The sequence below is a fragment of the Mus musculus genome, chromosome 4, assembly GCF_000001635.26.
Source record: "Mus musculus strain C57BL/6J chromosome 4, GRCm38.p6 C57BL/6J".
In the NCBI taxonomy this organism is placed as follows: Eukaryota; Metazoa; Chordata; class Mammalia; order Rodentia; family Muridae; genus Mus; species Mus musculus.
Genome location: NC_000070.6, coordinates 63,196,991 through 63,768,252, shown reverse-complemented (window position 1 = coordinate 63,768,252; position 571,262 = coordinate 63,196,991). Strand labels below are relative to the sequence as shown.

The 571,262-nt window shown below is 48.1% G+C and overlaps 11 protein-coding genes, 6 long non-coding RNA genes, 3 other non-coding genes and 2 pseudogenes across 68 annotated transcripts in view; 9 read left to right on the top strand and 13 right to left on the bottom strand.

Annotated features, from left to right (window-relative positions):
* Gm42294 overlaps positions 1-71,869 on the bottom strand; it is a 76,794-nt gene extending 4,925 nt beyond the window's left edge. Inside the window, exons 1-3 of the long non-coding RNA XR_881353.3 lie at positions 71,818-71,869; positions 33,130-33,264; positions 23,142-23,547 (exon numbers count right to left, since the gene is read on the bottom strand). This is a non-coding gene — a long non-coding RNA (predicted gene, 42294). The remainder of the gene's footprint in view (positions 1-23,141; positions 23,548-33,129; positions 33,265-71,817) is intronic.
* On the top strand, positions 23,194-43,653 carry Tnfsf15 (tumor necrosis factor (ligand) superfamily, member 15). The gene is made up of 4 exons (NM_177371.4): positions 23,194-23,444; positions 33,957-33,999; positions 34,887-34,925; positions 38,210-43,653. Exons 1-4 carry the CDS (start codon positions 23,223-23,225, stop codon positions 38,662-38,664), a joined length of 759 nt encoding a protein of 252 aa, NP_796345.4. The 5' UTR covers positions 23,194-23,222; the 3' UTR covers positions 38,665-43,653.
* Positions 104,860-106,096, top strand: Gm11214 (predicted gene 11214; annotated as a pseudogene).
* On the bottom strand, positions 128,775-133,832 carry Gm11482 (predicted gene 11482). The gene is made up of 4 exons (NR_151544.1): positions 133,774-133,832; positions 131,553-131,704; positions 131,153-131,257; positions 128,775-129,215 (listed from the first exon to the last, which is right to left on the bottom strand). It is a non-coding gene; the product is annotated as a predicted gene 11482 (long non-coding RNA).
* Positions 133,833-136,464: 2,632 nt separating this feature from the next.
* On the top strand, positions 136,465-136,571 carry Gm24234. Its single transcript, XR_003955450.1, has one exon. It is a non-coding gene; the product is annotated as a U6 spliceosomal RNA (small nuclear RNA).
* A 9,248-nt stretch (positions 136,572-145,819) lies between these two features.
* On the top strand, positions 145,820-161,164 carry Tex48 (testis expressed 48). Of its 2 annotated transcripts, none has more exons than NM_029324.3 (5): positions 145,820-145,847; positions 155,713-155,809; positions 156,277-156,390; positions 159,686-159,796; positions 160,838-161,164. In NM_029324.3, the coding sequence occupies exons 2-5, from the start codon at positions 155,806-155,808 to the stop codon at positions 160,939-160,941; spliced, it is 333 nt and encodes a 110-aa protein (NP_083600.1). In that variant the 5' UTR covers positions 145,820-145,847; positions 155,713-155,805; the 3' UTR covers positions 160,942-161,164. The 2 variants fall into 2 exon arrangements, with proteins under 2 accessions (NP_083600.1, NP_001343254.1); NM_001356325.1 differs by having other exon boundaries at positions 145,837-145,864.
* Positions 161,165-162,991: 1,827 nt separating this feature from the next.
* Gm11213 (predicted gene 11213) lies at positions 162,992-171,352 on the top strand. Of its 2 annotated transcripts, none has more exons than NR_028583.1 (2): positions 162,992-163,151; positions 171,031-171,352. NR_028583.1 is itself a non-coding variant. In NM_001354647.1 (2 exons), the coding sequence occupies exons 1-2, from the start codon at positions 167,519-167,521 to the stop codon at positions 171,123-171,125; spliced, it is 267 nt and encodes an 88-aa protein (NP_001341576.1). In that variant the 5' UTR covers positions 167,489-167,518; the 3' UTR covers positions 171,126-171,352. The 2 variants fall into 2 exon arrangements, 1 of the variants encoding a protein (NP_001341576.1); NM_001354647.1 differs by lacking the exon at positions 162,992-163,151 and adding an exon at positions 167,489-167,690.
* Positions 171,353-181,895: 10,543 nt separating this feature from the next.
* On the bottom strand, positions 181,896-213,658 carry Tmem268 (transmembrane protein 268). 10 transcript variants are annotated; one of them, NM_001356355.1, is made up of 11 exons: positions 209,296-209,490; positions 208,263-208,310; positions 207,258-207,341; positions 205,622-205,813; positions 202,487-202,596; positions 199,685-199,792; positions 198,160-198,309; positions 190,342-190,452; positions 188,240-188,320; positions 187,781-187,960; positions 181,896-184,467 (listed from the first exon to the last, which is right to left on the bottom strand). In NM_001356355.1, the coding sequence occupies exons 4-11, from the start codon at positions 205,728-205,730 to the stop codon at positions 184,288-184,290; spliced, it is 1,029 nt and encodes a 342-aa protein (NP_001343284.1). In that variant the 5' UTR covers positions 205,731-205,813; positions 207,258-207,341; positions 208,263-208,310; positions 209,296-209,490; the 3' UTR covers positions 181,896-184,287. The 10 variants fall into 10 exon arrangements, with proteins under 10 accessions (NP_001343284.1, XP_006537934.1, XP_006537931.1 ...); XM_006537871.3 differs by lacking the exons at positions 208,263-208,310; positions 209,296-209,490 and adding exons at positions 207,594-207,746; positions 207,848-208,233; XM_006537868.4 differs by lacking the exons at positions 208,263-208,310; positions 209,296-209,490 and adding an exon at positions 209,524-213,658.
* Gm24448 lies at positions 200,487-200,591 on the top strand. The gene has a single exon (XR_003955562.1). It is a non-coding gene; the product is annotated as a U6 spliceosomal RNA (small nuclear RNA).
* Positions 213,659-217,551: 3,893 nt separating the features above from the next.
* Atp6v1g1 (ATPase, H+ transporting, lysosomal V1 subunit G1) lies at positions 217,552-223,488 on the bottom strand. The gene is made up of 3 exons (NM_024173.2): positions 223,254-223,488; positions 219,568-219,668; positions 217,552-218,308 (listed from the first exon to the last, which is right to left on the bottom strand). Exons 1-3 carry the CDS (start codon positions 223,333-223,335, stop codon positions 218,135-218,137), a joined length of 357 nt encoding a protein of 118 aa, NP_077135.1. The 5' UTR covers positions 223,336-223,488; the 3' UTR covers positions 217,552-218,134.
* Positions 220,394-222,960, bottom strand: Gm38592. Its single transcript, XR_881351.1, has 2 exons — positions 222,315-222,960; positions 220,394-222,236 (listed from the first exon to the last, which is right to left on the bottom strand). It is a non-coding gene; the product is annotated as a predicted gene, 38592 (long non-coding RNA).
* Positions 223,489-272,169: 48,681 nt separating the features above from the next.
* Whrn (whirlin) lies at positions 272,170-353,345 on the top strand. 9 transcript variants are annotated; one of them, XM_006538309.4, is made up of 13 exons: positions 272,170-273,640; positions 295,385-295,603; positions 306,846-306,971; positions 332,691-332,893; positions 334,107-334,143; positions 335,376-335,588; positions 336,194-336,403; positions 339,135-339,167; positions 348,760-348,831; positions 349,631-350,165; positions 351,663-351,841; positions 352,129-352,251; positions 352,587-353,345. In XM_006538309.4, exons 1-13 carry the CDS (start codon positions 273,020-273,022, stop codon positions 352,767-352,769), a joined length of 2,754 nt encoding a protein of 917 aa, XP_006538372.1. In that variant the 5' UTR covers positions 272,170-273,019; the 3' UTR covers positions 352,770-353,345. The 9 variants fall into 9 exon arrangements, 6 of the variants coding, with proteins under 6 accessions (XP_006538372.1, NP_001008791.1, NP_001008793.1 ...); NM_001008791.2 differs by having other exon boundaries at positions 272,262-273,640; positions 351,660-351,841; positions 352,587-353,343; XR_001784212.2 differs by lacking the exon at positions 339,135-339,167 and having other exon boundaries at positions 336,194-336,428.
* A 3,813-nt stretch (positions 353,346-357,158) lies between these two features.
* On the top strand, positions 357,159-401,130 carry Akna (AT-hook transcription factor). Of its 6 annotated transcripts, none has more exons than XM_006537521.3 (22): positions 357,159-357,586; positions 370,014-370,378; positions 372,619-373,667; positions 376,047-376,121; positions 381,100-381,256; positions 381,869-382,023; positions 384,307-384,366; positions 385,783-385,910; positions 386,324-386,525; positions 387,891-388,054; positions 388,165-388,365; positions 388,879-389,098; positions 389,577-389,683; positions 390,393-390,601; positions 391,260-391,422; positions 393,723-393,896; positions 394,141-394,256; positions 394,784-394,930; positions 396,361-396,456; positions 397,242-397,361; positions 397,601-397,781; positions 399,967-401,126. In XM_006537521.3, the coding sequence occupies exons 2-22, from the start codon at positions 370,129-370,131 to the stop codon at positions 400,205-400,207; spliced, it is 4,215 nt and encodes a 1,404-aa protein (XP_006537584.1). In that variant the 5' UTR covers positions 357,159-357,586; positions 370,014-370,128; the 3' UTR covers positions 400,208-401,126. The 6 variants fall into 6 exon arrangements, 5 of the variants coding, with proteins under 5 accessions (XP_006537584.1, XP_006537585.1, NP_001038979.1 ...); XM_006537522.3 differs by lacking the exon at positions 357,159-357,586 and adding an exon at positions 358,048-358,634; NM_001045514.3 differs by lacking the exon at positions 357,159-357,586 and adding an exon at positions 364,808-365,034 and having other exon boundaries at positions 399,967-401,130.
* On the bottom strand, positions 366,127-372,939 carry Gm52742. 2 transcript variants are annotated; one of them, XR_003955424.1, is made up of 3 exons: positions 372,874-372,939; positions 369,346-372,753; positions 366,127-367,082 (listed from the first exon to the last, which is right to left on the bottom strand). It is a non-coding gene; the product is annotated as a predicted gene, 52742 (long non-coding RNA). The 2 variants fall into 2 exon arrangements; XR_003955423.1 differs by having other exon boundaries at positions 372,492-372,753.
* Aknaos lies at positions 374,234-391,147 on the bottom strand. Of its 5 annotated transcripts, none has more exons than XR_003955427.1 (5): positions 386,520-387,916; positions 382,505-382,942; positions 380,873-382,248; positions 379,818-380,062; positions 374,234-379,577 (listed from the first exon to the last, which is right to left on the bottom strand). It is a non-coding gene; the product is annotated as an AT-hook transcription factor, opposite strand (long non-coding RNA). The 5 variants fall into 5 exon arrangements; XR_003955428.1 differs by having other exon boundaries at positions 380,873-380,988; XR_003955426.1 differs by lacking the exon at positions 386,520-387,916 and adding an exon at positions 391,015-391,147 and having other exon boundaries at positions 380,873-382,942.
* Positions 401,131-402,375: 1,245 nt separating the features above from the next.
* Orm2 (orosomucoid 2) lies at positions 402,376-405,804 on the bottom strand. Its single transcript, NM_011016.2, has 6 exons — positions 405,650-405,804; positions 405,167-405,309; positions 404,889-404,959; positions 404,228-404,335; positions 403,988-404,091; positions 402,376-402,568 (listed from the first exon to the last, which is right to left on the bottom strand). The coding sequence occupies exons 1-6, from the start codon at positions 405,764-405,766 to the stop codon at positions 402,488-402,490; spliced, it is 624 nt and encodes a 207-aa protein (NP_035146.1). The 5' UTR covers positions 405,767-405,804; the 3' UTR covers positions 402,376-402,487.
* Positions 405,805-408,746: 2,942 nt separating this feature from the next.
* Orm3 (orosomucoid 3) lies at positions 408,747-412,184 on the bottom strand. 8 transcript variants are annotated; one of them, NR_166740.1, is made up of 6 exons: positions 411,940-412,095; positions 411,614-411,786; positions 411,266-411,342; positions 410,602-410,709; positions 410,361-410,464; positions 408,747-408,936 (listed from the first exon to the last, which is right to left on the bottom strand). NR_166740.1 is itself a non-coding variant. In NM_001379520.1 (6 exons), exons 1-6 carry the CDS (start codon positions 412,051-412,053, stop codon positions 408,856-408,858), a joined length of 627 nt encoding a protein of 208 aa, NP_001366449.1. In that variant the 5' UTR covers positions 412,054-412,095; the 3' UTR covers positions 408,747-408,855. The 8 variants fall into 8 exon arrangements, 6 of the variants coding, with proteins under 6 accessions (NP_001366449.1, NP_038651.2, NP_001366450.1 ...); NM_001379520.1 differs by having other exon boundaries at positions 411,540-411,682; NM_013623.3 differs by having other exon boundaries at positions 411,272-411,342; positions 411,540-411,682.
* On the bottom strand, positions 414,296-417,880 carry Gm11212 (predicted gene 11212; annotated as a pseudogene).
* On the bottom strand, positions 420,090-423,697 carry Orm1 (orosomucoid 1). The gene is made up of 6 exons (NM_008768.2): positions 423,539-423,697; positions 423,042-423,184; positions 422,762-422,832; positions 422,106-422,213; positions 421,868-421,971; positions 420,090-420,283 (listed from the first exon to the last, which is right to left on the bottom strand). Exons 1-6 carry the CDS (start codon positions 423,653-423,655, stop codon positions 420,203-420,205), a joined length of 624 nt encoding a protein of 207 aa, NP_032794.1. The 5' UTR covers positions 423,656-423,697; the 3' UTR covers positions 420,090-420,202.
* Positions 423,646-442,163, top strand: Gm52743. The gene is made up of 3 exons (XR_003955430.1): positions 423,646-423,909; positions 436,727-437,044; positions 440,322-442,163. It is a non-coding gene; the product is annotated as a predicted gene, 52743 (long non-coding RNA).
* Col27a1 (collagen, type XXVII, alpha 1) lies at positions 433,262-554,244 on the bottom strand. Of its 13 annotated transcripts, none has more exons than XR_390328.3 (61): positions 552,372-552,934; positions 547,167-547,237; positions 542,314-544,049; positions 536,408-536,461; positions 532,870-532,923; positions 524,205-524,258; positions 523,131-523,184; positions 514,565-514,609; positions 513,911-513,964; positions 513,512-513,556; positions 511,140-511,193; positions 510,057-510,101; positions 504,481-504,534; positions 502,574-502,618; positions 495,679-495,732; positions 495,142-495,186; positions 492,272-492,325; positions 491,087-491,140; positions 490,412-490,465; positions 487,139-487,192; positions 486,956-487,009; positions 485,560-485,604; positions 484,291-484,344; positions 481,603-481,647; positions 476,677-476,730; positions 474,999-475,052; positions 474,730-474,783; positions 470,389-470,442; positions 467,519-467,572; positions 467,049-467,093; positions 466,916-466,960; positions 466,642-466,695; positions 465,832-465,885; positions 465,166-465,219; positions 463,015-463,068; positions 461,514-461,567; positions 458,624-458,731; positions 454,774-454,827; positions 454,512-454,619; positions 453,527-453,580; positions 452,638-452,691; positions 450,869-450,925; positions 450,713-450,766; positions 450,216-450,269; positions 449,938-450,061; positions 449,279-449,332; positions 449,096-449,203; positions 448,696-448,803; positions 446,716-446,823; positions 444,752-444,805; positions 444,272-444,334; positions 443,769-443,822; positions 443,587-443,622; positions 443,464-443,481; positions 443,042-443,077; positions 442,103-442,129; positions 440,358-440,423; positions 439,550-439,721; positions 438,346-438,455; positions 436,753-436,971; positions 433,262-435,091 (listed from the first exon to the last, which is right to left on the bottom strand). XR_390328.3 is itself a non-coding variant. In XM_006538035.4 (61 exons), the coding sequence occupies exons 1-61, from the start codon at positions 552,425-552,427 to the stop codon at positions 434,945-434,947; spliced, it is 5,541 nt and encodes a 1,846-aa protein (XP_006538098.1). In that variant the 5' UTR covers positions 552,428-552,930; the 3' UTR covers positions 433,262-434,944. The 13 variants fall into 13 exon arrangements, 11 of the variants coding, with proteins under 11 accessions (XP_006538098.1, NP_079961.3, XP_030109489.1 ...); XM_006538035.4 differs by having other exon boundaries at positions 449,938-449,991; positions 552,372-552,930; NM_025685.3 differs by having other exon boundaries at positions 439,550-439,718; positions 449,938-449,991; positions 552,372-552,841.
* On the bottom strand, positions 511,321-511,402 carry Mir455 (microRNA 455). The gene has a single exon (NR_030477.1). It is a non-coding gene; the product is annotated as a microRNA 455 (primary transcript).
* Positions 554,245-571,262: the final 17,018 nt, after the last annotated feature.

The following is a 571,262-nucleotide window of genomic DNA, read 5'->3' as shown; positions in this document are numbered from 1 at the left end:
TCTTTACATTCTTCCTATTGTTCTTTATTTATCTATAGGATGAGAAATAAAGGTCAAATTTTGATATCCTTCATACAAATATACACTTCCCACATAAACACCATTTATTGAGAGGCTGTCTTTATTCTGTGTTCTTTTTTGTTGTTGTTGTTGTTCTGGAAATTAACTGACTATAAATATGTGGGATAATCTCTAGGTAATCTATTTCTGTTGCATTAATTTGTGTTTCTTTTTTATGATAATCTCAAGGCTATAAATCTCTTAGTATATATTTGTAGGGTATTTGATGTAAGATAATATGATGCCACCAACTTTGTTCCTTTTACCTAAGATCATTGTGGCTATACAGGGACTTCTGTGCTTCCATAGAAAGTTTAGAGTTGTTTACGAAAATAACTATAAAAAAATCAGCATTTGGATGTCAATTGTATTAAATCTAATAAGCTGCCATAGACATATCTGACATATTAACAATGTTTGTTCTTCTTGTCCATCAATATGGAAGGCTTCTCTCTGTGTGTGTGTGTGTGTTCTCCTTTAACTTCTATCATCTGTTTTGTAATTCTCATTATAGAAATATTTCACTTCTTCTGTTACTTATTCCTAGATATTTTGTTTTGTAGCTACTTGTGAATAAGATTCCATGTAACAACTTCACAATCAACGTCTAATTGTGGGACCATAAAAGGCAGTTTGGTCCCGGTTGAGCTAAAGCTTGAAGCCCCAGAAATCCTGAAGGAACAGAAGGAATGGGAGGTGCTTCACCTGAAAGCACCAGGGCCCTGTCACTAGCCACAGCCCCCCCCCATCCCCCATAGATTTGTGGCCATCAGTCATGTAAGAACAATGCCCCAATCCCTCCACCTGTAGAAGATGTGACCTGTGGTCACTTAGGCTCAAGACAGATCTCCATTTTAATGAGGTACCTAAAAGCCTGGAGGATTTAGGCAGTAAACCTTCCTTTCCAGACAGTCCTCCCTGCAAAAGGTATTTCTGAGAAGTGGGGTATGGCTTTACTCATCCACTTTTCTCTATGACAATAAATGTCTTAAAAACATGGACTGTCTCTTTCCATTGGGATCTGCCGTGGGGAGCCATGAAGAAGGCCTTCGCCTATAGAGCCGCAGTCTAATCTCCTGTAAAAAGCCTCTCTGTGCCCCCAGCCACAGCTGCCACCAAGCTGCCACCAAGCTCAAGCCAACAAACCAAGGACTATCCTGGAGAGACTAGATACCCCTTCCCCGACCCCACCCCACCCCACCCCACCCTACCTTCACCCCTGAATCCCCAGCCCCAGGCTAGATCCAACCTAACTCCATTCTCAGCTCTTCTGTGGCTTCCAGCAGCTCCTGGGTGTCCAAGAGCCTGAGAACCAGGTGGGCCCCAGCCTCCTTGTAGGCCTGGGAACCCCAAGCCAGCTCCGCTGTCCCATGCCTCAGACTGGGCTTTATCACCTCTAGAGCAGTGTCCCAGGGCTGCCCGATGGCCCAACACCCACCCACCTTGCCAAGTGGCTATGCCCTGTGGTGGAGTGGACGTGGGACCCCCAAACCCTACATCTAATCTACCCATCTAAGATGCAAAACAAAACAAAAATGTCCTCCATAACCATTTTCATTCAACACAGTACAAGTATTCTTATCTAGAGTAACTGGACAAAAGAAAGAAAAGGGGTTAAAAGGCATGGAAATGATAACTGAGAAAAACAAATTATCCCTATTTGCCAATAGTTTTATATGTAGAAAATGGACTTATGCCCATTTCTGTCCCCCAGGGAGACAGATGCAGTGCTTGGTTCTTGTTGTAGCTTCTTATTCAGTATCATATAACTCTAAGAAGTCAAGGGTTAACTAGAAACTCATTCCAAAAAAAAACAAAAAAAAAACCAGATTCGCAAACTCTCAGCCCCCATATTCTTTATCATTTGTCTTTTTCCCTTCTCACATATTGTGAACAATTAAAATTTCAAGTTGCCATCTTTCCAAAATGCCCTCCAGAGCAGCCCCACTGCCCCGGCAGCTCTGTCATAACCTGTCTCTGTACAACAGTGGTCTCCAGATGCTGCTCCCAGCATCACCTACCACACACAGAAGCACACATCACTAGTCTCGGTGCCAGGTTCTCACAAACCCTTCATCTTCACCACTGCACACATCTGTAACCCATCAGTCACCAGCCACCTGCCAATGTCCGTATTCACCATAAGGAAAAGTTGACAGCCCAGTGCTCTTGATGGATTCCATCTCAGGAAGGAGGCTTTAAATTCTTTTTCTTTTTTTTTTTTAAATGGTTGGCTACTCCTATAATACCCATGCCACTATGGTGTGGATGATTATATTTTCCCAGGAATGTCATGACTATAACTTGCAGGATTCGTAGCTAGGTGAGACTGGTGATACCTTTTCTCCTTGGGGAGCATACGCAGTACTTTCCAGCACTGTGGACACTACTGGTCATGAGGGATGGAGTCCCCAGCTGAACACCAGCTGGGTTTCTCTGTGTTCTATACTTTCGGTATGTGGTATATTCAGTCTTGATGGTTGACAGTTCACTATTATCCAGAAACAAATATCTCCAAGAAGACTGAAGAAAATATTGTCATATCCTTTGGTCTCCAACCCTCTTTAGAGTTGGTCACCCTACTCATATCATATTTTAGAAGATGCAACAATCCAGAGAGAATAGCAGCGATGGCTGTCTTCACAGTTGACCTAACTGAGTTTCAGAATGTCAACAGAATGTCTACGAGGGTACTTTAATACCCATCCTGAATGGAGAGAGCACCACCTCATATGCTGTGCTACCTGACTGAATTTTTTTTAAAAAAGCCAAATGTCTACCATACCCTGTTCTCTAATTCCTAGTCTACCCAGAGGTGTTGTGCCTTCCCATAAGCCAAAATGAACCTCTTCTTAAGTTGCTACTAAATTTTTTGTCATAACAATGTAAAAGAAAAGTGACTAATACAATTACTCCATCTGCTTACTGACCTTGCACCTTCTTCCTCTTTCACACTCAGATTTGCTCAGCCCTGAAAGTCATGAGATCGTAAGAGTGTCGAGCTGAATTCAGTCCTGATATGCCACATCCAGTCCATCTTGGTCAACCAGGAACTGTATAAGTACCAGGTTATAGATTACCTTATATGAAAAAGAAACTAAAATGCTATTGTTGGCTACTATAAAACTAGATATTTTTCCCTCCCTGAGTCTTAGTTTCTCTTTTTTATGATTGGGTAGGTGTCAGCTCAAGTGGGAGTTATTGTACTCCAGTAGGCTAAGTATGTCAGGAGTTCATTTTGGTAGTACGTATGTGTCAGCCACTGGCTCTCACCTGTCTCTGAGCCAAGTGATGATAGAGAGGCCACTGCAATTCAGACAATCACGGGCTGATTCCCACATGTTTCTCCTTGAAGCACAATAAAGTCTTCTTCCTCCCCAAGTTCTTCATGCTGTTCATTCACCGAATGGAAACTTGTCCGTCACATCATCTATGAAAAGTGTTCTGGGGATCCAGCATTTGGGTCTGCTCTGAAGCCTCTGCTTTTCAAGAGCTCAAGTTTCAGGAGAGCACAGGAGTGAATCACAGGCGAGGTAGAGGTGTCCAGTGACTTAAAGAGATGCAGTAAGACTGTCATGCAGATCAAAGAAGAGTAGCGTGTAGGCAGCCTCTGCCTGGACCTCCTGGTGCTTTTGTGGAATGGATGACCATATGCCTACAAAATCAAGTTGCTTTTCACAGTGCACCAGCACCTGAGGCTCACGGGGGTTCACTGTAATTTGTCCAAGATCACAAAGTTTGTAGATGCTGTGAGGCATATCTAGTCTGGGTCTCCAAAGTACCCAACTTTGATGTTTCATGGAGTTCCCTGATTTTTTCCTTAGGCAGCCAGCCACACCTGCTGCTTGGGCACCTCATTAAGCCAGTACAGATTTGAAGAAAAAAAATGGCTTCTGGCCTCAGACTTTTTTGACCTGTAAAATGTGACTGTTGCTGCCATTGTTCCCCACATGTACAGACACAGACTTGGAGAGGAAAATGTTTTTATCAAGTGAAGGCTGGTCTACGTGGATTTTGGAAATGCCAAACAGGGGGAGCCTGGTGGATTAAAGAAAGGGATCGGAGAGTTGGGGAGGCTGTAAATCATGATGGACTCATAGAGGGGAGGGCACAGGGGAAATGGGGTTATCTGTGTGTTCTGGGACCACACCAGGAAGAGCTTTGATAACATTTCACCCCGTTTTCACTGAAGATTAGTCTGAGGTCCTAAAGTCCTACTGGGGCATGACAATAGAGAGATGTGTAGAAACCTAAACTAAAATAGGGATTGATACTGGAGTCCTCAAAGCTTAACAGAAAGCAGATGGCCCTCCAAGAACCAGCTTCTAAAACAAGAAGAGATTAAATTCAGATAAACATTCAGCTTATTTTTATTGTAAGGGCTTAGAGCGTGTCCAGAGAATGACTTGAAGCAGCTGAACAATTCTGAACCTCAAATGAGGCTAGAATACAACTGGGAAACAGTGGCCACTTTGGAATTCAACGATTATGAAAATAAATTCTACCTCAGCCAAGTCTTTGATTTTGAACTTGAACAGATCACTGACTCTCTTCTCTCTCTCTCTCTCTCTCTCTCTCTCTCTCTCTCTCTCTCTTGCCCTTCCTCTCTCTTCCCCTCCCTCCCTCACTCCAGTTTCTTGGGGGAAATGGAGAAAATACAGTCATGGCTTAGTTTTATGCTAAATTCAATATATGTCTATATGTCTATTATGTCCACTGGTTAGTTTGCCTACACCAACAATGCATTTTTTAAAAATCACAGTTGATATTAAACTTCATGTGTTGAAGGAAGAAAAACTGAGTACATGCTGGACTCTCAAGAGTGCCAAATACTACCCAAGAACTATCTTTAGCCTTTGGGGATGGAGACATGGCTTAGTGGTTAAGAATACTGACTGCTCTTCCAGAGAACCAAAGTCCAATTCTTAGCACCCATTTGGAGACTTACAACTATCTGTAATACCAGTTCTAGAGGATCTGATGTCCTCTTCTGGCCTCCATGAGCTCCAGACATACGTGTGATACACAGACATATGAAGCTAAAATACTCATATACATGATAATTAATTTTTAAAAAATATTTTAAAGAATTATTATTATTTCTCCCCATAGGGATTCTTCCAAGGAGGTAGCAACATCCCAACTCAATAGACTAACTGAAGGTTAGAGGTATTAGGTTGTACCTAAATATTTAATGAAAAATTTCAATTTAGGCATCCACAGTCTGGAGTCGGGTGACTTGAATTCTACCCTGACTTTTTGAGTTCCAGCTCTGTTCCTTACTGTCCCCTTGTATTTGAAACTCTCTGTAATGCAGTTTTCTCTTCTAGGACGTGTGAGCCCTCTTCTTGCTATAGTTGTGAGCCTGGGAATCTAGATAACAAGATGAGCACACAGGGAACATACAAACATGGGGTTACTCGGTAGTGAGGATGTGAAATGGAGGAGCTGGGAGCTGAACCCGAATCCAAACCCCAGTTTCATTCCTCTAAATCACATGATGGAAACAACCCATGCCCAGCCCTACATGAGAGAGGGCTGCATGTCCTCCAGACCCAGGGGCGTTTCCCAAAAGAATCTAGCTTTTCCACAAATCATTTCAGACCTGGCACAGGCCTTCAGATTTTTTCCCATTTGTTTTATTTCATTGAGTCAAATTTTCAGCCAACAACTAAAGTGTCAGTTGAAAGGTGGCATTAACATATCATTTCTTTTTTAAAGTAATTTTTTTATTTTTGACATTATAATTATATTTTCCTCCTTCCACCCAAATACTTTCATATATCCCTGCTTACTCTTTTTCAAACCCATGGCCTCCCAAATTCATATACTGTTGCAGATATAGAGATAGAGATGGAGATAGAGATGGATATAGAGATAGAGATTATAGAGGTAGAGACAGAGACAGAGAGAGAGACAGAGATAGAGATTGATTCATTAACACATGAATAAAACCCACTCAGTCTCCATTACTCAGTCTGTGTGTTTTCAGGGATGACCGTTTAGTATTGAATAGCTAATTGGTGTAATCGTCCATGGGAAAGATTATTTCTCCTGTTTTCAGCATTCCCTAGTTGACTGTAATTCCCTCAGTTAGGTGAGTGGTCTCTCTTCTATCCTAGCATGTTGATTGTTGACATCCTTGGTCAGCTTGTATTTGGGTTAAACTTTATGGGTGTAGCTTCTGGCCTTCCTAGGAGATACAATCTCACAGCAAACTTCCAGGTCATCTGGCTCTTACAATCTTTCTTTCCCTTGTTCTGCAATGTTCCCTGAGCCTTAGGTGTGGGAATTTCATGGATGTTTTGGGTCAGCTACACATCAGCAAACAGAAAGCAGGGAGCAATATGTGTAACTGGGGTAAGCATCAGTGAAATAAGAGGAACAATGGCAGAAATCTACAATAGGATCCAGCCACTGCTTTGGTAGATCTGGAATGGACTGTCCTGGTGGGAGATAGAATGCCAGAAGCAAGTTAACAGGGACCCACAGACTATATGGTCTTAGCCAAATCTCTTCACTTTCTAAGCCTCAGTTTTCCCAATGTAAGGAAGGGCTCAAATAATGTTTGAGATCTAATAGTCTTAACTGCTGGGAAAGAGGGCAGATAATAAGAAATTCAGTGAGATATAGTCCTTCCAAGAAATTTGTATTAAGCCCATGGGAGACAGCAATGTCAGTCTCTAGAGAAAAGCCATGCCACGCAAGCAAGAGCCTCAGATCTATTCCCTTATCACACAACTGTGGGTGCTAAATAACTGGTCCCTGTCCCAAGGTCCAGAATTTCCTATCCTCCAGATAACTCCTAAGACTAAAGTTGAACTTGGAAGAGCCCACAAACTTCTAGACTTGAAGCATTCTCTTGCTTAAAGAAAGAAAGATACACTCCACAGGAGATCACAGAGGGGAGTGACGAGCTATTTTTCCCAAAGCCAACTTCAGATAGAACTTACAAAAAATTCTTCAGTGAATGGCAGTTCAGATTTTCCCCAGTGCTCCTACAACTCCATCAGATGGGCCCTGCTTCTAACACCTCTAAGACAGAGACTCTCAATTAGAACATCAGGGTATGGGTAAACATATACATGGTTGTTATAAGAGCAGAGAGGATACTGTTGGCATCTAACAGGTAGAAGCCAGAGATGCTGCCACACATAGACTAGCTCTGTGAGAATTATCCAACACCAAATGTCATGCTACCAACACTGTGAACGCTTGCTCTAAGGCATCCCTAACACCTGTTCTTCTAGTTATTTCATCAAGTAGATTTGCCAGGCTAACAGCTAAGCATGGTTCACAGGTCGTGTAGCTCCTGATTCTTTAGCCCTCCCAGCTTACATTTAGGCCACAGAGGGAGAACACTGACTCCTTGCCATGTAACAAATTCAGTTTCTTATCTAACGCAGTATGAAACCTGACTCACATTTCTACTGAACAGGATCACCTTCCAGTTAAGTTACTGAAGATTTCAAGGTGGGAAGAGGGAAGTCTGGGTTGTCTCTACGATTTCACTACTGATTGCTCACTTGTCAGATCCTGACAAGCTTGAAAAACAGTTGCTGCCTTTTGTACACCACCCTTCCTACAGCACCTCTTAAACCATACAACACCGGATGCCATTCATTTGTGTGGCAAATATTTGTAGTAGCAATGCCAGTATTGAATGTAAGGGATTATCTATCTATTTTTATATATCTCATTTGTTGTGTGTACATTGTGGAGACATGAAAGCCAGAGGACAATGGTCATGAATTTCTCTAGTTCCACCACATGAGACCCTAAGATGAAACTTGAGCAAGCACCTTTAACTACGGAGCAATCTCCCTGACCTGGGATTATAGATTTTAAAAAGGAATAGTAAATGTCTTTAAAACAGAGAAGTGAGGGAGACAGATAGGTCAGCAGATAGCTCAGAGCAGCATGTGGGGTAACCCCAATAGAATACTATACCCAAGCTTAAGGATCAGATAGTTTCCCCAAGGGGAAAGTACTACTAACCTAGGCCAACCCCAGGGTAGCAGAGAGGTATTCCACATGAGGCAAAGGCAAATTCAGATGACCAAAGAGAATCATGAGCACAGTGCCTTCGGGGAATTCATGAGTCAACCCATGATGCTAACGAAGAAAAGGGAAAGGATAGATGTAACGGTGCAGAAAGATTGAAGGCTGGTGAAAAGATTCCTGTACTAGTTAGGAAACTGTGCTTTATTCTAAGAACAGGAGATCAAGGCTGGGTCAGAGGCAAAGCAAGGAGGATTTTCCAGTCCAGCATTTGCTAAGGATAATTTTTCCAACAGGCTGTTGTTCTTCTGGCCTGGATCTCACAAGAAAGGCCTCAAAAATCCAAGAGAGTGTAAAACCAGGAGTGAGGTGACACAGTATGGCATGAGATTTCTGTCCACCTTATGACCCAGGTACGACTCTACCCCCAGCCCGTCCCTCCACAACCTGCATAGCCAGTATCCCCCCACCCCGATATAAAGATGGGAAAAACAGATCATTCTGGAGTTCGAGATGAGTTCATGGGCTTTTGAATCAGTTCTATCTGGCCCCAGCTCCAGGGATTTTTTAATAAACAAAGTCCATCGGCAAAAGATGACTCCTCTCTGACATTCAAAGGCGTGAAGCAACCAGGCTTGAAAGTAGTGAGCACTCAGGTTTATATCCCAGCTTAATGTTTTATTAGCAGCTCATTGCCCCCCTGTGCAAAATGGAGGCTAGTATGCTCACTTCAGAAGGATGCATTAGGACTGACTAAGACGAGAGCATGCAGAATGTTTACACAGTGGTGTCACAGTGTCGAACAAAGGCTGTTAGCATTGTGGTGTTTGGTGCACCTAAGGTATGCTTCTCATCCAAGTCAGTGATGCTCTTCAGGGGACCAGTGACAATGTCTGGAAGCACTTTGGGCAGTCACAACCTGAGAAAGAGATACTACTGATGTCTCAGGGGAAGAGACAAGGGATGCTGTTAGATAGTCTACAGGACAACAAAGACTTGCCTGTTCTGCAAAGCCAATGGGGGTGCCTTGTTATGCAAGTCTGAGGTACTGAGTTACATCCACAGAACTCACATAAGAAAACTGCCAGGTAAAGCAGTCTCAGCACTGGAGATATAGAGACAGGCCAATCCCTGGCACTTCTTGGCCAGTCAGCCTTGCTGAACCAGAAGGTTCCAAGTAAAAGTGAGAGAACCTGTACCAAAGAATCAAGGTTGACCGTGTCCTGAGGAGCAACGTGCAAGGCTTACTCTTAGCTTCCATGCATGTGTGGGTATACACATATGCACTTATATGTATGCACATGTGCATATACACATACATGTGCATATACAAAATCAATGGCAATAAGACTGAGAAGTTCTGCTTTAAAACTGAGCACAGAGCATTCAGCCTAGAAGTCAATTACCTTGAAGGTGTTCTCATCTCAATTACTTGACTTGCAGAAGAGAATATGGAAAACCAGAAAAGGAAAAGGGCCATATCTCAGAGAGAGAATAGATGAAGAAGAACAGGATGCTGCAGCCTGAGAGAGAGTTATCTGGAGGCTCAGTGGGAAGGATGCTTCCAGGACCTACTCGTCACCCTTTCTGAAACAGTGGTTGGGAGTAATTACTCTCTGACCTTATTCAAGGAGAAAGAGAGCTGTCAGGGTGAGAGCACCCAGGCTGTGCCAGCTAAGGCTAACCTCATTAAGGGAAGAGATGAGAAGTATGTATTGTACCTTGGGTGTACACTGTATGAACATGGTGCCTTGTACCTTTACAGTGTGTGGTCGTATTGTTGTTACCTTGTCACTGGCAAGGAGAACACACGGAGGCTAAAGGAGGGATGAAGAGTTAGCAGAAGGTCACATGACTGAAGGAGGTATGGAACCCAGCTAGGAACAGCGCTCCAGGTCTTAGGATCTGAATCGCTAACCAAGACTGCTACCGGCGAGATCCCAGTGTGGTTCTGCACACCCATGCTTATAGGAAACAGCCAGTTTCTAAACATCAAGCTTGGTGTCCCAAAAATCAGCCAAACTCCCCAGGAAACACATTTCCCCACAACAGCCCACTCCCTGAGTGCCCACATGAAAGCCCTTGTTTGCCTGGAGACTGCAGAAGGGGTATGGCTTGAAGTCACGCAGCAAGTTGGTGACTGGTCTCCTGACATCTTGACTCTTTCATATTTGGAAACAGGAAAGCAAAAGTAAAAACACCCACTCGGCCTGTTGCCTTCTCAGGATGGACAAAGGACTGACCTTGAGCAGTTTCCTTCTGAGACAGAGATATTTGCATGTAGTGATTCCCCCTGAACCTTACCAAGGGTGTTTTCTCATGTCCTTTCTTCCCCCAGCTAAAGCGGGTCTCTGAATTGTTACAATAGCAACTGGAAGGGGGTGAGTATAGAGTAAACTAAAGCAAACTGAAGGTACCCAACCCAGGCGATTGATTTCAGTTCTTTAAATCTTCAAGCCTGAACCTGAAGTGCCACCGCTTTCCTTTTCAGAGAAGGAGAAGGTCACTTCTCTTCCACAGCAACCATGTGCCAGTCAGAAGCTTTCCCTCATTCAAAGAACTTTGAAGCAACAGACGAACATATGAGCACAACCTCAAAACAAGGCTCCTCAAAGTGTTTCCACCCATGACCCCTTTGGGCCTGAGAAGGCAGGGGACTTTTAACCACTCTTATTTAGTTGTTGTTACTAGTCAGACACTTAACTCTGCCATCCAGCCAGACTTGGAGGGGAATTGAGGAAAAAAAAAAAAAAAAGATGATGGGAACTTGAGAACAGGCAGGCTGGGAAACTCTCTTCTGAGTGACAGACCAGAGAGAATGCTGGGTAAGATGTATGCAAGTCAAAGGCATCAGACCTGTCCAGAGTCTTGGCAACAGTCATCTTCATGGAGGTTCTGCTGCTCCTGAAATGAAAGAGATTCTGGGCTTTGATGAGTCTCACACCGTCTTCTACTTTTCCTGGGGACCATGGGTGGCCCAGTCACATCCACTACACGGTTCCAACAAAGCTGAGTGGATTGCTACAGCCACTATCCTTCTATCTTTAACTTTTGGGTACTGATCTCTGCGTGCTTCATAGTTGGGGGCTTTATGCATTATTATTCATTTTATGTCTTTTCCTGAGAAAAAGTTACAACTGAGTCTTTTTAGGAAAATCTGAAAGTTAACTTTATCTGGCCACTATTTGAACGTCTTCCTTATGCCCTGGAGATCATTACGTACAGATAAGCACGTAGCTGGATGACACCATTAATTACTCCAGAAGTCTTCTTGGGGTATCTGCCCCTGAGCAAACTCAAACAGTATAAATGATGCAGGGCAAACAGAGATAACTGACAAACTCTGACTGGCCAGGAGACTAGGTTACAGATTCAAGCTCTCTTTTTATTATAGGCTTAGAACTCTTGAAAAAATGTAGTTTAAAGATAAGGGGCCGTTCAGGGAACACTCCTGAAGGGATAAAATTCAGTAAGTAAGCTAGATTCGCTAAAATAAGCTTTTCCTACTCTATAGCATAGGTGATGAAACACGCAGACATAGAGTAAAAGAAGTTAGGCATTAGTATTTGATACTCTTAAAAAGACTGACTCAGATATTTTCTGTTTGTCAGGAATGCTTTCAAACAGCAACCACTGCCAGCTTGAAAGCAGGCTGTCATATAATATATGTGTTTGCTTTGGAGGAGGCATTCTCTAGATTCTTTGAATTGGAGTTATAGGGCTGATAAGAAGAAGAAGAAAATCTGTTCTGTTTGTGGTTTCTATTATGTCAGAACTTGTAACCCTGGACATGTAATGAAAAGTCATGCATCTATTCTGTACCACTTGGACAATCCTTAGTCTGTCTTTGTTCTGTGAAACTTGTGTAAGGGAAGAAGCAACTGGTTGATAATGAGTCAGAGCAGCAGAAATGGCTGCTACTCAGAGCCACAGGCGCACTCTGGCTGTTACTTGGAGCCACAGGTGCAGCCTGGTTGCTAGGAAGTCAGCTTAGAGATTTCCCCTGACCATGGCACCTGGCTCAAAACCTCCCCCTTGCTGACTCCTCGTCCACTCTATGGGCCACCCTGTCAGCAAACTCCCTCCAACTGCCCCCTCCATGCTGGAGAAACCCTTCCCCAAGGCCCTGGTACACAGGCTTGCCATTCAGCCACTCAGGATTATTAGTAAGATGAAAAGCTAGGAAGTATTTGTGTATGCTCCAGTGTTTTCCATGGACAAGACATTGGAACCTGAGGACCTGTATGCTTCGGGATGAAGTTCTCAGCCACAAGTTTCTCTGTAGAGCAGTGGCTCTCAACCTCCCTAATTCTGTGGCCTTTTATATAGTTCTCCATGTTGTGGTGACATAAAATTATTCTCATTGCTACTTCATAATCGTAATTTTGCTCCTGTTATGAATCATAATGTAAATATCTGTATTTTCCGATGGTCTTAGGTGAACCCTGTGAAAGGGTTAGGCAACCCCCAAAGGGTTGAGACCCATAGGTTGAGAACCTCTGCTGTAAATGGCCATTATAGTGTATGAAGTCACCAGCCTGGCACATGAATTCTGGAATGATTCTGTGAAAGGAGTAGCTCTTATGGGCAAATTTTCTCTGGTACTCAGAGACACAGCCCAAGAACTTGCCATGAGTAGGGATTTAGAAGAATATGGTAAGGTTGACCATGGTTAACAATAAGCAGCAACAGGGACAGTAGCGTCTGCACTGAGTGACTGCAAAATGTTTATAAAACTCCAAGTATTTGTGTAAGTATAGAAATCAAATATTTACTCTCAGTAAAACATTTGTGTGCTGACAAGATGGATGGGTTTGCTTATTTTTACATACATCATTAGATCTCAGCTGAATGTTTGACACTGCATGGCGGGATGCATCTCCAACACTTTTCAGTGTTGATTGACATCTTGACTTTATGACTGTCAATGCTGAGCAGGTCATTTCACCTAAATATCTAGCTCAGCCCAACAGAAGCACGTTGACGGTCACTTCAGAAGACGCCCGAAATTATATCCGAATCCTGAGCCAAATTCACTGAATGATTTTTTTTTATGAAATTCATCGGCAACTTTAACAGTGATTTTTTTTTGTTAGAGTCAAACACTCTAATACAACATAACAGATTACCAATCTGAAACGTACAAGCTGAAGACTAACAGCAGGGAGCTATTGAATGGCTGTTTCCTCTAACTAAGTCGCTTTGCTTCTGTCAGAGCAGGAAGCTTTTGTGGATGCACAAAAAGGACAACGTAACTCATCACATGCAGTAGACTCGCCTTGGAGCTGAGGTGCTACAGGCAGGGTTCACTGGAGCTCTACGTCGTGATGGTATGCACAGGGCAAAGTGCGCATGTGTTCAGAACCAAGTCTGCAGGGTTGCTAGAAAATCTGTCACGGTCCACCAAGCTCAGTTGCCTGACTCTGGATGGAGTTGCAACCAACAGTTTTAGAAGCAGTACAGCTATGCAGGTGGCTCAGTGAGAGGAGCGCCTGCTGTACCAAATGAGGACCTGCATTAGTGCCCCAGAGCCTACATAAAAGCTGGCTGTGGTGTGTATGTCTGCAACCCCAGCCCTGGCGGAGGAGAGACATGTTGACCCTTGGAGCTCAATAGCCAGCCACTCTAGCCAATTGGTGATCTCCAGATTCATTAATAGACTATCTTCTGAGAGAGACAGAGAGAGAGAGAGACAGAGAGAGAGAGAGACAGAGAGAGAGAGAGATAGAGAGAGAGAGAGAGAATAAATTTTTCCTAAAAAGAAGCTGTGCAGTAAGAGGAGGAGGGAGTGGAGAGTCAGCTAGTGAGACACACCAGAGAATATGAGTTAAAAAGGCAATGCACGGCTGCTTTAATGTGTTTTCTAATATCAAAATCAATGAGAACAATCACTTTATGGCCAGGCCTCTGAGGTCCATAATAGAAATCTACTGATCAGAAAAAAAAACAAAAAACAAAAAACAAGTGTTCCCTGACATGGTATGAAAATCAAACTTTTATCATTTAAAGCACATTGGGAGGTTGTCTACTGCGGCAATCAGCAAATGAACCCTTGCCCTTTATTTTCTCCCACATTAAACAGACTCTGGGGGTGCTCGGGGAGTGACAGCCCTGTGCTCAGAGTGCTAGATTTCCTCATAGGTTGCTCAGATGTAGGCAGGCACAGGCAGGCAGCTCAGTCCAAGGGAGGGGGTTCTGAGGATGAGGAGCCAACAGAAAACATCAGGGTCTCTCTGTTGTGGCCTTTGACCCAGAGGAATCTGCATCATGGAGTAACCTGAGTCCTCCCTCAGAAAATTAGCACAGAAAAAAAAGCCATTTTAAACACATTACTATGAAGAGGCCACCCAAATCTCTACCCTTGTGGATAGGATCAGTACCCTTAGAGAGGATTCCCTTCTATAACTGATAAGGCTGATTTTTTTTTTTTTGAGGATGCAGCATGATTGCATCTTTGAAGGAGGGAGTGAACCCTTACCAGGGATCAAATCTGCTGTTTCCTTGGTCTTGGGCTTCCCAACACCCATGACAATGACCAACACACTTACAAACTACTTAGACCATGGAATTCTGCTGTAGCAACACAAATGACTGAGAGGAGGCGAAAGCCTAGAGCTGTAAGAGTGGGCCGCATCTTAAGCCATGAGCCCATCCTGCTGAGGAGGCCAGTGTGTCATCCCTCAAGAGTTCTTACTGTGTTCTCTAGTTACCGTGACTATACAGTGACCACAGGCATCACCACCTCCTGTGTCCTGTCGCTCTCCGCCCATCTCTGTCTCTGACTTCCACGCATCCCTGAATCTCTGCTTCATTATCCTAGTTGTGTGTGCCACTGTGCTTGAATTTCTTGTCTGCTCCCTCCCCTCCCCCTCATTCCCCCTCACACACACTGCCTCCAGCAATGTGCCAGCACTTGTGGGCTTTTATGAAACCTGGCTCTGGGCGAACCAGTCCTTTGACTCTGTCGATATTAAGCTAACTGACATGTTCACTTACGTCTTAAGTTTCTGATTAGGTAGTCTGCTTAGCCTGCATTGAATCACTTCCTTTCCCTCTGATAGTGGAGCTGTTCCCTAACAGTTACTCATCCCCAGCCCCAACTGCTCATCACTTGCACTCCTCGTCGCTGCTCCGAATTCCAAAGCTGTTGAATTTGGCATGTGTTCTAACATTTCCTTCCACGAAACCCCAGTTTCATGTCCTGTTACAGAAGCATTCCACAGAAAGGCTATGATAAACTTGCGACCCTCGGGAACTTTCATGGTTATGAAGACTGAACCGCTGACAGATTCCAGACAGGCTGCCCATAAACACAATGCATCATCTACCCTTTCTACAGGAGCTGCCCACTCTCCTCTGCTGCCTCACTGCCTGCCCATCCCCCACACCCTGCCCTGCGTGGAGCCCTGTCTTGTTTCTCTAACTACTCTGACCTCTGCTGGCCGAAGCTTCCAGAAGAAACTGAGCAGAGATGCAGCACCCTGGGAGCCAGGGTCAAGCTGGAGCCTTGTACTCTGCCACTCACTTCGGTGATTCTCAGCAAGCAGCCTCACCTTTCTGGCTCTGTTTCCTGCTCCTCGATGTTGGAGTTAACCACGCCTACCTACCAAGGTTGAGATGGAATCAAGAAAGATCATGTAGATACAGATTGTTTGGGCTGAGGGAATAGCTCAGTTGGGAAAGTGCCTTAAGACCAAGAAGACCTCCCAAGTTCAATCCCTCAGAAGCTATAGGGAGAGATAAAGACAGGAGGACCCCTGGAGCTCCATGGCCAGCTAGCATAGCCTACTTGGAAAGCCCTCAGGTCACTGAGAGACTGTCCAATGAACAAGGTAAAGAACAGTGCCTGGGGGATGACATGAGAGGTTGCCTTTGGCCTCCATTCACAGGCATGCACTTGTGCACACCCATGTGCATAGTGTGCACATACACATGGTGCTGAGAACCATCCACAATATGGGCAATGATGCTGAGGCATTTCTTCTTGTCCTCTCTCTTTCCTGGGCTAACCAACATCAAGTCTCCGGCAGTGTTCTAACTAATAACTAATTACCACAAGAGTGGCATATTGACTCTCGGCAGCAAGATCCAAGTGTCATCACGCATGCCCTTCTGGATATTATTTACTTTTAACATCCCCACGCCACCACTAATAATAGCCCTCGGTTCCCTACACCATCCATGAAATCTACCAGAAAACCCAAACCCACTCCCTCCTGTTTGAACTGTCTTAAATCCTTTCGACCTGTGATAACCTGCCTCAACCGTGATGTGCACTCACTGGGCCCTGGCTACATTTAGTGTTCCCTCAAGCAGTTATATCCTGAATTTGAAACATTGATCAGTTTCAAATTCCTATCTGCTGCCTGTGGGATGTTTGCAGGCTAGCGGGCAAGATTGCTGTGCAAACACGCCATGACACTGCTGTGTGATAAGACATCTGCAATTGAAGAATGGGCTGGACGCATTCGGAAGCATGCGTGAGTTTGGAATCTTTGCAGGGCTGCCAGGGTGGATGCATGAGTGGAAGAAGGACTACAAGAAGCATGCCAATACGCTTGTGGGAAAGCCCAGGAAACCTCGACCTTACACAAAGTACTGCAAGCATCTAAGAATGCTCAGAGTGGGAGAAATAGTCTTCCGCAGGGAAGAACACGCCAACTGGTTAGCCAATAGCAAATGTCCAGCCCTGAGAACACCCACACCAGTAACAATCTACAGACTGAGCAGGTTCGATTTACATATTTATGGGTAGAAACATGGAAATATACATAACAGCAATTAATGAAGAAGAGGTCATGAATTTGAAAAAGAACAAGGAAGGTATGTGGAAGGCTTTGGAGGTAATGAAAGGGGACGGGAAATGATATAATTATATTGTAATCTCAAAAAATAAAGTAAATATTTTTTTTAATTAATCAATCCCAAATCAAGAAGCAACAGGAAACCATCTGCTGACAGTCTCATTGTTCATGGTGCACGATGGGAAACTCTCTACAGTACACTCTGGGGAAAGAGGTCCTCCCAAACTAGGATGCTAAAGGGCTAGGCAAAGATGGTGGGGAAACCAAAGTCTGAGCAGAGGAAGGACAGGGGGAGTCCCAGAAGCCCTGGACATTATGCCAAAGCACCCTTCACAGGCACAGAATTCAGGTCCCAATTCCACATGGTGGGGAAATGTGGAGCCTGGAGAGTGGAAATGATTTGGACCACTTCTGCAGTCAATGAATTTCCTCTCAAAGTCTTGCCTTTGAAGCAGCAGGCCTCTAGGAGCAGTGTGATATATTTCTAAATGAAACTGACACAGGCTTAAACTTGAGCTGCAATGTGCCTTTCGGTGGCTTCCATTGACTGACCCAGCTAACACCCACCACCAGAACCTTCATTGAGAGATGCCACCAACAATAACAGCCCTAGTTCTGTGATATGCCATCTTTATTCTCAATATAGCTTATACACTAAGAAAATCCGGGTAGCCGGGGAAGGTGGGTTGGTATTCAAATTGGTTTAAGTGAAGAGGGAACCCTGCCCTGAAACCTTTTCCTCTGTCCACCTTTGTAAGAAGAGACAGACACTCTATTCCAAAATATTTCCTAATTCCATTCTTCCCTGAGACCTTCCTGTTGTTAACACTTTATCTGAAATGCCAGCACGCTTCTCCCAGATGATCAGAAAAATGTCCCAGCTTGTCTCCCTGCCTGTCCATTCCCCTTAGGCTGTAACCAGCAAGGTTACATTAGCTAGCAAGGTCTTCTCATAATAAAATCAAAACCTGACAAGGTCTGTGCCCTGTGCCTTCAAAGACACATACCTCACTGGAAGGAAAACTAAGTCTTAGCTTTCCCAAGAGGCCCTATATGGTCAGCAGCCTCTATTGCCATCCAACCCTGCCACCTTGTTCTCACCTCTACTTCATCTAAAGACCTTGATTTTTGTCCTCTTTGCACACCCATGCCTTCTTTACAACCAGAAACTCTCTTCACCAAGCTGCCCACAGCCTTCCTGGCTCCTATAGGTTGTGGATTCTCTATCTCCTCTCAAAGAGGCTTAGGCTTTTCTCTTTTTGCAATTAATGTTGTTAGTTGGTGTACAGAACAGTAAGTTTCTTGGGGACATTTCCGCACAAACATGTCGTCGTATTTTCTCCATGTTTGCTCTCAAGATGCATGCCCCCCCCCATTCTTCCTCCTCCCCACTTCTTGGTCTCCTCCTGATGATTGGTGATCTCTCTCTCTCTCTCTCTCTCTCTCTCTCTCTCTCTCTCTCTCTCTCTCTCTCCTCTCCTCTCCTCTCCTCTCCTCTCTTCCCCTACCCTCCCTCAATTCCCTCCCCTCCCCTCTCCTCTTCCGCTCTCCCCCTCCCTCTCCCCCTGCCCCCTCTCTTCCTCCTCTCCCTCCTCCCCCCTCCTCCTCCCCTTCCTCTCTCTCTTCCCTCTCCTCTCTCTCTCTCCCCTCTCTCCTCTCTCTCCCCTCTCTCCTCTCTCTCTCCCCCTCCTCTCTCTCTCCCTCCTCCTCTCTTTCTCCCCCTCCTCTCTCTCTCCCCCTTCTCTCTCTCCCCTCCTCTCTCTCCCCCTCTCCTCTCTCTCTCCCCCCTCCTCTCTCCCCTCCTCTCCCCTCTTCTTCTTCTTCTTCTTCTTCTTCTTCTTCTTCTTCTTCTTCTTCTTCTTCTTCTTCTTCTTCTTCTTCTTCTCCTCCTTCTCCCTCTTCTCCTCCTTCTCCTCCTTCTCCTTCTCCTTCTATCTCTCTCTCTGTCTCTCTCCTCTTCTTTTTCTTCTTCTTCTTCATCTTCTTCTTCCCCTCTCTCCCCTCTCTCTCTTCCTTCTTTCTTTCCTTCCTTCCTTCCATCCTGCTTACTGCCCCCCTCCCACTCACCCCCTTCCACAATCCTCCCCTCCAGCCCTCCTCCTTTTCTCCTCTGACCAGATGCCTTTCCCAGGTATTCCCCCTCTAACCTGGCACATCAAGTCTCTTCAGGACTAGGCATGCAGTGGTGGTCTTTCTAATCACCATCTTTTACATACATACACACACACACACACACACACACACACACACACACACACACTTGTCTAGTTTAATTTCTAAACTGCTGATCAGCATTCCATGTATTCTTTTCAGAAGTGAACAATTCCCACATTTTGAACTGTTGACCATTCAGGGACAGGTGAAGTCTCCCTGCATCTTACAGCACCCTGCTCCAGACAAGCAGCCCCTCAACTGCAGCCCCCATGTTCTCCCTGCTATCTTACTGTGAATCAGTGAGCAGCCTTCTTGATTACCAGGTTACCACCACAATGTCATCACGCTTGCAATAAAGTAGCCCTCATTCTATTTGAGAGGTTTCAGAGTGAGCCAGATGTGCTGCTAGCAATCCTTATTAGACTCGATTGTTGCAATTGCTCTCTTTTATAGTCAGTTATTGCAGTGATTTGCTTACTCTATTAGTTTAAAAATTAAGATTTGCCACAGGTACCTATGGAAAGGAAAAACACTGTATTTGTAGATGTCCGCAATGTGTATAGTTTGACTTGAAATTTTCCCCTTTGTGGTGGTATAAAAGCAACACATAGCTTTTATCTTCTTGTACCTAGAAGTCCATGACAGATACTCTCTGGGGATTTCTGTCAATGGCAGCAAGCCCTAGCCACCATCAGCAACTCAATAGAAACTCTGTGGTGCCCTGTGGCACTAAACTAAGAGGTGAAATGTTAAATTTGACTTCAACGTACAGTATCTTCTCCTTCAGTGAGTTTCTCTGGCTTTCACCCTATCACAAGCTGCACCATAGGTGGAGGAGGCCCTTCATAGGATTCGGTTACTTGCAGTTTCAGGCATCTGGCAGAGAGGTATGCAAACATACTCCCTGTGGACAAGAGGGGACTGCTACATGAGCTTTGTGAAAGTGGGTTTTCTTTTTAACCTACCTTCTGCTGTTTCATTGGTGAGTGCATTTGTTCCTTCTTTAGAGACAAGCTGATTACCATGTGCCTTTGAATCCTTTGAGAATGCAGAAAATAAGAAATACTTAGACCCACTGAAATAAATGTTTATGTTACCCAAGAGGACTTTAAAGATGGCAAGCAAACACACAAAAAGATAATTACATCATCAGTCACTATATCATGATGTTACTACTTCAAACCTATCAGAATAGCTAAAACATGCTGGGCATGGAGGTACAAACTTTTAGTCCTAGCACTCGGGAGACAGAGACAAGCAGATCTCTGTGAGTACAAGGCCAGCCTGGTCTACATAGTGATTTTTAGGGTTTGAGGGCTACACAGAGAAACTGTGTCTCAACGCAGAAAAAAAAATGGTTAAACCAGAGCTAGGGAGATGGCTTAGCGAGTAAAGGATGCATCCTAAGCATGAGGAACTGACTTCAAATTCCCAGAACTCATAGATAGCCAGGTGTGGTGGTGCACATCTGTAATCCTGGGACTTCTACAGGGAAATAGGAGGCAGAGGAAGGAGAATCCCCAGATGTTCTCAGGCCAGCTAGGCTGGCCTAGAAAAACAAGGTATCACTATCTGAAACAAAGTAGACAGCAAGGACTGATATCCAAGGTTGTCCGCTGATCTATGCATACATATATCCTATACACACATGCACATACTGTGGTACATGTCACACCATATATTCACACATACCGTGGTAACATGTGTATACCTAAACATTATATGCATACACACATCGCATACATACCTGTGGCATACACACACACATGATAGAAATAAAAATGGCTAAAATAAAAACAAGTGATAATACCAAGTTCTGAAATGACTTTTGGATCTCTGTCATGTTGCTGATAAAAATAAAATGGTCTCTGAAGCAACTACAGCACGTTCTTACACAAAGAGCATGTGCTCAACAAACAGCCCAACAGTGCCGCTCTTGGTCACTGATGTCAAAGAAATAAAAGTGAGTTTGCACAAAGACCTGTACATGAATATTCATAACAGTTTCATGCATAATAGCTAGACATAATTCAAATGCCCTTCAGTGGGTAAGGTTAAACAAATTGGAACATCTGTACCCTAGTAGAGCTCTCTGTCATTAAAAGAAATGTTAAGTAACAATGGCAAAGATCTGGGAGAATCGCAAAGATCCATTTCTTAGTAGGTTTGCTACCTCAAGCATGGATAAGCAGGGGCCATAAAAGCTACCCTTTGATGGAATTCACCTCAACAGTTGTTAGTTATGAATCAAGTACCCATTGCCAAGCCAGGAGGAACATCTGCATGACTTAGCACCTTCCCTCCCAGCTTTGATGGCGGTCCAATGGAAGTGACAGAAAGAGCCAAGCCAAGTCAGAGCATTTGGTGACAGAGAAGATGGGATGCCTCGAAAGCATTGAGGATAGTATCACTCCCAGCTGGAGGGAAGGGATGCAGCAAAGGAGGAATAGGGGAATGGGGAGAGAAATCAGAAGCTTCCCCAGCAGAGAAAACACCGTGGGTGAGCATTAGACTGTAGAGGACTGGAGAATCTACATCTTGGGAACATAGGAAAGGTGAGTCTGGGCCCCGGGGAGGATTGACAGCAGGTAGTGTCCAGGCCAAGGGCTTTCCGAAATACTGAGAGGAACTGGGTTGTGTTCAAGAATAGGGGCCACCAAACAGGGACATGCCATGGGCTACTCTAGGTGCCTGGTTTCTTTATTCTTTCTCCTCACCTCTCTTTTTTTTTTATTATTTAGTCCTTCCTTCCTTCCTTCCTTCCTTCCTTCCTTCCTTCTTTTCTTCCTTCATTCTGCATGTATATGTGCCACAGTGTACATGTAGAAGCCAGAGGACAATGTGTCAGGTCTCTCTCTCTCTATGTGGATTTCCAGTATTAAAGCCAAACCATCAGGCTTGGCAAGAAGCACTTGCGCCTGCTGAGCCAGCTCACAGGCCATGGATTCCTAATTGCTGTAGACCACCTTTATACAGGGTCCTCTATGCTTCTCTGGTGTCACCCCTCCCCACCTCCAAGACTGAATTCAAGCCCCACCTCCTCTTCCAGAAGGGGATTCAGTCCTCCAAATGGAGGCAGAGAGATCTCAGTGAGTTTGACGTCAACTTGGTCTACCTATTGAGTTTCAGGACAGCCAAAACAACATAGTAAGACCTTGTATTTAAAAAAAAAAAAAAGAAGAAGAAGAAGAAGAGGAAGGAGAAGTGGGGGAGGAAGAAGGGAAATGAAAGAGAAAATAGAAAAAGAAAGAATGAGAAAAAGAAAAGCAGTTGTCTCAGGATGAAATAAGTCGATAATAAGTCAATTGATATTTGCCTCCCAGCATTGGGTTAAAAAGCAAGTGTTTAGTGAATGCTAGCACATATCAGCTGCCATGCCCTCTCCCATCCACAGCCAACATAGGCAAGGTAAACCACTGGCATTAAGTTAACTTTGGGACAAAGGAGTACAGAAGCCTATGTCATTATCTCTCTGACAGTCACTTCTAACTACAATCACAACCAGATACTCTCTGCTGGAACATAAATAACCTTATGTTTCACAGGCTATGCCCATGTCTAATTGTAACTTAAAATGGACATCTTCCTGGCTCTGCTCTCTTCCATCCAGAATGACGTAGGGCGGGTACCTTTCTGACTGTCAGTACTTCCATCTATAGAATGACAGGGAGATAAGACGGTTTGTGGCGCTTGGCAAGGGGCTGATGTGAACGTGATTTCCATTTCCTGTTGCAAGCCACACACCTCCTAGTCCCTCACTTTCACTTCCAGAAGGAACACACTTCCCAGACCAGCTCGGCTGGCTGCAGTCCAGGGCAGGAGCAGGTACATTTTAATTTGCCCCACCCATTGACTTAATGTATTCTTGATCTCCTCCTCCAGGGACTTTCCTGACTTCCTTCTGTAAATGAAGGAAAGAGCACATGAGCATACTGTACATAAATATGCTTGGGAAAGCTTTCTCCTTCTCCTTCTTCTTCTTCTTTTTTTTTTTTTTTTTCTTAAACCAAACTTGGTTTCTGTTGTAGGCGGCGCATTCCCTAGCCGGGCAGGGCAGGCTGCAGAGGGCTGTCAGAGGGAGGGGAGAGTAAAAAAGGGAGGAGAGGACAGTCATTAACTCACTCAGTGTGACAGCTGCTCTCTTATTTAATGGGGGGCTCTCTGGTCAGAAGGGATCAGAAGTCTCTCCAAGACAGCAGAAGGATGGCAGAGGAGCTGGGGTTGGGCTTCGGAGAAGGAGTCCCAGTGGAAGTGCTGCCGGAAGGCTGTAGACACAGGCCAGAGGCCAGGGCCGGGCTAGCTGCCAGGAGCAAAGCCTGCCTGGCTCTCACCTGCTGCCTGTTGTCATTTCCCATCCTCGCAGGACTTAGCACCCTCCTAATGGCTGGCCAGCTCCGGGTCCCCGGAAAAGACTGTATGCTTCGGGTAAGTAAACTTGCTCCTGCTTAGACAATCAGTGGTCTCTCTGCAGGCAGCTGTGTATTCCAGTTTGGGACAGAGCCATTCATGGATAGCGCTGGTGGCTCCCCTGTACAAAGCAAATACAGACCGGGGGGTGAGAGGTGGAAAGGTCCCATCTGGTTCTTAACTTTGCACTTCCAGGGAATTGAATTGTTTCATCTCATGTTTGTGCAAGAATAACTTCACACTCCATATACTCTTTTTTTGTTTTTGTTTTTAGATCATTATAATTACAGTGCGGCAATACTTTGGAAAACATTCCTTTTTCCTTAAACAAAAAGCTCTTAAATTTAATTACATAATGCATGATTATTGAGGGGAAAAAACATAGAGGTGTAAACTATTAGTGAACTAAAATATATAATGCCTTTCTATTTATATTGGAGGATGATTCTGAGATTTCTACATAGTATGAAATTGTTTCTATGGCAATGACCCCACGGCAGTATGATGTATGGATGACTATATTATGTTCTTATACGTGTGTGATAAAATTTACTTAACCAGCTCCTCTTCTTGGATTTAGAAATATTTTTCAGTGCTCAATTAAGAACATACTGACCCTGAGATTTTGCTGGGACTAGAAAGAAGGTTAGCCACCACAGGGGTATAGGGGTGGCACTCAGAGAATGAGGGGGGCAAATATCCAAGCGGTGACAAAGCCAAGGCTGAGGACACCCAGGAAGGATCTGAAAGGTCAATGTGTGTTATTTAAAGAATATTCCTCAGGGGGAAATATCTGACATAGTCTGTAGTGACTGATTCTACTTTAGTCCCAAAGATTAAGGACTAAAAGCAAAAATAGGCAGCCTAATTAGAAACCTGGTCTCTAGTCAATCCTGGGCAATTTCCACTCTGTGGCTAATGTGTAACTCCTGCCACTCCATCAGGGTCAACAAACTGTGATTCAGGCAGCCACGTGTCATGGTTTATACAGTGTAGACATGTGCAGATAGACTAGGAAGGCTGCTTATGTTAGAAGGGACCTGTAGGGTATTAGAAAATGGGAGGTCAGGCTATGACCCCAGAAAAGCACACACACACACATACACACACACACACACACACACACACACACACACACACACACACACACCAGACTGAGGCACTTCAGGGAATACTCAACTCATACGGAGAGAGCTGTTGTTGAACACTGTATTATTAAGTGGCCTCCAGCAATCTGTGCCTCCTTGGACTCTGGAGGGATTCCTGACATACAGTTGGATCCTATTACTCGAGATGCTGTCTACAATCCCCATGTTGGCCGAAGCCAGACAAGGTCATCTAGGTACAGTCCAGAAAAGGGAATTGGCAGGGGGAAATGACCCAACAGGGAGACTCATAAAGAAGGTGCTGGGTGCCATCACAAACCACAACACCCGAGTCCCCTCCTCACAATCCCGACTCAGATGCCTTAGGTATGAGCCACATTGATACCTAATGCTCCCATCCCACCACGAAGAAAACCATCTTGCTGGAGGGGAGACACAGAGGAGCTTGAGGTTGTTGCTTAACCAGACTACAGGACATCTCAGCTTCCAAACAGAATAGTAAAGGGGCTGAGACTGGGATGCCTGGAGAGATGCAGGTCCTGAGAAGCAGCAGCTGGCCACTCAAGGCAAGTTCTTAAGGGAGAAAAATATTTATGAAACAGCTTGTAGGGGCTTAAATGGGGGCCCTGATTGCTATGCGCAGATAGAAGGAACACAGAACAGCTGGGAACATCCAGGATCAGTGGCCTGAGAAGCTGCTACCACCAATTCCTTGGGACTGGGTAAAAGGAGTTTTAAAACAGCAGTTCCCACCCTGTGGGTCACCACCTGCACAGCGGTAGCGTATCAGATATCCTGCATATCAGATAGTAGAATAATGATTTATAACCTCAGCAAAAGTTTCAGTTATGAAGTAGCAACAGAATAATTTTATGGTTGGGGGGGGCTCACCACAAGATGAGGGGCTGTATTAAAGGGTCACAACATTAGGAATGTGGAGGGGCACTATTTTTGGAGTTTGTTTTAGAGTTCGTAGGATACTAACTCTCAGAAAGGGCCTCACTGGAGGATACAAAAGTTTGGACAGAAAAAAGTACCAGCAGAGGGGACAGTAATCACCGACCATTTTCCCCTCCAGACCTTTGATCTCAATCACCAGACTCAAGTAAAACTCATGGCTCAAGGAAGCCAGGCAGCACTCATGCTAAGAGGTTAACTTCGCCAGGAAGGAGCCATGCTGAGAAGGGCAGAGGTGGAACTGGGGGTGAGGTATCCTAAAAGAGAATTACTGACTCAGAGGAGAGGGCAGAATGTGAGATCCAAGGAGGGGCAATTGGGCTAAAATGAAGTTCTCTGGTTGGCTCAGCCATTTTTGGCCAAGTGACAAACAGGCTCCTGGTTTCATGTCTTTGAGCTGTTTCTTTTTCTGCCAAAGAGGGCGTTTCTGTCAGCATGCTGACATTATTAACGAGACACGTGCAGGAACATTTTGTATGTCTGGAATGTGGCTAAACCGCATGTCCCGGGATCCTGAGGTATGACTGGCACTCTATGCTAGGTACCAGACAACCACCAGGGAAACTTGACCCTGAGCCTCAAGGGGCTTCGAGGTTGATATACGGCACTGAAAAGGGAGCTGTGGGAAGTCCTGGTGTTCCCTCACCTAGCCATGGAGCAAGGGTGACACAGCTCTAAGAAGCTTTATGCACAAGTCCAGGAAGGCACCTGTGAAATAAAAACTGTTCCGGAGGTCCCCGTCAAAGACTACTTTTGATTTAGAAGTAAGCCATTCCTTTGTTTTGCAGATAGGAAAACTGAGTGGAGAAGGGGATGAAGGTACTTCCCTAAGCCTGTACCTCTAGTCAGAGGCAAATTCAAGCTTAAAACCAGACAGCCTGAGCCCCCTGCTCTGTCTTCTGACCACGGTGCTCATTCACACTGCAGTAGGTTCTAGATCTCTCGCTACAAGAAGAGAACTTTCAGTAGTGCCATGGAGGAAAGTCAGGGCCACTACCAGTACCCCCATGCCAGCCCAGTGAGGAGTTTCAGAGATCAAATCTACTACAGCACTCTCAGAATCACCCACCCACCTAGGACACATAGCTCATCAGGAAATTAGAGCTACTGGGGGTGCCGGGGGAATCAGAGAGGTGGCCTGGCACCCTTATGCCAAGGAAATATAATTGAAAATAAAATTGTCTCCCAACCCAGAAGACTTCTCTCTCAGGAAGACCAGAAGGGAAACAAATACTTCTATTCTATTACTGAACAATACTTAAACTAAGACGTGATGCGCATCACAGACAATCCGAGGCACAAAGAGATTGCAGTTTTATATGGGCAAGCAGATACAGCCCAGCATCTATAAATTCAATATAAAGAGCCAAGTGGCTTGAGGCATACGTATACATAATAGAACATGCTTGGCTTTTGAGAGAGCTCATCTATGTGTAGGCATTTATAAACACATGAGGTATCCCGGGAAGAGCTGAGAAATTGGTGCTTCTGTGAACGCCCAAGGAAGGGAAGTGGGAGGCTGGGAAAGAAGTGTTTGCAAACACTCCTTGAACAAAATGTAGGTGTTCCCTGTTTTAAGAAAAAGATAGAGGTAGTATAGTGTTTTAGAATCTTCAGATCTGTGGAAGGCACTAGCATGATCTGCATTTTGGAAAGGCCATGAGTCATGAGTTGAAATCTCAACCCCAGTCTGAATTCTAGACTGACCCTAGTTAGTACACCGCCTCTCTTCTCTTGGTGTCTGCTTGTCTATGTACGAAATGCAGGCAATTAGAAATGAGGTGTGTAAGGTGTCTCCCCGTGGTGGGGATTAGCCAAGAAGAGCACTTACATCATGCTGACCAGGGAAATCCCCTGCCCAGGGGGATTACTTCACAACTTCCCTGCCTACTATGGAATTTGCCATCACAGGCCATAGGGAGGTTTGGGTGCTGTGGAGCTTTTCTGTGCCCCCTTGTGCACTCCAATCTTGCGCTATCACTACAACCTCTTCCCTGAAACTACTCTTTTTATGGATAACATTTGACCATGGTTCAGGTATCCTCCAGAGTCCTGAATAGTAGTCACTGTTTCGGAACAGGTGCCCTAGCCCCTCTGGAACTGGCACCCTAAGGCCAGGTCTTCCTTTCTACCCCAACTCCATCCCACCCTGGCTCAGGACACTGACTCCTCTTAGCCACACACAAGGCACTGGTACTGAATCCTGTACAGTAAGTCTTCCTACTATGTGGTGGGGCTTCCTGCTCAGTGCAGCACTCCTGGTGCATCTGTGCACGCCTCACAGACTCTCCCCACATTCTCCTCAGGACCCTTTAATCTCACTTCTCCACCTTTCTCAGAAGTCCTGCAAGACTCCACTGTTTCCTGTACTCCCTCCCCTACCTCATTCCCTTACCCAACACCCCAGGAAAGTCTGGAATGCAGTAAATGATCAGTGGAAATGATAACCCTATTTCCACTGGGGAAGATATCTAGTGGTAGCTTGCAAAGACATTCACTTGTGTTTTCTGGATGGGAACGGGGATAAGGGGCTAGGCAGCCTATCCTGGGCCTCAGACTCTGCCATAAAGTGAAGGGATGAATATGCTTCTGGGACTAGAATGCAAGACATCCGGAAAATTATAGGCAAAATAGGGATGCCGCCCAGAGGATTTCCCTACCCACTCCACCTTGGACAGGGCCTCTTATCTTGCCCAAGTTGTCTTTCCTGTTTTGAAGGTAAACAATAACCATGATCCTCAGCACTGTCTACAAGACACAAACACCTGAGATGAGAGACCCGTGTGCACGCTGCATCCATAGTGGAGCCACCGCTGCTATAACCCTAGGAAGCTCTGCATGGAAGAGGAGCTTATCTCCAAAAGTTAGGTTGGGAGCAGCTGACAGGGAAGACGGTGGCTGTTCAAAAGCAGAACAAGAGAGCAAGCTGCAGATGTGCATCCCAGTCGGTCAGAGCCACAGCACAGATCGGTTCCTTCCTGAGCCAGGCTGTTACTCCCTCAGGCAAGCCTGCACCGCAGCAAGCACCATTCTAGCTTGGCAAACTCCTGTGTCCTCATCTAGCCAGCTCAAAGTGCCAGGCACCACAGCGCTAGCACTGTGTAAAGTTGCCTCCCAGGCGGAACCTCCTGCCAGCACGCAGCAGACAGCAGCAGCAGGCTGAGGATCAGAAGTGGACACTGGCCCATTCTGCTTCCTCTCCACATTTGTGTTCAGAAAAGGCAGGGTCCAGAAGTCAACTACAGACCTAAGAAGCCTGCACAGTGTCCATTTAGAGAAAGGAATAAAGTCACCCCAGATGCCTAAGAGATCCTAAAATCTGCTGTTTCTCATTAAAAAAAAAAAAAAAAGATCCAATAGTAACTTTTGTTTACAGCCAAAGCTACAAAACCCTGGAGTAGAAGGTACAGACACCATCCATAGTCTAGGAGGACTGCTTGGGCCAAAATATAAATAAATAAATAAAAGAGGAAAATGAAATTAATTGATATTGACTTTAAGTGCAGCTTCTCTGAGCCAGAAGGATAGGCCTTCCAGGAAAAAATCACTGAGGTCAGCAAGTGTGCCAGAATCAGGAGTCAAGAAATAACAAAGTTGGAAATTCCAAATTTGCTCGGCTGCAAACCCCTGACTCTTTGCTTTGTGTCAGATTAAATCTATACCACGGCAACCATGGTCCAGGCCAATGCAGAGGATGATGCAATGAAATGACCTCAAACGAAGCCATTTCCAGTTGTATTTATCCTTGTGAGAATACAGAGGAAAAGAAGCCTCGGATGCCCTGATTTTTCCCCTAGACGGGCGGAGGGAAGTGTCGTGGGTCATAAAACTCGAATGTTTTTACAATTGCAGCATTTATGACAGCAAGAAATGAATATAATTTCCTGTTTGCGAACAGAATAGAAGGGCAGGTGACTCCAGAAGTGGGAGGGAAGGCTATGTGGATCATTAATTAATAAACACTCACAGGGATTTTTCTGGGGGAATGCCAGGAAATCTCAAAAGCCAGCTCACTGCTAACTTGTTTCTGTTGTGTTCCCTGATAGCGCTTATCAGGATCCTGGTGTGTGTGTGTGTGTCAGAATCTGAATTTGCTCCAAAAGTTCAGCTCCCTCTCCCTACCTTTGACTGTCAGTACTTTCTTAAGGCCTGCAAACACCTGTTGTGATGTCAGCTTGCACAGACTGTTAAAACGCTCACACACCAGGGCCCAACACAGAGCCCAGCAGGCAGGCACACGTGGCAAAGTGGCCCCTCCTTCACCCCAGACTTTTTTTTCTGTCCAGTTTGAAAAAGTAGATTCAGTTGAGAAATATGTAAAGTAAAGGACACAGTCAGTCTGAGGCCAAGGGTCACTACTAGTCAACATGCCAAAAAAAAAAAAAAAATCAACCAATGAAAGAAAGAAACACAATCATAGAATGGTGTGAGTTACAACCTGCAAGAATTAAGTGGGGGAGGGGAGGGGAGCATCAGTCATATTTCAATGCTGCATGTCCTGGACATCCCACTGTCTCATTAAGACTTATGATCATAAGTGTGCACATTAGCTTTATTTGGTTTGTTGTGTTGTTGTTGTTGTTGTTGTTGTTGTTGTTTCTGACTTGGTTTCTGGCCATCCCTCTCAATTCTCAGTAAACATTTTCAGAGCTTCAGTGTTCCATGCAGACCTTTGAAGAGACTTTGGAAACCATAGTACAAACAGGCCATTGCTACTCACCTTTAAGTTGTTCAGATAGTGTCTGCTTGGCGTTGTTGTTGATAGTGACAACGGTGACGATTTGCTTATTTTATTTATGTGTACAAGTGTTTTGATGGTATGTGTGCACGTGTACCACATGAATATCTGGTGCCCATGAAGGTAAAAAAACATCAGATCCCCTAAAACTGTATCTACAAATGATTAAGTGCTACTATGTGGGTGCTGGGAACTGAACCTGGGTAGTTTGCAATACCAACAAGTGCTCTTAACTGCTGAGCAATCTCTTCAGGCTCAAAAGGTTTTAATCTAGACAAAAATACCTTCCTCCGAGATTTCTGAGTTGTGAAACCCTAGCTAAAGTCGCTGAATCCAAGCTTTGCCCCATTACTCGCTCCTCTCTGCCTCTGACTTCCTGAGGCCTGAGATTCTTCAAAGTTTGAAGACTCAAACTTCAGTAAAAACACAGGCACTTCCTTGCATACTGGAAATAAAGTGGTAAGGGCAAACCAGACACTCTGCCTAACAAATTCTCCTAGAGAGAGAAAAACATTATCCCAAGAAATAGAATTGGGCTCTGATTCTCAGCCCATGGTCATGTGAGAGGAAATGTCCAATTCTTGAGGTGTGTGTGGCCTGGGGCCAGGGTCCATTTGGATTTGGAGACCAATACAGCCGTCTTTAGGAGCTTTCATCTCCTCAGGACCCCAGAGTCCTCCAGAAGTGTTTGGAGGAACCCCGCCTAGAGAACAGGACATCTAATTGCCCTGGTGTTGCCAGCGACCATCTGGAACGTAGGCAGCAGGACAGCTTGGTTCTTGAACCTTTCTCTAGACAAGCTACTGTCCTGCCCCTTCTCGCCTCATCTACTGCTGTGTGACCTATCACAGTAGCTTCCCGTCCATGACAGTCATTATTTTAAAAAATCAGTAAAGGGAAGGAGAACAGAGTCCCGGCTCAAGATTTTCCTTCAGGAAGTGGTATGGTTCTTAATACCTTCCAGCAGGGCATTAGCTCAGCCTCCATATCTAGTGGCAGTTGGAACCACTAAAACCCATGCATCCTAACCATATACAAAAATAAATTATGTGTCTACGTAAAAAAAAAAAAAAACCCAAGAAGCCCATCAGGAACCTGTGTGCCTAGCCCAGGTACCAGCTCACAGCTCTGGAATTCTTAGTCAAAAAGGAATGCCCCAAAACTTTTGCTGAGTGTCTGTTCAGCCCAACATAAGCAGGATGAATGATGTAGTTTCTCAGCAGAGAAGTAAATGAAGCAAGAGAAATCCAAGTAGGACAGGTATAGCTTTCTTTACCATGAGGAGATTCCATCAAGACCTCCCCGATTCTCTTTGAGTACCCCACTTCCTACTTTCTGCCTCACCAAATAACCAACCAAATGATCAACTCTGTCAGGCACCAGAGAGAAACCAAGCCACTTCTAAAAATACATCTCTGCCCCTAAAGCCAGCAAAATTATTAATGTGGAACAGTTTGTCCCAGCAAATGGTTGGGCTTTTCAAAGATGCTGTGTGAATATCTATAGTGTCTTCATTCCCTAGCCTTGCCATTTTCCAGCTGTCCCCATGTGCAGTTGGCCCTCCTTCTTCTTATACATGCTGTTAGCCTTCTCCAGTGTGGCTATCCGTCCTTCATCATCTGACTAACATGTACAGGACCTATACGCCTCTGTTCAGTCTGATTTCTACAGGTCCTCACAGTTCTGGATCAGTCATCTGTTTAATGAACCTTGAGCTCGCCCCACTGTCGCCACGCTGACTCTCATGTCTTCTGCCTCAACATACCAGGAGTTTGTCCATAAGCTATAAGGGAAGAGTTTCAATCTTGAGATTTTGGAGTCACCTGATATAGGATGGAAGATACTCAGCAAGCCTCACTATTACTATGGGGATATGGATAAAATCTACTATAGAGTGTTTCATGAGCCTAAGGGATGTGCTGCCAGCACAAATAAGCAACAACTGCACTCTTTGTACTCTTAAATCTATTGATTGAGGAGCACTGTGGTTTCCTCTCACAGCTGGAAACACAAGAGGACATAGAAAAGAGCAAACAGTTGGTAACAAAAGAGGTGACCAATAGGATGTCAGGATAAGATAGATCTGTGGGTCAGTGGGCGGGCTCAGTGGGTAAAGGTGCTTGCCTTAGGACCCTTGTGGTGAAAGTAAAAAGCAGACCTAGCACACGTTGTCCTTAGACCTCCACACATGCACTGTGCATATACATATATAATAAATAAAATAAATTTTTAAAAAAATATATGAAACTATAGTGTGAAAGGCCTGCAGTGCCACCAAAGCATTATGACCACAATAGAATCTTGATCATCATAGAATCCTCTCTAGTTAGCCCTCTAGAGAAAAGCTGTAAAATAGACAAAAGGAAGAAACCAAAGGCATAAAGGTCTGCTAAGCAGCTGTAGGAAGACCCAGAGAGCAGGAGGCAGGGCCTGGACATCTTGGTGCACACTCTCCTGGGTTGAAGCCTTCTCTTTTGCACTCAGTTACAACCCCTCAGTCACAAGCACACACAGACACACACACACATACACACACGTGTGTGTGCTGTGCCCATGTAGATTTTAAGTTGTAGACAGAGATGAGATGTCCATGGTAGTAAGAAATAATCTGTTAGTGAGGCTGTGTAATTACAAGATCCAAGTCAGAGAATTCTCTTGCCAAGGCATGCAAGTGTGTGAAAAGATTGTATGATTGTAAGTTGGAAGCCTGCCTTGCTCCTGCGTCTCGTGCTCAAGCCTGTGAATGGTAGTTCTTGTATTTTCACATGTCCTTCCAACTAACTGGGCCATTTTCTTAATTGATCTTTACCTCAACTCTGCAAGTCACTTAGGTTTGGGGGTGTTAGCATCTCCAGTAGGTACACTAAACTCAGAGAAAAGGGTGTCTTTCTCAAGATCTTACCATTGACAAAGGACAGAACCACAATCCAAATTCATGTCTATCTGATACCAAGGCAGTTGCTTTTCTTCTATCATGTGAAATCTGAAGTGACTCAGGAACAGAGGGTTGTGATGGTGGAAGAATTCTTCATATGTTCTGTGGAAACAAATGAGAAGTGCAAAGCTGATGGGAAGGGAAGGAAGTCATTATTTCTTTGTCTGAATCATGTCTTAAGACTCAGAGCGCCAAATATTGTATGCCTCCTTTCGTGTGTGGATCCTCAGTTATATACAATCATTCATAGGGAGAGATGGATACAGATGATATAGATACAGCTACAGAGAGATGGGTTGCATGAAATTAAAAGCAGGACTATCTTGGGGGGGGGAGAATAGATGGGGGGTAAAGCAGAAGAGAATATAAGAGGGTGAATATGATCAGAGTATCTGATACAGTGGGGTAAGAGTGTCCTCACAAAGTCCTTCATGATGCACAGTCAGTATATGCCAATAACAAGAATAGTTTCAACCTTTGAAATAGTGTGAGAAAAATAAAGTAACTTCCAGTTTGTTTACTCCAAGCAATGACAGAATGGGGTAATCACCTCAGATACAGCAGGAAAAGCTCTCAAACTAAAAGATAAAGACAGGAGAAAGGAAGGCCATGGGGGTCTCTAGAAAAGGTGTGCAGAGCCGAGAGGCAAGATTCCCACCAACTGAGATACCCCAATGCTGTTCTCTCCCAGCGAGGACCTAGGCTCAGACAGCAGCAGAGTCTTATGGGCAGCCGTGTGGGTTTTTGAGTTAAGAAGGACTGTAAATTGACTGGCCTGTACTTTTTCTCAACAGGCCATAACAGAAGAGAGATCTGAGCCTTCACCACAGCAAGTTTGTAAGTGTTCCTCTTTGATGTCTTTTCTTGGGGATAAGGACATTGCTGACAGTTTTAGCATGCATGAATTGGAGATGGGCCTACAATTGCCAAGTTGCTGAGCCAAGGGATATAGACAGACCTAGAGAGTAGTGAGGCTCCTCCCCCACTGCTAAGAAAGCAAAACAGTGCTCTGACTACATGTATGCTCCATGGCCTGAATCTCAACTCCCAGGTCAGGGATGTGCTAGGCAATGTGGCCTTCATTCCACAGGTCATTCCAGATGTCGCTATCCCTTCTGGCAAGGTGAGTGTAGATGAAGATTTTGCTGTTTAAAGTCAACACCATCTTCATTACTATAGAACCTGTTTAACTTTAATGATAAGGTCCTTCTCAAAGACTAATGGGGGAAAAGGCGCATAAATGGAAAAGGGTCTGTCAAGGTCATGGAGCGACAGAGTGGCACCTACTCACTCCACAGCCCTTCTCAATTGAGCCATCAATACTCCTCAGTGATATGGTAAAAGAACCATAAAGAATCTGAAAGATCATCTGGCCCTCAAAGAATAGTCTAAAGGAAGAAGTAATGAGCCATGGTTTATTTGGCTCTAAGAACCAAGAACCATGTGGACACAACATTCAAGATAGAGACTGCTGTGCCCATCTTAGAGATAGGAAAACTGAGTCCAGGCTAGGCAACTTGCCCAAAGTCTTTTGCACCTAAGACTCTTACTCCTGAGTCTCCCATATCCCCAGTGGTGTATCCTACAGATACCATGTACCAATCCAAAGCCCACAAGGCATGAAACTGAACCACAATGCATAGGATTGATGTTCTTCTCTCATGGCAGGTGCTGTCTTCAGTCTGTTACCCATTACTCAAAGCATATTTTTCCTTCTGTTACAGACTCACCTCCCAGAGGCAAGCCGAGAGCACACCTGACAAGTAAGCCTTCCTCTTCTTTCTTAAACACCATAGTTCATAGATCTGTGAGATTTTTTTTTTACTATATTTGCCAAAACTCACTGTGATGGCTTTAAACTGGCAACCGAATTGACAATCAAGGATTTTGAATAACTTCTTCCCTGTGTCAGATCCAAGGGCCCATGACTTGTGGGTGCTCCCTCCTCTGCAGTCAGCATTCTACCTGTCTCTCCTGCTTTCCTCTGGCATGTTCACACTCAGCCATCCACAAGTGACTTTCCTCCATCTTGGAACCTCAAGTAATTCTGGGTCTCAGAAAAGATGACAGCTCCCTGGGCTGACTTGAAGGGGCTGGGGAGGTAGCTCAGTAAGTGAGATGCTTATTATTTAAGAACCTAAGTCCAGATCCCTAACATCCATGTAAAAAACAAAAGCCAGGCATGCCGCTCTGTGTCTGCGGAGCTGGTGCAGACTCCATCCAGTCCCAGAAGGTCACTGGACAGTCAGGCTAGCTGAAACAGTAAACCCCAGGTCCTGCAAGGTCTGTCTCAAAAAATAAGTTGGAAAGCAACAGAGTGTGTTAGTAGATGTCAACTTCTGGCTTTCATAGGGGCACACACAACTAAACACACACATACACACATACCACATACACACATGAAAAGACTTTGAGGAAACTCAGGCTCAGTCGTCGATGTGCATGTTCCAAGTCAGATGGGTAGGCAGTGGGAAAATTCAAACGAAGCAACATGCTTCCTATCCCAATTCCCAATGCTCCTGAGCTAACTCAGTTCGTGGCATTCAATGCAACAGGGCTTGCCTCTCTGCAGACATAGTGGGACTGGTTTATGCATCCGTCATCTGAGAACACTTGTCAATTACTGCATTATCCACAGATGAATACCACTAGCTGTGAGTGATAAAGATGTCTGTATGGAAGCTCCAGAGCTTCCCAAGAGCCATTTAATGCCGAGACTAGAGAATGCCACACCAATTCAGGTCATGTGCCAAGCTTGCAAAAGATACCCTAGACCAGTTAGCACTGGGAAACATACCTTAGATTACATTGGTTCTCAACCTTCCTAGTGCTGTGACCCTTTAATACAGTTCCTCATGTTGTGGGGACCCTCAAGAATAAAATTATTTTTGTTGCTATTTCATAATTGTAGTTTTGCTACTGTGCTATACCTCTATTCCTAAGATCATTGGAGATATGTGTTTTCCAATGGTCATGCCCCATAGCTTGAGAAACCACTGTATTAGAAAGTCTAGGATCTAAGTTTCTGGTTACCCATTGGATCCACAAGTTGTTAAATTATTCCTTAAAAAAGAAGCTAACCTCAAACTGTAGTGTCAGTACATAATGGTGATTTCTGTGAGTTTCCAAAGTAGTTACAGGGGATTAAGATGTTTTGTTGCCTCTAAAAATAATCATTTTATTGCAAATTATCCTATTTGACATCAGTTGTTTGAATCAAGTTTGGCTCTGTTTATTTCTTTAACCTCAAACATATTTCATAAAGCACTGGCCAATATGCTTTATATAATGTATATTTAGGAGTGATACAAGCATAAGAATATATAAAACATAAAAATGGCACAAGCTTACTCTTTCATCTATCTAAATGAAACATGCTGCTTTATTTGAACAGGAAAAATTACCCAACTGTTTATGGTAATCTATAAAATGCTCACATTTGTTCTGCCCACTTAATCTTCAGAACAAGGCTCTAAAGAACCCAATCCTCAGCGTCCAGATGAGACGCTGAGGTGCATGGGAGAAAACCTATCTGCACAGATGATTAAAGAGCTTTGCATGGTACAGAATCAGAGTTGGTACTGGGCCCAAGTGGCCCACAGCCCAGCTTCCTTGCATGCCACAAGGTGATTGCATTGACTTATATTTGGCCCTGTCATTGTGAGAGAAGAACTGCCAAAATGTTCTGAGTCTCTGGTCCCAACATGTCCCCAGGTAATATGTTATTGATTACTGCCTGTTTTGTGACATTGGACCACAACATTTTGATGTAATGCAGGGATGGTTGCTAGTGCTCTCCCTCTTGTGAGCTTGCTTTCCCGCCCCCCATCCCCCTTCTCCCTGCCACTCTCTGTCCCCCTCTCCTCTTGTCCTCTCTCTCCCCTCTCCCCCTCCCCCTTCCCCTCCCTCTCTCCCTCTCCCTCTCTCTCTCCCTCTCCCTCTCCCTCTCCCTCTCTTTCCCTCCCCCCCTCTCCCCCTCTCTGTATCCTTCCCCTTCCTTCCCACCTCTCTCCTCTCTCCCACTTTCCTTTGAAACAGAGCTTTTCTGAAACAAGAAAGCTAGTAAAATTGATGTATTTCCTAATAGCTATGGATTGTACACCTCTTTTAATTCCCCACAAGTATTATTTATCTTTTCTCAAAGGAAATACATGACAAATAAAAGCAACACAGATTTAGTAAGATGACACATTATACAAAAAGAATTTTTCTAGAGGGAGGGAAGAGAACAGAGTACAATTATCCATACTGGTAGATAATTGTTTCCAGAACCCCTGGAAGACAGTCCAATCTAATGTAAAATGCTAAACTCGTGTAAAAATGATGAAGCATTGACAAAACCTATGCATGGCTTCAGAAATGAGCACTGAGAGGTCCTGCTGTCTGGCCTTATCCTGGGTAAGCCAACTTAGCAGTAAATTATTTTCAGGTACACAGCAAACTAAGGAGATATTTTAACTTTGACTATGCCCATATAGAACATAATTTGTACATAAGGAAATCTTTCATAGTGATCCAAATATGAGTGGCCATGCCCCAGGGCACAAACTTAAATTATCAGGAGTGTCAAAGTTCTGATTATGGAAGAGACTGCTAACCTCATAGAGTCACCAAGGAAAGTGAATACAGGAGGTAGGGGCCACCTCCGTGTGTAAAGTACCGGCTATGCAAGCGTGAGGATTTAAGCTTGGATCAGCAGAAAATCTAGGCATAGTCGCTCATGCCTGAATCCCTAAGACTGGTGGGACAGACACAGGCAGATCCCCTAGAACGTCCTGGCCAGCCAGTCTCCTCAAATTGATGAACTCCAGGCTCATGAAAAGCCTTATCTCAAAATGTAGAGCTTCTATCTCTGGCCTCCATATACATGTGTTCTTACATGAGCATATGTAGATACAACATAAACACAAACACACACACACACACACAGAGAGAGAGAGAGAGAGAGAGAGAGAGAGAGAGAGTACAAGACTTTATTCTGATACCACAGGTATCAAAACCAGAGGTTCTGACCTGTGCCATTTAAACTTCTCTACTGTAATTGCAGTTAAGAAACAAACCCCAGCACCACATCTGAAAAATCAGCTCTCTGCTCTACACTGGGAACATGACCTAGGGATGGCCTTCACCAAGAACGGGATGAAGTACATCAACAAATCCCTGGTGATCCCAGAGTCAGGAGACTATTTCATCTACTCCCAGATCACATTCCGAGGGACCACATCTGTGTGTGGTGACATCAGTCGGGGGAGACGACCAAACAAGCCAGACTCCATCACCATGGTTATCACCAAGGTAGCAGACAGCTACCCTGAGCCTGCCCGCCTACTAACAGGGTCCAAGTCTGTGTGTGAAATAAGCAACAACTGGTTCCAGTCCCTCTACCTTGGGGCCACGTTCTCCTTGGAAGAAGGAGACAGACTAATGGTAAACGTCAGTGACATCTCCTTGGTGGATTACACAAAAGAAGATAAAACTTTCTTTGGAGCTTTCTTGCTATAAGGAGGAGAAAACCATCATTCCAAGGGGCTCCCCTGCCTCCTACTTTCCAATTTCCTTTTCTCATATGGATCTATAAACAGGGGCTTTAGAGGGATCAGGGAAGGGGACAGTGGTTTAGCTATATAATTTAGGAACCCAATATTGATCCGTATATGCCTTATGGACTAAAATAGTAAATGGAAAACCCAGTACAGCTCATGTTTGATAGAGACCTGCTGGGTTTTAAAAATTGAAACACGCCTCATCCAATGGCACAATCTACTGATTTCAGGACAGAACCTTTCCACAGTGCCCTCTGTCCAAGTCCTTTCTGAATTCAGCAGTTCAGTTAGAGCTGAATTCGACAATGAACTTACTCCAGATCAAGAGCTAAAGACAGAATCCAAAGAAAGACTGAGAAAATGATGTTATTTCTCCAAGAGGCAATGCATTTCCACATTCTTTTGTGCCTAACCTAAAAAATAAGAAAGAAGAAAGGAAGGAAGGAAGGAAGGAAGGAAGGAAGGAAGGAAGGAAGGAAGGAAGGAAGGAAGGAAGGAAGGAAGGGACAAGAAAAGACAAGACAAGACAAGAAAAAAGAAAAAATGGTATTTCTCGTGAATATTCCCTAAAAGGAATTGGTTTTCTGCTGTGAAGGAGAAACCTCACCTTTCTTCTGATTGCATCCTTTAGTATCCAAACATACAAGTGGGAATTCCAAATGCACATGGAACATAGAACACTTTTATTATTGTGAGAACATGTTTATTGAGTACCTACTATGCTCTGGGCACTCAGCCCACAGGACCATGAAGAGAAAGTCAAATTTTCTTAAAAACTAAATGAATCCTCAATACATACTTCCTGATCAACTACCACTCAAAATGTATAACTTCCAAAGTATAACTTCAAGTCAGCCATCTAGGTGGTTTCTTGGGTAAAGGTGCTTGTCATTAAGCCTGACACCTGGGTTTGACCTCCCAGAACCCAAAAGCTGGAAGGAGAGAATTGGTTCCCACAAATTATCCTCAAACCCCCATACAAATGATGTGGCATGCACACATGTAACTAAATAAATAAGTGTAAAACAAAAACAAAAACAAAATTTTAAAGAAAAATTTCAAGTCCTGAAAGACAGCATTCCTGAGAATGTTGTCTCCATCGTTGTCCAGTATAGGCTAACCAGCTGATAGAGACACTGAAGGAATTTAAAGACAGACATCAAGTGAAATGGAGCACTGTAGAAACACTTGATTCATGCCAGGAGTCAATGTACTATGAAGACCAACAACAAAGTGTCAGTCATCAAATCCAGAGGTGTTTATCTAGATCTGCTTTCAAGTTTGGTTTGCAGCCTTTATATAGTCTCTATTACAAATGCTCGTGTCATGGTAGATGCCACAAGGAGTCAGAGGGTAAACTTAGCCCCAAACCACTGCTGAGCCATCTTCTAGGAAACCTTCGAAGCAGAGCTGGGCAGCGTGACTCCCACACAATGACTGGGAAAGTAGTAGCTGATCAAAATTTGTTGAGTAATAATTTGTTAGAAAATTCATCTCCACTGCCTACTAAACCTAAGTTGTATACTATCTAGCTTCTGCTAAGCCAACTTACATTGGCCACTTTTTCTGTCTTCAACTTCTTGAAGTATCACAGGTCTCAGTGAGAACACAGGGAAAGGTGAGGTCGCCTTCCCCTGGTTCTTCATAGGGGAAACCACACCTGAAAGAAGATGAGCAGCCTGAGGTGACCTGGAGGAAGGGCTGTCTCAGAAGAAGGACTTATTTTTTGGCTTAGGTCTAAAACCTTGAGAGTAATGCTCACTGGTCAATTGAGGATGCTTTATCAATGACTCCAGTCTGACTCCAAGGTCAGAAAGGAGAGTGAGATGCTCTCTCTGCCTGCATATATCTTCATGGAACATGAGAATATTGAGCAACATAGACTTATAGGAAAACACTTGCCCAAAAGTAGCCAGAGTGACCTGGTCATCCCCTCTACTAAACCCAAGCTTTGTGTCAAGGGCCTTCAAAGCTGCCCAGAAGTGATCTGGATGGCTTGGGAATTTATCCAAGACAGGAATTTCCTGACAGCCAAAGATGCTTGAGTCCTTGTGCCTGACATGCATTTATTTTGCCCCTGTTTATTGAAGACTGTAACTGTTGATTTGTGGGTATACATACATACATACATACATACATACATACATACATACATATGCTGTCATGAAGGCAGCATCAAACATTACTAATTGGACTCAAACCAGCATTTCTGTTTCCAAGATACTAAGTATTCCCATGCAAACAGGAGCATGCTATTTTTCTAAAGCAAAATGAAAAAAATAGTTTTGAAAGTATATATATGATGGAGTCAAGTGTAATGGCATACATCTGTAAACCCAGCACATGGGATGCTGAGCCAGGAGGATTGCCGTGAGTTTGAGGAGAACAGGGGCTAAATAGTAATTTTCAGGAAAGCCTTGCCTATATAACAAGACCTTGTCTCAAATGAAAAAAAAAAAAAAAATAGACCCCAGGCTGGTCCTTGGAGATAAGGTAATATATTCATTGGGTGAGGGGGTGTGTGTTTTGGAAAATAGTTAATTTAGTGAGAAATGCTTTTCGGTCAAATGCATCTCAAAGGCTGCTGAATTCAAATCGGGTCTGTAAATGCTTACCTAGTGCTTGCTTGCCCTGGGGACAGAGACATAAATTACTTTAGTCTCAGATCCACTCGTTCTAACAGATTGGCATCTCCATCGTCTGTGGAGCTTTTAATCACTCTGTTTGTATTAGCTAATTAATTAGCTAACTTGAGACACACTGATATTTTCTTATTATAAACATGGGTGCCATTTGATAAAAGACAATCATTAACAAAATGGTTCGAATTTCCGCTTAAGTGATCTTCTTTTTTCCTTTTCATTTTTTTTAACTAGCTAATCAAAGGTAGTTTCCCAAAAATAAATGCAAAGGGAGTATAAAGAAAAAATTCCCTGTGGTGGGAGCTAGTATTGAAACAACAGTATCAAAGAGGCTGTTACCTACTGGCCTCAAATTTTGGCAGGAACGCCTTTGAAAATGTTAGAACTTTACGGACAGCCTAGAGGTGCTTTGAAAAGTCTCTGTTGCCAACAAAAGCCATTAATCAGCATGCGGCACAGGTTACTCAAATTTTGACCTTGACTGTTTTTTAGATCTGTTACACAGAACACAACTTCTGGGCTGTAATCTCTGATGTGGATTTGGTGATTTACTAAGGTACCGTGGGAAACAAGGAAAGTGTACTTGTACCACATCGTTTCTCAGTGCATGTCAGAGTCTACTCAACAGCAGGGCATGCCAGAGCCTTGGATACATTCCGGGACAAACTATGTCACTCCTAAGGAAATTCCAAGTGTGTGCCTGTCAAGCACTCTGGATCATAGAAGCCCACGAGTTCACTGTGCACAAGGCACAGCCATGGCCAGCACTCTCTTGCATGGTATTTCTCTTAAGCTCTTACTCAATCACGGTCCCATGATTGTGACATTGGGGATTAATTGCTTGAGCAGGTTTATTTACAGTCTGTTCCTTGCAAAATACATGCAGATATGTCTGGCCTCAAAATCCCCTGATTGTTTTAGGGCTTAGAGAATACTGGGGATGTTTTTGCTGTTTTCAGATGTACTTTATTTAAGCTTGCAGAATTACCCTGAATATTAACAGTGTTCTAAGATATTGCCTGCTAGCTTCTGGCTAATTTACTAGTGGTGACAGTATCAGATCAGAGTATCTATATTTATGTCTTGCTATTATAGTTAAAACTTCCTGATCTCTGTAACACACTCACCCCTACCTCATCTATCTACCCATCTTGTGGATGTAGCTGTGAGAAGACTCACAAGCCCGAGTTGCAGTTACTTTTCTGAAGCAACATAGTATGTTAATGGAATGGCCAGAACTCTACTCTTGGCACATGGCACTGAATTTGATGCCACTAAAAGAAAAATTGAAGGCAGAAATATTTTTTACTATGCATGGGACAACGTAGAAGAGCAAGGAGACTGCTTACACATGGTGGTCACATCTCTGGCTTCATCCCTAAACCAATTTTCTGACCCCAAGTCGATTTTTTTTCATGTAGTTATTGTTCATTTTCTGGAAAGAGTCAAGCAAAAAGAGAGTTTTATAGAAACCATTGCATCATGGAGGTCAGGGGAGGGATTAAGCCAAAGAATTCCTTCTCCAAATCTATAGCCATATGGCCACCCTTTGGTGTACTTCTATTTGATCATGACAAACCTGAGAGCCCTGCCCAGAGTTCAGTGGATCCTAATGAACTCCAAGAGTAATTCATTCCCTCACCAACTCTAGGGGCTTGGCCAGTGCAGAAAATGTCATGGGATTTTAAAGTTAACATGAGCTGCTATCCAAACTTATGTCTCTTTAAGAATGGAGAGACACAGGCCAGGAGAGGTAACATATGAAGCCTGGTATTGGGCAGTAGCTTGATGGAGTATTGAGGCTAAAAGTAGACTTCCTGCCCCTGACCATACACAACACCCTTTCAGTTTGATCCATGGTGGTCTTATTCTACTTTATTTTGAGCACCTGTCACACCTAGTTACTGTCATGCCAAGAAGGTCCATAACAGGCAAATCCTACTCTGCTGTGTGCACACAAGAGGAAGGAGGCTCACAGTAGCAAGTAAACAGATAAGCAAACGTACACGATTTTCGTCTTAAAGTCATTAAGACACACGCGTACCCCTCTTTTGTTTCAGAGGGTATACAGGCTGAACAGATGTCAGTGTTCACCTATTCTTATTGATAAGCCCCATGTGCTTTCATTGGTTGAATGTTTTATGTTAAAACGTCATATTGCCATCGTAAAATGCATATTGTATGTTGTTGGGTATATAATTAACTAATATGCATCGCATGTATGAATTCTAATCTCTGTAAATGAAAACTTATATATGTTAACATATGTAATAGTTATAATTTAATAAACTGACACTGGAGACTACAGAATTTTGATTATTTCAATTTTTTTGTCAATCAGTTTATTTGCTTTTCTTCTGTATTAGTATCCAAGGATAACCTTGGGATTCTTTTTAAAATGCATCTAGAGGTCGGGTAGATGGCGAAGCCATTAAAGTGCTTGTGAAAGAAGCAAGAGAATACAGAGTTTGAATTCCCTAAAGCTATATGAATGTCTGGTGCTGTGGATTAAAATGGTGTCCAGCATCTGGTCTGCCACAGGGTTAGGGGAGGCAGGACTCAGGGAGTTTGACTGCGCACACCCCACTCAACCCGTTGAGCTTGAGTGGGAGTAACACTGTGAGAAGCCTCAGGACCCAGTCCAGGGGTGGGCAAGCTCAGTCTGAGATCCTGGAGGAACTGCTAGAGTTCATCTCAGACTCTCAGGTGCCACAGACACCACTTGGTGCCACGGAAGAAGCTGCTCTGGGGTCCCAGGCCGCATGTAGGCCAGGACATCAGGTTCTCAATCTTGGGACACTGGAAGCTGCTGGATGTCTCAGAAGAGCTGCGAATGGAGTGTCAGACCGCGGGCTGTCTCTAGTCGGGGTGGAAGGGAAAAGGGCAGGAGGGGAGCCATTGCTGAGCTACAGAAGACTCCCAGCACAGCACATCGGGTTACAATGAGAAGAGGCAGTCCATGGTATTAAGGCATTTATTGTTATGGCAGGAAGGGGAGCTAAGAGGGTAGTAGAGGCAAAGAAAGGCAGAGAGAGGGGGAGAGTGGAGAAGTAGAGACCAGCCATGGACACACGGAGAGAGGGGAGAAGGGAATGCGGAGAGAGGGGGAGCAAGATGGCAAGAAAGAGAGGCAAGAGTAAGAGAGTGAGGGGCAAACAACCCTTTCATAGTGGGCAGGGCCTACCTGGCTGTTGCCAGGTAACTGTGGGGGTGGAGTCCAGAGAGAATACCAGGAGCTTGGGGCATTGCCCTACATGACTGATGGCCACAGAATTATGGAGCTGGGGCCTTGTGTCCTGACACGAGCCTGGCATCTGGGCGTGGCAAACTTCCTTCCATTTCTTGCAGAGGTATCTGCTGGGTCTCCAGGGTTTAAACCTAGCTCAACTAGAAAACAGGCTTCCTTTCACAGTCCCACATGGTGGGAGTACCTGTCATCAATATCTCCAGCTTTGAAAGGTGAAACAGGGATCCTTAAAGCAAGCTGGCTGCTGAGACAAGCTGTGTCAGTGAGCTCTGGGTTCAACTGAGAGATCCTGCCCCCACCGAATAAGATCAAAAACAACTGGAGAAGATTCTTGGCATCAACCATGATCCCCCCACCATGTATGCATGCACATACATATACATGCTCATACATATACATACATATACATATAAATACACATATGGTAGAGAATGATAGCAACAGACACCCAGGTGTTCTCTTCTGGCCTACACAGACGTACACTTACACAAATCTAGGCATAGACATGTATACAAACCACAATGGAATAACTCAAATAGAGCTTGCCTTAGGGGTATATGCATGTCATTGCAGAACTCAGGAGCCTAAGACAGGAGGAACATGACATCAAGGCCAGCCTGGGCTACAAAATAAGATTCTGTCAAAAATAATAAAATCAAAAGGGTTCAAGACATCCATTTCTGCCCACTTCCCAGAGCAATAGACTTCTGGTACCAGTTCACTTCTGGGGCTCAGATGTGAACTATCTTGAATTGCCAACTGTTTCTTGGAGGGATGAAGACAGCATTTCTCTATGTAACCTTGGCTGTCCTGGAACTCCCTATGTAGACCAGGCTGTCCTCTAACTCAGAGATCCACCTGCATCTTCCTCCCAAGCACAGAGGCTGAAGAAATGTACTACCATGCCAGTATTAAATTGACATTTTTAAGAGTTTAAAAAAAAATCACATATCAGAAAATGTATCTCTACCTCTACAGGTAAAATCAGACACAAAAGGTGGTGGAGTGAGGCTCTGCTCTGAAGCGTCTGCCTCAAAATCTCCTTCCTACAAGCCTGGGAAAGGCTCTTGGTCCTTCAAGAGGTCAGTTCCCTTCTCATCTCTTTGTGCCCATCCCTGGGAGTGACGGAGAACAGTTTGTTTCTTACACTTGTAGCATGAAATGAAACATTGCAAGCTAATACCGGTGAAAACTCATTTCAATTTTCCAGAGGCAAACAGTGATGAAAGTGTAATGCAGGTCCCCAAAAATGAGTTTTCCAGCAGATTCCCAAAAAGACTTTCCATCCCCAGAACCTCAAGAACAAAGAGGTGAAGTCATTTACCTTCTCTCCAGTGTCAGCTTGTCATCTATGGGGACGACCAGTGACAGATGAGAGTCCCCATTCCAAAGGTCTAATATTACCATTATGACTATGAGCTTAGCATGATCAGTCTATGTTTATCTGGCATCTATCCACCTACACATACATATCCCATCACAATAATAGTACTAATGATCCAATATGGAGTCATACAAACTGCTGTATAAGGGGCAGAAGACCTCTGTTCTAGATAGGCCCCAGGCTGCCAATTTGGCCAATACATCTCTAAGTTTCCATTTTCTTCTCTGATTAAGAACAGGGTTCAAATTTATCCCTTAATGGAATGTCTACATCAAACCCCTTCCCTAAAGGCTCTGGGATCAATCATGAAGGAGAGGCTGAAAGACTGTAAGAGTGAGAGGTGGTGGATGACTCCAAGGAAACAGCATTTGCAAACACACCAGGGCTGATGCACATATGAACTCAGAGACCACAGCAGCATGCATAAGACCTGCACAGGTTCAAGCCAGACACAATCCCAGGGGAGTACACACAAACCTCACTCCTAACCAAGAAGCTACTTGCAATTTATCCTCACTGAGGGAGACAAAATCAGTTTTCTCCCATGGAGTGACACTGGATATGTAAGTCACACTCCAGGACAGGCCCTATGCTCAGGGCTCCATGTTGGGTTTTTTTGTGTGTGTGTACTTTTTGTTGTTTTTGTTACAGTTTAGTGTGTTTAGCTTTTTTTGGTTTTGTTTTGCTTTGTTTTCCTGCTGGTTTGTTTGTTTGTTTGTTTGTTTGTTGGCTTTTCCAGGGAAGCCTTGAGAAAGAGAGAGAAAAATAAAGTTGGGTGGGTAGGAAAGTAGGGATGACCATGAAGATTTGGGGGAGGGAAATAATATGATCAAATTATATTATTATAATCAAAATATATCATATTATATTGCATTAAAAAACAATAAAAATCTAATTAAAGAAATGACAGGGCTGAATAAGTCTGTGCCCGTGGCACTTGAGTTTCAAATGTGCTTCCTTTTATCAGATTTGTAGGGAGGGAAGAGGACTTGTCCAAGAGAAAGCAGAACTCTGTGTCCCTAGGCACAGGGACTTTTCTCTTCTTTAGTGGAGGAAACAGAAAGCTAACTGCACCTGAGATAGGTATTCCAATGTGTACTCATGCTGTTCCATGTTAACCGACCTCTTCAACTCCCTCTTCCCACTGGTCCCTTTAGGCTTTCAGTAGGGCTTGGCAGTCCACTCTCCATACCACTAGTGAGTTACTATTGTATTTACAGCTGGTGTTTCCCAGGTCCTGAGATGAAATCTTCCCATAATTCACCTTATTCAACAATGCTATGAAAGTGGCCTTTTCTTACTGAATGGATGAGGGAAATGAAGCCTGAGAAATTAAGTCCACAGGTCCAAAATAACTCTGCAAAGCCAGGATCCTAATCCAGAGAGGAAGAAAGTACCCTCCTCTCAGAACCCATAGTCAGTAATCTATAATAATAGCTAACTAGGAGCTAAGCACATGGCATGCATCATCTCATTTACTCCTCAGAGCATCATTTCCTTGGGTTCATGTCAATAACCATACTTGCTCATACTGCCACTGGCAACCTCGGAAATAAGCATGAAGCCCTCAAAAGATGACTGGGTCTCCCATTCAAAGCATCATATGACCACTGCAAGCACAGCAGAGATCCCACCCAGGAATGTCCTTTCCTCTGGCATGCCAGGGCCTCACTCCTACTAACCTATAGAAGTACCAGAATCATGCAATGTTGGTCATCCCAGCCTTGCCCAAACTGGGAACCTCAATTGTGGCCACACCGAGTCCTCAGACCAGTTCCAGCTGCTAACCAGTGATGTGGGGTTCTTCTCTATTGGCTTCCAGTTCCTCTCAAATGTCACCACCCACCCTAAAAGTAAGTCCTGTCTCCTTTCTGGTCTATAGTCTCTACCTGGCCTTAGTTGATTGGACCATGTGCCCTGTGGCGAGCCTTCACCAAGCATTTTGCAAGCCCAGTTTTCCTTCACCTTCACATCAGAACTTGGAGAGCAGGAACCCCTGTCATCGTGGCTCTCCTACACATGAATAAGGTTAGGTTCACTGAGACCCAGGAACTCCATGGACTTGGGCCTTCCAGTAAGTGTGATTCCATCTCCTCACACAGTGTCTCATTCTGCTTCTAGGCTTTGCCATATCACTGTGTCTTATGTGTATCATTGGCAAAGTCACCTAACTCCTTTGGACCTCAAAGGGCACCTCTAAATTCAAGTACAGATCTAAAATTCTAGGGTTCTAGCTTAACTTTAGCACAACTGTCATTATTCTTGTATTATAAGAAGTCTGGCCTTGCTTTTGTAGAGGACATTATACCCAGAGCCCTCTCCTCTCCAGGTTACTATTCCTCCTAGGGACAGTGAAACACCACTCCAAAACTGTCTCCAGCAACTCATATCTGTAGCCATGCTAAAGGAAAGACGCCCTTACTGGCTATGTTTACCTCACTGAGTTCTCAACTTTGGCTGCATACTAGTAAAAGTAGAGTATAGGAATAGACTATCCCAGACCAATGCAATCAGAATCTCTGTCTTAGTTACTGTGCTGGCTAGTTTTACATCAACTTGACACAGGCTAAAGTCATCTGGAAGGAGGGAACCTCAATTGAGAAAATGTCTCCAAAGGTCCAACCGTATGGCATTTTCTTAATTAGTGATTGATAGGATGGGTCCAGCCTATGATTGGTAAGATCATCCATGGGCTGATGGTCCTGGGATCTATAAGAAAGCAGCCTTAGCAAGCCATGAGGAACAGAGCCAATAAGCAGCACCCTCCCTGGCCTCTGCATCAGCTCCATGTTGCTACCCTGCTTGAGTTCCTGTCCTGACTTCCTTCAATAATAAACAATGATGGGGAAGTAGAAGCCAAATAAATCATCTCCTCCCCAAGTTGCTTTTGGTCACAGTGTTTCATCACAGCATTAATAAGCCTAATGCTGTTACTATTCTAGTGCTGTGAAGAGAGACCATACCTAAGATGACTCCTATTTTTTTAAAGAAATTAAAAATCATTGCAGAGGATTAGTCCATTATCATCTTGACATAAAGGAGATAAGTGTGGTAATGGAGCAGTAGCTGAGAGGGTTAGATCCTGATCTGAAGTCAGCAGAAAGAGAAAGAGAGAGACAGAGACAGACAGAGACAGAGAGACAGAGAGAGACAGAGAGAGACAGAGAGAGACAGAGAGAGACAGAGAGAGACAGAGAGAGAGACAGAGAGAGACAGAGAGAGACAGAGAGACAGAGAGACTGGGCCTTGTGAGGGCTTTTGAATTCTCAAATCCTACCCTGAACAACATATCTCCAACAAAGACGCACCTCCTAATCCTTCCCATACAGTTCATCAACTGAGTACCAAGCATTCAAATATATGAGCCTGTGTGGGCCATTCTCATTCAAACCACCACAATCTCTTAGGTGGAACACAGAGAAAATATTTTTTTTAACTCCCAGCTAATTCGTTCTAGTTGAATTTTCCATGCACCGATACCTGAGGCTATGGAGCAAGGCTATGGAAGTAGATAGATGTATGATCTCTCCTCTGCCGTGTTCCAGCTCTGAGACTCAGATAGCTGAACCAGTCTGTCTGCACTTTACCTCCTCCATCTACAAAGCAGTAAGATTAGGGTGATACCCTTGAGAGGCAAAAGGAAACAGTACACATGACAGCAACTGATGATGGTTCTGTCGAGATCCTTGGTCCCTGCTCAGTAAGAACCAGCTGTCACACTTTCTGAACATGACCCTGATGGTCTGTGGTCTCCTTCTCTTTTCTTCTGCACATACTAAATTACAAACAGTATGAAGCCATAAGGCCACAGTGGCATGTCAGGCTCTGCCAAGTGCCATGTGTGAGACGGATAAGGCTAACAGACTCGCCAAATATTTGCACTATTGAGTTGAAATAGAGAGTACAATAAGGGAATTACTAAATAATTGCCAAGTGATTGTGATAAAGGTTATAAAGGAAACAAGAAAGGCTTTGGGGATTTAAAAACAAAGACAGGGCCTTTATCACAAGCGACTCAGAGTTTGTATCCCAGACACTTATTGCACACTTCAAAGTTTAGGTAACATTGGGTTTGTGACCTCACAATACGATCATCGGCTAATAACAAGTGTGACTCACTCTAATTCCAGACCTTTGGGGGTCAAAGACCAAGGAGGCCAAAACACTGGCCGGCTGCCAGCTGTCTCTGGGCCAAAGCAAGTAAGCTGCACCCTGGGCTTGGCCCGCATGCTCCATTCCATGCACTTAGACAGTAAGTGTTTCTCTTACAGCTGCTGCAAGAAGGTCCAAAATCCCTTCTCACACAGTTATTCAAAAGCATGCCCATCTAAGCTTTACTTGCCATGCTCCAAGGATCTCTCTTAGTCTTTACCTTTGCATAAGAAAATGTAGTCTAAAATCACAAGGGAAATAGTAAGCTATGTTCCTCTTCCCAAGAGTTTTAGGGGTGGCGGTGGTTAGGAGATGGGCCCTAGATGACAGTGTCTGTTTAATAGAACGTAAAGAGAGGTTCAAAGAGGAAGAAGCTAAAGGAGTCATAGAATACAGGGGCTAAGCATGTCTGAATAGGCATACTATGTACCTAACCCTTAGATGTTTCCCCAAGGGGAGTATGGTCCCTGAACTAAAAGGTCAGAGAAACCCCACTGTGGAGACCTCACGCTAAGACTAAATCCCTAGAAGTACCTATGGCTCTGATGCAGACAGGCAGAGGGGAGTGGAGTCCAAGGCCTTTGGGACTTGCCATTCTCTCAGGGCAATCACACCTAGTCCAGCTATTCAGGGATGCAATGTATTTTGGAGACATCTATAATTCCAATCAAGTGTCCCAAGACAGACTAAGGTCTCAGACAGGTCACATTTATCCCCACACTTAATAACTCAGTAAGACTGACTTCTGAGGCTCATAGTGTTCTTATATTAGTCAGTTCTCTCTTACTGTGGCAATACACCTAAAGGAAACCCACTTCAAGGAAAAGAGTGATTAGGGCTCATAGTGTGTCATAGTGTGTTCACAACCCTCCATAATTCCAGTTCCAGGGGATCTGAAGCCCTCTTCTGGCCTCCATCGGCACCAGTCACACCTGTGGTATACAAATGTGCATGCAGGCAAAATACCCATGCACATAAAATAGAAAATAAAATATTATTCAAAGGTGGGGGAGGGACAGGGATAGATGCTGATTTCATCAAACAGATACTCCAAGAATTCTGTGGCTTTGTTAAATGAGAGATGAAACTCAGGACTGATAAGGTGGCTTTGTGATTAAGCACTGACTTCACAGGCCTAAATCTCTGAATTTGGTCCCCAATACTCACGAAAAGGTGTAAAAAGGTAACCCCAAAAAAACTAAGTCAAAAAAGTTGAATGAGGACAAAGGCACAGTCATAAAAGAAGATATAAATTTATTTATATGATAGCATGTCAACTCTATCATAAGTTAGTTTTTTATTGTAGTAGAAAAGCATATAAAATGTGACTGTGATGGAAAAGTATATAAAATATAATAAATTATAATATATAATAGAAATATAAGACCCAAACATAATAAAAACATAAGACCCCCCAAAAAAAAGTTGTCCTCTAACTTGCAAACATGTGTCATGGTACAAACACACACACACACACACACACACACACACACACGTAATACTACTACTAATAATAATAATTTTATTTTAAAAAATGAAGAAGGAAACCAAAATAAATAAATAAAAATCATACTGAAAACTCCTGGACATTTCCCTGTGCTTCCCCCACAGTCCCTGAAAGTGAATTCCAAAAGGTTAAGTGTGGTTTCACTACAAGTGTGGGTGTCAGTTTCATCAAGAAGGGAAGAAAAAGCCACTCACGGTGAACGTTGAGTCCTCACTCAAAACCACAAGAGAAGAAAATGAAATACAGCAGAGCAAACTCTGTGCTAAGAGACTCAGGGCCGATAGTTTCTTTTGCCTGTTTGCTTGTTCAGTCCATGTATCAGACCAATTGACTGTTGATTCAGCCAAGCCTAAGCTTCTAGGTCCAGGCATTTCTCTAAGGTCTGAGAAATCAGAGATAAAGAAGAGCCTGGAACTTTTGTTTCTAGCCATAACACATTAATGGCTAAACATCACAGTTCTATGTGACCTTGTCACTGTAAAACTAGACAACATACATGCAGTATCTACTTTGCTCACTTAATAGCAGCCCACACAGAACTTTGATCCTAAAAAGAAGTAAGTATCCAGCTTCTGTTCCCCCTTTACCACCCTTTTCTACCCATCTAGTTTCCTAACGGGAACTCTAGAAAGAGGAACCCAAAAGACAGCGCAGACTGTCTACAAGGTGAGTGCTTACCCACCTTGGGTTTGGGGGCTATGGTGTTAAGCTTGTATTAGTCAACTGGACACCATCTGGAGTCACCTGGGAAGGGAGTTTCAGTGGGGTACTGTCTAGATTAGGTTGGTCTATAGGCATGTATGGGAGAGATTTTCTTAACTGGGTTAATTGAAATGGGAAGACCCACCTTGAAAGTGTGTCACACCATTTCACAGGCTGGCTCTGGACTGTAAGGAAAGGAGAGAGCTTGCCAAGAACTGGTAAACATGCACTGTTTCACCCCTCTGTGCTCTTAACTTGTGGATGTGATCCACAGTTGCTTCAACAGTCACCTTGACATTCCCTGCAGAGATGAACCGTAACCTGGAGTGTGTGTGGGGTGGGGGGGAGGCAAATGAACCTTCCTTTCTATTTTAAGTTGTTTTTGTCAAAGTATTTCCATCTTTAACCTAATGATGCCTATCCCATAAGATATCCCATCAGAGGCTGTTGAGGTATTCATGGAGAAGCACACAAAGAAGGATGCTGGAGATGGAGAAGAAGGAGCTACAGAGATATTCAGACGGGACTAGGTACATACAGAAGTGTTGTTTAAAATGACTTAATGTTAAAATGTTTAAATGTAGAATCCTAGCAGCTTACCTACTACAGGGATAAAATGAAGCTATCACAAGCCATCACATAGTCAGGTCGCTGTAACCCTAGGAACAACAGAAAGGCCACATTTAGGAGTAGCCTACACTACATTGTACTTATCCCTATAAAGCATACCGTGAGGAGAAAGTTCAGTCGTGGAATATTTGTTTGGTATGCAAAAGCTTCAGTCCCTAGCCCTGGGGTGAACAAAGAAGCCTGGCATCTGATAAATTCTGACAGAATAAAAGAAAGACAGACAAACACCAACAATACAAAGTGATGGTTTGAATGAGAGTGACCTAAAAAACTCATATATTTGAGAGCATAGATTCCAGTTGGTAGAACTATTTGGGAAGGCTAGGAGATGTGAGTGGACTTGTTGGAGGATATGGGCCACTGGAAATGGGCTTTGAGAATAAAAAGAAAAAACTCATTCCCTGTTAGCTTGTTCTATCATTATCTGTCTGTCTGCTGCCTTCTTGCCCCCGCCCCCCCCCTCTCTTCTTCCCTCTATGTCTCAAGCTTACTTGCAAACTAGGATAAATATATCCTACTATACACTACTGCTACTGCTCTAGCACCATGCCTAACTATCTGCTACCATGCTACTCTTAATGATAGTCATAGCAAACAATGGTAGAAATAACTTCTAACTGCTTAACACATCTTAACACAGTTGATGAAAGGTTACATCTTTCATCAACTGAAGGAAGTGATAAGTGAACACAAGGCCCCACCCAAATCAAGCCATTCTGCACACGGGAGGCAAAACAGAGATTAGTGTGTAGGAAGGGAAGCATTGCAGGAACTTAGGCATCTGCAGAAGAATTCAATCTTAAGAATGTCATGGGATAAGAGGGCTCACGACTTTGCCAATCTCCCATCAGAAGGATAATCACTTCCACTTGTTCTTCCAGAGATACCCCTCACCTACCAAAAAGTTTTGGAAACTTTTTTGGGGAAATTTTTTTCTTTGGAAATTTTAACAAACAAATAAACAAACAAAAAAGAAAAACATGCTAGGGGTGGTGAAAATTCCACATGCAACTGTGAATTAAATGCAGTCCTGTTCCTGTGACTAAAATATGCAGGTTATGGTATATGCATGGTAGAGTGTGTATTGAATTCCTATCTTGGTGGTAAGTTAGAGTCTCAGTCAAGGAAGAGAATTTTTCCCCACAAGAGATGCTAAAACAAATGAACCAGAAAGAGAGAGAGAATATTCTATTAAGATGTTTACTCTCAGAAGAAAAAAAACATAATCAAAATCAAAATATACAGCATGAAAAACGATCAACTGAAAGATCAACTCTATCCATGAGATACACTAACACTGTAAAATATATTTAAAATGATTCTACCTAAACCTGTTACACAAATGATTTTAAAGGAAAAAGAGAGAGACAGCTTTTCCTCCTTAGAAAAGCCCTCCTTGTAAGAGAGTCTTGAGTACATGTGAACTTCTGATAGGTTGAGAATTTCACTTCCCAGGCACTCCAATTGGTGATAGCTATAAAAAGAGTTAATGTGAGAATAGAAGTTCATGATGCTTGGGAAATCATAACAGTGACTTCATCTTTAATAAAAGTTTAGTAAAGGTCGAACAAGCAGGAAACGTTGAACCCAAAAGAGCCCATAAGGTTTTTAATGTTTTGAATTTTGCCAATGTGAAAATACAATGCATGATTGATTATAACTAATATCTTTGACTTCACCTCTTGATCTCAAAGTTTTAAACAGCTGCCGTCTAGCCCTGTATGAAGAATCACGTGTCAGCTTCTGTCCCACACTAGAAACTGTAACATGAGAGAAACTAACAATGACTTAAGGCTGCAGAAAAATAACTCCCCTCTGCTCAGATTAGAAAAGCCACTCTGGCTGAGATGTCACATCTACCTATTACTATTGATAAATACAGTATCATATGAACCCAAATCCTAGTAGGCTTTCATATAATAAATACCTTTAGGATGACTCTAAAACACATGAGTGATGGTTAAGAAATTTAAATATTGAGAAGGGAGACATTAATTGAAGGATTTCTCCCTCAATTTCCAAGACATAGAAGGATGCTATGGGAACTGAGAGTCTGGGCTACTGACACAGAAACAGATGGGCATGCCAGTATGATAAAGAAGGGAAGCCAAAGCTACTCCTTCATTAAAAACTTCCAATGTATGTGTCAGAGATGGCATAGCATTCAAAGGTTTAAAGGAAACCTTGTATACAAATGATACTAGATATATGCCTATATATGCCTATAAAACCATATATGCCTATAAAATAGTCACACGCGCATCACAATATCATTTGAGAACCATAGGCCCAAAATATAAAAGCTAAAAAAGAAAAGATCTTGTCTTTTCAACCCTAGGATAAGCAAAGAGAACTTTTAGACACTGCATAGAAAATATTCCCCATAAATGAAAAATCAGATTTCAGAAAATACCAAGGATGTCTAAAGCTTAATTTAAAAATCAGACAACCCAATAAAAAGCAGGTGAAGATTTGAACATATGTATCACCAAGAATGATATGAAAATGACCACAAAGATGTGAAAATGTGCTTAAGAATATCAGTCATTAGGAAAATGAAAAAGAAGCCACAGTATGCCCACTAGACCAGCATTCAGCAGGAGTTCTCAACCTGTGGGTCATAGCCCTTTTGGGGGTCATATATTAGACATTTTTCATATAATATATTTATATTATGATTCATAATCATAGCCAAATTACAGCTATAAGGCAGCAATGAAGTAATTTTATGGTTAGGAGTCACCACAACACAAGGAGCTGTATGAAAGGGTCACAGCATTAGGAAGAGTGAGAACCACTGGCCTACAGTAAAAGCATGGGTGTTAGCTGATGTTTGGATATGGGGCAGTTGGAACCTCCACACGTGGCTGGATGGAATGTGAAATGGTTCATCCACATTACATACCTGTTGTCTGTCAGTTTCACGTGTATAACTGCCCGTGACCCAGCTATTTTATACCTACCTGTTTATTTCATTAAAAAAAAAATTGAATCATGTTCCCAAAAGAATGACTAGAAAAGGATTATTTAAAGTAGTCAAAAATGTGGAAAGAACTCAAATGTCCAAACTTCACATTTTCCATCTAGCAGGCTAGTGCTTGGCTTGTGACCACATGGGCAGATCTTAGAAACACAGTGTAGGGCGAAACCACAGACCCCAAGGCGTGCAGGCTGCATGAGCCCACTCATGTGTACATGAAACCAAGAGCAAACCAAGGTAATCGGCAAGGGCAGAAACAGGAACAATAGTCTCCTCTGGGCAGCAGAGGGCTTAGAATGGGAACAGATACTAAGAATTTTCTAAACTAAGAACCTGTGAGAAATGTGAGTTTTACACATGCACACACACACACACGCACACACACACACACACAGGCTCGAGCACATATGCCTCTTCACCTAGCCTATTCCTCTTAATCCAAGGTCTCAAGTGAAGTGTCACTTTCAACACTCTCTACCCTTCCTTCTGCCTCTCTACAAAGCTAGGGGACTCTGAGCTTCCATAAACACCTCCCTCTGTCAATCACTTTTTCATTATATGACAAAACTCCTGAGACCAAGACCTTAAGGAAGACTTATTTTGCCTCACAGTTTCAAAAGTTTCAGTCCACAGTCTGTGACTCAGTTTGCCAAAGCACGGTGCATCATGGTGGCAGAAGTGTGTAGCTTAAGGAAATGATCTGACCCATGGCAGCTAGAAGCAAAGAAAGAGGGAAGGGCCTGGGTTTCAATAACCCCTTGAAGGACATGACCCCAGTGGCCTTGGCCTAGTTCTTTCCATACAGCCTGACACCTTAAAAGTTTCACTATATCCCAGTTCTGCCACAATTTGGTGGCCAAGGCTTCAACATATGACCTTTGGAGATGTTTAAGAACACACACACACACACACACACACACACACACACAATAAACACAGACCCATTTAGAATGTTAATTCCAGGAAAACAAGAAAGAAGTCCTATTGTTTGTGACTAAGTTGACAATGGATCAATAGCCATAGTAAGGTGACAAAATTTGAGAGCTCAGCCTTCCAACAACACCCAGGAACAGATACCAACAAAATTGGGAGCTGGTGAATGACCTAACCCTTCTCTGGAAGGGAGAGCTAGAACTCACATACTTGGAGTTCCTGAGCGTGTGGAATTTTTCAATTCCACAGAGACCAGGAAACTGTGTTACCCAGAACCTGTTGTAAAACAAAGACCAGCTTTGTATTTGGAGTCACTAGCCCAAAACTTTCCACCATGTGACCTTTGGACAAATCCCCAGCATATGAACCAGGGTGTGTCTCCAGATACAAATAATGAAGATCTCCAGTCAGCCAGAGAACTCAGGGTAGCCGATATCTCAACCCTCCTAGTAATGACTCACAGAGCACTCTGAAATCAAAGTATCAGGGAAATGTGGGTCCCTGAGAAACGGTCTTTAAGGAAAAGGACTTATTCTGGTCCATTAAAAAGCAAAGCAATTGACATCTTTCTAAATGAAACCCCACTGGGAGGGGAACGCTTAAGAAAAGCACAAGCAAAAACCTTAGAAAATCAAGGGCTAGAGTCAAGCATCCAAGGTCCTTGTCTCCATTTCCTTCTTGACAGCGGCTCAGGGCCACCACCATGCATCAGTTGCATAACCATGGGCAGTTGCTCAGGGCTTTGACCTCGTCATGGCTAATATGAAGATAAAGATCACTTTGCTTTCTCACTCTGCATGACTCGCAACAGTAATTAGTTCCACGTGTGAACTTCCTAGCACACCTCAAGGGCTCCATGGGTGGCATCCATTATTGTCTTTAACCTGGAGTTCTGTTCCCAAGCACCAAACATTATCATCAAATCAAATGCTCTTACCCCCTTCTCCTTTTTTGTTTCTAATGTGAGCACTATTCTACTTATCAAATCCATCATGTGGACTAGGAGACCATTCATGCAAGTTAAGTTCATTTCAATTTTACTGCAAGGGTAAGACAAGAGTCCTGGAGAGAGTGAAGGATGAGCTGCCAGATGCAGCTCCAGACAAAGTTGCTAGCTTTGTGAAACCAGCGTTAACCTCCCAGATTCCAGAACAAAATGGAGCCTCTGAAAATGTGTTCATGGTCGCTTTATTGGGTTTGCATCCAGCCTCCCCCTCATCCTGAGCCAACTGCAGACATACGACATGCACTTCCACATTCGTTCCCACGCGCGTCCTCTAGACAAGGTGTTCACCCGGTACATACCATGCATATTCACACATACATGTTTACCTTAGTCCATTTGGACTATAAAAGGAGCAGGTGAGACCCAAGGCTGGGGCATAGGCACTGCCTCACCTATTGTTCTTGCAGTGCTGATAGGAAGGAAGTCATCTAATCTCTAAGGCCCACCCGGGGCTCTGCTCTCATTTCTAGAGGCTCATTCCTGGCTGTGGAGCAATGGCAGGCCAGGTGTCACTAATTGCAAATAAAAACAAAGCTTAGCATCTATTTATGTCTTAGCCTCCGTCCCGTTGCAGTGAGGAGACGCCATGACTAAGGAAACTCTTATAAAGGACAGATTTGATTAGGAGACAGTAGTCAGAGGTTCAGCCCATTCTCATCATAGCAGGAAGCATGGCGGCACACGTGGAGCTTAAGCTGTAGCTGGGAGCTATATTCTGAGACACAAGCAGAGAGAGAGAGAGAGAGAGAGAGGGGGGGGGGAGGGGGAGGGGGAGGGGGAGGGGGAGGGGGAGGGGGAGGGAGAGGGGGAGGGGGAGGGAGAGGGAGAGGGGGAGGGAGAGGGAGAGGGAGAGGGAGAGGGAGAGGGAGAGGGAGAGGGAGAGGGAGAGGGAGAGGGAGAGGGAGAGGGAGAGGGAGAGGGAGAGGGAGAGGGAGAGGGAGAGGGAGAGGGAGAGGGAGAGGGAGAGGGAGAGAGACTGGTCCTAGCCTGGACTTCAGAAACTTCAAAGCCCACCCCTAGTAACATAGTTCTTACAAGGCCACACCTCCTAATCCTTCTAATCCCTTTAAAAAGTCTCCACTTCCTGGTGATTGAGCATCAAATATATGAACAAATGGGGGCCATTCTTATTCAAACAAACCGAAATTTCTTTATCCAGGTGATTGTAGATGCATATTGCACACCAGATTTTAGGGATCTGAGACCCAGTGGTACATGGGACAGCCCGGCTCCTTGCTCTCCAGAAGCTAGTAGGCTAGTTGTCTTGCTCACTATAGAGCAGGAAGAGACACTGTCCTAAAAGGACGTGCACTGCCCTGCTACTGCTTCAGTTAGGAGACCTGACTTTGACTTGCTCCACTCTTAGAAGTTCTATCTACAGTTCAGTACAGATCATGCTTGCATAGTAGAGAGATATGGCGTTCTAAACATGCACAAATTGGATTCATTTACTTATTTGATGTTTATTGTGCCCAGCTCTGCTCTAGGCACTGGAGATGTTAGCAGTCCACAAGAACGGCAACGTCTCTCCCTCCATGTCCTGTTTCAGTGAGATAGACAAGTAAGAAATTCTTTTAAAAAAAAAATGCCTTTATTGAAGAAGCCAGTGGTCTGGGGAGATGTTTATAATAAGATGACCTGAAGGGAAAGGAAGGGACCATTCCATTCACAGGGCAGGGAAGAGGGCCTGACAAGCAGACAGGACAAGTGAGGCCATGGAGCACAGAAGAGGCTTAGCCTGCCTCAAAACAGCAGAGACCTTTCTCTTCTGTGCGCTGCCTGGGACTGCAAGCTCTGGAGAGTGAGGACCCCGCCTGTGCCATCAGTGCTTGGCATGGTTCAAATGAAACTCTGCAGAGCAGAAGACAAGCACTTGATAAACACTGACTGGGTGACTGAGATGAATGCATTAACTTAAAATACCATCAAGCCGGTGGGGCCTCTCTGTGGATGACAGAAAGATTCATCTTTTACATTCACCAGAACATTCTAACAAGGGATTCGAAATCTCCGTTCCTCAGTTCAGATATGCTGAATGAATCTGCCTTTAGCTTCTTCAGGTAAGAAGCTTTTCCAAGCTGGGCAGTGGTGGCCCATACATTTAATCCCAGGACTTGGAAGGCAAAAGCAGGCCCATCTCTGAGTTCAAGGCCAACCTGATCTACAGAGAGTTCTAGGACAGCCAGGGCTAAACAGAAACATTGTTTTTTGTTTGTTTTTTTTTCTTTTTTTTTCTTTAATTAGGTATTTTTCTCATTTACATTTCCTTCCAATGCTATCCCAAAAGTCCCCCATACCCACCCCCCAATCCCCTACCCACCCACTCCCCCTTTTTGACCCTGGTGTTTCCCTGTACTGGGGCATATAAAGTTTGCAAGTCCAAAGGGCCTCTCTTTCCAGTGATGGCTGACTAGGCCATCTTTTGATACATATGCAGCTAGAGACAAGAGCTCAGGGGTACTGGTTAGTTCATATTGTTGTTCCACATATAGGGTTGCAGATCCCTTTAGCTCCTTGGGTACTTTCTCTAGCTCCTCCATTGGGGGCCGTGTGACCCATCCAATAGCTGACTGTGAGCATCCACTTCTATGTTTGCTAGGCCCCGGCATAGTCTCACAAGAGACAGCTCTATCTGGGTCCTTTCAGCAAAATCTTGCTAGTGTATGCAATGGTGTCAGCGTTTGGAAGCTGATTATGGGATGGATCCCTGGATATGGCAATCATTAGATGGTCCATCCTTTCGTCACAGATCCAAATTTTGTCTCTGTAACTCCTTCCATGGGTGTTTTGTTCCCATTTCTAGGAAGGGGCAAAGTGTCCACACTTTGGTCTTCGTTCTTGAGTTTCACGCGTTTAGCAAATTGTATCTTATATCTTGTGTATCCTAAGTTTCTGGGCTAATATCCACTTATCAGTGAGTACATATTGTGCAAGTTCCTTTGTGATTGTGTTACCTCACTCAGGATGATGCCCTCCAGGTCCATCCATTTGCCTAGGAATTTGGGCTGGAGATATGGCTCAGCGTGTAAGAGCACTGACTGCTCTTCCAAAGGTCCTGAGTTCAAATCCCAGCAACCACATGGTGGCTCACAACCATCCATAATGAGATCTGATGCCCTCTTCTGGTGTGTCTGAAGACAGCTACAGTGTACTTACATATAATAAATAAATCTTAAAAAAAAAAAAAGAAACACTGTTTTAAAAACAAAACAAGGAGAACCTATCCCTATCAAATCTTTAAATTTACTGCTTCAAGAGGCTTAAACTCTAAGAAGGTGGGATTCAAAAGTATGGGTTAGAAAAGTTGGTAAAATGCTTACTGGGTCTGCACCGTGAGGTTCTTGTGGGAACATGAGATTGAGCTCTGGAACCTACATAAAGTCAGACACCCTGTACCTAGTGCTTAGGAACCTTAGAGGATTCCTGGACTTGCTAGCCAGTCAGCTGAGCTGAAGCAGCAAATCCCACATTTAGTGAGAGGCTTTGTATGTATGTATATATACACACATACACACACACATATATACATACATATACATAATACACATAATAGAGAGCAACTGAGGACAGCATCAAATGGTCTATGCACACACACACACACACACACAGATACAAGAGGAACTTGATAACATTCTTTTTATTCAAGGCAGTTGAACTTAATTCAGGAAATCCATGTTTCTATGGAAACTGCCGTCATCAGATTTGTATTGATAGAGCAAGGTGGTGAATGCCCTGCTCCTAGAACTTCAAAAAGAAAGTAGTAATTATGCTGTGAGCCTCAGATCTTCTCTAAAACATATTACATATGCATTTTGCATAATGTTAATTCAGCAATTTGTTAACATACAGAAGACCATAGACTGCACAGCTGGAGTTTCAATATGTTACTAGCAGAGCCTTTTACTTAAATGAAATGGTAGGGTAGGGTATAGCTTAGTGGTACAGCACTTGCCTGGCAAATTTCAAGCCTTGGCTTCAGCCCCAGCACCTTGAAAAACAATGAAATGTCAGCAGCTTTTAAAATGCAGTGAGCAGTGGGCAATGGGCAGGGTGCAGAGGGCAGTGGGCAGGGGGAAGGGGATAGGGAACATTGGGCAGTGGACAGGGGACAGTGGGCAGGAGTCAAGGGCAGTGAGCAGTGGACAGTGGGCAGGGGACAGTGAGCAGTAGGCAGTGGGCAGGGGCAGTGGGCAGGGAGCAGTAGGCAGGGGGCAGTGGGCAGGGGGCAGTGGGCAGGGGCAGTGGGCAGGGGCAGGGGGCAGTGGGCAATGTACAGTGGGCAGGGGGCAGTGGGCAGGGAGCAGTGGGCAATGTGCGGTGGGCAGGAGGCAGGGGGAAAGGGGACAAGGGGAAAGGAGGCAGGGGGCAGGGGACAGGGGACAGGGGACAGGATCCCAGTCTACCATGGTACGTCCTAAGAACACAACAGGTCTTGTGGGATTCTGCAGGTGAACAGATTTAACTGTTGGGCCTCTAGAAGGTCTCAGCCCACATTTCCTTTAAGAATGTGAGCTGAAGGTGATTCCATCATTAAAAAGATACAAATGGACATTGTCCACACAGCATGCTCAGCAAATAGAAGATGTCAATTCACTAAACAACTAGCGGTCCCAGTGGAGGTATAAATGACCATGTTCATGGGTGGGTCTCCAGATTTGAGTCTTCCAAAGAAAGGCATTTTCTGAATCCAAGAGCCAATGTAGATAAAGTGAAGCTGTTCTGTTGAAGAATCCTGGGAGAAAATTCCAGGAGTTTCCCTCACCCCAGTGCAGCCTCCCCTAATTTCCTCCACTTGTCTAGAGACAGAGTGTCTTCACCCATCCCTAAGATGAATTCCAGGCATGATCCTGCCCTACCTACTGCTGAGAGGACCACCTGGAGGTCCATGTTTAAATGTGGCTAGCTTGTAATTGTAGGTAAATAAAGAGGTGTGACCATGATGAAGTAGGGCATAGGTTGGATCCTGAAGGCAAAAAACCACAAGATTGGGCTTTCCAGTCATGGGAACAGTGTGAAGTACACAGAAATAGGGAGGGGAGCTGGTTATTTAGAGGAGAGGATTTTGCTAGAGAGAGAAAAACATATAGCAGTGGTGCAGGTTAAGTCAAAACAACTTGTAGAACTAGGCTGTAGACCTCCTGAACTTGGCCTTCATGAAGAGCGGGGGTGGGGGAGAACTGCAGGCACATAACAGCAAGGCAAGCTGGAGCTTCCAGGAGACTGCTCTCTGCCAGCTTGCTTCCTGCCAGGGTGGCTCACTGTTTTCCATTTACATTCCATCTTATTTACCTCTGGGTGGAAGGGAATAGAAAAAGAATTCAGAGATGGGAATGAATACTTATTTAGATGACTACACAATGTGTGCTGCGTGCCCAGTGGTTAGAACCATCACAGTAGGCAAAACAGATAAGGTCTGTGGACTTGGGGAGATGGTATTCTAGTGGACAAAACAGAGAACGAGCCCAACTACTCCATAAAGACCAGAAATACAGTGTTGGAGTGTGACGTAGTGGTATAAGCAGAGAGGAACCAACTATAGACCAAAGGTAACAAACACATGCAGAGAACGGGAGGAATAGGAAGACTTTAACATGTGAAGCAAGAGCAAGAGCTCAAGGAGTCAACCAAAATCCAAAGACATGGGAAGGGAAGGAGTAGGCTATAAGGTAAGATGGGATGACAGGAGCCAGAGCAAAGAGATTCTGTATAAAGAAGAAGAGTTGGCTTAATGCCCACAGCCCACAAGCATTAAAGCTAAGCGAGGTACTACTGATGGAGGCGAAGCTATATTTTCAAAGATCAACATGTGGGCAGACTGGAGAGTAGATTGTAGAGCTGCAAGACTGGCAAGAAGAACGACAGTTTGGAGATTTGTTGGGATGATTTCAGGCAAGATTAGATGAGGTTTTGCCCTATATATGCAGGAAAGGGAAGTGTTTTAAGAGGTGATGCTGCTGACAGACCACATCAATTGGTACTCGAGAGGATATGAGGGTTTGGCAACATGAAGAACATCTGATAAACAGAGTCTCAAGGTGGTGGTCACTGAGTAACAAGTACAGTTTATCATCTCTCATGATTCCATAGACCTTGTTCCACGAGGTACTGGGTAGGAAGCTGGGATGGTCATCTGTAATTAACCAGGCTAAATTATCTGACATGACCCCCTCAATGGCTTGAATTTGATGCTGGCTATTGGCTGGTGCTTAGCTTGGTCCATTAACCATAGCTTTTATACATGAGCTCCCCATGAACTTTGGAGGTCTTAAGACATCTCAACTAGAGAAAACAACAAGTCCCAAGAAGGACCATAATACCTAGGCAGAAGCTGCAAGGATCCTTACAGATAGTCTCACAAGTCCAAGAGCTCTGTGCCTACTGCATCCTAATGATGTAACTAAACCCAGAATCAAGGAACGCAGACATAGACTCCACCTTGCAATAAAAGGGAGTTAGCAAAGAATGTGTGGTCAGTTTTAAGCTTCCACAGAATTGTTGTCTGGTTAGGAGTTCATTGGGAGGATTTTAAGTGATTCAGAGAGAAGAGAACTCTCAGATGATTCATAGCTACATGCATTCAAACTAAAACTTAAAAGAGAGAAAGAGAGAGAGAAAGAAAGAAGTCCCTCACTTAATAAGCTTAACTTCTAATTTATAAATCTACGAAAACTAAAAGCTGAAGTAATAATTCAGTGGTCATAAAAAGAAAACAGTAGGGGAACTATAAGAACATAGGAATTAAAAGTTACAAATGGAAGCCTAGGAAGTGGCTCAGTGGTAAGAACACTTATAGTACAAGCATTAAGGACCTGAGTTCAAATCCTCAGGGTGCATGTAAAAAGCTGGCTTGGCAATATGCTGGCCTCAGCAGTGAGGATAGGGAAGACAGGACAGTCCCTTAGGCTTGCTGGATGTCAGCCTAACTCCAGATGCAGTGAAAGACCCTGTCTCAAATGAATGAGATGGGATGTAATAAAACAGGACACCTAACCACTAGCCTCCAAAGATGTACACATGGGTGTGCTCAACAAACACCACACACACACACACACACACACACACACACACACACACACACACAAGTTTGCAAATATAAAAACTGAGCTCTCCATAAGACTGTTGATGATTGAGGTACACTATGACAAAATAAATATTTTGAGCTTACATGGAGCAAGAATGGTTGGGTTTTGGGGGTTTTTTTTAGATTCACTTTTATATTTACTTGTGTGTATGTATGTGTTCCTGTATATATCTATGAGCACACGAGTGTGACTATCTGAAAAGCCAAGAGGTGTTAGCTCCTTGGTGCTGGAGTTAGAGGTGGCTACGAGCCTCCCACACGGGTTCTGCGAACTGAACTCTAGTCCTCTGCAAGAACAGTGTAATCTCTTAACTGCTGAGAGACACCTCTCTAGCCAGAGTGCAGATTTTTCTTTCAGAAATCAAAACACTAGGAAACCTATTAACAAATTTGCCATTAAGGTATTCTGACAAACTGAGGAAAAATGCACACAGAGTAAACAGGCAAAGAAAATAGCCAAAAATACATAACAATACATTGAAACTTGATTGGCAGTCGTCCCCCACCCAAAAAAAAAATGTTGAGATGATATTTTTCCAAAACCCTGATGGGAAGTGTTTTAAGTGAGAGCACCTAGGTCAGGTAAGAGACATGGGGAGTTGGTACTGCTCTACATCACCACATCATATTACTATATCACTACATCACTACATCACTACATCATCACTACATCAGTACAGGATGTCTGCTTAGGAGCATGCCTGTCAGGAAAAAGACCACAGCAGCAGCCCTCAGAAGAGCCAGCTGCATAGGATGCAGTGTGGTTCTGTGAACACATGGTTCATTTCCCTTCTCATGAAGCCTGGGCCTGTCCCTTCTGTTCTCTCAGAAGGCTCTTAAGCCACTTGGTCCCTCCATGGGAAATTCCTGCTTGCCATTCAAACCCCAGTTCAGGTGTCAGTTCCTCCAGGATCTGTCCTCAAATTCACTGTTCTCCAGATTCCAGCAACACCACTTCTATGCCTTCTCAAGTCGGTAGCTGTCAAACTATAAGGTAACAATCCAGGCTTCTGCTGGGAGTCTTTAGCAAGCCATTTAAATGTCTTTCTGTCTCTTCACTTAGAACTGAAAACCACAGCTATTCCAAACAGCTATTAGGAAGACCACAGAACACCACATTTCAAATTATTGCTGCTTTCATCCTCAGCCCTGTCTTCTGGCGCTAGAAAACTGGGTCTCTACGATATGCCACCATCTAAGTTCTACTCCTCATACACTCAAATACTAATATCGTCCCTTGTCTGTTATTATAGCTTAGCTCTTTTTTTTTTTTAATTTCCATCTCATAAAGTAGCTCCTGTCCCTGTCCCCTCAAACTCATTGTGCAGATTAGGGTAAAGGATATTGAAAACTCGGGTGCCCATTGGTCCATTACTGTTCTTCCCATTCCTCTCTCTGCCCACTGGACCATTACTGTTATTGTCCATTCCCCTCTGTGCCCACTGGACCATTACTGTTATTGTCCATTCCCCTCTGTTCCCATTGGTCCGTTACTGTTCTTGTCCATTCCCCTCTGTGCCCATTGGTCCGTTACAGTTCTTGTCCATTCCCCTCTGTGCCCATTGGTCCGTTACTGTTCTTGTCCATTCCCCTCTGTGCCCATTGGTTCATTACTGTTCTTGTCCATTCCCCTCTGTGCCCATTGGTCCATTACCGTTCTTGTCCATTCCCCTCTGCTGCCAGAGTGAGAAGAAAACTCGCTTACTGTAGAGTGTGTGGGTTCTCCTTGTTGCTCAGAACTCATTCTCAGTTCTGTCCATGGGGGACTGTTAAAAACAAGTTGAGCTATCCAGGATCAGGGTTCTCTGACTCCCAAACCTCTTGGAGGTTTCCTTCTAGGGACCAGATACAAGTTCCTTAAAGAAGCAAGATATGATGGTTATTTGGGAACCAAACTCTCCCAGCAGCAAGTGTGGTAGGTCCTACGAAGGTTTGAGCACCCCTACCATTCTCTCAAACATCCAGTCTCTGTCTGGACGAAGGTTTGAGCACCCCTACCATTCTCTCAAACATCCAGTCTCTGTCTGAATCTATTATCACAGCACACATTCTCTCTACTACAATCCCAGCATACCTGATAACGTCTCGTGCCAAAAAATATATACTCTGACTTGAACTATTTCAATCACAAGGAGGTAATAAGGACTTATCTCAGTCTGAGTGCTTTGTGGGACATTAAACAGTGGCAAACAAAATAACACCAGAGAGAGTGACTCTCCAAAAGGAAGACTCTAGTCCAGAATTTCAAGGCATTGTGTTACCATTTATGGGTATGGGTTGGGTTCATTTTGTCTGCCAATTAAAGAATTAAAAGGCAAAGGGGAAAATCTCAAGCACAACCCGCAGCAGCAGGGAAAGTCTCAGACTTACACAGCAGGCAGAATCCGCAAGCGAAGAATGCTTTATTAAAGGTGAAGTGTGCAGACACAGCGGGGGTTGGAGGGAGGACCCTGCACAAAGCAGAAGGCCAGCTCCAAAAAGGGATATCCAGTCTCTCCTGGAAGACGGGGCTTTTAAGTGTCAAGGATGGACTGGAAAGGAGGTCTTCTTCCCCTAATTTGGGAATTGATCAGTTTCAACAAAGAAAGGGAAGCCCATGGCTTTGAGTATAAATGTTCCTTGGCCCAGCCTTGAATTTACCTGACGAGCTTGGACCGTTCCTAGGGTGGAGTGGAATGCTAGGAGGAGGAAAAAACTCCTTCCTCCTCCCCATGCCCCTGCCAGTGCTCGATTGCTGCCCTAGCCCCTCAGCTGTAGTATAGAGCATCAGTAGCGGAGAGAGTGGTGGGTGATTTCAAGGAAACAACAGAAAACCAAATTATTTTTTTAAAAAACCCAAGAAGGGTTATATAAGTTGTTGTGAAATAATTCTCCATGACTACCAGGATCAATAGTGAAGGTGGCCTGAGGACAAATGAGTAGAGGAAATGCCTGGCCAGGGATCATTATAGAATTCTCTTTGTGCAAGGTTGGAAATTCAGCGCTTTTGTGATAATCCCTGTCTTACAGACAAAGGTGCATGGGGACCCTCCCTCTGTGGCCTTCCCAGGCTAGGTTTCATCAAGGTGTGAGGCTCAACCTTGCTTGCATTCCGACCATTTTTATAATGGTTGCTGTCCTTGTCTCAAGTAGGGACCCCATTCACACAATGGAGCTGTGTATTGTTAAAGCCACTCTGATTTATTTACCTTTCTTTCCTCTTTGAGGATTTAGCACATGTGTATGCTGAAGTATAACCGTACCCACCCCCATCCCATCCTCGTTTCTCTGCAACTGCTCCTAAATCCCCCTCCAACTCATTCTGGGTCCCTCCCCACACTTCGTGTCCTCTTCCCCTTTTTCAGTAACCCACAAAGTCCAATTAGTGCTGAGGCAGAGAAAGTCTCCCTCAGTGAGAATTCACTCCACCCACTCAGGGAAAAACAACAAAGAAAAAAAACTCTTTAATAAGAGTATGTGTCCAGTTCTGGATAATGCCCTAAGAGGAACCAGCCATGAATAGAAATTTTTACTAATTTATACAGACCTTAGGTTTATACATAACATATACACTGTCATCCTTAAATCTCTTTCAGGTCTCAGCCCCAGCTCACACTTTGAACAATTTAAGTAGAGTCAGGAGACTGCACGTCTGGCCACTTAGGCAAGTGAAAGATTTACAAAGAAAAGATATTATCAGAGTTACATCTTAACTACACCAGTGCTGTTCTTTTCAAATAGTTGTTACTCGGAGACACCTGGAAGAATTATACTTTCCTGATAAGAGCATGGGAAACTTAATGGAAGGTCAGAACTGGCTGGTTGTGACGGGTGCTGCCCCAATTAGAGTCATGTTATTTGATAAGGGGATGGGCCTAATGGCTGGTTGTAAGTCAAGGTTGTCTCTTTTTTGTTATGGGAATGGAGCCTAACCAGTGGTTAATCATGGTGAACCTCTCCAAAGTGGAAGGAAGAATCCCAAAGTTAGTTTCCTTGGAGAGAGGGCACTGAGCCCCTAAGACTGAGTAGAAGTTATCCTGGGAGAGACATGGGGATACAGGAGGATGCAGTGTGTTTCACTAGAGATGAGAAGAAAAAGCAAAGGGCACAAGGCTGAAGAGGTTGGTGGCTCCAGACACAAGGTGCCTCATCAGAGCATTTGGATGAATTTAGGCTCTCTCTAGAAGGCCAGGAGAACCATAAACATTCACAAAAGAGAAGAACTCTGTATGCTTTCCAATTTGAAAAGATTACTGTGACTACACTCAGGAGCAAGGTTAGAGTTAGAGAGACCTGTAGGCTGCTTCTAATATGGGAGAAAGATAAGGTAACAATGGCCTGGACTAAAGCATTGGCAGAGTGATGGAGACATGGAAGAGCATTATCCAAAAAAAAAAAAAAAAAAAAAATATTTTTTTTCGAGACAGGGTTTCTCTGTATAGCCCTGGCTGTCCTGGAACTCACTCTGTAGACCATGCTGGCTTTGAACTCAGAAATCCGCCTGCCTCTGCCTCCCAAGTGCTGGGATTAAAGACATGCGCCACCACTGCCCAGCTATAAAAGTTTTAAATATATATTGGAGAATGATAGAAAAGAAAATGAAATGTAAGCTACAAGAAAAGAAATGTAAGCAACATGCAGATTTTTGGCTTAAGTAATTGACTGCATGGTAGAATCACTCTCAGACCTATAAAGCCCCAGGCAGGAAGGAAGTTCAGCTCAGGGGATAAAGAGACCCCATCTTCAGTATCCTACATTATGTAAGCTGAACAAGGACAATAATAGACACACTAAAGCAGAAAGGAGAAAGCCTATGAAGCCTTAACCCTACCCAAAGCACTACAGACGCTAAAGACTGCAGAGAGCACAAGGAATGGCCTTTCCCAGGGAAGAGCACACAATTGATTATTCATCTAAATGGTCAAACCTGAACACACACAGGCAACAGTATACAGACTGTAGGACGTATCAATGCGTTTAGGAATATATATGTGTATACACATGTGTAAGTAACAACAATCAGTGAAAAACAAGGGGCATGAATATGAAAGAGAACAAAGAAGGGTATGTGGAGGAGTTTGGAGAGGCGAGAGCAGAGGGAAAATATTATAAACTCAAAACGAAAGCATTTTTAAACACCCAGTGTTATTCATATGCCATTGTGCCTTCCTTGCTATACTGCGAACAATATCTAATTACGTTAATAAAGATATTGGTGGCCTGTGAGTTGAAGGGTCATAAAACCAGGAAATAGTAGTGCTAATAGAGAACTCTCCTAACAATTGTATATGTGCATTAAGTGTGTGTGTGTGTGTGTGTGTGTGTGTGTGTGTGTGTGTGTGTGTTATTGCTGCTGCTGTTGTCACTGCTATGGATGGGATCATCCACATGTATATGCACATGTATTCAGGCAGAAGTAAGATCAGCCTTGAGTATAGTTCTTCAAGAGGCATTCATTTTTTTTTTTAAACACTGTCTCTCACTTGGTCTAGAACTCACCAACTAGTGTAGGCCAACTGGCCAGTTAGCCCTGAGGATCCCCTTGTCTCCACTTCCCCAGTGCTCAAAGGTCACAAGAAGGTGCCACCATGTCTAGCCACCATGTCTAGCTTTTCATACGTGGGGACTGTATAAACTGATGACGTGATTGCGCCATGGTATGGTTAAGGGGAAGGTTTTTATTGTAGAAATAAGGGAGAGAACAGAGGAGTCCAGAACAGAGACAGAAAGTAGCAGCCTGGACGTGGCCAGCAGAGTGAACCTAACCAGGGGCAGTAGCAGAGGAGAGAGATAGTGAGAGAGAGAGAGTGGAAGGGAGAGCTAGAGAGGAAAACAGTGTGGGCAAAAGATAGAGACCAAGAGCAAATAGCCAGAGAGCAGGGTCGTAAGGATGAGGAGCTGGAGGGAGGGAACCCCATGAGATTGAGAGATTTCGGGAGTGGGGAGGTAAGAAGAGCTGAGAAGGACTAGAACTCCAGCATGAACTCCACAATGCAAAGCAAGTACTTCTGGCTTGGAGGGAGCCTGGACGCCAGCATGCGTGCACTTCGGTATGGTAGTAGGCACCAGGGATTAAATCTAGTCATTTGCCCCTTCTGCAAAAAATAAGAGAAATGGCTTTTTTTATTTTTCTTTGTGATGGAAGTGAATCAGCTTGACCAGTTCCTGAGGAATGCTGGCTTTTGTCTAACTGCCAGGACTGGGGGAAATGACGTTTCCTTTGGTCCTGACACAAGTACTAGGGATGGAACTCAGGTCCTCATGCTTGTGTAACAAGCACTTCATCAACTTAGCCATTTCCTCACCCCCTCTCTTCACAACTCTTTAAAAATAATAATTGTTTATTTTATTTTATGTATGTAATGTTATGTCTGCATTTATGCCTGTATTGTATCCAGTGCTCATTGGAGGCCAGAACAGGGTGTCAGATCTCCTGGAAGAGGGATTATAGTCAGTAATGAGTTGCCATGTAGGTGCTGGGATGGAACCCCGTCCTCTGAACGAATATCCAATGCTCTTAAATACTGAGCCATCTCCCCTGATCCCTCTTGACCATTCATGAAAACAGACCCCCATCAAATTAATGGGACAGCAACAGGTCAAACTCCCAAGACCAGCACTGAGCTAAATGTCCTTCCTTATTAGCTCTTTTGGAGTTCCCACTTCCATGGTCAAAGAAAATCTAAAGAGATAGCACCCATAGTCATCTCTGTTCACCTCAAATTCCCCAGCAGGCAGAGTTAAGACCTGAACTTCCTTTATCTTCACGACACAAATTGCCAGCCCTTCGTCCACGGTTAGTGGTTGCTGTATGTAGGAAGGTAGCATCAGGAAGAATAGCATTTCCCCACCTACTCTCTAGGCCTCACCTCATACAGTCCTGTGGCAGATGTGGTCATGGTAGCACAGCAATGTCCACTGGTCCTTGCTTCTTCAAACCTTCGTACAAAATGGAAGTAACCTGTCACCACCATTTTTATGCTCATAACTGGGCCTACTTAACCCAGTGTCTGTTACATCCCAACTTTTGGAGTCCTCATCTGATCAACCACTGGATGTGCTATGGGTCCATCATTACACCGTACACAGTGGAAAACCTGGTGCTGAAGAGGTCATATGGTAGGGTTTGTGTACAAGGCCCACATGAAAAGAACAAATAAAAAATGTGAGGAAACAGGGCTAGCATGGTGGTGGCTCGGTAACCAAAGGGCACTCACTGCCAAGCTTATGGCCCACAAGGTTGGAGAGTATTAACTCCTACAAGTTGTCCTCTGGCCTTCACATGAAGACCACAGCATAAGCATGTGTGCATACGCATACACATACATGTATAAATAAGTGTAGTCTTTTATATTAAATATGAAGAAACCAACTAACACCTTTCTGTGCTATATACTATACAGAATCTTTCCATTTGGTATCTCATCCCATCCTAACACAAACTATAAGACTGAAATTATTATCTACATTTTATGTAGAGTAGAAGAAAAACAACCTAGGTAAAACCAGCAAGGCTTGGACATACATGTGTTCTCTCCTCCATGCTCATATATAGATGACACTTCGCAAACTACCTGCCTGCTAGGTATGGCTATAAGTTTGAGTTCTACCTAAAGGAGTGTTACTTCTACAGAAAACTACATAATTGAGTATCTGTCTGTCTGTCTATCTGTCTGTTTCTATCTCCATCTCTCTATCTCTTTATATCTCTATCTCTTTCTCTGTTTCTTTCTAATTCTCTATTTCTATTTATTTCTATCTCTTTATCTATCTCTTGATCTCTATCTCTTTCTATGTCAATCTCTCTATCTCTATCTACATCTCTCTCTACCTTTCTCTATCACTATCTCTACCTCTATCTCTATCTCCCTTCCATGTCATATCATATCAGGAGAGCCCTGGAAGCAATGTATTGATCACGGCGACTTGTTTTAACCTGACTTCCTGGATCCTTGCAAAGAAGAAGAGCCTCACTCTCATCAGACCTTGGGTGAGTAAGACATAAACGTTTACTATAATAAGGCACCAAAATTTAGAGATTTGTCTACTGCTTTAGCTAGCAGCATTTAACAAATACAATGTGCTTCAAGTACATCAAATTGCCTGTACAAAGTTAATCAACTACAATCAGTAAAAACAGATCGAATGTCATCCTGCCTTATTTGAAGCTGCTCTCTCACAAATTTTACTTCTGTGCTTGTGAGGTCTGGGGAGGTTTTCTAGAGGCAAATAAGCAACTTTAAATGGCCACTTTCTTGTAGATTTATGGTGTACATTAAATGGTTTAACACATTGAAAATAACTCTGTACAGTGACTTTCAAATATTAGCTGTTGCTAACCACTGGAAAATTCTCAATGGCATATGTGTTCATTGTAGTGTCATTAATATCAGTGGGAAATGTAAACTTCTAAGACATTACATGAATGTAAAAACTATTATATATGTGGAAAAGGAATACTAATGTCTTTTAAATAAGGTAGAACATGAATGTTGATCTGTAAAGAGAGCCATAATTTATTTTAGAACTGAGAAATTGAGTCATTTCTCAATTTTTAGTGGAACAAGGCATTACTTGGTTTCTATATTATTTATATTATGTATATAGATGTAGATTATGTATATAGATGTAAGTGGATAGATTATAGGTAGGTAGATGATAGATAGATAGATAGATAGATAGATAGATAGATAGATAGATAGACAGACTTAGATGATAGAAAAAAGATGATGATAGATAAATACATAGATTATAGGTACATATACGATAGATAAGAAAGGTAGATAGATAGATAGATAGATAGATAGATAGATAGATAGATAGATAGATAGATAGAGCTTAAGGCTCTCTTTGTGTGTCCAGGATTTCTATAAGAAATAACAGTGTAGTCTGGAAAGACAATGCAGGTTCTTTAAAGGCAGAGTGAAAGTTCTCATGGATTCATATGGCATAGAATTCCCACCAGGTGGAAAGTTACACCCTAAAACACAAAATGGTACGACATTAGCCAGTTTTTGAAATCCTGAAAGATGTGATTTGAGACCACAGAAAAATCCATAAGCCAGTACTGCTTCAGGCTTCAGTAGCCAGAGCCTCAAGGCTTTAAGCACCTGGAACCTTGAGACTTTAATCGCTCTTGGCGTTCGCTGCTGGCAACACTTGGCAGCTACTGAAATCCTCTACTGCTCTGCCAGTAGCTTCAGTACTGGTGGCAGCAGACATCAGGCAGGATCTGGCAGTGGTCGTCACATTCTCAACCTTGACTACTGGGACCAAATTAGCATACATTGGACAAAAGCAACCGGGAAAGATCTCAGAATAAAGGGTGTGCGTTGGAAGTAAAGACAACCTTGAGCTAGACAATCTCAAACAAGGAGTAAAATCAGTCTTTGACAATGGTCAAGGAGATTCAACGGTCCTTTCAGAAGAAAATGTAATCCCTTTTGGAGGAAGGTAGAGTCGTGCAGCTTCTGTCACTTCCACATCCAGCACCTGATCAATACTGTCACATGAGAAGATTTTTAAATGGAAAAAAAAACAGATTCAAATACAATTCATATATTGAATTTATGGGTAAAGACTCAAAGAGACCGTTTTAGTGTGTTCATGTAAATAAAAGAATAACTGATAAAGAATTTCAGCATAGGACAATCTGTGAAGAGGAACCAAGCAAACCTAGAAGTAGAAAATCTATTAGAATTAAAATTTTTTCTGTGAGTTAACAGCAGAATGGGCAGGAGAGAAAACAGTTCAATAGAGCACATACTTGGCTAATCTGATCAGTGAGCTCCAGGCCAGTGAGTCTCATAAAAATAAAATAAAATAAAGTGGATGGAAGCTGTGGTGGTTTGAATGAGAATGGCCTCCATAGGCTCATATTCTTGAATAAGTAGTAGCCAGATGACGGAACTGTTGGGAAGGATTAGGAAGTGTGGCCTTGTTGGCGGAGGTGTGTCAACTGGGGGTAGGCTATGAGGCTTCAAAAGCTCATACTATTTCCAGTTAGCTCCCTTGCTTCATGCTTGTGGATAATGATGTAAGATCTCACCTATTGCTCCAGTGCCATACCTGCCTACCTGCTGCCATAGTCTCTGACAGGATGGTTATGGATTCACCCTCAGAAACTGTAAACTCCCATTAAATGCTTTCTTCTACAAGTTATGCTTGTCATAGGGTCTTCAGACAGTTCCCGAGGGATAACCCCTAAGGTTGCCTGAGGCTGATCTTTGCTACTTTGTGGATTCTTCTTTTTCACATCCTTTATCACCCCCACCCTGTTTCACACCCCAAATCACTAGATAGGAAAGAAAGAATAAGAGGGGGAGAGAAAGATCACTAAATTTAATTTCTTTCCTTCTGTTTACTCTTTGACCATAACTACTAGCAAACTGCAACCAACCCCCTGAATAATCAACAGCTACCAACTGTGCCTATCTGGGCTATAGCATTTATATACCCTCTGAAAAGTTCCCAGAATTCCACATGTCATGCAATCACAGAAACTATCTGTGGCTAGCAAATGCATGCCTCTGCTAGAGCACGAGGTAGATCATGGTCATCTGCTGCAGACAGTCTGAAGCAGCCCCACATCCCTACCCCTGGGGCTCAAATGAAAGCACATTCTCATTTTTCTGTTTTCTTGAAGAACCCAAAATTCCAGATGTGTCACTATAGGTGCCTTCTAGCCTACACACACACACACACACACACACACACACACACACACACACACACCAAAAGGAAGAAGAAAGAAATTACTATTCAGAGAATGAGTGAGTCCTACAGCACACACAGATCCCAGGCAAAGAAAAATACTTTCTCTTTACTCAGAGACTGAGTTGTGCCCCACCCACCTGTTGTCCCCTCAGGCCTGCAATGAAGATCCATCACACCCAACAAAACCTCTAGAAGTCCTTAGACACAGAAAAGGCAAGACTGGACCAGTAAAATTGACAGGCCACCTCCCTCTGAGATAAGTAAATGTTAGAAGTTTTAGAATATTGTGTTTAGATATCACAAAACTAAGACCAAAAACAAAACAAAAACAAAAAACAGCAAGTCCTGCAAAATCACTATCCAAGTCAAACATGGCGATGTAGATGGGGAATATCTCACAAGATCCCACTACTAGATGAAGAGCTTCGAGCAATTAATGGCTGCTGAGAGAGGAAGAGTCAATCTTCTCCAGGAATTAGCTTGCTTATTGATTATCTAATCCCAAGTGGTTAGTCCTAAGTGTGTGTGTGTGTGTGTGTGTGTGTGTGTGTGTGTGTGTGTGTGTGTGTGTGTGTGTATGTGTGTGTGTGTGTGTGTATGTGTGTGTGTGTGTGTGCACAAATGTGTGTAAAACAATAATATTCAGGGATCAAAAGGTCAACAATTCAAGACAGGGTGGTTAAGACAGGGAGGAGCTGGAGGGGCAGGGAGGCGGAAATGATGTAATTACAATACTCACTCATAAAATTCTCATGGTTCTAAATAAAAGGAATACAGCTTAACATGTTAAATTAATATGTAAAAAGTAAAATTTAAAAAGTAAAATAAAAATTAATAAGGAATAAAAGAAATGCTCTCCATGAGTAGCTGAGCTGATGAAGTAGCACATGGAAAAAGGATCACAAAGCCCTGTCTCGCATTATAATGCATTCTCCAATGAAGAAAACCAGGCTCCTTGGAACAGGTGGCTGGTTCAGAGAGCCTACAAGAGGAACCTGCAGCACACTGTGATGCAGAAAAGTAAAGAAGGGGGGGTGCAATGGGGTATGTCCAAGGGACATAGTAGTCAACTAAGAGAGCAGCCAGTGAGCAAACCTGGAGCGCTCTGGACATCAAAATAAATGCAATACGATTGAATAGTATTGACTTATATTCCAAAGTATAAGACACATATTCCTGAGTCCATCCTAATAACAATAACAGAGTGGATACATTTTTAAAAAATGGGGAGAATAGACAAATATCAACGACCTTTGCAAGTAGTTTCTGCAGACATTCTGTTGTCGAGCAACTAGGGTGTAACTCTGTAATCCTTTGAGACAGCCTGGGCACAGTGACTTCCCTCTACAGAGCAGAGTATGGATAACTGGGAAAATCCAGGGGTGGTGTCACACAAGTCGAATCCTGTTATTCAGGAGGCAGAAGTGTGGGGGTGGTGAGTTCAAGGCCAGCAAACTGTCAGTGTCCCTATGGAGCTGATGATGACGTCAGCAACTGGGTAGAAGTCCTCTCCAAGTCCACGGTTTTCACAACCAAATGGATAGGTGTATTGTCAACTTTAAATGTTAAAACCACCATCCGTTGCTGTGATATCTTTTTTCATGTACTTCATAAGAGGTCTAGGAATTAACACCTGCTGCTTTTAAACGAATAATTTCCATTTGTTTAGTTATGGAATCAAGTTTCTTTATAGAAACCTATGAACGTGGAATCAGAACTATAATGGACTGTGCTGTCTGCTGTCTCCAGCATTAACAGCCCTCACAGGTACTTACATCTGTTCTTAGAGTCCCCTCCTTCTTACTTGGGGGGGGGTCCATTTCATGTTCCATGTTTGTCAAAATGCACACTGTGGGTCTTTTGTGTTCTAACTACCCTAGTATCAATAATCATAAGTAAAAGAAAGAATAATGCCTTTTAGCCTATAACCACATGAAGTTAAATTTCCTACTTTTCTACATATTGTTGTGGCTCGCAGTGTGACAAGGTGATCAGCAAGCTTTCAAGTAGAAAGTGCACATTAGAAAAATCTTTACAGGGACCAGAATGTGAGAAAAGGAATAATGGAAATTTCCCAACTGTTTCAAAATTGGGAAGATGAAGAGGGTTAGCTACTGTAATATCAAAGTAGTCACATTCTACTGGATGTGGTTTTAACAGTGATGCTATGGCTTTATTTATATGCTGACATGTACAGTGTGCTAGAAATTATATCCTTCACATTCATATATACCTGTGATTAATGTTTTTTCAGGGGTAATTTACAAAGTACAGGGATAACAGACAAAGGAACACATAATTTTCTGAACTCCTTTTGAAGAGAACCATAGGCCTCCCCAAAGCCTTTATTCTTCTATTCCTTCTGTCACAGCTGTAGGGAGGGTGCCCAACTGAAAGCATTCTTTTGAAGCTTTCTGCAGGTGCACGTGTCGAGGCTTAAAGTGTTCTTCCTTTGTTACATAGAAGTGACCATGATGGCTGGACCTCCTCCAGCCACTGCCTTGACCATGCACTAAGAGGGCCAGTACCAAGGACTGAGGGAAGCTGGCTTTCTCCACATCGGCTCAAAGGCTACCCCAGATTTCTTTTCTACAGAGGAAAATGATGCATATATATTGACTTTTGTGTCAGAGTTTTCTGTCATGCATGGCTATCTCTAAATTTGAGTATTTACATCAAGTCAAACTGGGATCCTTACTATATATATTCAATACGCAGATATCTAAGAAGCAGATATTCAGTAGGAATGTTTTGAAACCATTGCAAATTCTCTCCTTCACAAAGGCTGGTTGATGCTCACATGACAAGCATATGATATTGAAAACTTTCATACATCTTCACCAGCACTTTTCCTTAAATGTTACAATTGATAGAAAGAAAAAAGGCTAGTCTTCACTTTTTGATAACAAAGCTAAACTTTTTCCTGTTTAGCTACCATTGTTGTTTTTTTTTAATTTAATTAAGAAAAACATCTTATACCTCTCTTTGAGCTATTAGTCAAGGATACCCCAGTGGGCTCTAAAACAGCACAAGCTATTTGGCAGTTTGCTATAACTACATGGCAAGACCCCAAATGTTGGAGATACCATATACTTTGGCTCCAAGACCTCAAGAAATCAATCTCATACTAACCTACAAACTTCCTTCCTACTGGCTAGCTTTCACAGAGCTAGAATGAGTTCTAGAAGCTGCTGGGAGAGAAAAGACATTAGTGGTCTTACCCAGCATTAGACTCTGCCTGCTATAGTACTGATCTGACAGGCAAGATGAGCCCGCTGAAGCAATAGTGGCCTGATTATTATGGAGTAACCAACAATGTTCTGAGTGGATGTGAAACCTTCTCTTCAGGAAGAAATATCATGCCTAGTTAACATAAACATGGCCAAAATTCCATGGCTGATGTCCCTGGGACAGAACCAGCTACTCTCATTTTGCTAAATCATCCTATTGTCAAAATTCCTTCTAAATGGTTATGTTCATACCCATGGACCTGGAGTGTATTCAGCCTTAAGAGAGAACCTTCTTTTTACAGGGGACAACAATGAATGCGGTCCTGGTCAATGTACTGAGAATAAGACATTGTGAGTTCTCAGCCCTAAATGGGACATCTTTATCAATCCTCCCAAACTCCCACGTATTTGCAAAGAATACCATGAAGAGGGGGCAGAAAGAACATTAAGAACCAGAGGATGGGTAAGAATGCTTGAAATGCTGTCACCTGGACACAACATGACTATTATATTCACGAACTCACAGTAGTGGTAGTTATCTGCACAATACCTACACAAAATCAACCCAGCCAAAATTCTGACAAAATAGACTAAGGTGAAGCTTGGGAGAGTCCTGTGACCCCACCTATTCCCCAGGAAGTATTGGCAATTGATAGATGCCAAGGGAGGGAGAACCATCATTCTTTGAGGGTATGGGCACTATTAAGTTACCCATTCTCCAGTGGATGGCCACACATTCATCCAAGTATGGACAGTACTAACTGGACTTAGTGGGTTGTTTAAAAACATGAAAAAAAAAAAAGACACGCATTTGGGAGATGTGTTGTGGGGATTCCAGAAGAAGCTGGAAAAGAAACATGGAATCAATCTAGTTCATGGCATACAAGGAGAAAATTCTCAAAGAATTAATTTTTAAGTTAATTTTTTTAAGAAAAGAAAACTGTCTTAAAGTATTTTTTTTCCAAATGACTTTACGGTTAGTAAATGTTCCTTTTGTTTATATGAAACTCCATGGCAACTAAGAACATCTCTGCCTTTCACCTAGTATCATGAATACAAAGACGCCGTCAACATTTGTTAAATGCAGCTCTTACTTTTTTTGTTTGACTTTGAACAACAACAACAAAAAAAATGTCTTGAGACTATTTCCTGGTTGATGACTTGAAAAGACTGAGTGAGTCTATGATACGATATCTCCAGAGTCCAGGAATATTTTGTTTTTAGATCAAGGAAATGCCCCAGAGCATCGAGTGGGAATTGCTCCCCTTCAGGGCTCACCAGAGGAGCAGAAGCTTAAGACAATAAAATAAGCGTGAAATAAGAATGCACCTGGCTCCAGTGGTCCAGGCCTGCACACCCTGCTATTTGGAGGGATGAAGCGAGAGAACAGTAGGTTGAAGGCTTAAGTTGCCCAAGCAACTTAGCAAAGCCATCTCAAACTTAAAGAAAGACAAAAAATTGTAAGAGCTGGGAACTGCTCGGTTGCAGACACTTTCCTAGCAGGAGTGACAACCTAGCCTCAGTCCCCAGCACCAACAAAATGAAACAAGAAATTAATATTCCTTCGGCTGTGTTCCTTCCAAAGTACTATATTTAAGAGGATTAAAAAGAGAAGCCAGCGGTGCTGCTCCTCTCTTAGAAAATGCCCTTTAATGACTCAGGGCAACTCCTAGCTCCAGCTGGAAGTCCTCACACTCAACCCTGGAAGTCAGCGAGGTTTAACTGAGCAAACCTTACACTCTCTCGCAGCCTGCATTCCTTCGCTGTAAAGTCGATCCACAGGGAGATTTGAATCAAGCTACGTGTCCAGCCGGACCCCTCCACACAGAAGGCCTCACTCAGTCTTAGCTTCCATGGGGTGGACAGTGTCAAAATCCCAATTACTGAGAAGTTGTGTAAGTGGTGATTTTTTTCCAGAAAAGCCCCCACAGCGTGGCTGGGCACTATTTATGGCTACACCATTTCAAATTTTCTCCTCTGGCTCCTCTGGAGATTCTGAGAGTTTCCTGATATCCTCTAAAAATTCCCATTTGCTACTTAGGTAAGTTAGAGTGGATTCCACTGTCTGCAACGTGGGGCCATTGCTGTCCTTCCTGAGGTCACATTTCACAGACCCTTCACTAAAAAAAAGGAAAGCTTTATGGGAAAGGAGATTGTATGGAGCTACACAGTGAGGCTCCCCCTGAACTCTAATAGGATTTCATGTTCTGCCCTCCTCAGTATATGTGTCAAGGATCTTCTATGGTCAACAGAAGCTCTTTACAAACAATGGCTACCTGATGCAGTCCATGGGAAAAAGGCCCAGCAGGATCCTAGGCAGGTCCTCTCAATTCCCCAAGGTGCTTCAAGGGCGAAATGAAGATATGGCTGCTCCAAGGTATGGTTGAGGAGAAGGTATTTATCGTAGATGTGAGGAAGAGTACAGCCAGAGGCACCTGCAAGAGTCCAGAGCACGGAGAGAAAGCAGTAGACAGAAAACATGGCCAGCAGATTGGACCAGGCCATGGGGTCTAGGAGGGGAGGGCAGAGAACAAGAAAAGAAGACCAAGGACAACAGAACCAATGGAACCTGTGGCTGAAATGCCAGGGTTATATAAGGGAGAAAGCTTGAGAAGGGAAGGGGAGTCTATGGGTTGGAGAGGTTCAGGGTACTAAACAGAGCAAGGAGAGCTAAGAGAAGCCACAGGTAATGGGTGATCCTGGGGGCCAGCATCTGCTTTGTGGTATGCTAACAGGCACCATGGCTAGCCAATTGACCTGAGTTGCTTTGGAACCCGACAATTCCCTGGCCTGGGAAATGGAAGGCTAATACACAACCTAGAAGATGATGTGAGGTTTAACAACAACAACAACAATATTGTGCAGAACTCTGGCCAGCTACAAATCTAAAAACCCACATGGGATCTAGCTCCACCAGGGACTAGATCATGGATTCCTCCCCCAGGGCAGTAAGTGATCTGGCTTCTCAGAGTAGGGCCCAGCCAAAATAGGAGGAATATCACCCTCTGCTGGACAAGCTCTCTAACAACTTCATTGACCTGAGACACAGAAACAGTCTAAAAGAGAGGTCCATGACCAAGGTCACACCAAGAACAAATGTTAGAGCCAGGGCCAGATCTCAGTCTCATGAACCCCTCCACATAGAACACCAAACCTTCCCCTCACTGTGGGGTCCTGCTCACATGCTCCTGACTCCTTGATACAGCTCAAGGACACTATCAGCCATAGCACTGGAGCTAAATTCCAGCCAAAACCGGGTAATTCCCCACCCAGTTGTAACTGGCAAAAAAGTAACCCTTCTTCTCAGCAGAATGTACTGTGTTAGTGTTGTGGTTTTCATACTAACAAACTGCTATAACTATGGCAACTTCTTGGAAACATGGATGCAGTCCCAAGCATAACTGGAGAGTTCTCAGAGAAAGGAATAACAGAGTGCCCAACTTCCCCAGGAACTAGAGAAAGATCCTTGAATTCACACATCGATCTCTGCCCTTGAAGATAAGTCCAAAGGGTTTCAAAGCAAATCCCCTTCATGCACAAGTGAACTACATCAATTGGAACAAAGTTTACTTAAGACATCTGACAGTCCCATTTTGCCATATTAATTAAAGTCAGAGAGATGGGAAATGTGGTGGGTCTTTACAATAGGGACAGAGTGCTCCTTTTGATTTTTTTTTTAATATCTGGTCTCTTCAAACGGAAATCATAGGAAAGAATACATCCCACATGGCAGACGGTAAGCTCTGTCCTCAGGAAAAAACATGGGGTGAGGGGGATGTAAAGTCATCTGTGTGTTTGTTCAACCTGAGTTAATATATTACAATGTTCACAGACACTGAGACATCAGGGCCACAAATATATACAAATCTGTTTTCCATAGCAACAAAGAGAGGGAGGAAGGGAAAAAAGAAGGGAGGATCTTGAGTTGGTCACCAGACGTAGCTTTCTAGATAATGGGGCATCTAGTAGACTCGGTCAGCTTTGCAGGGTTATTGTAAGAGTCTAATTGACTCCATGAGAACACCATGTTCGTGTCATTTACTCCCCTCCCCTCTGTGATGGGTCACAGAATCATTCATCCTCGACAGGAGCCTGGATGTTGGCCTGCTTCAATGATCTACTCTGTTAGCAGGCACTCAACAACACCAGTAGCTAATACTGAGTATTTACAGTAGTGCTCTTTGAAGAGGTTTGCACGGGTTAACGGTCATAAGAACCCTGTGAGGAAGGCTCTCCTCACTGTCCCCAGTTTGCAAGTGAAATAACTTGAGGCTGAGGAACTTAAGTAATCCATTCAAGGTCACACTCATGAATATTTGAACTCAAGCCCACTCAACTGCACATACCCCATTCTTTTTTTCTGTTTATGAGATTATATTATAACTAAAACATTTCTCTCTTCCCTTTCCTCCTTCCAACCCTCCCACATGCCCCTCCCTTCTCTCTTTCAAATGCCGCGTGAATACACTTCTTATAGTCCAGCCAGAGAGTTAAAAAAAAAAAAAAAAAAAAGATCACAGAGGGCTCAGTGTGAGTGTGAGTCCAGGGCTGTGTCCTCACAAATGCACATCAGTCAAAACTTTATGGTTATTGCAGCCATTGATGTCATCGCTCTGCTTCCAACAACAAAGATGTGCGTGCTCCATCAAAGTCCAGTGGAAGGCAGCACTTATCAGGGCCAGGTTTGCTGTCTCTTCACTCTGGAGTGAAGAAAACAGGCTAATTTGTGAGGAGTAGGGAAGTTAGAATAGGGTGTGACTGGACTACTGAGCTCTGCGATAGAATAGGGTGTGACTGGAGTACTGAACTCTGTGATAGAATAGGGTATGACTGGAGTACTGAGCTCTGCGATAGAATAGGGTGTGACTGGAGTACTGAGCTCTGCGATAGAATAGGGTGTAACAGGAGTACTGAGCTCTGCGATAGAATAGGGTGTGACAGGAGTACTGAGCTTTGCTTTAGAATCACTTGTTCTCAGCTTCATTCTCCTTAACTTGGGAAATACAGATAGCAAGATCCACATTGCATGGATTGATACAAAAAATAAACTCAGACTCCTAGCAGAGTGGCCCATGGTGTTTAGTGGGCTTTTAATCCCACTGTGAGGAATGTGGAAACAGGTGGAAAACTGAGGCCCACTAGCCAGATGACCTGTTGTACTTGAAAAGATCCAAGCCATTGAGATGTTGCCTCCCATATCAAGGTGGAATGCACCTGGGTAAATCCCAGGTCTGACAGACCTCCGATCTTCATAGGAACTCACAGAAACACACATACATGAGCACGCACACATGCGAAGAAATAGTAGCGATTCTTGGAGAGTCAGCCTCTTGAATGCAGATTTCCTTTCCTCCTATGCCATCCACAGCAGCAAGGGTAGGAGCAGACCAAGGAGAGGAGGGTACCAACCATGCCCTCAGCACCAGATGGGGAGACATGAGTTGGCTTTGGATCGATGCCCAGTTCTGTTGTTCAGATTTCTTAATGTTGCTGAGTCTCCATTTCTTCCCCATTAATGGAAGGGATACGTCCTTATGTTTTCTACATCCCCACATAGCTTCTTGTCTGGTTAAGAAGCCAGGATACAAACTCTCTAAGATTATGAAACCTAAATAAGAATTTTTAAAAACAGTTCAATGAAAGCTGCAGAGTTAAAGATTCCCAGGACACCTTTATTTTAAGAAATTAATTGCAGGAACTTGTTATTTTGTACAATGAAATATTAGCCTTCTGGAATGCCCTAAGGTTTAATTGTTCCGTACCAAGAAAACAATTCACTTGTTTAATTCGAAGCAAGCAGAATGTTTTCAACCACACATTACACGTGTGCACCTTCCTTACAGTTTTAAAAACGTTAGCAAGAGTCACAGCTGCTTCCCAGAGGAGTGTATGTGAGAATAGCCTAAGTAATATTGTCGAGAATACACAGAGAAACTAAGCGCCTACTACCAGACACTAAACACACACCGTGCGACATTTACACAGTGGACTACCGTTTGGCAGAGGAAATGAAATATAACTATAGCAACAGGAATAAACCCTAGGAGTGCGGGTGGAAAGGAACTTACAAAATGGTTGTGTAAGCACACCGCTGTGATGAAGGTCAAAGGCAAGCTCCATAAGTCGGAAGTTGCTTGTGGGGCGCGAAGAGAAGGAAGAACGGCTGTTTCATGTTTTTGAGACAGAGTCCTGCTGGGTATCCCTGGCTAGCCTGGAACTTGCTACATAGACCTAGCCTTGAACTTGAGCAAGAATCTTCTTAGTTCTCCCTCACATATGAAAGCTGGGATTCCAGGTGTATGCCTCCACATCTGATGTTTGTTTGTTTGTGGATTTGCTTTTAGATTTTAACACAGTGGTTTCCAGTGTAAGTGGTGAAGGCACAAAATAAGAAGTAGCACATGGATCGATACAAAGTATTGGGATCAATGTATGTACATTTACAGATACATACATACATATATATATGTTATATATTATATGTATGTATATGTATATGTATACGTATATATATACATATATTACATATAGTAGTGTTACATAATATCATTGAACTTGACATCTGATTTCCTTACTCTTGGTCCTGGACTGTTGTTTTCTTAGGCAGTTTTTCTTCCCTGTATGAATTGTAAATCAATTTCATAACTCAGTTACCAACTTTAAAATGGTATAGTAAAGGCCTAAGAGCAAAAGCTGTAAACTTAATTACAGGAAGAAAGTAATCAGGGCTTCAGGTCAGGTGACAGAGGGTGTAGACCATAACATCCCAGGACACAGGGATGCTGGGATGGCACTCAGGACAAGTGAGAGATTTGTATTTTTCCATCTTCCAAAGCGGCAGAAACTTAGTTTCTGACGTGTGATGTACTCTCCAGGGTCAAAAGCCAGCTAGATGGCAATCTCTGGAAGAGTTTGCTCCAACTAGCAAACCAACACCTGGCTGGATTTCACAACCAAACATTATTCAAGAGCATGGTGTCGGCAGGGTTGATTTTTTTTTCCTCTGGCAACCCCTCCTGTTGCCCTGTACTTGCTCCTGTTCTCCCTGCAAGTGCTCCTCGTCTCCCTACAAGTGTTCCTCTTCTCCCTGTCTATATTCACAGGGCACTCCCACCATATTAGACCTAATTGAAACCACTTTCTTAAAACACCTAACTCTACATACTGCCACATTCTGAAGAACTAAGGATTTAAATCTAACATAGTTCATTTCTAGGTGGCTGAACTCAGTTACCAAGGAAGAAAAACTAGGGCCTGATTATACTGTGCATTATTTCAGAATTACCTGTACCACCTGGATGGGGGCGGGTGGCCCTGAGTGTATATATTACCTTAATTGTGACAGTAGTGCAAATGCTTGCATATCCCAAATGGGGCATGTTGCTATGTGCAGCAATTATATACTTCAGTTGAGCTGTGTAGAGTGAAGAAATGAAGGGAGAAGGTAAAGCAGTGAGGAGGGGAAGAAGAAAGACGAAAGCGAATGAACTGATTCCATTTTCAGCCATGCCTCAGTTATCTGCAAGGGAGGATACAGGCCCCCTGTGCCCAGCAAAATCCAAAGGCTTTCAAGCACTTTCCATAAATTGCATGGTATTTGCATACATTTGCATAGAATCGTTCTATTTTCTCCTGACCACATCATCTCCCAATCTGGTGTAATGCCTAGTACAATGGAAAGGCTATGTAAGTAGCTTTTATGTTGCTGGGGTCCAGGGATTGCCTCACAAACCATATGAATACTGACCTCAGTCAGACAAGGATAGTTTGTTGAGCATACACCCCAGGACTGGCCAACCAGGGTCATGGTCCGATTTAGGACTGAACTGTGACCCAGAGTTGAGTTCCTACAGAGTTTTAAACCTAAATTCCACAAATATCTATGCCAAGTTATTCCACCAATCAGGATTTAGGGGTAGGGGACTTCCTTAGAATGTTGTTCTGCTCCCATTGTTCCACAACTTCTCTCCAAAAGTGTCACCATTGGGCACATTCAACTATGGAAGACACTTTGCATATAAATCATAATATTCTTCCCAGGGTCCCCAGTGGTTCATTGTGACTTCACAACATAAAATTCATTCAATACAATTTTTAAAACCCCATAATCATAATAGCTCTGAAGCTGTTAGAAAGTCCAAAGTCTCTTCTGAGATTCAAGGCAAGCACTCACCTTTTTGATGATGTTAATTTAATGTGAATCTTACACTTTTCCAATATACAATGATGTGGTGGTTAAAATGAGAAGTGCCCCCGCCCCCAGAGGCTCAGGTGTTTGAACACTTGTTCCCTGGTTAGTGGCACTGTTTGGGAAGGTTGTGAGGCCTTTATAAGGTAGCGCCTTTCAGGAGAAAGTACATCACTAGAGGACAGCTTTGGGAGTTTATAGCTTCACCCCGCCTCTAGTTCTCTCAGCTTTCTGTATGTGATTGGACATGTGATCTGGGCCTCCTGTCCCAGAGCCTACTCTCATGCTTCCCCAACCATTGTCTGCTCTCCCTCTGGAACCATGAACCAAAATAAACTCTTTCTTCTTTGAGCTGCTTTTGGTCACGGTGTTTCAGAGCAACAGAAAGTAACATATACAAGAAGCACAGAGTAAACATTTCTACACAAAAGGGAGGAATAGAAAAAAAAAAAAAAAGACCAGACCTATCAAAGGGAAAACATGGCCTGAAGCTTCAAAGCTTTTGACTCCTTCTCTCTCTATCCCTCACTTCTGGGTCTATTCAGTGCCTAAAGCATTCTTTGGCAGATAGTCCATGTTCTCACTCTCTTCAGCATCCTCAGGTCTGTGTTGGGTTTGAGCCTTCATCCTCTCAACTTCACATACTAACTTTTCAAGGCCTCCCTACAGAAAATGCAGCCCTGGTGCCCATGGCTGGCCTTTCCTTGGATCCTTGGAATAAATCTCCATAACGCCACAATGAAACACTTCATGGATGATGATAATCCCATCCTGCAACACCTCATGAATGATAACAATTCCTGCTGAGAGTTCAAGATGCAGCCTGACACCTTTGGACCACTATTATAGCAGCCTCTGAGTATCTATACTGATAAATGTGGGAAAACATTTTTCTACCATGGCCCTTTTCAAACAGGGACAACTATTTTTGTTTGTTTGTTTTAAATTGTCTTATTTATTTACATTCCAAATGTCTACCCCCTTCCCAGATTCCCCTCCAAGAGTTTTTCACCCCATCCCCCCCTCCTTTGCCTCTGAGAGGATGCTCCCCCACCCATCCCTCTCACCCACCCATCCACCCCCATCTAACTCCCCCCACCCCTCACCCTTCTTACCTGGGGCATCGAGTCTCTAGAGAATTGGGTGTATCCTCTTCCACTGAGACCAGACATCTCATTTCTCCACTACATATGTGTCTGGGGCCACAAACCAGCCTGTGTATGTTCTTTGGTTGGTGACTTAGTCTCTGGGAGCTCCCAGGGGTCCAGATTAGTTAACACTGTTGGTCTTCCCATGAAGTTGTCATCTCCTTGAGGACCTTCAATCCTTCCCCTAACTCTTCCACAGGGGTCCCTGACCTCAGTCCAATGGTTGAGTGTAAGTATATGTATGCATCTGTCTCAGTCAGCTGTTGGTAGAGCCTCTCAGAGGACAGTCGTGCTAGGTTCCTGTCTGCAAGCACAACATGGCATCAGTAATAGTGTCAGTGTTTGGTGCCTGCTTATGGGATGGATTCCAAGTTGGGCCAGTCACTAGATGGCCTTTCCTTCAATCTCTGCTCCATTTTTTGAGGAATAACTGTTTTAAGATGAGGGGTATATATATATATATATATATATATATATTTGCTATTTTTACATCCTGAGATCTACAAATCTAGGAAGGGAGTAGGGCACCTCCCATTGCACTGGGAAAATAGGAAATACTTTTCCTATTTTCCCAGTACAAAGCACCCATGGTTTCTTTTTATTGGCACTGATCTCTTTAACAACTCCTGCTTTTCTGTCTGCACCCACCTTGCCCACAGTTTTAAATGTGCTCAAACTCCTTCTTAAGCTATATGTTTTCTACATCTTTCCGTTCTACTTTTTTTTTCCTCAGAGTTCTCAATATAAACCTGGATAAAAGTGGTATCTTGGTTTCTTTCCCTGTTACTGTAATAAAACATCCTGACAAAAGAAACTCGAGAGCAAAAGTTTTGATTTGACTCCCAATTCCAGGCTATGTAGTCCATCATGATGGGCAAGTCTCAGCTGCAGGGACTTAAGAGAACTGGTCACATTCATCCACAGTCAAGAGCAGAGAGCAATGCATACTCTCTGCTTCCATGCTCAGGTCCCACCCACAATTAAGATGGCTCTTCCCATATCATTTGATATGGTTAAGACAAGCCCCACAAGCATGACTAGAGGCTCATCTCCCAGTGACTCTGAGTTTTGTGTAGTTGACAATTAGCACAAACAATCACAAGCAGTGAATAGGAACCATGACACGCTCTAACTACTGTGCTATCTTAGAATTTCCTCTGTCAAATAAATTAGTACATTACTTTTGAATTCAACTTCACTCATATTTGCAAGACATGCACAGAACATAGCCAGATTAGCTGACAGAGTAAATATATAATATAAATGACCTCTATTCCAACTCCCTGTATTGCCTTTGTTCTCCCACAAAAAATTTCCTGCAACTGAGACTTGTCCATCAGGATAGATTATAGAGTCTGGAATTGGGAGCCAAGTAAAAACCTTCTCTCTTGAGTTGCTTTTGTCAAGATCCCTTTACAGCATTCATTTCTTATTCACCTTTCTGATCTTCCAGACTTACACCAGAATGTCACATTTGACCTGTATTTGCAATGTTCTGTGGCTTATCTAGGCTACACCACCAAACTCCCCCACATCTTTCCTGAAAGAACAGTTCCAAGAGCCTATGTATCACATGGTAAGAGTTCATAATAGCCACAACCTCACTTCTGATATCAAATATCTGTTAGTTATTTATTCTTACCACTGGGAAAGACAGTGACAGAAGCTGTTGAAAGGGAAGAATTTAGAAGGGAAGGAGGAGATGGAAGGGACTGGGAGGATAAGAGAGAGAGGAAACTGAGGTCCGGAGATAATATATGGGAGAATACATTTTTAAAATTAAAATATAAAACAAAGAATTTACTTTAGCTTATGGTTTCAGGGGATTTCAGCCCATTAATGAAGGGGAAGGCAACGCTAGTTTAGTTCATGCCCATAAAGCAAGGAGTGGCTACTCATTTTGATTGTTGACAGGGAAACACGATTAAACTGGAAGAAGAGATATGTATGACCTTCGCAGGCCTGCACCTGGAGTCTTAGCATTCTCAATTAGACCTATATGGCTAAAGTACCACCATATCCCAGTATAATTCTACCAGCCATGGACCAAGTGTCTAAACATAAGATCTTTAGAGGTGGTTACATTAATAAACAATGCTGGTCCTTGTTTATTTGTTGTTCTTTCCATCTTCTTTACCCCCACAGAACTATAGGTTCCTTGAAAGCAAAGATCTTGACTGTTTTTCTTATTATGCCATCTCTATTTCCAAGATGAGGACTGGATCATCAATAAATATGTTATGAAAGACATGGGTGGATGAGTGGATGGGTAGATGGATGGATGGATGGATGGATGGATGGATGGATGGATGGATGAATGAATGGATGGATGAATACAATGGAAAGATGATGTGTGGGTTGATTGCTATATTACAGCTTCATATGGACAGGGTAGTATCTTACAAGTCTACCTCCCAAGTGTGGGTGACAGTTACAAACCCAATAGTACAGGGGCTCTACATGACACCAGGTACAAAATCTATAAAGTTGCTCCTGTCTTCTGCTAGCCTGACTCCATTCTAAGAAATGTGGCAAAGGAAATAATCCCAAATGAAGGCAAGATGGGTGAGGATGAACATTTCATATGACATGTCATGCTCTGCTTAATTCCAAACACAGAGCAATAAGACAACAGCCAAGTAGCCTACATGGTGCATTATATGAGCACACTGTCCCTCATTCAAAATCATAAGAGCCCAATGAGTTTTGAAAAGCGGTGTTTTCAATGTCCAAAACAGCTATTAGTTGCTTATATTCTATTGTATGTTATTCCCAATAGAGTTACAAACCATACATCACAGACACTATCATCTGCAATAAAACAGATGCCTTGGCCATGCCACATCAGAGAGCTGAGGAGGATAAACAGCTCCCAGCAGCCCAGATTAGATTAGGAAGAAGGACTTTTACACAGAAGAACATCTGTTCTGTAGAGCTTCAAAGACTTCGGAATTGCACATGAAGGATGGAAATACTCAACAATCACCAAGAACCCAATGGAAACTCAGCAAGCCTGTCTGTCATCCTGCAAGAATACTAAAGAATTAATAAATAAAAGAGTAAACTATAGCAATGGCTAGGATGAGGTCCAATAGGCTGTAAATGTATGTTAAGAAACATTGGGGAGGCTCTACCCAGCTGACTCAGACAGATATAAATACCCATCAGCCAAACAGTGCATGGAGCTTCGGGACTCTTATGGAAGAATAGGAGGAAGGATTGTGGTTCCAAAAGGGGATAGGAACTCCACAGGAAGACCAACAGAATCAGCTAACCTGGACCCTTGGCTCTCAGAACCTGAACCACCAACCAAAGAACACACATGGATGAACCTAGACCTCCCCACACATGTGTAGCTGATATGCAGCTTAGTCTCTATGTGGGTCCCAAAGAACTGGAATGGGAACTATTCCAAAATCTGTTGCCTGTACTTGGGATATGTTCTTCTAGCTGGGCTGCCTAGTCTGGCCTCAGTGAGATAGGAAGCGCCTAACCTCACAGAAACTTGAAGTGCCAGGATGGGGGAATACCCAGGGGGACCTATCCACTCAGAGGAGAAGGGGAAAGGGATGGGAGAAGGATTGTGGAAGGAGGTGAACAGGAGGGGGCAGTGAGTGAGATGTAAAATGAATAAGTAAAAAATTAAAATGAAATTTACAAAATGAAAGAGGAAGGAAGGAAGGAAGGAAGGAAGGAAGGAAGGAAGGAAGGAAGGAAGGAAGGAAGGAAGGAAGGAAGGAAGGAAGGAAGGAAGGAAAAAAAAAGATGAAATACTAGGGTAAGAGCAAGTTACAGATTCTTGGTCCACAAGGCCATAAGGATACAGGAGAAAGTATCAAAGAGGAAGGAAGGTGAGATGAAAGAAAGAAGAGTAGAAAGTAGGGTCACCAGACACTTTACCTTCTTCTGGACCTTCTTACTATCTAGATCCCACCATAGCAGAAAAAGCCAGAAGGTGTGGTAAGATCCTGCAGGGGACCAGGACGAACAGGCACTGCGTTCTGTACCTGAAGTTGCTGTGTTGGAACCCTTGCTAGGGTTCCCAAAGAAGCGTTGTCACCAGGGATCAAATCCACTCTCTAAGATTCAATCCATCTCTACTAAAGGGAAAACACAAGTAAACTCGGATCACAGGAAACAAGGTCAGAGGTCCTAGGAGACCTGATATTCCTCTAGGCACAGTGAAAGAAGCAGGGAACCCAGCTCTGCTCTGGGATATAGAAGGCAAGAGCCTCCACCCCATGTCAGCTTTCAAAATGCCTTTAAGAAATGTGTGGTCTTCTGTGGCATCTCCATATCCCAAGAAAATGGAACTCTAAAAGCTCTGTTTTCCACTATGGGAAGAACATGGGATCCACCCACTTCCATCACTATTAGGTGAATAACAGTATTAGCCATTGGCATAATGCTGTATAGTGGACTATATAAACCTCAGTGGCTATGTGAAAGTCTATCCATACATTGGTTTCCCTAACAACTGAGACACAAATAATGATGACATCTACATTACAAAGTTGTCTGAGGATTAGAAAATCTACAAACGTCAGCTTTTATTTTGACAAACTGACATGTGCAGAGGGACAGACCCTGAACCACCATCTGAACACCCTGAACGGCCCTTCTCTGTGACTCCAAGTTCTTCATACATAAAGGCACCTGCTAACTCTCAAGAGCTCAAGGATTTATGGGCCCCAAACCCAGATTAGAAAGAAGGAAACTGACAGTCATTAAAAAAGAGGAAACTGGCCCCAAATCACAGAGTCTCCAACAAGCAGAGATCTTTACATCCCTGACTGTCCCATAGAAAAATCTTGCTAATAAAAGATAAACACCCTTGAAAAGAAAGGAGCTTTGAGGACATTGTTTTCTGTTGCCCTTTTAAATCTTAACCAGTAAGATCCACCCACCCAGAGATCAGGTAACTTCCTGGAATGCTGGGAGTTGTAGTTCTAGGAAAATAACAAAGCCTCATTAGTAGCCTAGTGGGTTTGTCCTTATAAGCCCTTGCAAAACATATGTGGGACTACTTATCTGGGAATCCCAAGGAGTGATCCTGACCAAATCTTATCTTGGTTAGTATTTAATTAGAAGCTTGCTTCAAATTGGTTCAAATGGGGGAACTGACTTTTCTGACAGCTCTCAGGATTAACAGTCACCTTCCCCTTACTTCAGAGAAGGACTCCTGTTTGCTGTTACCTGGTCTTCAAGCCTCTGGATTTCACTGGTGTGAGCCTGCCATAGTCCCCTACTCTCTACCGTGCCCTGCGCTACCACCTCACACCTTTCATGGGTTCTGGGGACCCAAAGTCAGGTCCTCACATGTGTGTGACAAATACTTCACCTACCGATTAATCTTTCCTTCCCTATTGCTTTATTTTTGGAAAAGGGCAAAAGACACCTGGAGCTAAAACTGATGAGCAAGGTAGACTGTGGGTGAATTCTATACTCGTGTGACTTTGAAATGGATACCAGGCTTCAGGTTCTCTGCCCAGTGCTTTTGCTAACCTTCACTTTAACTTCCTCATCCATAAGATTCATTCTTAGACAGCCTGGCTTTAAAGGGACACTCAGACAAAGGTTGGATGATGGGGCACCCAATAGCATTACAGTCATTCCTGGATATACACACTTGGCTAAATTTTGTTTAAATCATTCTTAACTTGACCACATATATAATTCTGGAACATTGAGGGCGATCATTTTGTTTTACAGAAGAAAAGAACAAGATCCAGAGAGCAATTAAATCTTGTTAAGGAAAAACAGCCACTGGTCATCCTCAGCCTCATCTGCAGAGATGCAGGGAGTCTATCTCTTCGGGACTTAATTGACAATATCTAAAAGTATTGCTGGAGCATCCTCCCTCCCCGACTGCGATTTCAAGCGGCATTATAGATTGAAGGATTGTCTGTAATGATAATGGAATAACTCATTTTTAAAATCATGAACCGAGAAAGCAAGCTTACTGTCTTATCTTTGAATGGTATGGGCCTGAAATGAAAACCCTGTCCTCTACCAAACAAAAGGGGGAAAGTAATTATCTGAGATGAAAAGCCCCCAGCCCTTCACCAGGCCTGCAGAAGACGGCACACATTGATCAGAGTCTGGTACCAAGTCTGGGTAGGAAAAAATGAAGAGCCTGCATCATTAATTTCAATAGACTCTAAAATAATAGGATGCAGTCAGGCGAAAACACGACAAAATCTCATGTTCCTCCATCCCTAAATGAAGTGCTCCCAGAGTGAAAATGGGGTAAGGAAATACTCTGCTGCCAGGAAGCAGGGCTTTCGGAGGCACGGGCTTTCTCTTCTTTTCATTGTGATGTTTCAAACCTTCAGACAAATGAAAGGGCTCTGATAGTAAACATTTACATGCTGAATCTAATTTTAATCAATGCTGTCATTTGGTCACACATACTACAGTTGTTTTAAAGTAATAAAATGTTGCAGACAGAGATTTTCTCACTATCTGCTGAGCTGTCCAGTCCTCTTTCCCCTTCTCCAAATGCTGCTGCTACTAATGTGATCACCATACACCTATCCATATATATATATATAATATTATATGTGTGTATATATGTGTATATATATTTAGATATATTCAATATATTCATACCATTATATGTGGATATTTCCCTATGATGGTATACATCATACAATATCATAAATTTACTCAGTTTTATTATTTTATGTGTGTATGCGTGCATGTGTGTGTGTGTGTGTGTGTGTGTGTGTGTGTGTGTGTGTGTGTGTGTGTGTGTGATGAGCATTATGGATGTAGGAACACTCTTGTCATGATGAGCATGCAGAGGTCAGAGAACAATTTTGGGGAGGCAGTTCTCTTCGTTCCCATGGGATCCTAGGTTCAAGTGCCGGTAGTCAGAATCACACAAGGAGGCCCTTGAACTGGCTGAGCCACTTTGCCAGCCCAGTCGTTCTGAAGCACACAGCTCAGTGGCAGGCACTAAGCATGTTCACAATAGTGGACCCTTGTCACCAGCACCTAGTTCCAGGGGTTTTCATCACATCACGAGGAAGCCTCATACCCTTTAAGCAGCAACACCCCCCCATTCTTTCTACTCCTCGGTCTATGGCACACAAATCTCCTTTATCCCAATAGGTTAGATTTTACTGGATATTTCATATGAGCAAGTCATCCAATATATGACATTTTGTGTCTGTCTTAGTTCACTCAGCAGAATATTTACTAGGTTCATCTATGTAGAAACCCTTATTATTTGTTACATCAAATAATAGTCCATTTGCTAGCTATACCATATTTTGTTTACATATTCATCTGTTGATAGACATTTAGGATGTTTCTGTTTCCAGATGTTATAAAACCTGGCTAGAAATACCCACAGGAAATCCTTTGGTGGGTGCATGTTTCCAGTTCTTTGGGACAGGGACTTAGGAGTGGAATTGGTAGATGATCTGACGTGGTATCTCTGGGTTTAGCAATTTGAGGAGTGTATAGACTGTTTGCAAGACTGGTTATTTTTTATTCATGTCATGTGCCATTTTACCCATCCATCGTGAAATTTTACAGATGCCTCCATCTTGTATTCATCTGTGGTCAGTCATTTTAATAGTTCAGAGTACTACACATGAGCACACCACCATTCTGAACCCAGTGCCTGCAACTGAACATGGCTACGCTGCTTCTGGTTTTCTGGTACTGTGACTAGTAGCACTGTGTTAGTTCCTCACTGCTGTGACAAAACACTCAGACAAAAGGCAATGGATGGGACGAGTGCAATGGGAGCAGGGCGGGTAGATCTAGCTCAGCAGTTAAGTAGGGGTGTAGGCTGACACCGTGGGAAGGAAGAGTGGCAGATCTGAGGTGGCTGGTCACCATTGTCACAGACAAGAAGCAGAGAGCACAGAAGGCTATACGATCTGGTCACGTTGCATCTATGCTAACACACACCCATCCACTCACAGATACGCACACTAAGACTTATGGACTCACATGCTCTTGTCCACTCAGACATAGTCACAATCACTGTCAGTCTCACACTCACACTTGCACACACATGCTCACCCTCATTTACTCACTTCATTAACTCATACTTCCCTACATACACTCACATGGTTGTACACAAATTCTCACGCTCACTTTCCTACTCACATGCTGATCTATTTCTACATACTTCTCTACTCTTACACCCACATGCTCATTCACACATTCATAAGCACACACATGCACATATACACACTCATAATCAACGACAAATTTTCTCTCACAGTTCTACACACACACACACTCACTCACATCCACACACTCTGATGCTTTGATATTTGTCCACGTATTCACACCACTCATACTCACCAGCACATAGTTATCATTTCACCGTCACACTCCTCACATGCTAAAACACTCACACATTCATATACATGACCCATCAATACACATGCTAACAAATGAATTCACACATACAGTAACACGCTAACATGCATTCACAGTCTTGCACATATTCACACTAATCCTGGTACTCATGCACACTCACCACTTACTAACACAAAAACTCCCACCTACATAACTGCACACTCAAGCACACTTCAATCATGATTGCTTACACATGCACATTGATACACTCAAGAACACATTCATATGCACCACTCAAATACACACTCAAAAAATAGACACGTTTGCACTCAGATGCAGTCAAACAGTCTCATAGGTTCACACCTATGCACAGATACACTCATTCTCACACACACACTCATATAGTTTCTCACACATTCATGTAACCACAAACATACACACATTCACTAATTCACATGTACACTCACTCTCACATGGTCACACACACTCATTCACACACAGTCACACACATACTCAAGTATACACATTCACATACCCACTCAAACACACATTTGCACACTCATAGTAACACATTAACTTACATATAATCTCACACACATCAACATTCACATAGAATCATATTCACAGTCTCACAGAGGGTCACCTAGTCACACATTTGATAGCTATGTATTCTTATCTTAAAAGCTACGTAGAGTCCATGAAAATACAGTGGCAAGGCCACTACCTCTTGAAGCTCAAATTTTGATGAGCTCAGAGATGGCAGACAAGCAGATCTGCCATCTGGGTGTGCAGAGGGAAAGCATCCCAGCTAGAGCTGTACATCCCTGGAGGTTCTGAGACTGACTTCCTAGGGAAGGATGCTGGACAGGAAGGGTCAACCTGTAAGGCAGGGAGTAGTGTGTCTGGGAAGAACAGGACAAAGAATCCTCAGGAGAGGGCACTGTAAGAGGAAATACAGGAAATGAGGTGCATCTGTCTTTCTTCCTTTCTGGAAACAAAGCATCTACTCCTGGTCTCACATGCCCTGTTTGTGAAGTGATAGGTTTGGAGAGGAAGCTAAGACACTTCTCCTGGACTTCTGAGATCTGAATCCAGGTCTCAAAATCTCTCCCTGCATGCCTCAGGACTGCCACATGCAGTCTCTCTGGCTACCAGTTTCCTTGTCCATGAATAAGAGACTAGCAGTGGCTGATTTTATCACTTAGCTTCACATTGGCAAGATCCCGTGATCTGGTTTCCTAAGCCAGGGAAGAAGCATAGATGACAGCAGAAGACAAGCCCTCCTCGTGTGACCTCTTACAACACCCTATTTTCTTTAACTGAAGATCTAGAGGTCAGTACAATCCAGGCAGAAATCCCACTAGCCTGCAGAGCCCCCTAAAACACTCCTGTGCTAGATTCAGACTTCATTCCACTTAATCAGCTCTTTAAAGATTTTGGATCCAAACAGTCATACTCTGATATCTTCAAGGTTAGAACTCCAGCATATGGATTGGAGATGGAGGACATCTTCCAGACAAGAGCTTCCAGAACATATCTGGCACCATGCTTGACACACAGCAGGCACTCAGAAAGTGGTACCAAGCAACACTGATGATGGAGATCATGGCTGCCCATGTTGGAAACCCTTCATCAGGTGACAAAGCCCCCAGATCAGTGCCTAGCAAGCAGTTCCTCTGAAACAGGGAGATCCAGAGTTCAAAAGCCATAAACTCCCCCTGACCAAAAAACAACAAAAACAACAACAACAACAACAATAATAATAATAATAATAATAATAATAATAATAATATGGAGCCGTTGGCTTCAGAGTGAGAGCCACACAGTGCAGCAGTAGATACTGCTGACTTGAGCATCAACGTTGCTTGGAGAATAATATGCTTGAAAAAGCGGCCCAGTAGTGACAGGTGAGTACCATGTGATGTTATAACAGGAGTAAGCCTCAGGAGACTGTTCAGTAGTAATTTGATTGCAAGTGTGAAGACCTGAGTTCATTTTCCAAAATCCATATGAAAAAGCCAGGTGTGTTGGGGTGTGTTCATAATCCCAACAATGGAGAGGGAGAGACATGTGAATCCCAGGGAATCACCAGCCTGCAAGACTGGCCTATTTGAGAAATTCCAAGACAGTGAAAATATCACAACTCAAAGAAGAAGAAGAAGAAGAAGAAGAAGAAGAGGAAGAGGAAGAGGAAGAGGAAGAGGAAGAGGAAGAGGAAGAGGAAGAGGAAGAGGAAGAGGAAGAGGAAGAAGAAGAAGAAGAAGAAGAAGAAGAAGAAGAAGAAGAAGAAGAAGAAGAAGAAGAAGAAGAAGAAGAAGAAGAAGAAGAAGAAGAAAATGGACTCTAATTGAAGAAAAGCAACCCAAGATTGTCCTTTGCCCTCTGCACACACAGGTACTCATGAACAGGCACCCACACAGAAGTGTATGCATGCACACACATACACTTGATGTATAAGTCATAAAACCAGAGCCTCCATTTGGCCATCTGAGCAGATCACTCTGGGTCTTTCCAGTTCTTGACTATGCTGGTGCCAGGGTCTTGGACATCTATCCTTCAAGCATGGATGTGTCAAAAATAAATGACAGTAAATGTTTAAACCCTCATGCAAGAACATCACCTTCTCCTACTTGCTCTTTGCTTAATCACAATGCCTCTTCTCTCAGACCCTCTGCCTCCTTCCTCCCTGGCATCCTGAGTGGCATTGGAAGTAAAACCCAAAGCAGCACAGAAGTCCCAAGCACTGGCATCCTCTGAGGGTTTGTCTCGTATCTCCTCTCTTTCTCTTTCTGCTTTCTCCTCTCTTTCCTGCCCCCCACCCCTGATCCTTAAATCCTTACAATTCTCACCTCACGTCTGCTTACTGAGTTTCTCCTGACCTCTACCTGGCATCTCCAGCCCTTCCTTAATCTTCTCCAATCAGAAGCGGGTGTCTTCTTCTCTCCCAGACTAGAATATCTTATTCCTCACAACTTCCCCATTCACATCCTGGACACTCCACTGCCCAGTATTGGGATCATCTTGAAACACTTTTTCAGGTCCTCTCAGCTCTCCCCTGCCTTTCTTCTGGACCAGAGAAGACTTCATGCAAGTAACAGCTTGAAGCCACAGTCAGCAAACAGTTGAATAGTCAGAAAGCATGGCTCGGCTCCTCTAGCCACAAGATTTGAATACTTGGCAAGAGTAGCCAGTGTGACTCACGAAACCACAAAAGCCCCATCGCTTTACTTTTCTTGGAACTGGTGTGTGGGTGTGAACACTCAGCAAGACCTCTATAGCTCAGCAGTGCATCCTGAGGGGAGGGAACCAACTGACCTGCATGGTGCAGCTGTTGAAAAGCACTTTCCCATACCTGATACAGCATCCTGGGATGGGGATTGCCGCTGACCACCTTGCCACTGGCCTCTCAACTCAAAAGTGTGTCTTCCTGTAACACTAGCATGCTACCGATTACTTCTTTAAAGGCCTTGTCTCCCATCAGAGCCACATTTGGGAGGCTAGAGCTTCAATACAAGAATGAGGAGAGATTCAGTCCATAGAAAGAGGGTAGGGGTGGGATGGAGGAGTAGAGACGATGAAAAGAATATAGGAGAAATGAAAACTGGTGTTGCATGTAGTCTTGCAAAAAAAAAAAAAAAAAAAAAAAAAAAGACTAGCTGGAGTCTCCACCTGGAGGCAAGATTCCTGCTTTCCTGCTTTCTCCTTGCCTCCCCCTTCTCTGAAAGTAGATACAGATCTAGCCCCTCTAGGTCTCAGTCTCCCTGTCTGTAAGATCTATAGGATAATATCAGGCTCCCTAAGAGGTCAATATCCCTGAAACTCAAGACCAAGACAAGAATGTTTCAAAAGACCTTCATGGGTAGAAGAAAGCAGGACAAATAACAGTGGTGATAGAGGCTTTAACCCCTCTCTGAAGGACACCCTAGTGACTCACCAAGCTCATGAGTGAGGGAAGACATCTCCTGTAGACATCAGGAACATCATGTCCATTTGTCTCTACTTCATTCCCAAACAAGAACTTGGGAAGTGTTGAGCTAGAGACACAATCCTGAGGCTGGCTCGTTTCTTTGTATGTTTGATCAAAAGTAGGCTGTTTCCACAGTGTGGCCCACTGAAGCTCACCCACAACTCAACCACACCACAGCCACAGAAGAGCACCTACCATCAAGAGACCTAGGGTGGAAGGGCAGGAGATGCCAAGAGAAGGTGGCTTCATTGAATCTAAAGGAAGAGGGAGGCTCTGAGAAGCGTTAAGAGAAATTTCTGCCTGGCTGAACTAGGGGTGGTGGAGGACTTGGCCAAGGAACAAGTGGAGCAGCATTTCTAGCAAAATCCTAGAGGAGAGATAAATGCTAATACACTTGAACTGTTTCAGGGTTGGGGAGAAAAACATGGAAAACTGATGGTTATCAGAACCGGAACTCTGTGGTAAAGGGTGGGCTATTTCTGGAAGGTAGTAAGAAGCTACTGAAGACTCTCTTTGAACAGTGCACAAACTTGGTCCAGCTTGCTCTGTTTGCTCCTTTGTGTTTTGAGGGGCTGGAAACTGGACCCCAGGAATAAAAGATAGACCACGGTCTTGCTCATCAACTGCCTTTATGAGCTCTTCCTGCTCCATCTCTCATCTTAAATGTACTTTTGTTTGAGGTACTAGTTAGTGCTCAGTTCCACCAAGCCCCCAAGGCACACATAAAATTAGGTGGCAACCACAGTTTTGCAGAATCAAACAAGGAACAAAAATTATCTCATTCTAGGAACCTATTATAACCATGATACTTAACCATGATAGAGAAGGCAGCATGAAATAAAACAGCAAACAAAGCTAAAAGTGGACACAGGGTTTTTAAAAAATTAACTAAAATGCTGGCAATTTGAATGCAGCAATGTAGAAAATATCTGAGGATCAAGGAGTCTCTCAAGATTTCTTTTGGATAATCCCTTAATGGCACGCACCTGTCCTAACAAACTAGGTCAGCCAAAATTCAAATATTGAAGCCAGAACTCCTAGTATCTATAAACGAGACTATATTTGAGGATACAATCTTTAAAGAGGTAATTATGTTGAAATAAAGTTGTAGATCTGGGTCCTAATTCATTAGGACTGGTGTTTTATGAGACAGAGGCAACATCTGTAGAGACATCAAAAGACCACCGACCATCTCTGAACCCATCATACGGGCTTCAGGATAAACCATCCTTGCAACTCCTGGACCTCAGACTCGCAGTCTCCAAAGAAATGAGAAAATAAAGTTCTGCCATTTGAGCCTTTCAGTCTTCAGAATTTTGTTGTGGGAGCTTGAGCAAGCTAGGAGAATGTGGGATTAAAAAAACAAACAAACAAATAGGAGATGGCTTAGAAATGGCTCATTCGGTGAACTATTTGCCTCACACACAGGAGAGGGGAAGGGAAGGGAGGGGAGGGGAAAGGAGAGGAAGGAAAGGGTCATTTTATCCAAAAGGAGAAGCTAAAATCCAGCTGCTTTGAAGGCTTCTGCGGAGGGGGGTGACAGACATACAGAGAATATATAAATTCTAACTGTGCAATGAATTTTCACCAACTCACCCAGTCATCATCTAACTTTTTCACCGGGTCAGGTCAGTCTCAAAGGGTAACAACTCACCACTGTGTTCACGCTCATCTCTTCGAAGGTTAAGCCTCTGTTCATATACTGAGGAGCCAATTAGTAAGATGTCTATTTGTCTGATACTTGCCAGGACCCCTTGTCTTTCTTGTCAATTCATAAAGCCTCTCAGTGGCGTGTTAATTTGAAATGTGGCATCATGTGTGACAGCCTGTGGCATCAGGGTCTCCTAGTCTCAGCATGATTGATATTTTGCCAGATGGTCCTTTGCTACGGCGTTGTCCCTCTCACATTAGGGATGTTCACACAGCTCCGTGTGACACCCCAAAGTGTCTTCAGAAATTGGCAGATGTCCCAGGAGAAAAGGAACACATTCTTCAGCTGATAATTATTGGTCTAGGGATTATCAAGGGAGGTCCTGACTTATTGGTCTCTAAATCCATGGTTAGAAATGTATCCTTTACAATAAAATCCATCTCTTTCCCTTATAGGCCTTAGATTTGAAAGGTTTTCCTAAGGGTCATCCACACTCCTAGACTGTAAATTATGTGACTGTGTGTCTGTGTTGTCTTCTGTTGTCTTTATTGCTTCACATTAAATCAGCCTCCGCATTAGTTAAAACAGGAATGGAGTTATACTCTGATCTAGGTAGTTAACCCACCCTTCACGCTACCTGCATATAACTGAAACCTTGCTGGTTGATGTGTGATGACATGTGTCATGCATCAAGTTCTTTTTTTTTTCTTTTCCATTTTTTATTAGGTATTTAGCTCATTTACATTTCCAATGCTATACCAAAAGTCTCCCATACCCACCCACCCCCACTCCCCTACCCACCCACTCCCCCTTTTTGGCCCTGGTGTTCCCCTGTACTGGGGCATATAAAGTGTGCGTGTCCAATGGGCCTCTCTTTCCAGTGATGGCCGACTAGGCCATCTTTTGATACATATGCAGCTAGAGTCAAGAGCTCCGGGGTACTGGTTAGTTCATAATGTTGTTCCACCTGTAGGGTATGCATCAAGTTCTTATGTACTCCTGGATGTCTCTGACCCTCTGCACTGTCCCACTGAAACACAGTTCTTTTAAACTTCAGAATGTATCTTATTGTATCTTAAATGTATCACATTTCCCATGTAGCCAAAGCTGATCTTGAACTACTAACACTCCTGCCTTCACCTACTAAATGTTGGGGTCACAAATGAATGCTGAGATCACAGAAGAATTCTGGGGTCACAGGCGAAAGCTGAGGTCACAGGTGAATGCTGGGGTCACAGGTGACTGCTGGGATCACAGGTGAATGCTGGGGTCACAGGAGAATGCTGGGGTCACAGGTGAATGCTGGGGTCACAGGTGACTGCTGGGATCACAGGTGAATGTTGGGGTCATAGGAGAATGCTGGGGTCACAGGTGAATGCTGGGATCACAGGTGAATGCTGGGATCACAGGTGAATGCTGGGGTCACAGGTGAATGCTGGGATCACAGGTGAATGCTGGGATCACAGGTGAATGCTGGGGTCACAGGTGAATGCTGGGGTCACAGGTGAATGCTGGGGTCACAGGTGAATGCTGGGGTCACAGGTGAATGCTGGGGTCACAGGTGAATGCTGGGGTCACAGGTGAATGCTGGGGTCACAGGTGAATGCTGGGATCACAGGTGAATGCTGGGATCACAGGTGAATGCTGGGGTCACAGGTGAATGCTGGGGTCACAGGTGACTGCTGGGGTCACAGGTAATGCTGGGGTCACAGGTGAATGCTGGGGTCACAGGTGAATGTTGGGGTCACAGGAGAATGCTGGGATCACAGGTGAATGCTGGGATCACAGGTGACTGCTGGGGTCACAGGTGACTGCTGGGGTCACAGGTGACTGCTGGGGTCACAGGTGAATGCTGGGGTCACAGGTGAATGCTGGGATCACAGGTGACTGCTGGGGTCACAGGTGAATGCTGGGGTCACAGGTGACTGCTGGGGTCACATGTGAATGCTGGGGTCACAGGTGAATGCTGGGGTCACAGGTGAATGCTGGGGTCACAGGTGAATGCTGGGGTCACAGGCGAAAGCTGAGGTCACAGGTGAATGCTGGGGTCACAGGTGACTGCTGGGATCACAGGTGAATGCTGGGGTCACAGGAGAATGCTGGGGTCACAGGTGAATGCTGGGGTCACAGGTGACTGCTGGGATCACAGGTGAATGTTGGGGTCATAGGAGAATGCTGGGGTCACAGGTGAATGCTGGGATCACAGGTGAATGCTGGGGTCACAGGTGAATGCTGGGGTCACAGGTGAATGCTGGGATCACAGGTGAATGCTGGGGTCACAGGTGAATGCTGGGGTCACAGGTGAATGCTGGGGTCACAGGTGAATGCTGGGGTCACAGGTGAATGCTGGGGTCACAGGTGAATGCTGGGGTCACAGGTGAATGCTGGGATCACAGGTGAATGCTGGGGTCACAGGTGAATGCTGGGGTCACAGGTGAATGCTGGGGTCACAGGTGAATGCTGGGGTCACAGGCGAATGCTGGGGTCACAGGTGAATCTTGTACCACCACATACACTGGCTTTATGCTGTGATCAAGCTTGAACCTCATGTTGGTCATTGAACTATACCAAATAAGCTACATCCCCAGGTATATCTTTCTGTATAAGAGACAAATACCTTTTAAAAAGTTGGCCGGCTGCTCCCTGTCCCAGAGACAGTCTCATCGTCTTGTGCAGTGCCAGCTTTGTCCAGCAGACAACATGGTGAAGGTCAGTGTGAACTGATTTGGCCGTGTTGGACGCCTGGTTACCAGGGTTGCCTTCGTCTCTGCACTTGGCAAAGTGGAGAATTTTGCCATCAATGACCCCTTGATTGACCTCAACTCTACATGGTCTACATGTTGACTCCAGTATGACTCCCCCCATGGCAAATTCAAAGGTACAATCAAGGCCGAGAATGGGAAGCTTGTCATCAACGGGAAGCCCATCACCATCTTCCAGGAGTGAAGTCCTGCTAATATCAAATGGGGTGATGTTTGTGCTGAGTATGGCATGGAGTCTCCTGACATCTTCACCACCATGGAGAAGGCCAGGGCCCACTTGAAGGGTGGGGGCAAAAGGGTCATCATCTCCTCTCTTCTGCCAATGCCCCCATGTTTGTGATGGGTGTGAACCATAAGAAATCTTACAACTCACTCAAGATTGTCAGCAATGAACCCTGCACCACTAACTGCTTAGCCTCCCCCGCCACCTGGCCAAGGTCATTCATGACAACTTTGGCATAGTGGAAGGGCTCATGACCATGGCCCATGCCATCACTGCCACTCAGAAGACTGTGGATGGTCCCTCTGGAAAGCTGTGGTGTGATGGCTGTGGGACTGCCCAGAACATCATCCCTGCACCCACTGGTGCTGCCAAGGCTGTGGGCAAGGTCATCCCAGAGCCAAAAGGGAAACTCACTGGCATGGCCTTTCATTTTCCTACCCCAAATGTATCTGTTGTGGATCTGACATGCTACCTGGAGAAACCTGCCATGTATGATTACATCAAGAAGGTGATGAAGCAGGCATCTGAGGGCCCACTGAAGGGCATCCTGGGCTACACTGAGGACCAGGTTGTCTCCTGCAATTTCAACAGCAACTCCCACTCTTCCACCTTTGATGCTAGGGCTGGCATTGCTCTCAATGACAACTTTGTAAAGCTCATTTCCTGGTATGACAATGAATACAGCTACAGCAACAAGGTGGTGGACCTCATGGCCTACATGGCCTCCAAGGAATAAGAAAGCCTGGACCACCCACCCCAGCAAGGACAGTGAAAGCAAGAGAGAGGCTCTCTGTCGCGGAGGAGTCCCTGTCCCAACTCTGCCCCCAACACTGAGCATCTCCCTCACAATTTCCATCCCAGACCCCCATAATAACAGGAGGCACTTAGGGGGCCCTCCCTACTCTCTTAAATACCATCAGTAAAGTTCACTGCACCCAAAAAAATAAAAATAAAAAGTTGAGCCACCAGCACATGCCTTTGATCCCAGGACTTGGTGGATAGAGGCAAGTGAGTCTCCACTATATAGACTAGCCTGGTCTACATAATGAGTTCCAGACCAGACCAGCCAAAGCTGTATAGTGAGAATGCCTCAAATGAAAGACCTGTTTCATTTCAGCTGTTTATGAATCTTTATATTTATTCATCTCAGAATAATCTATCAAGCTTCTCACCTGATCCATCTGGAATGCACATTCGGTTTCACCAAATTTATAAATTACTCTGAAAGAATTTGACATCTTTACAATGTTAATGATATTCCATCATGAACATGGAATATCTCCCCATTTATTCAAAACTTCCCTTTATGTCCTTTAATTGAATTTAATTTTTTTCTTCCCCAGAGGGCTCCTTGACAAATTGATTCCTGTGAACAGTGTCTTACATTCTATTATGTTTCATGATTGGCATCTGCTGGCTAGAAGACACACAATGGGTTCCATAATTGCTTTTGTGTCTGGCCATCATGTGGAAACATCTTATTAGTGCTCACAGAGGATTTACTGGTGTGCCTGGCTCTCTCTCTGTGGTTGACCCTGGCACTGGTATGTAAGAATAACTTTATCTCTTCCTTCCAACCCTTACACCTCTGTAGGTGTCCGCAAAAGCTGCCATTATAAAGTTTCTTAGAATGATGGTTTAAAAAGAACTTTATTCTCTGGCAGTTCTGTAGACTGAGAGAGAGAGAGAGAGAGAGAGAGAGAGAGAGAGAGAGAGAGAGAGAGAGCATCGATCTGTGTCTTAATTTCTTCTTACACAGATATTTTTAAGGACAACATGTAACACAACTGTTTTTTTTTTAAGAAGCTTGTCTTCAAATCTAGTCATATTTTGAGGTTATTGTGGTTGAGACTTGCACACATAAATCAGGGACACAGTTCGTCCATTACTGCTTTTCCACAGGTAGAAAGAACTAGACTGGAAGCTGTTAATTGTATCTGAGCCTGGCTTCTCCAGCGTGATGAGATACAGAGACACTGTTCTATGTTTTGCAGTGCAGACTGGGGATCACAGCTTCTCACTTCATGCTCACAGACTCAGCTCTTCTGATGATGATGCCACTGTGTCAAGGAATGAAGACTCAAGGGACCAACTGAAATGAGCTTTGAACAACATCACTATGTTAGCCCTGGGATTAAGGGTAGCCAGAAACTGATAAGACAGAATTGGTTGAGGAAAACCAAATCAGTCCCTAAAATCATTAAGGTTGTTAGATGTGTTTGGAGTAGGGCTGGGCCTGAATGTCCTTCCTCCTGAGCTGGGGAGGGCTCCTATAATAAATTTCAAAGATGTCATGAATAACCCTAGGATCTATCAACATGAGATTGAATGAATAATAATGATGTTGCCCCACAGGGAATGACCAGACACCATGAAAAATAATTGGACAAGAGAACCCACATGTAAAATACCATGTTCAAGGAAAAGAGCAAGGAGGAGGAAAATCAGGTCATCCTCATGATTTAACAGAAGATAGTTTCAAATGCCACAAAGCAATACTTGTAGGCATATACGTGCTGGTGAGATGGTAGGTTGGGAGATGAAGAGGGATGATAAAGGCCTTCTTCAAGGATTTGCCACCTGATGATGTGGCTATGTGAAGGAGAATGAAATAGGAAAGGGAGTCACAGGAATTACTGGAACACTAGAGATGCTGAGTGTCAGGTAGATCGGGTCACCCACCTAGCACATTTTTTAGGTCTTGTTTATTTTAAAATTGTTTCCTCATAATGTTTTGTGTGTTTATATCCTAAACTAGGAAGAACAATAAAGGATTCCTCATGTGTTAATGATGTTGCGTCCCCTACTGAGATATGAGGATGTTCTAACTTGAAGCCAGCTGATACCCAGAAAGTGGACATCAGTTTTATTATAATGCTGTTTGGGGTATGTTAATTACAAGAGAATTATCTGAGTGTTGTTGAGCAAGGCAGGGAATGTGTAAGTGGTATTTCTCTGACTCTTGTGGCCTCCTATGGCCCGAAGAGCCACCTTTAGTTTCAAGCTGCAAAGCCCCAGGAGGACAGCCCAAACCAGGAAGAGCCAGGTTCTGACTTGGTAGGCAAGACTGACTGTATAATTGTCTTTCTCCTGTAGCCTAGGCAAGCCATTCCTTACCAACTCATCACCTCATTCAATTAACTCAACTTGCCTAAAGGGAACAACTCCTGGGGGGAGGGGGGCTAAGAAAATAGATTTTTAGGCTTCCCTACAAACCTCCAGAAAGCAGTCAAGAATAGAGAAAAGATGTGATATTTCATAGAAGAAGGAGGAGGAGGAAGAGGGAGAGGGGGAGGGAGAGGGGGAGGGGAGGAAGAGGGGGAGAGGGAAGAGGAGAAGAAGAAGGAGAAGGAGAAGGAGAAGAAGAAGAAGAAGAAGAAGAAGAAGAAGAAGAAGAAGAAGAAGAAGAAGAAGAAGAGAAGAAGAAGAGGAGGAGGAGGAGGAGGAGCAGGAGCAGGAGGAGGAGAAAGAAAGAAAGAAAGATAGAAAGGAAGATAGAAAGGAAGGAAGGAAGGAAGGAAGGAAGGAAGGAAGGAAGGAAGGAAGGAAGGAAGGAAGGAAGGAAGGAAGGAAGGAAGCATCTCCTCTGGGCAGCTGATAAGATGAGGGTGAAAGTGAAGTCACCAAACGTCAAAGTAGCTAGTAAGACACTGCTCCTGATTGGATATTCCATGTAAGAACCAAGTTCCTTGTGGTCACAGTGGGATCCAGATGGGAAGAGATGGACACTGGGTGAAAACAGTAGGTTCTCATAACGCAGATAGCACTCCCACCTCTCCCCACCCCAGTGCTAGTGTGTAAAGCTCTGCTGGTGCGGAATAACAGGCTTTTCCTCAAACGGGTTTTGAAATTGGTCACTCTAGGAGAGAGAGGAAGGGAATTAGTCACAGAAATAAAGACAGCCCCTTGATTGAGGAAAGTGTCTCTTCCTTCTGGATGGTTGTTAGCAGCTCAGCTCATGAATAGGGTAGGGAGACACAGGACCAGGTTAGAAGGCAATTCCCCAAAGCTCCATTTATCTTCCCAACTCCTGAGGGGTGAAGAAAAGGAGAAGATACGGCTATGCTTTCCTGTGAATCACACATTAATAACCAAGGATGTTCTCCCTGAAAAGACTGGAGAAAATTATTATTTCATTTGGGGGTATTTTTATATCTTAAAAAGCCATTTAATAGGTCACAATTTAAGAGCAAAGAGCATAAAGCACAGATGATTTTATTCTCGGGAGCTCCCCAGAGACATCCTCTCCCTGATCAGGTAGAAAAGCTGAGGTCTTGATAGGAAGTAGTGGAGTCAAAATGATAGCAAGAACATCTTTGGAGAGTAGCAAAAGCCTAGTGACACTCAGGGTTTAACATCTTGAAGGACTGAGTCTGGGTTGGCCCAGATGATCAGTGGAACAGTATGGATAAAAAGAATGATAACCTAGACATCATCCTATTTAGCACCTGGAGAAAGTGTCTGGTCACTCGAGGTAATGAGAAGAGAGTGAGATCTAGGAAACAGAAGCCAGTGGCCCCAGAGCACGCAGCCAAGACAAGCTCCTTAGTCTCTGAAACTGAGCTTTCTCAGCACTGGACCAGCATGGACTTCCCCCAGAAACTGAACCTGAGGCAAGTCAGCAAGTACTGCTTGCAAGAGAGAATGCCCAAGAAGGAATGCCAGGGCAAAGGCAACATGTGGATTGGCTCAGTGTCAGTGGCCTGATAACAAGGGAAGCTGTAGGATCCCTGGCAAACCAACATGTTTCTACATTCCACCTCTTGTTGGAAGTGAATAAATATTCACCTTTCAATCAGCTCGAAGTGTAAATATTTTTAACTCCTGAATACTGAGGAAATGGGAAACATCTTACACAAACACAGAGACAGTAACCTGCCTACAAAGACCATCCCTCCATCCTCTTTACAGCTTTAGATGTCCTAATACATATCCCTCTCCTGATGACTCCAGTCCTAGGCACACCCTTCATCCAGACCATCAAACCCACATGAAACATCCCACTACGCAGCCCCTTGCTCTCCAATGGGCAAGATAACATCTCAATAGATTTGGGTACTAAAGTGTTCTTCCTCGATTAGTGTTCTGTGGCAGTGAAGAGACCAATGACCACAGCAACTCTTCCAGAGGAAAGCATTTAACTGGGCTGGCTTGCAGCTACTGAGGTTTATTCCATTGTCATCATGGCAGGAAGCATGGTGACATGCAGGCATACACAGTGCTGGTTAAGTAGCTTGAGGGTTCTACCTCTGTATCTCTAGGCAGCAGGAAAAGAGAGAGAAAGACTAGACTTGGCTTGAGCCCCAAACCCACCCCTAGTGACATTTTTCCCGCCAAGGCCACACCTACTCCAACAAGACCAGACTTTCTAATTCCTCTCAGGTAGTCCCACTCCCTAATGACCAAATGTATTTAAATATATGAGCCTATGGGGGCCATTCCTATTCAAACTGCACACACGCACACTCCCCCTCACCTATACTTCCCCCGACCCTGGCCATTCTAATAGAAGCACAAAAACAAAACAAAACAAAAAAAAAAAAAAAACCAACAACAACAAAAACAAAAACAGTGAGCCTGGGGGTGGGTTCCGAATCAGACAGAACTGGGCTCAATCCCTGCTCTTGCCTTTAGCTGTCTGAGTGAATTCAGACAAAGAACTAAGTTGTCTCAGTCCTGCTTTGCCACAGTGAAGCTGCAGATAGTTAAGCACCTGCTTTGTAGGGTGGCTGGGGAGTTTAGGAGAAGAACACACTGCTAGGTGGATTCCACAAAGAATCAACTGGGCTGCCTGCCCAGGAGAGGGATAGGTAATGAGTCTCGGGAGCTCTAAAAATTTCAACTAATAGTACAGAAGTACAAGCAGTTGTTAAAGTCTGCCTGGGAGTTTGCAGGATGGCTCAGCAGGGAGAAGTACCTGCTTCCAGTCCTGACAACCTGAGTTTGCTATCTGGGATATCAAGCATGGTAGAAGGAGAGAAACGGTTCCTCTGGGGTACGGTGCGGAGATGCAGCATTTGCTTCACATACACAACGCCCTGTGCTCCATCTTAACTACTGCCAAGAAAAGAAAAGGTTGGCGCAGATAAGTACTATACGTTGTTTGCTTGGCTGTTTTTCTGTTTTGATAAACACCACAAACAAAGCAACTTAGGAGAGGAAAGTGTTTGTTTTAGCTTGCACTTGCAAGTCACAGTCCATCTCTGAAGGAAGTCAAGGCTGGAACTGAAGCAGAAATGACAGAAAAGTATTGTTTAATGGCTCACTTTCTCATTCACTCTGGTTCAGCTTTCTTATACATTCTGGGCCTACCTGCCTAGAGGATGGTGTTGCCCATTTTGGCTGGTCCTTCCTATGTCAATCATCAATCAAGACAGCTCCTCACATTGGTCCTAGGTCAATCTGATCTGGGGACTCCTTCAGCTAAGACTCCCTCACGGGCTCTGTACTATGTCAAGTTTACAGCTGAGGCTATATAGGACACTGGCACTCCAAATAATGTAAGGGATCACCTGAAAGCAGTAGAGGATCCAGGAAGGATCGATGAATAGAGGAAGGGAGTAAGAAGAGAGAGTCATTTATAACATGGATAGGACCAAAGCTAATACATGAAGGTCTGCAAACATCACAACTGTATACATTAGAAGGAACTAATAGTTATAATTTTAAAAGAAAATAATTAGCAAAGAACAAAAGCCTTTGTACCTAGCAGACTTATTTGGAATTCCAGTGCTGAGCTAAAGTCCTCTCATCCGTCAGTAAGGATAAGAAGATTTATGTCCAATCTTTTGCCACCAAGTGAAATTTCCAATGCCAGGAATGGGTTACAACTAATTGAGCTGTCAGCTAAGGAGGCCGCATGGAAACCCCAAAATAAATTAGGCCACTGACGAGGCTATTAGTTGTTCTCCTCAAACTGATGGTAAGGCCCCACTGCTGAAGACAACACCTACACATTTCACTGAACATGGAAAAGTTCAGCTGGTGCTGAACTAGAGCTTTCACCCACATTGACTAGCATCCATAGTCCTGGAAGGTGTCTGAACACTACCAGAGGAGAAAGGTAAACACAAACTAGATATAAACCCCTCAATCTACAATGGTGACCTATACTATATGCTGGGTAAGTGATGGCACAAATGTTTAAGAGTAACTAACCACTCTCTGATTGGATTTAAGGCCTGTTCCATAACATGTAACCCATACATGGCACTGCTCTGGTGGTCAAGAACCTGGGACTAGATAGGCCATGGAGCTGGGGTAAAACCAAATACTATTGTTTGCTTTTTAAAAAATTATAAATTAGAAATATATGACTCCCAACAACATTCTGCTATACTTGTAGATCAATGTCTTGCCCAGCCATCCTCAGTGAAGGTTTCTTCTGCTGTAATGGGAACACATACAGAGACTTGCCATTGGACAATGAGCAGAAGATAAGAAACCTTGAAACATGGAGTCCAAGATGGGAGGTCTCCATCAAACTTCTCCCCACAGGATTAGGGGAGAAAGACTGTAACAGCCAATGGGGGATGTAAGACACCAAAAAAAACAATGTCTTCCAGACACAACAGGTCTGACACATGTATAAATTCACAGGGACCATGATAGCATGTCCAGGGTCTACACAGATCCAAGCTAGCTGGGTCTCAGTGCTGAGAAAGTGGAGTGGACACCATCTCCTCATTCCTAACCAAGAAGCTAAAACTCAACTGAAAACCACTTGTAAAGGAAAAATTAGTTTTCTCCAATTAAGGCTCACGGAGTTTATGTGGTAGTTTGAACGCAATTGGCCCCCATGGGCTCATAGGCAATGGCACAATTAGGAGGTGTGGCCTTGCTGGAAGAAATGTGTCACTGCAACGAGCTTTCAAGTTTGCCAGGCCCAGTGTTGCTCTCTCTTCCTACTGCCTGTGGATCCAGATGTATAACTCTCAGCTACCTCCCCAGCACCATGTCTGCCTGCATGCCACCATGCTTCCTGTCATGATGATAATAGATTAAACCTTTGAACTACAAGCCACCCCCAGTTAAATGTTTTCCTTCATCAGTATTGCTGAGATCATGGTGTCTCACATAAACCACACTTAAAGGTAGGCTTCAGGCACAGAAATAGATGACAATCACAAAATGAACTCAGTGGCATTTCTCCAGATTTCCTGCCTAATATTGCTTTGTTTGGGGCATTAATCTTACTGGGGTTTTGTTTTTGTATATTATGGTTTCCAGCGTTACGCTTTTATGTGTTTTGTTTTTATGTATATATGTGTTTCTTGTGCTTTCGTTGTTGTTTGTTTTATTCTGGTCTTTTTGCCTGTTTGCTTTCTAAATAGAAATCATGAAGTTAGGTGGGTGGGGAGGTGGAAAGGATCTGGGAGATGAGGGAGAGGAAACCATGATCAGAATATATTGCATGAAAAAAAAATTTGTCCAAAATATGTTGGCTTAAGTGAGTGACCAAGATATTCTCCCTCAACCTTTGCCCCTTGCCACCTGCAGCAGGCAGGAGAGCTGGCCCTCTGGTGGCAGCACTTGGGAGAAAGTTTTCCACACCTTGCCTGGGCAACACAGTAGAACTGGTCCTGGTGGCATGGCTGCAGGGGAGCCTGCCCCAGAGGACATGAGAGCAGGGGAAGTGGTCTTAACCCTTGCCGATTGCAGCATTGAGTGAATTAGCTGGGGCAGGCTGGAGAGCTCACCCTGATGGTGTGGGTGCTGGAGAGCTGGCAGTCTGATCAACTCAGCTACCACCCAGACCCAAATTGACCCAAGTTCCTATTGAGAATAAACAGAAGTCTGTCTGAACCTCACACTGCCGGTCTGGCTTTCCAGGTCTCCAGCCACCCCAGCAGCAGGGCAATAGACTAAGAGGGCAGACCCCATACAAACCTGAGGCAGCATTCAAACCCAGTGCCACTCTCTTACCCTCATCTAAGCCTGGGCTTGTCTCCACACTGACCTGACTGCAGTGACAGCTCCAACCCCACCCACCCCTCACCACCCCTCACCCCACACATCTTCACACACTGCCATAAATCTTCTTTGTTTCCCTGAAGCTAGAATAGTCAGTTCTAGTTGGGCAGACCTCATGCCACAGGAAAGCCGGAATCCTCTGCCCACCATTTCTAGGATCTGCAGCGGTGGCTGCTACTCATTAGGGAGGAGATGGCTCACTGTGTGCTCAGCATTTACTGTCAACTCACAGCCTCCAGCCCTGACTAGCTGTCCCCTTCAGCAACAGGACCTCTGTCATTACCAGATCCTCACAAGGTTCTCCACTTACACAGCACATCTGGGGTTTCTAGGCAACAAGGACCAAATGTCTATACCCCGAAATTTAGAGATGGTAACCCCTCAGACTGTAATCCAGGGAAGGACAAATTTCTATAAAGAATCTGATCATAACAACGTGGGGTTTGGTGGACCACACCAAGTATCTGCCCAGTATTTTATTTTGCTTTCACAGGGTTCTTTGAAGATAGAGAAAACACTTAGCCCAGAAGCCAGACACAAACAGGCCATGGTTTGCAGCCGCCCCCCCCCCACCCCCGGGCCCACCCCATCCAACTCTCTCCCTATGCATACAGATGATAAATGTGAGCGTAAACACTCTTGCCAATGTAATTGAAACTGCCAGGTATGCTCAGAGCTGGCTGGATGTGACACCTCTCTGCCTCAAGAATTTAAAAGGCCCTATTTTGTTCCAAACCTTTGAAAATTCCTTAACCCCTGGTTCTTAATCATGTAGATATTAGATGTGATGCCCCAGAAGAAAAAATATTTAAAACCCAAAGTACCTATGGCTGTTCCTGCCTTTCAAAAACGTGACATTGTTTTAGACAGAAGGATGACAGATCTGTCCCAGCCCTTTTGTCTGGCAGAACTGAACGAGGAAAGAATGAAAGAAAATGGCCTTCCACATATTTCCTGACTCTTGGACAATGCACAGGAATGCAGTATCAGAGAAGACTGCCAGAGGTTTTGCAGGGTCCAGGTGTGCAAAGGGAAGCCCTCCATTGGCCTGCAGCTTAAGCCTACATTATGTGAAAAAGGGAGGGTGTTGAGAGGTGTGAGAGTGGGAAACTTGGGGAGATAGGAGAACCTGTTGGCAAAGCCACCCAGTACTCAGTTCAGAGATTTGTTTGAAAGGATCCGGGCTCCTCCCTGGCTCCTGGCCCTCTCCTCAAGAGCGTTGCATAGACTGGCTTGCATGAATATTTTCAGTTCTGCTTTACTTTTGGTTCTGGGGGGGGGGGTTGTTTTTCTTTTTGTCTTTGTTTGTTTGTTTGTTTGTTATTTTGATCACACAGAAAGTTGGGGAGACCAGCAGGGGCAGGGAATGCTCCTGGGGATAGCTAGAGGCAGAGTGACCCCTAAAGCACTCAGGATGGAGGGACCCATGCAATAGCATCCTCTCCCCCAATGCAGTCAGCCCCCTAAGCAGTCCCCTTCCTGCCATCCAAACATCAGTTCTGTCCAGCCATGGTCAAGATCCTGTTTTCCAATTTTCCTTGCAGCTAGGATGTGTCATGTGACTGTAGCTCAGATTGACGAGACCCTGGTAGGCATTGTAAATGAGTTCTAGAGAGAACCGGACAGCTTCTGGGACGGGCAGAAGCACAGAGCCGCTGAGGCAGCACCCTTGGCGGGCCGCAGACAGCCGGCCACCGTCCGGACCAGAGGACAGGTGTCCGCCTGGCTTGGGAGGCGGCCTCAGCCTCAGCAGCAGCGGTCGCCATCTGGGTTCCGGGACTCCGCGGGACCTAGGAAATTAGTCTGAACAGGTTAGAGGGTGTGCCAGAGAACCGGACAGCTTCTGGGACGGGCAGAAGCACAGAGCCGCTGAGGTAGCAGCCTGGGCGGGCCGCAGACAACCGGCCACCATCCGGACCAGAGGACAGGTGTCCGCCTGGATTGGGAGGCAGCCTCAGCCTCAGCAGCAGCGGTCGCCATCTTGGTTCCGGGACTCAGCAGAACTTAGGAAATTAGTCTGAACAGGTTAGAGGGTGCGCCAGAGAACCGGACAGCTTCTGGGACGGGCAGAAGCACAGAGCTGCTGAGGCAGCACTCTTGGCGGGCCGCAGACAGCCGGCCACCGTCCGGACCAGAGGACAGGTGTCTGCCTGGCTCAGGAGACGGCCTCAGCCTCAGGAGCAGCGGTCACCATCTTGGTTCCAGGACTCCCTGGAACTTAGGATTTTAGTCTGCACAGGTGAGAGTCTGCACCACAGAAGCTGACAGCTTCTGGGAACTGCCAAAGCAACACAGCTTCTGAGAGAGGCCCTGTTTTGGGCCTTCTTCTTCGACCAGGAGGAGGTCCAAAAACAAGATATCTGCGCACCTTCCCTGTAAGAGAGCTTGCCAGCAGAGAGTGCTCTGAGCACTGAAACTCAGAGGAGAGAATCTGTCTCCCAGGTCTGCTGAGAGACGGTAACAGAATCACCAGAAGAACAATCTCTAAACAGAGTCAACTATAACTACTAACTCCAGAGATTACCAGATGGTGAAAGGTAAACGTAGGAATCCTACTAACAGGAACCAAGACCACTCACCATCATCAGAACCCAGCACTCCCACTTCGCCCAGTCCAGGGCACCCCAACACACCCGAAAACCTAGACCTAGATTTAAAAGCATATCTCATGATGATGGTAGAGGACATCAAGAAGGACTTTAATAAATCACTTAAAGAAATACAGGAGAACACTGCTAAAGAGTTACAAGTCCTTAAAGAAAAACAGGAAAACACAATCAAACAGGTAGAAGTCCTTACAGAAAAAGAGGAAAAAACATACAAACAGGTGATGGAAATGAACAAAACCATACTAGACCTAAAAAGGGAAGTAGAAACAATAAAGAAAACTCAAAGTGAGGCAACACTGGAGATAGAAACCCTAGGAAAGAAATCTGGAACCATAGATTTGAGCATCAGCAACAGAATACAAGAGATGGAAGAGAGAATCTCAGGTGCAGAAGATTCCATAGAGAACATCGGCACAACAATCAAAGAAAATGGAAAATGCAAAAGGATCCTAACTCAAAATATCCAGGAAATCCAGGACACAATGAGAAGACCAAACCTACGGATAATAGGAGTGGATGAGAATGAAGATTTTCAACTCAAAGGACCAGCAAACATCTTCAACAAAATTATTGAAGAAAACTTCCCAAATATAAAGAAAGAGATACCTATGAACATACAAGAAGCCTACAGAACTCCAAATAGACTGGACCAGAAAAGAAATTCCTCCCGACACATAATAATCAGAACAACAAATGCACTAAATAAAGATATAATACTAAAAGCGGTAAGGGAAAAAGGTCAAGTAACATACAAAGGCAAGCCTATCAGAATTACACCAGATTTTTCACCAGAGACTATGAAAGCCAGAAGAGCCTGGACAAATGTTATACAGACACTAAGAGAACACAAATTCCAGCCCAGGCTACTATACCCAGCCGAACTCTCAATTACCATAGATGGAGAAACCAAAGTATTCCATGACAAAAACAAATTCAAACATTATCTCTCCACGAATCCAGCCCTTCAAAGGTTAATAACAGAAAAAAACCAATACAAGAACGGGAACAATGCCCTAGAAAAAACAAGAAGGTAATCCCTCAACAAACCTAAAAGAAGACAGCCACAAGAACAGAATGCCAACTTTAACAACAAAAATAACAGGAAGCAACAATTACTTTTCCTTAATATCTCTTAACATCAATGGTCTCAACTCCCCAATAAAAAGACATAGACTAACAAACTGGCTACACAAACAAGACCCAACATTTTGCTGTTTACAGGAGACACATCTCAGAGAAAAAGATAGACACTACCTCAGAATAAAAGGCTGGAAAACAATTTTCCAAGCAAATGGTATGAAGAAACAAGCTGGAGTAGCCATCCTAATATCTGATAAGATTGACTTCCAACCCAAAGTCATCAAAAAAGACAAGGAGGGGCACTTTGTTCTCATCAAAGGTAAAATCCTCCAAGAGGAACTCTCAATTCTGAATATCTATGCGCCAAATACAAGGGCAGCCACATTCATTAAAAAAACTTTAGTAAAGCTCAAAGCACACATTGCACCTCACACAATAATAGTGGGAGACTTCAACACACCACTTTCACCAATGGACAGATCATGGAAACAGAAACTAAACAGAGACACACTGAAACTAACAGAAGTGATGAAACAAATGGATCTGACAGATATCTACAGAACATTTTATCCTAAAACAAAAGGATATACCTTCTTCTCAGCACCTCATGGTACCTTCTCCAAAATTGACCACATAATAGGTCACAAAACAGGCCTCAACAGATTAAAAAATATTGAAATTGTCCCATGTATCCTATCAGATCACCATGCACTAAGGCTGATCTTCAATAACAAAAAAAATAACAGAAAGCCAACACTCACGTGGAAACTGAACAACACTCTTCTCAATGATACCTTGGTCAAGGAAGGAATAAAGAAAGAAATTAAAGACTTTTTAGAGTTTAATGAAAATGAAGCCACAACGTACCCAAACCTTTGGGACACAATGAAAGCATTTCTAAGAGGGAAACTCATAGCTCTGAGTGCCTCCATGAAGAAACGGGAGAGAGCACATACTAGCAGCTTGACAACACATTTAAAAGCTCTAGAAAAAAAGGAAGCAAATTCACCCAAGAGGAGTAGACGGCAGGAAATAATCAAACTCAGGGGTGAAATCAACCAAGTGGAAACAAGAAGAACTATTCAAAGAATTAACCAAACGAGGAGTTGGTTCTTTGAGAAAATCAACAAGATAGATAAACCCTTAGCTAGACTCACTAAAGGGCACAGAGACAAAATCCTAATTAACAAAATCAGAACTGAAAAGGGAGACATAACAACAGATCCTGAAGAAATCCAAAACACCATCAGATCCTTCTACAAAAGGCTATACTCAACAAAACTGGAAAACCTGGATGAAATGGACAAATTTCTGTACAGATACCAGGTACCAAAGTTGAATCAGGATCAAGTTGACCTTCTAAACAGTCCCATATCCCCTAAAGAAATAGAAGCAGTTTAAATAGTCTCCCAGCCAAAAAAAGCCCAGGACCAGACAGGTTTAGTGCAGAGTTCTATCAGACCTTCAAAGAAGATCTAATTCCAGTTCTGCACAAACTTTTTCACAAGATAGAAGTAGAAAGTACTCTACCCAACTCATTTTATGAAGCCACTATTACTCTGATACCTAAACCACAGAAAGATCCAACAAAGATAGAGAACTTCAGACCAATTTCTCTTATGAATATCGATGCAAAAATCCTCAATAAAATTCTCGCTAACCGAATCCAAGAACACATTAAAGCAATCATCCATCCTGACCAAGTAGGTTTTATTCCAGGAATGCAGGGATGGTTTAATATACGAAAATCCATCAATGTAATCCACTATATAAACAAACTCAAAGACAAAAACCACATGATCATCTCGTTGGATGCAGAAAAAGCATTTGACAAGATCCAACACCCATTCATGATAAAAGTTCTGGAAAGATCAGGAATTCAAGGCCCATACCTAAACATGATAAAAGCAATCTACAGCAAACCAGTAGCCAACATCAAAGTAAATGGAGAGAAGCTGGAAGCAATCCCACTAAAATCAGGGACTAGACAAGGCTGCCCACTTTCTCCCTACCTTTTCAACATAGTACTTGAAGTATTAGCCAGAGCAATTCGACAACAAAAGGAGATCAAGGGGACACAAATTGGAAAGGAGGAAGTCAAAATATCACTTTTTGCAGATGATATGATAGTATATATAAGTGACCCTAAAAATTTCACCAGAGAACTCCTAAACCTGATAAACAGCTTCGGTGAAGTAGCTGGATATAAAATTAACTCAAACAAGTCAATGGCCTTTCTCTACACAAAGAATAAACAGGCTGAGAAAGAAATTAGGGAAACAACACCCTTCTCAATAGTCACAAATAATATAAAATATCTCGGCGTGACTCTAACTAAGGAAGTGAAAGATCTGTATGATAAAAACTTCAAGTCTCTGAAGAAAGAAATTAAAGAAGATCTCAGAAGATGGAAAGATCTCCCATGCTCATGGATTGGCAGGATCAATATTGTAAAAATGGCTATCTTGCCAAAAGCAATCTACAGATTCAATGCAATCCCCATCAAAATTCCAACTCAATTCTTCAACGAATTAGAAGGAGCAATTTGCAAATTCATCTGGAATAACAAAAAACCTAGGATAGCAAAAACTCTTCTCAAGGATAAAAGAACCTCTGGTGGAATCACCATGCCTGACCTAAAGCTTTACTACAGAGCAATTGTGGTAAAAACTGCATGGTACTGGTATAGAGACAGACAAGTAGACGAATGGAATAGAATTGAAGACCCAGAAATGAACCCACACACCTATGGTCACTTGATCTTCGACAAGGGAGCTAAAACCATCCAGTGGAAGAAAGACAGCATTTTCAACAAATGGTGCTGGCACAACTGGTTGTTATCATGTAGAAGAATGCGAATCGATCCATACTTATCTCCTTGTACTAAGGTCAAATCTAAATGGATCAAAGAACTTCACATAAAACCAGAGACACTGAAACTTATAGAGGAGAAAGTGGGGAAAAGCCTTGAAGATATGGGCATAGGGGAAAAATTCCTGAACAGAACAGCAATGGCTTGTGCTGTAAGATCGAGAATTGACAAATGGGACCTAATGAAACTCCAAAGTTTCTGCAAGGCAAAAGACACCGTCAATAAGACAAAGAGACCACCAACAGATTGGGAAAGGATCTTTACCTATCCTAAATCAGATAGGGGACTAATATCCAACATATATAAAGAACTCAAGAAGGTGGACTTCAGAAAATCAAACAACCCCATTAAAAAATGGGGCTCAGAACTGAACAAAGAATTCTCACCTGAGGAATACCGAATGGCAGAGAAGCACCTGAAAAAATGTTCAACATCCTTAATCATCAGGGAAATGCAAATCAAAACAACCCTGAGATTCCACCTCACACCAGTCAGAATGTCTAAGATCAAAAATTCAGGTGACAGCAGATGCTGGCGAGGATGTGGAGAAAGAGGAACACTCCTCCATTGTTGGTGGGATTGCAGGCTTGTACAACCACTCTGGAAATCCGTCTGGCGGTTCCTCAGAAAATTGGACATAGTACTACCGGAGGATCCAGCAATACCTCTCCTGGGCATATATCCAGAAGATGCCCCAACTGGTAAGAAGGACACATGCTCCACTATGTTCATAGCAGCCTTATTTATAATAGCCAGAAGCTGGAAAGAACCCTGATGCCCCTCAACAGAGGAATGGATACAGAAAATGTGGTACATCTACACAATGGAGTACTACTCAGCTATTAAAAAGAATGAATTTATGAAATTCCTAGCCAAATGGATGGACCTGGAGGGCATCATCCTTAGTGAGGTAACACATTCACAAAGGAACTCACACAATATGTACTCACTGATAAGTGGATATTAGCCCAAAACCTAGGATACCCAAGTTATAAGATACAATTTCCTAAACACATGAAACTCAAGAAAAATGAAGACTGAAGTGTGGACACTATGCCCCTCCTTAGAAGTGGGAACAAAACACCCTTGGAAGGAGTTACAGAGACAAAGTTTGGAGCTGAGATGAAAGGATGGACCATGTAGAGACTGCCTTATCCAGGGATCCACCCCATAATCAGCATCCAAACGCTGACACCATTGCATACACTAGCAAGATTTTATCGAAAGGACCCAGATGTAGCTGTCTCTTGTGAGACTATGCCGGGGCCTAGCAAACACAGAAGTGGATGCCCACAGTCAGCTAATGGATGGATCACAGGGCTCCCAATGGAGGAGCTAGAGAAAGTACCCAAGGAGCTAAAGGGATCTGCAACCCTATAGGTGGATCAACATTATGAACTAACCAGTACCCCGGAGCTCTTGACTCTAGCTGCATATGTATCAAAAGATGGCCTAGTCGGCCATCACTGGAAAGAGAGGCCCATTGGACACACAAACTTTATATGCCCCAGAACAGGGGAACGCCAGGGCCAAAAAGGGGGAGTGGGCGGGTAGGGGAGTGGGGGTGGGTGGGTATGGGGGACTTTTGGTATAGCATTGGAAATGTAAATGAGCTAAATACCTAATAAAAAATGGAAAGAAAAAAATGAAAACCAACCAAAAAATAAGAAACCCAAGAATGCTAATGCCAATATGTCAAAGCTGAAATCATCCACAATAAAGTAAATGTGTTATAACTGGAAAAAAAAAATAAATGAGTTCTAGAAGACAGTTTCTTATTCGATCAAAAGGAACCAGTGTGGCTTGCTCCATCCTTCTCTCTTTGAACTGATACTACATCTTCAACTGCTGTCCCACTAGCTCTTTCTGCCATGATGGAAATGTCCCTGCACATCTTCAGTGGCTCATTAAGAAGCTACAAGTCACTCGAAAAGCAGCCAGTGCCTGAGCACTAGATTCTTTTTCTTTCGTTTCAATTCATCTAAACTTAAAACGCTGCCTGTGGCTGATGGTTACCTTACTGGGCAGCTAGGACTAAAGAATGACAGATTATCTGAGTCCAGGGTTGGTCCATCCATCTCCACTCATTGTTACAGGAATGAAATAAAGCTTCAGGTCTCAAGTCACCATCAATCAAGTTTTCTGGTCCCACAGCTTCATGTGCTGTTACTGATATTAGTAGGGAGGGAGACTGGAATGCTCCGGTGAAAGGAGGAATAGAACAGAAGCCTCCCCATTCCCCTCACACTCACATCCTCTCTGACTCAAGGCACGAATTTCTCAAACAGCCACAACACATCCTGCTATATGCCTCCCCTGCCATGCTTCTCTGATGTAGGGGTGTCTGTGTGTGTGTGTGTGTGTGTGAGAGAGAGAGAGAGAGAGAGAGAGAGAGAGAGAGAGAGAGAGAGAGAGAATTTATGCCTCGTGTGTAACACAGTAGATAAGGGAGTGTCTCCTGAAGGAGTTATTGTAGAGCTTGTCTCAAAATGGATGGAAAGACAAGTGCATGTGAGGAGAGTCCTGGAGTTCAGTCACCTACGGAAAGATGGGAGCCTTAGAATATACACCTCAACTGCTCTGGGAATCAGACACTCCCAACATCTTACTCTGATTGGGTCTCCAAGCCTGGATTTCTTCTTTTGGTCATAGAAGGTCCCACTAGCCTTGGACCACACTGAAAGATGGAACTGGGAGAGTTGAACTCCAATGAGTGGACAGGAAGCAAGCACAGCAACCAGCCCTATGAGTGGTCCTCTCTGTTAATACCTGAAGTGCCCAGGGATTGATATCCTCAAACACTACCATTGACACAGCCCTCCTCACTGCTCTGCAGAATGAAGAGTCTCACACACACACACACACACACACACACACACACACACACACCCTGGTGTGGTGAATCTGAACACACAGGGCAATGAGCAGAGCTTCTAGTATCACTCAAAAACAGAGTGCTGGCAGAATTGTTTCCTTTAGGGAAAGCAGAGAAAACCCCAGAGTCTAAAGCTATGACAACAGAAGCCACAAAGGAAATAGCTGGGACTACAACACAGCCCTTAGGCTGGAAGGATGGAGGAAGGTTGTTATGACAACCTGCTAGTCTTCATCCATTAACAATGCCAGCAGATTTGTTCTATAGTAAGCTACAGATTACTAAATGATAAGTTCTAAATATAATATGACTTTCATCAAAATCAATGTATATCAAAGAGGTGTGTGTGTGTGTGTGTGTGTGTGTGTGTGTGTGTGTGTGTGTGTGTGTTCACATGTGTGGTAACTAGGTCTCTCAGTGAATCTAGAGCTCACCATTTTGGCTAGACTATCTAACCAGCAAGCTCCAGAAAAAGGATGGGGAAGAAATGATGCCTCACTTCCTGTGTGCATCAGAGTTTCAGTAGGCCAATCCCACAGCAGAGATAGTATGTGTCACAGCAAGGGTACCTAGAAGTAATTTCCCTTCAGGCTTCCCAGAGGAAGGTGAATCATTCTGCTTTCACTCCCTCATTAGGTTATATGAGCATACATACATATGTATATGTATACACAAAGATAGCTATGGTATATGTAATATATGTGATGTGTGTACACATATAGATATGCATCTTTGTATGCATACATGTACATGTGTATGTACATGCATGCAGATAATATATGTATATATGTGGATGTACATATTATGTATTATATGTACAAATTTACAAGCCTATATGTGTGTGTGTATACACATATACATATATATGTGTATATGTGAATGGGTATATATGTGTGTGTGCATGTGTGTATTTACATACAGACATTTATGTATATATAGATGTGTGTGTGTATGTGTGTATGTATGTATATGTATATATATATGGGTGTATATATACATGTAGATATATGTACATGCAGATAGAGACATATACATACACATAGTTATTCATTTATATACCCATACATATGTATAAAATATTTGCTTCTTGCCCACAATAGGTCACAGACTTCCTTCTGACTCAAATCCACTTCATATGGAGAAAGTTCAGATTTTGAGTCCTGGAGTTCACCATTTTGGGTAGACTCAAATCTCAGGCCACAGGACCAAGGAATCATAAAGAAGACAGCCGAAATGAGATCCATGAGAGGCTAATGTAAGAGTCAACTCCACAGGAGGTACTCCAGAGCAGGGCAGAAGTGGTGGTCAGAGTGGGAAGTGCCTCATGAATTGTAACCTAAGCACAGGGAACTCAATAAGATGATGCTGAGCTGGTGTCCCAGCACCTTACATCAGGGTCACCTTCAAGAAGCCCCTGGCTAGGCTCTGTGCATCTTCTGATTCCTGATATGGCTGTGTGTCTGCTGCTGAATCATATGGGGAGGAACTCGACCCCCCCGCTCTGCCACATTCTCAGTTTGGGAGCACCCCTAGTCTCTCTCTACAGAATGTTCAGAAGAGGCACTGGGGTAGTAAGAGCTGTGGACTTTGTTGTGTTTCTTTCTTTCTTCCAATGCTCAGCCTCCAACCACCACATGGAAATGAGGAGAAAATTACAAAACAATTGGGAGTCTGACAATTGGGGAAGCCCAGAGATCCTGGGGTATAGGAATATTTTATTTAATTCATAGATTGTGAACTGGCACTATAACGTATCATTTATACTCTAGTCTTTTATGAACCTGAACAAAAAGGCTTGCTGACAAGGTAAATCACTACCCAGCATACTAGAAAACTCAAGATGTTTAAAATACAGGGGATCTAGTCAGGGGTCCACAAGCAACAATAAGAATAAATGAATATGCTTACAAAAGGAAAATAAAAGCATTGCATAAGTCCACAGCTGCAGAGTTGTACACAGTGCAGCGTCTGAGAGTTACTGTCCCTAGAACTCTTGGGAGCTAAAGTTCTCAGCTTTTATGCCTGGACCATTTCTTATAAGGCATGGGGGAGAGATGGCTTTGCAGTGGTGAGAGTTGTGTCCAGATACAATTATGGGTCTATTCTATTCAGAGTGTATGGCTAGAAGCCTGACCCAGAGACTTGCACCTTTCCCCTCCCAACCCCTTGGAGTGACACCTACTAGATATGTCACAACAGCAAGGAAATTCAAAAGAGAATCTAAAGGCAATCTTACGAGATTTGGGGACTCTCTGAAGGCTCACTCTAAACTCAGCCCTGGGGTAGCTCCCAGCTGACAGTGGAGGTTGTCATCTCCATCCCACCAGTATCAAAACGGGGTAAAGAGGAGATAGCTCAGTCAAGAAAGAAGTGCTTATCATGTAAGCATGGGGACCTGCGTTTGGACACCCAGTATCCATGTAAAGGCAAGCTCAATGGTGTGCCCTGGAACTCCAATGCTGGGTGGGACAGAGACAAGTGTACCCACGAAACCTGGTGGAAATTGGTGAGCTTCAGACTCAGTGAAAAAACTTGTCTCAAAAAATTAAGGTGGGACACGATCATCTCAACTGATAGAGAAAAGGCCTTTGACAAAATCGTTCTTGGATTTTGTTTCTTTCTTTATTTTGTTTTGTTTGTTTTTATTGTTTTTGTTTTACCATTATTTGTTTTATTTTTTTATGTCTTTTTTTTTTCTTAAGATTACAAGGGCTTTAAGTTGAAAGGGTGAGTAAGTAGGGTGGACCTGTAAAATGGAAGGGGAAACCATTAGAAGAGCATATTGTATGAAAATAACTTTATTTTCAATTAAAATTAAATTTAAAAAATCGAAGTGGGAAGCTACTGAGAAAGACATCCAATATGGAGCCCTGGCCCTCACACACATGCATATACACGTGAACACATACATGTATACCACACACATACAAAGTTGCTATGGATCTTAACACTAAGGCAAGTGGGGCAGGAACTGAGACGTTCCTCAGGCAAGAGTTTGAGAAAAGAGATTAAGAGGAGATTCCCAGCTCCAGAAAGTCTCTTCATCAGAAGTCATCACTTCACCCTGACATCCCCATCACTCAACCAACAGAAGAGCAACCTCTAGGCCAACCCTTCCAAGACCCATCTGAGCTTCTGAAAGACAAGGATTTGACCTGCTCCCAGGGACCTCTTCTATTTCACAGTGTGCCAGTGTCGAGAGGAGATGTGTTCACTCCCTTATCACTCTCAATCCACGTGCACACACAAGGGATGTTGGCGGTGTATTGATAGATCTCAGCTTAAGCCATGTGGGAACAGGGTAAAGGGATGGAAACAAGAGACCCAGACAGGGAATCTAGTTACTAAACTTATGGAAGTTAGGCCATATGACAAAATGTAAGAGCTACAGCCCCCAGACAAATACTATAGAACGTCTTTTTTTCTCTCTTCTGAAAGTGGATGTAAAAAGAGTTCTGAGCTAGTGCATCTGGGCACTGGCAAGCTTCCACTTAAAGAGACATGAGCTGTGTGTGGTGGTGGGGGTCATCACACTCTGTGTGCAGGAATGAGGGGTTATGCTCCTGGAGGCCCTCTGAGACCCCTGTGGGGTGGTCTCTTCCGACTTCTGGGCTTTGACACTCCCCAAAAACCTCATCGTAGAGGAAGGGAGTCAAATCAATGTTCCCTTCCAGTACCCATGCTCTGACATACTGGGATTGGACAATAATCTAAAAGAATCAGAAAGACCCACCTCAGGCCTCCAGAGTTCAGCCCTTGGAAATGGGTATGTTTTGGTGCCCTTCCCTGTAGCCCTGCAAATGACAAGGAACTGGATTAAGGTCTACTTGCATTTAAGCAAAGAATACTAGAAAAGCATGTGTTTGGTGTTTAAGAATCTGGACACTTGCCAGATTCACTCCTATTTCTGCCACAGAAAGAAAAAGTCCCAAGGGGCTGTGAGTGCTAACATCACCAAAACAGACACAGACTGTTTGTACGTCTTAGAAGAAATCTGGGTTGCCCTTAGCACTCACTCTTGCACTGATACACAACAGTGTGGTTCATTATCAATTTTCTCATGAAGAGTGTTAGCCTTTCATTTCCACAAGCAGCCATCATTCCAAGGTTTGACTTCTCTCAGTGCAGCCATCTTGTGATGTCTGTAGATGTTAGAGTGCTGTTGGGGGTGTGGGGGGCATTTGAAACAACTAACATTAAAGGATTTTCAATACATATAGCAGAACACTGAGTTCTTACATGTACTAACAGAAAGAAACATTATCTTCTTTAAGATATATATTATCAGGGTTGAAGCTAGATCAATGCATGAGTGAGGCTCTAGATCCAATCCTTACTACTGCAGAGAGTGGGAGGAGGCTCAAAAATCCATGCAGTCCCCAAAATATTAACTCATTTTTCATCTTTCCCTCTTACTATCAGGTTCTAGAGGACTTATGAGCTGCCTAGAAGAATCCCATATCGCTGATACTGTAATCATTTGTTTATATTACATAACAGAGGCATGCCTTTCATACATGTCTTTGGCAGCCTAGGCAGGCAACAGCATGACTGTTTACATGCTATGAACACAAAGCCTCTGAAGGGTTCTCATCTCTAAAGTACATTCTTGCCAGTCACAGGGTAAGGTGTGTGAAAGTTTTCACAATGACTCAGAAGTGAAGGCTCTTGGGAAAGAAGCAGGTCATAACCCACAGAACCCACAGCCCGGGGCTACAGCACAGCTCTAAGCTCTCTCTTGGGTGCCAAAGACAACCTCCAATCCAAGATGGGCCCAGATAAGGAGCCCTAGACACACCAGAGACCAGAAACTGCCTCTTTACCCCTTCTATTGGACACAAGGAGCAGAATTTTATCTTTCAGCTGTCTTTCTGTCTATCCCTCCATTCACTCATCCACATATAATAAATTGGACCCATTTGGATCTCCATTCCCATCCCATCATTTACCCAAGCTTTTGCCATGTAACAGGGAAGTCTCCCTAGCCTGGTCTGTCTTGGAACCTGGCCACATGACTTCGACCAATAAGATACTAGGCAACATGACATAAAGAAGTCGAGAAAAGTTAGTTGTATTGTGGGTCTCCCCACTTTGTGGACTGTCAGTAGATACAGTCCACAAGAGCAGTGGAAGTAGAGACATCACTCAGGGAGTTCCAGAAGCCCTGTCAGTACATATGGTGCATAAACTACACGGAGACCCACAGTCAATAGGCAGATCAACTTTACTTAATGTGATTGAAGGCTTATAAAGTTTTGGGGGAATAAGGGTAAGGACATCAAGGGTGAGCAAAGGTCATTGGCTCGGGGCTGAGGGTACCTAGAATGCCTCATTAGCTTTGGGAAGCATTTCAGGTACCTTAGGCGATTGCTGAATGGGTTTTATCAGGAGAAAGGGAATTGATCCTATAAACTAAGTGAGACTACATGGCATCCTTAGGGAGAAGAGTTCATGTGGGGGCTTAGAATTTCCCACGCAAGGTCAGAGAAGGAGAAAACCCATTAACAAAGGGAGTTTCCCATAAGTGCGCCAAGCCCAGAAGGTATCCGGTCACATGGACTTCGACTGTAATTAACAGAGTTTTCCCACGTTGTATGTTTCCACTTTCCACTTGTGGCCTCTTATATCATCTTATAGCATGGGCTATCCTATAGAGAAACAAGGGACAGATGAGGCACAGGAGGCCACCTTTGGTGACCTATATATACACAGCAATTTTGCATCATCCAGCAGAGAGCCAAATTCTTACACATGCCATCAAGCCCAGCTAACCACCTCAAGCACAGATACAGTGGGAAGCAAGCATGCCCATAAGACAATGGACTTTTACAGTTACATGTCATTACTGAGGCAATGAATCACCTCCACATCCCAGCCAGAAGGCAACAAGAACAAAAGATTATTTGCAGAATCTACCCAGGACACTGTTTCTAATTTGTGGTTAGCTAGAGTTCAGTCTCGTGGCTGCTTTTGCTGGAAAAAAAAAAAAAAGACTGAGTTCAATTCTTTGTTCCAGATAGCTGTATGTTTTCTAACTAAAACCTAGAGGTTCTTTTTCTGTAGGAGAAATGGAAGTAGAAGCTGGGAAGGGACAGAAATAGAAGTTTCTGCCACGTGTGCTGGGAAACTTTGAGCAAATTTGGAAAATTTGAGCAAATTCCCTTCTTGTGGCCTCAGTGTCCCTACAAGTACAAGACGGCCAAAGAAGAGAACCATCTACATGGTCTCACAAGGCCCTTCTAGAAGTCAGAGTGAAGGGTTTGAAGGAGTTGAGCATTCGCTAAATACCATCAGAACAAATACCTATTTATACATCCAGGTGACAGCCCCCTTCATCTGAAGGCAAATGTGTAGGCTTCCACAGCATCTTATAAAGGCTTTGAGGATCAAAACATTTGGGAAGGGAGTGGTTGCATCTTCAAACAACTCGCCTTAGTTTACTGCCATTAAATTATACAGTCCATACATGTGATTTATGAAGAAGGAAGAAACCTTTGCTTGCTCAGAGTCAAATTGCAGCCTTCAAAAAGGCTTTAAAGCCTCTGCACTCTGCAATGATCTGGCATGTTTCCTGAGTACTTGAACAGTATCACAGGGCTTCCCAGTGTAAGAGTGCTGGTGTCTTCCACCTAACATATGTCAAAACAAGGCAGAATCTTCCAGCAAAATCCTAGGTCTATGGCTCTCTCTTTATCTAAAAATCACAACTATTGAATCTGGGAGAGAAATTATACTTTAATTTACCACCATGAAATTACATAGCTCATAGGTAAATGGCACATGGATCAGAAACCTTTGCACAGTCTAATTGGGGCCTTTTAAACATCTTAGAAAACCTTACAGTTCTCTGAGGAAAGAGAACACCCAATATATGTATTATGCTCACTTGACTTACAGCTCAGAAATTTTTCCTTTTCAAACAAAGTATTTATCTCTCCTCTTGAATAAGAACAAATCACAGTGACTCTGAAGTCCAGGCCTCATGGAATGTCCTTCTAGCCATAGACATCATGGCTGCCCTGGATTTTACATGAAATGTGTAAGCCATAACACCAAAACTGGTGATGGTGAGAATCTAAAATGTTGGGTTCAGTAAGTCTATCAGTCCTGTAGAAATCCTTAGCATTTGGATCCCATTTACAGACATGGACACTGGAGCTCAGAAAAATAACTTGTCTAAGAATACACTGGGAACATATCTGAGCTAGGATTCCATCCCAGGTAGATGTCTCCAGAACAAGGCATTCATTATTGTCAAAGTTGCTTCTCTTATGTTCACCTCTGGAAAATAATTGTCTGCATTTGAGCAAGGGCAGGATTGTGAGATCCACCGTGTATGGTTGCTTTGGTCTAGAGCAGCAGCTCTCAACCTATGTGGGTCATGACCCCTTTGGGGGTCACAAATCAGATTGTAATGCATATCAGATATTTCTAGTACAATTCATAACAGTAGCAAAATTACAGTTATGAAGTAACAACAAAAATAATTTTATGGTTTGGGATCACCACACCATGAGGAACTGTATGAAATGGTTTCAGCATCAGGAAGTTTGAGAACCAATGGTCTAGAAGCACTCGAGCTCACCTGTAGGCTTGTCCTATCCCTGATCCAGAGAAAAGTATTGTCTCACTTTGTTGCTTTCTGAGAATGCTGATCTTGCTTGTTCAGATCAGAGAGGCAGGCAGCTGCCTGAAAGGGATTCAAAGTGATACAGGAAAAATCATGGAAGTCCTTCTAAGATACATGATGGAGTTTAAAAGCATCTCATTTGTACTGGTTATTATTCTTGCAATAGACAAGATGGGAAGTGGGGGTCAATTTAGGAATGACCAAGGGAAGTGATTTGGTTGGTCAGAAAAGGCAGAAGACTGAATCCAGCCAGAGATGGGATTTTAGGCTATGGACCAAAAATGACTTGAGGAAGGTTGAGAAAAATGTCCTGAGAAGAAACAGGAAAATTACATATGGGCTTTCGATAACATACCCTACTCCATAGCTGGTTCTTTCCTCCCAGCCATGGTTCTGGAGAGAAGAGCAGTAAAGCCAGGACCAGCAGGTGTCACTTGCCAGGTGTTCCTGAGGGGTAACGGTCCACCATAGCATAGCTCCATGGATCACCCAACAGCAGCAAGCTCTCTTGAAAGGAATCAGAACCACCTCTATGAAACAAAGGCCCTTTCAAGGCTAGTCTAGAAAGAACAGAATGCTGCATCTGACTGGATCCACGGCAAATGCCACCACCATGAGATTTTGTTAGAGATCATTCAGTCATTACTCAAAACCTCAGAAGCTCATAGTTGGCCTCCGTGACCACAGCATATTTGGGGATGTGCATTGTGCCTTCCTACTATACCCTTCACAGGTATCAGATCTGAGTGGCTTAAATGACTGTGCACCTCTTCTCTTCCCCATCCCCACCACACTCAAAAGTCAGCACATGTGGCAGCCACAACACCCTTCCACACACGGTGAAACTCTTCTCTCCATTTCCCACAAGTGTCAAACTGATACTGGAAATATTCTTCTCTGTCTTCAGTGAACATATATTTGCTAGAGCAAAAATTCAAAAGTCAAGCTGATACTTAGAATGTGCGATTACACAGGTGGCTTTTTCTATTTCCAAAAGGTTCTTGGGTATTGATTATGTAAGAGCTTCAAGAGGTTTTTATTTGTGATAGTCACCTGAGGACATTGAAGGGGCTCAAGGGTCCCAAATCCTTTAAATGAATAAAGCAAATTTCCCCTCAAAAAACATGGAATGGTGTGAGTTTATACCAACATGACTCATGGCTTCTTAGGAGGAAAACAAAACCATTTGTCCCATAACATTTGTGAGAAAGGTCATTGCTATCACGGTAAGTTAATTTTATGTATCAACTTGATTAAATCATGTGTCCAGCTATCTACTTGGACATCCTTTCCAGTTATGTCTCGAGGAAGGTAGAAATTGAGTAATGTGGGCAGGCATCATCCACTCTGGTGGTCTGAACAGAACAAATAAGTCAAGGAATGGAGGATTTAACTGCCACATGCCTGACCACTATGGCAAGGACACCAATCATTGCCCTTTGCTCTCCTAGATCTCAGGCCTACAAACTCACCCTCCAACCTAAGTTATCAGCTCCTCTGCCCTTAGAACTCTGAATTATACCACCCACTCTCACCAGCTCAACAAATCATAGCACATATCCCAGTGGACGTATGGATGGGTCAATGGACAGACAGACAAGAAGATAAAGAGATAAATAGATCTCATGTTAAAGATAGTTAACATAAGTAGTAAATGATAGGTAGGAAGGTAAGAGAGAGAGAGAGAGAGAGAGAGAGAGAGAGATGATATATGGGCCTAACAGGATGGTTCAGTTGTTTAAGAGCACTAGCTTCTCTTCTAGAATTCCAGGATTCTATTCCTGACATACACAAAATGGTACACAACTGTCTGTAATTCTAGTCCCATAGAATCCAATTACCTCCTCTGGCCTACATGGAAACTGCATACATATTGTGCACAGATATACATGTAGACAAAACACCCATACACATAAACATAAATAGATAATAGAAGATAGGTAATGGATAATAGATTATATTATGTGTGTAAATAAGTAAAAGATATTAAATAGCATATATATAAAAACAATAGATATTGATAATAGATAAATACAAGTAAGTGATAGATAATATGTAGACAATAGGTAGTAATAGATGATTTGTAAGAATGTAGACAATAAGTATGAGGGAGAGAGCAAAAGACCAAGGGACAGGCAAGAACCAATCTTCAGTTTGTTGTAGAACTCTTGGAAATGCTGACTCAAACAAGGGCATATTAGTGTTTCCTAACTATTCACACATCACTGTGACTCTGTCTACTATGATATTATCTCTTCTTATATTTTTCTTTAAAGCATCTAGTCCTCTTACATTAAAACACATAAACATATCATTGCCATAATAAAAAATTTCAGCAAAAAATCAATAAGGAAAATAAAATAATGTGCCTCAATTCTGTCCTGACACAGTTACCCTCAAAAACTTCTGTACCCACAGGCTGTTCTCTTTGAAGGGAGGCTGGTGAGTTCCTGAGTGGGTGGCACCTTAGACCCTCTCCTTTATGGATATGAAGGACTCAAAACAGAGTCACTCCTTTGTTACATGATACAATATTATAAAATGTCAAGTCTATGTTTTTGCCTTATGTAACTCACTTCCCAGCAAGCAATTGGACCCAGGTTGTGAAGAATAGTTCACTAAAGCCTCTACAGTTGCTTCTGGTAACCATGGAGATTGATTCTAGAACTCCTTGCTTAGACATCAAACTCCAGAGATGCTCAAGTCACTTACATAAAATGGCTCAATGTTGTCTTAGTCAGTGTTCTATTGCTGTGGAAAGACACCATGACCACATCAACTCTTGTAAAGGAAAACATGTAACTGGGATTGACTCACAGAGGTTTAGTCCTTTATTAGCATGACAGGACGCACAGCAGCACACAGACAGACATGATGCTGGAGCAGTAGCTGAGCGTTCTACATCTGGCTGTGCCAGCAGCAAGAAGAACAAGACACTAGGCCTGGCTTGGACATTTGAAACCTTAAGGCCCACTCCCAGAGACATACTTCCTCCAACAAAGTCATACCTAGTCCAACGAGGTCCCACCTCCTAATCTGTATCAAGTAGCACCTCTCTCTAATGACCAAGCATTCAAATATATTGAGCCTATGGAAGCCATTCCTATTCAAACCACCACAGATGTGGTGTTTGCATCTGGCTTCGCCATATCCTTCTCTATATGTCAAATCGTCTATAGATGACATAATATCTAATACTATGTATTAAATATGCTATGAAGTAAATGCTATGAAGGTAGGTAGCTTTCATACTTCACAATTTAGACAAGACAAAGTTTGGGGAGTGGGTTAACAAAAACTAAGGTAGTATGAAGAAGCCAAATAGAAATCCATTAGTTTGTAATTAAATAAGATAATGTATTTTTTAAGGAGACTATGAACCAAAATATGCTTCATATGTAGACAAGGATGGTCCCAGAAGATATGGGTTACTGAATGAAAGTCTCAAGTGTTAGTCATGGGCACCTCTTCGCAGGTTATTGGTCAAGGAGGAGCCAGAGGCTATTAATACAGGCTATTGCCACTGCTCTTGGTCACTCACCATTACTGGCGGGTAAGACCAGGTTGCTGAAGATAGCACTGGTTTACTTGCAGAAGATAGAGAAATGAGCATTGTCTGACCAGGAAACTTGCTGCCTGCTGGCTAGCCTGCAGGGTGCCAAAAGGTAGCATGCAGCTGCATGGGAGTGAAGAATGACTCATCTCAGCCAGCACTGGATGAGAGGCCTGATCCCCAGGAGTGAATGTCCTGCCTGGGACTGGAAATCTGGTCAAAAGCTCTAACGGGAGATCATGGGCTCAGAGGGAAGCTTACTGTTGTTACATTTAATGATCATGCTACCAAACTGCCTTCTAAATACTTAACTTTATAACCATAACCCATATTGTTAAAAATCTAAATGACAGCAGCAAGTTTGTCAAGGATGTGAGGTGATTACAACCTTCACACATTACAAACAACGTCATGGAATGATGTACCTACTTTGGAAACAGATTGACAATTTTTCAAAATGTTAAACATAAAATATCCATTATGACATGACATTTCCACTTCTAGGTATATATCCAAGAGGAATGAAAATGTATTCTCATGCAAAAAATGTGGATGCTGATAGAGTGTCATTCATTATTCATAAACCCTAAGGTAGAGGCAACTTCAGTTCATGAACAGAGGAATGGATAAACCAATGTGGTGCATTCATGAAGTGGTGTGTTACCTGATAGTGAAAAGGAAGGAAATGCTGGTACACATTGTGCTGGTTTGCTTTAACCTCCAAGGTGACACAATCTGTAATTACCCAAGAAGAGAGTCTTAGTGAAAAATTATCTAGATCAAGTTGGCCTGTGAGCATGTTGGTGAGGTTGTTTTGATTGTAAATTGATGGCAGGACGTCCAAAACATTAAAAATAAGAAGAAAGTAAGCTAGGAAGGATCCATGCATTTATTCTGTCTGCTCTTGACTATAAATGTGATGTTCTAAGTTCCTGCTTTGACTCCCCCCCAACAATGGAGTATATACTGGAATTGCAAGGTGAGTAAAACCTCTCTCTCTCTCCTAAATTGTTTATTGTCTGGATATTTATCACAGAATGAAACTAGAACACATGCTATACAATGGATGGACTTTGAAAACTCAAAACTAAGTAAAAAGAAACAGGATTAAATTCATAGGACATGTCAAGAATACAAATAAAGATGAACAATAGATTGTTGTTTGCCTGGAATTAGAAGGAAGAGGGAACTGGTGATGTAAAATTTCTTATCTGGGTTACAAACATATTCAGGAATTAGATGGTAGTTAAAAACTAATAAATTATATGTGCTTGTTGTTTTTTTGGCTTTTGGGTTTTGGGTTTTGGTTTTGGTTTTGATTTTGATTTTGATTTTGATTTTGATTTTGATTTTGATTTTGATTTTGATTTTGTTTTGAAAGATAGGTTTCTCACTATATAGCCCAAGCTAGCCTGACTTAGCTAGCCTAACAAAAGATAGAATTGCAAGGGTGTGCCACCATGCACACTGTTAATTCTAAACTTTTAAAGTGAGAATGTGTTGATCTGTTAACCAGATTTCAATAAAGTTGTCATTTTTAAAAACTTCAGCTCATGAAATCAGTCATTAGAAAAACACACATTATTTAAACCATGGTGAGATTTCAGAATGAGTGTGAAAAAGGGAAAGTGGCAAAAATACAGGCAGGGACACAGAGAAACCCAGGCACCCAGCCTATGTGCAGGGACACAGAGAGGCACTAACAGATTTGTTAGTGCTAGCGCTGGCAGCATATATACTAAAATTGAAACAGTGCAGAGATTATTAGCATTTCCTCTGTGCAAAAATAACATGCAATTTTGTGAAGTATCCATAATTTTAAAAAAGAAAAACAAAACAAACAAAAACAGATTTTTTGTATAGTTCAGTAATGGGGTAGTAAATTCATCCAATTTCTCTCACAAAATAAAGGCAAATTTTGATATTAAACCTAGTATGCAAATGTTTAGCTCTCTCTCTCTCTCTCTCTCTCTCTCTCTCTCTCTCTCACACACACACACACACACACACACACACACACACACACACACACACACACACAGGCAAAGAGACACCTTGTTCATGCATGGACAAAGCTATCGTATGCCTTAGGACGCATCAAAATCAAATCAAATCAAATCCAGGCAGCACAGCACAGACAGGCAGAGACCTGTGACCACCTTGCCACCCACAGACCTGTTCTCTACTGCACAGCAAGGTGGGACACAGCATGGACAGAGGATGTCATCCAGGGCCCCACCAGTCCCATGGCCAGCCTGCAGCAGGAGCCATGACAATGTGTGAGTATGTGGTGGTCAGATGGGAGAGAAAGAGGAGTGGAGCAGTTTAAGGATTAAAGAAGATGGAACTGAAGACTCACGAGTGGACAGAAGTAGCCTATTGTGAACGGTGAGCCCTGTCACCTGGGGCCTTAGTGAGGTCCCAGTCCAAGCTGCCACTGGGGGCCATGCCAGTGGCTGCGCTGTGTCGGGGGTTGGTGGTGAGGTCCGTGGCTCATATTATGACGAGGCAGCATCAGGGGAACACATGGATGTCCAGGGACTGTACATAACTGGCCACGCCCCTCACTGGATGAGGCTCTGGAGAGCTGGCCCTAGCTCTCAGTGGTGGCCACACTTCCTGCACTTTGCCTGGACAGCAGAGCAAAGCTGATCTTGGTAGCAGGGGCAAAAGTGAGCCAGCCCTGAGGGTTGAGAAAGCAGGAGAGCTGACACCCCCCCACACACACACACACACACACACACATACATATACACACACACCACCACCATTTGTCTGACATGATATGATGTGGCTTGGGTGCAAGGCTAATGACTTTGCCCATTTCCCTCCCCCACCCCCGCCCCAGCACCTGAGGCAGTTGGGAAAGCTGACCCTGGCATCATGAGAGTGGGTGAGCTGGCCCTGCCCCTTGAAGTCTGCAGCACTAGGAAGAGCAGGCCCTGCACTTTGCCTGGACAACACAATGGAGCTGGCCCTGGTGAGAAGGGTGAGCCAGCCCTGAGGGTGTGGGAGTAGGAGAGCTGGCCCAGCACCTCACAGGCTGCAGCACTTGGGAGAGTAGGGCTCACTCCTTGACAGGGCAGAACAGTGGAGCTGGCTCTGGAGGCGTGGATGTGGGTGAGCCAGCCAGAGGGCATGGGAGCAGGAGGGCTGATCCAGACTCCTGCTGATAGAGAGGATCCAGTGGCCTAGCCAGAGCTGGAGAACTCGAGCTGGTGGTGCAGATTAAGGGAGAACCGGCGGACTGACCAGCTCAGCTACCACCCAGACCCAGATCCAGGACCCTAAATTGGCCCACCCCAAAATCTATATCATCTGTGGGCCATTAAGGTGCATGAAGGGGCCCATTCTGCTTCTCCAAAGCTGCAAGATCTCCATGCCACAAGGCAACAAAAGATTAGCCAACTGGGAGGAGTCCCAGTGAGGAGCCAATATTGATGGTGTTGTAGAAACCAGAGATCTATGTCCAATTTTCTGAGGAACCACCAGACTGATTTCCACAGTGGTTGTACCAGCTTGCAATCTGACCAACAATGGAGGAGTGTTCCTCTTTCTCCACATCCTTGTCAGCATCTGCACCTCGCTGCAAAAACTCAGCACCTGAGTTTTTGATCTTATCCATTCTAACTGGTATGAGGTGAAATCTCAGGGTTGTTTTGATTTTCATTTCCCTGATGACTAAGGATGTTGAACATTTCTTTAGGTGCTCCTCAGCCATTCAGTAGTCCTCAGTTCAGAATTTTTTGTTTAGCTCTGTACTGCATTTTTAATAGGGTTCTTTAGTTCTATACCACTCCTGGGCATATACCCAAAAGATGCTCCAACATATAACAAGGACACATGCTCCACTATGTTCATAGCAGCCTTATTTATAATAGCTAGAAGCTGGAAAGGATCCAGATGTCTTTCAACAGAGGAATGGATACAGAAAATGTGGTATATTTACACAATGTAGTACTACTCGGCTATTAAAAAAATTAATTCATGAAATTCTTAGGCAAATAGATGAAACTAGAAAATATAATCGGGGCGGGAGAAGGGGGGGGGACTGGATCTGGTATGAAGCCCTGAGGGCCAGCAGAAAGAATGGAAATGGGCAACCTCAGGAAATAGGAGGTTGGGGATGCCCTCCAAAATGCACCAGAGACCTGGGAGGTGAGAGACTCTCAGAACTCAAAGGGAGGGATCTTAGATGAAATGCCAGACAGTAGGGAGAGGGAACTTATAGAGCCCACCTCCAGCAGGAAGACAGGACATCAAGTGAGGGATGGGGTTGCCATCCCACAGCCACAACTCTGGCCCATAATTGTTCCTGTCTGAAAGAATTATAGGGATGGAAATGGAGAGGAGCCTGAGGAAAAGAAGATCCAGCGACAGGCCCAAAGTGGGATCTAGCTCAAGGGTGGTTCCAAGGCCTGACACTATTACCGATGCTATAAAGCGCTCACAAAAAGGGTTCTGTCCTGACTGCCCACCAAAAGACCCAGCAAGCAGCTGAAAGAGTCAGATGCAGATGTTTGCACCCAACCAATGGACAGAAGCAGCTGACCCTGTTGTTGAATTAGGGAAGGCTGAAAGAAGCTGAGGAGAAGGGCCATCCTGTTGGAGGACTAGCAGTCTCAATTAATCTAGACCCCCGAGATCTCTCAAACACTGGACCACCAAACAGACAACATACACTACCTGTTATGAGGCTCCCAACACACATATAGTAGAGGACTTCTGGGTCTGTGTTCATTCAGAGATGATGCACCTAACTCTCAAGAGACTGGAGGCCCCAGGGAGTTTAGAGGTCAGGTGGGGAGGGAGGGGGGAATGTGGAACAGTCAAAGGGTGAATCAGGGATGGGGCAATAAAATATGGAGTGTAAAAAATAAATTAATGTTAAAAATAATTTAATATAAATAAAGAAAATATCATCCTGAGTGAGGTAACACAATCACAAAAGAACACACATGTTAGGCACTCATTGATAAGTGGATATAAGCCCAAAAGCCCAGAATACACAAGATACAATTAACAGACCACATAAAGCTCACGAAGAAGGAAGATCAAAGTGTGGATGCTTCAGTCCTTAGAAGGAGGAACAAAATACTCAAGGGAGGAAATCTGGAGACAAAGTGCTGATCCAGAGACTGCCCCACCTGGGGATCTATCCCATATATAGACACCAAACCCAGACACTACTGAGGATGCCAAGAAGTGCTTGCTGACAGGAGCCTGATATAGCTGTCTCCTGAGAAGCTCTGTCTGAGTCTGACAAATACAGAGGTGGATGCTCACAGCCAACTATTGGACTGAGCACGAGGTCCCCAATGGAGGAGAAAGCACTGAAGGAACTGAAAGGGATAGCAACCCATAGGAAGAACAACAATATCAACCAACCAGAACCCTCAGAGCTTCCAGGGACTAAACCACCAACCAAAGAGTACACGTGGAAGGACCCATGGTTCCAGACGTATATGTAGCAGAGGATTGCCTTGTTGGATATCAATGGGAGGAGAAGCCCTTGGTCCTGGGAAGGCTCAATGCCCCAGTGTAGGGGAATGTCAGAGCAGGGAGGTGGGGTTGGGTAGGTGGTTCAGGAGCTTCATAGAAGCAGGGAGAGGGAGGATGGGTTAGGGGGTTTCTGGAGGGAAAACCGAGAAATGGTATAACACTTGAAATGCAAATAAATAAAATATCCAAGAAAAAAAAAAGGAAAAAAAAAAGAAACCAGATATCTTGAATAGACCAATGACTCATTGCAGTGAACATTTGTAAGTGAAGATGTGTAGATACAGGGATATACTGTGAGACAGTGTATGATATACTACAGCTTCCACAATGAGATGTTTTCTATGCTTTTTTTTTGTTGTTGTTATTGTTTGTGTGTGTATTTTATTGGAGGGGGAGTTTGCAAGGTCAAAGGTCAGATATGAGGGGCTAGGGAGATGAAAGGGACTGTGGTGCATGGTGTGAAACTCACAAAGAATCAATAAAAAGGTTTATAAAAGAATGTTTAGGTCACAGCATCTTTATTTGTGACCGTTAAAAACTGGATTCTATGCAAATACCTTTCAGTGAGCATGGACTCCCAAAGACCTGTGGTCCATCGTTACTCAACAACGAAACAGTTAACCATCACTAAAGCAAGCTCAGACTGAAGGGGATCACGAGGAGAGCGTGCTGAGTAATAAACGCCAACCTCAAGTTTGTACAAGCACACAGCCCATTTCCGTTCATGTCACAAATATGAACTGACACAATGTGAGGATGGAAAGCAGGTTCCTAGGGAAAGAGTGAGTGTGAGAGAGCAAAGGGAGAGCACAGAGGGCCCTCCTAACTCAACATACGTTCTATGGGTGACACAGGGAATTGTACTTTTGATCAACTTGAAAGCCAATATCGCCAGCACGCGCGCACACACACACACACACACACACACACACACACACACACGAGAACATGTTAACTATGAGATTTACATAAGCTCTGTGGGTCATACCAGTGTTATTTTCCTGCTTCTGATCTTGCAGGAAGGATACAGGAAGAGCTGAGGGGGGGGAGGGTGCCATGGATCTTCTCTATACATTGCTTTGCAAGTTCCTATCGACATCATGCTGTCACAAAATCAAGGGGTTTTATCATTATTGCATTAGTCCGGGAAGGCACGCACAGAAGTCAGAAGATAACTTGTGGGCATGGGCTCTCTCCTTCCACCACGTAGAGCCTGAGAATCTAAGTCAGGTCACCAGGCTTGGAGGCTCGGGAGTCGGGAGTGGGAGGCTCGGAGCAGGAGCCTTTTCCCACTGATCCATCCCACCAAAATAAAGGTTTTCTTTTGTTGTAGTTATTGTTGTTGCTTTGTTTTATTTTTTTTCCAAACCTGAACTTATCCTCATCCAAAATTTGTTCCTCTTTCCAAATTTTCTGATTTCACAGCCACAGATATAAAAGACATGGAGGTGTCGGCTCAGGCTCTGCCTTGTCCCTCACTCACAGGACGATTAATATTATCAACTTATCTGGATTTAGAGTCACCTAAGAGACAAACCTCTAGGCAAGTCTGTGAAGATGGTTCTAAGCTGAGTTAATGAGGTGGAAAGATCCATGGAAAATATGATTGGCACCAATCCATGGGTTCAAATCCTGAACTACATAAAAAGGAGAAAATGGGTTAAGCACCAGCATCTCTCTCTCTCTCTCTCTCTCTCTCTCTCTCTCTCTCTCTCTCTCTCTGTGTGTCTCTCTCTGTCTGTCTCTCTCTCTCTTTCTCCCTCCCTCCCTCCTTCTTAACTGTGGATACCATATGAACAACTGCCTCTATCTCATAACCCATGCCTTCCCCACCATGGTGGGTCAGAGTGTCAAACCATTATAAACCAAAATAAACCTTCCTTTCACTAAATTTATTTTTTCAAGTTCTTGGTCACAGCAATGAGAAAAGTAACTAGCCCTGATCTTAGCATCAAATAATACTGATGCAGCAATGGCAACAACATTCACTGAGTGTGTCTCCTCTCCCGGGAGCTCTATTTACAGGCTTCCAGGACTGGTCTAACTTGTCCCTCAAATCAGCTCTACTAATTATTCCCGCTGTAAACATCAGGAAACTGAAGATCAGAAGGGTTTATGGTTAAGGGCAAAGTCGAACAGTAACTTAAGATAATAAACTTCCTATCCATGTGATCTGTCCCCAGACCTGACTCATCCTAACCCCAGTAACTTAGTTCAAGATTTCACTGCTCACTGCCTGAACCAGACCAATACAGGAAACTTCAGGCTAATCTTCTCACTCCAGACCCAAGGAGAGGGAAACAGCCTTATCAGACATCCTTGAACAGTAAATCACCCCAAACAGAAGGCAAAGTCTTAGTTCCCAGGCATAAAGGGATTTCCCCCCCCCCATCAGTATTTTCACCAACTTGAATATATAAAGTGTAGTGCATGAATCATGAAGTACCTGCTTACAAGGATTCAAAGACTGTCCGCATTTACAGCTCCATGTTGAATGAAACTATTTGGAAACGTGACTCTCCTTACTCTCTGTGTCCTCAAACAATCTCACTCAACTGCTTCATGAGCTCTTTAAGATCAGTGTTCACAATTTCCGCAAACAGGGATTTCCAAGAGTAAGCTATCTTCAAGTCTGACTCTTGGGGAATCCTGGTTGTAAGCTCATGTTTAATGCTGTTCATGCAAGGTTCATCTAAAGGATGCCTCCATGACAACGGGGAAATTAAGGATCCTCTGAAAACCATTTGGACAAGTGTTCAAGGTAGCAAGAGGCGATACAGGGGTTGGAGAGGGTTAAGCAATAATGAGGGCAAAGAGGTGTGGAGAAGGGGAGAGGGTGTTGGGAGAGTGGATAGCAGAAACTTGGGAAGAAAACATGGGTCCACTTTGAGAACCAACTTCTTTGTGACTGGATTTGAGAAAATTCATACCCAGTACTCTAAACATAACCAGAAGTCCATGCCTGGGGAAGTGACAAGGCTTAGGGAAGACCCTAGTGCCGTTGATTTACTCAGCAGATGTGCTGTCAAACTGCCTTCTGAATATTTATATTGATGCCTACTGACTATTGTTGCTCTGAACCTTAGCCAGGGAAACTTCTTGTTGTGTAATAATTAATGCAGAGGCTCATATTACATCAAAATGCTCAGAATACAGGAAGACTGAGTTCTGAACCCTGTATAAGACATCTGTATCACCCATCCCAAGGCTAGGGGAAGGAACATCATGGGAAGAGGAGGAAAGGTTAAGTTTCAGATAGTGGATATAGCACTATAAAATGTTGTCTGCTGGACAGGATACATTCATTCACTCATAAACTCACGGGAACTGTGGTTATCTGTACAAGGCCCTTGACATTCTGTCACGGATGAGGAAGAGGCTCCAGAGGCACTCCCTGAGCAGCCATTGGCAGTGAACGGCTACCAAGGATGGAGGAGCCATTTTCTTCAATGCAATAGCCACTTGTTAATAAATAACCCCCAATCCATGCTCATAGAAACAGCCTTAATCAAACTCAGTAAGTCACAAAAACGAAAAAGAAAGAGGTGAAGGGAAAGCCATGAAAGCAGGATGGGGACTCTGAGAGGGAAGGGGGTCCTTATGAGTAGGATGATAATGAGGGGTAGATGTGATCAAGAATCCATTATGTGCATTATCAAATAACAAGAATAAAATAAAAATATAAAACTATTCTGTAAGCCAATGGGTTTCAATACTGTCTGAAAATTTTTCAAACCTACTAGTGCCTGGATTCTACCTTCCCAACACACACACACACACACAGAGAGAGAGAGAGAGAGAGAGAGAGAGAGAGAGAGAGAGATCTTCTGAGCTGGGAGCTAGAACTGGCATTTTCTAAAGCTTCTTTGAGCATTTCAGAAGCAGCCTAGAGTTGAGAGCCATCATGTGGGTACATCATGTGATTCCCACATTGTAATTCAGCACCTTTTTTAGTGTATAAGTGTTTGCATGTAGAGTCCAGCGGACACCAGGCATCCTCAGCGTCATCTTCAGGAACAGCATCTACCTAGCTTTCATTATCATTATCGTTGCTGTTTGTTTTCATTTGATTACCTCTTTTGAGTCAGGGTCTCACTAGGTAGACCAGGCTGGCCTTGAACACAAAGATTCCCCTGCCTCTCAGAGTCCTAGGGTTAAAGGCATGTGCCATTATATTCAGTTTATCATTACATTTGAGACAAGGTCTCTACTGGCCTGGAGCACACCAATTAGGCTAGACTAATCAGCCAGCAAGCTCTTTCTTCACTTCCAGTACTGGGATTAAAAAATGCACAACCACACCCAGAATTCTTTTCAAAGTAAATCGACTTACTTTGGGTTAAAAAGTTCCAATACTAAGGGTTTTTTTCTAGGCAACAAATGACTGTTGAGGGAGAATTAGCCTCCCCTAGAGAAGAGCCCTTAACTGTTTATCCAACGCAAGATGGTCAGCCCTAAAACCATATGTACACAAACAGCAAAAAAAGAATAGACTCAGCATATAGTATGTATATATTTGTGCATGCCTACACATATAGCAACATATTGCATAAGTCCTAGGAATTGAACCCAGATCCTCATGCATGCACAGCAGGCATTTTATCAACTGAGCCATCTTACCAGCCCCAACTTAATACATCCTGATTACACAAAGAAATCACCAGGAAAGCTTTGAAACCATACTGGTACCCAGTGTCTAGAGTCCCTGAGATTCTGACTTGTTTAGGAATGGACCCCAGACAGTCCAAGTTTCAACAACAGTACAAGGGAAGATGATTGGCAGCCAGACCCGAGACTCTTCAGTGCTCCTATGAAGAAGCAGTGAGTGCTACTTGCCACTGGTACTTTTAAAGTTGCTTAACCCCCATCACCCACCAGCACATAAGTCCAGCACTGACTTCCATTTGTTTCCATCTTCTGTTATACCATGACCTCTACATGCATCCAAAGACAATGCTGATAGAGGGGTTTCACCTAACGTGACTCCCCCAAATAGCACCAAGATGTTCCAAGTGGGGAACTGAAAGCCCACCCCATAGGGTGAGGAAATTTCTAGGAATCCATCAGGAATCAATTCCTCTTTTTCTGGAAGATGGGTTGGGAAGAAATGTCACTTGTTTTTACACATTGCCACCACTCCCCTTCTGTGGAGTTGTTACTACAGCATCCAGGCACCTGCCCAGTGCTTACAACTCTGATGTCATTTCATCCTGGAAATACATGGAGGACACATAACTATTATTCCTATTTTACAGAAGGACAGCTGAGGCATAAAGTCCATCTCCCTGAGGTTAATAGCCAGATACATTAGGAGACAGACCCTGCCCCATGCTTTCTCGTGTAGTGCTGTAGCGCCCCCTTCTGGCCTGACACCCTCAAAGTATTCCACACAGACAGAAGAACTTGGATTTCTGTTGCTCTGAGGGACAGCAATGGTGGACAGCTTGGCATCACACACAGAAAGATGGATCATGATAGGAAGGGTCAGCAGGTCACAATAGCCTCTTTCCTCCCCGCCTTATGGTCTAGTCCAAAAGCCGGGTCACTAACGTTCTCTGTGACATCACAGCCTCCTTTCCTCTCTGCCAGCAACAAGTAAGTGGGGCTCAAAGGTAAGGCCTAAGGGTGGGAGGGGTGACATTCCCTGCACCAAAGGGATGGCAGTGTCCCCACACTGGTGGAGACCTATTCATTTGCTACCAGCATCAGACACAATCCTTCCTTGGCCTCTACCCTCAGTTTCTCTCTGCCTACCACATCCCCACAACAGTGATGAATGACCCTAAGTGACTCCTCCAGCTCTAGAATCCTGCCTGCTTCACCTTAGTGACCTTGCTTCACCTGGTCAGCATGTTCTGAAGTCTCCGGAGACCTGAAACTTAAATAGGACAGGACAAACCAAGAGCCTCTTCTTTGACTCTTGTCCCCATCTAGAGATGGGTCATAGTACTGCATGAAAGTCTCCGCCCTCCTCCACTTCAACACCAGCATCTCTTACATTCTGAGGCTTCACAGCATGCCAGAAAGCTGTGCAGGCCACTTTCCATTGCTCTGAGTCTTCACATGCCACTTTGCTTTGCTTTGCTTTGCTTTGCTTTGCTTTGCTTTGCTTTGCTTTGCTTTGCTTTGCTTTGCTTTGGGATTTCCAGGTTACAGATCAAAGAGCTGAGGTTTTAAGACGCTATATATTATTTTTCTATGAAATAATCATAAAGAGTTATACCCCAAGGGATTAGGGATGTAGCTCTGTTGGTAGAAGGCTTGCTTGGCCTGTATGAAGACCCAGGCTCCATCCCCAGTACCACATAAACTAGGGATGGTGGCCTCCACCTTTAATGCAAGCACTTGGGTGGTAGAAGTAGGAGGTTCAGAAATTTGGGGTCATTCTTGCAATATGGAGTCCAAGGCCAGCCTGAGCTACATAAGACCCTGCCTCAGAAAAATATTTACTTTCCAGATAATGCTCTTGTGAGTTGCCGGTTTCCCTAAAAGATTTCCCAATTCTGGAGAGTAGGCAATTTACAACTGCCTATCATCAGGATTTCCAGGTAAAGATATGAAGAGCACAGCAGCCTTCATAGAACCCCATTCCAAGTTCCTGAAGCACAGCCAGTGGCTGTGATCTCCAAGGCCTATAGCTAAAAGGGACAAGGGCACAATGCAGTGTACGTTTAAGGGAGAGGGAGTTTGAGTACTTGTGTTTTCTTGTATGTGCATAAGCTATTTGGAGGAAAGGTTCCTGTTTGACATGTGGCACAGAAATGGAGTTTGTTTCCAGTTAAATGGAGAGCTGTGTTTTCACCACAGATAGAAGAGAGCTTTATAGCCAGTGCATAAGGGTCTGGGGAGGCACTAAGGCTACCTACCAACTGCTAGGATTCCAGAGACAAGAGGCACTTGGGCATCTAGGACCTTCTAGTATGAGATGACAACAGTGTGCAACTCTTCCATCATATTGGCCAGTAGCACTTTCATTAATAGATGACTTGTGATAATCTGTTAGCATCTTCCCAGGGAAGTAGGTCTGTGCCTAGGATTTGTGGATACCCTTTTCCCCTCTCTGTGTTACCTCCCCCTGCTCCCTCAATCCTAGTTGTAGGAAGACCCTCTAAGCTTGTCCAAATCTTTACCACTGACACCAGCTATCCTTGAATCTTTCCACTCACAAAAATGAGGTTTCTGGCTGCAGCACTGTTTCTTCTCAGCTTTGATTTTCAGTCTCTTGCTGTGCCATGTGTTGGACCGGAGGTGCCTAAAAAGCACTTGACTCTAAACAAGCATATGCTGAGTGAATGACAGGGAACAAACCATGGCTTCAATATCTTAAGAACTGGAAAACCTGCAAACACAGCAATCAAGAAGCTGAGGCAAGCCGGGTGGTAATGTGATAATGGTGTACACCTTCCTTTAATCCCAGTACTCAAAGGCAGAGGCAGGCAAATTTCTGGGTTGGAGGCCAGCCTGGTCTACAGAGATTTCCAGGACAGAAACCCTATCTCAAAAATAAAAAATAATTTTAAAAAAAGGAAACAAAAAACTCAGAGATGGAGGAGGAAGAGAAGGAGGAGGAGGAGGAAAAAGAAGGAAGAAGGAAGAGAGAGAGAGAAAAGAAAGAGAGAAAGAAAGAAAGAAAGAAAGAAAGAAAGAAAGAAAGAAAGAAAGAAAGGAAGGAAGGAAGGAAGGAAGGAAGGAAGGAAGGAAGGAAGGAAGGAAGGAAGGAAGAAGCAGAAATAATCCAGGTCAGCCTAGGCTATATAAGAAGACTTGAAGAAAAAGGAGGAGGATGAAGAGGAGGAGGAGGAGGACGAGGAGGAGGAGGAGGCTACCTACTCCTTTAGCTGAGATCTAGGTTGACTTCACCTGTAAGGATACAATGTGAAGTATTGGTAATAGGCACCCTAGTTAGCCGAAACATACAAACACATTCTATAATACAACCCATAACTGCCAAGCTTACTCAGTTATACATCGGGGTGTGGGCTGTGTGATTGTGTCAGTTACAGTGAAAGAAAATGATCTAGATGGTCAAGGTCTCTAGTCCTTCAAACTGTGGAAGAGGACACAGCCTACCATAGGTACCAGGGAGTCAACCACTTAAAATCACCTAAGTATTTGTTGCACAGAACGATAAACCCCTGACGGCACTGGGAAGACTGGTGCCCAACCTAACAGCAAGCCTCCTTAAGTAATCATTTCTACTACCCCCATATGACAGACAGACACAGGCTATTAGTTTCCAGAAGAGTAGGAAAGCACAATGGTGCCATACAAATGCCTAGTCTCTAGAATCCCTAGGATTCTGACTTACCTAGGAATGAACCCCAGACAGTCTGAGTTTTGACAATGGTGCAAGATTTATTTTTTCCTGCAACTTCTATGTCTTAGTCAGTGTTCTATTGCTGTGAAAAGACACCATGACCTCAGAAATTTGCATAAAGAAAAGCATTTAATTGGGGCTGTCTTATGCTTCAGAAGTTTAGTCCATTATTTTCTTGGTGGAAAGCATGGAATGGCAGCACTCAGGCAGACAAGGGAACACAGGCAGATAAAGTGCTGGAGAGGTAGCTGAAAGGTCTACATCGGGATCCTCAGACAGCAAGAAGAGAAAGACACTGGGCCTGACTTGAGCATTTGAAGTCTCAAAGCCCACCCCTAGTGACACACTTCCTAGAACAAGGCCACACCTACTTTCACAAGACCACACCTCCTACTAGTGCCACTCCCCAATGACCAAGCATTCAAATCTATGAGCCTATGAGGCTATTCCTTTTTTTTTTTTTCAGCTTTTACACACTATGTTACATGGACAACTAGATCCAATTTTTTTTAATTTTTTATTAGATATTTTCTTCATTTACATTTCAAATGCCATCCCAAATGTCCCCCATACCCTCCCCCTGCCCTGCTTCCCTACCCACCCACTCCGACTTCTTGGCCTTGGCATTCCCCTGTACTGGGGCATATAAAGTTTGCAAGACCAAGGGGCCTCTCTTCCCAGTGATGGCCTACTAGGCCATCTTCTGCTACATATGCAGCTAGAGACACGAGCTCAGGGGGTACTGGTTAGTTCATATTGTTGTGCCACCTATAGGGTTCCAGACCTCTTCAGCTCCTTAGGTATTTTCTCTAGCTCCTCCATTGTGGGCCATGTGTTTCATCCAATAGATGACTCTGAGTATGAGGCCATTCCTATTCAAACTATCACACCCTATTTTAGGTCTGAGCCTTTTATACAAAATAAACTTCTTGGTTCTTCTTAGTTACCCAAGATTATTCCTCAAAAGTCCTTGAACTATTGACCCATTTTTCATTTTGTTTGTGACTCTGAGTCTTTGTCCTCAAGAGTGGCTTTCAAAGGGACTTCTCAAGTCTGTTTTGCTTTTTAATTATACAAATTGAAAATTATAATTATTTAGATATCCTGGTCTTCTCCACCTTGTAATTAAATACTTTTTCCCCTTTGTCGATGGTCAAGTATAAAATAAACATCTCAGCACAGATATGAAACACCGGGGCCAGAGAGTAGCTAACAGAAGCCAGAGTTAGATTCAGTCACTGTCTGCTGCTCTGAAATTTGAGAGGAATCTGAATATTTGTACTCTGCCAGCTCTATCTTAAATCTCCCTCACTGGATCCAGCATCTAACATAGGTGTTTTCAGGGTTTCTGTGTGTTAAAGTTGAGCTATTAGTGTGGGTGTGAGGGGAAAGTTGGATGGGGAAGGAAAGAGGCAAAGAAAGTGGGTTTCAGAAGGTTTGAGTGGGAGCAGGATCTCTTGCTTTCTTTTGTTATTTCTTCTTCCTTTGTTTTCCTCACTAGCTCATACAATCTTCTCTTGTTTTCAATGTCCCACTTGAAATCCCTTGTTCTTAAAATCCAAAGTTCATAATAGGCCAGGAGTATTGGCATATGGCTTTAGTCCCCGCACTTGGGAGGCTAAGGGAGGAGGATCTCTATGAGTTCAAGGTCAAGTCTGATCTACATAGCAAGTGCAAGCCAGTCAGGACTACATAGTGAGATCCTGTCTCAAAAAAAGAACAAACAAAAATCCAAATTCATCATAATAGCCTTGGTAAGTCCACATCATTTGGTGAAGTTGTTGACATTAAGTAGACGAGAATATGAGTGGCAGAGAGGAGCAGTGTTTTCAGGAAGACGTGACAAGTAATATATGGGGACTGTGACAAATGGGAACGATTATACTATAATCAATTTTAGAGAATAATGCATCAGTGCAGTGTCTTAACCTAATCAAATAGTGTCTGGAAGAGACTAAGTAATCTGTGACTCAGAAGTCACTCCAGGGCACAGGCTAAATGAAGTGACTTTGGTTCGTGATTTAACAAAGCAGAGTATATGCTAACCAAGGTTTAAGAGAACCCTAGGCAACAGTCAACAATTTCCTTTAAGTAAACAGGCCAGCAGGCTGTGGAAGTCCAAGCATGGCATCTCCAGGCTGACCTGTGATGGGAGCTGCTCAGACCTAAGGGTCCACTCTTTCCTTGGGAAGCATTTGTCTGCAGGTCACGCGTGCAAGGCAACCTCACACAAAGAGTAAGGATGAGGCCAATGCCTGGATAAACGAAGGAAACTAAATGTAAAACATGAAAACAAAGTTTGTTTTTACAAACAGTAACCAGTTCTCTTAACTCCCTGCCAGCACTCCTTTCATTTTCCAGCCCAGCCCCTTCAAATCTCCCAATCATTCCTCCCTCAGTTCCCCAACAGGCTGCTTAAACAGTCCCTTCTCCCAGTTCTCCCAATGCTAGAAGCTCCAAACTATAGCAACTATTGTAGCCTATCGGCTCAGCTCAGCTTCCCCTGACTCAACTATTTCCTAACAATATCTTCTGCGCCAACTGCCTTTTCCTCTCTGCTAGCCCAATTCTATACCAACTGCCTTCTCTTCTCTTCTCTTCTCTTCTCTTCTCTTCTCTTCTCTTCTCTTCTCTTCTCTTCTCTTCTCTTCTCTTCTCTTCTCTTCTCTTCTCTTTTCTCTTCTCTCTCTCTCCCTCAACTGGCTTTTTTATATCCTATCCTGCTCCCAGAAATCTAAGAGGAACCCACACTGAAGGCTGTCAGATCAAGCAGCTCTAATAGCTAAGAATTCTTAAAGGGTTATTTGGTTAACAACTGGGGGATACTTTAAAGGGCCAGGTGGACAAAATAAAACAATTAGCAAAAATCAGGCAGGTTAATGGCAAAGATGTTTGCTAAATGATGGATCTCCTAAACACAAGATCTAAGTGTGTTATATATTATTTCTATTGCTATGAATCCTGAAAAATAAATCCATGGAAGAGAGCTTAGTGAACTTTACCAGGGCTCAGATTTTACCAAAAACAAAAAACAAAAACCAACTCACCAGGCAGCTGATCCAAAGATTATTGGAAATGGGGTTAAGCTCATCACTCAGGCCTCCTAGTCCATGGTTCCTACATCATAGAGACATGTGTCTAATCTGCTGGATATCTCTTACCATGAGACTCACTTATGTGCAAAAAATTATTAAAGATCAGATGGGAGAAGGAAGAGAAGGTCCATGTTTGTTTGAATATTTTCTAAGTACCAGGATGGGTACTAAGGACACAGGAAATAAAGATGTGAGAGGTAAGACCTGTCACCATTGGCCTCCTGTGAGTGAGTCATCTGTCCATCTTTATTTTGTTCATCATTAAATATCCAGCACCAAAAAGAACGTGGCACATAGTAGGTTCTCAAAAATATATACTGAATAGGAAAATACTCACCAGCTACTGTCCATGTAGTTGTGACTAAACAGCCAGCTACAATACAGTGCTTTCAACACGAAGTTTTGTAGCAATGAGCTTGAGTTAAGCAATCGCTATACAGTAACAAACCATGGTCTAAGCTACATGGCAGGAGGAGTGAGGAAGGGCTAGGAACGTGCATCCTAATTTTCAGAGGCAGCTTCTGGTAACTCCCAGGCTGAGTGTTAAAATCTGAGGAGTGAAGGCACAAGGTAATGCCATCTCTGATTTCAGGGAACAGTGTATTACAGGATCCTTTGGCAGACAGATAAACAGGAGAACTGCTTATCCAGCCCTGGCTACAGTGTGACGAGCAAAAGCCAGAGATGCTTAATCAAGGATATTAACAAATCACAAAAGGAACTGGATCCATGGGTATGAGGAGCTCCTCTGAAGGCCTTAACACAGGATTGATAGTGAATGAGAGGACCATCATGCAAAATGGGGAGCATGGACATACAATGCATTTGATCTGCAGTAGCTGGGGTAGGGGTGGGGGTGGATAGCTCCCACCAGTAAACAGCACAACTAAGAGACTCACAAGGCAATCAAGATTCAGCCTGGCACATCACAAGGTTGGCCCATCAGTTATGATGTTCCTGAAACAAACATATATATATATATATATATATAACCAAATTTACTACTTTCTCGAGAATTTACAACCCCAAGACAAAGAGGTTCACTCATTCAACAATCATTTACTGACTGTCCACACTGCCCTGTGTGCTAACATTAAGAAACAAGCATTGGGCCAAGTCCATAATTCCTGTGCTGTGACCCACTGAAGGAAGGCAGATTGTAAACACAGTAAATGAATACAAGTCAGAGCATGGCAGAAAAGTGGGAGCAGGGATCAGCAGTAAAAGATACAAGTCTTCCCTGGAAAAGGGAACATAAAGAGAAAAACTTGAGAGGAAAAACAGTGTATTTCTAAAAATACCCTTCTAGTCAGAGGTTAAAGTAAGCATAAATTCCTGAGCTGGGAGCTTGGTGAGTTTTTAATCAACAAAGTAACCAGTATGCCTTGGATGGAATTGGTTAAGAAATCACTGGAATTGAAGACAGGGGACTTTTTGAGATGGTTGAGTATGGGGTGGGGGTGGGGGTTGTGACAGTTTGATTAAGAGTTGGGTAAGAAACTTGGGTTTTCTTCTGAGAACTATAAGAACCTGCCAAAGACTTGTTTAGGGAGGAGAAATTGGGGGTGAGAGGGGACCTTTGACATAAAGTTCTCATAGCAGTCATTATTCTTGTGTTTCCTGCTCATCCCCATCTTTAGGTTTGTATTTCCAAGACAATCACGTTCCTGAAAACTTTTAGAATGTTTTAGTCATAGTCTTCTGAGCACAGATTCTTGCCTTGTTTCCATGTGAGTGCCTTTACCTCACCATAAGCATTGAAAAATGTTTCCAGGAGTGTTCTGGGACTTGTATTTCAGTAGTTCAAGACGTCACTCCATTGTCTTCCAGTTCACACTGTTTCTGATGCAAAATCAGCTGTCATTCTTGATTTCCCCCTTATAAGCAAATGTATCTTTTGTTTTACTATTATTACTATTGTTATCATTATTATTACTGATTCCTACCTTTGAAAGGTTTTTTTCTTTAATTTTTCAGTATTTGACTTATGCGGAGTAACTTAATAATGTCTGTTTGGTGTACTATGGGTACTTAGGTCAGTGTTCTTCATCAAACTTGGAGGGGGTATCTGTCATTCATGCTTCAAAGGCTTCCACCGCCCCACCTCCCTCCCTCCGGCCCTGAACAAGGTAGCTATGCAGCAGCTCTCCACTCACTGCTGTTCTTCTCAGTCTTTAACAGTTTTCCACTCTCTAATTCCATGTGTGGATCTTCTATTGTCCTTTCTATCCCTTCATATACACTATAGCTTCTACTGTTACGTTTGGCATTACTCATGCTCTCTAGATCTTTCAGATGTTGTTTTTGGGGTGTGTAGAGGTGTGTGTATACTCATGTATACTCATGTGTACATGCACACACACACACGCACACACTATGTGCCATGTCATGCTTGTGGAATTCAAAGGACAGCTTGTGGGAGTTGGTTCTCTTCTTCCACGTGGGCCTTGGAGGTTGAATCCATAAGGTAGGTCTGGGAAGCAAGTTCTTTTACCTGCTGTGTCATCTCTTGGGCCCCACCTGCTGCTTTTTAGATCTAAAATGCCTATTATTTCAAGATTGTCATTTCTTTCTTCAATACTATATTTCTTCATCTATGTCCTTTTCTTTCTACCACTGCAGATATTGAGCAGAACTATTACATAATACATATTAACATGGGAATCCTAGCTTTCCCATTAATTAATTATTAATGGTAAGGAAAACAGGGAGACCAGTTAGGAAGGAAACTATTAAAATGATTCATGCAAGAGCTGTTGGTAACTGAGACCAATACAGCAGTCAAGAAAGAAACAAGTGACAGTGACAGGCGTCTCACACGATGTGCTGGGTGGGATGACAGACACCTATCTAATCAATACTATGGCAATAATTCCCTAAAAGAAAGTTTTGTCACAGCACAAGAATAGGGCATATCTAGAGGTCTAAAAAAGTTGACATATAAAAGAAGTTTGGGACTAAAACAAGATTCTATATTCTTTTACCATTGGCACAAGAAAGATCTTTGGAGGGGTCACCCAGATTAACTTCCTCTTCCCATTGAGGGGCTTACTCAAATCCATATGACAAATGTCCACACCAGGAACTAAACCTGTGGTTCTACATTAACTGCACAGGTGCTAAGCTGCATTTCTTCCTTGCCTCTGGGGTGCCAGGCTCATAGGATGCCAACATGGCACTCAGAGAAGACAGTCCAAGATAGGGGCCCCAACGGGTGAGAAACAGAGGAGGCTGGGACAGAGGCTGTGGTTCTCTAACTCCTGGACAAACAGATGCCATTGGGTACCTTGGGGAGTTAGAGGTTTCCCATCCTCCTGTGCACCCAGATGCCACTGGAGACCACAAGAAGTTGGAAACGGGCACCCATCAGCCTATGATGAGCCCAGGGCGGGTGGTGGGGAAATCCACCTTAGCTCAGAGTGAGTGCCAGAAATACAGACAGGCCTTCTACAGGAGCCTTAGGCAAGGCTCTGTATGATGAAGGCCTCCCCACCCAGCAGTCCTTGATGAAGGAGACAGTCCTTGCTTGTCCAAACTGGATGTCATGGTGGGTGAGGATGCATGCAACAGGGTGATCCAGAGATTAAATATGTTTTGCAGGAAGGGATGCCTAGAAAGGGGTGTTCATTGACTAAACACTTGGAGCCCCTAGATACCTCATTAGCATGGAGACCTCTAGGCTCTAGTCTATGTGGTAGGTTGTCATGGTCCTCCTAGTGGGGTGTCAGGTTCTAAACTTTGCTACGGTTCACTGCCCCACAAAGGACCTGGGAATTAGAGTAAGTTAGAGACAATGAGCTGGGGTTGGAGGGGAGGGAGAGACCTACCACCAGAGTCACCTTGCAAATATTTAACACTTTGCTTCTGTAAAGTAGGCACCACCAAGAATATGTACCTAGAGATGGAGTAGACCACAGAGCAACCTAAAGCCTGATTACCAGTGATCTACTTCCGCAGGAGCTAAGATCCTGCTGCAGTGGGTCCTAGCTGGAGTGTAGACACAGATGAAAAACTAGCACTTTTCAGCTATGGTCTTGTGTTCATCTAGGAAACAGACCTGCCTGGTGAACTGGGCTCAATTTCAACCCTGGTGATTCCACTGCAGACAAAGCTGGCAGAGTAAAACCTTCATTTCTTCTCTATGGGTAAGGAAATTTTGTATAGAGCAAGAAAAGTGTCTTTTAAAGGGGGCTTCTGGGTGAAGAGATGGCTCAGTCAGAAAAGTACTTGCTAGGCAAGCATAAAGACTTGAGTCTGAACCTGAGCATCCACATAAACGGTTGAGCATGGCAAGGAATGCCTATAATCCCAACACGGGGGATGCAAAGACACAAAGGTACCTGGGAGTTGCTAACGAGCCATTCTTTCCAAATTGACAAATTCCAAGACCGCTGAGGGACCTCATCTCAAAAAAACAAGGTGCAGAGTGGTTGGCAAAGATACCTGATGTTGCTTCCACATATACACATGAACACACACACACACAAAGAACAGCTTAGACAGAAAGAGCCAACCTGGACTTCCTGACCACAGAGAATCATAGACAATTTCTAACTGATATATGAAATTTAGATCCAAGAATCTCTAGTCCCCATTCTTTTACTTCCTACAGCGGCCCACCAAACCCTTGCCTCAAAGATCTTCAGTTTATGCTGCTGGGACTGTGAGGAACCTGTTATTGAGAGCGCCAAGGTTCCAAGCCAAGAGAGCCAGACACCAACCTACAGTAGGTATCAAACCAGAGCACCCTGCCTGGCCCCTCTACACCTCAGTTTATCTTCTTCCTCCTGAGAAGACCCCAGATTTCCTTCTTTTGTGTTTACTTTTTTTGAGATTATAATTACAACATCCTCACCTTCTATTCTGTCCCTCCAAACCCTCCACACAGCCCTCCTTGCTCTCTTTCATATCCATGGCTCTTTTTTATTGTTACATATAAGTATATAACATATATTCCTAAATACATAAGTAAAAACTGCTCAGTCTGTATATTACTACTTCTATGTATGTTTTCAGGGCTGATCATTTGGTATTGCATAACCAATTGTCATGTGCTCTTCCTTCAGGAAGACTATTTCTCCAGTTCTTAGCATTCCCCCAGTTGCCTATAGTTCTTGGTGCGGGGTTGAGGCTGTGGAGTTTCCCCCATCCACTTGGACACAGCTACTGGAGTCTTCCTTGTTCATGTTTGGGAGTCCTGTGACAGAGGCTTTAACATGTAGATTCTGTCATTCTTGGGAGACACAACCCCACAGCCAACTCCTTGAACCCTCTAGCTCTTAGAATCTTTTCACCCCCTCTTCCGTGACATTCCCTAGCCTTAGGTCCATGAGTGGTTTTATAACCACTTCGTTCATCTTTTGAGTGAAAGAAATTGCAAGCTAAAAGGTGGAGGATAGCCAACAGACAAGGGAGCTCAGGCTTGCTAGCTAAAGTGTGGACTGAGGTCTCGAAGCACTGGCATCACCTGAGAGCCTCTTGGAACGCATAGTTAGGGCTGGGGATGTAGATCTGTTGATTAGTTGCTTAGCATGCCCGAAATCCTAGGTCCAATGCTAGCACCACATGAAAAGCAAATAATGAGGTGGTACCTATCTGTAATCCCAGCACTTGAGAGGTGGACTAGGGAGATGGGAGCTTGGCTCCCATCTCCCTAGTCCACCTCTCAAGTGCTCCAGTACTTAGTGAGCCGCAGGTCAGCTCAGGATATATGAGACCCTGTCTTGAAATAAAATAAAGTGCATCTTCAGACCCTGTTGCTGTCCTATTGAGTCAGAAGCTGTGTTTTGGCATGGTCTCTGGGTAAATCTGGATACACTCTGTAATTTGAGGAACAAGGCTCAAGACTGGAAGACATGTGTATTAGTCAGGGTTCTCTAGAGTCACAGAACTCATGGATAGTCTCTAGATAGTAAAGGAATTTATTGATGACTTACAGTCGGCAGCCCAATTCCCAACAATTGTTCAGTCGCAGCTGTGAATGGAAGTCCAAGGATCTAGCAGTTACTCAGTCTCACGCAGCAAGTAGGTGAAGGAGCAAGAGCTAGAGCTAGAGCTAGACTCCCTTCTTCCAATGTCCTTATATTGTCTCCAGCAGAAGGTGTAGCCCAGATTAAAGGTGTGTTCCTTAAACTCGGAGATTCAATCTTCTGGAATCCATAGCCACTATGGCTCAAGATCTTCAAACCAAGATCCAGATAAGGATCTCCAAGCCTCCAGATAAGGGTCACTGGTGAGCCTTCCAATTCCGGATTGTAGTTCATTCCAAATATTGTCAAGTTGACAACCAGGAATAGCCACTACAACATGTAAGAGAAAAGTTAAGCTCTCTGCCTGTGGATCTGGCATACCCCTTTGAGAGTCTCAGTTCTGTCACAGGGGTTGAGCAAGTCACCTAATCTGTCTTTGCCTCAACTAGCCTCAACTAGCCAATCCTGTAAAATGGGAATATACACTTTATAGTACACTTGAGGAATCGTGGTGGAGAAGGTGTTGTGAAGGAATAGGAGTGGATGGGCTTGGGCAGACTAGAATAACGTCTTCTAATAAGAAGCCTTGGCATTCTGATGGCTTACAAAACGAATGAGTAGTTCTTCCTCATCAAAGTCCAGGACATACCACCATCCCTTCTTATCTTCATCTTCTGAAATAAGAGACCCCCATGGTTCTGTAATAGGGAAGGAGAGGAAAACAGAGAAGGTATCTCCATGTCCAGTTTGTATCACAGCCTTCTTTGGTGGCCTAGGACAGAACAGACAGGGATCAAAACCAGAGATGTCAGAGAGGAAAAAGTAGGAAAAGCTAAGACTGGCGGGGACACGGTAAGACAGAGTGCTGGTGGAAATCTGTCACAGCCCTACTGTCAGACGAAATGGGACAAGAGGCAGGAAAAAATCCTCATAGTAGGAACATACAGAAGCCCACAAAAGCTTTTAAAGGCTTCCGGAAATAGCTTCAGGCTAAAAATGAAGAACAAAACCTTTTAAAAATGCAAGCTTCCTTCGCTAAGACAATAACGAAGGTGCTCAGTCTCTGGTGCCGCAGCAGGTGTACAGCACCGTGCAACTCTGGTGAATCCTCCACCATGCCATGTGCAGTGGGTGCATTTAGGGCAAGCATCCCTCTGCCTGCACTGCAGCTCTAAGGTAGGCACTACCATCCAAAACAAGGGTACCACGTTGCAATCATGAGCAGAGGCGATTTACTCATTACACAGCCAGTGGCAAAGCTGTCACACCTGCTCCAGAGAGCTTAGCCTGTCTCTCATGGACTCTGTTACTTCTCCGGAAGTACACAAAGGCTTAAATATAATCCATACCAATCGTTATAGTAGTAAAACTTGAAGAAAAAAGTCTAAATACACAATTGTGGATTGGTTAAGTCTTGAATTATCCATAAAGCCAAATACTGTACAACTACTAATTTTTAATGTCCTAGCATGGGAAAGATGTATATAACGTCTATGAAGGTAATGAACCACATACATAGGACAGGCAATCTGATAAGCTATGTTAAAATATGCTTAAGAGGAAACTATCTCGGAGGAGAGGAATTGGGAACATTTTTCCTTTTTGAAATAGATGCACATTGCATTTAAAAATAAAAAATAAGAAAAAAGTTGATTCTTTTAAAACAATACATATTTTTAGGGCTGGAGAGATGGCTCAGTGGTTGTGAGCACTGGCTGCTCTTCTAGGAGACCCAGCTTCAACTCCCATTACACACATGGCAGCTTACAACTCTTTGTAATTCCAGTTCCAGGAATCTGACACCTTCACACAGACATACAGGCAGGCTAAACACCATTGCCATTCATTCATGAAGTAAATGAATAAATAAATCACTTTTGAAAATATGTATTTTTAAGTTCAGCATCTGTTCAAAGGAGAAACAGATTCAGATTTTTCCCCATCCCATAATATCCACCACTCACCTATGTGCTGCTTCAGTTGGCTCAACACTCTCACTTCTTTGACTGGCTCAGCCTTCCCACGTGACCCCCATGGGATTCTCGTTGTCAGATTCGCTGAAGACTGAGAAGAGTGAGTTATGCGAACAAAACCTCAAGAGAGCTACCGCACAGTCCGTCGTTGGCCAAGAAAAGCACTCCACTGCCAGCAGTGATTATGAAGGTGAGTCCTCAAGAGAGGTCCTGACAGTGACCTCTGGGGAAGGGAACTCTGTCCTGATGGCCAGGCCCTATGGGGATGTGAGATAGCTATGCTCACACTCCAGGGGATGCTGCAGAGGCTATAAAGTCTGAGGCTAGCCACTCTTTTCCAGGTTAGGCATTGCATTAGAAGGAGCAGGTCTGGGAGGAAAGAATATTCTACACCCAAGCACTCCCACGCTTATGGGCACCGTGCTGTGGTCTTGACTGTGTATTTTGTGTGAGTCTGCTTCATCTCTGCATTGGAGGCTACAAATTGAGTTCCAGACTGGCAGGTTTACATTGGTTCCAGAGTGACAGGTCCACACTGGTCTTGTTCTCTGTTGTTTCCCCAAAGCCAAATGAGTACACATCAAGTGAGCAATAAATAAGAATGCTCAGCTCAATTGGGGTGACATTGTCTTTGGGTCACAGAAGAACAAATGTCCAACCTAGAACAGTGGCAGAACCATAAAGAATAAAGGAAGCCATGTTGTGGGAAATTCATCCTGTGCCCTGACGCCCTCACACAGCCTCTATCCCCAAGGGGCCATTGATAGACAAGGGTAACCCACATCTCCTCACTGTAGAACCCACCTGTCAGTCAAGCCCCTGTTACAAACATGAACCCACTGCAGGGTAAGTTTTCCTACAAGAGCATACCTGTTCTATTTAAACTGAGGGTGAGGAGCTGGGGTCTTCTCTGGCTCATCCATGACCAAGTGAACTAGGTTCCACACTGGGAAAGGGACTTTGCAGCAGCCTACCAGGGAACACCATCTGTGTCTAAGCCAGGACGGGCCCAAGTTTTCTATTTCCTATGTCCCGTAATTTGCAAGACATTCTGTTGATAGTGACTCCACCATGTAGAACGGCACCAGGTCTGCTAACTAAGCTGTGGAGTGCCTGGGCTCCCATGGAACGTGTGGGATCTAGAAACCCATCTGGGATAGATACAATCACAGTAGTTCATCTGACTCTAGCTCAAAGGCTTTCACCCAACAGCCTGCTTTCCTTCTTTCAGAGCTGACTGCATACAATATACAAACAGGATACCCTAAAAGGAATCTAAACCGCTACTACCAGGAACACTGGGCCCTCCGACCGTGTCTCATCGGGAGACCCTGAGGGTTCTAGTGGCAGTTCCACACAGGCTCTGAGCTGCTCAGCTACTGGAGGGTCTCCATGAGATGAAGAAGGCAGTGGACAGGAGTCATGAAGACCAATTCAGAAACTCCACCACAAGGAGGGAAGAGGTCTGAGCCATCCCTGTGCCACTGGTGTGAGTCACCCCAGATCCTGACAGCCAGGGAGGGGGGCTGCCTGCAATTAAAGTCCTTGTTTGCATCAACGAATGTGACTCTCCTCTCTGTCCCTCCTCAGATCTTACAGTTATCAGTTCTTATATTGTCACTTCCAAATAACCTACAAAAAGTTTGACTTTGTGAGTAGCTTTTGAAATAATTTCAAACTTATAGGAAAGTTGTCTCAATGAGGGAAAAAATAGAGGAAAGGAAAGGAAAAGAAAAATTATTCTCACGTTATCATATTTATATTTTTTCCCTGAATGGTCTGAGAGCAAGCATCCTGACCCTTTGCCTAAATCCCTCATAGAGCACTTCTTACAGACAAGGACATCCTTTAACTCCAGCAAGTACCCAAAACCAAAGCACCTCCTACTAAAACAGCCCAATTCAAATTCCATCCATTGTCCCAAAATGACTCTGGGCCTTTTCTCCCAAGGCTATGGGTTCCATGAAGTCCTTTTGAGTGTCACACATTTCAAGGGTTCAGGCACAACAGTCTCTCAGTTCAAAACGATCTGATATTTCCATTGAATCAGAGTCAAGTTTCCCATTTGGAACCCTCCCCAGTAGTTGGCACCAGGAGACCCTGGGCACACAGGAGCCCACAAGACTGAAAATTCGCTTTGCTTGCTGAGAGGATTTAGTGTGGAGCTCAGTAACAGGCCACTTGTCCAGTGTATAGAGGTCTTGGAGTTGATTAAAACTAAAGTCACTTGTTTGATTCAGTTCCTGCTACCAAGTTCTTCCACTTAATTGGTCTGTAATTTTTTTTCCCCAAAAGATTTGTTTGGTTTTGTTACTTTTGTTCTCTGGTAAAATTTCTGGGTTTAATCTTAGACAGTTTTTAATACTGTTGTAGTATTTGTCTTTTAATTTTTATTATATTCAGTTGTTTGTTTAATGGGAGGGGCCATGCTAGGATCTACAAATGGAGGTCAGAGTACAACTTGAAGGAGTCAGTCCTCTCCTTCCGTGATGGATCAGGGATTGAACTCAGGTGGTCAGGCTGGGTAGTAAGTGCTCTTACCTCCTGAGCCACTTAACCTGTCATGTTCTTCTTGTTCCTTGCATTGGAGATTTTTTTATTCATCTCCTCATAAAAGCATTTAAAGTGTGTGATGGGCTAAACTGCCCATCATCCAAGGACACCTTTTCTCTGTTTCCTGGAACATGGGAGAATGTTCTTTCACATTGTAGGTGAGGATTATAGCATAGAAAGGCTGCTAATGTGCAACCTTCTGGTAGAGATGATCCATGTTATCTGGTTGACCTGGTCCAGTCAATGGGGACAGTCTTCTAGCACCTCTGAGCATGCTCCTGACCCAGCAGAGGCCAGGACGGAATGCGAAGTGTCTATTAATAGCAGGCGATACAGATATTCTCTGCCAGGCTGACAAAGAACTAGAACAAGAGATCAGACAGTGCTTAACCTGATAAAATGTTCAGCCTCTGGCTCTGTGTGCCCCAGTGTCCTAATGTGTAATGTGAGTTCAGCATTAGTGTCTACTGGAGCACAAGGCAATACTAAGCCTAAATTCCCCTTCCTGCTGTACCTGCTTGAGTGCACTCTTTTGACTGGCTCTATCAGGATGACATGTCTTTGGGTCATGGAAGGACAGATGTCCAATCTACCACAGTTGCACAGAACATGAGATGAAAGGCAGCCATGTTGAGAAGTGTCCACTTGGCCTCACACAGGAAACTGAGCAGGTTGCCAACAGCAGGGAATTATTTACACCTGTATTTACACAGTAGGTCTAGCTCTCTCAGAATACATACACAGTAGGTCTAGCTCTCTCAGAAGAATACACCCTAGCTAGCCTACTAATCCAAGGATAGGAGATACCCCTTCCAACGACCTAATACATTGTGGACAGTGGGACAAACCACTGCAGAGAAGTCAGCAGACAGCCCCCTCCTCCCTGCCTTATGGTCCAGTTCAGAACCCCTGTCACCAACATTCCCCAGTTCCCAGCTCTGTGACATCACAGTCTCCTGTCCACTCAGCCAGCAGGTGACAGAAGCTTAAAGGTAAGAGAGGGGGTGATCTCTCTACACAAAAGGAATGGCAATGTCCCCACACGCCTGTACACCAATTTATTTGCCACCAACACAGACATTACCTCCACCACTATTTCCCCTTTCCGGCTCCTGGCTTCCCACCTGTGCTACATGACTCAAAAGGGTTCCCCCCAACTCTAGAAGCCTATTGTCTTGGCCTCAACAGTGCCTTGCCTTGTTTCATCTGGTCAATGTGGTGTGGGGCCTCTAAAGACATCAAGATCACAGTCTATTGCAGACAAGACAATAGCTCTCCTCTTTGGCTTCTTCTACATCAAACTAAGAGGGACATAGGTGGTTCAAAAAAATAGGTCATATGTCCTCTCTGTCACCAATTTTTGGTGACATATGTACTTATTGTGTACAAGATGCCATGCTAAATACTTCAGAAGTGCATGCCACACAATCTTCACATCATTGGATGGGTTTTATCATTGCTCAAAGAGGTAAGCTGAGCTTCAAGGAGGGAAAAAACTGCTCTAGATCTAGGTGTTATATAAATTAAGATCCTATGTCCACTTAAGAAAAAAGTATGGATGATTAACCAGGATGTCACTCTGTGAGTCTTCAGGTGGAGCCTTGCTATGTAAGCTCCCCACCATCAGTCTCTAGAGTACCAGATGTTCCCCAGTAACGGAAAAGAGAGTGAAGCCACTGATGTCCCTGCCGTCCCTCTTGGCTGTGACACCTGGACAAGTCCCATTTCTAAGCCTCAGATCCCTCTGAAAATGGTGGAATACCATTTTGCATCACATACAGAAGAGACAAAAGAAAAATGAGCCTCAGATGTCAAAGGACCTGCCCTAGATGATCAATAAACGTCAGCACACCTGGAACTGAGACTGATTCTCTTCCCATCAACTTGAATGGCAAAGACTATTGGTAAAAGGTAAAAACCACTGGTAAAAGGGAGACTAGAAAGGACTGAGTGTCACTCAACAGTCAGAGAAGGCCCAGGCATTCAATCAACATGAAGTAATCACCTGTTCTTGCCCTGAGTTATGGTGTGACCAGGGACCCAAAGGCAATGGTGATTTATCCCTGTCTCTGGGAGCAAAAATGTCCTGTTTACTGCAGAATCCTCAGGATTTCACAGGGGATTTGACACCAGTCAATCCTCCATAAATACTTGTCTTCAAGTACCCACAGATTCTTCAACTGCTTTTGCACAGGACCAGAGCAGAACAAATCCAAGTTCATTCATCCATTCCACCAATGCCCAGGAAACGTTGGACACCACAGGAACCCCACTCAGAAGACCACAGGAAACAAAGAACTGCCTTCCCAGAGGGTCTGAACTCATACAAATTACTACATTCTGGGCAGGGTAGAATACAATAAAGCTGTGGGCAGTGGAACAGGAGTCCCGAGAGTGGGAGAAATAAGGTGAGCGGGCCAGATGGGGTTAGAGAAGGCAGCATGCAAGCAAAGGCTTGAAGCATGAGGGAGGGAGGGAGGGAGGGAGGGAGGGAAGCACTTTCCTGTCGACCTCTGCTGACAGAAGATGAAGCAGGGCAAGAAGAAGTGTTCTTGGCTGCTGGAACCGAAGGGAGGGGAAAGAGGAGGAGACAGCCCTGGTCAGACAGGTAAGGACAAGGTGAAGGAGCTTGCTTCTCCAGAAGAGGCCCAGGCAAGGCTCTTACCCTGTGTGGTACAGGAGACTTTTCTATCTTGTTTTTCTTTTGTCATGATAAACAACCACAAGCAAAAGCAATCTGGGGAGAAAAGAATTTATTTTAGTTTACAGATTCATAGTTCATCCTGGAGGGACACCAAGGTATGAACTCTTTGGAGACAACTGAAGCCAGATATATGGAGAGCTGCTGCTCTGGGTTGCTTCCCCCACTTTAGTTGGGCTTGCTTTCTTTCACAACCCAGGATCACCTGTCCAGGAGTGGAACCACACATACTGAACTGGACCCTACTACACCAACTAGCAATCAAGAAAAGACAATAGGAACGCCCAAAGGCCAGTCTGATGGGAGCAATTCCTTCATCAGTGTTCTGTGTTCCCAAGTATGTCAAATTGACAGCCATCACTAAAGTTACCAGCAGGTTGGGTGGTCAGAAGTGTCATGCTCTGACTCATTCAAGGAAGACCAACTGGAAGGAGCAAGAGTAGCCAATGCAATAAACCAGGGGGTGAGGTAAGAGGGGTAGGGAGATGGAAGGTAGGTGAGAAGCCAGAGCCCATCTGTGATGCCAGAGAGTAGACCTCATGTGCTGTGATTGACATTCAACAACTATGTTGGAAATTTCTGAAGTGGGTCCTGTGAGATCATGAGCCTGCCCCTTTAAGATTCTGGTCACTCAGAGGCCACATCCCACAGCTTGAAATCAAGTCTTACCATTCTCAATCTCTACCTTCACCTCAATCACTGTGGAGACAGAGAAATCAAGAATCAAGAAGTCCTACTGTGCTTAATATTCTCTAATTTCTAGTCTTGCCTGGTACCTGGTACCTCATTGTGTTTTGTCACAACTAGGTTGACCACAATCTCACACAGTGAGGATCTTCCTGCTACCCCCAAAAGGCTATAAAGTCATTTATTTTCAGGGGACTTTTCCCTGAATTTTCTCTGGGCCTCCCTGTATCATGTTGTCCATGGTCTGCCTCTGCCTCTGCCTCTGCCTCTGCCTCTGCCTCTGCCTCTGCCTCTGCCTCTCTGCCTCTGCCTCTGCCTCTGCCTCTGCCTCTGCCTCTGCCTCTGCCTCTGCCTCTGCCTCTGCCTCTGCCTCTGCCTCTGCCTCTGCCTCTGCCTCTGCCTCTGCCTCTGCCTCTCCCTCTGCCTCTGCCTCTGCCTCTGCCTCTGCCTCTGCCTCTGCCTCTGCCTCTGCCTCTGCCTCTCTCTGCCTCTCTCTGATTCTCTGCCTCTCTCTGATTCTCTGCCTCTCTCTGATTCTCTGACTCTCTGACTCTCTCTCTGACTCTCTGACTCTCTGACTCTCTGACTCTCTGACTCTCTGACTCTCTGCCTCTGCCTCTGCCTCTGCCTCTGCCTCTGCCTCTGCCTCTGCCTCTGCCTCTGCCTCTGCCTCTGCCTCTGCCTCTGCCTCTGCCTCTCTCTGCCTCTCTCTGATTCTCTGACTCTCTGACTCTCTCTCTGACTCTCTGACTCTCTGACTCTCTGACTCTCTGACTCTCTGCCTCTGCCTCTGCCTCTGCCTCTGCCTCTCTGCCTCTGCCTCTCTCTCCCTCCCTCCCTCCCTCCTCTCTTTAAGCTATCATTCTCAATGGAGCTCCTTCCCAGGTTTTAAAGGGAAGCCTCTCTTTCCCTTCAAAGACCTATCAAGCTGTATCTGACATAATGTCCTGTCCCTTTCGAATGTTCTCCCACATCAAGGTTCAATAATAGACCCTATGGTCTTGAAGCCATCTCTCCTAACGTCATCCACTCATGAAGGGTGTTTTCACACAAATTCTTTTCCTAAACCAATCACCCCATCTGTCATCCTTTTTTCCTACCAGTGGTTTGGTCATAGAGAAGAGGGATCTAGAGCAGAACATGGAAGAGAGAACAGAGACTGAAAATAAGATATATTTACAACCTTGGGTCATCAGAGCCTTGGGAAGATGATCTAGTTAACCAGCTATGCTGCTGATGTGATCCTTAGTCCAGAGACAGGCATGAGCTAGCCCTCAGCCACATAGCAATTAACAGTGAGGCAAGGACTTGAATGAGCAACCTAGGCCCAACTGGAATAAAATGAAACTAATGAGGGCCATGAAAAGAGGGGACAGTGGGCAGAGGGGACTGCTTGTGAGCACCCACCACCATCATCACAGCTACAATACACAAGGAAATGGATGTTCCTCCGGATTAAACTGTTTCTCTTACTTTCCTGATGAGAAATGAAGTCTCGGGTACTGCAGGCCCATCCAGTACACACCCTTCAAAAGCAAAAGTTAACTCTCCTAAAATCTGTGCACAGGCAGCATGTGCTAAAGTTTTCTGTCAGCTGACCTGGCAAAATGAATGGACATTTGTTAGCCACGGTGTCCGGCTCATTTAGAAGAGAGCCCAGCCAGTGAGCTGTAAGGAATAACCTCCATCACCTGCTGCTGACTGAGGGAGGAGCCCGGAGTACCGGCTTGTCAGCCTTCTCCAGACAGGTGACCTTTGGACAGTAAAGAAGGGCGGCTGGCCCTCAGAGTGGAGGAACTAGACAGTTGAACTTGCCTCAGGAAGTCATAGGAAGCCAAAGAGGCTTGCCAGTGGGTGTGGGTGGGCGGGGACCAGTGTGACCCCACTGCTTAAACAACAATGGGCTTCTGGGAGTTGAAGCCTCACAGCCAGGTACCCAATACCTTTTCCTCTTTCCAACACCACCAAAGCATGGCGTCCAAAATCTTCTGTTGCTGTTACAAGGCCAATGATACAACTAACAACAATGCCAGCCACCCGTCTACAACAGTGACCCAACAGAATCAACCAGTGTGGGGCAGTTGCTTCATGCCACCAAACAGAAGACCTCCTCAGGTTGAAGAAGCTCCAAAAATCCCCCGGGGTAAATCTCATAATTGAGAACAGTAGGCATTAAAACCAGCTCTCAACCAGGCTCTACCTGTCCTGGAACATGTAACCATGACACCCCACTAAGAGGACTGTGACAACCGGTCAGGTAGCAAAAAAAAACTAGAGTTCTCCATGCTAATGAGGTGTCTAGATAGGCTCCAAGTATTTAGCCAACGAGCTTCCCTTCCTAGGCATCCCTTCCTGCAAAAGGTATTTAATCTCTGGTTCACCCATGGTCACTCACATTCGACATGAGTAAAACAGTTTGGATAAGTAAGGGCTGTCTCCTTCATCAAGGACCACTGCAGGGGAGGCCTTCATTGTAGAGAGCTACACCTAAAGCTGCCAAAGGCCTCTCTTCTAGGCCCTCTGTACTTGTGGCACTCGATTGGAACCATCCTGGGCTCAGCCTTCCACCTCATCTTGGGTTCAGCCATCCCCTTCCTGCCTGGCACATAGGGGAAGGATGGGTCTGTGAACCTTGTTCCTATCTCCTCATGGTCCCCAGCAGTGTCTGGGTATACAGGAGACTGATAACTATAGCATCTGTCTTGGACCCTCTGTTTCTCACTCAGGAGAACTCGAGCTAAGATCCCTATCTTGAACTGCATTTTGCCTTCCTTAAAGGCATGCCAGTAGCACTCTGGCATCCCAGCTGCAAGGCAGACATGCAGCCTGGCAGCCAGCGGTCCTTCAGTAGTAGGTCCACATATAGGACAATAGGCACACGTCAGTTACTTCTGGGGAACTCAGTCTACCTAGACACTTCTTGCTAGGACACTTTCTTTGAGACTTTGTGGGTATAGAAGGGGATTAGTTACCCAATCCTGTAACTAAACTATCTATGGACTAACATAGATGTTTGATATTAGTTATTGGATCTTCTTAGTAAAGATCCCTGGCTACCATCCTACTGAAAAGTTTGAAATCTGATACTTTGGGAGCTTGAGTGTGATGCTAACAGCCCTCTTGCTCTACAAAATGGAAATGTCATCTACAGTACAGGCTATTGGAAGGTAAATTGAGACATACAAGCACCTAAACTATGGTCTGTAAAAGTATCTTTTACTCTCCTGATACAACTGTCATCTTGGTGGCGTACTGCCTCTGTCCACTAACCTAGGCCTAGTCCTGCATGCATCTAGCTTCCATACAGTCTTAACTAGGCCTAGAATGTTTTCAGCCTCTGAGGCTTAATGTTGAATAAGCTCACCCTTTCTACCTTTTGATGAACTCTGGCTGGATGGTCAACTCAGCTGTTCTAGCTCAAAACTCCTCTCCACGTGGACTGATTCAAACTGGCTTCTTCCAGCCTCTGACTACATTGCTCTGCTTGGCTTCATATTAACTCTGGCAGTGTGTTCTGGTCTTCTGGCTCCTTCTCATCCTCTAGCACGTTCTGTCTTCACCTGTGTCTGGCTTGTTCTTTCTCCACAACACCTGACTCTGTACAATTGTCCTGGTAAAACTACTTCCCCCATCTCTCTCTCTCTCTTTCTCTCTCTCTCTCCCTCTCTCTATCTCTCTAGTAGCCCCTCTTTTCTCTTTGTTCTCATGAGACTTGGACATATTCAATTCTGTCAAATCTTTCTCTGATTTGTCACTTAGTCTGCCACTCAATTAGACATCACTTTCAGACATGGGTGCTTCCTTCTATAAATGAACTTTGCCTTCATTGTTTGGGATTAAAGATGTACACTAAAGGTGTGCCTGTGTTCCAGACAGAGAGATAAAAGGATTAAAGATTGCTGGATTAAAATCCCTCTACAGTGGACCAAACAAAGATGGCACTCAACAAACTATTTGTGGATGTGCATACATATTAGTCAAATCAGTTAGTTTCACAATTTGGGCCATAAAGCGTGGCAGAAACAAATTCCTCAAACTGGGTGGGAAAAGGTCCTAATACTTTTAATTGTTCATAAATGGCAAAAGCAAATACATGGTAAAATGGGTCCGCGTTCATTTGTTCACACACTCTCTCACTAACTTTTCCAGTCTGGCAGGTTTATCCTCAACTCCCGACAGCAGGCAGGTAAGGTGCGACTTGTTGTTCCTGGCTTTGGATCCACTGGAGTTGAGCTGCAGCATGCAGGCTTTGCTTCCACGTGGGGTCCACGCAGACTTATTTCACAACCCGAAGTTTCTCCGCTGGGCTCTCAGGAGTTGAGTGATTTTGCCATGCCAGACCTGAGTTTTTAAGCTAAATTCAGCCAATTACAACTAGGGCATTCCACACATCATTTCATGCATTTCTTTATCACTTGGACACACACAGGTCTCCCTATGCCCTGGTTCTCATAGTCACCTAAGGCCACAGGCAGATCCATGGCATTGCCCTGCCATGGACTCAGGGCAGTGGGCGTGCATTCTTTATCATCCTTGTCCACTAATTCTACCACCCGTTATCTGCAGCTGTGGGAAGTACAGCTGTGGTGGCCCCTCTGCTGGCAATTTCCACAGCTTCAGGAAAAATGCCCTCAGACGCTACGTGTTCATTACAGTTAGGTTACACTATAGAAACAAACCATCAAATCTCAAGTGTTTCACACAATTTGGGCTCATTCTTAACTCAAACAAGCAAATTTTAGTGTTTTTGTTTGAGAAGTTGTTTTATTTGAGATAGGGTCTCATATAGCCTAGGCTGGCCTCGGATTCACTATTTAGTTGAGGCTTGACTCTATTAGTGTGCTTTCTATTATTGTGATAAAGACCATGGCAAAAGCAAGTTGGAGAGGAAAAGGTTTATCTCAGCTCCCCGCTTACAGTCCATCATTCAGGAAGGGCAGGGCAGGAACCTAGAGACAGGAACTGAAGCTGAGGCTATGGAGGAGTGCTGCTCATTGGCTTGCTCTCCATGGCTTGCTCAGCCTGCTTTCTTATACCATCCTGGACCACTTGCCCAGCAGTGGCAGTGCCTACAGTGCCACAGGTTGGGTTCTCCCATATCAATCAGTAACCAAGAAAATGTCCTACAGATTTGCTGATAGGCCAATCTTTTGGAGGCGTTTCCTCAATTAAGATTCCCTCTTTCCAAATAACTGTAGCTTGTGTCAAGTTGACAGAAGCTAACCAACAAGATCACCTTGAACTTCTGATGCCCCTGCCTTCATCTTCATGTGTTACGATTACAGATATGCACCATCACACCCATTTAATGCAGTGTTGGTGACTGAACCCAGGTCTTCCTGCACACTAGGCAAGCACTCTACTGACTAAGCTATGTCTCCAGCCCTGGTTTTTAGAGCCACGAACCATCAGGTAGGGTATGACTAGACTTTTTATCTGTAATAAAAGCCCTATCCCAGCTGTTTTCTCCTCCATTCTTTCAGATATGAACGTAAATGCTCATCAAAGGGCTATTCAAAGGAGATACTCATTCATCTCCCCAGAACACTGTTCGCTATTTAGCCTTCAGAGACCCTGAGGGTTCTAGAGGCAGCAGACCAGGATATCTGAGCTGCACAGCTGCTGGAGGGTCTCCATGAGGATGAAGAAGGCAGTGGACAGGAGTCATGAAGACCGATTCCGAAACTCCACCGCAAGGAGGGAAGAGGTCTGAGCCATCCCTGTGCCACCAAGCGTGAGTCACACCAGCTCCTGACAGCCACGGAGGGAGTGCTGCCTGCAATTAAAGTCCTTGTTTGCATCAGAGTATGTGTCTCTCCTCTTTGCCCACTTCTCAGCCTACTTCCTAGAGGCCCATAGATGTGGAATAAGTTCGACCTGTCATCTCTTGTAAGAGAGATAGTTTTACCATTCTACAACATTTAAGTTCCACTTAAGAACCCAGGAGAGCAATGTAGTTGGGCAGGGCTGTACAGATGGATACCACCGTTAACATCTCAAGCCAGAGGGCATGATTCTGCTCACATACTGTGAGACCCATCTATGCTAAAGACCACATTGAACAGTGGTGTTGATCATGGAGAGCCCTGTCATCGGCTGCCCCAGCACTTGCACAGTGCATCTGGGCTAGAACACTGTCAAATGCAGGAGACCCCCCCCCCACCTCAGTGGCTTCCATCTCAAGCAGAAGCCTAGCACTCTGACACAATAGGGTAACTCTGGAAGCACAGGAAGAAAAACCATTTCAGTCCAGACTTCGGGGCTCAGTGGAGGCTTCCCGGAGGAGTCAATACTTGAAGTCTCTGAACATTGAAAGGGAACTGGGCAATCCAAGAAGAAGGAACAAAATCAGAAAATCTGGGGAACAGACCTGGGGAAGGTACAAGGGTCACAGGCTTCAAAGTCTGTACAGACTCAAGGAAAAGTCTGCACCAGGGTGTGGTGACAGGAGAAATAGCCAGGCAACAAAAGCTTTGTGTCCAAGAATGCCCGGAAGGTGATGAGGGGCCACAGCTGCGGAGTGGCACAGCTAGGTGGATGGTTTTTACAATACTGAGTCACTCTGTGCCTTCAGTCTTTTGTGATAGTATATCATAAAGGGAGGGCGTATATGCAACAGGAACATGCGGTCTGCTCACAATCCTCAGGTTGGAAGTGTGAGATTAGGCACCACCAGACACAGTGGCTGATGGGGGTGCGCCATGTTATACTAGGCTCCTTCTTACTGTGTCACATGGTAGAAGGGGCAGGAGTCTCAAGCTTTTATAATCCTAATCCCTTCTCAAAGGGCCCCCAACTCCCATGTCACTAACAGAGTTAGGACTTCAACATGAAGCTTGGCGAATGCCCAGCAGATGACGACAAAGATGAATAGGAAGTCAGCACCCTGTATTCGCACACCCTGCGTCTGTCCCATTTTGAGAGGCAGATCAAGGGATGCGATGTTTGTGTCACAACTGTGTTCACACCTACGCTGAAAATTGTATTGAGTTTCTCAGTGCTGTAATAAAACATCTGACATGGGCAACAGAAAGAGGTTATCTTGACATAATAGCCCACATCACACCAGCACCGGGATGAGGCAGCTAGCCACACTACAGTCACAGGATGGGGATGGAGTGAAGGATGGGGCTTTCCTCACTTCCTTTTTACCTTTGTATTTAGTCTACGACCCCAGGCCCTGGAATGCTGCTGCTCGCCTTCAGGGCGGGTCTTCCCTCCTTATTTGAACAGGCCTGAGGTGTGGTTCCCTGGTGTCTCTAAATCCGCCAAATTGCGGGTAAAGATTAACAATCACAGGAAGCCGGTCTACAGTGTGAACGGTAGGTTTGAGTGACGTCATGCAAACAACATGGAAAGCCCCGCTACAGCTTCCCCTGTGCTGGGAACCCCTCTAAGTGCTCTATGAATAGCAGTTCAATCAGTACACTAAGCCAACAAGGTAAGCAAACTACCCAGGTTTTACATCCTAGAAAAATGTCCTAGAGGAGTAAATTATAGCTTAAAGTTTGCTAATAGGAAGTGCCAGGCTGAGACTCAGACTCAGGGAGCCTGACTCTAGGGTCCACGCTCTTAATCCCCTCTGGTCACACTGCCCCTCATCAATGAGAGGATAGCATCCAGACATTGTTCTTGTCCCCAGACTAACTGTTCATTGCCTGCTTTCAAAATCAGGGCTGAGGATTTTTAACAATTCTTTTGTTGGCAGCTGGTGCAATGAACTTTGCTTTGTCAACAGCTGAAGCTAAAGATAGGAAGGAACTCTGTGGGTTCTTGCAGCTTCTCTGGCTTTCAGTGCCCTTCGTCTTAGATGACATATTAGGTCAGGGTTTGGCAGCAAATGGGGACTGGAGACACTGAGCAACCATTTCTCCTTGTGTCCCTTACAAATGGAGTTCCTCCGGTAAAAAATCTTCCTGTAGTTGTAGCCAAGAAGGCATGTTTCTAAAGCATCCTGCTGATAAATTTCTCTATCACAACTCTGGCTCTGGCTCCCAATCCTAGGTTTGTGATCTGACCCTCACTCCTGGGTGGGGCCGCCCCTCCAGCTGCTGCTCATAATTCACAGAACTTTCTAGCACTACTCCCTCCTTACTGCCATCTCTTACCAGCACTGACAGTTATTAACACTACAAGACCCCACATTCAAACTACTGTGGTATTAGACCTAACTAATACAGAAATAAATCCAGAGGCTGCCCAAACAGATGGGGAAACCTCGCAGGCGTGATCTGGGATGACAGCAGCATATGAGGCTGGAGAAGTAGCCCAGGTCACAAGGTTTCTTGGGTACAGATGACCCATTCTAACTCAGACCACATGGGAAGGAAAAATAGAGAGAGGTTCACATAGTGTTGGGGGTCAAGTTGGCAAGACATTATTTAATTCTGGGATATAAGGATAGGGAAGAAAGAGAAATGGCAAAATGTGAGAGCCAGGAATGGTGGTGTGGGCTTATAATCCCAGTATTCCTGACACAGGAGGGAAGCGATTTAAAAACCAGTTTAGGGTATGTAGCAACACTTTATCCAAAACAAGCAGGGATGTAGGGGATATTTAGAAGACATACCAGGGAATGGAAGCCATGGGTGCATGGCCTGTGGGGGAACTAGCAGTTGGCTATGATATATAGTCACTCCTCTGGGCCTCAGTGAGGGCCAGCTTCCTCTTCCTCTACAGCTCTCATGATAGATGCCCTGGATTCACCAAACCAGTGGAAAGAGGCATTCTGTACCATTTTCCAGGCCAGTCTTCCTCCTTTCCCCAGCACACCACAGACTCTGTCAACTTGCTTCCTGCAACAGTCAGTGGGTGCTCTGAACATCAAAGAAACTTGTTTCTTTAATTGAGAAGCCCCTCCACAGAAGGCTTGTGAAAAGGCGCTCATGTTGTGACTCTGTCAAGGGGCCCTCAGAGTGAGTGCTATATATTTTTTGGATTTTCAGATAACAGTAAAAAGATCCATGGAAGCCGGAGAAGCCTGGTTTATCTGATTATGGGAAAGCAGCCTAAACTTGACCGAACCTCCTCACTCAGCTCTGTACAAAGCTGTTGGGGGTTTTGTACATCTGTTTAAAGAGATCAGAGAGTTGCTCCCATTGCAGCCCCTGCCAGACCCTAAGTAGAATCCACTCAACTGCAAAGCTTAGCAGAACTTTTCACACATACACACAGAGTAGGTGATGTAAATGACGATGACTGGTGGAGTTCTGGCTTTCAATACACACACACACACACACACACACACACACACACACACACACACACACATACGTTTTCATCTAAAATTCCTGAAGGGCTGGAACCCAGGTGAAATAGAGCAGTTCACATAAAAATACAAGACTAGAATCAAGCGTGATGTCCAGCTCAGTTGTCAACTTGACTATATCTGGAATGAACCACAATCCAGAAATTGGGGGGGGGGGGTAACACCTGTGAAACAGATCTTGAGGCAGAAAGACAGCATGCTTTTGGTCTGGATCTTGAGGCTGGAAGACACAGGCCTTGGTTCCAGATCCTGAGGTGGGATGATACTTTTAATGTGGATAGACACATGCCTTCAATCCAAATCCTGAGGCATGCCTTTAATCTGCTGGAGGCCTAGATACAAACAACGGGAGAAGGAGGGGGTTGTTCCTTCTTCACCTGCTTGCCCTCACTTGGCCAGCACATCCATTCCTTCACTAGCATTGGAGCCTACGTCTTTAGGATTCCAGCTTACACAGATGACCAGCTGAGACACCCAGCTTTGTGGGACTGAGCAACTACTAGAATCTTGGACTTCCCATTCACAGCTGCTCATTGTTAGACTGCAGCCCGTAAGTCATTGCAACAAATTCCATATATATGCAATTTCTCATATATATAATATATAGTGTAACATAATAATTATAATGAATATATATAACATATATGTATATACATATATAAAATGTATATACATATATATATATGCACAACTACAACAAAGAAAAGAAACATGAAATAAAAGCAAAGAATTCTTTACTTAACAAAAATATCTTCAAGAAAAAAGTTGAGACAGTTCAGCAAATACTGAAAATGTCACTGTAAGATTTGTACTGAAAGAAGGCTATTCCAGGGAATTCTCAATATGCTGCTAAACACTGCTCTGCACTAAGATAAGGTCTAAGGTTAGTCCCAGGAGGAAAAAGAGACACAGAAACAAGCATAGGAATATAAAAACAGTAACTTTCAAAGGTGATAAAAAGCAATAAAAAGAACACGGTTAAATCTAAATGAATAATACCTGCTGTGCTCTCAAATACAGAGAACTGTGCCCTGGCGAGAACAGTCTCATAGGCAGAGTGAAGGGCAGCGTGGGCTTTGGTTGCCCAGGGAACAGTGCCATGCTCACATGCCAAACCTCAGTCAACCAGGGATACTGTTGACCTCAGATGACCACTAAAAGAAATGGCTCTCAGAGGGCTCTAAAATGATAATTACCAAAATAAACAAAACTGGGGTGGGGGATGACTGACTGATCTCAGGAAAGGCAAACCAATTGAAAACTAAAAGATGGTACATTTTAACCAGGCACTGTGGAATAAGACTGGAACCCCAGTATGCAGGAAACTGAGGCAGGAGGATTGCAAGTTTGAGGCCAGCCTGGGCAATGCTACGAGATCCTGTGTGATGATTAATCTTCATTGTCAGCTTGACCAGATTCACCCAGAAGGCACACCTCTGGGTGTGTCCATCAGGCCTTTTCTAGGAACGGTTAACCAAGGAGGGAAGCTTCACCCTGAACATGGGTGCCAGCAACACAGGATCCCAAGCAGGCAAAGGGAATGAATCTGGACAAGTGTCAGTATCCCCCTCTGCTTCCTGGGATGCTAAGACATGCAGAGTCCTAGTGACACACACCAGCTTCTGAGATGTCCCCACACACTCCCAGCCAGGAAGGACTGTACCTTTAAATTGTGAGCCAAAATAAGCCCCTCCCCTCCACCATCCAGCTGTATCTGATGAGCGTCCTCTCACAGTGATAAGAAGAATGACTGAGGCAGTGTCTCAAAATTACACATAAAATGAATAAGACCAAAAGGATGCTTACACCAAATACTTCAAACGTGATGTAGTAAATCATATTTTTTTCCTTTGAAAAATTCAGCTGTTATGCTCACAGCCTGCCTGTCTCCCAGGAGGTCTGTAGTAACCAGGGACACAGACAGGAGCCTAGCATGGTTGTCCTCTGAGAGGCCCTACCAGCAGCTGATTAAGACAGATGCAGATACTTACATCCAACCAGCCATTGGACTAAAGTCAGGGACCCCTATGGAGGAATTAGAGGAAGGATTGAAGGAGATGAAGGAGAGGGTGACCCCATAGGAAGGCCGGCAATCTCAACTAACTCAGACCCCCAAAGTGATCCCAGAGCCACCAACCAGGCAGCATACACGGGCTGATCGGGCTGAACGGAGGAGACCCTCAGCACATATATAGCAGAGGACTGCCTGGTCTGGCTTCAGTGAGAGAAGCTGTGCATAATACTTGAGACCCCAGGGAAAGGGGATGGGGGAACACCCTCTCTGAGGCAAGGGGGAGGGGGAATGAGGTGAACTGGGAGGGGGGACTGGGAAGGGGGGCAATGACTGGAATATAAATAAAATTAATTTTTTTAAAAAAGGAAATGCAAAAGATCTAGAAAGTCCAGTGCAATTTTTGAAAAATAAAGTTGGAAGACCCACACTTGCTGATTTCCAAACTTATCACAAGGTCACAGTAAGCAACGCAGCATGGTGCCAGCACACTGCTGAGGATGCAGAGGTAGAAAAGAACTGAGAGGTCATAAATAAACTTGTAGTCAAGGAAAAAAACAGTCAGCTATTACATATCCACAGTGGTGACACCTGAGATGTAAGAACGCAGGTACATTGAAACTGAAACTGTACTAAACAATTGCTAATCGAAACAAAGAGGAAATTTTTCAGTAAACCGTGAGTAGAAAACCTACACCATTTGAGAAAATATAACAACACTTTATGCCATAGTTAGAAACCAGAAAGTTCCCCAACAGGAAGCAAAATGAGGACGTTCCCTCCTCTTTAGCTTCATCCTGGGAACCCTCCTAGCTAACTAGGAAATGAGAAATTGTAAGAAAAGGAAATGAGAGGGACATAGATCAGGAAGACATAAATCCTTGTTTACAGATAGCCAGAATGGTGAAGCAGAAAACCCCAAATAACCAACAAAGAAACTCCTAGAATGAAGAAATCCCTGTGGCAAGCTTGTACCATGAGGCTGTAAGAGCCACAAACTTCGGCGAGAATATTTCCAAGTACTACACTGAGTAAAAGGACCGAGGCTCAAAGTAGATAAAGAACGACTAGGATTAAACAATATGAAAACAACCCTATTTTAAGATGAGCCAATGCTCTTCACAGACGTTCCACCAAAAGACACACAAGTAGTAAATAAGCCCATGAATATATGCCTCAACATTGTGTCAGTGGAAACATGGAAGTTAAAACAAGAAGCCAGAACACCACACCTGTCAGTATGGCCAAGACTTGGAAAGCCACAACACCCAATGCTGCCAGAGAAGCGGAACAAGAACTCTAAGCCACGGCTACCAGTAATGCAGGGTGGCTTAGAAAACCCACAACTCAGCTTAACCGCTTCTTACAAAACTAAGTATACTTTTAGTACAAAACCCAACAACCAGCCGGGCAGTGATGGCCCATGCTTTTAATCCTAGCACTCAGGAGGCAGGGACAAGCAAATCTCTGAGTTTGAGGCCAGCCTGATCTACAGAGAGCGCTCCAGGACAGCCAAGGATACAAAGAGAAACCTTGTCTCAAAAAAACAGATAGATAGATAGATAGATAGATAGATAGATAGATAGATAGATAGATAGATAGATAGATAAACAGACAGACAGATAGATAGATAGATAGATAGATAGATAGATAGATAGATAGATAGATAGATAGATAGATGAACAGACAGACAGACAGACAGACAGACAGACAGACAGACAGACAGATAGATAGATAGATACATAGATACATAGATACATAGATACATAGATACATAGATGAACAGACAGATGGATGAACAGACAGACAGATACAGACAGACACATAATTCTAGCAAACTATACTTCTTGGTAGGCAAAACGTAAAAAAGCTATGTGGATATTTCTAATAGCTTTTATTCATAATTATCAAAACTCATGAGCATCTAGGGTGTCCTTTAGTAAACAAGTGGGTGGATGAGCTGTGGCACAGCCAGACAACAGAAAAGAAATCAGCCTGGGTGTGGCCTATAATCCCAGCACTTGGGAGGCAGAGACAGGTGGATCTCTGTGAGTTTGAGGCCAGCCTAGTCTATATAATGAGGCCATCCAGAATTACATGAGCCAGCCATCTCTACTCCCCTGCCACTATTTTAAAATAATAGTTTAAACTTTTGACATATAATCCACATACTGTAAGACTCACCATTTTGAAATGGCCCATTGTGTGAGCATAAAGCGGCCACTCCCCATTCTCCCTCTCAGCCTCTGACAACCACGAGTGCACTTTCTGTCTTTGGATTTCCCCATGCTGGATGTCTCCGTCTGGAATAATGCAGTGAACAGTATTTTTGTTGTGTAGCAAATTTGCAAGGTTTAGCCATGTTGCATGCTCTGTCTGGAATAATGCAGTGAACAGTATTTTTGTTGTGTAGCAAATTTGCAAGGTTTAGCCATGTTGTAATATGCATCACCTTTGTTCCTTTGATGGCACAGTAGTATTCCACGTATGCCTAATGTCACATTTTGTCTCTTTGCCTCCTGGGTTGCTTTACTCTAGCTAATAAGAGTAGTGCTGTTGTAAATAGTCTTATACACTTTTTTTTTTATAGATTGGTATTTCCTAATAGCCTATGTCTTAGACAGGGTTTCTTTTTTTTAATTAGGTATTTTCTTCATTTACATTTCAAATGCTATCCCAAAAGTCCCCCATACCCTCCCCCACCCACTCCCCTACCCACCCACTCCCACTTCTTGGCCCTGGCGTTCCCCTGTACTGAGGCAGATAAAGTTTGCAAGACCAAGGGGCCTCTCTTCCCAGTGATGGCCGACTAGGCCATCTGCTACATATGCAACTAGAGACACGAGCTCCAGGGGTATTGGTTAGTTCATATTATTGTTCCATCTATAGTGTGCAGACCCCTTTAGCTCCTTGGGTACTTTCTCTAGCTCCACCATTGGGGGCCCTGTGTTCCACCCAATAGCTGACTGTGAGCATCCATTTCTGTATTTGCCAGGTACCATGATAGCCTCACAAAAGACAGCTATATCAGGGTCCTTTCAGCAAAATCTTGCAGGCGTATGCAATGGTGTCAGCGTTTGGAGGCTGATTATGGGATGGATCCCTGGGTGTGGCAGTCTCTAGATGGTCCATCCTTTTGTTAGACAAGGTTTCTATTCCTGCACAAACATCATGACCAAAAAGCAAATTGGGGAGGAAAGGGTTTATTCAGCTTACACTTCCATACTGTTCATCACCAAGAAAGTCAGGACTGGAACACAAGCAGGTCAGGAAGCAGGAGCTGATGCAGAGGCCATGGAGGGATGTTCTTTACTGGCTTGCTTCCCCTGGCTTGCTCAGCCTGCTCTCTTATAGAATCCAAGACTACCAGCCCAGAGATGGTCCGACCCACAAGGGGCCTTTCCCCCTTGATCACTAATTGAGAAAATGCCTTACAGTTGGATCTCATGGAGGCATTTCCTCAACTGAAGCTCCTTTCTCTGTGATAACTCCAGCTGTGTCAAGTTGACACAAAACTAGCCAGTTCAGCCTATATTTGATATTTATTTCTATCAAGTTTTGCATTTTTCAAAGGCTTGATTTTTATTTACCTGTGTGTGTTTGTATATATGCCACATGTGTGCAGGGACCTGAAGTGGTCAGAAGAGGGTGCTGGATTCCTTGGGGTTAGAGTAAGAAGCAGTTAGGAGTCTTGCCAGTCACCTGCTATGGGTGCAGGAACCCTACTGGAGTGCTCTGGAAGCCAAGGGACGCTCTCAGGTTTCTCTGTCTTGCTGCTTATATAAATTTAACATTGTTGCAACTTCCCCACAAGTTGCTCCCTTTTTCCCTGTGAAATAGGACCCTTTATTTCTCCAAAGCTTTTGCCTTTATTTTGGCAGATGACATTTCCATAGCCGTTTTAGGTTCAAGGCTAACGGAGGGGACATGGGTGATTTCCTTAGCACCCTGTGCTTCCGCTGAGCAGAGTTTGAATCCCCAGCATCCAAGATGTCTTTTCTTTCTTTTTTCTTTTTGTTTGTTTTTCACGTGTATGGGTGTTTTGTCTGTATGTATTTCTGTGCCCCGCTTGCATGCCTGGTGCCCATGGAGGCCAGACAAGGCTTTCAGATGCTCTGTCTGGAACTGGGGTTACAGATAGTTGTTAGACCGGCACCCATGTTTAAAAAGCTAGGCATAGCACAATAGGGGGAACAGGATTATTGGGGCTTGCTGGATGCCTGTCAAGCTCTAAGCGCTGTGAGAGACCCAGTCTCAAGGGAATGACAAAGCAGGATACTTGATGTCCCCCTCTGACTTTGACACTCATGTGCACAGGCACATGCACCCCATCACTCACACACACACAATGTTGTCAGCAGTCAAGAGAGGTGGGATTGCAGCCCGGGTGGAAGGGTGCTTGCCTAGCGTGCAGATGACCCAGACAGAGTTCCACCCCAGCACTGCTCATCCAGATAACCTTGGCATTTGGAAGGTTGTGGCATGATTAGGAATTCAAGGTCATCCTGAGCTACACAGAGAGTGTGAGACCACCTCTCTGCTAAATGAGACCCTAACCTTTATATGTGTGTGTGTGTATACACATATATACATACACACACCACACACACAAAATAAATGCAAAATCTACAAGTCATGGCCAGAGTTTTCCGCCACTGGCAGAACAAACTAACCAAAAATCATTAATGACAGATTAAAACAACCTGTGAAAAACGTGCGTTTGTGTTCCTGTAGAAAAACCATCTGCCAGCTCCTGAGAGGAAGAGAAGCATCACTGAGGGCCAGGATGTGGCTCAGAGACAGAACATGCTCAGTGCTCTTCCATACAAGAGGCCTGACGTTGAGGCCCAACACCACAGAGATGAAATAAATCCTCTCAGGGGCTGACTCCCCAGAGGGACACACCAGGAGACAAACAGGCCTGGGACAATGCCTCCATCAGTCCCCTCATTACACAACTCTGTCCTGACTGAGGAGGAACTGAGAGGTGCAGAGAAGGCTAGCATCTGACCCAAGGTCACCAGCTTGCTCCCAGCCTCCCTTCACCACAACATGGTCCCTTACTAAGCTTGAGATTTGACAACTCTTTATTTGTATACACACCCCTGAGGTGCTGGAACAATTGAACATGAGACAAGAGTCAAACACATATGAGCACCTACTGTATACCAGACGGCAAGAATTTAGAAGAGAAACGGCAGCAGGTTATCGAGTTCCTGCTCCAGCTCGTGACTTGGTGTTGCAAGCACTGGAGGTTGTTTCCATTCAGTCTGAAACATCTTCCAGGCACGAGTTCTCCTCCCTGGTGACTGGTGGGACAGAGACAAGATGGCAGGCAGGACTTGGCCTTGAACGCTCCTATCTGCATGGCAGCAGTGTGTCCATGGCTCCTGCCTCTGATGGGTATCGAAACTTAAGACCTAGGAGCGAGCACTGGGCTGTAGAGATGGTAAGAGCATGAACCTAAGTTTAATTCCCAGAACTCACGTGCAGAGAGATATGATTAAAAATAATATTTTTTAACATAAATGCTGGATGGATCAGCCTCCTGGCAACCTTGTGAAGCAGGTGAGACATGTGGATTTTACAAAGGGAGGAAACTGAGGCACACACAAAGAAACGTCCACTGTGGGCTCACCCCATAAGTCCCATCCAGTAGGCAGGGAGAATGTCGAAGGACCACACCACGCCTCCACGAGCAAGCTGCTCCATCACTCACCAAACAGTTTTATTTCCCATCCCTACGCTCAAGAGTCCTGTGACCCAAGGACAAGCACAGGCTTCCCTGGATCAACTTCACAGTGACATTTCCCGTGGCTCAAAAGACAGTGAACGATCCCACTGAGGAAGGCTTCCCTGGCACACGGCTGGGGGACGCTTCCATTCTGGACACAGAACACAAGAGGTAGGACTTGTCTCCCCCAGAAAAATCTCCTGAGTTGCGCGGTTCCGGTCCACTGCATCACCCTATAAAGGAGTCAGTGGACACACTGAGAATCAATTTGTGCACTCAGCCATGGTCACTTACAGCCCCGGCCAGAGATGGCAGGTGGGCAGCAAGAATCCAGGTTACCAGCTCAGGCCGGTGCTCCCTCTGAAGGCTCCCACCAGGGACACCTCAGCTTGGGGTCCAGGGAGCACTTTGTGCACAGAAGTTAAGAATAACAAACAGCACAAGCAGCTGGAAATTACCAAAACCATCCAGCCCGTCGAGATGGGCAATCGGAGGGTGCACATACAAGTAAAGTGATGCAGCTCAAGGCCAGATCTCAGGTCCATGGTGACCTGGGTCTTATCACTCAACCATGTTTGCCAGAAGCATTTGCCAAAACCAGTGGAGCGGGTAAGGCAACCAATCCATGGGACTTTTCAGACCTTTTTCTTTTTTCTTAGCAAGTCCAGGTCATTCACAAAAGGAAGATGGGTACAATGTTGGGCCTTGAGGAGTTTACAGTCTTGACAGAAAAAGAGGTATGTACAGGAGAAACGTGGAATAACATAAAATATCCATAAGGGGATTTCAATGAGACAAAGAACAGCAGGAAGGATATGGAGAGCGGGGTTTTGAGGAGGAATAAGAGTCCAACAGGAATGAATACATATGCCAGTTCAAGGAAGAGTTCCAACTTATAATGATGATTTGTCGGGGACAAAAACCACAAAGGTTGGTTTTTGAGTAAGACCTTCACACCAGACCAGGGCTTTGGGCATAGGGCTGTGGACAGTCTTCAAACTTTGGGAAAGTCTCTGAGTTCTTCACACAAGCTCAGAGTGTCTGATCACATGTCATTCCAGAACAATGTTAGTGTCTGAAAACACCGCTGCTGCTCAGCAGGACAGAATCACATCTCAAGAAAGCGTGTTGCCACACAAAGACAGTCTGAGGCCAACAGGGTCTTCTTTTCCAGCGCCGTGTTGACGGGCATCGGCTTTTTGACTCCTCCTCTCCCCTGTCCTCCAACCCTGGTCCTCTATAACCTGAGTGCTAAGAGACAACAATCCCAGACAGTACTGTAGCTCACAAGCTAGCTCACCCTGCTGAGAATCTTCCCTCCCACTGGAAGCAGGTAGGACTGTGACATCGGCAGCCTGAGGCAATGCTGAGGGAGCAGCATCCTCTAAGAGCCTCAGTCTCACCTTCTGACTCCAAAAGTCAGGGACTTGCCCTGTGGAGCCTGCTGTAGTTCTCTAGGGATTTTCAGGCAACAGAAAGGACCCTCCACGCAGGCCACAAGCCCAAGTAACTCCAGCTCATCCACCAGATTCAGCAAGGCCAGGCGAGCATGTGATGCCAAGAAGGCATCTGGTGTGCGCTTGGTGACCCCAAGGCCTACATGACTGAGACTCGCTAAAGTGTTCCCAAATGCTGGCCTCATCTGAGCTCGCTGTTTCCCATGCTGGGCTCCTGACTCCTCCCCCACTTCTCAGTCTTGGAGGAAGAGGAACATCTCCATCCCTAGGTCACCTAGCCAGGAACGGGCAACATCCTGTGCCCAGAACGTGTACTTCTATGAGCTGGCAGGGGCATGGGATCCTTGCAGAGTCCATGTGTCGCGTTCCCATTGACTGAGGGAGCCGAGAGGTCACCAGGAGCCGGGTGTAGTAGCCACCAAACACTGCCAGTAGCTGCCGGGCCATCTCCTGCAAGGGGGAGAGGGTGGGATGGGGGGGCGGGGGGGGGAGAGCAGCATGAGCCCTGCAGGCAGACCTGAGGGTAACAGAGCTTAGACACATGAGAAGCCCAAGCCATCATCCTACCCTAGGCCCAGGAAGTAGGCTCAATAGAAATAACAAGCCTGGGGTTCTTAGAAGATGCAGCCTGAAACTCATTGGCTAGGAGCTGTTGTAGCCTGGGTGCCATCATCCCCAAGGGGCCTCACTAACAAGGCACACAAGGACTAAGGGTTCTGCTCAGAAGCAAAGCATGCACTTAGCATGCCCGGTGCCCTCAGTTCCATCCCAAACACCGGGAATGTTAGTATGCCCCCAGATGATCTGCAAGTGTGGGGTACTGGAGAAGTACCATTCCCACACCACCTGCACCCTCTTGGTACTTTCTGAAGGCCGTGAGTCTGTAAGGTCCATGAGGTCAGACTGACTCCCTTAGAGAAAATCACAAATTGGGGCCAGATGGGGAAAAGTGTCCCATGATGGGAGACCTTCAGTTCATACGTGGTGCCTGATATCTCTCTACCAGACATATTGAACCTGATATGTCTCTACCAGATATAAGTCTGCTTATGAAAACTGGTTTACCACAAATAAATAAATATATAAATAAATACTGCACATGAAGGAAGTGTGGTCCCAGGTTCTGGCGAAGGCAGAGGGAAGTCGGTGTGAAATGAGTGTGGGTCCAGTAGAGGAAGCATGCGGAAGACAGATGGTGATTGAAAGTCACACAACACACGACAGAGATGGCAAACCTCACGCATACGCCTTACAGAAACGGAGAATCAAAGCATCAAGAAAAAACTTGAAATTGGAGGTCATGCTTTCTCTTAACACACGTGGTTTCACTCACTGGCCGGCCAATGGGAATGCAGGGAAGAGGCTTAAATCCCTCACTGTGTCCGCCTAAATGCAATAAGACCCAGTGGGTTCCTTCCAGCGAGACTCAGTGTGAGGAGCAGGTAATTAAAAACAGGTGCTGAGCTCAAGGGCACAAAGGAATCCCAGCTCCTCCACCCCCCAGCTCACTGGGCAAGTCCCTGTCTGGCTAAGGGGCTGGATACACTGGTAACATGTACTGTGGAGAGGTGGGGGGAGGCTGCAGGAGCAAAAAAAGCACTTAGTCCCCTTCAGTAAACATCACTGGATCCATCAGCAATACTATGTACCAGAAGCCAGGCTCACTCCTACAATCTCAGCATTTGGAGGCTAAGACAGATGGGTGGCTACCAGTTCAAAGCCAGCCTGGACTTCAGACTGAGCTTAAGGCCTGCTTGGGCTACACAGTGAGACCCGGCCTCAAAACAACACAGAAACAAAAATATAAAAAGTTCCAGCCGGGCAGTGGTGGCGCACGTCTTTAATCCCAGCACTTGGAAGACAGAGGCAGGCGGATTTCTTGAGTTCAAGGCCAGCTTGGTCTACAGAGTGAGTCCCAGGACAGCCAGGGCTACACAGAGAAACCCTGTCTCGAAAAAAATGAAAACAAACAAACAAACAAACAAACAAACTTGGTCCTGAACAAGAAGCAGTTAATTCCAAATGGCTCCCAAGGACTGGCTTTTTCTTAAGTTGTCTTTTATGTTAGGCTAGAGGACATTGAAGATGCAAATAATGTACCTTTCACTAACCCAGCCTGGCTGCATCAGTTTAGTCCCAGATCAATAACCAGCCCAGCTGGTGCGCTGAGACTACACAGGAGGCTTCTACACTCAACTCCCCTACCTTCTCCTTTGTGCTGGAGCCTGGGCAAGTCTCACTCTCCCCATCCCAGAAGAAAAGGTGAAGCAGACCTCAGGGACATGCTCAAGAATGCTTTGCAAGATAAAAATCCTTAAAAATGTGAGCGGCTGTTCTGACTTTACGTCTGTCACAGACTGGGCTCTTCCAGACACAGATGACCCAGCTGCCCACACTGAGGTTGGAGTAGAGGTTATATTTTCTCTAGCTAACTGATAAGCTACTTTCAAAACATGCATGCATGTGCACACACACACTTGATGAGAAATTGTGTTTCTATGGGTTTGGGCAAATTGTAAAGAATAATGTGAAAAGCCCATATTTAACGGGTTATTGCCAGACACGTAGTTGCCTGAATAAAGCATGTGGCTTTATCAGTCTTTTCTGCTCTGAAAAGAAAACGTGAGGAGACTGATACTGCCATTATTTTTTCTCTTAAATACTCCTACTGTGAAGCCCCCGACTCCCAGCCCCAGAATGGAAGGAAAATGCAAGTGATCCTCAAAGCTCCAAATGTCACGTGAGGGCACTCCTACTGAATGGGTCTGTCCTCATAGTTTACAGGTCTGCCAGCAAGAAGCCAGACCCCACACGCAACCCAAGAGCAGATCCTGGCAGGGGCTGTGGGGCTGGTGAAGCCAGAACTGAAAGTATTCACATAGATCCAAATGGTGACTAGGATTTAAGTAGGCGGGTCTGTGGATGACGGATGGGTGATGATAGAGATGGATGGATGGATGGATGGATGGATGGGCGCTGATGAATAGATGGATGGATGGCTGCATGCATTCATGCATGCATGAACAATGTTGGATAGTCAGATGAGAACATGAACATGTAATTGGTAATTGATCAACAGGATCTTTTTTATTTTGAGACAGGGTCTCCCTGTGTAGTCCAGACTAGCCTTAGACCTGCAATTCTCCTACTTCCAGCTCATGTGTGTTGGCATTACAGACAATGTCCAGCAACAGACATTTAAAAGTTCAGTATTCATCCAAACTGATGGTATATTACAGCTCATCAACATGCAACGATCCTTACAGTGTAGCTATCAAAAAGAACAGGCAAGGTACTAAAAATGTAACCAGAAGTCCCAGTAGATACAAAAGTAATTCCCTTAACTGTGTCTTAAAGTGCTGGTGTAAAGACGAAGCCTGCCCTCCTGGCAGCTGGAAGGTTTATGGTTTTACCCTCTGGGCTACTTGGAAAACTCTGTCTCAAAAAAGAAAGTGTCAGAATTAAAAAAAAAAAAAATAGAAAGTGTTGGAGTGAACAATGGCAACAGAAGGAAGAGGAGGAAGAAGAGGAGGAGGAGAAAAAGAAAGAGGAGATAAAGAAGGAGGAGGAAGAGGAGAAGGAAGAAGATGAGGAGAGGGAGAAGAGAAGGAGAAGAAAGATAACCTTGAGCTACAAGATTTGAAAGGTCTCTAGTAACTCAGAGAAGCTATAACCCCAGAGCCTAAAACCTGAGGCATCCCTGGACCACGACCCCACGGGGGCCCACGGGGGAAGACCTCACTGACCGCCGCAGCGCCATTACCTCCGGCTCAGCCTCTGGAACAAGCTGATAGAGTTCAGTCTGTGTGAGTGGCCTCTCCTGAGGACCAGGAGTGCTGGGCAGGAGGGGAGCATCCTCCAAATCCTCGGGCCCTTCCACCACAGGGCTCACTCCAGTCTCCATGACAACGCACAGCTGGCTCAATCTGCTTCTCAGCAAGGACTAGAAAGGAAACAAAGGGGGCACAGCTGTGTTCTAAGTCTGGCAGGCTTTGACCAGCCAGAGAGCTAGACACTGACCTCAGTGAGCACACCAGTGAGATCACACTCTTCTCCCACAGGAGCAGGGTCCCCGGCAACTGCTGAAGGTCAGGGGGCAAACCCTGCCTGCAGCCACGGGCTCTGGCCTGCCAGGAGCACGGTGCTACCATAATCCTGACCTCAGGAGGTTGAGATCCCAGGGAATGGCTGGCCCTGGGAAAGGAGCTGGCGGCTGTCTTACCTCTTGGCTCCTCTTCATCTCTTGAACATGGTCGGACAAAAACTGCACACAGTTCTCCAGATCGAAGTAGACAAACCAGAGCTGTGGGGGGAAGCAGCAGAGGCCTGACCTTGAGCTTCCGACCCCAAGTCTGTCCCCAAGCTCCCCCCGTCCTCATCCACCTCTCAATAAGCACATGACACGCCTGCTGTCCGGAAGGAACGGTGTTACTACGGCTCCTATGTATGTCTGGGAGGGGGAAAAACTGATGGTGCCGGAAACCAAACCCGGGACAGAACGCCAGGTGTGTACACGACCACTGAGCCACGTGGTCAACCCAGAAAAATGGCTTTGCAAGCAAATTCAGAGTATGTCCAACCATGGACAAAAATGGCTGGGCCCCACCTCCCACAGAGCATCCCAGACAGACTCCAAACCCCCTTGGCCATCACGTGACTATTGGGGCAGAGGAATAGCACCTTCACCCTCAATAGTATAAGTACCATCCCGTCCTAAACCCAAATATCCAAAGGAGAAAAGCCCTCACAAAGGAAATCTCTACCAACCAGTGCTAGGTTTAAGGTTGTCAGTCCAAGTGTTCTCAGTGGAAGGACTCAGGTAAGAAAGGCACCCTGATCCATACCCCCAACCTCTCCCTCCACCTCAGCCCCAGCAGCCCCCAAGACAGCAGCCACCAAAACCTTCCATGACCATTGAGGCGCCTTGAGGATGCCACACACATGAGAATCAAGGTCTGCAGAAAAGTCGAATTCTGAGTCTAACAACTGCAATCACCACCTTGCTCCCCCGCTCAGGGCGACTGACCCCGAAACAGTCTCTTCCACCAGGTGACCTCCTCAAGGATCTGTTCACATGACTTTTTAAGTCTTTTATTATTAATAAAAAAAAAATCTCACATGCACAGGAGATGGGAACTCTCTGCCACCCTGCTTTAGCAACTTGCTCCATGCCCACCCCTGCTGACTGCTCCTCTTTCCTTGCCCTGCACATCACCCAGCACCCCTGGGGATTCTGAAAGACCTCCAGGCATTGCAGCATCTCACTCCAAGACGTCATTGTGAAGATGAAAAGAAACCACTGTCTGAAAAGCCATGTCCCTCCATTAGTCATCAAACAACCACAAATTCAACTACATCCCAGGGTCCCTCCTATGTGCTGAAAGAGGACACTAGGAAGGAGCCGTAGGCTCAAGAGATACAAATGTTCTATTTGAACTGCCTGGAACCCTGTGCCAGTATCTCAGGAAAGATAACTTTACAAGCCACACTAGCTATCCCAGGTGCGATCAGCTCCGCAGAGCAAAGACCTGTGTGCCATCCTCTGCCCCAGCTCTACCTGGAGAACAGTGTCTGGCATGTGGGTGCTCTCAGCAAATGTCTGCCAGATGGGCATCCCTGGGTCTCCCCTGAAGGAAAGGGTTGTGACCAATGAGGCATACACATGCCAAAGAGACATAGCCTAAGCTACAACCCAGCTCTGCTTCCTGGCTATGTAGACTGTTTTCCTTCCCTAAGCCTTGCTATCTCCAGTTGTAGGCTAAGAATAATATGTACCCATGCCACGCAAGAAGCGAGGTGAGATCTCACAGGGACTATAGATAAGACACTCAACTGCACTGAGCACTGAGTACTTAGCACTGAAGCACTGAGCAGAGGCAGCCAGGATCAAATCCAGCCTCAGCCAGGTCCCATGAATGATGTCCTACTTTAAGATCCCCCGAATGCTTTAGGGAGTGAGAAAACTACTGAGCCAGACACATGAGGCCTTAGCATCACACCAACCTCTCCAGGATCATCTCTCCTCCCACGTCATTCGGTGTGCAGCCCTGGGACACCATAAGCTCTCACTGCCCCTTTAAAGCCACTGTGTGCCTGCCATCCTATGGGTGGTGCAAGCTCGATTGCACGGGAACTTTGATTCCTACAGTGCCCAACCTCAGGATACAGCGCAGAGGAGGAATCCTCAGGGAGAGGCTGAACAGAGAAGAGAGGGAGACACTCTCAGCAGTGCAGCAGACACTGGACCCCACAGGCCAGGCCAGGAGAACACAAGGCCACCTGCAAGCAGGCCAGCAGGAGAGGTCACACTCTGAGACACGGTACCTGGATCACACTCTGGCATCCCTCCACTGTGTCTGTCACCCCCAGCAGCACACGGTGTCGCAGAAGGGCTCCATTGGCGGCCACCAGCCTCAGGTCTGTGTTAGTGTTGGCCTAAAAGACAAGTGCCAGGTCCAAGGCTGACCTCCAAGACGCCAAGGAGTTCCTCAGCCATAAACATCACAGCTGCCCCTCTCCCAGAGGCCGCAAGTCAACCTTCAAGCTCAAGACAACTCTCTTTTCCCCTATGGTAAATTCAGTGTGAGAGCACTTAAGCCCAAGCTCAGCTCTGCTGCCTCCTGGCTGTAGTGCCTGTGCCTCTCCATTGAGTCTTGCAATCTTAGGTTGCAGATTAGGGGGGGTGTGGGAAGCCGCCCCCACATTCGCCGTTACAAGATGGCGCTGACAGCTGTGTTCTAAGTGGTAAACAAATAATCTGCGCATGTGCCAAGGGTAATTCTCCACCCCATGTGCTCTGCCTTCCCCGTGACTGCAACTCGGCCATGGGCTGCAGCCAATCAGGGAGTGATACGTCCTAGGCGAAGGATAACTCTCCTTAAGAGGGACGGGGTTTCGCTTTCGCTTTGGGTTTGGGGCTTGCACGCTTGCTCCTGAAGATGTAAGCAATAAAGTTTTGCCGCAGAAGATTCTGGTTTGTTGCGTCTTTCCTGGCCGGTCGCGTGAACGCGTGTAAGAGTTGGTGACGAAAACCCGGGAAGAAAGAACCGGGGACGAAAAAAACCCGGGACAAGAAAACTCGGGACGGGAGTTAACCATCACCGGCGCAAGGAAGATTCCTCATTCCGGAACCAGAACTGCGGGTCACGGTAATGAAGTGTTCCCGTAAAACAGACTGTTGAGAAGGATCCAGCGTGGATTCAGAACTCTTCAGCTGGGGAATGGTGGTAATGAAGTGTTCCCGTAAAACAGACTGTTGAGAAGGATTCAACTGCATGAATTCAGAACTCTTCAGCTGGGGAACAGGGTACCCGTAAGTATAGCTTTACAAGGTAAGTCTGGCCTTGAACTTTCTAAGGAAATTCAAGACAGTCTATCAGAAGTAAAGTGGGAAATAGCTTTACAAGGTATGTTTGGCCTTGAACTTTTTCTAGTGTTAGGAGCCTTTTTGTTCCTTTTCACATGTTATCAAGTGGTTAAGGCAGGGCTGAAAATTCTGGATGAAATTCAGGGCAATCTATCAGAAGTAAAGCGGGGAGAGAGAGTAGGAGCAAAGAGGAAATATGGTACACAAACTAAGTATACAGGCCTTTCCAAGGGTCTTGAACCCGAGGAAAAGTTTAGGTCAGGTAAGAATACCTGGGGAGAGATTAGAAGGAAGGAAAAGAAAAAAGAAAAGAAAAAAGATCAATTAGCGGAGGTCTCTAGGAGAAGGAACCTATACTCATCACTAGATGAGCTCAAGGAGCCAGTTCTTAGTAGTTCTGAATCAGATGAAAAGGCTATTAGGGCCTGGAAGGCGCTCTCCCAAGCAGGTGAAGCCACTGGACAACTAACAAAGATCGTCCAGGGACCTCAGGAGTCCTTCTCAGATTTTGTGGCCAGAGAGACAGAGGCAGGCTCTTGCAGCCTACAAGGTCTTATTGTCCACCCTGGAGTTGTAGATCAGGATTATAAAGGGGAACTTCAGGTTCTCTGTTCTTGTCCTCAACTTGTCTTTTCTATATCACAAAGGGACAGAATAGCTCAACTAATAATTTTGCCAAGCCTACATGGCTGTTTTCCTTCCTCTGGTATTCCTTGAGCTGCCAGAGGGATTGGTTCTACTGAAAGTGATTCTGATTACTTAATAATGCCTTTAGATTGTTGTCAAATTTTATCTACTCATGCCAGGCCATTACAGGTCTGGCAAATGGATGTCACGCATATTTCCTCCTTTGGGAGAAATCAATATTTACATGTTTCTATTGACACCTGCTCTGGTGTAATGTTTGCCACACCTTTAACAGGAGAAAAAGCCTCACATGTGATTCAACATTGCCTTGAGGCATGGAGTGCTTGGGGGAAACCCAAACTCCTTAAGACTGATAATGGACCAGCTTATACATCTCAAAAATTCCAGCAGTTCTGCCGTCAGATGGACGTGACTCACCTGACTGGACTTCCATACAACCCTCAAGGACAGGGTATTGTTGAGCGTGCGCCTCGCACCCTCAAATCCTATCTATTAAAACAGAAGAGGGGAATCGAGGAGGCTCTACCCCGAGTACCAAGAGTGTCTGTGTCTATGGCACTCTTTACACTCAATTTTTTAAATATTGATGCTCATGGCCATACTGCGGCTGAACGTCATTGTTCAGAGCCAGATAGGCCCAATGAGATGGTTAAATGGAAAAATGTCCTTGATAATAAATGGTATGGCCCGGATCCTATTTTGATAAGATCCAGGGGAGCTATTTGTGTTTTCCCACAGAATGAAGACAACCCACTTTGGATACCAGAAAGACTCACCCGAAAAATCCAGACTGACCAAGGGAATACTGATGTCCCTCGTCTTGGTAATGTCCAGGGCGTCAATAATAAAGAGAGAGCAGCGTTGGGGGATAATGTCGACATTTCCACTCCCAATGCCGGTGATGTATAATGCTCAAGTATTCCCCTGCTTTTTTACCACTAACTAGGAACTGGGTTTGGCCTTGATTCAGACAGCCTTGGCTCTGTCTGGACAGGTCCAGACGACTGACACCATTAACACTTTGTCAGCCTCAGTGACTACAGTCATAGATAAACAGGCCTCAGCTAATGTCAAGATACAGGGTGGTCTCATGCTGGTTAATCAACTCATAGATCTTGTCCAGGTACAACTAGATGTATTATGGCAAATAGCTCAGCTGGGATGTGAACAAAAGTTTCCGGGATTGTGTGTTACTTCCATTCAGTATGAGAAATTTACTAGGGCAGCTAATTTGTCAAAAAGTCTTTCTCAGTATATGTTACAGAATTGGACGGCTGAATTTGAACAGATCCTTCGGGAATTGAGACTTCAGGTCAACTCCACGCGCTTGGACCTGTCCCTGACCAAAGGATTACCCAATTGGATCTCCTCAGCATTTTCCTTCTTTAAAGAATGGGTGGGATTGATATTATTTGGAGATACACTTTGCTGTGGATTAGTGTTGCTTCTTTGGTTGGTCTGTAAGCTTAAGGCCCAAACTAGGAGAGACAAGGTGGTTATTGCCCAGGCGCTTGCAGCTCTAGAACATGGTGCTTCCCCTGATATATGGTTATCTATGCTTAAGCAATAGGTCGCTGGCCACTCAGCTCTTGCACACCACGAGGCTAGTCTCATTGCACGGGACAGAGTGAGTGTGCTTCAGCAGCCCGAGAGAGTTGCACGGCTAAGCACTGCAGTAGAAGGGCTCTGCGGCATATATGAGCCTATTCTAGGGAGACATGTCATTTTTCAAGAAGGTTGAGTGTTCAAGTGTCCTTCCTCCAGGAAAAACAACACGGGACCAGACCAGGACCCCTCTAGGTGATGAGCCTAGTAGGAGGTTATGTGTACGGCTCCTTTACCTGCACACTGGGGATTTGACCTCTATCTCCACTCTCATTAATATGGGTGGCCTATTGCTTTTATTAATAGAAAAGGGGGAACTGTGGGAAGCCGCCCCCACATTCGCCGTTACAAGATGGCGCTGACAGCTGTGTTCTAAGTGGTAAACAAATAATCTGCGCATGTGCCAAGGGTAATTCTCCACCCCATGTGCTCTGCCTTCCCCGTGACTACAACTCGGCCATGGGCTGCAGCCAATCAGGGAGTGATACGTCCTAGGCGAAGGATAACTCTCCTTAAGAGGGACGGGGTTTCGCTTTCACTTTGGGTTTGGGGCTTGCACGCTTGCTCCTGAAGATGTAAGCAATAAAGTTTTGCCGCAGAAGATTCTGGTTTGTTGCGTCTTTCCTGGCCGGTCGCGTGAACGCGTGTAAGGGGGGGGGGAACACCCCTGCCTCCTGGGAATGAGGAGAGAACTCACTTAGCTGTAAAGGAAGTCTTTAGCCCTGGGCTAGGACGAAATCCTAATGACTGAGGGAAGTTAAGGGATAGTCTACTCTGTGGGGAAAGAACCAGCTCTGTTACCAGCACACCTACTTCTTTCTCCTTTCTCTGTTTAGAGACAGGAACTCAAATTTAAGATTCCCCGGCTTCGGCCTTCAGCAAGCCATGACTGAGGCATGTTCTACGAAGCCATGTGCTAGCAGGCCCACTCCTAAAGCTCCCAGCACAGCACCTGGCCCTCAGAGAAGCTGTTTCCTTCTGCTCCCACCCAGAGCAGCCAATGTCAAGTCTGCTGCAGATGCTAAGGACACCAGAGAGGGTTAAGGAGAGCTGTGACAGGACCCAGAGTGATGGCCTGAAGAAGAGACCCTCAAAGGGCCGTCAAAGGCAACTACACGACTAGTAGGAGCCAAGGGCTCCCCAAAGCAGCAGGCCCCCCAAAGGTTAACTGGAAATGTGCAGAGGTGCTTTTGTAGGGTCACATGGTGACAGACAATGGTGGCACTCACTGAAAGAGGGTCAGGGTTGCTGGCACACAATTGGCCCATGAAAAAAATTTATAGGCCAAGGGCATGTTCTCTGGTCTACCTGGGCATAGAAAAAGATCACTGGACGTGAATGAAGTAGGAAATCTATCTAGAATTCTCCAGCATGTCCTTTAAGTCCACACTGCACACAGGGGTATAGAGCTGGGGCTCACAAGGGGTCACGATGCACTGGATGGCTTCCACTGTCTATGACTAGCATTCTGGTGAGTCTTGCTCATCTGGTCAGAAAGTTACTCACTGAGAGCTCAGTTTCTGACCCTGACCCTGACCCTACTGCCCGTGTCACCCTCTCTTGACACCTGCCTCTATGTTCTCATCCTAAAGCAGAGATGGAAACTCCCCTTGACTTAGGAACCTTAATGCCAAAATGAGCCACTGCATGCGTGCCCCTCAGGAATGGACACTCCATACATGCTGGCTGGCCACGAGTGTCACTGTGACAGGAAACCTGGACTGAAATGTCATATTTTCCTCTGTGTCACCTTGGCCACACACAAGGGATGCCATGTGTTGCGCAATGTGTTGCACTCTGGATGGGCCTGAGGCAGTCTCGGCTCTTGCACCACTCTCCTTCTTGTTCCTGAGAATGGCTAGTCCCTCACCACATGAGGGTAAAAAAAATCATGGAGAGAGAGCAAGAGATCTTGAGGCTCTTCCAGGTGCTAAGTGATGCAGGGTTACTAATCCCGTGAGGGGCACTATCAGGAAGGACAGGTCTGTAGGATACTGATAAGGGATCCCTGGGACCAGGTATGTACCATGAATCCCAGCCCTAGGGAAGCAGAGGCAGGTGGATCTGAGTTTGAGGCCAGTCTGAGCTACAATAAGAGTGAAATACCCTGTAGAAAACAAAGAAAGAAATCTCAGGGGCTTGAGACTGTGAGCTGGGATCTAAAGGAAGAACTGAGGGGAGATGTGCGGCCCAGGTTAGTTCCTGAATCTCTCTGAGCTCTTCTTACTGGCCGATGACATCAACAACAGTAACAATTACAACTGACTGAGCATTTATGCTACGCCAAGTCCGAGCATGAATGCTCCCCTCCTTTAACCCTCACAACTATCCTACGATAGAGCCAGATTTATCAAGCTCTTTTCAGATGAGGAAACTGAGGTCCAGAAGGGATGAAACTGTTCGCCCTAGGCTGCAGAGCTAACAGGTATCAGGAGGCTTCAGGCCCTAAGCACAGAGCACACAATGGGTGCTCAGAGAATGGAGCTCAGTCCCAGGAAGAGAGGGTCCTGGCAGGCAGGGATTCGAGTGACCCAAGAGCCTAGAGAACCCTTTCCAGGCTCTGCACCTGAGGCCCTTACCTGTACCCATGAGCAGAGAGCAGGTCCTTCTCTGTGACTGTGTCTAGCACCTCAACCTGGCACTCCCTGGCTTCACAGTACAGCTGCATAGGAGCAGAAGGGGCGGAAAGAAGGCCATGCAGCCAGCAGACAGCCCTGGACTTGGAGAGTCATGGCAGCGTTGTAACACACCTGCCAGCAGCTCTCCTCACTTCTTCCTCTTTAGGTTGATGGCTTGCTTTCTCCTCTTCTCAAAAGAAGTATCTCCCAGCAGGAGCCAGAGGCTCAATTTATTTTTCCAGACCAAGCACAAGGGTTACAAAGGCCTGGAGAGAGCCCAGGGGTAGCATTATCTTGTCAGACTCGAAGCAAAGCCCAACAGAGATCCTTTCAGAATGATTAAGCCATAAAGTCCCAATTTGTCCCTGTGAACATAGGCATGAAATGGAGTTTGGCGACATGAAGCCAAGCCAAGCAGAAGCGGAGCACCTGCTAAGGACTTCAGAATGGCAAGCAGTGGTCCAGGGACTCAGAACAGAGGGAAAGAGGCGCTTCTGCAGGTAACCCAAAGACTGCATCCTGAGCTAGGGAAAATAATGCAAGATATCCGAACCACTTCCCAGAACCTGAGAATGCACTGTTAAACAGAGCAGACACTGCTCAGTTGACCTTAGACTAGGGAGAGAGAAAGGGCCTTGCCATACCCCAGTGAAGCCACACAAGCACGGGGGCCTTAAAGAGGAGCAAATACACCCCCAGGAGCCCTCCCAGTTCCTGGCCCAGGGACACTCACGCTGGACTCCTACCCACAGCATTCCAAGGAATTAAGTGTATATTCATAACAGCAGCGCCAGATGTCACACACTGGGCGCTAAGAAGGTTACCTGGAATCTAACCAGCCAAAGCCTGAGCTCTAGCCTGGTCACTCAGCAGCAGTGAACTGGGGGCTGCTCCCAGAGCCTTTATGAAGCCCTGCCCCTGATCTGTAAAGGCCTCTGGCCAGAGTCACAGGTGTTTCCATGGAAAGCCTTTGACGATCCACTTTCTGTGAAAAGTTTTGATACACAGCACAGGCATATTCAGGAGCTGGGAGGCAGGGATCTCCTCTCTAAAGGTGACTGGGGGTCATATGTGTGGCTCTGAACCTTGGCTCTTCCCTTACAGTGAGATCTAGGACAAGTTCCCTAACTCTCTAAGCTCACTGCCTGCATCTCAGGTGGCTACTGAGAGTGAACTGAGGCCTTGTTGTGGGTAAGGCACCTACCCTCCCCAGGAGAAACAACAGCATCTCCCCAACCCTCATCTCCAGGCAAGGTACTACAGTGAGGTGAGCTGTAACCTTCTCTCCCTGGCAATCACAAATTTTTGTGCAGCTCCAAGGAGAGGTGTGCGAGCGAGCTCGGCTAGTTAGAATCCTGGCAGGAATGCTGTCTACTGGGAACTGCTTTCAAAACAGCTGGCAGCCAGGAAGAAAAAAAAAAAACACGAACAACAAAAATCTGCAGTGACTGAGTAAGAAAATAAAGAAGAGAACAAAGAGCCTTTGCTTCTTGGCCAAGGAGCAAGTGGCTTTGTACCCCACACGCAATGGCCCCAGTGAGCAAGCCACCGAAGCCATGAGGTCATCAGATAGTGAACTGAAAGCATTAAAGGGAGACAGAGTGACCTTTCAGGGCAACAGGGGAGGAAAGAAGAAGGCAGAGGAGGGGAGAAAGAGCATGGGGGCACGAGCCAGTAAGCTTTGCATTTATGGAAAGGATGTGTGTGTGTGTGTATGTGTGTGTGTGTGTGTGTGTGTGTGTGTAAAAGAGCAAAAACTGTACAACAAAGGATTCAGCTTCACATTTCTCTTAGTTATGGATCTGCAGCCATGAGGGGAGTTGAAGGAGCTGCTGAGTTAGAACAAAGAAAGTATCAGACCACCCAGCCCTAAGGAGGGGACAGACAGGGCCCCGGACACCTCACCTTCCTCTGCTGCCTCTCAAAGACCAGCACAAGGGTCAGGGTCAGGCTGAAAGCAGCCAGGGTCGCAAGCAGCACGCCTGCCCACTGGTTGCCCAGGGCAAACATTTGGCTGGTGGAGTAGATGTTGGCCCACACCAACACGTAGAACACCTGTAGAAGACAAGGAGAGCTGTAGAAGGCATGGAGCTGCCAGGAACAGCAGCTCCACTCAGGGGCACCCTGTCAGATATCCCTGCCACCCTGGGGGTCAAACAGCCTCCCAGGGGCCTGGAGGAAACCATGCTGATCCTGGGATGGCTCCTATTCAATACTTATTGGGTGAATCTTGACAACAGGTTGTAACTGGCCTGGCAGAAATGAGGATATTCTAAAGAGACACTCGTGTCTCTCAGGCTGCTGAAACTACGGACTCCCAAGAAATGGGAACTCTGCTAGGAATCTCATGATGGGAAATGTCCCACAGCTCTAATGACTTGTTAGGCTACCATCCAGGATGAGACTGGAGCCCAGAGGATGGTGGGAAAATGGTGGGCGGGGCCACATCTTGACCTGGCTGCTTAGATGTGCTTGGCCGTGTCTGTGTGCTTAAACTCTGCTCTCCCTTCAGGACCTCTGGAGTGTTTGCTGAGTCTCTGTGTCGCTCTTTCCAGTGAGGCCACATTGACTAAATCTCCCTTTTCTGCATTCCATTCTTAACTGGTTCTTTTAGTCGGCCTATTGAAGATGGCTGGCTGAGCCGGAGCCGGGGTAAAAGTTGTGAGCCCTCAAGTTTGATAGCGAGGTCAGTCACTCCTAAGCCCTCCTCACCCCAATTTCAAATGAAACACAAAAGCGGCAGGACGCTCTGGAAAGAATTCTGTGTCTAAGCCCCACAGTGATCCTTGCCTGGGAGTATGGCTTGGGATAAGCTATGGCACCCCTCTAAACCTCAGTTTCCCCACCTGTAAACTGGGAATAACCATGCCCACCCCTCAGGGCTGTTCCAGGGCTAACAGGGTAAAGCCCGGTACTTTTTAGGGAGTTGTTAAAAACTAACTCCCTCTTCCCCTTCTTCTGAAAGGTGGGGTCAGCTAGGCCATGTGACCTTGAAGCTAGAAGCCAGAGATCAGTGTGCTTAAGGGTTCAGCAGCAGCAGCTGGATAGCCTGGTTCACACACTGTTTGGCCACAAACCGCACATGTCTCTGTATGTGGAGATGTAGGCATAGCTATATGTTTCTCAGCATGTGCACACACAGGTACATGCGTGCATTTGTGTGTATGCACACTATAAATACAGGAAACACCTAGCCGTGAACAAAGAAAAACCAAATCCCAGACGGGAAAGTTTTGGCCAAGGACAAACACTGAGTCAGGAGTCTGGTGTTCTATAGATTCCCAACCTCAACTCCCATCCTGTACTAACCCCTTCCACACCAAATCCATGGTACTAGGCCTGCCTGGGCAGCTGGGTTCCTCATCCCCTTATACGCCTCCGGACACACTGCTGAATTTGGTGTGGCTGAGGCCAAGGGGAGGCCACTTACCACAGCAAAGGCCAGCCTCATGGGCCTGGAGTTGTAGATGATGTACCTCCTCACTTGAGGTTCCAAAAGGGCACTCTCAGCCAAGTTCCTGTACTGCTCAGCAGGGACCTGGGCCATGCAGGATGAAGAGGTCATCAGTTACAGGACAACCAACTCCCTATCTCCTTCCCACGGCAAGCATGGCGTCCCCAGATCGCAGGACAGACCACGGGAGGAGGAGAAGGCATAGGTGGGGCACCTTAGAGGGCAGAAGAAGAGGCTCAGAGCACAGATTGGGAGCCCTAGGGTAGGTCTAACTGCAGGAAGGGGCAACCTGAAAGCCAGGGCAACCTGCAGAGGAACTACACAGCCTGACTCTCAGAACCTGCCAACAAGCATGGGGCAGCCTTGGGCAAGGCACAGGCCCTGAACCAAACTCTGGTCATGTCATTCAAGTACTGAGCGACTTGGGCCAAGTGACCTCTGCCCTTAACCTTGGTTCCTCTTCTCCAAAGTCAGGGGTGTGGCGGTGGGGGGGGGGGTCCTCGGCAGAGAGAGAAGCACAATGCACTCCAGGAGCTCGGCCCTCTGTCAGTGCCACTACCTGACACTCTACTCACACTTGGCCCTCTGTCAGTGCCACCATCTGACACTCTGCTCACACTCAGCCCTCTGTCAGTGCCACCATCTGACACTCTGCACAGAGTCCCAAGTGCTGAGGGCACAGACCTTCCTGTCTAAACCAGAGTGTGTTCAGAGCACACCAGCCCTATAGAACAGGAGCCAACCAAAGGGTAGGAGCCACTTAAGAATTCCATCTCACGCTCACTTCGGCAGCACATAGACTAAAATTGGAACGATACAGAGAAGATTAGCATGGCCCCTGCGCAAGGATGACATGCAAATTCGTGAAGCGTCCCATATTTTTTATTGAAGGTATTTATGCCCGAGATGAAATGGAGCTCTACTTAGGCAAGAGATGTGCTTATGTGTATAAAGCAAAAAAAACAATACAGTGACTCCTGGAGGCAAACCAAACACAACCAGAGCGATCTGGGGAAAGTAACTCGGGCCCACGGAAACAGTGGCATGGTTCGTGCCAAATTCAGAAGCAACCTTCCTGCAAAAGCCATTGGACACAGAATCCGTGTGATGCTGTATCCACCCCGGATTTAAACTAATGGAGAGTAAATAAATAAAAGTAGATTTGTGCTCTTGTAAAAAAAAAAAAAAAAAGAAGAAGAAGAAGAATTCCATCTCAACACGGAACACCTCAGTGAACTGGGGCCAAAGGGGCTGGCCAAGTTCATTCCTCAGAATCCAGAAGAAGGTAGAGGGAAAGATCAGACTCCACAAAGTTGTCTTCTGCCTTCCGTACATGAATCCTGGCACACACACACACACACACACACACACACACACACACACACACACCAACATATACATGAGAATAATCATCATCATAAGTACGATTCCCCCAAAGCAGAAAAATCCTCTAAGAACATATAACAATAGACACACAAGCTCTTCACTAATCAAGACAATAATCTAAGAAAGCTGTGGGGTTTCAGGAGATAGTTCAGTGTGTGGATCTGCTGCCCAAGCATGAGGACAGAAGTTTGGATTGCTAGCAGCTGTGTTAGCTTGGTGCTTTGGGGAAATGCCTGGCAGCCAATGTAGGTAGACCAGCAAGCTCCATGTTCAGTGATAGACCCTGTTGTCAATAAGCAAGCTGGAGAACAAACCAGCAAGACATCAACCTCCACATGCACAGGCATGCAAGTATAAATACATACACATGCACACGCCACACGAGAAAGGACGGGAAGAAAGAGAGCAGGGAGAGAGAGAAGGGAAGAGGAGGTGGAGCACAGCCAGCTTGTCTGGAGCACGGCGCTCAGTGCTGTCTGCAAAGTCTTCTTTCAATAGCAGCGTGTTAAACTCGGAGAGCTTCGGGCTGTACTGAGCTGCGTGTGACCCTGCCTGTGATTTCCTGGCTAGTCCTGTGGAAACCTCAAGGGCTCTGGGGAGAGAGCCACACCGTTGCCCTCCACACCAATAGCAAGTGCTGTGGGTCACTGAGAGGCCGTTGCATCCCAGAATATCTGCAGATGCTCCTTGGTATCACACAAGTAATCCCGATGGAAGCCCTACAGAACTGGCATGAACATCAGCCTCTCTTGCAGACAAGCACAGAGAACTTGAGCCTCCTGCCTAAAGTTGCACAGGCAGCGAGCAACAAGCCTGGATCCATCTCCACACAGTGGGTCTGTGGACTTCAGGCCTGGATTCACTCTTTGAAGGTACCACATCCATTATGTGCTAAGTTCCATGAACTTTCATAAATGTTGTTCCCTCCCTTACAATGCCTTCCTCCCACCCAGCATACTTGAATTCATCCTTCAGCAAGCCTGCCAGGGTCTAGTCTTCCGTGAAGTTTTTGTGACCACCCACCACAGGGAAGTTCAAAACTCTCTCCTATGCCACCAGTGTTGCGTGTGGTCCTCTACTGTAGCATCCACGTCTGGCTGACCCTGCTCACCTGAGCCACGTCTGGCTCCTGCTGGGCAGTGTGAGCACTGGCACTGGGTCCTGCTCACCCCTGCACAGTTCAGACAGCTCAGGGCCTAGACAGAGTGGCCACCCTCAACACATACATTCTGAGTTAACACACTAGGAAGAAAGATTAGTTCTAGTCATTTCCTATGGCCCAGGCCCCAGTCAGAGCAGGTAAAGAGTTAAGGAAATGTTTGTGAAGAGATTGATGGGTGGACAGATGGCCCGGTTGACAGAGAGAAGAACAAAGAATCAGCCAGAACTCACCTGAATGCCCCAGGCCTGCAGTTGCTCTTCTGCAGCTCCCAGGTCAAAGGAGATAGGTGCACAGGTATTGTCGATCCGGAGGACTGTGAGGACCTGGCCATTGTGTAGCTCTGCAAGCAGACCAGAGCATCAGTGGGCCACACAAGAAGACCTCTGCAGAAGTTCATAATGGAAAGCAGCTACCCCAGGCTGGAAGCACCTTCTCCTGATGAGGAACTTGGTAGCTGTTCCTAATCCCTGAGGACTTAGCTTGACTGGGGAGCCCCCAAGAAGCAAAACTGAGGTTCATATGACCTAACTAGACAATTTATAGCTTCCCAGGACAGAAAGGCATCCCACAAAGAATGGGTGGCCCTGAGTCCCATGTCACAAGGCATATGTAAACAGAGGCTGAACAACCAATTCCATTAGGGGTGAGGTAGCTGTTCAGTCAAGCTCTGAACGGGAAATTCAGCTGAATAATTTAAATCCCAGCAAAGTGCCAGATATCAGACTTAAATAGTTACCATGGAACATCAGCCCCTAGATGGCCACTCCTTCATCCCCAGACTATGCTGCTGGCCAGGATATAGAGCTGTAAGCAGGGCACAGATCAGCTGGCCTCAAGCAGGAACAGCGGCCTTCATTACCCACTTGGGCTGATGGAATCACAATGGTCCTTAAAAGGAGGAAGGGCATAGGCAGCTACACCTTGGCTAGCCTTGGCCACAAGCGAAGTACTTGAACCTAGTACTTAGTACTCAGTAGTCAGAACTACTGGGAAGGCGAAGGACACAGAGCCTTGTCTAGATGGGCTCTCAGAGAGGAGCAGGGCCCTCTATGGCCTCCACCGTGAGCTCAGAGAGAGCAAAGTTAGACTTCTGACTGTAGAATTGCAGAGATGCTACGGTGGCTTTCAAGCCTGTGTTAACTGTCAAGCATCCTCTGAATCCATGTACAGCCCTCCAGCACACTCAAACATTAACCTTGGGCCCCCAGTGCCTCATTCGCACATGTCAAGGATGAGTGTGTGTGTGTGTGCGTGCAACTGTTCAATTCTTTCATCAAGCTTGCGTTTGGGCCATACTTCCACACTGGTCTTTTCATCACAGGGTTGCCTGAGCTGGCTTAGTGCCTTGCATATGTTTGACACATAAAACAGATTAATACGATAGGGCTCTAATCCTCAACATTGATAGTCTTCCTTCTCATCCCTTGGGCCAGGAGGGGAGTGCACCTACAATCTTAAGGATTCCATCCATTCCATAAACTCTAGGTCCTGACCAAAAGAGCTTTCAATTTTGGCCTCTCCTCTCTCTTTCTGAAAGGAGTGTGGTACACAGAATAAACACAGGACAGCTCTTGAGGGATAAACTGTGACCCAGTCCTTTCCTAACAAGGTAAACTTGGAAGGTCAACTGTGTCCTTTCCTACAGAGGGTCACAGCCACCGCAGGAGACAGTGGATCATGCAGATGGCAGCCTGGCTGCCATCTTATGGCGGGTGAATTACTAGCTCCAGCGAGGTCAGAACTTGGAAGCAAGCTGGTTAGAGCTCCAAAGTCCTGATAAGACAACACTACTAAACCTTTTACCCTCCCCTACCTAGACTGAACTGAAGACTCCCCACATGAAAGGGGGTGGGCAGAAAAGAAACAAAGAGAGAGACCCTCATTCAAAGACTGGAGCCTCACTATGTGTTTGCTCTGAGAGTCCTTCTAAGAGGTGGATGCTGTTCACAAGGAAAGAGCAGCTGAGCCTCTGCAAAGCAAAAAAGTTTAGGTTGACTTGAGAGTAGGGGGATAGAGCCACAAGAGGAAGAGACGGTGCCCAAAACACAGCCATCATTCAGTGGGGTCTCCCCCTGGTGCCCTGACCCGCCACACAGGATGAACCTCCCCAGGAGAATCTGGAACCTTCAGCCAGCCACACCCTGGGCTCCACAAGCATTGGCCCAAACACTACAGAAACCTTTCACCTGATCTCTTTGCCTTTCTACCAGGAGTCCCCAGATTCTTGGCAATACGATCTCTCATTTGTTGCTTAACAGGAGAACAGCAAGCCCTGTGCTTGGAAATGCTTGTTTCTACATCTAAGCTAAGCAAAGCTGAGAGAGAGGGGATGGGGCGTATTGAGATTGAACAAAGAAATAGGAGAGGGCTTGCCAAAATTTGGCAGAGTGATGCCACTCAGGTCCTGAAGGGAAAAAAAAAATTCTGCATCCCATCCCATTCTACAGCAGCATGTATAGGTACTTAAATTGTTTTTTATTAACCTAGTCATACACCTTTTCTGAGCAGAGTGTCAGACCCTCTGTGCAATCCTCACAATCCCACAGAACACCCACAGTTTACAGTGTTATTTCTCCTTGCTGCACCCGGCTACCACCCATGCCTTCATTCCCCAGCACACCGACTCTGCGTCCCCAGTGGAGCAGGTCTCCTGCTGCTCTGCAGACATGGGAAGGCTAAGACGATACAGAGCCCTCTCCTCTCTGACCTTCCATTCTGGTAGGGAGGCTCAACAGTTACTACACAGATACCTGGTATACTAAATAAATTCTGCAGGGAGAATACATCAGAAAACACTGACGAAGGCTAAGCCAACAAATAATTTGTCATAGGAAGGATGAATGGTGGCCTGAAGGATAAATGAAAACTGAGCACCGAAAGAGCATCACTGATTAGAAACAAGGAGAGGAGAGGAGAGGAGAGGAGAGGAGAGGAGAGGAGAGGAGAGGAGAGGAGAGGAGAGGAGAGGAGAGGAGAGGAGAAAAAGATCATCATGTGCAAAGGTCCTGAGACAGAATGTCCTACAAAGAACAAACAACAAGGCAGCAGGGGGCACCAGAGCTGGCCTGGTGAATGAATGGTGGATCTTCATGCCATGCCCAGTGGGAAGCCCTGAGGCAGAATGCGCTAGCAAGCTACACATCTGGAAAAGTAGGACAGAAAACGGAGCTAGGCAGTGGCAGTCAAGCTCAAGGTGGTGTCAGGAGGTGGTGACAGTGAGAACACGGTGGAAATGATGGAGAGTGACCTACAGCTGAATACCAAAGTCACCCAGCTACACAGAGACTCCAGTTACAAAGTGTTGGAGTTCAGCACAGAAAGGCACTCAGTGAGAAGGAAAAGCTGGGAGTCAGTTATGGCCTTACCTTGCCCCCAGCCAGGAGGGTTCCCCTGAGGCAGGATGTTGCAGCCAAGGGTAGAGGTGGGCAGGGGACCAGCTGCCCCACCAGGATCTGTGGGAGGCTCACAAGCCATGGCAGACAGACAGCTGCTCTAGCTTCTACTTCCTGTTTCTGGGGGTGCAGTTCATGCTGGGGCAGCGTCTCACCTCCACTTGCCTATGAAGAACAACAAAAGAAAGAAGTTGAGTCCCTGGCTTCCTGGCCTTCCCGGAGGCCAGAGTTGCTAAAGGCCAGGGAGGACCATAAGGAGTCTAAATGCTGACCTTCCGATCTTACTGAGGAAACTTCTCGGAGGAAGAAGAAGGAACTAAAACCTTCCTCTGGCCTCTGCTGAGAATTTCCCTACTAGCTAGCATAGGGTCTTCTCCAGCTCAGCCACACCAGACACCACCCATTCCTTCCTGAGATGCCCAGGCAAACAAGCCTGGGACAGGTATTATGTTCGTTATGGGAAGGCCTGTTCACATATATACAGCTCTGTTTACATGTACAAGGCTCTGCAAGATGTACAAACCGAAACCAGGGAACAGGAAACACAGATTGCACACAAAAAGTCCTGACAAGCATGAAGAGGAGAACTAGCAGACAGTCTGACTACATTCCAGTTCTCTAAAGGGGTAAAGTCCATGTTCAGGGTTCATTCACACTGTGGCCCCACAGCCTCCTACTTGTGTAAACTTGGATACATCACTCATCCTCAGAACTTCGAATAGGCTTCTTCAAATCTATCAGACCTCTCCCCACAGAGGCCCACTACCAAGAATCAATGGACATAGGAATCAAAATCACGGGAAGGCCATGGGGAACAGATATCACACTCCATGTGTATTAGCTCTTTAAATCCTTCAAGGCCAGCACTCTAGAGGCAGAGGCAGATCTATCACCAGCCTGGTCAACATAGTGAGCTCCAGGCAAGCCAGGGCTACACAGTGAGACCCTGTCTCAAAGACAAAACAAAACACTCTCAGTCCAGCCTCATGACATATGCTGAGAGTCCCAGCTCTGAGGAGTGCACGAGGCAGGGCAACTGGATCAAACATTTAATGCCAGCCTATGATACACAGTGAGCTGCAGACAGGTGTAAGCTACCAGGTAAACCCCGCCTCCTAAAAAGAAAGATAGTTTCTCCTGGTCACAGGAGAAAGCAGTTACAGACAGCCGCTTTCACTGAAGCAAGGGTTTGCTCGCTGGGGCTTCCAGGTGGTCAGAGGTTTCCAGCAGGGAAACCTTGGCAGTTAAACGCTCTACTGAGAAGGAGAGCAAGCCCTGGCTTTGCAGTTAGCTCTGCAGGGTCCCGGAGGCGTGGCCAGTGCTGCCAGCATCCACCTTTAGCCATTATCATCAGTCAAAGTGGGAATGCTCCTTATGGGGGCTCCTTTGCTGACCTCCTGAGTCACCAATCTGCTACCACCTGTGACACGTGTCCCAAGAAAGATCATGTCCTATTAAATGCCACGAAGAGCACACCAGTCCTGAGAAAAATCCTCTAGATCATTCATGTGCTACCAAGGGAGGTTGACACTGGGGAAGGCAGGAAGCATACAGATGACACACACCTACTTGAATCCAAACTGGCCCCCAAGCCCCACTGCCCGCTGACCTTCAGGGAGGAACTGAACCTTCTGGCTTCTTCACTGTTTCTCTCCAGATTTCAACAGGCACAGCTGCACAAGGCTGGGATGCTCTGCAAAATGAAAATGGGGGGAGGGGACTCCTGTTGAGAACAGAAGGATCTGCGGTCAGGGGGATGGATCCGAGGGTAAAAAGCACTTGCTGCCCAAGCCTGGTTCCCCAAGTTCTACCCCAAGGTGCCCCTATAAAAAGCCAGATGAAGAGGCAGGAGCGTCTACAATGGCAGTGTTCCCCTTACTCTGCCCACAGCCCAGATTCCGTTCTCTCCTCAACATGGGTTTCCTGTTCCGTGGTCAAGACATACTCTCTCCAAAGCTGAGTGGCTATCAGCCAAAGAGTCGGGAGAAGGATTTTAGTGACTCCAGGGTCTCAGCCCTCAGCACCCACGCTTGGGCTGGCTTCCTTTCCAGCTAATTCATGGAATCATCTTCGAGTGGGTCAGAAGAAACCACAATTCCTAGGCAGTGATATAGAAACCAAGTCCAGTCAGCCTGAGTCTCCTTGCGGCTCATGCTCAGTCCAACTCACAACAGCGGTCTCAAACAAAGGAGTACTTACCAGCCTATCTTAGTGCGCCTGCTCTTTCTATAGACCCAAGAGGCACAATGGCCACAAGGTTGCGCCCCTCTGCTGCCTCTGAGCAACTGCTAGGTAGGCCACAAGGCAGACCCAACCCTGACATCTGTACTCCTGGCCGAGGACTCAGGCCCTCTCGGTGAAGCCTCCCAACACTGGAGTGTTGAAAAGGCTGGGAGGAGCTGACACAGACTGGAGTTGCTCAAGCCCGGGGCTGCACAGAAGGATCCACTGGTTGCAAAATGCCACAATGAAGCATTGTGTCGGGGGCAGAAATCACAGCACCCACATCAGCCCCCTCAGCTGCCCACAGAGACCCAATCAGCAGACTCCAGTCACACACCCAAGTTTGTGTGTGTTGGCTAAAAGTAACCTGCCCAGCCCAACCACTTCCCACCTGGGTAGCCTTGAGCAAGGTAACAAGACTTCTCTCTGCCTCCATTTCCTGGAAAGGAGACAAGGACAGACACTTAGGATTGCCCTATGGGTTCCACGTCCATGAGATCCACACTTGGGAAAAGGTTGATTACTGAGAGAAGGTAGCTGTCATCAACCTATGCCACAAACATTCCCTGAGAACCTTCTAGGGCCAGCCCCTGGACTGTAAAACCAGGAGTGGAACATGGAGCGTTTGCTCAGCCCTCCCCTGCAGGGATCACCATCCACTGGGGAAAACACACTCAGAACTGCCAGAGAGATGAGGAGGAGGAAACTAGGCAGCAAAGGTGGAGGACGACAGACTCCCTGGGCTGCCTAAATGGGCTGCTTCGCCAAGGAGGAGACTGAAAGGAGCCACACAGAACTGAATGGACTCGACTCAGAGGTCAGGATGGGTCCAGGGCTCCCCGTGTACATTCTCATCCAAGTACCGAGGCTACAGGGCCATGAGGGGTCAGGCAGGACCCCAATGGCAAATGCTAACCATTTACCACCTCCTCAGCTCTGCTCCAATCTTCAGCACACAAGTAAGGGAGCCCCACACCATGGTAAGCAAAGCACAGAGGGAGCAAGTGACTGCCGACCGAGTTCCTCTGGGAACCCACATTGCAACCAGATTTTCCAGTTGCGGGCTGTGCAGACTCAAGCCCCCAAGAGGTCTCATCTCTGCACAGTGCCTGCCAGCCTCACCAACATCTGAGCGCCTAACATATCCTGAAAGGAAAGAAAGAAAAAAAAAAAATGGATTTCCTTCTTCTAACTCAGCTTCATTAATTACAATGCAAGTCCAACACATCAGAGAAGCAGCAGTCCCCCAAAAGTTTAGGGCAGAAAAACCTGGCTGGACAAGGAGTTCAAACGCCCCATTTCAATGATGAGAACATTAAGCCCCGGAAGAGAAAGCCGACTATCCAAGGTCAGGGAGCAAACCCGGAGGGAGCCAAAACAGAAAGCCGGCTCGGCGCGGCCCGGCCCGGCGTCTCCCACCGTACCTGGCCTCGGGCTTGGGCAGCAGGCTCCCCGATCTCTGCCCTCTGGCCTTGGGGTTCCTTTACCCCAGAAATCACCCGCCCTGCCCTGCAGATCCCACGCCTGACGCGTGGGGCGGGAAGAGGTCACCCGAGCCTGAGCGGAGGGACGCGCACGCAGGCCCCGCGGCCCCAACCCCCGAGCGCGGGAGCGCGGACGCGCGGGCACGCGCACGGCTCGCGCACACTCACCGCCGCGCTGCCGCCCGGGCCGCTCAGGGTCAGAGGTTCCATGCCCCTTGTACGCCGCGGCGTCCCGGCGCCGCCGCCCCCGCCGTCCCCGCGCGCCCTTTTTGGGGCGCGTCGCCCCAGCCGGTCTCCGCCGAGTCGCCCTACGGCAGGAGCGTCTCTCGGGCCGAGCCCGGAGCGTTTCATCAGCCACGCTCCCCCAGGGCGCCGGTAGGGGCCCTGCGCCCGCCACGTGCATGAGATCTGAGCTCGTCCCTGCAGTGAAGGAGCGGGGCGGGGAGGCCTGTCCCGAGTGACAAAGTCATGGGATCCGATGCATGAGGCACACTCGGGACCAGAAGTTTCTTCCAGGCTTGTTTTTAATGAAAAACGGTGTTCAGTATTGAAAGCGTCGGTGTAGTCTCCACTTTGTATCTGCGTTTTCTTTAAAAATCTTTAGTTGAGACAGTGCTGTGAAATTGTGTGAGATCTTTACGAAATAATGTGTGAGGTGTTCAAACACACACTTGCACACCCCGCTCCTTGAGATTTAAAAGGATCTGTGATGGCCTGCTTCTTTTTCCAGGTAAATCACTAGTCTTGGGTTCACCTTGGTGGGTTGTTCTGACAACAGCAGACCTGGCTAACTACATGTACTTTTCTTTGGAGTACGTGTTTATATCCTATTAGCCACCAAACATTGTCTTTCAACAAAGACGGTGGGCACTTGGTTGCTGCACCAACAGCCTGGTTTCTTTTTCAGGGGATCGATGAATGCACAGGTGGTTCCCACCCTTGCTTACAGGAAGGACTAGGGCAGTACATGCCACTGCCCTTGTCTCTACAAGTGGTCTTGTACACACAGAGAGACACAAACACATTTCTTCCTTTTAACAACTCTTGAGGACTTCCAGACCACAGGACTTACATGTGCCTGCAGGATGTTTCCAGGCAGCGAGAATGAATTGAAAACCCAAATTAGCATATCCCATGGAGGTGCCCACGGGGACAAGTGAGGATCAAGGTGGCAGGCTACTGAAAATGAACTTATCTGTGAGCAAATCAGCACTGAGTACCTGCTCTGTGCCAGCCTTGCCCTGGGCAGTAGAAAACAGTTCGTGGGAGCCTCCCATGTAGTTTGATCAACTTGCTAAACAGTAATGTAGAGGCCTGGGAACAAAAGACCCAAGGGTGCTGAGACTTCTAAATGCTGACCCGGCTATTGAAAAGGAAACAGCAACAAGCTGTGGCCTAGCCCCGCCCCACCCCCAACCCTGCCTGTGAAGCAACCCTCCTCAATGTCAGAGATGCCCTACTGCCTTCCCACCAGCCTGTCTTCACTCTCCACGGGCCAGCAGTTTTAGGTCGACACACCAGCCTCCTACAGGTACACAAACGGAACTTGGGAAGCGGCGGACAGAGCTGTACTGGTGCACTATGTAGCTGCCTGTGTGCTTGGACAGCTCTGCCCACTCATTCAGGAAAGTCAGGGACTCCTGCTGATGTGAGAGGCTGCAAGGGCGAAACGTTGAGTACTTAGTGTTCTGACTAGCAAGTGCACCCTTGCAGCAACACAAGTGTTTGCATACCTGAAATCCTGGGATAGGGGCGGGGGTGGGGGCCGGAATTCAAGGACATTACAACCAGGGAAACAGACTGCAGAGCTGACTTTAGTAGTGACTGCTTGATGGGAGTCTCGGGCATTTGTGAGGATTTCGATGTGCACTACCTGCAGCCTACACCGGATGAGTCACTGCCCTCTCTCCAAACCCCAAGCTCCATAAATAGAGCACCTCTCACTTCCTCCTGCCCTCCATTCTTTCACTTCCAGGTCCCAGTGTTTGCCTCAGGTCTTCCCTGTCCATCTGGAAGATCAGTGCCAAACCCATTCTCATCACCTGACCGGCCTATTCTTGGGTCTTGGGTGACAGGGCCCTACTTCTGAGAGCCCTGTCCTGCCCTAGGCCAAGGGCTGTCCTCCTCACTGGTTCCCATTCAACCTACAGTTATCCCTATTATGACCACTGGCTCATTCTTTCCCTGACAGCACAAACTTCGAGTCCTAAGGCCATTACATAGCTACCCAGTGCCCAACGGACAGGCTTTTGTTAAACACATCTTAATACATGGATGAAGTAAAAGAATTCTCCCCAGAATGGACAGAATTTCCAGAAATGCAGCAGCAGCAGCAGCAGCAGCAGCAGCAGCAGCAGATGGGATCGGAGGGAGCTTCAGAGAGCACCTGAAGAGCTAACTGGGCTGCCAGTTACATTCACTGACTTTCTAGCTTTCTTGCCATGGGCTGAACAAACTGATCAGATCACACAGCAGCTCTGGCTCACAAGAGCTGAGAGTCACACATTCAAATGCAACTCTGCCACTAATTATCTGTCCTTGAATAAGTGAACTTCATCCCTCTAAGGCTGTCTCCTAATTTATGCAATCTAATACTACTGCAGACATGGAGTATACAGCATGTATATCAACACCTTAAATTAGTATTAATGCATTAATACACAAACTATTCAAAAACGTATTTATTATAAAAGGTACCACCGCTAGTGGCTCCCTATCTGTTCAACTCTTGGAAGTGGTGTGACCTGGTAAACTCCACTATGAGATGTGATATGACAGCAGGTGAGAGCACAGAACTAGACACAGAGCTGTTGTCCTTGCCAAGTGTTCTGGGAGGCAAACAACATATCTGTCAGAAAACTGAGTCAAACTCCTTGGTACCTGTCAGGAAAGGCAACAATCCCCCCAGGGTACTCAAGGTGCAGAAAGCTAAGTGTCAGGGACAGGTAACAGACAAATGGAGTGAGGCCACAAGACAGTAACTGTATGGCTGTGCAGAGGATTCAGCTAGTGTGTGGGTCTCTTTTCATCCTTAAAATTAGGAAGGCAGCAAGCAGCCTGTGGTGGTTTGAGTAGGTACAGCCTCCGTAGATTCACGTTTGAATGCTTGGCCCAGAGGCAGTGGCACTGTTAGGAGATGTGGCCTTGTTAAAGTAGGTGTGGCCTTGAGGAAGGTCTCCTATGCTCAGACTACACAGTGACAGTCTCTCCCTGCTGCCTGAGGATCAGGATATAGAACTTTCGCCGGGCGGTGGTGGCACACGCTTTTAATCCCAACAGAGGCAGAGGCAAGCAGATTTCTGAGTTCAAGGCCAGCCTGGTCTACAAAGTGAGTTCCAGGACAGCCAGGGCTATACAGAGAAATCATGTCTCGAAAAACCAAACCAAACCAAACCAAACCAAACAAAAAAGATAGAGAACTTTCAGTTCCTTCAATGTAAGCATGTCTGCCTACAGGCTGCTGTTTCCCTCCATGACAATAATGGACTGAACCTCTGAAACTGTAAGCCAAACCTAATTAAATGTTCTGGTTTGAGTATGTTTGGCCCAGGGAGTGGCACTATTTGGAGGTGTGGCCTTGGAGTAGGTGTAACACTGGGCATGGGCTGTGAGACACACTTCCTAGTTGCCTGGAAGCTAGGCTTCTGTTTGACTTCGAAACAAGATGTAGAACTCTCAGCTCTTCCAGTACCATACCTGCCTGGAAGCTATGCCGTGCTCCCACCTTGATAATGGACTGAACCTCTGAATCTGTAAGCCAGCCCCAGTTAAATGCTGTCTAACAGTTGCCTTAGTCATGGTGTCCACAGCAGTAAAACCCTAAGACAGTTATGGTCTCCCTTCACAGCAAAATCCTTAAAATCCTAAGACAGCCCCTTCGTGGGCACTGGACTAGCAACCCAGCTTCTTTTCTGGTGTTATCTGCAGCTGTTGCCAACTGGGCTAGAATGCTGCCACTTTTTTGTTATTTCCAAGTAGAAAAGGTTGGAGGTGGGTGACCTCTGTCAGTTATTCCTCCCAACAAAGTAAACACATCCTTAAAGTTCACACTCGATGCAGAAGCTAGCCAAAATCACTTGACATTAAGAGACAGAGAAGCAAATATTGACACAATATTCTGGCCAGCATCTTCCCCAGAAAACACTAGCCAAATCTTTTCATAAAGACGGTGCCCAGTCTGCCTGTTTGCACAGGCAGGAAACAAAGAACAAAGCGAGAATAAACTACCTGGTGGCACACAAGCTTTTACAGGAACTCCAGAGCCATTGAAGTGATAGGAGGCAAACTGACAGGAAAAAAAAAAAAAAAAAAAAAAAAAAAACTCTTGGCATCTGCCACATTGTTCCTAAACTCTGGAGAGGAGAGTAGAAATGACATATAACTCATAAAAGCTGCATTTGTGGAAGGAAGCTTCAGCTGGCTTTTGGTGCTATCAATCATCTTGAGTGGCAACAGGTCCAATGTGCCCAGAAGTGCAGAACTAAACTATTGCAGGCTTTGTTTCCCTGGCAGGTGAATGGAGACAACAGTATACAAATCACGCTTCAATTGGGAGCTTGGCAGCTTCTGGCTTGCAACACACAATACCGCTCCGAACTGACTCTTTGTTTCATGACCTCTGACATCCTGCAAGCCTCTAGGCCTGCATTTTCTCATGCATGGAGATGGGATCACATCTCTAACTTGCAGAATCTAAAAACCTCATAAAAAAAAAAAAAAAAAAAAAAAAAAAAGTGAGCCTCCAGACTAGTTGCTCGCAGAGATTAGGATGTGGAGTGTAAATTACTTCATCTCTCTTGAGTTATCACCAATCCAAAGTGAGAGTGGCCATTCAGGGAACTGTTAAGATTGCTGTTACACAACCTGACTGTAAGCTATGTTATGTCTTCCACCAGAGAAGCTCTGATTAAGGTTAAGATAGGGCATCAACAGAAGGTTCTCATGTTTGCAACAGGTGATTGGGAAATCCTTTCCAGGAAACTGCACAATTACCCAGAGGAACCAATGAACATCACTTTTGGGGGAAGGGATGTACATAGAAAAGATACAGAACAAGAGATACAGAAAGCTTGGCAAGGACTACACAAGGCACTTAAGAATCTTGGCTCTACCACACACCCTTGCCTGGTTCCTCAATGCCCACACCTCAAATCTGGTAAGAGTTGTCAAGGGGTATTCTGTTGAGGGCCTGGAAAGATGGCTCAACAGTTAAGTGTACTAGCTGCTGCTCTTCCAGAGGACCAAAGCTCGCTTTCCAACACTGATTTTGAAGATTTTAAGTCTTTAAAAAAATGTTTCACGTATCAAAAGATGGCCTAGTCGGCCATCACTGGAAAGAGAGGCCCATTGGACTTGCAAACTTTATATGCCCCAGTACAGGGGAACGCCAGGGCCAAAAAGGGGGAGTGGGTGGGTAGGGGAGTGGGGGGTGGGTATGGGGGACTTTTGGGATAGCATTGGAAATGTAAATGAGGAAAATACCTAATTAAAAGAATGTTTTACTAGTAAATTAATATAGATGCAAACATTAATGCATTGGCTGCCATGTAAAAGCTCCTAAATGAACCAGAGCAGAAACATTTCTTCACTGTCCATAGATCCCTCCTCCCCTTGCAGACATGTTGAATCAAAGAGAGGCGAGTGATCAGGTGCCATCTGAGGAGTGAAGCTAGGAAGAACTGGCTGATTTCACCTTTTCCTTCCAACCTCTACAATGGTGCAGACTGTGTGCTGAGGTAAGAATGAGCCTCATCACCCACTCACCACATGTCCAACAGCTGCCCCAAAGAAACCCAACTTGTATCAAATTCTTAAGTAGGTCTTTGTTGTATTTCAGACACAGGAAACATTTGTGGAGCACCTAGAATGTTCCAGGCACCATATGCAGTGCTCTGATGTATTTTTAATACATCTTTTCTTGTTACTGTAGAACAGAAGTTCTGATTTGGGGACACTTCTGGCACCCAGGAGCTATGGCAATGTCCAGTGACATTTTTGGTTGTCACTACTGAGGTGTTCCTAGTAGCATCTAGTGGATGAAGAGCAAGACATTGCTAAACACCCTTGTAACGAATAATGTCAAACTTCTCCCTTTGAAGCCCAGACCAGGTCTCTCTCCAGAAGTCAATCTTTTTCGAGATTTAAACACAGGTTATATGCATGTGCATCTATACATATACACCCAAATTTCATTTCCTTTTATGCTCAAATGGGAACAAATCCTACACAATGCTCAGCTGTGTGCATCTTGGGTTCACTCTGCACTCAAGGGTCTCTGGTGGCTGACCAGTCTTTCTGATGTAAATTTCTCAGTATACCACAACAGAAACCCTAGACCTAGAGCTTTCAAGCAAGCTCACTCATGGCCCAACCCTTGATTCCACTGGCCTAGGAGGAATGTGAGCACCTACAAATTGCCTGTGAACATTAATCAGGATTTCAGCCTAGAGCAACGGCACTCCCACTGACAAGACCTCCAGAACCCACATCCCTCCTCCCAGAAGAGCATGTCTCACCTTACTTTATTCCCTTCCCCAGCAGCATTTGAACAGGCCACCAACTCCCTTGAACCACCTACACCATCAACCACACATCATCTCTCTCCGCGGCACGCTTCATAGCATTTAGGTTCCTCTCCCCAAAAAATCACCAAACCCTTGCCTGCTCACATACACCTCTGCCTCTCAACTGACCATTAATTCTAATAATATGGGTTAAACAAACTGGGCAGCAAGGTTAAAAATATGAAGGCTCGGTTTACAGTGATGGCACGGGCCTTTGATCTCAGCACTGGGAAGGCAGAGCCAAGAGGTTGTGAGTTTGAGGCCACCCAAAGGTATACAGTGAAATGCTATCTGAAAACAAAACCAAGGCTGAGGATGTAGATCAGTGAATATTTGCCTAGTGATTCCCAGTACCACAGCACACAGGTCTAAACCAGTGAGTACCAGTGCTGCTGCATGCTCCTCCAGTTTCAGAGAAGCAACAGGTGACAAAAGGTGGAGGTTAGAAGCCTTACACTTAGCTGTACAGAGACTGAAGTGTCTTAAACAAAATGGTGTACTGGAACACATTAAGGAAGAGATACATCATGGCTATACAGAGAGAACAGAAGGCCAATCAACTTCATGACAACTTGAAAGAGGTAGGCTGGAGTAATGAAATGTGGGTCTCCACTGTGGATGGTGGTACTAGGATATGGTAGTGATCTCACTAAAGAAACATAGAGGACCAAGAACCAAACCTTGGGCAAAGACAGAGAACCAAGCAGCATGCCATGTGCCAGCAAGGGACTGCACCCTGATCAAGTGGTAGCCCACCTTTCTCCACCTGCACAGCTGAGCCTACCAAGCTGCTCCAGCAAGGTCTTTTAACAGGACAATAGGGAAACTGAGGCAGGAAACCTTGGGGGGCTTCAAATATTTAAAAAAGAAGAGAAGAGGGAGAGGGAGAGGGGGAGAGGGAGGAGAGAAGCGAAGCGAACTGAAGTGAAGCACAGGAACACAATAGTGACCAGATACCAGAAGTGGCCTAAAAACAAAGGACCTTATGACACAGAAAACAGTATGTGCCTACTATCTCAAACTGCTGAGGGAAAAGGAGAATCCCTAATGTTCTTTCGTTTTATACCTACCACAAATTACTCTGCAACCAAACAAAGTCTGTTAGCCTGCAGAGAGCCACCAGGTATCTATCTCATACTTAGGCAGTGAAGTTACAAATCACTCACTTTGCTCATCAGAGAGGCATGGTCATTTGCCCAAGGCTGCCTGACACTGGGTCCTCAAGGCCAATAGCTCTCAACATTCCTAATGCTGCAACCCTTTAATACAGTTCCTCATGTTGTGGCAACCCCCACCCAACCATAAAATTATTGACTGCTACTTCATAACTCTACGTTTGCTACTGTTAGGAACCATAAATATCTGATATGCAGAATATCTAATATATGACGCCCCAAAGGGCCATGAGAACCACTGCTGTAGACAAAAGGCAGACTACAGGCTCTTTAGTTGCTTGCTGCTTTCTAAACCAGAGGGTAAAATCACAAGCAACTTCATTCCCAAATGAACACCCTGAGTATTTACTATTAAGGTATACATTTACATCCAACACCGGCTGACTCCTAGATGAAATTCTGCTCAACATCTGGGTCAAGATATACTTTGTATTACCAAAAAAAAGGAGCCAGGAGGGTGAAGAGCAAGACAAATTTTTACTTTTAAATGATTATAAGCACACCAAAAACATGTAACAAGTTAAGTCCTAGCATCTAGTGATTTGGGTTAGGTTACACTAACAGCAGCCGGAACAAGCATATCGTATTGACTGTCCTAAATTATCCAGGCTAGAGTACTCTAAGGCTGGCTGCTTCTTCATAGGAGTTACTAATAGCTACTTCTACTTTTTCATAGATAACGCCCCTGACCTGTAAGAAAGGAGAAGGGAACAGTTTACTCCCCTTCTTCCTTCAAAGAATTTTTCCTACTAGACTAATTAAAAAAAAAAGTCAACATTGATATCGATTACTTGCATGAAGACACAGGAAAACAGGCGACATACACTCCTTAAAGACACACAAGATAAGAAGATGAAACTTCAGGTACATAAGAAGTCTGTACAAAAAGCTAGATTTGATACTCTCAAAAAGTGAAGGGTCCTACAACAGCATAGAGAAATAATTTAATGCCTTCCAGAACAGAACTCCAGCTCTGTGGAGGTTTTCCTATTCTATGGGGGCAGATCTCATGCCAACCCACAGAGCAGGCGCTTCCACCTCCTATCCGTTTATGCGGTAGTTTTCATGGATTTCCGGCCGGATGTCACACACAAAGGCCAAGAGGTTATCCAGGACTTCATCCCTGTTCTGCTCGAAGTAGTTCTGGAGGACGGTCATCTTCTCCCGGGTCTCCTTTTCCACCTCACTGCTGCAGCTGCCATGGGAGCCCAATGCCTGCAGGGGAAGAAACAGGATACAAGGGAACATGAGGAAGAGTCTCCAGTGGAGTCATTTAACAAGCAACCTGCTGGCCTATGGAAATGCCCCGGCTCCTTAGTAAGAGAATGCAACACATCAGCGGCAGGCACAGTAACCTGTGAGAAAAGCTGTGTGGCGGACCAGGCACACTCCATCAGCACTCACTGCAATGCACAGTGCACAGCCCTGAGTAACGACTGGAACCAACCTAAAGATTTAACAACTACGGCACCACCCACACGGGTGCACACTTGTGATCCCAGCTACTTGGGGTAAGAACAGAACTGCTTAGGCACAAGAGAAAAAATAGAAAACAAAGAAGGCAACAACTGACTTAATTCAATCCCTGGTAGCACCACTACCAGCAAGTACAAGCATGTACACACATACAATCTAACAACTGAAAGTGGTTATGAACTATGACGCATCTGTACAAGAGAATAGTTCAGCAATATGACTGTAAAATAAGCAGTTTATAGACAAACAATACAACAGTATCACTGATGTTAGCATTTACTGCAGAGGACCTAGGTTTAGTTCCCAGCACCCACATGGTGGCTCTCAACCATGTGTAACTCATGCTACAGGGGATCCAATACCCTCAACACCTAGATGTGGGCAATCTCAAACCTTTCACTTGGGTGTTCAACTAGGCAAAGAAAGTATGAACCACTTAACTGTATGGGACACCACACAGCTCTGCTCTCCCTTCCTGCTTCTACATGTTCCTCTGTGTCCTTTCTCCCCCACCAAGATCTGTCTCTGTCCATCACTTTATGAATCACAGTGGGCTACTAGGGTGATAGATCTCTATACTATACTGAGGGGCAGGTCTCCCATTTTATCACATTTAGATTGTCACAGCAGTGTTCACAGCTATAGGTTTGTAGGATTTATGGTAAGCTAAACTCTATGAAGGCATGGATGGAAACTACTACTTCTGCCAGCATCTAACATGGTACCTGCATATGTCAAGCACTTTTAAAAATGCTAAACAAATAAATGAAAATTAGAATTTGATATAAATGTGACTATCCCAAGAGATAAACAGGGATGGGGTGGGAATAGGGGCTAACTGATAGAGAACTTGTTAGCATGCAAAGGCCACCAAAAACAAACAAACAAACAAACCCCAATCTCTCAAAACTGCACTAGTGGCTCTAAGCTGTACTGACTCTTTTCAGATCTGCACAAAAAAGGAAGGCAATAGTGAAGACAAACAGAGGGAGGCCCACCGCAGCTTCCTTGGCCTTGAACTCCTTCTCCCTCTGCAGGCGGTACTGTTCAATTTCAGCCTGGGCTTCTTCTTTGGCCTGCTTCAGCCTCCGGTTCTTTCCTGTTTCAAAGAAGAGAAAGACATCAAGAAGTGTCTCAAGGCAGTATCTACAGCCAAATAGATACTGATAATGAATTTTAGCAGTCAAGAAAGAAAATAATTTAAACAACAGAAAAGTACAAAGGAAAGAGGGAATGCAGATCTAAACAACAACATAGGTTCTGCCTCGAGCCTTTAAGTGGAGACAAAAAAGGGAATGTCCTTTAGAGCCGTGAGCAGTGTATGAGCAGTCCGCAGTCCAGAACTGTACACATGGACACACACACACTCAAAAGGAAACCTGTGAAAGCAAGGAAAATACCGTGGAATGTCATGGCGTCGTCTTGGTCTCATAAATATTAAAACCGTGTTAACATAAGATAGGTGACAGCCATCTGGGGAGCTCTTCCTCACCCCAAATAGTCAACAGCTAGCTGTGCTGTGTTGCTGCAGGCTCTCTTTAGAGTTTGCTGAGAACTAATGTACTCAAAGGGTATCACCTAAGATGCAGCTAAGGAAATGATGACATAATCCTGCAAACTAGGCACCAGGGCAGTGGCAGAGGCAAAGCTGTGGGGGAGGATGCTGAATGCTGTGCCAGAGCACACACAGTTGGAAGGGAGGAGAAACGGAGGCTCTGGTCTCCCTGGTCTCTGGAAGATAGCCAGTTTAACACAGATTGGCAAAGTCTCTAGGTTGTCAAACCACAAGTTCAGCCAACATTTGCTTTGAGTTTCTGCTAAAAAAAAAAAAAAAAAAAAAAAAAAAGACAGGGTCTATGTAGCCTCAGATGTCCTAAAATTCACTATGGATAGACCAAATAGGCCTGAAACTCACAGATATCTCCCTGCCTGTCTCCCAAGTTATGAGAGTAAAGACATGTACTACTATGCCCAGTGTCACCAACAGAGTTCTAGAAGATCAACCTACATAGGTGATAGCAAAAGGCAGCATGCATCTAGAATTCAAGCTTTGTTAGACATAGTATCAACTGTCCAAAGCACACTACCCAAGTGGACTCATCAAAGTTCCTGATTAGGGCAATTCTGGACCTGTAATGACTCTGGCACCAGCGCCATCTGAAACAGTCTGTCCCTACACACCCCAAGGATTACTTCGCAAGCCTACACTTAAACACAGCACTTACTTAAGTTCACTCCTCCTGTGCTAAGCCCAATCCTTCAGAGAGAGTCCTCCCCTATCAGCTACATGGGCTACATTTAAAGCCAAAGACCTTTTCCAAACCAAGTCTATCAAAGACATCCATGGTCCAACCATTATTCAGGAACTCCAAGGTAATTTCACAATTTACTATTCCCAACACCCATAGCTCCCTGAACCAGTCCCTAACAAGACCACCAATGCCTTTTGGCAAACATCCTCACTCTACCACTCAATCACACGTCCAGTCCCCAGCCTTAATTTTTTTTTTTGGGGGGGGGGGGGTTAACACAGCCTGTGCTGGTTCGAAGTCTGGGATTCTGCTGTGTGGGATCAGTTTCCCTTAGAGTCATGTATAATTGCTCCCAGCCCCAATTTTTTTTTAATCATGTTTCTCAGACCTTACAAATGGTCTAACCTAACAAAGTAATGATTTCATGAGAAACTCAGGCTTGATTATTTTACAACATACCCTGACCCTTCCCAGTCTCTGTGTGTATGTGTTTTCTCCTGGTTTCCAGAGACAGGATTTTTCTGGCTGTCCTGGAACTTGCCCTCGAACTCAGTGATCCACAAGCCTCTGAACGCTGAGATTACAACTTTTCCTTCCCAACCCTTAACTGAGCAAGTCAAGTGTGACCACAAATCAAGGATGACAGTTCTCATATTTCAGCTCTTTTCAATGCCTCTCTTCCCAACCCCTGAAAATATTAAAATGTGAGCTGGCTGTAAGCTAACCCCTCTAAAACAAACTGCTTCAGCTATCTGATACATACAAGCTTGCAGCCAAGTAAGGTTTAAAATCTCCCGGGAACACGGTCATTCCCACCACAGTCCAAGTATTTGCTCTTGCATCTCCTCCAAACAGCCTCACATAATTCCCAACACATACACCTGCTACTGCGGCTGAGTCATCACAGGACAAACTGACAAGACAGTCTGGAAATTCTGGATCGAGAGCATGACAACACAGGCCTTTCTAGCCACCTGAGAAGAAAAGGGCTTCTCTCCACCCCCAGCATTCTACAGAAAACATCTCCTGGAAATAAAGAATCGCCTAACTCCCACCAGGGCCACACTTCAATCTACTTGGGGGGTGAGCATGGTGGCACATGCCTTTCAGGCCAGCACTGGGAAGCAGAGGCAGGCAGATCTCTGAGAGGTCTCAGCCCGTCAGCAGTATGTAACATAAGTGTACTGCAAGTTTTATACTAAGGAAAATCCCTTGCATGAGAAAGGCCTCTCAAGCCAGAGTCTGGCCAAATCACCTTCTGGGTCTCATTTTTCCCTCCTGCAAAAAAACAGGAGCAAACGCAGTGTCTTCTTACCTTGGAAAACTAGATTCATAAAGGTCCTGAGACACAGTTTCCAGTTTCCAAAAGCTTATTCTAGCGGCAAGGCCATGGAAACCAACAGCTTACTATAACACTACGTCAAAAACAAGCATTAGTGAGGGAAAGAGCCTGAATGAGGAACCGCTGCCAAATTCTGAGATCCAAAACTAACCATCAGGGCAAACGAAGTGCAAAAGCCTGGAGGGCCAGAAATGAGGATGCCTTTAGGATTCAAGCGACGCAGTACTGCGGGAAGAGAATTTCTCACAGGGACATGCTTAGGAGAGAATACAAAAGCCTGACTGATGAAAACACTTCCTCTAATCCATTATGAAATACCAGCTCCATTCTGCGGGGACAAGGAGTGCTGAGTGGAAGGCCAGGTGTGACGAGAAAGTTATGTTCGAATTTTAAGCAGGTGTCTGAAGTGGGGGGGGGGGGAATTTGTTGCAGAATATTACAGGCTTCTTCCACTCCTTGGTCCCAGTTACACACGTGGTAAACTGACTTTTCTGGCCACTTTGTCCCTCTCAATATTGGCCTTTCACTGCTACACACATCCTAACTGGTATGTGCGCCTCCGCTGGAACAAGAAATACCCTGTGATGAATATGAACTCGGCACTTCTCTAATACATTCTCAGGGGAACAAAGAAAGGAATGACTGGCCGAGTTAGGTAGCCACATGAACTCAGGGAGTTCAACTATGGTGCTGAAAAAAGAAAAAAAAAAACAAAAAAAAAAAACGATGGACGGAGATCAGGTTAGAGAGGCTGGGCGAACCGTTTAAAGTGACGAACGTGAGGGAGAGGTGGCCAGAATGACCTAGGTTCGCAGACTCGACGGCCGTGGAGGTGGCTCCCGTAGGTGGGCCGCGGCCGGAAGCAAGGGATCGGGATCGGGTGGGAGCAGTTTCTGTGGGGTGGCCCACTTCACGCCCTCCACCCCGAGAAGTGGACGAACCCACTACTGTCTCCACAGGCACCTGAGGTCCAGCCTCGAGGCTTCCAGACACCGCCGGGACAGCTTCTGGCCCCGACACTGTCCCCCGGCCTCCGCCCGCGGCCTAGTCGCCGTCCCAGCCTAGCATCCCGCCCCGTCCCGGAGCTCACGCTTGCGGGCCTCGGACACCTTCTCGGCGGCCCGCTTCTCGGCCTGCAGTAGCTGCTGGATGCCCTGCGACTGACTCGCCATTGCTGAGGGGACTTTGGGCTGAGAGAACGGCCTAAGTCAACTGCTCAAACACCCTCCGAAGCCCCTCGGATCACCTGATCCACCACCCAGACTCTGCGCCTGCGCAGCGCGCAGGAGCCCCGCCCCACCGTCAAAAGAACCGCCCGGTGTCTCAGCTGACTGACTGCCTTTGAGTCCGGTGACTCCCAGGAGATGGGGCGGGGCGGGGCGGGGCGGGGCGGGTGAGACGGGGCGGCGGGGTGGGGCGGGGTGAGACGGGACGGGGCGGGGCGGGACAAGGAGGGACGTGCCAAGCTGTTCCACTACGCCTGCGCATTGAGAGATGGCTACTCCTGCTCTTTTGCAACTGTCAAAGGCTGGTTTTTTATAGCTGGTATTATCCCTGTGGCAGTCCTGTCACGTGGTTATTTCTCTCTTCCCGAAATTAATAGTGTGCCCACGTTGAAGTTCAGAAGCAAGGATCCAAACCTGATTATTTACCCCCTCTCTTCACCCAGCTAGACTTCCTACCTTTCTGGAAATTTCTTTGGAACTTACACCCTATCAGGAAGCAATGCTGCCCTAGTGGTACAGGCTGCAAACCCAGCACACCCGTGTCAGGATGCTGAAGCAAGAGGATTGATTGAGTTCATGACCTGGCTAGTGAGACCGTGTTTGGCGGGGGAGGGGAGTGGGAACCAAAGCAGGTAGTGAGGCATAGCACATGCCTTTAATCCCAGCACTAGGTATGCAGAGGCAACTGAGTCTCTCATTCGAGGCAGGCCTGGTCTACAGAGTGAGTTCCAGGACAGCAAGAGCTACCCAGAGAAACCGTGTCTCGAAAAACCAAAAAGAAAACATCTATCATGGAGAAGTTTAGGAAGTTCTGGCCAGTTCTGGAGAGACGTCTGAAGTCCTAGGTTCAGACACTAGCAAATACTCAGACACACTCACACAAGGACTCAGCATCAAGTCAACTACTAACCCCTGTGACTTGTGGGCCAGTTGCCATCCTTTTTCATGGTGCTAGGGCTGGAACCTAGTTCCCTCAAGCATTGTAGGCGAGTCCCTTCCACCCTCTGAGCTGTATCCCTGGACCTGCCATCCCTTTCTGACCCAAGCTTAGGAATAAATAGTGCTGTTTTCCATAAGTGTTGCTGCAAGCACAGTGGGCGTGCACACCTCCTTTGATCCTGAAAACAGATTAAGGAGACAGAGTTGTAATAGCTCAGGGTATAGATATTTACCTCACGTGGAGGAAGGAGAAAAACAATTCCTGCAAGCTGTCTCCTGACCTCCACAAACACAGTGACATATGCAGTACCACCACCCACCCACATGGTTTTGAAAATTTAAGACATTAATTTAAACAAATAATTGTAGCATAATAAATGTGCCAAGTGTTTTTTTTTATTACGTATTTTCCTCAATTACATTTCCAATGCTATCCCAAAAGTCCCCCATACCCTCCCCCCCACTTCCCTACCCACCCATTCCCATTTTTTTGGCCCTGGCGTTCCCCTGTACTGGGGCATATAAAGTTTGTGTGTCCAGTGGGCCTCTCTTTCCAGTGATGGCCGACTAGGCCATCTTTTGATACATATGAAGCTAGAGTCAAGAGCTCCGGGGTACTGGTTAGTTCATAATGTTGTTGCACCTACAGGGTGTGCCAAGTGTTTTAAGACATGCTTGTTAATGAAGATAAACCATGTGACCAGTCATGAGGAGAGAATGGATCTGAAGGCTCTCCCAAGGGAGAGATCTAAAGTGAGATGCTAGGGCTGTGTCAGCAGCACAGGGCTGTTATAACCCTCAGAGCTCCTGTTCCAAAGAGAATACAAGACAGCCCAATATTCTGAGCCCAATATGATTATGGCCCAGGAAGGACATATTCAGATTCCCATGAACAGCACGTTCTGCCACCGAGGAAGAGGATAGTTACACTTATGGTCAGAGACCAAAACAAGGTTGTAAATACTTTTACCTAATGCAAACACTCAGTGTATTTACCTAATACTTGGGTGTGTACAACAGGTAGATTATGGCAGTATTGGAAAACCTTATCAATGGGTTCAGCATGCTGCTTTCTACTAGCCTTAGCATTAGGGTTGGAGGAAGCCAGTGACCTGTTAACCGTTCATTCCGAATATTACATCTAGTGGTCACAGAGCTGTCAGGACAGATGTGGAAGTTGGTAGTAAAAGGCTGTTAAGGGATCTAAAGATAGGCCAAGATGATTTTAGCACTATGTCTGAGAAATCGTGTCCCTCTTCAGTCATGAACCTCCAGTCTGTCAGTCTTCAGGACCTTCCACACTGATGTGGCTTCTTCTGAGGTCACCACTACCATGTGCCAGGCCTTCCTTCTGTCCCCAGTGGATAGGGCAGGCAAGATAGGAAGTGGAGCTTGCATGTGCACCATGCCACTCTCTGGAATGACTCCTGCCAGCAGGTTCAGAAGTGCTATGAAAGAATAGTCTCATTTGATAACGTCCAAATGGAGGCTCAGCAGGTTAAGTGATTTGTCCACAGTCACACTCCTGTTGACTGCCAAATGGGATGCCTGCCTCTTGTCAAGCTGCACACTGACATCTCTAGCCAGCTGCACTCTTCTGAGGGATTCCTGTGGGCTTTGGAAAGTATCAGATGACCTCTTAGAGTCTGTAAAATGCTGAAAACATAAAGTAATGCCAAGATATTTTTTTTCTAGAACGCTCTCTGCACTGGAGGACGAGAGCAGTTTGGTGATTCAAAGCTTTTCCACTTGATTCAGGTTGAAGACAGCCTAATAACCAGGAAATGAATAGTCTCTGAGACCTTTAAATCCAGGGCATACTTTCTTGGGAAGACTGAATGTTTGTGTTCCCAGAAAACACAATATAGTCAGGCAATCGATGGAGAACAATACGCACTGTAGAGGTGGGAGAAAAAACAAAAGAGATGATTGAGAAAACAAATGTCCACTTACAGACAAGTGGATAAATAAACGTGGCTTATTGTACCATAGAAAAGTATTCAGTCATGTGCCAGTGAGATGACACAACAAGGACAAGGACAAGCCTGAGAACCGAGTTTCATCCCCAGGTCCTCAGTGGTGGAAGCAGAGAACAGACTCCCAAAGTTGTCCTCTGACCTCTACACACATGCTGTGGCATGTGCATACCCACATATAAACACACACACACACACACACACACTAGAGAGAGAGAGAGAGAGAGAGAGAGAGAGAGAATTCACTCACCACCATGCCTAGCACTCATAAGCATTTTTATTATTACATACATTTTATTATTTAATATATTATATATTTTATTATATAATATTATATATAATATTAATTTGATGTGTGTGTGTTCCTGTAAGCGAAATAAATCTTCCCTCCCCCTGAGTTCTTTCTTGCCAGCTATTTGGTCACAGCACTGAGAAAAGTAACTAATAATTCCCAGAATCCGGGAGGAGGACGGCTGCTGTCACCTAAGGCAGCCATAGATAGACTAACAACACTCATTGCGGAAGTCCAGCTCAGGGCCTGTCACGGGTCTCTCTGAGCCACACCATGCAGTGTTCCTTCAGGTTGACCTAGGTCCACTCGCGCCTCATAGGAAGAGAATAACCTGTCTATCCTGACATGTTATTCCAGCTGGTGATGGTGATCTTGCTGTAGATTTTGGCAGAGAGATCTGAGGACACTCTTAAGCCCAGTGAGTGACACAGTGCTTGCATGCTGACACCTACCATGTTCTTCCTTCCATACTCGTGACTCTTAAATACTTCCTCTCCCCTGTGCCAGCATTCTAACTTCTAAGGAGGAGCTTTAACTTAAAGTGTAAAGTCATTCATTGCTAAATACTCTTTACAGAAACTAGAAATGTCTGGGATCCATAAAAGAAAATCAGGATGTATGATGCACCCCTTGGTCTTTAGTTCTATGTAACAGCTAATAGGGGGCATGTAAATTTCTGTAGGTTTACCTTTCAGAAAACTAGCATAAAGGTTTTAAGAAGGCACACATGGGGACTGGTCCCAGGGAGTTGAGGTCTGTGAATGATCTGACCAGGGGGAAAAAAGAAAAGAGGAGACATGCCCTTGGATAACACAAAGACCTCACTAACACATGGCTTTCCTGACCACTGTCCTCTGCTCCGTCTTTCTTTTCCCATAAAAGCCCTTCATGCTTGAGTCCTCTGGGATAGAGCTCTATGGATAGTACCTCTCCATCTTCCAGTACGCTGACCTTTAAATAAACCTGCTTCCCACCATCAATTTCCAAGTATTGGCTTTAAAGTGCTGAGCAGGCCAGGCTTGAGTCAGGTACGAGCAGCATTGTGGATTGTAGCCAATGAGTGGAATTGACCCATAAGTAAACAAAATATGGTGTGGGCTGAGAACAGAATATCAGTCAACCTTAAAAGGAAGGGAATTTTGATCCATGCTGCAATTTGGAGGAATCATGAGGACTGTGTGCTATGTGAAATAAGTCAGTCACGAAGGACAAGCTATTTCACTTGTAAAAGTGGCCAAACTCATGCAGACAGAGAATAGAATGATTGTCTCCTGAATCTGCAGGGAAAGAGAAATGGAACGTATTGTTCAGCATCTCCTTGTGCAAAATGAAAACATACTGGAGGTTAGGGGCTGGAAAGATGGCTCAGCAGTTAGGAGCGCTTGAAGCCTGTCTTAGTTAGGATTTCTATTGCTGTGATGAAACACCATGATCAAAAAGTAAGTTGAGGAGAAAAGTGTTCATTTGCATTGCTCTTCATGGCTTGCTCATCCTGCTTTCTTATAGAACCCAGAACCACCAGCCCAGGGATGGAACCACCTACAATGGACTGAGTCCTCACTCATTAATCACTAATTAAGAAAATGCCTGTAGCTGGATCTTATGGAGGCATTTTCTCAATCAAGGTTCCCTCCTTTCAGATGAGTCTAGCTTGGGTCAAGTTGACAAAAGCCCAGCCAGCACACTGTCCTTCTCCTTCTAAGATGGTGCAAGATGATACAATGCACCATGCGTTAAGATGATGTGAGGGCATGCTCTAGGCACTGTGGTGATTTGGATAGAATGGTCCCAGAGAGTCATGTGTTTGCGTGCTTTAACATAGGGTGAGGGGGTTGGGGATTGGGCTGGTGCTGCTTGTATTCATATGCTAAATTCTGTATCCCAAGGTCTGATCGCCCCAAGATGATCAAATGCCCATGTACACCAGCCTTTGTGCAAACCTTACTCCCCAATTTAAAACCTTTGGTTAAATAAATATGGCTATAACCAATTACTGGTGAGAAGAAAGAGAGAGGTAGAGCTTGAGTTACTGGGCATGGGGTTGTAGGTTAGGACCTGGAAGAAGAAGGAGAAAGGAGGAGAGAATGAGTGTGGAGGAGGAGAAGAGGATGAAAATGGGAGGGGTCTATGAGTCATAATGGACCAGCAGCATGTGTCCAAGTGAAATACCTCCCCGGGACACCAGATTGCTGGAGCAGAAATGACCCAGGATGATCCAAACAGCAAATACTTGGGGAACACAGTTGGGGAAGAAGGCAGTCTATTGTTAGAGGATTAGGTTAAGGATAATCCCCAAGTAATTGCACAGAGCCTAATAAATAAATCATAGTTTGAGTCTCATCCATTTGAAGCTAGCCTGGGATAAACAATTCATAATATTTTCTAATAGGGAGTGGCACTATTAAGAGATGTGGCCTTATTGGGGTAGGTGTGGTCCTGCTGGAGGAAGTGTTTCTCTGTGGAGACAATCTTCGACATGCTCAAGTTATGCCCAGTGTGACACATAATCTCCTGATGCTGCCCGTGGTTCAAGATGTAGAACTCTTGGCTTATCCAGCACCACATCTGTCTGGATGCTGCCATGATTCTTACCCTGAAGATAATGGACTAAACCCCTGAAACTGTACGCCAGCCCCAATTAAATGTTTTTCTTTACAAGCACTGCCACGGTCATGGTATCTCTTCACAGCAATAAAACCCTAAGACAGGCATTGTGACTTGGGGGTCAGCTACTCTCTACTGCATTTTGAATCGAGACAGTATAAGAACTCATCAAACTACACTCACTACTGTGTGATTTAAAATGTATGAATTCTTTATTTCTGGATTTTTTTCCATGTAATATTTCTAGAGTTCAGTTGACCATAGATAATTGGGAATGGGAGTAATTATGTGGGAACAGCCATGATGCAGCTCTTCTTCTTTCTGACATAAATTCTCTCCTGCCTCTCTGCTCGAACATTCCAGATTGAAGACTTGTTCTCAAACCTTTGCTTTTGATTCTGTTTCAAACAAAAAGCCTATACCAACCACCTGGCTCAACTGCTAAGGAAAAACCCTTGACCCTTGACCCAAGTCCCTTGGCCAGGACTTCTTTCTTTGCATGGTGATGGTTAGAGACCAGGTGAGCTGCATCCTGGGAATGGTGAGAATTTTAATAAGGTTATAATTCTGAGACTCTCCTTCTTGCTGTGTTTCTTTGGGGTAGTCAAAGCGTGTGCAATTTTTTTTGCACTTTTTTTAATTAGATATTTCCTTTATATACATTTCAAATTTCAAATGCTATCCCGAAAGTTCCCTATATTCTCCCCCCGCCCTGCTCTCCTACCCACTTACTCCCACTTCTTGGCCCTGGCATTCCCCTGTACTGGGGCATATAAAGTTTGCAATACCAATGGGCCTCTATTCCCAGTGATGGCCAACTTGGCCATCTACTGCTACATATGCAGCTAGAGACACAAGCTCTGGGGTACAACTTTTTAAGGCTAACACCGTTTGGGCCAGCTTCTGCTTCCTCATATCTTAAAAAGTTCAACTCACGAAAAGCTCCAGAGTCACACAGACACAAACCCTGATGAGTTTTGTGACTTGTCAGTTGGTACCTCTGAGCCTCAGTGTCCTCAACTCTAAATAAGATAGTAGGATACCAGTCACTCACCGGTATTTGTATTAAGTCAAATCAACATACGTTGAGCAATCTGGTACCTACGTAGCTTATTGTCAATAAACCTCTTCCTCCTGTCCCTTACCTGAAATCTTCCACAGTTCCTGCATCTACAAATAGCTCCTGTCTGCTGGTCACCATGGCAACCTTAAGCAAGCTATAAAATTCCTCTAATGAAGCAGAGATATTTTCACTTTTCCCTGCTGTGTCTGTCTGGGTTTTGGATAGATTAAAATACTCCCTAAGGAGTATCACTTTAGAGTGTGTAGTCTGCCCATTTATAATCTACATCACTGACTGGGACAGAGGCAAAAATTACCAAATGGGAGAGGCAGAGTCAGCCTTCCCTAGGCATGAACCTGCCTCCGATTTAGATGAGCCAGCAGCAATTGGTGGTTGGCGTTCAGGCTTTTGTTTGTATATGTATTTTGACTTGTTTTTGTGGATGCTGGGGTAGAATGGAGGACCTCATGCTTGCTAAGAAAGCACTCTCCCACTGAGTAACACCCTAACCATACTGGCTTTAGAAGAGAAGACTGGGGCCATTCAAGAGGCCACCAAGCACATCCTTCTGCCTCTTAGACCGTGGCTCCACCTCTCTTGGGTGTGATTCATTGGAGTCTATGCAGAACCAAACCCTGAGTGCAGCAAGCTCTTAGATTTTCCACTTTGAATCAGGGCCTGAATCTGCCTAGAGGTACATGGGGTCAGCAGTACCCCTTTTGGTCTTTTGAAACATGAGGTGTTGGGTCAAGTGGTTTTAAAACTTCTTTCACACTGTGAGTGTCTGTGGCTTTTATGGATGTGTAATCAATCTCTAGCAGAAGTTGTGTGGAAAACGGCATCTATGAAGATCCAGATAAGGATGGGAAAGGATCAAAAGGTCATGTGCTTCCAAGAATATTGTGAAATCCTCCCTTGCATCCTTCTTTAGAAATGTGAAAGACCTAGCATGCCTGTAATGCTGACAGTCGAGATTCTGAGCAGAAAGAGTCCCAGTTTGAGGCCAGCCTGAGCTACATTATGATCTCAAGATAGCCTAGACTACATAGGAAGGCCCTAGGTCAATAGCAACAAGAAAGAAAAAACAAACAAACAAACAAATAAAGCAACCTCAATATTGAGACCCAGCAAGTAAAGGAGTTGAGTTTATCTCTGAAGTCCAGAATTAAACATCTAAACTCAGTTCTGATTTGAATATGCAGATTTTTTCTAATGTCATTAGTATACTGGAGAACAATTTGAGCACATTGCAGATGTTGTCTTTGCCTCTGTGTGATTTCACCCACGAGACACTAGGGACAAGCAGAAAGCTGCATGCAGTCAAAGTGAGATGTGCCATGTCAAGTCAAAAATCTAGTTCATGACAACCTTTACGCCAAGCACACTTTGCAAACAGGATGGGGGAAGAAGGCAGAAGGACTGTTGCAAAGGGTGACTGTCTCAAGCATAAGGCTGTAAGCACCAGAAGCATTAGCAAACCCAGCCTTCCCTTTAGAGACAAGTAAACACAACTAAGAAGAAACAAGTGTGAGAAGGGAGGGAAGCGGTTGGTGTGGTGGTTGCTGAGTGGACCAGAGGAAGTCAGCTTACTCTGGAAAGTGTCCCTACAGAAACTGGATGCTGCCTCGGGTTGAGGGTGGCCCCCAAAGGTCAGGGCCCTGGAGGAGAGAAGAGTAACCAAAGTGTGATTAGAAGTGTTTTGATTCCGATTGATTGGGGCAGACAAAGCAACTCAGCGCATCATTTGTGTGACAACAAACAGGAGTCTGGAGTCTACAGTTCATCCTTCCAAGGGTCAAGAGTATGGGGCATTCACGAGGCTTACCTATATCACCCAGAAGACGTAGCTGTCAGCAGTGAACTGGTCTGCAATGGAGAAAGCAGAGAGAATTTCTCTCCCCATTTCTGTCTTTTGGGGTCATCAGTCTCCAGTGAAACCTGACATCATCATTTGAAGCATCTATCTCCCTCTTGGACGAACACACTGTGAAACTCTGTCCACTGCCTTGGGTCTCCATGTGTGTTATGAGCCACATCTGTCTACACATAGTGTGACAGCTACCATCCTGACTTCATCCTGACTCCACTTCTTTTTGGGACAGGCAGACTTCAAATCTTCTCCAAAACGAAGTGACATATTTCCTGTGGTGTTTATGTATTTCTTAGCCACTGGATATGTAAAATGACTACCGATTTTTTAATCCCTCTGTGATGATTTGGTTTGAATATGCTTAGCCCATGGGAAATGGCACTATTAGAGGTGTGACCAAATTGGAGGAGGGATAGCCTTGTTGAGGAAGTGAAGTGTGTCACTGCAGAAATGGGACAATTTGATTCAGACTGTCCTCCTAGCTGCCTGTGGAACACAGTCCTCTCCTGGCTGTCTTAAGACCAAGACATAGAACTCTCAGACTCCAACACCAGGTCTGTCTGCACACTGCCACGCTTCCCACCAGGATGATAATGGACTGTACCTAGTTTAAATGTTTGCCTTTGAAAGAGTTGCCTTGGTCATGGTGTCTCTTTACAGCAATACTAAAGACACCCTACCGTGTGTGTGTGTGTGTGTGTGTGTGTGTGTGTGCATGAAAGGCAATCTCTAACACATGCACACATGCACGCACATGTGTTAGGGATTGCCTTTCATGCTAAACATGTACTTTACCACTAAACTACCCACTCAACCCTCTTGCCTTTTCTTTTTAATGTGTCCCAAATCCATTTCCCCCAAAACTGTCATTTTTAATCCCACAGTTTTATGGCACACAGTAATTTTACCACATATACCATGTTACAGCAGAAGTGACTGCACCAGCAATGGAACTTAAGGAGCTTTCCAGAAAGGAAGCTGCCCAGGGATGCTGGTCCTTCCTGCACACCTGTGGGAGACAATCGGCACCCAGCATCCTCTGCAGCATATGCTCCCTAAGGCTGCAAGTACCCAGCAAACCTGCAGCACTTTCTCTCCAATCTACCCAAAGGGGCACCTGCTTCAGTCTCATCCCTTCCAGATAGAAGGGCATGTTTTTCTTGTGCTGAACTCAATGAATGAACAGAACTGTGGTAAGACTTAACCACTAAACAGGAGCAGCACTTCTAAAACTTACTGGAAAAGACTCGCCTTGGTGGAACACTGATGATCCAAGGCAACAGATCCAAAGCTCTGGATGCGGCCAAACCTTTCCTGGCTATTCTGAGGGTCAAGGGGGTCCATTCATTTCTCCATGTGTCCTCAAACTCTCACAGCCAACTATTTAAAAGCTTTGCTCAAAGGAGAAGGCAAATTAAGATATCTCACTATAGGAGACCATGATACTTCGGGGCCATGGTGGGGGCAGGAGGGTGACAGAGGGTACTGGTGTATACACCCTCCTGGATGGAACAAAACTGCTTCCACAGGGTACCGCATTCTCAGTTTGCTCAGAGAGTTGCTGGTTTGAGCTCTGGCAAGCCTGTTTGTATGCCACAAGGCTGAGTCTCCTCCATAAATATTCAGAGAAACAAGTGTGGTATAATAGGAATGTATTTGGTCTTTGTCTAGTCTCTGATTCTTGGCATGGGGCTCCTAAATCCCTTGAAATTTCCTAAGGGTCTGAGAGGCTTTGGTATGCAGAAGAGTCACTTGATGAAGCTGGAGGGACAGCTCAATCAGTAAAGGACTTGCTCTGTCAGCGAACCTGAATTGATCCCCAGAACCCAGGCAAGCATCAGGTATGGCGACCTGGGCTCCTGATACCCACGCCCCACCTGCACTTATGTGAATACAAACCCACACGCAGCATATACACACATCAGAGTTGAAGAGAAAGCTGGTGGACACGCCCACGCGTGTGTCTCCTGCAACTGGGGTGCTTGTGGCAGTAGAGACAAGAGGATCACTGGGGCTTACTGGTTGTCAGCCTAACTCCAGGATCACTAAGAGATCCTGATAGAGCAAGATGTCTGATGTCCTTCTCTGATGTTGCTTCTGTGAATGCATACACAGACATGTGCACCCACACACACAAGTGGTAAAGTGCACGCTATTCGTGCAACACACAGAGATGCACTCACACACAGAAATCCTAAACAGTGGGATCTAGACGATTTCAGGAGGGTAAATGCATCCTCGTGTTTTCGTCCCCTGATGCTATGGGGATTGAGGTTCCAGTGCCCAACACCATTCCAGACCTCATGTTATCTACCTCAACCTATTCATTTATATCTTTTATAATAAACTCTAGTAGTATATAAAAATTTCCTTAGTTGCGTGTCTCATTCCAGCATATTACTGAACCAAAAGGGGGAAGAGTTCACAGAAAAATTACCTGAATCCACAGACAACTGGGACAGACATGTAGGTAGCCTAGAGACCCAGGACTTGTGACTGACATCACATCCTAAATGAAGTGTTGTAGCACTCTGCCTTTAGTCTGTGGAGTCTCATAAGGATGAAGTCTTCAGATCCTTCCTGGTTTGTGACAGAGAACCACAGAGAGCTCTTCAAGTTTTAATCATAGGCCCCTCTAGGAGATCTAAAGCAGGCACATGGTTTGAGCCAGATCTCAGTAGCAGGTAAAATCTCCTTCCCCCCAAGGTGGGTATGGTAGTGCATTCTCAGCACTCAGGAGGCAGAGGCAGGCAGATCTCTAAGTTCAAGGCCAGCCTGATCTACAGAGTGAGTTCTAGGACAACCAGGGCTACACAGAGAAACCCTGTCTGGAAGGGGAAAAAATTCCCCTCCCCTTCTAGAAACAGAAGCATGACCTCCCCCCTCCCCCCTCCCTTCAGATGTATCAAGTCAGCCACATTAAAGGCACCATTGCTAAAAGTTTTCTTCTCTCCCACTTGGTTACTAAGTGGAAAGTTAGGCCTGACTAAACAGAAGTTCAATTGTAGAACTTTTCTAGACATGCCGGGTTGGCTCTCTAATTGTGTTTTGATCTTAGGGAGGAAACAGGTGGCCACCCTATGGAAGCATTGCACTGTCCCCAGTCCAAGTCACTCCCACACTCAGTCCTTTTCTGGGATCCCTTGGGGAAGATATGGATCAGTTCCTTCTTCTCTAGGTAAGGTGGTGGGGATAGATAGACATGCTTTGGAGGGACAGGATCAGAGCAGGGATCCCACTGGGATGTCCTGCTGCTTAGAAGGAAGGGGAGAAGACAGTCTACCACCGGCTTATGTGATAATCCCCCAGGGGCAGAAACCTTGGGTGAGTGTTCTAGCTTCTTTTCTTTTTCTGTTGTTTGTTCATTCGATACAGGATTTCTCCACATAGACCTCGATGACCTGGAACCAGCTGTGTAGATCAGGTTGACCTCAAATTCAAAGATCCACCTGCCTCCACCTCTCAAATGATGGGATGAAAGGTGTGTACCACCACACCCAGCATCCAGTTTTGTTGCTGTGATACAAAAATCCACTTAGAAGAGAAAGGGTTTACTTTAGCTCATGATTTCATGTTATAGTTCATTACTGAGGGGAAAGTCAGGATATCAGGAACTTGAGACAGTGAGTCATGTCACATCCACAATCTAGATTTAATAATTTTTTTTGTTTTGTTTTTTGTTTTTGAGACAGGGTTTCTCTGAAGAGCCCTGGCTGTCCTGGAACTCACTCTGTAGACCAGGCTGGCTTTGAACTCAGAAATCCGCCTGCCTCTGCCTCCCAAATGCTGGGATTAAAGGTGTGCGCCACCACCACCAGGCCGATTTAATACATTTAATAAATCTTTTTTAAAAAAAGAAAACTCCAAACACACACACACACACACACACACACACACACACACACACAGATAATCCCTAACAGATATGGCCACAGGTCAATGAATGTTGACAACTCCTCTAGGCTGTGTCAAGTTGACAAAACTACACATCTTGGTGAGACTTCACTATGTTCTAGAAACTAACATTAAACACTGTATTGTTCATTCACTCAAGTACATTTTATGTATCATTTAACAAATATGTACTGAGCACTGTCCCATGTTAAGCACTGGTCATTTTTATCTAATCCAGTCAAAGAAGAAGAGTAGATTTTTTTTTTTTTTTTGCCTGTCTCAAGGCTACCACCTCTTTGTGTATTCCCCAATATCTCCTTCCTTCAAGGACAATGAATTACACTTTCTTAAGATCTAATGGTGCATTGACTACATACCCCTTCCAGAAATCATTCCAACCTTCCTGTTCCTCCTTCTGCAGGGCTGGCTTTTCATTTTTTCCACTTGTCATCTCAAGGTCACAGGGTGGTCATAGTGGTTAGGTATCAACTACAGAGACAAAAGGGAAAGAATAAAAACAAAATCCCTACACTTTAACAACCAGGCCATGCTACCTGAAACAGGACACCCAGTGATGTATGATGGCATATGCAGACATCTGGAGCCATACTATGGTGCCTTACCACAATGCAGTTTTGAAAAAAAAAAATAGCAGGCTGTGAAATGTATAACTTCACAAGCCTGCAAGACAACTGCCTGCCTGCCTCCTGAATGATCTGCACAGATAGCAGAGGAGAAAAACCAAAGTACACTCCTCTTGACTGTGATAAAAGAGCTTCCACTCCTTTCGTTCATGTGGTCCCCTCTGTGAACCTGCCAGCTTCTGTCCTGCAGTGTACTTCAATAAACTTGCTCTGTGTGTCTGTGTTCTAGAAAATTCATCTACCACCTGTGTCGCCAGCCTTCTCTATGTTACTTCACAGGGTACCAACTTTCAGAACAATCTCCAGAAGAAGAAAGTCACAGCAAAATAACGTCTCCTTGGTAGGCTGTATCTTGTTTTGGAACTGAAAGTCTTAGGCTGGTTTCTGTTAGACCTCTTAGGCTAGGGACTAGAAACACCAAAGGGGTGTGGGATTGCAAGGCTTGTTTTAGACCCCCAATGACTCATGTTTAAGGCATAAAACAAGTAGTGTTAAGGGAGGGATGTAGCCCCCACAGCAAGGATGGATGGCTGTTTAATAACTATTGTGGCTATGGGGTTGGCCACGATTTACTATCCATCTTCTTTTGCTGGTGGGCTGTGCAGTATGTATGTGCCCTCTGATACCCAAACCTTTCTTGCAGACAGCCTAAATGGAGAAACCCTTTGGGATTTCTCTCTCCAAGAAGTGCATTCCACAAGGACTAAAAGCAACAACATGGAAGTTTTGGATTTTGGAGAACAAAAGGCAGAATATATATATTCTGCCATGCAAAGCAGGAGCCAGTGCCCTATAATGAACTGCATCCAGCTGGACTGAGCTCGTGACTCCGGGATCTCTCTTCCCACAGCCACAGGCTCCACTGACTCTATTTTTAAGAGACAAGTCCAAGGGGTGTTATTAGTCTCTGTCTTGAAGCACATCCTGGGGCAGAGAGGCCAGACTGGGCAAGGAGCCTCTCAACGTGACTCACCGTCACCCTCCCCTGAGTAATGGTCTGCGGGCTCCATCACTCACTCCTGCCAATCCATCAGACTGGACAGAGTTGGGCCTGAGCCAGCAGCTGAGTGAGGAAATGAAATGGAACCCTGTAGTAGGTATAGGCGATGAAAGGGTTGGGGGAGAAGAACAGGTGCCCACGAACTGGATTCACCTTACTCACCCAAGGGGAAGGAAAGATGGCTTATTGATAAAGATTGGGATCAATGAGCAATCAGTCAGTATTAAAATTCCCAACCTAGTGTGCATCTATAACTCTTGACGCCTATAAACCCCTGACAAAATTCACACTGGGTATTCATGGGTGGGGGAAAGCCCTGAGCACTGAAGACTTGCTGGTCACCTAGTCTAGCCAGTAGGTGTACTTCGGGGTCAGTAATAGACCCTGTCTCAAAAAAGTTAGGTGAGGAGCAATGCAATAAAGAAAGACACACAATCTCTAGCCTCCATATGAATGTGCATGTAGAGACACACAAATGCATAGGAGTGATATATATATCATTTATAATATATATAATATATAAATATATAATATATAAATATAATATATAAATATATAATATATAGTATATATATATAAAATATTTATAATATATATATCACTCCTCCGTAGGCAGCACATTCCTACTCATCTTCCCATTGAAGGCTAGTAACAGAAAACTCACTGGCAGTGGTGGAAGGCTGAGGAGCTACCCACAAGACAGCACCCCTGCCTAAAATCCAGAAGGTGCGAGAGATCCAGCCCAGGAGAGTCTCCAGCATTCAGCCTCCAAGGGTTGCCAAGAAAAGTGGTCTCATATAAGCCACTGCAAAAACCGGGTCCAGCAAGGGATCTTAGAAGCTTAATAGAGAGAAGCCGTGGGCAACAAACAGAAAGATCCTGAAGAGAAAGAAGGACTCTGGCTTCTGGACATTTCATGCTAGTAATTCTGCAACATGGCTGCCCTTCAGAGCTAGAGACCTCTGTAAAAACCCAAACTGCCTTTCCCAGACCTACGACTGAGTCTCACAAAGGATGAAGACTGGAATCTGGATATCCAAGAAACTCCAAAGGAAAGTCCAAAGACACAGATCTTGGAGATCCAAGTTGGAGCCAAACCAGTAAGCCCTTGATTTCCCCTTTTCCAGCAGGCCCCAGCCACAGTAAGATGCCAATTCTGGAGGCAGATTCAAATGGGAGTGAAAAACTGCTTTCCAAAATGAGAAATCTTTGGAAAACATGAGGTACAGACCGGCCCTCCCAGTGTCTCTCCTACTCCCAGATGTTTTTTGGTGCATTGGGCTCACAACATATGTTGCCAGCCTCCTCTGAAAGACGTTGTTTCTACAGTCAGGAGCCTATCAAGATCCTAAGTGAAATCATCGCATCATTAAGCTGGAGACAGACAATACCAAGAGCAGCACGCTCATCATTGTTGTGGGAAGCACTGAATGGGGGTTTGAATAAGCGCAGATTGGCTCACACTGTCATATGGATTCATTATCAGACTTGGCCAGCTCTACTCTGACATGTTGTTAGCACTCCAGCTTTCTGCAATTTACATTCCTAGATGGAGAAGGCCGGTGTCACCAGCAGGCAGAGAGAATATGGGGGAGGCAAGTGTTCAGATGAGGGCGGGGCAGTAGTTGCCTGGAAAAACAAGCATATTGGCTGGAGTTGTCTGCTGACAAAGGGAATCCCTGTGCTAGAAGATTCAAAGCAGAAAAGAAATTTACTAGAGCCATGGAAGAACCCAAATTTGTATCTGACTTATAATCAAAAGAATCTCCCAGGTTCTAGTCCTGTTTGTTTCACGGGGATGGGGCTTCTAGCCCAGACACACATCACAAGAGTAACCATCAATTACTTATAATTTTTGGTTGAGAGCCTAGCCCTAAACAGCTGAGCAATCTCTTTGGCCCACCAATTATAAAATAGGCAATGACCCAAATGTAGCCATTTAGTCACAGTTTGCCACTCCAGGTGATTGGTTCTGCTTAACCAGAGATACATGATCGGCTGATGACCCACTGGCTTAACCAATCCAGGGACAGAATTCTACTCTGCCCTGGCCGATCCTGCAAAACTCTCCTCCTGGGTGTCCCAGAACAGATATGCCGGCCATGCCTGGAGCTGAACTCTGAGCTTGGTCTGACTCCAGCCTTGAAGTTGCTGTGATGAAGGTGGCTGTCAGTGGGAGAATCCAAATGTAAGGAGAAGAAATGGTGGTAATTGTCAAGAGGTAGGGACCTCTTTCCACCTTAGCAGAGGAACAGTGCTTGCTCTCTCCCCTGCTCACCCCAATGATAGAGTTTTGTTTTTCCTAGATGGTTGTTTCTTTAATGTCTGTGTATGGGCCCTCAGGGCACCCCTGCAAGCCCTGTCATCTTCACACTTGCCGCTGTAGGCCTATGTTGCAGTGGGTATTTAGTCAGTCTTAATAGAAGGACACGGGAAGCAGAGATCTAAGTTCAAGAATCCTGAAGTTCGGTCTGGACTCTGTTCCAAACTTTCGTACAGTTTTGATTATTTTCTCTGGCACAGGCCACTTTCAAACAGGCTGTAAAGGTGGCTCCGTTGATAAAGCGTTGCCCGCACAAGTGTAACAACTTGAGTTTGATCAGGACCCATATAAAAGCCTGGTACGGTAACACTTGTGCGTATCATCCAAGAGCTGGAAAGACTAGAGCATCCCGGGGGGGTTGCTGGCCAGCCTAGATGAAAGGGTTAGCTCCAGGTACAGTGAGAGACCGTGCCTCAAAAGATAAGGTCGCTGGGTTGGGGAGATGGCTCAGTGGGTAAGAGCATTTTCTGTGAGGCTGTGAGGATCTGAGTTTGATCCCCAGCACCCATGTTAAAAAAACAAAATGCCATGCATGGCTGTGTGTGCCTGAAGCCCCAGCATCGGAGGACAGAGATAGGTAGAACATGGGAATGCATTGTGTAGCCAGCCTAGCCAAAAGATGGGGCTTTCTGTTTCAGTGACAGATCCTGTTTCAAGGAAATAAAGTAGACAGTGATAGGGATAGACACCCCGTGTCTGCCTTTGGCTTTTATGCACAAAGATACATACGACACACAGAAAATAAAATAAAGTGGAGAGTGATTGAGGCAGATAACCCATGTTGACATCTGGCTCCCCCCCCCACACACCCCACACACACACATGCACACACAAGAAGACTAGCCCATATTTCTTCGTCTGCCGGCTTTGTCTCAGATACTCTGCTCTGTCGTGCAGCACAGAAGCAGCAGGGCTGCATGAGTGGATGGGCATCATCACGTTCCAATAAAACTTTATTTATAAAACAGGTGATGCTCCAAATTGACCATGTAGCCATATCAGACCATAAGGTCTTTCCCAGCGACTGCCCCTTCAGTGTTGCGTGTCAGGGTTCAAAACACTCGGATTTCAGAACATCTCTACTGTGTAAGTGAGGGAGGTTTGTGAGTGGCGCTGCTTTCTCTTAGAGGACAGAGGCTTGGGCTTTGTCCGCTCCTGACACCAGTGCCAGGCACAGAGCCTGACATATAGTTCCAACAAGCCATCTGTAAATGTTTATCAGATGAATAGCCGCGTGCTGCTAACTTTTTAGATTATTTTGAATAACAGAATGGTAAGCCTTAGCCATCGAATATCATTCTATTATATGTATAAACAAGAGTTAATATACACTTATACCACAAAGATGTTTTATAAATCCGTAAGTAAAAATTGCATCTTGAGAGAAGAAAAGACCACCACACAACCAGAAAACAAAGAAGAATAAGTTCAGTTTGTTGATGAATTTGGGGGGAAAAATGGAAACATGGAAAATTAGACATTATGCAATTTCAGGCTTCATTTTAGCAATAACAAAGAGAAATGGTATTGCTGGGCTTTAATGAGACTGTGAGGGGACATTCTCATGCTGTGGGTGGCACGGCCCTGCTCTCTGGCACAGGGTGTTCCGAAACCTTCTCAGTGGGCCAGCTCTTCTAGCCAGCTGTACTATTTCTAGAATTTTTAATTCCCAAGAGTTAATCAGCAATGCACACACATCACACACAGCTCCCATTATATCCTCATTGTTTTCTGATTGATCTCTCTGCCTCTGAGAACAGAATAACATCACAGCCACAGGTACTATTGGCGTCTTATCACCTTCACCGGAGCAAGAGCACAAAACCAGCTAGTCTGATGATGGCTCGACTGTCGGCCATTGGCTTATGGAAGCACCACTCACGAATAAAAGTGCTTGTGATTTATAGTCACAAGTTCATCATCTGTTGTCCCATTTGGAAAAAAACAAAAAACAAAAAACCAGCGATTACTTGAAGTTCAGCCTGGGCTCAGAAGGGAGAGTATTTATTGAACATTTTCCAGGCTGGCATTAAAGGCATGCACCCCCGCTCCCCGCCCAGTGAGCATTTTCTATATGCCAAGAAGTTACAAGATCTAGTTTTCTCTCTTACCAAGTAGCTATGTTTCACTTATAGAAACACTAAGGTTTAACAGAGAAAAAACAACATGGAACACAAGTAGGTCTGCCTTGGGACAACGACCCATGAAAATTTTGACTGCAGCACATAGAAGGTTCTGAACAGCTCAGCACGCCAACGTGGTGTTGGCTGTTTAATCAAAAGAGATTTCATATGGTTATTATGCTTGCTCGTCATTAAACGGCTTTGAGTGGAAGGTTGTATGACACCCACGTTCGCTAGCCTCAGATCTTTCTCCAGGTACATAATAATAACCCATCATTCAAACAAGAAGGGAAAAAAAAACCCTGCCGCTTCCACACAAGGCAGCGTGGAACAGGCTGCTGCAAGGGCCCTTGCTCAGGGCAATGTCCTTTAAGCAAATCCTCATTCAGGGAACCTGGGCACGTGATGCCTGGCTGAGGACAGACTGCACTGTCCTAGCTTAGAAGGTCACCTTGAATGACCCCCTGTTGTGCATTATGTAAAATAAACACACAAGCCTCCTTGCCTGTGTGTTTCAAGGGAAGGGGAGGGGACGATTGATGGCAAGTGATGGTGAGTAGACATACGGAGTCTCTTCTGCCTCGCCCTCTCCTTCTCTGTATTCCCTCCCTTTCTTCTGCTTGTCTGTTGGTGGTTTGTTGTTGTTGTTGTTGTTGTTGTTGTATTTTTATGTGCAGAGTGTGGAGGTTTGGGGGGGAGTAAGAGGGATGTGTGTGTGTCATGTCTTCCTCTACCATTCTCCATCTTAGTTTGTGAGCAGGGTCTTGTCAAGATATTAGCAACATGTTAGCTTGTCATTTTGGCTCTACAGGCTGGCTATCCAGCCCCAGGGATTCACATGTCTCCATGCCCACCTCGCTTCCTGGGGCTGACTTTGCCAGCTCCCCATGCCACACACGGGTTTTACGTAGGTGCAGGGGTCTGAACGCTTGGTCAGCAATCATCTCCCTCACTGATCCGCATACCTCACCCAGTTTGTTTGTCTGCTTGGTTTTTTTGTTTGTCTCTACATAGTCCAGACTGGCCTTCAGTTTTCTACGTAGTCCACGCTTGTCTTGAACTTGGGAACCTCCCGTTTCAGCTTCCCAAGTGCAAGCATGAACCGCAGTGCCCAGCTTTCTCCTTCTAAATCTCCTGGGGCTCCACTCTGATGACTTTATCTCATCCTAATCACTTCCAAAAGGCTCGTCACTCCACACAAAGAACTTTCCACTCTCTTACTATCTCTCAATGAGAACTAAATTTTAACACAGGAAACCTTGGGGGACACACACGAGAACCCCAGCCCTCTACCCACGAAATTCAGTACTTCATTTCCCAGCAAAAAAAAAAAAAAAAAAAAAAAGGCACAGGCACAAGTCACCAGCATAAACCAAGAGCACAACTTTCCCACCTCTTTCAAAATTAAAATAATTACTTCACAATGCATCATCAATTTAGGAGACTTTAGTAATTCAAGTGTTTTTTATATACAATAAAAGCTTAACACCTTTATATGAGGGCCCAGAGGAGAGAGCTCAGAGGTTAAGAGCAATGACTGCTCTTCCAGAGGACCAGGGTTCGATCTACAGCACCCACATGGCAGCTTGCTGTTGCCAGTTCCAGAAGATCCCATACCCCTCCCTGGACTCCACTGTGTACTGAGAGCTCACGGTGCACATACATTCATTCAGGCAAAACACCAGCAAAAATTAAAATAAAAATAAATCCTTTGAAGTATAGCTTTATATGACAGCATTTATAGCTCATACAGTTCAGACTTGCAACCCTGCCTTGCCCTGCGTTTGCTAACTTCGCCACTCAGTGCAGCACATCTCATGTGTGATAGAGAGCAGCAGGTCTCCAGAACTGTGACGACCATTTGCCACAGTCGTTCAAGCTTTTGCCTGACAAGTATCAAGAGCTCAGTGCTGAGTGGCTGGATTTTCCAGGACAAGAAGACAAGACGGAAATCCCATTTCCCCTCCAACTTCTCGTATAATAGCCCAGTGTTCTCGGAGTGAGCTCGGTGGCCTGTTCACCAGAAGCTGCTGGGTGGGGAAGGGTCTCAAGTTGTCAGCTGTAGTCTTCATCCTACCTGGAGATCTTGTGGGGATCCTCTTTGCATAATTTGGACTCACAATTCTCAGGCCTCCATATCATGAGTGCTGGGATACACACCAAGTCTGGTCTCCTTTGCCATTTTTCCCCCTTCTGAAACAACATCTTGAACTCACAATCTTGTTCTCTACATATCAAATGCTAGGATAGCAGGCTTCCTTGCTCAATCACCGAAGCTTCTGGCATAACCCTCCATTTTGTTTTGTTTTGTTTTCTTTTTGTTTTCTTTTTAGACTTAGTCCAGACTGGCCTGGAACTTGTACACGCCAAGGCTGGCCTCAAACTTCCAGTGATGCTCCTGCCTCTGCCTCCCAAGTGCTGGGATTACAGGTGTGTGCCACCTCACCTAGACAAATAATTCCTTACTCTAGCCACCTGGCTCCCGTTTGGTCCTCTCATTGGGAAGAGAGCTCACTTGAAGGCTCAGCTCTTGAGTTTTTCAAGCCTCATCATCAGCTCTGGTTGCCTTTCCTGATAAGATATAAGAGATGGTGAAAATACCCAGTTGTATTGAGTTGGAACGGGGTGAGAGAAAGGAAGGGCTCAGAAACCAGGAAGATCAGGGCAAGTGTTGGTCCGCTTGTCTCCACTTGGAGTGCCTCATTTTCTCTTCTTTTTTTTTAATTGGGTATTTATTTCATTTACATTTCCAATGCCATCCCAAAAGTCCCCCTCATGCTCCCCCACCCACTCCCCTACCCACCCACTCCCACTTCTTGGCCCTGGCATTCCCCTATACTGAGGCATATAAAGTTTGCACGACCAATAGGCCTCTCTTTCCACTGATGGCGGACTAGGCCATCTTCTGATTCATATGCAGCTAGAGACACGAGCTCCAGGGGGGTATTGGTTAGTTCATATTGTTGTTCCACCTATAGGGTTGCAGACCCCTTCAGCTCCTTGGGTACTTTCTCTAGCTCCTCCATTGGGGGCTCTGTGATCCATCCAATAGCTGACTGTGAGCATCCACTTATGTGTTTGCTAGGCCCCGGCATAGTCTCACAAGAGACAGCCATATCTGGGTCCTTTCATCAAAATCTTGCTAGTGTATGCAATGGTGTCAGCATTTGGAAGCTGATTATGGGATGGATCCCCAGATATGGCAGTCTCTAGATGGTCCAGCCTTTCGTCTCAGCTCCACCCTGATTTTCTCTTCTTTTAAAGAACAGGCGGCGGTTGTGTTCCAAGAGCTCAGCAAGTTCCTGCTTTCAGAGAGAAGCGTTGGCAATCACTCAGAGTCCTGTTCTCTTGGAGACATTTACAAATTGATTCGTTCCTGTCTGCAGGTACAGAAGGAAGGCAGCTGAGTGAGTCGGGGGGGGGGGGGGGTTCTGAATGGAGGGACAGGTGTGTAGCAGGAAGGAGAGCTTCAGCAAGCAGAAGAGGTACAGATCTCCTTAGAGAGCTGAGGCAGCGGCTTCAAACAAGAGGCAGAAGTGGGTATGTTACTGCTTGTAAATGCTCTGGAGAAGGCTGTAAACTTTAGCCCCACCACCTACAGCCTTCAGCCTCCAGTCTGCAGCCTGGAAAAGCCCCCACCAGCCCTTTCATTCTCCTTCATTCATCTATATTGTTTGTTGTTTATGGAACAAGGTGTTTCTATATAGCCCAGGCTAGTTTTGAACCCACAGTCCTCCAGCCTCTACCTCCTGGATGCTAAGATTACAAGCATGTGACGCATGTCTGGTGAGTTCATTCCTTTTCATTGCTGGGTAACATTTCTCTGTGTGGAAACATCCTGAGCTTCAGCTATCTAATCATTTATTACTCAGTGATGCAAACCCACAGGAATAGGAGTCCTGAGGTTAGGTGTCAAGTGGAAAGACTGGGGATGAGAAATAAAGAAGACAATAAAGCAATAACTGGCACCAGACGTCTTGCATATGCTGATGACTTATACCAAGCAAATGGATTATGAAGTAGCACATCATATATACTCTTTGTAAGAGAGAGGATGTGGCCAAAGTCAGCAGAGAGGTGAATCAGACAATATTGGCAAAGAGAACACAGGGTACAGCTGCTTAAAAGGTTGATAACCATATCCCAAGGGAAGAGTTGGGTACCAAGAAGCCACAACTTTGACTCCCCTGGGACACTGACTGCAGCTTTAGACCAGCCATTCCTGAACAAGGACACAGAACTAAATGTTCCTTTGTCCTTTTACAAGGGCCTCTGGGAAAGCCTTACATTAGTCTGGCTCTCCACAACTCAGCACTTGGGCTCTGTCTAGCCTGAGCTATTACAAGTAATGTTTCAATGAGTCATTTTGTTTAAGTGGGTACACGGAGACACCTTTCCATTTCTTTTGCATAGATGTCTAGACTAAGAATGGTTGGTTCACATAATCTGTATTTTCTATATTGTCTAAGACCTACAAGGGCTAATAGTTCAGAGACAGAGCTTCCTTAGTGCTGCGTATAAGGCCCTGGGTTCAATCAAGTGCTGAAAAGATATCTATCAAAGTATTTTCCAAACTGGCCATTTTTACCTCATACAACCAGCTTATGAAAGGTCAGGATGCACTCTATCATCACAGCCACAGGACTGATGCCTTACACTGGGCTGTTGAAATAGAATAATGCTATAATTATGACTTAGAAACAAGACAATTGTACAATAGCGGCATGAACATCGGAGTATCCAACCCATTTTCTAATTGGATTTGTCCCATTCCATAAAATGAAATTATGTACTATCGTTGGCCAAGAATCTGTGACTAGACAGGTCATGAGCTGTATGGGAGAAACCTACAACTATAATTCTGTTAAATGGACATAGTATTAAGCTGACTGCCAACAATCAATCCATAGATCAATGCATCTCTTAATCCTCCCTCATTGGAAAAAAAAAAGCTTCTATTTGCAGTAGAGACACAGAGACTTACAACCAAAGAGGAAAAGAGACTGACACTCAGCCATAGATGGAACATCTATATGGGGCACCACCTCTTCCCAAGGCTCGGGGGTCATTGTGGAAGAGATGGCAGAAGAGTGTAAGAGCCAGAGGTGCTAGATGACTCCAAGGAGATCGTGAATTCCAGACACAACAGGGAGCTGCACATGTGAATTCACAACAGTTGTAACAGCACGCACAATACCTATGCACACTCAAGCCAGACCAAATGCCAACTCAGGAAGAGGAAGTGTGCACCGTCTAGCCCCTATCTGAGGAGCTACTGGCAACTGCTAGCCAAGGGGAGAGGGAGAGGTAGTTTCTTTAAAAGTGTAGCCCCTGATAAGTCAGCTATGCTCCAGTGAAAAGCTACACATCCAAGCATATATGGCTAGCACAAATTAGATTTCATGGGTATATGTGCAATACAAAACACGACAAAACAATAACAACAGCAAACGCAAAGTTGGGTGGGTAATGTGGGAGATGATGAGAGACTGAATATGATCAAACATGTTGTAATTCTCAAAGAACTAATATAATTTTTAAAAAGTGCTTACACATAAACACAATTTTAAAAGATTGAAAAAACAAACAAACCACCAGACCTTTATGTCTCAAAGTGTTAGGGGCTGGAAAAGCGTAGGATGATCAAGGCATCAACAGATGTAACATCTATGGCATCTCCCTTACCTCATAGCCCACACCCACACCTTCTTACTGTGTCCTCACATGCAAAGGGAGCATGAAAGCTCTCTGGGGTGTCCTTCCTAAGGGCAAGAACTCTACTCCTGAGGATTCTGCTTTCATGACCTAATCACCTAATCCTAAGACCACACCTTGGTGATTAGGTGGATCTTACGAGATGCAGACATCAGACCACAGCATCAGACCATAGCAGTGTGGTCATTATTTCACATTTAGACACTGTGATAGACGTGTAATGGTGCCTTATTGGCCTTTAATGTGCACATTCACCACCTGGGCTTATTGTTTGCTTTAAGACTGGGCTTCTCTACATTGTTCAGGATGGGTTATTTCAGAAGCACACACTGAAAATAAGAACTATCATAGAGCCCTTATAAAAAGAAGCCCAGGGATACTTGATTTTCTATTGCTGTGAAGAGACATCCTAAGCCAGGCGACTTAGAAAGAAAAGAGTTAATTGAAGTTCAGTTTCAGAAGGTTAGAGTCTAGGATCATCATTGTGGTATCAGGCAAGGGGACATGGCACTGAGGCCTTCACTGAGAGCATCCATCCTGATCCACGAGCAGCAGGCAAAGAGAGCTGACCAGCACGGGGGTGTGCTTTTCAAGTCTGGAAACTTAGCACCAGTGACACACCTCTTCGAACAAGGCCACACCTTCTAACCCTTCCCAAACAGTTCTACCAACTAGGGACCAAATATCCAAAACTGTGAGCCTTTGAGGACCATTCACATTCAAATCACCACACGCAGGAATCTCCCTCCTCCCCGGACCATATGAGGATACAGGAGGTAGGTGCCATCTACAAAACAAGAAATGGGGCCTTATTAAACACTGACAGTGTGGATGCCTTAACCTTATCAGCCCCTGTAACTATGAGAGATGCCTTCCTGGTATTTTTAAGATGACCTTAGCCTGATGAAAGTATACTCAGACCCAGGAATGATAAAATGTATAGCATTCTTTGTATACATTTATTTCATTCAAGTAAACATTGTATCTACCTGGCCATGGGATATTTATAATATGTTTTGAGCTGTTTGAGGTCAAGAGAGTATGGTTAAGTCACTTGGGAGCTCTTTGATGCCTTCAAGTCTGTCTTTGAGTTTTACTAGGTACGATTACAGCAGTGATTTTTTTTTTCCCTTTAAGACAGAGTTTTCCTGCCTAGCCTAGGCTAGCTTTGAACTTATGATCCTCCAGCCTTAGTCTCTAGAGTGCTAGGATCACGGATGCTTGTCACTATGCCAATTTCAAAGCAATGTTTAATCTAGTATTGATTTTTTTCCCTCCTCAATCAAACAATGCTTTCTTAACCTCCAGTTGATCTCTCATAGATTAGGAGTTTTCCACTGTGGCTGTTAAGAACAGTTATTTTTCCCAGTCTTATATGACCCCCTACTCCACATTCCCTCTGATTCCTTCATAGGGGTGCTTTCCTTGGTCTCTTTGTACTTATAACTGATCAGCAAGCACTCGTGGGAGACCCTCTGCAGGGTCCAGAGTTCCCACTCTGTTCAGCTCATCTCTCTGTGCTCATCCCTACTAACTCCAGCATCTCTGATTTCAGCATGTGCACGTCCCGGCCTCTCCTGTCCACAGATGGACCAGACACTCTCTTTGGGCAGCAAGCCTTGCTGTCATCAAGCTCATTTTGCTTGTTCCCATCTTCCCAGAGCTTCTGTAGATGCATGCCTGAGTCTTGAGAACTGTGGTCCCAGGAGCAAGTGCTAAGTAGTCACTGTTACTTCACGTTAGCCTTCTGGAACCAGAAAGGCTATGTGAACCCGCTGTGATAGACCCAGCTTTCTCACAAAAATACAAAATAAGAACAATAATTGTCCTTATGACACCACAGAGCTGTTCTGGAGATTGAAGGAGTTACTACTAGCTGAAGTCTTAGTATAACATAGTACCTTATCTTCTCCTCAAGCAAAAGCTATTCTTGGCATTGTCTGTGACAACTGGAGACCTATAGGTGGCCACATTTCTGGGACCCCCTCAAATGCAGACTCCTTCATGTCGCCTAGTATCACATTGCCATTATCATTTAGTCACCTCTATCTCTCACTCCTGTGTGTGATAATCACTGGCCTCTTACTTTAGAACAGGTTTAGAATGACCTTTGAGATCTTTAACAGCTATGATTTCTGTGCCCCGGAGACCTAATTGATATTCTCATCTAGCTAATTAGCATTTGCAGCAAACATATTTCACTCCAGATTTATTAAGCTCCTTAAATTAGTACATCAAGGGTATCCTGAAGAGCAAGGCTGAGCTGAAGTCCTGAGTCCAGAGATTGCTCTATAGATCAGCTGGAGGGATGCAAGGCAGAAAAGGAAGAGCTGGCCCCAGCCCTATCTCAGCCAAAGGATTCAGGGAACCATGCTCTTAGAAGAAAGGGACTATGTAGAGATACACAGTTGAAAACATATGCAGTTGAGAAGAAGGAAATAGCAACCTCGGGTTCTTAAATCTCTTCATTGATTCCTCCTGCTTTCAGATAAACTTGCTTGGGTTGATGTGGTTTGTTTCAGATTCCACGCTGACAATCCTTTGTCTTCTGGGCCTCTGACAGGACCTTCTTGGAGGTCTAGGGCAGAGCCGAAAGTTCAAGTCTTAGCTTCTTCTCCTGATGCTGTAATAAAATAGTCTGATGAAGGCTGCTGAAGGGAAGAGTTTTACTCTGGCTTACAGTTCGAGGGTGGAGTCATCTCACAGAGACAGGGATGCAGCAGGCATTTGAAGCACCTGGTCCCATTGCATCCACAAGGGCGGTGTATACTAGTGTTCAACTCACTGTCTTCATTTTATAAAGTCTAAGATTCCCCCACTCAGGGAATGAGTCCAGTCACAGTTGGGAGAGGTCTCCTCCACTCCACCCCTTTTGAATAACCACTCATCCCAACTAGTGCTGCCCATACATGCACAGATAGAGGCATCACCTGGAGCATGGGAAATCTACTAGGGGCCATGTTCTTGAAGAAGAATGATTTTTTTCCATCCCCAGGCAGTTATCCACTACCAATAGCCCCTCAGGAGGGGCAGGGCCTGGAGATGATTTCCCTTATCTCTGAGGGGTGTTGGCTGGGCTGATCTTGTCTAGGTCTTGTGTTGGTAACCACAGCTGCTCTGAGTTCATGAGTGAAAGAGACCCCATCCATTCAGAGGTGGCATTTCACAGCCTTCCTCCTATCCTCCAGCTCTTACTTCCTCCTTTCAAATGTTTCCTGAAAGAAGGGAGAGGTGTTGAGGGATTGAGGAAAGAGGGCAGCAGAAGGGGGGGATGGGGGATTTACATTATTGTATTTTGTTGTATATATGTATGAAGGCTTTAAGATGATTAATAGATGTGTCTGTCAATCTCTTACTGACGTGCCCAGAGGCCTGGGCCATGGATGATTCTAGATTCTGTCAACTTGACAACTCTAACCAACACATTGGGTCACCAAGTGTCACCTTAACAAGTGGAATGTGCTTCCCCAGTGTTAGACAAGGCCTGCAGCTCAGCCTCAAGACCTCTCTGCCTGCTGCTTCTGTCAACACACAGAACCACTTCCCTGAGGTCCATCTCTACTCAGACAGGTAGTGTAGTCCTGCATCTCAGCACCCTGTTGATGCCTCCAGACAGTCTCATTATGCATCTGCTTTTTCTTGTTTAAGAAAAGCAGTTTTGTGGTCACGGAGAACTAAAATTGCTATGCTCAGATGAACAGCAAAAACTGAATGCTCTGGTTTCTCATAAAAGGACCTGCAGTTCATCATCACACTGAAATTTGCTCTTCTTCATCTCTGAAATCAAGATAACCAAAACCAGAATTCTCCCAAATACCTATGTTCTTAAAAGAACAAAGTCTGTTCCTGATGGGTGTGCTAGGCTTAGTGGCATAAGAAAAAACCCAAAACAAAACCCTAACTTAACTGGGAGCGTTTCTGCAGTTGGACCTAGGGTTATGACTTAGGCCTGCATTAATTCTTTTATTTCAGACTTAATAAGAAAAGGTCTAAGATAATCAATTCTCCAAGAGCTTAGTTCAACAGGGCTATAACACAATGATGTCTATCACTGGAATACAGGTAACATGCTTCTGGCTAGGAAGTAGCATCTCACAGTAGTTAACATTTAGGACTTCTAAGGCTAACAACCTAGCTTTGCTTGCTGGTTTTGACCTTGAAGAGCTACACGTCCTTGTTTGTGTTCCCTGAGCCTGGATCTCCTCATTGGTAAAGTGAGAAAGGAAAGCAGAGATCTGGAAGACACTCAGACATGCCTCTGAGTTGACACGTCAGGGTTGGCTGCTTCTTCACTTTAAGGAGGAGGTGATCGAAGATGATCTTCAGGAAAGCTGAGTGGGTAGAAAAGCACTTGGTGGCTGCACGGGCCAGAACAAGGGTGGCTTTTGGGAACCTGGAGTGCCTTGTTTTCGTCTCTTCATATCAAACTTCAAGACAATTGAAAAGTACTCAAATCCATCCATCCCTCTGGAGACTTGAGCAGCCTCCGTGTGGCCCACACAGAGCTCTGCAGGCAAATGGAGCAAGGAGCTTTCCTGATCTGTGACAATCACAGCCACCCTTCCTGACATGCTCAGCTTTCACACTCATGGACAGCTTGTCCTAAGTGCTGTAGCTACAAACTCTCCCTCATTCCAAGGACTGAAGACAGACCTCAGGGGCATCTTGGTGCCTGCCTTCTCTCCTCTATCCTACATATCCCATTCCTCTTTTCTGATGTCAGTTCTCTGTGCTGGGCACTGGTGGCCTGTTTTCCTTTCCTTTTCTTTTTGTTGTTATTTTGAGTCAGGGTCTCAAAACCTGTAGCACAGGTTGGCCTTGAACTCCATATGCAGGCAAGTACAGTCTTGAACTTCTGATCTTCCTGATGTCACTTTCCAAGTCCCAGCTTACACTGTGCACCACCCAGGCTTCACTGCGATCTCTCAGGTGGCAGTGACAGTGATCCCATGGCCTTCTGTTTCTTCCCTGCCTGTGTGAGAATGGCTAGATTCTACTCATGGATTCGCTCTGCTAAAAGCTTACCACGGTTCCCTACATTAACCTTACATCCAGTCTCTCCCTTTTTTCATAGAATCCAAACCTTGCAAAATCACACATCTCTCTTCCCTGACAGCTTTGTGACCAGATTCAGATCAGTGGGAAGAGGCAGAAGCCGTGGACAGGGCTTCTTGAGAAGCTGTGGTTTCCTGACGATGACAAAACAGATTCAACTGACATAAAGCACCATTTGTAACTGACCCCTCTTTCTGCCTGATGCATAGATCTGTACCTACAGGAAGGAACGGCATCCTGACAACCAGAACACAGAAAGTCCTTCATGGGGTAGATGGAGCAGGAAGCTGGCAGGTGCCCCTGATGACTTCCTGGGACAGTCACTGCAACCCAGGACCACCAGCTCCAGATTTCTTGTTAAGTGAAGAAAAGAAATCTTAATTGGATGCAGTAACCACACCCTTATTTCTACCAGTGAGGTCAGACTTCACTCTCAAGGCATAGACTCTCCCATCTCCCACAGAGCAACTCACATACCTCAGCAGGCACACAAATCCCTGGAGCATCTGACATACACCCAGAGCCTTCATCCTACCAACACAACCCCTCCTAAGTGATCCTGCAGTAGGTGCTGTGCTTGACGGTGTGTAAAGCTCCCAAGGAGAGCACAAACGTTCCACAGAGGATAAAGAGATGAACTCTGAGCTCTGCAAACCACATTTAGACAATAATTACAGTGAATATTCTTGACTCAGAAGGGATTTTCTAAGTGGCCACCACATCACCTTCAGCCTCGTCACTGGCCACTCCCACCACCTGATTTGCCTTGGCCTTCCTGCCTTTCTGAGTAACTGTTTCTGTGTTTAGAAGTCCCTTGCTGGACTAGAGAGATGGCTCAGCAGTTAAGAGTACCGACTGCTCTTCAGAAGGTCCTGAATTCAAATCCCAGCAACTACATAGTGGCTCACAACCATCCATAATGAGATCTGATGCCCTTTTCTGGTGTGTCTGAAGAGAGCTACAGTGTACTTAAATATAATAATAAATAAATCTTAAGAAAAAAAAAGAAAGAAAGAAAGCAATCCCTTGCCCTTTGCTGTACCTGGGTCCTGCCAGCTTCAGCTCAAGTATCACCTTACCTAGGAAGTCTTCCAGACTTGTCAATCACTGAGGAGCCCTTGCAAGGCTCTTGAAGACGAGGACGAGGACATGTGTATATGCTCATATTTGTATGCCCCCTGCTCATTTTGATATAAACCAGGTGGGAAAGGTAGGCAGCGGTCTTTAGGGGAACTTTAAGTTTTAATTGGTCTCATTTCAGTTCTCTTTTAATTATAACTCCTGGACTCTGCAATCTGTAGCCAGATTTAAATGTCTGCCCCAGAAGATTGTTATTTTTAGTGGGCTGTTTTCTGCTTTTTGCTTCTCATTTACATTCCAGGGATAAGAGTCAACTCTGGGCCTAAGAGAAGCCACTAGAGGGGCCCCAGCTGGAACCAGGATCGTCTCATTGAGTCGTTTAATGTGCTGCCCTGGCGCTCTAGGAAGAAAACATTCACTAGATCGTGCAGTCATTCAATTATTCACTCCCTCACTCTAGACTGACAAGAGCCTCACTGTTTCATGTAAAAGAAACAGAGCTCAGGGGGAAAGAGATGGGATAAGTCAGAGGAAAGGGAGTTGCTGGTTTGTGTAGCTGGAAAATCGAAGGTCAACTGGTGTCCTGCACCTGGGGCTTACTCTCTATCCTCAGTGACTCTCCTCTTCTTCCCTTCTTTTTGTTTTCTTCCCCATCCCACACCCTCTTCCTCTTTCTCTTCTTCTCTTTCTTCCTTCCTTCCTTTCTTTCTTTCTTTCTTTCTTTCTTTCTTTCTTCCTTTGTTTCTAGTCCTCCCTCCCTTCCTTCCTCCCTTCCTTCCTTCCTTCCTTCCTTCCTTCCTTCCTTTCTTTCTTTCTTTCTTCCTTTCTTCCTTTCTTTCTCTCTTTCTTTCTTCCTTTGTTTCTATTCCTTCCTTCCTTCCTCCCTCCCTCCCTCCCTCCCTCCCTCCCTTCCTTCCTTCCTTCCTTCCTTCCTTTCCTCCCTGCATCCCATCTTTGGCCAGGCTCTCCTTATGGCATGTAAAAGAGTATCCAGTAGCTTTAAATAAAACTTCTAGGAGCTTAGCAAACCAGGGAAGAGTTGATGTCTACTAATCATATCAGCTAGAAAGACCAAGGGAGGACTCTCATCTGCCTTATGCTTCATGTCCTTTAGTCAACACCAGTTTTAGTGGCCAGAAGTCAGATTTACTGTGCCTGGAGCATATGCTGTGGGCGGAGAGCATAAGGGTTCAATTAAGTGTAGACCAACCTATGTAAGAAACATGTGTCCCTTACTAAAGAGAATCCTGCTCCTAGAAGATGGAGGGAAGTGACTATCTTAGCTTCGTGCTGCTAAGATAAAATGCCCTGTCAATTGCAATGTAAGGGAGAGAGGCTTTATTTTGGCTTATAGTTACAGAAGGAATCAACACATCGTGGCAGAGAGGACACGGCAGAAGGCAGGAAAGGCAGGATCAGGAGGCTAGGTAGTCATAGTGCATCCACACCAGGAAGTGCATCCACACCAGTCATAGTGCATCCACACCAGTCATAGTGCATCCACACCAGGAAGCAGAGAAGAGCAGTCGAGGAAGTGAGGCTTGGCTATAAAGGGACCCATTCCCTCTAGCAGGGCTTCACTTCCTTAATGGCTCCAGAATCTTCCCAAGCAATGCCACTAGCTGGGCATTGTTTCCCAGCATGTTTATATGTCCAAGGCATTTCTCATCCTAATCACAACAGGTATTGAATAAACAGAAAGAGCAAATCCTGTCTCTCCATTCATCCACACACCCCCTCACCTACCCATCTTCCCATTCATGGATAGATTTAATCATTGTCTATCTAATGAGTATTTCTTTGGAGAATTTTCTATGCCAGGCACCGAGAAGCACCCAAATACTCAACAGATCATCTATCAAACAGCTAAAAAGCACCACCAGATCTTATCACAAAGCCAGACCCAACATAGATACATAGAATATGTTGAATAAATTAGTAGATGATTGTGAGCGGTTACATAGGTCATTAGATCAATGGTGATACCTCCAATATAAAGAAACTGTGGACAGGGGTGGAGTCTCTAGGCTATGAGAGTCCTTCTTAGGCAAGGTGCTCGAATGCTCCTATTGCCCTATGGCAGGTGATCCTACTTCATCTCTGATGCCATCAAGGTAGTCAAGCAAGGATGAGAATTTTATTCGCTCTGCATTTCCAGCCTCAGAGGTTGGGAAGGAAATAATTATTCTAAGCTATTGAGTGAATAAATATTTTGGAAGGTAATGAGAGTCATCAGGGGGAGGAAACTTAAATGGTCACACCATGTACCAGGCTGCTTTTAGAAACCCTCATTAAAGGGCGGGATGGAAGGACGAGGAGGGCAAGAGCTCATCAGCCAAGGTCTAAGAAAACCATGACTTCATTCCCCTGTTCTTCCTGTCTAGGAGGGATTCTACAGGAGCAGAAAGGCATCCTGCCCTGTTCCCCTGTTAGCTGTGTTTATTCATGTTTAGACTGTATACTTGGGCATTCTGTGCATCCACCAGTAATGGGACGTCTCCTGGCAGGAGGAAATGGGTTGTGTTATAAGGGTATATTCTGGGATAGCTGCCTGGCAATAAGTAAACAGCTCTACGCAAGCCAGCTGCGTACAGCAGGAGCTCATATTGATCGGGATTTCCATAAGCATTCTCATGGTGCTTTCTGTCACTGTGATTAAAACCTTAGAGAAGTCCAATTAAAAGGAGGAGGATTTATTTGGGTATGGTTTTTAGAGATCTCTGACCCCCCCCCCCGCCCCATTGCTTTGAACCCAAGTCGAGACAGACTATCTCAGTGGTGGGAGCGTATGGCCAAGGAGGCTGCACACTGCTTACTTCGAGGCACTTAGACAGCAGGGAAGAAGAAAGATCTCCTACAAGGGAGCCTGCCCAGTGAGCTACTTCCAATGAGATCCCACCTCCAGCAATTTTACCAGCTCCCATAGACTCTTCATCCACACATCTGTCAGTGAATGGATTTATCCATGGATGAGCTAAGCATCCTTACGATCCAGTGAGCTTTGAATAACATTGCACTGGGGACAAAGCACATGGATTTAGGGAAGAGAGTCACTCACGTGGACATTTGTGGAATGTGAAACCATCGACATTCCATCCTGACCCCTCCTTACATATTCTTAGCTCCACAGTCCCCTCCTTAGGGGTGCTTTTCTTGCAACATCCAGAAGCTAGGACTTTTTGCATGGGCCACTAGGATCTTTATATATTATGGATGGAACTCAAGATTCTCCTGCCATGGCTTTCTAGGTACCAGGACTGCAGGTGTGTGCCACCACATCCAGTATCTGGGGGTCCTTTTAAGAGAACAATTCTTGGGGAATTAACCTCGCTACCACCTCAAGGACTGAACAGTAGAAGAATCAGACAGCCTGAGGTCCCTGTGCTCCACTAGGATACTCAGGTGTAATTTCCACTCCAGTGCCTTTGAGGGATTTGTCTGAAATTACGTCTTTTCCCAGATGAGAAGGTCTGGATTAAGAGAAGATGAAAGTTGAAGGGATGACGTGTCACTTAAGAACACTTAAAGAGGACCAGGATCGGGTTCCCAGAGCCTACATGGTAGCTCACAACCATCTGTAACTTCAGTTTCTGGAGATCTGGCACCTACTTCTGGCCTTCAAGGACACTGCACACATGTAGTACACAGATTAGATAGATAGATAGATAGATAGATAGATAGATAGATAGATAGATAGAGATAGATATGTCATAACACTCATACAATAAAAAATAGTATTTTTTTCTTTTTTTAGTACAAGAGAATAAGACCCAAAGTTTAGGAAATAGTAACTCAGGCTCATGAGTACCATATACACCATCTTAGTCACCAGGCACTAGATCTGCTTGGTGGCCTTCATTCTCTTCCCTGTCTGTGTTTCTCTGTCTCTGTGGGTTTCCTCAGCAACATTTCTATGGTAGCCATGTGACCCAAAATCTTCATTTCAGGTCCCATTTAGAGAAATCTGACGAAAGGCGACTGGGTAGTTTCTGGATTCTGGAAACTTCTGGATGTATAAAAAGGGAGATATGTGATCTTTGCCAAATACCAGCAGAACCCTGTCCTGAGTCCTCTGTAGGCAGATGACTATGACGTTCTAGGTGCATCTCTGAGGTAAAAGCAAATGGTCTTAATGCTCAAATGACCAGTCCCAGCTGCCTTGCTACCTAGGGTGGCCCAAGGCTACTGCTTGAAGGGGACTCCACAGCATATGAAATGTTAAAATCACTTTCAATAGGACCTGGAGAGATGGGTCAGAGGTTAAAAGCACTGACTGCTCTTCCAGAAGTCCTGAGTTCAATTCCCAGCAACTATATAGTGGCTCACAACCATCTGTAATGGAATCTGATGCCCTCTTCTGCTGTGTCTGGAGAGAGCAACAGTGTACTCACATAAAATAAATTTTAAAACAATGTTTCTCTACAGTCATCGATGCAGAATTGTGGATTTGAAAAGTGCAAGTCAAAAAGACTTACTCTTAATTAACTTCTTTTTTGTTATTGGGATTTGACGTGTATTGCAAGCCCAGAGCATGGGAGCCACTGACCCCATATCACCAGCATGCCATGACATAGATTTAGGATAAGAAGCCAGAGTATTCATGGTATCTCATGGAAGAGCCATGAGCCAACAAAGTGATTTTGGACTCGTAGTAAGTTACAGAATATCCCCATTTTAATATATAAAACCACTGTTTACCTATAGTGAGTTGAATAATGTCTCCTCACGAACACACAGAACTGCAGAAAGTGACCCTTTTTGAAAACAAGGCCGTCTTTACAAATATTAGTCAAAAAAATCAACAGATGAACTCGACCTAGATTTAAGGTGAGACTGTTGTCTTCGTAGGAAGAGAGGAGATACAGAGTCAGAGGGAAGAAGGCCACATGGAGTTGAGGCAGTGATGTGGGACCCCAAGAAAAGACAAACATTTCCACCAGCCACCAGAGATAGGAGTGGTCAGGAAGTATTCTTCCAGATCCTTCAGAGGAAGTGTCCCCTAACGACACCAGGATTGTGGACACTCAGCCACTGAGAATGCAAGAGAATACATTTGTATTGTAAGTCACAGAGTTTGTAGAGATTTGTTAGGACAAACCAGGTAAACACCTTGACTCTTCTGCTTTCTACAGTGCTTAGGACAGAGCCAAGGCCTTGTGCATACAGGGCAGGGCTCCACCACTCAGCTATGTCTCCATACAAGTCCATGCTTCTTACAAGGGCTATAGAAAGGCCTTGAAAGGCTATATCAAGTCAGGGACCAAGCAAGCTAGAGACATGGACTGGCAGGCAAGGAGTTGCAGCGGCTCCTTAGCCAGCTGTTCTCCTTGGTGTGGTCATGAGTTAACGTTGGTCAGGGCTGCAGGTCCGGGAGAAGGAAGACTCTTAATCAAGCCTACTTTCCCATCGGCCAGGTCAGCATGGCTACAGCAGTAGCCCTTCATCCTGGTACCCATTCTAGCTGTCATGTCCTTCAGTCTTCCAGATTCAGCCACACTGTACCTCCTATGAAGTACCTGTCCTGATGAGCAATGGCTACAATTCTGTGTGGCTGTTAGCCTTTGGGACACTAGGCTATGAGAACCCAGATTCTCCCCTTTGCTTTTTGAAGTCTTGGATGATCTTTCTTCCTTTCTTCCTTCCTTTCTTTCTTTCTTTCCTTCCTTCCTTCCTTCCTTCCTTCCTTCCTTCCTTCCTTCTTTCTTTCTTTCTTTCTTTCTTTCTTTCTTTCTTTCTTTCTTTCTTTCTTTCTTTCTTTCTTTTTTTTCTTTTTTAAAAAATCTGTATGTGTGTTGGGCCTGCGTGTATGCCTGTGCTATGCACGTAGTGCCCATGGAGACCAGAAGAGAGCAGCAGCTCCCCCTGGTGGCGGTAGTGGCTTTTCAGAGGTTGTTGGCTGCCACAGGGGTTCTGTGACTCAAACTGTAGTCCTCTGGAAGAGCAGCGAGGCTATCCCCCCCCCCCCAACCCCTCTCAGAGGGATCTTTGCTCCCTGTGGTTGACCTCTGCTACCTCACTGTTCTCTCTGGGTTTTCCAGCCTCTAGTGCAGTGGTTCTCAACCCATGGGTAGCGGCCCCTTTGCCAAGCCTCTATCTCCAAAGATATTTACATTACCATTCATAGCAATAACAACATTACAGTTATGAAGTAGCAACAAAAGTAATTTTATGGTCTGGAATCACAACAACATAAGGAACTGTATTAAAGGGTCGCACACAGCATGACCAAGATGGCATCATATGGAAAGTAGAGTAAGCCTCTAGTCCAATATGACAGGTGTCCTGACAAGACAGTCTGCCTTACACCCAAGTGAGATTGTTACTTACGGTATAGAGATGGGGGGCAGGGGACAGTGATACCACCATTGTTCATGTAGATCCAGACAAGAGTGCCGCAGACATACAGGGACAGGAAGAACTGCCCAGCTGGCTACAGAAGTGTGACCTCAGTCACCGATGTTTAATACACTGAACAGTCTGGATGATGGTTATGTGGAGGAAGCTACCTGACACGCTGAAGATACAAGCATCTTAACGTGCCTTCAGGAACCATACCAGGATACAGGGCTGCTGGGTGTCAAGCTGGAGTGTTGTCAAGTCTACTAGATGTTGCCAAGTAGCGTGGCTGTGCCAATTTAAACTCCTACTAGCCCTGTAAGTTCTTTCCCGCATCACAATCTTGCCAAAATCTGGTAATGTCAGATATTTTGATTTTGCCAATCTGTTCTGTGTGAAATGGCATCTTGTTGTTTTAACTTGAAGTTCCCTGCTGATAGGTGAGGCTATGAGTTCTGAATATATTGATTTTGAAAGAGGTTACCTGTGTCAGATGTGTGCTTTACCACTTCTTGAGCTGGCCGACTCCCATGGGTTCTTCAAAATGTGTGAGTTAAGAGCTGGGAATATGGCTCATACTAAACTCAGGAGGCATCTGAGGTTGACTTTGGGAATCCACATGCATGCTTACATGTGCATCCACACCCACACATAAAAACATGAACATGCATGCATAGGCACAGAGAGAGAGAGAGAGAGAGAGAGAGAGAGAGAGAGAGAGAGAGAGAGAGAGAGAGAGAGAGAGATTAAACAGAAAAAAAAAAAGAGAGACAGAGACAGAGAAAGATTAAACAACTTTCCTCCAGGAGGATATTTCTGACTCCAGCCTCTCTCTAGGCTCTCTGGGAATATCCACCCCATTATATTTTAATCTTCTAACTCTCCTTAGAGAATGAAAAGTCCTAAGTGTTGGTTGTTCAGAAGGATGAGACTCATGCTGTGCCTCTTGAGATTCAGCTTTCCAGCCTCAGTTCCCTTGTCTGTGAAGTGAAAACAGAAGAGAAGTCTTGAGAGCTGCTACAAGTGTTAAATAATGATGAAAAGAATGTACTGTACCTGATAAAGAGTCAAAGCACCCAATACACCCATGCACTTAGAATAAGGAAACTGTGGTGTGGCAAGATAGGCCCACAGGTGCAATAGTGCCATGACTGTCTGCGGTATCCAAGTGCTTATGATTGGATTAGAGGTCCTTCTATAGGAGGAAAGGCATGCCTGGTAGTATAAATCTGACCAAGAACCCATGGCAGGAGAGTTCCTAGGCCCCAAGGTTGAACTTACTGTCCTTAATTTGCTAAATGGACAGTTTCCGACTGCCTTCTAAATTTGTATCTCTCGAGCTAAAGATAGTCAAGCTCTCAGACCTCATTAGAGAAGTTTCCTTGGTAAGTGGGTGGCAGGTGATGCAGAAACTCACAACTGGTCAAAGTACAGATAGTGTCTTAGTTGGGGTTTTACTGCTGTGAATAGACACCATGACCAAAGCAACTCTTATAAGGATAACATGTAATTGGGGCTGGCTTACAGGTTCAGAGGTTCAGTCCATTATCATCAAGGTGGGAGTATGGCAGTGTTCAGGCAGGCCTGGTGCAGGAGTAGCTGAGAGTTCTACATCTTCATCTGAAGGCTGCTAGAATACTGACCCCCAAGTGGTTAGGAGGAGGGTCTCATTGCCCACTCCCACAGTGGCACACTTTCTCCAACAATACCACACTTACTCCGACAAGGCCACACCTCCTAATAGTGCCGCTCCCTGGGCCAAGCATATTCAAACCACCACAGTAAGTATCTGTGGAACGCTCAGATACAAGTGAGACATCTATATCAAATTCCTTCCTCACGAGATGCAGGGAACATTGTGGAAGAGGGAACAAAAAGTCTGCAAGATCCAGAAGTGAGGGAGGACTGAGGCAACAACGTCTTCTTCCAGGCATGTCAGGGCCATTGTGGTCAACTACTCATTAACAACTGTCATTGCCTACGTGAGATCTATGTAAGACCAAGTCAGTCAGCAGTTTAGCATGGGGGGTGGGGGGGCTCGTGAGATCCCAACCCTGTCTGAGGAGATATTGACAGTTGGCTTCTGGGGGAGGGAGGGTCTATTTTTTTAAGGGTCTGGCTCATAGATGGTCAACCATGTTCTAGTGAGTAGCCCTGAAGCCATGAGTGATTAAGAGAAGCACAAATTGGACTTGGTGAGTCGTAAGGAAAAATAAAAAGAATGCCAAGTTGGGAGGGGTGGGAACTTAGTGGGTAGAGTTACTGGAAGGAATAGAGAATGAATGTAATCAAAATATATTGTATCATTATGAAATTATCAATAGAAATATATTAGAAAAAAAACCCATTTGAATCCGGGGGAGAAAATAGCAGGGCTTAATCTTTTTGTGTAATGGACTATAAAATTCAGAAAAATAAAAATGCATGCATGCTGGGGGCTGGAGAGATGGCACTGACTGCTCTTCTGAAGGTCCTGAGTTCAAATCTCAGAAACCACATGGTGGCTCACAACCATCCGTAATGAGATCCGATGCCCTCTTCTGGTGTGTCTGAAGACAGCTACAGTGAACTTACATATAATAAATAAATCTTTGGGCCAGGGCAAGCAGGGCTGGAGCAAGCAGAGGTCCTGAGTTCAATTCCCAGCAACCACATGATGGCTCACAACCATCTGTATAGCTACAGTATACTCATATACATAAAATAAATAAACAAATCTTTTTTAAAAATTCATACATGCACAAAATACTGTGCCTAAGTTTTATTGAAACTTTACAGAGACTCTTTGGTCATAGTTCCCTGTAAGAATCTACAACTTAGATATATTTTTATTGCTACACTGTCCTGGTCAGCTTTAATGTCAACTTGACACAGCTAGAGTCATTTTAGAAGAAACCCACAATTAGGAAATTGCCTGGATCAAATTGGCCTGTGGGAAAGTCTGTACCGGATTGACCTGGTTGTTTGTTGGTGTAGGAGGGCTTGACTCACTAAGGGCCATTTCTAGTTGTGTGGTCCTACCTGTATAAAAAAAAATGCAGACCGCCTTTGAGTATAAGCTGAGTATTGTAGGGGGTTGGTCTGCTGCTGCTTAAATTCACCAAGACCTGGTTGCCTCAAGATGAATGAATTCTTATATATACCAGTTTTTGAGTGCAAACCTTGCTCCTCAAATTAATTGGTCAATAAAAGACAAAAGCCTGTGATTGGGCAGTAGATACAGGTAGGTGAGTTTTCAGTTACTTGCCTGGAGGTCACAGGAAGAGGAGAGGGAAAAGAAGGAAGCCACCATCATTGTATAGGCAGATCCTGAATGCATGACCATGAGGGTCAGTCTGTTGGAGTAGGAGCAGCCCAGGCAGGGCATGGCAAGTGGTATCTCCCCGTTACTGACAGGGAAGTACATAAAATAACACAGAAGGTTGATTGCTTTGAAGCTTATTATAAATATGAAGGTTTGGTAAGTACATGGTCTAAGTGGAGTAAAAATCCCCAGAATAATATTTACCACCACAGATGGAATATAAGCCATCCTTTGAGTCAGCTAGCATGCAGCATCCTTCATGTTCCTGCTGCTTCTCTTTGTCTGTGAAGTGTGTTCCGGCTCCTTGGTCAGAGGAAACTCTCTGTGGAATAGCTGGCGGGCATGCCTTCCAGTTCCTGCTTTGCCTTCCCTCCACGATGGACTGTGACTTGGAAATCCAGCTTTCTCCTCTAAGTTGCTTTGGTCAGCGTCTTATCACAGCAACAGAAGGGAAACTGGGACCTAGGTCTGCAATCCAGGAGGGTACTGCTGAAAGAGATACTTTTGAAATGAGTCAGATTTTCCCAAGAGCCCTCAGAGAATGGCCATCTCAGGCCACAGGTCAAATCTACCCAGCCCATCACCTTCAAGGAAAGTGGATTCGCAGCCAGCTAAGTGACCTTGGCTTTTGTTGAAATAGAAACAATGGCCCTAAGCCTTCTCCTACTGACCAGCAAGGACTTCCACTGTTTCCATGGGCTATCCTTCCCAGCATCCTCACACAGACAGTTGGGGGGGACGGGACTTAATACAAAGCAGTGCAACAAAACAAAACAAAACAAAACAAAACAAAACAAAACAAAATAAAACAAAGCAAAACAACACCTTGTTTCTTCTGAACTCTGAAATGGGAACAATGTGATTCTGAGGTGTATGACTGCATTCTGCTTCCTGCTACAGTGCTTTTTAATTAGCCATCCTGAAGCCTCAGAGATCAGATTGTTCTCCTGTAATGGTGTGTTTCAGAAAAATCACTGCCATTGGATTACAGTAAAGAAAGGCTATTCAGCCATTAGGCACCTTTCGACAGCGCAGGGGTGGTCGGGGCTGTTATTATTTACGGAGTGAGAACGGAGTGTGTCCTTCTCAAAGGTTACCCGTGGGGTGAGTTTAATGTGTGTTCTCACGCATCGGAGGACAGCCCTCAGTGATCACCTCCACACTGTTACCACTGTGTAAGCCAGACTAGTTACCCCCAAAAGCCTCTTAAGTATCCCCTCTCTCTGCCTCCCATCTCCCTAATGGTCTGTACTAGGATCAAACATGCTTGAGCTATTGTATCTGACTTTTACTGCTTTTACATGTGTTCGGGAGACTTGAACTCGGGTCGTCAGACCTGTGGGGTAAGCATTTTACCCAATAAGCCATCTCCATAGGCCCCATGATTACTCTCTATGTGTCAGTCAACTAAATGGGAGTCATAGGAAGAAGGGCTGCAGTTCTGCTCCTTTAGCCTCACGTAGTTTCTGATACAAAGTAAGCACTAAGTATTTAGTGAATGAAAAAGAAATATGATTTTTTTAAGGTTAAAAAAAGAACTGCAGTTTTAGAATGCTGAAACTCCATTTCTTGTGACCTTCACGGTAAGTCAATGAGAATATCAAATTTCTAAGGAATAAAGAAGTGCAAGGGAGCAAGCATTCTTCTGTAACAGCGAGAGAGTCTTTGACACAATTTGCCAAGTACTTGGGTGGGGGAGCACACTGGGCCCTGTAAATGTAATAACAGTGTCTTCTGAGTGCCTTTGAAGACGGTCAAAGGCAAAGGCAGAAATCACAGGACCAGCAGAGAGGCAGCTAGGATCATTAGCTGCTATTTGAAAGCCAGAGGGGAAGAGATATTAAGAGCCTGGAACCAGTCAGAGAAAGCCATCAGTCAGCCATGGAAGCAAGGACAGAATTCCAAATCCACAGACGCTGAGAACCCCTGGAATATATCTCCTGCCCCCTCATTCCTCATCCTTCTCTCTTCCCTACCCCTTCCTTTCTCTATCATCAAAACAAAATATAGTTCTTGGGCTGTGGAGATGGCTCAGTGAAGTAAAGGCATTTGCCACCAATGACAACCTGGGTTCGATCCTCAGTACCCTCATGGTATGAGAAGAGAACTAATCCCAGCAGGTTGTCCTCTGACCTACACACACACACACACACACACACACACACACACACACACACACAGAAAAAAATCAATTCTTGGAGCCAAGAAGGCTCACAGATCACCACCTCCAAGATCCTTTCACCATAAATGGGGAGTCTGAGGCACGGAGGAATGGAGGAATTGCCCAACAGCACAGGTTTGTCACCACACACAGCATTTACAATTGCAATCTCCTTCAGAAACAAAGTTTCCCAAAGCACTAGTGAAGGAAGGAGACAATTACACAAAAAGTCAGGTATCTCATAAGTTTTGTTTTTAATACAGGATCTCACAGATCCCAGGCTGGCCTTGAACCCATAATGTAGCTAAGGATGACCTCAAATTTATGCCTGAAGCCTGGGATTATAGGCTTATTGCTACCATACCTGGTTTGTATGGTGCTGGGGATCAAGCCTAGGGCTTTGTGCATACTAGGCAAGCATTCTACCAACGGAGCTGCATCCTCAGCCTGACTCTAGAGTTGCAAGCACAGGAATGGTCTTCTCTGTAGCCAGCCCTGTGCTAATTGCTTTACATGTGTTTGCTCTCTTAGCTTTCTAACTATCTCCTTTTCATATCCCTGATTTAGTGCTCTCTCTCTCTCTCTCTCTCTCTCTCTCTCTCTCTCTCTCTCTCTCCCTCCCTCCCTCCTTCCCTCCCTCCCTCCCTCTCTCTCTCTCTCTCTCTCTCTCTCTCTCTCTCTCTCTCTCTCTCTCTCTCTCTTTATAGGTAAAGAAGCCTAGGCTGGGAGAGATGTGGTTTCTCCAAGGTTATATAACCAGGAGCCACTTTACTAACTCTGGCTACAGTGCTGTTTGTGGTTCTGTGGTGCTGACACGAGTGGTGGAGCTGAGGCTCAGAGAAGGGGATTCTGGCTGGGAACCCTCACTTTACAAGTCCTGATGTTCCTACAGTCACATCTGATGTCCACAATTCAACACACCCTGACTTTAGTCAGTTCCAGGAAGATAGGGACCACAGTGGTGTGACATCTATTAAATTCTCAGAACACTATCAGTAGAGTAGAGGTACTTGAAGACCATGGAGGGAATGCAGGGATGGTCACCCCCATTAGCACTGTTGAGATCATGAACAAAGTGAGGATATTGGAGCTCAGAGTTTCCTTAATCTGAACCTTGCCGGGTGAGAGTAAGTGTCCCAGTGTAACCAATTCATAATCCCCTGATTAAGGGAGCTGTACAGACCTCGTGGCAGTGGGATTATAGAACAGCAAGCCTGATAAGGTCACTTACCCTGCACTGCCCACTTCCAGCTCACAAATTGGCTCCCTGGGGTTTATTTTTTGCTATCATGATAGTGTGCTATTTCCCCCAAAGCTGTGTGAGAGGAACCGGCACCAGTCCCATCTGCCATGCTACTACAAAGCACAGGGAGTAAGTCGGCAGACCTCAGAGAAATGGCTCTGTCTCAGCCCAGACGCTCATCCTTAGAGTCAGAGTAGTAATGATGGGGAAGAATAAAGAAGAATGATGCTCAGGTGGCACAGAGCCTTCTGCACCCATCCAAGATCTTGCCCATTTACCTGCTACTTAAAGAGCTTGAAGGGGCACCGCTGGCTGTGTGGGGATGGTGGGCAAGACAGCAGCCATCTCAGCCCCGTGGTTGTGTCTGTAAGACCGAGGCCAGAGGGAGGAAAGTAAGGAATTACTCACATGGAGGAGCACCTTCCATGTGCTCGTCCCCAGGCTGATAAAGGAGTTGTGTTCCCATGTGGAAAAAGCGTTAACTGAGATGAATTCCGAGCGTTGTAGGAGCTGACTTTGCATACATCAGCACAATCAGCATCAGCATCGTCCACCCAACATTACAGATAAGGAAATTCTAGTGAGGAAGTTCTCCCTGCTTTGCTCAAGGTCACAAAGGTAATAAAGAACAGAATTGTTAAGTTGGGGATCAACTCGCTGCTCTGACAGCTTTCTTACAAGCAAGTCACATGAATCTCTGTGACCATGAATCAGACTCTTTGCAGATTATACCCAAGGCAAGATAAATACCCGTCTCTCTCCTGTCGTTCGCTGGTTTTTTGGTGCTTTCTCTTTTCTCTCCTCTCTCTTATCTCCCTGTGCTTCCATCAATATTGTCGGTGCTATCTACCGGTCGTAGAGGAAACTGTTTCCCATTTCTCTGCTGATATCATCCATCCCCACTGACATTTGCAGAAGAGACAGGCTGTGGTCCTGCAGCACCAGCGATAGCTCTGGTTGTTAATGTCCTTGCTGCCAGGAGTCTTCACGCTGGAATGAGTTCCCCATGGCACCCAGCATCGGATAGCTTTGAGCCCCCGTATCTGAGCTGAGAAATCTGAAGGTCCCCAAATCCTCCCCATGAAGGATCTCTCTCAATGATATTTTCTTTACTAAGCCTCTACTCTGTCTTTATAGCACAAACTGTCAGCTTACCAGTCAGGGACTGTGAGTTATTAACCTGTGAGTTCTCATCTCAAATTCTCTAAAGAAAATATTCACATTCGTGGAAGAAATGTGGTCCTTGACTGATCCCAGCAGGAAGGATGGCCCAACTTGACATCTCTGAACCACACATCTGGGAGACTCTACACTACAGAGATTGATAATCAAACTCTGGAATGAGACTCTCCTGGTCCAAAAGCCCAACTCTCCATGTGGGTATCCCTCTCATCCTCAGGATAGTTGCCTCCTGGCATCTCTACATCCTCTCTGTTCTACCAGGAAGAGGACGACAGTGGTGATGGAATCTCTTGTACTTGCTGGTAGGAGTGAGTGAATAAAACATATAATTGCTTAAAACAGAGCTGTTCAAAAAAAAAAAAAACCACCAGCTACAGATAATTCTATATGTCCCACGGGAAATGCATCTCAAGTTAAATTAATCTCTATCACCTTCTGAGGAGACATTTCAGTGAATTAGAGGGAAGGAGAGAGGCTCCGAATAACTATGGAATGAATGGAAAAGGGCTTTTAAAGATTGCAATAAAAAGAGGGAGAAGGAAGTCACCAGTAATGTCCTGTCCTCCTGTGTGTCACATGCTTCATGTGACGCATAGGGCATGAAACGTGTAGCTTGCATTCAAAACCGTTGTGTCCTGAACCTGAAAAGGAATTCCAAGGGCTTATGGTTTGAATAGCTAGCTCCAAGCCGATGACACTGTATTGGGAGGTTTGAGAGACTTGGGAGGTGGGGCCAGGTTGCAGGAGGTGGGGCCAGGTTGCAGGAGGTGGGCCACTGGAGACAGCCTCTGGTAATCATAGGGTCCCTGGTTATTTCTTGTCCCACTCTACTTCCTAGCCAGTCATGACGTGAATTCCTGGGCTATGGTGTCATCACCATGATGGACTGAACTTTCTGGAATCATGAACACACACATAAACACACACACACACACACACACACACACACACACACTTGTTTTTGTCAGATATTTTGATCACAGTAATGCAGAAGTCACTAAGAGTCAAACAACAAACAAAAGTCCAGCTCAGCAACGAGCATATCTCAGCACTTGTAAGTTGTGCTAAGCACAAAAGGCAACACCATTCATTCTTTCTCCTGCTCTGTCTTTCCGGTTGCTCAAGTCCAGATTTCCAGAAACATCTGGACTAGAAGGGTTGGCTCAAGTTGGTTATCAACAGTGAACAATTAAAAGTGGCCTTGGTGCTGGATGTGGTGTTGCTTTGAAGGTTGAAGCGGGTGGATCATGAGTTCAAGGTTAGCCTGAGCTACATATCAAGTTCCAGGAGAGTCTGAGCTGCACAGTGAGATCTTGTCTTGGAGAACCCTGGCTTAGGGTATTGATCAGTTGTCTGAGGTCTTATTTAGCCTGTGTACCTAGTGGGGTCAGTTTCCAGCACTGGGGTGAAAGTTAGCTTTAGAAAAGGGGAGGGGTGGGGGGATGTCTGCGATTGCAGGAAAATACTATTTTAGCTCTGAAGAGGGCAGTATGCAGCCAAGGCCAAACAGGAACTCTTGATTCCTATTTCATTCAAGGGCCTGAAGGCAGTACAGCCCCCAGGAGTCCAGGCAGCTTGAATTTCTGAGAGCTTATTTCTTGACAGACAAACACATCTTCACTCATGAAATAGGATTCTTGAGGTTTGAGCACAGTTACACGTTGCCTCTCTGAGGGACACACTGCAAACTGATACGAAGGTGGTTATGCAAGATGGATGGGAAAGTTCCCATTTGTCCTTCCCTCGGTTCTCGCTCTGCTCTCTCAGATCAACCTCTATGAAGCTAAACAATAGCACAGCCTTCCCAGATGGTGCCCGATGTTTGCAGAAGAAAGTGTTTCCTTTTTCCCTAAGGCTGTTAGCACAGAGGCTTCTGCTGCCCGAAGCAAAATATTCTCGAAAACATCCTTTGCACAGAAAGGAAATATTGGGAGTGGGGAATCTTAGCTCCTGGGCTGCATTTATCAAACCAATCACAGCAATTATAATTAGAACACAAACTAACTGAACACTAAGCATGAAATACATTTGCAGAAAACCCGAACTGCATGCAATTAAGTCCCGTGTGGTGGCATTTCGAGGTATGTCATTAATACATGAGGGGAGGGGTTGGAACAGATTCTCTCCTTAAATAACTTGTTCTGGTTGCATTAAAGACTTCAACTAGGGTCGGCAAGAAGAAATAAGGATGCATAGCACGGACTGCTACACGCAGAGCTGTAAGACAGATGTCAAAGGGTCACTCAATTGGCTACTTAAGACATCACTTTGTGACGCCCTGTGAAATATGTTCACTGGGCATCAATTCAACTCAGGTCTGTGTGAAAAGAAGGGGAGAGCTTTGGGGAAAGGAGAACTTTAATTCTTTGCCTCCATTTTGGGACTGCATTAAACTACAGTGTTAGAAATCTCCCTGTGGCTTCCCATTACTCAGAAAGATTCTTCTTTTAAAATATTTTATTTACTTATTCGTTTATTATGTGCTACAGGGTTGCTACACGTGCCACAAGCACCATGAAGATTAGAGGACAGCTTGCAGGAGTTGGTTCTCCCCCTTCCACCGTGCTGGTTCCAGGCATGAAAATCAGGTGGTCAGGCTTGGTGGCAAATATCTTTACCCGCGGAAACATCTCTGCAGCCCAGAAAGTCCATTCCTGTTAGTCTCCTCGCCTCACTGTGGTCTATCTTGACACTCCTAATGCTTATCTTTTTTATGTTTGTTTGTTTTTAACCTTGACCTACACCGTCTTTCCTTTGCCAGACTATGACTCTTTGAGGTCAAAGATTTCAACTCTTTATCCTGGGTCTCCAGCATCAACCATATGCCGCTTGGTCAAGCAGCAGAACGGGTGCTTGGCAAATGTTGAATGAAGAATGACCAAGTGCACAGGTAAATAACTAGCCAGGGAACAAAACACCCTTCTGCAGCCAGCTCAAAGCCACTCCAGATAATCCTTCTCTTTTTCTATTTCTCCCATATCAGAGTCAGCCGTTTCATTCCTGTGACGGCAACCCAGGACAGTCTTAGGGGAAAAAAAACCAGCTTTTCACAGAACACCTCTGGAGAGGCAATTCAGGTTTAAAGAGATCCACATGGCATGTAGTGGTGACTAGGTCAAGCACTATAGATCTTCTTAGAACACTTCTTTGACTAGAAGCCGAGTTTTTCCTGTGATAGTGTTTAGGAGAGTGGGTATCAGATGACAGACTTTAGACTGTGTATTCTGACATCTTTCCATATAAAATATGTTTTTTTTAAAGACTGTATATAGAGTTGTCATGTAACCTTCACCCTGTTCCCTCAGTGTGGAAAAGATCACAAGCGGGACCTAACAGTTGGTACAAGTGACATTCCTACTCCAGACTTAGTTTTAAATGCATGTGTGTGTGTTTGCATACTTTACAGTTCTGATAACAGCTCCTTGCTTTCCCCCACTCCCCCCTCCCCCCCCCCCCCCCACTCCGGAGAGCACCAGAGGAAGGGGCCCAGGCTGATCTATCCCAGCACAGGACTTGGCTCCTGATGGCACCTGTGTGGCTTATATTCTTCTCATGTGCAGAGCAGGTGACCGATTATCGTCCACATACTCACTTAAACTTGCAGTCAGCACGTGTGCAAGCTGCAGGAACAACATTTTAAGGCAGAAAAGCAGAGCATGAAGCATCTATTATTTTAGAGGCCAAAAGTTGGCCATTTTCCCCAATTGTGAATTGGCAAACCGGCTAATTGCTCCAAAGCGACCCTGGAATCGAGCTGTGATCGCCGGAAAGCGCAGCTTTTAGGACCCCATCTTTCACCCCTGGGCTGAGGAAGTGGGAAGACTTCGCAGGGGCCCAGGGCTCCTCCTGCTTTCTTTCACCCCCACTTTCACCCCTTTCTTCCTTGGGGCCGGACTGTTTCACCCCGTCTCCAGGCAACAGCCAGGCGCGCCAGGCGGGACGTCATTTCCTGAAGAGCCCGCGGGGGGACGGGGCGGGGAGGGGGAGGGGCGAGGGGGCGGGGCCAAGTCCCGGCTGGCGACGGCGGCGGCGTCGGAACTCGCTGGAAGACTCAGCCCAGAGCTGCTCAACAGTTCGCAAAGTCCGGGCTCCCGGCCGCGTGGCTCCGTGTGCGCCCGGGCGGCGTTGGGGCGCGGGGGCCCGGGCTGCTGCATGGTGGGCGGCCCGGGACATGCCCCGCACCCCCCGCCGGACGCCCGCGTGGCTCCTCTGGCTGCGACTGCTCCGGACTCTGAGCCTAGATTGACCGGCGCCCTAACTTCTTTCTGACTTTGGGGTCCCCCAGCCCTAGAGGAACGGGCATCTCGGCTGGGGGAGCCCCGGACATGGTGTGACGGGGCGGGCGGCGTGGCTGCGCCCCCCACTGCGGCCACGCACGGTCCCCGCGCCTTCCGGCATGTAGCTGCTGTTCTCGCTCCCCCCGGCCTCCAGCCGCAGTCTCCACGACCTCCGGCCTCCAGGCGCCAACTCTTTGTCCCCCCAGGATCCCGCCGCGGTCCTCAGGATTGCAGCCGCCGTCTCTTCGTCCTCCGAATTCCAGTTTCACCTGCCTTCGCGCCCCTGGGACACCAGCCGCTGTCCCTGCCACCTCCCCAGGATCCAGCCAGCGCTCTAGCTCACCTGCACCTCCCCAACCCACCCTGCAGCCGTCGTCTCCGCTCTCCGGGCCAGTCTAGACTGCAGCCGGTGACTCCGCGTCTACCCCAAACCCAGACTCCAGCCGTGACCTCCGCGCCCCGGGGAATCCAGCTGTCGCGCCTCTGGCCGCAGGTGCAGCTGCCGCCCCGCGCCGCGCGCCCCGAGTGCGGCCGGGCCTCGGCGGGGAGATGAACGCACAGCTGGACGGCCTGTCGGTGAGCTCGTCCTCCACCGGCTCGCTGGGCTCGGCGGCGGCGGCGGCGGGCGGCGGCGGGGGCGCGGGGTTGCGGCTGCTGTCTGCCAACGTGCGCCAGCTGCACCAAGCGCTCACGGCGCTGCTGAGCGAGCCCGAGCGGGAGCAGTTCACTCACTGCCTCAACGCGTACCACGCGCGCCGCAACGTCTTCGACCTGGTGCGCACCCTGCGCGTCCTGCTGGACAGCCCGGTCAAGCGGCGTCTGCTGCCCATGCTGCGTCTGGTCATCCCGCGCTCCGACCAGCTGCTCTTCGACCAGTACACGGCCGAGGGCCTCTACCTGCCAGCCACCACCCCCTACAGGCAGCCCGCCTGGGCCGCTCCCGACGGCGCGGGGCCCGGGGAGGTGCGACTCGTGAGCCTGCGGCGCGCCAAGGCCCACGAGGGCTTGGGCTTCAGCATCCGCGGGGGCTCGGAACACGGCGTGGGCATCTACGTGTCTCTAGTGGAGCCGGGCTCCCTGGCAGAGAAGGAAGGGTTGCGGGTCGGGGACCAGATTCTGCGCGTCAACGATAAATCTCTAGCCCGGGTGACCCACGCGGAGGCTGTCAAGGTAGGGCTGTGGTTTATGGGAGCGTTAGAGGACAGTACAGGCAGTTTAGTGCTCCCTCTTCGGTTGCCTGTGCTGCTATCTTTTATACCAAATCGCCTGACCTTTCTGGTCTTTGTTGTTGGTTTATTTTTGCCTCCCTGACCGGATTTTAAAAGAGGAACATTTAATTTGTGGCGCAGATCGGTGTTCTGAGCACGGAGGAAATGGTTATTCTTGCCTTAGGTGACCTAAAGGCTAAGGCACATACACAGTATAACATAAGCAAATGCCTGGTCATAAAATGTGAAAAGGGCTGTGGATCCTTACAAGTGTTAGAAAAGAGCCCCTGCTTGACATTGGGTAATTGATGCTCTCCCCCCTCCAGACCCCCCCCCACCCCCCCCATCTTTATTGCTGCTGTGCTGTTTTCTGGATCCTGTAGGCTTTTTGCCGCTGAAAGTTAGTTCTGCCCCACTGCTAGTAACCCAGGAGGAGGCTGGGTAACCACAGAGCTGGGGCTGATCCTTCTATTTGTGGACTAACCAGTGTATGCTGGAACAAGCCAGACCAGAGAACTGGCGCCTAACTTTGTTGCAAACTTGGCTTCTCCCTGACCATGAACCCAGAGTCCCATGAAACTGAGCACGGTTTTTCTTGGATCTGTCAATTGAGAAAAATAACCTCACCACAACCAGCTAGTAGGAATCTAATCCATCTGTCTGGAGGAGCATTCATGCTTGCTAATCTTATCACCCAGGGTGAGTGAATGCCAGCCAGTTGGAGTATGAGCTACAGTGTTTGGTCCGTGGGTGGATCCAAGGAGCTTTCTCTCATAAGTATTTAGCCTGAGCCCTACTGCTTATTAAACAAGAAGTGAGGAGTTTGAAGGAAAGGAACGGCAGCATCCATCCTGTACGGAGAAATGCTTGCTCCAGGTTTGGGTTGACCTGTGGTGTGAGCCCCTCTCACCCCATTCTCTGGTCTCCTGGTCCACCTCATCCAGATGTACCAAACAGGGCGCACTGGCTGCTGGGAAACTCCTAGGCAGCAAAAGTCCTGGGCTGCTTGCTGTGTGGTGTTCAGTGGCTCGTGGCCAGGCGAGTTGGGCTGAGTGCTTGTGTGTGCGCCTTGGATACCACCATCTGTCTCTGACACTGGCCTGTCTAGTTTGCTTCTCTACTCAGAGACCCCTTTTGGGAGGTCCCTGAGGTTTCTGAAAAATTCTCTCCCTTTCTGGAGAAAGCCTAATGGACTTTGATTATTCTGGGGACCAGCAGAGAAAGCTCTTTGTGGGCTTCACATTCTCCCATACCCCTCTCCAAACATCTTCTCCTCTTTATCTTACATCCCATATATCTAAGAAGAAATATTCCATTAGTGTTCTCCTAAGAGGTCCAAGTTCTCAAAATGATAAATTTATACTCTAAAGAGACTCGATCCAAATGTCATTTATAAACATGGATTCAAGCTTAGTGGCAATTTACAGAGCCTGCAGTCACTTAATCATAGCTAGGTGAGAGACTTTGAAAAGGCTACCTGGACATGAGTAACACAGGCCCGTTCTTCAGTTTACACCTCAGATCTGGCTGGAACATTCAGTTTCTGGCCTCAAAGAGGACACTGTCAGGACCGTGTGCCTCAACTTCCCTGAGCTGCTCCAGGGTGCTGCTGTGCTGTGTGCTCAAGGGAGCACCTAGCACCTAGCACCAACTCCTGCATCCTGCTTGCAGAGGGACACCTCCTCTCTCCTAGCATAGTTTAGGAAGCCTGCAATGAACACTTACCCTGAGGTTGAATGGGATAGGAACAGGAGCATCCTTGAACTGTGACATCTGCAACCCAGGAGCCTGTGTGAGCAGAGCTGACTCGCAAGTGCAGTGTGTTTCTGGCCCAGTGGAGCCCCTCTTGTAACCAGTGTCAGACACATGGTCTTAGGGCCCTTCAGAAGCATCAGGCAAAATGGGTGTTGTTTCATCCAAAACCCAGGTAATGAAGAGGACAGGATTTACAGTGATAACATAGGACAGCGGACACCTCTGCAGGGCTGTGTCATGTGCACATAAACACCTGGAGAACTGTTGACATAGTTGTACAAAATGTAGAAAGTCCCTTCTCTGAGATCCAGGAGACACAAGTGGCCATCACGTGGGAATTCTGTATGTGGGGTCAGCCACAAGCTGTGGGGCTCAGAGGGCTCCAAATGGTCCTAGCTGGGCTCCAGGCTTCTTTCAGTGTCCCTGAATATTCACAAGTATCTTGCTTCTGTCCCAGAACCCCCCTGTTTTATTTAGTAGAAGACACTTTTCAGTTTTAAAAAATCTGTATTTTTCGTTTATGATGCAGAAAGGAAGTTAAAGCTCAGAAGTCTCCCAGAAGAGAGATTAATTCTATGTATACATATACGACAGAACGAGAATCCAATTAAAATAAAGTCTAAGAATAAAAGTGTTGGAGCCCCTGGGCTTCAAAGAGGAACACAGCTTTTAAGAGAAGGGTCAAGTAAACAAAGTTTACTCAGCTTCTTTCCCTGGTAGATCTTACATCTATTGACATGCAAGGGATTTGCTGAGGATTTTATCCAGTGCCCACAGGGTTCCCGTTCCTCTCTTAAAGTCCAACTATCAAATCAGCAGCGCCAGGTCCTGACTAAGCAAATCACTTACTATGTAGAATTATGTTGAAATGTTTGGTTTTTGACAGAGAGAGAGAGAGAGAGAGAGAGAGAGAGAAAGAAAGGCTATTTGGAATGAATAAGATTTAAACTAGGAATTTAAAAGAAGAAAAGTATACCTTGCAAAGGTCTCCAGCCAGGAAGTTCATAGACTGCTTGCTGTATTAAGTTCTGCTGAACGCTTGCTATGTGTGACCTTGGACAAGTCTCTGATATCATCTGCTCTAGGCTGGATGAGTCTGGGGCTGTCCAAGGTCCTTCCCAGCGCTGGAAGTTCGTGATTTGCTTGAAATGTGCTACCCAGAAGGCAGGTAGACCGTCTGATCTGCTGCGCTCTTGTTCTTTTGGAATTGCCTTCAATTAAGGCAAGAGAATTGGCTAAGGTTTGGGAGAAGAGAAGCTTGGCACTCCTGGGTAACTTTGTGCTAAATCGGGAAATCCATGTGTTACACACTGTACTGATGGGCCCGGCTGTCGTCTCTCACCCCCATCTCTCGACCCAAGAACACCAGCCCTGGTGTGAGTCCAAAGGGAGTGGGAATTGCCAGTAGGACTGGGACACAAACAGGAGCATCTTGGGACCACTGGAGATCAAGCCCACTCACCCACTGGATGTTTTAGTCCCTTGTTAATACAGGTAGTGTGTGTGTGTGTGTGTGTGTGTGTGTGTGTGTGTGCGTGCATGCTTCATAAAAATTAAACAGCCTTCATTGCAGCCCCAGCATTCCCACAGGTAAATCTGAGTGAGTAGCAAATTAGAATCTGAAATGTTCCAGACATTAAGAAGCGTTTGTGGGTCCTTCCAATTAATTAGAACGATCACTTTGCCCCTTCCTTTGCATAATGACCCAGGAAGAATCTGTCAAAATTAATACAAGTCATTATATTTGGTTCAGCAGGTTCAAAAAATGACACAGTTGTCATTTTACATGGTCTTGGTTAGTGAAGCCACTATATATATATATATATATATATATATATATATATACATATACTTTTATCACTTCCAGATTTGGATCTGAAGCCTACTTTCTTGCACCTGGTCTCTTCCTGGGCTCCAGTTGGAAACCATGGGTATACAGTCTCTCTTCTCTGGCCCTGCAACAATTCTTGGTTCTCATGAACCCTGTCAGCCGTGACTTGCAGAGTCAGAAAGCCCTTGATAGTCTCATACCCACAGTGCAGGCCCAGGAAGAGGTCTCTGTCTTTAATGCAGTCTTGTATTTTTATTTGGCTCAGGCTGACACTTGAGGCTTTAGAAAAGGATGCTTGTGGCAGGCAAATCCTCTTGCAGCCGGTTATTTGCTGTTAAATCAAAGCAACGTTTTTTTTCAGTACTGCCCTTGTATTGAAGCCTTGCCGGTCTGGTAGATTTCTTGTCTTCTGACTTGAAGCTGGACATGAAAGAGGTAGAGAATCAGCTTTGGTACTTCTGTCATCCCCATCTGCTGACAACCCCAGGGCTGTATACGACTAGCCTCAGGTGCTCATTTGATGGAGCTGCAGAGAGAAGTGTGTGGGCCCCCCACTCCCATACCCCCAGCTTTTGTGTGTGCACCTCTGCCTGCCTCCAGCCACATACATACACAGCCCCACGTGCACCTGTCAAGTGCAGGCCAGTCGTCCTGTGCTCTCCTGTCTGCTCATGCATGTCTTCTTGGATTCTTAATCTCTCCTCAGTTCTGCAAAGGGCTTTGCATAGAAGCTGGCATTTGGAGGGGATTAGGGCTCCAACTGGCTTTCTAGCAAGGCTCTTTTATGGCTTTTGGTCCCCATTGCTTAGGCACATCACTTCAGTCCCCAGCCAGGACCAGAGAATCTGATTAGAAGAAATGACATTAAATGGCTAGAAGGAGCTGGAGGCTGAAATACCAATCTTTGCACGCCCGTTCTTCTTTCTTTTTCTTTTCTTTTCTTTTTTCTTTTTCTTCATCTTTTCTCTTTAAACCCCCAAGCGAGAATGCAAGCTGGAATCTAAGCTCACACAGATGTCTAATTGTGCCACGGGATGGGGGTGCTCTCTGAAAGTTTCTGGGCTGCGACATTTCCTTTTACTTTCACAGGCGGGCAGGTGCAGAGCGGGAAGCAGGCTTTCCACCGCTCTCCCCCAGTTCCAGCTACCAGCTGCAGGCAGCAGGGCCGAGGGTCAGAGAACATGCATGCGCCTTGCTTCGATTTCCTTATCCCTCTGAGAGGCAGGCAGATGTCTTAACTTGAGCCTGGCAGTGGGGGCCATTTGAAAGTTACTCAGAGACTCTTACCTCAAAGCAAAGTTATATGTTTCTGCTCATCTCATTGTCCACTAGAGACATTTGTCCGTCCATTCTCTGAGCCACATACCTGTGTGGCTTTGGAAGTCACACAGGAGTAGGACACAACCCCTGCTCCTAGTGTGTCAAGTAGCAGGGCATAGTTCCAGTGGCATCCACAGGTCACCAAACATTTCAAGTTTGTGGCATCCTGGTGCCTTTGCATTCTTGCCTCCGTTTTGAAAGCAGTATCCTCACCCTGTGCTGTCTTTGTAGCCCTTGATCCTCTTTTGGTTCCTTTTATCACATCTTTCACCACAGATGGGCAGTGCCTTATGTTTGCCAACCATCCACCTCCTTACCACATAAAGCCAATACTGACAGCCTTGTTTGTTTCTGTAGGCCCACCATGCCTCCAGGAGCTCCCTGTAGGCACTTCAATAAATGATGTCCTGACCCTAGCTAGTAAGGGTTCCTTCATTCCTGAGTGTGATATCTAAGGAAGTCCTTGTGTACACACTGAGTGGAAACCCAAGGGCAGTCCTAAGCTCTTGTGTGTGCTTTGCACACTGTTGACTGAACCTCGGTCACGGAACGGTGAAATGGGCATAGAACTGCCACCTGCCTCCTTCCGAGATGGTTCTGGCTAGCTGACGAAGGACCAGTGAAAATGCATTTGAAACTCTCTACATCTATTTTATTTAAAGACTTTAAAAAGCCATAGTATATGTCTGGGGAGGCAACAGCTTTTCTCACCTTCTGTGGCCTACATCCACTCTGTGAGACCCTGTTGGCAAGTAAATTTATCACTTTGCTCTTCATTTTCATTCACGTTCCCAGAAGTGAGTTATTTCAGCAGTGTGATTGTGTCTGTGGTTCCAAAATAGAATTGTTTATGCATTCCCATGCAATCAATGAGCCAATTTGGGGTGAGGTTCATCTGGCTTTGGGGCTCTTATTAAAGCAATTTTAACCTTCAGGAAGCCCCAGCATGCACCAGGCTAGGCCTCCAGTAACCACACCTGCCCTTCAAACGCAGCATCCTTCAGGACTGTAGAAGTGAATCCGTTTCTTTTCTTTCCCAGTCCCAGCACCTTTGCCTCCTTCTCCGCTGAGAATCCCTCTTCCTTCTGCTAAGTTGGCTGTGGCCCGGCTTCAGCTGGCAGCCAGCTTCGTGGTTCTTCTTCCCTCCCCACCTGACTTTGCTAATATCAGCATCCTCTTGACTCAGAATGCAAAACGAATGTATCAGCCTTACCCAAGTAGTAGTCCCAAGATGGCCTTGTTCCTGGGTTCTAAAGCTGCAGGCTGCAAGAAGGGACATAGAAAAGTGAGGTTAGAAAGGGCATTTGCAACCAGGTATGATGGCACATGCCTAGAACCAATTCTCCAAGAGGGCAAGGCAGGACCATGTATTTGAGGCCAACCTAAGTTTCACAGATAGAGCCAGGCCAGCCTGGACTGTATAGAAAGATTCTAAATAAACAAATAATAGATAAATAAATAAGCAAACTAACTAGTAGGAAACAGGGGTATTTATAATTATCTAGAGTGTGCTGCCAAGTTGTTAATTCACACATGTTAATCTTTAAGCCAGAGTTAGAATTGTTAACCACGCCTCCAGTCAAGCTCAAGTCCCACCCACACTGAAGTTTGGGAAGTTCTGCTTGTGTTAGGATTCCCCACCTCTAACAACATTTATCCACACACATACTTACCCAGAGGTGCTGGGGATGGATTCACTGGGTAGAGGGCTTGCCCCATATACGTGAAGTCCTGGCTTCAATCTGTAGGACCACATAAACTGTGCGTGGTGGGGTACACACCTATAGGTCCAGCACTGGAGAAATTGAGGCAGGAGAATCAGAAATTCAAGGTCATCTTGGTTACATGTGGAGTTCTCTAATTCCTGGGCTATAGGAGACCCTATCTCGAAATAGAATTAACAAGTTGGGCCCACCTGGCCACCCTCAAACCCCACGCAACCCCATCCACCCTTTGAGCATCGTCCTCGTGTGTAAGGTCAGCTGATACATGGTTTCCTAAGGGAAAGTGGTCTGTAGATGGAGTTTGGAGATGGGTCTGGATTCACCTCTTAGCTGTGATCTTGGGCAGGCCTCCTCATCTCTCTGTGACTCAGACATCCCCAGTGCTGAATATAACTCACGATCCTCACAAGCACGCCATTGTTCATTATCTCATTGCCTAGTCAAGGTTGGAAAAATCTGGCCATGGATCCCACTTGCAAGCACCACAGTGGAAAATATCAGTGGCTCTAATGTGGTTTTGAAAACCTTTTAGTGTGCCAGCTTAATTACTTGGGTTCTGTTGCTTGTTTGTTTTGCTTTGCTTTTAAGTATTATTGGAAGAAACATAGCGGGACTTGGGGCCTGTGCTGTCGCCTGTAGCTGCTTGAATTGCAGAGTCATGTGCACAGTGTAGTCGGCGTCTCCATGTTTCTCTTAAAATGCAATGACTCCTATCTGGCTTCTGGTATCTACAGTTTTGCTTTATAGCCACAGGAAAGCTCGGTGGATAAATGGAACTGGGAGTTCCCACCTGCCTTCTGAATATTTTCCTGTGAGGCCTTAAATAATGGGAGGCTGATGGGACAGTTGCATGGCCTAGCAGCCCAGAGAGGCCAGCCTTGTTTGTCCCTGGTCTTCTCAGCATCCTTCCTTGATGGGCTCCCCAGGGGTCCCCATGCCTGAGGAGAGGAGGCTGCTATTTCCAGAGCCCATTAAAGCAATTAACGCAGGTGAGAGTTTGATTTGATAGCGCAGGCTTTTTGTACTGAAGAAGAAGAAAAAAAAACCTTGTAATTGATTTAAACCACATCTGAAATGGTACGCAAGGCCACTTTAAGAGGTTTCTGATTAAGAAATATGGTCCAGTTTTTAGAAGTTCATCTCCCATGTAGCTATGCAAGAGTGCTCTCAGACGTTAGAATAGGGACTTTCCTTCTGCCCTTTAATCTTCTGGCTCAGATGGGGGTGGGCGGGGCTCCTTTGTAGTGTGTGAACTCAGCTTATTCTCCTTGCCTGCCTTCCTCTCCTCCTCTCTGCAAATACCAGCACTTTCATAACTTCTCCTCCTGGAGTCCCGCTGTCCCCCCAGTTCTTGTCCCAAGACTTCTCCCAGGCTTACCTATGGTTAATACATATGGATTCTTTATTCTCCTTCCTCACCTGTCTCTGATGTCCTTCTTTTGACTCCATAAGCTGACACTCCCCATCATCAGTAGCCTTGCCATGCCTTTGCCTATCTCCTACGGGGATGATGGCTCCAGCCCCAGTACAGAATCTCAGAACATCTCCTCCTCCTCCTCCTCCTCTTCTTCCTCCTCCTCCTCCTCCTCTTCTTCTTCTTCCTCCTCCTCATCACTGCTGCCCTCCTGGAAGTGTGCCCCTCTGCTCTGCCTTCTATTCTGTTTGGGGCTTGCCTTCTCTCTTGAGTTAGAAGATCTCAAGGCAAGGGGCATACTCTTTAACTCAGTCCCCTTGGTGCTTAGTCTCATCTGCTTTTACCTGCAAACAGCAACAACTGGTCCTGAAGGTCCTGAAGTGTAACTCATACACACCAGGCCTCAGTGCACCTTCCCACCCCCACCCCCCGCCTGTCTGCTCTCTGTCATCACTTCCGTCTACCTTATCCATCTCTGTGCAGCCATTTGATGAGGAAGCTTACAAGGAGGCAGAAAACTGAGGTTCTGGCCACCTTGCCTTTCCTAGGTGGCTGTATTTCATGGTAGACTTTAGGGAGAAGAGTCACACTGACTCTTTAACTGTCCTTTTAACTTTCTGTTCTTCCTCACTGGTGACGCCCTGACCTTTGTCAGTGTTGGATTTTTGGGTTGTGTTTGTTTGTTTGTTTGTTTGTTTGTTTTGCTTGGCTTTGCTTGGTTTGAGATCAGGTCTCTTTATGCACCCCTCACTGGGCTGGAATTCTCTACTTAGACCTGGCTGGCTTCGAACTCACAAAGATCTTCCTGCCTTTGCCTCAGTGCTGGTATTAAAGGCATGTGCCACTATACCTGGCTTTGTCAGGGTGTTATTTTTGTGCACTGTCCATGAAAATTCTCTGCTAGATGATGATCAGCTCAGCTCAATCCCCTGCTCTTCCCACCTCAATAAGCATAGTCCAGTGACTGCTGAATCATCTTGTATGGTGCATCCCCTGACTTTATCCATGCACCATCAAAGCAGGATCAGCAGACTTGGGGCTCACCCCTGTACAAAGCTGCTGGTCACCCACCATTCATTTGATTGGACAAAACTAAGGTCCAATTTGCTATGTTCCTTGGAAAAGTCTGCCTGAGTCTTTAAAGTAAAATGCTTGTATAGGTGTGTGTGTGTGTGTGTGTGTTCCTCTTTATTTATTTGAATGACCTGCAACATAAGGGTTCAGTTGAAAAATGGTAGGCTGGCAAGATACCTCAGCTAATAGAAGGGCTAATATGGAGCCTGGCAACCAGGTTCAATTCCTAAGACCCACATAAAGGTGGAAAAAGATAAGAGTCCATAATTTTGTTTTCTTATCCCCATGTACATATGCACACGTACCTTATACACAAGCCATACAGACACACAATAATAAATGAAGTCATTTCTCAGGTTCAGAAAAGCACATACATAAGAAGAAGAAAAAAAAAGAGGAACCCGGAGAGAGGTTAAGAGCTTTGCTGCTCTTGCAGACCTGGCTTCTGTTCCCAGCACCAACAGGGCAGTTCATAGCCAATACCTAACTATCGTTTCGGGGGATCAATACCCTTCTCTGACCTCTATACCTACTAAGCTTGGATGTGGTGTGCACACATGTGCATGCAGGTAAAACACTCAGATTCATAAATCTAAAAATAAAAAAAGAGAGAAAAGCAGAGAGATTTTAGATTAATGATAATCCATCTACCAGAAAGTGTTTTCTGTTTATAGTTTGACACGTGTATTTTCAGTTCCCTGTGAGAACCATTTTGGGAGGAGTCTCCACACACCTGCCTGTCTGGCTGTAGCTGTACAGTTGCCTGTCCACTGCTTTTACTCAGTAATGAATCAAGACAGTCCTCCCTCCTTGACAAATGTTTCTAGTGTGTGACTTTTAATGATCACATAATATGTTGAAAGGAAGATGTGTGATTTATCTAACTAATTTCTTGTTGGGCAGCTTGCATTTTCAATGTTATCCGTATTGCCGAGTTCCACATTGTGGCACATTCATCTTTAAGGGTGTTGGTAATAATTCCTTGGGCTATCTCTCTAGGGGGTGGTGTTGGCTCAGGGGAGAGGCATAATTTTCAGACCTTTGGTAACTGTGGCCAAACTGCTCTTAGGAAGGAGATTGGTTTTTGATAGTCCCTCCCATGCTGTGAGAGCCCGCATTTCTAAGCATCCGTGTCCACACTGGATGTTGTATTTCTTTTCTTTTTCCCAAGCTGATAGACCAAACGCTATGTCTGTGGTTTGTGGATATGTTTATGCTTTTTGGTATGCAACTTCTTATTGGTATTCTATGCATGTCTATTTAATCACAAGTTTAGTATTGAATGTCATCAACTTTATCAATCTTTTTCTTTCTGACACCTGCTGGGTTGGCTTCTAAAAGATGGCTGGCCCTCCACCCTGCATTCAGATTCTTCAGGCGGAAGTTGAATTCAGTTGGAAGCCCGCAGCCCTTTCAGCCGAGAAAGGTCAGCAAGTAGTGAGAGCTGGAGGGCCAGGCTAGGACAAGTCTGAGGGGAAAATCAACCCCTCCGTGTGTCTGCTCCTCAGCCAAGACATTGACATTGATAGAAACAGACGTGGTGTGCTCTGCACATTGATCCCAGGCCATAAAACACTCCATTGCAAACCCATCGAGACTCAGCTTGGGCAATTGTATTTATGATTGCTGGAGCATTGTGTGTGGGGGCGGGGAGGGGGGAGGGAGAGGGAGAGAGAGAGAGAGAATAAGTAGACAAAAATTAAAAGAACATTTGAAAAGCAATTTATTTCCATTATAAGGCACTAAAAGGCTGCCCCGTGAGCAGTTAAAGGCTCACATTGAAAGCAATCGATGTCTTTCTGGAAGCATCTCTGCCTTCATTTTGGGAGTTGTGGTCACTGTTACCCATGGCTCCCTTGCATTTTCTTACAGATTCCTCCCAAGGTCAGGGAGTCACCTCCCCCAACACTTTCTTTTTTCTGGCTGAAGGCTTTTAATTACTTTTGAACAGCAAGCTGCAACCGACTAAGTTATTAGGGTGATGACGGTGAAGAGCGGGGCCTTCTAGATGTCTAATCTGTCTCCTGGGATCTACGTTCCCAGGACAGAAGTGAAGGTCTCTTCTTTCACAAAGCACAGACGTGTGCTAAGGATCCCAGGCCATAAGACACTCCATTGGGAACCCATCGATGCTCTCCAAAAGAGCGGGCAAGGTGAAAGACTCAACGGAAGGAGGAAGGGAACAAACCCAGCGAGGCTCTCCTGAAAGACGAAGCTCTTTTCTGCTTTGTTAGGATACACTATATATAGCAGTGGGTTTCGTTCCTCACGACCATAGTAGTATATATTTGCCTGTCATTCCCTTCTCATTCCCCCTGACCTCTGCCCAGTTAGCACTCCTTCTTCCATGGTCTCTGTGTCTGTGTGACTCGGTGGGTTCCAGAGAGTTGATAACAGGAGCTTGGTTGATGGGTTATTACAAGACCATGGGCAACTTTCCAGTGGCGACCTCTATGAAGATGCACGCTCCCTCCCTCAGCAACTGTTACCTGCACTTCCCCAAGGAGGGATGGGGCTCCAGGAGCCCCTTGAAAGGCAAATTTCGTAACATTAAAGAAACTCCCTCTTGTTCATCACCTTCTGGCCTTCTTCCTGGGGCCGCCACACTTCCCATTTCCTGTGCCTGGGGTCGTGTTTTCTTGAAGTTCTCCTTCCTGCATATGACATGGTCTTCCAGGATGTTTACTCTGAGCAGCGTTCAGGGATGGGTCCTGGAGGACGCCCACAGATTCCCGGAGGGGAAGGGGTTCTCTCCATGTTTGAAACAGCTCAAGCATACAGCTCTGGAGCAGACCACACTGCCTGTGGTCCCCAAGGTGGCATGCAGATGTTGGTGATGCTGTCATGAAGCTGTGGGTGACTGATTGTATATTCTTACCAGACCACAGAACAAGTCTGCCGTCATCCCAAGACAATACAGAAATAACAGTGCGTGACTTCTGTGTAAGGGGATGTATATAACTCAGTGTGTATTCTTAGACCAAGTCCGGGAGAGGAGGGAGACATCAGAGTTATGGTGGGAAACATTCTGCCTCTGACTGCACAGAAGTTTTCAGTCTTAGACCTGTGCAGGGATTTCAGGGTCTCGAGTTCATTCTCCATCATCTTGTCAGGGAGTACCAACCACAGTGGTGAGACTTAACATCCTCTCCACACTCAACCTGATTAATTTACTTATTTTTTTATATATGTTTTAATAATATTCCTACATAGGCTTAAAAAAAGTGATAAGTGATGTAAACTTTAAAAGTGCATCCTTGAAAAGGCAGAGGGAGCTGGGCAAGGTGGTGCACACCTTTGATTCTAGCGCTCAGGAAGCAGAAGCAGGTGGAGTTTTGGGAGTTCAAGGCATCCTGATAGACAGAGTAGCCAGGGCTATACAGACAGATCCTGTCCTTTTACAAAACAGGCAGGGGTTCAAAGATTTTATTAGACTGTAATGATTAGCGAGAGAGCCAGGGAATGCTGGTGGGGAAAAGTGTTTGCTACCCAGCTCTGAGGACCTGAGCTTAATCCCCAGAACAGGATAAAAGGGGGCAGTACAGTAGTAGTTGTAGTCCCAGAACTCCTTTGGCAAGATGGGGGTGGAGACAGGAGAATTCCCCAGAAGCTAGCCTGGTATGTGAGGCTGAGAATGGCGAATGGCGGCAGGGGAGCTTTTATTTATTTGTTTGTTTTTAAAAGGTTTACTTTCACGTGTAGGGGTGCTTTGAGTGAGTACTTGTGTCTACATGCCTCATGTGCTTGCTTGCTGCCCACGGAAGGTCAGAGGTGAGCCTTGTCTGTATGTGTACCACGTGCACGCAATGCCCAAAAAAGGGGCTCAGGACCACCTTGCGCTGGTATTATAAGCAATCGTAAGTCATTGTGTGGGTGCTGGGAACCAAACTAGGGGGCTCTGCAAGAACAGCAAGTGCTTATAAGCCCTGAACCATCATTTCCCAAGTCTCAAAAGAGAGCCCTTAAACAAGGTTGTCCTTTAATTTTCAAACGCACAAGGTGGCACCTGGGTACCAGCACTCTCATGAATACAATTATACACACTTAAGTCACACACACACACACACACACACACACACACACACAAATAAAACAAAAGTGTGTGTATGTTTGTGTGTTTCACCTTTACATTGAATTCTGAGATTTCTAGAATCAAAACAAAAAGCGAGATCTGTAGCTGAGTTTCTACAGTCCAAGGAGCGCTGAAGGCAGGAAGACCATGATTTAGATTCCAGCCTGGGATATTTAGCACAAGTTAGAAAAGAAAAGTGAAATGTGAAATGAATTTTGTTTTACTAGAAAAGCCATGGTACTCAAGATGTAGCATCCCCGCTGGTGGCCAGCCCTGACAGGAAGGCTTTCTTGCCTGCTTTACTGCCCTGTTCACTTTATGTGGAACTCCTTGCTCACCGCCTCCCGTGTCTACCCCTGGGTGCGCGGGAGATCAAGCCAGAGGAATGTTGTGCCTCCTGGTCTGTTAGGAGACCATAGATGAAATGATCGCCTGTAGTGAGAATGTAGTGAGGTGAACTTGCCGGGCCAGGAGCCCCACGTGCAGAGAGGCCCGAAGTGGAAAAGAAGCACCCGACACCGAGAGAAAGCTCAGGTGGCCTGCAGGAGCTGCAGCTGCCAGGGGGCAGGGCTGGCGCCGCCTGACAGCGGAAAAGGAAGCTTGCATGGCTGCTCAGAGGCCACAGGGAAGGGAGGCAGGCCCTTTTCATTCTAAAAGGATCTGGCCACTCTGCAGTGCTGGTCTGGGGGGCCTGAAAGGAGGCTGGAGGTCCATGCAGTTAGAGGTCCTTAACACAGAAGGAAACCGTGCACGTTAGAGTTTCATTTCTCATGTCATTGAAATATGTTGCTGGGGGCAGAGTCCACACTGCCAGTTCTGCTTGCTCTCGAAGCAGGCTGAATGGGAGGCCTTTTCAGGCCATGAGGACAGACAGCTGGGGCCTTGCAGCCTACAAATCCCATGTCTCCCTTTGAAAACTTTCCTTTATTTGGGACAAAGTATAGAGTTGGCTTGTGCTGGCCTTGCGGTACGTGAACCCCCAGCGAGGGTGTGGGGCTGTGTTTGGAGACCCCTAGATTCATATCCAGGCCCTGCCTCTGACTCTCTTTGTGACCTTGAGTAACACACACCTTTTCTCTTTTGTGCACCGGGAAGACTGTGGCTGTCATTGTGATTTTGCTATTGCTGCCCCCTGCAGGTGGCCAAAGGAATCACAACAGGCAGAGAGCATGTTCCTCGGGCTATCTTCCCAGAGTCTGGTTATACAAAAAATGAAGATGCCCAATCTAGGAAAATAGATGCATATGTACTCAAGGCTGTAACTAAAAGAATGTTAGTCACACATACCTCCACTGGGAAGAAGCTAAAGCCTAAACGTCCAGTGTTCAAGGAGTAAGAACTCCGTGCTGGCTGAGTATTCTCAGTGTGGAAACCTACGAGCTTACTGCCACTGGACTGGTCATGAGATAGCCCCCTAAATGATTTTCTTCTAAAACAAAGTGGAGCTTTGGCATGATTGTGCATACCTATAGTGGTAGCCCCTGACAGGTAGAGGCAAGAGGATCAGAACTTTGAGGCCAACCTTGAGTTAAAAGAGACCCTGTCCAAAAACACCAATAGCAATAAGGAATGAATGAGTGAGTGAATGAATGAACGAACATAAAATTTCCATTATGAGTTCATTTATGAACAAGAAGATGGTTTTGTTATTGTTGTTCTTTTGTTAACATGCCTCTAGTCCCGCACGGTGGCCTTTCCAGGTTACTCCTTTGTCCTCTACTGGGAATTGTGTCCTTCTGGCCTATGATGTTGGGCATCAGAGTTCTCTCCAAAGAGCAGAGCGAGGTGATTTGCCTCCTGAGAGCACCATGTGTAGAAACATGCACGCATAATTCATATTTCAATTATCATGGTGTGGGTCTGGTGGTGGAGAGCATCTGCCCCAGGCCATCTGCCAGGTCAGATGGGGACTGCTCTGATTTGCACTGGAAGAACCCAGGAAAGCCCCTGGGTCCAGTTTTTCAGTTGTGGGTGGTGACATTAGTGGCAGCCCTGGCCTGCAGTGGCCTTCTCTACCTGCAAGGGAGTGGAGTGATGATCTCCAGCTTGTACCACGGAAACAGATGGGCCGAGTAGCATGTCAAGTCACTCGATGCAGAGGGCCGATAGGCAGTTGATTGAGGCAGACTGGCTGATCCCAGGGTTACTGATGTAGGGAGGAATATTGATGACGGAGGTCAGCAACACACACAGGCGATGCCTGGTACTTTTATGGAAGTGTTTGTGCTTTTGACCATGCAAATGTGGCTGTGGAGCAAGGACACCGTTCCATTGGAAAGGTCCCTGGCCTGCAGGTGTCTTTGTTAAACCCAAATTGGTTTCTACCTCTTGACATGCCTGTAATGCTTCCTCTGTATGCCTCGGTTTTGGTTTTTCTGAACCCCTTTTTCCTCTGCCAGAGTCCCAAGTTTACACCAGGTTGGAGGATACGGGTCAGGGACATGGTAAGAATAGCAGTCAGCAATTCTGAGTGTTCACCCCCCAGAATCTAGGAAGCTGAAGACAGTTTCCCAGGCCCTGTCCACAACCCTGCCTGGTGTCTATCCCCACATGTCCCCAAGGCCCTGACCACTCTGCTCTCCTGGATGACTACTCTAATGGCCCTGAATCAGACAGATTTAGAATTTCCATTTGGGTAGTATCTTACCAGTCACAAAATCTAACCTGTTTATTGCCAGGTGGCAAAATCGAGGGCTCCGGAATGGTCTGAGGGATGTGACTGGCAGCCCCACAGCCTTGTAATGAGGAAGCTGAAGTTTCCAGGGACTGGGACTTACTCAGGTCTAGCCCCGTGTCCCGAGCAGTGTCTTGTACACTCACCCCTCTGTCCCTTCCCCTAGATTTTTAGGCAGCCCTTCTATACAACACAGGAGCAGGCATCATGGGGACTCAGGCCCTCCAGGCTACTCCTCAGCAAGGGCAGGAAGAGACCTTATTTCCCCTAGAAATACCACGTGTGGCAGAGACAAGCCTGACACGTGACTCTGTCTCACCAGCCTGAGGTGTTTGGTTTTCCCTGACACCTGGGACCACAGGCTACCAGGTGCGCTCTGCTAATTGAGGTGCAGTGACTGCCCTGGCATTCCTGTGAGTGGGACCTTCCTGTCCTCAGATGGCCAAGAGCACAGGAGTCAAGGTTAGCAGTCTTGAGTCAGTGTGGAAGGCCAGAGTGGCTGTCCCCAGCCGTTCTTCAGAATGGCACCCTCTGAGATGAGTCAGGGTGGAGGCCAGTCATTAACCAACTTTGTAGAGCCTTCCCACCGGACATGCACTTTCAGTTGATTGAAGATGGGGTAGAGGGGCAGGCATGTGGGCCAAGGCGGTGTTTAAAGCGTGCCTGGACACTGAAAGTTCTGGCTCAGGAATCTTGTTTCTCTGTTTGTGCAGAAAAATACAGCAACCGCAGAGGATGCTGGTGTTCTTGCCCTCCACGACCCACTGAAAGCCACATTTATCCTCAACTAAGCTTCGAGGGCTCCAGAATGGTCTGAGGGATGTGACTGGCAGCCCCACAGCCTTGTAATGAGGAAGCTGAAGTTTCCAGGGACTGGGACTTGCTCAGGTCTAGCCCCGTGTCCCGAGCAGTGTCTTGTACACTCACCCCTCTGTCCCTTCCCCTAGATTTTTAGGCAGCCCTTCTATACAACACAGGAGCAGGCATCATGGGGACTCTGGCCCTCCAGGCTACTCCTCAGCAGCACCAACAATGGCGCTCTCATCAAAGGCATTGACCTCCTCTTTTTCAAGGTTGCTGCCCGCCTATTTATAGAACTGACCAAGAGGAGTCGACCAGTTGCCCGCGAGAAGGAATACAAATGATGCTGATGCTCACTGCAGTGTCTGCTGCTTCCCCCACTTTCCTCTCGGACTTTTCTGGGGTACCCTCTCTACGAAGAGTACCATGGGGAGGTGGGAAGAGGCTCTGCTCTCTGCTGAGCACCTACTGTGTACAGAGGCCTTGGATTTTAAACGCACCATCCCATTTGACCCACACCACCCCAATAGGGTGTGCTCTCTCTCTCCATTCATATGCATCGCTTTGAGAGGGCGAGCTACCAGCACAGTGCCTCTGGATAGGTAAGTGCAGCTTGACCCTTTCTGCTAGCCTGGGCAGTCTATGCCCTCCTCCCATTATCGACCCCTGGCCGTATGACGGTAATTATGGTGGCTGTGATTTCCCTTGGGGTACTGTTTACTATATCACCCAGTCAGGCCAGGCAATCATTTCTTTGGACCTACTGTGCGATAGCTTGAGCTTTGTCTCTCATCAGTCTACAAGTGTCATTGGCATATATTTTATATCAGAGACAATGCCTTACCTCATCAGGCACAGGTGACATGAAGTCCTACTGTGTGCTGTAAGCAGACACACCTGTAAGCAGACAAGTGTCATTGAAGCTCGTGTTACCTGATGATGCCTTGTTCTTCAGGAAGCACAAATATCGTGACCTGTTGTGTGGGCTGTCATATCTTATCTTTTACAACAATATTGGCTAGAACAGCCTTGAGGACCTACTGTACACCAGGAACTGCTAGGTCTCCACAGGCACAGCCTGTCACTTATCTGACCCAAGTGTTGTTGTGAGGACCTACTGTGCACTTGGCAATACTTCATCTTTCCAAACATAAGTATCTTCAGAGCCTGCTGTACACCAGGTGGTAATGTGTCCCTGGTGCTCAGTAGATTCTTGGTTGGACCTTGCAAAGTGATTGACTTATAGGCTTATCTCATCCTGCGCCTAGGATGGGATGGAAGACTCTTTTTTTTTCTTAAATTTATTTATTTATTTTATGTAAGTACACTGTAGTTGTCTTCAGACACTCCAGAAAAGGGTGTCAGATCTTGTTACAGATGGTTGTGAGCCACCATGTGGTTGCTGGGATTTGAACTCAGGACCTTTGGAAGAGCAGTCAGTGCTCTTACTTACTGAGCCTGGGATGGAAGACTCTTGCTAGTTGAAACACATTGGACAGGAGAGCTTGTCCTTTTGGAACAGAGAGCAGCAGGCAAGAGAGAGGGCTCAGGTAGCTTCCAGCACAGGAGCTGTCGGCAGCCTTGGCTTCTTCTCATCTCACCTGCCCCCTGACATCCACTCTCTGTTTTGCTGGGGCAGAAACACACCAGGTAGATCTCAGGCCCCTTGCTCCAGCACCTTCAACTTAACAAAGGTTTGATTTTTCTCCACTGTTCATCAGGAGAGCCTCAGGGAATACTCAAGAACACTACAAATCTTGCCCTGCTCACATCTGGAGAATCCTTTATAAAATGAGAGCTTTGGAGAGCTGCTTTGGTCTTATTCTCCCTCCACCAAGACCTGGCATTTGCTGTGGAGTCAGGAGCTAGGCTCTTCTTCCCCTTCCTCCCCTGGGAGAGGTCACAGGCTGGGCTCTCCTGGGGGAGCCAGGGCCCCAAGCTGTCTGAAGGAACCTCAGCCAGCCCTCATCCCCATTGTTCCTTGAGGATTGTGGCGTTCATAGAGCCCAGAGCAGCAGATGAGGGTGACAGGTTAGTGTCCCCAGTTCAGGTGCTAGGTACTTATTTTTGTATATTGAAAGCAGTATGCTTTCATCATACAACATTTGGAAAACATTACAAAACAGGAAAAGCAAAATACCAGCCACCTGCAATCCCACCCAGAGGCAGGCACTGGCCATCAGCACACTGTAGTGTTTGGTTTTCCTACCAGATTTTTCTTCCGACATAACTAAGATTGTTCTAGAAGCCATGATTTGTAGCCTGTCGACCCCACTTAACATTAGAATATGTCATGTGCAAGGCGTTGCAAAGCTTCTGTCAGTGTGATCTGGAAGTACACATGTCTGGTGCTTAAAGAAACCTTAACTGAGTCAGACCAGCCCCAACTTGGGGTGCAGTGTCAGCTAGGGCTGCCATAGTAGACTATCACACAGTGGGTGGCTTACGTCACAGGAATTGATTTGCTTGCATTTCCTGAAGCTGGAGCCAGCATGACAGTGTAATCAGGTGGCCTGCCAGGCTTGCAAAGGACCACTTTTCTTTCTGTGTCCTGTGCAAAGGAAAGGAAGTGAGCAAGCTTTGGTGTGTGTACCCACCCTTCATGCAGAGCTCCTGATCTCATCATGAAAACCCCGTCTTCATGGCCTCATCCCCCAGAGGCCCCATCACAATCACTAAAATAGGGGTAACTGCATACTGGAACCCCTAACAGAGGTACATCTGCTGTTAATCCAATACAAAGTGACTGTCTTCCAGAATCCATACCTTCATCTCCATTACAGGTGCCTTGTGGGAAAGCATACGACTGACCTCAGCTTCTACCCTAGGGCACAGACTTTGGCTTACTATTCCTCGTGTTTCTCCATCCTTACCCTGGAAAATTGTACAACAAACGTGGTATCTACATTTGACATTAGCAGCTATGTAAAAGGAGCCCCTTACAGTCTGTGCAGGCAGTGAGTCCCTGCCCGTCTTTACTGATGTGGCAGACCCCTCTCTACTGACCACTGTAAGAGTTAAGTTTGTAGCAAGAAACGAAGGATGAGCATTCAGACACCGTGACAGCTAGAACAGCTGCATGGTGTATCTAAGAGGTGGTGTCTCAAGATCTGCCTGTACTGTGATCAGGGTCCAGGACCCACCAGCAATGGCCAGAGCTCCAGAGGACAATAGATCCATGCTTCACGCTGGGGGTTCTGTAGTTAAGGAATAGGGAAGGGGGTGGGGGAGGTGCATTAGGGGCAGACAGGGGAAGTCAGCTTTTTTTCTTAAACAAGCTGTTTCTGAAACTGCAGGGTCTGATGTCTCTTTTACAACCACCTGGTGTCTGCAGTGGGGGCAGCTGCTTCTCTTATGCAATCTCCAAATGCCTGGCTTCCTCTGAGCTCAGTTTAGGGCTTTGTTTTTGTTTTTGTTTTGTTTTGTTTTTTGCGAGGGGTAGGGGTGGGGGTGTTTACCAGTGCTATGACTCCATGGGGATTCTTTGAGATTTTACATGGCAGGTTTGGGGCAGAATGTTTGCCACATACAGGTCCTTTGTAAATGCTAAGCTGTTCTCAGTGTTTCGGGTTTTGACTTGTATCTAGTAGTTCACTGGGGTCCTAAGACCACACTGTCATGCAGGTTCAGTGTTTAGCTAGAAAGTCTCATATATATTCAACATATATTCCTGTCCCTTAGAATCAGAACATGCAACTTGTCACCAGAATACGTTGATGCTCGTGACCCTCTTGTAAAATAGCCAGTGAGATGGCTCAGTGGGTGAAGGAGCCTGCCTCCCGGCCTGGCAGCCTGAGCCTGATTCCCCAGGGCCCACATGGTGGACCTAGAAAACCAACTCATACAAGTTGTTGTCTGACCCCCACACATGTGCCACGGCACACACATGTATGCACATAAACACAATAAGTAAATGCGATAAAGCGTTAAAGTGGCGTAGCATCCTCTGTAGCCTTTAAGTCATCTGCAGAGTACTTCTACCCGATGCAGTGTAAGTGCTATGCAAGTGGCTGCCGTGCTATACTATTTAGGGAATACTGACAGGAAACAATCTGTGTATGTTCAGGGCAGATGCAGACTTTAAAAAGCCCTTAAGCGTGTGCGCACACATATATATATGCATTCATGTAGAGGCCCAAACTTGGTGTTTGATGTCGCCCTCGGTGACCTTCCGTTCTCATTGTTGAGACATTCTCTCAACTCTTCCTAGAGCTTGTGGATTAGCTAGTTTAGTTAGCCAGCTCACCCCGGGGATCCTGTTCCTGTAATTCCAGCTGCTAGGATTACGGGAGGCTGCTGTGTCAGTCTGACTTCAGGGTTCTTGGATTTAATCTCATGATAATCTCTTGGATTTAATTTCATGATAAATGCTTTTAACTACTGAGCCATACCTCAGTCCCTCCCTAGATATATGTACACATGTGCCCGTGCGCGCACACACGCAGGTTGAATCTGTAGAAACTATGGGTGTGGAAGGTCAACTGTCCTTGAACTCCATGGCTCATATTTAGTTAGTTATGAATGTTACTAGTGAAGTTCAAAGGAAGCCCAAGCTTCTAGGAGTCCACAGAGAGTCACCTAGGGCACACTCCATTCTCCCAGAGTCCAACTGTGCCATGCTTGGTACTCCCTGGTTTATTGGGGGCCAGTCACATAGGCACTCTGTGGTCCCCACATTCCAGACTGCAGAAGAGGAGCAGGTGTTCAGCGTAAGCACACTGGATGCACGAGGAGTGTAAAAGAGTGAACTGCATGTGATACAGTTCAAAGCCACGGTCCTCAACACTACAGTAGGGCCAGCGCTGCACTGAAACCTAGCAAGGATAGCAGCCTCAGGCCTGCTCTGTTCACTTCCGTCGGTGAGGTATCTTGAGAGATGATGTACTTTGTATTTGGATCACTTGAGATAGGGTGGGACAGGTGCTGCATTTGTACATGTGAACACCATGAGTTGGGGGTGGGGGATGGTGACACTAAGCGTAAGGTTCTCCTCCGTGTGTGGATTCTTCTTCCCTCTAACTGCGTGTTCCCCTCTCTTCAGGCTCTCAAAGGCTCCAAGAAGCTGGTGCTGTCTGTATACTCAGCTGGGCGTATCCCAGGGGGCTATGTGACCAACCACATCTACACCTGGGTGGACCCACAGGGTCGAAGCACATCCCCTCCCTCCAGCCTGCCCCAGCCCCATGGCAGCACCCTGAGACAGCGTGAAGATGACCGAAGGAGTACCCTCCACCTCCTGCAGAGTGGAGATGAGAAAAAGGTGAGATTGACACTAAATGGGTAAAGACATGGGGATTTGAGGATGCCTTGGATTTCCAAACTCCTTGTACACCGAGGAGCTCCCTCAAGGCTAGAAGGAAGGGCGGAGCTCTGTGATGACTCTCTGTTACTTCTTTTGAGTCTCCCAAGTTTGGTCTTCCTGGCTTCCTCCTGTGACCTATAATGTTGGGCACTGCATGTGGGGAAATAAAGGGGGGGGGGTGCAACCCTCATCCTACCAGAGCTAGATTAGACTGCCTTGGGATCCCACGGAACAGCCCAGGATGGGCGGCGTCGGGCCTCACAGGCCACACAACCCTGCTTCTCGGGAGTCTCAGCTCCAACTCTTGGGCACTACAGACTGCTGTATGTCGTGGAAGAGCTGAGAACGGCCCCTCAGATGTACTCTGGCCGGTGGCCGAAAGGGAAGGTAGGGGGAGAGCTCTAGCAGGGACGAGAGAGTCTGTAGCTCGGAAGGCAGCTTGGGTTGGCTGGTGTTGGCTGGAGCACAGGAAGGTTAGACTCGCAGCTCCTTAGAGGGAGACCTGCTCCATTGCTCTAACATGGTGGATCTCGATGAACAGAGACAGTTCATGGTTTGAAGGCATTGTAGAAAGGCAGAGAGAGAGAGAGAGAGAGAGAGAGAGAGAGAGAGAGAGAGAGAGAGAGAGAAGAGGAGAGAGAGAGAGAGAGAGAGAGAGAGAGAGAAGAGAAGGGAAGGGAAGAGAAGTAGAGGGCCACATAGAGAGAGGGGGAAGGGGAGAAGGAAAGAGAGAGGTAAGAGACAAGGAGAGAGCAAGAGGGTAGCCAAGCAGTCCCTTTTATAATGGGCTGGGCTACCTTGCTGTTGCCAGGTAATTGTGGGGAGGAGCTTACCTGGCTGTAGCCAGAATACCAGGAGCTTGGGACATTGTCTACATGACTGATTGACACAGGATTATGGAGTTGAGTTGATGTGGTGTCAGGCGCTTGTGTCTGGGAGCATAGCTTACGGTTTGGTCCCTTGTAGATTTTTCTACTTGGTCTCCCGAGTAAGCCTCGCTCGACCAGAACATAGACTGCCTTTCACGGTCCAACACTATAAGGTGTGTGTTGCCTTCTAGGGTAAGCTGCTGTCGCAGGCTAGTATGACGACTGATTTAAATAATGTGAGTCTTTCTCCCACAGCAGAATGGAGGGGGCCTTTTGGTCTGGTATACAGCTCTACCCAAGAACTCACTCTGGGCTGTAGATCGCCAATATTCATCAGCCCCTAGCATGTAGTCCTTCCGGTAATTGAACCTGAGCCATAGTAGCCCCCGCTTAAGCACCCAGAACAGGAGAAGAAAGAAAACATAGGGTGTGCCTTTACATGTGAACTCTGTACACATTAAATTCTGCAGGAGTCCAGATCCAGGCATGGACTATGCACAGATCATGATCCTGGAAGACCCTTGGATGATGGGGGTCTTGGACTGGAAACAGCAGAGACCAACCTGACTGACTCTGTAATTTGAGAATGTATTAAAAGGCCCTGCACAGTCCCAAAAGTGGAGCTGAGAAACTCAGGGTGCATCTGCAGAAGGATTCCCACCACAGTGACCTATGTCCTTTTCTCCAGACTTCTTTTTCAGGGAAGGAGTACCTTTTTGGCTAACAGTATGCCTTAAACCTTAGCTGGTAGGACCACTAGCACTGTAGCTGGTGGGGGGAGGACAGTTGCTCAAGGCATTGTGGGGTTCTGTAACTTAAAGGAGGCCAGGTATCATTAAATGTCCCCTACAGAGCCACCGTCCTCCTCTTCCTCCTCCTCCTCCTGTCAGAAAGTGGGCTGTTTCCTACTGGAAAGGATGAAAACAATGATCGAGGGCCCCTGCAGCCTTAACCTCTCTGGGTTCTGCTTGCATGGTTTTGTTTGCATTGTGCACATGGGTGCTTCTGGGACAAAGAATAACTGTCACTCCTGTCCTGCCAACATCCCTCTGCTGTTTTAGGATCTTGATTCTAACAGCTAGGAGACCACATACCTTCGGGCTCGGGGCCAAGCTCCATCCTCGAGATTCTCTTGGTTCTCTCTTTTTCTGTCAATAAGACCATAACATTTACTTACTGTGGTTTGTGTTCTTTGCTCAAACATCAATATGAAGGATTCAGGGAGATTCCAGTGGCTTGTGGGAAGGTGGTGGTGTCTAGGAGGCTGCTTGGTGTGCACAGGATAGTAGCCAGCAGGCAGGTCCTCCTGCCTCCCCACCAAGGATGCCCACTTTAGGCCCCCTTGAGGGGTGTTATCATCCACCTGGGTTACAGTCAAGGCCGGCTTTGCAGCATCAGACAGAGAACTTGCTTTGTTCTCTGCTGTTTGTTTGTTCTGTGACAGGAAGCCACTGTCCTGGGTAGAACCTGAATTCAGAGCTGAAATGGCTGTAATTTTGGCTGGTCCTGAAGTCCCATGGCTTGAGCGTTGTATAGAGTATTTCCTGAGTCCTTGCGCCCCGCCCCCAGAGGGAAAGTACCACCAGAATCTGAGCCTGAGGGCAGACAGTATCGAGGTAAGATCCCAGATAGCAAGATAAGGAAAATCTGCATCCTTGTTCCCCTTTCTGCTTTGGCAATGCAAGTACCACTGGCAGGGTAGTTGATAAGGTTTGTTTGGCTGGAGGCTGGAAAGCAGGAAGTTCCAGAATGTCACACCTGCACTTGATGGGAGCCTTGGTGTTGAACCACTGCTTGGTGACAGATTGTCAACTCAGGTCTCTCTTCCTCATCCCATAAAGCCACCACCAATGCCACAGAGTCATAGAAGACCCACCCAGGCTTATCTATTGCTAGATACCTCCCAAGGCCTGCTTTCCAAATACCATTGGCATATGAATTTGGAGGTTAGTTTTCTATACACGGCAACTTGGAGGACGTAGTTATTCATTCTATGGGTACGGTAGAAGCCAGTGAAGAAAAATGAAATTCCAAGAAGGGCTAGGGAGTGACAGGAAGTGGGGACCTCTCTGAAAAAATGACTAAGGAGCCACCAAGTACCATTTTGAAACCTGAAACCCCAAGAAATCAGGACAACATGTAGAAAGGTCCTAAGATAGGATTGAGCCAAGTATCTTTGAGATATTGGCAAGAGGATAGAGGTGGGGGAATCAGATAAAGTTGTCTGTCTCCCCCCCCCCCCCCCCCACACACACACCCCAGGCATCATAGGGTAGCTTTCATAAGAATATAGAAGGTGCATCTGGAAGACCAGGGAGAATACAAATACCACAGGAGGCAGGATCTATCCCCATGACGTTTCAGACGAGTCGTCACAGATTCTACAACTGTCATGGGGGCGAAATGGGACCACCCCAGTGTGGCAGGAATGATTCAGATCTTAGTTCTGCTGCTTGTGAGCGGTGTAACCTCGGACAGGGTTTCTTCCTCTTGGGGAAGCTGCGTGGTAGTGAGGTTCTGGTTGGAGCCCTGAGTCATTCTCAGTGTCTAGAACAGTTCGTGACATGAAAGACTTGAGTGCAAGTGACGTGACTTTGCCTACAAGGGGGACCACAAGAGCTATATCTCAAAGGCCACCACTAAAGATGCCAGCAGCTCTCCTCCAAGTGGCTCACAGAGCAGCATGCCCGTGAGGCTGCTCCAACCACATTCAGATTAGATAGGGAGCAAAGACTGAGTGTTGTGCTTGCATGTGCGTATGTGCATGGGGCACACCCCCAATGCCTGTGGAGGTCAGAAAAAGGCATTGGATCCCCTAGAGTTGTAGTTATGGATGGTTGTGAGCCACCTTGTGGGTGCTAGGAACCAAACCCAGGTCCTCTGCAAGTGCATCAAGTGTTCTCATGTGCTCAGTCACCTCCAGTCCCTCCACCTTTACTTCTTAAATGCTAGAATTATAGGTGGTCTTGATTTTTGTTTCTGTTATGAGGTTTAAAAAATGTTATATTAGCATATATTAATTCTACACAATAATGGGCTTCACTTTTGTGCTGGCTAGTCTTATGTCAACTTGACACACGAACTAGAGTTACTGCAAGGAGGGAAACTTTCATTGAGAAAATGCCACTGTAAGATCCAGTTGTAAGTCATTTACCTAATTCGTGATAGACAGAGAAAGGTCCAGGCGATTGTGGGCAGGGCCATCCCTGGGCAGGCGGTCCTGGGTTTTCTTAATAGGATAAGCAAGCCATAAGGAACAAGCCAGTAAGCGACACCCCTCTATGGCCTCTGTATCAGTTCCTGCCTCCAAGTTCCTGCCCTGTTTGAGTTTCTGTCATGGTTTCTTTTGATAATAAACAGTACTGTGGAAGTATAAGCCAAATAAAATAAACCCTTTCCTCCCCAACTTGCTTTTTCTTTGTGGTGTTTCATCGCAGCAAGAGAAACCCTAAGACAGTGTGACATTTTTATATATACAAGTGTACATGATACTTACCTCTCTTGCCCTCTCTTGTGCCCCTCCCGCTTTTACTAGTCTCTTTTCCCAACTAGCCCCACGCATGCATGCCCCATGGAGGCCCTAGGCTTACATCAGGATGTTACCTCTAACAGTGTCTCTCGCTGGATCTGGAGTTCGCTATTTCAGCTCAGTGTTAGGCTAACTGGCCAGCAAACCTCCCCACCCCCCATCCTTCTGTCCCTGCCGCTCTCCAGTTCTGGGGTCATAGGCACACACCACCACACCCAGCTTTTTTTTGGGGGGGTTCTGGGTACCAGCTCTCGTGTCCTCATGCTTGCACAGAAAATGCTTTATCCACTGAGCTATCCCTGCAGCCTCTGAGTTGGATGGGGTCTCCTGTAGCCCAGGCTGGCTGTGATTTTTCTGACCCCAGTACTGGGACTGTGGGTGTGGGCCATATACCTGGTCAACAACGCCTCCTCCTCCTCCTCCTCCTCCTCCTCCTCCTCCTCCTCCTCCTCCTCCTCCTCCTCCTCCTCCTTTTCCCCCTTTCTTTCTCTTAAACGAACTGCTCCACCATTTTCCACAGCAGCTGTGCGGTTTTATTCCCTTCGCAGCACACAGTGTCTCTTCTCTGTTTTCGAGCAATCCGTCACCCTAACATAGGTCAGCCTTTCCCTCATCTGTCTCCACCACGGACCTTTATGTGACACCTTAGCAGAGTGATGACAGTGCTGGAGGTCACAGCTGGGACACAGCAGAGTTTAAGCAAGGCCAGCCTGTCTCTTTCCAAGCCCTCCAGTCTAGCCGGCACCCAGTTCCACCACCCCACTGTGAGGTGGCACACTCAGGACGCCTCTGGAGAACCTGGGTCCAGAGAAGGGCTTGTCTGACACCTTCCGAGAGGTGCGTAAAGGGATAAGGGAGGGTGTGTTCCCCTCCCGCTAGAGGGATTGTGAAGATTCCTAGAAAAAACCGTATGGGGCGGGCTGGCCTTGGGAGGCAGCAGCAGGCAGAAGGGGCAGATGATGGTGGCAGGGGAAGTCTGAGAGAATAGGACAGGTCCTAAGTGCAATGTCCTGAGATTCAGGCTGGAAGTATGCTTTTATGTGAGCGTGCTTTTATGCAGGACACAGACCCACAGACCATATGGATAAGATAAATGGATTCCAAGTTTTCAGAGACCCTTGGCAAGGTCCTGGAAGTGTGGCCTGGACCAGGCTACAGATAGGGCTTAATGGATAAAGCACTTCCCCTTTTAAAGGAAGGAAAGGAATTGGCTCAAGACGAGTCCTGGAGCCAGGGAGGATGTGGCTGGCTGTAGTCAAGGTGAGCTGGAAACAGACTTGTAGAGTCCGTGTACTGTGCATGACTGCATTTCAGAAGCAGCTTGCAGTCATGGGTTGCCCTTGCCTAGAATGTGACTGGACAGGGGAGAGAGGGTCACGGGGTCGGGGGTAGGGGGTGGGATGGGGGTGGGGAGCAGAGCAGGAAGGCATCTGGGTGGGAGGGGCAGCGAGCGTTGCTGGGGCTCTCTAGAGTAAAGGGAATAAGCAGGAGGCTTGCATACCCCTTTCTGGCCTAGGTGTCCCTCCATTGACTTGGGGGTCTCTCTGTTCCTGTGTTCTGTATGTAAAAGTGTGATGTTTAGCCTTGGCTCATCTGTAGCAGATCCAGGGATTGGGGTTCTCCACACATGCCATATTTCTGTCTCAGTTTTTATTTGAGAAAGGTTGTTCCGCTGATGGACACCAGCCTGCTGAGTGGCTGCTTATCCTACGGCTGCAGCTTCGGGATTTCAGTGGGATGTTGTGGGATCACTTGGCTCAAAGGCCAGAGCTGTGCAGTCCTTGTGGACTGTGTCATGAGTATTGATGGGTGCACTGAGGCATGCAGGGCTTGAGTGCATCACCCTAGGACTGCTGCTGGTGAACAGCCTCCCTCAGAGATGAGCAGTTAGAGCCTGCAGCCGCTCACAGCTCTTCACAGACACAGAAGCAAGATGCACCAGCCTGGTCCCAAAGGTGCAGCAGCTTCCGGTGCAGCAGCACCAGGTTGAAGCTTGCTTCGAGGACTTTCTATCACTGACTTTGAACAAGCCATTTTAACCTAAGTGGGCCACCCAAGTGTCCTTGTACATGACCCGAGGACCGTCCCACCAGCCTGTATCCAGAATAACCATGCACATAAGCTCAGAGCACAGTGCAGGGGACATGGCAGTTAGTTTTAACAACAAGCCGTCAAAGGCCAAGGAGGAACGAAGTACCCTTTATCTTGTTCTTTTAAGAATGTTGATCAAATAACTCTGTTGGGCCCCAAACTAACCTGGGTACTGGGGATACCACTGTGAATAACAAAGATGGCCCGTATCCAGGAGGGTGACCCTCCATTGTGCGGGCATCCTATCAAGGTACTGGAACAAATGGTATGTGGCATATTATAAGGGGGTGGGTTAACCCAAGAAGGGCTCAACACACAGTAGGGTGGCTTTAGAGGTGGGCAAAAGAGGCCTCGTTAAGAGGTAATAGGATAGTGCCAGTGGGTGTTGCCATCCTATGGGAAAAGGGTTCCTAAGGAGCCTTTTTAAAGTTAAAGAGGATGGAGGCCAAAGCCATGGGCAGTCTGCAGAGCCTGCAGATTCTTCTTTAAGGAGAAGAGAGCCATAGTGGAGCTTAGAGCAGAAGAAGGTTGAATGCATGTGAGATGCCTCCTGCCTGCTGAGAGGATAGACTGCAGGGGTGGAGGGGGGTAGAGGAGCTTAGAATCCTAGTCCTCACCACAGCTTTGAAGGAAGGACTGAGTCACGCATGCTTTGGGCTGCAGGTAACAGACGCGCTGGATGACTGGAACTTACACATGAGGGTACTCATTGCTCAACTCCGTAGGGCTGGCCAGGTAGTCTAGTAGGCAGCTTAGCCAGCAGGTGAGCATTTCTTCCCTCTTACAGTTAACTTTTACCTCAGGCATGTTGCTTCATGGCTGCAAGCGTGCAGCCATTGCCCCTGCCATCATAGCTCTCTCTGCCTCTACTTCTCTGATTTTAAAGTGAAATCCTTTTTCTGAGAATCACTACCAGGCAACCGTTTATTAGCTAAAACTGACTCAGGACCACTTAGGTTCCCTGACAGGGGAAGCAAAGAGCTTTGGAACTGCCAGAGGGAAGGATGCTGACTTCAGGGGACGCTACCCTTGTTCTCTGGACAGAGTCAGGGCTCTGTGCCTCACCTGAGGGCATTACAGGGGATTGTCCTTTCCTGTCAAGGAGCAGTCTTGAGGCTACCTGCTGGCTCCAGCCAGCCTCACTTCCCCCCACCCCCATCCCGAGACAGGTTTCTCTGTGTAGCCCTGGCTGTCCTGGAACTCACTCTGTAGACTAGGCTGGCCTCGAACTCAGAAATCCACCTGCCTCTGCCTCCCAAATGCTGGGATTAAAGGCATGCAGCACCACTGCCCAGCCATCCTCACTCTTATAAGTGCCAGAATCCCATCTCAAAACTCCATCCCATCTCATGAGGATTTCTAGAAATTGACCTGGCTTCTCTCCATCCATCCACTCTAAATACTAGCCCAAGCCTGTCACCCCCTCTGGCTTCTTGTTTGCACCATGTCGTCACAGGCTAACCCAGCCTTCTGCTGCTCCCTACCATACTCCAGCCATATGGAGTCTTTATATGACCCAGTGGCTATACTGTGCCATGGGATGGTCACTTTCCTCCTGCCCTACAGTGCACAAGGCTCTCAGGTGTGTCTCCCAGAGTGCAGCTGAGGCTGAGCTCCCAAGCCCAGCCCAGGGTCTGTGGAAAGAGGATTCATGATGAGAGGGTGTTAGGGTAATAGGATACAGCCCCAGTCTAAGGACATGTAAAGTTGTTTTGTTTTCTTTTGTTTTGTTTTCTAGTCCTTCCTGGAACCTACAGGCCTTGCATGGCAGACAGACTTTGCAGAGGTGACTCAGTGAAGGCTGTTGAGATAGGGAGCTGTCCTGGGTTACATGGGCAGCCCAGTGTCACCAATGTCCTCAGAGGCGGCACAGGGAGGTATGGGTTAGAGGGAAAGCAATATCGTGCTGGAAGTAGGGGGGGCCCATGGGAAGGTGCTGAACTAAGGTCCCGGTCCCTGGAGCCTCAGAAGGAGGGCAGCTTTCCTACCCGGTCCACACTGTCCTCTTCCAGAACTGCTTTTCCCCAAGCTTCTGACTTTGACAATTTGTTTCACAGTGCCAAGACACCAGTGGTTGTGAGAGGACACCGGCCTGGCAAGGAACGAGGGGACTGCATGGCTCTCACAGCAGGCCCCACTAGTCTCTAGGTGGGAACAGTTCCCAGGGAAAGTGGCTTTGGGTAGGATAGTTCCCAGGAAGGGACTCATGGTGAGGCCTCAGTGACGAGCGCCCCAGCCTTTATCCCAGGCGATCTCATGCACCTTTGCAGGTAGAACCCACACCCCCTTCTCTGTTTAATTGCCTCTGCCGTCAGGAGCATCTCCAGGGACCCTGCCATGCTGTTCTGGCTATTCTCTGGCTATGTCTGGCTTAGACCTTGGGCAGACACAGGGTGCTCAGGGTACATGACTGGGTGGAAGGACAGTGCCAGGAATGACATGGGGCAGCCACAGTCACCACCTCTCCAGAAAAATCATTCCTGATTGTTCCCGAAGCTTAGCCAGTGGCTTGCCTTATGATGCCCTCCGGCAGATAACAACAGTCCATGTTGCCTGGTTGCTCTCAGTGCAGCTCTTCCCATCCCCCTTCTCAGTGAAGAAACTGAGGCACGGGGGGGGGGGGGGGGGTGAAGCTCACATGCCTACTGAGTATTATCAACTTCAGTAGACTGGCTCTGGAGCCAGCCCATGTCACCTCACACATACACAAGCTTGTATGTGACTTGGGACCAGAGTGGCCATAGGACCTAGGTTAACTCAAGTCTATACAAGCTTCAGGTGGGTCCTGTAGCAGGGTGGTGGAGCAGACCCTAAAGCCTGAACCTCAGCTCCTGGGGTCTGACCTGGGAGTCTCCAGAGCCATGGGTCCAGGACAGCGTGTCTGTTTTTCTGATTCCTTATGGCCCCACGCATCCCTCTCTAGCTTGAGGAAGGCTATCCTGAGCAGCTGCGACACTCATGGGGGTCACTGTTGAGTCCTTTCCCACCCCTCTTGCTGAGCAACAAGGGTACACGGTACAGGGAGAGTGCCAATTTCCAGTGGCAGCATCTGGACCAGGCGTGGCCACAGCCAGATATAATTGCCTGATGTCAGCAGTTGGTTTTTTTTTCTCCTACATGAGCTTTGCCACATGGAAAAATGGAACCAACCGGTTGCAGATCATATTTATTGAATGCTTCCTGTGACATTTAAGTAGGCAGATACCAGCTTTGTCCTCATGTTCAGACACAGTGAGGTTAAGTGGCCGCCCCGAGGGCACACATGGTGCTGGGATGAACACTCTGTGCCCTCCTCTGTCCCTTTGCCACCTCTGCCCAGGTGAATTAAACGAGGTGCTGGAGTGGGGGAAAAGGCTCTTCGTGGTGGCTGGGGACAGAACACACTGTAACTCTTAGCTGAGTGAACTTGAGGAATGGGACAGCTTCTAGTTGGGACTGGAGGGCTAGCTAGCTCAGTGGCCAACAGCACGGACTGCTCTTCCAGAGAACCAGGGTTCAATTCCCAGCACCCACATGGCAGCTCACATCCATCTATAACTCTAGTTCCAGGGGATCCCACACCCTCACACAGAAACACATGCAGGCAAAACACCAATGCACATAAAACAAAAACAAGTCATTAAAAACGAGCTAAGTGAAGTTTGCCCCCTTGACCCCTGAAGGTCGTGTCCACCGCTTTCCACCATAGGTATTTATGCTTTCCTCTCTTGGGTCCCTTACATTTTCATGAGTCTTGTCTTGATGGGGGGGCGTCTCTCTGGGCTAGGTTTGAGCTATCCTAGCCCCCCTCCTCCCCATAAATCCTTGCATGCCTGAGCTGCTTGTTCTCCTATGCATTTCCTCCCCTAAGAGTTCCCTCTGACTCACCTCCAAGGCTTGTGTTTCTGATGTGTTCAGCCTCCAGCTTCTCAGAGACAGCACTTTCTCCAGAAAGTTCACACCTGCCTGGCTACCTGCCTGGTTCCCTATCTGGGCCTATGTCTCTCTGTGGCTGTGTGGTCCCTCCTTGTGGTCCTGCTGCAACTTGAAGGTCTCTGACCCATTCCACATCACTGTGATCCCCCTCCTGAGCAGAGTAGTGTCCAGGCATCTCCCCTACAACACGCCACCTCCCTCACCCCGTCAGCACAGGGACACACTGGGTCGGTATGCCCTGAGTGTGCCGAGTACAGTGAAGTGTAGCAAGCCCTGCGGCCTATCAGAACTGGTTGTGGTGAAGACCCTGGAGAGGTGGGGGACTCCCCAGGAGATAGAGTCCCTCTGGGTTCCAATGGTAGTGGCCCCAAGCTGAAACCAACCTTGATCTTATGGAGGAAAGAAAGGAGTAAGTATGTGGGCTGAGCCCTGAAGCAGGAAGTCACCTTTGGCTGCAGCATAAGGTGGATGCCCACTGCATCCCAAGACGGGCCAGCAGTCTTCATCACTGAATGCACTTGGGGTGTGAATGCTAAGGGGCCTTTGGAGCCTTGTTCTGCCTGCCTTTGTGTGGTGAACAGAGGGACAGGGCAGGGCAGGGCAGGGCAGGGCAGGGCAGGGCAGGGCAGGGCTGAAGCAGGCAGGCACTAGGGATTTCCCTAGGGCCTTGCCCTGCACTGCTTTGTTACTTAGGATCCAGTGCTCTGCCGGGCTTAGGAGTTTTGTAGTGGACTGCCCATCCCCACCCAGGGCTTGGCTTCCTCCAGGTTAATGTACTTGCCTATTCTTCTTATAGGTGAACCTGGTGTTGGGGGACGGCCGGTCCTTGGGCCTCACGATCCGAGGTGGAGCAGAGTACGGCCTTGGCATTTACATCACTGGTGTGGACCCAGGCTCTGAAGCAGAGAGCAGCGGCCTCAAGGTGATGGGGATGGGCTGTGGGCTGCCATGTAGGGGGATGTGGGTGGGAAAGATCTTTATAGCTGATTTACTTCAGCAAAGCAGGTGGTGTCCCAGCTGAGGTCTGGATCTGCTGGGGATCCTGCACTGGCTGCTGGGTCTCTAATGCTCCCAGAAACAGCAGGGTGGCCTCCCACACTGTGCTAGGCTGTGGGCCAGCCCAGCTCTTTTGAGACTAATGTTTTGCAAACACTGCTGATGCCTGTGATGGCCCTGACCCCAGGGCTTTTTATGACACATACAGAGGGCAGGAGAGAGAAAGCCAGCTAGTGAACAGAGGGCTGTGAGTATAGGAGGCAGCTTCAGGGATAGCATTCTATACAGACCAGAAGTTACTGAAATGGCATAATTAATTCTCAGCAGAGCAGTGTGCCCCGCACTTTAGAGTCAGATCATGTGTATCGTCTCATGCTACCTGGTGGGGTGAGGTGGTGTAAGGTGGGTCTCAGCACAAGGTTTATGCCAGTAGAGTCTTAAATAAATTCCAATGCCCAGGTAGTAATCTGTGGTACTGAGCCTGGTCTACAGTGAGTTCCAGGACAGCCAGAGCTATACATAGAAACCCTGTCTCAAAAAACCCAAAAACAAACAAACAAACAAACAAAAAGAAAAAGAAAACTAACAGCATCATTAGTTATTGTGGTAAGCACAGGTAGAGTCTGTGTGTGTCTCTCTCTAAAATTCACGCCTGCACATCCTCACCTCATTGTTGGGGTTGGGAGGTGGGGCCCTCGGAGAGTGACTAGATCTTGAGGGTAGAACATCTGTGCTTTCAGTGACCTTGCAAGGAGGCCCCAGAAAGCCAACAGAATAAGAAGATGCTATCTGTGACCCAGCAAGAAGGTCTCACACGCACAGAACCCACTGGTGTTTTGCTTTTGAGTTGCCCAGCTCTAGAACTGTCAGCAATAACCTGTACATAAGCCATCATCCTGTCTGTGGAACTTCATCTGTCAACATTACATTATGGAGAAGGGATCACAAGACTCCGCCCCAGCCCTCCCCAAGGATTTATAGGCAGCTAATGTTTTGATGCAACTACTGTCTAAATTGTATATGTAAATAAATCTTTACTCCTGCACCCGTGTAATGAAACTCACTGGGTGTCTCTCTCGCTCTCATATACACACACCTCTCTCCCTCTCCCTCTCTCTCTCTCTCTCTCTCTCTCTCTCTCTCTCTCTCTCTCTCTCTCTCTCACACACACACACACACACACACACACACACACACGGCTAGTGAACACTGACCTCCAGGAGTTATGTTCAATTGGGAAGATGGGCAGCAAACTAATGTTCATTTAGTTAGAAAGAAGCTAAAGAAGATGGATTTTGTAAAACTTTCCCATTGCCTGAGTTTGTCAGATGGTTGCAGGCACTCTGGAGTAATTTGCTTGCAAACTGCCCACCTTCAGCTAAGTCCTTTGGCTGTGTCCTCAGCAGTGAGGCGCTTGATGGCGGCCACCTCTTTCCTTTCGCCTCACAGGCCCCTTGCCTGTGCCGACACCTGCCCACACTCGCCTGGGCATGCAGCACTGATTAATTCTGTTTATTGCAGTGCTCTTTCCGTGGAATTAGGCATATTGAAATGGAATAAAGGGCCTGCTTGTGTGGGTGGTGGAGCCAGAACAGGCTTTATTTGTAAATAGCGCTCCATGCTGCGGTGCAGCGCTTTCCTGGGGCGGAAACGCCGCCTTCCGCGGGGCTTCCAGCTGTTCAGCCCACTTAGCTTCCAGGGCCCAGTGTGAATCCAGAGGGGGGCAGGACAGCCTGGTCCCTGAGTGGAAAAACACTTGGGAGGTCAGCCAGGTCCCCAGCATCTACCGCAGGGGTGGTCCTTGCAGCTTGGAGCTTGCCTACCTTCCCAGCAGGGACAGCCCCTCCCCCTGTACAGTTTATCTTTGGATTCCTCTTATTTCTTTGCACTACCCTCCCATACCCAGCCAGTCTCCAGTCCTTCCAAAGAGCCAACTGCTAGGCCTCTTTTGTTCCCTTAGGGACAGCCTATATTGAATGGCATTCAGAAGCAATCGCAATAGCGGTTGCCACTCATTAATGGCTATTATGAGTGAGACATGGTGCTAACATTTAGATACATCTGCTTGTATTTAATCCTCCCTGTAGCCCCATGGGGGTGGGGGTGGGGATCATTCATGGCGCAGTTTAACAGATGAGCAACTGAGGCTCAGAGAAAAGCTGGAACTTGCTCAAGATCTCACAGGGATCCCAGCACTGTCCCTGCTGACCCGCATAGCTACTGTGGTCTTATGATTCTAACTGGACCAAGTATGGAAGGAAGGAAGGAAGAGAGGGAGGGAGGGAGGGAGGGAGGGAGGGAGGGAGGGAGGGAGGGAGGGAGGGAGGGAGGGAGGGAGGAAAGGAACAAAGAAAAGGAAGGAAGTGAGGAGACATAAAGTTCCTGATGTCTGCCAGGAATTGCTGTACCTCCAGAGCCCCTTGAGGTTGACCCAACTCCATGACCTCTGCTGAGTCTGTCCAGGCTGGCAGCTGTTGCTTTCCCACCATTGGGACCAGGCTACTGTCCTAGCTAGGCTCCTTGGAGGAGGACCTTTGCTTCTAGGAATGTCCCATGTGTGGGGCCACTGCTCTGCAGCTTGTGGCTCTGGAGCAGGCCTGTCATACATCTGGGGTAGAAACCCTATCTCAGTGACAGGGGATGGCCTATTCTTTGCAGGTCTATCCAGGAGCTTGGGCTGTGTTGCCTTCATGGGGTCAGGCTGACCCCTCTACAGACTAACTTCTGTTGGGCTAAGCTTTGTCCACCCGCTCTTTCTGGATCGAGCTTCCTCAGAGCGACACCCTAGGCTGGGTACCCACCAGGTGGCAGGAGACCTGCTTATGTCATTCACTCAGACCTTCACTCAGCTCTGCGCGGGTGGTGGAACCTTCCGTCCCATGCATGTCAGAAGTGTGTGTCTGATAAAGTGTCCTGGTACCCAGCTGTGTGAGGTAGAACCTAGGTTGTAGTTCTCCCTGGTGCCCTACCCACAACAGAGCAGCTGCACACAATAGGTGCTCAGTCAGTGGCTCCTGGCTGCATAGCACCACTGCCCACAGTGAGGCTGGTCATTGCAGGTGCACTGGGTGGCTCCAGAGCCACTCTTTGGTTCTGCAGTAGAAGGCAGGAGGAAGAAAAAAACTAGTCAGTCTATGCTCAGATCTCAGCCTCCAGCCTCACTCACTCACTCACACCTGAGGAAAGTAAGAGAAGGGTGTAATTATAAGATGTCATTACATGAAAATCCTTCAGATGGGCTTTGTACCACCTCTTCCTGGGGACCCAACGTGGCCAGGTGTTAAAGAAAGATTGCAGCAGAGGACATCGTGGTACCTCAGAAACACTGTAGTGAGCAGTGTTCACTGTATTGTGAGCAGAGAGAAAATAACACAAACACCGTCTTCACGTTTATACAATTCCTGATTGGAAAAAAAAAAAAAAGAGCCTTGAGCTCAAAAGATCGTACTGTGATGAATTCCTCGGCGGCGCTAAGGGATTATAGCTAGTTTTGTGGTGGTTGTAATGAAGATGACAGAAATAATCGCCTAATATTTATATAACTCCTGAGAGTCTCTCTTTGCAAAAGAGCATTTTGCACACAGTGGTCTCCCTTTCATCCCACAGCTTCAAATGAATGGACCGATTTCTTGAATGACACAAAGTGTTCAAACCTAGGAAATAAAAATGGATAATGTCTATACCCAAGATAGACGTCAAAGAAATTATATCTGTGGTTAAAACCCATCGGAAAAAAAAAAAAAAGAAAATGTCATAAATAACAGATAGCAAAAGGTTGAGCAAGAAGTATCGTGTAGTCTCTTCCTGAAAATAAATGAGGGGAATATGTCCCAACTCATTACGAAGCCATTGCTTTGTACCAAGCAAACTTAGTACCAGGAAAGAAGATGACAGAGCATGGTCCTTCATGACTGTATGTACAAACACCCCTAAGGGCAGCAGATTCACCATTATTGGAAGGAACAAGGGCTGGAAAGATGGTTCGGTGGGTAAAGGGCTTTCGGTATGAATGTGAGGATGGGAGCGGGGATTCCCAGCACACACATAAATGCCATAAATGCCTCAGGTGTGGAGGCCACCTATAATCTCAGCCCTCAGAGACAGAGGTCCCCAGAGCAACCTGGCTAAGCTGGACTAGCCACATCTGTGTAGCCACCCCACACAGAGAGGAGTGGAACCACACTGAGGACACACACACATTCTGCGCATGGCACAGTGCCTCAAGCTGTGCTCGGAGAGAGGCTGGAGGCAGAGATGCTTCATACAATGGGAGAGTCCACAGCGGTCAGGACCCTGAGCCATGTGAGGAAGAGCGGGGTGGAACCAGGTGTAGCAGCCAGAAGGCCAAGGATACAAAAAGGGGGTAATCAGAATTAAATAGGAAGAGTCTGTGGGGGAACCGCAGCACAGCCCCTGGGCTGGAGAGTTCAGAGTTGAGCAGACCCTGTAAGCACTCTGGGGCTGAGGGGAAACCTGGAGGCCATGTCTGCTTTGATATGTTAAATAGCCGCCTCAGCGGGTGGGTCCCATGTCCCCAACCCACCCCCATACCTCCACAGTTTGAAAGTTAACAGTGGGGAAGGTCTAAGGTGTGTTTCTAATTTTCTTTTTATGATTTTATTTTAGGCATGTTGGCTCATGCTGGCACATGCCTTTTATCCCAGTTACTTTAGAGGCTGAATCAGGAACAAAGTACTGATTTGAAGCCAGCCTTGGCTGTGTACCAAAATGTGTGTGTGTGTGTGTGTGTGTGTGTGTGTGTGTGTGTGTGTGTGCGTGCGTGTGTGTGCGTGCATGTGTGTGTGCGTGCATGTGTGTGTGCGTGTGCATGTGCGTGTGTGTGCGTGTGTGTGTGGAGGGTGCTGGTGGTGGATGTTCTCATGTAGCCCACGTTGACCTCAGACCACTATATAGGGAGGATGGTCTTTAACTTCTGGCCCTCTTATAATCCTCAGTGCTGGGAGCACTGTGCCACAGTCCACTTTAGGCAGTGCTGGAGATCCAGCCAGGGTTTTTTGTCCGCTCCTTAAGCACTCTACCAACTGAACTCCATCCATAGTTTATAATTTCAGGTGCCAGAAGGCAGAGGCATACTAAAATAGAATATTTTATTTTATTTTATTTTATTTTTAAAAAGGTAAATAAATGAAATACAGTCCGTGTGCACAGGGGCTCCTGGGAGAGTTCCCAGGAACCAAAGGAGAATGAGTCTGGTCCTATACTGATGTGATTATAGAAATGACTGAGTAAACAAACCCAGGAGGGCAGAAGGACCATGGTACGGAGAAACTACTGAGCTAGACCACTCTGTGGGCAGACCTCCAAGGCCATGGGGTGGGGCGGGTACAGAGTGAAGAGCTAACTGATGGAAGAGCAAGCAGCTTCATGGGACAGTCCGCAGGGTGAAGATCTGGGCTCAAACAGGCTGTCCAGACTGCCTCCTTGACCTTTGGGGGAAGGTTAAGGAAGGTTCCTGGAGGAGGAAGGTTAAAAAGAAACGACCTTGAGAGATCTGTGTGTCTACTAAACAGAAACCTTCAGGCTTGTTTGCCTGATAACAGCCCTCTGTTTACCTGGCCGGGAGCCCTTCTGTTTAGGACAGTGTCATCAGCACCACCATTTCGCAGGCTTTGGACATGACAGCATTCTAGCTTAGGGACTTGAAGTGGAAAATCACACCAGAGCATCGCAGTTAAGATATCACTACTCTGGGAGGAGGCACCAACAGGACCTAAAAGTTCAGATGCCTGGCTGTGTTTCTCCACATCATCCCTACCAGTGTGTTGGAGGGGGGAGGTGGGGGTCAATGAAGGGAAAAATGGAGGGTGGAGGAAAAATATACGTGCTGACCACAGACATCCCTCTGAGCTGGGTGTAACACTGTCAGAGCATGGCTGTGCTCTCCAGTTGCAGAAATAGCCTTGCTAGCTGTAGAGAAGAGAAAACATGTCCCAGCCAGGGCTGCGGCAGACTCCTTCCTTTCCTACCTAGCTACTTCCTACCCCAATATGAGACAGCAGCCCAAATTCCCTGAGAGGCAGATCAGGGCCTTGCTGAGTCCTGCACAATCTCAGTGGTAGATAGCCCACCAGCCTTCATGGGGTCAGCAAGCTGAGGCCCAGAGAGGTCAATGTTGGCCCAAAGTCACACAACAGGAGAGCCGCGGTGGTACCCCATGATATCTGTCCATCTGGCTGGGAAGCACCAAGCCAGCCTAGAGCCCTACATATGTGTGACATAAGTAATGACACATGTGATGTAAGCATAAAGCTCCCGGACACTCAGCTGTCCTCTTCTGCTCTGCCCCGCCTCCAACACACCTGCAGTCCTAATTCCTGCATGTCTTGCTTACAGTGTTAGACCTGGTGGCTTCTAGTAGTTCTGACTAAGGCCAGTTAAAGCCTGGTGGAGAAGGCAGACAGGCCAGCAGTGTGAGGACAGAACAGTCTTTACTTTTTCAGATGCATAACAACCACCAGCATGTGGAGAGGGCTCCTGTGTGCCAGGCACGGGGCTCAGCACTACTCTACCTGTAGTGAGCCCTTTAGCCCTGTGAGGAACAAGGCACGGACTTACTTGCCCAAGGTCACACAGCTAGTAGGTGTAGGAGCTGGGACTGGAAGGGATGCCATCCAGTCCTGACAGTCTTGTTCCCATCCCTTCCTTCCCGTACCCTTCCAGGTAGTTCCAACAGCTCTTACTATGTGCCTTTGTGAAGTGGTTCTCAATGAGCAAGGAAAACAGGAGACAGGTCCTTCCATTGCAGAGGGCTGAGTTCATTTATCCACAAGCACCCGGGGCGTTTGTGGTGTCTCTACCTCAGGCTTCCCTGTGTGGGGTGTCTGCTCAGTCTAAAGTGACCCTCGCTAGCCACACCCCTCCAGGTGCCTCCTCTGAGTCATCTCAGCCAACCTCAGGCAGTTCTAGGAGGAGGGCATGATGGCCCTGGCCTCATTTTATAAGATCTAGCAGCTTGCCCTGAGCTTATTTCAAACCAGTGACTGGGCTAGCTGGGGCAGGCTCCAGGTCACATTTTATTACCTCGAGCATGGTGTTGGCCTGCTTCTCTGAATCCAGACCCACTCCCAATGACAGCAGGGCACCCGTCAGCACACTGACATTTGTCATCAGTGTAGCTGTCCTGCCCTGTATCTAGTGGCCCTGCAAGGAAGAAGGCTGAATTGCCACTTAGCTTCTGTGCGGTGCTAGCCCTGGGCAGAATGGGGACCAGAGGCAGAGAGATGGTCATGTGTCTGCTGTGTCTCCAAGGACAGGGCCTGTCTCAAGTGTTGTCCTTTGGTTTTTGTTCTTGATTTTAAGGACAGACTCTTGTGCTGGCCAAGCAGGCCTCTGTCTCACCATGTAGTTATGAATGACCTTGAACTTCTTACATTCCTTTAATCACTTCTAAAAAATGTCAAAACCAGGCTTGAACATGGGCAGGGTGACTGATTGTCATTATCAGGAGAGCCCTTCAGTGCCCTTAGCCCACTGTGCCACACACCGGAAGTATCTGTGTGGCTGGGCCCTGTAGAATGATCACTCTCTAAGCAAATAACTTGCCAGCTATCGGCATGCCCGGTGCCTAGACAGGGGCCGCAGAACCAGAACTGAGCCTTTCCCAGTATGTGGAGTTGAGATTCACAAAGCAGAGAGGTGGAGGAAGAGATTAATGGAGGAGCTTTGGGGGCAAGGTGTCCACAGGGTGTTGAGCAGTTTGGGCAGGAGGGGAGGCAGGGAAGAGCACGGGGTTGGAGACACCGGCTCCAACAGTGGTTTCAGGGCTGTTAGCAGCCGCTGGACACACCTGGGCTTGTACAATTTATAAGCCCAGGAGCTGTTAGTTAAAGCTGGTAGGTGGAAGGCAGCCAGGCTGTCAGAGTTTGGGGTGCTGTGAGAAACATGCAGGCACACAAGTGTTTGCAGATACACGTGCATGTTGTGTGCATATGTGTAGAGGCTGAGGTTGACATCAAATATCTTGTATATTGAGGCAGGGTCTCTCCCTTTAAGCTAAAGCACACCAATTTGGTTAGCACAGCTAGCCAGTTTGTCCGTGCCTTCCACACCTGCTTGGCATTTATGTGGGTACTAGGGATCTGAACTTCCATCTTCAAGCTTACGTGGCAGGTGCCTTGTTCCCCCCCCCCCCCAGCCATCTCCCCAATGCCCTAATTAGCCTCTTTTGAAGTATGATTCATATACCATAAGCCCCTTCTACTCCGTTACTCTTGCTAGCATATTCTAATGTCTGTAGCCACTCCCACAGTCAAATTTTAGAACATTCTCAACAATGCTGCCTCCCCCCAATCCCTGCACCCACAGAACTGTGGCTTCTACCTTCCTGGGAGCTCTGATATCCTTCCGTCTCCATCTTTGTTCCCCCCTCCCCCCCTCCCCCGTGGCACTAAATGTGCATGAATCACCCAGAATGTGTTTTTTGGACTGCCTCCTTCCACTTAGCATAGTGCAGCCTGTGAGTGAGTTCCTTTTTTTTTTTTTTTTTTTTTTTTTTTGCTATCATGTTCTGGCACCATGCTGTTCATTCATTAGCTGGTGGCCTATTGGGTTGTCATATGTTAGCATCTACTCTTTCTCTCTCTACATTTTTAGGCGAGTGGTTACTAAGCTGTGTAGACTGCATTGAGTTCTGCGTTTTCCACTGGTTTCTCCCATGTGCGGTGATTAAAAATCCCTGAGAATATTCTGTAAGAGTTACATAATAACATTCCATCCCATGGCTGCATTATAATAATTGACCTGACCGCTCCCTTGAAATCAAGCATTTAGCTGTTTCTAATTGAAATAGGGCTTTTCAAAAGAGCAACAAAATGAGAGAAACCTCAGAGAAACTTTGCAGAGAAGCTTAAGCCACCTTCTCAGCCTATCTGTGCCTGCAGGCTGCAAAGCCTAGTGGGGGGCAAAAGTGATTTATCCCAAATTGCTAAAAGGCTCTTTCTGGTCAGAATGAGGATGAGTTTCTTGCTAGGTAGGAGGCAGAGCAGTTCTGCCTTAGGGCGTCTTTACCAGACCCTCAAAGCAGAGGGAAATGTTTGGAAAGAAGAGAAAATGGCAGCTAAGCTAAGCCGTGTACCCCCAGATCTTATACTTTTTTTTTTTTTTACATTTTTTTCTTCTTCTCATGTCTTGGTTGCTGTGAAGAGACACCATGACCACGGCAACTTCTATAGGAAAACATTTCACTGGGACTGACGAGGTTTAGTCCATTGTCATGTTGGGGAGCATGGCTGCACACAGGCAGGCATTGTGCAGGAGAATTAGCTACGTCCAGATCCACGGGCAGCAGGAAGAGAGACTCTGGATTTGGCACGGGGGTCTTGAGACCTCAAAGCCTACCCACCCCCAGTGACACATTTCCTCCGACAGAACCACACGGCCTAATCTTTGCAAATAGCACTACTCCCTAGTGACCAAGCTTTCAAATATGGGAGCCTATGGGAGCCACTCTTACTCAAACAAGAGCATCATTCTTGGTTACAAGGTCATCATGCACAGTAGAAACTGAAGGTTTCAGCACCAGATGTATAAATTAACAGGACGCGCTTCAAGGTATAGTAAACAAACTCATATTGTAGATATGAGGGAAACACAGCCAGAAGCACCTGGAAGAGTCCAGAGCAGGGAGAGAAGATAGTAGACTGGATGTAGCCAGAAGAGGGGTAGGGATGAAAACAGAGAGAGGGGAGGGGCGCAGACACCCAACGGCAAGCACCAAGAGAGGGCACAGAGAGAGGACTAAGAGAAGAAGGTATAAGGGAGCGCGTGGCCACAAGAGCAGGGTTATCAGGAGCTTCAGGAATCCCATGAGCTGGACAAGTTTAAGTTTAGGTAGGGTGATTCTGGGTGAGCCTGGAGGCCAGCATGCACTTTGATATGCTCATAGGCACTACAGGTCGCCACTTGTCCCTTCTGCCTATGTCCCTTTGGTAGAAGGGAACTGAGTCACAAGTTTCTGCGGATGCTGGCTTTTGTGGAGCTGCCAGAAGTTAGGGAGCTGGGTTTTTCTTTGGACCTGACAAACACCGGTTTTAGAAAATGAACTTGAAATTTCTGGAATTTACAACTCAGGACTCACACCTGAGAATAGGTGGGCACGTTCCTTCCCAGTTTGTTTAATGTCATTGAAGATCACATTAGATAAGGAAATGTAAACAGCAATAAAAATCCAAGTTCAAAAGTAAAACGTGGCTTGAACGAGAATGTCCCCCGTCTTAGTCATTGTTCTGTTGCCACCATGAGACACCATGACCTTCGCAAGTCTTGTAAAGGAAAGCAGTTAATTGGGACTTGTTACAGTTGAGAGGTTTAGTCCACTGTCACCACAGCAGGAAGCGGTGGCACACAGACTGACATGGCACTGGAGAAGTAGCTGAGCATTCTCCGTCTGGGTCTGCAGGCAGCAGGCAGAGACAGATGCTGGGCCAGGCTTGAGCATTTGAAACCCCACAGCCCACCCACAGTGACACACTTGTTCCAACCAGGCACATCTCCAATCAGTACTGCCACCCCTCCTAATCTCTGTAAGCATTCTAATCTAGGAGCCTATGTTGGGGAGGGGCTATTCTCCTTCAAACCAACACAGCTCCCACCACCGGCTCCTGTGTTCAAAGACTTGGTTCCCACTTAGTAGAACCGTTTAGGGAAGATTGAAAGGTTATAGGAACTGTGGTACTGGGGAGGGCTTTGAGGCTTCAAAAGCCCACGCTAGACCCAGATTCTTCTTTCCACCTCCTTCTTGCAGATAAATGTGTAAGCACCCAGCTACTGCTCCAGCACCAGGCCTGTCTTCCTCCTGCCATGCCCCCCACCCCCACCTCGATGGTCCAGGACTCAGACCCCCTGGAACCATGAGCTCTGTATTAAACGCCTTCTTTTATAAGTTGCCTTGGTCATGGTGTCTTATCGCAATAATAAAGCAGTAGCTAGGACTTTGCTTTATTTGTTTATTTATTTCTTATTTGTAGTGTGAAATATTAAATGGTAATCCACGCTACCACTGGCATGGCACCTGTGGCCCAAGAGGCTGGAGGACCCCACCCTGACCCCTCCCTTCCAAATTCCTGTGTCTGGCTGGGGTGCCCTGCCAGTGTACTTTTCTCTAGAACCCAGCTGAGTCATTGTGTGAGGGAAAACGCCAAATCTTAGTTTAGAATCTACAGGTAACACAATTGTTTGGCACAGCAACTAGCATCCTAATTTGTAAGCTATTTGAAGTTATAAATCCTCTGGTAGCGCATCCAGGCGGATCTGCCACCTAAACCCAGCCCCCCTGCCCCACCCCCAACTACATAGTGTCCTCCATGATCTCTCCCATCCAAAAGGAAACCTTTCTTCTCCTGCCTCCCCTCTTCCTCCCTCAGACCCAGAAGGCCCGCCTACTCACCCAGTGATTGGTTACTTGAAATCTTTATTCATTAGGGGAAGGTTCTGCCACAGTTATTTATCTTAGGTTTATGGGTGGAAATCATTATATGGTGCTATGGTTTGAATCTGAAATGCTTCCTACAGACTCATATCTTGAATTCTCACTGGGTAGAGGGCGTGAGAATTCTGAAGGGCCGTGGAACCATTGCTGATATCAGTAGCTCCTGCCTCTGAGCTCTGCAACTGGAACAGCTGTACCCTTGCTTGCCTGCCGTGATGGGTTGACATCACTGAAACCGTGAGCCAAGTTAACCTTTCTTCGCTTATGCTGGTTCCATCAGGGGTTTTGTCATAGCCATGCACAAGTGACCAACCAGTACTTTATCATCTCACCTTCAGTGACTCTGCAATAAGCACTAGATGGAAACATGATGCTGTCTTTGACCAATCACAAGTTTGTAGGCATTTAGGAGATACTGGGTTCCTTTTGCAAGTTTGAATTTTACACCATGATGGCTTGCTTGGGGAGACTTCCCGGAAGGCACGGTGTGACATGTTTTATACCATTCTGTCTTAGTAAGATTCCATCTGCAAAGCGCCTGTTCGGTCTTCCTCACTAAGCCATGGTGGAGGGCTCTCCAGTCAGAGCCAGTTCACCAGTGTGAGTTCTGATCATGGTTCTTGAATCATTCATATGGCACATAAAATCCTTGGAACTGGAGAGCTGGCTCAGCAGCTAATAGTGCTTCCTGCTCTCCCAGAGGATCAACTTGTGTTTCCAGCACCCACTTTGGCTGGCTCACAACCACCTGTAACTCTGGCTTCAGGGAAGCTACCTGATCCCTGCACTCCATACACTTACCCACACATAGACACAGGCTTACAAATACAAGGACTAATAAATCCCTTTTTTAAAAGTCATCTTGTAGCTTTTGAGGCAGGTATTAGGCTTGTTTTACATTGATAACAATATTAGAATATTAATAATTTCGATATAAGTGGATCTTACTATCAGCCCTCCAACTAAAATAGACCTATCTTAAACAAGAGTGGACCCTGAGAACATCTGAGCTCTAGTGCCCCAAGCCCATTAAAGTTTAGGTCTATGTCACAGAGAGAATTAAGATCCAGGTGGCATTCAGCCGCCACCCATCTGCCCTTGAGGTGGGATGATCCCAGACTAGCCTTCTAGGCTCAGAGTCACAGGTCATAGAAGTGGGGTGGGAACCAGGAAGAGGCCGTGAAGTGAGGAGGACTCGGCTTGATGATGCTTGTTCTGTGGGTGGATGAATCTCCCAACAGCCCAGAGATGTGAGTGGCCTCTAGAAGCTCAGAAAAAGCCAAAAAATGGGCTGTCTCAACTCTGCAGAAAGGAACTTGGCCCTTCTGGTGTCTTGCTTTTAGAGTAGTGGGATATGTGTCAGATTTCTGACCTCTAAGCATGCATGGTTGTAGTTCAGTGGAATCGTGGTTGCCTAGCATACTTAAGTCAGCCCTCGCTTTGGCTCCCAGGACCACTTACATTGGGCGTGGTGGCACACACCTGAAAATCCCGCATTTCACGGTCATTCTCAGTTACCTGGAGAGTTTGAGGCCAGACTGGGCTACAAGAGATAGGGTTCTCCTCCACTGCTCCTCCTCCCCCGAAAGGTCCAACAGATGACTTAGCAGGTTAAAAGGCATTTGCAGCCAGGACTGATGACCTGAGTGCAATCCCCAGAACCCAGGGTGAAATGAAAATTGTAAGATTTTCACCTTACAGTTGTGTGCGATCATGCATGCACGTGTGTGCAACATGTGTCTGCACATGTCCATGTGCCGCATCTTGCAGATACAACTCAGAAGATAAACGTGTGGGAGTCAGTTCTCTTTTGTCAGCATGTGGGTCCTAAGGGTTGAACTGGCGCTCTTGGGCTTGAGAGCGAGTGACCTCACCTGCTGCACCTTCTCGAAGACCCACTTTTCTTCTTATGGGAAAGGTGTGCCATAGGCATAGCTTCACACTCAGGGCTGTGTGCTTTCAGGACATAATTTGTGTCCATGCACAGTGACCTTGGTCATTTTTCGTTTATTTTTTCGCTATCTACTTCTGTTCTAGTTGATTCTGCTATTCTTCTCTATGAATACTTAGTTTATTCTCATTATTTTTTCAAGTGCAAGTGCTGCCACTATGAATGGCCATGTATTTGTGTATTTTCTTTTGGGAGTATGTTGTCATGAGAAACTTCTAGAAAAGAGCTTCTAAGATATTCCATCCTAAATTCCCGATCGCTTGTGTAAGAATCTGCCTGTTTCTCCAGCTCTGATAAGTACTGTCACCTGTTCAATGATTTTCCAGTCTGATGGGTGAGAAATTATATCTTGTTATAGTTTTCCTGTGCAATCTTCTTATTATGAGTGAAGTTGTTTGTGTTTTCATACACTTAGGGGCCATTTTGTCATTTTGTGAGTTGTTTATATCTTGCTGTTAGAGTTTTGGACACACACACATACACACACACACACACACACACACACACAAACACACACACACAGAGAGAGAGAGAGAGAGAGAGAGAGAGAGAGAGAGAGAGAGAGAGAGAGAGAGAGAGTGAGTGAGAGAGAGTTTAAGCATTCTTTAGCCCTGGGAATAATTGGCCCTTAACTATGATATATACTGCTCATGCTCCTGCCTTGTCTGAGCTAACTCAGGCTGATTGACACACTGTAAACAGAGTGGCCTAAACAACTGACATTTATTTCCTCCAGTTGGAGGCTGGTAAGTGCCAGGTTAGTACAGTTGGTTGATCTGGTTTCTGGTGAGACTGATTTCATGGCTGGCTTCTCCCCAGGTCCCCACTAAGTGGGGACTCTATTGACTAAGTGAAGATTCTGTTGTCTCTTCATCTTTCTAGAAGGGTCCTTTTGGATTAGGGCCCCACCCTATGACCTTCCTACCCTATGACCTTCCTAACATAATCTCTTTTGCAAAGGCTAGATTTTCTTCATGGTTTGAATGTGAAATGTCCAGCCCTCCTTTCTATCCCATCTCAGCTTTCTTTCTGTTCTGCTGAGATATGAGAAGGGGGTGTCCTGGCTGCACACTTCTGCCATGTGGAGCTGTCTGCTCCCGTGCCTTCTCCTCCAAGGCAGACTGTACCCCCTCAGACTGTATGGTGGTTTGAATGAGAATAGTTCTCATAGACTCATATGTTTAAATAATTGTTCCCTAGTTGGTAGAACTGTTTGGGAAGGATTAGGAGGTGTGGTCTTGTGGGAGAAAGTGCATCACTGGGAGGGAGCAAGCTTTGAGGTTTCAAAAGCCCATGACATGTTCAGCTATCTTTCTCTAACTCATGCTCATGGATCAGGATGTAAGCTCTCAGTTACTGCTTCAGCACCATACCTGCCTGCCTGCCATGCTCCCTGCCATGATGGTCATGGACTCTAAACTTCTGAAACTGTAAGCCCAAATAAACTGTGCTATAAGTTTCTTTGGTCATGGTATCTTATCACAGCAATAGAAAAGACAAACTGTGAGTCAAAACAAACCATCCTTCTTGGCTTCTGGTCAGGTATTTGGTCACAGTGATAAGAAAAGTCACTTAGGCAGGTATGAATTTGATGTAGGTGGTGGTACTGACAATCAGTCTGTGGTGTGCTGTGGTCATTTTCTCGTGACTTTATGGGGTCTTTCCCAATGCATAAGTTGTATTTTTTTTAACTGTTTGACCTCAGCCCTTTCTTTTGTTGATTCCAAGTTGTAGTTAGACAATGCTTCTTTATGCCCAGGATACAGAGTAATTTACCATTTACCCCTGAAATACTTTCTTATTTTGTTTTACAATGCAGATTACTCAACCCAGAAGCTCATGTGTGCAGGTTTCCCCTAAGCTGCAGCCTCAGCTACTGAAATATTTGCATTTTTCCCTTTGTATTTCTCACTCATCTGTTATATGTTCCTTGGTGTGAAATAGTGTAAAAATGTTTGTTAGATAGCTACCATCTTTTCAGTACCGCATGTTTTATAAAGTCTGCCTTTGCCACAGTGATCTGTAACACACCTGAGTCACATCTGTGGGTCCAGGTGTTTCTGTTCTGTGTCTGCTGCCAGTCTCCTCCCAACCAGGGCCACCCTGCTGCAACCACAGAGAGACTTTGTCCCTGGCTGCTCTTTCGTTCCTGCAGCAGGATCTTTAAGACCATGCTTGCATCTTAATTTTTCCATCATTTATTTACTTTTTTAAAATCCAAAGATAAGAACTGCCTGCTTGGAGGCATGGACTTGTAATTCCAGCTACTCTGGAGGCTGAGGCAGAAGGATCTCAAATTCAAGTGAAGCCCGGCCTACATAGTGAATTCAAGGCCTGCCTGGGCCACTTAGTGAGACTGTGCCAGCGGTGGGGGGTGGAACAGTTGCTGAACAGGTGTGAGGGAGGGCCTGGGTGCAATGCTCAGTACTTTAAAAAAAAAAAAAAAAAGAGCCGGGTGTGGTGGTGCACGCCTTTAATCCCAGCACTCGGGAGGCAGAGGCAGGCGGATTTCTGAGTTCGAGGCCAGCCTGGTCTACAGAGTGAGTTCCAGGACAGCTAGGGCTACACAGAGAAACCCTGTCTCAAAAATCCCAAAAAAAAAAAAACCAAACAAACAAACAAAAAAGGGCAATTAAGTAATGAAGTTAATTTCATTTTATACTTTTAAGTAATTTCTGACTAATACAGTTATTTTATTAAAAAAAAACTAATATATTTATTTTGAGGGGTATCTAAGATTTAGGGACAAATCACGCATCCAGTATAGGGTTCTACCACTGAGCCTCCCTCCATCTTTATTAGCAAGCCACAGATTAGAACATAAGAGACACGTGTTCTAGTTAATGACCCAGTGAGGTTTGCAGTATTCACTGGAGCCTGTAATTCACATCCAAGGTCACAGTTCTGTGGGTTTTCTTAGATGAGTAACATGACGTGCCCTCCCACGTAGCTCCCCCTCCCTAAAAACCCCATGCCCCACTTAGCCTCCCTCCCCATCAGCCTCTCTGTTTCCCAGTTCCCAAGCCCCTCTGATCATCCCACCGTTTCTATGTTTCTGTCTGGCTCCGTGTTTCTCTCTGCCCACAGCATCACAGAGTTATATGCACTCTCTTCTGGGCCTTTCCACATAAGCCTTTTCCTTTGCCAAGTTATCTTCTGACCTATTTATTGAGACACAGCATCACGCATCGCTGTGAGAGCGTTACATGCATTACCACCTGCCATGACCAGCCTGGGGGAGTAACGCTTCCATCTGCACAGCTGTGCTGGGGACCTTGGCAGTGGTTCCCTGTGCTGTTTGTTACTGAATGGACCAAGGATTGCTGTAAGCAATAGTTACTCTGCAGTAAACATTGGAGGCCATTCACATACAGTTTTATTTTCCACATGAACTTCTATGCTAATGCTTCACAAATTCTGGCTGCAGTTTTTACTAGGCTGCCTTTGCAAAGAGTAAGCAAAGAGCTGCAACAGGCAGTGCCCAACCCTCCAGCATACAGCGTGACTCTGCCTCTGCCCTCTGAATCCGTTTCTTGTGATACGGAATGGCTTCAAATCTAGTTCATATGGTACTGTACACTTTTTGTCTATTCCCAAGGATTTGTCTCTGGTACGATCACACATGGGATTCCCCCTGCTATTGTATTTTCAGGCTGGTCACTGTATATGAAAGCTGTGGGCTTGAACTTGAGAACTGAGAGGTCCATTAAGAATCTCAAAGTGAGTCTGTAGACCACATCTGGCCAGTTGCTGTAGTAGACTAGAAGTTCAAGGTCCTCCCACTTCTTACTCCAGATTTTGTCTGTCTTTCCCTCCCTCCCTCCCTCCCTCCCTCCCTCCCTCCCTCCCTCCCTCCTTCCCTCCCTCCCTCCCTCCCTTCCTCCCCTTTCCCTTCCTCCTCCCCCTTTCTTTTCCTCCCTCCCCTTTGCCTCCTTCCCCCTTCCCTCCCTCATTCTATTCATGTGTATGAATACGGGCCTTCACATGCCTCCCTGTGTGGAGTCCAGAGGATAACTGGAGGTCAGAGAACAACTTTTAGGGGTCTTCCACTCTGTTTTGAGTCAGGGGCTCTCTTTTCTTTTCTGCCACTGTGCTGTGTACTTTAAAGCTACCTGGCCAGAGAGCTTCCAAGGTATTCTTGTCTCTCCACCTCCATCTCCTGGTAGCAATGTCCAGCTTTTTACATGGGTTCTAGGGGTTGAACTCAAGTTGACAGGCTTGGACAGCAAGCACTTTTACCCACTGAGCCATCTCCCTAGCCCTCCAGTTTCCCTTCTTGTCAAATAAGGGGATTCATAACCCCTTCAATTTCCCAGGACTCTGCTTTCAGCAAAAACAAACTTGTGACATATCTTGCTTCCTCTTTGCCATCAGCCCGAATGCTTGATAAGTCAGCTGCTCTTCACTGCTTCACTCTGTGGAGCTGGGCAGCAAGGCTCTACCTCCCACAAGTTCAGGCCTTGTCAAACCCAGCATTTACACAACAGGGAGACATCCTGCCCCATGCTTGTGTGCAGAAACCCAAGGCCAGGATCTGGCTCAATGGCTCATTCATCATCAATCAGTTCACTTAACTCATTTGCTCACCCCAGGGCAACTAATGTTGAGCATCTTCTGGGTGGTGCCATTTCAGAGGTACAGGACACTGGCTTTGGATTCTGGCATTCGGCACAATCAGGCAGTGACAGGGCACTAGAAGGATGTCAGTGACTCCTGCCTTGGGGACAGTGCTATTTGAGCAGGTGGCCTCCAGGTGAAGAATAGAGGGAGGAGTGTTTGGGACAGAAGAACAGTATGTGCAGTCTGGAGGAGGCGAAGGTCTGTGTGCTGATGAATAGAGAGATGGCAAGTAGGGATGCACTGAAAAAAAAAGCGGTAGGGAATTGTGGCATGGAATACCACTGCCAGGGGCTGAACCCAGCCGGAGTCCCTCAACCCGGGGAGAATCAGAGTTCCAGTACTCAGGTGGGCAAGGAGTCAGCAAGTGACAAACAGACACGAAGACAAGAGAGTGTTGACTCTGAGTGTAATTTCTCAAAGAGAGCATCAGACTTATATTACAGAAGAAAGCAAGGAAGTTAGGTGGCCCATCAGCCAAGATACATTGAGGTCATCCGATGCATAGCTTTTATCTCAGTTGTAACCACTGCCTGGTTCCTTCCAGTCTTTATGTATGCATTTCTCTGTTTTGTGTCATTATGCATCGGGCTTGGAAGCTGGGGAGCCTGGTGGAGGAACAGGCTTACAGGAGGTACAGGAGAAGGTCTTGGGTTAGAGGAACTTGGTTTATTGAGGTAGCTATAACAACAGGTGGTCAAAGAAACAGAGATTCTGTGCTGGGGAATTGGCTTTCATTTTACTTCATTTTAATTAATTTAAATGTAATACTGGGATGGGTAGAGGGAGGGGAACCTACCTGTTCATATTTATGAGGTTATAAGATTATGTTGTATGAGAAGAGAATCTATGTTTAATAGAGGGGAATTTTTTTAATGTAAAGAATTGTAAATGTAGCAGTTGCTTTTAGAATATTCCACTGTGGTATTCCCTTCCAGTGTGTTGGGGTTAGATTCCTTGATGTCATCTGGGGTCATCCAACCCTGCCCCTGGCATGCTGGACATCCTTGGGCCAACAGTGCTACCTCTCTGAGCGTCACTGCTCTCTTCTGTAAAACAGGAAACCTTAGTTTATCTGCCTCGGGGAGGGGGGGTGGGGTGGGATCAAGGTCAGAGTTAAACAACATGGGTGGCTGGCCTAAGCCAGGCACTCAGAGGGTCCACGTGGCTTCTGCCTGCATTTAACTCTTAGTGATTTCCCCCTGGAAAGTACCCAGGTGTCTTCACCCCAGTCTGACCTTGGGTGGGTCCTTCCCCCTGTCTGACCTCAGGTTTCCCACTGTTGATCTGAAGCCTTAGATTAGGCCTCCATGGAGATTGCAGCTCTGCCAAGGATTCAAGAGGAGCAGGCAGGTGCCACATGCTGGAATTCAGCCTGAGCGGGCTGTGCCATTCTGTCCTCTGCCTTCTGGATCGGTTCTGCCTGGGCAGGATCCAGGCTCGTGGAGCTGAGGTGTGTGGCCAGACGCTTTCAACCCAGTCCTGACTCCCACTGCAGCTTCGCACTGACCTCCATCTTTCATTGTTGCTTCTTTAAGTACGGGCAAGGTTTGCCGGCTTCTGAACTGTTGGGAAAAACTCATGTTGTCTCATTAAAACTGCATTGTTCGCTTGTAGTGAAAGGGGTGGGGGTGGAGGCCCATTAAACTTTTATACCTGACATGGAAAACTATTAAAGATTCATAATTGCAATAAAACTCCTTAATAGAACGGGGATGCGAGCTGAGGTGACACAGTAATCAGCAGGCCCTCACTTGGGACCCCAATGTCCACTTCAGTGGGTCCTTGGGGTTTGGTAGAGCCCTAGAGGGTTCCATGAAACCTTTCAGGCCTGTGGAGTTCTGGGAAGGATGGAGGGCCGGAAGCAGGAATGCCTTGGGTTCTTTCCTTACACGACCCAAGAGAATGATCCCATCTCTCTCTGCCCAGCTCAGGGATGGAGTTCTTGGCAAACTTCTTTCCCAACATCCTCTGCTGAGGGATCTCAGAGCCACAGCCACCCCACCCCGGGTTCTTCTTTTTTCAAGCACAATCACTGATGTGAATAGCGTTCCTACTATGTGCATGTTGTAAAGTCTAGGGACACCAGGGTACAAGGTTAGGGAAGGCAGGCTGGTTTGTTTGTTTCCTTGTGAGGGTAGCTTTGCTGGTAGCCCAGACCAGCCTAAAAGTTGTAATGCTCCTGCCTCAGCAACCAGGCACTGGGATTATAGGTGTGCTTCACTGCACCTAGCATGTCTTTTCCTTTCCTCCTCCTCTTCCTCCTCCTCTTCCTCTTCCTCTTCCTCCTCCTCCGTTTTTGAATTTCAAGTAAAAAGCTTTATCAGATAGATGATTATCATTTAGAAGACCTATGAGAATATTATTTACATCATGAACATTTTCACTGTCTGAAAGAAATTCAGATTATTGCTGATGACAGTTCTTCCTCTGTTGGAACCTGTCCCTACACAGACACACAAGAAACCTCCATTGTAGCTTCTGGCAAATCCGCAAATCTGTAAAGGCAGCTTTTTGTGTGTGTAGGTAGATGAAGAAACTTTTTTTTTTTTTGTGAGTGGCCCCTCATATTGTGTCTTTTCTTAAAGGAGGGGTCAGCACTCCATCGCAGGACTGTGCAGGCTAGGGGACAAGGCCACACACTCGGTCTTGTCACATTCAGTTCTGGGCAAAAGCCCAGATGTCCGTAAGCTGAGCCGGCAATAGCTGAGCTGGCAGTGGGAGCTTCAGGGTGGTCTGTGCGGGGAGGTGGTCAACTGATGCTGGAAGTGGGAGGAGAGGTGGGTCTGGCGGAAGGGACTCAGAGGATGGAATGGCAGGATTGAGTTGCTGTGTGAGTGATGAGTATGTCTGCATAAGCAGGAGTTTTCAGAAGGCAGCCAACACATCCTGAGCACCAGTGCACGCACACAGTGTCCTGTGTTCTTTCTGTGTTCATCCTGGAAGTCTGTTGAGCACCTCCTATGTACTGTCTGAAGTATGGAAGACACAATGGAGGGCCTGCTAACCCACTCACGGCTAGCAAATGATATTTTCTGAGTTTTCTCAGGAAGTAACTGGGAAATAAGGTAACACATATATACAGCCCATGTGTAGCAGAATCTGAGAGAACCAGGTTCCCGATGGTCTGTCACGCAGCAGTCCAGGCGACCTACTCATCAGGGTGTTGTTCCATGTGTAGAACCATGGAAATGTTTTTCTCGGGTTTCTTGGAGGCTGCATGAGCCACCCTACTGCCTCTGAGGGCCATCTCCTTGATGTTCATGTGTGGGCCACACCTTGTGGGGACCAAGTTCAGTGGAAAGCAATGTTCCAAAGTGCCTGTGTGTCTCACTTTCTCAGAGCGCTAGGACATGAACCCTGGGTGGCCTGGGGTTGATGGAGCAGGTTTTGTTCTGCCTTAAAATGAAGGGCATCCCCACGGTCCAGCTCTTCTCTATCACCAGCGCCAAAAACAGTGACTATGGAGACCAATAAAGTAAACTGCCTTCTCTCATTCATCCTTCCCGTGCTCCCATCAGTGCCCACAGCAAGATGAGCAATAAATATTATATGGTCCATCACATTGCCTGTGGACCAGGGTTAAAAGCTCCCTTGCATCGGCTCCAGGGCTGGGCTTTGCCGTTGCTGCCACATGTCTTTGCAGAGCCTCAGTTTACCCCATTGTGTAAGAGGCCCCAGGGAAGGTCTGATGGACGTAATAGTATCTTAGCCCCTTTATTTCTCACCTTGTCTATACATACAACTTCTCACTCTGGGCTGGGAAGAAAAAAGTCACATCTCCGTGAACAGAGCTCTTGGCTTTTCTTTGAGAGGGTGAGATCAGTCTCCTTCAACTTCATGACCCAAGCCAAGGGCAAGAGGAAGCAACGGAGAGATGGATCTGCCCATCTGCCCATCACTGGCTAACCCTACCAGGCTTCCTGCACTGGGGTGAAGGTGACAAGGGTCCCTGAGAGCATGGACTTGGCTCGACTTAGTCATTCGTTTCCTATGTGACTCTGGTGTCCTTGAACTTGTCTCTTCTGTTTGGAAGGAAGCAGATGGAGAGCCTTGTGTCCCTGTCTTGGTGCTGGGTATTTCTGTTGGTTCCCACAGTGACCTGGGACTGGCTAGAACACCATACCAATACCACAGATAGGAACACTGAGACTTGGGGCATAACTTGAAGGAGTGATGCAGGCCACTGAGCTACTGTGTCATAGTTTTCTGCCCTCTAAAGAAGGGCTACAGTGTGGAGACACAATTCCCCACCCCATGGAACACACTGAGTGAGACACACTGGCTTTTCTCGAGAGTGGTTTGCCAATGTCATAGTGAGCATCAGTGCCCGTCCTAACAGCTGCTGAGGTGTGGGAAGCCTTTGGTCTCAGATACTGTCCTTCTGTGAAGAGACATTATGATCAAGGCAGCTTTTAAAAGAAAGCATTTAACTGGGGGCTTGCTTGCAGTTTCAGGGGGTTAATCCATGATCCTCACGGCTGAGAGTGTGGTAGCAGGCAGGCATAGCACAGGAGCAGTAGCCAAGAGCTCACATCTGATGCATTAGTTGCAGGCAGAGAGAGACTAGGTCTGGTGTGAGCTTTTAAACCTAAAAGGCCACCTCTAGTGACATATCTCCTTCAACAAAGCCACACCTACTCCACACTCCCTATTCCTTCCCAAGTAGTTCCACTCACTGGAAACCAAGCATTCCAAAAGGAGCCTATACAACTTCTCATTCAAACTACCACACCTTCCTACAAGGAGAGGGCAGAAGGAAGAAAAGGAACCTGTAGATAGTGGAGTGACTTGGACCGGGTCAGATGTGGGGGTGGGCATCATGGAGGGCCCCACCCCAACTCTCAAACATGGTAGTTTTCAGCTGAGCTCTGGAGGAAGAGGACAAAAAAGGGATGAGGGAATCGGGCTCATAGGTGCCAGTCCATCTGGATGACCTGTGTCCTGCTCCCATGCCCTCCAGTTCTCCAGCTGGATGGTAGGGGAGCCCTGCCAACTCTGCCTCCTCCCACGGGGATAGGCTTATTCGTCAGGCCAGAGGGAGCAGTACTTACTTAGACAGTCAACCTGAGATTCCAACACGTAGATACCCAGGGTGTAGCTAAAGCCTGCCCTATGCTGGACCATTCACAGTGTAGGCCCTGAATCCAAGCTGGGAGGACGAGTGACACTGAGAACCACAGTGGCACATCAGCCTGGTCCCTACAGGTTATTTGAAGCCTCTATTAGACCTGCTAGGCCTAAGCAGTAAGCATCAGGAAGCCTGTGGCTATGGGAGTTTCACATAAGCAAGCCGTGCCACTGAGAGGGTTTGTACAGTGGCCCTGGATATCAGGACCTGCATCCATCATTCGAAGTACGTGCCCCGATCTGAAGTTCCCACTTAACAAGTTGACCTATGTTGTATCTGGCTTCCAGTCCAGCCTCCAAGCCTGTGAATGGGCTTATTCTTTGCAGGCTGTCCCCAGCGAGATCCAGAGCCTGGCTCTCAGAAGCATGTCTGGACACAGCTGCTCTCCCAGACGCAAGCGCCTCTAATTAAACTGCACGCTGAAATAAAGTGCGCGGAAAGGAAGATTAAAAGTTGCAGCTGCAGAGGGACACGTATGGAAATAAAACACTGGAATATGAGAGGTGCAGCCTCCTTGGCTGTGGCTTCCGCGGCCGAGATTTTAGAACAGGGCATGACACCTGGAGGTGCTGACTGATGGGCTCCAGGCAAGTGACCCTGGAGGGAAGTGGATTTTCCCCTCCATGCCCAGAAATATTAGTGCCTGGAGCAGCCTTCCTGTGCTGGGCTTCAGAGCAGGCCAAGGTAGAACTGACAAAATTCCAACCATCGTGGAAAGCTGCACTTACTGAGCACTTGCTGGCAACGCCCTAAGGCAGTGTAGGGTCTTGTTCCTCATTCTTTACCTGGAGCTCAGTGGGCTGACTACATTCTCAGACGTTAAACAGGGAGATCAGTGGAAAGGGAGAGAGGCTTGTCCTCGTGGGTGGTGCCAGTGTTGGGCGGTATATAGATACCGGCACTGATAGCTAGACATTTGGAGGAGGAAAATCTTTGGTCAAGGCCCCAATTCACGGCATGGAGGGAGGTGGGTTGTGAGGCTATGTCACATGGCATAGGAATAGCAGGGGCAGGACTTGAACCCAGGTCGGATGGTCTCTGACGCTCTTAACCACGTGTTGAGGATGACTGTGGCTGTTTGGATATGAACCCACAGAGACGGAGTGTTGACTCAGGAACCACCACGTGAGCAGGTGGGGGCCCAGGAGAGAGGCCGCCAAGGGTGGAGGAAGGGGAAGGTGATGAGATTTGCTGGAGAGGCAGCTGGATAAATGCAGGTGGAGCTGATGGTTGTATCAGAGTCAAGGTCCAGGTGTTGACTGCCTCAGGCAGGGCTGAGGAAGGTGGCTTTGGGAAAGGCTGGACCGGAAGCCAAGCCAGGTGGTCCCCTAGCAGCAGCCAGACTGACCCAGGTTTGACACTGTAGTTCCCCTCACTAGTGCTGTGATCACAAACCGAGGGTGGGCATCCTATTGTGCAGCTCTTCCTGAGGAGACATAAACAAATATCTCTTCTGCCCAGGTCTGAGGCGTCAACATCACCAAAAACACCTCCCACTCCGCACAGCCAGCTCCAGCCGTGGGGCCATGGGAGAGTCTGTCCTCCATTGTTGATACTGTGGACTCAGAAGGAGGGAAACACACACAGCTGGGAAGAGGTAGCAGGGCGGAGGCAGCTGCCCTCCAGGTTACAGCAGGCATGGTGTTGTCCTATCCGTGGGCTCGAGAACCTGCTGGGAGAGAAAGTCCACTGAGTTCTCACTCTTCCAGGTGGTCCACTGCCCCTCTCTACACAGCAACATCTTCCTCCCGCCTCTTCTGGCGTTGTCTTTTCATTTTAAACATGCTCATTTGCCCATTGTTTTCTATTACAAAATAAAACTGCTGTCGTAAGATTCCCGGCAGCGTGTACTCCTTCAGTGGGAGGCTGGGGGTCTCATTAGTGTGGGTTTTTTGTTTGTTTGTTTGTTTGTTTGTTTTACTTCCTTTAGTAAGCTAAAGTATCACTGGCATTCTAAAGTGGCAAAAGAATGTGAGCTAGGGATAGTGAGAGGGCTGGCTCTGTAGTTAAGAGGACTTGCTGCTCTTGCAGAGGACCCAGGTTCGGTTCCCACCTACAATTCCTCTTCTAGGGGATCCCACCCCATCTTCTGGCCTCTGTGGGCACCAGGCACTCATATATGCACATAGAATAAAAATAAAGCGTGTAGTAGATAAGAAATCTCAACAGTATGGGGTCAAATGTGGAAATAGCAGATGTCTCTCTCCCTTCGTGCCGCTCATCCGGTCCTGCAGTTAGTTCATCTGGTCCCAGTCTCTGAGGTGGCTTGCTTCTGGTGGGGGACTTCAGGGAATGTCATAGCAGACCTACTCTCTAAGTGACAAGAGCTGGGCTCAGGGTTGGGATTGAAAGCAAGCTGTCATTTCCTTCTTATGTGACCTGAGGGCATCCACAGCCTCCCTGAACTTCACTGACCTCATCTCAGTCTGGGGAGGGAGGGAGAGCGAGAGAAAAGAGCTGGGATGAGGTCAGCCCATGTGACAGTGCTGGGTCTTGGCAGGTTGGAGACCAGATTCTGGAGGTGAATGGGCGGAGCTTTCTCAACATCCTGCATGATGAGGCAGTGAAGCTGCTCAAGTCATCCCGGCACCTCATCCTGACGGTGAAGGACGTCGGAAGGCTGCCCCACGCACGTACCACCGTGGACCAGACCAAGTGGATCGCCAGTTCCCGGATCGGGGAAAGCGTCGCCAACTCAGCAGGGTCTGGTCTCAGGCACGGGGTTCCGGGATCCTCGGGTGACTTCTGAGAACCATTGTTTCCTCTCTTCTGTCACAGGGCTCTCAGTCTGGTGTCCTTACCCTGAGATCCACTCCACTCGTGGGCACGAGTGTGGGCTCTTCCCCTCCTTTCCTAGCTCCAGTGTCCTCTGGAAAGTTGAAGTACAGGACTTAGAGCCCCCGTCTCTGCCATCAGGCAAATCACTTTACTGGGTGTTTAGTGCATCTGGGAGCATCTGAATGCAGGCTCTGCTGTCGCCATCCTGTACTGCCAGAGAGAACCCCACGAGATACTTGGGATGAAGGAGCCTCAGAGCCCAAACCAGGCACAGGGTCCAGGTGGCTGTATGCCTGCTAGTTATGTAACCTGTGTCACCTGTGGTCCCCATCAGACATCTCCACCTGCTGGCTGGTGACTCCTGGTCAAACACTCCCAACAGTGTCTTATTTCTCTCATGTACTCCCTTCTTTTCTCCTGCATAGTGTTACACAGTTTTAAAGGTTAATTTCCAACATATTTTTAAATCGGATTTTCCAGTAAATTGGTTTCTGGTTGTTTCTTAAAATTCCAAACTCTTGAAGCCTAAGCCTACATTTTCTCATGAAGATATGAGCTAAAACTAAGATGTCCTTACAAAGTTTCCCCTAGGGGGTTCCAGTTCCTCCACCGCCCTATGGGACGGCTGACCCCATCACCTGTCAGAGGTCCTTTATTCTCCTCACACCCATGATTCCCAACTCTCCATTGCTCTCATGACAACCAGAGAACTCTGGGTCCGATCTGTACAGGAAGCACTCATGAGGCTACCTGGCATGGTGTGGCAGTGCTGAATATGTTGCTAATGGGGAAGACTCAAAGCCATCAGTAGGTCCTGGGGAGGCAGGATCACATGCCCTTCAGCAGCCCCCTAGCAGTGACCATGGTATGTAGATGTGTGGTTTCTCACACTTTTGTTCTACTTTGGAGAACAAGAATTTCTGAGAAGGTTCACCTATCCTAAGCTGTCTGGCTTGAAACTTGCTATGCAGCAGCGCAGGTTAGTCTTGCCCTCCAGATCTTCCCACATGCTGAGATCACAGGCATGTGCCACCATGCCAGATATAAAGCCTGGCTTTCCTGCTCCAACTGAGCCTTCCCCATGTGTGCCCCATTCTGTGTGCTGGCATGTGCTGAGAGGGCTTGTGTCTCTCCATAGGTTTCCAGGGGACCACACAGAAGAAGGGACAAGCAAGGTAGGTGTCTCTGTGGGACATGTGTTAGGGTTTTACTGTTGTGAATAGGCACCATGACCAAGGTAAGTCTTATAAGGACAGCATTTAATTGGGGCTGGCCTAAAGTTTCAGAGATTCAGGTCATTAAGGCAGGAGCTTGGCAGTGTCCAGGCAGATGTGGGGCTGGAGGAGCTGAGAGTTCCACCTCTTGTCTCAAAGGCAGCTAGCAAAAGACTGGCTTCCAAGCAGCTAGGATGAGGGTCTTAAAGCCCACACTCACAGTGGCACACCTACTCCACTAAGGCCACACTTCCTAATGGTGCCACTCCCTGGGCCAAGCACATAGAAACCATCACCGGACATCATCATCTTCTTCCTCCCCCCTCAGTTCTGGGCAGAGCTTGTACAGGAGCATCAGCCAGGCTACCCAACTGTCCAGATGCTTGCTGGCCTCCAGCCACTGTGCTGGCCTCAGGGATCAGGGCAGTGAACAGACTTTACCAGGTCTCTGCCCTCCTGGGGGGTCATACCCAATGGAAGACTCACAAATAAAGACAGTGTAAGGATTCAAGCAAATATCAGATTAGAAAACTCACTGGAAACCATGGAGGCACGGTGGCATCAAGGAGGAGTGTGAGTTGAGTCACTAAACCTGGATGAGACACAGCAGAAGCTGAGGTGTGAGCCATGCCAAGGCAAGAGCATGTGCCAGGGCTAGTGGAGGAATGGAAGAGGAGAAGGACTAGGGTTAGGAACAGAGCGATGGGCCAGACTGACCTGTTCATACAGACTTTGGGGCCATGGAAAGGTAGGAGATGCGAGCACTTTGTACGCAAACAGAAAGTCTGTGTCTCTGAGACAATTTTCGATATTCTTGGCAAGATGACAGGGTGGGCCAGGGAATCTGAAGAGAGACTGGGTGATATCAGCTGGTCAGTGGTGAGGACACCGGTATAATTTGGCACAAGTTAGGGGTACAGATCTGAACTGTAATTTAGAAATGCAGGGACTCTTATCACACCAGCTTACTAAGAGAGATATCAAAACCCAGAGAATCACAGTGTGTGAATGGATGGGCTAAAGGATACACAAGAGACAAATATGAAAGTGCCACGGAGATGACCACATGGTGCCATCGTCCCAGGGTTAGGTGGAGCGGTTCCTGTGTGTGTGGAGACCATCAACACAACGCTAGAAGCCACAGCCTCCCCCGCAGCCTAGACTCCTCTGGCCTGTGTCCTTCTGTTTTTCAGCCAGGATTTTACAAGGGCCCAGCCGGCTCCCAGGTGACCCTGAGCAGCCTGGGGAATCAGACTCGTGCACTGCTGGACGACCAAGCCAGGCACCTGCTGACAGAGCAGGAGCGCGCCACCATGATGTACTACCTGGCCCAGTACCGTGGTGGCACCATCTCTGTGGAGGCCATGGTCATGGCACTGTTTGAGTTGCTCAACACACACGCCAAGGTGACTTGTTCCTTCTGTCCCTACCCTGTTACAAAGGACCTCAGCCCAGCTGAACCCTGAGCAGCCCCGTCCTCCAAACTTACAGACTTCTGGAGTCAGGGACAGAGTGCAGTGCTTATTATCACAGAATATTCTTCACAAGCAGGCATCAGGGTGAGGAGCCAACCAGAGAGGCCTGCTCAGGTAGAAGAAGTCTGCTGGTGGGTCAGAAACTGCTGAAAGGAAGAAGTAACTAAATCTAGTGTAATCTAGGGTGAATTCAATCAGGCAAGAGGAAATAGGGTTTGCAGACAAACATGACCCAGAGGACCACTCTAAAGGAACGGCTGTGGACGTTGTGGCATGAATATGATAGTGTGTTCAGGCTCTTTGTCACCTGTGCATGCTGAGAAGGAAGAGTTCCAGAGAGGAAGGAGGCCGGTGATGCTGGGCCTAGTGCCTGAGTAAAGATATTTGGATGCTTCCTCAAGGACACCAGAGAGCAGCAGAAAGCTTGGGAGGGCAGGGCAGGCTTGCATGCAGATCACTTGGGAATAGAGGTACTGGTCCCACCTGCTGGCAGAGTTCTTTCCTTAGTGTCATCCTTGTCCCGCCCTCCCCTGCAGTTCTCACTCCTGTCTGAGGTGAGAAGCATCATCTCACCCCAAGACCTGGACCGCTTTGACCACCTGGTGCTGAGGCGCGAGATCGAGTCTATGAAGGCGAGGCAGCCCCCCGGCCCCGGGGTTGGAGACACGTATTCCATGGTTTCCTACAGCGACACAGGCTCATCCACAGGCAGCCACGGCACCTCTACAACCGTCAGCTCGGCCAGGGTGAGCCACCCCTGCCCTATCCTTGGTGAGAAGGTCAGGGCACGGATAAGATGTTTCCCTCCTAAGCCTCGGGTTCCTCATCTGTGAGAGCCTGGCTGTTGTGGAGTACCTAGTGTGTGCTGGACATGGGGACAGTGGGCATCTAAGAAAGATATGTCTTCTGGGGCTCTCAGTCTGGGGATAGAGGGGAAAGGTTTCCTAAGGGCTATTTCTGTAAGGGATGGTTAGGAGCCAACAAGACGTCTCAGGGGGGGAAAGGAGCTGACTACCAACCCAGTTCAGTCCCTGGAACCCATGTGGTGGAAAGAGAGAACTAAGTGCAAGTTGTCCTCTGATTCCCACACGAATGCATGAACACACACACACATTCATGCACATGCATGCTAAGAATGTAATAAAATGTAAAGGATGGTTAGACAAAACAAGAACTCCATAATTGCAGTTCACAGGGAGATCAAACAGGGAAAGCATGGTGTTCAGCTCAGGGCCAGCACTAACACGGTGTCAGTCGTGGTGGTTTGGACCGTGGCGCTGGGTTTCACACAGAGGCCACCTGTTGTCTGTGGAGCCCCAAGCCTGGCTCGGCTTTCTTGCCAACTCAGCAGCCCCTAGTACAGCCTCCAGTCCACACTTGAATGTGGTTCTGTCCCAGGATTCTCAAGGGCAAGCAGCCTGGGTTTTGTTTACTTTCTTTTTCTCTTCCTTTGTTTTGAGACATGCAGCTCTGGCTGGCCTGGAACTTGGGCTGGCCTCAGTCTCACAGAGATCCACCTGCCTCTGCCTCCTAAGTGCCCAGAGTAAAGACATGTGCCACCACGCCTGGCAGCAAATGCCTTGTTTCTTATCTTAGGGCACAGCCAGGTATCCTATGGGAGGAAGAGGCGGGTGGGTGAGCTGGAGGCCTACAGGTGGTGAGGTCACCCTTGGAAAGGGAGGGAGGAGACCCTGAAGCCAGGACCCAGAGTGCAGAGGCAGGCTGGGCTGCAGGAGGGATGAGCTACCGGGTGGCTGTCTCGTAACCTTACAGAGAGCTGTCCTCCTACAAACTCTGGCTTCTCATGTGACTTTCCTTTAACACTAGGACTCTGGGGTCTTAACCCCATCTCCTTCATCTTTAAAGGTCCTTGTCCCTACCTGAGGTAGCCCCAGAGCCTGCCATATCCCGTCCCCCATCCCCACCCCCCACCCCCAGGCTCTGGATGTGCCAGCAGCTGTTTTTCAGGTCCCCAGAAGTGCAGACTCCTTCTAGGGCAAGGCAGAAGCCCCGCCCCCATTTTGCTGGGCTTGCTCCAACCTCAGGCTTTGCAGCACCTCCTGATGAGGTGATTTTAGGCTGTGGGCCCTGGTCTGTATTCTACTTCTCTCCGAGTCTGACTCTTATGACCTTGGCCTTAAAATGTCCATGTGGAGCTTCAAGAACCACAGAGCACAGCTCTAAAACCCAGAGAATTAGATACAGGCTGCAGCTCTTGGAAAGTCAGGACCACAGTGAGAGTGTCCTCTACTCTAGGAGGCACACAATATGGTCTCCTTGTGCCTCAGTTTCCCCATGCATAAACTGTACAAGCTCTTGCCAGCTCAGGCTGCAGCAACCTAAGGTCCCAAAGGACAGAGCAGGGTGGAGGGCAAGAGGAGCCGAGAGCCTATTGTGCCTGGATGGAGCTCTGCAGAGAGCAGGGACCTCCAGCAATGATCTTCCCATCCCAGAGAAGTCTTTCCTCTGGTTAACTAAGAACAGCGCCATCGGGGACCCACTGCACAGGGCTGTACTCTGGGGTACACAGCAGAGCTCACATCAAGAGTGATTCTGTGTAAGCAGCTTCGGGCAGATGGGAGAGTACTCTGAAGTTCCTTTTACAGTTCCTAAATAGTGGCCCACTCAGAATCGGTGACCAATCAGGGTACCCAGGAATGTCAGAATAGGAAACACACACTTCCCCAGGCAGAGAGGAGCTCCTGGGACAGAGTCTAATCGAGTCTGACAGATAGGGAAATCCCCTTACCTCCCTATGCCTCAGCTCAGTCTTCTGCCTTATGGGGAAATTATTTTGCCAAGTCCCCAGTGTGTAGGGAGAGCAGAAAAAGAAAGCCCTCTTGGCCCCAGCAAGTACTAGAGTCAGTGGGATGCGACCACACCCCTGGGGCAGATGAAGCTTTCCCTTTTCCCATTGCCCATTGCCATTCCAGCTTGGGCACCCCCGCCCCCACCCCCCATGCGCCTTAGAGATGCTCTCCCTGAGCCTGTAAATACACAAAGGCCCTGGAAAGCAATGGGCTGAGGACTGCTGCCCCTCCCTTTTGCCCCTTCTCAGGGACTCCCCTGAGCACTATTGAAGGCTCAGTCTTAGGTCTGCAGAAGGTCCCCGAGGCCTCCCCTGCTGGAACAAAGTCTCCAGGCAGATTCCCCCTAAATCCCTTTCTGTCCTCAGCAGGTGTGACCTTGGACAGACTGCTCCCTTCCAGCCTGCCTTTCCATCTGTGAATGGAAATGCTGGCACCAAACCTGCCCCAAGTTGCTGACCTATGGAGACCCCCAGCCCCAAGGATAAAGCTGGCTCCTCGGAGCAGCAAGGCCTCCCAGCTTCTCCTGAGGACCCTGCTGTTCCCCTCAATAGGTGTTTGTGTGGGGGTCAGGGGGGAGGGGGCGCTATGCTGAGGTGAGGCCTCTTGATTCCCTAACATTTATTTCATGTATTTTTCTTTTTGCCTTTTGCCCATTCACCCTCCCTAGGAGCGGCTGCTGTGGCTTATAGACCTGATGGAGGTACCGTCCTTCTGCAGGGGGAGGCTGGGAGTCCCTTAGGCAGGGCAGAGGTGGGGGGCTGAGTCCTTCCCATCGCCCCTGACCTCTGCCCTTGTTCTGGCTGGGACTGGATGTTCTTGATGCTCAGTCTGTCTCCTGGCCACCACCTTATAAGTGGCCTCAGGCTCTGGAGAATGGCCTCCTTTCAAATCCTGGCTTAGTCCCGTCGCTTGCTGTGTGTCCTCAAGAGCAGTTCTGCCTCTCTGAGTTTAGATGTAGGATCCATAAAAGGAGGGTGATCATTTCTGTGCTATGTAGTAGAGATGCAATCAGACTTTGCATATGTCATGGCCTCTGCCTGTCTGGAATGGTCTCCTTCCCACTTCCCATAGCCTGTACCATTAGCTTGGATGGCAGATCTTACAGGAAGCCTTCCACGGCCCTCTGGAAGGAGTGACTTCCAGTTCTTGGCTCTTTGTACTTTCATGATCAGGAGAGGTATAGTCAGTGACCTCTACTTGGTCACCTGTGGTTTACAGAAGTGACCGCATCTCAGTCACTGCTGGATCCCAGGAGCTTAGCACACATTTTAGCCTGTGTGAATACTGAAGCCGTTATTGTTAATAATAGCTGTGACTTGTGGAGCAGTCTCTAAGCATTCTCTAAGACCCAGTCCCAGCATTTCTTAAACAAGTCTTCTGTGGCCTTCCCAGTGATCATAACCACTAAGGCCCTCGTGTTCCAGAGAAGGACACTGAAGCTCAGAGAGGAGGAGCAACTCACTCCAAGTCACACAGCTTGCTGGCGAGAGACCAGTCAGGACGGGGTCCCTGGCCTGCTTACTCTGTGTGGTGTTGTGAACCCTGTCCTCTGATTCTGCCTCTTCCTGAAGGTGTTTGCCCAGCGTCACCTAGCAGTCAGTCTGTCTTTTGGTCTATATGCCATCTGTCTTTCACCTCCCTCGTCTTCCTTTCTGTTAATCTTTATGGGTGCATGTCACGTGCTGTGTGCAGCCTGGGTATACTACAGGGCATCAGAGAATAATAAAGATGTTTTCTTCAACTGGAATTCAGAGGACAGCAGGGATAACGTTGGGCCGAGATGAGTGGCAGGCACAATAAGTGATAAGAGCTAAATAAAATAGTAGAAGGGGGCTGGGGAAGATTGGCAAGGCACACACACTTGAGGATGACAGCAGGAGCAGCATATGCAAAGGTCCTGCGGTTTGAGCATGCCTCTTGCATCTACACACCGTCTAGGAGGGCAGTGGAGCCAGAAGAGGGCAAGTGCAGAAAGCAGTAGGTCATATGCTGAAGAGTTTGACTAGGAACAAGATGACGCGCCTGACCTGGAAGGATACAGCCTGGCTTATCTGATTATTGGATCTCTGATTATTGAGACTAAACAAGGAGTACACAGACACAGGAATTATCAAGAGCTCTGTGCAGATGGTGCAGCCAGTTGCTAAGAGATACAGCAAGGAGCTGAGCAGATGCCAGCTCTGTCTGCACCTGATCAGCCCTGGCCTAGTATCTCTTGGCACGCCCTAGTACATAGCAGCCTCAGACCCTGCACTCAGACCACCTGGGCTGAGGGGCGAGGCATCCCACCTCCCCACCCAGAAGTATCTCTTTCAGGGTGTTCTAACACCACTGTGTCCCTTCAGTGCCATGTGCCTTTGAGGAAGCCCCTTCCCCGCTCTTACCTTAGTTTCCTCTTCTATAAGACCAGGGCAGACCTCCATGGCTCCCCAGATTCTAAACATCCATTCTGTTGATAGGTGGTACCTTAGTTAGGGTTCCATGGTTTCGAAGAGACACCATCTGCACAGCAACTCTTACAAAGGCAAACATTTAATTGGGGCTGGCTTACCATTGTCATCATGGCAGGAAGCATCACAACACACAAGCAGACGTGGTACTCGAGAGGTAGCTGAGAGTTCTGCAATCTGGATCCATAGTCAGCAGAAGGGATAGTGACGCTGGGCCTGGCTTGAGCATCTGGAGCCTCAACAGCCACTCTCAGTGACACACTTCCTCCAACAAAGTCACATGTCCTAACTACTACAGGTGCTAAAAAAGTATTCAGGAGGGCATGTCATGGGGGAGGTGGCAGTGCCCCCCATCTCTTCATCTGAACAAGGGTTATAGCAGAGAGAAAGAGATGGGAGAGAAATTTACCTCAACCAAGCACTGGACTGGAGTGCAGCTTCCCCAATTGATGAAAAAAAGTGAAACCAATTCCTTTTCCTACAGAACTGAACCACACCCACCTCCTCAGAGACACCCTTCTCGCTGGTCTGACCCCCTTGTAAGCATGCCCCACCGGGAGCAGGGCTATGCTACCACCAGAGTTTCAGGAGCACCTAGAACCACCCATAAAACCGATTGTCTTCCAAGATTTGCCTCTGTGTCTGAGGGCAATGCATCTTGTCCTGGCGCCTGGCTGCCGGTGACCCAGAGGCCCCGACATCCCAGACAGAGCCAGTTTCCATGAAACCCAGATTCCCTGGGTCACATGACAGTGATCCATCCTAGGTTACCCATGACCCACTCTGAGCAACAGCTGCTCAGAGCAGAAGCCATCAATCAGGGAACTCCCGCATTCCACCCCACCCAGGGGCACATAACATCCCCTTCCAGTTTTTCTACCGCTCAACCTGGAGCTTTTTTTTTTTTTTCCAGCCTCTGACCAGCATCAAGTTTCCTGTAGAAACCGCTGACCTGCAGGGTGGGCGATAAAAGGAATCCCTGATCTTTAGTGTGAACAGGGCTGACGCACTGTTGCCCAGGCCCAGGCCTTGCATTCTACCAACTTGGTTGGCTCTCCAGACTCATAGTGGGGTCATCTTGATCAGGTGGATAAGCTTTCCTGATCTTTAGTTTCCACCTCTGTGCATTGGATTGGAAATACATGGTATTTGTGGGTTGCCCAGGGAAACTGGGTGGCCGTGTGTGGTCGAGCCTGTAAGCTGACCGTGTTACTACTCTAAGGTTGGACAGAAAAGTATCAGCGGTCAAGGCCGCTTTTGTTTGATCTTAACAACCGACAAAATCTAATTATTCCCCCAGATTTCTCTGCCTGGATTGAAACACCCCTCGCATGTTTGGAGTGGGGTCCTGTGGCTGCTGAGGGTGTTAGGATGGCACCCCACCTTAAAGGCCACTCTGTACTCTTCCTTCCCACAGGGAAGCAAAAGAGAGGCTCCCAGCATTGTTGCAGCAGTTCTTCCGTGGCCTGAGCCTCCCTTCCCATTGTGGCAGTGAAAGAGTGAGACTCAAATCCCTCAGGATTGAGTGACAGCTGCTCCTCATTCAGAGACAGGGCTCAAGGAAGCAGGGCTGGCTCCCTCTACTCAGGAATGACCTGCTGGGTTTAAAGACTCCTTCAGAAGGAACCCCGTTCGTTCACTCGTTTGTTCAGCCTGTCCTTGCCGTGCATGCAGTGTAGGCTCTCCCACCTGGAGCTCACAAGCACAATGGAGGAAGATTTTGATTTAAAAAAAAAACAAAAACCTATATAAGTCCCGAGACTGTAGCTCAGTATTGCTAGCACGTGCCAGGCCCTCTCTGTACAGGTTCTCTCTGTAGCACCTATGCAAATAATCTATTCACCGCCTGAAGTTATGAGAGGGTGGATCTAGGCTCGAAAACCCAGGCATCGCAGAGAGATGGTCAGGCTAAGAGCTGGAGTTTGGCATCAGGTCAGACACTAAATGAGGCAAGCAGTTTAGGAACTTTGACTTCAGCTGAAGGTCACGGAAAGAGTGCTGTTGGGGATGATAGGGTGTGGGGCAAGAGGCACCTGTGTGTGTGGAGGGCCAGAGACGTGGGCACTGTAGGTCTCAGTGAGCTGACACACCATGCCAGGTTAGCTTGTCCTTTTGTGCTGTGACAAACTACCTGGCGTAACTTAAGGAGAAGAGACTTATTTTAGCTCGTGGGTCTAGTGGGGTCATCCCACTGTTGTCCAACCTCATGCCCGTGGGCAGATCATCATAGTGGCCAGGCCATGTTAAGTGGAAACTGTTTACCTTGTGGGGAAGGGGGGCAGGAATCAGAAGGGACTACAGGGAGAAGCTAGGACAAGATACAGCTCCAAGGCCACACCCCCAGTGACATAACTCCCTAAGGACACACCCCCAGTGACACGACTCCCTCCAGCAGACCCTGCTTCTTCTCTTCACCATGTCCCAATTATGCCATGTTATTTTGAATACGACAAGGAGTGAGTCCAGTGATCAGAGTCCTCATGGGGCTGTGGGAGGCATTTCATATTTAAACTTGTAACAGCACCCCAAGCCAGGAAGCTGCCTATTCCACCACAATTCCAGGGTGTGTCCTCCACAGAGAACATCACTTCATCTAGCAGGTCTCCTGCCTTAGCAACCCCCCCCCCCAAGGGATTTCCTTATGTCACCTCACCTTAATGGGTTCCTTCTTTCCCTTGGTATTCTATCCGTCCAAGGATTTACAGAACACTTGCCTGCCTGTGTGAGAACTTGGGGCGCTAGGAGCTGTTTCCAGCAGCAGCAGCAGCCAAACCCATGAGCTCAGCTCCTCTCTGAATGTAGCTCAGCTCTGGAGTCCCAAGAAAGTGCTTTGTAGTTGACAAATGGGGAAACTGGGCAGTGTGCTTGACTGTCTGGGCCCTTTGGAGGTTGGTGGAGTCTCGACTCCCTTCTCAGGATAGCTGCTTTAACTGATTAGGAAGTTCATACAGAGGCAGATGAGTTTCAAACTGTGGGAGCACAATGGCAACTGGGCTGTTTTCTCCTGGTAAGGAAGTGGAGGCCAGGGTCAGGACCCATGTGACAGGAAAGATCTGGGACTTCCCTGGGTGACGGTAGCTGCCTTCACTCCTGGTAGAAGGAGGCTCTAAGCCAGGCTCTCTGCCCCAGTGTTCCCTCTCCAGAGCCCCAGTTTCCCTTATCTTAAGGGCTCCTCCTGACCTGGCCATTGTAGGTCATGCTTTCTCTCCACTCTGTGACATCCTTTTCCTCAGGACAAGGGAGGGAGACTGGGGGACAGGTGTCCTCTCAGCAGAAGGAAGCCCGGTCTGGTTAGCAGCATCCCTGCTGGGTTGTAATGTGACTCCGCCTCTGCGTCCTGCCCTGATGAGAGGTGACTGTGCCCGTCCTTCCAAGAGAACCCTTTGCTCTCCTGGTCTAGATGGCTCGTGAATAGTCAGTCACAGTAGGTGCCAGTTGCCAGCTTTGATTGAAGAAATCACTGCCCCAAGCAGTGCCAGGTCTTCTGTCTCTCAACACTTACCCCACCATTCTCCCCCTCTCCTGAGGTGACAAGCTCTTTTCAAACCAACCCTGCTCATGCAACAGTCTTGCTTTTCTTCTCTCTGTGCCTCTGGTTTTCCCTTTGCTGAGCTGTCTGCCTTCCCCACCACTGTCTCTTGTTTAGAACCTCTTCCCATCTTATTCATACTTCTCCCCTACAAGGTCTCTTCTCTTCCCCTTTCTCCTTCTGTCATGCAGAACTCTAATGCCTACACACACACACACACACACACACACACACACACACACACACCAGTGGCCTTCTGGAAGCTTGTGTAACTCAGTGCCTCGGTTTCCCCATATACAGACAGAATGGGAAATGGGCCATCCAGCTCAAACCTTAGGTGCATTTTGTGATGGGGGAGGGGGAGGGAGTGGCCTGACTTGGGAGTAACAAAGCTGAGAGAACAAAGCTGAAAATAGCACCTTTATGTAAGCAAGGAGCAGGAGGCAGAACCTGGAATGGCTTGGGGAGGGCAGAGTGCTGTGGGGAGGAACCTTATTTTGCTGAGGTGGCTCTGGGCACCTGAGCTGCACCTGGCCTTTGATAATATCCAAACCAGACATTACCTCCCCTGCCCCACGGTACCTGAGTGGGAGACAGGGCAAAGAATGTTCCTGGTCGTTCATTTTCCTCTCCCCCTTCCCCTCGTCCATTACTCCAAGTATGAGATTCAGGACCCTTTTTGGACCATCTCAAATATAAGAGAGGGACGGCTCTGCACCCCCACAGTTATGAGGCGGGTGGAGTAGAGGACAGGGATAGGGTCTTAAAGACCTCTTGTCTTGAGTGGGTCACCCAACCCTGAAGAGTGACCTTGCACAAGTGACCTACCCTCTCTGAGCCTCAGGCTAGGCTGTAGAGCAGAAGGGGGTTCATCATGTGTCAGCCCTTTCGGGGCTTAGGGAAAGCAGCAGGCAGCTGGGGCTGGGATGCAATATCCAGGACGTGCAGCTATGCACTGTGGCCTCAGACCTGGAAGCCTGCTCTTGGAGTTCTGCTGGCACTGCCCTAGTTCTTGGCCTGGCTATTTCAGATGTATAAGGAACATGACTTGGGGCTCCAGAATGTCTGGATCTGGCAGATGGAGCCTGCACTGTGCTCTGACCAGCTGCCTCCAATACATTCCACTTCTGTCCTCTCTCCCACCTGAAACACCAGGACTCTGTCCAACTCCAGGGTGCTATGACACAGACCTGGCTTAGTTGCCCAAGTTACTAGAGAATGGCTGTCTTGGTTTGGGTCACTGTTACTGTGATGAAACACCATGATCAAAAGCAAGGTGGGAAGGAAAGGCTCTATTTGGCTTGAGCTTCCACATCCATAGCCCATCACTGACAGGAACTCAAACAGAGCAGAATATGAAGGCAGGAGCTAATACAGAAGCTGTTTGTGTGTGTGTGTGTGTGTGTGTGTGTGTGACGGGGGTGCTGCTTACTGACTTGCTCACGTGGCTTGACCTCCTTTCTTATAGAACCTGAGACCACCAGCCTAAGTATGGCAGTGGGCTGTCCTTCCCCCATCAATCACTAATTAAGAACATACTCCACAGGCTTACCTACAGTCCCTTCTTATGGAGGCATCTTCTCACTTGACGTTCACTCCTATCAGATGATGCTAGCCTGTGCTAAGTTGTTAGAAAATTAGCCAGAACAATGGCCATGCCACCTTGGACCTATCGCACTCCTCTATGATCTGTAGTCATAGGAGAGGTGACAGATGATAGGGGAAAGTGCATACGCTAAGGGATGGAGAAGAGCCAGGCACCTAGTTTTCAACCTGGACTTTCATGACCCTCAAACCCTTCTCGCCTCTTCCTAAATCACGGTCAGTGTTTGCTGAATGATGCTCCGGGCTCCTGATGTCCAGAACAGGACAGCTTCACCTAATTGTAGTCGTCTGAGCCTCACCCTGACTCCCAGCATCCCCTGTAGCAGATAACACTGGCCATGCCTGCCTATGGCAGAAGCTTCTTTTGTCCTTGGAGTAGACACTACTCATAGATTCTGCATGGACAAACTGGCCTTGTCCCTCACCTCACCTGAAGAGGGTCTCTCTGATGCCCACCCATCTTGGATAATTTCCAGGGAGCACTGTGCTGATGGCAGTTGGCAAGGGATTATGGGAAGACACCATGATGACCTTTCCCACTGAGAAACTGGTCACCTAGGGGCCAAGGTATACTTTGCAGTCCCTTCACTGTGGGGGCAGTTTGCAAGACTTCCTAGGCTTCCCAAGTACAGTGCCAGGGCCTGTAGGAAGAGCCACCTAGGGTTACTAGATCAGCAGTATGACCTAGTGGGCTACCTGGTTTTACAGAGAGGTTCTATGACTTGCCTGTTGTCACACAGCCGTAAGAGGCAGAGCTCAAGAGCTTGTGCAAAGGCCCTGAGGCAGGTAGCATGTCATGCTGGAGAAGGAGCAAGGATGTGAGCCCAAGAAGCTCAGGGGTGGCCCAAGAAGAGGACTCAGTGCTGCATGTGGCTTCATCGCTGGCTTTTGCAAACATGGCCCCTGTTACCCAAGCTTCTGAGAAAGGAATCCATATTACAGGAAGCTCTGCCTCAGGGCAGTAAAGTCTGGGCCTCCTGCCTCCAACTCGTGTTTCCCCCTTATTGCAGCTGTCATTAATGGCCCCTGCAAAGAACACGGCACCTCCCTCATCAATGTTCAGCTTGCTCAGCCTCTGCTTCCAGCAGCTAAAGCAGGCAATCCTTTCACTCGTAGAGACTCATTCATTTACCGTGTAGATGCCACGGAACTGAGCACAGCAGGCACAGTAGTCCAAGTCCTGCCTGAGTTTATATCCAGCAGGAATAAGAGATAATAAAGCCACATTGTGACCTGTGTACAGAAAAGTGGAATGGGGTCGGGGTAGACAGCTGATAGTATGTACGGTGCCCATGTAGACAGAGCTGGTCTGGGAGGCCTCCGGCACCGAGAACTAAAGGAGAAATGGAAGTGAATCCCGAATGGTGCAGGTGCCAGGACAGCTAGTGCAAAGGCCCTGGGGCAGCAGGTATGGGAGCAAGAAAGGGCCAGCAATCATGTGAGTTTTTGGCTTTGCCTGAGGTGGGGATGAACATTCCTTGAATTCTTTTCCAAGGACTGTCTGGCTACTGGGTGGGGAGCAGGGTGGAGTGAGGGAGGAGAGTGGAGCAAGGGGAGTGGTGGGCTGCTCAGATAGGCCTGCCCATGCAGGAGGTAACCTGGAAGCCAGCAGAGCTTCCTGCAGTCAAACCATAGCAAAGGGAGTAAGAAGGGCTGGCCACAGTGCCTATAGTACGTGCGCTTGGCAGGAGGGGATGTTGTGAGCAAAATTAATTTTCTTTGTGGAAAGCAAACGACCTCATCTCCGAGGCAGCCCCACTGCCCTCAGGCCCAAGTCCAGGCGTAATCAAGAGCTGACAGAAAGTCCTCAGGCAGTCTCTGTGTTCTTCCCTGGTTATGCACACACAGTTCCCAGTGTCGGAAACATGGCTCCCTGCCCACAGTCGGGCCTTGTCCGCCTGCCCAATCTAGGAAGTCTTCCTTGGTGGCTGCCCCCCCCCAGTGTATTTGGTGCTGTTAGCCATGTGATGCCCTAAATAATCTCTGTGCGTGCCTCTCTCCCTCCCCCGACTGCCCTGTCTAACACACAGGATGAAGGGAGGAAGACATGGATAGTTTTAAAGATGGGATCCACTTGGAACAGCACCCTTATACACTCCTCTTTTGTTCTGTGTGCCCCACCCCCAGCATTCTGTCTGCCACTAGATGTGAGAGAGCTGCGTCTGTTAAAGCTCAAACCTAAGATATCCCAAGCATCTCCAGGTAGCTCGCTCAATGAAGGCCTGAAAACGATCAGGAAGTCCCAAAGAAAAATGAACTTCCTGGCTTGGAGTGTAGCTCAGTTAATAGAGTGTTGTTGTTGTTATTATTGTTGTTGTTGTTTTTATTGTTTTATGTAAAGACTTGTGTTCAGTTCCCGGCATCATATACACTGAATGAATTGGCAAATGCCTCTAATCCCAGTGCTCTGTAAGGTAGACAAAAAGGAGAATCAATTCGAGGTCATCCTAGGCTACACAGCAAGTTTAAAGTGAGAGCAGCATATGAGATCCTGTCTCAAGAAAATAATAAAAAAAAATTTACTTCGAAGAGACTAACAGAAAATGTCACCGTACCGCTTTGAATGGGTGAGAAAAATATCTACAGAGGGGTGTGTCAGGGTTGCCTCTGCCATCGGAAGGTGTCATAAGGTCCTAGATTCCAGGTCCATGAAACAGATGAGCTCTGCTCTCGCCTGCTCAGCTTGTTGCTTGTCCACCTGTTTCTAGAATACATTAGACCTGGAAGGAACCGGTGAGACCACCCAGGGCAGCACCAACGCTCTCCCGGATGTGTCTGTGGTAAGGCCCTGCTTTGCTGCACTCTCTTCTTTGTTCATGACCCCTGGGCTCTTCTCAGGGTTGGCCACAGAGAGGGGACACGGGGTGGGTGGTAGGATAGAGTCTCTACGGAGACCCCACCAACCCAGCTGATTGCCTGCTCTGTTGCCTGTGTGGCACTGGGCAAGCTTCTTGGACCCTCTGTGTCAGTGTTTTCTCATCTGTAACATGAAAACCCTGCACCTTGCTCACAGTTGGGGGCCAGAAGAAGTCAAGTGGTTTGGTCAAAGCATGGAGACAGTCTCTCTGTGGCTGTCAGAGCTTTCCAAGTGTGGACACTGGCCTAAGGAGGTCCCAGGAGCTGGTGGCCGTGATCCACTTCTGCGCATACTGCACCCTGCACCTCAGGCACCCTGCTGGCACATCATGCACGCTGCTGTTCTCATCCCTGCTTAAACCTTCTAGTGGGTCCACTACGCTCGGAGATGCACCCTGTCCATGGCCACCCTGCCACCCTGTCTCCTCCTGTCCCACCCCGTGGCTAATTAAGTCTTGTCACTTGTGATGAGCCCCTGCTGATGCCAAGAACTTCGATTCCCTAAGGAATCGAGTGGGTCCCCAGAGACACCTGCCGAGATCCTGGCGCTCCTCAGCTGCTGAGATGCAGGGAACAGTTTTCCACTGAGCGTTGCATTATTCAAAGCAGTGTGGCCAGGAGCTGAGGAGCAGGGACTCAGTCTTTGCCGGGTCCAGCACCACTCGCTGTCCCTCTCCATCCACTATGGGCTCTGACTTCTACTCTTGTTGGGTCTTTTGGCAGGATGATGTCAAATCCCCCTCAGAAGATCTGCCTGGTATCAAGCCACCTCCTCCCCCACCACCCCTGGCTCAAGGTCATGACCGCTTGCTTGGCCAGCCACGGAAGCCAGGGAGGGAGGACCCCGCACCTCTGTCTTCTGCTGCCCACTCAGGCATTGTCTTCTCAGCACCACGGAACCGCAGCCCGCCGCCAGGGACTGCTCCCACTCCGGGACCTTCCTCAGCACAGGACTCTCCCTCCTCCCCCATTTATGCCTCCATCTCCCATGCCAACCCCAGTTCCAGAAAGCCGCTGGACACCCACCTGGCCCTGGTTAACCAGCACCCCATCGGCCCCTTCCCTCGAGTCCAGTCCCCACCTCACCTGAAGAGCCCTCCTGCAGAGACCCCAGGAGCTGGGGCCTGCCTTCCACCACCATCACCCTCTGAACACCCTGACGCCGTGGGTGCAAACCAGCACTTTGTTCTGGTGGAGGTGCACCGTCCGGACAGTGAGCCTGATGTGAATGAAGTGCGGGCTCTGCCCCAGACTCGCAGTGAGTATGGTTGTCCAGCTCTGGGACACAGGGAAGGGGTCTCCAGCCCCTAGAGTCACTCTTCCTGTTGTGACGGCCTGGGCTGGGTGCTGCTTGATGGTCTGCTAGCCTACATGAGGTCTAGCTCAGGGTCAGACTGAAGATAGCCTGGAGCCAAGACTTGAGTTTGAATCTCACCGCTGCCCCTGATGATCATTTATTGCCTGAATGAGTGGCACCTTCCCTGGTCATGTGGGCTCGACAGAGGCAGTACTGCCAGGTCGGTCACTGAGTGGGGGTTTGTGTGGGGATGGAGTTAGGGGCCTCCTGCCCCTGCACTCTGCATCCATCACCTCTCAGCCTCCTCTGGAAGACTGCCTGGGGAGAGCATTGTTGCCCCTGACCACCCAGTCTGGCCGAGAGCAGGTGTTGGATTTCAGGGCTGTGGCGATCCTAGTCACCGAACCTCTGAATGGTGTGTAGAATTCAGAGTGCAACAAAGCCCCAGGCTGGGGCCCCCTGTTTTCTAAGGGATGCCCAGTGAGGGTGTGGAGGAAGTGCTGGCTGTCCAGCAAGTTAGCTGGGCTCTGCTGCCATCTTGTGGCTGAAATGATACCTTATGTTAGGTAGCCTGGAAAAGCCTAGCAAGCCTAAAGTAACCCAGGAAAGGGCAAGCAGGGACTCGAGGCCATACTCACAGATGCTCAACACTATGTCCCCGCCCCAAGGAAAAACTGGCATGTGTGAGAAGACCAAACAGACCTCTGTAGACGGACCATGCTGGGAGCCAGTAACGACTAGACACCTTGCTTGTACTTAACTCATGATGGAGTCCTGCCATCAGCCCTGGGCCAGCATTCTGTTACTCTCCATTTCCCAAGTGAATTCTCACAGCTTGGCACAGCCCCACACTGCTCCTCCCTGCACAGTCGTCTCTGTGACAACCCTGCGTCTGCATCACTCTCTGGGATTAGAACAAGGGCAGGCAGCTGTGGGAGGATTCATCCCTCACCCAAGCTTGCACAGTGTTACTACCCCAAACACCAGGGGCCACAGTGCACATTCTTAAGCAAGAGACCCCAGCTCAGGGTCCAGTGGCCACACACAAAATGAAGCAGCTTTGCTGACTGGGGAACAGGATCCGTGTGTCCACCACTCAGCTCACAGCAGGGTAGTCACAAAAAAGGTGGCAGACCTTTCATGCTTTTCTTTTTTTCTGGGAGCTGAGCCGGCCCATTAACCTCTATTTTCATATTTATGCCAGTGCCTGGGGGGGTCTGGGCAGAAGTCCTGGGAGTAGTGACCATCAGGCCAAGCCCTGTTGGCAGGTCAGGATGTCAAGAGATGGGGAAGGTTGCAGGGACTATGCCTTGCCCTCCAGCTCCTGTATCCCTTCATCCTTCCCTCCATCTTTGCATGGTCAATTGTCACAGCCATTCACCTCCCCCCCCCCAGCTCCATCACCTCCCCCACGTTGCCCTCCATGACAGCTGTTGTCTCCTCATGTGTCCCCAGCAGCCTCCACACTCTCTCAGCTCTCAGACAGTGGGCAGACCCTGAGCGAGGACAGTGGCGTGGATGCCGGGGAGACGGAGGCCAGCACCTCAGGCCGAGGCAGACAGACAGCATCCGCTAAGAACAAGAATGGCAAGGAGCAGCCCCGGACGGAGAGGACCGCGGAGGGTGCCAACAAACCTGTGAGTCGGGACTGCACACAGGGCCCTGGCGGAGGATGGACGGGCCTGAGAATCAGGAGACACTTGGCATGCGACCCATAGGATGCGTTGCGGGAAGGGCTCATCCGGAAGGGTCCCTGTGCTAGGAATCGTAGAGCCTCACTTTGCCCTGCTCCTGGGTGGCAAGCACTGGTGGCTGCTCTCTACTCTAGTGTAGCATGGTAGCGCAGGCAGTCTGAGGGGTCATATTTGAGGCTTCAACTGCCCTCCTCTGAGAAACATCAAGGCCACCCTTCTCCCACCTGCAGCCCGGCCTGCTGGAGCCAACGTCCACCCTGGTCCGTGTGAGGAAAAGTGCAGCCACACTGGGCATCGCCATTGAGGGCGGTGCCAACACACGCCAGCCTCTGCCCAGGATCGTCACAATTCAGGTTTGTCCCCTTGTGTATGTCTCCCTGTGTTAAAGCACTCTTCCTCTGCATCCTTAAGATGTGCCTTCCCTGAGGTGACACAGACCTGGAGACAGACACGGGGACCCTCTTGAATGACAAGCCCCTTGACGTGTCGGGCTGCCTGGGCAGGCTAACACGAACGGTTTCCCCGCCTCCACTCCATCCTAGCCTAGAACTTGGAAAGTTGCTTCCTTTTACTCTGCACAGCCCTGACTTTGCCAGGACTGTGGCCTCGAGACTGGCAGCATCCAGTTGCTTAGTGGGGGGTGAAAACCAGGTACCCACATGACCCTTGCTTGTGTCTCCCTGCACAGCGAGGAGGTTCTGCCCATAACTGTGGACAGCTCAAGGTGGGCCACGTAATTCTGGAAGTGAATGGGCAGACACTTCGGGGTAAGGAGCACAAGGAGGCCGCCCGAATCATCGCTGAGGCCTTCAAGACCAAGGAGAGAGACTACATCGACTTTCTGGTCACTGAGTTCAACGTGATGCTCTAGGGGTGGGGCCAAGTTCAGGGCTATCAGCCGGGGTCACAGGCAGAGTCTCCCACCCCACCCTGACACATACACCCTGCCTGGGCCCTTGGCCCAGACTAGGAGAAGAAGAGGGCCAGACAAGGCAAGCAGAAAGTCAGGTTAAAACCTGTGTGCCAGAAACACAGTAGGGGCTCAATAAAACTATGTTAGGTGAAGGGAAGGAAGGCAGAGTACATTTCTCTAGGCTGGAGAGGGGTACTGCCACCCCAGATGCCTAGGCCTTTGGCTGTGAGGACACAGGAGAGTTCACACAGACTGCTTCCTGCCAGGAGGACCTTCAGTGCCACAAATGAGCCGCCAGCACGCTTGTTCACACCAGTCGCACCCCCTTCCTCCTGGCTCCGTGCCCCTATGGTATTTATTTATTTATTTATTTCCCTTCCTGTGCTTCAGGGGAGCCCCCCCCCCAAAGGCCCCAGCTTCCCTTTGCACTCCCAGCCTATCCCAGAGGCCTTGCAGGCGACCAGCAATGTCAGTGTATTTATATACAGAGCTTATGACTTTAATTTTTCAATAAATAAATCTGAACAAGGTTGGGGGCCAGTGTTCTATGCTGTTGTCTGCGGGCTGGGGTTTAGATTGCTCTGCGTGGGGAGATGTGAGGGGTGGACAGGTGGGACACCCAGAGCTTCATACATTCTCAGCTGAATACTGAGCACCAGCTGTTCAGTTGGGGACATACGGAAGGAGAGGAGACAGGGCTTGGGCCTCACCTGCCCACTGGAGGACCTTACTGAAGCTGTGAGGGGAAACAGGTATGCTCCCAGATAGAGTATGCTATGGGCATTGTGTTTAAAAAACACACACTGGGGCCAGGAAATGGCTCAGTCAGTAAAGTAATCGGCATATGATCCTGAGGTCCTGAATTCAGTTCCCAGAACCAGTATAGAAGGACAGACACTGTGGCATAGGTTTGTAATCCAAACACTGGGGAGGCACAAGCAGGTCGATCCCTGGGGCTCACCGACCAGCCAGCATTGCCCCATCAGCAAGCCTGATGTGAGAGACCCTGTCTAGACAAGGAGTGGCTCCTTAGGAATGGCGTCTGTGTTTGATTTCTGGCTTCCACGTTAGCGTGCACACATGCACATCCTGTGTACAATCCAGGAAGCCAACTCTGAAGCCCTGGTTTATAGGCAAGCGACTCATTCACAAAGGAAAGGAGGCCCACCACAGAGGATGCCTCTTCCCAGAGGGTCCCTCCAGCCTCGTCCCACAGGGTGGAGTGCAGAGAGACCAAGAGCTGCAGGGAGAGCTGTTTCCACTCAGGGCCAGAGCCGGACACACCTTCCTGTCTATGTGAGCAAGGCCCACGGCCAAGGTAGTGAGGTCCTGGGCTCTTCCTGCGATCCCTCCCAACGGGACCCCTCTGCTCCAGCATCCAAGGCCAGTGGGGGTTGGAAGCAGACAGAAGGGAGAGTATCAGGTAGGAACAGTGGCAAAGCTTGAACTGGCCTGTTGACTGAAGACCAGCCTGAGGGCCATTTCCTCCTGACATTATGATGTCTGGTGGAAGAGGTGTGGTCAGCCCTTTACCAGAAGGCCCAGGGGTATGTTCAAGGTAGGCAGAGGCCATCAGTTCCATTGCAGAAGACCCTGCTCTAGGGCTGGGATTGGATTCAGTGCTAAAGCATTTACATGGCAGGGCTCTGGCTTCTAAGTCTCTGGCAATGGTTTAGGTTCAAGGTTTTAGGATGTTATTAGTGACCATCCTTTTTTTTTTTTTTTTCAAACCCAAGTAGACCATCAGAAGCCAAAGTCTTGGTTCTCCCAAGGCAGCTGGTACCCACCTTCATTCACCCATGGCTTCAGCTTCTCTCAGGGTCATGGCTGCTCCTTTCCTTCACTGTCAGGTCTGTCACCTCTATGAGGATAACCCCTACCCAAATATATAGGGCTTTGCCGGGCTCAGGGCTCCTGACATCATTCATCAGTTTGATTCCTGAGGAAGTGTGGCAGGTGACTTGCCCTGTGCTTGGGTTCTCTGCCTGTAGGATGCACAGGGTAGGTTCAGCAATAGGCCCCCAAAGGTGATGCACGCACGTGGAATCCAGAACTGCACAATAAATGGCAACAAGTGCAGGCCATGGAGTAACAGCCACAGGCCCAGGGATTCCCTGCCCATGGGCTTCTGTATGACAGAATACCTGACCTTCTCCAGCTCAGGGCCTTGTGGTTTGTACTGAATGCACAGCTTCCAAGCTGTTGCTGGCTGGCCGAGAGCTCATGGGCTAGTCACTGGACTGCTGTTGGACCTACAGGGCAGATACATTGTACTGGCCCTAATTTATTAGCTTGCTACTTGGTCCAGCCTCTTGGAGACAGAGCCCCCAAGCCCCAAGACTGCTCCATGAAAGGACGAGAGTGAGTTTCTTATAATTCCAGGATTCCTGACCCTGGCTCTATTGTTGAAGGGGTTCACTGGTGTATTCCTAATCGATTTTTACTTCTAAATTCCAGGGGGATTTCGTTCACCCATTCTTTTTGTTTTGTTTGGTTTGGTTTGGTTTTTTGGCTTTTTAGGTTTTGTTTGTTTGTTTGTTTGTTTTTGTTTTTGAGACAGGGTTTCTTTGTGTAGCCCTGGCTGTCCTGGAGCTCACTCTGTAGACCAGGCTGGCCTCGAACTCAGAAATCTGCCTGCCTCTGCCTTCCAAGTCCCGGGATTAAAGGCATGTGCCACCACTGCCCAGCTTACATTCACCCATTTTTGAAGTACTGGAGGCTGAACCCAGGCCTAGGTAACACTACCTAAGCTGAGCTCTATCCACAGTTCTTTAGAAATTTTATTTTGAGATAGAGCTGTAGCCCAGGCTGGCCTTGAATTTGTAATCCTGCTGTATCAGGCTCTCCAGTACCTGCAGCAGCCAGGCCCAGTTTCCAGGGTAATTTAAACCTCCAAATTTCTTGGCAGTGAACTTAGGAAGAACAAGTTCAGACCCTCATTAGCCTGAGTCCCAGGATAGACATCCTTATCAGTGCTTTGGGAGAGTTTCAGTAAGATGGGGGAATGGAGGAGTCAGGTGTCCACCTTGGCTATGTCTATCTGTTCCCTGATGTGTGTGTGTGTGTGTGTGTGTGTGTGTGTGTGTGTGTGTGTGTGTGTGTGTGTGTTTTATCAAAGGAGTGGATAGCTGGAGAGGTTCGGGCAGATGATAAACCTCACCAAGTGTCTGTCATTGTCCCCTCTGTTCCAGAACCTTTCCACTCCAGGAAAGTAGCTCATGTTGTAATTTATATTTCTGTGATAAACACCATGACCAAAAACAACTTAGTGGGGAAAGGATTTCTTTCATCTCACAGGTTACGGTCCATTATTAAGGGAGGCCAACACAGGAACTCAAGGCAGGAATTCTGATACAAAACCCATTCATACCATCTTGTTCATCTACAACCAGGCTCACTTGCCTAGGGATGGTGCCCCCCCCACCCCAGTGGGCTGGCCCTCCAAAGACAATCTTTACAGAGTGGCCATAGGCCAATCTATTGGAGACAATTCTCCAAGAAAGCTTTCTTCTTCCCAGGCAGCTCAACGTTGTGTCTAATTGACAATAAAACTAACTAAAACAGCTTACTTCCATGGTGATGTGCACACAGGCCTTTCCTACCCCAGTGTTTTCTGCCACAGCTTGAAGAAGCCTAGCACGGGGAGAAATTGGGGTTCTTGAATTGTGGGCCCAAAGGAGTGCCAAGTTGATCTGTAAATTGCCTGCCGTTCTCTGTGGAGGAAAGCAGGGTGTGCAGTGAGGTAGCTGGACATAGGGAGCGCACGAGTTGATTAGGAGTCTATACTTCCTCAAATTCTACTCTCTTGATCCTCAGCTGTGTAGCCTTGGCAGGTCACTTAACCTCTCTGAGCTGTTTGCCATCTTTTACCTGCAGAGTACATTGCTGACACAATTTGGAGACCCATTACACCAAGTAGTCCTTTGGTGACCGAGACTAGCCAATGCTGTGCTAGCTGCTGTTGGCTGTGTGGGGAGTGTCTGGCAGTAAGGCAATACGGGAGCCATCTGCATGAGGAGACACATCTGGCTAAGACACATCTGGCAGTAGGGCTGTTGTAAAATAGATACAGGTCTTGGAAGGGCTAAAGCCATTTGTCTGCACCCCTCTACACTCCCAAAAGTCGCAGTGGTTGAATTAGAATTTTTGCTATTCTGCATTGGCAAATAACAAATAGAACTGGAGCCAGTCTGACACGCCACACCACCATTGTTCGAGGTGGCTTTGGAGGAAAACATTATTCCAACATCGTCCCTCTCTGGCTTGCATTTCCGAGTCCATCTCTAAGATGTTGTAGCCAGAAGATCGGCGGTGACCCTGCCTATCTCATGGGAGCCTGGTACCACATAATGAGCGCACAGTTTATTACTACAGTTATTAAGCTGTGGATCTCTGTCCTCAAACTTGGTGACTCCTTCCTCATGGTGGCTCCATGGACCTCACAAAGATATCCTTCTTTCCGGCCCTCAGTTTCCCCTCCTAAACTAGGGAAGGTCGTACAGGGAGATGCAACCCTTCAGATTTGAGATTTCGGCCCATTTAGCCTTAGAACCTGTTTCCCTGCCACCGCCTAGTCTAGGAGACAGGACGGAGCTGCCAGCCTCTCAATGATTGGTGGATTTCACAGAAGCTCCGCCCCAGAAGCCCGCCCCTCTGTCCTCTCCGATGGGCTGCGGGCATTATGCAAAGCAGACACACCCCGCCTCGCGCGCGGATTGGAGGCCTTTGTCTGCCGCTCAACTCCAGGAAACCAGGGCGCGCGGTGCCAGCTGCAGGTGAGACTTGGACAGGAGCTCCAGGGGGGCGTGAAACTCAACCTTTGGGGACTCAGTTTCCCCTTCGGGAGGGTGGGGACGAGAGCGGACAGCGCTGAGGGACTGGGCCCTGCAGGACCCACGAGGCTTCAGATATCTCCACGTGGGAGCGCCACACTCGCGCGGGGACGGATAGTGGCTCTGGGAGTCTGGAGCGCGCGATCACCAGCCGCACCCTGGGACGCCGCAACACCCGGACGCCCTAGTCCAGCCTATCCAGCCTCAGTCTCCACCTCCGCGCAGTGGGGGCGTGGGCTTCTCTGTCCAGCCCCAGTACATCCCCTACCAGGCAAGGGTCCTGGGGGACTGGGGGTGGTCATTGGCGGGGTTGCCGGCGGTGTTTGGGTAGCAGGCGTGTCCCTGTTGCTTGGTGACCGGGGAGGTGGGGCGCTGCTGTTCTAGGATTTGTGTGAGGCTGGGTCACCCAGCAACAACTCCGCCACCAGGCAGCCTCAGAGTCTCGCTGTCACCGGATGCCTAACGCAAGTTTTTCCCTCCCCTTTTATTTTTTGTCCAGAGGGGTTGGGGGGGGGCAGCGTGGGGTGGGTTTCTCCACAGTGGGAGGAGCTGCCAAAATAGGGCTAGTCCCTTCTTGGTACACAAGAGGCACAGAGAGGTGGCTCCGCTTAGCCAAAGGCGCGCAGCAGGGAGGCGCGAAGCGAGAGGCAGTGTCAGCGTTTGCTTGCTGTGAAATCTTGGATGAGACTTCTGACGCTCCTTCCCCGGGCTTTAGTTGAAAGGACAGGACGAAGAGAATCAAAAGCACTTCTGCGTTTGAGAAAGTTGGAAAGGAAAGTTGATGAAAACAAACGCGAGCTGTTTTAGAGACGAGATGAGAAGCTGAGCCGGCTCCAGTGAAAAGAGGCATTGTTTCTGCCCTCTAAAACAGAAGAAATAGGCTGAATCTGAAGCATGAAGGTTAAAGCTAGATACGCACAGGCTGCCGGAAGAATCTCCCAGGTTCCTCTTCGGGAGTTTTAGGGGTTGACGCTGGGGCTGTTTTGTTGAGGTAATAGACTAGTTGTATTGAGTTAAATAAGTATGTTTGATCTGCTGATGTGGGGAGCAATCTGTGGGTGTTGCAGGCCGTATGGGTTTGTCCCTTGGCTGTCCCCTGTTCCGCAGGAGGGACAAGTGCCCACGCGGGTATTTCCTCCCAGAGGCCAGCTGGTTTGCATCGGAACCATGTGATCCTGGCTCTCTTGAGAGGGGATTTCATCAGCTTCCAGAGCCGGGCTTTCCAGAGGGCCTGGGGCTTTATAGACACAGAGGGCCGCATTGGGAGGGGAGTTGGAAACTGCACTGTGTTTTGTCCCCTGTGGGCAGAGCTGCATTTCAGAGAATCCACAGACCTTGTGTATATCAGAGTCCCATGTCGCCTCCTCCATGGGCAGATCTCGAGATGCAACAGGAGGTCGCTGGCAGGCTTTACTTCTGAGCACCTCAGTTTACCCCTCTAAAAAATGGTCAGGGTAGTATTCCCTCTGGTATCATCTTCAAGTCCAGTTGGGTGACATCTTAGAAAGCTTTTGTTCAGCATCCCCAACTAAGTTTAGAGATGAAGTCAGAGAAAGAACAGATCAACAGTCATAGACATTGGTGACAATGGCTAGTGCACTGACTTCAGGTCACTGTACCACGAGTCTCACTGTAGGAGTGAGGTAGCTGTGGTGGGTTGGGGCTGTCATCTTCCCACTGCCCAGTACTGAGCCCTGCTAGATTTTGTCGCTTCATTTCCTAGCACTGCCACTAGGTGGACGCCGCTGTCCCTGTTGTGCAGTCTAAGGGTTCAGAGGGATTAAACCATTCGTCTGAAGTTCGTCCCTACAGCTCTGGGCAGGGAAAAGAGAGGCCTGGGCCCTTAGGTTCACCCAGCAGCCTGTGCAGAGCTTTGGGATATGGGAGGGTGACATGGGACCGTGTCCAGGGGAGCCTGGAGAGAACCGAGCTGGTATCTCTAGAATACCTTCTGAGCTAGCATTTTTCAGCCCACCCAGGATCCCCGGCTGAGGGGAGGGTGTCAGAGAGGTTCCAGAACAGAACAGCCAAGGCTCCCTGCCGCACAGCCTCCCATATTAGCCTCTGGTCTCTCCTCCATCCGGCCTATAGCCCCATCTTGGCTCTGGTCCCCACTGCCAAGTGTCAGCCAAACCAGCTGGACTGCTAAGCCAGACCCTCCTGCCAGGACCTCCCCACCCATCTTAGACCCTCGCCAGCACCCAGCATCCCAGAGCCTATTCCGGAAAGGAGCTGGGATCAAAGCCAGCTAGCATGCCCAGCTGTCAGTCGGCTTGGGGTCCTGGGACTACAGCCAAGGACCAAGAACTTGAGGGAAGGGGATGCAAAATCTAGGAGCCCCTACCTACCCCTCATCCCCCGTTCCACAAGTAAGGGCCTCATCTGGTAGGGATACACTATATTTATGAATGTCTTTAATATGCTGTGTGGTTTTGGGCAAGGTGTGTGACCTCTCTGAGTCTTTCCTTGTCTGTTAAATGTTGGTTTGCTTCTGAGGAGCCAGGCTGAGTTGCCAAGGCTGGGAGCTAGGAGCCTCCTCTTCATTGTGTTGTTTTCAAATGTTGTAGCCAGACGATCGATCCAGGAACAGCCCAGGGCATCAGGCAAGCAAAAAGAAGGTGCAGGAGCTGTTGGGTGTCACAGAGGGTCGGAGCTGCTGACACTCACGGCCCAGCCACTCCATCAACTCTGAGAAGGGGAAACTGAAGCCGGGTGTGCCTGAGTGTTGCTATGCAAGGGTGCGTGTGTGTGTGTGTGTGTGTGTGTGTGTGTGTGTCTGTGTCTGTGTCTATGTGTGTGTCTGTGTCATTCTGTCTCTCTCTCTTTCTTTCTTTCTTTCTTTCTTTCTTTCTTTCTTTGTATATCTGTGTGTCTGTCTGTCTCTGTGTATATCTGTATGTATATCTGTGTGTGTCTGTGTGTCTCTCTCTGCATGTGTGTGTATCTATGTGTCAGTCTCTGTGTATATGTCTCTCTGTGTGTGTATCTGTGTATCTGTGGCAGTGGGGATGAAACCCCCGGGCCTCGTGTTCACCGTACTGAGCTATACCCTCAGCTTACATATTACAATTGTAAACACCATTCTGTGTTCTTCTCTGAATAGTTAAAACCTATCCCTTTGAGAACAAATATAATTTTATTTCATGACAGGGTTTCTCTGTGTAGCCCTGGCTGTCCTGGAACTCACTCTGTAGACCAGGCTGGCCTCGAACTTACAGACATCAACCTGCCTCTCTCTACCTCCTGAGTGCTGGGTTTATAGGTGTGCACCCCACCACCTATACAATCTGTTTTAGCAGTGGTTGGACACTGACGTTGTTTCCAACCTCTTCACTGTATAATTCAGTGACAACATAATTGTGATTAGACATTCTGGTTCAGCTTCCTAACTCCTAAAGCGGGAGAAGGAATTCCCGCCTCCTTGGGTTGGCATGGAAGTTGGGTGATGAGAACTAATTCTAGAAGAGCTTTTACAAGGTGTTTGACGCAGAGCAGGGGCTCAGTAAGGCCTCGGTGCTAGCAATACATTCTTGGCACCATGAACTTTCAAAATTTTACTTTGATAAAAGCTTGAGAGAGGACGGGAGAGAGAGAGAGAGGGGGAGGGGGAGGGAGAGAGAGAGAGAGAGAGAGATATTTCCATCTATGTGGTTGAACACACCCTCCTTATAACCCATATCTTTATTAGCTAAGGATGGCCTATTCCCTCCCCCCCCCCCCGCCCCAATAGCTAAGGATGAACACATGTTTCTTAGCTGGGTCTCCTGTCCCAGAACTGATCTGGGAGCCACCTGGCAATAGTACCCTTCACACTTGGGAGCGCTTGCTCCCCTTTGTGTGGGGGATCTGAAATTAGAGCTTTGGCTGATGTTGGATGTTAGGGAAGTTACTGAGTCCTGCAGGCAGCACACTCTCTGGCCACATCACTGAGGTGAAAGTCATCGCTCCCAGGCAGGTGCTCTGTGCCAGCTAAGGCACTGGGCCAACACCTGAGGATGCCACCGTCCCTCTTAACTCATCCTATGAGTCTTGTAAAGTCAACATTGCCCCATCTTACACATGAGTAACCGAGACCAGGAGAGTCTTTATCAGCAAGGATCTTGCCAAGGTCACTCAGCATCCAAGGGCCCTGGAGATCTCTGGCCACCCCCATCAGTACAGTGAGGCTTCCTGGGTGGGCAAGTGGAATGGAATCTGGGAGGCTCAGTGGACCTCTGGTTCCAGGTGACCTGGGAGTCAGACCAACCAGGCTTCCATCACTCACTCTTCTTGGTTCTCTGTGACACCTGCCGCTGCCCAGATGCACTATGAACTTTGACCTGGAAGGTTAGCCTCCTGGGCAGGAAAGGAGAGCCAGGACTCAGGAGGGTCATGATGAAACGACAGCCCCACTCCTATGGTGTCTCACTCTGGTCTCCCAAGATGGCTGGGCTGCTCATGGCTCTCTGCTGTACCTCTGGCCTCCAGAAGAACCAAGGGAGGGCAGGTCTAGCAGTGTTTCTGGACCCAAGATTGGGGCAATCAGCAGACGACTTTCTGCACTCCAGATCCCTTCTGGTGGTCAGGGTACAGGGCCTTCCTTTTGTTTTCTTGTCTGGGTGGTTGAGAACTACCATCTCCCTTCTGTGCCTCAGTTTCCTCTTCTGAGCCGTGGGAAAACACTGTATCTGAGGCAAAGGATGAGGAAGCAATGGGAGAAGTGAGGGAGGGTGGAGCAGGGCCAGGCTGCAGCCTCTGTTTGTCCTAGTGCTGGGTCCAGAGCACCCCAAGTGGCAAACCTGTGTCCGGCTGGGTTTGAAAGCTGTTTGAGAAAATCCCATGAGGCTGTTGTGGGCTGGGGTGTTTTCTCCAGAGCAGAAAGATTATGAAAGATATGTGAGGACAGACAGGGCTAGAGTTTGGTGAGGTTTAGGAAATTCAGCAAACGGGACTCAATGGTAGAGGAATTAAATGATGAAGGGAGTGGCCAGGTGGACCACCCAGTTTGGCTTGAGACCCCAAATAAAGGATGGGCCCGGCTGGGGACAGGAGCTGGGAGAAAGCTACTGTGCCCAGGCTCAGTTTGTCTGTAGCTTTGGATGGGTAAACTTGAGGGATAGTATTCCAGAAAGGAATACCATGTGGGCAAGGGGAAGGATAAGGGGGCTGGGGGAGGAAAAGGCCCAGTGTCGGGGTGAAGGACAGTAAATACTGGCTGCTGTCTTTCAACAAGGCTGAGGGTGTGCCAGCTGCGGCAGCCACCTGGTGTTGATGGGTTAATGATCAGGGAGGGTGAGCGGGTGAGTGACAGGATGTCAGGGGAGCCTGCCACCCACACAATGGGCCACATGGTCGCCAGAGCAGTAGACAGGGTCTTGATAAGATTTGGCTCTGTTCCATAGTCGCCGGGGGACTGCAAAGGGAGCCCCAGCCCCCAGATGTGTGTACAAGGCAGGGCCTGGGAGATAGGAGTTGAGAGGTTACTCGGTTGAAAGTGCTTGGTGCTAGCTCAGACTTAGCCAGATCCTGGCAGCTGGCCCTCAAGAGCATTCATTCATTCCATTCACCCATCAGTCACAAGCCCTTGGAGGAGACCAGACTCTCCCACCTAAGGAGACCCGGGGGCAGAAACTATGGTGATGACATAGGTCCTAAGGTCCCTTACTGCACACTGGGCAGGCCGTCTGTCATGGAATTGACAGCAGCCTCTCCAGGGCAGTGGCCACTCTGGTTAGCCCTGTTCCACAGAAAGGAAAACCATGGCTCTAGCCACTGAGGTCACAGTGCCAGCAGGAGGTGAGGCTGGCATGCTGGCATTGAACTCCCTGGCCTATGGACTCTAAGATTCTCTCCATCACTCTTGGGTGGTCCCCAGCCTGGCTGCTCCCTTGAGGTCCCCCCTCCCCCCCCAGGGCTTTCTGGATGGCAGAGGGTTGACCTCATGTCTCTTCTGTTTCCTGACTCTCTGGGTCAGCAGGGGCAGAGTAGAGAGCCAGGAGCGGACTTAGGGCTCCTGCAGCATCTTCCTTCTACCTGGCTCCTGCCTCCTCCTGCCTGCCCCGTCAGCCTGGATCCTGAAGGTCAGATTCTGTACCTCCTGCCCCGGCCCCTGAGTCCTCTCACATCATATCCTGTTGTCTTCAAGGGCCTCCTGCTTCTCTCAGGTCTCTGCAGCTGCCTTTCTAGAACATTCTCATCAGTCATGCTTGCGGCTTGCTTCTGCCTCTCTGTCCTTCCGGCCGCTTGTGTGACTGTGGCCTCCCCACCCAGACCTTCCTGATAGTCCTGCCTCACCCCCACTCAGCTTGTTACTCTCAGGCCCCTGTCTTCAGCCAGGGCAGGTCCAGCATCTGAGACCTGAAACCTCGGGTGTTTCCCTAGGATCTGCGAGTCCTCAGCCTCAGAGATACCAAAGCAGCAGGAGACGTTGGTCACCAGCCTGTCTCATACTCTGCCTCAGGCACACCTGACATCTTACACACTTCACTATAGAGTGAAGGGCCAGGTGTGATGTGTCTGTGTCCCACCCTGCTTCTTCAGATGGCTACACCTCTCACAGAGGTGAAGGGACCTGAGGAGCCACAGGTTGGCCATGAAGATAATTCTGTTCCTTCATCTCTGGGGCCTCTGAGGGAGAAGCTACAAGAGGAGATGTTCACCTGATCCTCTAGTTCTTCCTTCTTACCTAGACAATTCCAGTGCAGGCTCATCTTATCTCTAGGCATGGACAGTAAGTGGAAGGGCAGAAATCCCTAAGTCTGCCCTGAGATGATGAGACTTGTGTTAGTAGACGAAGTTAAAGCTGGACAGACAGGAGCAAGCGCCAAGGCTGAGGTTCCCCTTTCCCTCCTGTGAGGATGGGCAATGAGACCTACACAGTGGGAGAGGCTTTGATAAAGTCTTCGGTGATGGAAGAGACCAATTTTGGGGTGGGAGTGGAGGAACTGCAGGCTCCTCTTCCTGGGACCGGCATGCAATGTGACTTTAGCCAAGCCTTCTCTGGACTTCCTGCTCGTACAAGCACGGTTGTGGTTGCAACTGAGGTGGTCTCAAACTCAAGGCCTCAGAAGTTCTCTTCCCATCAATGCAGCCCCACACTTGCCCAGCAAAGGGTTAAGCTCTTGGCGCCAGCTCCGCAGAGTAACCCCCCCTCCTTTTCACAAACACTTGTAGGAAATCAGGCTGGGCGCTTCCTGCAAGGAGGAGGAGGCAAGGCAAGGCCTCAGCTGCAGGGGCGGGGAGAAGTGGGGAGGGATGCTTGTCTGTGAGCTGAGGCCGTTCTGGCTGGCAGAGCAGTCTGGAGGCGTTCCAGGCTGCTGTGGAGGCAGGGGGCTCCCCAGGTTTGAAACAAAGACCTTGTGGGCAGCTCCCCTGAGCCCAGGCCGGCAGGATGGTGGTGTAGTACTAGTGAGGTAAGGAGCTGAGCCAGGAGGAGGGCCAGAGGGAAGGCCGCCTTCCCTCTGGATGGGCCAGTCATAGACTCTGGACAACCCTGGCAGGCAGCCCAGCCCAGCCAGGAAATCACAGCTACGCAGCTGCTGCCACTCCTGTCCAGTTCTGGGAGTCCGGCCCCCACGAAAGAGTGGACCCCAAGATGCTAGTTTCCAGTTCCAGATCCAATTTGGTTCCCTTGGTGAACTTGGACCCGTGTTGGTCCCTCTCTGTCCCCCGGGGTGGGCTCATCTCAAGGCCAGTTAGTGCTTGGGTTACTGAGGGTCTCGAGATGTTCGGAAGTGAGGAACAGGCCAGGAGATGACACCCTCCTACCCAAATAAGGGCAGGGACAAAGTGGGGGCCAGGAAGCCAGCTTAGAGCTACAGTAGGACAAGATGAGAGTCAGTAATAGCCTGGCCCCTTGTTAGTTCCTCCCAGGCTCTTTGGGTGAGCCAAGGGACAGTCCGGGGACATCCGTCATGGGTATCTCCACTTGCCGCAGGCCAAAGGCCACTCCTGTGAACAGGTCTATGCCCTGCCACGGATCCAAACTTGCTTTGGAGCCCCACAGCCCAGCCCTTCAAAAGGGTCCAGCAGCTTGGTAAGGAGGTCTTTCCCCTGCCATCCTCCTGCCTCCTATACATCTCCTGGCCTTGGTTTAATAGTCACAGTGTTCTAAACTTCCTGGTTGTTCTCATTAGGTGGGTGCCTCTGTTTCCTCATCGGGATGAGGTTAAGGTGGGGATGTCCTGGCTCTCTCTAGCTGGGTAGCATGGAGATTCTGAATGCCAGGGCTGCTGAAGGTTGAAGCTTCAGTGGGGGAGGATCATCCTGGACACACACGCACACGCACGCACACACACACACACACACACACACACACACACACACACACACACACATGCACGCACGCACGCGCGCGCTCGAGAGAGAGAGAGCTGTATGAAGCAGTGTGTGGGGAACAGGGCATTGCCTAGCTAGTTGCTAAATAGAATCCCTGGAGGGTGTGACAACATGGAGATCAGTTCTGTACAGGTGTTAGGTGATAAGAAGCAAGGACATAGAGAAAGCAGTGTTTGGTGTTTTTTTGGGGAGGGTGGGGTGCAGTTTCTCTGGGGGCAGGTGGGGACCTTTAGCTCAATGGCCCAACCATTAGCAGGACCTAGTTATAGAGGGGCTGGCCCTCCTGGGTCAGGACATCATAATTCGAATCCCCAGCTTCCACTGCTACCCTGACGGCTGTCCAGACTTCCCTGCCTGCCTGTGGCACTCAGGGGCCAGGCCCTGAGCCATCCTTGAAGTTCAGCTTGTATTTTCAGACCTCTGTGTTTTTGTCTGTGCTGTTCCTCTGTCCCGATTCCCCTTCCTCTTTCTCCCCTAGATGTGCTTGGTCTGTTAAAGCTGTCACCAAACTTCCTTCTTCAGTGGTTTTTCTGGATTGCGTCCTCCACGGAGGGTGGGATCTTGGCAAGCATGTGTGTTTCTGTATCCTAGGGGCTGAGAACCTCCAAGTTCATTTGGTGCGTCTCTGAGGGTCAGGGTGCTCACCAGACAGAGGGATGGGTGCAGCAGGAACAGGCCTAGGTGACCACCATTCCCCTTTACAGAGAGGAGCAGTCAGCCAGCCACATGCCTCGAGTGGCTGGAACATACAGGGCTGGCTGGGATCTGCTTGCCTGGTGCTCAGCCTGCTGCTCTATTGCAACTTCATCTCTGCCTGAGGTTGGTACCTATTTGACACTGATGTGTGTTTGTTGATTGACTACCTGACTTGGCCAGTTCCAGGCTCCATGACACTGAGGGCTGTGACTTGCACAGAAGAGTAAGGTCTTTCTCAGGTAAAGCTCACAAGTCGAGGCACTTGAGAAATGGGTGCAAAACTGTAACCACTGACTGTTGCTGCCAGGGATGTGTGGGCTCTCCGGAGAACGGTGAGATTTTTGTGGCTGAGTCATTGCAGCAAACTGGCCGTTCCTCTTTCTGCACGTAGGGGCCTCTGCGATGGTGCAGGCTGCTCTGCGGTGGGCTAGGGGAAAGAAAAAAATGACATTTCAAAAGTCAGAAAACCACATGCTGCAGCCCTGCCTCAGCAGAGATGTCAGGAGGTGTGGTTGCACCCCCCTCTACCTGCCCTCGCCTCCGCACTGGGCTGAAGCTGGAGAGGCTCTGTTGAGGTCCTTGCTTAAAGGAAGAGTCTGAAGACTTGACCTGGGGCCTCTGAGCCAGGATCCCACAGACATCAACCGAGTGCACACAAGGTCGGGATCCCCCATCACCATGGATTTGAAGTAGGGGTGCAGGTCCTGTACGGGAACGAGGGGCCTTGAACTTAGATTTACAGTATTTTGTGGGGATCGGGGCAGTACATGGGTGCCACTGCACACACCAGAGGCCAGAAGACAACCTGGAGTGTGAGTCTCAGTTGCCAACTTGTTTTAGGCAGCCCCTCCCTCCCTCACGGCTTGTGTATGCTAGGTTGGCTGACAACATCCTGTCTGGTGTCCATCTCCTTGCAGGAGCGTGCTGGAGTTACACATGCTTGCACGCAGCTTTTATGTGAGTTCTGGAGACTCGAACTCAGGTCATTAGGGTTGTGAGGCCAGCATTTTACCTGCCGAGCCATCCCTCCAGACCCAACTTAAGAACTTTTCCATTCATCCTTTAAAAAAAATTACATTTAATCATTGTAGTGTGTTTGTGCATGTGTTACGTATGTACATATGTAGAATGTCGTGGCCCATTTGAGAGTCAGTTCTTTCCTATCATGTGGGGCCCAGGGATCGAACTCAGTTCCTCAGGCTTGGCGGCAAGGGCCTTTAGCTGCTGAACCATCTCACCAGCCCTCTCTTGCTTCATTTTAAAATTCTTTTCCTAATAATGTAGTATTTGGATATGTGGATATGCAGTTAGAAGTATGCAGATTATCACTGTTGGGGATGTGTGGTTACTGACCAAACAAGAGCCCTGGGCCAGGTCATAGTACTTACTGACCAGTGGATCCTGGCCTGGTTAGTCACTGTTATTTCTGAGCTTCGATCTTGCTACTGAGATGGGAAGGCAGCTCTGTTAAGCTCCCTGCTGACCTAGCAGAGCGGGGGCGGGGTGTGTGTGTGTGTGTGTGTGTGTGTGTGTGTAGAGATACGTGGGACATTCAGGAGTTCTACAGGGCCTGGGGCAGAAGGACTAGCTGGGGGGGGGGGGCAGGGAGAGTCACAGCTAAAGGACTTAGCCCATGGCGCTGCCTAGTCTTTGTGCAGCCAGACTTTCCCAAGCAGTCCCTGTCTCTGGGGAACTGAGTCTAGAAATAGCTGCCTGATGACTTTCCCCAACTACATTGTGAGAGCATCGCCCAAGTGCCCCCCAGAGGCTCAAGGAGAACTCCAACTGCTCAACCTCAGAGGATGGGGTCCTATACCATCCTTGACAGACTTGCTCACGCTGGTACCAAGAAGCTGGCTTCTACCCACGTCTGGTCTTCATTCCTGTTCTACTCTGGGAAAGGCCCTTCCCTCTCTGGGCCTACCTTTATAGACACTAAGTGTGGGCAGTCACAGTTCTTTGATCACCGAGTGGCTGGCAGCCCCTAGGTCCTGTGCCTTGATCCCGAGGCTGGGTTGATTGAGTTTACTGCGGTGATTGACACAGGAAATACCAGCAAAGAGTCAGAAGCAGAGTGTGAAGGGAGAAGAGAGAATGAGGGCAAGAGGAAGTTTGTGGGGCCCCTCCTTGGGCCACCTCCCCTGCTACCAGGGCCCCTCCCACAGTCCCTCTGTGGCCAGGCTCTGTGGTACAGTGTCTGAGCAATATCGAGGGCTGTCTCCAATGGCCCCTTGGCTGGGCTCTCTGCCTGGAGAGTCACAGACAGCTGCTCAGGATGTCATGAGAAGCTTGCAGAGTTTGGCCTCCCCACCCTCCAGCACTCCCTGCTGTCAGTCACCCATCTTCTGTATTCTCAGGACTCCTGGCCTACTGTGTTGTAATATATTTTTTTTTTTTTTGAGGCAAAAATTCATATAACATGCAACTAAGCACTCAGCGGCACTTAGCATAATCACATGGTTACATCATGTCTCTTCCGCTTTCAGAACATTCCTTCACCCCGTAAAAAAAAACCCAGTGCCCGCTGAGTAGCCAGGGACCTTCTCCCCGCCCCCACATCACCTTGACAGCCCTCACTTGGCCACCTTCCTCTCTGGACTCACCCTCTGCACACTGCAACCCTCAGGCCCAGACTCACAGGATGCTTGTGCCTGCCTTTTCACAATTAGCATAGCACTTCCGTGGCTTACCCGGTGTCACACATGTTGGGACTTCATTCCTTTTTCTGCCGTAATCCCATTCCTTTCTGCAGCTGAGTAATACTCTGTTGTATGTAGAGACCGCAAATGGTTTCTCCGTGCAGATGCGTGGATGCCTAGATGTCGTGAGCATGGTTGCTGGGACATGTGTGGAGCTGTGTTGCTTGCACGCCTGCTTTCGATTAGTTTTGGCATTGGAAGTGGCTTGCCGTCCCCAGCCTTCAACCTGAAGTTGTATCCCATGCCCAAAGGAAGCCATGTGGTGCCTTGACTGCCTTCCTGGGCTTGGAATGACTGCAGCCAGGAAATCCTCACCCCTTCCCACCTGGATGGTGGCTGCCGGCTACTCTTTGCATTCCCCTCCCTTGGGCAGTCAGTGCTGTGACAGGGCCTGGTGCCTGGTGCCTGTAGACAGAGCTAGGTGTGCGGTGACAGGAGCTGGCATTTGGGGGACACTTGTTACACAGTGTGCTGCCGGCTAGCACTCCACCCTGTATCCTAGAGGGAGAGGAATCCTCATCTCATTGATGACAAATGAGGACAGTGAGTCACCGAGGGTCACACAGCAGAGGGCTGCCTGCCTCTGGCGCTCCAGCTGATGAGTTCCTGGACGGATGGTGGAAGACTCGGAGGATTGACATTATCCATTATCCCAACAGGCCACAGGCAGGATGGCTGGTGCTGAGAGGAACCACTTGTGATTTGGACCCCCAGCTGCAGCTCAGTCTCTTGAAGATGAAGTGGCCCAGGTGAAGCCAGGCCAGGCCAAGTCCCATGGCCAGCTCAGGGGCAAAGGCACAATGGGTTGGGCCAAGCCTGGGGCAAGGGCCCCGAAGGCGGCGCTGGGCTTGGGCTGAGGAACAAGATACAGATGGAAGAAGAGACCAGGGCTGGGGAAACAGCCAGTCTCTTCCCGAAGCCCCCAGTCCTGAGCTCCTAGAGGACTTCCGTCGGGCACAGGAGCACCTGCCACCCCTGGAGTGGGACCCAGACATGCAGGACTCCGAAGAGTCTTCTGGAGAAGGTGAGGTGGCCTCCTCTTGCCTGCAGTGGTAATGTGTTTCCCCAAGAGCCCACCTTCCGGCAGAGGCAAGGAAATAGGGGCATCTTTACAATCCCCATCCTCCCAATATTCCCCCACAAGTCTCTCCCAGGACCTGCATGCAGCGGGGGCTCTCCCATAATCCTTTGGTCCAGTCTCTCCTGCCCTGCAGCATACACTTTCTGGTTTGTATCGTGATGACTACCACAGAGGCAATACATCCAGCCCTCTCTGCATACTTGCCACCATTCTGTCTTTGGTAACTTGAATTACTTGGCTCAGGGGTTGGGCTGATTCTAAACCCCAGTCAGCAGAGGGGATGTTAGCATTCTTCATCCTCACCAGTGGCTGGGCTCCCACTGCCTGGAGACCAGAATGAAGGGATTTCCCAACTTCACCTATAAGCTAGTCCCTTCTTCACCCAGCCTTGGTTTCCCCATCTATGAAATGGGTGTGATGACACCATTGGGAACAGGAAAGTCTTGATGTGTGTTGGCTCCTTTACTGGATTATGAATAGGACATCACATATTAGACTCCCCGAAATCAAGAGAACCCTTGGACCACAGAGAAACCAGTTGTGCCAGTATCCTAAGTATTTTATGACTGCCACAGCTGTCCACCTGGGAGCTGGAGCTGGTGTGTGTGTGTGTGTGTTTGTGTGTGTGTGTGTGTGTGTGTGTGTGTGTGTGTGTGTTTTACTGGAAATTGAAGCTTGAGCCTTCTATAAGCCATTCAATGCTCTAAGGCTGAACTATATCTCCAGCCTCTAAAACCAAAGTGTATTTTTGAGATAGAATAATTTCTGAGGGAATGGAGGCTGAGATGTTTAAGGCAACCGGCAGAGGTGCCTCCTACTAAGAGACACTTCATACTATGCGGCAGCCATCCCTGTGTCTTGTGACCCACTTCCCTCCCTCTACACAACTCTCAGCAGGCAAGAGAAACAAGTCCCAAGCATAAGTAAGAACTACCAGTGACCAGTGACTTGTCCGTGGTCCCCAGGTAGCAATCAGAAGAGCCTGGCGTGCAGCCCCTTCATGCCCTGGTGGTAGACCCTTGCTAGAGTTCCAGGTCGAGGACTGCTCTGAACCACAGTGTGATCCTTTGTCAGTTACTTAGCATCACAGGGCTTTGGCTTTGGTTGTACTGCTATGAAACAGAGTGATTGGGTGAAGCCAGCTGTGAATAACCAAGAGATATGCAGTGTCAAGAGTCAGGGGGAAGAGCTGTGTGGAGCAGCAAACCCTACAGGGGTTATGACAAAGGCACCGCCATCCAGAGCAGAGTCTGTGCAGCGTTACCAGCGTGTCTCCTGAATAGCTGGATCTATCCCAGACAGAGTAGACTAGGCGCTCTGTGAACATGGCTGCCTGCAGGATGGATGCATTTTGGATGATGGATGGCTGATGGCTGGGTGAATGCCTGAATGAATGGGTGGGCGAATGGATGACAGATGGATGTTTAGAAGGGTGAATGGGTTGATGGATAGTTGGGTGGATGGATGGATAAATGGATGGTGGGATGGGTGGATGGATAGAAGAATGAACAGGTGGATAGGTGAATGGATAAACAGGTCCTTAAAAGGAGAGGTGGATATTTGCAAGGATGGATGGTGGGTGGATTATGTATGCAGAGATGTGTGATGGCTGTGGTGTAGCCTGAAGGACCAATAGCACACAAGATAAAGGAAGGAGATGGGACCCTGGTGGAAGATGAATGCAAGCACAATGCTTTTCAGGGTCCCTGGGATTGGGGATGTTGGAGCAGCAGGGGCCCCAAGGACCCCAAGAAAGGCTTTGCTTTCATGCTGGGAACAACAGGGAGTCATGATGAGATTCCAGGTGGTGGTAGAGGATGAAGAAGAGGAGATCACATGGTTATTGCTTTTGTTCTTCTGTAGGAGGTAAACGGGACAGGGTAGGGGACATTCTGGATCAGGGGCTAAGGTGACAATCAAGATGCCTCCCGGGGTTTGCCTTCTGCAACTGTGTGGGACGGTGTTGCCATTTGTAGAAATGGGATACACTTTGGGAAGACTCAATCTAAGGTTTGAGTTTGGAGGACCTTTGATAGGGGAGAAGTTACATAAGTACCTGGTTATGTGGGGGTGGCCCTAGGTTCTTGTCCTCCTCAGCATCATGAGGTCATGAAGTGATTCAGGTGGCATTATAGACCCAGCACATGCTCACTCATCAGTGAGTGACCTGCCTGTCTTTCCAGAGACCGAAGCTGACGATGCAAGCAGCCCAGAGGGTTCCACCGTGCCTCTGCCCTGGCTCTCCAGGAGCAACCAACAGCTGGACATGTCTGAAGAGGAGCTGGATGAGGCCTCTGGGAGGCCTGAGGTAGACTTAGCTGGAGAGAGTTGTACGGAGCTTGAGTGTGAAGACCAGGGAGATTCCAGCCCTCCACCTCCAGGACAGGGGCCAGCCAAAGGCTGGGTCACCTTTATCAAACAAGGCAGTAACTACAGACCTTCAGAGCATCTCGAGGCCCAGCCATCTGTTGAACATAGCCGCACAAAGTCTTGGAGCAGTGGAACTGTGAGCCTCCGTCAACCTAGTGACAGCCTTGGTTCTACCTGGGAAGGAGATACCGAAGTCCCTCAGCCTTCCATCTTGCCCAAAGCCCTGCCACAGAGTCCGTGCCACAACTTTCCACACCCAGGTGACAGAAATGGAGGTGACGTTGCTCCGGCAACACCCACAGAATTCCGGGACTCCTTAGCAGCGCCAGCCCAGAATGCCGAGTGCTCTGCAGGCACGTGGGGGGAAGAAACCACCAGCCTACCCAGCTCTCGGCCTGAGGACCAAACCTGGAAGAGGACTAAGACATCACCTAAGCCACTGCCCTCCCGGTTTACTGGTTCTGTCAGCCCCCTGAGTACTCGGCTTGGGGCAATAAAGAAAGTTGTGCCCCAGCACAAGCAGGGAGCCACTCTGGCTGGTCACTCTTCTTCACAAGCTCCCAAGTATGGCAGGGGGCGCCGCCTGAACTACCCACTCCCCGACTTCTCCAAGGTGGGGCCCCGGGTGAGGTTTCCCAAAGATGAGAACTACCGACCCCCGAAGTCCAGAGGCCACAACAGGCAACAAGGCTCTACCAGACCCCTCATCTTCAAGTCGCCAGCTGAGATTGTTCGGGATGTACTGTTGAGTAGTGGAGAGGCGTCCCTGGCCAAGGAATCTTCTCTTGCTCACACCATCACCAGGGTGCCCCAGGAGTTCCAGACACCCGAACAAGCCACTGAGCTAGTTCATCAGCTCCAGGTAAGCAAGGCTCTTTTCCGTGTTACCTAGACACTTGTTGATTAGAGAAGCTTTGGCTTGGGATAGAGGCCCTGCTGGTGAAGGGAGAGTTGTTTCTGCACTAATGCTAGACCCTGCCCATTGCTCAAAGAAGAGCAGTATGAGAGACTGGGAGTATGACGCAGTCAGTGTAGTGCTGGCCTCCCATGCACCAAGCCCAGCATCCAATCTCAGCACCTCATAAATGGACATGGTGGTGCATGTCTGTAACCCTAGCAGTCTACAAAGTGGAAGCAGGAGGATCAGATAACTGAGGCCACCCTCAGCTACATAACAATAGCAAGTTCTGGGCTAGCTTGGACTAGAGACCCTGTCTCAGATCAACAGAGCAGTGAGCATGTCCATGTCTCACAGATGGCCTGTTTATTTTCAAGCACAGCTAACATATCCAACGTAAGGAGAACAGTCTAGTGGGCACCCTCCTCCTCACATCCACACGGAGCAGCTCCCCGGATCCTTTTTCTATCTGGGGCCAGCCTCTTCCCCCACTCCCACAGCCCCCACTGAGTTAAGCAAAATTCCAGGTATGCAGTTATTTTGTAGTTTATTGTTTAACTCTAAGAACTCTGCCCACAGGGTCGCATGCGGAGGCAGAAACAGGTCCCCCACGCACTCAGCAGTGGCTTGTTCTTTCCGTCCCCTGCAGTCAGATGAAACTTGTGGGTGGCACTTGGCCCGTGTGCCCCTCAAGTCTCTGCAGCCCTTCTTGCATTTCTTCTTTCCAAATATCTTCTGTCTGCCTTTTCTCCTCTGCTCTCTTTTTGATAGATAATCACTGTGGAGTCAGGTCTTCCCGGTAGTCATCCACATTTCGCACCCTGCTGAGACATAGGCCTTGTCTCAGGGGACCTTGAATGTCCTCCCTGACCTTCAGTACGATCAGAGTTTGGGGCTTGGGGTTGTAAGCTCCTATGTGCGATTCTCCCTACTAGACCATCAGCTGCTGGGAAGGGTGCTGTGAGCTTCCTTCAGGTGTGGCCACTTGCAGCTTCTCCTGACCTGTGAAGTCCCCTACAGTCCTTGCCTTGTCCTGAGGCCTTCCCTTGACGTGAAATCGTATCATTGTGACATTGCCTCCTTTTATATGCATTGCTATAAATCTCCTAAAGAAATAACACCTCGAGGTTACCAAGATCTTGTCAATATGGGAAAAATGAAACAGTCATGTGACTCCCTTCCTTCCTTCCTTCCTTCCTTCTATTCTTTCTTTTTAGATTTATTTATTTTATTCTATGTATATGAATATTTTGCCTGCATGTATGTATATGCACTGGGTGCGTGCATAGTACCTGAGACGGTCAGAAGCAGTCATCAGATCCCATGACACTGGGGCTACAGATGGCCCTGAACAATTTATGAGTGTTGGGAACCTAACCTGGACCCCTCTGCAAGAACATCAAGTGTGCTTAACCACTGAGCCATCTCTCCAGCCCTACCCCTCCTATGACGCCAGGGGCAGTCTTATATCTCTCTCCACCCCATTCTGTTGTGCCAGGGTAACTGAGGGTGGAACTCCTCACTCAGGTTGGCTGACCATGGAGCCTGTGGATTCTCCTAGGGTTACAGGCATGCATCGTCATGCCTGGCTTTGTCTGTTTTTGGTTTTGGGGGGAACAAGATCTGGTCTTTTTGCATAGCTCTGGCTCTCCTGGAACTCACTATATAGACCAGGCTCTCCTGGAACCCACAGAGATCCTCACACCCCTGCCTCCCAAGTGCTGGGATTACAGGCATGCACCGTCATGCCTAGCCTCGTGCTTGACTTTTTAGTACAGGTACTGGAGATCCAAGCTCAGTTGCTCACGCTTGCACAGTGGGCACTTTACCCCCAGGCCCACCACCCCACCTTTTACAACAGCGGCTCATTTTCAGGTGTCAGTTCCTTGCATCGTAGACAACCTATGGCATCTGTTTTGTTTTTTCCCCACTGTGAGTTGCTTTAACAAAACTCTGGGCTTTGTGTAAGGCCAGTGATCCAGAGTATAGAAGAGCTATAACTTTTAATTAGTTTTCCATCCTTTCTCTGTGTTTATGCATATGTGAATCCATGTGCTCATGTATGTGTGGATGCACGTGTGGATGCTATGAAGCCCAGCAGTCAGCTTTGAGTGTCTACCTAAGTTCTCCACCTTACTTGTGTTTTTGGACACAAGATTTCCCTCTGACCTGGTACACACCAGTTCTGCTAGGCTGGCTGCCCAGAATTCCAGAGATTTACCTGGCTCTGCCCCCCCCCCCAAACGTGTGCCACCACACCTGGCAATTCCACCTGGGTTTCGGGAATCGAACACAGATCCTCACGCATATGTGGCCAGGAGTGACTGCATCTTTTCTCTATAGGAGGACTATCACAAGCTCCTCACCAAGTATGCGGAGGCTGAGAACACTATCGACCAACTTCGCCTTGGGGCCAAGGTAATGATTGCCTGGAGCAGACTGAGCTGTGTGGATGGAGCCAAGAGCTGGGGAGGGGGCTTCAGGGAGGGGGTGGCGATTCTTAGAGAGATGGCCGACCCCAGAGTCTTAGAGAAAGATCACCGGCTCTGGGATCCTGAGGCTGTGTACTGGAGAATCCGTAGTCCTTGAATCACCACCAGGCCTCTCTCTGACCTTGGGCTATCTCTCTCACTGTTTGATGTCTTTGAGTGATGGAGCCTGGGGTACTAAAGAATGTCACCAGATGTTGTCTCCTTTTCTGTGCCTGGGGGCTGGGGGTATGACTACCGAGGTTGACTCCTGATCTCATTCTAGCCAGCTGGGTGACTTTCAGGCTGTAGCGCAGACTTTCTGCTCAATCTTTCTTTGGTGTCCCCTTTTTCCAGTGTCTTACTTTCACCTTTCTCCAGTGTCTCCCTCAAAACCTCCTCCTCTTATCCAACTGGAACTGAGCACCCCGTGTAGGACAGCCCCGTGTGGCACCGAAGGGATCAGCTCATCCACTCAGAACTGGGTAGCATAGCCCTCCACCAAGACCTGTCTCCAGAGGAGGCTGAGAACCCTGAATGGGGCGAGGCAGGAAGTGAGCCAATCAGCCCCTGGCACTTCCTGCTTTCCTCAGACCCTTGTTTGCTCAAACAGGCTGCAGAGAGGAGGCAGGACAGCTGCTGAATAAAGATGTACCTCCCTTCCCCCAGCTCTGGTTGTCCCCCTAGAAAGAGGACACCCCACCTTTCTGCAGAGTGCTTCCCACTCCGAGGTCCCCCGGTCATGTGCTGACCTCATGCCTTCAGCCACTTTTGGGGAACACGGGTGTAGTCTATCCTAGCAAGAAGTTGAAAAGGGCCTGCCTGTCTCCATGCCTGTGGCCCTGCCAGGTGCAGGCAGGACCCTTCCCACATGGTCTTCTAGACACATCTATTGGGTTACATCTGTGGGGCTGTGAGCAGACCTTTTGGAAGACAATAACTCCCACTGATGTCTTTAGGTGACCCAGAGCTCCGAGCATTGAGAGGGAGTCTGAGGACAGGCCTGGGGAGAGCTGCAGAGAGGGCTCCCAGGATAAACTGTAGGAGATGCTGGATGGTTCAGCCTCCCTCTGCTGCTCTCTGAAATGATAACTCTTTGGCCCAAGAAAAGAGTGAGTTCTGTTCGAGTGATTGCACTGAAAATGGCCCATAATTCCCTCCACCCCAGCCTCATTGCCATTTTGGGAGTAACTGGGGCACAGCTCAGGGTCCCAACTTGCAGGGGAGAACAGGGGATCAGGGCCCACAGATGCTTCAATTTCTGAGTTCCATGTTCTCTACCAGAAGATGTTCTCCACAAAGTCCACCTGAACGGACCTGAATTAGGAGAAACCTGAATGAGAGGTTCTGGATCCCATCGGCTTCCTGTCTCTCACAGGGATCTTTGAACATGACTTCTCTAGCACCTGCTGAGGCTCTGGCCAGAGCCCAGAACAATGTAGGGGGCAGGGCTGGGCCCACCCAAGAGGGAACCAGGCTGGAATACACCCTCTGTGGTGGGGAACTGGGAACCACAGTCCGATGGAACTGAGACCAACATCAGCTGAACCAGAATCCAGTCCCAGACTAAGGGTGTCCCCTCCACTTGCAGACAAAAGGCTAAGCTGTGAGTGTCCTAGAGCAAGTGTGAGACACAAAGGTGGCACGTCCCCGTGGATCTGTCTGTTCTTTGCAGATGGTATAGTTTCCTCAGGTCTGGGATCCCTAGATCTGGTCCAGCATGGTGTGTGGGACAAGCCTACAGACAGGCAGGCCATGGTGATAGGAGAATATCCACTGGTGATTCTGTTAACTGCTATCCTAAGTCATTTACAACTGGGCACAGAGATAACCTCTCTGTCACATAAAACCTAGCAGGGTCACACAAGGTAGAGGTGCCCGAGCTAGGTTTTGACCCTGAACACTGGCTGCAGGGCCCATGGCTCACTTACTCTGACAAAGCCAAGCCAGCAACGCTCACCGAATCTGCAGCCAGAAAAACTGCCAGGGAAGGCCGAGCTTAGATCTAGGAGCGTCTAGGAACCACACAGTCTGGGGAGCATGGGCTAGGGGACCAGGACTAATTAGGAGTCATGGGTGGGCTTTACTCTGTGTGCTGACTCTAGAATCTGTGGTGATGTCACCACTCGCTGTCCTATTGCGACTTCCTCCCAGCTCCTGTCTCGGCTTTAGGGGGATGTGAAACCGGTGAGGAGACAGAAGCCACCCTTAAAGGAATTGGGGATGATGTCAGCACCTTTCGTGAAGTGTGTTCTGCTGCCACTCTGGAGCAGAAGCTCCTGATGGGGTTCAGTGTATATGGGGGGGGGGGGGCGAGGGCGGCTGTGTTTTCTTCCCACCCCTTTTGCCCCATTCATAGAGCTCATTACCATTTTAAAGGCTTGAGACCCCATCTGTGCCCAGAATACTCATAGGTTTAACCCCATGTTTCCCAAACTCGCTGGTCCACCCTGCACAGAGTCCCTAGGGCTTCTGAGTGTCACTGCATGGCAGTGTCACTGTCTGTCCAGAATGGCAGGTCATGGCAGGCACAGGCCCTACGGCTCAGCAGTTGCTAAGTGCCCTCCCTACTCCCTACTTCCTCTGGATGGCCAGGGCCTCACAGTCCTGGGGCTCTGTCTCCCTCGTTTCCATCCTCTGTATCTGGAAGCTGCCAGGTTCCTGCTGCTCCTCAGGTGGGGCCTTGGCACAGTGGGCGGGGAACACAAGAGGGCAGGGCCACCCCTGGGATTTGGGTCACCTCAGGAAGAAAAGGGTGTTGATAGGCAGGCCCCCACAGGCGAAGCTGAGCAGATGGCCCAGAGGATTATGAAAATCCAGCTTTGTTCTCAGCTAGGGAGGCTCAGGCAGGGGGAGGCAGTGTCACCAAATTACACTTGAGACAGCCAGGCTTCAAAGAACAGCTTATGCAAAGGGGCTTCCTGTCTGAAGGCTGTGGAACTCCTAAGTCAGGCCTATCTTCAGCTGCTTAGTCCCGATCATGGGGTGGCAGAGAGCAGTCAGGATAGCCCACCTGAGCTCTTAAATGGGTAGTAAGGCATCATAGGAGTGTATCTTTTTTACTGGTCCACTTTCACGGTGGCCATATTCACATAAGGATAGGGAGGATGTTGAAGATACAGGGATGATGGTTAAGGTTACGGTAATGGTGAAGACTATGATGGTGCTGATGGGAGTGATGTGGTGATGGTACTATTGGTGTTGCGCTGACGACAGGGAGGATGGTGATGGTGGAGATGCTGGTGACTGTATTAGTTACTCTCTTATTGCTATGATAAGATACCATGACCAGCCAACATACAGAAGGAGGGAGTTAGGTGGGTTTATGGCTCAAGGGTCCATCACCATCACGGTGGAGAAGCACAGTTGGCAGTCTGAACAGCAAGCTGAGCGCTCACAGCATAAACTACAAGCAGAAAGCAGAGGGAGCAAACTGAGACTTGCGTGTGGCACTCGAAGCCTCAGCGCTCGCTCACCCCAGTGATACACTTCCTTCAGCAAGGCCACATCGCCTAGTCCTACCCCCCCCCCCCCCACCAAAATGCCACCAGCTGGGACCAAGTATTCAAATTCCAAAGCTATTGGGGACAGTCTCTTCCAGACGATCACAGTTCACAGTGCCAGGTGAGAGCTACCATTTACTTACACTGACTTCATGCACGGTGATGCCAACTGTGCCATCCACTCCAGAACTGAGGTGTATCATGACGGAGCCTGAGTCGGTGCCTGGCCTCTGACTTTGGAGCACACATTAAGCCAAGCAAGCCAGACTGAGTATTTTCAGCTGTGGTTTCCACAACCTCTGTCAGGGCCGGCCCAGCTTGGCTGCTACGGTGTGAAAGCTGCCATTGGTGGCACACGATGGCAGATGTGCCTGCAGCCAGGGAGCCCCTGGATACAAAAGCAGACCCTGGCTCCCCATCTGTGTTCACACCCCTGCTTGGAACCAGGATTCCCTCCTGCTGAGCTCCAGTGTATCCCCCCCCCCCATCAGCTGCCCCCCTCCCTACACACTTCCCACACCATCTTCAAGGTCAGAGCACAACTAGAAGGCTCTGTTTGTGCACGTAACATCTCCTTCCTTCATTCAGACAGCCATCTACTATTTACTGTTTATCATTATCAATGTAGTTATTATTGGAAATATTTCATTAAAACGTTAATGATTATCATATATGTGTTACACACATATAATAACCATCACTAGTAACCATTATTGTTACCAGTGTAAGAGCTAGCTGGTGATCTCTTGTGGCACTTAACTTCTGGGAGTCTAGGGCTCGTAGGGGCTCACAGAGACTGAAGCGTCAATCTCGGAGCCCGCATGGGCCTGTGCTAGGTCCTCTGCATATATGTTATGGTTGCTTAGCTTGGGTTTTTTGTGGGGCTCCTAAAAGTGGGAGTGGGGGGTGTCTCTTACTGTTTTGCCTGCTCTTGGGACCCCTTTTCTCTTACTGGGTTGCCTCGCCAGCCTTGATATGAGAGTTTGTTCCTTGTATTATTGTAACTGGTTAAGCTGTGTTCCATTGATATCTCTGTGAGGCCTGCTCTTTTCTGAAGGGACACGGAGGAGCAGTGGATCTGTGCGGGAGGGGAACTGGGGGGAGGAACTGGGAGGAGTGAGGGAGGGAAGGCTGCTGTCAGGATATATCGTAGGAGAGACGAATTTACAAAAAGAAAAACAGGGAAAGTCATCCCTACCTGCCTCGTTTTCAGGACCTCTGGAAAGACAATAGGAGGCGGCTTTTAAGTCCTCCGCCCAGTGTAGGACCCACTGAAAAGTGGTGTTCGTGATTCCCAGGCTAAGGATGGGGCTCCTGTGTGGTGGAAGGAGGAAGGAGGAAGCCTGGATAACAGATGCGCTGTGGCCTCTTTGCAGTGAGCTCGCCCTGTCTGACTCCTTCCCTCCCTGCCTCCCTCTTCCTCAGGTGCACCTGTATTCAGACCCACCACAGCCCAGTCAGAGCTTCTGCTCGGGGTCAATGCCACAAGGAAGCAAGGTCTTATCCTTCTCTATCCCGCAACCCAGAGTAGCAGAGTGGTGGCCTGACCCTGCCCAGGATCCACAGGCCTCTGAGGCCACAGGTGAGTTGGGGAAGGAGCCAGGGCTTTTAAGCATCCCCCTGCTCATGGAGGGAGAACCTTAGGTCCACCCTGGGGACCATCCAGGGAGAGCCTTGGCTCAGCCACCTGGCCTGTTGGTTCTGTGGCGTGAGCAGTGTTCTCCCTGAGCCCATTGTAGACCCTGAAATGGACACATATGGCCCCAGTTAGTCCTCACACGGAGCTGGTGAGCAACACAAGATTTATAACACCAGCTTTTATAGTCCCGGGATAGTTGGAAGACTTGGGGCTCAGAGAGGCAAAGGTATACTGGGGTCACATAGCTTGGAAAGGAAAGGGCGAGGATTTGAACCTGCTTTTCCATGAATTCGAGCCTGTACTTACAACTGAGTCCATCAATCCCCCAGGCCTGACACCATCCCCTTACAGCTTTGATCTAGGCTAGACCCATACCTCATTTACTCTGGTAGGGGAGCAGCAGCATAGTGGCCAGCCCTCTCCCTACTACTGTGAAGGTTAGGCAGGAAGGGCCAAGCTATAGTTGATATGGTGGTCTGAGGAACCTCAGGGCTTCAACCTCAGCGGACTCGGGGACTGTCCTCAGCCCCAGGGTTCAGCGGCTGTGTATTTCAGGGTGGCCGTTCCCACGAACAGACCTGAGTCCCTCCTCGTCCCCCGGCGTGGCCACTCCAGGGCGGCTTCCTCAGAGCCAGGGCATTGCCACAGACCAGCCCTCCACAGGACAGACCCAGGCACTGACCTCTCAGGCCAGCCGGCTCCTGGCCAAGGTGAGTGAACCCCAGCTTTGTCCCACAAGACACCTCATCCCAAAAGCACGGGGCCTCCACCTGACATTTTCCTCTTTATGACAAACTGCCCCTTCTTCATTTGTTCGTTACCGACGCCAAAACTGTCACCTCTTGAGGTTTTGTAGACGGCACTCCAGCTCAGAGTCGGCTGCAGGTCTTTGTCTACCTTCACACTTGGCTCTGTTCCAAAGGTGTCTAAAGAGACTTAAGAAGACACAACGCCCTAACCACATTCTGAAAACGGAAGTGGGGGGAGCCAAGGCAGAGGGGAAGTCCACACAGAGAAAAGTAAATTAAGCTAGCTCAAAGCCAGTAAACAAGATGTTCTGTTGGGCCCGAGCTCTCAACCAGAATTGCACCTTGGGCTTTGAGCTTCCGGCTGTCCATTACCAACACATAAATACGGTTGTTACATTACCTTGCTTGACCATCCCACCCTTTGGGCCCAGCAGCCACTCACCCGCCTTTGTCTTTTCAGTTTGCGGGATGTGTCAAATAAGTAGAATCAGCCATGTTCCTCCTTCCCCTCTGATTTTTTTGGAGTTTCCTTGGTGTTTTCTGCCTCCTCTGTGGTCCAGCAGTATAACATTCCACTGCCACCATTCTTGGTCCTGTACCTGGGATAGCATTTCCTCTTTGGCAGGCAGGGCACACTGAGCAGATGCAGGGCATGGCTGAGGCTGTCCCACTTGTTGCGCTGTTCACTTCTTGACATTGGGTAGGTTTGAGGGAGGATGGGCTGGGAGTTCAGAGCACACAGGAGCTTAGGACATGTCAAAATGAGACTCCCAGTGATCTCACAGACTGGTGACTCATGACTGTAACGCCAGCATTTGAGAGGTGGGGGCAGGCCGATCACTGAATTCAAGGCCAGCTTGGAGTTCTGAATGAGACCATGCTATAAAACAAAACAAAAACAAAATCTCTCACTGGAATCACTGGTAATTTTTGTTAACTGATTACATATGAATTGATAATTGTGATCAAGTAAAAAATTTTATGAAGGGCCCACAAGATGGCTCAGCAGAAAAGGGGGCTTTCTACCAAGCCTGGTGACCCGAGTCTCAACTCCAGGACACACACTGTAGGAGGAGAGCCCTGACTCCTAAGAGTTGTCCTCGGACCTCCATATGCACAATATAGTGTGTAATGCACACAAGTGCATCCGTCCACACTCTGTGCATGTACCTGCACACACACACACACACAAAAACACACATATACATGCACATGCACACACACTAAATGCAATTTAAAATAAAAATATATATTATTAAAATTGACTTCCCTATTTTCACATACATGTTTAATTGTATAAGATATGTAGCTCATATCACATTTCTACTTCATGTACTATGTGACATGCTATAATGTAGTTATATTCCTATTTCAGTTTACCCTAGTTGCCCTCAATAAATATGCGTGGTGATATTTTTGTTGTTGTTTTCCAGACAGGGTCTCATTATGTAGCCCTGGTTGACCTGGAACTCACTTTGTAGACCAAGCTGGCTTGGAACTCACGGAGATCCTCCTGCCTCTGACTCCTGAGTGCTGGGATTAAAGGCAGGCACCACGATGCTTGGCTTTGATTTTTATTTTAAATATTTCTGTCCTTTATTATTATTATTATTATTATTATTATTATTATTATTATTGTCTGCAGTGTCATGACTAGAACTCAGGTCCTTGTGGCTTCTAAGTACACACTCCACCACTGAGCCACACCCTCATCCCTAGACTGACACTATAGACACGCCCAGAGTTGAAGTCTTTCTCCACCCACAGAGGATTGAGCAGGTTCTGTGAAAACACAACGTGGTTTTATATGAGAGATTCAACATCCCTGTGTTTGGTGGTTACTCCCTTTACCATACCCCAGGCAGCACATTGATCTTGACTGGCCCTGGAAATGAGGCCTTGGAGCCTTTGTGTATAGGAATATCCCGTGAGTCCTTCTCCTTGGTGGCTTCATACTGCTCCTCAGACAGCACGTGTGCTGTTCCTCCCGCCAGTCAGACTGCAGGAAGTGTCCCTCACAGGTCTTCCTACACATGAGTGCACCTTCTAGATTCTCCTCAAGGCTGTCCTGGCCAAGGCCAGAGGTGGAATGCACTTCCAGGACCCACCTCCCTGCTGGGAAGGCACCTTGCATTCTGAAGGCAGACCCAGCCCTTGTCCCCAGAGAGCAGTGTGGCTGAATGTGTGAGAGTCACCACGGGGTCTGGATTTATCAAGCTTGCTTCTTTCCCTCCTCTTGTTCAGGTGCAGTCCTTCGAGGAACTGGTACTGGCTGGACACCTCCCACCTCAGGACCAAATCAAGGTACCGCTACCCAGTGTGGACACTGCACCGGCAGTGACCAGATAGCCCGTCCCCAGAGTAGAGTCTCTGAGCCCCCTTTTGCTAAAGGCAGGTGGCTGTGTCCCAGACCAGTCTTCCTCAGAAGTTGAGACAAGCTCCTACTTAGTGCCCCAGACAGCTGCTGCCTGTGTCATGGCAGCAAGCCCGCGCTGAGCCACGGTGGCTTGCCAGGCAGTCTGGATGCGTTATCACTGTTTTATATCCTCATCATAAACGCCCACCAGGGAGCTGTGATCATCACCCCTGCTTAACTATGATGAAGCAGAGGCCCAGAGAGAAAGGACACCGAAACCACACAGTCGTGGGCGGCAGAGCCCTGAGCTGGGCCTGCTGCCTTCTCAGTCATGACCCCTGCTGCTGTACGCCGGGGCTCCCAGGAAAGGGCCTTTGCTTTCTAACCTACTTCCCTATTACTTTCCAAAGCTTGGAACCAGGGGCAAAAAGGAGACAGGGTCCTTTTTCCCATGAAACCGTTACACTGGAGATATTTGTTTCCCTTGGGTTCAGGTTTTAGGTAGTTATAGCCAGGTATATCCAATCTTTCCTGCTGCCAGAGAGAGCCTCAGGAAGGTGTGTGTGGGACCCCCAAACCTGAGAGTTTGTGCAGGGAAAGACTGGGCACGGCATGGGCGTGAACCTACATTCTAGGTTCAATCTATTCCTAGGCTCCTATAGGAAGGACCTAGTAGGAGAGAGGTACAGCCATATGTTGATTGGCTATGTTTATGTTTGCTATGAGGGCCTAGCAGAGTCTTTAAGGACCAGGAGCTCTGGGTCCAGTGGGCCTGAGAGTCAAGTCTTGCCTGTACAGCTTGCTCACTTACTGTGTGAGTTTCAACAACTTAAATAATTTCTTTTGTATGCTATGTGGCAAATTCTCTCTCTCATTGCAATTCTGCTAGAGCAGACATGAATTTAGAATGCTTTATCTCCCAGACACCATGCCAGTCACCCCTATCCATAGTGTGAGGTGATAATGCCATCTGTCCTCACTATCTGTAAGGAGTGGGGAAGAGAGTGACTTTTATTTTCTGAATGGCTCGGTTTTCACATCAGGAGTGAAGATCGGGGCTCTCTGGAATATTCAATCCCTATGGAGACACAGTGGTAGGATATTTGCTGCTGCATCTGACCAGGAGCCAAGGGGTCCTGGTTTACCAAGAGGAACCAGTGGTTTCTAGGCTGGTTCCTAGGCTATTCAAGTGATTGATGGCAGAGAGCCCCATCTAGGGAGAAGCCCCCAGAGGCACTCAGCCATAGCCTCTTTCTCAAGCCTCACGTGAGTCCCATAGCCGCCCATCCAGGAGCCACCAGTCCATTGTGTGAGCATGAATCCCCTATGTCCAGGCACTGAAAGTTCTGACCCTTGTGTTTCAGAGCTTGGAGCAACTGAGGGCAGCCCACATGGCCCTAGAGGCAGAGTACCTGCAGGCCTGCAGAGAAGAGCTCCTGGACCCTCAGCTTGATGCCTCTCAGGGGAGTCCCAGGACCCTCAACCTCTGCAGGTAGGTGCTGGAGAGACAGGCCCAGGAGGACAGGAGAGTCCCTGGCTCCCTCTGTCTCCAGGAAGGAGGCATTTCACATCCATCATTGTGCCACAGGGACACAGGAACCCCTGTCCTAGTGATGAAGGAGTCTAGAGCTGAGAATCCAGTCCTTTAGATAACATTTTGGGGATCAGAACTGCAGAACTCCTCATTAGATAATCAGGAAATTGAGGCCAGAGGAAACTGGGTCTACTTCAGAATCACACAGCATCGTCATGGCAGAAGGCACTGAGCTGAGACCTCCTGAGTCCCACTGGAGTCTAATCATCTTGCTATTGAAGTTTTTGGGTCCATCTTTGTGGACCCTGAGAGGCCACTCCTAGGGTCTCAGATTTGACACTGATCACCACGCTGATATCTTTTCCTTCAAGGGAGCTAGAAGCAGAGATATACCACCTGGGACAGCGCCTGGAAGAGCTACAGGACCATATGGACCAGACCCAAAGAGAGACAGAGCCATGTAGGCCAGACCTGCAAGACAGCACCCCAACCATGTCCTTTCTGCCCCAGTCAGCTCATCTGTCCATGCCTTCAGGACCTGTCTCCTTGCCAGATGGCCAAACCTACCAGGAGGTACTGCTTCATTCCATCTCATTGGTCCGGTCCCCTTTTGCTTCTCTTATTCATTCCATGTTAATTTCTTCACTAAATATTTAGGGACTGTGTACCATATTGTAGGTCCCATGACACACAGTGGGGATGCAGTGGGGACAGAAGGTAGAGAGGGTGACCTCTGCCCTTACGGAGTTTTCTGAATACATGCACTAGTTGTAGAGTTATTTATCATTTTGATAGCATGCGTAAAGGGAAATGCAGGCTCTATGGAAGTGAAGGGCAGTCATTGGAACTGACTCGAACGGGGACACCAACTCTCCCTGAAGTGTTTAAAGGAGATGGGAGAGTGAGTAGGGCCTGTTCGGTGCTGGAGACACTCATGCAGTAGGAAGCGAGTGGTTTCATGGTCTGCCGTGTTGCTGGAGACTCCAGCATGGGCCTTGTGATGTCAGAGCTTGTAGTTCATGTCACAATTAGACCTTCCTTGGGTTTTCAGTAGAGGGTGGCAGCAGGCACGTGTGGGTCAACCAGTATGAGGCTGGGGAGTGACAGGGTAGAGGGAGAGATGAGGACATGAGCTTAGACAAGGCTCAAGGGTTTCATTTGATCTGACTTGGATGAGAGTGAGAGCGAAGGCAGCCCAGTTGGCTCCCAGGCCCCCAGCCTGAAGTGAGGGACAAGGGAGGGGTATGGGTGCTTACAAAGCTAAGACACCAGACACAGCCTCTGCGTGGAATGTGCTTTCAACAGAGCCCTCTCTCCACACCATGGTCTGTTAAGGGACAGCCATTCTCCCCCTTGGGTGGGTGAGCTGTGCTCACACGTATGGCAGTGGTGGCACTTCTGTGTCCCTAAGCTCCTGCCCTTGGCCCATGGGGACTTGCCTGCTGCTGCTGAGCAGGGTAGGGCTAGTGCATTAGGTGAGTGGGTAAGGAGGCTGGCCCTGAGGGCTAGGGATTCACCCTGAGCCCTGCCCAGTAGGCAGAACAACCCTGGCGGATGTCATTTCCTGTACTGACAGGAAGCCTGGGTGTCCAGGCTACAGGGAAAGGTGAACACAGGCAACTCTGGCAAGCAGACTGCCTTGGCTTCTGTATGGCTTTAGCACATCATACCAGCCTCAATTTCCATGTGAAATTTTGTGTGGTTTGGGACACTGAGGAGAAATGGTGTCTGTAGTATCCCTGGCAGGCACCAGAAGCTCCGTTCCCAGCAGCCAGTCATGAAGACCCTTTAGTCTTCACAGGGTCTCACACACATGAGTGAATGGCAGGAGATAGGCTAATGCATTCACTGTTTCCTGTTCCTCGGTCTGTGGCATGAGATGGCAGAGGCAGATGCTCAGAGCGATGGTTAACCTCTGTTCCTCACTTCCTTGGCCAGCCTGCCACCACCACCACCACCTCCCCTGGAAGCTCTTGCACGCTCCCCATCAACAAGAAGTTAAGCCTGAGCATCAAAACTGAGGAAAGCCCAAGAGGTCTCCCGGTCCCACTCAGGGACAGGACGCTTCAGGTGGAGCAGGACTTCCATGGCCTTCTGGAGAGGTGAGTGAGTAGGCATAGGATGAAGACACTGGCCACTGCTGGGCTGGCCACTCTGGGTCTCGTTTGTCCCCATGGGCGTAGGTGAGACCCTCTTGGGCATCTTCCTGCAGATACCTCAGCGTTAAATCCCTCCCTGAAGCCTTGAGGGATGAAGATGAGGATGACCTGGAGGAGGAGGAAGAGGAGCAGGACCATCAAGGCCCCTTGGAAGTTGATAGTCCAGCCACAGCTCCAGGGAAAACAGAAGCCGTGAGGGTACCACCAGGAGAGCGCCCAACACAGGCTGAGGAAAGCCATAGGGATGCTACCCAGTAAGTCATTGGCCTCTGTCACAAACTGCAGTGTCCCACAAAGGGGTAACCATTGGCAGCACAAGGCAAAGACTTAGGGGTGTGGCTCAGCATGCCCTGAGTTCAAGTCTCATTTCAGGAAGAAAAAAGTATCCAGCCTGTAATGTTTCTTATATTATTTTCAAAGTTAGTTCCTATTTGTAACACAAAATTGTGGCCTTCTGTTTATAATAACATTGTCTTTTGAGTCCGTGGAGGTCTGTGCAAATAGCTAAAATAGGAAATTCAGGGTATTTCTGCTATGGTGTGCTGGGAGGTTAATTTGGCTTCCCACATTACAGTTAAGAGATGTATGAGGTTCAGAGATGGAAAGCACTGCCCAAGGTCACACAGCTAGGTGACAGAGCCAGGACGCATCCCCAGGGAAGTGTGTCTGATGCCATCGCATGCCCCTGGACTGGTGATGATCCCCAGGTCTGGGTCACCTGGCTCACACGGGGGCTCAAAAACGCTGTTCATCTCCTTCCCTGCTAGGGAGGATGAGGAACAGATGGGACCTATGAAGTCACCAGACTTCCGGCCATCCATGGCCAGAGATACGTACACACCAGTCCTGGATACAGCTGAAGTGGCTCAACGGGGCACCAAAGCCATGGTGTCACATCAGAGCAGTCTGACCAGCCTGGAAGAGAGCAGGCCCTCAGAGCTCCTTCCTCGAAAAGCCCTGCTTCGGGCTGGTGGGCCCCACACTGAGGTGAGTGTGCTTGTGGGCTGGTCAGAAGATCTCTCTCCTGGTGTCTGAACTCCGTTCCTGGCCTTTGCTCTCATTGGCTCTTTTCATGTGTCCCCGCTTCTTGCACTGCTCCTGTCTCTGCAGCCGTAAAGCCTGCCCACCAGTCAGTATTCAAGCCCAAGGCCACTTGTCCTCTGCTGACAGCGTCTTTCCTGAGCTGTGGCTTGTGCCCATATGTCAGTGTGTCAGAGCTGGGACCTGGTTTCTAACTGTGCCTTTTGCACCTGCAAGTGGTAATTTGAGGAGCTGTTGCAGGGGTGAAAGGGCACAGACAAAATACCACTGAGGCTATGTATTTTTATGCATACACAAGTGTGTGCTATAAGGTCAGACAGCACTGGGGTCTTGGAGCCCCAGGAATACCAGGCCAGGATCTGGGAGGGGCTTCCCAGTGCACAGGAACACTTTCCTCAGGCATAAAGGATGTGGTCTGTTCTAGGAGCCCTGGATGGTGTCACCAGAGACAGACAGTGGCTTCGTGGGCTCAGAAACCAGTATAGTGTCACCCTTCACCCAGACCCCAGAGCACCGGCTCTCCCATGTCAGGTATTGTATCCCACCTGGGACATCTTAGAATGTAAATGTCTGTGGTAGCCTGGAAACAGGGGTCAATGGTCTTAGCATCTGCACACCCTCACATCTACGCCAGTTTTGGGTCCCATTCCTATCATGCTGACAGAGAGCCTCAGAGAACAAAACTGACTTCTTGATATCGCTCAGCCCATTCGCAACTGTTAGGGGATGTTTTTTTTTTTTTTACTATGCAAAGGCAGGAGTAAAGGGAGTATGTAGATGGAGCCGTCAGGGAGGGTGGTGTGAGATGACAGGTCAGTAGAGCATCAGGGTGGCAGGTGGAAAGAGACCAGAAAGAACTCAAGAGATAGGTGAGGGTTGGGGGAGCTCTATAAGAAAGGGAATGTGGTGAGGTCACCATGGCAACTGGCAATCCCCAGGGTGGGGCACTGGTCACCTGGAAGCCCACTTGGCAACTCGGGTGTGCCTATGAAGAAAGGTCTGGAACTGTCAGGAATGGAGAGAGCTTCAGTCCTTCCCTATATGGCCGACAGGTGCACTGTGACGCACATGTCAGAACAAGGAGGCCCCAGATGAGGCTGTCCTCAGTCCTCAGATGTACTGAGATGCTGGAGGCGTGCAGCCCTAAGGCTAAGAGTTCAAGCCTTAGCACACAGAGGGGCCCGGGTATCATAGCTTGAGCCCTTTCTAACCACAGTGTCTCTCCTTCCCTGACCTCCAGCACTTCAGGACCATCAGCTCAACACCTCACTGCCTCTGTGCCTGGTGATAGAACCTCCCATCCCAAGGCCAGGGGTCTCATGGTTCCCAGAAGAGCCACTGAGACTGGCATACCCAGAAGCCGAACCCAGCAGCATTTCTCCAGCCTGAGCTCTCCCGGGAGAGGGGCACAGAGCTGCCACCTAGAGGAGACATCAGTGGCTAAAATAGGTGAGTGGGGAGCCTGGGTAGGCTGCCGCCTGGGAGGGACCAAGTGGAAGCATCAGACAGACAGCCTTGCATTGTAGGTCAAGATGTGAGATACTATGGGAGTTCACCACAGGAAAATTAAAGGGAGGGTTTACAGACAGGGAAACGGGAGAGACGCCTCAGTCGGCGAAATGCTTACCTTGCAGGCGTGAGGATCTGAGTTTGATTCCCAAGAACCCAAATGAAAAGGCAAGCGAGTGCCACTTGTAATTCCAGAGCTGGGGGTGGCAGGCAGCGATAGGTGAATTACAGGAGCGCTCTGCTCTGCTAGTCTAGCCAAATTGGCAGCCCCAGGACGGTGAGAGAGCCTTCCTCAAACAAGAAACAGCAACCAATAGGGACTGGGAAGATAGTAAGTGGTCAAGAGCACATACCGTTTTTTGCAGAAGGTCTGAGTTCTGTTCGTAGCATCTCCCTCAGGCTCTCAGAAGCGCCTATACCTCCAACCCCAGGGGGCTCTGACACCCGGGCCTGCAAGGACACCAGTAGCTCTCGCGCGCATGCGTGCCCACGTGCACATGCGCACGCACCCCTTCCAGCCTCTTCTTCGCCCCTCCCTTTAGTTGAAGCTCCCGGGCTCATTTCTGCTGTTCCTGTTGGCCTTCCTCTGCCTCCCTAGCGGTTCCCAGGTCTGAGTTCAAGAGACAGAAGCAGATTTCCAAACAGCTCCTTCCCAGTGGAAGAACCAGCCCCGACTCTGCCCCAGCTCCCACAGCTGCCTCCACGCCCCATGGATCAGCAGAGAGCACTGCCAACCTCCTCCTCAACAGGACAGAGCGCGAGTAAGTGGACACAGCCTGGGTTATCCCACCTTCCTGTAGGATGGAGAGCGGAGGAGACTGAAGGCTATGGCAGTGCCCCTAGCTTACACATTCAAGCTGCCCGTGCCGGGGCCGGATGTGCCTGGGTCTTGCTTCCTAGCTGAGTGCTGCTTTACAGGACTTTAATGGTACTGATGTCATGAACTCTTCTTTAGCTACTGGGAGATGCAGGTGCATCTTCCTGGCTCGGAGACCTCCCCACCCCACTAGCCCTGCCATGTAGCACCTGCATTCCCAATCAACAGCAAGCTAGGTTTGGGGGCCATGTCCCTGTAATTCCAACACCAGAGAGGCAGAGTCCGGAGGACTATGGGTGCTGTGTAGGCCTGGACTAGATGGTGAGAGCCTGTCACCTCTCAGCAGCTTTCTCCTGAGATCATTCCTTGATTGGATAGAAGCTCCTCTTGTTAACTTGGAACGCGCTGGGAATGAGGCTACTCTGGCCAGTAGTGCAGTCATGTCTGTTGCTATGTGCGCAGTTCTGACCAGCAGCTGTTGTTCTGTCTCATGGTCTGAACTGAATTTGTCTACTCCTGAGGTCTGTGGACCTCAGTGTAGTTGTGTGTGCTCATGCACGTGTGTGTGTGTGTGTGTGTGTGTGTGTGTGTGTGTGTGTGTGTGTAGAGGGGAGAGAGTATGGAGGAAACAGAGACTAGCTTAGAGAATACTGTATGGCTATGTGAAGGCCCATCCTGAGGACACTGAGGGACTTTAAGTAGCAAAGTGCCATGTCACTACTGAGCTTTATAAGTTCCCTGCCACAGGGGTCAGTACAGAGGCCTAGGGGTAGAGGCCACAAAGGATGCCTCAACAGGGGAAAGGTTTCCCTGGACTCAGGAAAGGAGGGTCATTTTTTTTAAAGAAGAGCCGTTGTGGCATGTTGCTGTGCTGGTGTACCGTGGGGCTTGGTGGTCATTAAACCCGGGGGTATGCTGGGGAAGGCAGACCTGAAGGACTCTAATGGCTATTCAGCTGATTGCTGGTTCTTTAGTGGGGTCAGGATCGAATCCACAGAGAAAGATGAGCTGCAGTCTCCAATAAACCTCAGGCAACTAAAGTGTTAAGTCAGGAAGCCCAAGAGCCTGACAGATCCAGCCAGAGGACAGATGACACCCCAGGCTGTGTTCCAGGTCCCAGGCTAGGAAGCCAAGCTGGGATTAACCAGTTGCTGGGAGCTCTCGCTCTCCTACAGCTACCCCTGGGCTTTGCCTTGGAAACCCCAGCAAGCATCTCCCTGGGGATCACCAAGGAGACCCATGCCCAGTGCACACACTGCTTGCTTGGACATGACCAGAGGGAGGTCCCTAAGCCTTCCTGAGCAGTCACCACACAGGTCATGTTTGCAGGGAGCACCAAGAGTCCAGGGATCCTGAGGGGAGTCCCTAGCCTGGGTACCTCACACAGAATGGCTGCAGAGCCCACCTCAGCCCGAACGATGGTCATGCCAAGGCCAGCCTCCAGTGGTGCTCCCTACATGCGGTCTGTGTCGGGGCATTGGTTGGTTTGTCTGCAGCAGTGTTGACAAAGCCCGTAGGACTCTGAGAGCTAGTGAGGCGGGGGCATAGCAGGCCAGAATAGGCCATTTACTCCCTTTGGACAGGAGGTGGGCCTGTGTCCAGCAGGCAGCCTTGCTGACACCTTTATCTTCCAGCCTGCTCGCTCCACAGCACCCAGAAGCGTGTGGGTTTGTTTCCCTTGTCTACTCTAGAACCCTCGGCTCTCTCCCTCCTGAAGCCTGAATTGGGGAGTGCTCCCCAGCATCTAATGTGTCTGGGGTTATGGAGTGGGATGCTAATCTTGCCTGCCTGTGGGTCAGGGCCTGGGAGGCAAAAGCAGGGCACAAGTGTCTTCTGCTGGGAATAACCACAGACTGTAAGAATATCTGCAGGAATAGGAGCAGAGAGCCCTGCTCAGACCGTTACAGCTTCTGAAAGGAGGTGGGAAGGGGTCTTGCTATGTAACCCAGGCTGGCCTGGAACTCATGGTAATCCTCCTGCCTCAGCTTCCAAACCCGATTCAGTGTTGTGTAGTCACTGTCTTGAGAGGCTGAGCCCGTATGCTAAGAGGGTCACCCTCATAGGTAGGTTACCCAGATGTGCTTGTGGAATATGAACTCAGAAAGATGTCAAGGCTGTTGTTACTGGACTGTACAGCCCGATCTTGTGTCTGCAGACACAAGCCACTCCACCCAGAGCTATCGGCGTCCCGATAGCTCTGTTCGTTGCTCAAATGATCTCGTTTCTGTCTCTTCGCCACTCCAGCCAGGCCATCAAGGATCTGCAGGCGGAGGTGTCACGGCTCCGCCTTCAACTGGAGGACAGCCTGCACCGGCCACACCCAGACGGCCCAGCCTGTGTAGCTTCTGCTTTCAACCACTCCACCCAGACCCAGGAAAAGCTGGGTTCCTCACCCTCCTGGGGCCCCCACTATGGCAGGTAGAAGCCCCACCCCAACCCCTACCTCTGTTCCCTATAGCATTAGCCAGTCTCTGGCTCTCTGGGCACAGGGACTCAGACACTATACTCTCCCCTCCCCCCAGCATGGCCACTGGTCCATTCTCAGGCTTTTCTTCTCACATGTATTTAATTTAAGGAAGGGTGCACATATGCCAGGGCCATATGTGGAGGCTGCCTCCAAAATCTCATCCGGTGACGTCATATCTCTCTTCCTTGTTGCTAGTAAATCCACAGAGAGGCTGTCTAGGGAGCCTAATGGTGTAGAGCCAGCTGAGCCAATGGGAAGACGTCGAGCCAGGTCCTCTTCGGTGCCTCGGGATGTACCCAGACTGTACCTAAGTAAGTGACCAGAGAGCAGAGACCAGGGCTGTTTTCTAGGGATCCTCGTCAGTATGTTGGCTCTGTGGTCTGAGAACCTAGAAAAGCCCTGGAGAGGTCTTCTGTATGTATGTTTGATGCTATTGTTTTGCTCTGGGACAAAGCACATCTCTAGTCCTAGCCATGTAGACTCTGCCGTTACCATGAGGGTTGGGACTGGGGGATTTGTGTAGATGCTCACCAACCTCCATTGCAAATGGGACACCGCAGTGAAGAGTGCAGGTTCCTCACGGGCAGAGCAGAGCCATGGAGTTTGTCCCTGGCCAGGCTGTCACCTGCTCTGAGGAGATAAAGTGACAGCAGACTACATAGAAATAGCAGTGCCTACCTCTTGGGGTTGCTGCACAGGCATGTGATAGCCACAGGGCTCCAGGCTGAGAATCAGGAGGTGCCCTTGGTCCCCTGAGAAGACTCCAGACATCGCCCTGAGCCCCGCCCTCCACGTGAGCCCCACACCTGCCCCCTCTGAGGCTCCACTCCCACCACAGGTTCTGAATCGGAGTCGCCTGCCCCTCGGCTCTCATCTGAGAAGAGCAGGACCTTTGAGGAGCACCCCGAGGCTGCACAGTGGGGGACAAGACCACAGAGCAGCTCGAAGCGGAGGGAAAGAGTTTCCTTCCGGGGTCAATACACAGGTGAGCTTGTGCACACTCAACACACGCTCAATCACGGAGTCCCATCCTCAGCCCTTGGCTGATATTTACCGTGTGTGTGTGTGTGTGTGTGTGTGTGTGTGGGCATGTGGTTCATGTGCTTGTGTGTCCTCATAGTCTGCTGTCTTTCTTGATCACTCCCCACTTTATTTACTGAGGCAGTGTCTTCGTCTGGGTCTCTGTTGCTGTGATGAAACACCATGACCAAGAAGCAAGTTAGGGAAGAAAGACTGTTCATCCCCCAAAAAGGACGAAAGGAAGGAAATCAGGGCAGGAACTCACGCAGGGCAAGATCCTGGAGGCAGGAGCTGATGCAGAGGCCATGGAGGGTGCTGCTTATTGGCTTGCTCCTTGTGGCTTGCTCAGCCTGCTTCTTATAGAACCCAGGACCACCAGCCCAGGGATGGCAGCACCCACCGTGGCCTGGGCCCTCCCCCATCAATCACTAATGGTGAAGATGTCTCACTTGTAGCATGATCTTTATAGAGGAATTTCCTCAGTTGAGTCTCCTTCCTCTCTGATGACTTTAGCTCAAGTCAAGTTGACACAAAACCAATCAGCCACTACAGGCAAGATCTCTGACTGAACCTGAATCTCACCAATTCATGTAGTTCAGGTGACTGTCTTGCCCTGGGTGTCCATCTCTCCCGCCGAACCCCTGCCTCCTGAGTGGTTGGATTCTAGGTGGTCACTGTACCCACCCACCCACCTTTTATAGGAGTGCTAAGGATACAAGCTGGTCTAAATATATGGGTGTTGTAAGGACTTTATCCACTGAGTCATCTCCAGCCTCAGCCCTTGGGTTTTTTGTTTTTGTTTTTTGTTATTGTTGGGTTTTTTTATTTGCTTGTTTGTTTTCACCTCTGTCCAGTGGAATTTCAGGAGCTTAAGACCATACTGGGATCAGCCAGGTACCTCATAGAATGGAGAGCTTTCCATTGGCTGTCTAATATAGACCCGTTCTGTCCTTAACACAGTTCCAGAAATTGGCCCTTTGATGTCCCCCTTTCCAGCTGTTTAGCACCCAAGGAGAGACGCTCCTGATCCCTCAACTGAGCCTGGGGCAAGGAAGGGACAGTGATAACTCCTGACTCATGACACTAGTCATGACACTTCTGCCTCACCAGCTTCCACATCCTGCCTCTGCTGCATGCCCCGTCGCTTCCACACACAAGAACTGGCAGTTGCTTCTAGAAGCAGAAATGCAACAAGAAGCCAGGAGGGGGCAGTAGCAAACAGGCATCTGTGTGCACACATGTGTGCAGTGGGTCTATCTGTGGGGTTTGCTTTCACATGTGCACAGGAGATAGGCAGAGAGCAACTAGTAAAACCACTGAAAGAGAAGAGAGACAGTGAAACCAGTCCCTAGTTCACACAGGTCTGGACACTGATCTTTCTGGATTCTTCTCCAGGCCAGGAGTACCACATTCTATCCCCAAAGGCCATCCTGAAGGACAGTGGCACACCGTCCTGTCCCCACTGCCATCCCATTAGGACCCAGGACACAGGTAAGAGACAGCATTTTGTTCAGTGGAGGCTTAAGCCTCTCCCCACTGAGAAGTTTTATTAGAGCTGAACACAGACTATTTTATGAGAGGAGAGTAACTTGCTCAAAGGCACACAGTTTACAAGTGATAGAGCCAACATTTGAACTCAGGTCTTTATGCTCCGGAGCACTGGCCCCTCCCCACCATGGATCGATGTCCTGACAGACTTTCCAATTCACTCATTTACTCTCTTGCTCAGTGCCCACCAGTATTGTCTCCAAGGAGCCAGCATCAAAGCAGAGTGGTCAGGGCCAACACAGACCAAGGCTGTGGGCAGTTCCCAGAGGATGTGCTGGCCAAGAGTGGCCTGAAAAGCAAGTCTGATGCTCAGGCAGGGACCACAGTGGATGTCTGAAATGTTCCTTTGACCTTTCACTGACCCAGATTTCCCTCTTCTGGACTCCCATGAATACACTGAGGCTGTCTCAAAGGCAAAATGGGCTTGTCATCTGGATGGCCTGGGCCTTCCCTTGGCAAAGTACTGCCTCGTGGAGCCTCTGTTTCCTCTGCTATAGAGGGGAGATGGGGAGAGTGGCTAGCCTGGTGAGCTGCTAGGCACTGTGGAGTGATACATTAAGTCATTAGTGGCTAGCGTGTGGTCAGTGCCTGCTTACCTCTTCATGGTTACTGTGCAGTGTCCTCCATCAGGCGGCCTGGGTGGTCTCTGCAGGGGACCCGGGTCTGATAATAGAGTGCCAGTCATTGTCTGCAGACCTTTCCCCCTCCCTCTCTCTCTTCCCTTGCAGGCAGTGCTGTCTCTAGAGACACCACACGGGGCTCATCTGCCGCTGACACCCTCCGCTGTGCCCTGTGTGGTGAAGTCAAGTCCTCTGCAGAAGCAGATGGCTCCAGCTCAGGTCCCTCTGGTAGGAATGAGCCCTCAGCATCTTTCTTCAGCCACGGGGCTTGGCCAGACCTTGGGGATGCTGTAAGCTCCGCTAGAGCAAAATAAATGCAACAGAGGCTCAACATCCCAGAGGGATGCCCTCCCTAGGGTGGTCCTCCACTGCCCATCAGCCACAAGTGCAGGGGTAGCTGGCTGACCCACCGTGCTTGGCTGCATCTAAGTCCTCATGTAATTTCTCTGTCTTTCCTTCCCTTGCAGAGAAGAACACCCCCAAAAAGCCTTCCACCCCCATCCTCAAACGGAAGAACAGGCAGACGGGCTCGCCAGTACGAATGGCCCCTGGACTCTGGTACCTGGCTGCTGCGCCCCCAGCCCCAGCCCCACCGGCTTTGGCCTACATCTCCTCAGCTCCCATTATGCCTTATCTACCACCCACTGTGTGAGTCCCCCCTTCCAGCTGCCCCATGCTACCTGGGTACCCGCAAAAAACCACCCCAGCATTCTTACATCATGTCAGGATGCTGTGAGCCAGGGGTAGTGTCTTCCTGTATGGAAAATGGAGTATAAGCCTGACATTCTTGTAGTCACTCAACAAACTCTCATGGGACAGGCTTCTGGGTGCTTGGGGACCCAGTGGTGAACTAGACTAGCAAGAGGGCCCTGTCTCTGGAGTTACAGCTTCTTGAGGACCTAGAACCATAAGCCATCTTTCTTTCCTAATGAGTAAGCCTATAATAAGGTGTGTGTTTGTGTGAGTTTGTGTGTGTATGTGTGTGCACACGTGTGTATAAAGTAAGCATAGTTTCTATTCCTTCTCCCTTCTTTTTTTCAATCAATTCTCATTAGTGGGATGGTTTTGGATTTAGGAGAATTGAGTGCACACTACACAGCTCTCCCATGCACTGCCCCTCCCCCACAGCCCATTCCCATGGCTGTGTTCCTATGCAAACCCGTCACTAGGAGAAAACCAACTGGAATGCTTTAGTATTAGCCGAAGCTTGCTCTTTTCCTCTAGCATGCTTGTTTTAGGCCTGATGCCCATTCTATTCCGGGGCACCATCCAGGATCCCCTACATTTCATTGGCAACTTGGGCTCCTCTTGGTGGTGGCAGCTGCTCCATACTGCCCTGTCTCTGTGACTTTGGCATGCAGGGGCACCAGCTAGATGGATTTGGTCTTAAGCATCACTTACCAAAAAGGCGGAGAGTGGGCATGGCAGCCTGGTGACATTTCAGGAATTGGCTGTACCAGAATCCCCTCTCTTATGAGTACTATGGCGGAAGCAGAGGAGTGTTTCTTTAAGCCTCAGTTTCTCTATCTGTTCAATGAGGAAGTGACTCTGCTAGGTCCTGATGTGTGAGGATTAAGTGAGACACTGTCAGACCCCACTGGGATATGTGTGGAGTCTGTCTTGTGACTCCAGGAAGTGTCATGACTGACTAAATGGAACATTAGCCACCCCCCCAAGCCCCTTTCTAGTCTTAGCCTCAGTTTCCTCCACTGTAAAGTGGGCCTGTTGGGCTGCAGTGTTACCAATAGACAGCCTCTGTGATTAATGGGGTAGTAGTTGGCTCTGTAGCAGCTGATGCCAGCAGAAGAGAAGCCCAAGGCACCAGCAGGCATGAGGGGTCAGGCCTGAGGTACATTTTCTTCTGCCTTCTTGCTTGAGTCCTGGTGGGTCCCTAGGGCCAGCCTTTCTTCGTGTCCAGACCCTGGCTCACGTGGTATGGACACCTGCCCACGTTTCCTGTCCTCGGGCTGGGGAGGTTTGATGTCCTTTAGCAACCCTATGGTAGCCTCAGCATTCTCTACTTGTCTCAAGACAAATCTTTACAATCTGGGCCTGGGGGGCGGGGGGGAGCTCACCCCAGTGTGGTGGCCCCAAGGAAGGGACAATTGAGTGGACAGCACTTGGAGAATGACTTTGGGCTCATCACTTTGTCTCTCTGGCCTGTTTCTTCTTCTGAGAAACAGATACTCGAGATGATTAGGTGAATATATGGGAAGCCATGGCTTCATCAAGCCTTCAGGTCTTGTTAGAACAAGCCATACCTTGGTTTTCTTCTGTCTGGGCAGCAGGACTAAGCTTGCACCATGGTTGAACCAGCAATCGCAGTGGTGCTGTGCTGCCACCTGCTGGCCAGATGCAGCCCTGCAGCTGACTGAGGCTCTCTAATCCAGTGCCTTCAGGGAAGGCTTGGATCAAGCTGGCCCTCCTATGAGCTGCAAGGATGGAAGCCACAGAGAGCCCAGGTTCTCCCTCAACGAGGGTGTCTGAGCAGCTCTGCTACCCCCAGGAAGCCCAGTCGTTCATTTTGGCACCTTCCATCAACACCTGCCATCTGCAGATTGATGTTCCAGATACTGACTTCCATTGCAGCCCCAGAGTGTACACTTAAGGGGGTCTGATTGCTATGTCAGAGGCTGGAATGAACTAGTCGTGCCTACACCTGCTCCAGGGCAAGCACTCACACATATACTCTCCTTCATCCCTCCCAAGTTTGTTTCTCCACAGTGGCCTTGGACAGGAGAGGAAAGAGCAGGGTGTACAGTAGACATGGAACCCATAGCTGGTGGCTTTGCCTGACCCTTGCCAGATCGTATGTTCTTCCTTCTCTCCCCAGGTACTATGCAGCCCCAGCACCTACCTCAGCCCAGACAGCTTCCCCGCAGCCTGCTCGGGGACCTCGGAGAACCCGGCACTCAGTCCAACTGGGTCTGAATGACCTGGAGGAGCTGCAGGCCGCACTCAGAGAGGCTGCACAGGCCGCCGAGAACGTTCGCTCCACCACCCGCCAGCTGAGCCGCTCCCTGTCTGCGGACCTGCGCCATGCCCGTAGCCTGCGAGGCTCCTGCCTTTTCTGACTCCCTGGAGACTCTGAGACTAAGTAGGCAGGCAGCCGCTGTTGTTTCCCAGTCAACAGTCTCCTGGTACCACTGATGGCTGGAAGATGTCACGTTCCCCTCCCCAGGAGTGCCACCTGATTCATGTGGCGTATTTAAAATGGAGAGACATTGGCCTAGTCAGGAGTGGATGAATGTCTGGGGGCCAACTCTGTCTAACAGGTGTAGTGATCATGGCTCCCTCTGTCGAGTCAGAGTCGCTGAGACTCCTCCTCGTCCCCCTCCTGCCCATGTGCTTCTGCAGCTAATAATGTGGCTCTTACTGGACAGAATGTCTTTACACTGGGGAGCTAACTTGGGCTTGGACCTGTCTCAGAAGGCCAGAGAGGAAAAGAAAAGTCTAGGGTCTCTGAAGCATTTTGGACACTGCCTGTGATAGCTACTCTGAGGCAGGCGTTGTCAGGGAGAAGAACTAGTTAGGGATTTTGTTCCTAGTAACTAGTGGGCAGGGGTAGTACTTGGGGACCCATTAATGTCTTGGGGCTGAGGCCTCAGCTGACGCACGCCCAGCTCTTCTGTGGTTACAGAAGTTTTTCCCATGAGCTCATGGAGTAGAAGCTGCTCATGTAGGCCAGGAAGCACCCAGCAGCCTCAGACATACCCACTATGTCTTTGGCATCCACTTAGGACCAAGCTACCTTGCCAGGCCCTGGCCTGAGGCTGATAGACCAGGCCGGTACCCGTTTCCCTGTCCCATAGCAGAGTGACCTCAACATTTCTGGGATGTGTGTGTGTGTGTGTGTGTGTGTGTGTGTGTGTGTGTGTGTGTTATCACAGATTGTTTATATATTTGAGGCATTTTTTAAAAATCTATTTTTGTTATAAAACAAATGAAGGAAAATAAATAATGAACTTAAGAACGGGCAAAGAAATCCCCAAAGCTACCTGTGGCTGTGCTGTGTATCCAGAGCCTGGGGTTTCTAAGGCGAGGGTGCAGGCAGGGAAGTGGACACCCAGCTAAGGTCTCCCCCAGGGTACTTGCTGCATATCATTCCAGAGTCTGCCTAGGCTTCTGCTCACATCTGTCTCCCCTGCTTCTCCTGTCCTTTGCCTGCAGAGGCCAGATGAGCAAGGCCTGTCATGAATTCCCAGGCCAGAAACAGTGGGAGACACTCAGCAGGAAGTGTGTGACAAAGCCTCAGGCCAGAGTCTCCTTCCAGAGACTTCCATGGCACCCTATGCCTGTGGCCAGCTTGACTCTGGGCATGCGTGTGGCAGTGACTGTGACTCACTCTGCCCCAGTGCATTGACAGACAGAGCAGGGTGCTTCATCAGGTGCCTTTCCTGGTTCTGTGACAAAATAACTGAAAAAAGCTAATGATGGTGGGCTCAGGGGACACAGTCTACCATGGCACACTGCATCCAGTCAGGACAGCCATAAGCTTAGCAGGCAGAAATGATTTATGGGTGCTCAGCTTGTTTTCTGCTTTTGGTTAAATGGGGGATCCCAGCCCAAGGAATGTCACTGCCTACAGTCAGGGTGGCGGCTCTCTCTGGAAATGTCCTCACAGACACACATGGCGTACATCCCCTAGGGGACTGCCAATCCAGTCAAGTGTAAAGATGATCTCAGACCCTGTCTTTGCCACCGAGTGGACTGTGCCTCAGGAACTCCGGTCACAATTGTGCAATCGATGTCAACTGGCCTTTAGGGAAGCAGTGTCATCTCACAGTGTCCCCCATGGGCACCTTGAGGAGTCTTCCAGGGGACATCCAGACCCTCTAGCTGAGGCCTAAGTCTACCATGTCGCCTAGCCTTGGCCTTTTATACTGTGACCCTGTTAGCATCAACCTGTACCTTCCTGCCTCCCAGTCACCTCCCTTCCTGTGATTATAGTGGCCCCTCTGAAGTGAAGGCCCTGTGACAGGAACTGTACACCTTTGTTCCCCTCCCCCTCTCACTGCTGCTTGGGTCTCCTGCCTTGTCTTCCCCAACTGTGCCCTAAGTGTTTGGAGATTCTAGCAAGAGCATCGGGTTCTGACAGTACTTTCTAGCCTAACTCAGATGCCCCTTCCAGGAAGCCCTCTTAGATTCCCTGGGCAGGGCTTCTTGGACTTAGCTAAGGCTCCACTCAGGACTCTGCACAAAGGGAGGGAGGGAGGGAGAAAAAGGAAAGAAGCAAAGAAATGATATTGACTGTGTCAGCAAACCTTTATTGTGGCAGAGACAGAATCAAAGTGCACAGGAGGGGTGGGGTTTGGTGAGCCTGTGGACAGCCCTCGGAGTTCAGAGAGCTGAGTTCATGCCTGGCCTTCCTCAGGATCTTTCTTGGTCTCCTTCTCCAGCTCAAGCTGCTGCTTCTCCTGCTGACTGCACCTGTCCTGGAAGATATCAGGGAGGAGAGCAGAGTGAGTAAGCCAGGTGTGGTGGCACACACTAGGGTTGGGGAATACTGAGGCTGGAGGATTGCTATGAGTTGCAGTAGGGTAGCCTGGGCTGCAAGGTTAGATGCAAAAACAAAACAAAATAGAACAAACAAGCAGAACAAAAACCCTGGCAAAGTATGTAAGCTCTGAAGTCAATCATCAGAGTCCATGAGAAAATGGCTGGAGTGAACACTGCCCACAGTTGTCCTCTGACATCCACACACATCTTATGACAAGCTTGTGTACACACACACACACACACACACACACACACACACACACACACACACACACACACACTAGCTATGAGTACATTTCTAAAGGGGGGAAGCACAGAGGTTGGCCAGAAGGGCAGGGTTGTGTCAGCACGCTGTATCTTGCATCTACCATGGCTCCCCTGCAGATCCAGGACTGTTGTTCTCAGCCTTCCTAGAGATGGGAACCTTTTCCACGGTTTCTTGTGTTGTGGTGACCCCCAACCATGTTTCCATTGCTCCTTCATAACTGTGATTAAGCTACTGTTATAAATCTGAAGTATATGACATGCAGGACATCTGACATACAGACTGAGACCCACCCTTGAGAACCACTAGTCTAGGGTAAGTTGTCCCTCATCTCTGAGCTCTGGTTTATTCACCCCATTGAATGTGAACAGAATACCGCAAACGGGAGGCATTTTCGGAACACTTGTGTCCACAGGTGCAGAGTGAGACTACTGGCCCCACTGGTTGGGGGGGGGGGGGTGAGGAAGTCATGCTGTGAAATGGCTCAATGGCAGTGTCTGTATGCAGGCCCCTCCCCCGGGGAATCCTGGGGCTGGTGATGCCAGGAAAGGCTCAGGTGACCAGAGAATGGAGTCACAAAAGTATTGTGTATCTCAGACTACATGCAAGCTGATTGGTTGATCCCACGGCTTTACCAGGGTGAAAGCCAAAGTTTATTTGGCCTCTCCCTCAGCACAAGGTTAGACAGAACATCAAGAGGTTTCCGCATGGGTCATCCCCGCCTGTGATTGGGCTTGTTGGAGTTGGGTGGCATGGAAACTTCAATCACGACTCCTGCTTCGATAGGTAGTGAATATGAAGGGAGAAACCTGGCACCCTGGCACTGGCTGTTCCCTAAGTGACCCCTCCTGATCTTCCTCTTATCCTCCACAAGCTTTCCAGGACCTCCTACTTAACTTCACCTCCCTGAGGCTCACTGCCCATCTAGGATCTCTGTGATCTCAGCTCTCACAGTAGGCAGGAGAGTTATTAATGGCAGGATACCTGCCTTGCTGAGCTGCCTTAACCGGAAGCTTGCCCTCTCTGAGCCGCTAGGGTCACTGACAATGGGAGCACTGCTGGGGTGGTATCATACAGCCTCCTCATTTACCTTTTTCCAGTCGACAAATATGATTTCTGATTCATCCATGCCCACGTGTGTGACAGCCTTCTGGAATACTTCCCGCAGCTCCGGGGTGATATCTGGCCTTTTTGCTGCAATGGAGAAGGGATCCAGGATTGTGCTGGCTAAGGGTCCAGCAGATGGGAAGCCAGGTAGGGATGTGGGATGTGGGTGGACGATCAAGAGTAAGGCCAGTGGAGCTGGGGACCAGGTCTGGGAGGACCCTACCATTGAGGGACAGTCCCCGTTTCTTCTCATCCTTCAAGTCAAAGGCAAGCATGAAGGCCCCATGCATCTTCAAGACTATCAGGTCTGCAAAGATTTTTACTCCTCCTACTGCAGGATGAAGGGCTTTGTGAGTCACTAGAATGATGCTGTGGTCCCCATCCCCAAGGGAAGGAAGCACATAGCTATGGACAAGTGCCTGAGGCTCCCTGTGGCTGCCATGTGCTCAGCCTCTGTTGGATGCAGCCTCACTTCTCATTCTTCATAAGTATGGAATGGCTGGGGCCTTGGAAAGGGCCCTTGGTGGTGTGGCATAGTTAACACTTCCCCTTAAACATTAAAACATTGGCTTAGGGACAATTAAAACCTAAGAGTATCTAATCTGGCCCACCAGTATTCAGTTGCCCTCCCCCCATGCTGTCCCTGGTGACCTGGGGATTTGGCTGAAGTCACTGGTTTCCCAAACCATGGGTTTCCCCTCTGAGCTCACAAAAGATCATAAGAATGGTCAAAGCAAGTCTGTCCTGGCAGCTGGACTCCAGTTTGAAATCTACGTCCACTTACAAGCCTCAGAGAGTGACTTCACAGACCTAACTCCCCTGTTCTGCTGCCCCCTTGTACCCTTGCAATACGCTCCCAGAAAGCCGTGAGTTCCAACCCTTACCATACTTGGAGAGGGTCCCATTCTCTCTCTGGATTCCTAGATGAGTGGAGTTATAGACACAGTGGTCATCTCTAGAAAGCAAAGAGACAGAGGACAACTGATGGAGAGGTGATCTGACTAAACTGGGGTGGGGAGTGGGCAAGAGGCAGGTAAACAAGAAAGCTGTCCCCATTCCAGAAGGTGGGTGGGGAGGCCAGGCAGATCCAGTTTGCTCAGGTCTCTAGGCATCTGGGAGTGGAGGCCAGGGCCAGGGTGGGCTGGCTGTTACAAGAACTCACATGGTGTGATACTCTCGAAGCTCCATCGTGTCATTTATCAAGTTGGGGGTAAGGTTAAAAAATACCATCTGCGTCTTTTGAATTTCCTGCCGGTAATCAGGGTTTAGGACAGCCGCACCAATGAAAAACCATTTGTCAGAGAGCTGGGGAGAAGCAGGCACACAGATGAGTAGGGCTTGTAGTATGAACATTGCACTCAGCCGTGCTGTGGGGCAAGCAAGCAATGGCTTCTGAACCATACATGGGAAGACTGAAGCTCAAATGGGCAACTCAAAAATCAGCCATCCTACTGCTCTGTCCCCTGCTGAGAGACCTCAGAGTGATGCTTCTGGGTTTGGAGGCAGGGGGTGCCACCAGGTCTCCAGGAGAGGAAAGGGCAGTACCAGGAGCCCAGAGATGAGCACAGACATCAGGGAAGGGAAAGCCCAGAGGAAAGAGTAGCCTCCTTAAGTGCTCACGTCCAAGTCCTGGGCAGGCACTTACCCAGCTCAGGGTCTCATTGGTGATAGGGTCGCCTATGGTGATGTTGACATGTTCTGGGTTCTGAGCTTCCAACAGCGGCAGGAGGCTCACCATGACAAGAATCATGTGCAGTGCCATGCTTAGGACACTCAGAGGCACCAGGGCTTGGAAGAGATAACTGGTGGATGGAGGGTACAGTGGCTTTTATAATAGATGTGGCGAGGGCATGGGACTGCAGCCAGGGCCTCTAGAGCCCTGGCACATTCTCCCCAGCACTTGGGAAATGTCTTGCGCAAAATGTTCTCTCAAGCCAGCTTTGTGCAGCTCCCTCGGCCAGCCGGCCCTGACACAGACTCCTGCCCTACACCAGAGTGGCTGATTCATGGTCAAGGTGGATACTGGGCTAGCCTGATAATACTTAGATCCCAGTCATGGGTCCCATACCTGTCTTATCCCATGAAGCTGCCTAGCAGGAGTGAGACCTATTCGTTTATCACCCCTCCAAGGGGGCTATGAAGGGGTCCCTGGTCAGGGTTCATAGTGAACTTAGAAGACACTTAGGGGCTCAAGTTAAGGGCCAAGGACAAAGATGGATTAGTTTCCAAAGGAGTGTGATGTTCCTGGGGACCCCTATACAGCCTAGAGGCAGCCGAATGCCCAAAAAAGAGGGGTGAATCTGAGTTGAAAATGTAGTTCAGCAAAGCTCCCAGTATTTACAGCAGGAAAGGATCTGTCTAGAATAGTGTGTGCCCAATCCAGGGTCTGTGCACAGGATCCAGTAAATATCTGGTTCTAGTTCCTGCTTGATAGATATAGCCTGATCTTTGTCTACATAATGAACACTCTCGAAACGTATTGCTAGGGACAGGCCTGGTGACTCTTGCTGAGGCACGGAGTCATTGCTAGGAGTTTGAGATCACAGTGAGCTCTTTCAAAACATCAAAAGCACCAAACATATTAGAACACACTCACAGTTGAGTAATCTACTATTTCTCATGTTTCTGTGTAGTCAGGGTTTTTGTTTTAATGATAAGTAACTTGTCATTCACTTACTGTGTTCTAATTTCATGAGAACCTTCTTTTATCCTGTGGCATTTTGTATTTTATGTTTCCCCTCTTGATAAGTATTAGAGCAACATATTGCCTTTAAAAATTAGTCTACCAACAGAAAAGAAAACAAAACAAGACATGAATCACCTCCAGTATCATGTGTATAAATGTTTCTAATGGCATTATTCAAAGTAGCCACAAACCCCAAGCTCTTAAGTGCCTACCACCAGGAAAATGAGAAATGGGTTGTGACATTTCATGCAAGCATGGTGTTGCTTAGCAACAGAGAGAAATGAACGACTGATAGATTTGACCATACAAATGCAGCTCGACAACATTATTGCCAGCAGATCGCCCAGAGGTGGGGTTGTATGAGCCTGTTTACAGGGCGTTCTAGAGGCTCCAGACTAATTGTAATGATATTAATCAAGTTAGTGACAGTGATCACCTAGGGCAAAAGGAAGGGGCCACAGATGGTCCTGAGAGCCCCCTGCCGTGGAGTGGGCTGTACAGGGCCTAGGAGAACTTGCTGAGCTGGAGCCCCAAAACATATGTGTTTTGTTGTATCTATACAGTCTTAAGAAAGTTTATCTCTTCCCAGAGGAGAAAAAGCATAACCATGAGGAGCCCAAAAGCACCAATGATATGTTCTGTCCCAAGTTAGCAGTGCGCCAGATATCATAATCTCTCTGTTTGTGCCTCTTTGTCTCTGCTATGTCTCTTACACACAGGCGCACACGTACACGTGCACATAAACACATTTGCACACACTGGCAGATATAAATATCTATTTTTGTTATAAAAGCAAATGATGGAAAATAATGAACTTAAGAAACTGATTAGATATCCCCAAAGCTACCTGTGGCTGTGCTGTGTATCCAGAGCCTGGGGTTTCTAAGGCGAGGGTGCAGGCAGGGAAGTGGACACCCAGCTAAGGTCTCCCCCAGGGTACTTGCTGCATATCATTCCAGAGTCTGCCTAGGCTTCTGCTCACATCTGTCTCCCCTGCTTCTCCTGTCCTTTGCCTGCAGAGGCCAGATGAGCAAGGCCTGTCATGAATTCCCAGGCCAGAAACAGTGGGGGACACTCAGCAGGAAGTGTGTGACAAAGCCACAGGCCAGAGTCTCTTTCCAGAGACTTCCATAGCACACTATGCCTGTGGCCAGCTTGACTCTGGGCATGCGTGTGGCCATGACTGTGATTCACTCTGCCCCAGTGCATTGACAGACAGAGCAGGGTGCTACATCAGGTGCCTTTCCTGGTGAGGAAGGACACAGTCTACCATGGCACACTGCATCCAGTCAGGACAGCCATAAGCTTAGCAGGCAGAGATGATCTGTGGATGCTCAGCTTGTTTTCTGCTTTTGGTTAAGTGAGGCATCCCAGCCCGAGGAATGTCACTGCCTACAGTCAGGGTGGCGGCTCTCTGGAAATGTCCTCACAGACACACACGGAATACATCCCCTAGGGGACTGCCAATCCAGTCAAGTGTAAAGATGATCTCAGACTCTGTCTTTGCCACAGGGTGGACTGTGCCTCAGGAACTCCGGTCACAATTGTGCAATCGATGTCAGCTGGCCTCTAGGCAAGCAGTGTCATCTCACAGTGTCCCCCATGGGACACTGAGGAATCTTCATGGAGACTTCCAGGCCCTTTAGCCAAGGCCTAAGTATACCAAGACACCTAGCCTTAGCCTTTTAAAGCTTGATCGTGTTAGCATCTACATGAACCCTCCTGTCTCCCAAGTCACCTGTCTTTCAGTGGTTAGAGTGGCACTTCTGAAGTGAAGGCACCTGTGCCAGGAACTGGACACCTGCGTTCCCCACACCTTCTCACTGCTGCTTGGGTCTCCTGCCTCATCTTCCCCATCCATGCCCTAAAGTGTTTGGGGATTCTAGCAAGAGCATCGGGTTCTGTCAGTTCCTTCTACCCTGATTCAGATGCCCCTTCCAGGAAGCCCTCTCAGATTCCCTGGGCAGGGGTTATTGGACTTAGCTAAGGCTCCACTCAAGACTCTCCACGAAGGGAGGGAGGGAGGGAGGAAAAGGAAGGGAGCAAAGAAATGATATTGACAGTGTCAGCAAACCTTTATTGTTACAGAGACAGAATCAAAGTGCACAGGATGGGGTAGGGTGTGGTGCACATGGGGACAGCCCAAGGAGACCAGAGAGCTGAGTTCATGCCTGGCTTTCCTCAGGATCTTTCTTGGTCTCCTTCTCCAACTCAAGATGCTTCTTTTCCTGTTCACTGCACCTGTCCTGGAAGATATCAGGGAGGAGAGCAGAGTGAGTAAGCCAGGGCTGGTGGCACACACCAGGGTTGATGAATACTGAGGCAAGAGGATTGCTATGAGTTGCAGTAGAGTAGCCTGGGCTGCAAGATTAAATACAAAAACAAAACAAAACAGAAAAAACAGGACAGAACAACAAAAAAAAATGGCAAGGTAGGTAAGCCTGAGGGGCAGCTTGAAGCCAACCCAGCCTTAACCAGAGCCCAGGAGAGAATGGTAGAAGAGGACATAGCCCACAGGTGTCCTCTGACATCCACACATGTCTTATAGCATGCTTGTGTACCCACACAGTCACACATGCACACACACTAGCTATGAATACACCTATTGTAAGGTGGGTTGGGGGGAGTACTGTTGTTGGTCACAATGGCACGGTAGTGTCAACCAGATGTGTCTTAGATCTGCCATGGCTCCCTGCAGTGGCAGGACAGTGGTTCTCAGCCTTCCTAATAATGCAAAACTTTAACACAGTTTCTTGTGTTGTGGTGATCACCGACCATGATTTCATTGCTACTTCATAACTGTAATTAGTCTACTATTATAAATCATAAATACCTGACGTGCAGGACATCTGACATACAGGTTGAGACCCATCCTAGAGAACCACTAGTCTAGGGTAAGTTGTCCCTCATCTCTGAGCTCCGGCTTATTCACCCCATTGATTGTGAGCAGAATCCCCCAAAGGGCAGGCATTATCTAAACACTTCTGTCCACAGGTGCAGGATGAGTCTACTGGCCCCACTGGTTGTGGGGTGGGGAAGTCATGCTGTGAAATGGCTCAATGGCAGTGTCTGTGTGCAGGCACCTCTCCCGGGGAATCCTGGGGCTGGTGATGCCAGGAAAGGCTCAGGTGACCAGAGAATGAAGTTACAAAAGCATTGAGTATCTTAAACTACATGCAAGGTGACTGTTTGATCCCATGGCTTCGCCTGGGTGAAAAACAAAACTGATGTCGCCTCTCCCTCAGCACAAGTGTAGACCGGACATCAAGGAGTCTCAGTGTGGGTCAACCCTGCCTATCAAAGCCATCGGGCTTGCTGGAGTTGGGGTGACATGGAAGATGTCAATCAAAACTCCTGCTTGAAAAGGTAGTGAATATGAAGGACAGGAAGAAACCTGGGATCCTGGCACCGGCTGTTCCCTCAGTGACCCCTCCTGGTCTTCCTCTTATCCTCCACAAGCTTTCTAGAATCTCCTACTTAACCTCACCTTCTTCAGGCTCACTGCCCATCTAGGATCTCTGTGACTCTCAGCTCTCACAGGAGGCAGGAGAGTTAACAAGATACCTGCCTCGCTGAGCTGCCTTAACCAGAAGCTTGCCCTCTCTGAGCCTCTAGGGTCACTGACACTGGGAGCACTGCTGGGGTGGTATCGTACAGCCTCCTCATTTACCTTTTTCCAGTCGACAAATATGATTTCTGATTCATCCATGCCCACGTGTGTGACAGCCTTCTGAAATACTTCCCGCAGCTCCGGGGGGATATCTGGCCTTCTAGCTGCATGGGAGAAGGGATCCAAAGTTATGCTGGCTATGGGTCCAGTAGATGGGAGGCCAGGTAGGGATGTGGGATGTGGGTGGGTGACCAAGAGTAAGGCCCAGTTGAGCTGGGGACCAGGGATGAGAGGACCCTACCGCTCAGGGACAGTCCCCGTTTCTTCTCATCCTTCAGGTCAAAGAAAAGCATGATGGCCCCATGTTTCTCTAGCACTCTCAGGTGGAGAAGGGTTTCTACTTCTCCTTCTGTTGGAGGAAGGTCTTTGTGAGTCACTAGAATGATGCTGTGGTTCACATCCCCAAGGGAAGGAAGCACATAGCTATGGGCAAGTGCCTGGGGCTCCCTGAGGCTGCCATGTGCTCAGCCTCTGCTGGATGCAAGCCTCACTTCTCATTCTTCATAGGTATGGAAGAGCTGGGGCCTTGGAAAGGGCCCTTGGTGGTGTGGTGGTGGGGCATAGTTAACACTTCCCCTTAAACATCAAAACATCTGCTTAGGGACAATTAAAAGCTAACCAGTGTCTGATCTGGCCCACCAGCATTGGGTTGTTCTCCTCCATGCTGTCCCTGGTGACCTGGGGGTGTGGCTAAAGTCACTGGTTTCCCAACCCATGGCTTTCCACTCTGAGGTCACGAAGGGTCATAAAGAATGATCAAAACAAGTCAGGCCTGGCAGCTGGACTCCAGTTTGAAATCTACGTCCACTTACAAGCCCCAGAGAGTGACTTCACAGACCAAACTGCCCTGTTCTGCTGTCCCCTCAGAACTGGCAATACCCTCCCAGAAAGCAGTGAGTTCACACCTTCACCATACTTGAAGAGGGTCCCATTCTCTCTCTGGAATCCCAGAAGGTTGGAGTTATAGACACAGTGGTCATCTCTAAAAAGCAAAGAGAGAGGACAACTGATGGAGAGGTGATCTGACTAGCCCAGGGTAGGAAGGGGGCAAGAGGCAAGACAGCTGTCCCCATTTCTGAAAGTGGGTGGGGAGGCCAGGCAGAGCCAGTTTGCTCAGGTCTCTAGGAATCTGGGAGTGGAAGCCAGGGCCAGGGTGGGCTGGCTGTTACAAGGACTCACTTGGTGTGATACTCTCGAAGCTCCATCGTGTCATTTATCAAGTTTAGGGTAAGGTAAAAAAATATAGTCTGTACCTTTTGAATTTCCTGCCTATAATCAGGGTCTGAGTCAGCCACAGCAATGAGAAACCATTTGCCAGATAGCTGGGGAGAAGCAGGCACACAGATGAGCAGGCCTTGTAGTGAGGACCTTGGCATTCATCCACGATGAGGGGCAGGCAAGCTATGGCTCAGAGTGATGATTCTGCCTTTGGAGACAGGGGGATGCCACCAGGGTATACACAAGTGGGAAGGGCAGTACCAGGAGCCCAGAGCTGAACACAGACACCAGGGAAGGGAAAGCCCAGAGGAAAGAGTAGAATCCTACAGTGAACAGGTCCAGGCCCCGGGCAGACACTTACCCAGCTCAGGGTCTCATTGGTGATAGGGTCGCCTATGTTGATGGCATGCTCTGGGTTCTGAGCTTCCAACAGTGGCAGGAGGCTCAACATGATGAGAACCGTGTGTAGTTCCATGCTGAGGATACTCAGAGGCACCAGAGCTGGGAAGAGATAACTGGTGGCTGGAGGGTGCAGTGGCTTTTATAACAGGATGTGGGGAGGGCATGGGACTGCAGCCAGGGGCTGTAGAGCAGTGAGTGCCACAAACTCACCAGCACTTGATAAATGTCTTGTGCAAAATGTTCCCTCAAGCCAGCTTTGTGCAGCTCTCTCAGCCAGCTGGCTGTGACACAGGCTCCTGCCCTACACCAGAGTGGCTGATTCATGATCAAGGTGGGTACAGGGCTAGCCTGATGATACTTAGGTCCCAGACAGTGGTCCCACCCCTCTCTTATCCCATGAAGCTGCCTAGCAGGAGTGAAACCTACACATACATCAACCCGCCCCCAAGCATGATAAGAAGGGGTCCCAGGTCAAGTTCATAGTGAACATAGAAGACACTTAGGGGCTCAAGTTAAGGCCCAAGGACAAAGATGGATTAGTTTCCAAAGGAGTGTGATGTTCCTGAGGACCCCTTCCCAGCCTAGAGGCAGCCAAATGCCCAAAAAGGGTTGATTCTGACTTGAACATCTAGTTCAGCAAAGCTCCCAGTATCTACAGCAGGAAAGGATCTGCCTAGGACAGTGTGTGCCCAATCCAGTGTCTGTGCCCAGCATCCAGTCAATATCTGGTTCTACTTCCTCCCTGATAGATATAGCCTGATCTCTGTCTACATAATGAACACTCTCTAGAAGAATTGCAGGGACAGGCCTGGTGACTCCTGCTGAGGCACAGAGTCATTGCTGGGAGCTTGAGATTACAGTGAGCTGCTTCAAAACATCAATAGCAGCAAACGTGTTAGAACATGCTCACAGTGTCGTGATCTATTTCACTCCCTCCCTCTCTCTCTCTCTCTCACACACACACACACATACAGACAGAAACACACACACACACACTCACACACTTGCACCCACTAGCAAATTTAAAAATCTCTTTTTGTTATACAGCCAAATGAAGAAAAACAATAAACTTAAGATAGGGAAAAGAAATCTTCAAAACTACCTGTGGCTGTGCTGTGTATCCAGAGCCTGGGGTTTCTAAGGCGAGGGTGCAGGCAGGGAAGTGGACACCCAGCTAAGGTCTCCCCCAGGGTACTTGCTGCATATCATTCCAGAGTCTGCCTAGGCTTCTGCTCACATCTGTCTCCCCTGCTTCTCCTGTCCTTTGCCTGCAGAGGCCAGATGAGCAAGGCCTGTGTGAATTCCCAGGCCAGAAACAGTGGGAGACACTCAGCAGGAAGTGTGTGACAAAGCCCCAGGCCAGAGTCTCCTTGCAGAGACTTCCATGGCACCCTATGCTTGTGGCTAGCTTGACTCTGGGCATGCTTGTTGCAGCGACTGTGACTCACTCTGCCCCAGTGCATTGACAGCCAGAGCAGGGCGCTGCATCAGGTGTCTTTCCAGGTTCTGTAACAAAATAAGTGACAAGAAGCTAACAATGGGGAGATCAGAGGTGAGGAGGGACACAGTCTACCATGTCACACTGCATCCAGTCGGGACAGCCATAAGCTTAGCAGGCAGAGATGATCTGTGGATGCTCAGCTTGTTTTCTGCTTTTGGTTAAGTGGGGGATCCCAGCCCGAGGAATGGTGCTGCCTACAGTCAGGGTGGCGGCTCTCTGGAAATGTCCTCACAGACACACATGGAGTACATCCCCTAGGCGACTGCCAATCAAGTCAAGTGTAAAGATGATCTCAGACCCTGTCTTTGCCACCGAGTGGACTGTGCCTCAGGAACTCAGGTCACAATGGTGCAATCGATGTCAGCTGGCCTCTAGGGAAGCAGTGTCATCTCACAGTGTCCCCCATTGGCACCCTGAGGAGTCTTCGTGGGGACATTCAGACTGTCTAATCTAGGCCTAAGTCTACCATGTCGCCTAGCTTTGGCTTTTTATACTGTGACCCTGTTAGCATGGACATGAACCTTCCTCCCTTCTAGTCACTTCCCTTTCAGTGATTAGAGTGGCCCCTCTGAAGTGAAGGCCCTGTGACAGGAACTGTACACCTTCGTTCCCCTCCCACACTGTGCCCTAAAGTATTAGGGGATTCTAGGAAGAGCATCAGGTTCTGTCAGTTCCTTCTAGCCTGACTCAGATGCCACTTCCAGGAAGCCCTCTTAGATTCCCTGGGCAGGGTTTATTGGACTTAGCTAAGGCTCAACTCAGGATTCTCCACGAAGGGAGGGAGGGAAGGAGAAAAAGGAAAGAAGCAAAGAAATGATATTGACTGTGTCAGCAAACCTTTATTGTGGCAGAGACAGAATCAAAGTGCACAGGAGGGGTGGGGTTTGGTGAGCCTGAGGAGCCCTCGGAGTTCAGAGAGCTGAGTTCATGCCTGGCCTTCCTCAGGATCTTTCTTGGTCTCCTTCTCCAGCTCAAGCTGCTTCTTCTTCTACTGACTGCATCTATTCTAGATGATATCAGGGAGGAGAGCAGAGTGGGTGGTGGCACATGACTGGGTTCAGGAATACTGAGGCTGGAGGATTGCTATGAGTTGCAGCATGGTAGCCTGGGCTGCAAGGTTAGATGCAATAACAAATCAAAATAGAACAAATAGGCCAAACAATAATCTTGGCAAGGTAGGTAAGCCTGAGTGGCAGCTTGAAGTTCAACCAGCCTTAACCAGAGCCCATGATAGAATGGTAGAAGAGGACATAGCCCACAGCTGTCCTTTGACATCCACACATGTCTTATGGTAAGTTTGTGCACATACACTCACACACAAGCACACCTTGCAACACATGTACACATAGACACTCACAAAATGCACAGACACATGCACACACACACATGCACACACATACACACTCAGAAACATGCACATATACACACACTCTCACACATACACACATTCACACACACCAGCAATGAATACACATATTTTAAAATGAGTGTGGGGGGTAAACACAGTTGTTGGCCACAATGGCACGGTAGTGTCAACCAGCTATGCCTTAGATCTACCATGGCCCCCTGCAGTGGCAGAACAGTGGTTCTCCTAGCCTTTCTAATAATGTGAAACTTTACATGTTTTTTGTGTTGTGGTGACCCCCAATCATGTTTTCATTGCTACTTCATAACTGTGGTTTGGCTACTGTTATAAATCGTAAGTATATGACTTGCAGGACATCTGACATACAGGTTGAGACCCACCCTTGAGAACCACTAGTCTAGGGTAAGTTGTTCCTCATCTCTGAGCTTCGGTTTATTCACCCCATTGAATGCGAACAGAATACCGCAAACGGGAGGCATTTTCGGAACACTTGTGTCCACAGGTGCAGGGTGAGTCTACTGGCCCCACTGGTTGGGGGGTGAGGAAGTCATGCTGTGAAATGGCTCAATGGCAGTGTCTGTATACAGGCCCCTCCCCATGGGAATCTGGGGGTTGGCGATGCAAGGAAAGGCTCAGGTGACCAGAGAATGAAGTTACAAAAGCATTGAGTATCTTGAACTACATGCAAGGTGACTGTTTGATCCCATGGCTTCGCCTGGGTGAAAAACGAAACTGATGTGGCCTTTCCCTCAGCACGAGTGTAGACCGGACATCAAGGAGTCTCAGTGTGGGTCAACCCTGCCTATCAAAGCCATCGGGCTTGCTGGAGTTGGCGTAGCATGGAAGAAGTCAATCAAAACTCCTGCTTGGATAGGGAGTGAATATGAAGGGCAGGGACAAACCTGGGACCCTGGCACCGGCTGTTCCCTCATTGACCCCTCCTGGTCTTCCTCTTATCCTCCACAAGCTTTCCAGGACCTCCTACTTAACCTCACCTTCTTCAGGCTCACTGCCCATCTAGGATCTCTGTGATCTCAGCTGTCACAGTAGGCAGGAGAGTTCTTAACAGCAAGATACCTGCCTCGCTGAGCTGCCTTAACCAGAAGCTTGCCCTCTCTGAGCCTCTAGGGTCACTGACACTGGGATCACTGCTGGGGTGGTATCGTACAGCCTCCTCATTTACCTTTTTCCAGTCGAAAAATATGATTTTTGATTTATCCATGCCCATGTGTTTGGCAGCCTTCAGGAATACTTTCCGCTGCTCCGGGGTGATATCTGGCTTTTTAGCTGCGAGGAAGAAGGGATCCAGGGTTGTGCTGGGAAAGGGTCCAGTAGATGGGAGGCCAGGTAGGAATGTGGGCTGTGGGTGGGTGACCAAGAGTAAGGAAGGCCCAGTGGGGCTTGGGACGAGGGCTGAGAGGGCCCTACCGCTGAGGTACAGTCTCCGTTTCTTCTCATTCTTCAGGTAAAAGGCAAACATGAAGGCCCCATGTTTCTTCAGCACTATCATTTGGGCAATGGTATCTCCTCCTTCTTATGCAGGACGAAGGCCTTTGTGAGTCACTAGAATGATGCTGTGGTCCCCATCCCCAAGGGAAGGAAGCACATAGCTATGGACAAGTGCCTGAGGCTCCCTGTGGCTGCCATGTGTTCAGCCTCTGTTGGATCAAAGCCTCAATTCCCATTCTTTATAAATATGGTCCTGCTGGGGACTTGGAAAGGACCCTTGGTGGTGTGGTGGTGGGGCATAGTTAACACTTCTCCTTAAACATTAAAACATTTGCTTTGGTACAATTAAAACATAAGAGTGGCTGATCTGTCCCACCAGCATTCAGTTTTCTTCCTCAGTGCTGTCGCTGATGACAAGGGCAGGGGGTGGGGGGTGTGGGGGGGTGAAGTCACTGGCTTCCAAACCCATGGGTTTCCCCTCTGAGCTCACAAAGGTTAAAAAACGAATGGTCATAGCAAGTCTGTCCTGGCAGCTGGACTCCGGTTTGAAATCTCCTTCCACTTACAAGCTTCAGAGTGTGATTTCACAGACCTAACTGGCCTGCCTGTTCTGCTGCCTCCTTGTAAAGTTGCAATACCCTGCCAGAAAGCTGTGAGTTCCCACCCTCACCATTCTTGGAGAAGGTCCCATTCTTTCTCTGGAATTTCAGATGGGTGGTGTAAGTTTCACACTGGTCACCTCTAAAAAGCAAAGAGAGAGTGGACAACTGATGGAGAGGTGATCTGACTATCCTGGGTTAGCGAAGGGGCAACAGGCAGGTAGCCAAGACAGCTGTCCCCATTCCTGAAGGTGCGTGGGGAAGCCAGGCAGAGCCAGTTTGCTCAGGTCTCTAGGCATCAAGGCATGGAGGCCAGGTAAAGGGTGGGCTGGCAGTTAGAAGGACTCACATGGTGTGATACTCCAGAAAATTCATTGTGTTCCTCATGCTGTGGGTAATGTAAAAAAATACTGTTGGCTTCTTTTGAAGTGCCTGCCGGGCCTTAGGATTTCGGACAGCCGCACCAATGAGAAACCATTTATCAGAGAGCTGGGGAGAAGCAGGCACAAAGATGAGCAGGGCTTGTAGTATGGACATTGGCAGTCAGCCGTGATGAGGGCCAAGCAAGCAATTACTTCTGAGCCATACATGGGAAGACTGAAGCTCAAATGGGCAACTCAAAAATCAGCCATCCTACTGCTTTGTCCCCTGCTTAGAGACCTCAGTGATATTTCTGGGTTTGGAGACAGGGGGATGCCACCAGGGTCTTCAGGAAAGGGAAGGGCAGTAACAAGAGCCCAGAGCTGAACATAGACATCAGGGAAGGGAAAGCCCAGAGGAAAGAGTAGCCTCCTACAGTGCTCAGGTCCATGCCCTGGGCAGGCACTTACCCAGCTCAGGGTCTCAGTGTTGATAGGTTTGCCTATGTTGATGTTGGCATGTCCTGGGTTCTGAGCTTCCAACAGCATCAGGAGGCTCAAAATCACAAGAACTGTGTGTAGCCCCATGCTGAGGGCACTCAGAGGCACCAGTCTTGGGAAGAGATAACTGGTACCTGGAGGATGCAGTGGCTTTTATAACAGGATGTGGGGAGGGTATGGGACTGCAGCCAGGGACTGTAGAGCTATGGCACAAACTCACCAGAACTTGGTAAATGTCTTGCACAAAATGATCCCTCAAGTCAGCTTTGTGCAGCTCCCTCAGCCCGCAGGTCACGACAAAGGCTCCTTTCCTACACCAGTGTGGCTGATTCATGGTCAAGGGGGGTACACGGCAAGCCTGATGATACTTAGGTCCCGGACAGGGGTCCCATCCCTCTCTTATCCCATGAAGCTGCCTAGCAGGAGTGAAAACTACACATACATCAACCTCCCAAAGGTGATAAGAAAGGCTTCCAGGTCAGTGTTCTTAGTGAACTTAGAAGACACTTAGGGGCCCAAGTTGAGGGCCAAGAACAAAGATGGTTTAATTTTCAAAGGATTGTGATGTTCCTGGGGACCCTTACGCAGCCTAGAGGCAGCCAAGTGCTCAACAAAGTGTTGTGAATCTGAGATGAACATCTAGTTCAGCAAAGCTCCCAGTATCTACAGCAGGAAAGGATCTGCCTAGGACAGTGTGTGCCCCACTCAGGGTCTGTGCCCAGCATCCAGTCAATATCTGGTTCTACTTCCTGCCTGATCTCTGTCTACATAATGGACACTCTCGAAAAGTATTGCCAGGGACAGGCCTGGTGACTCCCGCTGAGGCACAGAGACATTGCTGGGAGCTTGAGATTACAGTGAGCTGCTTCAAAACATCAATAGCAGCAAACGTGTTAGAACACGCTCACAGTGTCATGATCTATTTCACTAACACACACACATATACTCACACACTCACATTCTGGCACACTTAAAAATCTATTTTTGTTATAAGAGCTAATGAAGAAAAATAATGAACTTAAGAAAGGGAGAAGAAGTCTTCAAAGCTACCTCTGTGTGCTGTGTATCCAGAGCCTGGGGTTTCTAAGGCGAGGGTGCAGGCAGGGAAGTGGACACCCAGCTAAGGTCTCCCCCAGGGTACTTGCTGCATATCATTCCAGAGTCTGCCTAGGCTTCTGCTCACATCTGTCTCCCCTGCTTCTCCTGTCCTTTGCCTGCAGAGGCCAGATGAGCAAGGCCTGTCATGAATTCCCAGGCCAGAAACAGTGGGAGACACTCAGCAGGAAGTGTGTGACAAAGCCTCAGGCCAGAGTCTCCTTCCAGAGACTTCCTTGGCACCCTATGCCTGTGGCCAGCTTGACTCTGGGCATGCGTGTGGCAGTGACTGTGACTCACTCTGCCCCAGTGCATTGACAGACAGAGCAGGGCTCTGCATCAGGTACCTTTCCAGGTTCTGTGAGAAAGATTGACAAAAGCTCAAAATGGTGGGCTCCTGTGTGAGGAAGGACACAGTCCACAATGACACACCTCATCCAGTCGGGACAGCCATAAGCTTAGCAGGTAGAGATGATTTGTGGTGCTCAACTTGTTTTCTACTTATGATTAAGTGGGGGATCCCAGCCCGAGGAATGGTGCTGCCTACAGTCAGGGTGGCGGCTCTCTCTGGAAATGTCCTCATAGACACACATGGAGTACATCCCCTAGGGGAGTGCCAATCCAGTCAAGTGTAAAGATGATCTCAGACACTGTCTTTGCCACCGAGTGGACTGTGCCTCAGGAACTCCAGTCACAATTGTGCAATTGATGTCAGCTGGCGTCTAGGGAAGCAGTGTCATCTCACAGTGTCCCACATGGGCACCCTGAGGAGTCTTCCTGGGAACATCCAGTCCCTCTAGACGAGGTCTATCTACTGTACTGCATAGCCTTGGCCTTTTATACAGTGGCTGTGTTAGCATCGACATGAACCCTCTTTCCTCCTTAGTTACTTTTTTTCCAGTGATTAGAGTGGCACTTCTGAAGTGAAGACACCTGTGACAAGAACTGTTCACCTATGTTCCCCTCCCCCACTCACTGCTACTTGGGTCTCCTGCCTTGTCTTCCCCAACTGTGCCCTAAATTGTTTGGGGATACAAGCAAGAGCATTGTGTTCGGTCACTTCCTTCAAGCCTGGCTCAGATGCCCCTTCCTGGAAGCACTCTCAGATTTTCTGGGCAGGGCTTCTTGGACTTAGCTAAGGCTCCATTCAGGCCTCTCCAGGTAGGGAGGGAGAGAGGGAGGGTGAGATGGAAGGAGGGAGGGAGGGAGGAAGTAAGGGAAAAGAAGGGAGCAAAGAAATGATATTGACTATGTCAGCAAACCTTTATTGTGGCAGAGACAGAATCAAAGTGCACAGGAGGGGTGGGGTTTGGTGAGCCTGTGGACAGCCCTCGGAGTTCAGAGAGCTGAGTTCATGCCTGGCCTTCCTCAGGATCTTTCTTGGTCTCCTTCCCCAACTCAAGCTGCTTCTTCTCCTGCTGACCGCACCTATCCTGGAAGATATCAGGGAGGAGAGCAGAGTGAGTACCCCAGGGGTGGTGGCAGAAGCCTGGGATGCTGAATACTGAGGCAGGAGGATTGCTATGAGTTTCAGGGTAGCCTGGAATGGAAAGTTAGATGCAAAAACAAAACCAAATTGAACAGGACAGAAGAAAAAAACCTGGCAAGTTAGGTAAGCCTGAGGGGCAGCTTGAAGTTCATCCAGCCTTAACCAGAGCCCAGGAGAGAATGGTAGAAGAGGACATAGCCCACAGGTGTCCTCTGGCATCCACACATGTCTTATAGCATGCTTGTGTACCCACACAGTCACACATGCACACACACTCACACATGAACTCACATGCATACACATGCACACACATACACTCACACTCACACAAATGCACACACTCATGCACACACTCACTCAAATGCACACACATATCCACGTACGCACGCACGCGTGTGCGCGCGCACGCGCACACACACACACACACTAGCAATGTATACACATATTTTAATGTGGGTGTGGGGTGTAAACACTGTTGTTGGCCACAGTGGCATGGTAGTGTCAACTAGCTCTGTCAACCAGCTCTGTCTTAGATCTACCATGGCTCCCTGCAGTGGCAGAACAGTGGTTCTCAGCCTTCCTAATAATGTGAAACTTTAACACAGTTTCTTGTGTTGGGGTGACCCCCAACAGGGTTTTCATTGCTACTTCATAACTGTGATTAAGCTACTGTTATAAATCTTAAGTATATGACCTGCAGGACATCTGACATACAGGTTGAGACCCATCCTAGAGAACCACTAGTCTAGGGTAAGTTGTTCCTCATCTCTGAGATCCGGTTTATTCACCCCATTGAGTGTGAGCAGCTCCCCCAAATGGCAGGCATTTTCCGATACTTCTGTCCACAGGTGAAGGGTGATTCTACTGGCCCCACTGCTTGTGGGGGGTAAGGAACTCAGGGTGTGAAATAGCTCAATGGCAGTGTCTGTATGTAGGCACCTCCCCCGGGGAATCCTGTGGCTGGTGATACCAGGAAAGGCTCAGGTGACCAGGGAATGAAGTTACAAAAGTATTGCGTATCTCAAACTACATGCAAGCTGATTGGTTGATTCCATGGCTTTGCCTGGGTGAAAGCCAAAGCTGATGTGGCCTCTCCCTCAGCACAAGGTTAGACTGAACATCAAGAGGTTTCGGCATGGGTCATCCCTGCCTATCAAAGCCATCAGACTTGCTGGAGTTGAGGTGTCATGGAAGTCGTAAATCATAACTCCTGCTTGGATAGGTAGTGAATATGAAGGGCAGAGAGAAACTTGGCACCCTGGCACCGGATATTCCCACAGTCCCCACTCCTGGTCTTTCCCTTATTCTCTAAAAGCTTTCCAGGACCTCCTACTTAACCTCACCCAACTCAGGCTCACTGCCCATCTAGGATTTCTGTGATCTCAGCTGTCACAGTAGGCAGGAGAGTTCTTAACAAGATACCTGCCTCGCTGAGCTGCCTTAACCAGAAGCTTGCCCTCTCTGAGCCTCTAGGGTCACTGACACTGGGAGCACTGCTGGGGTGGTATCGTACAGCCTCCTCATTTACCTTTTTCCAGTCGACAAATATGATTTCTGATTCATCCATGCCCACGTGTGTGACAGCCTTCTGGAATACTTCCCGCAGCTCCGGGGTGATATCTGGCCTTTTGGCTGCAATGGAGAAGGGAGTATGGTTTATTGGGTATCAGTCTAGCAGAAGGGAGGCCAGGTAGGGGTGGGGATGTTGGTGGGTGACCAAGAGTAAGGCCCAGTGCAATTGTGGACCTCAGCTCTGAGGTGCTTACCATAGAGGGACAGTCCCCGTTTCTTCTCATCCTTGAGGTCAAAGGCAAGCATGAAGGCCCCATGTTTCCTCAGCACTATAAGGTGGGCAAAGGTTTCTACTCCTCCTTCTGCAGGAGGAAGGTCTTTGTGAGTCACTAGAATGATGCTGTAGTCTTATCCCCAAGGGAAGGAAGCACATAGCTATGGGCAAGTGCCTGGGGCTGCCATGTTTTCAGACTCTGCTGAATGCAAGCCTCACTTCTCATTCTTCGTAGTTATGGGATGGCTGGGGCCTTGGAAAGGGCCCTTGGTGGTGTGGTGGTGGGGCATAGTTTACACTTCCTCTTAAACATTAAAACTTCTGCTCAGGGACAATTAAAACATAAGAGTGTCTGATCTGGCTCACTAGCATTGGATTGCCCTCCTACATGCTGTCGCTGGTGACATGGGTGTGTGGCTGAAGTCACTGGCTTCCCAACCCATGGGTTTCCCCTCTGAGCTCACAAAAGATCATAAGAATGGCCAAAGCAAGTCTGGCCTGGGAGCTGGACTTTGGGTTGAAATCTGCTTCCACTTACAAGCCTCAGAGAGTGACTTCACAGAAAAACTGCCCTGTTCTGCTGCCCCATCAGACCCTGGCAATACCCTCTCAGAAAGCAGTGTTTCACACCCTCACCATACTTGGAGAAGGTCCCATTTTCTCTCTGGAATCCTAGATGGGTGGAGTTATAGACACACTGGTCACCTCTAAAGAGAAAAGAAAGTGGACAACTGAGGAAGAGGTGATCTGACCAGGCCAGGGTAGGGAAGGGGCAAGAGGCAAGTAGACAAGACAGCTGTCCCCATTCCTGAAGGTGGGTGGGGATGCCAGGCAGAGCCAGTTTGTTCAGGTCTCTAGGCATCCAGGAGTGTAGTTAAGGACTGGGGTGGGTGGACTGGCTGTTTCAAGTACTCACATTGTTTGAGACTCCCGAAGCTCTATTGTGTCGTTTATCAAGTTGGTGGTAAGGTAAAAAAATTCACTCTGCATTGTTTGAATTGCCTGCCTGTACTCGAGTTTTCTGAAAGCTGCACCCATGAAAAACCATTTGTCAGAGAGCTGGGGAGAAGCAGGCAAACAGATGAGCAGGGCTTGTAATATGTACCTTGTTAGCAAGTCTTGATTAGTGGCAGGCAAGCAATGACTTCTGAACCATACATGGGTAAACTGAAGCTCCAGACCAGAATCCCATGGGCAACTCAAAAATCAGCCATCCTACTGCTCTGTCCCTTGCTGAGAGACCTCAGAGTGATGCTTCGGAGTTTGGAGGCAGGGAGATGCCACCAGGTCTCCAGGAGAGGCAAGGGCATTACCAGGAGCACAGAGATGAGCACAGACATCAGGGAAGGGAAAGCCCAGAGGAAAGAGTAGCCTCCTACAGTGAACAGGTCCAGGCCCGGGGCAGGCACTTACCCAGCTCAGGGTCTCATTGGTGATAGGTTCGCCTATGGTGAAGTTGGCATGTTCTGGGTTCTGAGCTTCCAACATCGGCAGAAGGCTCAATATGATAAGAACCGTGTGCAGCGCCATGCTGAGGGCACTCAGAGCCACCAGGCCTGGGAAAAGATCATTGGTGTTTGGATGGTGCAGCAACATTTATGACACGATGTGGGGAGGGCATGGGACTGAAGCCAGGGACAGTAGAGCTGTGGCACAATCTCACCAGCACTTGGGAAATGTCTTGCGCAAAATGTTCCCTCAAGCCAGCTTTATGCAGCTCCCTCAACCTACTGGTCCTGACACAGGCTCCTGCCGTACACCAGAGTGGCTGATTCATGGTCAAGGTATGTACATCGCTAGCCTGATGATACTTAGGTCCCAGACAGTGGTCCCACCCCTCTTTTATCCCATGGAGCTGCCTAGCAGGAGTGAAACCTACACATACATCAACCTCCCAAGTGTGCTATGAAGGAGCCCCAAGTCAGGGTTCATAGTGAACTTAGAAGACACTTAGGGGCTCAAGTTCAGGGCCAAGAACACAGATGGATTAGTTTCCAAAGGAGTGTGATGTTCCTGGGGACTTCTTCCCAGCCCTGAAGGCAGCCAAGTGCCCAGCAAAGGGGTGAATCTGAGATAAACATCTAGTTCAGCAAAGCTCCCAGTATCTACAGCAGGAAAGGATCTGCCTAGGACAGTGTGTGCCCAATCCAGGGTCTGTGCCCATCATCCAGAAAATATCTGGTTCTCATTCCTGCCTGATCTTTGTCTACATAATGAACACTCTCGAAAAGTATTGCAGGGACAGGCCTGGTGACTCCTGCTGAGGCACAGAGACGAGCTTGAGATTACAGTGAGCTGCTTCAAAACATCAATACAGCAAACATGTTAGAACACGCTCACAGTTTCATGATCTATTTCCTGTGTCCTCCACAAGTTCTCATGTTTCAGTGTAGTCAGGGTTATGTTTTAATGATACATAACTTGTCATTCACTTACTGTGTTCTAATTTCATTACAACCCCTCTTTAACCTGTGGCATTTCTATTGTGTGTTTCCTTTTCTGATATGTGTCAGAGCAACATATTGCCTTTAAAAATTAGTCTACCAACAGAAAGGAAAACAAAACAACACATGAGTCACCTCCAGTATCATGTGTGTAAATGTTTCTAATGGCATTATTCAAAGTAGCCACAAACTCCAAGCTCTTAAGTGCCTATTACCAGAAAAATGAGAAATGGGTTGTGACATTTCATGCAAAGATGGTGTTGCTTAGCAACAGAGAGAAATGAACAACTGATAGATTTGACCATACAAATGCAGCTCGACAACATTATTGCCAGCAGATCGCCCAGAGGTGGGGTTGTATGAGCCTGTTTACTGGGCGTTCTAGAGGCTCCAGACTAATTGTAATGATATTAATCAAGTCATTGACAGTGATCACCTAGGGCAAAAGGAAGGGGCCACAGATGGTCCTGAGAGCCCCCTGCCGTGGAGTGGGCTGTACAGGGCCTAGGAGAACTTGCTGAGCTGGAGACCCAAAACATATGTGTTTTGTTGTATCTATACAGTCTTAAGAAAGTTTAATCTCTTCTCAGAGCAGAAAAAGCATAACCATGAGGAGTCCAAAAGCACCAATGATATGTTCTGTCCCAAGTTAGCAGTGCGCCAGATATCATAATCTCTCTGTTTGTGCCTCTCTCTGTCTCTGTTCTCTCTCTTATACACACACACACACACACACACACACACACACACACACACACACACACACCTGTACTGGTACACACTGGCAGCTTTGTTAGACAACATTTACGTTCGTTCATCTATGGAAGGCTGGTTCTGATAGCAAAGTGTGTAGTCTAATCTCTCAGTACTGCCACAGGGGAGTGATTTGCCTGTGGTCAACATGTGACTTCCAAAGTGGCTTCAGGGCGTGAAGGAGGTTTGAGAGAGCCTAGAGGTAAGACAGGGCAAGTGGATTAGACTCTGATTCCTCCTGCTTTGCATAAACACAATGGACTGTTTCAGGAAGGGCTCTTGCTTCAGGTAATGACAAAAGTCCATGTTCTTACAAAGTAGGCTGTGGAAATTTTCCAGAGTTGAGACCAGGAATTTATGCAACATGCTGAGAACCGGCTTGACTGTGGCTGTCACACTCTCAGGCTGAGGACACACAAAGTAGATTCCTGACACTGACAACCGAAACCTGAGCACTAGCCTTGGAAATAGTTTCTAGTTGTACAAAACTTAAGGACAAGATATGATGCATGATATTAACACTCCAAATGCATACTTTAATTTTTTGTTTGTTTTCATTCATTCATTCATTCATTCACCTTACATCCTGACCCTGTGGATCATCTTCTCCCTCCTCTCCTCCCAACCCCCTTGCTTTCTCTTCAGAAAGAGGAGACCTCTGACAGATACCAACCTGGCCTGGCATATCCAATTGCAGTGGGAGTAGGTCATGTTCTTTTATTGAGGTTAGACTAGGCAGCCCAGTTGAGGGAAAGGGATCCAAAGGCAGGCAAGAGAGTCAGAATCAGCCCCTGCTCCTAGTGCTAGAGGCCCTGAATGGTCAGCTCCTGTAACCAGTCAAGATTCCCAATGGAGGGATGGGGACACCAACTCAACCATAAAACCTTCCACCCATGATTTTTTTTCTGCCTACAAAATGTCTGTGGATAAAGAGGGAGCCAAAATTAGGGGAATGGCCAACGGATGACTGGCCCAACTTGAGACCCATGCCAGGAGAGAAAGCCCACCCTGGCACTGTTAAGGATATTCACCTATACTTGCAGACAGGTATAGCATGTAGTTTTTAGCTACCCCACATATGATCCTGGGAAGGCTGCACTATCAGCCATCTGCTCAGGGTCTCTTTGGATCCTTGGATGAAAGACACACAGGAATTAGCTTGTCTTTAACATGCTTTACTGGCTCAGTGGCTGGGCACTTCTAAGCCTCCCAAGGCTAGCGTATCCTTACCTCCAGTACTCCTGGCTAAACACCTTCCAAATCTACCTTTAACTGCTTGATTACCTTCTGTGATGCCCATTGGTCTTTGCTGCCCAAGACACTTCTGAGCTGCCCTTTCATGGGTCGCTTTCCCTTCTGTCTATGTTTTAGATGATCTTCCCTGAAGCTCTGAGTCTGTTCCATCTCTCTCCCCCGCAAGTACAACGACCTCCTCTCTCCCTGCGTCTTAGCCTGAGCAATTCTAAGGGTCCCACCCTGTCTCCCTTTTCCCATCCATTAGCCGCTGGCATTTTTATTGATCCATCGAAAGCCAGTTGGGGACAAGGACCTTCAGCGTCAGTACATGCAGATTCCCTATAAAAGCGTCAGAATCCCTCCTCTACAGGCACAAGCCTAGCACAACTGTCATCTGAGAGGCTTCACCCAGCAGCTGATGGAAACAGATACAGAGACTCACAAACATTAGGCAGAGCTCTGGGAATCTTTTAGAAGAGGGGAGGAAAGATTGAAGGAGCCAGAGAGGCCAAGGACACCACAAGGAAACCTGCAGAATCAACTCACCTGGGCCCACTGGGGCTCCTAGAGACTGCACCGCCAACCGGAGAGCATGCAGGGGGCTGACCTAGGCACCCTACACATATGTAACAGGTGTGCAGTTTGGTTTTCATGTGGGACAACCAAACATATACTTTATAATACCAGCTTTATTTACACACTTTTGCTTCAGAACATTAAGATCTCTAGAACGCTGATCCACGGGTCTCCACTGGTTCAAGAGCAGGAATCCAATGGGTAGCCTGCATGGGCAAGAGTGACTTTGAGGAAAATACTGTTTCTTTCCTCAGAAAGGGTGTGTGGTTCTTGCTGTCATCGTGGTCACTTAGGCTGCCCCTTGGGGTCTGACCACCCATGTGATTTCTCCAAGGACACCTAGCACCTTGCATCTGCCCTCCAGGGACTCTTAAGCACCTTAGAAACTGAAAGTCTTGTCCTTCCTGTGTCTCCATCTGTCCCTGGCACAGTGGTTAAAGTCTGCAAGATTTTATCGAAAGGACCCAGATGTAGCTGTCTCTTGTGAGACTATGCCGGGGCCTAGCAAACACAGAAGTGGATGCTCACAGTCAGCTAATGGATGGATCACAGGGCTCCCAATGGAGGAGCTAGAGAAAGTACCCAAGGAGCTAAAGGGATCTGCAACCCTATAGGTGGAACAACATTATGAACTAACCAGTACCCCGGAGCTCTTGACTCTAGCTGCATATGTATCAAAAGATGGCCTAGTCGGCCATCACTGGAAAGAGAGGCCCATTGGACACGCAAACTTTATATGCCCCAGTACAGGGGAACGCCAGGGCCAAAAAGGGGGAGTGGGTGGGTAGGGGAGTGGGGGTGGGTGGGTATGGGGGACTTTTGGTATAGCATTGGAAATGTAAATGAGCTAAATACCTAATAAAAATGGAAAAAAAAAGGAGAGAGGGGGGAAAGGTCCCTGTGTGACCTTAGGCAATATACTTAACTTCTCTGTGCTTTATATCTCCATTTGTTATCACCACACTGACTGGGTTGTGAAGGAGATTCCATCAGTTCCTAACTGTAATATGTTTGTCCACTGACGGAGCAACCTTCACCATCAGCTCAATGGCACACTCAGATGAATAGGGGTAACAAAAAGAAAGAAGAGAAAGCCAGACCTGGCTTTGTCAATCACACTTCAAAGTCCACTTTTGAAGGCACTAAAATGCAAAAATATGCTGATCAAGAAAGTAAGATAGTTCTCCATTATATGGATGAAGAAACAACTGTTACAGAGAGGTTAATTGTGCTAGAGAAAGACAGGAGTGGAATGCAAGTGACATTACAGCTAAGATGTGAGGACCATTCTCAACCTCCTGCAGTGGCAGCAATGAGGAGAACTGCTGGTTCTAATTAGAACATATGGGTCAAGGCTGAGAAAACACCCCAAAGACTCCTGGGACAAGTCCAGACCCTCTTTGGAGATCTTGGCAACTTCCACATGACTGACCTCTGCGGACTCTAATCCCCTTGTCTGGAAGCTCATCACAGTATGCACACGTCTCTCAAGTCACACACCTGAGATGAAAGCATAACACATTTTTTACTGGTGCAAGGGGTGTGGCCGGTGAGCGGGAACCACCTCCTGCACTGTGAACGTGTATGGTACTATTCTTGGCTTGAACCATATGTGGCTGGCCTCTATAGATTGTATAATGAAGCCTGGACATGGTGGCACACATCTGTAATCCCAGCAGTGGAGGGCTGTCGCTGGGCAGACTCCTGGTGCTCAATGGCCACCCAGCTAGCTAACTTGACAAGCTCCTGACCAAATGAGAGACCTTGTCTTAAGAAATATGATTTTATTGCTCTAAGAAAAAAATATCTGAGGTTTGCCTCTAGCCTACACAGACACACAGACAGACAGACAGACAGACATACACACACACACACACACATAGGCACACATACATACACACATGTGCAACAGCAATAGACTACTATTCTGCTCTATTACTGTGGACAGATAGCTCTCCCTGAGGTTGGCAGGCAACATAGAGCATTGTTTTTTTTATGGAAAAGTGAGACCCCTCCCAAGATCCTGCCCTAGACAAAAAGCTAAACCTAGAACTTCCAGTGTCTTCCTGTCTGTCTGTCTGTCTGTCTGCCCTCCTCCTTTCACAGGCTGCTGGGCATGGTGGAGTGAACTGGCCTTGGATGATATTGCAGCATGGTGGACAGATCAAATGCAGCCAGAAGTGACCTTTTCCTGGAAGTCCAGCCTACAGGGGAATCCATCCTGGTGACTTCCTAACACCTAGGTTGTGCAACGGAAGATTGAGAAATGTAGGAATCCTGGCTTAGAGAAAAATCTACAACCTGCCTCTTCTGGGAAAAAAAAAAAAAACTGGCCAGGTCACAGACCCATGGATCAGAAGCAGCCCTTCCTGCTGGCTCTCATCCACAAAGCCACAGAGATGCTACTGACACCATCAGGGTTCTGATCCCCAAGCCAACCTCTGTTCTGTACTCCTGGCTCTGCTGTCTGACACCTGCTCAGCTTGGCTCCAGGCTCCCATTGCAGCTTGGATCCATTACCCCCCCCCCGCCCCCAGTCTCTATTCTTAGCAAAGCAGCCACGTCTGTTGTGTGTGCCCAAGCTTCCCTGTTGCTACTCTGTCATCTGAAGGGAATTCCTGGCTCTTCTCAACATACAGATGAGCAAGGCTTGTTTCTCTCCCTGCAGGCTTGGACTCAGAGCCATGCTGATGTCTGTATACCTATGTCAGTAGTTGGTGTCCATATTGCTCAGCACACAGAAGCATCTCAAATCAGTAACGTGAGACTTTCTCCCACACCTTTCCTAGGCAGGTGTTATGAATTCTCTCATGTGTAGATGTTACTCACAATAGCAGAAGCGGGGCACAGGCACATTTATCATCCCACAAACTGATAACTGGAGATCTGTCCACCATAACTACTTCAGGCTGACATTCCTCTGTTTCCCTTGCTTAGTTAAGAAATCACAAAGGGAGACAACCCTGGAATTAGAAAACCTAGGAAAGAAATCAGGAGTCATAGATGCAAGCATCACCAACAAAATACAAGAGATAGAAGGGAGAATCTCAGGTGCAGAAGATTCCATAGAAAACATTGACACAACAGTCAAAGAAAACACAAAAAGCAAAAAGCTCCTAGCCCAAAACATCCGGGAAATCTAGGACACAATGAGAAAACCAAACCTAAGGATAATAGGTATAGAAGAGAGTGACGATCCCCAACTTAAAGGGCCAGTAAATATCTTCAACAAAATTATAGAAGAAAACGTCCTTAACCTAAAAAAGAGATGCCCATAAACATACAAGAAGCCTACAGAACTCCAAATAGGTTGGACGAGAAAAGAAATTTCTCCCATCACATTATATTCAAAACACCACTAAACAAAGAAAGAATATTAAAAGCAGTAAGGGAATAAGGTCAAGTAACATATAAAGGCAGACCTACAGAATTACACCTGACTTCTCACCAGAGACTATGAAAGCCAGAAGATCCTGGGCAGATGTCATACAGACCCTAAGAGAACACAAATGCCAGCCCAGGCTACTATACCCAGCAAAACTCTCAATTACTATAGATGGAGAAAACAAGATATTCCATGACAAAACCAAATCTACACAATATCTTTCCACAAATCCAGCCCTACAAAGAATAATAGATGGAAAACACCAACACAAGGAGGGAAACTACACCCTAGAAAAAGCAAGAAAGTAATCTTTCAACAAACCTACACAAACATAACTCCACCTCTAACAACAAAAATAACAGGAAGTAACAATCACTTTTCATTAATAACTCTTAATATGAAAATATTACCAACATATCCTAGTCAATTGAAATTCAAAATATGAGGAATTAGAAATTTGTTGGCTGTCATCCCATGGTCTCTCTAATTTGGTAATGGGAGAAATTGGTCCAATATTGTACAGTCCATATGCACTGTCTGCTTGTTTGTACATGACAGGGTCTTGCCGTGTGCCACATAATGGTCTTGAAATCATGCTTCTCCTATCTCAGCCTCTCTATTAGTAGGATTGTTTATTTGATGTTTTTACACTATACTATGGTTTTTAGAACAGTTTACATATTTCAAAATTATTTATACAGCCAAAAGAAACGTAGACAATTAATTTGGGAGGTGGCTTGTGAGAACAACAAAGAGTGAGACTGAATGTTTTGCTTAATATTTATAATTATTGTATCAATTTTGAAGAAGAGGACCTTATAAGTTACTCTTTTTCTGAGATGAGTGCTTTTCAAAATCATCACAGCCAATGAACCAGAATCTTAGGTGAGGACCTAATGTCTGTGCTACCCTCCAAGCAGAACCATTGTTCATTGAAACCATTGTTCATTGATGAATGACTTCATGAATAGACCATCTTAAAACACACACCATTTCTTAAATGAATGTAACCTGTTCCCTGTGGGCTGAGAATGATGACAATCACTCAAGTCAAATAGCTTTGACCATAGCAGGAAATCTGTATCCAAATAATCGAGCCTACAATTCATTCCTTGGCGCAGCAGAACTGTCAACTCTTAGCTTAGCTACTATGGAGGTAAAATCCTTTGGTGATGTGAGGGACATTGAAATACAGCCTTATTACAATGAACTCCAATGTCTAAAAATTGTTCTTATTTTGGGTTTGTACCACAGTAAGAGCCAAGATTTTAAAGCTCTACTAAAAACAAAACAAACAAACAAACAAAGAAACACAAAAATTTATCTATTTATGTTCATTTAATAACATGCCCACCATTTTTATGATTGGCATAAAAATATATATATTGTGTTGAATATAATAAAAATAGTTCAATTTTTAAAAATATCTTTTAATTATAAAATAACATTACCTGTCATATTCTGTGGATCTCTGATGCCTTTGAAGACCATCTATCTATATATAGCAGAACTGAATTGTCAAATATTGATTATTTTTAGCTAGTTACTATTTGAATAACTTTGAAAACACTTTATTGTAATTAGCTAAATTAGAATCTAATATGGCCATGACTATCAACTTGTATTAATTAATCATACTAAACAGTTTGTAATAGCAGCTATCAAAAGGACTGGGTCTAAGTCTTGTGTTCTTAAATGAGTTGCACAGACACAATGCCCATCTAAGAGTAACAAAATTAATTTTGAATTTTATATCAGTATACAAAGATTTATACCCATGAAAACTTTTTTTAGATTATTCATTTACTATATGTGAGTACACTGAAGCTGTCTTCAGACATACCAGAAGAGGGCATCAGAACCCATTACAGATGGTTGTGAGCCACCATGTGGCTGCTGGGATTTGAACTCAGGACCTCTGGAAGAGCAATCTGTGCTCTTAACCGCTGAGCTATCTCTCCAGCCCCACCAATGAAAACATTAAACCTGTATCAATATCCAAAATTCTGTACCAGTGTAAGAAATATATAACTTCAATTCTGTGTCAAAATGTAAAACAGTAACAACAACAACCAAAACACAAGTGTGTACCACAATGTCTGACTTTTTATGTGGGTCTGGGACTTGAACTCTGGTCTTCACACTTGGACAGCAAAGTCTTTACTAACTGAGTCATCTTCCCAGCCCTGGTATGTGGAGCTTTAAAACCAGGCCCTGTGGCGAGAACGTCCCCTTCCTTCTTGCCCAAACAATAGTTCACTTGGTGCTGCTGTACCCAGGACCACATTTCTGTAGTAGATCCCAAGTAAATTGCACCCTGTATAGCTACTTCTTTTCTTTGCTCTCATGGCACCTGTAGTAACTAAACATTCTGGGGAGGGTTGACCCAGAACAATGAGATGTAACAGTATCGCTGTCAAAATGAATTTAGAAACAATGTATGGTTCAACACCAAGTGCAAACCCCTGAGCCCCATCCCCTGAGTTTGGAGTGTAGCTGGAAGAGGAGGGACCATGACAGGACTGCTCCAGGCTTAGGGGCTTGGATAGAGAATGCCTCTTCCTACACTGTGACGCCCCACTTTCAGACCTCTGGGCAGACAGCACTTCTATTGTCCTGAGCTTTAAGCTCCAAGCCCCAGTGAGGATCTCTGCTTCAGCAGGACACCCTCCACCCATCTTCTCACCTTCTGCAGAAACTGCCTTTGAGCACCGTGAAGAAGCATCAAACCACAGACTCGTCTTTCCATTGCTCAGTTTTAAATATTTATTTAAAGTCCAGAAGGGAATGGGAAAAACAGAACCCTCTGGGGGTTTGAACACACTGACATTTAGACAGAAACGAAAGAACAACAGCAAATGCACATCAAGTGACAAGAAGACAGAGTGAGACACAGGAGGGGGCACGGGGAACAGACAACAAAAAGCACAACTAGGCTTGCGGGACAGGCCGGGACACACAAGCAGTATGCAGGTGGGTGGGAGTGAGGTATTAAATAACTAAAATGGAATCCAATTCCCCCACAAGACACAACTTTAGAAACACACAAATATAGACTATCACATCCATCTTTCTTCTAAAAAAATAATTCTATAATTAAAATAACTTCAAAATCCAATTGGAGTCCTGACTTGTTTAGGTGGCATGGGCAGACAGATGGGGATCTTGTAATTGTTCCTTCCTCCCCCACCCAAATTGGCACCTATGGGAAAGAACACGGGGTTTCTACACAGCTGTGCAATGTTGTAAAAGCAGTAAGGTTTGGCTGCACTCGAAAGGTTGGGCTCCCGGGAGGGAAGACCTTGGGACAGTCACCTGGCTTCAGGGATGGCTCTGGACTTAGTCCACCTCCAAGATCATCGCTAACCAAGGATCTTCCTCAAAACCAAGAAGTCTTTTCCCAGGGCAGGTTTTCTAAAGGGAACCAAGTCCCTCCAGAAGCAAGGAGGACCACATCAAAATGCCCCCTCAAAAGACGTACGCTTCAAAGCCCAGAATTAGCAGAAATCTCTCTACTTCTGGTTTCTAGGAGGATTTTTTTGTTTTGTTTTGTTTTTTCTTTTTCTTTTTTTTTCTTTTCTTTCTTTTCTTTTTTCCTTTTGTTCCTTTTCAACGGATTACACGGGTGGGCTATGCTAGTAACATTTTTAACTCCTCATTTGGAGGAGAGAAAGAGAAGTGGGCCAGGCCCCATTCAGAAAGTTTCTTTAAAGCCTGTGGCAACAGAAAATAGTAGCACCTTCAGAATCTTAAATAAGTTTCTTTTTCTCCTTAAAAAAATCACATACATTACAAGAGACAATTGTGAGCACCAGCGATTTCACAGTGGGAGGTAGCACACAGCACCCCAGCCCAGGGGTCAGCACCCTAGTCTAGGGGCCAGCATCCCAGCCTGGGGGACCTGCCTCTCCACACCCCCAGCTTCTCTTGCTCTTCCTCACCTCTCCCAAGTGAAAAAAATAGTAACACACCTTCTCTTTGTTTAAATAATATATATAGATTTCTTTCCTTTTCCTCCTCTTTTTTTTTCCATGTCTCCTTTCTAATATTGCACATCGAAAGCTCCCTAGCGGGAACCAGCTGGCAACATGCCCCCTTTCCTTGAGGTGGCATCAATGGGGAGGGGGTCTTTGGGCAGCTGGGGAGCAGGGATGTCTACAGAGCTGGGCAACAGGCCATGGGCTGGAGTGGGCTGCAAACCCAGCTTGCTTTTGACTGGCTCTTTGGTTGGTTCTTGGGGCTGAGCTGGGATGGGTGGTTCTCCGGGACAGCCTCAGACCTGTTACTCCTTCTCAACTCCGGCTGAGCAGATAACAACTAGGACCTGCACCAGGATCCTAAGGCAAGGGCCTGCATCTCCTGGGACCAGCTGTCCCCATCTCTTCCCTTTCCCCACAAGGCTTAGATGAGCCTAGAGGTCAGAGGTCAGAGGAAGCACGCAGGTCCAACTTCCAGGCGGTACTGCTTCCCTGATGAGACAGGCGGGAGATTGTCCACACTGACGATGGGCAGCTGCTGGGGGTCCTGGGTCCGGAAGGTGAACAGTGTCTGATGCCAGCGGCCATCATGGACCTGTAAGGAGGCAGAAGATGACAGTGAATGTGATTCTTGACATTTCCAAATGCATCTCCCATCTTTCACTTTCAGGGGCAATGATTTGCAGTTGACACATCTGGCTTGGCTGCTTCCAATTTTTAAAAAATTGTTTTTTGAATATTTTAGATTTTGATTTTTTTTAGTTATGTATGTAGTATGTCTGAGTGTAGGTTTGAGCATGTAAGTGCAGGTGACCTTGAAGACCAGAAGATGATATCAGATCCCCTGGACCTGGAGTTCAAATGATCATGAGCTGTCCAACATGGGTGCTGAGAACTGAACTCAGGTTGTGTGCCTCTATCTATCTATCTATCTATCTATCTATCTATCTATCTATCTATCTATCTATATCTATCTATCTATCTATCCATCATCATTCTCTATCTATCTATCTATCTATCTATCTATCTATCTATCTATCTATCTATCTAATCTATCTATCATCTATCTATCTATCTATCTATCTATCTATCTATCTATCTATCTATCTCTATCCATCATCCATCTCTCTCTATCTATCTATCTATCTATCTATCTATCTATCTATCTATCTATCTATCTATATCTATCCATCATCCATCTCTCTATCTATCTATCTATCTATCTATATCTATCCATCATCCATCTCTATCTATCTATCTATCTATCTATCTATCTATCTATCTATCTATCTATCTCTCCATCTTTATCTATCTATCTATCTATCTATCTATCTATCTATCTATCTCTCCATCTCTATCTATCTATCTATCTATCTATCTATCTATCTATCTATCTATCTATCTATCTTTGAGACAGGATGTTATATAGCCCCACCTTTCCTCTAACTCCTGTTGCTCCTGCCTCTACCTTCCCCACCCACCCTCCAATCAAGTTCAGGGATCATAAGTGTAAACTATCACACTGATCTCAATTTTTAAATTTTTTTTGTCTTTTATTCTTGTTAAGTAATATTGTTTAAAATTCACTGTGTTTTAACGTTAGGGACACATTCCTTGTTATTTCCCATTCTACAGGTAGAATCTTCAGATCCAAGGATAGCCAGTCTTCTTGAATACATACTGGCTCCACATTTACACAGAGCTGTTTTTGAACATCCTTTTCTTGGGAGTTTCACGTGGGAAGCAAGTTTTCCCACACCCTGAATGACACTGTTTAACACCAATTTACTTTATGAAAGTAGTTTTACCTTTTATAACTGTCTCCCCCAACCCTTAAGATATTTGAAAATGAGCAAAAATATCAAAAGAAAGCACGCCGATTGGTGGAGGGAAGAGAATGGACACCCTTTTGAGGAAGCCTTTGCAAATAACAATGTTTCTATTAACCTAAAGGACTTTTAACAGCACAGACTTCCCCTTAGAAGGTTCCCAGAGAGGTTAATCTAGGGAGTGCTTGCCTGGGTTCACTTAGCAACACACATGTGCACGCATACATGCACATACATATGCACAGGGGCATGCACACCGAGAATGCCTAGAGAAGGGAGTAAAGTCAAGGTTACTGAATAAATCATTCTAATAAGATTCCATGATGATAAAATTGTATACAATATGGTATAAAATTATGACATGCTCATAAACAAGTTTCTTCTACTGACCCTGAATCCAGGGGAAATGCGGGGCTCCAACAGTTACCTTGCAGCCATCCATAGACACCTCTGGCCTGAACTGACCCCCAGCTTCGAAGACCTGTCCGTTCCAGGCACGGAAGCGCACAGCCTGTCTGGCAGAGGAGCGTCCCGGTCCCTCCTGCCACACCGTCATGTTCAGACAGTGGATTGTGATATGCTGTGTCCCCTCAGAGCTCAGCAGGTGCAAGAAATTCATCTGGACCCGACTCACAGCAAACTCGGCCTGTGGGGAAGATGCAGGTGGGAAGCGGCCCCCAGCAACCCTGAGATGCCCCACCGTCCTAGAGGGCACCGGGGTAAGTAAGCCCTTTCCCAAACAGGTTTCCAGTGTCATCTGCCCACTCGAAAGGCAGGAAAACTGAGTTCTCCATGAGCTGGTCCTGTAGCCTAGTGGCTGTTCAATCCCAGAACCAGAAGTTCGAGGATCTTGCTGCAGTTTGCCTTGCTCCCCCAGGTGGGTTGGACCACAGGTTCAGCCAGGTCCAGAGGAAGGCAAGGATGTAGCCCAAGCTGAGTGTGGTGGAAGTGCAAGGAGCCATAGAACTCGGTCTATAAAGGGCTCAAGAGTTATCAGAGATGTGGTGTGGGACTGCTGGGAGGCGGGGCTTAGTAGGTGGTTAGTTCATTGAAGGTGTGCCCCTCAAAAGGATATTAGGATCCAGCCCTTTTGAGTCTTGTTTTTTCTTCCCTTGCCTGACAGTAGTCCTCAGCACAGAGCCCAGGGCAAAAGAGCCAACCAGTCAGTAGGAGACAAAAGAAACCTTCTTTCCTCCTGGTTGTGACTCTGCTATTTTGTTACAGTAACACAAAGCTAACTGAAGTAGTCATTGTTCCTGATGGAGGTGGCAAAGTCCTGCCAATCCAGACTTATATCTCTGCCTAACAGGCTTGCCACGTGGTCCTGAAACCTACAAGTCACCAAGAAATGGAGCCCACAAAAGTTACTGTGTCCCTACTGGGCTGTGAGCTCCAGCTGCAGGGTCACTGGCAAGTCTGACCTCCCCCCACCCCCATGGTTCAGGGTCAGGCTAGGTCATGGTCAGGGTCAGCAGCTGGCTGAGCAGCTGGATGAGGAGTGGATGGAGCTTTGTCTCAGCCATCACCTGTGGAGTCTATGGATACAATGGTCCGGAGCTCCCTAGCTTTCCTGTAGCCAGAGCAGTGTCGTCATGTGGCACCCCACCCCCAAGCCCCATGGACACCTTGTAGGAACAGACAGGAATGACCATGGCTCTCTTTGCTGCTGCCAGCCTGCTTTATTGTTGAGTCACCTGACTTCACCCCCAAAACGCTTAGCTCAGGGACAGACATGGTGTTCAGACACTGAACAGGAGTTAATGAGCACGCGTGCAAGAGTGACGCGGGTTGCAGATAAACAATCTTCTGAGTTTATGCCAACAATTCACGGTTCGCCGGGACTACTCTGCTTTTCAATCCGAGACAGACTATTCCCAGAGAAGCTAGGTTCTTCAGCCCTGGGCAGCGTGAAAGTGTTTGTTAATCACACATAAAGTTCTGCATGTCTCCCACATTCTGAGTAAACCAAGTCTCAGGAGGTGGGTTTCCTGAGCCTGTGGCAGTGGGGCGCAGGTGGTACCTTGGAGGCCGTGATGGGCTTCAGGCACGTCTGCCCACCCTGTGTAAAGTTGCAGGAGACTTCAATGGTGTCAGAGGAGCAGCCGAGGTTGGGGTCCACCCAGTAGGTACCTGTAGCAGAGCAGGACAGAGCTGTGTGTATCAGGAAGGAGCCTGGAGGGGGTTCCGTAGGACCTGTACTGGTGACTCAACAGGGCTGCAATGGGGTGGGCAGTTAAGGGCAGAACAGGTAGACACAGGGTATCTCAAGGCACAGGCAGGGAAGGATGCCTTCAGGCTAGAGCTGATGCGTGGGAGAGTCCCATGCCCAGGCAACACTCCCTGTGCTACCACTGGGATGCAGCCACTCTACAGAGCAGACAACTGTGGGCTCTCAGCTTCTCCAGAGTCTTCAAGGCTCAGGCTTCCCTGAAGGACCTGCCCAGAGAGCTAGGGCCACGGGGCACACTCTCGCCTCCTGACATCTGCAACTGTGCACATGTCTGGCTTCTCTGCTGGGGTTTATGGAAGCTAAGAGCTCAGCAATGGAGGAAGGGATGCCCCAACATCTACTTGTAAGCCCCGTGCACAGCAGGGAGGGATCAGGTGACACTGTGGCTCCCCCCACTCCATCCCCACACAGATGAGAAGTCAGGTGAGGTCAGGTGAGAATCTTTGCTGAAGAGGGCTCCTGGGATTCTGCTAGCCCTTGAAAGGTGGTGTGTTTTGTTTTGTTTTGTTTTGTTTTGTTTGATCTTATTCTCTGAATGGACCCAGCTTATGGCCTATCATCCTCTCTACAATATCCTCAAAGCTTGAACCATAGGCCTGGCAGACTGTGAAGCTTAGAGGCTGTCTGCTGAGCCAATAAATGATGCTGTGTGTCTATTTCTATGAGGACAGAAACTTGGCTGAGATGTGCCAAGGACCCAGAACTTTATGGACCCGAGCTCTTCTTCTTCTTCTTCTTCTTCTTCTTTTTTTCTTTTTTTCTTTTTTCTTTTTGGTTCTTCGAGACAGGGTTTCTCTGTATATCCCTGGCTGTCCTGGAACTCACTTTGTAGACCAGGCTGGCCTCGAACTCAGAAATCTGCCTGCCTCTGCCTCCCGAGTGCTGGGATTAAAGGCATGTGCCACCACGCCCGGCTTGGACCTGAGCTCTTCTTGACACTGTGCTACCCCAACACAGACAGGAAGCCCCTCCTCAGCCTCACAGACACCCTTACCATCCGCCATCCTCTGCTCACAGTCCATGAGGTCCCGGCAGACCCGGGCTGGGTTCTCCTTGGTGCCCAAGGGTGTCTTAATGCTCTGGATGAGGTTGCTGAGGTAGTGTAAGGTTTTGAAGATCTCCCCTCCCTGGTCTAGCGCCAGCTGGTCCGGATAGCTGTACCCCTGCTATGGAGAAACAGGGCCATTGGCCCGTTAAGTGCTTGGGCCTTGCCCAAGGTCCCAGATACATTGCTTTAAAAATCTTCACTGTCTGGTGACCACGGCCAGCTTAGACTGGCAACTCTGCCTTATAACAAATAAGGGGAGGGAGAGTCAGGGACATAATGTAACAGGGACAGGGGCTGATTTCTTGCCCCTGGCCTATGAAACCCAGCATAGGTAGGAGGGTTGGAGGTCTGAACTAGGGGAGTGATCTCCCCATCATGAGAAGGATACAAGGAGGCAAAGTGGGCTCTGATACTGGGTGGAGTAAGGAACACCCAAGACCCATCTCAGCTTGAGATGAGGCTGTGGAGCAAAGCTGACCACAGGCCAGGTCTCAGCAGCGCCCCGGGGCTCACTTGCTTCTGTGCAATCGCTGGGTAACCATGGGAACATTCTGTGAGCTATGGACCAGATGAGCATCCCCTCCTGACTCAGGCCAGCACACACTAGACTCAGAGTCCTGATGTCAGATGGAGATTATCACTAAGAGAAGGACTCTGAGGCTCTTGGTGCCAGCCACGGGCACAGCATCGACCTCTTTGACCTTTCTCTTTCTCCTAGGACCAGAGGTCATGTGAGAAGAGATCCTACCAGTACCTCCGATCTGACGGCTCCTTGAGCATCCATCCATGTCTGGAAAGCTGCTCCAAGGTCATCTTGCTGCTGTGTAAGAAAAGACAAGGCGTGTGTCCTGTACCCGTCCCAAGAGAAGCCAGATTCTGAAAGTAGGAGCCAGGGCCCGAGCACCCACCCCACTCAGCCCCACCCCACCTCCTGTGACAGGGTCTTGACCAAGGCGCACATCCCGTACTGAGCTCCTTCCCCCTTTGCAGAGTCAATGTTGAATATGTCGCTCCCTCCCACTAAGTCCCTCACTAGCTCCCAGGGTCCTCTCGTAAGGCATTCAAATGCTTCAGCATGGTTAGAAACCCTGTTTGCGTGCTGTGGTCTTCATCCTTGTCTCCCTCCATACAAGTTCTAGCACCAGGCACACACAGTTCTTCTAAGTCCCTAAAAGCTGTGCTTTGCCTAGCCCCAGGACCTTTCCACATCTTCCACCCTGACTGGGGGGGGGGGTGGTGCGGGGGAGGGTAAGAGTCTTTCCTGTCTCCAACACAGTATCTGGTTTTCTCAACTTGGGGTGATCATGCTCCCCAGAGGACACTGCGCCCCACCAGCTGGTGCATTTTTGATGGCTATGACTAGGGGAAGAAATACTTCTGCATCTCAAGGTTGGAAGTAAGGAATGCTGCTAATCTAGCTCAGACATGTAGCACAGCAAGGCTAGGCAGTGGTTAGCAGGGCTTTGTACCGGTTCTGTGATGGAAGGCTTCTGTGGATGTTTTTGCCTCTAGGCCGGTGAGGCACCTCCTCTATATCCCACAGACCCAATGGCTCCACTGTATTGCTCTTGGGATTTTGGTACCCAGATGGGTGGAGCACATGACAAGGGGTCTGGAACAGGGCTGTTGGCAATGGGGTGGGGGGGCTCCCAACTCTGCATCTTCCCACTAAGGGGCCTGACTGAGGGTTCTCTGGTCTGGAAAATAAGCTCTATAATAATAAAGCATTCTCCCAGAGCCACTAAACCATTTCTAATAGTGTCTGGCATATAATGAGCAGAGGGCACATTTCAGCTATGGATTATATAGCGCACGGGCCCTCCTTTTCTATATCCTGGAAGAAAAAGGACTTTACCTGGCTCTTCTTTCCCTGCCTGCCTTTCTGATGAAGAGACCAGGTATATGCTTTGTAAATACAGACAGCAGAGAGGGGGAGGGGGAGGGAGAGGCTGAGATAGAACGCAGACTCTGAGTGTCTAGTAGCCCAGGGCTCCTTTTCCATCCAGCTTTTTTTATTACCACACCCCAGGGATGCTGTTGGGGTCTGACCAGTGCTCACTGGAGTAGGAACAACATGGGGCCTAGATGGTTTCCAGGCTCAAAAGGCTGAGCTCTGATGGGGCTGCTGTGCCCACCAGAAAGTAAAAGAGTCCAACTACACCTCAATGCTTGACCCTCTGGACCCTGGGTCTGGGGAGGAGCGAGCCTGTCATTAACGTGTGTGTGTGTGTGTGTGTGTGTGTGTGTGTGTGTGTGTGTGTGTGTGTATGTAGGCAGAGACAGACCCTGGGGGCTGGAGCTAGAGCAGCCAACTGCTTCACAGTTGGGAACATGGATGGGACTCTTGCTCAGGGCTCCTTCTGTAGCTCAAGGCCCGTGGCTCCTGTTCAAAGGACATCCTAGAGGTCCAGCCACTGTGGCCAGAGAAGGCTCAGCTGCTTCTCCCTTACCCACCCCGCAGCCTCATCTCAGGGGGTCAAAAACACTGGTGCAACTTACAAACTGGATGGGATGCCAAGGAGGGCCCTGGAAAAGAAGGCAGAGGATCAGTATTTGGTAGCTACTTGTGCCGGAGACTTAGGTGGCTGGAGGCTGGAGGAGCTATCCAGCAGGACAAAGCGTGCCAGGCCACAAGCCTGTGGGCATGTTGGACTTCTTCTGAGTTAAAGCCCTTCCTCTCGGAAGGAGGAGGGGACTCCCAGGATTCCAAAGGAGTCACCAGTGCCCTCCCCGGTGGTGGGGGTGGGGTGGGGTGGTAGGTGCTCTCCTGCCAGCCGAGCTTCATGCAAACTGGAGAGGAAGCTCCAGCAATGCAGCTCTCAGGAGCCATCATCCAGGGGGCTTCTCGAGGACACAGCTGCCTCTGAGCTGCTGATGCTCCCCGTAAGTAAACCCAACAAGCACACTGGCAAACTAAGCTAGACCGGGGCGGGGGCGCTTCTTTGCTCTGTCAATTTCCTATCTAAGATGGACAGATGCTGGTTGACATCTGCCCAGGAAAAGCCACACCACAAGTCCCCACTGGACCTGACCTATGTTCCCTACAAATCTGTAAGCCACAGGAAGCATACAAGAGCCACATGGCTTTAGGTCAGGGAACATTCTGCCATTAAAACCTTGGTCTCCAGGCTGGGGAGATGGCTTATAGCTTATAAGATAAGACCCCTTGCCTTTGCCAGGAACCTGGATTTGTTCCTAGCCTTCATTTGGTGGCTCATGATCATTTATAACTCCAGTTCCAGGTGATCTAACTGCCTCTTCTGACCCCCCAAAGCACCAGGCATGCTTGCAGTATACACTTACATGAATGTAGACTAAAAATTCACACACATGAAATAAGAAAAATCTTTAAAAACAAACAGAAACAGCCTTGGTCTCATTCAGAGGAACCTGCCTCCTGCCCTGGGAATCCAAAATACCCAGCATGCAGCTACCTACCGGGGGACCTGGCCGGCCCCTTGGACCAGGAGGACCCTGTGGAAGAAAGAAGAGACAGTCAGCTCTGGACAGTTCCTTACCCAGGCTGTCTTTTGTCCTACCCAGACCCAGAGATGATGTTCCCCTGGGGAAGGGTACAGAGAAAAAGAATGTCAGAGAGAGAGACACACACAGACACACACAGACACAGACACACATACACAGAGAGAGAGACACACACACAGACACACAGACACACACACACACACACACACAGAGAGAGAGAGAGAGAGAGAGAGACAGAGACACAGAGAGAAGACAGACAGAGAGAGAAGACAGAGAGAGAGAGAGACAGAGATAGAAAGGTGTCACTGTGGAAAGGAGAGCCCGAGAACCCCCCACTCCTGTCCCCAGTCCCAAGTCCTCACACCCACTCTACTTACCCTTGGGCCTTGCAGTCCCTGGAGATAGAATTGAGGGGAGAGACAGTTAGGAGATGTGCTCTGAGCAAAGGATCTCCCCCCCCCCATTGCCCCATAGTACTGCCAGCCAGGCTGTCCACTCACCAAGTCTCCTCGGCTGCCTCTGTCACCTTTGGGACCCTGAAACAAACCATAGCATTGGGTTAGGGCTCAGAGGCAAGTCCTATTTCCCATATGGGGAAACTGAGGCTCAGACTAACCCTGAGTCACGAAACACTTGATCTCAGGATACAGGAGACCCTTGCAGCCTTCCCCTTTGCACATACCGGGAGTCCAGAAGGTCCCAGCATTCCGGGGGGGCCAATGATACCTTCCTTTCCCTAAAGGAGAGAGAGGCTATGAGTCCTCGATCTGGGCCTGGGGAATAGAGTGACAGAGGAGGGTGGCAGCTGAGTGTCCCATGGGAATGAAAAGGATACCCCTTCAAGCAGGGCTGGGTCATGCATCTTCTGAGCCCCGTCTGTATGCTGGGGTGGGGTCAGGCCATGCATCTTCTGGGCCTCTTCTGCATGCTGGGGTGGGGCTAGGCTATATGTCTCCTGAGTCTTTCTGCATGCATAGGGTGGGCCACAAGTGTGGGGCAGGGAAGGACTGGGGTAGTGGCAGGGTGAGTGAGCAAGGTGTGAAGCTGCCACAACTGCATTTAGGGGAGGCTCTAAGAGCAAAGGAGCAGAAAGACGTGTGTGCTCAACCAGCTGATGGCCAGCCTCGGACCAGGGGTGGGGGTGGGGGTGACTACCAAGCAGGAACAGGAAGGAGGGAGACTTACCATCAAGCCAGGAGGCCCCCGAGGACCTTGGATGCCTTTGAAGCCAATGTCTCCAGGGGGGCCCTGTGAGAAGCAGAAAAGGGTTGTGCCTGGGGCAGCCACTGGGGAGTACCTAGCAGCCTCCATGCCCCTGAGTTCTGGCTGGCCTGTGCCCTCTTAATTTTATGAGATGCCCTGGGAAGAATAGTAAAGGCTCCTGATGCTTCGGCAGGTACAAGCTATGCAACATCGGAGGGCTAAGTCATGTATGCCTTGGGTCTTAGTGCTTACAACAGCTTTCTTTGTCTGTTAGGGTTCTTTTTCAGACTGGGAAAGCAAGGCTTGTATACTGAGTCATGTGCCCGAGGCATGGAGCTACTAGGCTGAGCACAGTTGCAGCTGGCTTCTGACTCACACTGGGAGGAGGGCTAAGTGAAGACTCATGGGGTGAATCCACAACTAGATGAGCCACAGGTGATAGACAGGAATGAGACTTGGTACCTTGGGTCCAAAGAGGCCAGCCACTCCTGGGAAGCCCATCTCGCCAGAGTCACCCTGTGGGGAGAGCAGGACAAGATGGTGTGGGTGGAGCCAGGACAGGCTGCACCCAGGACAGTCACAGGCATTATGCCGTGCCTCCCGGCTCAGAGTCTCACGGCAATGCTCTACAGTCAGGAGCTCCTGTCCCCGATCCTTATGAGAGAAGACAAACAGGTGTCCCTGCCCACCCAGACAGCTCTATAAAGCACAGTTTCCTGACAGAAACCCTCCATTGATGGCTGCTTAGAAAATAATTTTATACAACAAAGTTTCACTCCTTCCTTTTGGGTATGAATGCCTTTATTTTTCTTGCCTTATTGCCATGGCTGGATGCATAGTACTGCATTGAGAGACGCGGTGGCTTGCTTCTGCTCTTTCAGAGAAAGCACCCAGCCAATCACCACAATGCAAATTAACTGTAGGATTTGCTCACATGTCAGGGAGGAAGTTCTCTTGCATACCTACTTTAGTGAGGCTTCCTTTCCCTCCCTCTCCCTGATCAGAAATGAAATTATAATCTTGTCACATGTGTTTCCTGCACCTATAGTGACAATCAACTGGGTGACTTTTCTCTTTCAGTTTGGCAAATTGGTTTAGTGTGAATTTTACTGACCTATTTCCCAATCTTGCCTTCCTGTGGCCAGCTTCACTTGGCCTTGATGCATTACCCTTTACATGCACTCTTGCTTCTGTTTTGATAACATTTTACTGAAAATTGCTATACAGACTACGCTGGTCTGATGGGTCTGATGTGTTTGTTTGCTTGCTTGTTTGTTTGTTTGTTTGTTTGTTTGTTTTTCTTAAATGTCTTTGACTAACTTTAATGTTAGAGTAATAATGACTTTGTGGACCGAATGGGAGTCTCTTCTTCTGGCTTCTGTAAGTTTCCGTAGGGTTGGTACTATTGCCTCTTTAAGTGTGCTGTAGGGTCACCAGGGGAACCATCTGGGACAAGAACATTCTTTGTGGGAAGTTTTATTAAGGGGTATGCTCACACTCTTTCAGGATACAAAGTGGTTAGGACATCCTTTTTTTTTCAAGTTAGCTTTGAAAGCTTTGCCTTTGAACGGCTTTGCCCATTTTATGCAGGCTGTTTAGTTTCTGGGCTGGTGCTCCTTTGCCATAATTTTGTTACCTCTGATATCTTAAGTGACAGATACCATCTCTCATTCTGACATTAATAATATGTGTATTCCACTTTTTCTGTCTTGAGAAGTCTAACTAGACATATATGAATTTTGTTGACCTTCTTGGAGACCCTATTTTGTATTTATGGTCCTCATCATTTGCTTTCTACTGCTTATATTGTTTCTATTTTTCTTAGACTCTTAGATGCTTTAGTGGCTTTGATGCCGCCACTGATTTAAAGTGCTACAAACACTCCCTAGGGTAGCCTGGGCAGTGTCCCACAAACTCAGGTGCATTGTCTTCTCATATTCTCTTGATTCAATGCACTAATTTGCCTTCTGATTTCTTCTTTGACCCAGGGATCGTTTAGATGTCTGCTACATAGTTTCCAGGTAGGTAAGGCACAGGGAGACAGTCTTATACAGAAAGAGTACTGTCCCTGGAACCCAGGATGCCAAGTTCTACTGATGATTCTTATTCCCATTTTGAATGGGCTGTACAGACCCCTTCTTCTAGACCCTTGACACTTTCTTCCTGAGCAGAGGGAGATAAATAGCATCTGATGACCACAGACAGCATGGCTCTGCCTTTGATATCAAGTGAATAGGCAGCTTTTGGCCCTGTGCACACACCTATGAATATGTTTCTCTGTGTGTGTGTGTGTGTGTGTACGTGCGCGCGCGCTCGCGTGCGCACAGAGTGTACATGCCTTTTGAGTACGTCTATGTGAGTGTGTGTATACTCATGGCTTTAAGCATGTGATGCATGGTCATGCATATGCCCTGAGGCTGACTCACCGGCTGGCCTTTGGATCCTGGCTCCCCCTGGTTCCCAGGAAGCCCTGTTCCACCTTCTGTCCCTCGTTTTCCAGGGGGACCCAGTTGCCCAGGTAACCCACTTTCACCCTTCAAGAAACACATCAAAATCATCAGTCCAAAGAATACATAGGTCCAAGACCAGTGGAAGGGGGATCTAGAGCAGTAAAGCAGAGATTTCATGAGGTCTCAGAATGGCAGAGGAGACATGGGGATGTGGTTGGACAAGCTCAGACCCCTGGCAGAAGCCTGCCTCATGACTCTGACCTCCTCTCTGTATCCAGCAAAGTTCTTGATTCACTATTCCTCCCTGGCAAGACATGTAGACTTCGTCTCTTCGTCACCCATCCCTACCTCCCTGGCCCAATACAGAGGGTCACAACCTTTCTTCAACTAGCTCATAAACGTAGGGAAGCCAAACACCATATCTGGGTCCTTCATTTACATATTGCCTTCTGGGTGTAGCCCTAGGCTAGACAGAGAAGCAGCTCAAGGACCCGTTGTAAGAAGCCTAGAGATTCCACCTCACACCAGTCAGAATGACTAAGATCAAAAATTCAGGTGACAGCAGATGCTGGCGAGGATGTGGAGAAAGAGGAACACTCCTCCATTGTTGGTGGGATTGCAAGCTTGTACAACCACTCTGGAAATCAGTCTGGCAGTTCCTCAGAAAATTGGACATAGTACTACTGGAGGATTCCGCAATACCTCTTCTGGGCATCTATCCAGAAGATGTTCCAACCGGTAAGAAGGGCACATGCTCCACTATGTTCATAGCAGCCTTTTTATAATAGTCAGAAGCTGGAAAGAACCCAGATGCCCCTCAACAGAGGAATAGATACAGAAAATGTGGTACATTTACACAATGGAGTACTACTCAGCTATTAAAAAGAATGAATTTATGAAATTCCTAGGCAAATGAATGGACCTGGAGGGCATCATCCTGAGTGAGGTAACCCAATCACAAAAGAACTCACATGATATATACTCACTGATAAGTGGATATTAGCCCAGAAACTTAGGATACCCAAGATATAAGATACAATTTGCTAAACGCATGAAACTCAAGAAGAACGAAGATCAAAGTGTGGACACTTTGCCCCTTCTTAGAAATGGGAACAAAACACCCATGGAAGGAGTTACAGAGACAAAGTTTGGAGCTGTGACGAAAGGATGGACCATCTAGAGACTGCCATATCCAGGGATCCATCCCATAATCAGCTTCCAAACGCTGACACCATTGCATACACTAGCAAGATTTTGCTGAAAGGACCCAGATATAGCTTTCTCTTGTGAGACTATGCCAGGGCCTAGCAAACACAGAAGTGGATGCTCACAGTCAGCTATTGGATGGATCACAGGGCCCCCAATGGAGGAGCTAGAGAAAGTACCCAAGGAGCTAAAGGGATCTGCAACCCTACAGGTGGAACAACATTATGAACTAACCAGTACCCCGGAGCTCTTGACTAGCTGCATATGTATCAAAAGATGGCCTAGTCGGCCATCACTGGAAAGAGAGGCCCATTGGACTTGCAAACTTTATATGCCCCAGTGCAGGGGAACGCCAGGGCCAAAAAGTGGGAGTGGGTGGGTAGGAGAGTTGGGGGGAGGGTATGGGGGACTTTTGGGATAGCATTGGAAATGTAAATGAGGAAAATACCTAATAAAAAATATTAAAAAAAAAAAAAAAGAAGCCTAGAGCATCCCAGTGGCAAGCAACCTGTTGTCCCACAAAGGCCCACCAGAGGGTGCCCGTGGACAACACAGTTAATGTGGAAGGTTACTAGGGTCTAGTAGGGGGCAGTATTTATTGTCACTTGAATAAACCATCCTTTAAACTTGGTCAACGTGGAGTCAGGGATCCACAAGAAATTTCACATGGGCCTTAGGATATAGATGCTCCAAGAATCAGTATCATTACAGCAGGACCAGGGCAGAAAGAATAGATTAATGAGAGCTGACCTTGAATCCCGGAGGCCCCTGTGCTCCAGGCAAGCCAGCCACACCTGGATTTCCTCTTCTCCCAGCAGGGCCCACAGGGCCAGGGTCCCCATCATTTCCCTGGTCTCCCTGTAAAGAAAACGGGAAGAAGTGTCCTTTGACTGGGATAGCCATGAGTTGGAGGAGGAAGAGGAAGGTGAGGAGGAAGAGGAGGAAGAAGAAGAGAAAGTCACACCTGCCAGTGGGCAGAGCAATATGGCCTAGTGACCCAGGTGCTAGCATCAAAGAGACACAGTGATAAGAATCCCAATGGATGAAAGACCTATTTGTCACCTAGTTTCCCACCTGACTCTTCAGACCTATGCCTGTGTGTGCCCCGTGGAAGTCGCTAACTCCAGATGCCACCCCATGTCTTGCTCACCTGATATCCTGGCCGACCATCTCTGCCAGGAATCCCATCAGATCCAGCAGTGCCCTCAGGGCCCTGTCTCCCCACCACGCCTCGGGGGCCTGGCAGTCCTTGAAGGCCCTGGAGGTACAGAAGAAGCTGGTTAAACCTTCTCAGGAGAACATAGAAGGTGACAGAGAAGCTATGGCAACTCACCTGGGTCCCCCTCCGGCCTGATGGCCCAGCCTTGCCTGGCTTTCCCTTTGGGCCCTAAGAAAGCAGATGTAAGAGATATACATTAGCAGGAAGCACTGAGAGTTGGTGTGATCTACCAGAGAGCCACGTGCCTGAAAGCCCACGGCTATGGCCACCCCCAGGTCACCCAGGGCTGTCCCTGCTGCACTGGGTCCTGACTTCCTTCTTTGGCTCCCCTGTTGCTAAGACTTTCCAAAGGCTCCCTGAGCCATTTTAGACTCGATCATGGGTGTCCCTAAGGAGTGTGGGCCCAGGGGGCATAGTGAGGAAGGTTTATATCAGGCCTACAGGAGGGAACACAGGGGCCTGGGGTCCACAGCAAGGAATGACTCCTCCATGACCATTTTGTCTCTCCTTGTCCTTCATCCCTCAGCTGGCTCCTCCCTCTTCTCACTCCTTCACTGTAGCCCAGCAGAGGTGTGGGCTGAGTTCTTGGCTAGGCCAACTTCTACTCAGAGGCTGATCCCCCTCAGCCCCTGTGAATGGCTGCAGAGCCTGGGAGCCTGGGGAGGTGGAACCTTCCAGCCCTTGCCTTTGCTGACTGTGTGAGCCTAGGCTAGCTGAGGCCCCTGCCCCAGGGGCTCAGCCTTCCCCCGCCCCCTGAAGTCCAGCCGTCTCACCTCTTCGCCTTTTGATCCTTTGGGTCCTGGGCGCCCCCGGGGTCCTGGATGCCCCTGCAAACCAAGGTGAGGTGACTCAAGGCAGCTCCAGGCCTCTCTCCTGGGGAGGGTGGCCAGTCTCCGCCTGGAGGGGGACGGGTGAGGAGGGGTTTGGGGGTGCAGGCTCTAGGGAAGCCCCCGAGCTTCCTCATGTCCTCCTACAGGGCAGATCCTTCTAATTTTTAAAGAGCTTGTTTCTGATGCTCCACCCTGCTTATAGCAGAAGACACAGGACTCACAGGCTGTCCCTGCTGGCCCGGTTCTCCACGGAGGCCTTGAACTCCCTCTTGACCCTGAAAGCGAAGGAGAGACAGGTGAGGGCCCCTCAGAAGTGGCCGGGGAATCCGGTGGCCACATCATTGACCCTCTAAGTCCCGCTTGAATAGAGGGGAATGTAGCAGTTGCTTCTGCTAGGAAGACATAAATGGGGAAACTGAGCCAGCCCCGTCCCTTCACCCCCAAGAAGAAGTCATTACACAGGACCATGCTGGAAGGAAAGTCAGCCAATCTGTTAGTTGTGTGGATTGTTTCTGTCCCCAAAACCTTCAGGAGAGGACCCTCAGGAGAGTCTGGGTCTTTCCTTCATGGTATTAACCTGGTTTCATAGTGGGCTGCTTTCTGCTCCTTATGACTAGTGAAGAAAGGCAGGCAGAGGCAGGAGTCTGTGTCCAGTCCAGACTGGCTTCCCCTTTCCCACTATCTCTACACTCCCCAAAGGTAGAGCTCTGATACTTACAGGGTATCCAGGGTCGCCTGGCTCCCCACGGTCTCCTCGATCACCCACAGGACCCTGAAGGACAGGGGCAATGGATAACCATGAGCCACCCATTCCATGGGTTCTCAGCAGCCTAGCCCTGACCCGCAGGCCAGGGGGAACAGAACGGGAACTTACCCGATCTCCTGGTGGCCCAGGGGGCCCCTCGGTCTTGCCATCCTCGCCCTGGTCCCCCTGTGGACACCACAGAACCAGCATTAGGCAAAGGCCACTCTGGGAGTTAGTGAACTGCAGGCGGGAAGGTGCCTTCCTCAGGGATGAAGGCCAGCCTCCGTAGGCAGGCAGACTGAGACCAACGGTCAAAACTACCATTGTAGGTAATAGTGGCAACAGTGTCCACATGCCACATGGACACTTAGGGCAGGCTGAAAGAGGAGCAGAGACTACAGTGGAGACCTGCGGCCACGGCAGGCCACCTTAGGCCCTGGCCCAACTGTAGGATGAGTTCTTGGCAGCTTTGCAGATGGCTGAAATGCAGCTGCACAGGGCAACGGGACCTCAAAGTCTCCGGTGGGCACTTGAGTTGACCAGACAGTCTTTTGTTAGGCATGCCAAGATTCATTTTATATATTGTCTTGCAGATTCTACAGCAACCCTGCAATGTTTCCCTCACCCCCACTTTATAGACTAGGGAAAGGAGGCGGAGGAACCTTGTGACCCCCTCGCTCTGGCCACTGGTATAGACAAAGGATCCTAGCCACAAGTACAGACTGGACTCACACTCTGGGTCGAGTTCTGGCTAGAGGAAGAGGGCTCCGCAGCACCCTTTACCTGCTATCTGGGAGCTGGCCCTTACGCACCAAGAGGCTGGGTTCACCCACCTGCTCTGTACAGCAATGACAGGGAAATCCTGGGAAAAGAGCAGGACTTCCACAAATCTCCCTTGCAACCCATTCCTCCCCCCAGCCCTGGCCAGTCTGTGGCCAGCTGTTCATTGTGGGGCACTCATGAGCCACAGAGCAACAATGAGCTATGCATGTGACAGCAGTCTTACTGCATTATGTCACTTAGTGATGTCATGGCCCTCTACTGTATGCCAATCCACATTGTGGGGATTGCCTCTGACCCTAGGTAGTGGCACTTGGGGTGCTGTCTCCACCTGGCCCCAGAGTTTGTGTCATCCCTGGCAGCTTTATGATGGCTAAGGAGAGCAGAGGGTCTGAGTGTGCTCCCTACAGGCTCTCAGGGACCATGCCAGGGCCTGGGACGCTAGACTTGTAGATCTGTACTCATGCAGGCAGGAGGAGGGGCTGGAGGACAGCACGCCAAGTCAGTGTGACTCACCACAGCGGGACTTAGTTAGTGGGAAGCTGAGTCGGCAAAAGAAAGGACGGTTGGGGAGGCCAGGGACAAGGAGGCAGGGATGCAGCCTGCTAGGAAGCCTTCCAGCCACGAGGAGGGAGAGGACCGGAAGGAGGAGGAGGAGGGAGGACAGGGGAACCCAGAGTTCTGGTTCCAGGTCTACTGGGCATTGCTGGAGATGTGACCCAAAAGCCATTCCTTATACCTTCGGGCCCTCATGCGCTCCTTGCTGTGAACAGTGTTCACACCCAGCCCAGCTTTCCCTGCTGCACCTCCCCATAGTTTCTTCCAATTCCAGAGCCCTAATGGAAGGGCACACATCCCTGGGGCCCTCCTCCTGAGCCTTCTCCTTCTTCTGTGTCCCTCCTCCCCACACTGAGTGAGTTCTCCCTGTGTAGTTCCAATGTCCCTTTCACAAGCATAGGGGAGTAACAGGGACTTGGTGGTGGCACAACTGTTCATTTCTGCCAGGTGACCCTAAAGCCATGAGTGCAGGGATACTATGTCCTGCACCATGTGACCCCATCCCCATAGCCCCAGAGCTGACCTTGACTCTAGCTACTGCTTAAAGATGCAATACCTACCTTCTCGCCTTTGGGCCCGGGAGGCCCGAGGGGTCCTGTGATGCCTTTGTGTCCCTGTAGGCAAACAAAATGGAGGGAACTGAAGAGAATTTGAGGATATGAGAGACAGATGACAAAGGACGGGGACTCAGAGACGGGGACATGGGACAGTATAAGAGGATCCCACCCCCGCCCTGCACCTCTCCGGGCCCTGGTTTTCCAGATATGCCTGTTGATCCCAGACACACTTCCAATCCTGTGCCAACTTAGATAATAGAGCCCTACTGTGGTGCCCTGGGGGCAAACTGGGGTCCAAAGGAGGGGAAGCTACCTTGGCAGAGTTATGGGAAAAAGCCATCCTGCTATGGCAGGCAACTCTGAGCCTCTGTAGTCCCTCTAGAGTCCTCCCTGCCTCTCTAGTCCTCCATCCCCTCTCATTTGTTCTTTCTTTTCTCCCTTCTCTCTCTCCTGTCTGTCTCCTGCAGTCCCTGAGTCTGGCAAAGGCCACTGAGGCTGGGTGTGGTCTCCACTCCCAAAAGCACTAAGCTGCCAGACCTGGCCTGCGCATGTGTTCTCTAACGGCTCTGAGCCCTCATTCCTTTCTAACCAAGCCTGTCCTTTCTGAGCCTTCATCTCCTGGATGTGCATGGAGGTTCTGGGAACACGATGCTCTCTCTTTAGGGACCTGCACCCGACCAGCAGGGAGCCTCTAGATCTCCAGTGGGTACTGGAACTCTCTCTGCCCCATCACTCTAATTTTACCCTTGCCTCCACCCAAATCTAAGGGTCCAGGAGTTCCCTGAGGCTATGGGACCCACATCGCCCGTCTCTGGTGAGAAGGACTGAGTTCAGCATGCAGGAAAAGTTCCAGAGGGTGAGGAGGAGATTCCCCTAAATGTGTGTCACTTACATTATAACCGGCCAATCCTGGTTCTCCTTGGGCTCCCATCCGTCCTGGAGCACCCTAGAAAGAAGAAGACCCTTGTTGGTATATAGTACACTTCCCGCAGTGGGAACATGATAGTGACTCCTTCCCCTGGCTCCAGCCACTCAGCTCAGCAGCCTTGCACCTATATGATATCTTGAACCAAGGCGGACAAGGTGAAAAGCAAGAGGCCTCCTCCCAGGCCCCTACCTCCCTAGCCCTCCCTACTCTATGCTCCCATGGTTTATAAAGATGTAGGTGACATTTTTTCAGACCCTTAATAGCTGTCTGAGCTCAGCTGCTATTACTGCTTAAACTTCTGAGACTTCCTGTTAAATAAGTATTATTAAGAAGGGGCCTTTTCCTACTCTGCTTCTTCCAGCAAACTGCTACCCATGTTTGCATTACCTGAGCCTGGATTCCAGGCAAAGTGCCATCTAATGGACACTCCTGTGTATCTCCCCAGCTTTTACCCTGTGATGACACACATCGCAGGAAGCCACCACTGAAAGCTTTCATACCATATGAAAGGGTACTACTGCTCCATTTGCTCAGAGATGCCACGACCCTACCTCTGCTCCGCGATGGTGTCCTCTCTCATCTCAGCTCTCATACACGTGGATCTCTGCCTCAGGATAATCTAGCAGGGCCCTAGGACTCTCTCCCAGCCACTCAGACACCTGCAGCCCCTCACCCTGTTCCAGGGAATCTGGATCCTTCTTCCCTCAGGGATTTGATCACCCAGTGTCCATTCACAGAAAGCACCAGGGACCTACTGCAGCCTGTAGTTTGCAAGATGTGTTTTGCCTGCCATGACTGTGTATTCAAGGCTGTATCCTTGGGGAGTTCAGAAACGAGGTGCCTTGGGACATGAAACCTAGGGATTCTTTAACAGTGGGGTGGGTGGCTCTTATAGGGAAGCTAGTACCCCTCCCTATTCGTGTGCTCTTCCCTCAGCCCGGATCCTTACCGTTGGTCCTAGGGTGCCCCGGGACCCTTTAGGACCTGGGGTCCCAGGGGGCCCAGGTTCTCCGGGGATGCCCATCTCTCCCAGATATCCTTGGTGGCCCTTGGCACCCTGGAGAGAGAGAGAGAGAGAGAGAGAGAGAGAGAGAGAGAGAGAGAGAGAGAGAGAGAGAGAGAGAGAGAGAGAGAGAGAGGATCAGCCTATGGCTGCTGGCCCAGGGAGATGAGCTAGGGAGGGATGTGACCCTTGAAGGCAGGGGACCTACCTTAGCTCCCCTCTGGCCTTTCTCACCCTGCTTGCCCGGCTTCCCCTCACGACCCTGAGGAGACACAGAGACAAGAGCAGGAGAAATCAATTTCAGGATGGAGGGAACGAGAGCAGCTCCAAGAAGCATCCTCGCTTGGGAGCTGGACACCTGGCTGCAAACCCACACCGTGGCTCAGTCCCCGTGCTGTGCAGCCTTGAGCAGAACCTTACTTCCTGGTTGGTGTCTTTGGTCTGCGTCATGGACACAGCATCTTAGGTGGCCTCGCAGAGCTTAAGGATTCGTCTTGGTGACACGGGCACATTCACAGCAGTGTCACCCACAGCAGCCATTTGAAGTGTGGAGGTGGCTTCTTCAAGCACAGGAATCACCTGCTGCCTCCACCATCGTCCCAGTTATGAGACGCACAGAGGCCAGCGATCTGTTCTGAGGCCTCCCTTTGGTTGGCACTGTGGCATCCTGCTAGGGGCTCCCTGTACTGACAGGCATCCTGTTTCCTAGATGAGGGCTTGGCCTCGGTGCCACTGGTGTGCAGTTGATGCTGCTGCAGCCCTCTGGTGGTCTCGTCCACATCCCAGTCACTGCTATACACTCCCTGGGGTGGGGGTGGGGTCCCCTCACAGCGAGCATCATGCTGGGACCTCGATAAACTCCCCTCCCAAGTACACAAGCTATGCACTCCTTCTGTACATCAAATGTATGTTCTCAGCTGCACATTTTCTGAAGTCTAGTCACAGATCAAGTGTACCCAGGGAAACTTACATCTGAGCTGGAGTGTCTGTGGATGGATCTGAAAATTTTAGTCCAGAAAAGAGGGTTTAAAAAAAGGTCCTTTTTTATGATTTTAAAGCTTAATTTTTTTATTCTATTTGTAACAATTACGTTTTCATTTATTTCTCTTTTGTGTGTGGCAGTGATCACATGCCACAGGGAAGATGTGTGGTCAGAGGACAGCCTGTAGTAGCTGGTTCTCTACTTTCACCATGTGGGTTCTGGGGATTGAATTGCAGTTGCCAGACTTGGCAGCGAACATCTTTACCTGCTGAGCCATCTCGCTGGACCCCGTTAATGCACTCTAAATATTGACACTATGTTAAAAGACTATTTGGGATTTACTGGGTTGAAGAGATGTCACCTCCGTTCTCCTGACGTGTTCTTTTCTCCCTTTTCACCACTCACTGGAGGACTTTAAGTTACATGCACAACTCTCTTACTTCTACCACACAGCACTAGCTGAGCAATGCTGCTTTGTCCATAATAAAACCCTGGACATCCTGTGACCTCCGATTCCACAGCTTCTCAGGCACAGTGTCCTGTCTCAGAGTGAATCTCAGAACTGGTACAGTGGGAGGGGGCGGAGCCAGGTCCCTCCAGGAGTGAGCATCCTGTGGCAGGGATCCTGAGATCATCAAACTACCTGGAGGCTGAGGCTGGGGCTAGAAAAGAAGCCTCTGCTGGGTCCTATCACAGATAGGCACCAGCCAACTACTGCTGGGACACAGCTGAGGAACGTGTTTCTAGGCAGTTTGGTCATTGTTTATACATCAGAGAAGTTAAAATGGAAAAAATAAGATGGCTTCACTAATCTGTATGATCTTATGTGAGCCCTGGTCTATGTGCTGTCCCTCAAGGATGAAGCATCATCACATAGCGTGTGACCACAGACACATTTCTAGGAAGGCCCTGGTGGCTTATAAAATGCTATTTCCCAGTAATCAGCCTGCCTCCAACCCACGGAGTATGAAACATTCCTCGGTTAGCCACGATGCCAAAGAAACCCAAGCGCAGAGCTTGTGCCCACAGCCCAGTGTGCACTTAGGCCAGAGAGATGCTGCCAACCTTGGCATATGAGAACTCTGAGGGACCACGGAACATGAACCTCACATTACTGCTATGGCAACCACAGCCACGTGACCAACCCCAGCCACCACCAGCAGCTCTTACATACTTTTTCCTCCAACCTTCCCTATTTCTCTGTGCATTCTTGTAAAGGGTTGTCTTTCTCAGCGTTTCTCCTCCAGACTCTCTGGTGTGTAGATGTGTGAGGTGTATGCGTCTGAGTGTGTGTGTACACGTGCCTGTGTGTGCGTATGTGGAGGTCAGAGGACACTGCATATCGTTCTTTATTGCTCACAACCTTACTGCCTGGAGACAAGTTGTCTCACTGAACCAGAAAGCTGTGTGTCTTGGCTATGCCAACTGGCAGGCAAGCTCCTAGGATCAAGATCCCATAGCACGGAGGTTGCCAGTGCACAATGGCCATGCCCGGCTGTTTCCATGGGTGCTGAAGATCCATACTCAGGCTGTCATGCTAGGGGAACAAGCCTTCCATCCACTAGACTATGTCCCCATCTCCCCGTTTTCTCTTTATAACTGAGAACACCAAGGTTGGGAGATGGGCAGCTGTCTGCCAACTGATACACTGAAGGAGGGTTATTCAAGCCAGGAACCCAGGTCTGACCTTTGAACTCAGGTTCTTAGGATACGTCCTGCTGGGTTGCTCCCCACTCCACAGCAAAACCACAACCTCGCCGAGAAAGTGGCCTTAGGGCTTTAGACCTCAAAATAATCTTGGCATACATTCCTTCTAGATTTTCAACATAGTAAGACTGAGGCCAGGGTGGGCTAGGAGCCACGGCCACGTTACACAAGGGAATAGCGAGGTAAGAAACAACCCATCCTGCTAAAGCCCTTCTTACCCACATCCTCAGGGCTGAGGAGAGCAGCAGTGGGCGGCTCTGACAGGCACCCCTCCTGCACTCGTGGGCTGGGCAGTGACCTCATCCCCTTGCTCCTGAGGGCTATTAGCACGTCAGCTCTATTTTTAGGTAACAGATACTTTCCCACGGCCAGCATGTTGCTGGCTACTCTGGATCCTTCCCAGACTGGTCACTTCAGTGCTGAAGAGCTGTCGGGAGCAGGCTAGAAGAAACATGGACTGCTGAGCCATGCAATAGCAAGAACCTGTCATGTTGGGGTGGGCAGTAGGGGATCACGGAGTTGTGCTAAGGCCAAGGCTGGCTCAGAGTGGACACCTGCAGGCCTGACACTCTCTGGTGGCTTGTTGCAAGGTGGCTGGATCCCAGGGGCCTGGCAGGACACTGAGCTGGCCACAGAGTCCTGCTCCATACACACCCTTGGCTCTGTTACACAGTAAACTTCCAAGCTATCAGTCAAGTATCAGAATGTCCTACCTACCACACGTCTTTTCCCCCACAGCCTGTATAGGCTCTGAATTCCAGTGAGTCCACTTCAGACAGGATGTACATGCAGGGGTTCAAATCCTGGCTCTGCCTTTTCTTACTGTGTGGTCTGGGCCAGGTTCCTTTAACTGTCTGAGTCTCCCAACCTTCAAGGATACTAGCTAATTAAAGAATGGTCTGGAAAGCACTGGCATGCTGTCTGCAAACACTGAAACAAAATAGGTTCTCTCCTCTACCAGGGGCCCAGCGCCCAGGGAAGATACTCATAGTGTTTGTGGTCAAAGTCCTGAATGACCCTGAAAGATAGAGACCTCGCCAAGGGTCAGGGATGGCTTCCAAGGGCAGGAACTGTCTCTGTGTGAGGAGGACTGAAGGCACACAGGGGTATAGGAACAGGAAAGAAGGGAGAGTGTGCTCAAAACAAGAGGAGCAGGTGCAAAGGCCCAGAGGTAGGGCAAGCTCGTCCCAGGAGACGAGAAAAAAAGGCTGGGTATGGGGCTGGAGGAGATGAGGTTACAGGGCCACACGGAACAGAGTTTCTCCTGAGGGAGCAGGAAAGAGGCAAAGTAGAGAACTTCTCGGGAGGCCTGGACAGCTATGAGCATCCCTCACCCAGAGCCCCATGCTGCTGGATGCTCCACACTCACCGGGACGCCAGTGATGCCCGGGGGCCCAGGGGACCCATCCTCTCCTTTCAGCCCTTCCTGGCCCTTTTCACCATGCTCGCCATCGGGCCCTGGGTCGCCCCTGTCGCCCTGGATCGGGGGGGGGGGGGCAGGAGGAAGACAGAGAAAGAGAACATTAAAAACCAGGTCATCAAAGGCCTCAAAAACCTCAGGCAGCCTGTTAGTTGCCGACATGCCTTCGGTACCGGAGTCATCCTCACCAGAGCCTTCCCTGCTGGTACTTGTTTAGTGTTTGCTACCAATGGGGAAACTGAGGCAGAGCTAAGTCAAGCCAGTTGGCCCCAAGTAGGTACAGCTAATCTGCAGTTAGCACCAAGTCCTGGAAAACGGGGCCCCAAGGGAGGAGTTCTTGTGGGTAAGGAAAGTGTAGCAAGGACTCCCTGAAACTGAGGACTCTAAGAGCCTTACCTATGAAGCCCCTGCATGGGCTTCAGGAGCCCAAGGCTCAGGTGTCTTGGGTTCTCCACAGCACTGGTTTTGCAACATGTCATGGGTATAGCCCTTATGGGTGTGTGTACTCTAGCTCTGCATGCCAGCCTTGCCATCTTTCCCTCATGCCCTGGGCAGAGCTGAGCTGCCTGAGCTCCACCAGGACAGGGTGTGGGCTATAGTTCCAGCAGCAGTTTCAGGATCAGGGACTGTCTATCACAAGCTCATCTCCAAAGGGATGATAGGCAAGGAGATTGCAGCATGTCTGTGTGGCCTCGCTGTGACGGTTGCAGGTCCCAAGAAAGAGGGCAGAAGGTCCCATTTAGAGGAAGGGGGTGCAGGGAGTGGCCTTGGATAGGAACAGTGCTGACAACTGCACACGGGGCTCAGAGCAGCCGTGGGAGAAAGGCAGAAGGAATCTGATTTGGCCTGGCCAGGAAGAGAGAGTCAAGATACAGATGTGGTGGCTGGAGCCTGGCCTTTGGGCAAATGAGACTGGCATGTAGAGTTGTAGGTACTTTCCAGCTTGGCCTGGGGGACAGCTGTAGGTGTCACATGACACAGGCCAGCTTTGAGCAGCACTGGGCACGAGGATGGCTTGTATGGTCCCTTTCCACTGAGCCTGTCAGAGTCCCAGCACAGCCTGGCACAGAGACCTGCTGGCCCAGATCCGGCTCTCAGAGACTCCCCTGGCTCTGAGACTGAGCTTCTGGCTTGTCATCTTGGCCACCTGCTGTCTCACTTGTAGGCTGGTTGCTCCAGGTAGCCAAGCTAGGCCCAGGCCCTGGCCAGAACCAGTCTCCAGTGACTATTCATGGTCTGACTCCTACACAGCTGGAAACGGGGTTCTGTGGGGCCCATGAGAATGGGCTGTAAGAGTCTCTGGAGGTATCTGCCAAGGAGCAGAGAGCCTTCTGGGTGGCCTCTCTCAATCCTCCCAGTCCACAGATTGAAGAACTGAGTCCGTAGAGAGGCAGGGATCTGAGCTCAGGGGACCGAATCTCCCTCACACCCAGGTCACAATCCTTTCACTACTCTCAGTAACTCTGTAACTCTGGCCAGGTCCCTCGTTTGTATAGGTGGAACACAGAGAGACCGTGCATCTTACTCAGCACAGCCCGGGGCAGTGTGTGCTAAGGGTGACTGCCACCTCCACTGTTATCAACAGAGATACTGCACATGAGAGCTCTGTGAAGTGCTGCGACCATTGGAGAAGCAGCTGATTGCACAGTGGTGACCCCTGGACGTGCAGTATAGGAAGCAGTCTCTCCCAGGACCTCCCAAGGATCAGAAAGATGCTAGGCACCCAAGTGACCAGTCTAGTCCTAGGACAACGGTGTGATTGGCTTTGGAAGCTAGAGGCAAGAACTGTCAAAAGCAAGAAGTAGAGAGACTGTGCAAAGCCTGGACCTGTCCTCCTGCCCCCTGGGGCAAAAACTCCAGGACAAAAGTGGCCATCTAGGAAGGGATGAGGAGGCTGTGACCCCCCCCACCCCCCAGCTGTACCAGGAGGCTGCAGAGCTGGGGCCAAGAGCAAGCGGTTAAGTGGCCGGCAGGGGGCGCGCTTTCACTTGCAAGGAAAACAGAAGCGCTGACAAGGCACCCAGATGAAGTGTTCTCTGGTCCCTGGGTGACTGTGAGGAGCTTAGGGCACGGAAGCCTGGCTCTGTGGCTGTGAAATTGAGACTCAGAAAAGCTGAGGCGCTTCTGTAGATCTGTGGCGGGCAGGTAAGAGGGTCATACACGATAGGGGGAGTCTCTCTGGGGTTCTGGTGTGACCAGGTCAGCACAGAGAGCCTACCCGCGGAGCTTGGATTGGGGCAGGCCGGGGACTGAGGGTGGGGCTGTGCCTACTTGATACCTGCAGTTTCTATGCATCACCGACCGACCTGGGGCTCAGATGAACATCATCAGGGAACAGCAGTGCCCCGGAAGCGCCTGCAATCGGCTGATCCTTCACTCACAGCCAGACTCTGAACCTTGTCTTCCTGTGAGCCTCATTTTCCCCTTCTCCTTCGGAATGGATGTTGGGTATAAAAATACTGGGCTGTGTGTCTACAGCAAGCTTTTTAACTTCTCTGAGTCTGTTTCCCCATCTGAACATTGAATTCAAGCATCAACGGACGTGACTCATAGAGGGCACAGCATCGATCGATCGTACCTGGCAGCCTTGGGACTAGTTCCCCCTGAGTGCTGGCTTATGAACCCCTGGTGATGGTCAGAACTTTTCATCTTTAAGGGCGTTATGAAAGAGAGGATATGAAAGCCCCAGGTAGAGCAAGGGCAGCCTTGAAACCCTGCTGATTCCTCCACCCCCACCCCACCTCCCTTCCTCTGCCGGGGAGAAGCTGCTAATTCAGTGTTCTGAGGGAACTAGAGCAGGGCTAGAGGCCATTCCCAGATCCTGGCCCAGACAACTCACCTTCAGCCCATCTGGCCCCACAGGGCCATGGTCTCCCTCAAGGCCTGGCTCTCCCTGGGAGAAAAAGATGGGGAGGTATTACTGGGTAGCAGCGCAAGGGGCGTTCCCTCCCCACTTGCCAGGGTCAGGAACCCACTGGCTCTCAGAAGCTGAACAAGTGGATTTCTATGGGGCAGAAGAAGGGCCACAGAGCCTTATGGACCAGGTACCTGCTGTTGGACTGGGGAAGCCAGTTGGTAAGAATGGTTTCTGACAATGCCAACCTCAGCATCAGCAGTGTTTCTGCAACCTCAAGTAGGATCTTAGTTTCTATAGGAATCCCTTTCTTACCTGGAAAACATGGCTCTCAGGGAAGGGGATGACACACTCAAGGGTGTCAGCCACCTTGGGCCTCCTTCTGAGAGCTGAAATAAGTGTTCCTGGAACCTCATCTCACATGAGGAATGTAAGGACAATTGGTAGACTTGGGTGGGTAAGTTCTAGAAAGATGCTAAGAATGCCAAGGCCCTCTTTGATGTCCCTGCTGGTCCTCCCCGTGCTGGAAAAGCCCCAGTTCTCCAAACAGCTGCCAACCTAAATTGGTATCTCCCTCTGGTTTTAGAATTTAGAGCTGTCCAGAGGCAGAGCTAGGAGGGGACCCAGGTTGGCAAATGCAGGAATGGCAAAGATATGGCAAGTGAGCAGATGCTGCTCCTCTTGTACCCATGGCAGACATCAATAATCAATCCACCAGAACATCAGTTCCCTTAGACAGGTCTTCTGTTACTCACTCTATGCTCCCATGCCTAGTACACTGTGTGTGTTAAAGGAATACTCATCTGCCTCTCGAACTTATTGAGTCTAGATGGGGCCACAGGACCTTTCTCAACACTATTTTCTAAGGAGACTCAACTGATCAAGCTTGGTGGCCATGCACAGCTAGCATTTCTGGACTCTAAGCTCTCCTATGCTGCCTAGGGCCTTCCCTCTCTCTTTGCCTAATTTTGGATAAGTTTCCCTCTGGAGACTGGGTACTGGGAACTTGGGGCATCATAAGGAAGAGAAGATGGAGGGAGGCTGAGATGGGGTGAGGACCTGGTGCCCTGAAGACTGCACAAACTCACTCACTCTTGAGCCTTTCCTGCCCCATCTGTAAGGTGCTAAGGATACGGGCTGTGTCCTTACAATTCCCATGAGTCTACATTCACAGAGTACAGAGAGGGATGCTAGGATCTCATGGGGCTTCTTAGGGCAAGGCAATCTCATGGGTTTCATTTGGAAAGGTGAAGGCTAACTGTAGAACAGTTTCGGAAGGGGGACATATTTGAAGGAAAGTATCTGGAGGTTAAATATCTCTGTGGTGATGCTGGGTACCCAGGGAGACTAGTCAAAGCTGTCAGGACTCCTCGGCTGTTTCCACAGTTGGGGAATCTGAGAGTTTTGGGGGTTGATCCAAGCCATTCTCCTGCCCATGGCTCACAGGTGACCTGGGAGCTCTAGAAGGAAAATGTACTTCACTTACCCGCTGCCCAATAAGACCTTGCTCCCCAGGGGGGCCCAGAGGTCCGAGGTCACCCTAGGAGAGGCCAAACACAATCCATGTGAGTGTGGATAGCCAGCCTTAGCCTCTGCCAGCCCTTCTTCCTGCTCTGACTAGGACCGGAGAAGCTGGAAAAAGCTACTTCTTGAGAACCATAGAGAGATTCTAACACTTAAGTCCAAACCCTTGTTCCAGGTAAGTCCTGGCCATGGGATGCTCCTCCACTGGGCAACTGGACCACCTCCACCACCACCACCATCACTACCATTACTACCACCACCCAGAACAGCAAAGCAACCATCAGCATCACAGTCAGCATTGCAATCACTATCATCACCACCACCATCCCAACCACTACCACCACCACATTAGCACCACCACCATCCCAACCATCACCACCATAACCACTATTGCCATCACAACCAGCAAGATCATTACCATCGCCACTACCATCCTCACCATCATCACTGCATAGCCACCACTATCAGCATCATCAACACCATCAGCAGTGTCACCACCATTACCAGAATCACAAAACCATAATCACCACCAACACCATCATTATCCCTTCCACCACTGTCATCACCAGTACCAGCATTAGCCCTACTACCATTATCATCATCCTTACTATTATGACTGCATTACCACCATCACCAAAATCATCATCACCATCCCCACCACCATCAATCTATCACCATTATCAGAAACACCACCATCACTGCATCAGCATCACCACTATCAACATCACTACCTCACCATCATCATCACTGCCATAACCACCACCATCACTACATTACTACCACCATCACTTCATCACCATCACTGCATCACCTGCATCACCATCACTGCATTACCACCATCACTGTATCACCATCACTGCATCATCACCATCACTGCATCACCAATACCACCACCATCACTGCATCACCATCCCTGCATCACCATCACTGCATCCCCACCATCACCATCACTGCATCCCCACCATCACCATCACTGCATCACCATAATCACCATCACTGCATCACCATAATCACCATCACTGCATCACCATCACCATCACTGCATCACCATAATCACCATCACTGCATCCCCACCACCATCACTGCATCACCACCATCACCATCACTGCATCACCATTGTCACCGCCATCACTGCCATCGACTTGCTTATGCTGTCCTAAACACATTTTCATTCAAATGAGCTGAACCTTTGCAAAATCCTGAAAGAACAGTGTTATCCTTGAGAAGCTAGCCGAAATGACAGACTCAGGTCAAAGTGGGTGGCATGACTAGGGCAGCGTGGCTGGAGAGCAGAGCTGATGAACACCAACCATCCTTTCTCTTCCTTGAGATTTGGTAAGAAACCAAAAGGGGGGAGCCAGAACGCCTGTACCCTCTCCTGAAAGTTCTCCAATGAGTCCTCCTCATTTGTAGACATGCACACCGTGCTCCCTGCTGGTGTCTGGGCACTAGGAAGTGGAACATGGTGCACCAGCACAGTCCTGACTAGAAGAAGCCAGTCCTACGCACTACGCACTCTATGTGAGTGGCACTTTATACATAGATGACTTGTTTTATTGCTTGGGCAAAATAAGGCAGAGCTGAGCCAAGGCCAGGAGCTCCAGGCCTGGTTCAGCTCCCTTAGAATGACAGGACACTGGTCCACAGGACAGGAATGATTTGCTTCCAGTCCTACAGTCCCTTGGCAGGTGCCCTTGAGCCAGCATGCTCCTAGGCTCTCAGTTCTGCAGGATAAGCAGGGTTCTTCTCCAATAGTGGCAGACAGATGGGGGCTCCCCAGGGCTGGGTATCAATAGGTACCTGTGTCCTCACAGTTAATGGGGTCACCTGTGCCGAAGTGCTGATGGTATCATGGAGACCAGGAGGGGCAGATGCCCCAGTAGGGGGATCAAAACAGGTGCCAGAAAAAGCACAGCTGGGCAGGAGACAGTGCAGGGGCTCTGAGCTGCTTGGGAACTTTACAGTGGGTAGGTCAGGTTTGCTCCCTAGCCAGGACAGAGACCCCATTATCCCAAGCACAAGAAAGGTCTGTTCCTCCTCCAGGGAGAGGACAAGGCCGCCAGCTGGGAACTGGTGTCAACAAGTCATTTTCCCATCTTTCATCTTGTCTCACCTTCATTCCGGAGTCCCCAGGAAGGCCAGGCTCTCCCACTGCACCCGGCGGTCCCTGAAAGAAAGAGTCACTGGACTCTCTTGGAGCAAGGGGTGTGCTCAGGTCACACCAGGGAGCTGCAGAAGTGGGGTTAGCCTGCAGCTTCTGCGTATTGGCAAAACTATAGGGCTGGCTGCAAGCCTGCAGAGCCTTACACTACCCAGCAGCTGGACCCTCTGCCTACCCACGAGTGCGGTTTACCACACAGGAGCCTTTGGCAGACAGACAAGGAAAATCCATGATTTGCATAAGGTTGTGGGGAGGAAGAGGCCAATGGTGGGGCAGGCCTAGGCCTCTCCTGCTTCTTTCTGACACTGGGCCAGGATGGTAAGGGCTGGCTCTGTTTATGATTCTGTACCAAGATCAGTCTTAGTGAGGCAGGAGGTGAGGAGGACCTCCCAGGAAGGTCCTAGATCTCATACAGTGCTGTGAGGGAGGCTCCCAGCCCCTCACCCTTGTGTCCTGCATAGATGTGCTATCTGTAGGCTCAACCTTCAACTCGGCAGCACCAACCTAACCATTTCTGTAGGGCAGGGCAGGGATAGAGCAGCAGGTGGGAATCCAGACCACGAGGGCTGAGATGCCCCAGCGGCACTGAAGGACAAACCAGGGCTCCTTGGCACTTACCTTGGGCCCCATTTCTCCTGGAGGACCAACTGGCCCCTGAGGTCCCTGAGAGCCCTGGAGACAGACAGATCACAGTTAGGAGAAGGCAGCCTGGGGGGAGCTGTGGGGAGGCTGAGCCACAAGGTCTGGCATGGTAATTGAAAGAGAAGATCCATACACCCTAGCCCCAGCCATATCCAGTTCCTCTTCATCCATTTCCAGGGTCTCCTCTGCATCCAAGTGAACCCCAGTAGGGCTGTCTCACCCTGCACCTCAGCCCTACTACAACAGACAACTTTGGAACTGTAATCACTATGCCCTCTCCTATTCTGCTCTCTCCCACCCAACCTCAACTACCCCTGGCCTTCTAGGGTTCAAAGGATCTTTCTGGGTCTCTAGTCTGGCTCCCCAGTCTTCTTAAAGAAACTCCTCTGCTTCCCCCAAACCCATCCCTTGGGATGTCTTCTGAAGGACAAGCTATGTGTCAATGGCTTCCTTTGTTATTCCCTTGCCCTTCCCAGGGGACTCTCTAGCCTCCTGCCTCCTGCCTTTCTGAACGCTAAGTGTGGCGTCTATACATTTCTCAGGCCATCTTCACAGCCATATAGCAAGCACAACCCAGCTATCTCCACGTAGTAACAGACTCAGTGGCCAAGCAAGCCAAAACTCACCCTAGAACTCAGAACCAAGCTCTCCACCCCTACAGGCCAGACCTAGCCCTATCCTTTCTATCCCTCCCCATCTTTCTACCTGGCCAACAGTCCCTGCTATAATCAGATGGAGAACAGTCTTTCAGGGCAGAGGTACCAGAGAGAGGGGATAGATACCTACCGGTTCTCCTGGGAGGCCCTTGGCACCTGGAGGGCCTGAGGGACCAGGGATGCCCTGTGGAAAAGCACAGGTGATGTTAGTCTCTTCATACTTCTCCATTATGCTTCTCCCTTGACCTCAGGCTAGTCCTGTGGTCTATCCAGATCCCCACTCCACCCTTATAGCTGAGAGAGAAGGTCACTTGTAGGTTCCCATGATGGTCAAAAACTTGTGGTAATCTTTCCCCACCTGCCCCAAAGCCATATTGAGAATCTGTAGAATCAACACTACTTACAAGGAAGCCTTTTGCACCTGAGTGGCCTCGCTCACCAGCTGCACCCTGGAAGTACAATGGGCATCTTTAGAGGCATGTGTCACAACAAACTGAGGAGGGACAAGGGAACTGGTATAAGCAGAAACTGACATACCTGCTGTCCTGGCTGGCCAGGTCTGCCCCGAGGTCCTACACGACCCTGTGGGAAGCAGAACACGTAGAGGTGGGAGAGAGACTCTTGAGGACCACTTACATAAAGGAGGGGTCCCAAGAGACCAAGTGTCCTCCTCAACCCACTGCCTGTGGGCGTACTTAAGATCTGACAAGGTGGGTGGCTGCCACAGTCACTACAGAGGTGCTGGGGTTGGGAACCAAGGACCGTTCTCACAGAAGGGATCAGTGAAGGGCGAAGGGCATAAGCGATCCCCATTGTGCTCTCTCTCTCTCTCTCTCTCTCTCTCTCTCTCTCTCTCTCTTCCTCTCTCTCCCTCTCCCGCTCTTTCTCTGCAGCAGAAGGCTGGATAGTGACAAAATGACTTGCTGAGAACAGGCCCCGAATCATTCTGGGGTGGGGTACTTCAGGGTCTAGAAGGTGGAGGAGTAGTAACATGGGGGTGTCTGTACCTTCAGGCCCTTGGATCCCTGCTCCCCAGCTGGTCCATCAGGTCCTCGAGGGCCCTGGAAAAGGAAGAAGTTTCCAGCACAGTGGCCTGGACGGCAAAGGTCTCCCTTGGACTGTACACTAGGAGGAAGAGATTACCCAGACCCTCTGGCTCTTCCTCCTCCTCCTCTTCCGTACATAGTCTGAGGTGGGTCATCTGCAATGGCTTGGGAGGCTCTTCAGAGGTCACAGCCTGTGTAAGTCAGCTGGAGACCCTAAATGCAATGTATGTCTGTCTAAAGCCAGGCCTTAGCTTACTGCCTCCTATTCCCTCCCTAACTTGTGACCCAGTTCTGGGGAGATGAAGGCAGGTAGGGGCCGGACATCCCAGGTCACAGATGGGGTGGGACTTGAGAAATGCTTCTGGTTCTGGGCTCTGTATGTGACACAATCTCACACCTTGATAGAAGGGCACAGCCCTTGGAGTGGAGGCTCAGAGGCCTGAGGGATGCAGCACATAACTAATCTGCCTGGGATCAAAGCCTTTTTAGGAGAAAGGATGAGACACTGTCACAGAGAAAGTAATTGCATGGAAAGGGGCCTGATTATGGAAGTGAAGTTGACTGTGGTCGGTAGTTGAGGGTAGAATCAGAATTGGAACCCAAGCCAACCAGATGCCTGCTTATTGTCCCACTGTCTGCCACTGTTTATTGGGATGGAGGTGAACTCTCTATCATAGGAGCCAATAAGAGGGCCAGGACCTTTAGACTTGCCTTCCAAGAAGGCTGTACATGGGATGGGGCATTGAGGAGAACAACATCTAGAAGCCAGGGCTGAGATGTAGAGAAAGAGGAGCCATCTCTCCTGCATGGAGGAGCCACTATGGGTGGCCAGCCATTATTCAGGGTTATGATACCAGATGGCCTATCCTGAAGGTCTCCCAGCTACCTCCTTCTCTGTGTCTCAGGCAGGCGTTTCTATGGCAGGATGCCAGGGTTCCCATCAGAACCACATGATATTCCCCACAGGCCACATCAGCAGACCACCCTGGGGTTGCCCTCCAGCTGGGCCAGGTTGGGCTCAGCAGAGCCACTCCTGCCAGGGGCAGAAAATCCAGTGTACCACAGCCCCCAGAGAAAAGGCAAAAGGAAAGATAGGGAAACCCAGCATCTGTGGCCACCCTAAGGTCGAAGCTCTTGGTAAGGAACTGGGTCTGCATACCCAACCAAGCCCATTTTACAGAAAGAAAAGCAGAGGCTGAGAAGAAGGGGAAATCAGCTGTCTGATGTCCAAGGGGAAGAGCTTACTCTGAAAGCTCAGATGTAGCACCAGGCATTCCATATCACAGCAGCCCTTCAATAGGAACTCCCCACCTGAACAGATGGGGAAAGCCTCAGAGAGGTAAAGAGACTAGCTTGAGGATGCACAGCCACACGCTGGGAAGACAAGAGACTGGCCCCACTCATGGTAGCTGACCAGGCACTTTCATTCTTTCACAGAGTGTTAACGGGCCACCCCTCTGTCTCCAGACCCTCTCTCTCAGCATAGAATGCCCACCCTACACATGGGCAGGAAAGCCAGCAGAGCCTGTCAGATCTTGCATGGCACCGGTGGGGAAACTGAGACCCAGAGAACAACAAGCCTTCCAAAGGACATAGGACAGGCTTGGCTAGAACTCAGACCTCATAGGTGCAGTGGGAACCCCTCTAGGCCCCTTCCCCATGGCTGATCCCATGTTTCAACCTCTGCCAAACTTCACAGGAAATGGCTCTGGTCCTCGGATGTCCCCTCCTGTCCTGAATCCTCTGAGAGGAGTCTGGGTTTTCTCAACTGGGATGTGTATCGGTGGGGAGAGTCTTCTAGTTGCTGCTGGGAAGGGGTGCGGGGGCAGCGTACTCTTTGTATGTGGATGGCCCAGGCTTCCATAGTTCACCCTGCAGCTAGGTCAGGGGCTGCCCAGAAACCCTTAGGCCTTGTCTCACTGAAGAGACCCAGAAGGAATGGGTGCTAGGAGGGACCCTAGTGGCCAAAGCAACGTCTCATCTTCCTACCACAAGATGGCTACTCAGGCTGTCTAGTTCAGGCCTTGTCTTAAAACCAGAAGCAGCCAATAGGAGAGTGGTATCAGAACCCCACACAGGGCTTGGTAAATAGCTTGGGCAGCCTACATAATCCTGTTTCCTCTTCACAAGGAGGCCATGTGCCTTCACACCAGGGTAGGAGGCCATTCCATTTACTCCTTGTAACTGAAAAGGAGACTACGTTCGGTATGTCAACGAGTTAGCGTCTCTGGGTTCAGATCTCAGCTCCAGCTATTCTCCATGTTCACACCTGCACTCCGAGCGAGCATTAGGGAGGTTGAGATAGCATCGCTGTGCAGCTGTGCAGCCTGAGGCAAGTGTTATAACCTATCTATGTCGGCATTTTTCTGAGGGCAACAGTACTTCCCTGGCAGGGTAATGCCTAAGGTGAAACAAGTTACTGTCTGTGACAGACAGCACAAAGATTTGGTGACTCCTCTAGGCTACTGTACTCAGAAGAGAACTTGTCTTAAAATTCTATGGTTCCACACTACCTTTAGTGGATAGCTTTGACTGTTAAAAGCCAGTTAGGTGTATGTGACCTATGCCCAGGTGACAAGGCCAGGCAGGGCTTAGGCCTGCCCTGTTGTCCCATGTGGCTGCCTCCAATGGTGGCTCACACAGTGGGAACAGTGGCAGAATGAGTGAAGAATGACCAAGGCTCCTTTGTGCCCTCTGGATGGCCAAGCGTGATGCTCAGACACAGGCTGGGAAGATGGCTCAGCCTCTAGCATCGGACTCTGGCCGGTGCGACAGAAATCACAAATCCCAGTGTGGGGCAGGCGACAAGAAGCAGAAGTGTCCTTGCTTACCCGGTGCCCCTTGGCTCCCCTCATGCCTGGCAGGCCTCGAGATCCTGGAGGGCCCTGTGGTGAATGAAGAGAGGGCAACCGATTAGAAGCCGCTTCAGGGCTTGAGATCATCTGTGGGGTGGGGACGCCAGCAGCCGCAGGACTGAGAAGTAGGCACTCTGGACCTGCTGGGAGAAGCTCCTGGCAAACGGTGACCCTGGGTGTGGCTAGTGTCCTGGGGGTCTGGGTGGGCAGAGCCTCCCTAGACAAGCCGTTTTTCCAATCTCACAACCAGCAATGAGAGGTGACAGCAACGTGGGATAGGCATCTTCTTTCATCCCTGTGTCCTTTCTCTCCTCAGAGGGCACCTGAGTTCTGTCCCAGCTAACACCACACAGCCCTGGGTAGGTTCTCTCAACCTGAGGCATCCTGCCTTAGGGAAGGAGAAAGGAGGAGGAGGAGGGAGAGGAGGAGGAGGAGGAGGAGGAGTCATGTCATTGTGTCGTCATCATAGTCTTCTGAGTTAGAGTGGGGACAGACAGGAGGCGAGGCAGAGATCAGGGGATAGGCCTGAGCTAGGTACAGTAGTTCACACTTGTACTCAGAGCACTAGAGAGCTTGAGGCAGAAGCAGCCTAGTTCAAGACCAGCCTAGTTCAGTTTCCTAAACTGTGGCCTGAGACTCCAGGTTGAGGTCATGTAACTGAACGTGGAGGCTGAGGAAAAGACTGGCAGCAGTTAGAAGCTTCTGAATGTAAAAATGAACCAATTTAAAATCAAAACCGTGAGTCAGACCTTTCAGGCTGTGCTCGCCTGTGTTGTATCATATGACTCCACTGTATCCGTGGCCATGACCATATAACACTCGCAGTTTACACTGCACATGCCATTCCAGCAAGCATCCCAGCAAACACTGTCGGGGATACCTGTGCTCAGATCCGAGACGAATGTCTGTTCTAACCCACAATGTTCTGACTCATTTCTGTCTGCACACAAATATGTCACTCCAATAAAGGAAAACAAAGACTTTAAATATTTTCCTACCACCACGTTCAGCACGGAGGTATCAGGTGTCAAATTAACATATCTTTAGATTGTATTAGAATGTTTGGTTTTAAAAACTGCTTTGAGTTGCAGTTAAAAAAAAATCATTCACTGAAGAAGTTTGGCTTGGAATTAGAACAACATTTCCAGCAATTTCTGAATGGTCCCAAATACACTTCTGCCATTTTTTTTATTATGTATTTGTGCAAAGCAGAATTTTCAGCATTGATGATTAAATTTAAAACATCTGCCAATCAACTCTGAAAACTGGCGAGGATGCCCCAGGTCCAGCAGTATCAAATGTTCAGCCAAGCTGTAATCCTCTATGTAAAAGTTAACAGGCACTTCCATCTCAGCAGTATGCAAGCTTGCTTCCATATTTAACAGATGGTGAAATGATTCAGACACCAACAACGGTTTCAAAGGGAATTTCTGTGTGACTTACTGTCAGTAGGTGTTTGACCTGTAGAGCTATTTTATAAACCTATACATCCGGAGTTGCATGAAAGTTTCTTGTGTGAAGAGTCATGAGTGGAAAGGGTTTAAGACTCTCTGGTCTGACCTAGTCTGAGTTCTGGGACAGCTGGGACTTCACAGTGAGACCTTATCTAAAAAACAAACAGGAAGGGAGGGAAGGAGAGAGGCAGAAAAGGAAGGAGGGAGGAGACAACAAGAAGCAAGTAAGAAGGTGAGGGCAGAATCAGAATGACCACTTAGCTGGGTCCTTTAAACTCAGCACCTTGGTTGGACAGGGTTCTCAGAGAGCACAGATAACTATCTGTGCCAGCCAGCTAGACCCTGTGATGGAGGCAGGAGCCTTCCAGAAAGGGGCAGCCTCATCTGCTAGATGCCAGTGAGCAGCCCAGCCCCATCCTGCTGCTCCTACAGCCCTGAGGCACAGACATATTAACACACAGACCCACTTGGTCTGCCACTGCTGGAGCAAAAGAGCTATCATGCAGCCTGACATACCAGCAACCCCAGGCTTGCATGGTAAGAAGGCAGAAGGCAGGCATCTGGTAGGTGTAGTAACAGGCTGCTTTCCAGAATGCTCTCTCAGAAGGCATATAGCACATCCTCTGAAGCCTCAGGAGCTAGGTTCCACATGAACTAAATTATGTGAAGGACCCAAGGCCAGGGCACTGCACCACAGCAGGGCACAGTCCCACGACCACTAGCTGTGAGGCCTAGGGCAAATCACCTTGCCTCAGTGTCCTCATCTACAGCAAGAATGGAGAACGTCCCTTCTCCCTCAGGCTGGTGGGCATCGAAGGGACCTGCAGTGTCCTCAACAGGTCCGAGGACCTGCCTCCCTCTACACAGCCATTGGTCTGGGATTGAGCTCAGAGTGCAGAGTGAGGAAGTTAACAGGACAGGAAAATGCTCAGCAGACCTGACACTTCAATGGTAGACACCATTACAGTGGCAAGCATTGTGTCTCGCAAGTAGCCGATGACATCTATGAGGTGCTCAGGAGTGACAGCACACAAAATACCAGCCGTTTCTCACCTCAGTGGTGATGGCAGCATGATGCTGGCTGACAGCTGGGGAAACTGAGGTAGAGGAAGCCTCAGGTGTGAAGGTTCACACAGACGTGCGTGTGTACATGGGGCAGCCAGAGGTCAATTCCGGGTGTCTCCCTCTGTCAATCTCCACCTTATTTTTTGAGGCAGGGTCTCTCACTGAATGACTAGGCTGGCTGATCAGCTAGGCTGGCCGGCTGATCACTGAGCCCCCAAGCTGCTCCTATCTCCACCTCCCCACCACTGGGGTTTCAGGTGATCACTAGCACACTTAGCTTTTTTCACAGATGTTAAGGGTCCAAATTCAGGTCCTGGTGTTTGCTCAGCAAGAACTTTGTCAAATGAACCATCTCCCCGGATCCAGAAGAAAGAATTTAATGGCAGACCCTAAGCTTAGGTCTCAGTGTGCATCTTACATGCCAGCGGGCTCTAACCATCCCAGCCTTGAACATTGGATGGAGGCTGAGTATTGGTCTGCAAACTATCCTCTGCCTCCTGCTTCTTTCCACCGCAAGCCTGGTCCCAAATCTCAGATGTGGTCAGATGTGGCTTTCCCTTTTCATGAGCAGGGCAAACAATGCATGTGACTGAGACCCCAAAGGGTGGCTCTGCCCAGGGACACCTTTCCATTGACTCAAAGGACTGTGGGGAGGATGCAGCCACTGTGCTTGGCACATGCTTGGTGATGGCTATGCATGTCCAGGTTTTATTTGTATGAATCCCTTACTGCCTCTCCTCAGCACCTGACATAAGCCTGGTATGCAGTGGGTGCTCAATAAATACCTCTCAACAGCCGAGAGAAAGATTTTGTTGATACTCCATTGGATAGAGACAATTTTTAGAATTGGATCTGTTTCCTGCCCTTTTTGCACCCACAGGTCAGACCATACACCCAGTATACATTTGATGTACAAACCAGGGTAGAAATGGGCTTGCCTTTTCTCTCTCCCTCAGCACAGAGAACCAGTACGTGGGAAACCCCACCACCAGGTCATGCCATCAACAGTGCCTGCATCCTCTTGTTCAGCACTACAGAGCTTCTTCATCTAGCTTTATCAGAACTCATCATTCCCAGATCTGCCCAGGGATGGTACTACCCCTCATCACTCTATTCTGATTGGATGGGGCTGCCCCCCCCCCCATCACTCTATTCTGATTGACTCCAGGGATGAGCCTTGTCCTTGTCTTTGTGAGTGTTCCACATCTCATCTACTCCAATCACTTACTCCAAACAAGAGCAGCCCCTAGCCACCCTCAGGGGTTTAATCCAACTCTGGGGTTCCTGACCACACACCTCCTGCAGCCCTCCCTCCTCCTCCTCCTCCTAGGCTGCCTTAAGAGTCTCTGGAAACTTTCTTTGGCCTCAGTCATGCCAGAAAGCCTCAAACACTCCCATAAAGGCATCCCTGATTTATCAGATTTTCTATGACATGACCACTCCTGAGGATAGATTGCTCTCTGCCTTGCTGACATCTGTGTTCCCAGTTCCAGAACCTGCAGAGGTTACTCACTGATCAAGTATGTGACAGGTTAAGAACAGAAAGGACATAATCAAGTGCTCCTGAGTGTCACAGATTGCCCCAAATGGAACCTCAGGCCCAGGGCTCCATTCAGTCTATGGTTCTGTTGTCTCAACATTCTCCAGGTTTCACTTGAATAAAATGTGGGCTCAGAGAATGCTGTAGTATCTTCCTGGGCACTCAGCCTGGGGCCAGGGCTGGATGTCCACTCAGGTCTGAGACTTAAGGTCTGGACTCCATGTGTTTGTGCTTAGGAGACATGAGAGATTTGTTTACCCAGGGTCCAGGCTCTCCAGGGTTCCCAATACCACCGGGTGTTCCAGGATGGCCCTGCCAAGGAGGAAGAAAAATGATGAGTCAGCTGATGAAGGTGCAATATCCTTTCTCCTTCAGCCCCAAGCCAGGGTGAGGCAGTCAAAAGCCACTCCAGGCCAGGGATGCAGAGAGCGAGACATCCAGTCTGGAGCATGTGATGTGTGGAGGGAACAGCACTATCACCTGAGGCTATGCCAGGAGAGGGGAGAGGATGCAGACTTACTCCTTACCATCGACCCCTTGGGTCCAGGTGCACCTGGGGGTCCCATCACCCCACGGTCTCCCTGTGATGGAAACAGCAAGGCACACAGGTCATGGCTGGGTCTGGGGGACTTGGGGGAAGGGACTCAAAGGGAGGCAATAACTTGACAATGGTCTCCGGAATTACTCCCCAGCTTATTCACATTGTAATAATGTGAATCCAGTGGCAGGAAACCCCAGCTTCCTCTTCCAGGGTAAAGAATGTCCCTGGGCCAGGATGGTCCCAATGAAAGATATAATGACTGCATCACCCGTTTGATCTTGGCCCACATCACATGGTTCTCATTAGGCCTGCTACCTCCTGGGCTGGGCTTGCTGACATAGAAGCAGTCATAGCCACCTTTCTTTCTTTCTTTCTTTCTTTCTTTCTTTCTTTCTTTCTTTCTTTCTTTCTTTCTTTCTTTCTTTCTTTCTGTTTATGGTACTCTCTCCCCCATGGCACACCAGATGGTCAGACATCACTCATGTCCTCTAGAGCAATTCAAATAGGCCAGGGAGTCAAGGGCAGCAGGCAAGGCTACAGTCATCCTGCCTCTGTTTCTGCAAGGCCCATTTCTCCTCTTGGTGTAAAAATGAATTAAGCACCCATTGCGTGCTGACATTAGCACATACCAGATCCCAGATATTCCATGAGGAGAAGAAACAGATCAATTCCTACAATGCAAGACACCCAATGGGTTGGGGAGATAGCTGGGACCTCTAGAAAACATGCATCCTGGGACAGGTGCAGGGCAGGACAGGGAGGCCGTGCTAGCCACTGCCACAGGGGTGTCACCACCTGGTGATGAAAGGACTCCCAGCAAGTGACTCAAGAAGAGTGGACATGGGTGGATGGGCTTGGGAAGAGGGGACCTGCCCAAAGCAAGGGTCCACAGGTGAGGAAGGACATGAGAAACGTGAGTAATAGAAGTTCAGGACTGACTTTGATGCTGTGTGATGGTTACATAAGCTGTTAGCACTAAGGGGCATAGAGTAAGAGCCCCCGAGGCTCTCCTGTACAAACTTCACAACATTCGGTGAATGGTTAACTACTTTAAAATAGCATTAGAGTTACCGGAAGGGGAGGAGCATAGGGAGGACCTGGGGATGGAGGAAGAATGAAGCGCTTGAGTCTGCAAACCTACTAGGCCCCTAGAGAGACAGGGGAAGCCACAGATCACTACTTGGGCGAAGGGTTTAGTTGGCTTTGTTGGCCTGCAGTGGTGGGCCTGGTTCAAATCCGAGCTCTGGCACGTACAATCTAGTTGGTCTTGGGCAAGCCACCCCTTCTGCTGGCATCTCACTGACCTTCCCTCTAGGACAGAGCTTCCAGGGGCTATGGAGGAACCTGAAACAATGACCACTGAAGAATAACCCAACTACTGCTACCCAGGCTGGGTGATGCCAGCTGGCAGCTGTGAGAACCCAGGGTGCACATATCAACTGGCAGCCATGCCAATGTCTGATTATGGGTATGGTTGAAGACAAGGGCTCTGGGATGCAAGGACACGAGGTACAGAGACAGGAACATAGGCTCTTAGAGAATATGGATGCCAGAACCAGAGGGAGGTGGTACAATTTCTGCAGCCCCCAGCCCCACTGGCCCTTGCCTGTCTTGATAAAATAAAGCTCAAGCTCTGAGGGCTTGTCTCCAGTACCCTCACTTACCTTCTCCCCAACAATTCCAGGCTCTCCGACAAGACCAATGAATCCCATAAGCCCCTGGGAATGACACATCAGGGAAAAAACATGAGTGAATCTGGGGGCATGCTGAGCGTTCAAGGTTTTCTCTCTCCTAGAGCCCAGCCCACCCGTCATCCCACCACCTCACTCCCCCCCTCCATCCCTCCTCAGTCCATGCTGAGTGACTCTTATGGCTGGGACTGCCGTGGACTAGCACAGCCTCCGGGCTGCCTCTCCCCGCACACTGCCAGATGGTTCAGATTTGAGAGCCAAGCGGTGGGGCTGCTGCCAGCAACCCTGGGAGCTGAGCATTCTTCCCGTGCCAGAAGCAGGCTGGGATCCCTACACATTTGGAGAACTGGAGTATGTGTGTGTGTATGTGAGTGTATGTGTGTGGGTGAACTGGGAAGAGGCCATCTGTCTCCATCTTTGGGGGCTCTGGGGCTTTTTCAGAGAGAAACAAACTTGTTGACTGGAACAGAAAAAAACCCTAACAGTCTGCAGCAGAGACAGGGGTGGAATGTAGGAAGTGGAGGCTTCTACTGCAGGGCTTTCCTGTGCTGAAGGTTCATGTTCTCAGACACACAGACATAAACACACGCACAAACAGACACACTAACACACACAGATACACATGGGCACTCTTACACACACACACACACACACACACACACACAGAGTACAAAGACACATACACACATGCAAAGAGACAGGCATACACACAAATACACATAAACATACACACACAGAGATACACACAGACATGCACAGCACATACATAGACACATACACACATACCCCATACACAAACACACACACACACACACACCTCCTTTGGTTCTTTTTTTTTTTAAACTCATCTGTGTGTGACAACTTGCCTCCAGGTTCCAGAGGCTTTTCTTAGTGGCCCTGCCGTCAACCCTGAGCATGCATATGCCTAGGGCAGGTAATCAGCCAAGAGTCCCCAAGGAGGTAAAGCAAATTCTTGCTGTAACCCACCTCCTCTCTGTTGAGACACATACTCAGAGGGCTCCTATGTGGGTCAGGAGGGCCAAAGAAGCTTTGGGGGACTGCAAATGTACAGCCAAGCATTTCCCAGAAAATTAGGACATACAGGAGTGGGTGGGTTTGTCCTGTGAGATATGTGCCCCACTTCTGACCAACGAGAGGTGAGACCTGGAGCTTTTAAGAACCCAGAGGCCCAGTGCCCAATTAAGCTGGAGAGTCAGGCTACCTGCCAGGGAGCTGGGGGAGTGGGGTGGGTGCTGCTCAGTGCACAAAGCCCATTTTCCTCCTCCACAGACAGCTGTAAGTGGCAAGCTCCCAGGGGCCATGAGTATCTTGTGGTGGCAGCCAAGTGGGTGGAGGCAGGGACTCAGACAATGCCTCTCCCTGCCCTCTTGAACCTTTTCTCCACTGTAGGCCCCAACAATGTGCATGCGAGTGGGTCAGCACCATCACCACCCACAGGATGGCCTCCTGGCCTGTCTCTGGCCCAGAGACTCTTTCAGAGGTGATGTGTGGGAGCTACAGTGTGAGCTATGGGCTCATGGATCATATGTCACGGAGGAGAGCCAGGTGCTCACTTTTCCAACAACTAAACATAACCTGGGCATGATAACTCACATATTTGAAAAGCAGAAGCTGGAGCACAGTCTGGACTTTGGGTCTAGCCTGAGCTATGTACCAAGTACCAAGACAGGCAGAGGGCTACATAGTGAGTCCCTGACTCAAAAGTCAAAACCAAACAACCAATAAATCAAATAAACTGGGGTCTTTCTAAGGTGACATAATACCTATAACTCCATGTACGGAGGGCTTGTTATATGTCAAATCCTGCATTTGGCAGTCTGACTATGCCACTTTTATTCAAACTCCAGGTTTATGGGCCCTGAACTAATTGGTCTACCTACATGTCACCTACAGAACTAGCAACTCAATAAAAGTCCCTGCACCTCCTGATGTTTTGGACTGTTCACGACCCCGATGCTTTTAAAGGGGCACATGACTAAAGCACCACCAGTACGCCCCATCAGGAAGTAGTCGGACAATTAAATGGTGTCAGAGAAGGGAACAAACATGGCTTCGTGGAAAGGAGCCTGCCTGATGGGCCTGGAGAAAGAAATTGCATGGCTACTTTATATTTATTATTTGTCCGGACCTAGAAGACATAAATCTCCAAGACAAAGCCAGCCGGGGTCTGAATGAGCTATCCAGCAAGTGCCTGTCACCCTGGCCCCCAGAGCCCCATGGGGTTCCTTCCTGGGGGGGAGGGGTTTGGACTGGCAGTAAGTTAGGTGGAAGGGGAGCAGTCTCTCTCAGGGGTGTACAGGGCTTCCTTCTGACAGGTTGGTCAGAGAAGTATCTCGGAAAGTCAGGGGCACAGCCTGTTCCTCTCTAGCTGCCAAGGTATGGTGGCATCTCCCTCCTCACACCATTCTGTTGGGCACTGGAGGGAGGAGGGTCTTTTTGCTTCTGAGAATCAGACAGCTGCGAGTGAGACTGCAGCTGGACCACTACTCCGGGTAGGTGTTGATGTGCTCATTGTCCTTGGACAGGGCTCCAAAAAGGCAAGGCTCACACCTTATTCCCAGCACCTAGGACAGGGCCTGGCAAGCAGTCTGTGCTCGTTGGTAGATAAATGCAAGGGTCCTGGAAAATCAACAGATTTCCCATTTTTGTCTGGGTAGAACCTGAGGAACTCGGACTCGGAGCCTCTAAAGAGTCAGTTAGTTCTGAGGTATGCTACTGCCAATGAGACCTTAGACAAGCTACTTAATTTCTCAGGGCCTTGGTTTCCTTTCCTCATTTGCAAACTGTGAGTCATAACAGCTCCCATCACAGAAGTGTTGGAGGGACCGCAGACGCTTGTGTCTAGTGCCTGGTGTAGAGCCTGGTACCTCATGGGTGAGCAGTCAATGAAGCCATTCCTGTGATTACAAGCATGGCCTGTGATGTGAGCTTGGGGGATCTTTCCTGGGGAGCCTGTGGTTCCGCCAGGAACAGGAAACACCCACCCCTTTGCTATGATCACATGAAGAGAGACTGGCATCCTCCCATGCCTTAGAGCAGTTGCAGGGGCCAGCGTTGAGTCTCAGCTCAGACAGCCTTCCCTCCTGTCACAGTTTGTAACTGCCTCTGGACACACAGCTAGCTGGGGGCTCTGCTGTCCTGGGGAGCCAGGGCCGTCCCAGGCAGGGTGTCTATACCTCTTAGGCCCAGCTCAGCCACTGCCCCTTATGAGCATAACTTTGACCCCATTTTTCCTCCCAAGTGTGTGACACAAACTGCCAGTGTGGGCCAGAATCCAGAGTTTCTAAACCAGGAGGCTCCTGATAAGTTTCTATGGATGGAATATGGAACTTGATGGAATCCGGCAACTTGAAATGTCAAGCTTACAATTTTTATATGCATTACCTATTAAAATGTTGCGTCTTTCTCTGAGTACGAACATATATGCAACCAGCCCCAGTAGTATCTAACACTTGTGACTCTCCACCTGGTTACAGGTCACTATAATCATTCCTACACCGATCTCAGAGCTGCATTACCCCTTAACCTGGTGGTCACTGTTAGCTAGCATTGTTGAGGGTATTAATCAAGAGGTAGATATATGCATGCCACATCTAGACAAGCTTCTGTGTGTGCTTCTGCTTAACCGGTTGTCTTTGAGTCCTCCACTTTGACCTTATTTACTTAAATCTACTCAAAGGAAGGGTCCACGGGCTTCCTCAGCTGGGCACAGGTATCCAAGGCACAGGAAATGGTCAGGGCCCTGGAGAAAGTGTCCTCCGAGAATCCCTGTGTTCTGACAGTCCCAAGGTTCTAAGTATCAGCTTCCCCAGGGTCAACCATTAGCATAACTATGAACTTGAATTTGGTGGTGTTTTTTTCCAGTAAGGAAATACATCTAGGCTGAGACAAGCTCCCAAGCTCTCAAGCTCCCGGCTTCCCACAGCATGTGCTCAAAAGACACTGAAAGAGTTCAAACATGTTGGCATCTCCTGGTTTTAATTCCTCTCTCCCTCTCCCTCTCCCTCTCCCTCTCCCTCTCCCCCCTCCCCCTCCCCCTCTCTCAATGGATATCACAGGCCTTTCGAGGAAGCCTGTCCCATGTGAGTCTTCTTCAAGACTCCTCGAGGGTCCTCATTTAGAGGAGTGAAAAACATCACCCAACGCCACGTCTGGGCCCTCCTTGAGTCAAGCTGGCAAGAGGCACTGAGGCCTGGAGGGAGGCCTGAAGGTAGCCATCCACACAGCACCAGAAGTGCTTCTCTAACAGGTAGAGGAAGGCGAGGAGCCTCAAACTTTCTTTGACTGACGTGTGGCAACCTTTCTTCTGCAGACCTTGTTCCTGTTTTCCAGATACCCAGAGCCTCTGTTTTGAGTTGTTTCTTTACAACTTAGGGAGGCTTGGACTTTGAGCCTCTTAAGAATGGAACTGCTTCTCTGGATAAGGCAGTAGTTCTCAACCTTCCTAGCTGTGACCCCTCATGGTGTGATGACCTCAACCACACATTTTTTCGTGGCTACTTCATAACTGTAATTTTGCTACTGTTATGAATTGTAATGTAAATTTCTGATATACAAATTGCCTAAGGTGACCCCTGTGAAAGGGTCATTTGACACCCCCCCCAAAGGGGTCACAACTTATAGGTTGAAAATCACTGAACTAAAAGAACACAGTTGATTTGGAGAACTCTGACTTAGCCTCGGTTTTAGTGGGTGAGATCACATTAACCATTTGAGCAAATGCATCAAAAGCTGTATTAAAGAGTCAAGCCTTATTATTCAGTGTGTGAGAGGCCTGGCTCTGGAATGTTTCCAGCCTGAGTGACTACCTAGCAATAGACTTAGCACAGGTAAGTGCTCCACAGGGAAGCCACTGTAGAGGCACCATCACTAACTTACCTGTTCACCCACAGGTCCTGGCCGTCCAGGATCCCCTGGTTCCCCCTGCAAAGGAACAAAAATAGAAGAAAAGTCAGGTCATAAGGTGGGACGCTGAAACCACCCAAGGAAGTGCCAAGGGTCAAGTGGTCTTAGATGTCATTGGTGATGATGAACAAGAACCCCAATCCCCAGACTTTGCCCTTGAAGATGCCAAACAGTTAGCAGTAACCAAAGAGCACTACTCCAACACTACAATCTCATTCCCTTTGAGTGGGTAATGGAATTCTCCGGCGTCCTGACTCCTTTCGGACACCAAGCAACCTACTTAATTTTGTTAGGGTGGAAAGGACTATAAGGTCATAGAGCCAGCTACAAGGAGGGCTAGAATTGGGACCTTGGTTAGCTTGACTGAGGCTATTTCCATGTAGGCTGCCCACTTCAGGAAGAACGTGGAATTGCAGATAAAGATCATTGAAAATTAAGCCTCCCTTCCAAGCTTCATCACCAGCAAGGATATTTTTCAGGATTCTTGCTTCTGAGCTGGGTTCATCCTCCCAGCTTCTAGTACCTGGCATAACTTTACCAGGTCTCTGATGAACATATATTATTCAATAGGTGGCATAGTATACACACACACACACACACACACACACACACACACACACAGATATATATATATATATATCTGGGATGAATCTACCCATCAGAGAAATCCAACTGGCAGGATGCAGCCTCACAAGAAGAGGAGCTTAGAAACAAAACATAGCTCATGTGTCCAAGCCATAGTTAGGTGTCAGGAATGCTGGCAGGGTCAGGCCAGACACATGGCCATCCACTCCCTTGGATGAAGGTTATCACCAGGGCCCAAGGGATCCTCCAACAGTTTCCTACCCTCCTCTTCCAATGCATTTATAGACTTAGCCCACCATAGCTCCCTTTAAAGGGCCTTCCTTGGAAATGATGGTTAATCTTCAGTATCAACCTTACTGGATTTGAAATGGGCATCAAAACACATGTATGTGTCTATGCTGGTATTTCTAAGGAGGTTTAACTGAGACAGGAAGACTCATCCTGACCATGGGTAGCACTGTCCCAAGGGCTGGGTGCGAATAAAAGGAAGAAAGAGAACAGCCACCTGTTGAGGTTTGGTCTGTTGCTATGTATTGTAATGCTAAGTGTGGGCCCCCAAGGCCTGGTTGCCCCAGAGATAAGAGAATCCTCAGGTAGACCCAAGTGATGCTATGAGACCTCACCCCCAAGTTATTTCTGATTGGTGAATAAAGACACCTACAGCCTATAGTTGGGCAGAATTGAGATGGGCAGGCCTTGGTGTTCCTGGACTTGCTGTTGAAAGAGACCATGAGGAGAGGGAGAAGAAGGTGGAGAGAGAAAAAAGTCGCTGTGGGTTAGAAGTCAAGAAAGCACTGGTCATGAGGTCTGGCCAATTGGAGTTAAGAGCAGCCCAGATGAAACATAGCAAATAATAACTCCAGGTTATCGATAGGAAAGTAGATTCTGATAGCATAGAGGGTAGATATCTGCCCAGCTCTAGTGTCGTATAACTTATTGTAGATAATAAAAGTTGTGTGTCTTTTATCTGGAAACTGAATGATCAGAGGTGGATACAAGCCTTGGATTGAGACTTAATATTCCACATCAGCCACCACCCCCTGCTTTCTGCTTCCCACTCTGCCCAGATGCCAGGAGGCTCAGCTACACAGTGTGGCCTCCATGACCCCCACTGCACCTCTCCGGCCACGGTGACCTGTACCTTTTAAAACTGGCAGCCAAAATGGATTCTTCTTTCCTGTGCTGGTTAGTTTTGTGTCAACTCGACACTCTATAGCTATGTGAGAGGAGGGAATCTCAGTTGAGAAGGTGTCTCCATAAGACCAGGCTGTAGACAGGTCTGTAGAGCATTTCATTAACTACTGATTGGTAGGAAGTGTCAGGCACCTTGTGGGTAGGACCATCCCTGGGCTGGTGGTGTCCTGGGTTCCATAAGAAAGCAGGGTGAGCAAGGCATGAAGAGAAATCCGGTTAGCAGCACCCTTCTAGGGCCTCTTCATCAGCTCCTGCCTACAGGCTCCTGTCCTACTTGAGTGCCTGCCCTGACTTCCTTCTGTGATGAACAGTGATGTGGAAGTGTAGGTCAGTTAAACCCTTTCCTCTCCAACTTGCTTTTGGTCGTGGCATTTCATTACAGCACAGTGACCCTAATTAAGATGTTCCCTTAACCAGTTTTCTATCAGGCATTTTGTCGCTGAGATGAGAAAAGTAGCCCACTCCCTTACTGGGATCATTTCTTATTTTGATCATTAAAATAAGGCCCACTAATAGACATAATGCACCTTTAACATACATCAGAGGCTATCCAGAGGCCCAGAGGAGAAAGCAGAATTCTTCATCTACTCCGATTAAGCACTGTCAGTCTCTTGCCTGCTCAGTATAGGAAGAAGGCAGGTGACACCCCAGCTCACACTCCCATTCACAGCCTGCCCCATTGTCTGCCTTATCTGTTACTTGAACAATCCCCTGCTATCGGACACGTAGTCTACTTCCTTTCCCCTCTGTTGCCCTGGATTGAATAAGGACCACTGTTTCCCCTCCTTTTTCATTAGCCATGAGATTCTGTGCTTGTCCAAGGCTTGATATGACCCACCTCTTCCTCTGCCACCACCCCCAGACATGTTTCAATCTCCTCACCTTCGAGCCATCCAGGCCAGGCCTCCCAGGAAACCCTTTCCTTCCAGGCTGACCCTGCAACAGAGAGACACACATGAAGGGGGCTGCCAGGGACAATGCTGAGGGGCCCTGGAGAATCTTAGGAATCTAGCACATTCTGGAGGGGACAGCGATGTAGAGATCCAGTGTCACCAGGCATCCAGACAAAGGAATTCAAAGATGCTCTACAGCTAGGTGGCTTCAGCATGGCTTCCTTGTCCCTTGGACTGATCTGTCTTAAACAGGGACAATGGCCCCTGCTTTCTATGGGAGAGGTAAGGAAGAGGTTGGGCAGAGCATCTGGGCTCAGGGTAATTCAGACTTCCTGTTTGTGGTCTTCCAAACATGGTCAGAGAACTCTGCTATCCCCGGGACCCTTTTAGGAGAGCCAGGTGGGGAAGTTTGCTTCACAGTAGCTCTGGGATGTCTGCCATCTGCCTTCCTCACTCTCTCTGATGCATGCAGTGGACTGTTCAGAGACTTTGTGACTCATGGCGCCATCACAGACTGATGCAGACACAGAAGTAGGAAGCCAGCTGACTTCACCAGAGTGACATTAAAGAACTTGGCAAAAATGGGAACACCAAGCCGATTTTGTCCCACTCGCTTGTCCCGATTCAGAAAATAGAGTGATTTCAGACAAAAGACAAGATTCTGCTTATGAGGAACAGACTTATAATTAACTTCCACTGAATAAACAAACATGCCTAGAGTGTGCTTGTTCTAATTATTCATATCAATCAGATGTAACCCACACTAGCAAAGATTCTTGGGTGCTCCATCATTTCTGAATGTTAAAGAGAAACTGAAATCTGAAGCCCCACGGACTACCAGTCAACACCATGGCTGGGGGGTGCAGGTGGGGCAGGTAGGTGTTCTGCAAAGCTGGAAGCCGGGAAAGAATGTGCACCTTAGCTCTGGTAGCCAACCCTACGTCCTAGCTGTAGGACCCAGGCTAGACCTTCCACCCTTCAGCCTCGGTTGTTCCCCTCTGACAACACTGAGCAAAGTGGGCAGCTCCTGCAAGAATTCCCTAGGAAACGGCCACATAGAATCCAACAGACCTAAGAGGCAGGTAAGGCCACCGGCACCCGCCTTCAGTCTTCCCCCTTAGGCCACGTCTTGTGCTCTTTGACTGGCCAGGGGCGTCCCTGCTGGTTGTTCTCCAGACCACCAGCCAAAGGTTGCCCTGCCGATGCCCACTGGCGCAGCTCCAAGAAGCCCCACCTCCTCCGGGCCAGCAACACTCACCTCCAAGCCTGGGACTCCTGGTGGCCCCATGGGTCCTTCATCTCCCTAGAGTTGGGGGGAGGGGCATAAGAAAAGAAGAAAGACAAAGGGGAAAGTTAACTTGGGATCCTGGGAGAGCTCCTGCTGTAAGGAGGGAGAGCATACAGTGTGTAGAGTCCTTGCAGGGGGATGGAGCCCTTGCAGAGTTCACAACCCGGTCTCAAGGTTTGGGAGTTGTCCATCAGTCCCCACCTAAGGGTCATACCACAAATCCCAGTGTCTAAGCTGTTCAAGACTGGGATCTCAGGCTCCAGCTCAGAGACAGATTTGGTTCTGAGCTCTGTTGTCTACGCCATAGCAGACGTTTCCCCACACTGAATCCTTGATGATAGGCTTCAGCTGAGTCCTAGAGGTCGGGTGACATCTTGCCTTAACGATGCCACACCGCCCTGCACACAGCACTCAGGAAGGCACAGTGTCCTGGTGAATGTATAAAGGAGTGAGTGGCCCCATAAGCCCAGAGCCTGGCTCAGTAAGGGTTTTCCTGGGCAGCTATGTAAGCACAGGCAGAGAGGCCTCTGCTGCAACCGTCTCTCCCCTCGCTTCCTTCCATTCCCGTTCCTGGCCATGACTCTCCAGCCCTCCGAAGGACACAACAGTCTCCAGCTTGATCCTTCTGGCATCCGGGGCCTGACCACAAGCCCCTTTAAGCAACCCCTGCAGCAAGCATCTGCAGCTTCCAGGAAAGCAGCCCCACGCAGTGACTTGAAGAGCCAGCACTGGGACTCTGCCAGACCCACACCCAGCTCAGAGAAAGACTCGCATCAGCAAAGGCCTGCTTGTGGTTGCTCATTCTCCCACGGCTGTGCACCGCAATGCACAAGGTTCAGGGCTGCATGTGCAAGCAAAAGCCAGGCTTCCTGTGGGAGGCCCAATAGGTCTGAGGCCTGCTCCTCTTGACTAGATGCAGGTGAACTCTGCTGACATGCCAGCCTGGTAAGGCATGGCATTTCCATGATGCTCTAGTGGTCCCAGGAGCATCCGTGAGACTAGCACAGGATCTGAGCATAGACTCCGGGCTGATGAACATCTAGGCTCTAGTAAAGGTCCTGCCTGCTAACACGGGGCCTGGCAGTCATTTCCTTCCCTGGATCTCCACTTATGAAAGGGGTCCAACATTTCCTATCCTCTCATTTTGAGACTGATACTGTGCTATGTGTGGAAGGAAAGTCGCTTGCCCCACCAGGTCAGAGAAGAGTCACAGGCAGGGTTGTAAGAGAACAGATAGATTCTCTGGTGATGAATCTCAAGTGGTCCTGCCCTCAATCATGGCTTTGGTACCCTGGACAGAGCCAGCTAGGTGCTGGGATAGGCTAGAGAAGACAAAGAGGGACAGGAGGGGACAGGGCTATCTTACCTCAGGCCCCAGCTGCCCAGGAGGTCCAGGCAGGCCTCGGGCTCCAGGCTTACCCTGGGAAAGAGAACAGAAATGGTCTCAGAGGTAGTACCTCCACATCAGGTTGACAGGACACCAGATGGTGCAGCCACCTTGGGCCCTGGGGCTTCTTCAGCCAAGGACCTTAGGTGGGAGAGAACTCACCTTCATGCCTTCAGGGCCATTGTCCCCTGGAGGGCCAATGTCTCCTGGGAAACCCTATGGGAAAGCAGAAAGCCAGGTCACCTGGGCCTCTGGTTGGCAGGTGCTCAGAACAAGCCCCCACCCCACTGGTGTTCACCCCTACCACTACTCTTGTGTGACCTGGGGTAGGTCAGCTACTTGATCCCCTTTCTCTGCAGGCCCCAAGCCTGACTTTTCAGAGTGGCTGAGAAAATGCAGAATGCACTGAGTGTGGTGATCCTTGGTGTCTTTAATCTTAGCATTGTGAGGAGGAGGCAGAGACAGGACAGTAAAGAGTTATAGGTCATCTTTAGTCACATATCAAGTTCAAAGACAGCTTTCCTGCTTGAGACTTGTTGAGAGAGAGGTGGGAGAACAGAGATATAGAAACACATTAGGCTGTCACACATGGTCATCCGTGTCAGAGGACAGAGTCCCACGTTCTGGGGACACTGAGCCCTGAGTCAGCTGCCCTGCCTGAAAAGCCTTACCCGTGAGCCACATTCATCCTTTGAGCCATGACTCGCCACATTGGTTGTGCAGAGGTAAGTGCTAATGTCCTGTAGCATGGCTCCTCCTATCAGAAGCTAGAATTCCTAAGATCCCCTGCTCAGAGTGCTGGACTCTGGGACACACCCCTGTCCTGACCTTAAGGGGCCTATCCCCACAGGTGACCATGCAGTAGACAGTTCCCCTACATACTCTGGTGCCTCTCCTGGGGACCCATTCCCCATCCCAGAGGCTTGTTTCTACCATAGCTGCTAGCCAGGGCAAAGTGCCCTATTGCCTGGCTGTCTCTAGTGGGCCAGTTTCCCTGACCCAGTATGGAAACATCCCTCTCCATGTTTTATGTGGAATACCTCTGTTAATCCAGCCTAGAAACCCATTAGCCTAGGGCAGCTAGAAATCAAGCCGCTGCCTCCCCCCACCCCACCCATGACTCTCCATGACTAAAATGCTCCCCTCCACTTTGTCTTCTGAGGTTGGTCTTCTCTTCTTCCCTTTAACCGTTTACTACTAATTTCTGTTAAAAATCCTTTTGTCTCACCCCACCCCCGGCAAAGTCTCAAAATGGTCCTGAACATTCTTTTTCTTTAGATAGTTTCACTATGTAGCCGAGGCTAACTTGGAATTTGCTATGTAGACCAGGCTGATCCTGAACTCACAAGAGATCTATCTCCTTCTGCCTCCTGAGAGCTGGGATTAACGGTGTCTGCCACCACACTAGGCAAACAGTCCTGAATTTGGAGCTGGCACATTGAAGCTGAAGTTTCTTCCCAATGTAACCAAAATCCTGCCCTGTTATTCACTCCTTGTGTGAGGGGCAAGTTACTCAGCCTCTCTGGGCTTTAGCCTATAGAGTAGTTAGTAGATCAAACACCTCACTGGGCTGTGCTAAGGTTGAAATAAATGATGGAAGCCAAGTGCATAGACGGGCACCCTACAATTAGTACTCCATACAGACTTGCATCCGCAAGAGCTTGGTCTCTTAAGCTAGGAAACCATCCCTGCCTTGGGTCACCTTCTCCTCTGGGAACAGAGCAGCCGGGATGCTGAATTCAGTTCTGATGTTAAATAAAGGAGGCCATGCAGTCAGGAGGCTGTGAGCAGAGGCTCCCTCCCTGGTCCTGAGGGCCAGGTGCTAGCCAGTAAAGACACCAGCACACTCATGGCTCTGCCTCCCACCATCCAGAGTCACTCCTAGCAATGGAGTCAGCCAATCAAAGCAGCACAAAGGTAGGCCAGAAAGACCCCAGAGAGATCCTGAGAGCCAGAGTCAAGCTGAATTGCTACTGAACAGCGACCCTAAGTCTATTCTCCTGGGCTTCAAGCCTTGTTTTTCCCACCCGTAAACAGAGGCAGAACTCTCCTGTTTCACACCCCCCTACCCCTGCCTTGTATGGCAAGTTCTCTCCCCCAGCTCCTGGCCCATGAAGAGCCTCATTAGTCCATGTTCAGGAGTGAGCGTTCCTCCTTCACTGGCTAGGCTGCCAGGAAACCCAGACTCAGGAGTCTTTCCACAGTGAGCAGCAGATGGAGGCGAAGCCAAGTTCATTTGTCTAAAGATAGGGCTGTGTACTGGCCAAAGTCAACACAGTGGAGAGTCAGACCGTGGCTTTTAGGAAGCACGCCCTCATCCATCGGGGAAGACTATGAGTGATCTTTGGAAAGCTTGGGAGAGCCCGTAGGGCCAGGCTCTTCCCTTGGCTGCAGGGATCTCATGGAGGAACAAGGTCCCGAGGCCAGGGAGCTCTGGATGAGGGATGGGAGCCCTGGCTGGGGACTAGGCGTCAACAAGCCTGAGGTAGACAGAAGCCCTGGTTGGGGTAGCATACTGCTGTTAGAGGGGAGCAGGTTAGCAGAGCCAGGGTGAGCACCCACCTGGCATCTAGGACAAGGCTTGAGATGTTCATGACCACATTATTTTAGATGCTGCCGGATGCTCTCCAGGCCGCCCCACACTTAACTGGAATTACCTTTTTTTTCTGGTCTCATATTCTCCAGCTAACCCAGATTCAGCAGCTCCCATCCCTCCCTACCATGTCCAGGAGGACTGAGCCCCAAAGAGTAGCCATGCCAGAAAGGTTCAGAGGAGGCCCCGACAAATAGACCTGAAGCTCCCAGATTGGGTGGACAGTAGCCCTCGAGGGCTTTGGTGATGGCTCAATCGGAACCACAAGTGTCACATTAGCCACCACTGGGGAAGGACTCTGAGGTTAGCTTGGGGAGCCCCGGGTGAGACAGGACAAGCTGAGGGGGGAAGGAAAGCGGAGCACTCACCTGTGACCTTCTCTTTGTTTCCCTTTTGGTTTTTGAGATAGAGTCTAGCTACATAAGTTAGGCTGATCTTGAGCTTCCAATCATCCTCCTGCCTCTACCCCCATCCAAGTGCTGGGATTTTACCATGTACAACTGAGCTCATTTCTAGCCTTGGCCTTATCTCTCATTTTATGTGTGATCCATACCAATTCCTTCATCATCTCTGGGCACAACACTAAGAGCCGTAGTCAGATGGAGAGAGAGAGAGAGAGAGAGAGAGAGAGAGAGAGAGAGAGAGAGAGAGACAGAGAGACAGAGAGACAGAGAGACAGAGTGAGAGACAGAGAGGCACAAAGAGAGACAGAGACAGATACACAGAGACACAGAGAGAAAGAGACAGAGACACAGAGAGAAAGACAGAGAAAAAGAGGCACACAGAAAGAGACAGAGAGAGACAGAGAGACAGAGACAGACAGACAGACCAGAATCACATACCTCAGGTCCAGGAGGTCCAGGAAACCCAAGTGATCCTTTGTCTCCAGCTTTTCCCTGTGGAAGACACAGAATCACTACACATACAGGATGGGACGGGCCCTACCTCCCACAAATATCCCATTCTAGGCTGAAGGCAGTTGACATGTTCTGGAACTACACGGGCAATACTGCTTAGCTGGCTAAAAGAAGCAGGTGCTGCAATGTTTTCTGCTTTGCGTCCCACCCAGGAGACCCGGGAAGTCACTTCAGCCTTCAGATCTGAACTTCTTCATTAAGAAATGGAACTAGCCCTCCCTGCCCTTGAGTGTGGACAGCATGCATGCAAAGAGAGTGACAAAATTTAAAAAAGGTGTGGCTTGGTGACATGGAATGGATGACATCAGCATTGTCCACAGGCATGTAGAGTTTGGTTCCAATTGGAGTCCATTGTTGTGCTGGGCCTGGGGCTTGTCCAGCACCCAGTGTGACTCCTGCCCCTCAGTTTCAAAAACTCTATCTAGGAAATTGACCTGGGGCTACGTGTGCCTCATTACACTCAGTCCAGGTCTACTAGAAGGCAAAGGGAAGTCTTGGATTGGGTGTACCTCCAGCCATGACCCATGAGCAGAGGGAGGGGTACTGGCCCCAATATCCTGAAGCTACAGCAAAGTGGAAGGATGAGGAAGAAGAACTTACCAGAGGCCCTGGCTTCCCCCGGCCACCCGGGAGCCCTGGCAAGCCATGACTCCCCTGTGAAAGAGAAAGCAAACTAGGTTATCTGAGGGCAACCATGCCAAGAGCACATGAAGCATCCTCCTGCCAGCCCAGGCCTAGAAATGAGATCTTCGGGAAGGACAAGGGCCTCCCTCTTCCACTGCAGGCTTGGGAGCTGCCTTGGCCCAAGTACAGGACCCAAGGAATCTTAGTCTATATTAGTCCTGCAATGCCCTTCAGGCTACATGAGACCAGAGCCCAAGAGAAGAACAGCCAGACCTGCATGTTCTAATGCACACATGGACACTGGCTGGGTCAGGACAAGCTGCCTGGGAGGAAGGGACTGGGGCTAGTCAACATTTGGGCTTGGTGGACCAATTGGGAGAGGCCCAGATGTGGCCACATGTGTAACCCAGGGAGAGGAGCCATTCTCAGCAGGTCACAGCTGGCCTCTGGAGATCAAGGGTGCTATGGTTCATCCGTTGTTCCTTCTGTCAGCACAGCTAGTCCCTTCCTCCTTCCTCCCCTCCCTCTGGCCAACTTGTCCTTAATTTTCACTGCTGAGTGTGGGACCCCAGCAGAGCTGTCAGGCAGTCTAGCACCCTGTTCCTCAAGGAATTCAGTCTGCAGGAAGCTAAGCACAGGTCCCCAAACTAGGGAGAAAGAGCACTCTGAGTGAGGGGCAGACATCTGCCCAGGACATCAGAGAAAGATGTCTGAGAAAGTAGAGGGGGGAAAATGATGTCTGATCAGATTGGGGCAGAGGCCAGGGGCTCTGTTCAAAAGGAAAAGCAGTGTTCAAAGAGCCCAATGTTCCCAGGACAGTTTAGTGGATCCGGAACACAACCACGGGGGAGGAAAAATAGCAGAGTGACAGAGAGGCCGAGACCTGGATTCTGTGCCACTGGGTGGAGCACCAGGACTTGTCCCTAAGAACAGCTGGGAACTACCAGCGGTGTATGAAAGAACAAAGATGTGGCCTCAAAAGGACAGTCTGGGGGCAGTGAGGAAAGACAGACTGGGATAGGTGGCAGGGACTTGGAGAGATGTCCAGAGGCCACTATAAGGTCCAAGGAGAAGTGATGGGTGGTAGATGGGAAATGCCACCTGACATACAGGCTCCGACGAATGAGGGCAGAGGTAGGGATGGCAGCAGATAACAATTACCTTGTCTCCTTGGAAGCCAGGATCTCCCGACACACCTGGCACCCCTTGTTCACCCTGAGTACACACCAGCAAAGAGATCATAAGGAGAGAGCCAGCAACTTGCAAGCTTCCCCCCTCACCCCCGAACAGAGGACCCCATGGAGCCTCATGGAGGCTGCTCTTGTGGCCAGCAGCAGCCTTGGCTCTAAAGGGATCAAGGACCCACCCCTTAGGTAGGGTAAGGAGGCCCAGAGTGAGGTGATCCCTCCCATTTCACAGCTGCTCAGAGCACTGCAAGGCCCCCTGGCCCTTTCATGGAGAACACTGGCTTTCTCATAGGACAAATTTCTTCATCCTTCTGCCTCCTGAGCAGCAGTTGATGTCAGCACGAAAGGGTGAAAGCTACAGGGATGACAGCCCAGGCACTGCCTGCTGTGAGTTGTCATGTCTTCCTTCTGTACAAGCAGCCGGCTTCTAATTAAATGCTTAATCAGCGATCGTGGGAGGCATCAGAGAGCTGGCTTCTTAAGACTGTGTGCAATGAGAATCAAACGGGCCCTGACTGAACTCTGGGTGGGTCCCTTCTAAGATGGATTGGGAATGTTTGGTGACAGGACTGGCAGTGGGAGACCTCCTCGGCTCCCTCCTGGTCCAGTTCTGGTAAGTAAACTGTTCTCAGGCCAGATGGAAAGGCGCCTCGCTTTAGGACTGGAGCCATCTGAGAGCTCTTCCCAGTAGCCTATTAGGCCTGCTCACTGAGGCCCCAGGAAGCCCCAGCAGCAGGAGGAAGTTGAAATCTCAGAAGGCCAAGGTGACAGCAAACGTGACATGGCACACAACTCCATCATCAGAACAAAATTGGAATTGAAAAGTTTCTTTTTAAATTGTTTTGTTTTTCTTTTTTTTTCTATTTGGAAAATCTTGTACAAGGTCATAGAGTTTGGGGAGGTATTCATATTTCTCTCTCTCTCTCTCTCTCTCTGATGTGAAAAGAAGGGCAACAAATATTAAAATATGGAGAAGGAAAGTTTAAAAGTCACTGAGAGCTGGGCAGTTGTGGTGCACACCTCTAATCCCAGCACTTGGGAGGCAGAGGCAGGAGGATCTCTGAGTTTGAGGCCAGCCTGGTCTACAGAGTGAGTTCCAGGGCAGCCAGGGCTACACAGAAAAACCCTGTCTTGAAAAAAAAAAAGTCACTGAGAAAACCAAGACATGATCCAGACAGACAGGCTGAGCAGGAGTTCACTCCAGGATATGCCTTGCCTGGCTTAGGGCCAGGTGGGGTCATGGAAAGTCAAAATGAGAAGAAGAATACAGGGATGAACGGCAGCTCTGTGGTCCTGGGAGGTAGAGGCAGCTTGTATGTGGCCTCCAGAGCCCAAGCCAGAGACCCTGACTTAGCCAAAGGGCAGGACAGCTTCTCCCCTCTCTACCATCCAAAACAGCCTCCAATGACTTCCTCTTCCTTCAGTGTGTTCCAGAGCTAAACACTGGAAGTGCCCCTGGTGGTGCCAGTCACTGTGACAGGGATGTGATAGCACTACGGTCATTTCCATGCATCCTAGCTCAGCACACTGGCAGACAGCCCTGCAAAGTCCTCTGCTGTGACATTATCTACTCATGCCCTCTCTCCTTGGTCAGGCCTTCAGCTATTCCACAGAGCTGCTGTCTCAGGTCTTAGAGCAGACAGGTGTCAGGAAGCCCCATCACCCCCACAAGCCTTTCACGTCCAGAGAAGAAAGAGGGGTGGAAAGGCCATACCAGGCACCAGCTTAGACGGGCCACAACATAGGCTTATGCATGATGGGAGAAGACAGAGAGGTAGCAACAGGTAGATAAAGAGCTGAAGTTAGCACCCAATCTCACCAGCTGCCTGAGGGGGACTGAGTAAAAACCATCTGACTCCTATTTGTGGGATGGGCACTGGGAAATTCCATTTCCTAAGACCCCAGGGATTTGGATCAACTATGATCATCTGATTGATATTTGATCAATATCTGCCCTTCTCTGAGTCTCAGTTTCCACAGTTGTCACCTCTAGTAGGGTCTAGAGTAAGTGACCTCTAATAGACTCACCCACTCTGACCTTACTACTTCCATTCTGTTCAGGTGTGGAACTCTCCGAGGACCCACGTGCCTCCAGAGGACACAAGGGCTCAGCCATCTGACCCAGGTGCAGGAGCCCAGGTGAGGAGGCGCCGAGCAGGGAGGCCATTCCCTGTGGATTCTCAGAGTGCTGCCCCTAAACATGCCACACTCTTTGGCATTTCAGACTGACATAGAAACTGATGGGAAGGGAAGAGATGCCGGCACAGGGCAGAGCACTCCTATATTCCTCAGGTATCAATCTGTCATTCTGATGCTGTGTGATCCAGGATAGGTAATATCTGTCTCTGGGCCTTGGGACTCACCTCCCCTTTCCAAAAAGGTTTGGCCCAGGGCTGAGACAATGGAAGTTCAGTGGCTAGACCTAGGAGTGGTCTTCCCAGGGCCAGTGGGGAAAGTGGTGCTTGGATGCTGACCTAGGTTCCCAGAGAGTTTCAGCCTGGGTGCTGGACTCTCTAGGGATACCTGTGTGGGCTGGCCCTCTGAGATCTCCACCCTCCACAGTCTGAGGCTGTGACTCCTGCTGTCGTGCTCTGCATTTGAGATTCAGAGGTCAGCCTTGGCTTCCCGTAGACCCTTGCCTCTCTTGTCTTCTACCTTAACCATCAGGCCTCCACAGCCGTCCCCATGAGCCTCACACACCAAGAAACCAAAAGAAGCCAGAATGGTAGGTGCAGAGGACTGAGAAGGGAAGACACAGTAGGAGGCAGAGGAGCCTAGCACTGAGGGATCCCAGGGGAGTGGCACTCGGATAACCCACGGGCAGTAAGGGAGAGTTCCGATCACCTTATCACCTTTCAGTCCGGGCTCCCCCACGCCGCCCATCAGTCCCTGCAAGACAAGTCAAGGCCACAGAAGTCAGAAATTGATATGCTTCAAGATCCCGAGCTGGGTGCCTACCCTGAGTCTCTGTGTTCTTATGAGCAAAGGAGATAGTGATGGCCCCCTCACAGGGCAAAGAGAAGCTGCAGTGACCCTCATCCCTGAACCAATCCCAGAGCAGGAAAGGCTGATGGTGATGGCACGGGCTGTCCTTGGCAAGTCTCTCCCACTCGTGGGAACCACGCTCACCACTTGCCATGGGAGTTTCTGCATCTCTGGCCCAGAGTCCTACATCCCAGAACCACATTGGCCTCCCGATCAGCTTGTGGACTTGGTGTACAATAAAGATGTCTGGTCTAAATGACATACAGATGCTAGCTAGGTCTCCGGCCAAAGGACTAAGCTCCCAGCCAGCCTCTCCCAGATTCTCTCCCAGTGACTTCCATCTGGGGCTCCCTGTTGGGGTAGGGGTTGAACTCAGAAAGACCTCATTTAACTCACCTTCATGCCTTTCGGTCCTGGGTAGCCAACTGGGCCCAGTGCTCCTGTGTCACCCTGGGAATGGACAGAGAGGAAGACATCATGAGAGGTGGCCCTGGGGGCAGATCTGGGAGGGAGGATCCCCAGGGTCCAGGGGGCTGGACTGAAGATACAGTTCACACCCTAGGGCTGATCTTGGAATTAGAAGTATTCTGCACTGATGGCTTCCTCTGGACTCAGAGCCAGCTACAATCCCTGAGCTTGGCCAGACTTCCTGAGCCGTCCCACCTCTCCCTGACTTCTCCTCAGATATCAAGACTTCTGTCCACAACGTAAAGGACTCCCTCTTAACTACTTTGGACATTGGTCTCGTCTGAAAAATGGGGACAAGTATTTTCTGCTCGAGCGAGGGCTGCTAGAAGAGTTACCTGCAGGTTGATTCTTTGGGATAAGGGACGAGAACCACGTCCTGCTCCACAGGGCAGCTGACTAGTTCTTTGCCTGACAGCACTGACAGGAGGCGATTGGGGTGCTCTGTATGGTTTATGGTCTCCAAGATGTTGAGAGAGACTCTTGCACTACAGGTTGGGGATCCAGCTTTGGGTCAGGAATAACAGGATTCCTGGGCCTGGGAGGCTTAGTGACCTCAAGGGTGTTTTCCACAGGGGCTCCAGATGGCTGGTGGGACATTTCCTAAGCCAGTCAACTTGTCCCTCTGCTGCTTACTAGCATGGGACAGGGAGAGTGACAACACTGAGTTCTAGCACTGTTCCAAGGAGTAGGTGACTTAGCAGGTGAGAGGATGGAGTGTCTAGGGCATTGTCACGACTTAAAAGAGATCATTGCCATCGAACAGTCAGGGACCACTAAAATCCTATAGTAAATAAGACAGAGTAACGCAGACCCCGGACTCAAAGGTGCTAAGGTCAGGGAATCTAGGCTTAGCGGGAAGTGGGGCCCAGTCCTTCCTCGCAAATGTCACTCTACTCTTTGCCTCATAGCCACCCCCAAACGTGACAGTAACATGGAGTTGTTCCAGGGAGAGAGCTGTTCTTCTCAGCTAGTTCATCTTCCTTCACTGACCTAAGGGCCTGCTCTGTGGCCTCAATCAATGAACTTGACCTCTCTTGGCTTCAGTTCCCAACGGCCCTGATTCAGGCTCTTTGGGCACTGTGGCACAGGCTCTGAGGTTGGGGCACAAGGGTCAGCCCTGGAAATCCAGGCTATAGAATTTGACCTCAAGCTCCTGTTGGGTGGAGCTTCTCACACCCTGGGGGTGAGAAGAGAAGCCCAATAGAGGAGAATGCCAAGGAAGAGCTGCAGGAAGGTGGGAGGACCTGGAGGGTAGTGGGGAGGAGCTCTCAGACTAGACATGCCCTGGAACACAGAGACTAGCCCTGGCTGCCTGTGGAATCATGGTAACCACAGGGTCCCACTCAGGACTTCAGTCCCCACTTGGCTGGGTTCAACCCTCCCTGCTGAGCCTCTGCAGCCACTGAGAATCTTGCTTCCAGTGCCCATCAAGGAGCTGGTCCATCAGAAAAAAGAACACTTCCATCTAACACGGACAACCATGACCCAAAAAGAGCACCGCAGGGCACTGAGCAAGAGTCCTTGGCTCTCCTCCGCTCAGTTACTTCTCACAACTCTGGCAGATCACTTTTTCTGTCATGGCTCACACACCAGAGAAGAGATCAAGAATCCAAGAGGCTGGTGCTACAACATGTCCAGTTCTGAAAGAAGGGGAGAGATGACCGTGGTCCCCTTGGTTTGGTGGCCAGAGCAGACTCTGTAAGAGGTGGCTCCTCCCTAGGCCAGGAACTCAGGTTGGCTTTTCCTTCTGCAGACTAACCTAAAGGCAGCTTGTGAGGGGACCAGAGACTCACACAGGCTGGATGATGAACGTGAGGGACATCCAAAGGCTCTGTGGGTGTTGGGGAAGGAGCCTGGCATAGATCACTCCAAGGGGGAATAGTTGTGGCAAAAGAACCCTACATGCAGAAGATGACAGCTGTGGAAACTCAGGGAAGGGAACAGCAACTGCCCAAGGTAGAAATACAGAGTCCCAGAGTGGCCTACCAAGGGGGAGGCAAAGGGACGCTGCAAGCCACTGTCCCCGGAGGACATCTCAGAGCCAGATTGCAGAGCGTCCCCAAGAGAATGAGGAAGACCCTTATGTTGGAGCTGTTCCTAAGCTCCCAGACACTTCTCCCTACCGTCCCCTTCCTCTCAAGTCCCTCACCATGATCACAACCAACACAGCTGTAAGGAGTTAAAGACCCCCCTGCTGTGTGTCCAATTCCAGGGGTAGCTGCCAAGGCCCAGCCAGACTCCGGCTACACCGGGCCGGGGGCTAGCATTTCACCACCGCTCACCCATGCAACCAGGATGGCTGTCAGAGCTATCCCACTTTCCTAGGGGAAACCAAGGCTAAGAGAGGAACCAGAAAACCTGCTCTGCAAGTACTGAGTGGGGCCAATCCAAGGCAGGATCAGACCTCAGAGATGTCTGTTTGCCCCAGTGTGAATCCATGCTAACAGGTCCTGGAGTAGCCACAGATAGCAAGAACCCAAGAGCATCACACGGGCATCCAGATCAGGGTTTGCAAGGGACCAGAAATCTCTCCTTCTGCCTTGCATCTCCTGTTCAGCTATGACATCTGGCCTGTGATGTCCCCATCCCTTGGTTCACCTGTGCCTTCGCCGGGTGTGCTGGCTGACCTCTAACACTGCTAGGCCTTCGTCCCTGTAAGTGCACCCTTCCCATGACCCCAGAGCTCTGTCACCTCCCTGCTCAACAGTTCGGAATCAATGCCTTTTGTTCATAGCTGTCCCTGTGTAAACCACTAAGATTATGTGTGCTCACAGGCCACTACCTGTCTCACCACCAGACTGAGGCCAGGCCCCCTGGTTGAAGGACCTTCCCTCCATGACTCAGGCATCCAGTATGGTGGGGTGGAGTCACAAACAGTACACCTTTGAAGTGTCTGATGAATGACCTATGATGATCCCCCAGTCTTGCTTAAAAACCCACCAGGGAGCTAGCCTGGAAGAAAACGGAGCCTCTGGTGGCCCCAGGTTAGGGACAGGAAAGTAATCTAGGGGCTCTGATCTTATATAAGAGCAGCACAGCAGTAGCAATAGAGAGTGGGCTAAGAGCTTCAGTGAGGTGTACAGATTGAGCCGTGGCTTAAGGGCTGTGTGACCTCAGGGAGGTGTGTTGCTCACTCTGAACCTGTTCTCATACCTACAAGATGACAATGAGTTCCCTCTCCAGGGCTCATGTGCTTATTCGATACTGATCAGGATCAGAAATACAATAGCTGGTTAACACCAGCTGACCAGATCCCTAACCAACTCTCCTTACAGAGGATAGCCCTGACCCATCAATGACAGCAGCATTTAGGGCCGGATTCCGAGATCATTTGTTCTCATTCAATGCAGAAGCCAAAAGTCCCTGTGTCTCTCTGAACAGAAGAGGCAAAAGAGACTTTTGTGGGGCAGATTCTGAAGTGAACAGTACCCCTGCATGCCAGCCATGAGCTCTGATGACACCCAGAGGAGAGAGTCTAGTCCTCTCAGCTTGGAGCTGGCAGGAAGCCACTGGTGGCAAGCGGGAACTGGGGACATCTGACACGTGTTATAAGCAGGACATGCCCCACTCCCTAGAGGGCGAGCCAGGGCATGGCATGGCTTCCAGAGCTCCAGCACAGCAGACACCCCCTCAAGCATACAAGTAGACAGGCGCTTAGTGAGTGGTGGCCTAGTCTTCTGTCCTCTCTCCTGACTGGGCACCTGGGAAACTGGGACAGAGGCAGGTGACAGGCTTCAAGAGCACTGCTTCAGCTGACTCCACAGAGGGTTTGCATATCTTGGTTTCTATAACAAAATGACCACCAAAACACAGACCCCTGCCCCCCATCAGCTGAGCATCCATGCACTCTAGAAAACCACAGGTGACTGACTCAGTTCCGCTTCCTCCTGGACACCTCAGAACAGGGTCCCCTTCCTTTCCACTTCTCCAGAAGTTCCTGGCTCAGAGTTCCAGGACCAGAGAGAGCACTCAGTCTGGGCTTGGTGGGCTCAGGTCCAGCCCAGTGACCCCCACCTAAAGGTGCCTGGGTGAGAGATATTTCATCCTGGCAGAGAAGAGAATCTGAAAACAAGGAAAGGAGAGACTGACAGTGGCCACAAGAGGACATGGGGCAAGGGAAGCTGCAGGAGAAGCTTGGTTGACAGGAGAAGAGAGGTTGACAATGACCAGGGCAAGGGGGGGCTGCAGAAAAGAGAGGCTCTTTGGAAACCTTGTAGGCACAAGACTGCAAACTGTAGACACACCCAGAGCGTGGACCAAAAGAAGGCAGGGAAGGGATCCTGGAATGGAAGCTGAAGGTTATGGGCTCCAATCAAGCCCCAACCTTCTCCTGCATTGTGTGTAACCTTGACCTGGAGTCTGTTTTCCTACCTCCCAAAGAGACACTGTGAGCAGCAGCAGTAGCAAGTCAGAACAGAGAGGGCCCAGTCACATTTGAATGTCAGGTAAATAGAATGATACTCTAGCACAAACGTGCCCTAAATATCACATCGGGCATCCAAAGCCAACTGGGCAACTGGCATTTTGTCTGGATAGTCCTGAGGCAGGAAGGAGCCTGCCAAATACCAGGAGGACCAGGGACAGAGGTAGTATAGTCTAGGGGAGGACCAGGGACAGAGGCAGTATAGTCTGGGTCCATAGAATCTGTCCATTCATCCAAACAGAACTCATTCTCCTCTGGGTTAGGTCCCAACCTAGAGGATGCTGGGACAATGCCAAATGGGAACACGTGCCAAAGATGACTATCAGGATGTGTGAATATCCCCTCAGAAAAGTCTGGGACCAATATTGCTCACACTGAAGGAGTCTGACCAGAGAAGACAATGGACTTTTGACCCCAGGAACAGCCTCTCCCAGGAAGAGTCAGGGTAACCTGGGCTCAAGACAGGAAGGATCTGGAAAATGTGGGCTCTGATTGGATGGACCAAGGAAGAAGGGAGTTTCTCACACTGGAGCTTAATGAGCATACACTTGAGGGATCATAAAAAATAGATACTAAGATACTTCAGAGCTTAGAAAAAATAGATACTAAGACTTCCAGCATGTGCTCAGATTCTCATGGCACATATTGCCAAAGTAAGTACTCAGCAGATTTCTGTTGAATGAACACAAGAGATGAGTGTCTGAGTTAATACTTTCCCATCCCTAGCCAATACAGACATCACTGTCAACTGTAGCATCTTCAGCCAAGGAGGATATGACTAGCCAAGGCAGACATCACTAGTCAACTGTAACACCCTCTCCTACTAAGTTCCGACGCGCAATGCTACCAGACGTGTAACAGAAACATTAAAATAGCTATTATTATGATTAGTACTTCTGGAAGCCTTTCTGTGTTCTAAGTACTGCTTAAGTGTTAAGCTACTTACATTATCAATCAATCCCCCAAAGCAAGTACTAGGATAATGCACGTTATATAGGAGAAGAAACAAAGGGCAGGAGGTCAAGAAAGGTACCCAGGACTGGGATTATATGAATGGGTGAAGGAGAACTTGAACCCAGGAGGTGGGGTTCCAGGCCTAGACTGGACTATGTGCATCTATGGTCCCAGAACAAATGAGGACAATGATCCTATGTGACAGAGGGTTCCTGAGGTTCGTAGAGGTAAGGCTGGAATTGAGGATCAGGGCCAAGAGGGTTGACCTGACCCATGTCCTCTCAGCAGGCTCTGTTCCCACCTGCCTGAGCAGGAGAGACAATCTGGGGGACCCTAGGCCCTCTTCCAAGAATAGACTACTCTGGGGAATGGGGTCCATCATACTCCCCTTAACCCCATCTTCATCTTCCATCTGAAGAGAATTTCTCAGCACAGTGGCTGGGAGAACAAAGCCAGCCCTCCTGTCTGGGGAGCCATCTTGTACTTGGTACCACCACACAAGTTTCACAGGACCAGAGCAGAGGAGCACATTCAGCGGGGTGGGTGGTGCCTCTAGGGTCATGGCCAGGCTTTGGCCTCTCACTGGCCCTCAGGACTGAGTTCAAGGCCAAGAATAGCTCTGGAGGTCCGGCAGCAAGTCCTTACACTGAGTGACAGAGCCATCTGCCAAGGCTTTTCCAGTCCAGAACAATCAGAGGCTCTACCCCCTCCGGCTCCTCAGCCTCTCGGGCCTGGGCATCTTAGCAGGTAACAGTCATGCTAATAACAGTACGGTCCACTGGCTCAGCATTTACAGAGCGCTGGCACAGGCCACACTGTACCCATAACCCCTTTTCATCCTCACAACCAGGGATCCAAGAGGACTCCTCTCCATTTCCATTTCATAGATGACAGAACTAAAGCATAGAGAGGGCCCAGGTCACATGACCTGGATGTGACACAGGTGGAACTTGAACTTGGTACTCCTGCTCCAAAGTCAATGCTTTAAGGAAGTGAGTGAAGAAAGCCTAGAGTCTCTGCTCTGCTGCTAGCCACAGTTTCCCTCTGGGCCTGAGCCCTTTACTGGTTGAATAGCTTGCTATCATACTGATCTACCTGCCTGCAAATCAAGGGACAGGACACAAGCCAAAGAATGGTTGGCAGCCCTGTGCTCCAAGACTCATCGTCATCTAATCAATGAGCAAGCAGGCTCCAAGAAGGTAGGCAAACTATCTGCAGCCACAGCATGGCTTTGTCTTTACTCCTCTATTTCCTTCCTTCCTTCCTTCCTTCCTTCCTTCCTTCCTTCCTTCCTTCCTTCCTTCCTTCCTCCTCCTCTTCTTCCTCATCCCTCTGGGGCTTATGGAAAAGGCCATTTTGACTCCCCTGCAAGGCCCCTTGCTTGCTCTTCACAACCTTGGCTACCCCACATCTGCCCAAGTTGGACCTAGGCATGTGTGTACTTACAATGAGCCCGAGCACTCCTGGTGGCCCCGGCAGGCCAATTTCTCCCTGCAAGCAGAAATCAAGGTGGTTACTGCCCTGTCTTCCTCTACACTGTACCCCATGCAGGTGCTGGGTGGGACCACTGGGAGCAGAGTCACCCTCTTTCTGAGCACAATCCCTTAAGTACTCTTGCATGCTTGCTGTAGGATACGTAGAATATTCCCCTCTACCATCTATCCCATCTGTAACATCCAAGCCTAGCCCCTTCCAGACTCTAGCATGGAGGTCATACATGGGTGGGACTCGACCAAGGTCATAAGCAGATGGAGGTGTTTTTCTCTCTTGGCGAGCTTTCAGAGGTGAGTGGTCTACTCAAGGTCAGAGGCAAGCAATGAGGACATCACATGGATACCCTGTTGCCATCCAGGCTCTCCAGGTTCCCCCATTCCTGGGGTTTCCAAGGTGCCAGGGGTTGCTCTTGCCTAGGTCCAGAGGACAGGACAATGTGGGACTGATCCTCTCCAACTCCAGTCCCCCAAAGCTTTATAAATTGACCATCTAATGTCCACACCAGGGGTGGGGGAAACATGGGGACAAGAGTCTGGCTCAAGCTCTAAACAGAAAGTCATGAATAAAAACTGTGGTTCTTGCAGCTGACTAATGGTGGGAAGTGCCAGTCTCCTCTCGGGGCTGTCCTTGTTGATACAACTGCGGGGCTACCAGAAGGGAAATGACTTGCCAAGGTCCCTCAGCAATTCCATGGCAGAGCTGACGTCAAGGCCAGAGAATCGTTCTATTCCTCCAGACCCTAAGGAGAAAGATGTCTCTCCCAACCCAAGAAAACTTCCAGAAGGGTCACATCCTTTGGTTGGGACGTTAACCTAGTAAAAGCTGAGTCTATGGGAAGATCCTCGCTCTCCTGCAAACTCTCAAAACGCATCTTGCTCCACCTAGAGACTCCACCCCTCTTTCCTCATCCCAGTTCTTCCCTGTGGGCCATTCCTACTCTGCCAAGCATCTCTGTTCCTCCCGGCTCTCCCTAGCCAAGTGCAATGGACTGAGGAGGTAGCAGTGACACCAGGATGCTGGCACCTTAGGGATGCCTAGCACTGATCACAATTGTCCCCTGCACACCTGCAATGGCTAAGACCTCCCATCCACTAAGTGTGCATTTCTGACCTGCACTTCGAAAGGGACACTGGGGTGCAGAGGAGCGAACTGGTTTCCCAAGGCCCCCAAACTCCATGTTCCTGGCTCTGAGGACACAGCTTTATCCCCAGAGCATCTGCTAGGTCAGGCTCAGGAGTATTTATGGAGTTGAAATGGACCAACAAATGTTAGGAAGCTGATGGAAGGCCAGTGGGCACAGCTGGGCCTGGCTGCTCTGATAGGGAGTCCCAGGGAAAGACAACAACCAAGGCAGGGATTCCTGAGAACACTGGTCATAGCCTACACCCCAGCCTGAGATCTCCCACCCAGGGCCTGGAGCGAGGACAATAAGGGAAAAGCAAACTGATGCCCTAGGGAAGGCCAAGTCATCTCCTTGCAGACAAGCTAGGCCTCTGCATGCTTACAAACTGTAAACCTGAAGACCTGTAAACTTGGCTCTGCCTCCAGCAAAGCTCATGGCAACTGCCTTTATCAAGGCAAACCACCTATAAACGGTTCTGATGCTTCCTCTCTGTGGCAGCTGTGGTCTCTCCATCAGACAAAAGTTCCCAGAGACTGGGGAGAGCCTGCAACTCAGCAGGTGAGGACTCTCCAGGAGGCCACAGAGTACCCACAAAAGAAAGGCGTTCAGAGAAGTCTTTCCATTTTTCCAAGGGCACTCAGCTAGTAGGTCATAGAGCAGTGAACAGCCCAGGTCTGTCTGACCCCCAAATTCAGGCTCTTGCAGTCCGCTGTTAGCAAGCACTGGGGATACTTACAGGGTTGCCATCAAGTCCAGGGGGGCCTCTTTCCCCAAAGTCTCCAGGGAAGCCCTGAGGGGATGAGAGAGAAGAAATATGGAGGTTAGCGCTCAAGGCTGCAGTTCGGCTCTGAGCCACATTCCCAGCAGGATGCAAGGACAATATCTGAGCAGGCTCACTCCTCGGATCTGGGGTTCTGATGTCCTTCCTGCTAACCACAAACATTGGCACACATGGAACCAAGGGACAGGTCACAGCTGATCTGAGAGATGGGACAGGCACCACCCCCAGGTCTGGGACTGCACTGGGACTCCTTGTGGAAATGACAGACTGAGGCAGGAAGCGAGGTCCAGACCTAGACCACTGCAGACTGATGAAGTTTGCAGTGCACATTTCTCAGAGTCCATTGGCCTCAGTTTCCCCACTGGTTAAAGGAAGGTTCTGTGGAAATACAGTTCCTATGTTACAAACTAAGGCTGTGACTGGGAAAGTGGCAAGGTCACGCAAGGTCACACTGCTAGGGAGAATGAGCACTGTGGCCACAAAGAGGCCACCAGCCTGAGCAGGTCTGGCCCTTCAGCCCTTCTGTGACCTGACTAAGAAGCTTCACAGTCCTCAGGGAGCCAGACAGCTGGAAAAACATCAGCTGTAGGGAGGCCTGGGGGATGGGGGTGGGGAATCCATTCCTACTTCAAAGGAAAGGGAGGGATTTAGCTAGAGCCTGTAAACCCCTTCCCCTCTTCCAGTTCCAACTGTGGCTTTCCCAAGAGGAATGACAAGCATAGCTCACATTTGCCTGACAGAAAGAATGAATGCAAAGGTGGCCAGACTGTGATAACTGCCTGGAGGAGCCTCGTGCCTCAGGTTGCTAGTACTTTTATTCAGCAGATATCCAGCAACAACAAGAAAGGAAGAAAGGAAGAAAGGAAGAAAGGAAGAAAGGAAGAAAGGAAGAAAGGAAGAAAGGAAGAAAGAAAGAAAGAAAGAAAGAAAGAAAGAAAGAAAGAAAGAAAGAAAGAAAGGAAGAAAGGAAGAGAGAGAGAGAGAGAGAAGGGAGGGAGGGAGGGAGGGAGGGAGGGAGGGAGCCCTAGGAAGCAGTCACATAGCCTGTACCAGTAAGCAGGGACCCTGATCCTGCGTTTCTGGGCATGTATGCATGCAAGCATACAGGTCCTATTCATGAACCGGCACAGCACAGGGTAACATTCACTCCCCAGGAAGCATGGCTTACTCAGACTCGAGAAAATGCAGACATTTGATGGGTCTGAGACCAGGTTGTTGTTTTGTGTGCCAGCCTGCATGTGTGTCTGGCATTCACCCCTGGGTAAAGGTGACCCATCCTATTTAACTGATGGGAAAGGTGAGGCTCAGGCAGGAAGTCACCTGACCAAGGCCATAAAACCAGTGTGTGGCTCAGGTGAGCTTGGGTTCTGCTTCTGCCCAGTTCCACTCCTGTGAGTTTCAAATGGGCCCAGCCTGGCCTGAGGAGTGAGAGTATCCACCTGGCACACGGGGTGACAGGGTGCTGCCATGCACAGTCCTGTCTCTGTAGAGTGCATTCAGCCCACAAGGGCTTCCTCTTCCCGTGTTCTAGGAGTCTCAGCTAGCTGATACCAGCCAACCCTGACTCTCTGTCATGATGCTGACTGGTGTCCCCTCTTGGGGCTGGAGTCATCTGTCAGATGGGCTGTGATATGGGACATCTTTTGAAGGCACTGACTTTTTCTTTGTGTTGGTCGTGAAGGCTGGGACAGGGTAGGAAGGCGGTCTCTCATGGAATAAGGACAAAGTGTAGCAGCATCCTGGCTCGCTCCACATGGTCCCAGGGGCAAGGCCTGGTGATTGCTAGCTTTATTCTCTAGGTCCAGAGTCTAGAGGAGACCAGGGCCATCTGGTCTTCTCTAGGCATCTGTGTGATAGGAAGACGTTCACTGTGTTGATTGAGGGCTGATCCCAAAATATATGCTAGCCTGGCCTGACCCACTGACAAGACTGGGGAGGAAGAGGATGTGTTGGTATATCCTGGGCACAAGGCCGGTAGTTTCTAGGTAGCAACACACAGGGCAGCTCCAAGCTGACCCACCACTCCCCTCAGACCCAGTAGTCAGGCCAACACCCCTGAGCTACCCTGGCTCTACCACCCAGAAGGCTCTAAGAATCTGAGTTATGTCTGCTTTCCTTCAGAGACTGTTAAGACCAGGGAGAGTCTTAAGACATAGCCTTCTGAAGGTTGAGTTCAAACCGCAGTGAGACCCTGTTGCAGTTCAGCAGTAGACTGGGCCAGCCTATGAGTGACAATAGACACAGCCATGACAGTAACAACCAACTGTAGCAGACTCATGAAAGGGACTTTGTGCAGACCTTGTTTTAGATATCAAGAGACCCAGAGATGTTAAGAAACCCGTCCAAAGTCACACAGCTTTGGGATAGCATGGTTTGTATTTGAATCCAGGTGGTCTGGCCCCGGAACTGTTCTCCTGGTATTTATGTAGTGGCATCAAGCACAAACAGAAGAATTAGAAGTCCAGCATCGCAAAGGGCCATTGTGGCTCCAGACTGATGAATATTAAATCTGGTTCCGCCTGGACATAGATGATGGCCCTGGGGACCAGCTCTCCTTCTCCATCTCTAGCGTTGCTTCTGCTGACGGGCAACCTCTAGGACTCTAGGCCTTTTATTTTAAAAAGACCGTTAGGAAACAATGAAGCTTTAAAGATGCTGGAACAATTGAAGGTGGTCTGAGATGGAGGAAGCCCATAGCTTAAGTGAACAGCAGTTTGTTGCCCCAGTAGGAAACTGAGATTCAAAGCTTCTACCACTCCACTCCCGAGCAGACAGCCACATCTACCAGCAACCCAAGGCCTCTATTCCTTGCCCAGCTGGCCATCCAGTGCCTACTGGCTGTGCCTGATGTATGCGTGATGACTGCACATTAGCCTATGGCAGCAGGCACTACCTTCTTCCGTTGCCCCAACCCCTGACTGCAGCAGCCTGGCCCATGGCCCAAGGAATGAACTTGGCTCACTGCCGGGCGTGCTACGTGGCTCCTCCGCTTTCCCAGGTTGGGCCCCTCTGGGACTGAACGCCTCGCCTTATACTGTGAGCAGAACCAGGCTGGGCGGAAGAAAATAGACTAGGGCAAGGCTCCACCCTCACTCTGGATGGCAACAGTTCACAGGGCCAGAGGTGTGGACAGCAACATGCCAAGGCCCAGACATCTAAAAGCATTTCAGCCAAGCTCGGGCCTCCAGAATCTGCTCCTCTGATACAGAGGGTGGATGCAGGACCAGCGCAGCCTGAGCATTCAACAGATGACCTACTGAGCTTCCAGGCTCTGTCTCCTAGCCTATAAACCAGCCACCTCTTTGTGCCCTAGTCAAGACCAAGCTAAGCATCATTAACAATTCTCCGGCAAGCTGATGTTTATCATTATATCACTTGTCAGGGGTGGTACCCACCACGGGACTATTCAGCAGCCTCCAGGAGGAGCCACCGAACTTAGAGAGCTATAAGAACAAAATATTTAATTTCTGGAAGTCCTTCCACAGGTCAAGCTTGCATGCTTTCTACTGTGCTTGAAATACGCTGATAGGGAAGGCCTCTGAATTTCCCAGATCCCTTGTTTCATGATACAGGTCATATACTACTCTGCCCTGTGAAGGAAACTAGAAAATCTCTCCAGTTATGCTATCAAGGGAGAAAGAGATGGAGACAGACAGGCAGAAGTCTTACGGAGACTCACAGGCCACCAACACCGGAGGCTCACATGTAAATGAAAAACCAGACCCTCCCCCTCATCATTTTGGGCCTCAGTTTCCCCACATGGGGATATATACTCTCTCCTTCCCTATCTGATGACTAGGAAAAACCCAGGGCAGGAATTCCTGACCTGAACCAGATAGCTGTGTGTCCTCAGGCAAGCTCTCAGCATCTCTGAGTCACAGAGTGGGAGACAGAGCCAAGCCTGGGTCAACTGATCTAGTGTTGGGACTGCCTTCCTGACTCTGTGCAGGCCTGGTCACAACAGGCAGATCCAGGCCCTAAACAGCATGGTAGGGGTAGGAATCCCCAGTACACTGATGAGAGAGAGAGAGACAGAGACAGAGATAGAGACAGAGAGACAGACAGAGAGAGACAGAGAAAGAGAGAGACAGAGACAGAAAGAAAGGGAGAGAGAGACAGAGAGAGAGACAGACAGAGACAGAGAGAAAGAGAGAGAGAGACACAGAGAGAGAGAGACAGACAGACAGAGAGAGGCAGAGACAGAGACAGAAAGAAAGAGAGAGAGACAGAGAGAGAGACAGACAGAGACAGAGAGAAAGAGAGAGACACAGAGAGAGAGAGAGAGAGAGACAGACAGACAGACAGACAGAGACAGAGAGAGACAGAGACAGAGAGGGAGAGAGAGAGAGCGCACTAGATAAGAAGAATCACTATAGCCTCTTTCTAGACTCAATGAGAGATTCTGGCTAGCATGTGGCTCAGCCGTCTGCTGTGCGTAACCCTGAACCAGCCGGGCCAGAAGTCCTGCCAGCACTAGCTAACTGCCAACATTTTATATTTGGACCTTCTTCCAAAATTGCACACCCCCTTTCTAGCATGAGAGGTGAGGCAAGGGTGAGAACTGTAGATTTCGCTGGAGGAAAAGGGAGTTGATGGGGAGAAAAGAGACCCTGTGGGAAACGCCCTGCATTATCAATGGTCTTAGGTTCAGATCCAGACTTGGCTCCCTATTTTCTGTGTGACCCTGGTCAAGTGGCTTGCATTCCCTAGTCAGTGGTAGGTCTGATTAGATGACCTGCAGGATGGCAGCAAAGAGCTAAGCCACCAACTGGGATAGGACCCGAAGAAAGTTGTCTTGGTGACAGTCACAAGGCCTCACCCAGAGGTCTATCTCTTAGAGACTCAGATTCCCCTTACAGAATCAATGGCTTTCCTAACAGAGTCAAGGAAACCTACTTTTATGATATTGGTACCATTTGGTATTCCCAAGAGTCAGTCTTGGATGTGCCCTGCTCCAGCTGTTCAGGGGCTGCAATGCCTTGGACACCTTTTGGGGCCTTGTCTTTCTCTTTATGCCCTATAGATGGTTGGCAAGAGGAAAACTAATCCCTTATGGCATTGAAGCGATCTAAAGAGGGCTCGTGGATTTGGGTGGGGGTCAATACTGAACCATTTCTGGGATTCCTCTTGAGGCCTACCATACTCCCTAGTCATCTAGCCTTGCATGTGCATAAATGAAGTCAGAGTGGGAGACCTGACACTGGGGACCCTGTGCTGTCCAGGGGAGGACTTAGGTCCCCTAGTGCCTGCTGGCCACTAATAAAAACATCGGGACAGACACCCCAGACGTAAAGCTTTACCCGCAAGCTGCTGAAGCATTTAGGGATAGAGGAGCCACCTGGAGCAGCCAGAACTCCGGGCAGCATCCCAGGCCAGTGATTGCCCCTGGTTACCCTGCCCTACACCCAGAGCAGAGAAACAGAGCTGAGAGGCAGACAGTGCCAGGTCTCAGGGACCACCAGTGCAGTACGCGGCCGGCAGGAGGTGGGACTACCCGTAGAGTCTGCGTAATAGACACGGAAAATCTTTACCGGCCTACCCATCTCGCCCCTCTTGCCAGGAACGCCAGGGAGACCCTGTAGGGGAGAGAGGAGAAAGATCATAATCAAACTCCAGGGGGCACCCACCGCACCCAGAATAAAGTCCCAAGGAGTCTGGAAGGCTTGCCCAGAGCATGGTGCGAGCTGCATGCTCATTGCATGGATGCGGGTTCGGGAACTCATAATCACCTACTGGGAGAGTGCTAAAGGAAGCCGCCAGCACTCCTAGCATTCAGCAGGTGCTCACTAAGTGTACCTTCTTCTGCTTCCCTGTAATGCCCTGTATTTAGCTTAATGACGGGGTTACAACTGAACTTCCAAGTACAGGCTTGGAGGAAGGAAGGAGCATGTATTAAAGTCGCCAGCCCTAAAGGCCTGTGGGCAGCTCTTCCCTGACTTGGACACTTGGTCTGGAGGGCAGTGTATCTTGGGAAGTCCTGAAGCCAGTCTATACACATCCCCAGGACCCAGGACTGAGCCAGGCATCCTTGATGTCCCCATCTCTGCTGCCACCAAACTACCATGTTCCTGCCTGGTATCCCTGGCCTGGCATCTGACACTTGGCTCTGTCCCCACCCTTCTATGAGACAAGCCTCACAACACTTTATAAAGCAGCCAAGTGCCGTGCCAGTGATGAGTGGATGCCTGTGCCAAAGGGAGGAGAGAGACGACTTGGCGCTCTGTGGGTGGCCTCTGTCATAGCTACTCAGCTCTGTCACGGTGGCAGGAAAGCAGCCATAAACAGCCGTGATCGATAAGCAGAGCTACGGTCAATAAAACTTTATTTACAAAACAGTCAACTGGCCATCCTTGCAGAACATATAAATGCCTGTGGCTGGTTAGAGACTCCTCTGCTGAGTCCCTTCTCTAGCCTCACTGCCCTGCGTACCTAGAACACCAAGCCTGGGGCACCCCTGCCTTGTCCGGGACCACCAGTGCTATAACAGTGAAGTATACACATGCTGCTTCCTGGGCCTCACCCTACTTAGGTACTCCCAGCATGGACGTCATCAGCAGGCAGTCTGCTATCGCAGAAGAAGTAGAGGGTGTCGGTACACAGACAAATGTACTTACCCGCTCTCCATCCGACCCTGGCAGGCCAAAGAGCCCCGGAAGACCAATGTAACCCTAGAAAAGAGCAGGTGGGGATCAGAGAGGTTAAGCATAGGGTGCAGTCAGCCCAGCCTCCCTGCTGCCATCCCACGGCCCGGTCCTCTGTGGTGGTGGCTCCAGGGGTCCTCGATGACATAGACCTTGAGGCAAGTGTATATGCCCGTGGACTGCATGGTGCTGCGTTCACGATGTAGTCCAAAGGCACATACGCTCACACCAGGGAGGGCAGCACAGGATGGCAGAGGCCCGGCACCCAGCTCGCGACCTGTGGAAGGAAGCTCGTACCCAGGTTAGATGCTGCAGGGCTGGGAGATCTGCCTGCCTTGTGGATGCTCCCTGCAATGGTTGCTCCTATAGTTCAGAGGTCCTGGATCTGGGGGCTTGCATCTACCCTGGTTGACAAATGCTGCCAGTCAGCATGCCCCCCCCCCCCAGAGAGCTGACTCTGTGCCAGGCACATGGGTGATCCTGAGTTAACCCTGGCAAGAACCCCGGAGGCTAGAGATGATGCCAATTTGTATTCAGCTGATTTGTGTTAAGCTCAAAGGTCATCTGGGCCCAATGGACTTAAGGACCCAGGCATGTCACCACTTTACGTGGGTGGCCCAGAGTGAATGTAGCTGGTCTTTAGTCCCCAAGTCTGAGTCCCCCCTGAGTCCCCAAGCAGGCCTACCCTGCCTACCTCATGGTGTTAGAATCATGACATACATAGCCCATCTCAAGGGCTCTCTTTCCTAGTACCAAACATGCAGATCAGAGCAAGCTCATCCCCCCAGCATCCTTCAGTATCCTGATAACAGGGCTTCTCTCTTTGCCTCCCTGTCCTCTGATAACTTCTCAAGGACCAGGATCCAGCACAGGGTTTGTACCAATAGAAGCTATGCAGCAGTTTAATGATAACTACAGCAAAAGCAACTGCTTGCCAAGCCACCTGCCAGGCCTGACTCAATGCTTCACGCACACTGAGCACACTTTGACACTGTGAGAAAGTTATCATCTATAAAGTTCACACTTGAGAATCTCACAATCAAGTTATAAAAGCGGTGGGGGTGGGGGGGGGCGGGTAGATTGCAAAAAATCTTATAGAATGTTTTGAGTTTATTATTTCTTATTGAGTTGGGCTGAATCCATAGCTATCTATCCTAGGACAAATGCAGCCCACAAGCTACGGACTGGACACATGATTACATTATCGCATCCTTACAACGCTCCTGGTAGGGGTTATTAAAATTCGCTACAGCTGAGAACATCTAGGCCCAGAGAGGTAAGATGATCTTCCCATGGCCACACAGCTGTAGCATAGCAGAACTGGTCTCTGAATTCAAGCTCTGTGGTTCCTAGGCCCACACCCCTAACCAGTGCGCCATGAACACACAATTGAGGAAGACTGGTACCAGCTCTTCTTCCCCAAATACCTCAGTAACCAGCTTGATCAGCAACCACCATCTTAACCACTATACCCTGCCTCTTCCATATAGAATTCATGGCTTGTGTTCACAGATGAGTGTCCTTGGAGAAGCCTAGTGACCATCTGGGGTCAGTGACAGAGTCAGAGACTGGGGTGTCTTAGTCAGTCATGCAGACTCCAAGGCTGGTGTGGGTAGTACTCCTTCACACACAAGAGAAAGAAGAGGAAGGTGATTGCCTTGGACTCTGGGTGCTCTCTTCAGATTCTAGATATTCCCTCTGAGGCCACTACTCATGGGAGCCTCAGGAGAGAGACCCAGAATCCCAGAACAAGAGTGGCCCTGACCCTGCATGCCATGTAATGTCCAAGGGACCTTGCCTTCCCATGTTGTGCCCACCCTCGTAACTGCTAGACTGCTACAGAGATTAAGGCCAGTAATGGGTCCATATTGGCCCCCCAACCTACTATACTATACTATAATATAATATAATATAATATAATGTAATATATATAATATAGCTTTGGCTCGGAAGAGGATATGTCACTGAGGACCTGCCCAGATTGACGGCCATGTGATCTACTTGCTGCTGAGCATTTCTTGAGAAGCAGCAGGCCTGACTTCAGGAGTCCAGTCTTAGCAGCATCCTGGCATGCATCATCAATAGAGCCACCCATGCCCACAGAGACCCACGTCGATTGTCTTCTACCTCCGTCTCCCTACTCAGCATACCCAGAACCTTCGCTGTCTCCTTTCTGGGAGAGCCCATGTGGAGTGCCTCCTTGGCAGTTCAAGGTAGATGGAGTTCAGTGGTTGTCAGGCCCTAGCCCACAGTCTCTCATATCCCTGATCTCCCATCAACCCATAGAGCGCCCAGTGATGTCTATGCATGTGCCACCTGGGTGGGACTAGCCAAAAAGCACTTACCCTGCTGCCTTTGGGGCCAGGGTCTCCTACAGGTCCAGGGAACCCCTGAAACAGAAATATGGGGGGCGAGGACATATGGAGACGCCCTCCCTGCTGCCAATGTCCCAGGGCCAGTCTTATCTTGGGCTTCAGCTGTCCTTAGAAACATCCATGGTATGGGTTGAACCAGAGGTGACTCAGGGCAAGACTGGAGAGGAGTCTTGGGAACCCCTTCTCTAAGCCCTAGTTCTCCTGTAGAACCTCTGAGCCTGCAGCATTGTGGCCAGGTCTAGTCCCTGGCCAGCCCTTTCCTTAGGGTCTGCCCCCAGGGGCAGTTTATTGGCCCCAGCCCACATCCTCCCTCTCCTTGGGGCACTGTGGCCACCACCATGGGCAGGGCTTCCAGAGCATATACTGCACCTGCCTGCCAGGGTAACCTTTGGCCCCTGGACTGCCCTCAGGTCCTGGCTGCCCCTGCGAAGGAACAAGAGAAATGTTAGGAAAGGTGAGGCCCTTTCTAGCTCAGTCAGGGTCCTGGGGTTGGGGAGGGTACCTACAGTGGACAAGGAGGAGGCAAGAATGTGAGGCAAAGGGGGAAAGACATCAAGCCGTGTGTGCTGGGCCCCAAGCCCACCTCTCTTGAAACTGTTCAGACCAGCTCTTGGGACAAATCTTTCTGCTCCAGGCTCAAAATAAGAAAGCACAGATGAGGGCTGGCTGGATGTTCCCTGGCAGGGCTGCTGTTTGAGTTGGGCCAGGAGGCCAGAATTCCTGCAAACCCCAAGGCGAATGGAAGGGATAATATCGCCTAACATTGCCGGGGACAGGCCAGCTATTCATGGCTCTAACCAGAGTCCAGGGGCTTCTGCCAGCCCTGGGCTGGGCTCGCAGTACAGACACTGGCTCTTCTAAGAGAGCGTGGCTGACTGGGGAAGGGCGGGGGTGATGGTCAGGGGAAGTCCTAAGGCCTTGTTCTGGGGTTCCAGGGAAGGGAGTCCAGGGAGGAGGCTGGTACCAAGCAGGAACTGGAAGAAGGAAAATCAGGCAGTACAGTGCAGTGCAGGCAGGCCTCACCTGTTCTCCAGGGTGCCCTGCTGCTCCAGGATGGCCCTTGTGTCCCTGTGGGGGTGAAGAATTGTCATCAGGCAATAGGCTTTATGGTAGGGATATGGTACACACTTCCTGCATGGATGCAGGCCAGATGGAGTTCACTGAATCCTCTGGAGTCATCTTTTGTTAGAGCAGAGGATGGGGGTGGAGTGAGAGACTATGACCCAGTGGTCCACATCCCAGCCTTGCCTTGGAAGTTCAGAAAGTTGGAGGCAGTCAGGAACAGGAGCAAAGGGTCTGTCACATAAGGAACAGGGACAAGGGCGATCTGGAACACACACGGTATCTGCCACTCCAGTTCATGTACCATGACCATATCACCTAGAGACACAGCCTCTTTCCTTGCTGGCTCTGCTCCTATTCCAAGGAGAAGAAGGCTGCCCAGATGCTCAGTGGCAGCCTTGACTCTTCATCTTCATTCAGTGACACCAGGCTGCCGCCTGGCAGGCCTCTCACACCAGGGCTCTGTTTAGGAGAGACACTGCCCCTGACTTACGGTGCATGTTTGAGTGTGTGATCGTCAACCTTCTGTGGACCTCTAACGGGGGATTTGAAACTCTGAGGCCCCTTAGGTTCTGTTATCTTCTAACTCTAAGTTCTAGGGCCCCTGAGAGTCTATGACAAGGGATAGTAAGTCAATCAGCACAGGCCCTGGACAGCCGGCCATATGGAGATCATGGTTGACATAAGTCCCTACGCCACCTCATTTCTTTCTGTTTTGTTTCTCTTTTCTGTCCCCTTCTTTTTTTTCCTCCCTTCCTCCCTCCCTCCCTCCCTCCCTCCCTTCCTTCCATCCATCCTTCCTTCCTTCCTTTCTTCTTTTATTTTAAGAGAGAGTCCCATGCAGCCCAGGCCGGCCTCCAACTCCCCATGTAGCCAAGGATGGCACTGGCCACCTGCTCCTCCTACCTTCACTTCCCAGGCCTTCACTTACAGGCCTGTACCACCACAGCTGGTTTATGTGATGCTGGGAGTCAAACCCAGGACTCTAGCATGCTTGACACTCTACCAGCTGATCCTTCATCCCAGCCCCCTAACGCACTTGCTCTACAGACACATAAACACAGCCTCACACAGGTGTCCGTCAGCATCCTGGATGCATAGGAAGTCGCAGTCTTCATTACAAACAGAAGAATCTGTCTTAGGGAGGGGGCTCGGGAAGTTCGCCAGCATTTCTTCAGAATCGTCTCATGCCAAGAGAGACTACCACCCACGAAACACATCTTACTCTAGATCAAGAGCTGCCCCTAGGAAAAAATCCCCCACTGGGTCACAAGTAGGCAAGGTGATCCCCAGACTACAGCAAGCAGCTAGACAAAAGGATCTCCGCTCTTATTACAGATCGATTTGGATTCCAGGACTGTTTGCCTTCGGGCTGGCTATGTGGCCAGAGACAATGACTCTTTGAACTTTGATTTCCTCAGAAATTATAAAATGGGCAGGAAGAGCCAATGCCTGGGTGGCATGATCTGCGTAGGAAGCACAAATCGTGGTGTCTGGCACTGAATTCAGCAACCTTAGAAACACCAGCTACGGTTGTTACTATGGCTTTCATTTCTCATTCATTCATTCACTCACTCAACAAACAGTGATGGAGTGTGCGTGGGCCAGCAGGTTTTTCCTCATGGGAAAAAGGAGCCAGGCAACATGCTTTGCCTCGAGAATTTACATTCCTCGAAAGGAACTAGAAAGAAATGAAGTAGAAAAGGCAAGCGTAGGTGGTGGGAGGCAGGAGATGCAGTGCAATGAGCAGCGGGAGTCTGCTTTGCAAGATGAATATGTTCCGGGGATCAGTTGCTCAACAATCAATCGCTCGATTGTGCTGAACACCATCACCAGTGCACTGAGAAATGGTTTGAAATGGCAAATCTGATGCTACGGCTTGTTGCCACGAACAAATAAAGTCAGGGTACAGAGGACAGCATGCCTGGGGAGGGGTGGTGACTCCAGGGACAGCCAAGGGATGGCTGATGGGGGAAGGTAGACAGACCTGGAGGTAGCATCCTGAAAAGTGGAACAGAGGGTACAGAAGCCCCAGGGCAGAGATGCTGAGAAGCGAGCTGAGAAGCACAAGAAGGCCTATGTAACTGCAAAAGAACAGATAAGGGCAGTGGGCAGAGAGGCAGATGGAGGTCAGAGCCGTCGACTGAAGCTGTGTCAGGAAACCCTAGGGACAAGGGGACAGGGCATGACAGGATACGAGGAGGAACAAGCTGAGGCCCTTTTCTCCCACAGAAGCATCAAGGTGAGCCATGCGCTCTTGCTGCGAGATCGAACCCCGGCAATTACCTCTCTGAACTCACTCTGCCAAGCTTTGCTTGCCTAGAGGATCACTGTAAACAGCCCAGAGTCTCGGGGACCAAGAACAACAATGGGGGCAGTGTGAGGCAGGAGCCTCTAGCACCCCAAGACTCCTGAAAACCAATCCACAGCATCGCTCTCCCCTAAAGAAAAGGGATGTGTTCAGTTAAATCCCAGATGAGGTTTAAGCAAACCTATGCTCAGGAAAGAGCTGGAAGGAAGTGAATCACAGAACCCACCATGCCTAACCCCGTGCCTTAAGCATGCGTGCTCACTAACACCCTGGATCACTTCTAAGAGATAGGTACCACTTGGTACACTTACAGTGAGGAAAAGGAGGCTCAAAGAGGTTAGGGGCCATCCTGAAGCCACACAGCTTTCATGAGAGAGTGTGTGGATTATGGCCCAAAATCTTTCAGATGTTAACCATCAATCACTGTGGTTGGGACTAGCCCAGAAGAAAGGTCCCCTTAAAGATGCATCTCCCTGAGACAGAGCCATTTTGGTCATGGCAACATCCTAGGGCAAAGGTCAGTAGCAGAATAATGAAGTTCCCACATTGGATAAGACCGAAGTCACCATTTTGGCCATCTCTTGCTTCACTGGACTGACAAGAGACTGAGGTTCCAGGAGAAGATAGGCTGTCAGGAAGCTGAGGCCAAGGTTAGACCATTCTCTAGACTTTAGAACTGTGGGATGGACTGAGCTGTCTCAATAGTGAACTCCAGAGGGCCTTGAATGTGACTGTGAACATGAGCTTCTAAATCCGGTGGGAACACAGTCAAGGTGGGAGGTGGGGTGCGGAGGGGGCTGCCTGGAAGCCCCTTCAACAGTGTTTACCAAACAGTTTTAAATCACAGGGCTGGGGACATGAGGCTCTTAAACCATTATCTTCTCTTGGCCCTGGCAATTACAGGGGCCAGCCATCCCACAAGGTGGCCCCAGGGCAGTGATTTCCTGTGTGTGGATGAAGGGTGCCAGGTGGGCCGAGGGAGGCAGAGGAGCCACAGAAGAGCTGGGGCCGTGGTTGCCTGGCAGGCGGGCCTCCGCAGGCCCCGTGTTTATAATACAGCACGCTCTCTATTTTGGTTTGGGAGCCAGATTAATCACTGCTTACAGAGCACAAGGAGGAACCAGACATCACCTCACCCTGCCACAGACAGTGGGGTGCTATTTGGACTTCAGGCAAGGAGGGAGGAAGGGGATCGGTCACTGCCTGGGGGTCTGGATAGCAAACAGTGTGAGTCCAGGCATAGGTTGTTGCCCCCAGGCTCCATCTCTGTAGGAAAGTGGAACTCACTCCCCAGGCTTGCTCAGTACCCAGGCCCTGGCAATTACGAGGGAGGCCAGCTCACAGAACTCACCTACCACCCCAGCAACCCATATCCCACCAGCAAAGAAGAGCAAATAAGAAGAAACTGAGTGAGACTAAGCCTCTCTGAGCCTCAGTTTCCCAAACTGATTTCTCAACATGTCTTATGGGCTCCGAAGTTAGAGGATTCTGAAATCAGTAGATCATCTAGAAATATCAGACAGCTTGCAGGGCATCCAACCCACTTGGTGGTAAGTTGAGGAAGGGAAGGCAGGAGGGTCGAATTTTCATGTAGTTCATTTATTGATGTAATCATTCATTCATTCATTCATTCATTCATTCATCACACATCTGCTGAGCCTCAGCCATTATCAAAACCCAGGGAGCAAACAGTAGTAGACATAACATTGAACAAAAGCAATGTGGTCACTACCTTTTAGAAGAGGGTAGGGACGCTAAGGGCATATGGACAAGAATGTTGGTAAAGAATTGAGTGCCTGAGATCACAAAGCTCAGCTGGGGGATGTTGCACAGTATCCTGAGTGGGGCAGTGGGGCATTGAGGCATTGGGGCAGTGGGGCATCAGGTCAGTGAGGTAGAGGGGCAGAGGTGGGGGTAGAAATGGGCTGTAACACGAGAGAGGCCATAAGAGCCCAGCATGGAATTTGGTGTCACACTCGAAGGAACAGTTGGTTCTCAGAAAAGCAGGGACCACTATCTTTATCCCATCTTTCCAAGGGCAGTGGCCAACTGGGCAGTACTGGAGGACGAGTGACCCTGGGGATGTGATGTTGCAAAAAGAAATGAGTTTCATTGTACCAACTTCCTTCCATTAGTCATGTCTGCCTGGCACAGCGTGCTGAGACTCAGAGGCCTATTATCAGCTCTTGGCAAGACAGATCAATCAGAGATGTCGGCCAGAGGTACTGGAGGGGGTAGGGGTGTGGTAGGGCCAGGCAGATGTAGGTGGCCAGTGTGTGCTGAGTCGCATGTAAGGAAAACTTCGATGGTTGGTCATGCAGGAGTCTGACCTCAGAGCCCTGCTCCAGTTGAAGAAATGTGCTGAGGGTGTCAGCGAGTTACTCAAGAACCAGCAAATGGGGAATCCCCAGGAGACTGAGAAGATGAGCCACAGAGTCTGAGAAAGGTGAGACTCGGGGAAGAGGGTCTTTGAGAAGAGAAGCAAATAGTATTAATGATGGATGTGGAGAAGTCAGGCCAGGGGCACAGCAGAGAGCCACACAGGGAGTCAGGGGCACTGGGGATGAAGTGAGGGACCAAGCCACGCCTGCTCAGCCTCTGTTGTAGGTGCACACTGGGGGCTGGGACTGCCCAGTGCCCTGCTGGACTAAGCAGCCAATCTAGCGCCCACATGTGAGCAGCTACAACCCTCCCACCTTCTTGAGGCTAAGCACGGTTGTCTCTGTTATCTTAGCACTAGGGACCCTGACACAGAAGGATCACTGTAAGTTTTGAGGCCAGCCTGGACAGGAGAGTATGTTTGTAGACCTTCCTGTCTTGGGGGGACAGTTTCACATCCACAACAATCAAAGGCAGCCAGATGAGCCTCCAGACTCCATGCAGGGTGGGAAGGGCCGCTTATCTGGTGAGCTGTGAAATAGCCAGAGGATTAATGACACCAGATGAGCATGGATTCTTTAGCTGTTTCTCTTTCAGGACCATCATCATTCATTGGCTCACTCATTCATCCAGCCAGTATATATGGTGCCTGTCATGTGCCAGCCCTGTGTGAATGTTGGGGCCAGAATGTCCCATTAACCTCCCCAACCATCCACTGGACAGTGGAGGCTCAGCATACAAAGGTGGATCACCCACATTCACAGCCACAGGGGGCAGAGCTGGGACTCCAACACATTCCATTCAGATGAACAGTCTTCAAATGAACTGAGTGAATCTGCTCTTAGTTGACACAGTCAGCCTTGTGGTAAGAAAAGGGGCCCAAGGGTCAGAAGACCCAGGTTCAGACCCCAGCCTTCTGCTTTAAGACAAAAGGAAGATTTCTCCCTTAAGTTGGTGGCTCTGGATCTTGGCTGCATGTGGGACCCACCTGGGGCCTTTTAGAAGTTCTGTTACCTGGATCTAGTGCCTAGCCTAGAATCCCCACAGTGACATCAACACTCAGCAGTGTTGAGAGTCACCATTGTAGAAAATACCCCTAAGCTCTGACAACTCCGCCTGTCACTCAACACCAGGGTCAACTCAGGGTTTAGAGCATAAGTCCCTATGTGCCAACAAGAAGGTGACTTGAATAAATAAGATCTAGTTGGGTCTTGGTCTTCTTAGCTATGAAACAGAGATGCCTTTGCCTACTTTATATAGCAGCAGTATGTATGTGTGTGCGTGTTTAAGTGTGTGGGTACAGGTTCAAATGTGTGCACATGCATGCATGCATATGGAGGCCAGAGATCAACCTTCCTCAAGGGAAGTCCTTGTTCATTTTATTTTAGAGACAGGATCTCACTATGCAGCCCTGGCTAACCTAGAGCTCTGTATATAGACCAGGCTGGCTTCAAATTCAGAGAGGCACCTGTCCCTGTTTCTCAGATACTGAGATTATAAGTGTGTGCCACCACACCTAGCTTGTATTGCTGTTTGAACTTGCTGGTTAGTCCAGGATGTCTGGACAATGGGTTCTAGAGTCTTTCCTGTCTCCACCTCACCAGCTCTGGGATACAAGTTCATCCAATAGCGTTTGGCTTGTCACACGGTGCTAGGAATTAAGCTCAGGTTATTAGGCTTTTGTGGCAAGCACTTTACTGTCAAAGGTGGCCCCAGTCATGCCTTCTAATGCTTTTAATTGCTACCTGCTTTTCACTGGCACTCCCAACCAGAACTCTCTCCTGCCACTTTCTCCATAGTCCCTTTTTATCCACCAACACGCATTAGATTTTACCGTTTTTTTTTTTTGTTTGTTTGTTTTTGTTTTTAATTTTCTGCCCCTCAAGGATGCAAGATCTGTAAGGCAGGTTCTGTTTTCATGCAGCATGGCCCCAGCACACAGTGGGTGTTTAATACATTCTCATCGAACGAGTGGATGAACCAAAATTTAATGCCGCAGATAGCTGGCCTCACCTCTGCTCACTGGTGTTCCATATCCTCAGGATTCCCACAGAGAAGACAAAGTCACCTTGGAGCAGCAGGCCCTAGTGGCTGCCACAGTCACCAGAGACGGGGAACTGATTATAGGGATAAGCCCAGGAACAGAGCAAGCCAGTCATTCTCCTCTAGGACACCACCTCTATTAGAGGGTCCCTACCCCAGGGCCTGAGTCATCTGTGCTCTACACAGCACATGGTGACACCACCCTGGCCGTTTTAGACCCAGGCTCTGTAAGAAATGCCCACAAGTGTTTGCCTGGGCCAGGGCCAGAGAGGAGCACAGAGCACTTGGCCGAGCAGTTTTCCCAACCACTGAAGATGCTCGCTTAACTCAGAAGATGCCCGACCCTGCACAAGGGAGCAGGGACTGTCAGCATCCCTGGCCATCTTCTGAGCACAGGGAGTCCCAGAATCCTAGGCAGGAGGTGGCACAAGCCTGTGTTTCCTCCACCACCTCTGCTGCCTTGCTACCCCATTTAAAGTGAGACCATCATAGGCTGCTTTAGGAGTCAGACAGGGGGTCCTTTCCCACTCGTGGCTCCTCCACTAGAAAGCGCTAGAACAGGGGCCAGGTACATGCAGAGAGGCAGATGCACCGAGCCAGCAAACTCTGCTTTTCAGTGGCCAGGCTGGCCTCTAGCATTTAAGTTATAGACTGCTCTGCCACAGAGGGTAGTGGAAAAGGGAGTGACAGGTATGATCTTCCAAACTCCCCGTGTAATGGAGACACTCAAATTAAAGAACAGCCTGGGACCAGTAGACACCCTGGCTGTCCCACTGAAAACCAGACGACCAGTCTAGGGGGCAGGCAGCTGGGGCCACATCTGGGAACCAGAGTGAGCCCTGGGCCCACATGTCTGTTGGACAGCTCTTGAGCACTGAGGGAATCTTCCTGGAAAGTGATTGGTCTCTGGCCTACACTGTCTTTCCTGCTTGTCCAGGATACCTCTTGTATACAAGCTACATGTCTTGCCAGGAAAAAAAAAACGAGTCATAAACCCAATGTGCATACCCTGTTAGTGAGACAAGACTCAAGTCTGAAAACAACAAAGATGGCCCAAGTGTCCCTGAACAAGTGGCCACAATGGTCCAGTCTGAGTGTTCCAGGAAGGCTTCAAGGAAGAGGCACAACTAGTCTTGAAGGATAGGGGGAAGCTGGCTAGGGACAAAGGAAGGACTCCAAGGCATCTGGAGGTCCCAGCCTGGAAAGTGGCAGAAGCCCATCACCACCAGCCAAGAGCAGACCCAGAATGGCTGAAGAGATGGCAGGTATAACAACCATGTTAGCATACCAACTGCATGGAACACACAAGGAATGTGTGTCCTCTGCAGAGTGTGTCCTGTAGCCCATCAGTGAGAGGAATCAGTCTCAGAGGGAAGGGTGGACCTCAGACCCTTCCTCTGAGTCACATAGCCATCCCCAGGCAGTGAGGATCTGATAAGAGAGTCTCTGTCCTCTTTGCACATGAGGAGGGACACTGAGTTCCAAAACTACTCAGCCAGCGAAGAAATTCAGACAGTGCTATAACCCCCTGAAGTACGCCTGAGGGCTGCCCTTCTCCGAGATACAGTGAGCCAGAGACACTTCTAGTCACACCTCATTAGCCACAGGGGATTCACTTCATACCAAGGGGGTCCCAACCCCACTGCACTCAGGATTTAGAGACCTCTTATCTCTTGCCCATGGGCTCTGTGCCCAGGGAGCCCAGCGACAACCAGGTGGCCCACGTTGTTTCTGGTGAAGGCCAAGCTTGCTGGCAAGCCCATGGCCAAGGCCAGGCCCAGAACCAAGTCCTACCTTCCTTCCCAAGGGTCCTGGATTTCCGGAGAGCCCAGGCAAGCCCATGTTGCCCTGTAAGACACAGATGACAGCGTCAGGGGAGGTACTGGGCAGTCTGACTTCCACTGCAGTGGCTGCAGCCACTCATGGAGGTTCACTAAGGCCTAGAGGCCTCAGAGAAGAAATGGCAGTCACTAAAAAAGGTAGGAGCAAGGAGATGGGTGGAGGATCCATCTCCCAACTCCCTGAACTCACTAGCTACATAAATGCAAGGCTTATGTATGGGGCTTAAGCAGAAGACATCATATGGAGAGTGTGCTCTGATGTTAAGAGCATGGTTGAACTTACACTCTACACTGTAATGACTAGCTTAGCACAGGTCTGCGGAGTGGTAAGTATGAACTAGGAAAAGTATGAACTAGGAAACCACTTGCAACAAGAGAAGATCAAAAGGAGGCTCTCCCCCACCGTGTGTGTGTGTGTGTGTGTGTGTGTGTGTGTGTGTGTGTGTGTGTGTGTGTGTTTCCAGCCCTCTCTTCCTCCCTGACCTCCAAGGCCCTTGCTCAGCAAGGAGATTTGCGCTTTGGGAATAGGGGAGGTCCTTTGGCCTAAGTGTTTTCTCTTCCACAAGCAACTCATTTAGCCTCATAACCTCAGGGAGCTAGAAGATCATGAGGCTCTGACAGTTTCATCTCCCTCCCTGGGGAGACAACAGGTCTCTCTGCTCCCGTGAGCACTTGCAAGGCTTTGAAGGTCAGTTGGAAGTTTCTGGGGCACTGAACATCAAGCAGGCTGTGGATGCCAGCATCATCTAGCAAGTCCCACAGAAAGCTATGGAGCACTGGAGGGAAAAGTGCATTTATTAAGAGATGTTCACAGAACAAATTTGTTTGTTTGTTTGTTTGACCAGCCATAGCCTAGGAAGGTGGTGTTGGGAACGGCCATGGTCTCGTTGTTGGAATAGATCATGACCTTAAAAGACAACACCAAACTGCTCCCACTTGTCGGGACTTCATGCTTCCTGGTCATGTGCAGTCTCATCCCTCAAGGGGACTCCTGGGGAGGGTGGAGTATTGGGGTTCCTAAACCTACCTTTGCTCCATCGTGAGCCTGTCCTGGTGAGAGTCCTGGGTCCCCTTTCTGTCCCTGAAATAAAACAAGTCTGCTTCGATCATCACATCACCCTGAGCAGCATCTCCACACATACTGCAGTTAATTTTCTTTCCTACTTGGCCCGTTTTTCACTCATGTGAACCCTCCCCATCAAGTCTGTCACTCTCTTGTTCCAACACCATCCATAGCTTCCCTCTGTCCACACGACTCCCGATTCCTTCTGGTGTCCCCAGTCTTCTATGATCTGGTCCCTGCCAGTCCAAATTCTGCTCTCCTGCCACTAGCCAAACCCATAAAGAAGGCATCATTGTGCATCATGCCCACCCAGTCTGCTGTCACTCCGACATTCTCCACCCCATCTGCTGTCACCAGGCAGCAGCCATGCACCGTTCTAAGAAACACAGCCAAAGGCACCTAGACGGTAATTTTCCAGAAAGCTGACAGTTGCCTCTTTGATCACCAGGAGTCCATGGGTCATTCCTAACTGCATTAGACTCCCACTCTAGACTGAGGGCTGAGTATAGAAAACCCAGTCACCCCAAAATACATCCAAGGAAACTGAGTCCAGGAGCAAGAGCTTTCAGGAACCCAGAATAAGGCACTCAGAACTGAGACTGGACCCCGTAAACCAAGACTTCCAGGTCTGTGAGAGCCCACCAGTGGGATGTGGGCAGTGTACCGGAGAGAGCATGATAGTAATAGCAAATCTTCATTGGGGACAAGTACAGTCCATTCCTGGAATATGAGAGGGTTCTGTCACAAGGATCCTGGTCCCTAGAACCTGGGTCAGCATGAAAGCCGAAGAGCTCACTGGCTGCGTCTCACAGGGACAAAAGGAAGCTGTCACTTGCAGGAGAATGCTAAGAGCTTCCAACCCACCCCTATCCCTTCTGCCTAAGCTTTCTGGCCTCCTTGCCTTAGTGGGCTCAGAGTCAGAAGTCCTTGGTGGAAGCCCTGGGCCTGCCATGGGCTCACAGTAGGACCACAGGTCTTCTCCTCCCCAGCCTTGATTTCCTCGTGTTTATAATGGGGGACATGTAGCTTACATGCACACTCACATGCAAACTGGCTTCGAGGGTTTCTAGGCTAAGGGCCAGTGGGATAATGGCTGTGACACATGGGAAGGGTGGCTTGGACAACGCTATTTAATTTCCATTGAGTCTTTTCTTTGGGAGAACTCAGACCTCCCAAATCCTAACTTGGTCCATCTCCACCAGAAACCATGTTGTTCCTGGGTTGGAAAAAACCTCTCTGCGTGTTCTTCTACTGCCAGTACTGTGAGGTAAGCTCTACAGCCCAACTCTTCACTGCAAATGAAGGACAGGGACTGGGGCTTAGAGAAGCCACCGAAGCCTGGGCTAACCCAGTGGGTAGGAAGCAGGTTGGCTGACATCAAAGCCTTTGTCTACAACCTGAGGTTCTTCGCTCTCCACCGCCTCTCAGCTATACTATCATCTGTCCAGTCAACTGCTCCAATGTGAAGGCCAGCCATGCCTGGTAGATTTCAGAATCCTAATCCTATCACCCTGAGCCCCACACCCCAGGGGAGCGGGATTTCTATAGAACCCCACCTCCAGACACACCTGACATTATGGCCACCCCTCTGAGACACTCTCCCACACTCTGTGAATCAGAAGCCCTGCTCCATGCCTTTTATGTCCATAGTGCAAGGCCTGGACCAGGCTACCCAGCTACCAAGGATTCCTGTGGCCAAACATGGACAGAGATTCTCCCCGCCCCACTATGCCCACCGTGGTCTGCAGCCAGCAGAGGAGCTGGCACACAAAGCACACAGGAATATGTCGTTGTGAACTCTATTCTTTCATTTCACAGAGTACAAAGACTGATAGATACCCAAAGCCCTGGCCAGTATCCTTAGTAATTGATGTATTTTCCTATACAGTCTCAGCAAGAGTGTTTGGATATAATCTCTGTCCAAAGATGGACTAGTATAGTGGATATTTATTGAACATTCACTACAAGCCAGGCATGGTATTGAACACCAGGAATGGCATGAAAAAAAATAAGACCCAGGAGTCAGGCCCCTTGGGGAGAGACTCCAGAGAGAACAATCACAACAGCCTAACCTTTAATGAGTATTCTTCTAGGCCCTTCATACATATTAGTTCATTTAACTTCCAAATCTATAAAAGAACCACATTCACGAGCCCCATTCTACAGAGGAGGAAATGAAGTCAGAACAAAGGGCTACCACTTACCCAAGGTCAGACAGCAAGGAGGAGGAATTTAGGGTCAGGAAGTCAGGCTGCAAGCTAGACTTTTCACATTTCAGCACAGTGCAGTGAAGATCTACACATCAGTGCTAAGTGAAGGGCAGGGAGGAGGCTGAGAGTTTTGTCTAGATGTAGATAAATCCCTGAAAGGATTGCAGATAAGCTGAGGCTAACTAGAAGAAGACCAGGAGGGTCAGCTCAAGGTACTCCTGCTTAGATAGAGGATGGCTTCTAGGATGGAGATTTCTCTGGTGTCTTCAACCTTTTGACATCACAACACCCTGTTGTCATCTACAAAGTTCATACTTGAGATCTGCACAAACGAATTTTTAAAAAAGATCATAAATCGTTTAAGTAAGTTTATAATTGTGTTGGCTTCGTTCATTGTGATCCTTGGACTTTTGCAACTGGTGGGCCATGGGCTAAGCACAGCCAGATGCCTACAAAAGGTGAGAGAGAAAACAAAAGATGATATTTTATAAATTCTTTATGTGTTGAGGACAAGGTCACTAGACCCACTTCTTCAGTCAACATGCCCATGTGACCTAGAGGAAGCCATATGGTGACCAGGAACAAGCCATATGGTGGCCTCTACTTGGACTAGTTCATGAAGCCTTACAGCCAAGCAGACTACATAAGAGGGTAAAACATGAACGTTAGGTGTTAAGAATATGGTGGGGACAGGAACCATTCAGGGCTCCATCCCTTCAGGAACAAGAGTAGAAACCTGAGAGCTCTCTGAGACGGAGACCCAGAAAGATGAGACAAAGACTAAACCACAAAGGATCAAGAAGCGCTAGAGTAGGAGTATCCTCCATAACTCTCCTGTGACCTCAAGTATACAGTATAGGGCCTGGCCCAGAGACAGCATCACAAAACACTTCATGAATAAGCAAGCAGGGTCTCAAGAGAAGCAGAAGCCACATCTGGCTAGGTCCTGGAACTTCCTCTGAAGATTTCCTTTGTGGCTATTACTGTTTCTCAGGTTCAGAAGTTCCAGCCAATGCAATAAAGCAGGAAAAACAAATAGGGGGAGGAGACAAAAGTATGTCCGTCTTTGCAAACCTCATGACTTCCTGTCTAGAATATTCAGGAGAACCGACAGAAACATGAGCAGGGCAGACAATATACTTCAGTAAAGAGAGAAAAGGCAGGGTCATATGTTACATACAAAAGTTCTCCCCAGTAACAGAAAGCCAGCAGAAAATCTAACAGCAACAAAACATTAAATTTCTAAGTATAAACTGAATAGTAAATACACAGGGATTATGCAATAAAACTATAAAAGTTTACTGAAAGATGTTTAAAAGCCTCAACCAAATCAGGAAGCATACATACCATCTGTGTAGTGGTTAGAAAAACTTATTATTTTTAAAGATGTTAACTCTTCACAAATTAATACGGGCACTTAATTTCAGTTTTAGAAAAACAACAACAACAACAACAAAAACCAAGAGTGATTTTTAAATGAGAATGGAAATAAAATTTATCTAACAGAAAAAAAAGCTGGAAATGTTTGAAATGAAGCATAGAGGGGAAACACATAATCAGGCTAAGTGTCACATAAACTAGCGTGCAGACAAACAACAATAAAACACAACAGAGTGGCCTAAACCAGACCCTGGTCTATCCCATAACAATCGCCAGAGCAAAGGCTGCTTAATAAATGGTTAACTACAATGGGAGAGCAACAGTGGAGAGCAAGTTCACTTCTCAACCCCACTAAGATTAATTCCAGATGGCTTAAAATATACCAGGACAAATTATATTATAGAATAACTAGATGTAAAGGTGGGCACGTCTGAGCCTAACACGAGCAAAAGAGACAGAGAGGGACAGAGGGAGGGAGGGAGGGAGGGAGGGAGGGAGGGAGGGAGGGAGGGAGGGAGAGAGGGAGGGAGGGAGGAAATAAGCCTGGGGCTGCAGCTCAATGATAGAGCACATGCTTAACATTCATGGGACCTTATGTTCAATTCCCAGTACATCCAAAGCAAGTGGGGCTAGGAAGAGGGCTCAGCCAACGAAGGTGTTTCTGTGGAAGCTTGGCACCCTAAGTCTGCTCTTCAGAACCCATGTAAAGGTAACCGGAGGTGACTCCACAATGGTATCCTCTCACCTCCAAATCACACGATGGCATGAATTCACGTACACTCACACACACTCCACACACACACAAACATCCATGCACACAAGACCATACACGATAATATTAATAACAATACATTAAAGCATTAAAACTGTAAAGGGAAGGAATCAGACCAGCCAGTAGATCCTTCTCCAAATCATTCGACCTTAAAAATGTTAATACCGTTAGTGTGTTGTGGATGTGCAAGTGTGCATGCACTTGTGTGTACACGCATGTGTAGACTGCAGGACAGAATGCTATGATTCGTTACGTGTTCTCTATCTTTTGAGAGGAGTGGATGTTGAGACAGAGCCTCTCACTGGCCGGGGTTTCAATGAGTAGCTCAGGCTGTTTAGCTTGCAAGTCCCAGGATCCTCCTGCCTCCATTCCCCTAACTCGAGGATTACAAATGTGTCTCATCACACCTAAGTTTTTTCTTAACACGGATTCTGGAGACTGGACTCAGATTCCTGGATATTTTACTAAACTGAGCAACTCTTCCAGCCTTATCATTGTAAAGTTTTACAAATAGAATAAAGCTTCCATTTGTGAAAATCACCATTGACAGCCTTATGGGCAACGAACAAACCAGGAAAATACTTGTGAATGAAGCTTTCGTAATTTCCATATATGAATAAATTTACATGTCAATGACATGACAGCATCCTAATACCCCCAGTAATATAATTAGCAGCTGGTGAAACACATTTCAAACAGACATAAGGGAAAACATGCCATAGCTAATCAGCAAAAATAGCGAATTCTCTTTTTTTCAGTGTCTTCCTCTAATGCTCCTCCAGTGTTAGCTCAAGCTTCCCAGAAGGCAGTGACATGACAGCTAGGCACCCTCAGCTATTCTGTGCGGGCATGTTAGAAGTTCTTTACATATGCTGCTTGCACACGCCTATACATACACAAAAATACACACAGTTCAGTCCCAAGAACAATGCAGCGAGGTGTGAGCTATTATGATTCCTATTTACAGGAATGGAAGCCAGATCTGGAGCCTTTAAACAATTAGCCCAAAGTCAGAAGCAACACAGGATGAAACCAGAGTTCAGATAGGGCCCCTCTGGTTCCTGAGTCCATGCTGGAAACTCTGTTTTTTATGAACTTATCCTAGTGCAACAATTAGATATTCCAACACTCAGCTATAGTCGGATTCTTCAAGAGGTTACATGTATCTTAGCAGAAGTTAGTGTTGCACAGGGAATAGAAAGAATGCGGACAGGGTGCCTGCCACCAGCCATTAGAACACACTCAGGATTAAACATTCACAACAGGAAATGCTTTCGATGGAATGTAAAGTGAGGAGGGCCAGACAGCAGCCTCGGTGAGGGAAAACCACATCCCACATGGGACACACGCAGTATCAGACAAGTCCCAGAGCAGGAGGCTCGAGGTATCCTGTAGCTCTGTGCCTGATTTTGGGGTCAGACTCTGGGAATCCCGCCTTGCCAGCCACTAGAAATGTGACCCTTGAGCCCTGGGTTTCCTCCTCTGTAAAATGGGAGTGGTAAGATCAGCCCTGCAGAGTGAGGGCTCTGAGGCCCCTCTCCCCCTGAACTTAGAACTCAGCCTTGCCACTTTTTGCTCCTGACCCTCCAGAACGATAAAACCCTTTTTGGTTCCTCTCTTCCTTTCCTGCTCATTTTGACTTTGCCTCCCATCCTGGAGGCTGGTGGGGTATCTTTACCCTACCAGTCAGGCTAAGGGCAGGCTCTGTGCCACTATTGCTGTCAACACCACGTAGTAGGGTCTCAGAAAACCAAGGATGATAACTAGACAGGTGGGCAGTCCTAGAGGAGGCCAACACTATGCTAAAGAGGAGAGTAAGCTATGTGCAAGGCTTGAGCAAGGCCAGCCTTGTCATTCCTCCAGGTAACTTCCCAGGGCCCTGAGGAGCAATGAGAATCCTCTCCAGACATCCTTCCCCCAATTCAGATACATCTCCTCCTCCTCCTCCTCCTCCTCCTCCTCCTCCTCCTCCTCCTCCTCCTCCTCCTCCTCCCTCCTCCTCCTCCCCCTCCTTCCTCCTCCTCCCCCTCCTTTTTCTTCTTCTCTGTCTCAGCCAAGCCACCAGTTCTATCTAGATAGAAGGAACTCTACCTGGCCACACCACATGACCAGAGACAGAATGAGGCCAACTTCAGCAGACTGAGGTCTCTGACCAGCTGGTCTTCCCTGAGTCTCTTCCACTTCACTTGTGCTCACAGCCAAACATCCAGGCAAAGGCCCTAGCCTTTGCCTTATAGCGTGTGGTGTTTTATAGGAGTCCCAGTGGGAGAGGCAGCTTTCATTTCTTGGTTTTCTCTGGAACTCCCACCCTCGGTTACACCCAAGGCAGAATACTCACATTCTGTATGGCCTAGGACCAGTCAGAAAGTGCGTGCATTAAGCCAACATCTTCCATATTAGATTGGCACAGAATAACTTCAAGACTCAGCCAGTCAGTCCTGTCCACACGTTCCAAACTCCATGTGGCAGGAAGATTTGCCTGCTAGGGACCAGCCTCTGTGTCAAACCCTTCATTTGGGGGAAACAGCTAGAGACTCTTGCCACATTGCACATTCATGCAGGATGGACTAGGCTGCCTGCAGTGCTAAGAGGGCTAGCAAGGGCCAGAGGGAATAACAGGCAGAGCATCCTACAAGCAAGGGACCAGATAGAAGGGAGCAAGCCAAGGGCAAACCCAGCCTTTTGATATCCTGATGGAAGCTTAGACTCTGCCAAACAAAACCCTCCAAGGAAAACCCTTTCTGCCTCACCCATTGGGACAAATTCCTGCACTGGGTTTTTATTCACCCATGCCTCAGTTTCTCCATCAGTAAATGGGTAGAGTTCTCACACTTATCTTTTTCGTCAGTATGGGACCAAATGAGACAGTGAGTAAGTTACATGCACAGTGCCTACAGGGAAAGGTGCAATCCAACACAGGGGCGATTTTAACCACACTATGGGCCTGGCTAGAACCTGGTGCACACAGCAGCCGCTGGGCACAGGATTCCTGAGGGCCCCATTGCTTGCCTTCTGAGAAGGGACCCCAGTCCAGCCTGACCTGCCAGTCACAGACCTGGGGTGGGGGCAGGGCTGAGACTGCTCTGTACAAGGACTCAGGCATGGGCCAGCCAGGGCCACTCTGAGTCTCAAGAGCTTGTGTTCAGAGGTCACTCATTGCTTACTCTGCATGACCCAGGCCAGACAGTTGAAACTCCCTCAATCCATTTACCTTTGCATTTGGCTTAGCAAAGAGTGACCCTGGACCCTGACCAGGCAAAGCTCAGCATTGTCCACCTAGCTACCCCGTGACTGGCATGGGGACAGGGGTGGGCAGGAAGCCAGGGAGCCAGAAGATTTTGCTTTGTTTGGCCGGCCCACACTAGTGGGTAATTCACCTACCTTCATGCTACCCCTTCTTACATCTCCCACCCCTTCTCTTGGGGAGACCATTCCAGGGTCTCCAAATGTTGCTGCCCTGGGTGCTACTCCAGACAACAGCTTGACACCTTATTTGTCTACCCTCTGTAGAAGCCCAGTGGCTGGAGTTCTGTCCTCATCAAAGCCCTGGCTGTGACAGTCTCCTGAGAAACAAATCTTGTTTTCCAAGGGGGATCCTAGGGGAGGTGGCAGCCTCTTCTGACCCCCACGCCCACTCTCTCTCCAGCTCAGCGCTTTCCTGATTTTCAGGGATCTCCCAGGACCATCCATGGCTAGGCTGAAGGTCTGCAAACACGATGTCACCTCAGTCCCTCTTCTGGCCTGAAGGCTGTCACTCAGGCCAATGCCAGAGAGTCCCAGTGTCTCAGCTTCTTCCGGTCTCCATTCTCTCACCCCCACCTCTTCTATACTAGGCTGCACCACACTCCAGTATGACCCTTTCTCCTGGATCAGTCTGGTCCCCCCCCCCCAATCCTTCCATCCCTATATGTCTCTCCCAGTTCAAAGCTGCCACACCTCCCCAAAGTCTACCCCAACCCATAAATCTATGTCCTTAGGAGACATTCAAGGTCAAGGCTGTCCCTGGGAAGCACTGGGTTGCTTTCTTTCTGCCTATTTTCACCTCACGGGCTCCAGGTCCAAGCTGCTACCTCTACAACAAACCACAAGCTAAACCCAAAGGCTGTTTGCTTTGTGTTGCATAGACAGCCCCAGTGTAGAGCAGGGTGCAGGGAGAAACTAGGATGTCTCCAGTCTGGAAGGGAATTCTCCCCCACAAACCCTAAGCATCCTCCTCATGGGGCTCCCACAAATGAGGCCCCACCCCATAGCCACTGATAATACTCACTTTGGCTCCTGGAGGGCCAGGTGGGCCTGGGTTCCCGTACGGCCCAGGAGGACCCTGGAACGAAAGGGAGAGGAAAAAGGAAATGAGGAAAAGCCTGTCTGCAGCATCCTGCTGTCTGCTGTGCGAGCCCCTTCCTCAGACCCCCTTAGGCAGCACTGCCAGCTCCTCTGCCTCCTCTGAAAGAGAAACCCTGGGATTCTAGGGCTATGCAGGCACATCCCACGCCTTATCCCATCATACCACGTATTACCCCTGATGTGAAGATACAGGAGCCAGCATTCAGAGGGTGCTCGGTTGGCTAAGGGCAGATCAATCTTTGGCCTAACCTGTCTGAGCTCAGGATACGCCCCTTGATCCTGGACCTATACTGTTACAACAGCCTCAGGCCCAAGCTACATTAGCTACAGGAGTCTCTCCAACCTCTAGGTACTTTCTCTCCTTGGCCCCAGTTGTCCCCAGCACCCATCCAAAACAGCCTGTCTATCTACCCTCAGAAACTAGATCCATCCTCAAGGCTTGACTCAGAGGCCGTCTCCTCCAGAAGACCTCCTAGGACTACCCTACTGGCAGTAACCTCTCCCATTAGACTTTAGCAGAACCTCCAGGCTGGAACTCTATGGAGGGTAGACATGGTCCTTCAGGGACAAAGGCACCCTCCTACAGAGGGTCAGAGCCTTCCTTCTGACTGCAGGCTCCAAGGTAGTATTCCAGTCATGGCTAGAATCTGTGCCCAGACATTCAAGAGACTTGGTCAAGGTCACACTACAGAGGGGCAAGCATGCAAGAGTGGACTCTGCAGAGGCTGGGTACAGGCTGGTTTTCCACACCCTCTTCTACCCAAGCCATCTTCCAGGCCCCTCTGACAGGGACCTTCTCTCACCTCCACTTCCTCCAGCAAGAACCCATCCACGGGTTTCCAGCCCAGTACCACAAACTCATAGAGGTGGGTCATGTCCCAGGGCCTTTGCCTGGAGACAACAGTCAGGAGTAGGTGGAGTGGGAAGGGGCATCTGGAGGGTCCACTGCTCCCTCAGATTCTCATAGCCTTGTGCAGATCCCTCCTGCTCACCAGTTGACTGCGTCTAGAGCAGTTTCCTCCCTGCTTCTCTGAGCCACCCACAGCTGCAGCCTGTCTCATTCAGGCCCTGCCACCTCCTCCCTTATTCATTCCTGAACTGGATCCCTTCCCTCTCTAAGCACCGAAGAAAGCAAGAGTCTCCGGAGAGTCCTCAGCCAGGGGAATTTATAGTACTATGTCTGCCCTTCCTGTCTTCCTTCCAACAGTCTAGGGGTATAACAGGTTAGGACCTAGTCCACGTTCTGAGCCTCACTCAGTCTGCACCCTGCCCCCCCTCCCCAGCCCTGGTCTCCCTATCCTGTGAACACCCCAAACCTGTGGTTCTCTAAGGAGTCTGGAAAAGCTCATGTGTTCAGTCTGCCAAGGATCTGAAGGTGTAGGCAGAGCTCAGGCTTAATGGGGAATACTGAGGAAGGTTCCTTGAGCCCCACTCCCCACACACAAAACCCCACCAGAAACAAGCATGGCTTGAAAGGTTAAGAGCAGCCACCTCTCCTCCTTGATCTTGGCTGTGCCACACACACCATCACAGCTGTCCCTTCTGCATCCTGCCAGCCACTGCCTCATAGGCGCATAGTTGACAGCGAGCCAAGCAGATTAATTCCATAGATGGAGTTTCTTGGAGCGGTGACTGGGGGCTTGGGGATTCCCCATCCTTCTTCAGGCCCAGGGAGTCTACAGGGATGCAGGGCTCTGTGTAAACTAAGGTAGGACCCTGACCCTCCCAGGGCCCAGCACTGCTGTGTGCATAGAGGCACCAGGACTGTTTAACCCAACCTTCTGTTAGCTATGGGATCTACGGAATTTCCAATGTAGACACAGAGTGGGGCAGGTAGAGAGCCTGAAGCATATCCAGAGTCATCCAACCTGCAAGGATGCTCCAGAATGTAGGGCCTTGTTTCCATAGGTAAGGAAACTGAGGTCAGAAAAAGGGATGGACTAGACTCCCCTAAGGTCAACACAGCTCCCTGGTAGGAAGCTTTCCTAGACAGTCACCCAGTGACTCTGCTAGGCAGCATGTAAGATGGAAGGCCTATCTCCTCCTGAGGCGGTGGGGACCCAGGCCGCACTGATAGAAAAACCAGCACAATGGACACTCAGGAACGTGAGGGGGCTATTGAATCAAACTGCCCAGGCTCAGCCCTCGCTCACCTCTGGCATTTACTCTGACTTTATCTAATGGAGTTGTACCTTTGGGAGGTCTCAGTTTTCTCCTTTGTAAAATAAGGAGAACTCTAGCACCTATTTCCCAGGGTGCTTGGGAAGGCTGGAGGTATCCTGTTCATGCAGGTTAGCCAGCAGAGCTCTGGGAGTGGCTGTGCCAGGCAAATTGCTAAGGAGCTCCAGACAGGGAAGGTCAGCAGAAAAGGGGTGGAGTCTCATCTGAGCTGCAGATAGAGGACTTTGCACGGAAGAACTGCCTGGCAGAGGATGCTAAGAAAAAAGCTGGCAAAGTCTGGGAACTGGGATCAGCTCGCCTGGACCTGGAATGTTGGGCCAAAGTGCAAGACCCTGACACCTGTATAGTTCCTAACTAACCCTGGGCATGCACCCCAGCAGGTTCTGCAGCCAAGAGAAAAGGCAAATCAGATGGAAGGTTCCAGAATTCTGGGCTCAGGGAGACACAGCCAGGTCTGGAAAGAAACAGGGCCTGAGTTAATTACATAACTAAAACCAACTGCTGGGCTTAGAGCTAAAAATATGTAGCAGGCAGTTTCCTCCTCTGGTGCTTGCCTGGCCCTTGTCATGAGGAAAGCTCAACCAGTCTGAGCTAGGATATGAGTGCCATTGGTCCCAGCCAGGAAGAGATAGACTTCCCTCTCAGAGGACCCTAGGCTCCCAGCATTTGGGAAGATCTTGGGCTGCAGTCCTGATATTGCTAGTCACGCCTTATCCCTGAATAAGGATGCCCACTCTACCCTGTAGAGGCCACAGCTGGGTGGGGCTGCACGGGCAGCATAAAGTGACAGGCAGGTACCATGTATGGAAGTGGCTGACCCTCAGACTTGTGCTTCCAGCAGCTACTGCAATCCAGCTGACCCTGAGCCACACTCTAGCCTGGGAGTTCAGCCCTTCTCTGGGGCCACAGAACTGTTCCTTCAGACACACAAAGCCACTATGGCCAGGCGGAAGTGGGAGGAGGTACCCCAGTGTCCCATCCTCCCACACTGGGGTTTCCAGGTCAAGTATCTGCTTATGCAGATGGACTTCAAGAGTCCCTGCCCTAGGTCACCATGCGCAGTACAAGTCGGAGGGCACAAAGTCATTATTGTCACACACCATGTGACAATGTGACCATGTGACACCATGTCCACCCCAAAAAGACACAATGGAAAATGGGTACAGAAAAGGGCAGGAAAAGGTCTGTGGCTCACAGCAAGCTGGGGCACCATGGGCAGTGGAATGCAAACTAAAGGTCATCCAGAGCCCCCAAAGGACACCCAGCACACCGTAACTTACCCGAGGACCTCGTGCGCCCGGAGATCCAGGTAATCCTGGAAGCCCAGGGGGACCCTTGAAGAGGAAGCAAGAATAGTGTGAGACAATGCCAAGGTACAGCAGAAAAATACAATCATTAGTTAATCAACAATCCTGTCCAAAAATCCCATAGCTATGAAGAGGAATTCCTTGAGTTCTCTGCCTTGGGGGACCCATGCTTATTGGTGTTCTCAGGGTCTTTCACAGTTATTGAGGCCTTGTCTTTTATCACTCAGCTAACTTGTTAGGGTGTCATCTCTTCTAGGAAGCCTTCTTGACCTCTCTCTCTCTCTCTCTCTCTCTCTCTCTCTCTCTCTCTCTCTCTCTCTTCCTTTGGGGAAGTATCTGTTTGGAAGCCTGGCTCCCTTAGCAAATGGCAGTCCCCTCAAAGGCACTAACACAGAAAATGAGTCATCCTACCCCTAGGGCTCTGCCAAATGTCTGATAACACAAAACAGCAGGCAAACTCCAAGCTCAGCCAAGTTCTCTGCAGAGCCAGGGCAGAGAAGGGACTCAGCCAAGGTCACACCAAGCATCCTCGCACCACAGAGGGACATGGAGCACAAAGGGCACATGCAGGGACTTTGAAACAGCTGGGCTTGGGGTCAAATGGCCTTGCTGCCACTCATAGCTGGGTGTGGCCACTGACATCCTGGCCTGTGTAAGGGCAAAGGTCCTTGTAGGATTCCTTAAAGACAAGAGGTAGTATGTTCCTACTGCCTCGTCTGCTCCAGAGCCTGCACTGAAATGCCCATCTGTTCCCGTGGGGTCCAGCATCATCACAACTCCCTAAGAAGTTACAGCAAACCCCCATAACTCCCTCTGCCTCAGTCTTCCAGGCTAATCCCCAGGCTCATCCTTGTTCAACAACATTTAATGTCTCCTCACTTAGTACTGAGAAAGGCCCGGCTGGGAAGTGACTGAGATACACCTGCACGGTCTCATCTCGGCTCCCTTCCCATGAAAGCAGGCAGTGGGCTGCTAACTCTGTTTGCATCCTGATTTTTGCACAGCATGCTGGGACTTCCTCCTGCCCGGGGTCTCAGCTTCTCCCTTTAAAATGCATGTAGTAACTAATGACCCATCTCTTCCACCCCAAAGAAGAAAATGAGATTAGCAAACGTGCATGCAAGAGACTGAGCCTAAACTCCTCAAAGGAAGCCAGGCTTTCTAGGAGTGCGAGGCCTGGGAATTCATTTGTTTCGAATAACCATCCACGAGATTCCAGCTTCCCTGCCCTGCCCGAGTTAGAATCAGTGTTAAAAACTGTGTTCATTCTGGCTGGCAGTGGATCGCGCTCTCACACTGGGCAGCTCGACTCTGCTTGGCTCGGCTTGGCACACTGGCCTGTGAACACTCTGGGACTCTCTTTCCCTGAGATTCATAACCCAGATCCAGACAGTGAGATAGCACCAGTTAGTCACTGGTCACTGGACAGCCCTATGAGAGGAAGAAGGGTCACAGAATGGCCTCAGGCAAGTACCAACCTGCTCTGAGCCTCTGTGTGTCCCCAGCCAAGCTGATAGTACCCTCCACCCAGTCCACATCGATTTGGGACTGGGTCCAGACCGTCCTCCTCTCTAGAGGCACAGGGTACAGCATAGGCTGGAGGTCACACAGGCACAGCACCCTGCCATTCAGAGGTGGCTTTATGCCAGCGGCTTTCGCTCCCTCGCCAAGCCTGGGTTTCCATGGCTGTCCAATGGGGATAATAATAGCTCGTCGCCACGGATAATCTATAAAACGTGCTAATCCTCGTGCCTGGCATGAAGCTGATGCTCAAATAGCATGAGTTGTTATTTCTGCTAGGCAACCCCCCTGGGATTTCCCCATTCAGCAGTATAAGCTACACACCCCTTGCTACTGTTTTGGGGAGAGTAGTGTCTTTTTTTCCAGTAGGCCCTCCTCCTTGGCTCAATTCTCCCAGGCAGGTGACCCACAACTGGAGGAAAATGCACAGCCAGACGAATCCTGAGCCTGAGCCCTTCCAATGGGTTAAAAAAAAACCAGAGACAGATCAGAGATTCAAAGCATCTTGTCTAAGGCCACACAGCTGGCTGAGAGCAGAGGGACAGGGCCACCCTGGACAACTTCTTCACAGTCAGTGCTGGACAGTTGTCTCTGACTAACCATGTGGCCTGTCCTAAATCCCTTCCCTTCTGTGGCCACCTGGAAAAAGAACACACCCGTCCTTGCAGGTGCTGGCATCTTCGAGTTGGGGTTATCAGGTAAGCGAGTAATGAGACCATTCCCATTTGCCAGAAAGCCAAGCCGTGCTGAGGTTACAACTGCAGAAGCCTGGATGTATCCTTCTGACATTTCCAGAATCTGACCTCATCTAACACGTCTACGCAGCACACCCCAGGCCAACTCAGCATCTATAGCTCATCTTGGTAAGGTCAGCCTATGGCCTGGCTCTTGACACAGCAATCCAGCTGAGACATAGCTACCACCTGCAGCCCACCAGCCAGGGACCTGGGTCACAGCTGCCCAGCCCAGCTGCAGCCATGTGCCTGCCAGACTCAGTGTTCACTTTGTTGGCTCGGCCAATGGTGGGTGCTCTGGCCCCTCTGCTCCATCTGAGTGAGGCCTGCCTTTGCACAGTGGAAAACGTGGCTGTTTCTTTCCAGGCCCACAGCCTGAGCGGGGGAGCCCAATGAATCATGAGCTGGGGTGGGATTTTTCCACTCCACACTGGAAACAAGGAGGCCTCTGAGAGAGCTTGCGTGGGGGAGGGGCAGGGGCCGCAGGCCTGTCTCTGTCCAGGGAGTGCAGGAGGCCTGGGCCAGGGTGCATGCACACACACAGAGCCATGGAAACATGAAATAGCCCTGCAGGCTTCCCCTGGTGTCCTGACCTCCTGTAGCCAGTCCATGGGGATCCCACTCTTGAACAAGACCCCCACCCCCTCTTTTTGCCAGATGCAGTGGGGCTCTGCACAAAGTGTCAGACCTGCTGACATCTGCCTCTGTCAATCAGCAGATAGGGAGACATTCTACAGACCTGGGTTCTAGGGGACTGGGTTCAAGAGTATAGGCCTGAGTGCATTGCTCTGGGTTGGGTGGGACCCTATTCTGTGCCTGTCCCTTGATGCGATCATAGATGTCTACAGAGCCCCCAGCCTCTGTGCTGGAATGTAACTTCTTCTTGGGAACCCAGCTACGTGGCCCTAAATGAGTGACCGCACCTCTCCATGTCTCCAGTCTCAGCGTGTCCAGCTGCAAAATGGGAGTGTAATAAGCCACTTTTCTGAGTCCATGTGTACACTCTGGGCAGACTCTTTTGACCCCCCCCCCCCCCCAGAGCTCCTCTGTTCCCTGTGAGCCAACTTTCGAAGCCTGCATCCCTGGTTTCTTCACTCTCCTTCTGGTGGGCCCTGTCAACCTGGAAGCCCACAAGGGGCTGCTCAAAAGGAAAGTGGTACCTTCCCTTCTGCACACTTACTACTGTGTGACGTAGGCCAGGCACAGGGATTCAGTTGTGAATGGGTGCTGGTAACACCTTTCCTGTCCCTTCCACCTGGAGGTCATCTGGGTTTGACAGGTAACAGCCTTGGTTGCAAGCCCCTGCTGGCTTCTCTTGTGCTACCCAGACCTTCAAAAAGTTCCTCCGGAGCCTAGGGAACATTAAGTCTTACTGCATCCTCAGTCCACAGAAACTACAGCTCAGAGAAGTTGAGTGATCTGCCTGCGTTCACACAGCACAAAGCAACTAGGAATTTTATCACCGCTTGGGCTAAGAATAAAAAACAAAACAAAACAAACAAACAAACAAACCTGGGATTTTTCAGAATGCAAAAGCATGCATGCTTCTTAAGTCCACAAAAAACAAAAACAAAAAAAAAAAAAACCCCGTCACTCCTTTGATGGGGAGTTATGCTTGACTTAAAGGATCCTGGCCTGGGAATTGAGACAACCTGGGCTTTGCAAGGATCAAATTCGTACCAGAGATCACTGAAGACTGCAGCTCATGACTTGGACTGATCTCCCCAAGAACACAAGAAATACAAGCGTTAGCTGAGACCAGCTGGCTCCTGAACATGTGGTTCCATGCTGTTCTGTGAAATAGATCCTGGGCATAGACAACTGCTCCGACTTCTGCAGGTGACCTCACACCCCACCTGAGGACCATGACACATGCCCTCCATAGCCTCCCCCAGCCGCTGTTCTCCAGTGCTGATCCTAGAAGGGACTCCTTCCCTTGAGAAGAGTGAGAGATTTCCCGAGTCGCTGGTACTCAAGGAGGCAGTCATACACGCTTCCTTCCTAAGACAAATCCCTATTTGAGAGGTGGAAGCCACTACCCCAAGTTACATAGCCAGCTCAGAGGAAGTATGGGGCAGAATCAGGATTTGAACCTGGATCTGTGCATGGCCATACCCAGGTAGCATAGCCCCCCTTTGCTTTTGCTCAGGTCGGAGAAACGAGAGGATAAGGATGAGTGTTCATAGTCCCACTAACTCCATTTCCACATCCCTCCATACACCCCAAAGATGGCCCTGTCCTCTCTCCACTTCTGGCCTGGAGAGAGTGGTTGGCTTCCTTCATTCAGTTGTGGTGTACCACATAGCCAGAGTCGGGAATCTTTGTCACAAGTGGGCAGTTCACCCCCTCCAACCCTGTGCTTCAGGGCCCTAGAGTGCACAGCTCCGTGTGCGGAGCTGTCTGAGCCAAGAGCACCCAGTTCAGGGTCAGGCAGGTGCAAAGGTTCCTTGTCTTGTTCTCCAGGTCCTTTGATCCCTGACTCCAGACTGCCGATTTGAGAACAGTGGAAACTTGAGCCGAGCGCTGACCTAACTGCAGAGTAATGCACACTATTTCCATAAGCTTCGAAATATGGTTATAATGAGCAGACTCTGTCCCCTTGGAGACAGGCTGGGTAAATATTATTCCTAATGATTATTAAAACTCATTAAGCATGTTTGCAAGACCCAGGAAGTCCCAGCATCTGCCACTGTCTCCACATTGCAAGGTGCCTGAGCCTCAAACCCAAAGCCCAGTGGGAGACCTGGCACTGAGGAGGGAAACCGCTGCACTGTGGCCATTGCCAAGGTCAGAGCAGGGGTTTGAGCCTTCTAGAACCGCCATCCCTCTACTCCCTGCCTAGATGAACTGGCCTTCAGCCAGTTGGCTCTGGATGCAGTCCCAGGCAAGCCCCTGCATGTGTAATGTCTTTTCTTTGTCTCTTCCACACTTTCCCTAACCCAGGAGGTCCTTCCTCATCCTCGACTCCTTAATAGGGCTGGATAGTCAAGCCAGGATGCCACCCAGGTAAGCAAAGCATACCGACAGGAAGGGCAGGTGGGAAGCTTGGAAAGTGGGGACCACGGTGAGCAGAGGCCACCCAAGAGCCACCACCCCTCCTACCCTCCAGGAGAGCCCAGTGGGCTAGACTTTCCTATGACCCATCCCACTTTTTCAACATCATCAGTAACTACTAGATTTCATAAAGAGAATGCTGCATGTGCCAAGCAAAACACATCCCAAGCTACTCATCCGTGACTTCTGTCCACAGCTTCCAGACAGGCGCACAGGCAAGCAGGGCCACAGGAGAAGCTGTTTGTCAGCTCACTCTGGTGACCTAGGTTTGTCATCTATGGTGTTCCGAAAGCCACCAGACCCTTGCATTGGGCTAGCAGTGAATTACCTTAGACCTGAGTTAGCTAAAACCCAGGGACTCCTAACCAAGTCTGCCCCAATGGCTCACGACTCTGCCCTAGGATATGTGACTGCTAAGACAGTAAGGCCAAGAAGTTGGGGCCCAAACTAACTCCCTGCCCCCGTAGCTCTTTTCTCCCTCACCCTTACCGGGGGTGTTCTCTCGAACCAAACTGTCCCCTAGACACCCACATATCCACCAATTAGCATGCAGACCCTACCCAGTCTTACCGGCAAGCCACAGTCTCCCTTGGAGCCTGGAGGCCCCATCAGCATCGGGAAAGGTGTAGGGCCCAGCAGGTGGAAGAAAGGGAAGCTGCTGCTGGTGGGCTGGGGGCTGGAGGACAGGAGGTAAGCTGGGGCAAGGACCAGGGCTGGGGTGGACGGCCGGCTAGGCTTGGTTGTCAGGTCTCTTGGTGAGGCATCCCTGGCTGACTTCCCAGGGCTGAGAGGTTCGGGCTTCCGGGGGCTGCTCTTCTGTCTGGTTTTCTTGGAGGTTTCCCGTCCTGTGAATTTCTTGCTTCCAGCAGGAGTTAAAGCAGAGTCACGTGTGGGAGGCATCGTTCTAGGATTTCCAACACCCAAAGGAGGGAGGGCTGGAGCCAGTGTCTGAGAGCCCAGATAGGAAACAGGAGACTGGGACAAAACAGTTTGCTGAAGCGTTTTAGGGACACTGGAGCGGGCCAAGACCGGCTTGCTGGCCCAACTGGTCGTCTTGGACTTAGATTTTGCAACAGTGGGGTTAGTGAACTTCTTAGATAAGCCAGTAGTAGGGCGCAGGGGCTGGGGGCTGGGGACTGGAGGTCGGGGTGTCATGAAAGTCTTCTGAACAGGCCTCACAGTGGGACTAGAGGCTTTGGAAGGTGCTAGGTAGGAGGTGAAGGGCGCTGGCTTCTGAGTGGGTGGAACAGGCTTTGTGAATGAAGGGACACCTGTTTTCTGGGTTGCATGGGGACTTTTCATGGGGGTAACTGAAAGGGGAGAAACAGAAGGCTTGGTGGGGGAACGTTTGGTGGGGCTAGTAGTTGTGATCTGTCTTGGCTGGGCAGCAGCTGGACGATAAACCCTGGTGGAATTAGCCAGGGAAGCTGACGAGGAGGGGGAAGGTGTTTTCCTGGCCGACTGTTTGGCAGGTGACAGTGGGGTCTGGGAAGAGCTGTGTTCAGAGACATCTGGGTGGACAGTCCTCAGGGGCTTGGTGGGCATGGCAGGAGCCAGAGTCACTGCAAGTGCCCTGCTTACAGGCCTGGCCCCCAGGGTTGCTGGAGTTCTGGTCAGATTCCCCAAGCCAAGCAAGGCTGGTTCAGGATGCAAAGCAAAGGCTGGGCCAGAGTCCCAAGGAAAGAGGGTTCCCACCTGGGGACTATATGTGTCCACCTGTCGGCACCGCTCTCTCAGGTGGGCACAGTAATTGTGAGCGACCTGCGCCACAGGGTGGATGCTGAACTGACAGAGTGCACCTTCAAACTGGACAGCACGGGGGTTCACCTTCCCCAAGAGAAAGGAGCCCTGGGGGTCAAGCATGGAGTCCCTACGGGAAGGCAGTGGGACAGGTACCCTGTGCTGCCCACAGGCTGTCACCATTGTGACTGTGCGGCCACGCAACTCTAGGGCCAGGTGGTGCCAGCGCCCATCATGCACATCCAAGTCGAAGGCCACTGATTGCCGAGGCCCCAGGTGGATGATCGTCCTGCCGGGGAGGAACTGCAGACCCAGTTGCAGCTTGTGTTTCCTGCTGCGGATGGCAAAGAGGAAGGCATGGTTCACACGATGTGAACAGAGGCTCAACACCAATGCCAGCTCCCGCCCCAGGGTGGTGGGAAGAACATTGGCTGTGGGGGCCTGCAGCTTGGCCCGCTGTGTGAAGATGAAGCCAGATGGGAAAGGAATGACACCAGGGGGTGTAGGACTCCGGCCACCCCCGGCCTTCGTCCAGCTGAGGCCCAGCCGCTGGAGGACATCCACATCTGGGAGGGATAAGAGAAGATGATAAGAGCCTGCTCCAACAGGTTATAAGCAGCTACTTGGTAATCAGCTCATTTCCCTGCACAGAGCCCTACCCCAGGGCTGAGGTGTCGCATTGCAACCATCTATGACAGACTGCAACCTTGCATCCCAGGGTTGGGCTTTGTGCTCCTGCCTGCCCTCCCTGTCCTTCCTGGATCCACATCCCAGCTCTACTATTTCCTAACCCTGTGGCCCTATAGCCTCAGACTTCCCATCTATCAGATGGGGTCATAGCATAGGACCCATTGCTAAAGGACATTGAGATTAACAAATGCCTTTTGGTAAAAGGGCTAGCAATAAGTACTTTCAAATGACAACCACTGCCACCAAAGATAATGATGTTCACCAGACACCTCAAAGCCAGAGACACCCTTCTCCTCTACTTTCAGGAAGTTCTAGAAATCAGGAGATGTTCAGGGAGTCTAGCTGGTCTCACCACCTCCTCAGAGGCACACCTTCCCACACTGGGTCTTTGGCTGGAGTGGGCTGAGGAGCTGGGCTCTGCTCTCAGGAGCTAAAATCTGCTGAGCCTTCCTCCTGGGTGGCTTTGGAGAGCCCAGAGGATAAAACCAAGATACCCATGCAATCTCCAGTCTCCAGCCAAGCCATCCATCCATGGTCTAGCCCATTCCCATCCTTAGTAGTTACATTGATGGGGCTTCCCAGAGCAAAAGAAGGGTGTGACAAGAACAAATTCAAATGTGCTCTCCATGCATGTAAACCTGGATCTCTCAACCATCCATGAGGCAGAAAAACTCAGTGAACCGAACTGTATGCCTGCATTAGATCTAACAATCTTCTGGGAGCTTTAGAGACCAAGTTTTCACACCATGTAGCCACATGTTCATGGAAAGGCATTCTGATCCACTTCTCTGAGTCATCGGATCATCTTTAGCTATCTGAACTGCCAGTCTCTACAAAGGCTGTCCCCTGACCTTGACCTCCGCCGGGAGTCATAAGTGCCTGGGTTGATGTTTGGGTCAGAAGCCTTGAGAACTATAATGGTACATGTTGAATGTTCTTTCCTTATTGCCCTGTGTACAGAACACAGACCATGCTGGAGCCTGAATCGAGCACATGACATCTAACTGGTCCTCAGCTGAAAACCATGAGCAGACAGGTAGGTGGATGGATGGATGGATGGATGGATGGAGAGATGGAGAGATGGGGAGAAAGACAGACGTGTGTACAGATGGGCAGAGATGGAGGGGCCAAAGGATGGGACTATGAGGAGCACCTACACATATTTATCCTCACCCAAGCCCTGCTTGAGTCTCTTCCTGATCCTTGATCCTCAGTTTCTCTGCCTGTAAACCTCAGACAGCATAATAGGCACCCAATGTCCTAACGATTCGGCACCCCAGGGTGCTGTACCCATAGCTTCATGATGGCTTATAGAAAGACTCTCTTTTGTAGCAGCTGAGGGCCTCCTATGTCACCCACAGTCCCTCCTTCCTGTGCTTTCTCAGACCTGCCGGTCCCCTACTCTAAGCTAAAGCAAAACATTACTTGTGATTCTCTTAGCAGATCTTACTGGTTTTAGTCACAAGACCCTCTTATCATAAAATCTGCTCACTATAAACAACCTCATGTGGGAGGAGCCACTTAGCAGGGGGGGGGGGAGCCACCTGCACACCCCACAGTGCTAGGGCATTTCTCAGGCCTGCTCTTGGCACACACCTCCACATCCTTCTCTACATGCCAGGCCTCCTGCCAGGTGGCCAACCCTAGAGACACAGCTGGCCGGGCCGGGCATCACACCGGACTACTCCCCATTCATCCTCAGATGGCTTTCAAAGCAGATGAACAGCCAGCGTCTGGGGAAACCCTGACGCTGTTAAAGCGCAAACAGTGACCCCTGAAGTTTCCACCCACTGTAGAAGACGGTGCTCCTTAGATGAACGAAAGCACAGCTGACAAGGACACAACTGAATATGCTTACCGTGCTCACGCATCTGCGTATCCGATTCTCTCAACCACCCTGAAGGCAGGAATTAGCCTAGCTAGCTGCGCTACACACACAAATTAGAGCTAATAGCCCTCTGGGTTTCTGAGGCAAGGTTTCACTACGTGGCTCATACAAGCTTGGAACTTGGGAGCTTCCGGCCTCTTCCTCAAGTGCCAGGATGGCAGATGTGTGCCAGCAGATTAGGCTTACGATATGGTAACTTACCAGGCTGCTGTGCAGCTCACAGCTGGGCTGGAATCTAGGGACTCAAGCTCAGGGTCCTGGCCATCACCCCTCACGGTTCTGAAGCTATTGGGGTTAGTCAGGAGGCAAAGCAGAGCCCCATGCAGAATCCCACCGGGAGGAAGAGACAGGGGACACGGAATGAACCGAGGGCCTGCGCCAGGGTGCAGGGGCCGGCCAGCTGGCTCCAGCGAGATGCCTTTATTACATAAACCTGGCTCGGTACAGCTCCGGTCTCTCCCACCCCCTGCCTGACTCAGGACTCTGGACAGCTGTTCCACAAGCTTGGAAAATATGACACATGAACAAATGTTGCTGGGTAGCAAAGTCCCTTCCGGGCATGGCCCTTACCTCCCAGGGGTACAATTCCCACCCAGTGGCCAAACCAGGCCATGGGGACTCCTGAGGTGCCTGCTGCCTGCCCCAGAATATGGCAGGCACAAAGAAGGGAAGGACAATTCACTTAAGAGATGCCCATTTGGCACAAATTTGGGAGAGTCTGGGTTTCTACGGGGAGTGAGGAGGCTAGCCCATCGATTCCAGACAGCTTCTCAGGGACAACAAAAGCCAAGGGATGCTAAGCAAGGGCAAAGACAATGTTGCCTTTATGTTTCCTAGCAGCAGCTCTTAAGAAATCCACCAGACTGAAGGAAAGGAAGCACTCAGATCAAACTCTTGGGAACGCTGAGTCAGTCCTGCATGCAACCCTTCTCACCCCTCACAGATGCCAAGGGATTGTTGGGCTTATGGTTGGCTCCATTCTCTGGATGGGAAAACTGAGCCTATGCATTTCAGCTAATGGTGTGGATGTCTGCTGCCACCTGAGTTCTCGAGTTCTCTTCCGCCCTCCTTTGTCTCCCACTGGACAAAGAAAAGAGAGAATTACCTTCAGGAGCTCCTTGGGTGGAGGCCAGGTGACAGGTAAATGAGACCAAGATCCAGGCGAAGAGAAACCCCCTAGAGACGGGCAGACACAAATGCATACAGCGTTAGCTTCCATCCTCACACCCAGATCCGGCTAGGGAGCCAGGAGGGATGGCCTAGCTCAGTTCCCTTCCATCCTGGTCTCATCCTAGAGTCCAGAAGCAAGGCATAGCCTTCAAGGTCAATCAGAGTGGCTCTCGATCCAAGGCCCCAGCCCAGCACCCTAGCAAGCTACCAACACAGCTTTGCTTTTCACAGGTTCAAAGCCCTGTGCAAGACGTTGGGTGGCTAGAGTCCACTCCCCTCTGCTCAGCCTCTCCATTTGCATTACAGCCTCAAAAGTTCAAAGAAAGCTTCCCCAGGCCCTAGTCTATGGATAACAGAGCCAAAGATAAAAGGCAGATGAAAAAATATGAAGTCTGCTTGGATGGCCGGTGTCCTCAAGGTGCCAGAGGAAGAGATGACCCCCTTCTCAGGGCTCAGATAGCAGCTCATCACATTTTGTTATGAGAGAAGAAAACAGGGTTGGGGGCAGAGCCAAGCCAGATGCCCCCAGGAACAAACCTAGTTACCTATGTCTTCCAGGCTGTGTGACTCCAGATGATGCACTAAACCTCCCTGAACTCTTCTGGTCCTATGTAGCACGTACTGACACACCTTTGCTTGCAAACCAGATGTGGAGATTAAATCGACTCATGCATTAAAGAGCTGCCCTGGCTCAGCCAGAGAAGCCCTCCCTCACTGGTTGCTGTAACCCCGCTGCTACCACCCCTCTGCTGCATCCAAGAGTGCTTAAAGCTTCACTCGGTGGCTATTGCCGTGATAGGCAGAGGTGAGGATTATATTTCACCTTCCTGTGGGAGCAGCCACTGGAACACCCAAGCCATTTAGGGCATCTGATTCCCAGAAGGGTAGAGGGAAGGCTGGGGCACGTGGCCAGAGATGGCGGAGATGGCAGCTGGAAGCTGAGCTGGGTGAGTGGTGAGTGGTAAGTGGTAAGGGCTCTGGCTGGGGCACACTGGCCAGGTTCCTCTTCCAAGAGTAAAACCAGGCTGGTGTGTGCCTGGGGAACAGGGTAGTACAGGAAAGCCAGGGCTACTGTCTGCAAGTCTAGTCTCAGCTCCTTCCCTGACAGATCTCCCAACTTTCAAATCCAGTAGGAGTTATTATCAAGAGCAAGCATGACGTCAGCACCGTGCAGCACACCACCGGGCTCACCCACTCACTGAGTTCAGACACTGCATGAATACGGATCACACAGTGACTAGTTCGGAAAGGCAAACGTGACTCAGGTATAGCCAGTGAGACACACACAGTCTGGCACCTGTCAGCCACCAGGTGAATTATTTGGAGAGAAATAGAATGCTTTTCTACTGGCCTCTGTGTTTTTGAAAGAAGACATGCTGTTTAGAGATGTTGTAGGCTCTGTGTGTGCATGAGGTAAGAAGTCTCATGACCACTCGAGAGTGGCAGAATGAGAAAACTATTGTGAATGTCACCACACCTAGGCTGATCGACCTTGAGGTTGTTCAAAGGGGGATGACCACTGAACCCTTTTTAAAATAGAGTTGAATTAAGTCTTCAGTCACTTGCAGCCTGAGGGTGACTAGGTGAAAGGGCTCTGGGATGCTGACGATAGCCCTGAAGTCTTCTCCAGCAGGCCTATGCATGGGTGGCAGTTAAAGATGTCACATGTCTGCATGGTGAATGGGGAACCACATGGTGTATCAGGACTCTTTACATGCCAGATGTCCCTGTCTCACTAACTGAGGATAACTGCTAATGGTCGAGTGCCCAGACACACTGAATTTGCCTTCTGCCATGGCTGGCTTTCAAAAGTCACGGGCAGCCTCAGTGACCCTGGGAAGTGGGAACAGGCTATTTAGTTTGATTTGACAGAGAAGCCTGTGCCCCAGCAAGGGCAGGTGCTTCCCTTCAAAAGCACCTTGTGCATTTCCCATATTACATCCCCATTCAGGTAGGCATGCTAAGAAACAGTGGCCAGGCAGCATGGAGAAAAGCCAACCCCTGTATCCAAGCTTAGATGGCTTCCCCACCAGGCCTGTATCCCAAAAGTTCCCAGAAGTTCCACAGTCAAGAAGCCGGGTCCCTGACCCCGGGAACCTGTCCTCCCTTCTTGAGTCTGCCGAAGCTATATCATATGCACCTGTCCTGGATGTTTTCCAAATGACAGAGGAACACCAGGTGAGAGAGTGAAGGCACGAGAGCCACATGTGTCCTAGATCATCTCTGGCTGTAGTTATGGGCACCCTAGAGGCTAGAATAGAGTACAAGACTAAGATCTCAGAAGAAAGATCCTGGAGACAGAATCCCATTGTCTTGTGCCATTCAGCTGCCTAAGGCCAAGCCCCAGAAAACCGTCACAAATGCAGCCCATTTTTTGGAATTGGGCTTCTTTGCACACTGGAGGCATAAACTTCATAGTATCCAGTACACCTCAGTTAGAGAAGGACCTCGAAGATCCCGAGGGGCGAGATTCTATGCCTAGCCATCTTTTTGAAGAGATGGTTAACAAGAGCCCAGAGAGAAGGGACTAGCCCAAAGCCACACAGCCAGTCAAAACAAGCCTACATTTTATTTGTTTTCCCTAGAGGAGAAAGTGAATACTTTTAGAGACTTGCTACTTGCTGGGGACCAGAGTTTCAGCTTTCTCAGTAGGATTGGAGATGCAACCAGGAGCCCTGGAGCCATCTATGTGAGTAAGCTCCAGCCTGGAAAGTTGGCTGCAGAAGGAAGGAGGCCCGGCAGTGTGACTACTGTTCGAGTGCTGTTTAGGCTACTGTTAATAATGCTGGTGGCTTCACCGGCTCGCGGGCAGGCTTTGCTCTCCCTGGCTTCTGTTTTCATTACAGCTTCACAGACCTTGGCTTGGCTATGGAGGGGCTCCAAGGTATCTGAAAGATCAATTCATAAGGACAGCTCCCAGATGTGAGCCACGAAGGACACAACTTCTTCTGACCATGTAACCCTCCAGGGAGTAGCCAGGGTTGTTCCTGTTCAGAGACTCAGCTAGAAGCTGCCTTCTATCTGTGTGGCTTTCCCTTCCTACTGGTTTCCTGGAAACACTGGAGACTCAGAAATCCACCCCAGATTCAGCATTCAGGGAGGCCCAAGGTCCCCCCAAGCCCAGAAGACATAGGAACCTCGGAGGATGGCAGATGTGTGGATGCTGTCCCCAGTTGCTCTACCACAGACTGAGTGATGCCAGGGCTGGCTGGGAAGGGCGTGAGTCTGTCCCCGTCCCACCTGCCTCTGTGGCCTCATCAGACCCTGTGTACCCAAGACAGCCACACCCAGGTCCTTCTCCACACCTTCCACCTCCTCCATGGGAACACACACACACACACACACACACACACACACACATAGGTCATCTGTCTGGACAGGATACGGTCCAGAACTTTCCCATTGACTCACACTCATTCACAAAGCAGCAAGCACTGATACAAATAGCAGCTGTGGTTTACTGAACATTTACTCTACGCTTCCTGGGCACGCTTCTTTAACTTTCACAAATGCTTGCCAGCTGGGAGGGCTGGAGCTCACCTTGGTGATGTAAAAAGGAGAAGCAGAGAGGTGGCAGGCCTGGCCAAGCACACACTCCAGTATAGAGGACTTGAATTCAAGCTGCCTGTTGCTAGGTTCCTATGCTCTGCTCCAAAGTCTGCTTTCCACTGAAGTGAGTGAGCCCAGAACTGGCTCCTCTGCATGTCAGACCAGGCCAGACCATGGAGACATTTAGAAGGTCCCTGGGCACTGAGATCAGAAAAAAGAAACTGCCAACAAGATATCAGGGGAGTATGTTGGGCTACAAGCAGAGACAAGGGAAGGCATGGATTATAGGCTACTTCAACGAAGATCCCAGAGCCCAGTGTTCACCCAAGAGCAACAGGGCATATGGTTGCCCAGGAGGGAGGACTTCTCAATGTAGAAGCAAGGAAGGGCAAGAAGGAGCCAGGGTAGGGCAAAGAAGCCGAGGTGGGTAGATGCTTGAGGATGTACGGCCAGAAGGGCAGGCAGGCTTTGGTACTGCTTGCCTTCCTCAAACTTTGGCCCCGTTGAGGCAGGGGGTGCTCTTTGGCACCACCACACTGCCCAACCGCTGGCATCTGCCCTGGCACAGGGTCTCCCGGAGAAAATGAGTCACCAATGTGCTCACTAGTGCCCTGTGTATACGAATGCGTGTGGTGGGGGGTGTGGGGGAATCTCAAACAGCCAGCTTTTTCCAAGACATGGAAAAGAAGGGGGGCGCCTCATCACCCTGGCTCCAGCTCAAAGGGGCGTTTCTTGAGAGGGTGGGCGGTACTATAACTCTGGCCAACCTCTTCTGGGAGCCCTAGAGTACCAGCAAGATGGAAAGGCAAGCCTTGTGCCTGAGATATAGTCCACAGGGCCCCTCTGGACCGCGTTCTCCCACACACACCCACACATAGTGACTGAATCCCTCACTCTTACAACTTCTGCACAAGCTGGGAATCCCAACTGTGGGGTGCCCCTGTGTGCGGGGGCCCCGCCCTGGAGATTCCCGGCCCCTCTCTGGCCACGGTTCCCTCATCTGTACAAGGAGGTTGGACTTGGTGATCTCCCAGGGCCTTTCCGCTCCCACAAGCTGGCTCTCACCCCTTGCTTACTCAGGAGAGGGACAGGAACTGCAGGCTTCCCGGGAGAAGCTGGGAAGTTTGAGGTACGCAGACCCAAGAAGACACATTCACACAGGCAGAGAGGTTAGGAAATGCAGGAACGTGCAGAACCCGAGGCCGAGCCAGGAACAGACACCCGGACCTGACGACCGACAAACTTGATTCACAGGACAGTGGAACTAAAGCCATGCAAGCCCGCGACCTGCAGACACCGAGACTCCCTCCTCCGGCCCCTGCCCCCTGCCTGCCACTCTGAGCACTGCCACTAGACCCCTCTTGGGATCGCTGGTCTGGCTCTGCGCGGACCCTCCCTTGCTGGTCCTAGTCTCAAAAGAGCTCGGCCTGGGGTGCACAGCCCCTGTTAACCCCTGGCGTCCCGCCTGGCGGGAAGCTACAGGAAGCTGACGTTACTCTGCGAGCGTCTGGTGCGGCAGGGAACCCCAGACTCTTGTGCACATCCGAGGTTCAGGAAGCTGAATCGGGGGCAACCCTGGGATTGTACTCACCCCCCGGGTCCTGACGCCGCTGTGCCTCGGGCCCCCCGCGCGAATCCCGTGCCCATGGCAGGCCCCTACTTCATGCTGCGGAGCCCGGGGGGCAAGTGTGGGCGCGCCCCATGGGGCCGCCAGCCCCCCGCCGCGCCGCGCCAGGCCGGCTCAAAGCGCGCTGCCGGCGCACCCCCAGCCCAGTCCTGCGCCCAGGGGCGCCGGAGCAGACGGACAGCACGGCCCCAGCCCGGCGGTCGCCCGCGCCAGGCCCATGGTCCCAGGACTGCCGGAGCCGCGCTCGCCCCTGCCTCGCTCTTTTTCTGCTTCCACCGAAAAGGAAGAAGCAAGAAAAGGCAGGGAGAGAGAGATGATCAAACTTTTGGAGGCGGGCCGCTAGCGGTCTCTGGAGGCAGAGCAAGGCCGGGAGAGCGCGCGCGGAGGGCGGTGGAAGCTGCCTCCCCGCCGGCCTGGGGGAGGAGAGGAAAAGGAAGGATTTGGGGGAAATGAAGGCGATTTAAAGTCTCGGCCCGCCGCAGCTCTCCACCTTCTTCTCCTCCCCGCGCCGGGCCGCCCTCTGCTGCCAACTGCTGCCCCCTGCCGGACGCAGCAAGGGATGCAGCATCGGTTGCCTCGCGCGACCGTCCACCTATCCATCCTGAGGGGGACATCCCACCCCCAGATCTCAAAACAGACTCATGAAAAAGAACCTCCTCCTGGCTACTCATGGATCTATCACAATTGAGATTAGGAATTTACGATTAATGACACTAAGGATCCTCGATAGCGGGCGGTGGGGGAGGAAGGGGGAAAATTCTACTCCTGAGAGGATCCTAGAGATGCAGAAACACAGTTGGGACCTTGACTTGGCATCTACATTTCCACGACAACCATCTGTCTTAACTCCCAACTCTTAGCAGAAACTCTTGCACCCTAGAGCTCCGTGGAAGACCGCTGTGGGTAAGCGTGCTGAATGTGTTCGGCCTTTCTGCATTTTCTCCGACCAGAGACTCCCCGGAATCCCACGCGGCACCCTCTGACACCCAGGCAGATTCTCAAACTCACGAGCACGGCTCAGCCCTGAGACTAAATCTCTAGCTTCTGGCCTCTACAAGGCGATTCATACCACACTCCCGCACACACACTCCCGCAGGCACACTCCAAACACTCACACTCATTCACACGCAGACACAGCCACGCACTGTACTGAACTTCCGCGAAACACCTTTGGATGTCTGGATTCCTGGCGATCTCAGACGCTACGCTCCCAGAGGCAGCCACCCGAGTGCTCACACCCGCACAAAATGCACATGCACAGCGCACACACTCCCACATGCACAGTCCATGCAGCTCCCCGAGTGCACACTCCCCGCTTGCACACGACCCTCTGCGAATGGCAACCACAGGCGTGCATACAGGACCTGCACCCTCTATTGCACATGCATCCACCTTTGCGCACTCCAAACGCCCAGAGCTCCGTGAGTCCCAGGGCACTTACTGGGTCCCCAAGTGTGACGCTGGCCGGTCGGTTCTTAGGCGGGTGCCTAACGGCATCTGTGGTCATGGGTCCCCGCAGCCCCGGGCGCGGGGGCGGGGGTGCAGTCCCCTTCCCTAAAGGCGCACAGGGCGCGACGGCGCCGGGAGGAGCATGGGAGCGCGGGCCTGCGCCACCGGCCCGGTCCCCCTGCGCTGCAGCCGCGGCCACTCCGCGTGCTCCGGCTCCAGCTCGAGCTCCGGGTGCGGGGGGTGGCTCATAGGTGCTGAGGCCGCGACAGACGCCGGCCCTTTTGAAGTCTCCGCTGGGGGCGGAGAGGGGGGCGCTGAAGGCGGCCTTTTAAATCGAGGCTGCACGCGGGCACCGTCAAGCAAGGTGTCTGGTTTCAGCAAACTTTCGGAAAAGTCCCAAGTCGGAGTGGGGGAGGGCTCCGCCGAGCTGTACGAGGCATCCTGCAGGGGGCAGAGCACCCGGGGCTGCTGGGGCCCCCCGCGCACCCCCCCCCCCCCCGCCTCCAGTCTGAGTGCTTCACCTTCCTTCACAAGAACACCCGATGCTCTGCACTGATTGCCCGTGTCTGTGCCTGAGAAAGGGCCGCGGGTCTTTCTCGAATTTTCCTAAGTTCACAGCTTCGAAGGTAAAGTATTCCCTGCCCAATCACAGCTGCTGTGTGTTTCTGAGCTGCATACTTTGTGCCAGGCACATCCTGTCTTTATTTACATTTTTTTGGTATTTCGTTCATGGGTTGTTTTTTTTTTTTTTTTCCTTCTTTTTTATTTTTTGCCTTAGAGGCTTTTAAAGGCATTGCATTTAAGTGTTGGGTATCTCTCTTACTTTGTTTGGCACTCTTCGATATTTATCTCCATTACTGAGGGACTTGGTGACCAGTAATATTTTGCATCTTTTCTCTTCCACACTGAGGGCCTCTATGCTACAGGAAAAGAGATATGCGATTATCTACGCTGGAGAGAAGGTTGATCACGCTGGTAAGTGGTACAAGGGCCACTGAACTCAGTGCCAGACTCTCAAGACTTGTGTCACTTCTTCCTTCTTGCTTCTTCCTTCTTGCCCATTGCTGCTGTCAAACATTCCTTTGTCCTTCTTCAGCACTCACCTGATGTAGCTGCTCCACTCACAGCCACACTTATCCGCACATCACAGTGCTGTCACTGTCCTGATGCCTCTATAACCCCATCGCCAGCCTGGAATCTGGGACATAATCAGTGCTCCAAATATTCCAGCCCAAAGAAGCTGTAAAACAAAAGGGGGATAGGGCTCCTACAGTATGCAAGCCTCTGCTTGGGAAGTGAGCCACTGTTAATGGATAGGGACAAAGAAATTACACGTGATTCTGAACACATATAAACTGTAACACAAATCAGAAAGAGCAACTTAGGGTAGAGAGGCACATCTGGATGGGTGACTCCACTCTCACTTTATCATGAACTATTCCTGTTCTTGTCCTCTGCCAATAGTACAAAGATAACAGAGATAATAAAGGAAGACTGTGATAGGGGCTTTTAACGAAACACATGGATCAATCGAATTGTCAAGCTGACTCAGAGGATAACTAGAATCCCAGGAATGTACCCAGGAGGAGGTGGTGTTTAGAACCTGAAGGATGTTAGCTATGCCTATAGCTGTGGAGAAAGGATATCTTCCATGGAAGAATCATAGGAACGTATGGTGGGTTGCAGACTGGCCTTGAAAACTGTGTGTGGCAAAGAAAATAAAGTCTCCAGGTCTCTCCCCTGTGAGGACGCAGGTGTCCAGGCAAGAAGACACTTCCTCAAAGATAGCTCACTGACCAGTGGTGGCACCAAAGCCTTTCCAAGTCTCCCCTATGTGGTCTTTAAATACAGTGCTAGTGTCAAGAACCTAACAGCCCCAAAGACACATAGGAAACTATTGGAGGTCTCAAAAGATTGAAATGTGTCCATCCGGGCTTCACTGTGCCTATGCAGAATGTAGGTTCATGGAGCTCAATCTTCCCGAGGTCTTTTGCACTAGGGCAGATCTGACTGCTTCTCTGCCTTAGACTCAGTTCAGTAAATGGCAGTAAGGGCCTGCTGAACTTTGCTGAGTAGCCTGTAGGCTTCTGGGAGCCACAGTCGTCTGGAAGAGGCATGGAAGGGCACTGGCACTGAGACCAACAGAGAAGAGACCCTGCTTCTTCATTCATTCTGCCACACAGGCGAGTGACATACAGCCGGTGACTAGGTATGCACTACTGAGTGCCAAAGACAGCGAGCCGTTGTCCCTGTGAGTGGGATAAGTCACTCACAGACATCCCTCACTCAGGTGGCATCTCTGAGGTCATAAGTCTGGAAATGGGGTAAACTTGCTGGCAGGCCTGTATAATAGACATGGTCAGGGATGAGGCAGAAGATGCGAACTCCTGGCTCATAGATTGAAACTGGAACTCAACAGTGTCCCAAGTGAGCTCACAGAAGGCACTCACCAAATGCCTACAAACAAACCACAGACATGAGACTATGGATCACATTTGGTTATGGGCCAAACTTTCTTTAAGGATCCACCATGCACCAGGCGTGACTCTTATTCTTGGGGTGCTCTTGACCTGGGGAGGAGTTCCAGCAAGGAGACGATGGAAACACAGAGTACCCTGCCTCTCACCATGCTGTGCTGGGAGGAAAGCTACAGCAGCCCCTAGTCTTCCTAACCCCTTGTACCAGGGGACATGCTGGGGGTTCTTGCTTGCATATTTGGACCCCATTCAGTCAGTAGTATGGGATGGACGCACAACTCATGTCTGTTAATAAAAGTCATTTGTTCCTGGGTCCTCAACCAATAAGGAGAGGACTTGTGTGTCAGGCTTGGAGCTGGGCTCTGGGCTCTGCATCCCTGCTGGAAGGGGCCAGCCTATCTCCCTTTGATGAAAACTAAATGCCTGGGCCTGGGGCGGGCTCCCTAAGTGTTCAGCAAAGGACATTCACTTATGTCTGAATGTGGCATATCTCCACAGGCTCATTTGGACACTTGGTCCACAATAGATAGCACTATTTGGGGGGAGTGATAAGAGCCTTTAGGGGTGGCACTGGGATGGAGGAGGTGAGTTCTCTTGGGTCCAACTTTGAGGGCTTCTTAGCCCTGAAGAGAGCTCTCTGCTTCTTGACTAGGTAAGTGGTGGGACCAAAGCCTCATGACCCTGGGCCATTTCTGACTTGGGACCTTTTCTGCCATGATGGTCTATTAGCCTCCAAACTGTGAGCCAAAATACAGCCCACCACAGCCCCGTGCTACCTTTCTGCCCTCACCCCCTCCCCTCCACTTCTGCCTCCTTCCTGAGCTCTGTATTCATCTAAGGACCACAGCAAAGCACAAAGCCAGGATAACTCCCTTTTATAAGTTACTCATAGCAGATTGCTTTGTTTTGTTTTGTTTTGTTTTGTTTTGCTTTGCTTTGTTTTGTTTTGTTTGTCAGGACAATGAGAGAAACAACTGATTTAGGGAGAGAAGGGAGGTAAGAGGAACAGCTTTTAGATGTCTCAGCATGTTCAGGTGCCTGCTGCCAAGGCTAGGGATGTGAGTTCAATCCCTGGACACACATAATTGGAAAGGAGAGAACTGACTCCTGTAGATTGCCCTCTGACCTCTGCACACACACTGTGGCATGAGTGTGCTCCCCCCCCCCCACACACACACAGAGTAAACTAAAATATAATAATTTTTAAAAAGAAGAAAGGAAAGGAAAAAAGGCAAGAGAACCGCTCTGCCACCTGCTCCTGTCCAAAGTGGGTGGCAGGATGACAGACTCAGCTTCAGGGTCAGCAGCTGTAGGGATGTAGTGTGCAAACCCACCATCTTCTCTTAAAAGCACTGCACACCAAAGGGGGTGGAGTGCGGGGGGCTGTCCTGGCCTCAGAAAGCTTGGAGGTCAGGCTTCTCTGAGGAGCCAGGCAAGAGGATCCATGAGAAAGCAGGATAGCTACCCAGTGTTGCTTGGCAATGTCTTCACCAGCATGTAGGCCATAGTCTTGTTCTGGCCTCTCTGTTGGGTTCCTCATGCCTAGGGTGATGGCTTTCATTGGGAGCTAAAATCCAGGCCAGAGGTGGTTGGGGAGAGAGAGGGGGAGAGAGAGAGAGAGAGAGAGAGAGAGAGGAGGCAGCCTACAATACGGCCCCTAAGCTCCTTCAGACAATAATGACCAGATCCTCCTCCCCCCCCACCCCCCCAGAATGTGGTTGTCCTCTGGTCTCTAAGGACATGGCCTCCAGCTGTGAAGACGCCAGGGACCATCATTCAGCAGAGTGGGAAGCCCAGACCCAAGCAAGTCGTGGCTGCTGTCTAGAACGACAGCTTTCCTCAGCACACAACCTCACTGTGTAGGCACTGCAGGTCACTCCTGGGCTTGCATCCTGAATTCCCATCCCAAGACTGGGGCCAGTATGTCCCAGATGAGGACCCTAGGAGCTTAGACCCAGAAGAGATCACAGGCTGCCTGATGGAGAGACAGACTCAGAGATGTTGTGATCTTTCAAAGGTCACAAGAAAATGATAGTGGGGTTAGGCCAAGAGACAGGGCTGTCACATGTAACTCTAGATGCAGAAGGCCAAGCCAGGTTCTTAGCCCTCCATACCAGCTGTCTGCCTTGAGGGACACCACACTTTCAAGAATTAGGGGGCTATGGATGAGTCAGCTTCTTGGCTGTCCCACAGAGGCTCCTACATCCTATAGGAATAGAGCTGTGATGAGTTGCTTTTGCCTGGGTGGGCTGGGCTAGGTTACATTCTGTGAACAACAGTCTCCCAGGCCTGCCCTGCCAGGTCCCATCCTGCCGTCATGAGCCACTGATAAACACTTGGTGTGTGTCCACCTCACTCTGCTCCAATGGTCTCTGTTCAAGGCCATGGCTGTCTCTCTCTCTCTCTCTCTCTCTCTCTCTCTCTCTCTCACACACACACACACACACACACACACACACACACACACACACACACACACACCTTAGCCTCTAGGCACCGAATGTAAGCCAGGAAGGAAGGTAGAAGTGGGTTGAAGGGAGAGGAGACAGGAAGGCAGGGAAACAGGCCAGAGGCTGAGGGCTATCATCCTAGATGTCCTTGCAATAGGGGAAGGCATGACTTCATCCTGGGTAACAGAACTCCAGCTTTGTCTCCATCACCCCCAAACCCTCATCCTTCGAGGAGATAGAGTCCTCCCAAACTCACTGGGTTCAACACTGCAGATAAAGATCCCTCTGCCTCTGCCATGGTATTCTCCTTCTGACCAGTAAGTGGCCGGGTTCTGACTACTGATGCCTGAGAGTAATTGTAGATGCAAATTCTCCTGGAAGCTTTCCTCAGCTGACAAATGGTCACAGTTGATGGAACGTGTCCTCTCTTGTTGGACTTAGTGGGCTCAGGCTGCCCTTCTCAGAGCCTGTAACTGTCTTGTCATTATGAGATGACGAGATCCTAAGGTACCTGAAAAGCATGAACACATGCTTCATTGAGGACCTTGCCTGTGCCCCCTACCCCCTAGGCATCTAATCTGTTCAGCTATCTTGCAGGACAGCTGTGGTGGTGGATCACCAGGTCCCTTCGACTGGCTACGCTTGGCACCCCTTGTCCGTGGTTTCTCAGTTCCCACGCCCAGGCGAGGCAGTATTTCTGCTTATATAAGGGTGGTTCTGAGACAAGCCTTGAGATAAATGTTCCCCTTGTCCCAAATTGAGAACACAGGAGTCCTTCGTCTCCACACCTCTGCCTCCCATCCAAGAAGTATGTTGTACAGAGAACTCTCCACCCCAGAGTCACACATCAAATCCCCTTCAGGGTGACTGTGGAGAGCCACAGGTCTAACTGAATTCACAGAGGCCTGGCTGGCGCCTTGGCTGAACCACATGGAAAGCCATCAAGCCATCCTTTATTCGAGCCAAATATCCTTATGTCCTCCAGCCGCTCCTCATCTGATACCCTCTTTCCTATCTCCCATCATCCTTTACTCCAGCTACTGCCAAGTGACCACAGCAAAGCTCAAGGGTTTAGGTGGTGTCTAACGTACTTGGGCAAGATTGTATTTACCTCCTCACTGTATAATGTCTATGGCTATATTGATACCATCCAACTCTATATTGGTCATTGACAGTCACACTATAATGTTTATACTAAACTGTAATTACCAAGGACCCAGCGATCTTCACACTTTCCTCCTCCAGGAATTAAAGTTTGCCCTCCCCATACATAACCCTGTGTAAGCATGATCCAGCTTGTTAGCATGTCTGGACTAATGTTTACATGGCTTGAGGACCTGTGTCTATGTGGCACGGCCCCTGGTCATATCCACAGACATTGATTCCTGCACTAGAAGGCTTTCCCAGATTCATTTGCCTCTAAATCAGAAATTAACTCAATTAAAGGCACCTATACATCCCCTTGGTTATAAGAGTCAAGTGCCACTGCACAGAGCTGACAGCTACAGTGTGGGTAGAATAGATGTGGACAGCTCCCCCTTAACACAGAACACCCTGCTGGCCAGGGCACTACAGGCCAAGGATGGGTCTGTAAGGGTGACACTGTGCAACCACATAGCAAGCTTGTAACAGATCTGGAAAGAAAGAGAGCCATCTCCCTGCTCCCAAAGCCCCTGCCTGGGCTTGGAATATACTCCCCATCCTCTGGCCCCAGGACAGAGGGAAGTTTGCTTGGGTGGGTCGGTCCTTTTGTGACACCAACCAGGAGATCAGAAGCCAGTAGAAGGAGCTGCAGTGCAGAAGGGGAGAGAGCTTTTTGTGGGGATTATTTTTATCCTGCCCCGATAGCCTGGGCACCTCTTAGTCTTCCCCAGGGTTGTTTTTATCTCACAGCTGGACATGAGGGCTGTCTCCCTGGATGACTGGAACACATTGACATGTCAGAATCTCAGTGTTGGGCCTTCCTTGCTTGACAGCTTCCATGGCCAGCCCACGTGGTCAGCCCCCTTCCCCGCCACCCCTCCACCCACTTTAATGCCGATCTCTTCCAGTCCTGAGGTCAGCTGAGCACATAGGCAGCGTAGGCCTCAAATTACAAAAGGGAAACGGAAGCCTCCTTGAGTTCTGGAAGCTGCTTCAACAGTGTTAAACTCGACTTAGTAGCTGGAGAGATGGCTCAGTGGGTAAAAATGTTTGCGTTGTAAGCATGAGGATCTGAGTTCAAATCCCAACACCCACATAAAAAGTCGGGGATGACTGCAAGCACCTGTAAACCACAGCATTGAGGGCGGGTGACTACAAATAGGAACTTACTAACTGCAACCAAGAACTTACTAACATCTCAGCCAGAATAGAAAGTGAAAGAGCCATCTCAGGTCAACAAGGCTCAGAGTGACACAGGGAGGTAGTCAATGTCCTGCTCTGTCCTCTGTGCCTATGTATACATGTCTCTGTACCTCACACACACGTGCACACACAGAATGTAGACCATGCACACACATGCTGAAAATAAGTAAACTTAGGGTTAAAAGCTAAGAATAGTGTGATTGCAACACCAGAGGGGTAAGGCAGGAGGATTACTGCAAATTGGAGGCTAGCCTGGGCTACGTGGCAAAAAATTTTCAATGTAGCAATGAAAAATAACGATGATGACAACGACAAAGATGAGGACAGCGACGATGATAACAGTGGTGGCGGTGGTGGCGGCATCGGTGGCGGTGGTGATGATGTTGATAAGATCCTGCTGGTGATACAATTCAGTTGGTAGAGTGACTTCCTAGCACACATGAAGCCCTGTGTTTGATCCCCAGTGCTGCAGAAGCCATGCATTAGCACATGACTGTATTCCCAGCCCTTGGAGAGTGAAGGTCAGAGGATCAGAAGTTCAAGGGCATTCTCTGGTACACAGGGAGTGTGAAGGCAGCCTGGGCTTCATGAGATCTTATCTCAAACAAACAAATGAAATAATCTCCGGCTTAGAGAAGATCCTCTTTTCAGAGTGAGGTGGACTTAATTGTAAGGAAGTCTGTGAGGTGGCAGGGAACGGCTCCCAGTCACTGAGCACACAGCAGCACTCTGTCCAGCCAGCACGCTGCTCTATGGTCCCTACCCTGGAGAATTTTGACCCTCTTCCCCCTCGTTCCCCTCACTTTTACAGGAAGCCCAGGCAGAGAAAGGGCTCCTGACAAATTGGCACACATCCAATACCATCTTCTTCATCACTACCTCCTCATCGTCGCCATTCTGTCAACAGTGATGCCAGCAACTGTGTGCACTCTCTCTCCCTCTCTGGGCCTCAGTTTCCCTGTTTGAAACCTGAGCAGGTTGGCCCAGGGAACCTCTATGGGGCCTTCCTTCCCACTCTGGCTGGCTATTTCTATGTCCTATTCATTCCGTCAACAAGTGTTTATTGAGTCCTCCTCACTGCCTGACCCAGTGGGGAAATGAAGGCAGACCTTTTCCAGAAGGTTCTCTGTTCAGGAGGTTTCAGCCACATACGCAAATTTCCTTACACGTTCAAAAGGCAAATTATGGGAAACATGTTATTCACCAAAACACATTCTCCCCATCTCTCAGGAAAAAAAAATTGCCTTCAGCGCCACCAAGGACTAAACTAACAGAGGAGAGAAACCCACCCTTGTTCCTCTGGGCACCCTTCCAGAGACTCATGTCCTTCAGAAAAAAGGGAAGCTGTCTGCCACCACGGGTCTCTGGGGCTTCGCTGGCCTATAAACAACCTGTGTTTGTCTCAGCCCTGCTATCCTGAGAGAGCAATCACAAGGAAGCGAAACACAGCCTTGCTCTGTGTGTGCCTGTCCCCAGAGGGAGGAAAGCCATCGTAAATATTTTTATCTTCCTGGTCACCAAGGGGGCACAGAGGAAGACTTTGATCCTCCAAGCCCTGGGTCACTCCTGTCCTCCAGGGACCCCAGGGTTAAAACTGGCCTGGGCATCCCATAACCACCCCTAAATGATAAGCTGACTCTTCTTGCTACCAGCCCCAGGAGGTGGTAGGACTAGAGGGAGGACCACAGTAGAAACCACTGTTGACCTTGGGTTGGTGGCAGAGCCTCTGCCAGGCAGCTGGCTTTTTGGTGATCAAGGCCATGGGAAGGAAGGCTAGAGACCATGTTGGGGATTAGAGGAAGGGCCAGGCAGAGGTGGGCAGTAGACACAAGGGTCACCACGTGGATCTGCTTATCAGGACTATGGAGGAGGCCCTGACAGCACAGCATCTAGGAAGCTGCATTCAGCATTGCAGACAGAGGACCAACTCCACTTCCAGTTTTAAAGAAAGAAACAGTAGTAGAGAGATTTCATTGACAATCACCAGCAGAGGAGAGATTTGGCTTTGTGGCCTAGATCCTAAAAGTCACTGTCCTTCCCTCCTATGATCTCTGCTTGTTTGTTTGTCTTTGAAAAAGGAGATTTATTTTATTTTATTTTATTTTATTTTATGCCTGCATGTATGTATACGGTGCCTGTGGAGGTCAGAACAGGGCATCAGATCACCTGCAAGTACAGTCTCAGATGATTGTGAACCATCATGAAGTTATTGGCAACCAAACCCAGGTCATTTACAATAGCAACAAATGACCTTAGCCACCTAGCCATCCACCTTCCAGCCCAATTGTTCTAGTTTTATTTTGTTCTTTGTTCTTTTTGAGACAAAGTCACTTGTAGCAAAGGCTGGATTTGAACTTGCTATCTAATGAGGATGGCTTTACACTTCCATCCTCCTGCCTCAGTCCACCAAATGTTGAGAGTATAGGCACCTGCCACCATGCCTGTTTTTATGTAGTGTTGGAGAGGCAAGCATCAACCTACCTACCAACTGAGCTGTGTCTCCAACCCACGGGGACCAGTCTTGCTTGTTATGATTGCTGTCCGTCTAGAGAAGACTGTGTTATTTTTCGGAAATTTCTAGAAAGGAACACTTGCAGCAGAAAGTTGACCAGACTTGAGCTCCTACAAAGGTCACCCAAGTGCAAGGTTCTGAGGCCATGGTTCCTAGATCACCAAAGCCATAAACTTCTATGCTCTAGAGTGCTAGGCTCCTCACACCTTCTGATGCCAGAACTCCAATGCTCTGAAGCTCCCGGAATCCTACCTGGCATTGACTCTGAGCTTCTATGATTCTCTGCCTTGGAGGAAGAGGTTTCCACGGTCCTGCAACCCCACAGCCCGCTTTGGGGCAGGCGAGGATTTTGCACAAGGGGACATTCATACCTGACAGGGATTCGGTGTCGAGGACCCCCGTGGGGCTGGCTCCCTGCTCCTCTGTCTGTGATGGGCAGTGCTCCACTGCCCCAAGCTTCCAGCTTGCCTTCTGACCTTTTCCTGGCTGTGTCCTCATTTGGCCCTCACTTAATTCTTCCCGCCCAGTCTAGTTTGCCAAGTGTGGACAAGAAGCCTCAGCTCTTGGTGCCCATGCCCTTGCCCCTCCTCCATGACTGTCCCTTTCATTGGGGCAGAGGGGAAAAAAACCAACAAACATATTTCTTCAAGACCGTGTGTCCCTAGGGACTATGATTTGAAGACATGAGAGAAGGTGGCCTGTTCGCTGGACTCCCTCCTAAATTGTTTTCATTCTAAAAAAACTAGAGCCAGCACTTACATGGCCATGTTTAGCTGTGATGATTAAACTTGTCAGCTTGACAGGATCCGCGACGCCTCTTGGCATATCTGTGGGGGAGTTTCTACATTAGGGTCATTATAAAGGGAAGCCCTGCCATTCTCTATTGGATGGGGGTCTCAGGCTGGATAGAACCCAGAACAGCAAGCTGGGAGCCAGCGTTCATGGTTTTCTGGTTCCTGGCTGTGGATGTGGTGTGACCAGCCAGCTCAAGCTCCTTCTGCCACGCCTTCCCAGCCACAAGGCACTGTGCTCTCAGACTGTGAGCCACCATAAACCTTCCTTCTTTAGGTTGTGTTTGTCAGATAGATTGTCTCAGCAACAAGAAAAGCAGCCAATACACTGAATGAGTCAGGTGCCCCTGGGCCTGCCCTGTGGACCTCACCTAGGCGCTTCCTTTCCCAGCCAATGCTGGAGAGAGAACCCTGCTTGTAGGAAGGAGATGGCTGCTTTCTGTCCCAGCCCTCCTGTCTCCTCACCCATGGGTTCAACATGCACACAGGTTAAAACAACAACAACAACTCAGCTCATTCACTTGTATAGGAAGTAAGGCTTTCCACGTGTCCTCTGAATAAACCAAGACCCACCTCTGCTGGTGTGGTTGTAACTGTTAATTTGATGCAACCTAAAGACACCAGGGAAGAAAGTTTTGATGGGGAGTTAGATAGATCAGGCAGGCCCGTGAGCAAGCTCTGGGTAGGATTACATGGATTGTTAGCTGGCCTAGGACGAGCCACCCTGAATATGGCCAACTTTATTTCAGGGGCTGACCCCTGAATTCTGTAAAGATGGAGAGAGCTGGCAACTTACATTGCAAGCTGGCTGCATGGCACATCTGGTCTCTCTTGTTGGTTGCGGATGTGATGTCACTAGCTGCTTCAGTTCCTGCCTGAAGTACAAACCTCTTCCTCCCTGAAGTTTCTTTTGGTGTGGTGCTTTGTCAAAGTAGCGAACATGAAGCCGGAATACCAACTTGTCACCATACGGGCAGGAACGTCAGTCATGGCCACGACTGAGACTCTCATGTCACATCCCCTTCCCTAGTTTTGCAAAGATCCTGGGGTCTTCTGTATCTGGACTCCCTGGTGGCTTCTGAGGTGCTTGTGTTCATCTGTCTCTGTGCATGGTGACACATTTTGGATATGATATAGGGAGCTTAGCTGAAGCTGGAGCGATGGCACATTGGAGAGACTGTGGTATATCTGCATCTATCTCTTTCTCTTTCTCCTCAATTTCTCAACGTATTCTGCCTTCTCACTTTCCTGCTGGGATGCCTGGGTGGGTCCTTACTGTGCTCAAAGAAGGCTTAACCCCAAGCAGTTCAAGCCTTCAGTCCCTTCAAGGCTTCAGTGACCAGGTCACTAGGAAGGTTGACCCCCTTGCCTCAATAGGGAACAAAAAAGAACCACGTAAGACAGTGTGGATACATACACATGTGTGCACACAAACACACATTTGCACACCTGCATGCATGCATGCACACACATACACAAGCGCACACAGGTGGTTTGATGGGATCTTGCAAGATTTTTTATAATGTCTTAAGGTTTCCTCCCCTGGAGAAGTGAAGCTGAGATGGAGTTTGTTCGTGGAACAAACACAAGGAGGCGAGGTCTGACTCTGTGTCCTGCTGGCGATGTTCAGCTATATAAGACAGTATAGGGGGATCTGGATCGAGAGGGGATAATGCACTGTGCTTCCATCCTTCTGAGGAGGTCCTAACAACTGCTAGGGAGAGAAAAGACACACCTCTGGAGGATATGCCAAACGCGCAAAAGGCACACAGTGTCGACCCCCAAGGGCTTCTATGGCCATGGCTGCTGGCTGAAGTTGCTGAAATCTGGTCCCTGGCAACATCTGTCTCCACTGGACTCTAGGAGCAACCATTTCTTGCCAGCTGAACCTCCAGAATCAAGTGTGGAAACGGTGAGTGACAGGAAGAGGCCTGTGGTGCTCAAGGGCTCGCCTAGGAAGCTGGCCACAAGCTCAGAAGCACTTCCATGCCTCCCGCTCCTCCCAGGGAACTGGCCCTGGCCCTGAATGCTTGTTTGCTCACTTGTAGGTGCCCTATGGGACACAGGCATCACTTCCTCTCCTAAGATGAACCATTAGCAGATGGACCTACCTAACCACCTACAGGATTGAGTGGTTGTAGTCCACCACTAATTAACCAAACTGGGAAAAGAAGGCCCCAGAGATCTTCTAATGAGTTGGCACAGTACTTTGCCAGCCACATCTCCCCGTAGCTACTGTTTCACTAGCTCTTGTTCTAATCCAGGATTTAGGCTGGGGACTCTAGTTACACACTCTTATTTATCATGTTCACTCTGAGCCTAGGTCTTTTCATCCTGTGTCAGTCATAGGTGTTGTGGCCATGAGAGGCCCAAAAGCTCTTTTAAGCTCACCAGCTTCCAGGCAGGCAAGGGGTATTGGGAAGCAGGACCTCTCCCATAGGCAGCAAATACAGATCCTCTCCTTGCAGAAGTGTTGCTTGCAGTGGCCTGGGTGCAGGTACTTACTGGTGCTCGGATGTCCAGGCCCTTGTTCCAAAGCCTGCCCAGGCCAGACCTCAAAGCCCCTTTCATAGGCCTGTTCCACACCCTACTGGGGCAGCCCAGACAAAACCACCAGTGTTGGGGGTATTTTTCTATTTCCAGATGGATTTGTTTGCTGGCTCCATCTAGGGCCTCCCATGGCAGTGTGGGAGCCGGGGCCCAGCGCCAGGTTAATATTAGGAGGTGCAGGAGAAAGGCAGCCCACTACTGTCCACAGGACTCCACTGGTCCCCACACACTCTTCCAGGGATGGCTGTGAAGCATTTAAGGGGGTCTGGCATACAAACTAGCCATGGGACAGAAAAAATTCCTCCTATCCCAAGGAAGCCCTTGGGTGTCTCATTTTCAGGCTGGGTGCCAGCATGGAGTCCCCAGGTGATCTGGGGAGCTGAGCTGGCAACGGGATTTTGGAATTCTACTACTCAGTCAACATTGCTGAACACCTATGATTATCAGGCGACACTGAGGATACAGAGATTGCTGCTGCGGTGGAGATCATGGTCTCCTGGGGCAAAAGAACTGTGCAGTGACCACACAATGGGCACTGTGGAGGAGAAGGCCCATGACAGGCAGCAGGAAACACCCATCATCCTCTTTCTCTCTCCCATATGCCATGGAGACGGCGGTGGGGGGTCAGGGGTGGGAGTTCTGAAGTCCACTTTCTCCTTCTACCTTGTTGAATAAAGCAGAGTCTCTCTTGTTTCTGCCATGCCAGCACGGCCCATGTCAATTCCCCTGCCTCTTCTCTCCATCACACTACAGGAGTGCTGGCCGTCCACATGCACACCACTGCATCCAGCCTTTTATGTGGGTTCTAAGGATAGAACTCAGGTTGCCAGGCTTGCCCTGTAAGTGGTTTTTATCTACTGAGCCATCTCCCTGGCCCTCATCTTACTTTAAAAATTTTATTTGAAACAAGCACTTGCTAAATTATCCAGGCGGGTCTTAAACTGTGATTCTCCTGCCTCATCCTCGCAAGCAACTAAGACTTTAGACTTGTGCCTTAAAGCCCAGAAACTCCTCATTTTTCAAAAGGTTAAAAAATATATAGGTAGGACAGTGACTCTCCCAGTGACTTAACCCAGAGCTCTCTGTGATTGACACTGTCTGGACCAAGGCAGAGCAATGCAGAGACTATGCTGGGACCTCAGCCACCTTGAGGTTGACCTTGGGTGTGGATGTGGAGCTTGGAGCATGGAGAACTCATTATTACAGTGAGCAAAGTGCTATGAGCTAAGTGTCTCCAAAGACCAAGAAATGTGATTGCAGAAGCCTGACCCAGTCTCTTGGGTCCAAAAGATCCAGTCCAGATGGAGAGAGGAAATGTCTCCTTTAGCCATTGGTCTCTGCCTGGACCCTTAGTTGCTGAGGTCCAGGCACAAAATGGACAAATATAAGCAAAGTACCAGAAGTCCACAGAGGGAGTGGGGGGGGGGGTAGCCAAGATGGAGGTCCTTTAAGGACTGGTTGAAATGCTCAAGGAGTGTGCTCCGAAGCCATGATCCTGTTGGGCATTAGTGACGATCACTGGCCTCACTCTCCAAGCTGGGCCTGGACTGTGGCCTCAGGGGAGATTTATTTCAGCTCATGAAAGGCAGGGAAGAGAATTAAACCACCAATGGTGAGGGCGGGAAGTCATAGACTAGAATGGGGAGGAGCAGGTGTGTTGTGAGCAGGACCCAGTGACTTGCAGAAACTAGCAGGGAAACCTCTAGCCTAGTTAGGGAGCTGGGCCAGAATCCAGGGCCAAATGAGGCATACAGATGTTGTCACACTCATGATTCTGGCAAGAGGCAGCACACGCTAAGGGAGTCCACCGAAAGAGCATTGAGCACTCTAGGGACAAGACCCAAGGAGCTTGTGAACAATGAGGTTGCCACTGCTCCTGCCAGCCACCGAAAAGTAGGAAAAGAACTTCTCAGTGGGTGATAGCCCAAACAGGCCCCCATTGGGGAGCAACAGGCTTTCTGATAAAGCACCCTGAGACCAAGGGCAATGGAAGGATCTCACCCTGTGGCCTATGGGGAGAGTGAAGCAAGCATGTGACTCAGGCACACGGTTGGAATACGTGATAGGAGTATCAGGAGCTGTGGTCCTAGGTAGCCATGACCACTACAGCATTACTGTTACTCTTCTCTCCTGCTACTCAAATGACCAAGAGGTCAGGGGCCAAGGCAGCCAGGATCTCATGCCCAGACAGAAGGCAGGAGATAAAGATGTTACCTTAGTTACAGTTCTGTGGTGGTTTCAATTTGCTTGGCCTAGGGAGTGGCACTATTTGGAGGTGTGGCCTTCTTGAAGTAGGTGTAGCCCTGTTGGAGGAAGTATGTAACTGTGGGCATGGGCTTTAAGATCTTCATCCTAATCAACAATATCAACCAACCAATCCCCCAAGAGCTCCCAGGGACTAAGTCATCAACAAAGGAGTACGCACGGCTCCAACTGCATAGGTTGCAGAAGATGGCCTAGACATGCATCAATGGGAGGAGAGGTCCTTGGTTCTCAGTGTAAGGGAACTGAGGGTGGGGAGGTGGGAGTAGGTAGGTGGGTGGAGGTACAGCCTCATAGAAGCAGGGGGAAGGAGGGTGGGATAGGAGGTTTCTGTGTGTGTGGGGGAACTGGGAAAGGGGATAACATTTGAAATGTAAATAAAGAAAATATCCAATTAAAAAAAAAAAACAACCCTTCATCCTAGCTGCCTAGAAGCCAGGCTTCTAGCAGCCTTCAGATGAAGAGGTAGAACTCTCAGCTCCTCTTGCACCATCCCTGCCTGGACACTGCCTTGTTCCTCCTTGATGATACTTGCCTGAACTTCTGAATCCATAAGCCAGACCCAATTAAATGTTGTCCTTATAATAGTTGTCTTGGTCATGGTGTCTGTTCACAGAAGTAAAACCCTAACTAAGACAGGTTCCTGTTGCTGTGATAAAACACCATGACCAAAAGCAACTTAGGAGAGGCAACAGTTTGTTGGGCTTACACTTCCACATCACACTCCATCCTCAAAGGAAGTCAGGGCAGGAACTCAAGGCAGGAACCTGGAGGCAGGTACCTAAGCAGAAGCAAAGAAAGGATGCTCACTGACTTGGTCCCCATTGCTTGCTCAGTTTGTTGTCTTATACACCCAAAGTCCACCACCCACAGTGGGGTGGGCCTGTCAACATCAATCATTAATCAAGAAAATTCCCCAGACTTGCCTACAGGTCAATCTTATGGAGACATTTTCCCAATAAGATTCCCTCTTCACATACATATTTAGGTTTGTGTCAAGTTGACAGAACCAAGCAACACACATGTCAAGATGAGGAGAGAGAGGAGATCCTGGGGAGGGAACACCCTTCAACACAAGACAGGAACAAAAGGGTAGAGAGTGGATGGGGCAGAGATGGAACAGATATGCTACTGGGCTGCTTCAACTGGGTTACTGAGTACTCGTGTTAAGTGTACAGGTTGTTTTATGAAGGTGTCTTCAAATGAGACAGGCATTTCAGCCACAGCCTTCCTGGCAGCCTTCTCCCTCTCCCCAATAAGGTTAGATGCTACCCAGAGTGTTCAAAGCTGAAGAGAACCAAAATGGAGCAAGGAAGAGCTCCCAGTCACCCACCTCAGCAACACACATCAAGTTCCCATGATGTTGCCCTGGAATTGGCTCTATCCATTAGCAACTCTCAAGCCTTTGAACTCAGACTGAATTCCCTGACATTCATAGGTCCAAATGCCTAATAAGCCCCCTTCTCATGCATCCGTCTACCTATTTGCCCCACCCAGAGTCCTGTATCACTTAATGATAGTGATAGTGTTCTAAGAAACATGTCACAAGGTGATCTCTCTCCAGGTACAAATGTCATAGAGTTTATGCACATAGGCAAACTAAGAGGTTGACAGTGGACAATGGGACCCTTGAGGTTGTTTTGTGTATTGGTCTATCATCAGTGTGTGTGTGTGTGTGTGTGTGTGTGTGTGTTTGTGTGTACTTGAGAGCTTGTGTGGACATACTCTACTAGCTCTGTTTCTGTGGAACCTGTCTCTGATCCAGGAAGTTACATAGGGGAAGAGAATAACCAAAATAGTTGTTCAAACATGTCCCCCAGTTGGCCCCAGGCCTCCTCTCTCCCAAATGTCTTACAGTCTATCTGGTTCCATTTGTGCAATGTTCCTAGCTGGCCACAAGAACATTAAAGTTGATGAGCCCTGGAAAGGTGCCTTCCAAGCCCTCTGGACTCATGACTCTTTGGAAGGAAAGGACTACATAGGAAAGAGAGAGAGAGAGAGAGAGAGAGAGAGAGAGA

Excerpts from the sequence above, each read along its gene's own strand:
- Tnfsf15 (NM_177371.4), top strand. The coding sequence starts at position 23,223 with ATGGCAGAGGAGCTGGGGTTGGGCTTCGGAGAAGGAGTCCCAGTGGAA. Across the intron at positions 23,445-33,956 it reads GAAAAGACTGTATGCTTCGG|GCCATAACAGAAGAGAGATC; the intron begins GTAAGTAAACTT and ends TTTTCTCAACAG. Across the intron at positions 34,926-38,209 it reads GCCGAGAGCACACCTGACAA|TTAAGAAACAAACCCCAGCA; the intron begins GTAAGCCTTCCT and ends CTGTAATTGCAG.
- Orm1 (NM_008768.2), bottom strand. The coding sequence starts at position 423,655 with ATGGCGCTGCACACGGTTCTTATCATATTGAGCCTTCTGCCGATGTTG. Across the intron at positions 423,185-423,538 it reads CCAATGAGACCCTGAGCTGG|CTCTCTGACAAATGGTTTTT; the intron begins GTAAGTGCCTGC and ends GCTTCTCCCCAG. Across the intron at positions 422,214-422,761 it reads TGGGACCTTCTCCAAGTATG|AAGGAGGAGTAGAAACCTTT; the intron begins GTGAGGGTGTGA and ends TTCCTCCTGCAG.
- Whrn (NM_001008791.2), top strand. The coding sequence starts at position 273,020 with ATGAACGCACAGCTGGACGGCCTGTCGGTGAGCTCGTCCTCCACCGGC. Across the intron at positions 273,641-295,384 it reads CCCACGCGGAGGCTGTCAAG|GCTCTCAAAGGCTCCAAGAA; the intron begins GTAGGGCTGTGG and ends CCCTCTCTTCAG. Across the intron at positions 339,168-348,759 it reads GGCTTATAGACCTGATGGAG|AATACATTAGACCTGGAAGG; the intron begins GTACCGTCCTTC and ends ACCTGTTTCTAG.
- Gm11213 (NM_001354647.1), top strand. The coding sequence starts at position 167,519 with ATGGCGTCCAAAATCTTCTGTTGCTGTTACAAGGCCAATGATACAACT. Across the intron at positions 167,691-171,030 it reads AGCTCCAAAAATCCCCCGGG|ATATGAACGTAAATGCTCAT; the intron begins GTAAATCTCATA and ends CCATTCTTTCAG.
- Atp6v1g1 (NM_024173.2), bottom strand. The coding sequence starts at position 223,335 with ATGGCGAGTCAGTCGCAGGGCATCCAGCAGCTACTGCAGGCCGAGAAG. Across the intron at positions 219,669-223,253 it reads GGTGTCCGAGGCCCGCAAGC|GAAAGAACCGGAGGCTGAAG; the intron begins GTGAGCTCCGGG and ends TCTTTGAAACAG. Across the intron at positions 218,309-219,567 it reads TCAAGGCCAAGGAAGCTGCG|GCATTGGGCTCCCATGGCAG; the intron begins GTGGGCCTCCCT and ends CTTCCCCTGCAG.
- Orm2 (NM_011016.2), bottom strand. The coding sequence starts at position 405,766 with ATGGCACTGCACATGATTCTTGTCATGGTGAGCCTCCTGCCGCTGTTG. Across the intron at positions 404,336-404,888 it reads TGGGACCCTCTCCAAGTATG|TAGGAGGAGTAAAAATCTTT; the intron begins GTAAGGGTTGGA and ends TTCATCCTGCAG. Across the intron at positions 402,569-403,987 it reads TATTTGTCGACTGGAAAAAG|GACAGGTGCAGTCAGCAGGA; the intron begins GTAAATGAGGAG and ends GATATCTTCCAG.
- Akna (NM_001045514.3), top strand. The coding sequence starts at position 370,129 with ATGGCCAGCTCAGGGGCAAAGGCACAATGGGTTGGGCCAAGCCTGGGG. Across the intron at positions 370,379-372,618 it reads CGAAGAGTCTTCTGGAGAAG|AGACCGAAGCTGACGATGCA; the intron begins GTGAGGTGGCCT and ends CTGTCTTTCCAG. Across the intron at positions 394,257-394,783 it reads TGTACCCAGACTGTACCTAA|GTTCTGAATCGGAGTCGCCT; the intron begins GTAAGTGACCAG and ends CTCCCACCACAG.
- Orm3 (XM_006537666.4), bottom strand. The coding sequence starts at position 412,053 with ATGGAACTACACACGGTTCTCATCATGTTGAGCCTCCTGCCACTGTTG. Across the intron at positions 411,343-411,539 it reads CTTCGAGAGTATCACACCAA|AGATGACCACTGTGTCTATA; the intron begins GTGAGTCCTTGT and ends TTTGCTTTTTAG. Across the intron at positions 410,710-411,265 it reads CCTCTTCAAGTATGGTGAAG|AAGGAGAAGTAGAAACCCTT; the intron begins GTGTGAACTCAC and ends TTCCTCCAACAG.
- Col27a1 (XM_030253629.1), bottom strand. The coding sequence starts at position 553,904 with ATGCCGTTAGGCACCCGCCTAAGAACCGACCGGCCAGCGTCACACTTG. Across the intron at positions 467,573-470,388 it reads GGGGAGCCAAGGGGCACCGG|GGCCCTCGAGGACCTGATGG; the intron begins GTAAGCAAGGAC and ends TTCCTTTTCCAG. Across the intron at positions 443,623-443,768 it reads TGGGACCTTCTGGACTCCCG|GGTCCCAAAGGTGACAGAGG; the intron begins GTATGTGCAAAG and ends GGTTTGTTTCAG.
- Tmem268 (XM_006537868.4), bottom strand. The coding sequence starts at position 205,730 with ATGGCTTGTGAGCCTCCCACAGATCCTGGTGGGGCAGCTGGTCCCCTG. Across the intron at positions 202,597-205,621 it reads CCCTCCTGGCTGGGGGCAAG|AGCTACACAATGGCCAGGTC; the intron begins GTAAGGCCATAA and ends GTCTGCTTGCAG. Across the intron at positions 188,321-190,341 it reads GATGCCAGAGTGTGATCCAG|CTCTGGTTTGTCTACTTCGA; the intron begins GTACCGTGTCTC and ends TTCCCCCCACAG.
- Tex48 (NM_029324.3), top strand. Across the intron at positions 156,391-159,685 it reads GAGCCAGACACCAACCTACA|ATTCGCTGAAGACTGAGAAG; the intron begins GTAGGTATCAAA and ends TCTCGTTGTCAG. Across the intron at positions 159,797-160,837 it reads TGCCAGCAGTGATTATGAAG|AGCTGACTGCATACAATATA; the intron begins GTGAGTCCTCAA and ends TCCTTCTTTCAG.